The following is a 437,372-nucleotide window of genomic DNA, read 5'->3' on the forward strand; positions in this document are numbered from 1 at the left end:
AACCCAGCGAACACACTCTCAGGACAAAGAAAAGAAAGGAAAGAGTTCATCATTCTCAGGTTCAGAAGCGCTCTCCAGCCAGTAAGTACGTGTAGGTAGTTCGGGCAATGTTCGTTAAAAAAAAGGCTGAAACAATCTTGAGACGAGGGTCGTTGTCCATGGTTGCAACGAAACAATCCTTCCCATGCCTCCAGTCCCTACCAATCTCGTCTCGGTCCCCGATCCGACCACCGACCGGAATGTGGAACCATACCAATCAATATCTTCGTCATCTACATATGTAAAAGGCTAAGCCACCCACGAGGGCATACGAAACAGGAAACAAAGATGAGTAGGTGATCGACTTGGGAACTTGATGCGCATAAAAAGGTTTTTTTTACCTACATGGCGAACACGATGATGATCCACGTTTTCTATGTTCTAATATCGTATAAAGCACCGATGGGAGTGAGTGACGGACGATTGACTGACTTCCCTGGTCTAGGAACCATAGCCACCCACCCAGTCGAGGTTTTTCTTTCGAGCAAGTGAGTCGGCTACCTAGCTACACTAGATTGAAGAGTGTAACGAACGGAGAGGTATCCGATGTAGTATCCATCATCTCAGGGGGCGCAGTTCTAAAAAAAAAAAAAGGGTTTGCTTATACCATAGGTAGGTACCTCTAGCCCGTGATCTGTCGACACCTTAGAGCACCCACATCATCAACTGTTGAGAAATAGTACCTAGGAAAAAGGGGGATCCAGAGTAAGTTGAGGGAATTACGTTAGTTATGTAGACACCGAAGCTGTCCTAGCTTCGACAAAAGCAAAAAAGAAAACTTTTTGACTTAATGAAGCTTCGTTAACGGCTTTTCTTGGATAAGAAAATACCTTCCATAGCATCAACCCATCTTTCCTTGTCATAACTTCTGCTTATGTCTGAAATATCCATCTGACTAGTTGATGACCAACAGCCTGGAGTATGAACTACTTGTTCGTAGAGGTAGTTTGCTAACGTCTGTCTGTTCCTTGAGTAAATTCCGGCCACTAATCAGTTAGTTGGTCCCTGTCAAGTCAGGGATTCAGTATAATGATGGTGAACAAAAGGAGAAGGCTCTAGGGAAGCCTTCAACCAAACAGGCACAAAGCTCTTCTTTGTGTCTGTCCAGTCCAGAAAGTTGTGATATCCTTGGCTGATAGTGTATCACGAAAGCAATTGAGGTCATTTCGACTAAACTGTCTTCACGCGGAATGTGGGTTTGTTGGGAACGGTTGTATGATTTGGAAAATATCTTTCCTTCTATCCATTCATCCATCCATCCATCCATCCATCTTCATCCATTTCTCTGCTTGCTTGCTTGCCTGCTCTGCTATGACTTTTCCACCCTTTCAGATTTCGTTATCTTTTCGTGATATGGGAGTGTAATGAGTGTGTGTACGTAGAGAAAACGTAGTGTACATCAATTTTGTGTTGTATCTTCTCCTCCCCTCAAGCGCATACCAAATAAATGCTCTGCCCACTACCGGTAGATTGCCACATCATACACATGTGAGCCCCCCAGGGTTCAAAACCAAGCAGAGCCGAGTCAGAAAGAAGAATGTCAATGCGATATGGCATTGCCACATGTTTTGTAAAATCTAGAAAAACATTTTATGTGAAAAGAAAAGAAAAGAAAAAATGCAGGCTGCCGTAGCCGATAACAGGCAAACTCAGTGATGGCGACGACGGCGACGACTGAAAGACGCGGAAGGGGTATCTTGATCGCTGATGATTTGGTACGCTTTAAAAAAGCGAAATGGAACAACGCAAAAACTTCGTATTTCTTTGTTTGTGGATATATCGCAAAATAAAAATTAGAAGTTTGACGCCTGGTTCACATGCGTCGGCGCATGATAGCTCTCGAGCGTGCTTTGGAAGGGGGTGCGTCCAACCATGGATCCTCCAACTTCGGGCTTGCCAGCGTCATTGTAATCCATCAGATTGTCGGCCTCCTCGGACTGCTTCTTGCGGCCATAGATCCTCCAGCCAACGATGCCCAAGCCGGCCAAGATGATGGCTCCGCCAATACCAACAACGACGCCAATAACAGTGTTGCGGGTCTGGGACGACATGTCGCCGTCCTTGCTGTCCTTACCGGAAGCAAGGCTAGGAGGCGGGGTCGAGGTAGTGAGGGCTTCGCTCGTCACGGTTGTCGCAACTCCCTGCTGGTTGGTGGTGGTGATGATTTGGGTGATGGTCTTGATGATGGGCTTGACAGACGTGCTGGACTTGGAGTTGTCATCGTCGTTGTTGGATGATCCACCGCTTCCGCCAGCCGAGGACGACGGTGCTGGTGCTGGTTCCTTGGAAGAGGATACAACCTCGCCGTTAGGGTTCGCTGTTACTGTAGGCTGGTCGTTGTTGGTGGGTTTCGTGGTTGTCTGTGCTGGGGGAGGTGACGTTGTAGTGGCAGCTGGCACCGAAACAGACTTGGACGTGGTGGTGGGCTCGGCTGGTGGGTCTGCGCTTGTTGTTGTGGCAGGAGCAGCCTTTGTTGATGTCGTCTCTGGGGTCGGTACCTCGACGCTCGTGTCCACGGGGAGGTCGGCGGAGGAGCTACCGCTGTCTGCTCTCCGCACCAGGGGACCGACATTGTTGTGGTGAGGGACATTGACGCCCTTGCGGATGTAGGAGGCCTCGGCGACACTTAGGGCCGAAAGGCCAACGAGAAGTAGGCGACTGAGCTGCATTACGATGACACTGATGTGAAAGTGTTGATGTGGTGTTGATGGTTGATGGTATGCGTGGGAATCGTCGAACCCTTATGGGGAAGGGTTATTACACTGGCTCGACGCCCTCCAGTAGTCTGCTGGCTCGGTGAGGCCCGGGTGTGCACTAGGTGACGATCGGTTCTTGGGTTTAGCGCAGGCTAATTAGCTTCCCTTGGGCGCGGCGAATGTCGACCAGTCAACTAAACGAAGGCGGTTGCTCTCAGCGGGGAGAGTGTCGTCGGATATCGAGACTGGAAGTGGAAGTGTGAATAGGGTTAAGTTGCGAAATCGAACGAGGGAAGTGCGCGCGGTTGGTGAAACGATTGTATGGGTTAGGATCCCTTTTATTTGAGAGTGTAATACTAATGACAATAGAAGCGAGGGAAAGGGAAAATAGGAAAGTGGGTGGAAAATGGGAAACGAGAGACTAGATCGATAGAAATGGTGGAAGGGTTGGTTGGGTGGGTGGGACGGCTACACTACACTACTAGAATTTTGGACGAGGAGCGGGAAAAGAGCGCGGCGTGATCTCTGCGTCCCATTTCCTTGCAATGACGGGAGTGAGGCATTCCCTCGTTCAGGTCACGAAGACAAGTGGACGACGGGGACAACACACCTTCCAACGCTGGAAGGAACGGAGGGTCGGGTACAAAAGAGTGGACACGGTGGGCACCAAGCGGTAGGGCACTGTGGGTTTGATATCCACAGACCCCGAAGTCCTGCAGGATGCAAACACTTGGCGCCCCAGGATGGGACGACAAGCACTGTCAGCCATGGCCAGCCACCCGTCCGAAAAAATGCCGACAGGCTGGCAACGACCGGCAGAGACTGCCAACTGGCCCCGCGTGGCCTCGTATTGCGGCCTGGGCGTGCCGGGACAGGCCCTTAATTTGGCGCACGCAGCGCCCATCCGCTGACCCCGATTCGAGATGGAACGAACCATTGGTATAACGGTCTCCGGCGGGCCGGCAGTACATCTCTTTGTCTCTGCCCCTGTGGGCCCAGCGCCTGAGTCTGCAAGATTTTATAAATAAAAACTCCGACTCCAGCGGTCGAATGTCTTGCCTGGCTGCCCGTTGATTGACAAGGACGGCGTCTATGTACGTTTGACGGACTGTTGCATTCTTTCCAACTGAGTTTGATCAAACCAACAAGCTGGCCCATGTATTCTTCAGTTGTCTCCTTTGAAAAAGACGCCACCGTGTTTGGGAAGGCGAGATGAACCATATAAAGTTGAATGAAGTGGCCTGCCTGTGCTCTGTGCGTCTCCATGCATCATCTGTGATGAATTATGCAACGGGACGAACGGGATGCGCTAGCCAGAATGGCATGCATAATAACGGTTTTTGATATCAAACTGAAGCCTGCACAACCGTCATCCCAACCCAACCTTTCCTCCCGTCTTCAACGAACGACACCATCTTTTGCCCTCGTCGTCGCACTCTCGTCATCGCAAACCACCGACTTTCTGGTTGAGTGCTCTGCATATTGCATATTGTTCAATGGCCCGCGGGACAAGGCATGACTCCGTCTATTTCCACTTCCACTCAAGACAGGACGGGGCAGGTGACATGGAGAGAATTTGACGAGATCCATCGCCAAGACTCTTGAGAAGCTGAGAAAATCAAGGTTGCCAAGCCCGTACCCTGAAAATTGGCCAGAGGATTTCTGCAATCTCGAGGGAATGAAATGCGCTTCGATACCTCAGCATTCGGCACCACTCGAATCGCCCTCTGCCTCGGCTACCATCTTGTCTCCTCTCCCATGAAACAAAATCACCAACGTTCCCCAGATTGCAATGTGTCATGAGGGGTTGCTAGCGACGCGGGAAACCACAGACGAGCGACGAGCGAGCAATGAGCCAAATCGCCAACAAGTGGAGGGCAAGGCAGTCCGAGATCTGAAGGGTCCCCCGATGTAACCTTCACCTCAGTCCGCACCGGTGTCCCGGCCTTGGAGACAATTTCGCCACAACCAACCAAACCGACCTCCCCTCCAAGTCCTGGTGTAACCTCCAGGACAGATTCAAGAACCTTCTCCCCTGGCGCCTATGATGGTTCAGTTAAGTTACATGTATAGCGGTACCAAGCAACGTCTGGCGAGCTTTTGCAGCAGAGCATGTCAAGGCAAGATGATGTAACATGCCATCATCATCCCTTCTGGCGCCTATCCAAAAAAAGACAACAGCATTGTCCCATCGATAGCCGGGAATGGCTTCAAAACCCGAGATCTTCATCAGATCTGCCTCGCGGACGCGTATCCAAGGAGAAGTATGAACAAGTTTCTTTCCATCTCCATTGTTTCGAGAATGCGCAAACCAACCATTCAACTCCCGCCCTCGTGCGGCTCCCAGGGATTTGCCCGTTCATCCCTCCCCACTTTGGCGTTTCAACACCAAAGTGCGTTCCCGACCATGAAACATTTAAACATTGGAGGAACGAGAGAGAATGTTGTCAGACGTGATACCGCGCCTATCGTGAAGATCACTTGTCTCAGGTCGACGGCTTCTACCCGCGTCTAGATGTTGTGGAAAGAGCACCGACTCGAGAGAGGGAATATGCTGCTTGACATTGATTGATAGTCAATTGTCCAAGTTGCATGCATGCCTGCGCTGCGCAACATTTACAGCAGCCGCCTTCTTATATTTCGATGTTATGGAATCCCCTGGTACTATTTGGTGCATTACTCATCGGACGCGTCATTCGAGAGTTTAGAGGTAATAAGGTGTGCATCTTCCCGTATTCCCCTTGCCGACTTCAAAGGGGGTTTGAAGGTTTGCAGTATGGCCAACAACATACGAGTCATTCGCAAACAGATATCCCGCAGGCGCCGCACATCAGCTCACTTAATCTTTCTTGTGATAGTGTCTCCTTTCCTCTTTCTCTCTTGAGTGACCATCTGGTGCAACGTCCTTGGTCGAAGCTCCTTTGTTGGATAGCTGAAGCCGCGATCTTCACAATTACCAAGCGCTCTTGTGTCACGGTGAACAATGGTGAGGAAAAGGCCAACCGATTTTGATGATTGGAGCTCTGGCCTAGAAAAGGGACGTTCAACGAATGATGTTCAACTTCAGTTATTATTCCTGGAAGCTACCACTCACTCCCGCCTCGAGTCTGGACACGGTACTAGGGTCACATGGAGGCCCGACAACGGATTGCCTAGATCTCAGAGTCTAGGCAGGGACAGGTGAACAAATTGGTATAACACGGAAGCGGGAACACAGCATCCTTGCGACAGTTTCTTTGGCAAGTCCAGGCAAGCCTCGCTTTCCCGCTCTATTCACAGAATATTACAGGAAGAGTCGGTCAGTTGGGTTCGAAAAGTAGAAGGGAGTCTATACCTACCGACTCAAAGCATTCACATCTGCAGAAAGATGCAAGCCACACAAACATCTCGTTCCAAAGGCAGCACCATAAGGAAGTCCCTCTCTCTCTTTCTCTTCCGTGCCTGCCTTTTGTGTTTACATCTATAAACGATGGTTGCGCATTCCCAAACTGTCCTCCGTGCTTCAAGTCTTGCTACGATCATGCATCCCATTACACCCAGATCATTTCATTAGTTTGAACTGTCGAAGCCATTCCAACCCAGCTCGCAACATCTGGCTGTCAGCAAAAAAATGAAACGAAGCTTACCTATGGAATCGATACTATGGTTTAGTCTCCCTTGAGGAGCCTGGAAAGGGAAGATATACTGAAATGCCCGACTCCTTCCCAGAGGACTGTTTCAGTACCAGTTCAACAACAGCACGGCAATCACGTCTTGCGCTCTTGCCCTCCGCTACCTCTATCTACACTTATTTGCCTCCCTTCTAATTTCCACTTGCAAGCCTCCCTCCCGCAGTTTCCGTCTCAGATCTGGTGAAACCAAAGTCCGAACTCACCAGAACTGAGACATTCGATCTAAGTCACCAACGTACGTGATGCATACATTTATGCATGTTTCGCTACGAACAGACTATGCTTTCCGATTTCGTCTGAACTGCTTTGATGACAACAAGAACCTTATTGGCTACTTGAACATGGGTACTTGTTGACTGTCGGATGTTCAAGATAGCTGAGGTCCGTGGTGTAAAGAAATAGGAGGTACAATGCCTCAGAGGTGTCCGGAAGATGAAGTACCTCTGCATTTCTATGCACAAAGCGCCTCATTAATTACATCCTTCGAAAGTCCGTCGAAGTCAGATTCTGCTTTGCAGAATGATACCATAGTCTCCTTTCTCTTAGTGAGCCAGTTTGGCAGAGCTCTTCTTGCTAATGTGCCGAGCCAGTTGAAAGAAAATCCGTCTCTACTTCTCAAAGTTCCCCCCTCCCTGTGCTTTTAAACCGCCATTTGCTCTTTTACAATTCATTACGAATCCACCGGCTTGTGGTTTTCCTGGAGCCTTACCGACAAGTCACGTTAATAAACACGAACCATGAGCGATCAAAAACATCTAACTACGAAGCCCGATGAAGAGTCCAACTTCACCGTTACCAAACGTCCAGCCTCTCTCTCAAACGAGTTTGAACAGACCTTCAAACAACGACAGGGATGCGAAAAAGACTCTCAAGCTTGTTGGAAGATATCACTGGAGTCACCAGACGGTGAAAATGATCCCCAAAAGCAATTGAATTACACCCAGCGAGCGGAGAGTATTACCAAATTTCAATATGCATAACACCGAAGCAAATATGGAAATCACCCCCATGTGGCACTGGGCGCTGGGCACGATTATCTGCCGGGGCGGCGCATGCTGTGGCCCAACTTTTCTGATGACGGAGCCATCCCGGAGCACCTATTTGGAGAGATGGCGCACGAAGTAGTTGATACTCTACCGAATCGATTCGTTGCTGATGGCCTGCCGATTCAAGATATGGTTCGGCGAGTACCTCTAACAAAGTGTTATCGCCCCGTTCGATCCGCCCGAATCACCTATCACTAGGTAGGTGGGAAACCTATATCATATCATCCCATTCAAAAATTACGCTTCATTGTTGGCAATGTCCAAGTGACCACCTGGAGAGAAAATCAACAGTTTCCAAGAGCAATAGGGTCCAATGGAAGAAAACTCGAGGATTCCGAAACAACAACCGTCTGAATGCAGATTTCCTACAAATTCTCACCTCAATTCAGATCAGGGGTGATCGAAGGACAATATAGGAGAGTGTCTGGGCTCGCTAAAGAAACACCAAGCCGTTGGGTACACCGGGGGGGCGATATTGCAGAGATACGGCAATGTTGATGGTTCTTGCCCGCTGCCCACAGCAGATTGTCGGCTCCTGAGGAGCGCGAGGTTTCCCTGGTGGGAATTTGCGGATCGGAAACAACACCCTGGTAGTTTCATCGAGGATGTCATCAACGGTATGAAGAAGGAGGTGGAAGAGATTGTGAAATGCGGTGAGAGTGTAGAGGAGGTAAATTCTGGTAAGTGGAATGATACTACTGAATATAGGGACAGCGATGACCGGGCAGACAGGCAGTTACGAGGGTAGTGATGAGGGCGAGGAGGGTGAAGACGATTGAGAAGGCAGTGGGGATAATGGTTGACCAATGTTGATGCCAGGTACTGTTATGAATCATGGGCATCAGCTGACATGACCGAGAGCAATGGATGTTAATTGACGGTGACTTTCTGATAGAGGTTGAATTCTCTTTCTTTTCTGTACCTTGTTTTTCCGCAACAGCAAGGGCACAGCATGTCTCGGGAAGGTGTCGAATGGAATATACTTACCACAAATCATCTTAGTTGCCCCTGCCCCTGTTTTTTTTTTTTTTTCGTGTTACTCTGGAGAAGTTTGATGGAGTTAAATTGTTCATTCGTTGCGAGCAACCGACATCACCTCACTGGAGCAGCAAAATTCCCGAGTTGCTTACCCAGAAAAACTGAAGAAGTAAGGAGGCCAGCTTGGAAGCCATCTACTCCTTCCCAGTTCGACCTATGAGGTGATGCAGCATACAGGCACTCCTGCCCTCCTGAAAAGATGGAAGGAAGGCACCTTTACCCTCCAACACCCCATCCATTCCTTTCACATCTGCCGCATCATGATGTGTGTTTTACGAGGAAGCGTCTCTCGTCCCAGTGGTGCCCGTCACGTGGCTTTCCTTGACTTGTTAAATCCTTCAGCTCTCTCCTGTTTCCTGACCGGAGATCCAAACTTTCTAACTTTGCTACTCTGAGCTCATTCCGTCATTTCATTCCAATCATCGTCTCGCTTCTCTGCCACAATAGTCGTTACTTATATACATCACTCCATCACTGCAACTTGTTACTTGTCAACTCCCGACTTTTACCGTCGTCCTATTGTCGGTGTAATAGCTACCCGTGCTGCCCTCTCTGTCATAACAGCCTTGCATCTTGTCGGCACGATGACTAAGGATCCGGAAGTCCATGCCACACAACACTCGCTAGAGCACCGGATAACACCGCCCCAGTCGTCAGACAAAGTTATCTGGATTGGTTTGACCATTGTGTTAGTTTGTGGTTTCTTCTTGTTTTTCTAGTTGCATTACTTGTATGAGCCAAAGTTTCGGGCATGGATACTCAGGATCATGACCTGGCCACGGAGAGCTACAACCGGCGAGGAAAAGTAAGTCGATTTCATATCATGATTTTCTTTGTTGACTCCGATCGATACCTATCATATCTTGCTCGCACACAGCTAACCAAGAATACTTTCCCAGCAATGGCGATATCCAGCTGAGAAACCTACCCCAGGCGGCGACGCCCACGAACGAAGACGGGAACGGAGACAGAGACAACGAGCCGAGAGCTCGGCCCCAGACGACGGCGACTCACGGAAACCCCGAACACATAAACGAACGAAGACCCCTTGGGCATGGGAGATCTATCTAAGTAACAGCAGCCTACTACGTACCTGGTTATCGGAGCCGGACGGAGACGCTCATTTATTTGGCATGAGTCCACTCGACGCCTAAAGCTTTCGGTGGTGATTCCGGCCAAGTGGGACTGATCCGGATAACGGTCGTCGGTGGTCCACTGGTCCACTGATCAGCGGTCAAGAGTGGCAGGGATTGTCCGCAAGTGAGGTGTTGCCATTCTGGGGAGCTGGCCGGCTGCGCACAGCTGCTGCCGAAGCTCAAACGCTGATCTCTTCCTCATTTCTTCCGGCTGTCGACAGCATCACATCAAAAAGTACGAATTCACAGGGGCGGTTGGGTGGCACACCATGCATAGGGCACAGAAACCCCAACTTTATCCATGCACCATATCCCGCGACCGCTATGGGGAAGAGACACACAACGAAAACCTGGGAAACATATAACACGGCATCGAAGCAACGCTGTCACATTCTGTTATGATTTACACACCGTAGGACATCGGTGAAGGCGTCTTTTCGCCGGAACACTTGTCCGGAGCATTGCTTTTTTTCACTTACACCTAGCGGGCGGGATGGTTGAGTAGGATCCACTGGGGAAAATAGGGGACCGGGTACATGGTGGGGAATTGGCTATTTCAGGTACAATTTCGGGGTTTTCGCGGCTGTTGTTCCTGAATCTGAAACCCCAAGAAGGCTAGACCAGTACGCAGGCTGGGGCTTGATGGCACCCAACATCATCAACTGCACAGTCTTGGCAGGGGGGTTCGACCTTGAGCATACGATTCGATGTAACCTGTTGAGCGGAAAGGGAAAGACGGCTAGGATTGTTCAAGACTCTTCCCCCTCGAGCTATCGAATCTGTCGTCCGCTTAGCATATTTCTGAACACAGCGCTAGAAGCCCAGACAACATATCCACCAAGCTCAAAAGGCGGTCCCAGAGATTACTGCGAGACAGGAGACACAGCCAGGAGAGGATGAGGAGAGGAGGAATGACTCCCCACAGCCACGGTCGACGTGCTCGGATCTTCACTCTTCGACCCGTTTTGCCTCGAGTTGTCGTCACCAGTCGGCCCTACGGTTCCAGCAAGACAACATGATATACCCAAAGCGTTTTCACGGCTCTGTTTTTGTATGTAGGTATAGACAATCAGTTCAGCGAGTAGTATCGATTCTGCAATTCGACATACAGAGATCTTCATTATGCGTCGCAATCTCTGGACTGGGGTACTTTGGAAGCACTGACTGAAGACGGACAATTCCGTCCCCAGACCCCAAGAAAATCATTCGTGGCTCATTTCCACTTGTATTATGACAGTCGAACTGAACAGATGTTGGTCGGCCAAGCTGGCTTACCGGCACTTTGACCCCCAGCTTGGGTGCTTGGCTGGACCGGGGCCTGGCTCATCTCGTCACGAAGTCGAAGATCCAGCGAGCTAGACTCATCATGGACACTCAGCACGCTAGCTCTCAACATCGGTGTAAGATCAGAAACACTATGAAAGGTGAGCTTGCCCACCCATCTGGCTCTTGGATCTTCTTCTTTTATATCTCTCCCTACGTCCCTTTTGATCCTGTTCACCCCCATCATCAAACGGCGTGCTTTCCCAGCCGTGCAAGCCTCGTGTTTGCGTCCACTCTTTGAGTCAATCTCATCACATACTCTTTAACAACACCTCATTTATTCTATTCCAATACCAAAGCTAATCATTTAATATAATCATGCACAAAAGTCTAGTGGCAGCGGCCGTCTTGGCCGCTACCGCCCGGGCCCACACCCTCACCGAGGCCAAGGTCAACGTTTACTGGGGACAGAGGGGAGACGCCAGGCTCAGGGATCACTGCGACCAGGCCAACTTCGACTATGTCACTATTGGCGCTCACTGCGATGCCACCTACTACACGAACGGCACAACCAGCGGGCACATGAATGGCAAGTGCAGCGTCGTTGCGTCGGACATCAAGCACTGCCAGGAGAAGGGAAAGAAGGTTCTGCTTTCCCTTGATGGTGTCGAGCACATGGGCTCGCGCTTTTCTCTGTCCAGCGAAGCCAAGGCCGAGGAGTTTGCCAGCTTCCTGTGGGGAGCCTTTGGACCCTACGATGCCAAGTGGACGGGACCCCGTCCTTTTGACTTTGCTGGTCACCGCGTCTCGGTTGATGGTTTCAACTTGGATGGCGAGCTCAAGCTCAACGGAGGTATGTCAAGTCATTCTTGGGTTTGGAGTGTCAGATATCAGAACGTGAACATTGGCTAACACACCGCAGCCGGCGAAGGTGCTTATGCCGCCATGGCCAAGAAGCTTCGTGAGTTGTACAACGGCAACGCCGAGCTCCTTCTTACTGCCGCCCCCGGATGCTCGCTTGATGATGTCAAGATGAAGGCCATCTTCGACAACGCCCAGTTCGATGCCCTGTTCATCCAGTTCTACAACAACCCTAGCTGCGAGGCTGCCTCGGCCTCTGGCTTCAACTACCTCCAGTGGGAGAAGGCCATCGCCGCCGGCATGAGCAAGGAGGCCAAGCTCTTCATCGGTCTTGCTGGAGCTTCTGATGCCGCTGGCTCTGGATATATCGAGCCCCTCGAGGCTGCTGCTCTGATCAACACCTACAAGACCCGCTCCTCTTTTGGCGGTGCCATGGTCTTGGATGCCTTCCGCGGCCAGACTTTGGCCAATGGAATGACTTTCCTCGATGTGATCAACACTGTTGTCTCCTCCGCCGAGGCTGTTGACCTGAGCTCTGAGTTCTGCGAGGACGAGTCTGCCCTTCCCAAGGTCCCCTCCGTCACCGAGGGTTCTGCCGGTGGCTTTTTCACTGTTGCTGACCCTTCCGCCATCACCTCTGGCCCCGTCGTTCTCCCCTCCGGTGGCAGCTCTGTTCTCCCCACCGGTGGTAGCTCTGAAGACGAGGTCTGCGAGGACGAGAATGTCATTCCCAAGGTCCCCTCCGTCACCGATGGCGCTCACGAGGTTAACCCCACCATTGTTGATACTTCCATCATCACCTCTGTCCCCGTCGCTCTCCCCTCTGGCGACCGCTCCGAGATCATTGGCGGCAGCCCCGCTACCGAGGACGACGTCTGCGAAGGCGAAATTATGACCGAGGATCCTCTTCGCTCTGGCGTTGTTCCTAGCGGTGTTATGCCCACCGGTGCCCTTCCTTCCGGTGTCCTTCCCTCTGGCGACCGCTCCGACATCATTGGCGCCATTCCCTCTGGCTCTATTCCCCTTGGCTCTGCTCCCTCTGGCCTCGTTCCCTCTGGCTCTATTCCCCTCGGCTCTGCTCCCTCTGGCCTCGTTCCCTCTGGGTCTATTCCCCTTGGCTCTGCTCCCTCTGGCCTCGTCCCCTCTGGCGCCGTTCCCTCTGGCTCCATTCCCCTTGGTTCCGTCCCCTCTGGCGACCGCTCCGACATCATTGGCGCTATTCCCTCTGGATCCATTCCCCTTGGCTCCGTCCCCTCTGGCGTTGTTCCTTCTGGTGACCGCTCCGAGATTATTGGCAGCCCTGCTGATGAGGACGACGTTTGCGAAGGCGAGGACCCTGTTCGCTCTGGCCTTGTCCCCTCTGGTGCCGTTCCCACTGGCGACCGCTCCGACATCATTGGCGCTATTCCCTCTGGCTCCATTCCCCTTGGCTCTGCTCCCTCTGGCCTCGTTCCCTCTGGCGCTGTTCCTTCTGGTGACCGCTCTGAGATCATTGGTGCTATTCCCTCTGGCTCCATTCCCCTTGGCTCCGTTCCCTCTGGCGCCGTCCCCTCTGGTGACCGCTCCGAGATCATTGGCGCTATTCCCTCTGGCTCCATTCCCCTTGGCTCTGCTCCCTCTGGCGCCGTTCCCTCTGGCCTCGTTCCTTCTGGCATTGTTCCCTCTGGTGCCGTTCCCTCTGGCGACCGCTCCGAGATCATTGGCAGCCCCGCTGACGAGGACGATTATTGCGAAGGTGAGATTACGCCCGAGGACCCTGTTCGCTCTGGCCTTGTTCCTAGCGGCATTGTTCCGACTGGCGCCGTTCCCACTGGCCTCGTCCCCTCCGGCGGTGTCATCGGCAGCACCGTCCCCGGCGGTGTCATCCCCAGCGGCGTCGCCCCTGGCGGTATTTTGCCCTCCGGTGTCGTTTCCAGCGTTGGCTCCAAGGTAACCGGCCCTATCGATGGCGATAACGTTGCCCTCCCCAGCGTTGGTCTTCCCTCCGGTGGTGTTATTGCTTCCGGTGTTGTTCCTTCCGGCGTTGTTCCCTCCGGTGTCGTTTCCAGCATTGGCTCTAAGGTCACTGGTCCTATCGATGGCGATAACGTTGCCCTCCCCAGCGTCGGTCTTCCCTCCGGTGCTATTGCTTCCGGTGTTATTCCTTCCGGTGTTATTCCTTCCGGCATTGTTCCCTCCGGTGTCGTCTCCAGCATTGGCTCCAAGGTCACTGGCCCTATCGACGGCGATAACGTTGCTCTCCCTAGCGTTGGTCTTCCTTCTGGCGATCTTCCTTCTGGCGTTGTCCCCTCCGGTGTCGTTCCCTCTGGTGTTCTTTCCAGCGTTGGTTCCAAGATCACTGGCCCTATTAATGGCCACAACGTTGCCGTTCCTAGTGCTGGTGTTCCTTCCGGTGTTGTTCCCTCCGGTATCCTTTCCAACGTTGGCTCCAAGGTTACTGGCCCTATCGATGGCAATAACGTTGTCCCTACCGGTATCCTTCCTTCCGGCAGCGTTCCCTCCGGTGTTGTTTCTAGCGTTGTCTCCATGGTCACTGCTGATCCCATTAACGGCGACAAGATTGCTGACCCCTCTGCCGTCACCGCCCCCGCTGAGTGGACCACTTCGACCATCTATGCCACCACCACCTCTACTATCACCAGCTGCGCTCCTGAGGTGACCGACTGCCCTGCTAAGATCGGCCAGGTCACCACTGTTACTGTCCCCATCGGCGTCACCGTCTGCCCCGTTACCGCCACCGAGACTGCCGCCCGCGCTCCTACTGGTATCTTTACCTCGGTCCCCGCCGAGTCGATTCCTGCTGGCTTCACTACCTCGACCGTTTACAGTACCACTACCTCCACCATCGCTAGCTGCGCTCCTGAGATGACCGACTGCGCTGGCAAGATTGGCCAAGTTACTACCGTTATTGTCCCTGTCGGCGTCACCGTTTGCCCCGTTACCGCCACCGAGACTGCCGCTACCGAGACTGCCGCCCGCGCTCCTACGGGCATCATGACCTCGGTCCCCGTCGAGTCGATCCCTGCTGGCTACACCACCTCGACCGTCTACAGCACTGCCACCTCCACCATCGCTAGCTGTGCTCCTGAGATGACCGACTGCGCCGGCAAGATTGGCCAGGTCACCACCATCATCGTTCCCGTCGGCGTTACCGTCTGCCCCATCACCGAGGCCTTCCCTCCCGCTACCTCGGTCCCCGCCGCTCCCGCCGCTGTTCCTACTGGTGCTGCTAGCGTCCCTGCTGTCTCCGCTGTTCCCACCGGTGGTGCGGGTGTCCCTGCCGTCTCCGCTCCCGCTGTTCCCACCGGTGGTGCTGGTGTTCCCGCCGTCTCCACCCCCGTTGTTCCCTCCGGTGTTGCTGGTGTTCCCGCCGTTTCCGCCCCCGCTGTTCCCTCCGGTGGTGCTGATGTCCCTGCGGTCTCCGCCCCTGCTGTTCCCTCCGGTGGTGCTGATGTCCCTGCCGTCCCCTCCAACGGTGCCCCCGGCGCTGGTGTTAACAAGGTCGCCACCTCCTCCGTCGTCTCCGTCTCCTCCATGCCATTCACCACCATCACCGTCGCCAAGCCCGCCGCTTCCGCCCCCGGTGCTCCCGGTGCCCCTGGTGCTGGTGTCCCCGCCGAGTCCGCGGCTGTGCCCGCCGGTGGTGCCCCTGCCGTTCCCTCCGCCGTCAACGCTCCTGTTGTCCCCAGCGGCGCTGTCCCCACTGGCACCGGCGTCTCGGTTGCTCCCTCTAGCGCTGCCTCCACCTACAGCATGCCTGCGCCGCCTGCTCAGACCGAGCCTGTGACCGGCTCTGAGCCCTCGGAGGTTCCTGTCACTGCTGGCGCCGGACGCAACGTTGTTGCGATGGGTGTCCCTGCTTTGGTGGCTGCTTTGGTTCTTGCTTTGTAAAGAATATTTTTTTTGTGATATGCATGTGGGAAGAATTTTGAATGGAGGATGAAACAAGTGAAAGGGATGGATGGGTGTACATGGATGAAGAAGCTGAAGAGCAAGAAGAAGAAGAAGGAACTTTTTTGGATATGCATGATTAGCAAGCTTTTTTTCCCCCGGACATATTAGAAAGTGTCTTTTATCTTACATACCCTAATGTACTTGCATCGTACCTGTTACCCACCCATCCATCTTGCATCTCTTTCTCATTCTTCTCCATGTGTCCATATTCATGTCTGGCGGTTTACTATACCATTCTGCATGCATTCAATCCATCCTAGAAGTATGGACGGGAGAAATAACAACAAAGCAAAGCGAGCGAACGAGCGAGCGAGCATATTAGATATTTGGATTTATCTATACTTTTTCTAGCGTCACTTGTTTCCTAGAGTAAGACTTCGCTTCTCTTTGTGTGTTTTCTTTGTATATATAAAGCAGATGAATAAGATACCTACCTATGATGAGTACCTACTAGGGACATCTATATCTGGTGCCAACGTGAGCCTTGCTCGGACATAAATGTATCGAAAATGGTCAAGAGAGAATACTATGAGTTATCATCTACCTTTTATTATCTCCCGTTGTTATCATCATCTCCCTTTCGTGAAAGTAACTCACAGTGTCGCGATACTAAATGAATATTTCCTAATCTGCATATCCTCGCAAATCAATTCGGAGGGATTCAACAGAAATATTAATACCTAGGTGAATATCTAGAAGAGATGATCAAGACATGTATAACTCACATTTAGAAAGCTACTAAAAGAAACATAAACGTCATTCTCAATTGTGTACCTACACAATGTACACAGTATGCTGTATACACGAGCAAGGCACCTCACCTCCATTACCTAGGTAACTGCCTACCAACCAGCTAAGGTAAGGTACCAACCTCAGATCTACTTACCTACCTACCTACCTATCTCACCTCTACCAGACCTACTTAGGTAGGTATCAGGAAAACCAAACAGCCGCATCGTACGAGTTGGGGTCCGATGCACAGATCTCAATCTACCTAGGAAGTTGCTGACTAGACAGACCCTCCCGGCTTGGCTTGAGCGAGAATCAGTACACAAAGCTGGGATGCCGTGCTGTGCCGTGCCATGTTCTTCTCGCTCATTGATACCGGGAAGCATGCACGTGGGTTTATCTCATTTAAGGCAGAGGTAGTTGCAGTGGGTCAGGGAAGTTTGGTCAATGCCCGCCTTGGTAATTTAATAGTTACTTGCTCATGGGTGTCTTTTTGTGCCTCTTTCTCTGAAGCTATGAGTTTGTCTAGGTAGGTAGGGAGGTGGGTAGTCCTTTGCCTTGGTACTAGGTTGGGATTGGGAGAATGGTACATTGGTGGAAGAGATTGTTTATCGTCATCATCATCGCCAGTTGGCTACCTACGTACCTACCTATGTTGATATCACAGGTTATACTGTCCGACGAAATGAACTCGACGAAAGCGTAACTCCCAAGAAACACATAAGAGAATAAGCTCCAGGCCCGGTAGAGTCTCTTCATTTTCTTTGATCGGTATAGTCCAGTGCAATGTAGTTCGATGTCAGCGCAGTCATGCCGAATTTTCTATCTAGGTACCTTTACCTACATGTACTTCACGATATATCAGTCCAGGTTCAGTAAATGTAATGTTATAGCGACTCTTTGCCTATTCAATTCGGGGCCATGTCCCGTTCTGCTTGCACTGATGGCTACCTACAGTTATGTACGTCCTGCTCACTCCTACATCGTCTTCGCCGATCGCCATATAAGCCGCAGGGAAACCATCATCACTCACGTTTCTAGACTTACTGATAATCTCTAGGTTACTTGCTTGCTGACTTCCATCCCATGACCACTTCCCCCAAATGCTTCCGAAAGGAAGTTTCCTCTCACACCTCACACCTCACCCACCCACATTGACACCTACTGTGCTCCCTCTCCCTCGGCTTGCCACGGCCTTGCCTTGATCGATCGTAATCTAAAAACCTTGATTTCTCGATCGATCGATCGATCGATCATGAACGTCAATCAATGCTGATGTGATGTGATGTGATGTGATGTGATGTGACATGATTGCTCAAGGTACGAAGGGAAGACATACATGTCTCTAATGAAAACTTGACATATCAGACCAGAGGTACTCACGAAAACTGACAAGAAGCTAGGTAGCTATTGACATGCAAGTTCTGTTTAGCTACTTGGATAATTCCTTAATACTCACCTTCACCATCCATCCCTTTCTCATTCTTTTTTCAAAGTCTCACCCCAGCTTGCCAGGCCCGAGTATTCGGATCTATTTTCCCATATAGCTAGCTATAATGAGATAGGTTGATCCGGTTATGGATTCCATCGCGATCGAGACATGTACAGTACCGTACCTACCTTCATAGTAGGTATTAGGGATACACCTAAATATATAAGGTACCGACCTAGAGCTGAATTTAAATGTGCCTGGACTCGTGGCATGTATGCATGTCTCACTAAAGAAGAAAAGGCAAAAATATATCGAACATCTACACTACCTAGAACGAACGCATGGAAAAAGCGTGGCATGAACATGGGCATGGCGTGACCATGACATCCACATGGCACGATACCTATTGCTGAAAGGCGTCGCAGGTGTGTTGTGTTGTGTGGCACACATATCATACAAGCTGATGGCGGCGGCGGCGGCGGCGGATCGAATAAGGCTTGCCCATAAAGTCTTCTCTCTCTACAAGTGCTCCGACTGGCTTGACGGACATATCACATCACTTCGGCTTGCTTTTTTTTTTTTTTTTTTCGGCCCTATATAAAACTGCTGGAAGAAAAAGTCTGGCCCTATAGGAGGAAATATGGACGTGAGAAGGGTTGAACTCGGCCACTAAACACTTTACCCATTTTCCTACTTGACTTGACTCAATCAATGTCTGAGTCCCATACCATAAAGTCCCAAACGGGCCAATGTATCTGTCAACTGCAGCATAGTAGTGTGGAAACGCGTATGTAGTGGTAATGCGTGGTGATAAAGAGAAGAAACAAAAATCTAGAAAATGTGGCGCTCCATGGCGTTTATAATCGAACCATGGTGTTCTCATGCTTTTGCGGTTTCAGCTCCGAACTTCCCAGCTCCGTGGGAATGGCATGTACCGAAAAAAAGAAAGAAAGAAAGAGAAGCGTTCCAGTCGGCTGGGCTGCCTTTTGCTGGGTTTTCGTCACGTGCTTGATTCTAGCTACGACACAATGAGACAGTTACATACCGGCTGTATCTAAATTCGGGTCAAAGGCCCGAGTCTATCAAAGCCCAGATTCCAGCCACGTTGACTCCCATAGGGCCAGCTACCTACCTACCTACCTAGGTACCACCCTTCTTCGCGGGAGTCGAAGGTAGATGCACGTATGTAGGTCTCTCTCTGATTGACGCTGCACTGCACTGCACTGGACCCGAATGAACTTGGGGTTTTCGATCCGATCCGTTCTGGCGGGACACATTGCGACCGCGGATTGGAAATGAAAGGGATGCGTTCGTTCGGATGCGGTTTGTGTATCCGACGATCAGAGTTACCCGACTTGGGGATTGGGGATTTTGCCAAGCGATTGTGGGATATGCAAGTTGAGACTTTACGAACGACTGGAACGAAAGCAAACCTAGGTAGTTGGGGATAATGGAATATAGATAGGTACCGAGCCGGACCTAGACGGTTGTAGGTATACGGCCAAACTCGAATGTACAACGTAAAGTAGGCTTCGTTACGGAGGTAGAAGCAAGCTAAAGTTAGGTATGGAATATATGTATGTCTCTCTTTCCCTCGTGAGTTCTTGTATGTGTAACGGTCTGGAAGTGTTCCCACCTCTCCTTCCTTCATCCCCTTCTATGGGTTGGGTTGGAGAGAGGAAAGTCACGTCGGTCAGACCGGGAAGATGCTAGGAAGGGGCGTGATTTGAAGGAGAGACCGAGCTCGATGCGTCAAGGGTGCGATAGTGGTGTAGCATATGTGTTGTACATTGGTAGCTGAATGAAAAAGATAAAGCACGTGTGAACGGAGATTGCGTAGACAAAAGGAGGAAAAAGAAAGGAAAGCTTCTAGAAGGGTTGATAAGATGTCTTGCAACAAGTCCCTTCCGACTGCCGAGTGAAACTCATTGCTTGTTTTTTGCCCTGTACACTTGTGACGATGAAGGACTTCACCATCGCAGCACTGTTACGTTACTAGTATTGTGGTGGAGAGCAAGAAGAAGACTCTGCACATGCTGCACATCAGTTTACCCAGGGTTGACTTCCCCTTTTCATGCTTTCACACTCTTCAATTACCGGGCCCGGATCTTGCGTGCCGATACACGACACTTGCCGGTACACCTACCCGACAAGACCCCGTGGACGATCAGTGGTTGGGTATGTGACCGAACGGGGACAGCCCGGCGGTACGGGTGAAACACGGCTTTTCATGCTGGCCAATGTAGTAGTGTAGTGGAACTAACGATGATAGTTTGTTTCGGCACCGAATGGTGTTTTTCACACAGGGATCCTGAAAATAGATGACCTCACCATCCATTTTGTGGCTGATGGATGAGTAGATGCTCAATGACAGTGTAACAGTAAAAACGTGTCGAAGTGATGCGATTCACACCACGTATGGGCACCCAGAGGCCCAATGCCAAATGACGTTTGGGCAGTCAATGGTCTGGGGATCGGGCATGGCGATGAACTGGAGGATCCTCGGCTCTCACCTGTGCTTGGCTGGGCATCCACCAGGCGTGCTAGGTAACGATCAGGTCAAAAACGTGCTTTGATGCTGGTAGCATCTCCACTAACGCCAGCACTCGTCGGATGCCAACTCACTCCAGGAGGCATGTACAAACACGTCTTCTTCCTCGTGCAGCGGGGGAGGCTAGAAAGGAGTTAGTGTAAAGTTCTCCGATATAGGCAAGCGAAGCAGGGTTAGGTAAATGGCTTGGGCGAACCAATTATCATACAGTGAAAGTGAGTTTTGGCAGACTTTTCATCGGACCACCGGCATCTTCTCGAAAGGACGTCTGTGGCTAGCAGGGCATGAATGCACCTCGGGCTCTTTGTGACATAGAAGGGGGCCCAAGTATGCCAACCAACTCTGTGCAACTGTGATATTGAACTTGATGCGTTCTGGCGACCCAACCATGATGTTGTAGGCCGTTGGAACTTTCATTGCCTGCACACACTCGTATCATACATGTGGGCTTGAGTGTAGGCCATGCGTGTGTGCGTCTGGACGCCTGAACGTGATCCTTCTGCGAGCGAATGTCTTGATGTTGAGACCCTGAACGATCAGGTGGATGGATATTGGACAAGTCTCGAAGCGGTAACGGACACCTCTTGGTATTGACGTAGGTGGTTGTTCTTGCCACGGCACAGCGGAAGAAATGGTCCTAACTGTCAGGACGACAGGGTCGATTCGGGTCCCGGGATCTCCCTTCGAGTCAAATCCATCTCTTATTGAAAGCATTGACACCATTTCGGCACACGAGCCTCAGGATCCATCAGGAGTCGGAGGCTGGGCCGAGACCCTAGACCCAATAAGCTTCCATGACAAAGACCTGCTCACGATAAGACATTCCCCTCGGTCATACTATGTAGTGTACATCTCCACTCGGTACGGGCCGGAGATGGAAGCGGTGACCACCGGGCTTCTCAGCTCGAAAGGTTGTCAGTCTGTAAAGTTGCCACCGGTCCCCGAGGAGGTTGTCGCATTTTGCATGAGTTTGCTTCAGTCTCACTTTTGACAGCGGATAGGGCCGGCAGTTTCCAAGGGTGCGAGGGCCTTTTTTTTTTTTTTTTTTTTCTTTTCTTCTCTTTTACCCAGGCTTGCTGCTGTGAAACGACACGAAGCAGGATAGGGCTCGATGATGTCTGTTGCGCACTGCTAGTATGGGAGTGTGGATGTGGGCGGTCGGGACTCACGCGGGGCGACCATGAGCTACCTACCTTCCGTGACGGATCACATATGCAACTGCAACAAGCGTCAACGGCGGTGATGATGGAGCGCTTGATGGATCGCATACAGATCGCGGAATGAACTCGTGTGCCATCTTCTCCACCAACATCTGGAATTAAACCACTGTGCAGTGAGCTGGTATGGAGGCGAAGGTAAGGTGAGTCGTTGGAGGCGGAGGCGGAAGCGAGTCCGACTCCGGGCCAATACCACCTTTCTTCTCTTTGCAGCTGGCATGGTCCCTTCCAGTCTTTGCCAGTCATCAGTGTGCCAGTGTTGGCGTGCTTCTCATTCCGTAGCCAGCCAGTGGTCCAGTACACTACCTATGTCGTGACGATCTGGGTATCCGTAACGTGTAGTGTAGTGTAGTGTACCAATTTCCACGAGAAATGGGCGTGGGCAGGGTAAGCCAGCCAGTCAAGGAGATGGATATGAGGCTCCCTCGCGTGCGTAGATGGACAATATCGTGGTTTGCTGGTTTCGCCATCGGGAAGCAGCTTCGGTTGATCATGGAGCTAATAAGCGCGGATCTGGCAGATGAAAAAGGTTGTTCCGCGGAGGCATGGATGGCATTGGTGTCTCGTGCGTGTACATCTAGAACATAGTCTAGATAGTAGGAGCCTCTACACTAGTGTAGTGTACATAATAGCACCTCCGCGGTTGGCGGCTTTTGGTGGGCGTCAAACCTGAGGGTCGGGTTTACCGCAGTCTGTATGGTAGTGTACGTAGTGTAGTTCTGGAGGGCAGATGGTCTGGACAGGGCAGGGAAAGACAGCCCAGACGCCTGCTTCGCCACTCAGCTTCCGTCCACCGGCCCTCTGGCGTGCGAGGGTGGTCTTGGTGGTTCCTCAGTGATCCAGGCCCATCATCACCAGAGACATGCTATGTATGAGACAGCCCGGATGAGAGACCCATAAGAAGGTTAGATCTCCCGAAGAGTTCTCAGCAGATGACATGTCAACATGCCAATGCCGGGGAGAGCAAGAAAGGCGTGCCCGCTGTCGGGTGTATCTCGCTGTTGCTGAAGACTTTGAAAGCTACCGTGGTGGTGTCGTCGCAGCCGTGTAACCGTTGCCTACCTAGTGAGAATAATAGCGGCTTTGTGCTGCCCTTTCCCTCCGAACCATTCAGTGCACACCACTCCCCTGACGGCGTCTCCTCCGCCCCAGGGGCATGCCCTCCCCCCCCATCTTTCCGAACCCCGTAAAGGGTGGTGTGGGCAGCAGCAACATAGGTAATGGAGGAGGCCATCCCAAGAGGCCGGGTGGGTAACCGCGTCGGCGATGCCCTGTGAGTGGCCAGCGGGTTTGACAGAGGGAAGTGCCGTAAATGTCTTCAATTGCCTCCCCAATCAAAGTTAGGTGGCATTGGCACTAGCTCGTTCTCATTCGATAGCCGAGGCTGCATCATTTTTTTTTTTCTTCGCTTTTTCTCTGCTGTCGTTCATTATTAACAATCAGGGAGACTGAGACGCCCAATGTGGCGGCGGACTTGAAATGGGTCGACTTGCAATTGCGGAATGAAACATGATGAATAGCAGACAGAGATGGAAGCTTCCATTTTCAAAATGGAATTGTTCTTCAGTTTTTTTTTTTTTTATTTTTTTCCTTCCTTTGTCTCTCGCTTTTTCTGTCTCCCCGACTCACCCCTCCTCCATCCCACTTTCTGTCCGTCTACGCAGGATGAGCTAGAGTTGTCAAATTCGGGGTCTCACTGACCCTTGAAACCTTGGGTGCATTCCGTAGACCGGAGCTGGAGGAGGCGAAAAAAAAAGTCTCGATGATGAGAAAAAAAAGAACGAGTCTTTGTGTTGGACGATCCCAGCTAAAAGTGGAAATGTGATGGTGCCAAGTGAAAGAGGAGTAGTGTACACTACACTACACTTCACTACACTACACTACACTACAGCACACAACAGCCATGTGAGGTACTTTGCAGTCAGAGTGGAAAAAAAAAAAAAAAAAAAAGGCTTTGTGACAACTACCTGATCCCTTGGTGGTGACTAATGCGGACTGGTAGATGCTGGATAATACATAGGTATGTATTGTGCCTGGCGAGCTGGGCCGGGGAGAAGGACCCGGGTGAAGCAAAGATCAACACACTAGGGAAGCGAGGGAAGGGGGAGAAAGAGGATGAAGGACGGGACCCGGACCCTAGTGTCCACTGCCCTGAGCAACAATGTGTAAGCTAACCCCACCCATCAGATGGAACGGGTCTACAATCTGCAAGACTATCGCTGTTTTCTGGAGGACCGATATCAGGAGCAGTTTCGGGGACTTTTTGGACTTTTTGATGTCACTTTACTTGTTGCTCATCCACAATGTCCATCAGGCTTACATTCTCGCACTGGATCACACTCCTTCTAGAGATAGCCATGCCTGACCACGAACCATCTGAACATGTAGTGTAGACTCTAAAAAAAAAAAAAAACATGAGCAGTTGGATGAACAACAACACGAGTCAGGTACCGCTCCTCTGGTCAACGTTTAGTCAACTCAACTATACCTTATCCAGCTTCCCTTGTTGCCGGAAATAAACTCGATGGGACCGGGTACCTTGGCTGAACCCAGGCTGGCCATGACAGCAGCTGACCAACAAGTTGGATTCAACAAGGATGCCGTCTGGACGTTTTCCATCAGAATGTAATGTAATAGTACACTACATAGTACTCTAGAGATATTTGATGCTCGTGCCAAGCTACCACCTACCGAGAGGAGGCGTTGTCAAGATCTAGATGTACTACACTACACTACCTACTTAGTACGTATCTGCCGTTCGACTCCAGGTGCCAAGCTTTCCCTTTCCAGCAGCACCTGCACACACCAGCGCCCGCCGTTGTTTTTCGGAGGGGGGCATAGCGAGGTGAGGTGGTACGTACAGTGCGGGTAGGTAGGTTGGTAGGTATGGAGGTAGCGAGCGGGTGGGACGGGACGGATGGATTCATTCCACATTCTGTGGTTCTTCCTTCGCGGATTCGATTCTCTGGCCCATCGATTTCCCACTACGGTGGTCCTAACGCACCCGCATGCAGTGCTGCGGGTCACCTCACCTCCCCCATCAGGTCCCAGCCCAGGGCAAGTACAACCACAGTTATCGAACGACCTAGTGTACCTAGCTTGGGACCCAATGGGGGCACGCTGAAGGGCCGCGGAAGTGGTGGGCCGCAAGGTACCTCCAGTGTACAGTGGGCAAGTCAACCAAAGTGGAAGCCGAGACCTCTCACATCCTGGGACCTCGTCCGAGAATCATCCTTAATTCCAACTTCCTTTTTTTTCCTCCCCATTCCCGTTCATTGCCTCCTCTTTCCTCTCCGCCTACTTTCCTTGTCACGAGGGTAAACAACTGGTGTCTCAGTCTCGGTTTCCTACGCTGGTCTGTCTCGTGGGCTTTGTTCGTTCTAGGCCTCGCCTTTCTTCTTTAATAGATCTCTCTTTCAAATACCACCAGGCATCATCTTGTGTTTATCAGACTCCGGGAAAAAAAAAAAAAGTTGTCATCCCTCCCCTACTCCGTCATCGTCACCACATATCACACTTACCACATCCGCGATACCGTTGCCAACAACTCAATCTTCCGCAGACAGCTTAACACTAGAGTTTCCTACGCATTCATACACGCTGTCGCCCTCAACGCCCCCGGGCCCCGCCTCGCCGACTGCCCAATGCCGGCTTCCTCGAGGCAACCCTTCCTCCACGATGGCTACCATCGAGCCACGGCTTATGCACCTCTCAACCGTACTTAACACTCAGCAAGCCGACAGCCCTTCACCTATACAGCTCGGTCCTATAACGGCCCCCGTGAACAGCAACTCGCTCTATTTACCTACCCTGCCCCGCGATGCTGGACAACAACCACAACCACAACAACCACAACAACAACAACAACAACAGCAGCAGCAACAACAGCAGCAGCAGCAGAGAACCGACAAGCAACTGCCGACTCTGCCACCGATTCACACGCTCAGTAACGAGTCTATGACCAAGCAGACGCCCAGGATAGACCCGTTCGCAAGCGATTCTGCCGCTCGCCACCCTCCTTCGAGTTATTCACTCCAATTGCTACTTTCATCAAACTCCCCAGAGACAAGCAGCACGCCCCTCTCTCTGCGCAGACCTGCAGGCGACCACCCCGATGCGCTTCAAGATGCCTACAACAAGAAGCGGCAGCGGGCTCTCGCTGCCAAAGACGACTATGTCCAGCTGCCTCAGCCTCTCAAGAAACAGAAATCCACCCAAGAGGTGGTTCTTCAACAAGTAGTCACGGTCCCACCCATCCTTAACGGCCTTCACGAACCGCCACCCAACCCCAACGCCAGCAGGTTTCCTCCAATACTCTCCGGCGTTGTTGACCATGAGGCACCGAGGATAAGCGGCTACATGCATGATCTCAGTCCTCCGACCCATGTCCCTGCCTCGGCAACCACAACTCCACCCGCCGAGTGGTCCATTACATCCCCACCCCCAACAGACGGAGACAAGACGAGTGGCGGAGCCAAGGCGAAACGGAGGGCGGCGAAACCACGGAGAAAGTGGTCTGATGAGGAAACCAACAACCTTCTACTGGGTGTCAGTCGGCATGGTGTTGGAAAATGGACGACCATTCTGGAGGATCCCGACTACAAGTTCAACGATCGGACTGCCGGTGACCTCAAGGATCGGTTTCGGACCTGCTGTCCCGAGGAGCTTCGTGGGGGTTCAGGCAAGAGAAGCCCTGCGGCCGACAAGTCTACGTCAGGCGAACCAAGCACGCACATGAACAGCAGGCACAAGAATGGCTTGTCGCTGGATGCTCTCTTGAGCAACCCAGAGGCTGGACCGAGTGATAAGGATAGGGGTGACTCCGACTCGGCCCCTGCAAAGCAGAGAAAGAGTCGGGCACACCGGAAGAAGATGGAAGATCTTGTCGAACTGGGAATCAGGGGTCCATTCAAAAAGTCGCACCGTCGTGAGCGGCGTCCATTCACGGACTTGGACGACAAGGAAATCCTGGCAGGACTCAAGAAGCACGGGCCGGCTTGGACCAAGATCCAACGCGATCCAGAGTATCATCTTCAGAGCCGCCAACCCACGGATTTGCGCGACCGGGTTCGCAACAAGTATCCGCAAATTTACGCAAGCATTGAGAAGACCAATCCCCGGGATAAGGACCATCAAGCGCGCGGGAGTGCGGAGGCGTCTACATCCAGCATCAGTCTGCTGGAACCTTCCATTCACCCTACGATATCCAAAACTCTCGAGCCGACCATAGCACGATCGATAGAACCGCAAGTATCGCGACAGAGCTCGAGGGAGGAATTGCCAAAGTGGCTCCCGAGTACGACATGCGAACCGACAGAGACGCTACCCGGTCTGGCTTCTGTTTTTGCCGACTTGCCCGACGGTCCTCTGTCGTCGTCATATTTCGGAGGACCGCCCGATATGGACATATCCCGACTCCTGCTAAACGATGCCCAAGATCCTTCCTCAGCCTCGGAGCGCCTGAGATATGGACAGGGAGGTATGGGGGGAGGGGCGCCAGTTATTTCAGGAGGTCAGGATGGTTTATCGGGCGGATCCGCCCATCGGAGGGCTCTCTGAAGCGCGAGGTAACAGGTAGGCATGCAGAGAGCTTGCCACAACGTTGCGATTTCTTGCCGCCAGCGCGAGAGATCTTTTGTCGTCTCTAACACACGAAATTTATCGCACGGCAAACGGCCGGCGCATTGTTTGAACCTGACAAACTTTCATTTGTTTTTTTTGCTATGTTATCAGCGTATATGGGTTTCTAGACACAGGGCGTCACCGGTCATCAAGGCAGGCTTCGCAAAACATCTTTTTTATTTCTTTTTTATTTGCGTTTATACACATCGGGCGGCGTCAGTCAAGGGGCTGACAAAAGACTGGGATCGGGAACTTGGGGGCACGCATTTGTCTTTGAAGAAGGACAGACAACTTAGGGAGGAGTGCGTCACACATATTCATGGAGAGCTTCTTCTGAGCATCTTCTTGGTTGGGGCCGGGATCGATCCACAGTCAGAATCGAGGCAGGAGCAACCGTCAACAATGGGAGGAAGACGAGATGACGAGAGATACAACCAGAGGAGATAGGAAACATCAGTGACAGTCAAGCAAACTACTTCGCAGTAGGATGCCTAGTACTTAAAGCATACGAGTAAAGCAAATATGAATTCGATTGACTTCACTAAGAGTGGCTGTTATGGGGTGCTTTTTCGAGGTAGCATATCAAATACGAGCCTGGTAAGAGCGTTTGTTTGTATCATGATGTCAGGCCACGGCTGGTGAGGATCTGGTGATGACATTTCACAGGGACAACACCTCACAGCCGGAAGACAGATGGGCGATCAACGTGGCCAACCCTAACCCCGAACGCAGCCTACCCTCAGCTGGTGACTACCCCACAGCAAGTGAGGCGTCGCAGTGGGGCGCAAAACAGAATGTGGAGCACAGACCACGCATCCACGAAACTGCCAAGCGCCAAGTGCAATTGCCGGCTGTCACCGCCCACCCACAGGACGCTAGGGTTTTCGAGGCACAAAACACTTTTCATATTTACCTGGCCGGCTTCTTCGACGAACTTTCCCTCCTGATTTTCTCGACCAGCAAATCCATTAGCCAACCGTCAAAATGGGCAGAGGACCGTAAGTACACCACCATCCATACGCGGATCGTTGACGCCATTCTCCATTCGACGATGCTTTCCGGCGACGCAGTATTTGGATGACCAGTTTCGAGTTCGGTCACGTCTTCGAAATTGGGCGCCAAACGCTGCAACACCAAAAGATCGCGTGGAGATGTCGCAAAATCGAACCCTTTCAGCGGCGGCAATGACTGACTCCGACTCCCTACTGCAGGAAGAAGCACCAGAAGCGCCTTAGCGCCCCCTCGCACTGGCTTCTCGACAAGCTGTCGGGTGTCTATGCTCCCCGCCCTTCCGCTGGTCCTCACAAGCTCCGCGAGTGCATGCCCCTCATCGTCTTCGTGCGCAACCGCCTCAAGTATGCGCTCAACTACCGTGAGACCAAGGCCATCATGATGCAGCGCCTCATCAAGGTCGATGGCAAGGTCCGCACCGACATCACCTACCCCGCCGGCTTCATGGACGTCATCACCATCGAGAAGACTGGCGAGAACTTCCGTCTCATCTACGACACCAAGGGCCGTTTCACCGTCCACCGCATCCAGGATGAGGAGGCCAAGTACAAGCTCGGCAAGGTCAAGCGCGTCCAGCTTGGCAAGGGCGGTATCCCATTCTTGGTTACGCATGATGCCAGAACGTAAGTTCTGCCCACATCTATCAGCCGTTGGACCAAGCTTTGGTAGATACGCGTGGAAGTTCACCCTTCCACTCCCCCCACATGTCCGTCCTACGCGACACCTTTGCGGGAAAAGTGGAATGGGGGAACTCATCCTCTGCGATCACACAACTACAAGCGAGATCTAAACGGCTGGTATGTCCAAACTTTCCCCTCCCACGGTTGACTAACCTCTTGTGCGTGACAAACAGCATCCGCTACCCCGACCCCTTGATCAAGGTCAACGACACTGTCAAGATCAACCTTGAGACTGGCAAGATCGAGGACTTTGTCAAGTTCGACACTGGTGCCATCGCCATGGTTACCGGCGGTCGTAACATGGGTCGTGTTGGTGTCATCACCCACCGTGAGCGTCACGATGGTGGTTTCAACATCATCCACGTCAAGGATGCCCTTGACAACACCTTCGCTACCCGCGAGTCCAACGTTTTCGTTATCGGCTCCGAGAAGCCCTGGATCTCCCTCCCCAAGGGCAAGGGTGTCAAGCTCTCCATCGCTGAGGAGCGTGACCGCCGCCGCGCCAACGCTCTTGCCCACTAAATGTGTGCAAGTGTGTTTTCTGGTGCTTCATGACTAAGGATTTCGGGCATAACGGGGGCTTTGGCTTGTTGATACCTAACGTTCACTGAAAAAATGCATGCTGGGATGGAGTTAATAGGGGAATGTGAAATTCAAGATACCCGTCGCGTAAGAACGACGACCCTTAGCTCCGTACCTAGGTATTTCTAGTTTTAGCTGGATGCCTAAACATGGCTCCCTGATACTGGATCACAACAACCGGCCCTCTGGCCCTATGCCTTATTCAAACTTTGTCGGATCCCATCTTTCTCGCCATCGTGAATGTGATGTGCTGACCTACTCTACCCATTCGCGATATCTCGACGTCTGACGCCACTACACTATCCGAGAGTTCTAGCTGGGGTTTAACTTATCACGCAACAAATGTGTGTACCAACCATGCCCAAGATGGCCTCATGCCGTAACGACACAACAACCAACAACCTCCAATATCACTCGCCTCTAGACCACTCGGTCAATTCGACCATTCCCCCAAGGCACCCGCCGCGTTACTCCATGTTCGTCCCGCCCTTACGATCAGCATCATCATCTTTCTAGATTAGGATTCCAAAGGTTTGACTTGACGCTGTACATGGTCCATAACATACTACAACATACGTGCTGACGATCAGCACCTGATACGGTCTTCTTCTTCTTCCATGATGCCCGGCAACAACGACAGACTCAGAACCCAATCCAAGGTTAGATCAGATCACTTCCGCATTTTCGTCTTCGTTTGCCACTCGATTTGGCTCTTCATCTGTATCGAGGCACCAGTGGTGATAATGCTTAAACCAGCCCTGTCACTTTCCCGCTCTTTTCCCTGTACCCTTTTTCACTACCTACCTACCTACCTACCTACCTTACTCATTTCGATTTGTGCCGAGAGAGAGAGAGAGAGAGAGAGAGTAAAAGGGAGAGTCACCATAAATCGTCACTCACTCACTCACTCACTCCTACAGGCAAATCAAATCGGGAAACCCTAGCTAGTTGGTTGGAGATTTCTCTCTCTCTGTGTGTGTGTGTGTGTGTGTAAATTATGTGAATCATTGGTCCCTACTTCTATATACCTTCCTACATAGAGGTAGGTAAGGTAAAGCTACTTCCTTTCTTCACTTGAGCTTAACTTGCAAGAACCCAACGCTATTAGGTAGGTAGCCTACTGGTGCGTGTTAAGTAAGGCGTTATATGTCTGGAGGAAGTAAGTCGATACAAGCGCTATAAGTGTTGGAAACGACCGTGAGCGCGCCGGAGGGATGGAGGGAAAGAGTTCGGGGGGATGACAATAGCAGGCGAGCGAGTGGGCGGGCGGCTAGAGGATTGCAAAGTTGCCCAATTCAGACGAGCTGCGTGAGGAGGGGGAAGGGCACTGGTCTCATTTGTGATGGTGGCGCCGGAAGCGTCATGTCGGGCATCCAAATAAGTCAGGAAGGAAAGCAGGCTCGGTAGGGCAGGGCAGGGCTGGGATGAGCTGAGCACATATAGTGCTTGAATACTTGGTGGTAGACACTGCTGGCTTGGGTTCGAGACTCAAAGCTACCTACGGGAAGCAGGTTTGCAGGATACCTGGGTTAGGTATACGAGTGACTGAGAAACGGGAGGATGGTAAGGACGCAAAACGCGGTTATCGCGGTGTTGTTGGACTTGCTGGCGGAACTAGTCAGTCTGGCCGGAAGGAGTCGGGTGTGATGAGATACGCTGGCTGGCATGTTAGATGCGATGTAATGGTATAGGTTGCTCAGTGGTGGTGGAGTAGTGAAGTATTGGTTTGGGCTGGGCTTGGGATAAGTAGATGGGGCGTTTACGAGAGTAGACAAGTTACTCGATCTCTGTACAGACTTCTCTCGTTCCCCTCTTGGTTCCGAAGACAATGGCGGGCAACTATCAGGGCTCGGGTGACGAGTGTCTTGATCTCAGCGAATCATGGTGTTGTCTGTTTTTTTCCGACGGCTTGACGGGGCGGAAAGGCAGCAGACCCCAAGTCGGGGCTTGACGGAGTAGATATGGTGGCTTTGTTAGGCTTGTTATGAGAAAATACAAGGGAAGAAGAGGCGGAAGGGGATGGGACGGGGATTGGGAAGGCTTTCTATTTCGGCCTTGGCTTCATTTCTATCCCTACGGGTGAAGTTTTGAGTGGGTTGGGCTGGACGTTGGTGCCACATGGATGAGAATATCTTTCTACGCTTCCATCTCTCTACCCCCTTTTGATGGCAGTATCCAGGTCATCGACTTCCAAGACACATCCATCATTAAGAAAGATGCTACAGCAGACCACACTTTTATCCACCTGCATCGACTAGGCGTAGATGACCCATACCACTGTAAGCTGTTATAGTGACTTAAAGCTAGCTCCTAGGGAGGCACCTACTGCGAAGTTCGGTTTAACAAAGCACTCGGATAAGCCGAAAGGCTTGATGTATTATTTGAGTTATTGCTTCGTGAAAGATGCGGCTTTAGTCTCGTTCTTCCGAGTGACTGTACGCTATTCGCAAAATTGTATTGGCGACTGGCTCGATATGTGGTGTAGTTGAGAAGCCGGAGGAAGAACCGTCTTATAAGACTCAGCCCTTGTTCGGATTTACTCCGTATCATGACCATTTGAGCCAGTCAAAGCTCTTGTCACCATGATCACTGTGTTATGCTGTTTCTCATTCCCTTCCTTCCCATGAAAGTGGCTTTTCAACGTCTAGTTCCTATGCCCGCGTCCTTTTCCATTATGTGGCGACTTGCCAAGTGCGAGTACTGAAGCCTTTTAGGTCCTCAACATAACGCGCTGTCCTTTTTCCGACTGTGTGATCCTGGAACCGCAAGTGGCTAGAATATGCCAACAGGAAATTGCCTACAGTTTACCATGGTGAGGGGATGCTCATTTACCGACGAGCTGTGATTGCCTTCATCTGGTTGCGTCGACCTGGGTTAGACTCAGCAGCACTCTGAAGACAAGTTGGTTTTCGTGTCACTCGGCACATACTTGTCACCCTTATTATTCACGGCAACATTTCATCCCAGAGTTCTCCTGTGTTAAGTGTAGGAACAGAGCAGGGACGACCAAGCCCCCGGAGCCACATGGTCACCGAGCCAAGCCAGGCACGGCAACGGCCGTTGGTGTCGAAGTAAGTGAGGCTGAGGCATACACGGACCCTTGAGACAAGTGCAGGTAGTACATATCGAGTAATGGTAAGACTATTTAGTATGAGATAGAATGGCCGGTACCACTCATATCCTCGTCGGCACAACATCCCAAGGCTTGCCTCATGGTTCACGACAATTTATGAGAAAAGAAATGAGAAATGGGGAAGGACCCGTGGCGAGAAGAGGTAAGAGCCCGGGGTAAAAGGGTGAATTCATACTATTGGTGGATGCCAGCATATTTCGTAGGTGTTGGCTAGCTGGGACCTTTCTTGAACATTCACAGGATTGAATATGAAGCGATTATTTTGTTAGCTCGTATGCTTGTGGTTTAGCGTTGATGTCAATGTCGACAAAAAGTAGTCATTCCCCGTATGCGACGGCGAACTAGACTAGTTTGCCGTGGCTGGTTGGTACCTTCGAAGCTGAATGGTAGCTATTCAATTGACGTCTCATCTGGCCCTCCTGCCCAGTCTCGTGACCATCAGCTGACGTGCGGGTAAATGCTTGAAGGGTGCGGAAGGCTTTTCCTCGTCACGTTCATCCATCAGTCACCCGTTCTTCTGGAAGGGATGAGTGGTAGGAACCGTCTTGACGAAATTTGAGTTGTCAACTGAACTACACTACTTCCCAGCGATGTCCGGATGCTGATCATCGTACACGAGATACGCAAGCGAGCGCAGTGGTCTCGAATCTATGTGATGTTTGTCGCACCGTCAAAACCAATCTCGGCTGAGGTGTAGAAAAGGGAAAGGGTCACAATTGATGGGCGCTAGTTCATCCATGACCTTCATTGGTTTCCTAACCATAACAAGCTCTGCCGCACCTTCTTGTATGAAGCGCTGGATGTACAAAATCGTACGCTTGGGCCAAGGGCACGGTCCGAAGCATCTTGATTGAGGCGTACAGTAGCTTCCTGCGTGACGAATGCGGCTTCGGTTTTGAAGTTTAATACTGGCTAAGTCGGCGATATCCAGCTGGTCAGGGATTTGTGTTGGATGCCTTGGTCGTTGGCTTCCGCCCTAACGGCGGCTGCTGGGCTTCTGGTTTCTGAGAGAGTTCTGGAACCCGAGTCGGCGTCGAGCTTTCTGCCTGCCGTGCCATCTCTCTCGATGAGTGGGCAAGTGGGCGGCTGCTTGACCCTGCCGACCTGTCAACTCTGCGTAAGACATGTTGCTTTTTCTGCTCCAAGAATTTGGAGGTGGCGTCTCGCTTAGGCTCTCGCCGATGTCGTCTGTAATGACAACCCGGACGCTTTGCGCCCTGTTTGGCATTTCGGACCACGACGGGACACGCGAATTCGAACGCGAAGAAACGAGACGATCAGATATTGACAGTAATGTTTGGGCTTGGAAGTTTGCTTTCTTTGCTCGATATATGGAGTGTATGGCACGTCGGCCGAAGGAGTGGGCACTGTACTTTGAGATGTGATGCGGTAGGTGTGACGACGGGCAGTTGCGGTCGCTGAGGGTGTGGATGGAAGTTGGTGTATCATTGATGGCTCAACTTGATAGGTATCAAGAGGCCCAAAGAAATCGAAAAGAAGAACGAGGAGGATTTCAACGACTTAGTCAGATTCCTTGGTTCTAAGAAAGCGGTCTGCAAGGTAAGAAATGGAGGCCATTCCCACAGGAGCGCATCAACAACGTAAGCTGAAAGAAGACGAGGCATGAATTCCGAGGTAGGAAGACTAGGTAAGATTCTGTGATGTCGTTGGTCTGGTGGTGGGACTGTGTAACCCCATGACGGTACCTAAAGCTGCTGTTCTAAGACGTAGGCAGAATAGCGACACTTGTGCCAGATGGACAGGACTCATACGCTTTGTCTTAGAGACAATGATTGTTGGAAGCTGGTTGGCGGTGGTTAAGTTCCATTCAATTCTGAGGCTCAGCGATCTGTGCCTGTTGAAAGCGGTCGGTCGAATCGTTCACTTAGTTAATAATTGACATGCTCCACGTTGACGTTGACGGATGATGTGGGAGTGCGGCAACATGTCTGACTCTGCAAAGTGCTTCGCCCCCCACTGCCGAAGATGGAGGGGTAAGAAATGGAAGGGCAGATTTGGCAAGAAGGAAGTCTTGAGCCGAAGCGGAGTGTTGTCCAGAGTTTCCAGTTGAAGCGGAAAGAAGGTTAGAGTGAGGGTCATTGTCGCCGTCGTCGTGTGATTCCATCTCCGCGTGTTGTGCAATGTCCGTGGAGCTGTTGTGGGCTTCTGGAGGTGGGACCGCCCGCTCCATCAAGCCCAGGTGCTTCAATGTGGGGCAGCTGTACCGGCTTGGCATCTCCGTAGGGCAATCGCGGGCAAGGAGGGGCTGGGTTCCTTCCGTTCACATTTTCAAACTTTACGCATCTGAGCTGCGCCTTCCAACATTGTGTTGTCTATCACTACCTAAAGGCACCGCATTTCAGTCCAAAACAATGTAATGAAGGCAACCAACCGTCCGGTCAATCACTGCTCTTGCTATCCTGCTACTTTACCAGCCTCTTCGACAGCTTTCACCGCATTCCACTCATCCATGTTTCTCTTTTCGAGGTTCCGTGAGTCCTCCAGCTGACCGATCGTGACTGCGTTGAGAAGCGAGAACATCTTTCACGCAACACAGCACGACTCGGCGAGCATCCCGAACTTGGCCGGATTGGCGGACAGGAATTGATGGCAATTCCACGGGGCGTGTGAAAAGTTGCACCGCGGCATCTCAACCAAAGTAGTAAACGAAGTGCCAAAAGGCTCCCGATCGTTTCTTTCCCCGCACTTAATTGTCCGTCTTGAGCAGTCTGTCGCCGTCGCCTCGCTCTTGTGGTCCCGTCTGGGGAAATGGATGACTCTGGCAAGTCTGACCTCACTCCACTTCTGCCACTCATATCTCCAGGTTGTTTGCTCCCGCAGCTTACTGCCAACTGTATCACTTGTCTTTTGTCCTCATGACCTCGGCAGTCACATCCAATTTCCGCGCTTACTACTGCTTTTCCTACCACGCTTCTGCGCTGAAGTCGCTGGACAAGCATTGTGATGGGGTGGGGGGATTTCTCCCATCAAAAAATATGCTATAGTGCGGAAGAGGGTCAGGGATGATATTCATCGTATGGTGACTGTCCGTCATGGTACAGAGTTTCACAAACTGACAGTACGAAAAGCACTTCAGAAGGTGATGAGGTCGTGGAGAGCTGGCTGACATCTTGACTCCCTTGAAGTGGCAATGAGCGGCATTCTTTCACCGAAATAACCGATTACGGCCCCGGCGGTTCCAATAACCCGGTAATGAACACACCACTGCCGTCTATAAGTCTGCCAGATCAAACTATCCCGAGACTTCCAATGCAGATATACGCTATGGACGACTTCAACCTTGGTACCCTCAAGTGACGGGATTATCGCACATTGCACATTCTTCACCGCATTTTCCCTTGGTAATTGCGGCCCGAGCAGGTGGGCGAAGAGCTGATGGGTCAGACAAAAGCAAGTGATCAGTAACAGATGCGACCTACGCACGGAAACTCGACCTCGAGGGTTGCACAAGTTGCAAAGGCTTTGGCCTGGCGGGCGAGATATCCCGGATTCGCCAAGCTTTGACAGTAGTCAGGCAGCCAAAGGCTTGAAGGGCAACAGGAATGCGCCCATGATAGCGCCTCCAATTTCATAACGCTGTAGATCATCAGCTTTTTTATTCCTCACGGCTCGAAAACGAACGCCAAACTCGTTCTGCATAGGTGTGTGGCTTGCCCTCCCTTGTCCGGGACACCACGAAGCCGGTACCTGAGAGCGAGCTACTGACAGTGGCCCTGTCGACAGCATTGGGACAAATAGACGATAACCTCCATAATCGTCACGTCTTCCAACCGCTAGTCAGACGGTCGATTACGAAGACCTAACAGGTAGTCCCCTTGACTCAGAAATGGCCAATCTCCAAACAGAATTCCCATCTAAAAAATTGCGATGCATGCAACGGTAACCGTGGCTTATACCTACCTAATTCGCTGGCTTTGGGTTGCATTCTACTCCCAACTTTGACAGAAGAAGAAGTATCAAGGAATCTCCACTTCAATGGCTGGCACGTCACTGCAAAAGAGCGAACTACTGTAGCACCGCTTGCACAGAGGGAAAAAGGTAGCCGACGACAAGCGACGCTTTTGGGGGTTCCAGAGATGCTACTGTACCGAGCAACTCGGCCCGCAAGATGCCATTCTTCTTCTTCCCCCACCACCCAGAGCCAAGTCCATCTTCTGTTTCCACTTGATGACACCAATTCAGGTACCTGAAGCCCGGCGTGACCTCTAGCTCGCCAAATATATAGCCCGAGCATACTACCAGACGCTACTGCAGTGCCGACCTCCGGTCTCTATCCCCGCCAATGCCATGTGAGCTACGCGTGGGAGGATGTGGGACTTGAGTCTTCTTTGTTTCTCTCATTTGTCTCTCTTCCCTTTCCCCACGAATACCCCATCTTTTGATATCCAGTTTGCCCAGTCTCCTCCCACAACAGGACGCTTTGCGCAAGTGCCAAGCGATGAGCTAACCCGATGCTGCCCTATACCATCCGGATGAGATTTGTACCGGGCATGTCTAGAGGTACCCAAGATCTAGATCCTCGATTTTCTGTGGGGTCAAGGATGACCTGTCTGCCTTTTCACTCCTCTCCCAAGATCCTCTCGGCTTTCGTAAGACGACAACTCTGTGGCCGATTACAAATACAAAGGCTCATCTCTTTGGCTAATCCCCTTCCGGATACTCATAGTGTCAAAGTTATCAGACAGTTTTTATGCTTTTTTTCCCTGTTCGTTCACGGCCGCCCTTTTCCTTGTCCTCGGCGCCAGTTCCACGATGCACTACATCACACAACCCCCTCAATACCCTTGATTCCTCCAAACCGAGCTGGTTACGAAAACAACAAGTACTCTTATACCCACTCAAGAAGCTCTCTGTCCTGCCTTTTTCCGCCACCGCTCATGTCCTGTTGTGCGGCCCCTGTCTTGCATATCATCAGATCCACCCGGTGAAGACGGGTGCTATCCCTATCGCTCCTTCTCCCAGGCCTTGGAAGATCCGGACCGACCTGGCTTACATTAGGGTCCTTTCCGTAGTGCGGATGGCAGTTTATCATGCTTGACTAGCTAACTCGGTTTTATTCTTTTATTGGGCCTCGCTGTCAGCTACCCCGTCTCAACATCTCTCTACTACATCCATCCCACATATGGAAGCGGCTCTTGCTCGCTCTTGGAACTTCACAAGCACCCTTCGAGTATGCCTTTTATGCATACCGCGTTCTGAAAACTTTAATCGTTCAATATAAAATCATCACGATTTTGTCATCAAGTCATCCACACGCAGCCTTCTCATAGCCCACTTCAACTCTCTAGTTGTAGGTTTCATTAGAGCGGATTTGATCTGTCAAAAGACCAAGACACCTAACTTTACCACAGACGGACTGATCGTCGTTTGCTTGTTACCACAAAGGCACGGCGAGTGGTTTGGTGAGCTGAGTGTGTGACTTCGGGTACGCTTTTCCAAAGGCTGGGTCAATCCGGGCCTAGTCTTTGGAGTGGGTACTTTCCTCGGGTGCAGGCGTGCGTGAGAGCCAAGCCACGAGTTGATAAGTACGGCGTAGTTAAGCCGTCCCTCTTCCGACCTAACTCTACATGAGGTAAGCGAAATTTCATGTCCATCGAGAAAGCAAAGTTGTTTGTGTCGTATTCAGTCATCCAGGCTCACAAAACATAACAAGACGAGCCCATCGGGCAGACCGGCGTTGGCTATTTCGTCCCTCCCAAGAAAACGAGAGTGTTCAGAACATATATTACCGGTCATCAACTGAATATGAGGGCTTGGTTCTCACTTTAGACTCAGCAATAACGGTGCACCGTAACCCTCCACTCAACCATCGTGTCTGATCCAGTCCACAACGCTGACCGGCATGTCGACAACCTACCTCATGAAAGCGGCGAGGCCCATTCGCCGGGCTGTTGCTGGCCCCGGTGTCAGTGGGAGTACCTGGAGCCTTGCCTTCCGCCAGCGACTCACCACTTCGGCCGTCCGAAGCAACATCTCTGGAGAGAGCGGTGGTAGTAGCAATGGTAAAGCACGCCAGACACGATGGGCTTCGACGTGGCCTCCTGTATCAGGAGCCATTGTCATCGCCACTACCGCCAGTCTCCTTGGCTGGAGCCTGTCAGAATTTCGGCATAACGGGTTTCCCGGAACTATGTTGATGGATAGTATCTACCCTGCGCTAGATTATGCAAGTCTACACGAGATGGAGCAGGTACGTTGGTGTGATCATTTTTCAGACCTGGTCGCAATCAAGTCATTGCCTTCCCACCCCACTCACAAGTCACGAAGGTTAGTAAGCTTGGACTAATGCAAAAGTTGATGATACCAGGCTATTGCGGAGATCAGAAGAGAGATTGAGGGCGAGGACATCATTTCAACTGACCCGGATGACCTCCACGCTCATGGATATTCGGAGTGGTCATCATCCAACCCAGAGGGATTACCAGTTGCGGTAGCCTACCCCCGATCAACAGAGCATGTGTCAACAATCGCACGAATATGTCACAAGTACCGCGTACCTATCATTCCGTACTCTGGAGGGTCCAGTTTGGAAGGAAACTTTTCTGCGCCTTACGGGGGAATCAGTGTCGATTTTGCCTTTATGGACAAGATCGTGCAGTTCAACAAGGACGATATGGACATTGTCGTACAGCCGAGCATTGGTTGGCAGGATCTGAATGAGCAGCTGGCTAAGATGGCGAGTGGTCTCTTCTTTCCCATTGATCCAGGTATGTATTGTGCCCGCAAAAGCATGAAGGCTGGCGAGTAGTGTTCAAGACACTAACGAATAACACAGGCCCAAGTGCCAAGATTGGTGGTATGATTGGCACCAACTGCTCCGGTACGAATGCCGTCAAGTATGGCACCATGAAAGACTGGGTCATCAACCTAACTGTGGTCCTCGCCGACGGCTCCGTCATCAAGACCCGCCGGCGTCCACGCAAGTCCTCAGCCGGCTACAATCTTAACAGTCTCTTTGTGGGCTCGGAGGGAACTCTTGGTCTCGTTACAGAAGCGACTTTGAAGCTAGCCGTCGTCCCCGAGGAGCTCTCCGTCGCAGTCGTCACCTTCCCCACGATCCGCGACGCAGCGGCAGCAGCCGCCGAAGTCATGCAACGGGGTATTCCTGTCGCCGCCATGGAGATCATGGACGAGGTGCAGATGAAGGTAGTTAACATAGGCGGAGCTACTGCGCCGCGGGTGTGGAAGGAGATGCCGACGCTCTTCTTCAAGTTTGCGGGGACGAAAGCAGGCGTACAGGAGAACATTGATTTGGTGCAGAGAATCACCAAGACAAATAAAGGGAGCAACTTTGAGTTTGCCAAGGATGCGAGAGAGCAGAAGTTGTTGTGGTCTGCGAGAAAGGAGAGTCTGTGGAGCATGCTTGCTTTGAGGAAGGAGGGCGAGGAAGTTTGTAAGTTTTCTTTTCTCTTCACTTGTGCTTGTTCGATGAAATCCTGACATTGAGGGGAACAAACAAACATCACCGGGCGTTTGTTCACACAAAGACAGCAATACTAACATTACTGGTTTTGCTAGGGAGCACCGACGTTGCAGTCCCTTTCAGCCGGCTGGCCGACATCATCGAAGTTAGCAAGAAGGAGATGGACGATCTAGGACTGTTCGCTAGCATCCTGGGCCATATTGGTGATGGAAACTTCCATGAGAGCATCATTTACAACCGGCAGAAGAAGGAAGAAAGGGACAAGGTGGAAGTGTGCGTGAAGAACATGGTCAAGAGGGCGCTGGAGATGGAGGGGACGTGTACGGGTGAGCACTCGATTGGCTGGGGTAAGAAGGAGTCATTATTGTGGGAGGTTGGGCCAGATACACTTGGTGTCATGGTAAGTCTTTGAACTCCGGGAGAGTTGGCTAAGGGGCTGGGTTGCGTGCTAACTAAGTGTACAGAAATCGATTAAGCTGGCATTGGATCCCAAGTGGATTATGAACCCGGGTAAGATCTTTGATCGTCGAGCGTGACCGGGAGGGCGAGGAGGTAAGCGCTAGTGTCTAGACGATGGATTGGCCAGGAGACGCAAGGTTCATGGCTAAAGGGATCACAGAAGTGAGTGTATCTACTGAGGATCAAAACCCCTGTCTTGACTGGATGCTGTGGCGTTTTTACATTGATTTCAACGTTGAGCTTCAGTTTCGGAGGCCATAGGGCAATGAATGCATCAATGACTGAGGCACAGGATATCAAGAAGAGCGAAACTCGTATATAATTCTCGGTTTGGTTGAAACTCCGTGGAGAGGAGATGTGGGTTGTTTACATTTATCAATTGATCTGATGTCCGGCGTCGTCAAAGAAAGTTCCATCTTCCAGACGAGGAGCTTGCAACGAAACGAACCGTGGGTACAGTGGGTTCGGATGATAAGCGGGCAGCGGTGACCTCGACGGGAGGCCCTCTCTTATCACATATTTCAGATTGGAGGAAGGAACGACGGCAGGGAGAAGGCACGAAGCAATGTTTCACAATTGCTTGAATTGTCCATACCCAGGTGGCTGCCTAGAGATACTTAGAGGTAGCTTAGGAACATTGGGGCTCTTGCCTCAACATGGACAGCATCTTGGAGTTGACAAATTGATTGTCTAGGTACCTCTGGTACACCCCGGATCCATCATCTCCACGGCATCTGTCAATCAACTATCTCCCGAGAGCAAATATCATCAGTGGCAGTCTCACATTTTTTTTTACTTTACACATTGGAAGAGTAGTTGGAAAAGCAGCTCAGTTAGCTTCAGCTGTGAGTTGACAATATTCTCCTTGCTCAATCCCAGCTCACGGCCTTCTCTACATCTACGGTTTCTGTCGTCGCTTCCTGCCCTGTCCACCACCTCTGTCTCAAGACTGCCTTTTCGATGTTCTTTCGTCCCAGTACACATAAGACACCTTGTAACGGAAGCTGAGCAGCTCAGTTGTCTCTGCGACGGAATTGTCATCTGATACTTGTTTTTACCACAAGTATCCTCCTCCGCCCGGCGTTCGAGACTCCGAGGCCATCAAATCTTCCGTCCCAAGACGAGACTTCTCCAGTCATCCGTTACCCCGGCCGGCAACCACCCCAGCATTGTGCTCTCCCGCAAAGTTTAGAGAGGCGCATATGCCTTACCCTACGGTAGAGGTATTTAACGAGTGCTCTTCTCGTCCATGAGCATGGATTCTTTCCGCATTCACATTCACCGCCTTCCTCGCCAGCTACAAGACTAAACATCATCAAACATACGAACCACGGAGTAACAGAAGAGGTGTAGTCAGTAACTGCTTACACAACCCCTCAACTGTCACCTGCACCTTATCAAGCACCTGTCTCGTAATTCTCTTCCCCATTACCCTTCATACCAGTGAATCTGAGTCTATCCTAAGGAATAACTGAAGGCTGACTGTAGCCAAGACAGACATCCACCATGTCAGGAATACCCAACTGGGTAGAGCAGGCGCAGCATGCCATTCTTGTGTCGCCGGACAGAAGCCCCAAAGATCAGGACGCTCGTCCGAGGCATCCTAGCCGCCGCAGATCCAGCCAGCAGGGACATCGAGAGAACACACCGACACCTCGACCACCCTCGCGACCAACCTCGCGACCCTCCTCCAGCTCTCCCAAGCCTCCCCCTCGCGCTTTTCGGCAGTTCTCACGGGGCAAACCAGCCTCATTCGCATCCCTCCCCTCTCTGACACAACCAGTCTTCATTTCCAGGGAGTGGAAGTGCGCCAGGACCGCTGCCATTCGCGTCAAGGATGTGCCGCCTAGAGCTAAACTCCAGGACCTTCACGATCTCTTCTCTGAGTATGGTCATATTAGCTACATTGAACTTGATGAGGACCGTCAAGATGTTTCTGATCGTGGCCGGAGAGCTCTGATTCGCTTTGAGCCACCTCCGCTATCTACCGACTTTCTCTGCCGAGGCATCTGCAGACTCAGGATTGGACTTGTTGACCACTGGCTGCCTCTCGAGACAGTGGACCCAAAGCGCGAGGATCGCAAAGAACGTACCATCAAGACTCAGCTCGGCAACACTTGCCCGCAAACTCTATACGTCTTTCCCTCAACACTGTCTTTCGGTCTCTTAGTCCAGCCTGCGGTATTCATGAAGAAACAATCCGTTCAAACCCTCTCGTCCGACTCTTTCCTGAGACTTGAGTTCGATTTCAAGCGCATGCGACTGGTAATTAAATTCTCCCTCCACTACCAACGCGAACTTAGTGGGTTTCGCAGACAAAATGAGCATTACAAGCTCCACATTAAGTTTGGAGTCATCAAAGAGTTATGCAGAACCATGGTCGGCGAGGAGCATCGTCAAGCTTTGGTCATAACTCTCCGGGACCCGCCGGTTGCGTACAGGAAGAGGGATGTCTCAAAGACATTTGGCGAGGATCGGCTGACTTGGAGCGAGAATGACCTCTGGGAGAGAGTGGTCGACATTAGCCCTGGACTCGATGTCAGCAAAAACCCAGTTTCGCTCGCCGAGAACCACCAATATATTGACCTGGGACGGTGGCTTACCTATTGGATTGAACTGGATCAACAATCAACAAGAGTCTGGGATCAAGTTCAACAATATTTGCTCGATTGGAATCTCAGGACTAAGTTGACTGTTTTCCCCGAGCCGCTTCCCAACCAAAAACCAAAGGTATGGGATTTTCTGGATGATAGATACGGCCATGACATTCAACAAGTCTCCTCACGGTCCTGGAGCAACGACTTTTCTCTTTTAGCCGCGCCGCCCCGTATTTCTCTACCGTTTGATGTTCGGTATCAGCTTGAAGTCTGCATATCGCAAGGAATCATCAACGAGCACAACATTGACCGGCCGTTCCTTGAGAAGCTGATGGAATTTTGTGATAATGACAACAGCTTCGGCAAAGATCGGGCTCGCCTCATCCTCGAATACGTCGCCGATGAGTATGCTGGAAAGCGTATCTTCGACCCGATGGAACTCTTCAAGGATCATGCAGCCTTAGCTTATTTCCCAACTAGTTTCATGATACCCAACCATTGCGCTTGGGTTCGTAGGGTCACCATCACCCCTACTCGTATCTACTTCAGTACCCCCTGCGTCGAACCCACGAACCGCGTCATCCGCCAGTGGAAACATGCACAAGACTACTTTATCCGCATTCAATTCACCGATGAAGTTCTTGAAGGACGTATCAAGAGCGGCGAAGCGGAACTTCCCCTATTCTTGCGTGTGTACAGGGTATTGGAGAAAGGGGTTGCCATGGGTCCGTGGCATTGGAAGTTCCTTGCATTTGGCAACTCTCAGATTCGAGAAGCCGGAGCCTTCATGTTCTGTGAACAGAGCAATTTGACAGGCGATATGATGCGAGCCTGGATGGGCCGCTTCAGTCACATCAAGGTCATTGCCAAGTATGCGGCTAGACTTGGGCAGTGTTTCTCAACTACCCGTTTGGTGCCTGGCATCCCGGCACCGAGGATCGTCACCATCCCTGATGTCGAAAAGGACGGATTTTGCTTCACGGATGGAGTAGGCAAGATTTCCCCTTTGCTTGCAAAGATCGTAGCGCATGACTGGAGCATTGACCCGCCGCCGTCAGCTTACCAGTTCCGCATGGGAGGTTGCAAGGGAGTCTTGGTAACTTGGCCTGATGTGAAGGGTATGGAGGTTCATATTCGGAAGTCGCAGGAAAAGTTCGTTGCCGAATTCAATGGCCTTGAGGTTGTCAGATGCTCGCAGTTCTCAACCGCCACTCTCAACCGGCAAATCATTGCCGTTCTCTCGTCTCTTGGTGTTCCCGATCAAGTCTTTGTAGACATGATGGAGCAGCAGCTTTCTGACTTCAATGCGGCGATGGAGGACAAACAAAAGGCGACGGCGATTCTGAAAACGTTCATTGATGAAAATCATATGACACCTATCATTGCGGAGATGCTTGCCTACGGCTTTATGGGGTCTCAGGAGCCTTTTGTTCGCACCCTACTTCAGCTGTGGCGATCATGGTCGATCAAAACGTTGAAGGAGAAAGCGCGACTCAATGTCGAAAAGAGTGCGTTCGTGCTCGGCTGTGTTGATGAGACTGGCACTCTGAAAGGGCACATGAAGGTCATTGAAGACTGGAAAGACGTGTCCAGTGAGAAGCTTCCACAGATCTTCCTACAGATTCCCGATGATGTCAATGGCGGGTACAGGGTTATTACTGGAACCTGCGTCGTTGGCAGAAACCCGTCTCTCCATCCTGGTGATATCCGTGTGGTGGAGGCAGTTGATGTCCCTGCTTTGCGGCATCTAAGAGACGTGGTGGTGTTCCCCTTGACTGGGGACAGAGACGTGCCCAGCATGTGCTCTGGTGGAGACCTCGATGGTGATGACTTCTTTGTTATTTGGGATCCTTTGCTTATCCCGAAAGAACGCTCCCATCCCCCAATGATCAGTGAGCCCATTGCGGGCAAGGAGTTGGCAACCGAACCGACCGTAAACAACCTGATTACCTTCTTTGTGTTGTATATGAAGTACAACAATCTGCCGTTGATCGCTCATGCTCATCTGGCGACAGCAGATGCGGAGGTGGAAGGAGTGAAGAGCCCGAAATGTAAGTGAACTGTATCATGTTTTTGGAAGAAATACCTATTGACCATTCAACCTGACAGGCCTCGAGCTCGCTTCACTTCACTCCATGGCTGTTGACTACGTGAAGACTGGTGTTGCCGCCGAGTTTCCGAGACGGCTTGACCCCAAGACCTGGCCTCATTTCATGGAGAAAAACAGACACACTTACCACTCAGTAACAGCACTTGGAAAGCTCTACGATATGGTTAAACGGGAAACATTCGACATGAAAGAGAACTACCAGCTGCCGTTTGATAACCGCATCCTCAAGCACACAAAGTGCCGCGCTCTTAGGGATGGGACGCTGGCCAAAGCCCGTCGCATCAAATCTCAGTACGACACCGCTATGCGCCGCGTGATGTGCCAGCTCGAAATTGCGACCGAGTTCGAAGTTTGGACCGCCTTTGTCATGTCCAAACCCCGCGTGGGCTCAGACTACAAACTCCAAGACAACGTCGGTCGCGAGTCTTCTGCCCTCAAGCAACACTTCAAGGATCAGTGTAAAAAGGAGGCTGGGGGTGATCTCCTTTCCTTCGTATCGGCCATGTATAGAGTCACTTACGAAGAAGTTCGCATTGCCCTTTTCGAAGCCAAGCAGCCGCACGTTAGACCTGACGGCAGGCTCGGAACCAGAAAAATTACACCAAAGACCATGCCACTTGTTAGCTTTCCCTGGCTATTTTGGGACAAGCTCGGTGAGCTTGCCAGGGCAGGCGCCGTATTGCAAAGGAGACTTGACGATGGAAGTGAGGATATGGACCTTTTGAGCGACGTCCCGCTCGTTTCCCAGAGGCGCAGAGGCAAACATAATGCAAGTGGTAGCAGTGACTTTATGGATGAGCATGGTGATCCCCTTTCCTATACACGCACAAGCGATGGCAAGATCATTCACTATGGTCAGATCTTGAACCTTTTCAGTCACGACGATGAAGATGGAGATGAGAGGAATGACGCCCGGGACAGAAACAGTTCCAGCGAAGATTCTACTCATGTTTCTAATTCGTCCAAATCCAGCTCCAACCTTAGCCCGGTTGCTGAGGAGGACCTTCTTACTTTTGAGTCGCCTCCAGCTAGTCCAGGTGTCACTCCTGCGTCTCCGCAAGTTGATCTCCTAGGCCCGACACTTACGCTCACTAAGGCCGAGCTCGCCATCGGTCTCGCTGGTCCGGTTGCCACTACCTATACTCCTCCGCCGACGGATGAGGAGACAGTAATTTGCCATGGTCACTCCAACCGCGCCAGTCACCTCAGTGCTTCGTCTTCGTCACTTGATCCTCAACCTCTGATTGAGGAGACTTCCGGGGAGAACGAGGATCTCCTGCTAGATATTTATTCTGCGTCTCCCCCTAGGGCGGATGGCGCTAGATTAGCCTCGGCCGTTGGAAGTGATGTTCCTGTCAAGGGCGGGCCTCCTCCCGTTTGGATGGAGCAGGTGATCAGAATGGGCCACAGGATTCCAACCCCTCCTCTTGACTCAATTGCGATCCCGAATGTGATTGGGGTTCCGCAATTCGAGAGTCCGCTGACTGGGACTGTTGTGGCTTCTGCTATTCAGGATCCGTTTGTTTCCCCTTCTCCTGCGGTTGCCACTCCTGCTACCAGTGGTAGTGGTGGTGGTTGGGGTGGTGGTGGTGGTGGTGGTGGTGGTGGATATATCGGTATTGGCGGTCCCATCAACAAGGAGCTCGTCATGGGATTGGACGGAGGTATCAAAGAGGAAGATCGCGAGGAAACCGACGAGGAGGCTGAGGAAGTCGAGTTGGAGATTGACGAGGACCCAATTGCAGTGCGTTATGCACAGATGGCGGCGCTTTAAGGCTCGTTGAGACCACTGGTACCACATTCATTTTCAGTGCTTACCTATTGATTTGTAGCCTTTGAATCGTACTTGATGAAGCAATTCCAGGTCTATCGTTGAGTTAGTTCAGGTTTTCAGCAGTGCTTTAGGATTGGTAGTAATGTAATTTGATCATGCCTGCCTTTGATATTTGCTATCGACTTGTTACTTGATTGGACTTTATACATCACCACCTCCCCCGCTATCTTCTACTCGACTCCTCTCATACTGATCCCCATCCTCATCTTCCATCACCGACTGCCTTCCAGAGTACTGTGACTCACAGTCACTCCAGACCTTCTCTTTTTCACCGTCCTCATCCTCCTCGTCACTCTCATCCGACGCCTCCGGTGGTTCATTCACTGTGTTCCCATTGAAGCAATCCATACCCATACTCTGATTAGACAGCGCAGCCAAGTCCAACATTGCAGCATTGAAGTTGAAAATCGATAGACTCCGCGCTACCAGATCCAACGCTACTTTTCCCTTGGTTGAGCTCGCGAAGGAGGCATGGCTGAGGTTATCGTCGTCGTCGTTGTCAGCAGCAGCACCATCCATGCTTTTTCTGTTACTGTTCCCCTCTTCAAATACCGCAGGCTCTTCTTTCGTTGAACTTCTTGACGTGATGATACCATCATGTGTTTCGTTTTGCATTCTGATTGGTATAGTTGGTGTTGATTTGTGCTGATGATCAGGCAGAAGAGACTTGCACATGGTGGACTTGGTGGAATTGATGTCCTCAAAGTACGTTTCAAGCTCTTTTAGGGAGATTAGAGAGATGATGCCTTTTTCTCCATTCTCTTCGTTCTGCCGCTGTGTTATACACATGCGAAAGGGTCCACTACCACCACGTTGTTGGCGATACTCTGCCCCGATGAAGGTGATGGATGACAACGACAGTGCGTTGGTGCCAAAAAGCTTAACTCGTTTTTGTTTTTGGGGGAGCCAGGTTACTGAGGATATACTGAGGGTTTTGTCAGTTCGTTTCGGTCGTGTTGTGTGCGTGTGTGTGTGTGTGTGTGAGGAGAAAGGTTGGAGAAAAAAAAAAAAAAAAAAACCAAAAGGGGGGATGGGAACGTACCAGATCTCCCCACTAACTGCCTTATCCAAATTCACCACCGGGACACTCCTCCTCCCCTTGATTATGGGCTGATCGCTCCTTAACCAGAGTCGATCGCCTACGTCGTTGGCCCAGTTTGCTGTGTGCACGATGCCGTGGATTGGGGAGGTGTAGCTTTTTGATGTCTTCATTCGGCGTTTTTCACTATTACCACCACCATCATTGACCCCATTGCCATTGCTACTGTTGGCTTGGCAATCACCAGCTCGAACTCGACTTTCACCCAAATCAGTAGCCATAGAGGGAAACTCTTCGTCACTAGCTGAATCAGGATAAGGAATGATGTCGGATCTGGATACCCATTGGACGTGGTTATCCCCTGGTCCACCCACTTGCCGGACAATAACCTTATCTTCTGAGGAATTGGAAGCTAAGAGGAAGATGTTGGTGGGGGATTCGAGGTAGTGGTGGGGGAGGAAAGTGTTTCTTGGGGGAGACAGGCTAAAGCTGAAGCCGGAGGGTTGGGAGAACGAAGGACGGTATTGGTAGCGGTAGGTTGGAATTGTTGTCGACATTATGATGGAAGTGGTGAGGATATTGGAAATAATTTGGGTTTGGAAGGGGGGCGTGGGTAAACGGTTTGGAGAGGGACTTTTGGTTGTGAGGAAGGAAGGGGAGATGATCAAGAAGATGGATGGACACGGCGAGGAGATCTTTAAAGATTAAGAAGAGTTATGGAATAACATCGTCAAGGAACGAACAACAAGATATGGAAATACGCAGACAAAGACCATCGGACTTGAGAGACTCTCGACGCCCAGAGCAGAGCAACATCAGTCAAAGCGTCGTCACACACGCACACACACACACCGTTTGTCGATCTGGTGATTCAGGGAACAGACAGCCAACTCCGTGCTTGGCTGTGTCGCTGCGTCGGGAGGGCGTCCCTAGGCATCTGGCTTTCTGCCGTGAACCGTAATCACGAATATCTGTTAAGCAGTTGATTCTCAATAGCGATAAGAATCCGAAAGACGTTCGGGAATGATTCTGGATCGGGACAGACATGCACATGCCATACCATATCCGGATCATGTTCGATATCATAACATGATTATGTGTGTAGACTCTGTATACGCGGTTGCGGCGCGAGTGGCGGGTAGCGCGGTTACACATCCAACAGACACCCAAGAAAGCCACCTCAAACGGTTGACCCCTTGCTGCAAGTTCGCAGCCCAATCGATGAAATTTCCAGGTACAAGGGATGGCGAGGATGGGAAGGGTGTGTGTTCCAAAACAAACGGGTTTCCAAGGGAAGCTGGGAAACCATCCGAGCCATGTGGTAGGCAGCAGAACACCCGATGGAGGGGGCCAAATGTGGAAATTAGAAATAAGAAAGAAAAGAAAAAGGCGGGGAGAGAGAGAGGAAGGTAGGAGGCCATTACTATCCACAACACTCACCGCAAAATGTAAGACACGAGTTCGAGAACACCAGTTCATCGTTTGTTCCCTGCGTTTGCTGTGTTCGTTCGTTCGTTCGTTCAACAACAGTTTGGTGCACTGGGCCAGGCGGCGAACATGTTGCAGTTGTTTCCTTTCCTGATTGAAAATGCATGCATGAGCACTCTGGGTGTCTGTTAGGGCTAATTACACGCCACTCTCTATTTCCTTGTCTTGCCGATATCATGAGATTTGGAGTTCTGGCGTACAAAGCCATGAAAAGGCCAAAGAGAGGGCTTCGTGGTTCTTGGGTTTTTTGTATCCTTCCCTGACAATCTTGAATTGGTAGACACACAGACAGGTTGACAGGGAGGAAGGATTTTAAAGGGAGAGAAGCCGGGAATGTCCCATTGGCTATGTTTCTCATCCGCGGGAACAGCTCCGAAAATACATAGGCAAACAAACAAGTGCAGGTAGTGAACCCATTGTGCAGATAGAGAAGAAGAAAAGAGAGAGGATAAAGAAAGATAAGTCGGGTATCATTGAGTTGTGTTAATTTCCTCCGCTCTTCCTGCTGCAGAGACCACCAGTTCACGGCTTTTTGACAGCCTCCTCGCCAAACATCTTTCCCTTGGCCTCCTCTTCCGCCTTCTCCAAATCAATCCCCAACGTCTTGGCCACCCATTCAGCGACCTCCCTCTCCGCCTCCTCATCCAGGTTCGCCTCGGTGCCGCCATACAGCGTCCTGCGCGCCTTCCTTCTCAGGTCCTCCACCGACAACAGGTCAAACGCCCAGCAGGTGCCGCCGGCGGCCATGGTAGCGAAGCTGATGACGTTGAGCGTGGCCAGGTTGAGCGCCTCGACCGCGACCATGGGGTCTCGGGGGGCCTTTGAGTTGATGTTGCCGGGTCGCGCCATGCCCGCTATCATGTTGGGCGCAAAGATTTCCATCTTGGAGGCCTTGAGATGTCGGGCCACGGCGCGCCGGGAGACGGCGACGGAGAGGGCGAAGAAGGTGGCGCCGCCGAAGAAGAGGCCGAGTTGCTTCAAGGAGCGCTCCGAGAAGATGGGCGGGTAAGGACGTTCCTCCCACTGCTGTGCGGGTGGGTAGCGTGCCGCGTCTGACGAGGATGAAGGTGAGGCATTGGTAGAAGCTGAAACGGGCGTTTGTGCTGTTGATGTTGTTGTTGTTGTTGTTGCTACCGGTGCGGCGGGGGTCGATTGTTGTTGTTGTTGTGGGGATTGCGGAGGCTGACCGTCGGCCCAGACCAGTTTGCTGATGAGGTTGGAGATAATCGGCATCTTGAGATTGAGTGTGTCTACCAAGAAAGAGGTCTGGGGGGGTGATGAACTTGGAAGAAGACTGAGCGAGTTGGAACGGAAGCAGCGAAGACGGATTGACACTGATATTGCTGGGAGCGAAAGTGGAACTGAGGGTGGATGATGGCTGATGAAGTGATTGCGTGCAAGTGACTGAGCCGGGACGGGATACAACGAAAAGCCTGTCCACTGTTCCCGGTCGTTCCTGCAGTTCTGCAATGCAATGCCTCTTGATGGAAGTTGTTTCCGCTGCCTGCCTGCCTGCCTGCCTGCCTGCCCCAGATTTGCATGCACTGGCGCTTGGACCAGGTGGTGGTTTATCTCCGCCAAAGAGAGGTACAAACCCTAACCCTACGGAGTGTTTTTCCTTTGTCGTGCGGTATTTCGGATGCTGTTTTGGGGCATGAGATGGGGAGACAATCTCCAAGCTTGGACTATCTTCTCAGAGTCTGCGCCGTGAACTCATGGCTTCCATTGTGAGCAAGGCTCATATATCCGTATCCTAGGTTCAGCTTGGGCTGATCTCGCGGCCCCGCCCGCTCAGTGAGGCTTCGTGGGGCACCTGAACCCTGAAACAAGGCAATACCAAAATGTGGGGAAGCCTGGGCCTGTCTCAGTTCTCACTCATCAGCAACTCTCAACATCACCAAGTACCCACGACATCTTACAGGGCTTGATTGATTCGGAGTGGACACTTGAGAGGCTTTCACTCAACTGCAACTGCTTCTATCTGTCATCCAAATCGCAAATAACCGGACTGTACAAAGCTGCAATTCACATTCTGACACCATCCCCGAAGGCCCACATCCGAAAAGCGACAGAACAGATCGCATCAACAACTCGGCTCAACCCTCCTTGCATCCCTTGAATGCTCCATCGAAACCAAACCTCATAGTACAAAATGCCCAAACCAAAGAAAGCCCCAGCAACCAACGGCAAGCCAGCTCACGCTTCCACACCATCAGCAGCAGCAGCAGCAACACCCGCCAGCAGCGCCCCGCCCTCCTGGCCCCCCTTCAAGCCCTCTCTCCCCATCACCGACCTCACCTTCGACACGCTCGTGGACGACAAAGTCGTCGTCCTCCGGAACTTCTTCCCCAAATCTCTATGTCGCGATTACGTCTCCTTCCTGAGCACACTCCCGCTAATCACCACGCCTGGGAAACCCAAGCGGGGGATGGCGGTGCGAGTCAATGATCGGTTCCAGATTGACGATCAAAATTTTGCGGATAGGCTGTGGTATGAGACGGGGTTGAAGGAGGCGGTTTTGGGGGGTGGATTGGAGCATTTATGGTAGGTTCTTGTCTGTCCATCCCCGGCTTGAGGAAAGTTACCGGGTGACTGACTGGAAAAAAAAACGAATAAGGGGTGGTGAAGTCATTGGCCTGAACCCAAACATCAGGATATACCGATACACAAAGGGGCAGTTTTTTGATGCGCATTGTACGTTTCCCATAATCAAATTCTCCCTTTTTTTCTTCTTTTAAATTTTTTTTAAAAAAAAATTTTTTTTCCCTCCCTGCACACTCGCATTAACACCATCCACTGCAGACGACGACTCAAACAAAATCACCCTCACCCTCCCCCCCTCTGACGATATCCCGAGCCCGAACCGACAACAAGTCCCCGCCAAAACGACCTGGACCTTACTGCTCTATCTCACCTCCGCCAGCGAAGGGTGCATAGGCGGCGAGACCGTCTTTTACCCTCACGACCGGCAGGTGGCAAAGGAAGCGATTGCCGTAGCTCCGGAGACGGGTATGCTGTTGCTGCATAAGCATGGGAATGACTGTATGTTGCATGAGGGCAGGGAGGTGACGGCGGGCGAGAAGTGGATCATTCGGACGGATTTGTGTGTCGCTAGGGGAGGGAGGTAAAAAGCGTTTGCGCGAGAAGGTTGAGGCGATGAATCTTGAGTCCTTTCACCACAGTGCTCCAGATTAAAGTAAGTCGTGATGGGAGGAAGGCACCAAGAAGTCCCACGGAATTTGGAGTTTGGACATCTCAAGTATCAACGAATACCGGATTGCAGAGAGAGACACAAACTGGATGTGCGAGTAGGGAAAGAAAAAAAGAAGAGAGAGATGCAAAAGAAGGAGCATGGTGGAAGATGAAGAGGGAAAAAAATGTGCCAAAAAAATATTGAGACTCGGATACCGGGAGTCGAACCCGGGGCTGTTGAGAGAGCAGTCACTCCTGAGAAGTGAGAGTCAACTATGTTACCGCTACACCATACCCGATTGAACTGATATGGTCCGATGTTGTTGAGAGAAGCTGCTGTAGATGGGCTTATATTCTAACAGTCGTAGCTTGCAGATGCCTGTCGTTTGGCATCTTCAAATAACCTTTGACGCATCAACATTCTCGCAGAAAAGGGCATGTAAAGAAGACCGAATTGTTGACCACATGCCGAACACCCTTGGAAATAATTCTCGAACGAGGTTCAGCTATTTCACGAAAGATATAACGATTGTGGTTTTCGTGAACGTGCCTGCATTGGACTTAACATCGGTCTGATATTTCCATGTCCTTTCCAAACCGGAACGAGTTCATGCGATCATGACAATTGACATTGGCACGCAGAGAGCTTTCCAATCATGCGTCAAGGTCACAAGCACAACAGTTTGCAGAATTGGAACTATGAGTATTTGCAAAATGATCTTATTTTCAAGCCTAGGAATCTACATCCAACCGCGGATACACCAACCAACCACACCATCCACCACAAGCTTCCGGACAAGAGTAACATCTAGAACACTTTCGGAAAGTTAGCAACAGAATAACCAACTTCTGCTCTCGATAACATGACAGTGTTATGGGGTATAAACTCAGAATATGTAAGAATATACTATCAAATACTACCAGGTATAGGACACCCGGCGAAAGGGTCCCACCATAGCAGCATCAATCGCAAATTACTCTCATCACAGGATATATGGGGGGTGTGTATGTATGTGCGGGAGAACAGCAAGGAAGAAACGTACCTTGTGATATTTGATGTGAAGGAGCAACGCAACGAAGCGCAAATGAGCTATCACCACCCATTGCCGCACATCATTGCATACCCGTTGTCGAGCGACTGAGCTTGCCGTTGCTGCTGCGAACTGTTCCGAGAGGAATCCAAAAGACGACCGAAAGATAAAATAACTTCATAACAGCGTCAATTGCGGCCCTTCCCCAGAGCAGTCTATCGCAAGACAGCGCTGGCTTGCTCCGTGCGATGCAACATTGGCCACCCAGTTCTGAACTTTCGATCAGGATCGGAGGTTGTGTTGCTCGCACATTGTCGTTGTCCTCGTTGTTGGGCTGACTGGTTGGAAGAGAGATTGACAAGTCCAAACTTTGCGCAGGAAAAGTTTTGTGTGTCGTTAAATCTTTGCGGCGGATTATGTAAGGCGCGGTTATTCCGTGTGGAGCCAGATGATTGGCGTCTGTTTTTTGTGGTCTGTGCTTGTGGCAGCTGTCGGCCATGCTTGCGGTTCCATGCGGGCCGGCACTGCAATATGGGGCTTCGAGGCAGGCGGGAGCACCGACGACGACGGGAAACCATTTCCCAACCTTGAAGCCTCGATTTCACAGCATCGCCTCGTCATCTTGATACTGGCTGAGCTCTGCTCTTGAATTCTTGCAGAGTAACTGACACGTCGAACAAACCTGAAGCGTGCGTGACATACCAAGAGGCTTTTGAGATTGGAGGGGTGGTCCTTCTTGCCGTGGCTGAGCTTCGATGAAAAGGGGGGTGGGATTTGGGCAAGTGAAGAAACATAGGACATAACGATACAGGTAGGACTTTGGACTTCACCTCGGCTCTCTAGTCAGATATTATCATGGCCACGGCTTTGCTTAGGTTTTGTTTGGCAGGACAGGTCAATGGATCACCCACAAGGAACACTCGACTTCTGCGGAGCATGGACGGATCTTCCGAGTTCCGCCGTCATCACCCATGTGAAGAGGGCTGTGCCTGACAGATAAGTTACCTATGACGTTGTGATATCTCCCGCACCTTATTCTCTTGAACTTCAACTGTTCTTTTTCAAACTATGGTCGAACTCAATTGAGTCCAACGCTTTATCATGTAGCCGGTGTTGCTGTGCCTCATCAATGTCGAAGGTCGCATGGAGGCTGTGCAATGCAGCCTGTGGACGACGGCAGCAAAACTGTCTGCATGGAGCGACAGCTGTCTCACGTCGCCTAACCTCCATTGAACTGTGAGACGAGCAAATGGAAAAACAGCATTGAAACGAAAAAAACATGAGATGCCTTGATCAATAAATCGAGACCATGCCGTTTTGGCTCAACTCCCACAGCGTACCGGTCTGGAACAACGAGAAAGGACCAGAAGGGAAATATGTCACCGGGCACGCTGGGATTAGCATTGCACTCTGTCCCGGGGACGGCCTCCGGGCCAAATCCGTCGACACCCTTATTAATATCTTCAAATGATACCACAAGGTGAGCAATCCGGCATAGTGTATGGTGTTTATATTGTCGCAAGTTGTATCCCAAGGGTGGAATGTGGATATTTGTCCACACAACTCGGAGTTGGCGAGCCGCTGTAGCGCCTCACAATCCCTGAGCCTGTGATGAAGGGTGATCACTCAGCTCGTGTTGTTGTCGCCAATCTGTAACGGTAGTGATCGCCAGCATTGAGCGGGTTTTGGCCATTGACAGTGGTCTGTTTCTATTGTAAGGCCTTCGGGTTTAACCTCTTGGGGTATCAGCGTCGTGGTTGGTCAGGGTTCTGGGGGTGATATATTGGGGTTTGTTTGGGGTTCTCAGTGGGGATCACAAGGTTGTTTGTGGATTCACGGTTTAGGGGAGTGATGACTGTGAGGCGGTGCTCTCGGGCTCCCGAGACTCCCCACAGCGGCCGGAGCGGCAGACAGGGACCTGCCTTTGATGCATCATTCTTCTTTGCATCAACATTGAGTCTTGGCCAGTGAATCAGACGCGAGTTGTCGATTGGTGCTGGAGTTTGAGATGAATGGTGTTTTGAGTTGGCTTTGATTCTGCTTAGCTCGGTGTGCTGCATTGTATCAGGACATCAGGTACCAATGAGATACCTACCTAGTCAAGTAAGCGCATTTGGGCACTGCTCCTGCCATCAAAACCAAAACATGTTGCTAATGAGCCTGTCGAGAGTGGAAAGGCAGCTGAGATTGTGGGGGAGATGCAGTTCAAGTGGCAGTTGTGCAATGGCTGGCGAATGTGCGCATCGCGCCTTCATCCTCCCACAAAAAAAGTGGTTGCCCGAGTGTCGACGACGAACAGCAGGCACCACTGCACTGCAGACGAGCACTGCACTGCAGACGAGCACTGCACTGCAGACGAGCACTGCACTGCCAGCAGAAGCCAGCAGAAAGAGCACTAAACTCTAAACTTTCAACCTGGGCATCATCGCCATGTGAATCTTCACCTCCGAGCTGCTCCGAGCTGAAAACCATGATGCCTGAGCATTGAATCAGCCAACACTGCGCTATCTTGGACGAGTTCAACTAAAAGTTCATATGAAAGAATGGAATGTTAAATCCGCCCAAACAAACAGGAACTCGAAAACTTCAACATTGCGAACAACGTCAACGGCAACGGCACTCCAGCCTCACTCACCACCCCCAGTTTGGATGACACCCTATCTGACCTGCATTTCCAGCTGGCCTAGCGTCAACACCGAGAGAAGCTTGCCTAGCTTGGGAACCACCGGCAGTGTGACTAGGGTTCCCTCCCTGTCTCACCCAGGCGATTGCAGCCTCTGCAGAAGCTGACTGGACGTTCCTGGGCTTAGAGCCGAACCCTCAACCACCAAGCTGGGCCACCAACCGACGGGAGCCACGGTCGTCAAGGACGCTGGCACTGCTAGAAAATCAATCCATTGGCTCTCGATTGATGCGCGCGGGGCAAGGCTCTGTGACGCAGTGAGCTGAGCATGCCTTTGTACCTATCTTAACTGCTGACATCTGCTCTCCATTTCCCCTTCCCTTCTCTTGTTTTCTGGACTTTAGTTCTACTCCTTCGTTTTCCCGATACCAAGCCATCGATACCAGCACGACATCCCGAAATAGCTTCACGTCCCCTGTGCGTAACCGGTATCAACCGTGGTGGACCCAGCACCCTGAGCAATAACGAACCTCCTAATCCTGGTGCCTGGAGATCTTCGGCGCGTCCACTAAAGTCCCCAACCACCCAGGGCGCTGGGCCGGGCGGCCAAGCCGCATCCTCAAAAGAGGACCCAGACCCAAACCCATCGAACCGGGCGGACCCCTGGGGCTTTCCCATCGCCGAGGGAGAGGCATCAAGCGAACGAAGGACAAAAACAAAAAATCAATTGGACAATCTGAAGAGCGGCGGCACATTTCCAACAATGTCGTGCATACCGGTAAGTTATTGTTGATCAGGCGCCGTGACATCAGCAATTGACTAACTCCCTATAGTTTCGTCGCACGGCAAAGAAGAAGAAGGAGAAACCGTCGTTTATGCGGAGGATGACAACCATGAAAATTGCTTCTCCCAGTCAGCCGACCTCCGCTTTGTTCATGGCTTCTCTGCTATCGTCAGCACAAGTCTTCAACGCTATCCACAAACCCATGTACATCCACGATGCCTTCAAGAAACACGCCGTGAAGGTTTGGAAAGAAGCTCGCGGAAGCGACAAACTACTCACGCACGAAAAGCTCCTCCGCTTTTTCGAGATAACACAAGGCGTCACAACCACGGCTCTTCCAGTCAAGGACGTTTATACCTTTGAGGAATTCTTCTGGGCTTGGAGCAGCAACAAGGCAGCGTGGAATGCTGTACGGCCCTTGGATCCTACCGAAATCGACCTCACCTATCCGATTAGCAATTATTTTATTAGTAGCAGTCACAACACTTACTTGGAAGGAAACCAACTATCATCCAAGAGTTCCGCAGAGGCATACAAAGCCGTATGTATGCACAGCCCCTCGCCGCTATCGACAATGTCTAACAGGCCTCATAGGTGTTACGGAACGGATGCAGATGCATCGAAATCGACGTATGGAATGGTGCCCCGTCACGAACCCCATCCAAGTCTCCGAATGGGGAACATCGCCGACACATATCAAATGTTTCCGCCATGTCACGAACGAGTGTCCGACATGGCTCAAGCCTGAGCGTCGATCAGCCAGGTCTTTACACAATGCGAACTCCCCGAGACAGCGGTACGAGTCTGGATCCAAAGGAACTGAGCGACCGTATGGATCGATCCACATCATCATCATCCGGGTCCGTCAAGAGGGGTGAACCCATCGTGCACCATCATGGAACTATGACAACCACAGTACCTTTCAGGGAGGTTTGCAAGGCTGTCAGAGAAGAGGCGTTCGTAACGAATCATCTACCCATCATTGTCAGTTTGGAGGTTGGTGCGGACCGTGAGCAACAAGAGATGATGGTGGAGATCATGAAGGAGGAATGGGCCGGTTTGCTTCTCGAAGAGCCTTTCGAGAACTGCGATCGCCTAACACAGCAACCTCGACTGGAACAACTGCTCGACAAGATTCTGATCAAGGTGAAGCGGCTGGATGATTGCAATGGCGAGATACAGGAAGCTCAGCGTGGGCGGTCTCTACATGTCAGCTCCCTGCGCTCCAAACCACCAATTTGCGAAATGCTTGCTGCCCTAGCTATTTACACGCGCAGTGAGCATTTTAACGATGTCAACTCTTTAGCCTCAACAACTCCCAGCCATATCTTCAGCGTGAACGAGGACAAGTTCATAGATATGATATCACAGGATGAGGCCCTGTCGAAGATCATGGACCACAACAGGCAGTACTTTATGCGAATATATCCCAAAGGTCTTCGCTTCGACAGCAGCAACCCCGACCCTACTATTCCGTGGCGACGAGGTGTGCAGATGGTGGCCATGAACTGGCAGAATACCGACGAAGGCACGATGCTCAACGATGCCATGTTTGCGGACACAAATGGCTGGATTCTCAAGCCCACTGGTTTTCTGAAAAATCAAGACGAGATACCGACAAAGACTGTCGACCTACGAATCACTGTTCTCGCAGGACAGTCGATCCCCGTACCTGAGGGTCGGCAGGCTAAGAAGCTGCGCACCCGAGTGAAGGTGGAGTTGCACGTCGAGAATCCAGACAAGGCGCGTGACTTGACGCGAATCACTCAACCACAGTCAACCGAGAATCCAGACTGGGAACGAAATCCACATCCGCTCGAGTTCCTGGGCGTGAGTGGGGTTGTGGAAGAGCTCAGCTTTGTTAGGTAAGTTTTATGTTCTCACTTCCTCCGGTTTTTCTTCCCTACGTTTCTTCGAACTTCTGCCCATCTTCACACGACGTGTCATCAGACCACAACTACTGGTCGCTTGAACCTTTACTGCCCACCTGTCCATTTGAATTGAATATATGTTGTCTTGTTTTGACGTGATGACTTTGATGCATGGAACCGCTGCCGTGGGCAAACTTCCTTGGTCATTTTCTTGTTCTCCATCATGTTTAATGTTCTATTGGCTTTCCATATCAGGGAGACAATGACAGGCGGAATGCTTCAGGCAAAATTACCCGGGCAGCAAACTCTCGAGCGGGTTTTTGGGAGTGGGAGAAGTCTCTGTCCGAGAGCGACGGATATATAGTGACCTCCCCCGGACGAGTGTGACTGTGTGACACGGGAGTCTCGCATACCGACATCGACTTCCTTCCGGTCGGCCGGCTCCGTCCACTCGTTTTGAATCTCCCTCTCTTTTCTCCCCCTTCAAGCTTTATTCGACACGCACCCTCATCCTCGCCCGCTTCTCATCCACTCACAATCATTCAACTCAACCTCACCTCGGCTCACGAAGCTGTTGCTAACCTAGACGTGTCTCCTTTAGATTCAAAGTTGAAGAGCCCTCCTCAAGTGGCTTCGGCAACGAGCTTCTCGCTTGGGCTTGCATCCGTCTCGACCGCTTGCAGCGAGGATATAGATGTCTCGACCTTTATCACCCCCTTACCCGTCGGCCACTCCGCCGTCACGGCGGACATTCCGCATCGCAGCTTTTCATCAGGGTTGAGAAAAACGTTCGACAGGGCTTCCCGACAAACCGGACACATGCCGAGACTGCCGTCGGGTCGAAGTGACATATGGCCACATGACAGCGGCACCCGGTCGTCATCCTTTTTTTCTTTTTTCTTTTTTCCCTCTTTTTTCGTTTTCCTGATATCCATGTTTTAATATGGCGTTTTTCCTGACTCCGGTATTGGCGTGGAGAACATTTCAGCATGGCGTTCAAGGTAGCAGGTTCCTTTTCGACTGCATGGTAGAAGGACAAAGAAGAAGAAGGAGAAATGCGCAAAGCAAAGTAAAGACTATTTCAGGTGGAATCGTATGGGTGTTACCTTGATTTTAGTGGCTTATGAGTTGGATATTGCATGTCAGTTGGACACAGAGCGATGTTGCTTGATGAAGTCCTTGGATGGGAAATGTGTTTGGAAAGGATCAGATACCCTTTGTTTGCTCGCAGTTGGACCTCGAATTTGAGCAACTGGCGATGAAGTTAGTAAGAAATGAACAACTTTTACTTATCTGTTTTTGTTTTCTCGCCTCATTCCCCGTGCAAACCGATGTGCTGGGTTCTCTGGTTTTTGTCGAAAATCATAACGAAGAATTACACATAGCATGAATTCCATGGTGAGAAAACGCTAGCCACGAGTCAACTCCCTTCTGCCTCTGGGATTTGTCTAAGAACTCAGGCAACTCGGTATTCAATTAAGGTCTCTAAGTATCAGGTTGATATACAATAAGTAACTGTCTGTGGTCCACCAAGACCAGGTATCCTGACCTCATAACCCCTAACTAATCTTATCCTCATAGGCATAGTTTTTCGCAGAAATTGTCAACATCAATTACAAGCGCCAGTGGTTTAGTGGTAAAATCCATCGTTGCCATCGATGGGCCCCGCGTTCGATTCGCGGCTGGCGCATTTTTTAGCAATTTTTTTTTCTGAAATCTTAGTTCCCTTCAGGTGAGATCATTTAGTTTTACTTGGTTTCTTTTTTTTTTTTTTTTTTTTTTTTTTTTTTTTTTTTTTTTTTTTTTTTTTTTTCCTTCCAAATCCCTGCTTCTTTTCGTATCCCTACACCGGTCTGGTGTTTTCTTTCTTTCTTTCTTTCTTTCTTCTATCGGAACATTTGTTTAGCGAAAGCATAGTTAGGGCTTGTTGCTTTTTTACTGGTGCTCTTGCACATGTATATTTTTCGTCGATATGAATAAACGATGTGTCAGGGCCAATTGACCGCCAGACCGTTTCCCTTTTTCTTTTCCTTTCTTTTTTTGTCGAGTTTTCATCTAGTTCAACATATTGTGCCTTACGCAACTCGAGTTCCGTATGGCGATAAAGTCCATCTATGAATTCTTTGCTCAACTCGTGCAGTCATTATCATTCCTACCAACAATCCTCATGGCAAACACAAAGCTCGGGAAGAAGCAACATCATGTTATCTTGCTGAGATTTTCTTGACAAGGGCGTAAAGACTAGGTGACTCCTTCCCAAGGCGTTGATCATTCTCCGTTGCTTGTGTCGTTGCTTGTCAGAAATGATCGGGGGCCGTTGTTTCCCTTCCAGCCTTCATATTGAGGACGGCACCCGACGTTTGGCCAATATCGGAGTGACACGGAGCGAGTGAGGTTATGCGACGTGGAGAACGGAAGACGGAGTGCCGCCGGGCCAAGACGGGCAGATCGGGCAAGCCGGTTTGCGTATTTACCGTACTAACAGCCACGAGAAGGGAAGAAAGCAAAAGGCCCATGGAGATGAAGGAGCAGATGGCGGAGGACTGCGAGTTGATTCGTTCCCAACAGTCTGGTTCCAGGACGGAAGGAAGGACGGAAGGGAAGGGAAGGAAGGATAGGAGAAAACCACATCCTTCCGTGACCGCAACCGCAGGTCACGAAGTTTCCCGTTGCCAGATATTTCCGTGCAACACAAAGGCTGGGATCTATTCCCGTTACTCGTCAGGTCTTCAAAAAACTGATCGTCTTGAAGTGGTACTCAATGTTTGCGCCGTTTGGGAGAGACATCTCCTCGGAGTCAGTTGTCAACCATACAGAGGGCTCTGGAAGGGCACGGCTGCCCTCTGAAGTACCGATGACCGAGGGTTCCGGGAGGGCAACATAGTTCAGGGATATATGGATCTATCTCACCTGCTCGTGAGCAAGTATCCATCAACCTCCTAGGCAATTTTGCTGATGCTCGCGTAGAGGTGTCGACACTCTTGACGACGGTCAGGGTCTTGAAGATGGGGCTCCATTGTCAGATCATTTGCTGGCACAGTGAATAAGCCTCCCTGCAGTTGTTCCTGCATGTACACAGTGTGTGATTATTTGGTGCAAACATGTCGGGGACGAGGTGGGCGGCAGATTGGAGGTGTCCCGAACGTTGTCGGCGAGGAGAGATTCAATCTGCATGGCAAACGCAAGATCCCGGTGTTGAATTGAAACCGATTTCAAGCTCTTTCGTGAAGCATAGTGTGAGAAAGAGGATGACATATCTCTGAATAGTCAGCAACGTCATGTGACCTATTGGTGCAAATTTTGTCAGTCAGCGATATCGCAAGCTTTGCCACTGCTAGGATTTCCTCTCAGCAGAAAGTCTAGCATTGGTTCACTGTTGTCTCCATGCCAGATACCTCGCTACAGCGCTGGCATTCAGAAAACATCTCATCCTCATCACGATGAGATCTGGGTGGAGCATATGGGTTGAGCCCTTCTTTTTCGCCAGGGCTTGCCGTTGCGGTACAGCTTCCATCACTCCGACAGAGCTTCGAACTCATTGGCGACCTGTCAGGCCACCTGTGAATGTTGCTGGTTTCAGAAGGGCGGTCCTGAATGAGAGTCGATATCACAACCACAACAACGACGATGCAGGGGCGCTAGTGTACCGATGGAAACGCCGACAAGGGGCGGGCTTGACGGTCCCCATTGTTGGGCTCGCTGTTCTTCGGTCCACCGGGAGTCTTGAGAGCATCACGTCAAGTGACACCTTGCCGGTCATGAGAGCCGAAAAAAAGATAGACCAAGGTGCCCAAAAACATATGAATCGATGCGTTTGTTGGGTATCTTTGAAATCTGATGGGCTGCAGAAACGCGGTTGCAGGATACTCGAATTGCGAGGGTATAGACATGACAGCTGGCATAACCAAACTTTGTTTGATTCAGAAAACGCCAGCGAAGGTAAGGATGAGATCGAGATAGAGTATGGTAATCACGGTTCGAGTGTGGAGAAGAGGCCAGCAGTGATGTCCATGAATATGATGTCAGTGGACTCATTGCGAGTCGGGAGTTGAGTCGTCAGGTTGACGAGCAGACCCAGGGGCCAGATGTGCGGGGTTGAGGTGATGTGTAAAAGAACGACTCGACGAAGTAAGGTGGGTGGATTAGCATGAGGCTCCCCAGACTTGAGATCATGAGCCGGCCGAGGTCGGCTTGGGCAATAGGTTCGGTAGATGTCTAGTTTGAGCCGAGTGGATGTGACTTGATCCACCAGAGCTCTCATCTCCTGATTTGCTCGGGCGTTGAAGTGAGAACGAGGGCATGACCAGAAGGGCAGACAACGGTCTTATCTTGTCCTGTTGGCCACTATTTCCCTCGGAGATGCTGGCAAAAGATTTCTTTCCTGTTGGCTGGGTGGTTTGATCTCGATGGGTGATGTGCAGAGGTTCATGGAGACGGACGAATCACCATCGACCATGGCGTTGGACGTTGACCGTCTGCTCGGGAATTGAACCCAGACGCGCAGGGGGCATTGTGGGATTGTGGGATACATACTAAGTCTTGTGGGCGCATCGTGGAAGTGCCAGTGACAGTGTAAACGGAAGAAGGGGGAAGCCGGGGCAGCCTCCATGAGCCATCATATCACATTGACTCGCGGACAACGAACAGGAACGGGCGGTACTAAATCAGGTCGGGAATACGAATAATGGTGTTTCTGTCGTTGGAGGCTCCCGGGGATTGTCAGATGGTTCTTGGGAGAAATGGATTGAGAGCAGCCAGACGGGAAAGGACGGGTCGGAGAAGATGGCGGGCACCGGCGCACACGTAGCACCCAATTCAGGCAGAGTTTTTTTTGCTTGTGTAATTTCATGTTCTTGCCGCCATCATCTATCTGTCCTTCGTTCTGTTGGAGAAGGCGGAACTGAACTGGAGTGAGTACCTACCTATGGTAAGTTCTTTTTCTTGGTAGTTGTGACCGTCGTTGTGGGGCGTTCTTGCCAGTCCCAGAACTGGGTTTACTGACTGGTCACAATTCACATCCCTTCCACGCCCCGTAGTCCCGTTTATTGCAAACCAATTTCTCCCACTCAAGCCAAGCAAATTCCCAGACCTCGACTCAACAAAAAAAAAAAAAAAAACACACAAAGAGGATGAGTGGAACCGGACTATCACGAACCGGGACTGGGTGATTCGAACAACGATGTCCTATCTCTGGGTAGGTAGTTTCTGGGCAGTCTCTGGTCAGGTAGTCAGTCTCTAGCGCTGTGCTGTGCCAGTGTCAAGAGTCCAAGGACGGTTGCAGCAAACCGCAAGCTGCATGATCAGGCTTCAATGTCATGGAAAAAAACATGCCCTGGACTTTTCCATTTCCTGCAACTCTCCGGCAGACGGCGAGCCCTGCGCAAACGACACTTGTCTCAGAATTGAACCAGGCTAGCCTCGCCTTGCAGTGCGCTACACAGCATGCCTAGGTACTTAGATGGCACGCTGCCAAGCTGGACAAGTGGAAGCTACCTAGGTAGACAAGCTGCGACCGTTGAGACTTTCCCAGGAACCAAATCGCGCCCGGTCCTTGCATTCTTAGGTTTGTCTCGAGTGTTTGAACGATGGAACAAGACATACATAGGCGATATGGAGTCCTCGGAGAATCCTGTTGACCAATGGCAGCCCGGCATCTACACCAAGCTGTGATTTCATCTTGTCACCACTTCCAGGCTGTGGGCTGGTGATCGGTAGGTACCGGCCCCCATATGGACATCGTTTGTCGGAGACATGTCGTTGCCGTTTCCCGGAGAGCGATCCCGGTCCGGCCGTTCGACATTCCCACCTATGTGCTGTCTTTTGTGCGCCAGTTCTAATGCATAAAACCGTCGAGCCGCTGTCTCGCCGTTCGGAAAGACGCCGTCCATCAGACGACGGCTTCCTATCGTCCCTCGTGTCCATGACGAGCCTCACCAGTATATGGCCTTGGTTCCTCATCTCCGTTCCCTTACCGCCAGCCGTCTCCCGTCCGAAGAATTCGAGAACGATCACGGTTCATCCTAGCTCCCTTGATCCTTACTGTCGCCAACGCAATCCCGCCTCGTCACCCGCTCAAAGAGGAAGAGTCCGGCTTCATGCTACATCAGCCAGGAATGCATATATAGACCTGCCCTCTGCTTGCTCTTGTCCTCCTCCCCAGCACCATCACCATCATCATCATCATCAACAACAACAACAACAACAACAACAACAACAACAACAACAACAACAACAACAACAACAACAACAACAACAACAACAACGAACAACGACAGCAACAACAGACATTGATCACTCGGACAATCTACAAGCACACTTGAACCCATACGCTTCCACGACCTTGAACACCTCGACACTTCCTCACTCCACTTCCTACAACCCCATAATCTTACTTCGAACCTGGAAACACGACAAACATGTGCCACACAATCCCCGCCCACGCTTGCCACTACAACATGAACAAGCCCGAGCAGCAGGAACTGGTCAACCGGCAGGGACAGGGAGCCTTGGTTGACTTTGCCAATGTGAGTACCAAGACAGTTCACTGTTACCCTTACCCACCTGGGCCACCACCCCACGTTTCCGTTACTTGTATTTTACATACAAGAGGGTGACGGTCCGGTTGGTGCAGTTGATATGCAGTGCAACACCGCCATGTGGTAAATACAGTGACTAACACTTGTGCCTTCACAGCTTCCCGGTGTTCGTTGCCCAGAATGTCTCAAGAAGGGCACTGAAACATGGGTAATCCGAGGCCGTGCCTGCCCCGTCTGCAGGCATGAGTGCCTCTAAGCCAAATGCCGAAATCCATCATTTGAACAGAACTACTGCGGAGGACTTAATACTGGGCTTTTCTTTCCCTCACGCCATGGTTTTCGGAATGGACAAAAAAAGGACGACAACGGGTCGGAGTTGGGAAGCATGCTAGATTTTGGGGAGGCCTTTTGATACCCTTGCCTTTTCGGATTGCTTGATTTTCGTTTTCCATCCTTGGGGTCACGGTGTTACGGGCATGGCTTAAAGGGGGGCCGATCAGGTGGAAATCCGGCACAGGATGATGAACATCAAGGGAAGGAGGGAACCATACAAAAAAAAGGGCGATGGAATATCCGAGACGATAGGTTGGGAATTAGATTGGGATAGGAGATAATAAAAAAGTACTTGTGGCTCACGCGCACACGAAAGATGTTGCACCTATGGAGAAACCATGATACTCGCTCAAGCACTACATGAATACCGGGAGGGCTCCTATTGGGCTATTTGTAACGAGGGCTAACATGAAGGCTTGAGACACTCTTCCTAAAACCGGACAGTTCCTGACAAAGAACATGGTGTAACAAGACATAGGACCAACGGGACCGATGTGGCATTACCCTGAATCGAGTGGCGCCCGTCAACTCATCTCTCCACATCTCCGACGTAACACTGCCTATTTCTCCTCCAGTTCATATCAGCTTACACTGGATGAACCACTTGAATAACAGGTACGACACTACGAATGTGCAAACATTTGGGTCCAGCATCCGACAGCGAGAAATTTCGAGACAGCGGAAAATGAGGAGGCTGTCCGTGGCACGATCACACAATAACACAACAGAACCCATCAGTAAGGATGAGGCGAGACACAGGCTGCTCATGATATACCAACCGATCCAGCAAATACACTGCGTTGCCCTACCAAGCACATATAAACACATATATTACTTTCCAAGCAGACAGTGAGAACACCAACTACGACGCAGCCAATTTGAGGTTACAAGCTCATTATAAGTTGGGCAACAACACTTCAATCGGCAGTATATGATCCTAAAAAAAAGAAAACTGGAAGAACATCACTGAACACACACACACGGTTCACCAACCACCAATCCCCCAACACGACGCGGCACGGCACGGCACACCAGCCTAATAACCAAACCACCAACACGACGGCACACCAAACACACTCCATCACACAGACACAAGACCACAAACACAGACTGAAGACAACCTGACACCAAAACAGGGCCGAAGCCACAGGCGACCGGTGAAGATCCTTTCATATCGGAGTGTTTCCCAGATAGATGAAAAGCATGGGAAAATCAGCTCATGACCCACAACGGTGGCTCTTTTGTCGTATTGTAGATTGTTGGGCGAGATGAGGCGGCCTTCAATGGGTTTAAACACATGACAAGACGACCTCACCTTATAGAACACAAAGCAAAGATTCTACCTACAGAACAATGGTGAAGTAGCATCATGACCTCACCTCGCCTCACTAGTAACTACAAGACCGGGAAGTCGTTCTCCATAGTGAACTTGGGTTTCACCAATCCAAAACAAGAAGAAGAGGAAGAAGGGAATCGAATCAAAGGGGAAAAGTAAACAAACCCCTAGTCTCAAGAGCCCAATTTGGCCCGTCCTCAATTCCCGAGTGCCCAGTCCCCCAGTGTTCCCCCTCCCCCCCACCTTCTCGCACATCACACACACTCTTAAGTATTTGTGCAGTTACATGGGCGTTCCCTGTTTTCTCAGCGACGGGATCGACCGAATGTACCGCTGGGTATGGACCAACTAAGAGCAGATATCTAGTCCAATGTCATTGATAAACTGCTGCTGGATGGATGGATGGATGGATGGATGCAACCCAGGGGATGGGACGAACCTACCTCTACCTACTGGGTCGAGATAAGCAGACAGATATGACGACAGACAGCACTGTACTACACCACACCACACCGCCGAGCAATGAAACTAAATAAGGGAATCGATTATAGAGGCCTCTCGAAAGGGTTAGAGGTTAGATACGAGACACAACAGGTGAGGGCCTTGTGTTGGGTACTCACCTCACTTTTTTTGTGGATTAAGTAGGGTGAATAGACCATTTGGAGAAGGTAACGGGGAGAGATATGGCATCACATGCCGCAATCGGATGAAACCACCCACCAGAGGACGCGCGATTACCTTGAGTACCCGTGTCTTCAGGGCGGCTTGAGCAACCCAAACAGAGCTGACTGTGAGCAATAAAAATAGGTAACCATGGTAGCAGATAGGAAATCACGACAGCGTCTTGGTTCAGTACTCTTCGAAGCTCGAACAATGCACATCAACTGGGCTGTGAGCAGCAACTTGGATAACCATGGAAGCAGAGATCTCTAGAGGTAGGAAGTCATACCGGTACCGGGTCGTTTGATCAACTTAAAATCGAGAAAGGGACCAAGACAGTAAAAGGCATCGATGTGGCTTCAACAATCAACGGTGTCGAGACCGTCAAAAGCTGATGCTTGATTATTTGTCGATGAGGAAGTAAAGATGACAAAATGATAGAAATGAAGGGTCCACGCAAAAGGAGGTGGAAGTGGGGAATGGAACCTTGATGGCCACCCCCTCGGCAGGCAGATCCGGGGAAAGTGGGGAGGAGTCCGAGCAGAACTCCGGGTCAGCTGGGCCAGGCCCCCTGAAGGCCCCGCTGAAAGGGCACAGGGCTGGGCAGCAGGGCTGGGGCTCACTGGCAAAGGAAGACAAGGGCTTGTCCTCCACAGGGCCGGCCCCACTATAGTTCTCTTACTAGCCTCCACCACCACTTCCACTTTCCGGCCAGCATTGGCAGCCATTGGCCGCCATGGGGAGCCATTGAGCCGCTGATTGGCACACATGGACAGCGTGGACGACCAGGGGTGGTGGACTGTTGACCGTCTCCCGCTGTCGGGTCTCAGCGCAACCCTCCCGTCGCCCGCCCGGCCTTGGGAATCCGAAGATTAGATTAGCAAGCAACCATGACCATGACGACGGAGCAGAACGGCATCGACATATTGTGTGACGCCGCGGGCTCCGATCTGCTATTGTCCTCGCTCGACTATGCGACGAACACTGCCTCGTCCACCTCTTCCGCCAGCGCCAGCGCCAGCGCCAGCGCCAACCACCCCCATCCACCTCCGATCGCCGTTATTCCCGCCGCCGTTCCGCCCTCAAGCACGCTTCCTCCAGCTCTCCCTGACACTCCTCCTCTCCACGGCCACCACCACCACCAGCAGCAGCAGCAGCAGCAGCAGCAGCAGCAAACAGCGGGCCCGCCCCGAGCCAAACGGCCAAAGACCGAGTCGCTTCCCTCCTCCGCCCCGGCCCCGACTTCCAACCACGTTTGTCAGATCTGCAAACGCGTCTATGAGCGCGCCGACCACCTCACCCGTCACCTGCGCTCCCATGAGAATGCCCGCCAGTACCAATGCACTCGCTGTCCCAAGCGCTTCAATCGCGCGTACGTATCTCGCCTCGTTTCGTCCGGCCCATGCTCCACGTCCCAGCCCACCCTTCCGGTCCGGCACAGTCATCACTAACTTTGATATCCCCATCGCAGAGACCTACTCACGCGCCACGAGACAACACACGACAGGGACAACGATGGCAAAGGACGCGCCATAATCCGCCGGAGCGATCGCGCCGCCGAAGCATGCCTCAACTGCGCCATGTCCAAGGCAAAATGCGATGATATGAAACCTTGCACCCGCTGTCGGCTCAAGAACCTCGTCTGCGAGACCTCCAACAAGAAGACACCGCAATATCGGACGGCAGATGGCACCGATGCCGGCTCCGTCTTCACGCCCTCCGAAAATGGCACCCCTATTGCCGCCTCGGCCTCCATGACGCCCGTCGACGGGACCATGTCGTCTTACGGTGGCTTCAACGGCGGTTACGGCATGCCTCCTGCCAAGCAATCGACTTCATATGGCCATGCGCAACAACACCATCTACAGCATCCGTACCCACCTGCGCATCAACATCCACATCAAGGGATAGGGGCAATGAATGACCTCCATCTCATTGCAGGGCCAATGATGAACGCCCTCCCCGAGGATCTCCTCTACCCAGTCCACTCCAACCCCACAAACCCCTGGTTCCAAGACATCGACTTCACCTCCTGGGACATCAACTTCGACGGCTTCTCCGTGCCCCAGATCGATTCCTACAGCCAGAGCCCGCAATCCACGACCGACACGGCAACCACGTCTTCGAGGCCGACAGCCCACAGGAAGACCAGTCACCGCGACCCAGCTCGGCGTCACGCCGCCTTCAAGCGCTCCCCTTGGCTTTGGGAGCCCGCGGACAAGCAAGACTACGTGCGCAAAGAGACGGAAGCGGGGCTCCGAAATCTCGACGAGGATGCCGTAACAGCCATCGCACAGTCCCGGCTTCCCAGCCGGCCATCAACCTTGATGAAAAAGATCAAGATCGACTCAGGCACCAGGGACCGGCTCTTCGCAATAGTCTTGTCGCAAATAAACGACCCTCACCGCGTGCCGTCGTTCCCCTCGTTGGAGGTGCTCAATTTCCTGCTGCAGGCCCATCTGGTGCATGACGAGTACCAGTGCGATAGCTGGATACACTCGCCTTCGCTAAACCCCGCCGAGATGTTGCCGGAGCTGCTGGGTGCGATTGTGGCGAATGGGGCCAGCTTCATTGCGGTTCCGGCTATTTGGCAATTTGGACTGTCGATGCAGGAGATTGTGAGGACAAGGATGAATAGTTTGGTAAGTTTCTTTCCACTTGAAGGTAGGGTAACACTTGACTGACAACTAGACACAAATAGTTCGAATCGCAAAACTCGAATACTCGGAAGCTGGAATGTCTTCAAAGCTTTGCGTTGCACCTTGCTATTGGCATGTGGAGCGGGTTTAAGAGGAAAACGGAATTGGCGGAGGCGTTTTTGCAGCCTCTGTTGATTGTAGGTTGCCACCCCTTTCCACCACCAGGCACTCGATATTGACCAAGTTACGGACAGATGATGCGTCGTGCCGGCGTCTACACCGCTGCCGTCTATACACAGGCAGACCTACCATCGGTTCTTCCTCAAGCTTCGGATACGCCTGAAGTGTTGGAGAGAAAATGGCGGACGTTCATCAATAGAGAGTCTTACAAGAGGTATGTTGAACCGTCAACATTGAGGAACACGCCCGCTAACGGTACAGGCTTGCCCTACATATGTTCCTCCATGATGTGCAAACTTCTGTCACCCTTCAGACCACACCCCTTCTCTCCTTCACCGAACTCTGTTTCAGCCTCCCCTCCTCACGCGACCTCTGGAAAGCGCCCTCCGCCAAGGCCTGGCGTGACCTGCACTTAATGAAACGTGCACCACCTCCCGACCGGCCCATGCCACGTCTCAATGAAATCATGCACTGTCCCGGCCTGCTCGACGACTTTGTCGACTTTGTTGACATTGAGCTCGTCAATACCGCCGTTCTCCACTCCTTCTGGGGCCAGATCTCCGCTTACCGCTACGGAATGAGGCTCTACCAAGAGCCTTCCACAGTCGCAAGCATGTCAGGCAACTACGGACATTACTCCCAGCGCAACTTCTCGAACCACCGTGAAGGACTCAAGGCCATGCATCGGGAACTTTACAGCGACGCGCAGGACTTTGCCGCCAGCGTCGTTTACGTGCACAAAAGCCAGCTGTACACCCCGGTTTCCCATCGACGATATCCAATTCCGTTTCCGGCGCCGGAAGGGTCACATGCTACTTCTCCTGCCCCTAACATCTCCTCACCAGTGTCAATCGCAAACTCCAATATGCCGATAACCTTTGAGATGTTCATGGTGGCTTTACATGTTGATCTCAACCAGCTCCAGTCCTATGCGGGGAAAGCAGGTGAGGAAGAAACCAGGAGGGCATCGGCGTATTTTCTCCATCAGGACCCTTATTCAGGCACTGGGGGTGAAGGAAATGGACGAGGAGGAACAAACGGAGGAGGGTGGGTGAGAAGCACAGATGCGAGGTATGCCGTCTGGCATGCCGGACAGGTGTTCAGAGCGGCGAGGGCACTACCTCCGACGGGGCTGAGGGGGTTTAATGCCATGGCTGTGTATTTTGCCAGTTTGACGTTGTGGGTTTATGGGTTGCTGGGTGGTCCCAATCCGGGATCGCCGAGCTTGCCGTCGCTGTTTTGGGGTAGTGGAGAGCATGAGATGGGTCGTGGCGGTTCTGGGGTTAGCGGAGGCTTTGGGATGGGTCATCATGGGCAGCAGCCGTTCAACGGCGGTGGAATGGAGGATCCGAGGAGGTCATCTGTCACGGTTCCGCTGCCGTCCGGTCATGGATATCAGATGCAGACGCCCCATCAACAACAGCAGCAACACCCACCTTCGCAAACACTACCTTCACAACAACCCCCGCCACCGTCTCATCAGTACCAACAACCACCGGACGTTCCCTTTGCGATTCTCGACGGTGAAGAGACTCGCGAGATACGTACCTTCCTACAAACAGGCCGTGGAATTCCAGCACTCACCATTTCGCAACAACCACCGCATCCATCCGGTCCCTCCAACACCATGAGCATCCTTAACCCGGTAGTGGAATCCCTCCTCGCAAACCCATTCCTCCCCCTCCAAACAGCCTGCTCCATCTTCCGCGAAAACTTCCCCTCGCTCTCGCACAGCGAAAGTGAGCCGCTGCCGCCACTAGTCGAGAGTCTGGGGACTTTACTGAAGGATCTTGGCAGGGGAAGTACGCATGGAGGGAGTCGGGCGGGGAGCAGTGCTGGTGATGACGAAGAAGAGTTAGAGCGAGACGATGATGATGATGACGAAGAACAGGATGGAGACAGAGATGAGGGTCGGGGTGGGACAGCGAGTAGGGAAAGGAGAGAGGATGGGGATGGGGAACGACGAAGATGGGAGAACAAGACGACTGGAGTTGGGGCTGGGGTGAAGGAAGAAGATAGGAGGAAAGAAAGGGGCAACTAATGGTGTAAGTGGACGAGGAGGCGAGAAACGGTCAAATGATGGTCGTGATGCGGTGCGTCGGGATCAATTATAATAACTAATGGGCAATAAAGAGTCTTGGGTACTGTCATGGTGTTGAACGTTTTGTTGTATTTCGGTAACTGGATGCTGGTTACCATGGAAGGGGATCGCAGGGCGGTCATGGAAAGGAGTACATAGGGCAATATAACTCGAATGGATGGATATAGAGGATGAACTGGCAAGAACACAAAGGGATATTCATATATATAACGAAACTCGTTTTATCTTCCAACGATTTCGAAAAAGGGATAGATAGATTTATGTGATTTGGGTGTCATCGTCCTGTTCCGATTGTATAACCACCACCTGTACTATCTTCCCCTTCACTCTATCACTCACTCATCAAACAATCCATCCACTCACTCACCACTCACCACCCTTCCTTCCACTCCCCAATCAATTATAATCAATCACTCACTCCCCAATAACATAAGTACATCCCTCCCTCCCAATCCAAACCTCATGTACCTGCCCCGCATCCACATCCAATCTCTCCCCAGGCCCATGCGTCGTCGTCGTCTTTTCCTTTTTGTCTTTGTCTTCTGAGCCTGGGTAAGCGATGGTCAGAGACCCAGAGAGGATCAAGTGCGTTGTCAGGGACGAGTGTTTGTGCGGGGCGTAGTCTGTTTGTGTTCGATGTTATCGGTTAGAACATTGTTGATAAAGTTGAAGTATATATGAACAGAATGATAGGAAGGGGTGGGGGGGGGGGGGGGGGGGGGGGGGGCGGAGAATGGGGAAATGGCAAAATAGAAAAATGGCACAATGGCAAAATGGGAAAGGGGAGAAGAGAGGGGGGGGGGCAGGGAAAAAGGAAGGGATGAAGAGAGGAGGGGAAACAGAGAAAGAGAGAGAGAGAGAGAGAGAGAGAGAGAGAGAGAGAGAGAGAGAGAGAGAGAGAGAGAGAGAGAGAGAGAGAGAAAGACATACGAGCACCACCCCCATCTGTCCACGTAAACACATGGGAGAATCCCCACGAGCGGACTTGGGATTCTGCTTCTTTCCTGGATAAAGGTAGAGACGGGGACGTCATGTTTTCTTTTTTTTTCTTCTTCTTCTTCTTCTTCTTCTTCTTCTTCGAAAATTTCGAGGTGTTTGGATTGTACGCAGTATGTGTGATGAGATCACGGAGATCAGTCGGTCGGGGGTTTCGGATTGAGAGTAAGTGAGTAGATAGATCGATCGATCAACCAATCGCTATTACTGTTTATGTTATGTTATGTTATGTTTATGTTACTGTTGTTAACAACACTCCTTCGTTAGTTAGTTTGTTTACACAGTTGGTTGGTTGGTTCGCGGTCTTGTCGGGACTACTTGTGTCGAGTGACCGACTACCATACACTATGGTATTGGGTTGGCTTGACTTGACTGACTGACTGACTGACTGACTGATTGACTGATGAACGGGCGAGCTTTACCCGATACATATAAATAAGTGAGTGATCCTTCAGATGTTCAACTAACTGCTCACATGGACTGTAGGTATGTACTGTACTGTGTATCAGGCAGTGCCACAGTGGTTGTTGTATTGGGTGTGTTGCGGATGACGTCACTTCTGGTAGCGTTGGCACTGCATGTCTTCTTGGCTTTAGTTAGGAGGATGGACTATTGATTGTTTCGATGGATAATATACAACTGAAGGAGGTAAAAGCAAAAGGAAATGGAATTGATGTACAAGCAAGTTGAGGAAACCAGTCATTAAGTAGTCCAGCAAGTAAGTATCAGTTGTACAGGTTGCTAAAGCTGCTTAGCTGGCAGGGAGCTTCCGCGCAAGCCGTGTCTGTCCGGTTTGAGATTATTTCCCTATTCCGGATATCTCACTTTGTAACATCAAAACTAAACTATTCAATATATAAACGATGATCACTAGAGGAACTGAAAAGTAACTGAACGCATTGGAAAGGAATGGGAAAAAAGATGGAAAAGAGAAAAAGAAATGCCCAATAACAGGATTGAACTGTTGACCTTCGCATGGACTTGATATCTCGTAAAGATATTAGTACGACGCTCTAACCAGCTGAGCTAATCGGGCTGTTGATTGGTTGTTGAAAGCAGGTCTGCAGCAATACCCTATAATGCACATGCAGAAGCAGGCGTCCCGGATAGAAATCAACTTTACTTCCGCTAAGCGTTACCACGCATCACATCCAGCACAGAGAATCGCATATCAAGAACATGGGCATGTAAAAATTACTACAAAGTAAATCACATGTATTGCAGCCTCCATATAGTATGCGGGAGCAGCTATCCTCAGTCTCCCTGACGATTCCTCCCAACCCAAACCAATAAATTCTTCCAGCGACCTTTCCCTCTCGGTCGCATTTCCCTTGATTTCTTCCTTTCTACCCTCTCCTGTTTGCCCCTTCCCTGTTTTCCCTGGGTATAGTAGTAATAATGATAGTGGTGTGTGTGTATATAATATGTACGAAGTAGGATATGTATAAATTCCTCGCCAGCGATGGCGGACGCAAACTGGTAGTATCCAACATAATTACCTATCCAAGTTGATAGAGGATGAAGATGATGATGCCAGATCCTCAAACCAGAAACGAAAATGAGCAAGAGACTGCCAGACAAAATGTCGTAGTGCTTGTAGCCAGCCACGAGAAGAGGTAATAAAAGAAAAAGGAAACAAAAAGATGTCGATGCTCTGAAAAGCAGTGAATAAGTGGGTTGATGAGTTAAATATCCAGAAACGCCCAAGTATGCAAGACGTGGTATCAATGATGAGATGAAGGCTTATGACGGAATGATGAAAACTGATACAAAGAGATAGAAGGAGTGTTAACCAAACCCATCCATCGCCCATTAGCCCCAGATTGGGGCATTGCGGTAAGCTGGTGAGTTGTAGCTGTGAAGAATCCGATAAGGCGGATTAGAACCATGCGAAGTGTGCATGCTCATGCTACGCTTCCTATGATGGCCTATCTGTCGGGGAACGTAGGACGGGTATGTGCTGTCAGGCACCACGTGCCCTTGAGTTCCCCTGTAGTCCATGTTGGGGTTGCTCCAGGGTTCGTTTGCCAGCACTCCGTAGACACTTGACATGTCCGGAGGGTTAGCATTCTGGAGACGCAACTGCTGATAAGCGTCATGACTGGGCCTATGACGAAGCGTCTGAGCCCGCTGGATGTAGGAACTATGGCGAGGCTGGGCACTGCTCGGCCTTTGGATTCCGTTACTGGAATTGTGATGACTCGTTCCATTCGAAGATGTCATGGACGACTGACGGCTGATGTCGCTCCTGGTTGGTGGGTTCCAGTCGGGAACCCTGTAGGTAGGAGGCAAGGTGTTCTGGCGCTGCCTGAACGCGGCGAGTCGTCGAGGGTCCATCTGGGGAGGAGCAGCCGAAGTGCCCAAGTAGTCCTGGCCAATGGTTCCCAATTCCTCGTGAGCACTGTAGTTCTGAGCTGCCTGTTCGTGCACCGGGTAGCTGTGGATGCTTTCTCTGCTCGGTCTGCGACTAGACTGCACAGACGGATAGCTGTGAATATCCTCACGGCTGACCTCATGTCTCAAGCTAGAAGTTGACGATTGTGGCCGCAGATGAGGTTGGGGCACCCGAAGCGACGACCGTCTCGTCTGCATGCTGACGGGTGGTTGATTATGCGTCGTCTTGTGGTCGAATGTCATGGATGCAGTCCGGAAAATCACTGGGCTCGGGAGTGACGCCGGGGGCAGTTCTGTAGGCAAGCCAGCCAGGTTCGAGTGCGCTCCAACCATCTGCATATTGAGAGTTCGCTCAAGCGAGACAGTGAGACTCATTGTCCGATCGCATGGTAATCTGGATCCGGCCATTTCCGCCTCCTTGAGTGCTTCAGACCCGGCGCCGCTGCTCTTGATTGTACTACCATAAACCTTTCCACTCTTGGGTGGAAGAATCGAATCAAAGACGCCTGGTTGCTCCTCTTGGCGGCCGTCTCTCACATCATCTTTGCTGGTACGTACGGGCTTCCTGACCATCGACTTCCTAATCGACTTTCTCCAGGACACACCCTTGGTCGCGGCAAGTTCGCCAGTTTCCGCCTCAGGAACGGTGGTAACCGCCGGCTTGGCGGTGGTTGCTTCGAGGCTTGCTTCAATACTGCCAACACTAAAGATGGTCTTCAGAGTGTCCATGCTGGAACGGGGCTTGAGAGCCAGCCTCCTGGTGTTCATGGGAAAGCGCCGGCCGTGGTCACGGAATTCGCGCTCGACGTCTTTCGGGATGGCTGGAACGCATATCTCTTCAGGTGCATGACGGCTGTGTGTAGGCAGAGAACTGGTGGGACGGCGAGCTCCGCTCAAAAATCTCTGCAGCCTGCTCGGCTTCTGTGACGTGCTGCTGATGCTGTGAGCCGAGTTTGAACGATCTGACTTGCTGGACTTGGTGCTGGCTGGAGTGAGGCTGTTGAGTTCGGGAGACTTCGGGCTACTGCCACTTAGTGAAGGACGCTTTTCGCTTTTTTGCGAGGACTTGGGAGTGAGGAGACCGGCTTTAGCTTGCTGGCCGCGGAGAGAAAGACTCTTCCGGAGATTCTCAAACATCTGGCCTCCTTCGAGAGGAGAGACTGGGGGAGTATCTTTAGCAGGGACTGATGGAGGCGCCTCTGATTCGGGCGTCATTGAAGGAGGAGAAACACTGAGTGGAATGTCGAGGCCAAAATCTTGAACCTTGACTGGACTGATCTGTATCTCGTCTGATTTGTTCTTCTCCCGATCGGGGATCTTAGACTTGGTGTGGAGCGAGCGCAAAGACACATTGGAACTGTATCCAGAATCGGCCTTGGACAAAGGCTTGGTGTTAAGAGATTCGTCAGAGATGCTCATGAACCCGCTATCTGTTCTGGCGACAGTCGCAGCCGCATCACTGCCGGGGGATGTGCTAGGCTGCGACTTTGCATTCGGGTCCAGACGGACGTCGAGGACTTCGTTTGAAGAATATTCGGGCTGAGTCGAGTTCTGGGACAGGGCAGCCAAGACGTTGTTGGCTGGTTTCACCACACGCGGCTCTGGCATTTTGACTTGGAGGAATTGTGACGCCTCCGCACGTGAATCAAGGCTGCTCTGCACCCTCGAAAAATAGTCTACTCTTTGTCCCTTCCCCTCGAGCTCGGGGCTCAGTGGGCTCGCAGTACCGTTGGTAATACGCAACGTTCCCAGCTTGAAAGCTCCAATTGACTGATATTCGTCCTCGCATGGTGTCACAACCCGCTGCAAAGCCAATGGATCTAGTCCAGGTGGCGGCATGGACAGAATGCCCTCCCTAAAAGAGTCGATGGACTGCTGGCGCGAGATCTGTGGCGTTTGTGGGTGGCTATACCGGACTGACTGCGAGTGGGTCAGGCCATCTCTTGTGGAAGTTCTGCGCGTTGCCACACCGGGCGTCTGAAGTATCGAGCGTCTGCGGACTGGCACATAGAGAGAAAGATCGGAGTCTGCGCGTCTGATAGGAGCGCCATCGTACTCAAAGTGATCCCCGCCGTTCCACGAATGCTTTCTATCAGGAGCTCCGTTGAATTCAAAATGATCCCCGCCGTTCCATGAATGCTTTCTAGCAGGAGCTCCGTTATAATCAAAGTAATCTTGGCCGTTCCATGAATGCTCTGTCATGGTCGTTGCACGCTCAGATACGGCAGTTGTGTGTACGAAAGCCGGCTCCTCGGCAAGGTTGATCAGTCGCTGAGAGGCATAAGTAGTTGTATCGTGGTTCCAGGTCAGGCGGGTTTGGGGCGGATGAGCCCAGCTATGGAACATAATTGTCAGCAATCTTTAAGCGGATCTTTGTGATGAATGGAACTTACCTCTCCTGGTGTGGCTGCAGATAACCGGCGGCGGCGGCGGATTCAAAAGTCACGGAGTTGGACCTGGGACTGGTGGCTGTGGTGCAGTTCCGTGACATTGGCCGAACAGTACTGGCCCCCTTTTCCTTGTGTGGATTTCCCTGTGAAGACTTGGACCGGAACAGACTCATTCTTCTGGCTGCCTTTTCTTGCATCAACCTGAGTGAACCCTTCCTCCCTCCCAACTTCGCTTTTACTTCCTCCGAATCACCCTCGGACACATTGGCGGATGGGCACATTATTGGCGCGGGGTTGGATTCGAGAGCTGCATTTTCAGGACGGGCGGGTAGGACGGCGCTCTGGCGATTTAGACTCGTAGCAAGGCCTCCGGGGTGCAAGGAAAGTAGGCCTTCGTTGGTAGGGTTGACGGTTTTGGGTTTGGACAGCCTCGAGGGAGACAAATCGGGGTTTTCGAGTGATGATTGTGTATTCCCCATGATAAGTTGGGTGGTATTAATGCTGCTGCAGGAGGAGGGAGGTCTCCCTGGCGCAGAGACAGCGCAGACAGGATCAAAGAGGACGGCAGGATAATGCTATGCCTTAGTATACTGAAACTGCTGCCATGCCTCGATCCGTGAATCGTGAATCGTGATATCCGTGATGCGGTGATGATGGTGGTGGTGGTGGTGGTGGTGACCTGGGGTCTTGGTATGGGGAAGGACCCTTATGGCGGCTTCATGTAGATGGACCTCAGCCTCTCTCTACACTTGTATTACTTACTATTAGAAGGAGAGGAGAGGGAAAGAGGAACTGGCGATGAACATAATTAAAACGAGAGGGAGCAAAGGTGGGCCGGAGCTAAGGAGAGATGTGCTCGGGTCTTATCAGGAAGGCAGCATGGACAGGGTAGCCAGGAAGGAAAGAAGGAACGAAAGGTACACTACTACCTAGGTAGGTACGGCCAGATCCCAGGGCCGGGCCAGGATGTTTGGTCTTGGTCTCTGGGAGATGGAACCTGGGAAGACCCGGGGGAGGATTGCTGAACGAAGGAGAAAGGGCTCCATCGTCAGCTTGGTTGGCAATGGTGTGTGCTGGGCTTACAGTTGCCCTGGTCCCTGCCGACTTGCTCACTACACTAGACTAGTCCGTTGCCGAGTCGCTGCTACCTCGTCGACTCGACTAGCTGGTATTGACCGTACGGTAACGTAACTTTCCCTTTTTTTCTTTCTCTCTCTCTCTCTTTTTGTTTCCCCCTCTTGTCATTGCATTATTACCCTGCGCCGGTCTGAGACGGCTGACACCAATTGAAGAAAGCAAATCCCACAGCAACGCTCTGACGGTGGTGGGGGAGGGGAAGACTCCAAACGGGAGGTTGGAACTCTTGGAACAGGGCAGATATGACAAACACGGAAAGAACAAAGACAAATAGAAAGCCGAAAGCGACTTTTCAGCAGTCTTGGCTTCTATCAGATCGCCTTCTCAGTGACGCCCACAAACACTTCAGCTTCCGTGAAGAGCCGCACAGCATTCGGCTCACGGCAAGAACCAAAGGTCGGGTACCTCTACGCTGCGTTGACTAGAGGTACCTACTACCTAGCTACACCACTGTGATCAAAGACAAGGGAAGTTCTCTGACCTCGGATCAGCAACATGAATGTACATAGTACACCACACACAGAAACTCTTCCCTTCTTTTCCGAAATTTACTTGTGCCGTATCGGTCAAAACCTGAAAATTGCAAAGGGCCAATCTGGTGGATATCGGATAGGTCTTTTGTCTGGGATGATGGGCTGCCATTTCAGTGAGAGCACCCTTTTTGATGGGCGCATCTTCCAAGTTGTCGGATCTGCATGCCAAACCGGAGAAAGTGCGTCACTGAAGCGAGAATTGCCAAGAGCAGCATTCATTTCACACCTCTAGGCTACTCACGTAGGTACCCTTACATATAAACCACGCGGTTGCTATACTTTCCGTTCGGGGCTCTTGATGAGAGTCCGGCGCACTGTAGCCTGAATCGGTGGACTCCCGTCGTCTGATGTCCCGCCGACAAGGTACCTGCCCCATGTGCCTGTGTGTGCTTGTCAATGTACCCCAGCATTCTGTATGTACGAGCATCCAAATCTGCAAAGAAATCAGGCGCGACATGAGATTTTCTTCATAAAGAAGTCTTGGTGCTCGTCACATCCTTCCATTTCTTGCGGTTCATCGGCAGTCAATCGTCTTGTTGCGTGCCATTTCACCGCCACGATCCATTTGGATAACAACTGAAAGGAGAAAGTACGAAATAACAGCAGTTGACGGCGTGGAGTGTGTGGTTATTGGGTCAGGATGAACCCAAACATCTACGCCCTGATGTCTTGCGGTGGTGTTGTTTCGTTCATGATATTTGCAATGTCCCGTTCTTCCACTTGATGAAAAGGCCGGCTGTTGCTTTCTTTGGGGTGGCACAGAAGGAGGCTCCTTCCACAGCACACATACACACACTCTCTCTCTCTTCTCTCTCCCGTCATGAATGTGCGAGAGGAACCGGGCGACAGGGCGGGATAAATGCTGCGACGGGGAGCTTTGACAATTTGCAGCACCCGAAAAAAAAGCCATGATATCTCAATCGCAGAACAAGACTTGGGCGCACTGCGGACAACCGACCAATGCGAAAGGGCGTGGTGCTTCCCGTACAATGAAGAGTGCTGTTTTCAATCCAAGGCCTGGGCCAGCATGATGACCCCATCCAGAATGCCATGCACACATGATTTCACCATCGATACCTAAAATTGAAGATGAAACTGAACACATGGGAATGATTCGGCGCGGGCGCGAGTGGCGACAGCATCTGCTTCAGGCTCTTACTCAGCGGACTCGATTGACACCCAGGCGGAGACTACACTACACTACATGCTGGGTAGGTATGTATACTTCAACCTCAAGGTACCTCTACCTCAATGTCAGAATGTCAATCGCAACCAAAACACCAAACTCTGTGACAAGCTCAAATGTAGATTAAAGCAGATCCCCCCTTTGCACTCTCCTAATTCGCCGCCTTGTGGACTCTAGTCTGTACACTGACGACGACGACGACGAAATCGAACCGTGTTTGGGACTGTTGCTGCAACAGTGCAATCGATTACATTACACTACACAGCTGCGCAGCACGGGCAATCAATGCACACCATCTTTCGCTTTTTTCTCCAGCGGTTTCCACTTGTCCATCACCCAGAATAAGCGCGCAGCGTGCGTGGGTTGATGGAGATGGGTAATTTCTCTGAAATTTGACGTTATTCGCATCCGGCATTACTCCATGTCCCATCACTGTGTGAATCAGCTTGGCGGGGGTTTCACAGTTTCTGCTCCAGTCCATGTCTGCACCCTGAATGTGTCTTGTAGACTCACATGGTCCGTCCGGATGGTCTGTACCTTCACCGCGACTGCGCGACACCTAGTGGTTAGCAGAGTTTTGGAATGTGGACGGGATTGTGGTCTCGATCTTTTGATTTGCACTTAGGTGCAGCAATAGGGCATCGCGTCGCCCACAATTCTCGTTGGACTGGTAAGCTAGTGTTACTTGCTTGTGAAGGCGCGTCGACAGCGTCCACAAGTGGAAAAGTTCACAGCGCCGTCAGCCAGCAAATCAATTGGAGGCTCCACTCGCGCTAACATTTTAGGCTTCCCCTTGTCCAGCCCCACAATTGGCCGAAGATCGCTGGCCCATTCTCCCACGAAGAAGTGGAAGTCCCATGAGGCTCTGGCTCTTGTTTTTCCAAAACAGAACCCCGTGTGCGAACAAGGACGTCATCCTCTTCATCCTTCACTGGGACATCCATTCTTGGCCTGCATAGCTCGCACAAAAATTAGAAACACAAACAGAAACAGCAGCAAAGATTATCTCCGGATAATGCATGTTTCAGATAGGCAGTCCGAGCGACTTATCTCCTCCAGCCATGGACCCGACACAGCGACATCCGAACAGAGACTACACGACGTCGTGTCCAGACCGAGTAAACAAAATCACGGAGGTTGGGTCGATTGGTGGTCAAGTTTCCGGCTCGATCGCGTGCAGTGGTGGAATATATTCTCCGCAGCGTGCCCGGCTCTGTCCCTGGAAACTCACCTCCCTCCAGCCTCTCCTCAGATTCTTGGACCTATCGTCTGAGCCCGTGTACGGTACACGCGTGGCCTGTGGAAGTGCGGAGCGCATCGTCCCAGTCAGGAACTTCCCGGCGCGAGTCAACCTTCATCCTGTTACCGACGGAGACATCGCCGGCAGCACTAGCGGGAAAACGAAACCACGGGCAAAAGAAGGTTGAAAAAGGGCACAAAGACCATTGGACAGTTCGGCTCCAGGTGCATGAACCTAACGTGAGACTGATGGCACGAACTGCGAAACCACGAGGCCGACGACATGATACTACTGAGGAATTGGCGGTCAGATCATGATCTTCCACTCTAAGCCTTTTTCACCTTTTGATTTCCAGCTTCTTCCGTGACCGCCAGAGTTCAAGTTTCCGGGCTAAGACACGGAGATTCCATCAACTTACCGGTATGTAATTTACAAACGTGATACATCCGGTGATGCGTGCCAAGTTGCGAAAACAAGCTCAAAACTCCGGTCGAGCGCGTTCCATTTCTGCGCATCCTCTTCCCGCTTCCATTTGGGCGGGAGCACTTGGATCGGTGATCAGAAGAAGAGTTCCCGTTGTTTCCGCCGTTGACTGCAACGCCAGAGTCCCCATGGGCTTTACGGCCGAAAGTGGGATGTCGCGACGACAATCCATTCCAAAGGGTCCAACTTATTTTCCTCCAAAACCTGGAATCTTCTGAGGATTCTGGGCGCCTTCTAGGTGCTAAAACCGTTCAACAACCATCCTATCAAGTAAGTTCGGCACGTTCCACCCGCCATAACAAGCAAAGTGAAGCTGGATGGTGCAGGCCAGGTAGGTCTGCCCTGGTCCTGGTTGCATCCATCGATGCCGAATCCCCATTCCCCGCACGACTCTGCCATGAACCTGTTCCGAAGCCGGTTTTTAGCCCCTAGCCCCCCCTGCTGGTCTGATCGGAAAAGTTGTCAACAATCACAACAATAAAACGTTCGTCTGACATCACCATCAACTAACTGAAAACACAAGACAAAGGGTTCGGAAAAGGGGGGGGAGAAGAAACAGTCCCACAATCAGGGCAGATGAGTTCGGATGTTAAACCGAGATTGGAGGAAACTGGCACCCCGATTTTGAGGGCCTTCCAAATCTCGAAATCACCTGCCATGCCCACACTTTGAAGAGAAAACAAGCATGGAAAAGTAGAAGATGGGGTTTCGGAAATATTGACCAACTACCGTTACCGTATCATCCCTTACCTAAATGCTGACAATCGATGACCGTCGGCCTGTCCCCGACCCCAGAAAACACGACCATCGACGGATCTGACGTTAGAATTAGGTAGGTAGTATCATACATTCATTACATGCTACATGAGCCGATACGCTGAACATACCAGGTCAACGGTGTCAATCTGCACATGAAATCGAATTCAACACCGACTAGGCCCTGTCTAGGGCTGTACAAGTATGTATGCAAGTGTAACAGGCACATCTGCTACATTAACGTACCCGACTGCTAGAACCCTATAACAAGCGGTTACTATACATTTGACTACATTTGACAAGAATGATAAATGAAACGTAGAACGGAAATGTCTCCTCCTTCTCTCTTGCCTTCTTGATATATCCGCTCGATCCGGACTGGAACCTCGATCCAACCGATTGACTTATTGGAACTAGGGAATAAATGTTAACGACACCTTGCTGTCTGTTGCCATCTTTGCAAAGTTTGGTTTCCAGACAAAGGTTTTCGGAGAAAATTTCAAGACATGTTACATTTACAAAAGCCAGGCGTCCATCTGTCATGCTTCACATGACATTGAACCACTCACCTCTTTTACATTGGTTGCAAAGTTACATTTCCTGACCGAAATGAACGAGTGTCACCAACTAACTAATAGAAGGCAACGAAAATGGCGAACGACGTACACGCAAACTTGGCACCTACATCAAAGGTAACAAGGAAAAAAAAGAAGAAGAAACAAATTCAAGGCTTTGCTTGCATCAGGTCATGATGAACCTGCTCTGCTCCAGCTTTTGCTCTCTCAACCCTCTTCACAGTTCCCCCTCCCATCCCGCTTTCTTCCTTTCCCGCGCGCGCTGCGCTGTTGTGCAACAGCGACAATGGTTGATGATGATGTGCCTGTACGATGTCAGTCGGAACTGCACATGCAAGGCAGGTAGGTGAGTGAGCTGTATGTATGTAGGTTCACCAGTACTAGGAATCCTAGTAGCTCGAGATTAGGGACCCAAGTTAATAATAAAAAAAAATAAAAAAAAAAAACCTCGACCATGATACTCTTTCTCATCTTCAATTCGAAAGGGAACTGTTGAATAGACTGACTGATCGATCCCGAGAAGAATCGCATCGGGCATCTCGTATGGTCACCTATTTGAGTTACATAGTACCTACCATTCAACCTCCGAGGCTCAATAAGATGAATGAAGATTTAAAGATGCAAACCAGTGACAAATACCCACGAACAAACATGTATCATGCTCATGCTCATGCTCATGCTCATGCAGTACAGTCAGTACATCATGTACGCGTGGCATCCATCCATCTCCCTCCATCTCCCTCCATCTCCCTCTCTCCCCCTTTTTCCTGACATACATATACACATACACACGTACATACATCCACCATATCGAACCTTTCAACCACAAGCTAACGCTCTCACACCTACATACCCAATTCCCACGATTTCCGAGCAAGCTAAAAAAAAAAAAAAATTGCATAGAGGTAGGTAGGTACATGCATTGATTGCATCCTGCAGGCCTCCTCCTCCTCCTCCTCCTCCTCCTTCTCCTCCTCCTCCTCCTCTTCCTTCTACTCTTTCTTGCTTCTTCTTTCCCACTTTTTTTTTTTTTCTTTCTCGCACGTCCTTCCGATCATCGATTAACACCACCACCACCACCACCACCACCACCACCATCACCATCACCTTCATCACCACGGCATAGTACCGAAAACCCCGAGAGCAGACCTTTTAAATCTCGATTTCATCTCATCTCGATACACATTCACAGAACGACATTACCTTGATTAAGCTAAGCTATTTCACCTCGACCTCCATCCTCAAGCTGGGTAGACAGCTCTATCAAGTAAGGTACGCAACCCCCAAGTGAATCGTGAACCACCATAACGAGATAGGTAGCCAGATAACAAATGTAGTGACGGCCCCATAACCTGACATGCCACTACCGCTGAATGCCCTTGATTCAGTTAATGTACATAGTTTTCGTCACTTGTTAGGGGAAATATCAAAGAGGAAGTGAGCAAGTAGCTGGCTACTACCTATCTTGATAATACTCTCGGTTTTACGTTGATACCCTTAGTCGGCTTCGGTTGATATTCTCCAACCTCTTTCTTTCTCCATATTTCCATTTCATCTCTTTACTCTTTAAGCTTCACACCTATACTGTTTGCCTGTATTTCCTTCCTTGCTTTAGCCTTTTCCAGCCCTGCAATTTATCACCTCACCCATCCTACTATCGGCGGCGCGGAACTCCTCGGTACCGGCTAGACGTGCAATCTCAATCAAGCCACATACACAAGCCCAGCCTACGCTTCACCCGGCTTCACCTTCAACACTCGCTCACCTTGTCCCGTCCCATACCTTTCCCCACTTGGAAGATGCCGACGGTGATATTGATCCATACAAGGTAGCGAGGTTCACCCCGCAATGGGCAGAAGGGAAGTTGTACATAGTATATCTCAGACTCTGAGCTGCGGGGAACGGAACAAAAGTAGTGCATGAAATCAAATGAGCTAGATGAAATGAGATCTTGGTGAACTCTCGACATGGACAAGACGTCCAGCAATAGTGCATGTTTAACGCAGGTCATTTAACTCTTGTGGGTTCCCCTGTGACTACCGTAGTTGCCAGTCGCGTGCAAACTCCGAACAACTGGGAGCAGAAGAATCTAAGACTAGCTAATACGAAGACACACATTCTCCACCCTTTTGTTCAGTAAAATCCGGTGATGGGGCAAAGCCATTTGCAGGACACGAAGAGAACATGCCTAGTCAAAGGCATGAAGAACTAGGACATCACGATGTCAGACTTAAAGTTGAAGGAACACGATTGATTAGTCTAGTCAGCCCCTCGTGTTTCTCAAATCAAATATCTTACAAGTGCCCGAATCCGTTGGTCCCTCAATAATGCTAATCTTTCTACTCAGATAATATCAACATGACCCTCCAATAACCGCTATAGTCTCTTTGCACTCCCATAACATGAGATACTATGGTCCATCAGACATAAGAAAGGAAATTATAGCCATGTTCACCCTAGACGAAGAGAAGAAGAGATCCCCAGCCGATCATGACCGTGACAGGAATGAGCAGAAGACCGACAGAAGGCGTGTTGGTGTCAGCCAGAGAATGGGTGACCTGTGCTGGAGGCGCGCCGTTTGCTGGTGCTACGCCCGATCCTCCATTGCCATTACCGGGCGCAACTCCGGAGCCTCCACTGCCGGGCGCTGATCCAGAGCCGCCGTTTCCTGGCGCTGATCCTGAACCACCATTGCCGTTCCCAGGAGCCACTCCAGAGCCTCCATTGCCTGGTCCCATGCCGCCATTGCCAGGTGCTACACCCGAACCGCCGTTGCCATTACCAGGCGCCACTCCGGAGCCTCCACTGCCGGGCGCTGATCCAGAGCCGCCGTTGCCGTTGCCTGGTGCTACTCCTGAGCCGCCGCTGCCCGGTGCGGCACCAGCACCATCATCGGGACCACCATAGGCCATGACGTTGGCGTTCCAATATTGCTTCTTCTCCACAACTCGCGCAGGCTGAGGGACGGTGATGGTGAGGACGAGGAATGATGAGGGACCGGAACCTGTGGGACAAGGGGTAGGTGCTGGAGCGCCTCCGTTGCCAGCGCCAGCGTCGTTGCCATTTCCATTTCCATTGCCGCCGTTACCACCATTGCCAGCGCCGTTGCCGTTGCCGCTACCGTTGCCTCCATTCCCATTGCCAGCACCAGATCCATTGCTGTTGCCGCTGCCACTGCCATTACCATTTCCATTACCGCCGCCGTTTCCAGCTCCGGATCCCGGGACAATGGCTTCGGGGCTTGGAGTTCCAATCACAAAGATAGTTTGGACGAGGGGACCTTGCATTTGAGCGGGTGAAGGGAGAGGGCCGCCAGCGCCACCACCGCCGTTGCTGCCGTTGCCACCATTTCCGTTCCCATTGCCTCCATTGCCTCCATTGCCAGCGCCATTGTTGCCATTTCCGTTTCCGTTTCCATTTCCATTGCCGTTGCCGTTACCATCAGGGCATGGTGCACCGCTGCCAGCGCCGTTGCCATTGCCTGACCCGTTTCCGTTATTGTTACCGTTACCAGCGCTGTTGCCGTTATTGTTGCTGGCACCAATGTTGCCGTTGCCATTGCTGGTACCGCCGCCCGGACCTCCGGAGCTGTAGCCAAGACCGCCGGCGCCATTACCGAGGCCTCCAACACCATTGCCGGGACCGCTGGCACCATTGCCCAGACCTCCAGCACCGCCACCGGGACCTCCGGCACCTCCGCCCATGCCACTGCAGTCTCCCATGCCTCCATTGCCATTGTTCGCACCACTACCGCCATTTCCGAGACCGTTGCCAGAACCATTGCCCAGGCCGCCGTTTCCTGCACCATTGCCAGCACCAGCACCATTGCCATAAGCACCAGAACCATCACCCAGGCCGCCAGCACTGTTGCCGAGACCGCCGATGCCATTGACTCCGAGACCGTTGCCAGCTCCATTGCCAGCACTGTTGCCGAGATCACTGTTTCCATTGCCTCCGAAACCATTGCCAGCTCCATTGCCAGCTCCATTGCCAGCTCCATTGCCAGCTCCATTGCCAGCGCCATTGCCAGCACCGTTGCCATAAGCCCCAGCTCCGGCACCAAAGCCTCCAAGACCAGAGCCAGCACCATTGCCACCATTGCCGTTGCCACCATTTCCGCCATTGCCAGCGCCATTCCCAGCTCCATTGCCGTAAGCACCAGCGCCGCTTCCTGCAGGTCCAAAGGGGAAACTGGGAGGCAGGCCGCCGGCACCGAGACCGGAACCACCATTGCCGTTGCCATTTCCACTGCCGTCAGGGCAATTCTCCTTGATGGAGGTGGGATTGGTAGTGAAAAGGTGCAGAGTTGGGTTGAGCGAATAGGGCATGCGGTCAACAGAGGGAGAGGCAATCTTGGTAGAGCCAGAAATGTAGCTCATCGGGACAGCATACTGAGCCGGGCCGTGATTTATGCAGTCATTGGAGATGCGCGTGATGGCAGGGTGGTACTCTTGGGCGTTGCAATTGGCCATGAAACACTCGAACATGGTCTGTGGGAGGGCCAAGTTAGTCGAGAGCTACAAACCAAATGATGGAAGAGATCAAGGGAAACTGACCTGGAGCTCATGAGTCCTCTCACAGAGGCACGCAAGCGTGGCGCATCCGGACGAGTCGAGCGCGGGAGCAATGCATGGCTGACCACAGTCGGGAAAAGCGAGAGCCGCCGTGGCGGGCGTGAGCACCAAGAGGGAAGACTTCATCGTGAAGAGTAGTCGTGAGCTGTTTCAGAGAGCTGATATCTCGAAAAGCCGTTCGTCGATCGTGTGGTGTGTTGAGGCTCTGTGGTGGTGTCTCGAAAAGGAAGAACACAAAAAAGAGGAGTCGATAGTTGTTGATTGAGAGCTGATAGCTGACTGCAATTCAAGTATGATCTCCAAAAAAGAAGAGGAATGATTGAAAGAAGTTGGGATACCTAATCCAAAAAGAGAGGGGAAAAGAGTGTGCTGTTCTGAAGAAGAGAAGAGAGGAAGAATCTGAGAGTAGGAGGAGGATGGGTTTAAGTACCCGGTCTCATGGCTTTGGCAGCTGATTGATGATGAGCAGGGAGGTGGGCAACGAGGAGTGCAGAATGGTAAGAACCATGATGGCCATGGTGCCATGGCGTGGTGGACAACGCCATCGGGGAAGGAGCAGAACGGAGCAAGTGAGGCAGTTGAGATGTCGAGCACGGTACACTTTTGCTGAAAAAGGGAAATCAGCAGAAAGTCCTAGGTTGAACACAAAGCAGAGTCACTTGGAGTCTGCTTCTTGATTCGGTCCTCGAATGTGTGGTGTGGAAAGTCCATATGCGACAAGCGAGTAGGTAGGTATCATTAGGAGAGAAACTGAAGTGAAGGAGTACCTGCCCCTGTGTTCAGTAAAAGATCAAGTCCACATGCTTCTCCTCCGCCGAGTAGCGGTCCTGAAGCTCCTTCCTCGTGAGGAGCTTGATCAATGGCATCATCGTCTCCCTCATATCAGCGATGCCCCGCTTCTTCTGATCGATGTGGGAAGCGTCCACAACGATCCTCTTCAGGCTGTCAAGAGACAACGACTCTGGTCGAATGAGTTAGCAAAAACTGAGAGAAAGCGCATGGTCTGGGCACCGGCAAGGCCGGGATAGCTATCGTACCATTTTCAATCAGATCAATCAGGCGCTGAGGAGTACCCACGGCAATTCCCGTGCGGCTCTTCTTGAGGAAGGAGACCTGTTCCTCGACCTTGAAGTGCTTGGCGAACTGTCAAAGGACTTTGTCAGCAACTCGTCCTGCTTCCTTCCATCACATCGTCACCGCGACTTACCAGCTTGGCGACCGAGTTGCCCTTTGTCTGAAACTTCCTCAATGATCTGGCAGTCATCGTGTTAGCGCAAGTCAAATCCACGAAAAGACTATGGAACCCATCACCAGACTGAACATACCTGACCAAATCCGCAGCGCGCAGACCCGCGCCCGCCACGACCAGTGTGTGCGGTGACCCGTTCGACTTGGGCGCCTCGGACAACTTGGCAGGATTCTCCGAAAACTCCTCCAGGAAGTCTGGCAGGTTGTCCTTGTTTCGGGGCTTTTGGAAGGAAGTGGTGTCCTTGATCGCGTTTGCTGTACATCACATGTCAACACCAAGGTTCTCACTCACTCATGATACTTTCCTTTCCTTTCCTTCTTTCCCCTTGTTCAAGAATTTCTTGGTTGGCACTCACCTGAAATGTAGAGATCCGAAAGCTCGACGGAGCTGAGATCGGTCCCGAACCGTGTCACCTTCTGAGCAATGTGATCGGCCAGGAGCTGGCCGTCCATGCGCTCAAATGCCCTATTCAAACCTGCCTCGACGTCGAGGTCACCTTCGTCCTCGCGCGCCTTCTTGGATCTCTTCTTCTTCTTGGCGCCGCCCTCGTCGTCGGCCTTTCTTTTCCTGTTGATCATTTCGGTGGCCATGACTGTTCCTTTTGTCTGTTTGTTTGCTGGAAGAAGGTGAATGGTGCTTTGTCACAATGTCGTAGGCACTGATGGGCAGGCAGGTGTTGATGGTGCTGATGTGGGTGGTGGTGGTGGTGGCCAATGGAGATAGAAGCACAATGCCAAGTTTATGGAGATTGATGGCTTCAATGAAGATTCAGCTTGCGCTTTGACAATATTATTTCGTCTGGTGAATATTTCCCGTCGTTGTCTGGTTCAACTTGAAGTCTCGTTATCGATTGGAAGATCTTGAATGAAGGTTCCTGAAGCTGCCCGGCCGCCGAAAATTTCTGGAGTAGACAGTGTGCAATGTCTTGGCGGCAAACAACACACTGTGACGTTAAGCTTACAGCGGAGCCGCGGCGATCATTTTAGCGCAAGTTGTACAGTCTGCTACAGTGCCAGACTTTTCGTAGCGGCTGAGTTTGCGGGCTTGTCGCTGTAAAGAATCTGCGCTGATTCTTCAGTTCAGGGCCCGGGCACCTCAGGCCAGTCGTTAACTGAAACGAGTTCAATGGATGTTGTCATCCAAGTATAGGTACCTCTATCTGGTAAGCAACCTCAAAACACCATAGTCAAAATACCAGTTTCTGTTTCCACTATCGACCTATGCTCAAGGCACATTCTATGTAGACATCTAGAACAGAGAATAGTTCGCCGTCCCAAGTCATGAAGTAACCGTGGTCTGGACTCCTATTCGGGCCATCCCCTGCATCGTCAGTGCTCTTCTTAAGTTCTGTAGTGTACCTTTTTTCTCCACTGCGGTTCTCTAACCAGAATTGGCAGCCGCTTTGACAAACAAAGCAAAGAACCGCTGAACGTTTCATCGCGTTCTGGGCCGTCGTAGTGTGCGTGCATCTGCTTCGTTGAAGGCTGGAATAGCTATTCGCCGCTTGACTGAACTTGGGATGAATCTGAGGCGTCGTAGTGTACATCGATGTTTTCATCCTCCTAGCACACCTCACCTCGGTCCAAGGCGGGCGCTTTTTCGGCATCCCATTCCGGGAATTTTCTTCTTTTTTCCTCTTTTGGTTTTATATTTCTGCATCTCCATGCATGTCGCCATTGATGCACACTGTTGATAGACGAGCACATCATCACTGTCGTCCTAATTTTTACTTGTCATTACTTTACTTATCAGACCGCAAGTCTTGATCGCGAACGAATACATATCTACCTACCTACTACACAGCTGTACCTCGGGAGATTGATGAGTTTTCATCATCAGCACCGTTGCGGACAATAAAGACAACACCAAATTAAGTAATTAAAAGAAAGGTTACTCAAGACATCCATGGCGCCTCAAACAGAAATCCCAGTTGTACGTCATCCCGCTCCCCGCCGTTTGGCAAGGCTTCGTTGTGTTACCTGCCTGCTACCCCACGGTTACCGTTACCCATTGCCATCTGAACCATCGGTTGGTATCATGGCATCTTGATAACGGCACATTGCCTGTACAGCCTCAATTGATTGTGATGGTGATACTGACGGGCAATATCACAGGCCGCCAATGTACTTGGGACGATAGGAACTGTGTAAGCCTCCCCCAGAAACCAAACCTCCGTTCTACCTATCTTTTCATCCGGAACAGTTCGTAACTGACTAACCATGCCACATTTTCTCCAGCTTCTGGTGTGTCCAGCTCATCCCACAAATATGGACCAACTACCGCACCAAAAGCACAACCGGCCTCCCGGGAACCATGATGTTCCTCTGGGCGCTGTGCGGCGTTCCGTTCGGGGTGTACGCGATAGCCCAGAACTTTAATGTACCCATCCAGGTGCAGCCACAGGCATTCATGACGCTTTGTTTAGTTGGTTGGGCGCAGATTTTGATATATGGATCGTAAGTCTTTTTCTCTTCCGATCTTCCTTCTGTGATGTTGGCGTTAAGTTGGTGAGATGGAGACAGATACTGACAAGGCACAAACAGAAAATGGCCAACCTGGAAAGCTACTCTCCTAGCCTTGATTGTAGCTTGCGTGTTTGCCGGTGTTGAGGCTGCCCTGATCTTGACACTACGGGTGAGTTATTCCTTTCCCTTCCCTTCCTTTATCCTCCTATTCAAAAACCGAAAATGACTAAAACAAAACGCAAAAGCCCCTTTACGAAGAAGGCAACGAAACCCCCGTCCGAGTTATCGGCATCATAGCCGCCATCCTCCTCGCCGCCGGCCTCCTGCCTCCCTACGGAGAAATGTACAAGCGGCACGGTCGAGTCGTCGGCATCAACTGGATCTTTCTGTCGATGGACTGGTCAGGAGCCTTCTTCTCCCTCATGGCCGTAGTGACGCAAAATACGTTTGACGTCCTGGGTGGTGTGCTCTACATCATTTGCGCCTTCCTCGAGCTAGGCATCTTTGCGTCGCACTTGATTTGGCTGGTGAGGACGAGAAGCATAAGGAAGCAACTCAAAAAGGACGGCAAGACTTTTGACGATTTGTTGGGCGAGTATGAGAAGCGGGGAGAGAGTTGGAAGTGGGCAGAGAGGGATTTGGATTTGGGGAGGTTGAAGTTTTGGGCGAGGAAGGACAAGAAGAGGGAAGAGGAGGAGGGTGAAGTGGAGATTGAGCAAAGGGACTTGGAAAAGCAGGATGTCAGTAATTCTGCTGCTGATGCTGTGGAACAGCAACGTGATGGGGCTTTGGACAGTAAGATGGCGATGGCTGAGGCACAAAATCAAAACGGGAACGCGGAGGATACAGATGCAAGTACGCCTACCATGGTGGATGGGGAGAACAGGGCGGTAGACAGGGCCTGAAGGGGACGGCGTGATGGATGGATGCCTGATGAGGATATACAGAAACGAAGCTGGATGTTGAGGAACAACAAAAGAGAACTGGAATAGTTGGTTTTGGTTTCGGGTTTGGATATGATACCATGGCTGGAACTTCGCTACGGGATACGAAGGCTGTGCGAGTGAACGCATGATAGCCAGGGACACATCAGCTGGTTGAACATGAAAAATGAAAGTAGGAACGAGGATATATGAGGAATGGAAGCCGCTGACGGCTAGCAGATAGTAATAGAATCCAAGTAGCTAATTGTTTTCATTGTTCTACCAACAGCCGTGTTCGAATGTATCCCGTCTGGGGATTTATTCTTCCATATTTTTTAACAAGTAAATAAGCACATGAAAGACATCGATCAGATGTGAGGGTATCGTAACCAGGGAATGCAGGAGGTGAACACCAATTTGCCCTCCCTAATGATGGCGGAACAAGAAAATACAAGGAAAGAAACGAAGGCGGCTCAAAACGTCAGACAACCTCCAATGCAAATGTCAAAAAGAAGGAAAAAGGAAATAACCGTGACCTGAACGATGAAAGCAAACAATGAAAACGGCTCGGGTTGATAGATGCGACCAGTTACCCTCGGCAGCTTCCAGGTTCAGTTGGAAAATGGAGGCGGGGATTCGAGCTGATAAGATCTCGAGATCTGAAAAAAGTCAAGAGCCGGTCCTTTAGGCCGTCCTGATATCCTCGGCACCTTCCGCTCCTGCCTTGACTGTTCTTATCGAGCCTTCCCAAAACGTCTTCAAATCAAAATATCCTTAAGTTCTTTCCGTCCAACTCGTCCGTAACCCGAATTTCCCCTCATCCCGCCGGGCCGCAGTTGGAGCTTCTCTCTTTCCCCACACTAATTTTGAGTCGGAGGCCTCGAAACCTGGATTCAAGACAAGCCAAAAAAAAAAAAAAAAAAAAAAAAAAAAAAAAAAAAAAAAAGAGTTCCTCAATCCCGAGACCATCATCTTATTAACGCTGTGAGGCACTAAGGTGTTATGTAAAAGGCGTTCAGTTTGCTTCACATGATTATGCACTTGTGATCGCCCTTCCTCTTTCTCCTCCGCTTCTTCTTCATGGGCCCATGACCATCCTCCTGTTTCCCTTGGCCGTAGCCGTACCCGCTACCATTGCGTGCGCCATCGTCGTCATCTAGTTGGCCGCTATCGTCTCTTCGGAGCATTTGGCGGCAGAGGTCGATGAAGACTTCGTCAACGTTTGCTTTTTGGAAGTGTCAGTACCTAATCTTTCTCTTTTTGAATAGGGACATGAACAACATACTCCTCGTCCTAGCACTAGCCTCATAATAAGGCGCATTCCACTGCTGAGAAATGGTAAAGGCCTTTGCGCGATCGACGGCTCGTTGGTCTAGCAGGTCGGCCTTGTTGCCCACCATGACGATGGGGATGTTCTCGTCATCTTTGATGCGTATGATCTCTTCCCGAAGCGTGGCGAGCTCGTCTAGCGAGGCTTGCGAGGTTATACTGAAGACTAACAGGAATCCTTGGCCGGCCTTCATGTACAGGTCTCGCATAGCAACTTTTGCCCAAAGTGTTAGCGAGGCAAGTTTCAAGTTGGAGGGTGTTAGTTGACCCAGGGCGGTTCTGTTACTCACCGAACTGTTCTGTACCGGCCGTGTCGAGGCTGATGAGCTACATGTTAGCATTACCCGGTCAAAAAGTGAAGTGTCAGTGAGGGTGAAGTGTAAATGAGGAAGGTCTCACATTTCCAGTATCACTTGTCGTCCCTGGAGGTCCTCGTTAGCAAGTCTGGAACATAAACATTCAATTAATAGAATAGAAAAGTTAAGACTTACATCGACAGCCACCTGTGTCCTATACGAGTCCTCAATGGTTGGATCATAGCTTTCAATCCATTCATTGTGTACAAATTGTGCTGTTGTTCACAACATGTTCAGTATAGTGTTCCGTTGTCTTGTCCACACAGGTGACAGGGGTCATCATGCAGGTGTGGTTGAATCGGGTTTAGACTTTGGGGGCACACAACATACCAGTTAAGCAACTCTTGCCGACACCTCCTTAAGTAAGCCATCAAAGTCAGCAGTTGTAGCATGTGATGCGCATGTCTTGGCATAGGGGGTTTGTGTGTGTTTTTTTTTGTGTGATTTTCTTGATTTTTTGATTTTTTTTTTCCACGATGGGGTTCACAGCGAAAAGTCAGGTGAAAGAGCAGGGTGGAGCACAACATACCGGTACCTAGGACAACGATGTGGAATTCGCGGCTATAGGACGAATCAGCATCAGAGCAAAGAGGTTAGGGAGTGACAGGACGTCTGATGAGCACTGCTGTGGCCCCATTGATGTGTAAGGTAGGCTGTGCTCTAGAATAGAAATACGAGGGGGCGTCTGAAGATGGAGGCCCATCAAACACTGATGTAATATAAGAGAGTGGGTGCTCACCAAGGCTGGAATCCGTAAGTGCGCATCATGGTCAACGGGAGGAGTCCACCTCAGACAGCTGGCCAGGGCTTATACGAACTGAAGGGCAGAGTAAAAGCCAATACACGCGTCCTGGCCCGTCACACTCTGCCCGTTTCGAAGATGCGAATGCGTTTGCGTGTGCGGTAGATATCGGGGTGGTTGTCGTCGTCGCTTTTGGGATGGGCGACTTTGATCTGATATGCTGCCCCCTTTTGCTGCGCGCCGTGTTATTTTTTTGCTTCAGTGTTTGGGATCGGCTCGCCGGAATCTCCAACTTTTGCAGATCAGACGAAAAAGAGGTCAAAGCCTAGCCAGCTCGCTCCAAATAGCTCTAGCTATTCGCGGGGCGCTATATTGGCGGATGCGACGATATGCCCGCTCGGCCGTCACACCATGCAGCAGTCCACCGGGAACAATCCGGACCGTAAACCGAGAAGGATGGGGGCCACCTTTACGTGAAGGTAAATTTCTCCCAGCAAGCGATTTTGAAAGCGAAAGAAGGATGAGTCTCGAGTCCGTTCTCGCCTTCTGGGAAAGGGTATCGGTATCGGTAGGTACGTAGCAACGACCTGAGGGGAATCGCTCCGAGTCGGGATTCTGGACCGCTTTAGAAAATTTTGGGCCTCCCAATTTCGCAGGGCTCTTTTTTCACTTCGACTGAATTGGCGGCTGGCCCCCTCTACACAAGGTTGTTCTCGCGCGTCGTTAACGTGACTGTGACTTCTCGGTTCCGTCCCAACAATCCACCCACATGAACTGTTTAAAACTGAGCAGAGCACAACACGAAGCAACAAGCGCCTCCGGGAGTTTGGGGGGTAAAGTATACAGCCTGTGAAGTACCTATCTCTTTCGAGGAGGGGTTGGGGGCCAAAGCGCCGGGGAAGGGCGGGAATGGATGGGCTGGAAGGGCGTGCTGAACCGTTGCTTTCCAGCTGGGCGCAAGCAAATAATTAAGCATCGATGGTTCCAACAGAAAGGCGAGAAGCCTAAACGGGTCAGAAGGGTCGTGAGGGTCTCGTCCGCCGCTTGTGGTGCCGTGGTGGTGCCCAAAGTGGTACCCGGTGGAGTCTAGTCCGGGATGGCTTCAGAAGCCAAAAAGGCCTAGATGAGTTCAAGCCCACCGGCTGATGAGGAACCAGCGCCCCGGTTACAGGGCCGAGCCTCGCGTGCGCGTTGCTGGGTCCCAGATGTCCCGATCAAACCAGCTAGGGTTGATGTCGAGGATCCCGGCCACTGCCTTTGTGAAGGATATCACGAGACGTTGCGTTGATAAGACGGGGGTGTTTAGTGACTCCAATATGCCATATGCGAGCTCAGCGTGTTTGTATAGAGTCCAGACCTGAGATGGAATGGGTTTGATATCTCAAAAATAAAAGAGAACACGAAAGGCAAAAGAAAGTCCGGGGCGACCAGATTACCCATCGTGTCCATCATAACTCCTCTTTATCCACCTCCATCATCGGCACTTGTACTTCCGCAAAGCCGCCGAGTGTCTGTCTGCCTCCAGTCATGATATGCTGTTCAGTAACCGCCGGGGACCTGCCGGAGCAATGGCCACTATGGTCAACTCGACGGTGGCGTCCAGCCCAACTCTGGGGATACACGACAGCCACGCCAACAAAAGAACCGTGAAGCGGAACCAAACGGACAGACGAGACATTGTCTGGATAGGCGCCCATGCAGTTAAGGTGACGGAGTGGTGACTGCTGTCCGGATGACGGATACATACTTGGTCGACGGTCCGTACCGTGGACATGGCCAAGCGACATATCTTGCTGCAAGAGACGGCGGGCGCATGACAGCCCGTCCATGTCTCGGACGGAAATACTGTGTCGTTTCGTTGCTTTCCCATTTCTTTGGCTGGCCATGAAGCCATCAACTGTCTTCGCGATTGACAATCCGAATTTATGGCTCCCGTCCAGGTGGAGGCTTTGCTCCAATTGGCCTGAAATGGTTACATATCAGTTGGGACTTTAGTTGCGCATCAGCTCCCTACCTCCACTCGCTGTAAGTGCCTGTCAATGCTGCAGCATGGTGTTTATTGCCCCTCGATTGATACCTATTCAACTTCGTTGCAAACCATTGAATGGCACATGATAAAGCAAATTGCTAGGTGTTGATGCCCATCTATTGCTCGTCAGGTACACACACACACAAGTTCGCGGGGTTGGTGGATATCTGGACCCGAAAGAGGAAGGGCTAACCATGTCCTGCCGAAACCCAAGTGTACAGCGGCGAGAGCTTTCTTCCCTCTCCAGTTGTGCTCACCTGGCCGGTCCCGCACCTGGAGCATATACCTAGTAGGTTATGCAAGAGAGTGAGGGGCTCGCCGGCCGCTTCAACTTCCCTTAACTTAACTCCAAACACCCACCGTTCGACCATCCTCAACGGCCAAGCGGCCTCACCTGCGACCTTTCATTATGCAGTGACCCATGCTCTATATGTCATTCAGTCGAACCAGGGTATTTAGGCGAGAAGTCAGGGTTTCCAATGGCCGACATTGAAGTCCAGACCACCGTTCGCCAATCGCTGTTTTCTTTTTCTCCCAAATTGCTAACTTTACGTCTTCTGTTTCTGCCACCTTCAACCAAATAATCATCAGACGCTCTCGCCTCTTTTGTTGTCTCATGCAAAGGAAAAAAATAGGATCCCTTGGCGATCAATAAACCCCTCTCTGACTGGACGGGATACCCTGGAAGCAAAGATCCGGCATAACTCACGATCCACGAATACCGAGCATGTTCGCCATGTCAATATCCCGATGTCGGTCGGACTGCGACGTCTATCGGACTCTCTCTCTTCAGCCATTTCACTTGTGTACTTTCTACGAAGCTCTCACACATCAGCTACGACCTGGCACAGCACAGGTTAATAGGTTACGTCGCAGCTCGTATCTTGCTCCTTTGCCCTTCCTTCGTGCTCCGATGGACAACAACCTTCCGACGCCATCTCTCAACGTGTCACACCTCCAGTTCTACCAACTAGCCAATCAACCTATACCACCGTTTATCGGCGATTCTCCTTTTATAAAGGCTTCACCATCCGATGTTGTATACATACAAACACGCCAGCGGCGGCGGCGGCGGGCAACTTTTTGTCGACGAACATCGGGTGTTGTCATCTCATGGCCCGTGCGTCAACATCTCTCGGTCTCAGTTCCAGGACCAATATTATCTTGCAGACCAGACAGCCCGAGGCTACTCGAGTGACAGCACTGTGAACAAAGCTAAGAGTTTGTAAGATCTACAAGGTCCACCATCAAGCCTTCTTGCTGTTGTCAGGAGAAAAGCATCCATATGAAAATAAAAAAAAAAAAAAAAAAAAGGTATTGGGTTCTCCTGACATTGACCTTGACTTTGCCATCCAAGACGGAAGCCAGGCATTGGAGCCGTTGGCCGGGCTTGGGATAGGGTATTACTCCTGGAGATGATTCCCCGAATGACGAACCACTTGTACCTGCCAGCTTACGGTACCGAATCGGAATGCAACCTATCTCTGAATGGTGGTGTCAAAGCTGCCAGGTACGAGGCAAATAGATGCATATCATACCAAAGCGATTGCTATTCCTGGCATACATTTACGCAGTAGTGTACAGCCGGCATTGGGTTAAACAGGTTGACATGTTGGAGTGACATTGAGAAGTTACCGCTTTGGACTAGTTGATGATATTATCAGCGCAAAGAGCATCAGCTTGGTCTCTCCTGGGGGTTTGGCATGGATATGCTGGACCACAAGGAGGGCGGCCGTCCACAAGCCATTTGCCGTTCAGGTGGCTGTAGGCTCCAACAACTGAAGCAAGCCGGCCAGAGTTACTTAGCAACAACAACCGGTGTTGCGTTGCGCAACCCCTAGAGAACATCACTCCCAAAGCACAAGCTGATACCCTCCCTAGTTGCTGACCTGGGGCTCCCTACGTCAACGGCTTCCAGTATTGCGTTACTACGGGATCATGAATCTCACGATCACTCTCTTCCCCGTACACCCGCCCGCTGCAGTGGTACTCGATTCAGGTCAATAAATGGTGTATCAACTCACCAACGTTAGTAAAAGTTGGGAAACCGGTCGAAAACCAATATGCCACAGCCTTCACTTCGCTGAAAAGCTGTGCTCAACCGAGTAGGTCTGTTCAACGATACCCTGCTAAACTTCCTGTGTCTGGATGATATGCCCAAGTCTCAATGAAGCTCGGTATGACGGAGCACTGCAGCCGACTAGCGAATGCTGTGGTCGTCGTGGGCAATTTATCTCGGGGACTGGATGAAAGGTAAACTGAAGTGAGAGTAAGCTTGCGGCTGGAGCTGAGACTCACGGTTGGACAGCCTTGAACCACTTGAAAATAAGTCTCTATTCGTCAATCCCAGGACTGTGAGCGTTTTCCAAAAACGGAAATATCAATGCTCAACAACTCTGGTGACGAGTAAACATAACCTTCGGTGGAAGTCATTTGCTCTTGCTTACGTTTCTGAGGCTGAAAGGAACAGCTGGATGTCGCGCAGAAACAACGATGCACAGGAGTTTGAGCCTCCTCCAAACGCGATACCCGGCTCGAGGCAAGGCACGTGTAGGAAAGAAAATGACATTCAATTCAAATCAACTCAGGCGCGGAGATTACCAGGCTTTTTTTTTTTTGCCCCTGAACCTGTTACTTGACACATTCAAGTTAACCTTTGCTTGTGGAAGTGACTTGAACGGTCACAAAACTTTGACATGATCGAGCAAAAGTTTGACGGAGTGAACAGGTAGATACCTAGATGTATAGCAAACGCCAAGAGCACCCAACAATAGCAACGGCTTCTCGTTGGGGAATCCGATAGTCGATGCGATTTTCTTTTTGTCTGAACACCTACTAACCTTTCAACCTATTTACTTCTCGCTCTTCACCTTCAGATTATAGACCCCTCCACTCCTTTTTTTTTTTTTCTTCTTCTTTCTTTCTCGTAGATATCACTCAAGAAAACTGTGACAAGATCCGCATCACCGCCGTCCCCAACTTACATCATCGCCGGTGCTGAGCGGGGGCTGCCGAGGGCCTACGGATCAGAAACACAGAGATTGCAAACACAAGAAAAAAAAAAGAAGAAGAAAAAACCGGTGACAACTTCGCGATTTTGTCATATGCAGGGCGGAAAGAAAGACAGCCAGATAGCAAACCAAGACGGGCAGGCCGATGACTGACAGCCATGCCAGGAAAAACACATCCACACACCCACAAGCACATACACTGGGGCAAGAGAAAAAAGAAGAAAAAAAAGGAAAAAAAAGAAAAAAAAAAGCAAACATGACACCGCCAAATCGGTTACGGTCAAGCATCCAACTTTACTGGTGGTTACTTTAGTGTACACATGACGTCCCGGGACTCCGTTCGATCTTTGGGTGATGCTAGCAAGGCTAGCGATGCCTTCAATCCATAGATTCGTATACTATATATTTGCGTACCTAGCTACTAGCCTCAAGGGGTTCGTCGAGTGGCAGGTGACACAGTATGTACGTGTCTACATAGCTCGGCCTTTAATGTTCTCTCCAGTTCACTTGCACCTATTCGTACCTTTTCGATTCTGTGGCTTGCTGAGATGCGATTCAGATTGCCCAGCCACTACCATAACCGGACTTAACCCTTATGATAGACGCCGCCTCTGGCGCGAACTGGAGTGAACTGTAGAAGTGAACTGAAGCAAGCACACATGAGCAAGCTCGAGATTTAGGCGCACGCAAACAGACGATCAACGCTTTCGCCATGTAAACCGAGGGATCTGGCTTTTGGGCTTCGGCGTGATAGAAACATGGTGGCGTAAGAGGCTTGTGATCTGTCGAGGTACTCGTCAAGGCTCAAAGTCCCTTCTTACCTCCCGGGTGTCGACCATGACTTCTAATAGAAAAGACTAAATAGGACAGATGGGAGAGATAAATCTCCAATAGATATTTCCATTTCCTCTTGATTTCTCACCCAAAAAAAAAACAAAAAAAAAAGGTAAACTACATAACCAACAACGGAACATTAGAAAGAAAAAGTATTTCATAAAGGACAAGGGAAAAAAAGAAAAATTCTCTGGAGCCCACCACACCACATCGCACCGCATCGGACTATATTTTGCCAACAGTGAATGGTCCAAGTTACCGCTTTCCAATCATAGTCATAGGTCTGTGACAATGCTCAGATACGACTCGATCAACACGTCACCGTCACCGTAAGGTCGACTTTAAGAAAACGCAGTAAAAATAAGAGAAAGATATGCAAAGAAGTCCACAGAAATCACACCAGCAAATAGGCATCATCATCATCATCTTCTTCATCATCGGGGAGGCGGATTCAGAAGATGACTTGTGGCTTCACCGTTGTCCGGGGTGCGCGAGTATGGCAAGGACTCGGAATCACCTCTCTGATTCTCTAACCAAACTTGTCGTCGTTGTATCAGATAAATGCCCGTAGGGTATTTGCGACTGCTTGCTTTCAAACTTCCCTTTGGCGTCCTAGCAATGTTTGGTCTCATGATGACTTTTGCTGGGATTTGGGGGAAAGCTGACGTCCGTCGTGACCGCAGCAGGTATTCGCATTGCGTGCCTGAACCGTGATTTTCGAAGTGATACACGATCTACTCGGAAGTGAATGAATTCATGGAAGAGGTGGGTCAACAAATTCGAGTCGGTCATTTTGTGGTCGAGTGGCTGCCGTCCGTTTGCTAGACTCAGACTACCACGGAATAGCTTCTTCTGAACGGGAATGACGATTTGCGATTTGCGATTGTGAGCGGAAGAGACGGATCAAGGGCCATCGCAAATCACATTTGTGCATTTGACTGCCCACGGCGAACGGAGAAGCCGTGATGGGTCATTCGATAAACTCTCAATGTCGCAGATAATCCAGATCCGATGATGCTTCACGCCAAGTGCCCTGGTCGGACAGTTGTTTGAGAAGTGAAGTGTTGTGACGAAGTGGAAGGGAAAGCTCTGGCCAAGAAAGTGCCCTATGAGGTTTCGCATCCACCTTACACTAAAACCACAGGGTGGAGTTGAAGATAGGTGGAGCACAGACCCCACCACCGCGCTAAGAGTGAGAGACTCACCTGCGGGTGATGGCGGCGCTAGTGTTTCCGATTTGACCTGCGTGAGGTTGCCATGAGCTGATTGATGGATGGATTGGGGGAAAAGTCCAAGGGGTGGGGCAATCCATCCTTTGGCAACTGGCGGGGGTTCCTGCGTCAGTGCACGGGTTGGAGTGGTGAACGTTCCATTGACTCTTCCCTTTCCATCTTTCGAAACACTTATGGTACTTGACCAGTTCATTACTGTACCTCAGCTGTTTCTCTCCATTTTCAATCAGACCGTCGGTGGTTTCTACGATCATGTCGTCGAAGTGATCAAAGTGCGAACTAAACTGAACCCAGCCCCTCTCCCGAGGGAACCGTTGGGTTGTGGCTTGAGCGGCGATGAACACCCACCCCCTCCCCTCCCCTCCCCTCCTCCTCCTCGGCTCCTCATCCCACGAGCAAGTCTGACGCCATGCGAGACATGCCAACAGGAGACCTGCTTAAACCAACTACTTCTGCCTCTGCCGACTTCCGCACGTGTTCGCCCTAACCCTTTCACCTGGCGGCCTCGTGTGTAGCCGCCGCCGTTTTCTGTTTCGCCCGTAAAATTCCCACGACCGCGACGCCGCATGTCAGCCATGAAAATGCTGGCATTCCTCGTGTTGCGGCTCGCTGGTGTCGCACAGAAAACGGCGTGGATATGCTCAGCGCATGTGGGAATCTCAAGTGGGAAATGGGAGACTAGGAGAAAGAAAAAGTGGCTGGCGCTCCTTAGTCTTCTTCGAGACGATTAGGTATGTTTTGGTTCCTTCAGATTAATATCCAGATCGCAAGCGCTTCTGGATGGACTGGCGATGGGTAGGCACATATTTAGCGGGAGTGGGCATCATCAGCTCATACTCTTGTATGTACATACGTACACTATATATGGATGTAGTGTATGCACCAGAGTGATCGTCATCTCTGGCAGATCGAATGGGGTCAGATCCGATGTCATGGCACGAAACAAGGGCACCACCGGGTGGACGGGCGCGTCTCTTTGGGCCTCTTGTCGTTCTTATGCCTCTCGGTCTTTCCAGGCCTCTGTTTCACATCTCCTTGTCACCATCGACGAGTGTTTGATGAGGGTCTGGCGGGACTCGCAAGACTGGGCCCAAGTCCGACCTATATCATGCAGGGTAATTAATATATACATAGTAAGGCTGGGTGGTATCGGCTGGCACCCCCCCGTCAACGAGGGCCGTGTCTTGCCATGGTACCGAAGGCATCCAGATGCCCGTGTCCCCTTCATTTCCTCATTCCCATTCCGGACTCTCGGAACTTCGCCTTTGGGACTTGTTGCGCTGCTGCTTCAGTCCTTCACCCGTTCGTCTGTCTGTCTGTCTGTCTGGATCACAGCCTCTCGGGATTCTCCCCTCTTCTACCATACCCCCCCGCTCCGTCAGCTCCGTTTCCCCATCACTTCTTTGCCTTGCCTCTCTGGTGGTTGCAGTCTAGTTGCTGCGGTGTTGCAGAAAGCAGGTGTTCCAAACAGAAATCCGTCAGTTCGGACGTCTTGTGCTCGAGCCACATCTCCAACACCACCTCAACCTCATACGGTCACTTGCTTCTGCTTCTGCTTCTTGCTTTGCCTTGCGTCGCAAGTCTTGTTCTCTGAGCCAATCGGCTTCTTCCACACTCTTTTGGGTCTGCTGCTGATACCACTCTCTTCTTCTTTTGCTTCCTAACGCACGGTCTTGACGACCTGGTTGCCTGTTCTTCGTCTTTCTTGGGCTGTAAGCTGTAAGCTCTTTGCCTCCACCGACACACATCTGACAGCCAAGCAGACAGACTGGTTGCCCTTCTGCATTCAACAGACATCGAAATCAGCCCGTAGCTTCTGTCCTGTGTCCTGCTGCTCATTCCTGGAACCTGGATTTTACAAGAGAACCTGGTACATTTGGCATGCCTAATAAAAATCCCAGGTATCATCACGACTGTTCCGGAGGACTCACCCTTCCCATATTTTCGGCTCTCCTTTCCTCGCCGCCCTCGACACGCTGACCTACTTACCTGCAAGGCTGTGCCTGATCGACAACTTCAGACGTCACCTCCTTTACACCAAGTAACGGCGTACTTACGGAGTCCCTGCGTCTCTCCGTCCGTCCCACAAAGCTGAAACACCATTGGTCTTCTGGGGGCGCACGGCATCTGGTCGTACTCTACCATCATCAACTCACCTCAGATTTCCAAGGTGCCCACTTTGTTCACTTCCCTTCTCTTCCGAGCCGGCTCCTTGCCGGTCGTTTGGCTTCCGTTGCTGCAGATTCTCGGCCGTACGCGAACCCCAGCAGCTCAACTTGGATCTTCATCATCTACGCATCCACACATCATCGTCATCCACCCATCCATCCCCTTCGTCGACTCGACTAGAAGCTTTGCTTCGCCACACATCTGCAGCGGCCGGGACAGCAATACCATCCTGGTAAATTTCGGGTGATCCTGGCAGGTACAGAATCTTTCCGACTCTATTGTCATTCATTCTTCTCCATATGGGAGCATTGGCCAGTCCACGACTTTGGAAGCTCTTGAGGTATTGCCAAGGCGTCCACGCACAAGCTGTAAGTGGTCTTCGAATTCTCCCCTCCCCCCAGGCCCGGATGTTCAGCAGTCCCTTTCTTGCCTTGGGCAGTGCAGCAGCATTCTTGTACAGTGGTTGGATTCTATGGCAGGAAACAACAAACAATCTGTAGAAAAGCTGTCCCATAACCTAGACATACTGCTCTTGTCTCTGATTATCCCATGTTCCTTGGTGTAAAGACATTGACTGACTCTTCTCGATGTTCAGGTCTTCTACGCATTTGAACTCGCTCGGCCGGGATCTATCCTCCTCAACCTAACTTCAGATTTCCTGCCCAGTAGCAGCACTATTTGTCAGGCTCATCCCGCGCGTCACGGAACAATTTCTTGTTCTTCTGTCCGGCAATCTCAGAAACCAAACCCTCGTTCGTTTGTTGCGGATACTTACACCCAGAAACCGGTTCCACAACCTTGCCTTTAGAGTTATACTTCGACCCGTTTGGAACATCCCAGCTATATTAGAGTCAGGGAGCTGGTATTGTGTGACCTCCCGGGGGGCAGGAGAATTTCGGTTACGAAGGGCCGTCCTACGTTCGCCCTTCAGCTCTTTGAAACCCTTCTTTCGGGGAATAGCGAGGCTCTGGTTTGTGATTGCTTTTTGGGTTTATACACCGCCGAGTGGGTAGTTTGGGTCACCTGGAAAAGAGCTTGGAACTTCTCGATCGAATGTGAAATCAATTGTGGTGGCTTCACATAAATGAGTTCTCAAAATGGGAGAGACATGGACCGACAGCCACAGCTAGGATCTGCCAGGAGGGCGAGAGAACAGGCTGGGCTAAGGGAGGGTCCTTCAATTCGGAGGGTAGAGGTAGAGGACAATGAGCCTCAGATAGCCCGGCCCATCAGGGCGCGAACAGCAGGAGCTGGGATGCAACAACAACAGCAACAACAACAATCGCGAACTCGACGGCGACCACCACCGGCAGGACTTCAGACAAGGGAAGGCGGGATCGGAATAGCCATCTCTAGACCAATTCCGGTGGTTCCACAGTGGCCATTGGCACCCCAAGCCGCAGTTCCTCTCACTGGGCAGGGGCAAGATCCATATCGACCTCCAGTTGGAAAGTCACAACCACCAGTGCGGCCACCGCGACCAAGTAGAGTGCCTTCGATTTTGGACAGCTCTAGACTGCAGGACCCCACGCCAGTCTCAGGCTTTCAATATAGGGGACCACAGCAAGCTGGCATGGACCAGCAGCAAGAGATCCTGTCCACCGTCCCGGAGACTACCCCTTCCCTTTCCCGGTCATCCACGCTTTCGTCGTTGGGGACCATCCCCGACTTCCCGCTGCCCGGCCAAATGCCTGCACCACCTCCACCTCCACGACGAAGCGTCATTCTTGGACCACCGCCCTCATCCAGACGCGGAGCGTCATCCTTCTACTCAAATGCCTCCTTGGTGTCGCCCATCCCCGAAGAAAGCCCAGGAACACAATCGAGATCCCACACGTCCTTTGCGTCCAGCGCGGCAATACCCGACAACTGGGGCACCGTTTCCCCGGGACTCAGCCCACAGTATCCCTCCACTGACCACGAGGAGCACGTCATGGGAATCCACCACGACCATGGAAACGCACCTCCGGGATACGAGGAGGATGCCGAGGACAGTCGACTGGTCAGGAACGCGAGTGTGGGGAAGAGGGCAAAGCCTACGTTGGTGGCGGCGACAAGTCCACGCGTTGGGAAAGGAGCAGGAGGGTGGGCCGGCGAGAATCCAGGGGCTGATTCCGGTCCGGCGACCCCTGGTACACCCTTCCGGGACCCCTTCGCAACGGGGACGGGTTATATCGAGAACTCTAGCTCGTCGAGTACAAAGACTCCGCAGAACAAGACACCTATCGGCTCCGCTATTACGACAGATGCAATTTTGGATGCGTATAATAGTGCCAGCTCGTATGATCCAACGTCGTCGTCGAATGAGAGGATGCCTGGAGGACGGGCATACAGTCGGTTTTCGGCCATTAGGAGACCTCCGAATCTCGACATGGATGCTGTCCGCAAAGCTCAGGCCAGGGGAAGTTTGACGAGTCTTTCGGAGCTGATACGGCGGGCAACTAGGCTGGAACAGAGTCTAGAGAACGGCAAAAGACCCGCGAGTAGGATCGAGGACCAGCTGTATGACGAGTTTGGGCACGAGAAGGACATGTCTGGTAAGATCACCTTCAACTAACTTGTCTGACTCCAAAGAGACCAATGCTAATAATCTCTGCAATAGCAGAAAACGAAAAACACCAATCCGGCTTCTCCGACATGCTCGCCGCCTTCCCACCTCCCGCCCAGCCGCGAATCCCACCCCGCCGCTTCCGTGACTCCCTCCGAGACCAAATCCAATCCTGGCCTCTAGCTCTCACCCGCTCGCCCCACAACCACCGCGGCGACGGCAGCGACCAACCCCCTACCAATCCCAGCAATGGCGCCCAACGTGCCAACAAGAGACCCAGACGGCGCATCTGCCGCCTGCCCGTCTGGGGCTTCATTCTTCTCCTCTCAGCCATCGTTCTCCTCACGGTTGCCGCCGTCGTCATCCCTCTCGAATTTCTAGTCCTGCAAAAACACAAGGGAAATGGCTCCGCCCAGCAACAGCTGCAACAATGCCAGCAACAAGTGACGTGCGAGAACGGTGGGACCAACATTGTCTCCCAGGGCTTCTGCTCCTGTATTTGTCGGAATGGATTTACAGGTTTCAATTGTAACGCCACCGCCACGTCGGGGTGCAGCGCTATGACTTGGCCCGGACTTGACGGGAACGGGGCCACGGTAGGGGCGGCCATCCCGCGGTTGGTAGCCGATGCGTATCGAAATTTTTCGATCCCTCTAAGCGGGTCAGAAATCGTGGCCAAGTTCAACGGGGAGGGTTTGTCCTGCGACGCGGAGAATGCCCTGGTGACGTTCGATAGCAGAGCGCTGAGGCAAGGGGATGCGAGGAGTCAGGTGGTCAGTTTGGATACGACTAATAATACCGATGGAAACGGAAATGGGGGCGCTGATGTGAATGCGGCTAATGTTATTGTGGATGGAGTGGAGATTACGACCATTTCGATTTTGGTCGGGCAGTTGACGACAATCACGCTGCAGGCGCCGTTGCCGGCTACGTCGGTGCCGGCGGCTTCGACAAGTGCTGCTGCTGGGGGAGGGAGTGATGGAAGTGGAAGTGGTGGGAGTGGGGGAGGATCGGGAAACGGTGGTACCGACGGTTCTGGTAGTGGTGATGGAGGAGATGGCGGCGGCGACGCTGGCGGTGATGGAACTGGGGATTCCCCTACGGCTACTGCAGGAAGCGGCTCAGGCTCAGGATCTGGTTCAGGATCTGGTAGCGGAAGTGGTTCAGGCTCCGGTGATGGCTCCAGCTTCACCACTATAACTACAACCGGCACCACCTCGGCCAGCTCCACACGAACCATTGCGACCACAATGACCATGGCCTCCCAGGCTCCCGGCGCTAACTTTGCCGTTACCGAAGAAATCCTCGACTTTGCTAGGGTCGCAGTCCTCTACATCCTGCAGGAGGAAGACCTCAACAGGGCCGAGGAAGCGCAGACGGCCATCCAGAAGGTGTTCTCCCAAGTCAGCGCGGCCATCATCAACGCTGGAAACAAACCTGTCAGTCTGGGTACGGCGAAAAATGTTACTGTGGGGAATGGGAACTCGGTGGATTTTGTAGGGTTCAGAGTTGATGTTGGCAATGGGTTGGTGGGGGGTGAATCGCATCCTACGAGGCTACGACGGGCAGAGGGGGTGCTGGGGTGGAACTTTTTGCAATGAGGCATGTTGTTCGATCCTGTTGAATGGCAATGAATGAATATTGGGTAACGCAGTCAACGAACAAACGAACGAACGAGCCCGTGACGAGAAAGACTGGGTGGGAATTTTTGCACATTCACACACGCATCCGAGCCACATCTACTTTTTCTGACTCGAGCTCACAGGAGCAAAGAACGTTTGAATATCTGATTCTTGCGAAGCAAAAAAAAAAAAAAAAAAAAAAAAAAAAAAAAAAAAAAAAGAACTGCTATTCTTTTTCAACTCCCTGTCTTTGGTCACGCATATTAATTCCCTCATTTTACCATGTATTAGACATATCTTTACACATGTTTTTTTCTTTGCTTTGGTTTATGTATTATGGATGGATGGATGGATTGCATGGCATGGCATGATCACTGGCGAGAGCGGGACCGGGAATAGGGACACTTTTTGATTTATATATACGCCGTCACCGACACACTATGAACGGAATGGCCGTTCCTCTTTTTCATATGCTTTTTTTTTTTTTTTTTTCCTTTTGGCAGTTTTTGTTTGGATTTCGCCATGGTACCTAGTGTATAATGAGGAGGATGGTTTAGATAAAGTCAACTGCGGTTGTAGGAGTACTAGACGACAAAAGCTGATAGCGTTCAAAACGACAAGAAGTTGGTTTCGTCCAATCTGTCCAATCATGTTGCGAATTCCGTCCGAATTGGGAAGGCTTGATGCTATAGCTGCGGAGGAGATGGAGTCTTTTTGCTGCAGGCTGGGTTGGTGGAGCCCCACAAGTGCATACCACTGCAGCTTGAGGTTCACAGCAGCATATCGAGACGTGATGATTACAGACTTGTGATATGTACACAAAACATTTTTGAGGTTATGGTTGCGTTGCCTCACTGCCATGGCGATCATACGAACATGAATCGAAAAACAAAGCACAAAGCAAAACAAAGCGGTTGGGGCATACCGAACTTGCGAAACATGCAGCAACCTTCTACAAGCGTGGCTATGCCCTGACGATCATCTGACGCTTACGTATGCTTTCATTTCACTGTGCTTCATTCAAACGTTCCCTACATGACAAATTACATGAGACCGCGTTCGCTTGTCGAGAACATGGCTGAAGGTTTCATCATTTCTGTCGTGGGCGAGAACAGACCGCTGGGGAATTGCTTGGATGGCCCCATTTAAAGCCTACGACTGTGACGCGTAATTGGCTCCGCTCCTTTGTTCCGGTTGGCCCGGGCGCCGGCTTGATCGATTGGCTATTATTACACTAACAGGCCGCTGAGGCGAAACATGAGGCGGAAGTGTTTTGGGGGGGGCTTTGCATTCCATTCACTGGCCTTCATTCTCCCAACCAAACCATAGTGTGGTTCTGGATTGAAAGCTAACAGGAAACTGTCTTATTTCGTTTCATCTCTCTTCTTTTCCAACAAGCCGCCGTGTTCTTTTTGTCACCCCGTCTTCTTTTTTCCCACTCATTTTCGTCTTTCAACTACCCTTACTGTCCAGTCTGCCGAGGACTCGTAATCAATTGTACGTCATTGTACGTGTTAGTGCCCAGCTAGCAGCACTTACACTGCCCATTTCCCCCTTATCTGGGACTTACACCTAAGTCACCCACCACCCTACACACCTCGTTTTTCGAACTTCTTCCATTCTTCAACCAACAAACAACAACCGATCTTTCAACCACAGTCACCGACAGCACCATGATACCCAAACAACTCACCACCGTCGCTGCATTCTCGGCCACCCTCCTCTCCGCCAGCGGCGGCGTGTCCGCCTTCCTCATTCCTCCCGAGCTCTCCGACACCGACATCGCCTTTGCACAAGAAGTCGCTTCCGAAATCAACAACCCTCACTCTGCCACCGGCCTCGACCCCATTACCGCCGCCGCCTCTCAACACCAACTGATCGAGCTCGCCTGCCCCGGCTGCCCCGTCCTCATCAAGGACCGTCACCACAACAAGCACCACCCCAAGGTCTTGACCGACAAGCCGAACCACTTGGAGCTGGACTTCAAGATTGATCACAGTGCCGGCACCGCGGAAGGGGACAGGTTGCTGGTCAACGGGTTCGAGCTGTTTCCCAATGCTGATCCGTTGAGGGCAGAGTTATGGGCTGGACAGATTTTGGAGGGGGATGGCGCCCCGAAGCCTTTGCGTGACGCCAAGGAGTGGGTTGAGAAGATGGAGGAGGAGGACGACGACGACGACCAAAGCGATCACGATGATTCCAACGACCGCGAGAAGCAACATCAACAACAACAAGACGACGATCATAAGAAGCAACACAAGAACAGGAAACACAAGAACCGCAAGCACAGAAACCGCAAGCCCAAAACCCTCCCGCAAAACCTCGGGTTCGGCCTTCGCACTTCTCTGCCCCAGGTCTCTACCGACCCCGCTGAGCAGGCCACTGCCGCCGCTAACCAAGAAGTCATCGATCTGAACTTGCAAATCGTCGAGGTCGGCAACGCCTTTGTTTCGGGTATTCCGAGCGTGGAAATCAAGCTTCTGAGGGACTCAGTGACGCACAAGCTGATGATCGGGAACATTGAGACTGCTCCCTCGAACGAGGACAGCGGCGTTCCGGTGCCTTTTATGGGTGTTATTCCCGACGACCAAACGAAGCAGGAGCAGCAGGAGTGTGATAACTTCTTGTGTCGTCTTTTGGAAGGGTTCAGGGAGAAGGTGAAGGAGGGTAAGGAGGCTTGGGGGAAGAAGATGGGGGGTTGCCATGGCGACGAGGACGATATGGAGGAGCATGGTATGATGATCATGCCCGCTGAGGAGGAGGAGGTGGGCAGTGAGCGGGAGATGCCAGTGGTGGAGATTGATGTGGAACGGATCGACATCACTGAGGGCCAAGACGGTACTTGGGAGATTGTTGCTTCCCCGGTTCAGGAGGACGTCGAGCAAGAACAGAAGATCAAGGACCTGCTTGATGAGGTGCCCCAGCAGGAGTCTGAGGAGCATGGTCACCACCATGGCGGCATGCACCGCTATGAGCACAGCTGGGGCCAGTTGCTCAAGAGCATCACTACCCATGTTCTGTTGCCGGTGCTGGTTGGTATTGTTGCTGGTGTGTCTGTTAGCTTGTACGTTTTCATTTCCGCTTTCCCCCCTTTCCCTGTTCGAACGATCGCTAACATCATGAAACAGCATCGGCATGGCCGTCGGAACCCTCATCGTCGCTCTCTACCGCTTTTTCTACCGTCGTGGTGGCTGCAACGGTCAAAAGTGCCGTCGCCGCGGTGGTGCTGGTTGCAAGCGTGCCCAGCGCCACGGCAAAGACGAAGCTGAGGCCCCTGTTGAAGAGAAGGCTGGTTTGTTGAATGCGCAGGAGCCCGAGGCTGAGGTTGAGGCGCCCCCGGCTTATGAGGATGCCAAGGTTGCTGAGGAGGGGGAGGTCAAGAAGTGAAGATTGACTCGACTCGAGTGTTCGGCATGCCGTTCCGAAACAACAGGATGAGAGGAAGTCAGGAAGGAAATCAGGAAGGAAGTCAGGAAGGGAGAAAGGATGATACCATACGTGAGATACCATACGATTTGTGGCAGCGGAAGGCTGAGATGGATGGTCAAGCTACACCAGATTGTCACGCACATTAAGCAAATAACTGACTAGGTACGCTCCTTGGGCAAATACCATTTCAACTTGTTTTACACAGAAACTGTTAGCAGACATATATGTCTGACCACTGCTAGCTCGCTTGGGTTGATGGGTGATACTATTGTCATGATGTTATTGTGCTGCTAGTAAGGTAAGATCATCATCTTTCGCTGAGCCTGTCTCTCTACCCTTGCCAGGGCGGCGGAAAAAAACAACAACAAAAAGTGCTAATGCGGTTGCCCGTAATCCAATTCTCTGCCTTGTCCACTCCTCGTTCTTCCCAATGATGAAACTGAAACCCCATATTCTGTTCGTCGCGCAATGCCAAATCCGTTGGTCTGTTGGTTAAGTAGTTACCTAATTACACGCCAACTTCTTCTCCAGTCGACGAAGCCATGCGAGTTTCTGTCTGTCCCCTTCCTTACACCATCCCCTGCCCCCTCTCAGTTCTAGCCCTTCTCCACCTTCTCGCCCACGCCGCAAGACCCTGGAGGGGAACTTTGATCATGACTTCGTATGCATCCTTCCAACCAAGTTCTTCTGGCTCTTCTTCCTCTTCTGGCTGTTTGTCGGTAGAGGTGGTGGTTATGAACTGTTGCTTTTGGCAGAGGTAGTTGAGCCTGTCGATGTCGAGCCCGGTTTCGAGCTCGGGGAGAAGGTTGAAGTTGATTGTGGCTGTGCGTGTTGGATTGAGGAGGTTGGGGGTGTTGTTGTTGTTGTTGTTGTTGTTGTTGATATTGTTGGAGGGGGTTGAGGAGTTGTTGGTGAGGAAGTTGGTTGCGTTGGCAGTAGATGATGGAGACACTGGCGGCAGTGTAGTAGTAGTTCTGGCTGTGGTAGGTTGAGCCGTAGCGGGAAGTGGAAGGCCGATGGCGTGTTGCCCTTGATGATCGGGTGCGGAGGAGGCGTAGCTCGACAGGGTGCTGAGGCTGCCAGCCCCTGGAGAAGACATCTTGGGCGTTTCTTGAGTCGAGCAGCTCTGTACTTATGGATGTGGTATATAGTACCGAGTATTTGATAGTGTTGTTGATGTCAAGTAAAACGAAGGAGGGCAGGCTACTAGAGGTTGGGCGGATCGATGTTGGGTTAGGTTTGTGATTACCTAGGTAGCGAGCGGGAAGCAGAAGATGGAAAGTGCACTTTCTTTCGAGCCTGAAGTGGTTTCCTTAGTTTTCAAGTGGTTTGAGAAAGCAGTAAGAAGTCTTGCTTTGATACACACGAGCGGGTTACCTCTTAGGTATGAAGCCCCAAAACGGGGCCTGCTCTATGCCCGTGAAGAAGCACCTGGAAGTATTTATTATTATTTCTTTTTTTTTTTATCTTCCGGACCTGGCCTGCCTTACCTTGTTTTGAAGCTGCATTCAGGTGCTTCACTGCGAAATCAGGAGGGGTGGCTAATCATCAGCACAGCCCCAGAAGCAAGGCTTCCACTTTACATTCAAATCAGCAAACGAATCTGAAGACTAGAGTTGTACACCACCGACAGTCCCAAGTAACACACAGCCTGGTGAATCTCACATCTATGGACCATCAAGGTGTTTGTCGTCCGTCTTCAAAATGACCCCCACGGTCCCTTAGCAACCATCCATCACTTACACGACCCCTGGTGCCAAGCATTGGTGGGGCGGCGCTCAGGAACTGCACCCAGCGGCCCCGGCCATTCGGATGGAAACGCCCCACACCCACACCCACCACCACCAGCGGCAGCGGGGCATCGCCCAGAATTGGACTTTGATCGGAGCAAAACAGCAGCTCCACCGAGAACTTTCCTGTGTCCGGCAAATGACGAAGTTTGTCCGCATCTTTCCCCAGCTCCATTTTCGTCACATGCCGCTGTTTATGGTTGCTCGTTGTTGTTGTTGTCGTTGTTAGCAGCAGCCTCCGATTCGTTCTCTCAGTCACCACCACATAACTACCTACAGTACCTATCTACCTCTTCGGCCGATCGATCAACCGACCGACGAAACGAACGAACGGACAATGGCGGCCAGCGGGAGCATATTCCAGTGCCTCCTGCGCACGTCGCAACAGAGCTTGGGAAAGAGGATAATCCTCCAAAGACAAACAGCAGCAGCCCACGCAGCAGCTGCGACGCGATTCACGACAGCTAGACTCGGCAGAAACCCTGCCTCTAGTCCCCGCCGCCAATTCACCACCTCGTCCACACGCCGACAGACTCAACAACCCGGCGATGATCCCAACTTTACTTCCATCCTCGATAACCCTCCCGAGCTTGTGCGGACCGGCAGGAGACATGGCAAGGGGTTGATTATCCTGGGTATGTCCTGATTGAGTCCCAACCATCTACAATCTCAGCATGCGCTATGCAGCCGTAACACTGACTAACGCATTTACCTCCTCCTCCTCCTCCTCCTCCCCACAGCCATCATCCCCATCACTGCCCTCTTTCTCGGAACCTGGCAAGTCTACCGACTAAAATGGAAGACGGACCTGATCGCCAAATGCGAGGACCGCATCATCCGGGACCCTCTCCCCCTTCCCCCCCGCGTGGACCCGGCCGCCATCGCCGACTTCGACTACCGCCGCGTCTACGCCGAGGGCGTCTACCGACACGACCAAGAGATGCTGATCGGCCCGCGCATGCGCGACGGCGAACAAGGGTACATGGTTGTTACGCCCCTGGAGAGGGGAGATGATCCGAGCTCCAAGGTGTTGGTCAACAGAGGGTGGGTGAGTAAGAAGTTTGCGGACCAGAGGAGCAGGCCGGATTCCGTCAAGCAGGGCGAAAAGGTCCGTGTGGAGGGCATGCTGAGAGAGCCGTGGAAGAAGAATATGTTCACGCCGGACAACAGGCCGGATATTGGCGAGTTTTATTTCCCGGATGTGAAGCAGATGGCCGAGTTGACGGGCAGTCAGCCGGTGTGGATTGAGCAGACTATTGGTGGGTATCTCTGTTTTCTTCTCTGCCAGTTTTGGACGTGGCTGGCCTGGCCTGCGTCCTATAATGGTATGATGGCTATTCTAGCTAGGTATGGTACTAACGTATGTTTGTGCGCAGTTCCCGATATTATCACCGTCTATGACTACGAGGCGCGTGGTATCCCTATCGGTAGAGTCGCCGAGGTCAACCTTCGCAACAACCATGCGCAGTACATCTTTACTTGGTATGTTCTTAAGCGATGCTTCACCTCCTTCCAATTCTTGACGTACCCCTGCGGTATCGCATATCAGTGCCCGACTAACTGGTACTTAGGTACGGTCTCGCTGCTGCCACCTCCATCATGTTCTGGCTCGTGGTCAAGAAGCCTGCGAACCAGATTACCAAGCGCGTTCGCATGAACAAGAGCTGGTAAACATGAGTTTGTGAGTGGGCAGTGATAGCTTTGCTTTGTCACACATCAATGGTAACAAACACTCTCACGTCACCTCTTCGTCTTCGCCGCCAACCCCAGCACGGCTAGAAGAGGCAGCCTTTCGGCGCTTCTTGACCGGAACAGGCGGCGTCATCCTCAGTTCCTGGAGGAGCTCTCTGGGAAGGTATCGTTGCGCCAAGGCAAACGGCGTGGTTTGTGCGTTGGTTTGACGTTGTCTATGGAAACAAAAATGTAAGTCAGTCCGTCGTGTACAATAGCTCGAAAAAAGTGTACAAAGAACACTACACAGGATATAAACAATCGGATACCCAGGGATCAAAGCAAAAGCGCCAAAACATACCTCTTCATCAATGTAAGCATATCACTCATATCGATAGTTTTGCGATGGGCGTGCTTTGCGTACGCCGACAAGTCATCTCCCAACTGCTCAAAGAACCAGTCCGAAGCCTGCATGATTGCCTTGAGCGCCTCAGGCGAGATGTTTCCCTTCGCGCCGCTCGTCTTGGCGAATGTTTGCGCCAGCCGCTTGATCATGGCCGGAGGTAATGATGTGTACTCGATGCCGTGTTTGGAGATCTTTTTGGTGGCTTTGATCTTGGAGAAGCCCCCTCGTTCACCACCCTCTTCCCGAAACAATCCGAGTTTCTCCCGCGCCGCCGAAGCTGAAAGTGATACCCTCGCCGCCGTTGGTGTGTAGCCTGATAATCTCGTCATCTCCTCATCCGAGCCTGCCTGGCCCTGGTCGTCTTGGTTGTTATCCAGATCCATGGCCATACCGTCGTCGTTATCATAATCGTCGTATGCTGGTCCAACATCATTTCCGTCATCGTCATTGTTGTCGTAACTGTCGCTCCTCTGGTCCATCAACTCCGCGAAACCTCCACCTTGGCCGCTTGTTGCCGCCGCTTCAGCAGCTTGACCCATCTCAAACTGCCTCGTAGGCGAAGCAATCATAAACGTGCTCTCGTCCATCCCCACCGGCACCTCAATGTGGAAATCACTATCCCTCCCTCCAGCTCCCAGCAGCAGCCCCATCCCTCCTTCCCCACCTATCGTCTCCCGTCTCCTCGTCTCGTCCGAGTCCAGCCTGCTAAACTCATCCGGTATCCTATCCTCGGCATTTCCAAAGTCGTCCTCATCAATTGCAGCAGGCGGAAAGAACCCCGAATCGATCCCATCACTCTGTTGTTGTTGTTGCTGTAGCTGCGGGAAATCACTCAACCGCCCCATCGAATCCCTCATCCTTTGTTGATCCTTCTCCGGATCCACCCGTCTCGGCAACTCGATACTCTGCACCGTAAAGTTCTCCGTCAGATCTTCGAGTCCTGCACTCCGATGTGGTTGCGGCAGTTCATCATCATCTTCCCAATCATCGCCCTCCCCATCCCCCACCCCTAAGCCCAAGCTGAGTCTCGGCCTCTTAGGCAACTCCTCCTCCTCGTCGTCCTCATCTCCATACCTACTCCGCGTGGATATGTCAAAGGTCAACTCCTCCGACGTGTCCCCCTCCTCTTGCTCTTGTCTTCCCCCAGCAGCAGCAGCAGCAGCAGATCCAGAAAGCGCCGAAGCAGGACTCGAACTACTACTCGGGATCCTCTCACTCTTGGGCGCCAAGACTTTGCCTAACTGCAGCAGGAAATTACGCGGGGTCTCGCGGGCTTCGCGCAACGAGCGCCGGCGCGCGTGGTGAGGCGTGAGGATGGCGGCGCGTCGGGAGTCGATGGCGCGGTAGGCGGCGCGGACGTGCGGGGTTGCGTTGGGGTTGGGAGTGTTGTGTGCGGAAAGGAGGAGGCCGCGGGGGGTGCGGGCGCCGGGGGTGTATGCGCGGGCGTTGGGGCCGGGGGTGTAGGCTCGTGGGAGAGCTGGTACGACGGAGAGGCCGGGAGTGGCTCGGACGGGGATTTGGGAGGAAAAAGAGGGTTTTGAGGGGGTTCGGGCTGGTTGTGGTGGGTTGTTTGGGTCGGCCATTTTGATGGGAGGAAGGTCGGGCCTGGCCTCGCTTGGCGGAGAGGATTGCGACGGATGGGATGTGATTGAGGTGGGCGTCGGTGTTAGAGATGGATGGTGAAGGTGGTGATGGTGGTGTTTGGAATGCGCTGAAGCAGTGTCGCAAGCTGTCCCGCCTGGGAATTATTGCTATGTGTGGCGCAGGCTTCTAGTAGCATTACAGATTTGTGAAGCTTGGTCCGAGGTGTTGTAAACTAACCTCGATGGCGACGAAGTTCGGAGAGCAGCAGACGCGACGACGCGTTTGGGCTTGCCAATTGATTGTAACAAGTGCACTTTCGCAAATGGAACCCGACAACGGGTGTTGACTGTTGATTGCATCGGCCCCGCTTTTCTTCGAGTTTCCTTGTGAATGCCGGGCCCTGCCCCCGGCCGCCGTTCGCCTACCCCATAATTCCGCAGTGGGGCGGGTGCGCCCGACGGTCAACGCCCGGACCACAGAGGTCAGGTCGCCAGGGACTTGCCCTTGCCCCCTTGGATCATCACCTTTGTTCTCCATTCTCCACGAGTGAGCGTCCTGCTGATCTTGCGGTTGTTGTGTTTCCGAGCGTGTCTGCAAAAAGTCTCGCTTGTTCTGCTCAAATTGGCTTGGGCCATCCGTACTCATGGCAGAGCGGAGTGATGTGGTGTACGGAGTCAGTGTCGGCTTCGCTTGGTTTTGGAAACACCCTATCTACGTCACAATGCTTGGGACACTGCGGATACATGGGTTACTGTGCACAAGGCTCCCGTCCCGTTGTAACGTCCACAGGGCTCGCCCCGACGATACAAGTACACCGCCAAAAGACGGAGGTTCCGTCCGATAAGGGGGATATCGCAGCCGCTGTCAATACCTAGTGATACATAGCGATAACAATGTGAGAGCTTCAGTGTTTTTGGTTGTGCTCAGGCAATATCTGACAGTTCTATAACTTTTCCCACCTCCCGCCAGCCACTGCCTGAACTGGCCTTGGCTAAAAGCAAGTCAGGGGCTCCCCATACACTACAACGATGCCTGGCGCCTTTTTCATGGCTTGGCTTTCTTCCTCTTGGCGGTTGCTCTGACTGGAGATATGTTACAGATTGTGCTTCAAGAGCCAAATCTCAGACGTAGCCATCCGTCGTCTGATTCTAGTGTCGCTGGACGTCTGTCAGTGGCCATTAGACTTTGGCGTGACAGCAAGCAGCACCATTTACTCCACTTGGGTCGATGTTGAAACCGTTGTGCCGGCAATGATATCACCAACAGACCGAGCTTCTCCTGTCTCTTGATCCTTAGTTTCGAAACGGGTGGTGAGTTCGGTCACCGGATGCTGATTTCCCCTATCCTCCGAATGCCAAGACTTTGCAACAAACAAAGCCCCTGATATGGATATCTGGTTAGCGCCTTGCTTCAAGTGTCCCAAAGCATTTAGCACTCTGTTGCTTGCTGCTTCGAGCAAAGAGATCTGGTCTTGTCTTGTCTTTGACTACCACGATGATTGAAGCATTTGACGCCGAGGTGTGAGGAGACTTTGCCCAACTCCCCAATCGAATGCCATGCCGCCGACAGGAAAAAGTAACGGGCACGTTTGGAAGGAATGATGGGATCTGAAAGGCTAAATAGCGCTCCACTTGATTTGAATCGCCAGACGGGAGAAACGGGCTGCCCTGTGGTTCAGTGCGACTTCCCCCGCCACGCCGCCACTTGTTGCAGTGAGGTGGGAAAGGGACAGTGCGCATTCCCCTCCCCTTGGTCTGTCTGGGCAAGCACCGAGTGCAGTCCGTCTGGCTCTTGAGATCGATATTATCTTGAGCCGTGCTTTTGAGCGCACATTGTTGTTAGTGATCGGTGGTCTGTCTGTCTGGCTTCTGTCACTGTCAGATGAAACCTAATTGACCCAACCATCTACTACTACTACTTGACCGTCATCACTTCTTCGTTACCGCAGTACACTGCCAACTACTCGGGCTGCCAGACTGCCCTGATAAGTAACGAACCAAAGAGTAGGACCAATGGTGAGATGGCACAGCAGCGACTCCAGCGTCACAAAGAAGCTACTTCCCAGACCGTGATACAATACCTACCTCTAGGTGGTAGGTAAGTAACAGCCGTAAACCCTGCCCAACTCCCGTCCCCAAGCACTGACCAGTGACGGGGCTACATCGGCATGAATGGATGGCAGCCAGCGACCAGCCAGCGGCCACCAACCAGGGCTCTGGGCTCTAACGGGCGCCCAGTCCAGGCGCGCCCCAGGGCAAATTCCCAGCCTACTCCCTGTCTCCGCCGCCCGCTTCCCGCCTCTCGCTTGAACGAGGAGGACCACTTTGACCAGACCAGTGCACCATACAGGGAAGTCCACAAGTGCACCACACCTGCGCTGCCAGCCTCAACCGATTGCACCGACCGACCCAACCCTTTTTTTTCTGTATCCCAACGACTTTCTGCCACTCCGATCCGTCACTGCTGCTTTCACATCGACTACAACAAACATACCAAACCTCTAATCACGAGTCCCTAATACCAATCCCACCCCCAATCCATCTTTCTCAGCCATTCCCACAATGGCTGCTATCGGAGGCGTGCAGTCGATCAAGGTTCGTAGACCTCGCCAGTCCTCTCTCCGCTGACCTCCACCACCGCTCCGTATCGACACCGACACGGCCACCGCAATCGCTACCTTTCTCGTCGCGAATCCATCAAGCACCGCACAATGCTCACAGGAGAGATGCTAACACTCGATTTTTTGCTTCTAGTGCGTCGTCACTGGTGACGGTGCTGTAGGAAAGGTAAACTCACTCCCACCGCTTCCCCTCTCAGAGTCACCGTGTCCCGCACCGCGCAAGGACTAACCCTTGATTGCCAGACATGTCTTCTCATCTCATACACAACAAATGCCTTCCCCGGCGAATACATTCCCACAGTGTGCGTTCAACCCATTCGACACTCTTATCTGCGATAACTAGGCCACCACTACCCCGGAAACTGACACGCGCGCTGCGATAGCTTCGATAATTACTCGGCGAGTGTTATGGTCGATGGCAAGCCCGTGAGCTTGGGTCTCTGGGATACTGCTGGACAGGAGGATTACGACAGACTGCGCCCGCTTTCGTACCCCCAGACCGACGTCTTCCTCATCTGCTTTTCGCTCGTCAGCCCTCCGTCGTTCGACAACGTCAAGTCCAAGGTGAGTAACTCTGCAATGAGGGGGGGAAGAGGGGACGCCACGCATATGGACCTACATGCTGACTTTTCCGGCAGTGGCACCCCGAGATCCAGCATCACGCCCCCGGCATCCCCATCATCTTGGTGGGCACCAAGCTCGATTTGCGCGAGGACCCCGATACCATTCAGAGCCTGAGCCAGAAACGCATGGCTCCGATAACGTTCGAGATGGGTGTCAACTGCGCCAAGGAGATCGGCGCGAGGAAGTACCTCGAGTGCTCTGCCCTTACCCAAAGGAATCTCAAGTCTGTTTTCGACGAGGCCATCAGGTAAGTCCATAGCACACCCGGACCCTCGCAATCAGATAAGAAAACGAAACGCAATATGCTGACCCACACGAAACAACAGAGCTGTGCTCTACCGCGTCGATACGACCCAAGAAAAGAAGAAGTCCAAGTGCACTATCCTCTAATTAATTCACCACAACCAACCAAACCACACCAGACATACTACCACCATCACAACACCATCACACCAACGCTCATGAGGCCATTTACCGAGGGCGCAGCGCACGCCTTGACATCAGCACACAACAACAGGGTGTTCCATGGGGATAATTGTGAGGGGACACCATCTATACCCGGCGGACATAATTAGATGTTGATGAGATTTTCTTTTCCTGGTTGTTCCGATCGTCTCGAAATAAACTCGCAAGCTGGTTTTCGTCTCTTTTTTTTTTCTCTGTCTTTTCATTCTCATCTTTTTGGATCTATCCCTCTACTACTACTACTACTACCCCGAAGAGAAAGCAGAAGTGGACCGATACGATCTCATCTATCTAGTGCCGACCGATGATGCTGGTGTGAAGTGCATCCATTCATCCTTCAAAGTGACGGATAGGGCGGCGGGCGTATAACATGCGACGACACTCTTTTTGCAGGCAGGTGATTATGGGGGAAACTGATGCAAGGAAAGGTCACAATCGGCGGGTATGGGCGAGAAAAGGGAAGAAACGAGGGATGCGCCGTCGATTCCACGGTACAATTTCACTCGCTTGAGTAGAAGAGAATATACAAGGAGAGTCTAGGAGAATGGGGGTGGACAGGAGGATCGTATAGTGGAGGAAGGGAGGGTTAGACAGGACGAGAAGAGGAAAGAGTAGGACGGGGCCTAGGTGAATGTAGTCGTAGGTTGGTAGGCTAGATCGAGGGAGTGCCATGCAAACTAGTTCAGATCAAGCCGTGGTCCACTGCTTTTATGCGCTTTCTCTACGGACACAAATGAGTTCCGGTTCGCCATGGTTGTTTTACATACCGGGTCATTCTTGTACCACGTTTTGTGTTATCCAAGCTCTTCCATTACCGTTCCGTTAGTCGTCGATCTGAACACAACCTGAGAACGAAGGGCCGACAATTCATCCCGTGATCCAGAACCTCCATATTCCTTCTCGTACATAAGTTGAGTGATCGTGGAATCAATCCCGGGTGACGGACTAGTCGAAGGTAAAATAAAGTTTATAATGATGGCTTTCTTCCTACATGTCTCGAGTCTCCTTGGTACATCTGTTCATCGAGTTATCTTATACAAAAAGACGAACATCACATACAGTGAGTGAAGACACTGCCGATTGCGGATGAACCGCGCAGCAACAGAGGGAGACTCAATTTGGTAGTTCGTAAAACACCAGCTGATCCGTCTTTATCCATTCATCTATCGTGAGAAAAGGCTAGATGAAAGATACATATTTTGGGGTATCATGAAAGTTCCTTGCTCTCGGACTCCTTTTGACTGAACTTCAAGTCGATATGTATCCATTTCTTCTTTCCCTTCGACACATTTCCTTGGATGAAACTGTAACGTGACCCGATCGTCAATGCAAAGTAATAGTAGTATAAACAAAACGTGGACAACAACACGCTGATAACGACATGAACAAAGAAAAAAAAGAAACAACAGACACCCCGCAAGGGAAACCAAAAATCAGAAACCAACTGAGATCTACGCAAGATTCCCATCCAGAGGCGCTTTCAATGCTCAGACAAAGCATAGCAATAGCTTGTCCAAAGCGTATTTCAGGAAGCCATAACCAATGCAACTCTCAGCCCCGAATCAAACCAGTCGAGCCGGGGTTTTCCCATCCCCAGGCCTCCAACCGCTCCATAGGCCATCAAACCGTCGCAGCAGCGAGTCCTACTACCACTTCTTGTAGCTACCACGACCACCACCGCGACCACGTCCACCACCACCACGGCCACCGCCACGGCCACGTCCACCACCACGTCCACGACCGCGACCACCAAAACCACCACCACCACCACCACCACCACCGCCACCACCGTACGAATCCTCCTCATCAAAATCACCACCACCGGGGTTACCGTCATATGCGACACGCGCTCTCCTCGAAGGGTGGATAGCATCCTCGTCGTTTCTCTCCGGCGCAGGAGCAGCAGCAGCAGCGTCACCGTCGCCGCCATTGGCCTTGGCAGCGGCCTTCTCCTGCTTAGCCTTCTCCTGGTTCTGCTGGCGGTTCAGACGCTCCTCGTTGAGCTTGCGGTTCTTTTCCTTGATCTTGTCTTGGCGGTGGGCGGTCTTGCCTCCTCCGCCGGCGCTGTTGGTTTGAAAGAAAAAAGATGTTAGTTTGAGAAGAACGAGAAATGAAATGGGAGGGAAGGGAGGGAGGGAAGGAGAGGGGAGATGTAATAGGCAAAACAAGACGAACCTCAACTCAACGTTAATCTTCCTCGGTACGCCCTTGTCGTCCAACATCTCGCTGTGGTGGAACTTCTCGAGCGCCGTCTTCATGTGGTCGAAGCGGCCGAACTCGACAAAGGCGGTGCCCTTGGACTTGGTCGGGTTGTCGCGGTGGGTGAGCAGGCGGACAGAGATGGGGTGCACCGACGCGAAGTGCTCCTTGATGTCGTCGGCGGTGATCGAGTAGGGCATGTTGCCGACGAAGATGATGAAGCGGGCTCCCTTGGCGCCGTTGGCTTGCGACTGTTCCTCCTCGTTGGTGGCCTCCTCTCCACCATCCTCGGTCTTCTTCTCCTCGGTCTTGTCCTTGTTCTTCTTCTTGTCCTTCTTCTTGCTCTTCTTGTCGGCGGACTCCTCGGTCTTCTCCTCCGTCTTGGATTCCTCGGTGGCAGCGGCCTTGTCCTTCTTCTCCTTCTTGTCCTTCTTCTTGTCCTTCTTTTCCTTCTTTTCCTCCTTGGGCTCCTCGGTAGTCTCGGTCTTAGACTTCTTCTCCTTCTTGTCCTTCTTGTCCTTCTTCACCTTGGGAGCCTCAGTCTCGACCTTGGTGACCTCGGCGTTGCCAGACTCGTCGAGCTTGCTCTTCTTAACAACAGCGATGGAGTTGACATCCTCCTCGGCGGTGCGCGAGCGCTTCTTGGAGTCCTTGGTAGACTTGCCCATGTTGATTGGTTTTCGTTCGTTTAGCGAGGGCAATAATCTCAATTGATTTGAAGAGACGAAATCGAAGAATCGTTCTTGACAGCTGTTCTGGATCGTTTCACAAATGGGAAAGGGAAGGAAGGAATGCCTGCTTCGTTTTCCTCGATTATTTTTTTCTGCCGTTTCAATTGCAAAGGCGGAGAAGGATAAGAATTGGGGACTCGCACTTCCACTCGCAGCGCGTGGAGCTCGTCCCGCATTGAATGGTGGGGCCATTAGGTCGCTGCAGCAGTGGAGAAGTACCCACCGAAATGCCATCCAAGGTCACCCCCAGAATCACTTATGTCCACCATCTTGTTGTTTTTCAACATCATTATGGCACTAGCTACCTACAGCATAAGAGTTTACAAGATCTCATAGCCAGTCCAAGCTATAGAAATAATCAATTATGAACCTGGAAGATGCTTACATCCACTTCGTCCTTCCCAATACTCCGTTCAAGATCCACGAGCCACCGAGTCTCATCCTTCGAGTCTTCCCGCAGGACCACCCTCGACCTCGAACTGGCGCTCAACTCACGAGCTGCGTCTTTGTCATTACTTCGAAGTTTGCTTCGCCGTACTTTTCCAGCACTGCGGCGTTTCACTATAGGCCATGAGCCGCCGTCAGATGCAGTGATGTGCGTTCATAGAGACAGTCTTTGGCTTTGACTTCGGCCTGGGCTTTAATAACGAGGAGCTTGACAAGATGTTCACTATCCGCCCTAGAGACCTCGTGCAACGGCGTACACCCGAAACGTCGCGGGCTATAATATCTACTCTATTCCCAAGCACCGAGTCGGCAACTCTCATAGACTGGGACTTCACAGTCTAGTAAAGCGCAGACTTCTTCTCATCTGCGATATTCGTACCAGCGCCAGACTCTAAAAAAGCCCGTGGATGCCAGCAAAATCTATCCCGGAAAAAAAAAAAAGAAAAAAACAAAAGGAAAAAAAAGATGTCTTCCGAGTCCGCACCTGAGTCGAACAGGTACCTAACCCCAACCCACCCACTCTCCTATCAGGGTCCTGGAAGCAGGCCATAGCATGATGCGTCCATCAAGGTATGCGCTTCTCGCCTGAACGGGAGGCCTAACATCGCGGCAGTCTATAGACAGTTGCAGGCCCTAGCTCTCTCTCCTCCGTCACAAGGTGCGTCCACCCGGATCGAGAGGAGTTCAAACTAAGTCAGTTCCCACAACTAGCCATACCGGCACAATGCTAGGGCACGTATGAACAGATCAGGTATTTCTCCGTCCCTGCAACTTCTCACAAACTGCTAATATGACTCTACGTGTCTCACCGAACGAGTTGCTTCTGGGCTGTTCCTCTGGCGACAACGGTTGCCGGTGTCAACTCTTTGGGGAATATGACCATACTCTGGATCAGGGAGTTGGAAAATTCCCATGTGACTGTTCCCGGTCCGGGTCGAACTGGGAACCTCGTGGTGGTAGCAGTCATACCGGTCTATGGAAGTATGGGTTGAACAAGGTTGTGTGCTGCCCATTACACCAACGGACCACCGCTCGGGTGTGTGGAAGACTGGATGTGGTGGAAGGAAGGCCTGGAACTGGGACTTATAAGGGCAGGAACCACCACCGGTTGGGGCCGCCTGGGCGGATGAGACGGGACGGAAGGGGCGGCCGGCCGGCCGGTCAAAGCAAGGTGTGCCTGCCGGATTGGGCGAACGACGGGTGCCGGGTAGTTGTCAGCTGGAAGAAGAGAACGGCAGCAAACATGTCCAGAGGAGGGAGCGAAAACTTTGGGGCTCGAAGAGGCCTCGGAGAGAATGATTCCACGACCCTTCGGCATGAACACAGATCGGAGTTCAACAGCCAGCACGAGGACACTTCAGGAAAACATCCGGTTCCGCGACGACCACCGTGCAATGACAGATACGCAGTCGCTAAACAAACCGCACAGTCAGCATCCACGCCGGCAATCGAATCAACATACATGTTTCGTCGTGCGATGGTCAAGTTGAGCTGTCCATCTATATTCCCAGCCTGCGACACAACCCTCGGTTTTTCTGCTGTCCCACTCTCCTCTCCTCCCTCCCCAAAAACCCGGGCAGTCTTCACCTCTCAGCCCTCAAGCTCCTTCAAAGCCCTATCAACCATCCTCTTCACCTGCATCCACCTCATCGACAACAGCCCTCTATGACACTCCCTCCCCACTACACCTTCATGTCCCTCCCTCCACTCCAACTTATCCAACCCGTCCCGAATCTTCTTCTCAATAGCATCTGAGCTCCAACGCTTAAGCGCTTGTGCCAGCAATGCATTCAGCTTCGCTTGTTCCTCCAGCGATTCCTCCCACGGGTCTTGGCCGTAGTCGATGAAGGCCCGGAACTTCTTTTCACCTTGCGGCCCTGCGCTGTCTGCGAGAGCGGCAAGGGCGCGAAGTGCGACCTGTGTGCGGTAGCAGCCTGTGGGGTTGCGCGGATCGAGATTGTAGTTGCCTAGGAAGCCGGTTTCCTCGAGGACTTCTTTGGGGGATTTTGGTGGTTGCTGTTGGGACGCTTGTGGCTTGAGGTCTTTTTTGCCTCGTTCGTTGAGTCTTCGAGTTACTTTCCTTGGTGGTTGCTGCTGCTGCTGTTGTTGGGATTGGGAGTGGGTTTGGGCTTGGTCGAGTAAAGGAAGGATGGCATCATCTATGCAGACTTCGTCCCAGACATTTTCGTCAAAGAGAAAGCCATATTCGATCAGGAGGAAATCGTTGGAGTGGTTGCCGTAACAGATGTAAACTTCTTCGCCGGCGGCGTAAGGGCGGGTGGTGGTGATGGTAAAGGCGGTCGGTGAGAAGGCGACTGAGCAGGTTTTCTTGTTGCCTTCCTTCTTCTCGGCTGATGGGTCGTAGGAGGTGTGGTTAAACAAGTCTGCGACTGGTTGCAGGACCATTCTGTCATCTTTATTGAACTTCTTCGTCTTTGGAGTTTCATGGTAGAAGGTGCGGGTGTTGACGAGGAGCCAGGCATAGAGGTAGTCATCTCTTGTTATGCTCTTATTCAGTGTTCCGCAATCTTCCTCTTCCAAGCTCTTGTTCTCTTTCTTGCCAGGCCCTGAAGAGAGGAGCTTAGACTGTTGGACCATGGACCAGTCCTTCTCAAATTTGGCCTCCTGTTTTAGAAGTAACTCCAGCGCCTTTCTGGGCAGAAACTGTCGTAGTCGGTGATCCCATGTTAGAGGCAAATAGTCCCACATATCTTTACGCGAAGGACAGACGGCGTTCCATTGCCGATACTTGGCGGACGGAGAAGGGTCGAAGGCAAGATCGGCGGCTAGGAGGCCGTGGATGGATATGTCCTTAGGCAGGGCACGGGATATGGAAGGGTGGACGGTTTCATACGTCCGGAGGGTGGTAGAGGGAACTGTTAGAATAGTTTCATCTTCCTGATGATATTGTTAGTTGATTTGAACCAATAGTCCAACATGATGAGAATGACTTACCTCGAGTGGCTTTGTAGCCACTATTCCCATACCTCGGCCTGGTATCCGTCTAGGCTCGACGCCGTTGAGGATGATACCTCTATCTTTTGCCCATATGAGCAGTTCTTCGTATGCTTCCATATCGGATGCTTCTATCTGATCTTCTTCTCGGGTGTTCCTCTTCCCAACCTTCTCCTTTGCTGCTGCTTCGCGTTTTCTTTTTGCCATTTTGATCAGATACTGTGTAAACGTGATACAGTTGGGGAGTAACCAAAAGAGTCACGTATTTGCAACAAAACTTAGGTGTAGGAAAATCAATAGGTGAAGGCCAAAGAGTGATAGAAGATGATGTGTATTAAACCAGTGAAGTGTAAGTGAGAGTGAAAACAAAGGCATAAATCCCAGGGTGTCACTGCATCCTGTCAAGCAACCGGCTGAAACCTTCCACCTGTTCCAATTTCTCGCCTACATACCTGTTTCTAGAGACTATGGATCTCGATCAGAGGTCTTGGATGGAAGCTTGATTTCCTCTTTGGGAGTTGTTTGAGCGGGACTGGTTACACTAGCCCTTGCATAGGTCTAAGATGGGGTTCAAGTGGTCGTCAAGAAAGAGTGAACTGAAGTGAAAGTTACGCAATTGTCCTGTGCAACGTATTTTACGGTATTTATCATCCCCCACGGTGAGTTGGCATACCTCGACTTTCACCGAGCAGGAGCTCCCCTCACCTTGAGCTAGAGGTACCGCGGCCCCTACGTAAGTCCTTATCGCTGTCGTTATCGCAGTTGTTACATGCTCGGTTTCCGCATCCGAACGGATCGAACCACCACTTGCAACTTGACAACCACTCGAGCTCTGGAGGAATTGCGCGTTCCTCGTCCATCTCCATCTCTACTCCAACCCTAGGGCTTCCTCCTGGTTGTTCGAATTGCGCTTGACAATGGAAGTGACGGCCCTCAGACGATCCGCGGCTCTAGTAGCTCGCGCCAGCAGCCAGAATGCAATCCGGCCTGCCGTATGCGCCGCCATCAGCAGCACATCACCAACACCACCGACCCAGATCCAGACACAGCAAACAAGACAATTCTCGGCCCTTAACCGCCCACCACCAAACTACCCTGGCCATGTCCCTCTCACCCGCCTCGAGCGCTTCGGCCTCTTCGTCGGCTCAGGCCTCATCTCCCTCGCCGACCCCCTGCGCGGCGGTCCGTTTCGTCCCCGTCCATCTCCCACCACCTAGTCTCCTGTCCAACTAAACTAATCACCCTCTTGATATTCCCACAGACCTAATAGCCTCCTTCGCCGAAGCCACCGCAACGCCCTACTTCATCTACCGCCTGCGCGACGCCATGCTGTCCCACCCCACGGGACGTCGCATCCTGCGCCAACGACCGCGCATCACCTCCCAATCTCTCAACATCCCTTACCTGCGTTCCCTGCCGCCCAACACCGTCGGACGAACCTACATTGACTGGCTCGACCGCGAAGGGGTATCTCCCGATACGCGCTCGGCGGTGCGGTACATCGACGACGAGGAGTGCGCATACGTGATGCAGCGGTACCGCGAGTGCCACGATTTCTACCACGCTTTGACGGGCTTGCCGATCGTCCGGGAGGGCGAGGTGGCGCTGAAGGCGTTTGAGTTTGCGAATACCCTGTTGCCGATGACGGGGTTCAGCGTTTTCGCGGCGTTCACGATGAAGAAGAGCGAGCAGAAGCGGTTTAGGAAGATTTACTTCCCCTGGGCAGTTAAGAATGGACTGCGGGCCAAGGAGGTGATTAACGTCTTTTGGGAGGAGGAGTTGGAGCGGGATGTAAATGATTTGAGGAGGGAGTTGGGCGTGGAACCGCCGCCGGATCTGAGGGAGATCAGGAAGCGGGAGAGGGAAGAGAAGAGGAGGAGAAAGGAGATGGAACGGATGCTGAGCGGGCGCGGGACAGAGGACGTCATCCAGAAGGCGGAGAAGGAAGCTGAAGTGGTGGCGGAACGGGTGAAGGAGATGAGGAATGAGGTGGTTGAGAAGGTTGGCGAGGTTGTCGGGTCTTCGGCTATGAGAGGATAGACGGATCGTGGGGCATCGATGGGGGTATGATGGACCCGATCACCTCTGTGAAACTAATGTAGAACATATTGTATTCCCAGCTTCAGCGAATTTATGACAACGCCTCTTTGACTCCATCTCGTTCGTGCTCCCAAACTTGGATATGGACTATCGTGTCCTCATGTCATTCATAAGAAAGCGATAATCCCATTAAAAACCGTTAGGGCCATAGAACTCCTTCGTTCCCCCTTTCTCCCAGGTATATCACTCTGTCCCAACCCATTGTCCCACCTACAAATCAAACAAATCATCATCATCATCATCCAACCCCCACCCCTTCCTCCTCGTCACTACAATCTTCTCCGCCTCCTTGTTATCCGCCACGGCGTTCAGCAGCTCCTTGAGCTGCTCTTCCGTCACTTTCGAGCGGAGCTGCCCCGTCTGCGCCAGCATCATCAGCCGGTTCTCAATGTCGGTCGCGCGCTCCTCCTTGACGAGTCGGATGCGGCCCAGCCGATCGGCGGCTTCGGGCATGAGGATCTGGTTGAGCATGGCTTTGCGGGCTTCGGCTTCTTGTCTGTTTGTAGGAAAGAAAAGAGGAGGTGCTGTCAGCATTTGCAAAGGGAGAGGTGGGGGCGCGGGACGGGAACATGACGGAGAGGCCGTAACTTACTGTCTAGAAGCTTCCTGACCACCTTGCCCACCGGCGCCAGAGGGACCACCGGCCTTGGGACCACCACCGCCGCCGCCGCCTTGCGCCTTGAGCTGTTCAAGACGGGCCTTCCTGATCTGTCCAAAAGTAAAAGTGTTAGTACCTATAAATCGTGTTGTTACTGTATACAGCCATCAAGGTGTAATTCGTGCGCCGCATCTGTGAATGTCTGTCGATGCTACCATGGGCTGGCGGGAAAATGGAGATGGGATGCGCACCTTCTCGAGCTCAGAGTCATCCATCTTTGACGAGTTGGTTGGATTCGCGGTAGGTTGGCGACTAGCTTAAGGGTTGGAGAAATGGTTCTTGAGTGTTTGAAGTGTGGTAAAGCGCTTGGTTTGCTGTAGGAGGTTTAGGTTGTTGCGATGATGGACGGAAGGGAAGCACGGCGATCGCGGGGTTGCTTGGGGTCTTGAGGGAAGTTTTTAGTGGGGCAGGCATAGCGATAAGTTACGTAGGTAGCGGATCTGATCAGGGTCACAATAGGGGTATTGCAACGGTATTGTTTACACAGCAGCATCTAGAATACCAGTTGCTGGAGGCACCTCGAACACCACAGGGGCAGGATTGGTGACAGACGAAAAGTCAAGACAACGCGGCCAATGCCGGGCAGAAAAGGGGTACACTTGAGCACAGTATTAGACCGGATCTTCATAATGCCATGCTATTCATATGCAAAACTAAAAATATAGGTATGTACAGGATGATCCGTCTCCAAAAACCACGACCACTTCCGCCATAACACCTTTTATCGCCATAATTCTGTTTATCCGTCTATATATGCAGTAAATATTGGTCATACGACCCCGTGATCTATACATCATCTAATCTTGTTGAGAATATTTTTGAGAGGCATGGGCCAGAGCCTGTCGGGATAATGGGTATACGGCTCCGGAACATGAGGAACAAGTTTCGGCTGATAAGGAACCTCGAACGGAATCTCCCTCTTCCTCCTCTCTGCCAAAACCTTCTGCTTAGCCTTGACGGCTGACCAGATACTGTCAAGAGCGTTCACGGAAAGACCGAGTGTCTTGCCGCGCATGACGAAATAGCCAGTCACATATCCAATATCAGTGTCCAAACCCCTGGCAGTCAACCTGCGCATGGGACTGTCAGAAGTTCCCTTCCTCTTTAACCTGTGGAACACTTCCGACCGCATGTACGGTAGGGTGTTGGCGACGCGGAATTGCTCCAAGCCCTTCAGCTCAGGCAAGTGGGAAACCACATCGGCAACCTCGGATAGCAGCTTGTCCATGAGCTGACGAGCATGTGGGTTCTCAGGGATCTTGTCGTAGGTGGAATCCAGAATTGTCGCCAGAGGATCAGCTACCGCTCGGAACGCCACCGCTGGTAGCTTCAGCTGCAAGAAGTCGTCCGTTCGGTGACCAGTCGCATTGAGGTCCGGAATTGATGTGAGAAGCTTGATCAAGTGCGACCCCCTCCGCTGATACAAGGTGGGCGGGTGCTTCTTGATCATAACGGGCGCGGCCGGGCCGATATTGTCAGACTGAGGGGTATAAACAGTCAAGTAAAGTCTTCCAGGCCGCACCTCACCAATCTCAAATGTCTCATCGCCCAATCCCAAACCAGTTGTCATGTGGCCGAGGATGAACACCGGCCGCTGGCTTTCGATGGGAAAGTAGGCTTTGCAGATAGCCTCGGCGACGCCCAGTCCCTCCTGGATTAGAACAATGGTCGAGTTGTGGTCAAGTCGGTGCTTGATCTGGCCGAGTGCTTCGACGGTATGCCCAGCTGGCACAGTCACGATGAGGTTGCTGATATGTTCGTCCTTCTGCTTCCGCGGATCATAGCCGTGGGTTGGCGGCGTGAACTGGGCCTTGATCCTGTCACGGACAATGACTTCCTTTTGCCTGTGAAGCTTCAAGCACTTTCCGGCCTTGACCCACCTCTTGAGTAGATTCAATCGGTTGATCATGTAAATCGGCGGTGGTATCGTCTCGGCACCGGCTAGCGTGTGTGCAACATATCGTCCTTGAATATTAAGACCCATTACGTGAATAAGGTCGGACGGTTTGAACAGATCAGTCCATGGCTTCTTCTCGCCCTCTCGTCGGACCGTCTGTGCCAATTTTTGCTCATCCAACTCCCCCTCGTTCAGCCGATCGAAGAACTCCTTGGTCGGGTTCCGGTATCGTTCCTTGGCGGCTTCTGGTTCGCTCCCACCATTGACAACTTGTTTCGACTCGGTTTCGGTTGGGACATGCGCATCGAAGTTCTTGGGGAGCGGCGCATCCGGCGTAGCCGACAGTGTAGCCGAGCGGGCGTCTGCCTCTGACGAGGCCTGTCGTGTTTGCTGCCGGGTGTACGGCGGAACTTGCACGTGGATGCCTCGGAAGAGGACGTCGCGGAGGGGAGAGTACGAAGCGACAAAGAGCCGACTCTGAACCTCAGGCTGGATGGAACGGAAACCGCTTGCGCTGGCCCCCCGGCCCACCGAGGTGTTACTGGGACACCATCGTGTGTGCCTGCAGGGTATTCGCCCAAACACCCGCAAGTGCGGTCGACTGCCGGTAAAGGAATACAGGTTGGCGGCTTTCACGGACGACACCGGGAGCTCATGATATGGTATTATCGTGGTGGTGCAAAAACCCCGCCGGAGGACCTGTCGCAAGAGGTCCTGTCAGGATTTATGTCCCGCGCGGGAGCATTGAGGACCGGGGAGGGACCAGGGGCGAGAAGGGTGAAGTGGGAGGCCGGGGAGGAAATCCGGAGGGGTGGTAGTGTTGTTCGAGGTGGTGGTGGTGGTAGTCGTGATGGTAGGTAGTTTGCGGTATAAAGACTAGCTGAATTCGGTTGTCGGATGACGATGATTTCGTCAAGACACTTTCTCCGACCAAATGTTTGATGGCGGCCAAACTTTTTTTTTTTCTCGGGAGCGCGCCCGCGGTTGATGCACTGTCACGCTAATCGGCCATGGAAGAGAAACTGCTCTCCCCTGATTGGCTTACTCGGCCATGGCATGGTCTTGGCATTACACTGTGCAAGGCTTGTCGCAGCATGTGGAGCGCTGGATCTGGGACCAAAAAAGTGCAACTTGAACGGTACGCAACTGTGTGGAGTCGCTTTCCTCATCAAGCAGTCGCATCCAGATTCGCATCTTTGTTCATCAAAACACTATCAATGTCAACAAACCGCCGCCTCGTCAGCATATTTGGTTTTTTATATTGAACTGCTGAACTGGTCCTCTCAGCCAACTTCGAAATCCACAGCATTCACTCAACATTTACCCCACATATATCTCAACCATGGATGTGCCCGACATTACCCCCTCGCTGGAGAAGCTCAACGTCGACCTCGACCAGCTAGAAGCCGCTCTGAAGCCTGTTCTCGGTGATGTCGGTGATGTATCTTCGAAATTGCCTTTGTTGGACAAGGCCAAGCTCTACGTTATGGTGACTTATGCCATCGAATCGATCCTATTTTGTGAGTCAAGCCTAGCACGTCGATGACCAAAGATACATCTTGCTAACATGATTAAACAGCCTCACTACGTCTGAACGGTGTTGATGCCAAGGAGCATGCCATTTTCACAGAGTTGACTCGCGTCAGGCAGTATTTTGAAAAGATCCAGAATATCGAGAACCCGCCCCAGGAGCGTGAGCAGACGGTCAACAAGGAGGCCGCTGCCCGCTTCATCAGATCTGACTTGGTATAAGTTTTCGCCACGCATCTCGCTGTCAGGGCAATGCTAACAGATCAACAGGCCGATGATGAGGCTATCAAGCAAAAGCTGACGGAGCTGATTGCCAAAGAGAAGGCGAAGGCAGAGGCCAAGGAGGAGAAGAAGCGAGCAGCAGATTCGAGCTCTGAGCCCACTGCCAAGCGCCCCAAGACCAAGGGCAACAAGAAAAAGTGAGAGATGCGCACACTGCGATCTTTCTGTTGAGTTACTGTGCGATGACCTTGACCGCGGCGCAACGTTTTGGCATGGCGCTTTAGGCTCGTGCTAGGAAGCCCGATATATGAGGCATGCCGTGCGTTGTTCCTTTGCGCTTCGCGAGGCCGCGGAAAGGCCAACACGACCCGGAGATCGTTTGCCCGGAAGCAGACCCACGGCCACCGGAGTTTTGTTGGCCACTTGAGATACCCACCAGCTGGAGTTTCGAACATGAAACCATGACTGGATATTGTCCCAGCATCGATGTGGCGGGACACTGCGTTGTTAGTTTTGAAAAGAGGGACAAATGTGTCCCGGAAATATCAGGATACGCCTCTCGATGGAGGCAACCGGTCGGAGTTAAACACAGAGGGAAGGGCTAGACACCGGAGTAGATGAGTCACGGATAGACAATTTCGAGTTCACGAACCTAAATAATCTCCATAGAACTGAGAAGTTAATCGTCGAAGCCCCTAAAGATGAAATATGCGGCTACAACCCTAACCCTCTGACGGGTGGTCACGCGCCCTATAAGCCTCAACAACATGATGCTCTCTCGCCTTCGATTGGCTTCCAGTTTAGCTTCAAGACCGCCCCAAAGGAACGGCAGAGGCCCCCCAAACTCACCCAAAAGAGATCGTTGACAGGGGAAAACAGGGGTCCAAGCTCCGAGCTCTCGTCTCGGCTTTCAGGGCCTCGGCCGGCGCGGGAGGCGTGAGAAGGGCGAGCGGGCGTCAGACTGGAGTTCGCAATTGGAGTCGCAACAAATGATGAATGGCAAAATGTCGCCCGGCTGATCATTCCCCACTACGTTTTTGCCGAACGATAGTATGTAGTACCTTTTTATATATCATAGCTGCTTATCCCCATTCCTTCAACGATCATCGTCGCCATCACAACCACCACACTCATCCACACTACCTCAAACCGCCAAAACGTCGGTCGCATTAATCTACGCAACCCAACAACAACCACACCAACAAGCCGCCAAAATGCCTCGCCAAAGCCGTGGTTCCGCCCGTCCTTCCGTCCCCGCGCGCAAGCCCGTGGCTCCTACCAACCAGCAGCAACAGCGTCCTGCTTCCACCTACGCTCCTCCCGCCGCTGCTCCCCACGCTCCTCCCGCTGCCGCCGCGCCCGTCTCCCAGGGCCCCGGTCTCTTTGGTCAGATGGCTAGCACTGCTGCGTATGTTTTCACCGTTCTCCCCATCCTGCCTGCTCCCGGACCCTGTGTCGCGAAACTTGTAGAGGTACTAACAGACTTTTGTATGAAAAATATAGTGGTGTCGCCATCGGCTCCTCCATCGGCCACGCCATCGGAGGCATGTTCTCCGGTGGCGGTTCCTCCGCCGCCCCCGAGGCCGCCGCCGCGCCCGTCCAGGCTCAGGCCGCCGCCGCCCAGAACTCGTCGTGGGGCAACAACTGCTCCGAGGCGACCAAGAGCTTCACCCAGTGCATGGACCAGCACCAAGGCAACATGCAGATTTGCGGCTGGTACCTGGAGCAGCTCAAGGCTTGCCAGGCTGCTGCTAGCCAGTACTAAATACTGAACTCTTCTTCTCTCTCTCTTTGCCTCTCTCGTTACTGAGAGGTTGAGGGAGTCTGACGGTTCGGTAAGAGGGGGGGTGAAGATGTGAAGGATTTGGAAATGGGAGAGAGAAAGAACAGAGAGGGGACGTGTGTGTGTGTGTGTACGATTAGTTGAGAGGAGGAGAAAAGCAAGTAGCTTCGTTGCTTGGCTTTGTCGTCTTACCGCGAAGGCGCCGCTCAATTTACGTCTCCCATCCTCTCGAAGAAGCTCGAAGACGGGGTTCACGCAGCATATACCAACAACAACAACAACATCATGATACCAGCATTGGAGTTCAGGAATTGGTCTCGAAGATGGCGATATATCATCATTATCATTATAAGGATAACACAAAGAACTGTACAAATACAAGATTTTTGCCTTCCTCTCTGGAGGGATTAAGCTTTTTTTTTTTGCTTCTTCGCTATGCCTGATGGTGACTACAGTACTCATATGACATCTTCCTTTCTCCTCGTCTATGACTTTCACTCAAGTAGCCCCAAAAATTTCTGTCCCCTCTTACTGTCCCCAGCTTGTGACTGCTTAATTATCGTGGTCATCATGTCTCGGCTCAAAGTTTGTCTACTTCTCGTTAGCTATTACCCTCACATCTCCAACGAGAAAGGAGAAAGGGGCTTACTTACCGAGTTTCCATTGTAAAACTGTTGATCGTTCCTCTTGCGCTCCTCATCCCTTCTCTCGTCACCAAAACCCTTAATCCTGCTTCCCGCGCCCCTATTCACAGCAGCACCCGCGCCTCCTCCACCAAGTGACCTCCCACTAGCCCTCTCCGCCCTAGTAGCTTGCTGCTGCTGCTGCTCGCCCCTAACTTCAGAAGCCACCTCCTCTGGCGTAGGACCAGCATTGGGCGGTCCAGAAACACTGAACAGCGTCGAAAAGAACGCCACCACCGTGCTGAAAAAGGCAGCCAGGAACCCAATCAACCGCTGGAAGATATTCCCTCCCTCGTCTGCCTGAGCCGCCGCAAATCTAACCCTGCCGCCGTTTCCCGACCCGCCAGCCGCCGGAACCAAAATCAGTGTCGAGCTCGGCGCCAGCCCCAGCTCTCCAAGCGTCTTCCCCTCCTCCGCTTGCTCGATCCTCCTGCTCGGCTGGGGCGTCAACAGCACCTTGAATGTATACCTCCCCTTCTTGACAGTAGAAGATTCAGCGACAGTAGCCTCCACCCACTCCCTAACCTCCCTGACCGTATCCTTCTCCGCCGAGAATCGAGACCGAATGGTCGACCCGTCCGTCAACCTCACTTGCAACGCACAATGCCCCGTGCTCTTGACTGGCTGGTTACCACGGGGTAGCATCGGACTGGCTGGCGCGAAGGGCAGTAGTCCCTCCCCCTTTTCGTCCTCGTCTTTTCCGCCAGATTCTTTGGTAGCGGCAAATGCTTCCTTCTCTCGCTGCTTCTCCGACTGCCTTGCTTTGCGAGCGGCTTTGTCGTCTTCGATGGCTTTGAGAATCCGCTGCCGCTCTTCGCGCGCTTCTTGCTGTTTCTTGCGCAGGGCGTCGGCGGCTTGGCGGGCGGGGGAGTTGGGGTCTTCGGCGGCGGCTCGGGCGCGGGCAGCGGCGCGGGCGGCTTCTTCTTGTTGTTTCTTTTGGGCGGCGAGGCGGGCGGCGCGCTCAGCGAGGATGGCTTGGATTCGGGCTTGTTGGGTCGTGTTGGTTGTGGGAGTGGTTGTGGTGGGGGATGATGAAGAGGTGGTTTCGGTGGTCTCGGTGCTTGTAGTGTTGTCGGTAGGAGGTGGTTGAGAGATTGTGTCGTCGGTAGATGATGTTGTCGGGACTGTTGTCTCCTCCGCTGACAGTTGAGGTGCTGGCTCTGACGGTGCGGCTGTCGGTGAGGCTTGCTCTTGGTTTTGTACTGTCTCAGGTTCCTCCACTGAGGCCGAACCTGTATTAGCAGCTGTCGAAACCGCCTGTTGCTCACCAACAGCAGCCCCCAGCCTCCTGACAAATTCCTCCTTCGTGACTCCAGCAGCGATGTACTCCTTGAGTTGCCCGCCCCTTATATCATCGTTAGCTTAGCAACGCATTATACCCTCCCCCTTTCGTCTTCAAACCCAAGGTAACTCACCTAAGAACAACCACAGTGGGCTTCTTTGGCAGTGGGAACAACTGAGCCAAGTATCCCTCCTCAGTACTGCCCGCAACCAGCTTCAGCACCACGGCGCGGGACTCGATGAGGGGGGAGATGGCTTCATCCTTGAGGAACTCGGTTTCCCATTGTTGGGATTCGGTGTTGTCATCTGAATGAGGTTAGTATTTGGTTGGTTACCACAGTGACAGGGTCCGATATAATGACGACGATGTGGAAGATGAATGTCATGAGAGCCACATGATGTGAAAGGACATGCACAGCCCCCCGAGAGCGATACAGATCCAGGCAGGAGTAGAAGAGTGATGTTAACGAACCGGTAACAAAACAGACCAAACTCCTGGTCTGTTGAATAGCGGCAGCAATGCCTTCTTGGAGGGTACCTGTGAAGAACATGTTGTCTTTCTTGTTATAAGAGGACTCGATAGCAAAATTCGAGGTTGATTGATGAATGAATCAATAGCTAGCTGGGTCGATCGATTTCTGGGACTAGTCGAGTAGACTGTGATGATTCACAGCCATGTGTGATTCCAATGCTAATCACTGAGTGAGCCAGATCCAAGATATAGAATTGGATGACGTGACAAAAAGCCTGCAATGGAGATTAAGTCGAATGACGGGATGCAGGGAACAGCTTAAGCTTCAAAGGTTGAGGTGGAATTTGAGGTCGAGGTCGAATGCCAGACAGGTAAAGGCAGAGGAGGTACACGTTAGGTCCCGCTGACGTATTGGTGTAGCGCCTAGTGCCTTAGACATGAAGCTATAAATACAGCGTATACAGAAGTACCTCCAGCTGTAGGTTGTCAGTGTCAAGGTCGCTGTCGGGTGAACAGTAGCTCATGCCCCTGGAGGCTGTTAAAGGACACGTGAGCCAATAGCCAGCCGTTCTGCAGCCAAGCGAATCCACTTCTCAACCCTCGACGTTACCCGACTTTGAAATTGCATCGATATCAACCTCGATGGCTCAGAATTTCAGCTGTCTAATATGCTCAAAGGATATATTTAAGAGCTAGTCGACTTATTGGAGCGTATACAAGACTTCACTTTTCCTCCGGCTTCTAATGGTGATCTTTGCAAATCCGGCCACTTGTGCAAAGCCGAAACGAGACTCATCCAAGCACATAGTCAAACAGGTGACGGGTATCATATCATATCAAGCAAACATAGACCGAGGAAAGGAGAACCACTCATCCAGACACCACCTTAACGCCAGCTTGGTCAGATGAGGAAGAGAGGGAATCAAATAGGAACACATAATAATCATCATCACCATCGTCAACCGGAATGCTCGAGCCACTTTCACATAGACGCCATCATCATCAATCACCTCACTCTCACTCTCACTCACTGTTACAGACAATAACGCCATTGCAATGAGAATGCTAAAACCGCCACAAGAACTTTTTCGAAGAACGCCATCCCATGAAGCTCAATTGTTCAAGATTCTCTGCTCGACGACTAAACGCAACCCTTTGCTACTCATTTATGGTCCCTCGCAGCGAGCCAGCCTGGTTGTTAATTTCGCCGTTTCCGGAGACTCTATTGCCATGGACGAATTTTCCCTCCTTCATTTCCCGCGAACTGAGAGTAAAGCAAAGTGATCCGTACCCTTCCATACCGAAAGAAAAGAAAAGAGAAAAAAAAAAAGAAGAAAAAAAAAAGAGAAAAAAAAAAAGACAAGGAAAGAAGGAAAACCAGCGTCCAACAGAATCAAGAGGAAAAAGTCTGGAAAGTAGTAGTAAACCCAAGGGAGGACCATATCGAAAGTTTGTGATCAACTGACCGGGTAAGCAAGAACCACCCTTGGTCGCTCGAGTTGCATCTAGTAATCTGAAAACGGCCGAGTAGTCTAGTTGACGAAGGTGTCCATGGGTGGTTCATGGTCGGTCCTCCAGTCTAACGGCCGTTCTGGGTCGTGACCAGATGTCCTCCTCCAAAACTCGGAGTTTTGTCGTGCTCTCCGGGATGCTTCAGCCGAAGACAGTAACGCTGGTCCATTTTAGTCGATTCCGCCAGTCTTTGTATCGCCATTGGAGGCACTCATAGTAGCAAGTGCATGACAAGTCGGGGGTCCGGATGCTGAACGCTATGTGATAGAAATGGAACCATAAGACCCCACGCTGACATCCTCCTGAAGTCATCGCTGTACCAAACATAAAACACAGCTACAGACATATGTGCGTTGGGAAAGTGCCATGCTGAAACCAATCTGGGGCAATATTGACCTTTTCCATATCAATTCTTTCGAACGGTATCGAGATAGAAAAGGACAGCATATACGAACCGAACCAAGGTGAAAAGGAGGTCCTTGTTGAGCCTGCTATTAGCCGGGATTCGTTATTCGTCGACGACTACTTGATCGAAACCCATGAGGTGTGTTGCCCAGTAATGTTCATACTTGACAGTTGTCGGTCGACTTTCAAAGTCCGCAAACTCGGCGTCGTCTCCTTCCTAGAAGCGCATATTTCCTAGAAGCGCATGTTTTCCGTCTTAAAGCCACGGTTGCCCTGCTGGTTGCTCTACTCCTGGCGAGGGCGCTTGGCCGGATGCGCGTTCTGTCCCCAGCCTTCCGATTGGCCACCGGCGTTGAAGAAGCCTGCATTGAAGGGCTGCATTCCTGGAAAGCCTGCATCATTAGGAGCATGTAAGTATTACATACATGGCAAACACATCCGGACTGATCATGGCAACTTACCTCCCATACCTGGGTTCATCATACCCATACCTGGGTTCATACCACCAGCCATGGGGTTCATGCCGTGCATGGGCATAGGCATGCCTCCCATCATGTTGTTGTTCATTCCGCCGCGACCGCGCATGTTAGGGCCGCCACGCATGTTGCTGCCCATCATGCCGCCGCGCTGGTACCCACCTCCGCCAAAGCCGCCACCATAGCCAGTGCCGGCCATGGGGTTGTTGAAGCCGGCATTGTTGTTGTTGAAAGCCATGTTGTTGCCCTGGAAGTTGCGGTTGAAGTTCGGATTCATACCGCCACGAGGTCCGTTGAAACCGCCACGACCACCACGGAACCCACCGCTAAAGTTGTTGTTCGGGATGAAGTTGCTCTGACCGCGGTTGTCGAAGTTGTTGGGCCCGTTGGGAGCACGATCACGGATCTCCTTGACAGCACGGTTAGGGGTGTCCTTGGGAAGCGTGCGGAAGGGGTTGATAATCGGGCTGGAGTAAATCACGGCGTGGCGTTTCTGGCCAGGTTGCTGGCCGACCTCGCTGGACAAGTTATCAATCACATGCTTAGTTGCGCTTGCGGCTTGCTGGGAAGTGAATTCAACGTAGGCTTGACTAAAAGAGACAATTAGCAGAATTCGTGATGACACTCGCGAGCGGTTCCACGTACCCCTTGCTCTTGCCGTTGACCTTGTGTTCACTAAATGTAATATCCTTCAGCTCAGACTCGCAGTTCGCCTGGCGCACCCAGCCGCGGATGTCGTCGTCCGTGGTCCACCAGTGGAGATCCGAGATCGTAAGGGCAGTAGTAGCGCCCGGATCGACGGGTCGCTCATCGGAACCAGGGGCATCCTTACGCTTCACGCCTTGCTGTCGCTGCTGGGGCGCTTGATTCTGTGATGTTTGGTCCTGGTTATCATTTGCGCCGGAATCCTCTCCATTATGGTCCTCGTGATAGTCGTGGTGCTGTCCGTCACCATTCTCGGCATGGTCGCCATTGTCATCGTAGGCGTGGTGATCACCGTCACCCTGCTGCTCGCCAGACTGGTCATTGCCAGCATCGGCATAGACGTCGATCTCAAACTCCTCCTCGGCCATTGTGACTGATCCTTGACAGGCAAGTGGCTAGGTTGTGAGACGCGGATGCCTGAGTGTTCAGGTCAACGAGTATGTGCTATCTCTCTGGAAAGCAAGTCTGAATTAAGAACCTGGCTATTGATCAGAAGTACAAGATTGTCTGTAATGCGAGAACCCCGAATCAGTAGCTGACAAGATAGGGATCTGAAAGAAGAGTGATATAGCCGATACCCATGCGATTTCTGGCCAAGCGTTGGAGAAAGGCAAAGACGACGATACGCAATAACGAACGCGTTACGGAAAGGGAAAGCGGCCATGATGAAGAACGCAATAACAACAACCAAGGAAATAAGATAGGGAGAGGAAGGAAAGACAGAAAAGGTAGAGTTTGCGAGTACGTACATTCCGATCCCCAATGACGCCGGAAGCTGGTAAAGTTTCAGAAGACAGGAGAGGATGGCCTCGGTAAAAGAGATTGTTTGTTAAGACGGAAGCTCTGTGCTTGCAGTCTTGCGTTGTTCTTTTGCTTCTTTTTTTTTCTTCCTTTTCTCTTCTTGTATTCCGAGCAGATCTCAACTTTCCTCCTTCAGATTATGACAGTTCCCCAGAGACGCCTTCCGTGCTTGACTCGCGCAACGCTATGGGACGCGACAACTCGCAGTACCTTGCTCTGGTCCTATTCGTAATGTGCTGGTCGGCTGGAGGCAAGGAGACCAGAGGAAGGGTAGACAGCTGGATGGATGGCAATGGAGATCTGTAACTGAGTTAATGGCAAAGAAACGTCTGTCTGATAACTAGACTTGGGTTCTCGTCGGTGCTGGACGAGAGAGGGCAGTCGAACGAATATGCTGAGGGAGCCAGACGGGTTGGCAAAGGTAGTCGATTGGGGCGAGGTCGAGCCAAAGGAAGTGATCGACTGGCTTCGGTTTCTCCCCACGTCGGTCGCCTGCGTCTCTACGGAGCAAACAGGCCTTGGGAGTAGGGCCGAGACCGTGATCGTACTCTTGTGCCGATGGACAGATCTTGAATCCACTGGTGGGCAGAGCGAGTCGAACCAACCTACGCTAGAGGTTGCTTTGGAGCTTTCCGATGCTGGGTGGACTCGAATTGGTCGCCTGTTGTTGTTGTTGTTGTTGTCGGATTGAATGGAAGAGAAAGGTTCGGTGTTGGAAGGGGAATGGGAAGAAGATGGTGCACGGGACAAAAAAGTGCCCTGTTGAACGGGGAGCTTCGCGGCGGGCATGCAGTGGACGGGGCTTTGGTCCAACACGGTACACAGCCTGGCGGCAGGTACCTTTGGGGCTCGGGCTGAGGTGCCCGTACGCGACGGCAGTCAGAGAGGACCTCGCTGGGGCTCTCCGGCAATGGCCATCCTGCTGTGCCAATGCCCTGGCTGGATGTGGTGGTCTGGGCTTTGGGGCACGTTCCCGGTACCTCCATGTCTGCTCGCGGCAGGCACCTCCACCAATTACTCTCACATTTCAATCGATCGCCAGCTGGCAGCCTGGTAGAGTCTAATATCACGGGTTAGGGTTGGTGTAGAAGATCCCCGATGTCATGCCTAGAGGAAGGTATCGCACCACGATGATTACGCTCGTTTGTCTGTATAGACTGTCTGGAGTTTCCTTAACATCCTGGCCGTCGTGTACTCTTTGATTAATTACATCTCGGATCAGAAGGCTAGACGTTGTACACAATGTTACCCATCCCTCGAGTACCACTCCATCATCAAACCCAGCTATGGAAACCGAGAATACCGGTGGGAAGTGCTCCTCTCAATTCAAGGCATATTTCCGTCGGGGGTACGGATTGCTTCCAAAGCTAACCAGCGAAACATCATGTGGAGCACTACCGCATCCCCAATCAGAAGAAGTCATCGTCATCATCATCATCATCCACAAACCCTCGCAACCCACGCCAGTTGAACAAGCCCTCGTCCGGTTGTATCTTTTCGTTAACCGACAAGCCCATTCCCGGCTCGGCCTCGTCAGAATCGCTCTCGTTGTAAGAATGCAAGGTCGCCGTTCCAGCATTCATCGTAGGTCCGTTCCATGACGACGCTAAGATGCAAGGTTAGACGAAAACCGTAGAGAACAGGGTATGCACAGAACAAAGTTCAAGATAACTCACCAACAAGCAGCGGCGCATTAGGATGCCAACCCACATCCCTAACAAGCGTCATCCACTCTCTCCTCGTCGTTGCTGGCGAGTATCCAGGAATTCTGAGACCCTCGGTGACGCTCTTAACATCGATCTTCGCCGCAATGGTTGCGTCCAGGTTCCAGACATACACGAACCCATCGTAGGACCCCGAGTAGACATAGCGCGAGTTGGTGCTACCAGGAGGCGAGAAGTGGCACCGGATCAGTGTTCTCTGCACTTTGTGTCCCCTGAACGTGACCAGCGAGTTATCGTGCGGGTGCGGCTGCCACATGTAGTCGTGATACTCTGCAAAACGGTAATCGAACTGATACCGGCGTCTGGCGGTAGGTCTGGTCGCGTCAAGCTCTTCCACGCGGGCTGTGGACATGGCCTTGCGGAGATCCCATAGCTTCATGGATTGATCTTTGCCATTGCTGAGGATGTAGCGCCCGTCACCTTTGCTGTCGATGTATGTGAGGCCTTCCATGTGGCCGACGAATGCACCCGCCTCACGACGGGAGGACATGCTGCGGGTGTCCCATACTTTGATGGTGCAGTCGTCCGACCCGGAGTAGAGAATGTGTGGGGATTGCTTGTCGGCAAAGCAAACGGCGTTTACATCGTTATCGTGGCCCTCCACGTTGTAAAGAGGCTCTCGGCGCTCTATGTCGTAGACAACTATGGAATCGGCACCTGTGCCCGCCACAAGGGTCCGTCCGTCGCCCGAAAAGCGGATGGAGAAGATGGGAAAGGCATCCCTCCAGCCTTGACGTACCATTCCACCGGCAAGATCAAGCGTATAGGGGTCACCTGTGTCATTGGGATCCGTGGGGGCGAAGCAAACTTGGCTTGTCAGGGATGTATATGCAAGCCACTTGTTGTCAGGACTTAGGTCCGCATCTGTAAGAGTCCATTGACCAAAGGGGTATCGAACTGTCTTGTAGTGCTTCCAGTTGTACGGGTTAGAAGTGTCGTACATGCGTACTTTGAAGTCCTTGACACAGGCGTAAAAGAAGTTGCCATCATCGGAGAACTGGCCGCAGCACACGGGATCATCGTAATGGATGACCATCTCGGGCTTCGATGAGGGAATCATTTGTTGAGCCATAAGAGCCAGGTTGGTTTTTTGCGCTGTCTTATCCCCCAGGCCCAACTCCCGATCCAGTAACCGCCGAGTAAGTCTTTTCTTCTTGCTATCTGGCTCCCTGAGATCAAAGGCGCCGAAAACACCGGATTCCATGAGCTTCTGACCTTGCTCACTGGGTACTTTGGGAAAGGCGGGAACATAGCCCGGTCTCATCCGTCTGGGCGGTTCCCAGTAGCTGTCATCGTCGTCAATGTCACCCATATGATGACCTTGGATAAGCGCCAACAGTTGTTGTGAACCTAGGTGAGCACGACCGCCGCCTCCTGGAAAGCGAACATTCACCCGTTAGCATACTATTCTTTAGCGTCTCCTTAAAGGGAAACATCCCTGAACGGATGGCCATGACGAGTGAATATCTTACCACGTATTATCTGAAGAATCCTCCTCTCGAGTGCATTTCCAGCGCCATTGAGATCATCATCGTCGTCCTCTCCATCATCATGGGCGCCCGGTGCTAGTTCGTCAATAACCAACTCAAACTCAAGACCACCACTCCCATCGAAATAGTCTTCGTCATCTTCATCGTCTTCGTCATCGTGCTCATCCTCGTTGTCATAATCATCGTCTTCATCATCGTGTTCGCCCTCGGCTGAGTCTGCATGTTCTTGCGCCGGGTGGTACAAGTATCCGGCGTCGTCCGGTTCCCCATGTTCGTGGTGCTCTGCATCATATTCACCACTTCCCACATTCCCGGGCGCACCTTCATGTGAGCTCTCAAACGCGGCATCGCTTCCATTACCCCCCTCGGGCGGTTGTCTTATCGGGCTGCTGCTCATGGTTTCCTGTGTGTTTGGGAGCGGAACCCTTTTTGACGTTTGAGTGATAAGCGATGATACCGAGTTGCTATGGGAGTCTTATGACGGGGATAGCGAGACGGATGTAGTCATTAGTGTCGCTTGAAATCGCCACGACAATAATGGAGTATGGGCTATAGTTCACCAGAGAATAGTGAGACGGAAGGTCACATTTACAAAGGACGTCGATCGGGGAGGGATCAGATTGATAGAGGGGAAATCGGCTTGCTTAGTTCAGCAACAGCGATAGTCGGCGGCCGTGTCTCCAATGAACTTCTACGGTGTCTTTGGTTCCTTTGCCCGCGCTGCCGGTGACGACATCCCAGCGCATTTATCGGTCTTTCTCCACTGTGGGGGAAGGTCCTTTGTGACCCCGGCCCCGCGGGTTTTACTGTGTAGAGAGAGGTAGTGTAGGCCCGGAGATAACGAAGTTTGATGAATAGGGTTAGGGTTTATTAGGCATGTCGCTGATTTTCTTGTCACACACCCACCTGACCACCTTGCTTCGAACTCTTGCGATACTGTATATATTGAATACCTATACTCTTGCCTTTAATTTTTCCATTTGCTCAAGCCAAAGTTATTTGCCCCTAACCGTATGATCGTCCTGACTCTTATCTTACCAAGGGACTCGAACGTATAAGACAGTTTAGGTAACTCACCCCAACGCCAGGATTGAATGTGACACAGAAAAAAGGCACCATCTTTGCCAGCCCCAAGATGAAGACATCATGGAATTTTTCCTTCTTTCCACTTTGTTCAATCACACTTAACCTGTTCAATCCAATGAACGATATCATCCCCGCTCTCGTTGACACCCAACACCAACGCACTCAACTTCCTCCCGTGCCCGCATCCCGAGTCGAGACCGTACGCATATCGGATTCCCTTGAACTTCTTCGGCTTCTTCCTATTACTTTGAACTTCCAAATCTTTTCCTCCATCTGGTGATCTCTTTTCCATTATTTCCGTCTCCGTTGCTGCTGCCGTGTCCGGTGATGCTGCCGCCGCCGTCATTGGCGCATTCGTCACCATAGTATTCGTTGTCATCGATATAGTGCCCGGCTCCAAATTATCATCGTCGTCGTCATCATCATCATTATCATCATCAATACCCTCATATTCAGTCTCGATTTCAAATTCCACGTCTCCTTCGGCGGTAAAGATGACGGTTTGATCCCCTGTTCCGGTAATGTGGCGGGCGCTGATTGGGATTGGGCTCTTCCCTGGGTCGATGGTGATGTGTTTGTCGACTTGCAGACCCGAGCGGGCGTCGTGGCCGTAGACGACGACTACGCGATTGGATTCGCTGCTGATTAGGTTCTGGTAGCGGTTCCAAGCGCGGGACCAGGGTTCACCTTCGCGGGTGTCGAGAGGAATGGTGGTTATTCGATTATGGGTGACGGTGGTGTCAATGCTTCCATCATCGTTCTTCTTTTCGTCTTCGTCACCGGTGTTATCGTCAGAGGTTGAGGAAGTGGAGCGCTTGTAAACCAGGCTTCGCACGTTCATCACTGCCCATGGGTCTTGCTTTTCTAGCGGAAGAGACGGGATGAGGCCCCCGTGGACGACGACAACTTCTTTGGCGTTCCATGGCGCGGTCTTGGCTCCGTAAAGGTGGCCGACTCGGAGGATGATGGGACGAGAGGCAAGCCAGTGAAGTTGAGAGACGGTGAGGGAGCGGGCGACGGCAATGTGTTCTGGTTTCACGCCCTTGGGCTTTTTTGTTCTTCGTCGACCTGAGATTTCGACACTATCCTTCGCTTCCTCTTCTTCGAACATTTCCTCATCGTCTTCTCTCACACTATCGCGCTGGTTCTCTGTCTTTCCCCACCCGTTCTTGCCCTGCTTTATGCGACCTAACCACTTCGCGGCCTCGAGCACCTTGTCGTCATGGTTGCCTCTCACGGCACTCGCTCCTATGTCCCTAGCGAACTGCACCAAGCCCTTGCTATCCGGACCTTTTGTCACTAAATCTCCGGCAAGAATGAGATGATCTGTCGTGTTGTCGAAAGATATCTTGTCCAGAAGAGATCGTAGAGCTGTCGGGCGACCGTGCGTGTCGCCTACGATAACCAAACGTTTGTTCTTGCTAATATCGGAAGATGATGCGGACGGTGGTGAAGGGTTGGTGGTAGATGGGAGATGTTTCTTGGAGAGGTTTGATATCAGAGTTACAGGAGTGTGGACTGCGTCGCTAACTTCGAGGTCTGAGATAATGGGAACATGGTGCCTATCGCCGTTATCCTGGGTCGTGAGAGCTTGAGGTTGCGAGGGTTCTGTAGCCATCATTAATGAAGTGTTCCAGTTACCTGCCGTGGGTGCTGTTTAGATCGCTCTGGAATTGGAGCTCTGAATAATTAGGCAAAGAATGCTAATGGTAACCATAGAAAACAAAGAAAAGGCATTGAAACTAAAATATTATGGAAACAAAAAAAAAAAAAATCGAAGAAAAGAGGTGAACAACTTGTGAGGAGGCTATACGGCTCGTAGCAGGAATCCTTAATTGGGGAAGGCTACACCTTATGCGGACGTTTTGCCATATGCACCATCTCAGGTCGCCAACTGGATTGGCTGATAGACCTTGTATTATCCGCAAAGCATTCTTGTTACGACTGTGCAGATGCGGTAGACGCAGTGTGCACTATCGCAATGTGGGACATGGTGATGATGGAACATCGGAAGAAAACAATCAGACGCATGATGTGCTTGGTGAATGTGGGGACTGAAATGAGGACCCTTACGGTACGACGTCATATCTGGGAGCTTTTCAGAAGCTTTTGTCGCTGGTCGATTGAAGAGCGACTCTTGGCCTGCCTTATCTGGCCCAAGAAGGTGAATCATGTAGAACGTCAAAGACGCAAGCAATATGAGGCTGGTACCGACAACGACGGAGCAGCGCCGTCGACAAAAGAAGCGAGCCATGGCTTCGGCGATCATGGAGTTAGGTTTAGGTGTCGCATGGTTCTTTTAGGTTTGTTGTAGGATTGAACGTCGTAAGAAAAAAAAAACGAGGTCCCGGCCAGGAAAGATGAAGAGAGGAATTTGCGGGGCTGGTTTAAAATGGAGAAAAAAAATGGAAACCACCAAGCCTTCAGCGAGCAACAAGAAAAAAAGATAAAGATTCACAATGAAGATATATATAAGACAAATAAGCAGTCCGATGCAGAGCCAATGTCTCGGGAAGTTCTCGATAGTCTGAACAATAGCATCTTCAGCTTTTGGGTCATGTGTGACGGAGTGAAGTCCGCCCCTCCATGATTTAGCGTTTGTCTGGGCTAAGTAACTTTACTGCGTATGACGAAGAAGCATGGATCTTGCGAACCGGTACACATACCCGTTTCACGCCTATGTACTTGTCTATACACGTGTAGATGAAAAGCGCCCCGATAGGTGCGCCGTTTTTGGGGAGAGTGTGTGTTGGTCTCAACTTGGAGAGATTGTGGACTGACCGTTCTCAGAATCAGACGACTACGGAGACTGAGGTTCAGATTTGAGTTGACGATTCCACCGAGTTAAACACTGGGTGTTTATGATTGTATAATCAGGGATTGGACATTCGAATGTGTGACTTGTAACCAAGTTGAGGACTTTCTTTTTTGAACCGGCGGTCCCAATTTGGCAAGCTCAACAAAGTTGTTGGATTGTGAGCCTGGTGTCTGCGAATCGTCGCGACGCAAGCGCAAGGCGGTAGAAGACTGAGGTCATTTTCGCGCAGTGACAAGGCGGCAAGTGGTACAATTCAACCTCCCATTTCGCCATAAAATCCAAAACGCCTACCAATGCTGATACTTGTATTCCACCCATGGCCTATAGGCCCTAATTTTCGCCCTCTTTCCAATCGTACACCTGATTATCCTCGCTTCCGTGATCTCAACCTGTTGTGGTATGGTGTAGGTTTAATGCCTTGTATCCGTCGTGTCGGCTCGATCACTTCTTGTTCGCCGCGGCAGCAGCCTCCTCTCTGAACTTCTGGTTCTCCAACTCTCTCCAGTCCGGCTCGGCCGAGTTGTTGCCATCCGTGACGCCCTTGCCGCCAGCAAAGGCCGACTTGCCGGCATACAACTGGTAGCCCTCGCCTGATTGCTCAGTCTCCTGTAGCTTCTGGAAGGTGATGGGCTGGTTGCCGCGGAATCGCTTGCGCATGTCGATCATGCCTCGCCTGCAGTCACCAAAAGCTCTCTTGAACTGCTGGCATTGGGTCGGGAGGGTGTCGACGAGCGGAGGACGGAGGCAGTCGGCGGCCGAGTTTCTGTGAACCATGACACATTCCGACTCCTGGAGGCATTGCGCCAGGGCGGCACCTGGAGGAGGGGGCGCAGTTAGCGGTTTATTTGGACAAAGCAAAGCAAAGCAAAACAAAACAAAGGGCCATTGGTAACTTACGGATCTCTTTACATGAGCTCGGCATGGTGACTGCGTTCTGCGATGGTTGGACTGGGAAACTGGGGCGGCAAGCGAGGGACGGCGATCGGAACTCCAATGTCCAGAATGCCCGGGGCAGAATCCCATCGCTAGGGTGCGCTAGTCGCGGGGCCGAACGGGTTGTTCTGAAAGTGCAGGAGCGTAGGGCACAAACCGGCCTGTGCACTTACTTACACAAGCAGGGGTTCGACAATTCCATTGGTCGGGCATTCAGTTGAGGTCGGTTCTTCTTTTTTTCGTTTCTTGTCTTCACTCTAAACATTGACATCGCATGCCACGGTTCCTAGCTCGAGCGAGCCTCGAGAAATTACCTACACAAAGGCGAATGGATGGTCTATCATCCCGTCCGAGTCCATCAAAGTCTTGAATGACCAAGTACCTACCTGCTGCGTACAGTCCACCACGTATAAAGTGTGCGGGTACACCAGATCCAAGATCTCTCAGCTCTAGTCTAGGTAGGCTTTGTGCACCCATAACCCCAGGAGCTAGGTAAGGACCCCTCCTTGATCGCCAGGTCCTCCATCGCCCACTGACATGGGATCGAACACAGCAACCGGGTCTGGGTCACATCTCGCATGGTTAGTCATCTTCCAATATTCATGCTAAACGGTGCTTCAAAACCAGGAGCCAATGGCCAGACCAAGAACACTTTAAGAGAATGAATCGTTCACATGAAGATGCTTCAGAGTCCTCGCATTTGCATGTGACCCTAGGTGACATTGTGACATCACATTGGTTCAAACTACAGTACCCCTTCTCGATCTTTTGCCGCCTTTTTTTTTCTTCCCCCTCTTCTTCTCCTATCACCAACCGACCAGCAACTTCCTGACCCCATACATTATACTTATACAATAATCTCCCATTGATCGTTGGTGGCACATCTGTCTTGTACTTATACGCCTTCGCACAGTCCAGACTTGGACAGTCCCCATTCATTATACTATCCTATTCTTGACCAGGGGCTGTTATAGCACATCTATAGCTATCGATCGCTTCAGCCCCCTATTTTACCTGACCCTGCGCCAATGAGGGTATAGTTGCCGAAAGCCGCCAAAATGCCAGTTCCGTTTCTCGGGCGACTCGATGTGTGAGACATGCCTCTGTTTCCCCTACCTGACCATCCCGTATTTCGGTGCACTTCGTCTAACGTCTTATCTCGTTTCCAACAGCACCGAGTATGTTGCGCTTATCGGGTCCTTCTTTCTCGTGGGATTCGAGGCCCTCATTCGTGTTCTGACGCTTGCCCTGCCTAACACCCTAATAACCCTTTTCTACCGGTTATCGAGACGACTGTTCAACAGATGGACAACACCAGCACAGAAGCGGGCCGAGGAGAGGAGGCAGCGTATGTGACAATCACTCAATTCCTTGAGCCTTTGTCGGATCGTCGCGCAAGAAACTAACACTGTCCGATGTGTACAGCCGTCTCTGAAGCCGTCCGAAACGCCTCCGATTTTGTCGATCTCTGCGCCCTATTCGGATACACCGCAGAAGAGCATGTTGTGCAGACTAAGGATGGATATCTGCTCGGTCTGCACCGGTTGGCTTACAAGAAGGGCGAGGAGGATACAAAGGTCAACCGAGGACCGAATAGCATCAAGAAGCGCGTTGTCTACCTACATCACGGCCTGCTGATGAACAGCGAGGTTTGGGTCTGTCTAACGGACGAGCAAAGATGCTTGCCCTTTGTGCTTGTTGAGCGCGGCTTTGATGTCTGGGTACGTTCGTCTGCCCTTACTATGGCTGGGAAAACAACTGACAAAAGCTTACCTTTCAGTTCGGAAACAACCGCGGCAACAAGTACTCCAAAAAGTCCGTCCACTGTTCGCCCATGTCGCAAAGATTCTGGAACTTCTCGATCGACGAGTTCGCCTTCCACGATATCCCTGACAGCATTAGCTACATTTTGGAGACCACGGGCCAACCGTCCTTGTCCTACATTGGTTTCTCTCAGGGCACAGCCCAAGCTTTTGCTAGTCTGTCCATCCACCCGAAGCTCAACGACCAGGTCAACGTCTTTATCGCTCTTGCTCCAGCCATGTCCCCGGCCGGCCTATCCAACGGCATTGTGGACGCCCTCGTCAAGGCATCACCGCAGGTGTTATTCTTGCTTTTCGGAAGACGCTCTATTCTGAGTTCGGCAACCATGTGGCAATCGATTCTCTACCCACCCATCTTTGCGAAGCTCATCGACATGGGACTCAGCTTTCTCTTCAACTGGAAGACCCAGAACATCAGCACCTCGCAGAAGCTTGCCGCATACCCGCATCTTTACTCATTCACAAGTACCAAGTCGGTCGTCCACTGGTTCCAGATTATCCGCACCAAGTCCTTTCAGATGTTCGATGACGATGTGCAGCCCCCGCTCATGCTATCCACCAGCAGCAAGTACACGAAAGTCGCCAAGTATCCCACCCGCAACATCAAGACTCCTATTGTTCTCGTCTACGGCGGCATCGATTCGCTCGTAGACATCAAAGTCATGCTTCGCGAACTGCCAACCCAGACGGTGGCCACCGAGATCCCCCATTACGAACACCTCGATTTTCTCTGGGCCCGTGACGTTGACGCCCAAGTCTTCCAGCACGTCTTTGATGCACTCGAAAGTTTCACCGGAGCCGAACACACCAAGGAAGAATACGAACGCTACCGCAGCGCCCGACATGTCAGCCTGAGCGCCAGTAACTCCTTGAGACGCTTCAAGCCCAACAAGAATGGTGATAACATGGCTGTCGACAGTGACGTCAGCACTGCCGTGGCTGGGAGTGTCCATGATGGCGAGGAGCAATTTATTGATGCCGACGAGCGCCAGGAACGGTTGGGTCAGATCGAAGCACCGCATCAAGCGCGCGAAAGCCCCCTTACGACTTCTGTTGGCAGCCTCAGCAGCACTTCTGGTTCCAAGCTCGGAGGCAATATTCTTAGGAGACCGAACTCGAGGCCGACGAGCCCCATGTATCCCGGGTCCTTGGATACGCGCTTTGAAAACGGCTCGAGAGCCGAGTCGCCGTCGGACAGAAGTCCCGACTCCGAATATGTAGGTGCATTACCTTCAGTTACGCCGCCCAAGAGGACTGGAACGGGCGCGAGCCAGATGAGTCTGAACTCGCTCAGGGCTGGGAAGGGGATCAGTCTTGGTGCTAGTGAGTCTCCTTGATTCTGCGTGCAAGCGTGCGAGCGTGTTTGTATGTTTTTTATGCTTCTGATGGTTCTTCTTCTCCCTTTTTTTTATTATATATGGGGTGTATGTTGATGCAGTTCGAGTTGCATTATACAAGAGCTGGATACTAATCGCGGAACTTCCTTACGACATTTAGGCAGGGCAGTAGGTGGTGTTACTACGAGTGGTGCTGAGGTTCCACTTGCTGCTTTGACGGGAGGGAGCTCGGATGAAGCTGGGACGTTAAGGAACTGGAGGAAGAGTCCGATCAAGAGGTAGTACCTTGGGAGCCGGGGCTACAGCCGGAGCGACAGTGGATCGTGGAATTTGCTTGGTGCAGGTGACCATGGCTGCCGGGTGGCATACACAGTAGTGGTAATCACAATGTTGAACATGATGAATGAGGGCAAATAGCAGCGACGTAGAATTGTACAGTATCTCTAATCATGCATTTCAACTGCCTGATCACCATGCCCTCCCTCTCTCCATGACTCGCCTGCATTCCTCGGTGCTGCTCGCTTTTATAGTCTTCGCTATTGAACAGACGAAAGTCACCGCCGTCAGCAGGTTAACATATTTGTCATATGCTACTCTCAACTTTGCTGTCGATGATGGGTTTACTACAACACCACATAACAGATAACCACCATACTAGCTCTCGCTCGCCGAAATGATTTCCCCTTGCTCACTCCGTCTTCTTGGCCCCCTTCACAACCCTCGGCATATCCGGCCCAAACAGCCCCAGTAGATAAGCCGATCTCGTCAGGAACAAGAACATCTGCACACTCCTTCATCAGCAATCATCACTCATCGTCTGATAATCCCAATGTATTGCCCCTTCAAGCCATGTAAAATAAAAAAAACGATACTCATACCAAAAAAAAACAAAAAAAAGAAGAAAAAAAGGAAAAAAAAAAAAAGAAAGAAAGGTTCAGAAAAAACTCACAGTAACTCCCAGATTCCCCCAAGTCATGGCATTCCACCCGCTCACATCCATCGTCCCCTCCCATCGCAGGGCCTCCGCCGTGATCATCATGTGCCCCAGATCCGCTACCCACAAAGCAATCAGGTAGTTTTTGACGACTCTGATCTCGGAAGAAGAGTACAGCACGCCTACCCCGACAAGAAAGGCGAGGAAATACATGTTACCTAGTTGGCGGGTGGTGGTGCGGCTGGCGGTGGGATAGGCGATTAGAGGTGAAGAGGAGGAGAGTTGTTCGTGGGTGAACCAATCGGGGGAGAGGATGGCGGGGAGAAAGCCGGATAGTCTGCGTGGGGAGGTGTTAGTGTTTCTATCTGAGAGTGAAATGTGATGAGAAGGAGCGAAGTATGCATACAGTGAGAGAGGTTCGAATTTGGTAAAGACAAAGCGTGGGAAAGGGGGTAGTTGGGAGGCCATTTTGTTTATTTTAGGGAAGGGGGGAATGTGTACGGGTGACGGTGAGTGAGGATGAATAAACAATGCAACAAGCTACACAGGGCCACGCGAGGTAATGCTTTCTGGAAGTGAAGAAAATGTAAGATGAGAGAGGTGTCGTGATGTAGTCCGACGCTTAATGTCTATTCTCGTGGTGTCAATGTTTCGCGGACAACAAAACTATCCGTCGCCTCGTCCCCTTGCTGTTGTCCATCAGGGTCCTCCTCTTTTTGATTGTTGTTCAGGGTAGGCAGCATCCAAGCGAGAAGACGAGTGGAACAACTGCACTTGGCATTTCTTGGATCCAGTCGCTCTAGATTGTATTCTTCCTTTTTGGAACCGGAACCTACCATATTATTTGATCCGCTCTTGTACGTTCTTCACTTGCATCGCGCTGAAACAGGCGTCGTATGCATTGCACATATCGAAGTCCGTTTACCATGCGGCATCAATTTACCGGTAGTGCGTTGAAAAATGCTCGAGACTGAGACGCAGCGTCCGATGAATCTCAAGGAGACAAGAATTAGGTCGACAAGCCGGTCAGGGTTAGGGCTCAGCCGGACAACAAATGAAAGGTACCTCGCGGCTCGCAGTACATATACTTGTGTCGACCCCGTTGGGCAACGCCTTGAAAAAATTTCTCTTCTTTTCCAAATATTTTCGGATTTTCATGAGAGAGCCCACAAAGAGCAAGACAGTTACAAACAGTATCGCTTTGGTTACTGGAGCTTGTGGCGGTGCGCTAGGGTCAAACTGTGACTTCGATCGGATCGGTAGAGGTACGTCACCCGAGATGACTCTTATCGGCCAACGATGTCTAGCGCGATAAAGAATGCCCCACTGATGCTTGCCAGGGAACTTCACAGTTGACGTCTCATAGCTTTCAAGCCCGTCACGGCCAACATCAACATCAACATTAGCATCGAACGGTGACCCGACAATTTGCAAACAAGGTTTATAACAGAGAGGCGCCCCATTCTCAACCACTCGCCGTTACAAAAACTTTTTGCTTCCACTCATCACCAGAAGCAGCCATCGTTCCCTCTCCCAGACGCCAGTAACGCTCACCTTTCCTCATCACATTCGACAATATGGCCAGCAAACAGGAAGACCTCCAGCGGAGGCCCGTCTATCTATACGACATCGACGCCGACATCCTGAACACGGTCGCCCTCAAGTCAGATGCGGACATTACAGCCGAGCCAGTCAACGAAACCGCCAAGCAGACAATCGATACCACAGCATCTGAGCCCACCGCATCGGGGTCGCAAGCCAGCTGTTCACTATGCAGCCTCAAGTTCGACAACGTCCAGGAACAACGAAGTCACTTGAAGACCGATTTTCACCATTACAACCTGAAACAGAAACTCAACGGTCTTTCCCCAGTAACCGAGGCCAAGTTTGAGGAGCTCGTCAACAATCTCGACGAAAGCATTTCAGGTTCCGACTCTTCAGACAGCGAGGATGAAGAAGAGGGGCAGGACAAGGATACGAATATGTTATCTGCCCTCCTGAAGAAGCAGGCCAACATTGTAGAAAAGATGACAAAGGAGGGTGGCGATGATGGTGAGAATGACGGGGAAAAAGTGAAGTCGTCAAACGGGTCGCAACCATTGCTCTGGTTCAGCTCCCCGAAGTTACCCGAGAACTCTTATTATGGCGTCTACAAAGCCATGTTCACCCCAGAAGAGCTGAAGAAGGAGGACGCTATTATGGATGCTATCAAGTCCAGGCAACTGGCACCCATCACCATGGGCAAACCGCCAAAGGACGCCAACGATATCCCACCAAATTACACTGGCAAGCACATCTTCATGTGCATGATTGGCGGTGGACACTTTGCCGCTATGGTTGTCTCGCTAAACCCACGGAAGACGAAGCATGGAACAACCGGACCCCTCAACAAGGAAGCCGTCGTCCTAGTGCACAAGACCTTCCACAGATACACCACTCGTCGCAAGCAGGGTGGTTCGCAATCCGCCAACGACAACGCCAAAGGCGCCGCCCACTCAGCCGGTGCTAACCTTCGTCGGTACAACGAGCAGGCTCTCGTCGAGGATGTTCGCGGGCTGTTGGCCGAATGGAAGGGACTTATCGACACATCCGATCTGCTCTTCATCCGCGCCACCGGCTTAACCAACAGGAGGACATTGTTCGGCCCTTACGACGGACAGGTCCTGCGGGCGAACGACCCCCGCATTCGTGGTTTCCCATTTATGACCCGGAGAGCTACCCAGAACGAGCTGATGCGCGCCTTCATCGAGCTTACCAGGCTGAAAGTACGACAGATCGTCCCCGAGGCAGCCGCTCCGACTACCGAGTCACCGAAGAGACCGAAGAGCCCTAAGCCGGCTGCGGCTTCGAAACCAAAACTTTCAGAAGAAGAGGAGACGCTCCTTTTGCACACCCAACAGATCCAGGCCCTGGTCAAGCGCTCAAAGGTGCCCGCCCTTCTATCCTACCTCAGCACAAACGACATCTCCCTCAAGGAATTCCGCTTTTTCCCAGCAGACCACCACACTCCAACGCCGCTTCACCTGGCCGCATCCCAAAACTCGGCGCCGCTTGTGACCGGTCTCCTCACCCGCGCCGGCGCGGACCCTACCATCCCTAACGGCGACGGTAGGACTGCCTTCGAGCTTGCTGGCGACCGCGCCACCCGCGACGCTTTCCGCGTTGCCCGCTCGGAGCTTGGTGAGGAAGCATGGGATTGGGAAGCCGCCGGGGTCCCCGTCGCGCTATCGCGGGACGAGGCATTGAAGAGGACGGAGAGGGAAAAGAATGAAGCGAAAGAGAAGGAGGATCAGAGAAGGAAGGCTGAGGAGGAGAGGCTGAAAAAGGAGGGACCAAAGGTTGATGCGACGAAGAATGGGAAGAAGGCTGGTGGCAGTGTGTTGGCGGCTGCGATGAAGCTGACGCCGCAGGAACGAAGGGAAGAGGAGGCGAAGGGGTTGACGCCAGAAATGAAGATGAGGCTGGAGAGGGAGAGGAGAGCGAGGGCGGCGGAGGAGAGGATTAGGCGGCTGCAAGGTGGGCAGTAAGTCTAACGTGTGAAGCTGGTGCTAGAGGGGGTGGGTAAGATGAGGGAAAATGTCATGGACACTTTACGATTGCATCTAGGGTATACCAATGTCAAAGCGTTGCCAACGTATGACTCAGTTTGAGGTGAATGGAATTGACTCCCTCTGCCCATCATTATCGGCAACCTTTGGTCAACCAATGAATAATTGATCATGAGCAATTAATTGGGCATGATTCATGGAACAGGTGAGCAAGCCATGCTATTTTAGGGCGATTTCGGCTTATATATAAGATGGGTCCCCAGCCTAAACGTATCTCAGGGTAAGAAGTAGGGCATTGGGGATGGTCTCAATCATCATTGAAGCAAAAAATGAACATCATGTCTATATTTCGCCCTTACAAGACTACTCCTACAACGACAAGCATGAAACTAAAAACAATGCGAAATCTTCCTGGTCTTAAACTATCTGGTGTAAGCTAAACATTGCCTTCATAGTTTATTTTCTTCGAAATATTGCGAGCGAACAACACATCAACAGATCGAAGATTACCTATTTTCATTTAACCGAACGTCTGCTCTGTTAGTATTCGACTTGTGTCGCTAATATTTCGAGAAGAGTCCCTTAAGTCTGGATAGATGACGGGAAGATATACTCCTATCAAGGTTCCGATCATCAGGTATAGCCATATTTTACAAAGCGTTGAGTGTCAGTTCTCGCCGTTCTTGGGTTCGCTCTTGTTTTTGCGAATTTACTTCATTGAAGCGTATCTGATGCATCACGATGGCTAAAAGCACGTTTCCTGACCTGACTGATCCAAAATCACTGGGATACCCAATTCTCAAGGATGCAACTGATGAAGGATCAGGAGCCGGGGATTAAATCTCGGTCGGATGTACGATTGAAGACTTCAGGTTGTCTTCGTATCGTCCCATTCACTGAACCCCGTGCCTTTCATCACGCAATAACAAACGGCTGGAGATGGCTCACCGGTTACACTCTCGCTCGAACGACTGTATAAAGTCGACTCCTCGAGATTTCCAGTTGTCTCAATTCGTTTCCTCCTTCACTAATCTCTAGATCTACACGCTTTTGACACTCGCCTAGTCCATCGACTCCTCCATTACACACCTTCAACCAACAATAACCAGTCATCCTTTCACCCACATCACAATGTGTCTCGAAAAGCGCAAGCTCTACACCGTGTGCGGCCACCAATCCTCCGGCATTCGTCTCTGCCATCGACAGCGCGAGATCCCCAATGATCTCGAGGCCTCAGGACCTTCAATCCCAAGCGGCAGCGACACCGGCGCCGCCCTTACCTCCAAAATCTATATCTGCTCACACCTCACTCGCTTTATTTTCCCTGCAACCCAACCGGTCCCCTGCCGACCACCACATCCCTACTTTACTGAAATCCGCTTCGGCTTTTGTTGTCGCTGCCAGGCTTACTACCGCAGCGCCGGGTTTGCGCCCTCCGAGTCCGACGACACTCGCAACGACCAGGTCGTTCTCAAGTATTAGAAGTACAAGAACGTCCGTGGTTGGAGCGAGCCGGTAGATGCGGAGTGCGTGCCTGGGAAAATCATCTTTGACGGGGGGACGGAGTACGTGGAGGATCCGAGGGTGGGAAGAGGGGAGATTATCATGTTGGGGAGACTCGTGCCGTTTGCGGGGGAGGATGTGGGAGAGGGGATTCAGAAGTTGGAGGATATCAGGTGGAAGACGATCATGTGGGCTGAGGAGGGAAGGAAGAAGAGGGAGTGGCGAGGGGAGCTTGAGGAGAGGGAGAAGGAGTGGGAGAAGGAGGAGCGGGGAGAGGAAGAGGAAGATGAGGAGCGAAGAGATGTGCAGTCTAGGACTGGTTCTCAGCATGATGCCACTACAGAGGCAGACGAAGCCAACCAAATCACCAACAGGGCGCTGGTCTCGTCATATCATAACGTCCTGACAAGACTCGCTGCCTCTACTTCCGAGCACCAATCCCGCCTTTCCCGTAGCCACAGTGAGGAGACCGATCTCGCCCGTGTGGTTGAAGGAGAACACGACAAAAACGAACATGAAAGGTTTCATGTCAACGGAAACATCGTTGCCGAACGGAATGACACCACCAACATAACCAACGACATTCAGCCCGAGACTTCCGTTGAGGACCTATATAGCTACGACTACCACCAACTTTCAGAAATCCTCGAGGAGCGCTCCTCGCAATTCACCAAGTCCAAACCGTCCAAAGAGCTATCTTCCAAGCCATCTTCTGGCTCAACTTCCGGGCTCACTGCCGCTGGCCAGTCTCCAATCGCTAAGAAGAAGACGGATCTTTCCCCGGGGGGACAAGCAATCATTAATTTCAGCTTGCCGTTGACGGAGTCCGTACGCCTGACAAAGAGCAACTTAGCTCGTCTCCACAAAGAACAGGGAACAGAAGATGAAGACAAAAAGGTGAGTCCGTCAACCATTCAAGCAACGGTTCAGCCACTGGAGACCACCACGCCCTTCTGTCTGGCCGGTGCTGTCAACCCCAAAGACAGCTTGGGAAAGCTTACGACCTCAAATCCATCACAAGCCCTTCGCACCCCCTCTCGGGACGGGGACGGGCAAGAACAAACTTCTACCACCTCACAAGTTACCCCTAGTGTTGCCCCAGTCCAATCTTCTCCCAGCATCACTCCCGCAGCAAACCCCGCCACGACACACTCAATCCAATCATGGGAAAACTTCACCATCTCCACTCCCTCCCAGTCCATTCAACCATCATGGAGAAAATCATCTTCATCATCATCACGAGCACCAGAGGCAGGCGAGACAGGTGGTAGTGGTAAAAGAAGAGGTACAACTAGCAACCGCATCACACAGCTCGGCCTCAACCAGCTCGTGCTCACCACTACTAGCCCGAGCCCAACCCCAAACCACGCTGGTAGAAACACGCCCCGCTTGAGACGCACGCCCCGTCTTCAAGCTTTGAATGAGGACATTTATCTCAGACCTGGACCGGAGCAATCTGATGATGATGATGAGGGTGATAGTGGGTCTGGACTCGGAGCGTCGGTTTTCGCGGAATTGTCTGCGGGGATTGTCGGGAAGGAGCGGGAAAGTGAGGAAGGGAAAGGGGAACGAAAGGGATGAGTCGGGGGAGGGGTGGTGAAAGGGTAGGTAGGTAGGGAAGGCGTCACTGATACCTAGGGGAGTGGAAGTGAAAAAGGGAAGGGACAACACCCTGGAAGGAAAAGGAAACGAAAGAGGAAGGAAGGAGCAAGTGGGTGAGGGGCAAAAAAGAAGCGATCTTTTCGAGTGTAGAAACAGTCATGTAACCGTCTAGTCCTTGAATTTGAAAGAATACATCGATGCATCCCTCAGAGGCCGGGGTACAAACAACTCTTTTCCGTCTAGACCTTAGCATAGTTCAAGTTGCATGTGCGAAACCATGAGGCGTCGTGATGAGAGTTCTAGAAGTTTGAAGTCAGAGCCAAGACAAAACAAGATAGAGCGGACCGACAATAACGGTGATTATTGTTGGTTCGCCTTGCCAGCATAAGATGGAAATTGAGGAGATTTCTTACCCAACCAACAAGAAACATCACAGCCAACATGAGGATCCGATTGGGTCACCGGATATGCACTCCTTTCGTTGTGGCTTGGTGACTCCTGGCTCTCGATTCAGGTTGACAAAATGTCCTGGACTGGCATTCTGACTGGGCTGGAACATTTGGTGAGGGAAACATGGAAGTAATGCTGCTGGCCAGACTATTCTGAAAATCTGTTAGAACGAGGAATTTCAACGAGCTTTTCGTGACCATGCAGCTTTGATGATCTGGACTCGAGTGATTGGAGTTCATGCTGTGCATATCCTTCGTTTCATCTGCCCTAACTCCATTTTCCATTGCAAACTTGGTCATCGTTATTGAAATGTGTATACTCCACGACTCAAAACCACCATCCAAGTGCTTGAGGAGACCTGCACGAATGACGATGTGATTACTAACCAATCTTGGTATTCAGTACCTCCAGTAGCTTTAGAAAGCATCTTCGGTTTTGTATTACTTCCCACTCTATATGGGCTTCTTGCTCGGCCCCTCGGAGCAACGGAAGAGTTGACCCTGTCACTCTGCTATTGAATGTTGCCCCGCGGCTATTCGCCGTCACTCTACCGCTGTCACTTCGCCGCCTTCACTTGGCCGCCGCCGCCGCCGCACATCTGATAGCCGACACCAGCATCCTTCTCGAGCCTGGTTCAAACTAAACGAAGTGATGGGGTCCGAAGAATTTATACTGCGTACATAGATGGGGAAGGGGGTTGCATTTAACGATGCCCCTTATGAGATGAGATAATAGAGAAAAGGGCAATGTTGAGACCGGTATACGTAGTACTGTGCGGCGCATGCAAATATATAGAACCGACGCAAGGTCGAATGGATTGTGCCAACTGCCATTCAATGTAAACTAGAACCAGTCTGTAATCAGTAGTGCACTGCCAGAAAGACAATGTGACGTGGGCCGCAAAACTGGAACATCTCAGCGCCGCGATTTCTCGTCCAAAATTTTGGAGCTGACAGGAGAGGATGTATGGTCGCTGTTGCTCCAAAAACGGTCAGTCTTGCGAAAATGTTGGGTAGATATCGTGAGTGTGGATCCAGAGGAGACTACCCTCGGCTCCGTCAATGTCCGAGCCCGAATTCGGTGTCAAATTCTCCGGTCGTTATCACAGCTAGCACACGGGAATTTGCCCGGCCCCGCGAAGAGGCGACGGCCCAAATTCCGATGAGGGGCTCGATTCCGGAAAGCGGGCTGGAAGTTATAAACATAGAAAAACGCTGGTTTGAAAGTGGAGCACATCTGAAACAAGGGGCCTTTGAAACGACTCCTTTGGAGATCTGCCGTTCATGCCTGACCATCATGTGCGCATTTGACATGAGAGTCTAGCCGGTTTAAAAGAAGTCGGTTAGTTCTTGTAAGCCCTCTCGAGACTTATGGCGGGGAGGAAGGGCTTCCAGGATCGCGACTTCAGAGGAGTTGGAACGAATGGCTGGGCAAAATTCGATTCAGTGAAAAATATGAGATGAGCGTGAAAGTTGTGAAGTGTAATGAATGCAAAATTTGCACCAAGGGTCCAAAATGACTGAACACTCGTGAAGCCGAGAATTGTGTGGTTCTGAGTGAGTGTAGACTGATGAGGTTCCAAATCGAATATCGTCCGAGGGAGAGCAGGGAAGCAAGGACTTGATGGTTACCGACAGACCGGAAAATCAATGCGCAGAAAGCTGAATGCCACGAGAGTCCCAGTAGTCCAAAAATTTATCTTGGCAAAACATGTGCGGATGTGATGAGCGAAGCCATAGACAGTTCTGAAACCGCCCAAAAGCTCAGCCACCGTCTGCCGAAGAGAAGGTTGAGTTTGGAGGTCTGAGAGTCGACCATTTTGAGGATGGTGTTGATTTTCTAGTCCCTCTCGGGAAACGTGCAGAATGGATGAACATGGGGTGTACCAGGGTTCCATGGGCCAGGGGGGTCGTCCGGCTTGGGTTGCTTTGTGAAGATGCGTAGCTCAGGAGAAGCGACCATTGCCGACTGGGCCCGAAATGAAAATGGAGGGGTGATGAGTTACATTGAGTGTCGCCGTCAACAAGCCTTTTTCTCGTATCCAAAGAAACTAAAGAACGCCCAGAGTGCCGGGAGCTGTGTTTGCATAAAGTAATAACCTAGGTAAAGTCCCGGCAAGTTTTCTGGATTGAGGCTCAAAAGGATGAACAGGATGCCGACGAGTGTGGGGAGCGTCAGATCTGTAAATCAACGAGTGGAGTGAAGCTCAGGGCATCATGCAAGAGGCAATCGTACCTGTCGATCAGTGCTTGAGACCCGCTGAAGGCTTGCTGATTACGGATTCTGGGCCCTAAAGCTGGAGCGATCAGCAAGTTGCCCACATGCCATCGCGTGGCTGTTAGTGTTAGTGCGGTGTAGGTAGGTAGCTTTGATATGTCAACCTCATCGCAGGTTTTAAACTGTGAATAACATCAAATCTCGACACCTTGGCATGACCGAGAGGCAGATGTCCACGTTAGTCAATCCCGTGCTGAGGTCTAGAAGCAGTTGATGTCTTTGTCTTTAGCTGCATGCTAAAAATGGCAAAAAGTGTCGATAGGTCGCACCGCGTGAACTTTACAGTTGATGACATTTGATTAACGACAGCTGCTGAAGCGTGGAGCAGGCTCAACAACAGCCGCCGAGCCACTGTCACCGGCATCACTTTGGCGTTCCAGGTGAGACAACGAGGCGTTGACAGAAGAACATTATCCGAGTGAGACAGACAAGAACGGTGGAAAGCGGGCGACTCGCCGTCAAGACACATGTTTCGGGAAATTGCATCCTCCCGTCGTGATCACACAGCATACGGGGCCAAAGAGACGGTCGCCCGCGATCCGGAAGCACACATCATCGGCAGCTCAGCAGCTTACAGAGTGCAAGCCCAGGGTGACTGGAGTCTAGGCTGCTTGTTGTTGATGTCTTATCGGAGCTGGCCCGAGGAATGATTGTTCGCTCGGACGTCATCCGTGCGCGGTGCAATATTACGCTCCACTATTTGGCGGTGGGTTCAAGCCAAGTTCTTTTGTTGAACAACAATCATCAAAGAAAAAGACTTCCAACTTCTTGCTCAGGGCAGCTCGTCTTCATTTCCACTTCTCTTCAAAAAGGCCGACGTAAAATATGATCTCATCAACGAAAGAAAATGGCTGTCGAAATCTAGAATCGAAGCGCCCGAGATGACGCTGTTTGAAGCCGCCGAATAACGTGGGCGCTTGACCTTGGTGCTTGACCATTGGCTACAGAGCAACACTTCTCCTTGGCATCTTTGCTGCCAGTCAAGGGGCCCGATGGGAAACTCTTGGTGAAGGTTAGTTTCATGTTTCAGCATCACCAAGCCACATTCGGGTTCCATTGGGTCGGTGGTATTCTGACATCTCGCCCCCTCAGCGATGTCTTTTCCGAACAGGATAAAAATTTGGCCAAAGCTGGACTAGGGAGGAGATTGTTGGCTGGTAACTCGGACCATGTGAAATGACGAGGTTGCCTTCGGCATGGTAGAGTCCATTGATAGTGACAAGACTATCAGATCCCAAGAAGTTCAAAGCGGCCACTAGAGAAAACGTGGGCAGGTTCGGATGCTGGATCAAGGAACATCAACCGATGCCGGTGATTAGTTCGGCAAAAGAGCTTGGGTCCAAGGCGGGGTTTCTGTCGCTGCGAGGAAGCGACATCAGCCGGGGGTGAACAGTGCTGCCGAGATCGGGATAGTGGTCAGATGCATCGCTGTCTATACTACCTAGTCTCTTGCTCTTCGCTTAGAACATCCGAATCCTGGGGAGACAGGCATAGGGCTCCCTCCACTTTTGCTCTTCTTCTGGGCCGAAAGAAGTCCGTGAAGGCAATCGGCGAGAACATCAACGATTGGGTGTGGGGGCATTACTGCCCCTCCATCCTTCATTCTGCTAGTACCTGCAGTAGCGTTTGCGGCGTGGCTGAGCAGGTGTTTTTGTTTCAAGATCCAATGCTTCGTCGCTTCAGATGTACCATCTTGGAGATGGCTCAAGCAGTTGGCTGTTGTGATGGTGTAGAGCTCGTGGTGATGACGTACATACTGGACGCTGGGACACAGATGTTAATCTCAAATCTGACCAAGATGTCAATAATGGCCAGAGGTGAGATTGGGCCATGCTGGTCTCTGGCACAGAGGAGTAGCAAGCTAAGAATCGCCTGAAATGAGAACAATATCAAAAAGTTCACCACAGCAGGACGGTCTGACAATTGACAGCTGAGGCGAGACACTGTAGAAAAAATCTGTCAAAGTCACTGTCAAGTGCCATTATTGTTCTCGCTGGTTGAGGTAGCCATCTTGAAGTTATCTCTTCCTTCCTGTTTTCGGAGTTTGCAAGATAATTCTTTCGTGCCGATAACCAAACAACAAAAACAGACATGGAAAGAGCAGCGCGCTAACAAGCGATTGGACATGTGGACGGAGGGGGGTAATTGCAACCGATGCAAACCCCTAGCCTAGCCAAAAGAGGACTAACCAGGGGTGGTCAGACTGTTGGAGAACCCCTGTTGGTCAATGTTTCGACAATGGACGACGGAGCCGCGCGACAGCATGCACACCCTTGCGAGCCCCATGCGAACCCTGGCACACACGTCTAACCCTCACGACCTCCGAACCACTCGTCGACTCCTCTTCTCATCTTGCAACTGACCTCACAACCGCTCAACACTGAGCCACTCGACTGCCGACGTCCGCCATGGCACCGCAAGTCGTATCGTCCGCAGGCAAAATGTTGCCCTCTTTGTCTGGTCTTCAGTCCTACAATCCTTACCCCTGTGGTCAGTTTGATCTTTTCTCTTGGCAGCCACCTATGACTGGCGGCTCTCGTAGAGTATGAGCATGGAATATCAATATGACTTCTCGGAATGGTTACATTCTCCAATGTAACGGGAAAGCTCAGCACCCCGTTGACCTGAATGGGCCTGGCTCCCTTTCCAGTCAATGCTTCCATCAACCCATCCATCCAAGTATTCCGAGTTGCTATATGAGAGCGAGGCTTCCCTCTCTTTGCCAGACCATCTCTCTTGGTTGTATTCCACAAGAGCTTTTCTTCCATCATCTTGTTGTTTTCCCTCTCTTCTCTTGTTATCACTCCTCAGTCCCTCGGGAGTCAAAGCCATTCGCTTCTTTGCTCCATCCCCTCTCTTAATCTTATTATTCGTGTTCACCTTGACAGGTTATCACCACCATTCGTTGATTGAATCACGTATCACACTGCCTGTACCAGGTTAACAACAAGAACTCGGACTCGAATACACTCAGGAAGACTTTTCCCTTTTGCCGAAATCATATCTCTTTTTCTCAGACTTAGAAAGTCGTCACCATGAAGTATTCTGCTTCTCTCCTGGCTTTCGCTGCCAGCGCGGCCGCCACTGTAAGTCTATATCTCCAACTATGTCTTCAACCGCCCAAAACTAACATGTGCTTTCTCATAGTTCCCCTGGCACAACGCCCCGCCATTCACTTGCCCTCAGAACACCGACAACAAGTGTACCGAGCAGCAAAAGACTGGCTTTGTTTTCGATGATCTCTCCCTTGGCCCCTTCTCTCAGTACATGGACTTCAACTTCAACGGCTGGGTCGCGGGTTCTGGCTTTGGTGGTCGCTTTGGAAAGCGTACCTTTGGGGGTATCAGCGGTGTCTGTGGCTCTGACCACAGCAAGGCCCCTTCGTTCAGTGCGGGCGGCGAGTTCTCGCTGGGCTCTATCCACATTACGCCCGAGTTCGACTGCGATCTGGAGTTCCACTACGGTATGCCCGATGGATCTACTTGCAAGCACCGTAACCGGTGCTCAAAGGATGGCACCAACGTCGTGAACAAGCAGTGCGGTGGTGCTACCAACGTGACCATCGTCTACCCTCCTCAGCCCGAGAAGCCCAAGCCTAGCTGCAGTGTCATCGTCAGCACCATCTCTTTCGACTGCAGCACCAAGCAGAGCACCGTCCCTCCCAAGACCAAGACTACCAAGGCCGCCTTTACCACCTCTGCTGCTGCCACCGTCAGCGTCCCCACCGTCCCCGCCGAGATTACCAGCACTTCTGCTGCTCCCGTCGCTTCTTCCAGCGCTCCTGCTGAGAGCGTTCCTGGAAGCCAGACAAGCACTGCTCCCGCCGAGATCACCGGCGCTCCTAGCGTCCCTGTTGAGTCCAGCCCTGCCAAGCCCAGTGAGAGCGCCCCCATCAGCGAGGTTGTGTCTGCTCCTCCCGTCACCCACACCATCGTCACCAGCTTCGACAGCACCTCCACCGTCTTCATCACTGAGATTCAGACCATCACCAGCTGCGCTCCTACTGTGACCAACTGCCCTGCCAACCACTTCACCACCACTGTGGTCACCATTGCCACCTCCACCACCGTCAGCGCTGTCACCGAGACTCGCACCACTGTGGTCTCGGCCATCTCTTCTGCTGCCCCTGTCGCCAGCTCTGAGGGTCCCGGTGAGATTGTCATCTCCACCTCCATCGGTGATATCATCTCTGCTCCAGCCGGCTCCACCTCTTCCGCCGCTGCTGTTAAGTCGTCTGCTGTCGCCTCTTCCGCTGTCGTCTCTTCCGCCGTTGAGATCAGCACCGGTGTCGTTGTCCCCACCTCTGCCGGTAGCGTCGCTAGCTCTTCTGCTGCCGCCGTCGACACCACTTCCAGCGCTGCTCCTGTCTCTACCACCCCGGTCAAGCCCCTTCCTTGCCCTGGTGTCGTCCCCTCGTGCTTGAACACCTTCCTGTTCGAGACTGGCTGCACTGACAACTCCGACGCTGCCTGCTTCTGCCCCAACGCCCTCTTCGTCAAGAACGTCTATGAGTGCATCTACGCCCACGGCGAGTCTAACTCCATCATCTCTGATGCCATCACCTTCTTCCAGGGTATCTGCGCTCCCTACGTCAACACCAACCCTGGCATCGCTACCGGCGTTCCCACCTATGTCACCACTACTGCTGCCCCTACCTCTGTTGTTCCCGTTCTCACCACCATCACTGTCAACCTTACCACTGTTGTTCCCTGCACCAACGAGGCCGGCTCGACCATTGCCAGCTCCAGCACCACCGTCATCGTCGACACTACCATGACCGTGCCCCAGATTCACTTCACGAGCACTACTGATGATGTTGCCATTGTCCCTGCTCCTACCGGCGTCCCTCTCGTCACCGAGACCGAGGCGGTCCCTGTCGTTTCCGCTACCGCCACCGAGACTACTGAGACTGGTGCCGTTGGCGTCAGCACCAGCGCCGCTGCTCCCGTCAACAGCGCCCCTGCCGTCACCAGCGCCCCCTCTGTTCCCATCGGCACTGCCGTCGGCACTGGCGGTTTTGTTCGTCCCACTTCGAGCGTCATCAGCCCTCCTATTGTCGTTGCCGGAAGCGGCCGTGTCAGCGCTGGTCTCGGCCTTGCCGTTGCTGTCTTCCTCGGCGCTCTTGCTCTCTAAGCTCTCTTAGGCTTAAGTCTACCTAGGCTTGGAATGAAAAGAAAAGCGTGTATGATACGAACAATGTAAAAAACGAAAGACAGGACAAAGGTATCATTTCTTACGATCCTTTACGAAGAAGAAGAAGAAAAAGAAGAGCATTAATCACATATATGTATGCATTTTGCCATCGGGGGCGTGTTGGAACGGGCGAGTGGATTTACAACCACTGGTCTCTACTTGGGCATATCAGCCGGATTTCATTTGTTTGGTCGCGTGTTTGGAAAGAGCAAAGGGCTTGTGTCTTTTTTGGATTTTGGTGGATTTTGGTGATGAAGACATAAAGTGTCGTACATAAGCATATCCGTGGTGGATATAATCTGTCATTCCACCCGGCATCACCCATTGTAAAATAATAGTTAATAAAAATCATATGGCTAGGCCATTTCGGATTTGTTACTTTGAGGTTCCTTCATCCAAATTGTGATGCGGTATTTGACTTCTTTGCATGTGTATTGCCGGTTACACTCGCGAATCTAGAGCATAGAGGTACTTGATACTCTTGTCCATGCTGATGTTCACGCTTTTTCCATGGCATCTACAGATCTACACTTGTACATGTAAATCTCCTCTCGATAAAGCATAACTTCTTCAGAACCTGTTTCTTCTGCTCGACTTACAAGCCTTCGCCCATCCCATCGTGATCCTTCGTCATTTGTCGTCATGATAGCCATGATCAACGAAAACATGAACAACTACAACAACAGCATAACATCGTATGCGTTTTTGTTTTATTTCTTCCCAACACCACCACCCCTATCTTCTTGGCTCCACCCCTCCCAGGACTTGGCCGACTCGATTGCCGTCACCGTATCATGAAGAATCCCCCCGATATTGCCTCCCTCAAACTCAAACAAGAAGCACCAATCGGCCGTAATGTCGAGGCCTTTTACGGAAAACCTGCTTCTTCGGTTTCCACGTTTCTTTTTTTTTCTCTTTTTTTCTATTATCATTCGTCCTCATGGCCATTTCATAGTCATTGCATCATCCCAAATAAAGCTAGCTGTTCTTAACTCTACAAAAAAGCTCGCTGGAATGCATTTGTCAATTTGCCCATTTAGCATTTAGCATCATGCTCTCTGAATTCCACCGACGTTTATTTGTTCTGGACGAGCTTTTACCGAGCTAGGTAGGTGTATACTGACCTACCGAATACCGGGGAAAAAAAGGTGAGGGAAACCGGACACCGCTGCCGGCCGCCAAGAACATCCGGATGGACGGAATGGAACCTATTTACACGACTCACGACATTGGAGTCTCTTTTTTTGGGGACATGGGGGAAAGGGGGGGAGGGAATCTGCGGTGGGTTCAGTGTCCAAAAACGCGGAACTTGGTTTTTTTTTTTTTTTTTTCGGAATCAACCGTGAATGTGGGCGGTAGTAATCTCGTTAGTCATGAGAGCCTCGCGAGAATCATCGCTGAGCGAAAGCGGGACGGTGTTTAGAATCAGTAGGATTTGGTTTGTTATGCTGGGTGACCGAACTGGATCATGGGATGGACTGGAGGGTAATGAGATGGGACTCATTGTTGGTAGGGTAATAGGATGCGGGTACCGGGTGTTGCCTGTAGAAAAGCAACAGATATGCATATATATATGAAGGTAAGAAGAGGAATTGAAACCCGCCTTGGTGTCTGTTTACGGTGATGTCATGGTTACAGTGATCTGGCCCGGTTGCGGCATCCGTTAATATTGTCTTGGACGAGGGAAGGGAGGTAGGTAGGCTTCACCACTGCTTCTGTGTTGTGGATTGATTTTAGCCTTTGCTTTGCCGGTGAGATGAAGTGTCTCTATACCCCATCCTCGGCAATGCCGATACCTACCTATATCCGTCTCCAATATCGATTCGCTGGAGGCTGGGTCGAGTCAGGTTCCGGTGCCGTGATCCGCGGTATGTAGCAGTGGGAAGTCGCGACAGCGAGGAGAGGGTCAAGTAGAGGTAGTTACATGTGAGCACCGCCATTGCGTCTTGAACTTGGCTGCAACTCGGCTACGTCGTAACTGTTGAATTCAAGCATTCGGGGATGAGAAGTTTAATGTTTGTTTAGGTGGCGATGCTTGAAACCCAATAAGGTACATCACCCTGGCGAACCTGAGTGCGGCCGGAGGAAGGTTCAGTGGAAGTAATTAGAGGCAGTGACGCCACTGTTTCCTGCCTTCTTTATCTTTGGTTGGTCATGGTACGAGTCGTTCTTGCACTTTCTTCGTCTCTTGGGTGGACAAGATTATAAGACGGTGCTTCTTGAGCACTAGAAAAATCTCGGAAAGAAGGATGGTTGTTAATTCTTCGTATTCAATGTCTGAAACTGGTGGAAATGTTCAATAGGAATAAGACGTGCTGCGAGTTCACAGTGGGGATAATATTTGTGGTGGAGAGCGAATGAGTCGGTGAACCTGGGCGTTGATTGTGACTCGAGTCGCTTCACCTCTGCGAAGACACAGCGTATTCACAGGACCGATGGCACAGATTGTTAGTTAGATGATAGCCACGTTGAATGATTTGAAGCAATTTTCTTCATCTTGTGAAAATAGCGTACTGCAGGAGTCTCAGATCGACCATCTTGGTGTTGTTCCATGATGCATGCCGCCACGGTGGAGTGCCTACAAGAAACAAATAGTGCGCGGTACTAGTCATAGACCTTTATTTCGCATGACCAACGGCCTTTCCAACACCACGTGGGGTTTTGATTGAGGTTGCAAAAGAGTTGGCCAATAACTGATCGAGGACCCGCAATGAAAGATAGTTCTCAACTTGCTCAGCTTCGCAAGGTTGGCTTGTAGATCAACAGTCCGATTTATAGTTGACTTGGGGTGGGATCTTCTATGTTCCAAATGCCAAAACGAGAAGCGTGCAAATGCGTATAAGTAACAACTGTGGGCTGGTAGCTGTAGGAGAATCAAAATACTTACATACCGACTTTCTACTTACAGGATTGAAATTTGCCGTGAGTAAGGTGTATCGTGATGAGTCTTTACTGTCTGCCAAATGTATAGAAGTATGTTGACCCCCTTTTGTGTCAGGGAGCATGATAACTTTATACCTTGAACAAGGTCACATGCTGACAATGATCATTGTGGAAGATCCTGCTAGTGCTGGAGTCTGAAGTGAAGTTCTGGAACCATGGGCAACGTACGAGAATGGCGAACAAGTAACGTGTAGCATGAATGATCATCCTATACTGCTACATAGAAGGTTAGTGAATGTTTGCAGTAGGAAACTGATACATGGAACACATTAGCTCGCACGCCATGATCGGTGAGCCGCTTGTGATGATCCGAACAGTCCGGGTCATCCGGATTCCGGGGATGGTTCATGCGGTGGTTGTGTGCGTGTGAGATATCGGGGATCGGAAGCCAACATGTTGACTAGATCTATCCGAAGATCAAGCCAGTGCTGGATGCAACATGGCAAGATGGAAATCGGGCAGGAGGTTGTCGATGCATGCCTTGTCAATGATTGGTCACTGCAATGTTTCTATACTAGTGTAGCTCACCGTATGCTAAGCAAAGACCCGTCCCGGCACCCCGGATTTGGGGATGCCGGGGAAAGTGGGAAACGGGACGGGGGTAGGTCACTGTACCGGACACCCCACAGTACGGAATAGAGGCAAGAAGGAACTCAAAAACCAAGACATATGGTAAGCTTGGCTTGGCAGATGGGAGCTTTGATCTTGATGACTGGAGCTCGCATCATGTGAGAAATTCTCCGAGACTGTTTGACGGGTGCTTTAGCGGAAAATCTAATGGTTAAAAAAGACAGTGGTTATAGCAAAACATGTCATTGGTTTGCTCACCGGCTCACTTGAAACTAAGGTAGGCTTCATGGTTGAGCACCCCGTCTCTGGCTCCGGCCTCACCGACCTCGAAACGTAAGATGATGTAGATCAAGGCGATCATCTTCCACCAGGGGCCCCTCCGGACACTGTACTGTGTAATGTAGTATCAGTCAAAAGGAAGGCCTCGTAGGGCTCGCGGAGATTTTGTAGATGAATGTCAAAGCGATGAGGCTTCCAGACCGCTTGAGACAGCGAGATATGACAGATGGATGTCGGTCCACGTCGTCGCCGTCGTCTACTACGATGTGAAGCGGTGAAACTCGAGTAGGCCGATAACGGTAAGAAAGAAGGGAAGGATACCTTCAAATTTCCTGATTCAGAGATGAGCTCGCTCTTCGGATAACTGATAAGCTGACTCCATTCACAATGGAACTGGGCCAATGGGGGGTGAGCCAGAGTCCCATAAGGCAGGCGCGAACATCATTGGAGCTGTTGCCGGTGTCGGTGAACAGAAGATAGTAGAGGTAGCCGAGGACTCAAGGGGGGAACTGAATGTGGCTTGCTTTTTTTTTTAGATTCCTCTCCCCGCACAGCTCGCAGAGGTAGCCGCCTCCAATCTGGTCAGAGACCCATCGCGAGTTCAGTTTGGCAGTTGAGTTTGATGAGGACAGAGCTGGAGTCTGGCGAGAACTGAAGCTGAGATGGGAAGGCGTGATCATGCACACTGTGTGCCAGCCCTGCGCACTTGACAGCTTCCCTGGTTGCAGCCGTAAAGGTGCCTGCAAAACAAGCTTTTGGAAGGGATCCACATTGACCCCCTGTTTTTTGAGTGGGGCCAGGACAAGCAGATGGAAGGACTTGAGTTGGGCGCCGAGGCAGGCAAGGACGCGCCAAATCGGAACGCACAACAACTCAAAACACCTGAACCTGGAGGAGAATCATTCAATAGCAAAAGATGGAAGAAGTCACAAGCAGCCATTCCTGTCATCACTTCAGTTCAGTTGGAACAACAAGTCGCTTCTTGTGGCGCTTTTCCACATCCGCACTGCTCGCTCGCTTCACTCTCATCTTTCCGCCCACTCCTCGTCTCGCGTCCACTACCTCGTTCTCACCCAACATGACGCATATCCATCTCGGGCGGTGATCCAAATCACTGCAGTGGCTTCCGCTCCCTTCTAGTGCCCGCTCTCCATTTCCCCGAAACATCTCCTTTGAGGCAGACACGACATGACACGACACCATCGTCCACACATATGCCTTATCGTCGAGCTATTGTTGGCAACGCCGTCCACATCATCGCCACCGCGAACACAACTCGGCAGCACTACCCCCTGGCCGTTTGAGATCGATCATCTAGGCCCCTGAGATCCCCTGAGGTCCCCTGAGCATCGCCCAGTCACAGCTTTGGGCGGTCGGAATCGATCGGGCAGCATCCAGAAGGTTGAGCGTTTCCAGGGCACCCACAGCTTACCACCATCAACAATCCACAATCATGTTCAACGCGCCAAGTTGGCTTCGCGATCTGAAGGTTGTCAAAGCGCGAGCTCCTACACTACACAGTACACACACCAGGACACGGGATGACGTCAAGCACATCAAGTAACAGCTTCACGCTACGAGTTGATGCTTGGCGCAACAACCAAGCGCCGTCAACGACATTCGTTCACGAAAACAGGCACTTAAAGCGACTCACATGGTGGTGAAGACTGACCAGATCAGACGGGTGTGCTAGTATTCAGAGATTGTTGCTTCAACGCTGAGCGTTTCCTGTCCGTCTTTCCACATGCGCTCATACAACGCACGAGTTTCGAGACAATGTGCCACAGGCAAACTCCACCGATGGCCTCGATCGACTCCACCGGCCATGCGATGAGGCTTTTCAGATTTTCAGCCCTGGCAACACATCCCGTTGGGCCCACACTGTTCAAACACGCTCGGCGGAACTCGCCCTTCGGCATTTCAGCCCAGACGAGAAAATTTCCTTCGCCAGCAGCCTCAAATGAACAAGCACAAGCCCCTGAACATCGAATATGGGCAAGGTTAGATTCGAGGCGGCATTGATTGTCAGAGTCAACGACATCAGCGCCAAGACATATGCAACGTTCGCTTCAGCAGTATTAGGGAGGAAGGTGACAAGGTCTGACAGCAAAAAGAGGATGAACCAGAGGGTGGTTGCCAAACATAGACCACGGGCCCGTCACCGCCAGGTCGGCTTTGGGTTCGGACGCCGAAGTTGCTGTGGTGCCCAATGTCAGAACCTATTGCACGCACTGACACTTCTGGCAAGCCAATCCCCAGGCGACATTTAGAATCCCGTCGAGTCATCCGAAAAGGGCAACAGTCGAGGAATGGAAGGCCGACGACAAAGCAACCTCGCAGGCCACATCGTCCAGAACCAATAACCTTTTCCTCACCCATATTCAAAATCCCTGGGAAGGGCAATAAAAAAGAAAAAAAAGGCAACAACAACTTGGAGGTGGGGGGAGGTCTTGCAAGGTAAACCAAAGTAACCAGCCAGGTCTCTTGCGCCTGCAAATTTCAGGCAGTCATGAGGTGTCTGTTTAACCAAGACTGGCTAGGAGATGGCTGTCACAATCCGTCATATTCCGGTAGAAACCTCCACACCTGCGCGGGCGTAAACAGTGTCGGTTTACAGTACGTTGTGATAGCGGTTTCTTGCGCGGCTCAGTCCTTAGTTCGGTCTTTGCCGTTCCTGGCTGCTGCAAAGCGGCATCCTCATTAGTGTCTACGCCATTTCAAGTTGAGTAATTTCGAGAAGCGTTCTGGAACGTTTCGGTCCCGATTCCGGCCGAGGTGTGTTGTCAGTTGGCCGCCATGACCGCTACTCAGGACCAAAGAAGAAGCTGCTGCGAATGGCGAATGCGTCAACCTTGGGTATGGTATAAGGCACATCGTTCGCTGGACCATCAAATTCAACCATCACCTGTACGTCTGTTCGGGTACACCAAACGTCCACAAATTCTAATTTTTTTATTTTATTTTTTTCTTTTGAATAAAAACCTGCGAACAAAACGATTGTGTACACAGCGAGCGAACACCTCGTTATTTCTGCTATATCGCTTAAGCCTTCGGCAGGAAAAAGCAACGAGCTTGCGGTGATCGGTAAATGATCCAATTAGGAACAGCATTCACTTATCCTGGACGAATCACCAGATCTATCTCGAGTCTAGCTACGGTATCACCCCAAGATACACTCATAGCCGTGAACGGGGTCACCCACCTGTTGTGGGCCAGGGCTTATCGACATCGATGATCTCGATTTTCGGGATTCGTGTGGATAACATCTTTCTTTTTCTTACAGCCAAGTACTCTGTTTACCTTTGGGGCATAATCCTGCACTTATGCATACCGTCGTTTGCACGACAATATGACCCGCAATAAGTTTCATGTCTTCACCATTTCTGTTGATGTCGTTGACATTGATCAGTGACGATACATGTCAAGCACGAGCACGTCACCGGGTTCCATGACTATGTATAAGACATTCCAAACTTTCAAGACGACGCTCCTTCCGGTATCGATCTCATGGAGTCTCGTGGAATTCTGAAGTACCAATCCTGCTTGTCAGCGCGTTCAAAAATCATCGAGACGAACAAAGTCGTGATGACGATGATTTTATCGCCCCCTGCCTAGCACCCCGGTTCTTCGTCCAACAACGTTGCATCAATCCACCTAGCCAGTGGCCCACTCTGGTAAGGTACAGTACATTACGATCCAGCTTTCGACAAGCCTTTTCCTACGTAGCCTCTTCAGAGATCACTTTTGCAAGCGCGAGAGACATTGCCCGTTCTAGCCTAGTGAGTTTGTGGTGATCAGCGAGACGAGGCTCAGAGGGGTTCAAGAACGAAGGGAAAGAAAAAGAAAAGAAACAAGATGTTTGAAGGTGAGTTCTCTGCTTCACCATCGACTTGTGAGAGTTTGGGTCGAATCGCAAGGCGACAATTACTGGGGAGCAATTGAACACGAACAGTATCTCTATGCTTGAGCACTGATTCGTATGCTGTTGGGCTAGGCCCTGTCGAAAAACTTGTTCACTGAAGTTTTCATCAGTGAGCGCTCGCTATTCAAGCTTGGCTGATGGATGAGCTTCGACATGTACAAAGTCGGATGTTGGCTGTTATGGTGAACTCCGATTGTAGTGCGAAGTATCTCCTAACTTCCACCTGTCTCCGCAGTGGGGCTGGGCAGGCACATTGGACAATTGACATTACTCTGATATGCGACAGCAGCAGAAATGGCTTCCGAGTATACAATTCTTCGGCGGGCACGTTTCATAGCAAAACGAGGTTTTCGAGAGGATCCAGCATCAATGAAGAAAACCTCCCTTGTTGGGGATAAGTGCATCGTGTGGGGTATGGCAACAAAACTTCAAAAGCTCAAGTACAAGAACCCGAAGCTGGCCGAGTGACGGCAAGTGGGCACGGATGAGAGTTGGAGAGTTGGAGAGTTGGGGTACCGGCTGGTCTTCGAAGAATTTTGGATGATGGCTCTCAAATCACGATCAGGGTTAATCGAGGTAAAACGCTGAGCATACCCAACCCCACGCATCTGTCCCATTCGAGAACGATACACAACAGGTCCGTCGCCTTTCCCATCCCTAACAGATATCAGTTTCTATTGACCCTAGCCGGCAATCTTCATGATCGATCCGTTGCGGCTCTAGGCAATGGACCAGTTGGCAGCAGACAAAAGCTCCAGTGCCAGGTCAAAACCGAGATCTTCGACTACACTACAGATAAGAAATAACAGGGTCGTCGAACAAGGGATTTTACGAGCAGTTTCCATAATGGGAGTGAGATTTCATCCCCTCGTCATCTAAACGTCGAGGTACATTACACTACACAGCGATCCAAGTAGAGTACAGAGCAGCAGCTCGCTCCAAAAGTGCTCCGCATATACCCACAAGGCGGGAATGTCAGCAACGTACAGCGGTCGCCGAATCCACCAGCAGATGGGCTTACAGGTACACAGTCGACACACTGTCCCTTCGGTACAGGGTCCTCTATCAGGTACGTACACGGTACATCGAGACCTACCTCTACCCGGTGTACAGATCATTGTTTAAAAGTTAACTAGCGCAATACTTTGCAACATCTTTCGACGAGGGAGAGGGCAAGGAATTCCAGTATTACTATTGGTTTGAACGTCCGCAAAGCCAGGCCAAGACCAGCGAGCGCATCGAAACTTGACTCCATCCAGAGCGAGCAACAACGGACCAGACGCTGTTACTCCAGGATGCCCGCCTGACAGCCTGAAGGTGGTAAAATAGAGTAAGTACCTTTAGTTACTGTACCCCGGTACTGCAAGGACTCATTGATGCAAACGCCCATGTTGTGCAAGCCTTCTGGAAGCCAAGCTTTCAGATCTTGTATGATATGAGGGTGCCAGCAAATGCAAAGCCCATTTCTTACGAGTCGAATGGTCTACCTCAACCTGTTGCATGTACTCCCTTGTCAGGGGAGTAGTAGAGGTAACTGGAGGGTAACTGGAGGACATCTGGACGAAAACCCACCCGCAGGCTCGGACGAGAGAACGAGCCGACCGTTGAATTGCCTTGGATGCTACCCGCGCCGCGCTGCGAGGGCTTGGAGCCCGAGAGAAAGTATCCCACTGTTTTGTGCACGGTGGTAGGGACAAAGCCCCCGGTCTGGTAGGCACCACCTCGCTAAATCCCTTTTACGGAGACTCCATCGCCGCTGTCTTGACCACTCGATGTTCGATAATCCTAGCGTGTCCCATTAATAATCCTCGAGTCAGTCCCGACCAGGGCTTATGCTCATCCCATTCTTCTTCTTCAAGTACGCACTTGCAGACCAACTGTACCTTGCCCTTGTCCTTGGTTTCTTTTGGAATCTCGTTTTCGTTTATATATCTACTGCTAGCCCCTCGTTCTCTGAGCTACTATCACTTACAACTCAGCCTGGAAGTCTTGCAGTTACCCCTCCACAAAGTTGGACGACTAACAACTATCTTACCTAAACATACGCCAAGAGATTCACTGACATCCTTTCGACGACCCATCTAATCGGCCAACAACCAAACAACAAGGAGCTCCACCACCTCACCCATCTTCCTGCTCTTCACAACAGTTGATCACATCCACAATGGAAGGCTTACCCACCCCACCGAACGAGGAGCACCTCAAAACGCAGGCTCCAAAGAGAACACACTCCAACTCCAAGGTTGTCAAGCCAGTACACCGCGGCGGCTCAAAACGCACCAGCGCACATGGACACCCTCAGTCCCCATCAATAGACAGCCACAGCCACAGCCATTCAGTTGGCGATGGGAGGCATAAGAGAGTGTGGAAGGCCTGTGAGAGGTGTAGAATGAAGAAGACCAAGGTAAATACGGGAGATTTCGAGGATTGAGCAACAGCTTGGTGCTGACATGTCTCGCCCAGTGTGATGGAGAGTTCCCCTGCAAGAGGTGTAAGGACGACGGCCTAGTATGTACCGCCGGGACCAGGAAGAAGACCGAGTACAAGCAATTGCCCAGAGGGTATGTGAATGTGATAGAACAAGCCGTGTTACTCAGGACATTGATTAACATGTTCAAACAGGTACGCTGAGGTGTTGGAAAACACGCAGTTTGCTCTCATCGCCACAGTCCACAAGCTTTATGCCATGGTACGGAGCGGGCAACAATGGGACCTTGGTGAGCCGGAGCTCAACGACCGTGGCCAACCCGTCATTCACAACATTGCTTCCAAGCTTGGCTGCATCCGACCCAACAGCGATATGGACCTTCCTGTGCATTCCATCTTCCCTGAGGACGAGGCAGGTCTCGCCGAGCTCGCTAGACAGTTGGAGGAGCAGCAGAAGGCCAACGCCGCGAACAACAGCAGCAGCAACAACAAGCAGGACCGCGACTCAAGTAGAACCGACCGTGCCAGCTCATCAGAAGTCGACCACTCGGACTTTGAAGACTACCGCAAGACTTTCAACAACGGCACTGCCGTTACCATGTCACCCGCAAGCCTCAGCTACGGTGATTTCGACATCGCCACAGCTACCCCTACTGATTCATTCCCCAGCCAGTCTCCTGTCGTGCCGCCTACCACTTTTCCGGCGACATGGCTCAGCCGTCCGACTTCGATGGACTTCTCAGCCCCGGATAATCTATCGTATCTCAGCATGGAGATGTTGAACCAGGGCCTTTACGAGTCCAACTTTGGCACCATCAAGCCCCACGTACTTTCGTGTCCTAACCCCGAGGTCATGATGGGAATGGGTGATCCGATGATGTACTCGGGCTACGACGCCGACCTGCGAATGTAAGCGATCGATGCATTCGGTATTATTCCGGCGTAAATACCCTGGTACAGAACAACCAACTCGACAACTCGATATACACGCACATACGGACATGCACTACGGTGCATCACTACAATCAGTACATGGCATCATGGAATCGGGGTTAACGAAAATGGCTACACAAGCGACTCTCGGGTTTCAAAACAGTTCATTGGGTGGATCGGACAATTTGCTTAGGGGTTTCGGCAATACGGAGCAAGGCAGCATTTGCAAAAGGCGTATCAACAGACAAGGGGAACAACAACCAAATGGAGGGGTAGCTCGCCGTGATGATTTTTCATCAAGCACCGCAGCACAAGAGCAAACCTTTTTCACTTCTCTCTCTCTTTTCTCTCCTAGAGCTAGAGAGAGTTATCTTTCATTACCACTCATTCCAATTGGCGGCAAGGAGTTTATGGTGCACGTTGGTGGGTTGTGTGGCTTGGCTTCGCATTTTCAGGGAGAGATTGGGCTTTGTTGGCTTTTTGGCTTATACAGGTGTTGGATTTTGGGCGGGTATTGGTCGGTTGGTAACCTGGGTTTGGGGGTGTTGGTTGGCTCTTTTTTTTTTATTTTGTTCTGAATGCATTGCATGGCTACTTTACCTTGCTTATCCTTGAAGGATGGTCAATGTCAGCAAGCCCGAACGGGGTCTTTTTTCCTCGCCGTCTTCGCCTTTTCCAGGGTCTCACGCAGGTTGGGGGGGAAAACCCACAGTCACACAACAAGTCGGTGGTTTCAAGTTACCGGACGCCGAGATTTGTTTCCTGCGTGTCTCCATAAGCGAGATGTTTAGTCACTTTTGCATTCAGTAGAGATACAACGATGCTGCGTACCTGCAGCTACGAATACAGCAGCGAAGTTTAACATCTCGGATTTACCAAAGTCTTGTTCACTTTGCTATTTACATAATCCTGCGTCTCGGAAGTAATCTGAGAAGCTGATTTTGCATAATTACCTCTACAGTCTTCGGTAATTGGTTGGGTCCGCCTTCACAAATACATTCGCCCATCCATCCTTCGGCGTTAACACAAATGTACCCTGCTTATTGCGCACCATTCCTGCTTCTATGCAAGTCAGCACAGCTCAGCGCACTCAGGGTCCATTCAGACACGACCTGCATTTGAGTGAGTCACTACGGGCATACACTGTGTACCGAGTTGTTGAATCGGACACAAGTACATGACAAGCGCCGCAAGTCCTAGGACATTGAGTGAGCCCATTGTATCATCAGTGCACTTTACTACGCAGTCAGTATGCATAACAAGTAAGAAAGAGCGAAACCTCATTGCGCACAACAACAACGGAGCTAGATTCCGCAATGAATCAAGATACGTACTAGTGCGTAATGATAAACTCCCGTCCTTTGCACGAATGTGTGATCACCATGGTAGATAGACAAGGCTGTGTGTGGTACGTGTAATGGTAGTTGGCAGTGGCGCCGCAGTGATGATATCAAGATTACACTACACTACACACTACAGTGCCATAGATTCAAGTGTGGGTGGGTGGGTAGCAATTGCACGATCTGATTATCCTTGATCGCCATGACGCCAAGAAAAAAACTCGGTTGTGGTAGATGATCTTCACTCGATATCATCAATCCTCTTCAGCTTGATTATGATTTCTACACTTGGTAGGTTGGAATAAAATCCTGGAAATGAAGCCCATTGAGGCAAAGGTTGAACCAAAAGGTCACAAAAAAAAATCACCCGGACGAGGCACAGTGAAAAAGCCACGAGCATGTGTTGCGTACATGGTATGTGTATGTGGGGGCGGCAGGCACAGAAGGCAGCAGTTACCGTTGAAATCGAACAGAGTTAAGTGATGATGGACCATGTTCACCATCAGCAAGCATTCAAGCCATCGCCGTCCATGTTGCACACACACACACACACACACACACGCACACAAAAAAGACACACACAAGGTCTTTTGTGCCTTGCTTTGCCGCTGCTCGCTGCTCGGTCAAGTTGTCCATCCATCCATTTATCCTACCGAGCCTACCTATGGAGAAAGTAGTATAGGGCGGTGGTTACTCAGCGGCGGGAGTGAGAACAACACAAATCCCTTGTGTATTGCCTGCGTACACTACATTATACACTATAACACTGCCTTCAAACCTCCTCGGACGGACACGCATGTCCGGACCTTTTGTTACCGCGGCGGCGTTCTAGAATTTGTAGTGTATCTGGATTGGGGAATCCTTGCCCCCCCCACGTCCTCAAAAAGGATTATTTCGAAATAGTGTAGTGTAGGTTCATGGACCCTTGCGTCGGATCCTTCCTTCAGCACAGACAGACCAAGGGGGGGGACCCAAATTCCTGGGTGAGTTAGAACAGTGCAAAAGTTGCACGACACGTGTGGCTGTGAGGACCGAGACAGACAGCGAGATAGATCTTGTGATGTGAGCAAGCTGAGTCAGTTGAGGATCGTGCAGTGGTGTTTTTTTTTTTTTTTTTTTTTTTTTTTTTTTTTTTTTTTAATTTTCAGGGACGGCCCATGGTGATATACTGCTTGACGTGGCTTGGGGGGGTTTTGTCAGAGACAGGATTCCACTTCACTTGGGAAGAACCTAAGGGTCTGGCCGCCTGGCGTGCTTGATAAGTGGGTCCTAGGTATACATACTATGTATGGTCTTGAGGAGGATGGGGAGGTTCAGTTCCTGGACTGCTGAATGCGAATACATGTATAGAAAGAAACAAGACATGTGGAAGTGCTCATCTTCCACATTCATAAAAAAAAAAAGTCTCGTTACTCCAGTCGTCCACTTGTCGTCGTCGTCGTTGTCCATCCAAAAAGTAACCTAGGAACGCGCATCATGCAACCCAACCAACGTTCCGTCTCGGGAAACGGAGTTTGAGCACTGTCCGCTGTCCCGTCTCCCGTGTAAGTGGTAGTGCGCGTTAGCGCCTTCTGGCCGAATTCCCGGGTTGCGACTGGGTCGTCTGCCCGCCCCCGTCCGTGCCCTGCGATCGGGCTGCCACCTAGTTCCAACCTGCCTAACACCCGACGGACGCCCAGCAAATTCAACATAATGGGAAGAATGACGGAATCCCATGACAAATGTGCGACGGGACACCAGCAGGGAAAAAAAAAGCAATGAAGAAAAACTCTGTTTTTTTCCTCCAAATTCGGGTGGTGCACCCAGAAAATGGGCATGACAAATGCCAACCACTCAAGATTTTTATTGCTGACATATCAAAGGAACCTAAGCAGGCATGACGGGAAGAAAACTGTGGGACCCTCTGCCACGCGTGCGGTCGGTGGATGGACGGTGACGGGCCGGCCAGCGGGCGATTGATTGCTTGGGGGGAGCGGGCATCCATGTTGGGGTTTGGTTTGGGTGTGTGGAGTAGTTTAGGTTCAGTTGCGATTGCGGGATGAACTGCCGCACGGGCATCGGAAATAACACCGGTCATCACTGCAGCGAACCTAAAATCCGTTTGACGAATTTATGTAGTGAATTGTGGCAGACAGGCAGGCAGGCAGTCAGCAGCGTTCCAGACAATATAATGTTGAAAGAACAATATTCTCGGCATGACTCCTACCCGGTACACAATGAGGGATGAGGGATAAGAGAGCATAAAAATTTTACTCAAATGAATATGGCTCAGGGAGCTGGGATTGATGGGACCCCATCCCCGACCCTTCTTTTCGCAACAGTATGTACTATGCAAGTGTCTCATTCACCAATCATTTTGTCGTCCTGTTGGTCCTGTGCCATCAAAAGATTTCATCCATCGGCTCCTGGGCTTGGATCTCACCGAGTCTTTGGCGTGTCGAATGATATTGCTCGATAAATGCCCTAGCTTCAGGGACCATGTCTAAACTACTGCGACATCTGGGTAGGTAAACCCCTCCATTGTTTCATGGCCAAGGAAATAAAACGGGATTGAACCGAGGTACGTTCGTGACAGCACAGCTTCGGCTATTTTCCTGGTCTGTCAACAATCTGATGCAAAAAATTGATACAAAGAGAAAAAAAAAAAGAAAAAAAAAGAAAAAAAGAAAACAAAAAAAAAAAAAACTCGCACCCGCTAGTTCGACGATCGCGAGCAACGGAGCAGTGTGAAATCCTTCTCACACTAGCCTCGGCCGAAGAAACACTATCGCTCCTCCGCCCAGAAATTCTTATGGGGAATCCTGGTGCAACACAGTATGTTTTCCGGAATGTATAAGCGTCGGTACTTGCGCCGCCGCCTCAAACAATTGCCCGCTATTCTAGTGCTTCGTGATGACTTCACGCTGTCCCTCAACTATATTGTTCTTCTGCCGCACTAAGCTTCTACAGGTATTAACTCGTCTAAATGGCTCAGTACAATGCCGTGGCTGTGCCAGACGGTCCACCTGCACAGGAACAGACCGCTCGATCTTTATGTCACTCAGTTTGTGCAAATGCGGTATGTAATGGTTTCGGTTAACAGTGCCGGTTCCTGACATTTTTTGGCCGATGTGACGGCGGCGACCACCAGTTTGGACTTCATATCCGAGGGATCACTGACCGATCAGCTCTCCCTTGGACGGAGCTTTCATCGATCCTCAGGATGTATGACCCCCACTTATCAGATCAGCGACTTTTTTAGGTTTGGATCGCATGTCCATGATGACGGTCCAGACTGCTGTTTGCTGATGTACTATGCAACATTATTACTTCTTCCTTTCATCCTTTCGTCATTACTTGTCACGATCCTTCCAACATCGATAACAGTAAACATATGCGCATCTTCAAGGCTTTTTGGACTCCTTGGAGACTTGGACTCTTCTCGGCCCTTATCGTACTCCAACCACTCCTTCACATGCTCGCTTCAGGCATCTCAGCCCCATCTTCGGCTGTGTAATAACCGAATGAGTTCCACGCCTAGCCCCGCGCAGTTGGTGCTTGGCCCTGTCTTGTCTTTCAATTACCCTTCTTGTTTCCGCCCCGCTTACCATGCAGTACGTCCTTCAGGGCACGCTGGTGAGGGTACGTAATACGCGTAGTGTACCTGTGTTCTTCTGGCGTAGTGTTGCGCTGTCGTAGTACGTGGCCTTGTGGCTCGGCTCCAGAGGCTGGTCGCTGGGGTAAAGTGGAATCTGAAACAGAACTTAACTGGCTTTAGCCTTATAGCTGTGCCGCCATGTACACTACGGAGATGAGGTATGTAATAAGGAAATCATCTCGCAAGCTTCGGAATACGATGCCGAGTAGTCAAAGATACATATTATCGTCTTGTCAGGCTGTCGCTTGACGTTTCATAGGCAGCCTTGGGCCACGGCAAGGCAGAGAACTTGTGTGCTTTGCATCGCCTACCTACCTACACATGACATGCTGTCGTTGCGTTTTCCGTCTTTCCAGAAGGAACAGGAGAGATTGATCCAACCCGTCGCCCCGTCTTACACTACCTACGCAGGATCAATGCATATGCAGTCATGAATATAGAGTTGGCGACATCAGCAGTCGAAATTCCCTATTCAAGTCAATTCACGAAGATGCAAGAAAATCCAATCACCGTCAATCTTCTTGCCAACCCATCTTTCGAACAGAGTAACCCCTGTTGCACATCACTACCTATCAGATGCAGTTTTCAGTTTCACCTATCCATGATTCATCATGATGCCTGCGTCTCTTCCCCCGATGATCATACTGTGTACAAACGACAAACCGACCGCAGCACCAATGCGCTACATTGAACGAACTTTACCCTATTCAGATGGAAAAGCTCAACCACGTTGGATGAAAGCAGGAGATTGGACGAGAACCATCGGCCAAGAACAGTGTCCATACTACGCAGCAAGCCGGTACCTAGAGGTACCTGAGTTTTGGAGAAGGGTACTTGGCGGTACCGTCACATCGAAATCGGGGATCGGAGATCGGAGTCGGGGATAGCAGAGAGCAGCTCAGAGAAGGAACGGTCGTCGGCCGCACGGGTTGTTCGCGAGGCCCGACTTGATGTAACGTGGGCGTGGACTTATGCAAACGCTATTCACACAAAGGATAAACCTTGTGCAGTTGGAAGGGGAAAGAAAATTGTGAATGGGTGGTTCACACTTTGACGGTTGCCGACTTCGGGACTTGGAGTCGGGCTGTTACACAGCACAAGTTGAAGGCGGGTTAGGGTTGAATAAGGGTGCCGTTCCCGTTCCAAAATGCCGTTAACGCCCAACCTCCTCCTTCTCATCAAACAATGACTCGGGGCTGAACAGCGCCGTAATCTTTAAACAGCGATGAAGGACATAAGGAATCAGGGGAAACTTCCAATACTAACAACTGTTGAAGTGGTTCAGCGTAAATTGACGAAACAAAGGCTGTCAAGATCACCCAACCGCGTACACCCGTCACAACTTGTGGTCCAGCCACGTCCACAGCGTGTTCACAACATTAGTCACTTACAGATAAATACCCAATCTTGTAGGGATAGAAGCTTCATCACACGAATGAGATCTTTGTCCTCCCTTGGCACTTTGTGAACGTAAAGAAGAATGCCCAAAGACGGGCCGAAGAAGCGCAGGAACAGTGTATGATAGTATCAAACACGGCGAAAGATGCACTTGACAGTCAACCAGAAACTAGAAATAGCCCATAGAAGCCAGACTGAGATAATTTGCAAATTTGTTTCCTCGTTATCATTGATGATAGCTCAGTATTGTGCAAGCTACATCACTAGTACGTGCCTCCAAAAGTTCGTTGTCTCAAACTCCTCGCTATCTATCTATCCGTCCAAGCCACCAGACCTTTTCGTGAACCTTCCTCCTTTTCTGGACCTCCATCCTGGCTACCTCTACGTACCGAACTTACTTGCCGGTAAAGCGGTAAGACATCCATTCCTTCACCTTTCTCTTGAGGTTATCTGAACCATTTTTTCAATGTCAACCTCTCACAGTAGGTAGTGTACCACAATCGCTTCAGTTCTGTCTCGCGCCTTTGTCCGTTCCGTTGGAATTGAGTGGAAGTGAAAACTTAATCTGTCCCTGGCTGGTCCGTCTTTTCCAAGTAGAAGTTCCCGCAACCCCTTCCCGGCTAGGTACATACTTCCCGCTTCCCACTACCCTACATACGTGCCTGTCTGTTCTAGTGTACCTCACCTACATACACATAGTGTAAATACCTCTCAAGCTAGTGTATCGCCCAACCTAAGAGATACCGACCTACCTACCGACCTACTCACCTTCCTTTATCCGCCCTTCCTTACCGAAACCCTTGTCCTTCTCGGGTTCTTCCTGGGTCATTCGGATTTCACCTTCCATTATGTATCAAGGGCCGTCAAGCGCTGTCAAGCCGCTGTCAACATGAGCGAGCATGCATGAACATGATTGGTGACACATACCGCCTGTGTCGTGGCCCTGCGTGCGCGATCTCGCCGCGGGAAAAAAGTTCCGGGCCTCAGTTACTCACTCGACTCACTCGACTCACTCGGTCGAGGTACACTACACTACCTAGTCTAGAGGAAGACACGCCCCTTACGCCCCATATATGCACGCCACGCACGCCAGACGCCGCGAGAACCATGAGCCAGGTGGGCGAAAAGAGGATTTACCCCTTTGGGATTAAAGCCTATCGTGACGCGGTGGAAAATCTCGGGTTAACTACCATTCATGAGGTGTAAGCTGCCCGGGCTGGAGATTACTACCTAGGTAGAGGAAGCCAAGGTAGGTAGGTATACATGAACTATTTGGGATTGGACAGAGGGAAAGAGGTGGGGAAAAGGTATACAGTGTTTAGGTGTACTTGTTTCGCTTCAGAGTGCAAACAAAGGAGTGGTTCACCTAGGTACCTATAGTGAGGAAAGCTTGCTGAAGGCTCGTAGCGGCTATGGCGTGCGATGTCGGCAGGGTTCAAAGTTGGAGGGACATGGAGGCCAGCTACTCGAAAACCTCTATGGCTTTCTGGGATGTTCTGTTAGCAGGTGGCATGTTGACTGATGTGTTCCAGGACACTTCTTGCGCTCTAGGCGAGATCCACTACTTGTCTTAAGAACTTACGGTTTCATCATAGAGCAACATGAACTTTGAAGTTTGAGAGAGGTTGAGCAGATGGTTTTAGTTCACAAGAACATGAATGAGGTCTCGCTCAAATGATCTGCGTCTAGGGAGAATGGTTCCAACTGTATATGTGAGGGGATGTTTGGAATATACGAGATAGTTGCTGGGTGTGAAAAAATCTATCAAGCAGTGACTGTGGCAGGAATGTGCTGTCTGGTATCTCGTTGGCATGAAGACGAAGCTGAACCCCTTTGTTAGTCTGTTGTCGACGAGTCTTTCTGTATGTGTATAACGGCGAAAGGAGCATGAGAGACTTATGTTAATCGCAGCCAGTCCCTTCAGGGTATTTCTTCCCGCTTCACGTTGTGTGAATGAACCAACCTAAACAAGATAAGGAGCCCGCCAGAGTGCAAAAACTTCATGACAATCCAATCTGTATAAAGAGAAAACAGAGTATGCGTATGGGAGAATTGGTATATCCATCGTAATCTAATCATCAGTTCCATCATTCACATTTCATCCAAAGCCATAACACTCATGATTTCCCTTCCCAGTCATCAACCATCCATCACTTCATTCATATCCCATGTACCATTTCTTACATCCTCACCGCTCAGTGGGTTCACCAAACCCATCAAGCATCATCCTCCCCTCCCACGTCAGATGTCGTCATAAAGAGAACCGCGGCGTTATTTTCCTAGAAATCGTCCGTCGGCCTCCTTTCAATCTTCTTGACATCATCCGGCATCCTGCTGACGCACAGCTGCCCGCAAAACTCTCCCCACTCGCCGCTGGTAGCCTCCTTGACGGCCTCCTGGAGGTCCTGACCGTAGTGTTCATGGTAGGCCTTCTTGACGCGAGACATGTGGCCAGCGTCCCAGTGGAAGCGGACTAATCTCGAAATCAACAGCTCGCGCCGCAGCTCGTCCCGCTTGGACAGGGTTAGGGCGTGGTTGAGCAGCATGGCGTCGCGGACGGGCTTATTGATGACGCCGTTGAGAATGTGGGCTAGGACTTCTCCCTGTTTTGTTTTTGGTCTCCATTAGCATCTCGAAAAAAGAAAGGAGGAAGAGGAAGGGAATGAGTACGTACGACAAGATTCCCACTCTTCTTCAACGCATCCCGAGCAAAATTCGCTCCCTTGTACGTCTCCTTATAGACCCTCATCACCTCCTTCAAGTGCGTCTCACTCCTCATCACCACAATCGCCAGCATGGCCGACTCGCCCCCCCTCTCGGACTTGATCGCATCCCTCAACGTCCTCACATCATCCGCCACCAGCTCGAGATCCAGTCTCAGGGGGTGTCCAAACCGATCCACATCCTCCTGCCTCTTCTCGTCCAAAACCATCAACACCGCCTTCTTGAACTTATCCTCCTTCAACTCCATCTTCATGCATTTCACAAGACTATCCCCGTACTTTTTGTCTGAAAACCCTGCCTTGATTTTGCAGATTTCTTCATTCGTCCTGCCCATCAGACTCTCAATCAACAACTCCCTCCGCGTCTTGTCCCCGTGGTACCAGAAATTCGCCCAATACGCTTCCGACTCCCACCGGCCCAGCGCCACCGTATAACACGCCTTCATGAGCGTCGGATCCTCGTCCTTGAGCCGCGCGCGGATGTGCTTGGCGATATTGACACCCCTGCGCTCGGCGCCGGTTTTCACCAGCCGCTTGTACTCACCCCGCAAGTCCATGACCTGCTCGTGCGTGAGGCCCGGTAAGATCTCGATGAGAACGGGCGTGTCGGGCGCGCGGCTTTCGCCCTTGAGGGCATTGGCGAGGCGGGCGGCGTCGTCGATGGGGTCATGGAAGCGGGCGCGGCGGGAGTGGGTGCGGGCGTGACCTTTCTTTTCACCACCGCCGCTGCCGCCTCCCTTGCGGTGATACTCGTCGTCCGAGGAAGAGGAGCCGTAGAGGGGAGATAAAGGCTCGACGAAGCTGTACGAGGAACCGTTGGGACCGGGTTGGGTGGGGAGCATCAAGGGGGAGGGCATTGGGGACATGGATTGGTAGGTGCCGTGGTAGGATTCGAGCATGGGAGAAGCGGGCGCGTTGGCGACGGAGAGGTTGCCGTTGGACATGTGAGGGTTGTGTCCGTTGACAGAGAGGAGGGACATGCGGTTGGTAGGCGGGAGCGGAGACTTTTCGCGGCCGGGACGCATGGCGGACTTGAGGGGGAGTTTGCCGTCGTCTTCGTGGCGGCCTCGACCGGGTGAGGAAGGGTAGCCGCTGCCGCTGACGTGAGGAGGCTCAATGGTGACGACGCTGGGTGCATCGATACGGCCCCCTTTGCGTTCATCGGAGCGCAGATCGTAGGCGCTGCTGATGCTGATGTTGGGGCTGTGGGTGCGGCCGCTGTGACGGCCGATGGGCTCCCCGTACTTGTCATCGGGTCTTCCAACACCTGCATGGTAGCTAGACGGACGAGGACGGTGGTAACCCGGTGATGGCGGCGTCTCTGGACGCTTGCCGTAGGCAAGATCGTCCTCAAGTCTGTCCTTTTTGCGTTGCTGACGCTCCCTGCTGGAATCTCTGTCCCTGCCCGAGGTGCTGGGCGTGCGGCCATGACCATGGAACGAGTCGCGTGACCCATGTGGTGATCCTGTCGAGTCGGCCGAGACAACGGTGGTGGCATACTTGGGCGGAAGATACATGCCGGCGAACTCACCCGGGCGCTCCCTGTTGATGTTCTTTCCCCAATCCGAAGACTCTCTGGGATCCGGTCTCCTGTCACGGCTCTGTGCGCGAAGGCGCGACTGATCTCTCACCCGTTCACGCGAGGGCGACCGCTCACGCGGCCTGCCTAGCGATGGCGCTGACGCATGATAGCTGCTGTGGTAGTAATCGCCGCCGCGATTACCAGCGGAAGGCGGGTAGTTGGCAAGTTGTTCATACGCGAGTGCAGGGTCAACGTCGCGATAGTTGTCGTTGGCTGGCGGGTACACACCGGCTTCGACAATGTTTGCCGAGGACGTGCGGACGTGGCTCCGCGGCCGGCGGTCCTCGTCCTCCCGGCGGCGATCTGCGGGGGAGCGGGACCGCCCGCCTCGGCTCCGTTCGTCCACTTGTAGGGACATGCTTTGATGCTGGCCGTCAAAAGTCTGTTGCTAACTCGAGTGTGGGAACCTGATTTCGGGTTGGTTTGGTCGATGACTGACAGACTCGGTTTATGCAGCTGGAATCTGGTCCAAGCAGCGAGGTGTAGGGCTGATATCGAATTTTGCGCGACTCGTCTTGGGAGTTTCAGGGATCAGAAATCTGGGGGCTGGTGAAAGTGAGGGGTCACTTTCTTGGCTTCCGCGATCTCCTATTCTCAGGTAAACAAAGGCGCAAAATGGTCTAGGATTAAGTCGCACACCAGCACGGCAGAACTTGTCGGTTCCTGCGCAAGCTTAATAAAGAAGCGCCAAAGAGTAGTTCGACTTGGAGAAGCTAACGGGACGTGCAGAAAATGGACAACGGCATCTTTAAAAACAGCACCAAAGAACAGAAGAGGCTGAGAAAAGATGCGCCGGTACCGAGGGGGCAAGACGCAGGAGGGCGGGGTTGGCATGCAGCAGGCCATGCAGGGTATATGGAGCCACTAACACGGCTCCGGAGCGTGCTAAGATGGATCAGATGAAGTGTGTGTGGACGGGCTGAACATGCACCGCGTATCAGAGAGGAATGTCACTGCCTGGGTGGTTGGCTGGATGATGGCGCTTACTGGCACTGTTGTTGGCTAGCACATCTCGGCCATTTGCTCCGTTGGCCTTTCTTTTTCCCATCATACTATCCTCATCTTCGTCTTCTTGTAGACAAGGCGACCACGCCAGCTGGCGGCAAGACGCAGGAAAAGACGGGAGGATACCAGCAGGAACAGGATAAGACAGACACCAGCGTTGCGGCCCGTTAGGATCCCTTTGCAGAGAAGCCCGTGTGTCTTGGATGTGTGGGCGTGTCTTGAAACACCACGCTGGAGGGTGACAGAGGGTGGCAGTCAAGGGTGCTCCGGTGCCTCTGCCACACATGCTCTCTATGTACCAGTCTGACGGATGGTGTGTTGGCAGCAGCCCTGTCGATATTCAGCTTTCGCTTTCTCCGCGGTCTTTGACCAATGGCGTGTTGCAAAAGCGGCCGCGAAGACTAGCGAAGGCTGGATGGACCGTCACGTTGGATCTTGGCTTTCCCGCAATTCGGCAAGAGGTCACCTCCATTGCAACCAAAAGCCATCATGTGAGATCTGGATGGTGCTGAGAAGGCAGCTTTTCGGAACATTATACTAAGTATGTAAAGCATGTCATGGGATTGTTGAGGTTGTGTCTGTATAGACTCCCAAATTGAACAAAGGTATAACAAGGCTGTGAGCAGTCTAAGCCTTCAACGGAGGCTCGAGGACGAAATTGGGATTATCAAACAGGTTTATATGTCGTATGCCAACTGCGAACAGAGAATGTCTTTATGTGGCATCGAGTGATAGGTGCCGTTTGGTGATGGTGTACTTTGAGAAGTCTTGGGGCTCTGTTGCGTGTCACTCATTTATCGGTGCTGACTTGGCAATTCAGTGTGGTTTGTTGACTCCATTCAGCGCGGGAACCACCAGAACGTCTGCTGTAATGTGTTTGCGGTTCCCGTCTGCTGAATGCTGCTGACGACGCTGCCAAGACCATTCGGTCGAATGCCAAGACATCATCCGCGACGACCGGATCGGATATCAAATGCTGCCCGAGGAGAAAGCCGAAGGTTCCGGATTGCGAAAATCCTTTTGGTTTGCGCCGAGTATAATATCTGTCGAATGCCATCTTTCTGCACTTTCCTTTTCTTTCGAGACTGCCGAAACGACTCTGATCAAACCGCGCAGCCATGTCGACACGAAATGCGGGTAGCAATGGGAACTGAATCGGTGGAGAAAACGCCAACATGGAAAAGCGAGAGCATGTCGATCAGTCGCCACCAAAGTCCATCGACAACGAGCGTCCAATCCACGGAGATACAATTGGCGCATCAAACACGTCCATGTGTACAGTCAGTCGACAACGACAAGAGTATCCGGCCCGAACGAAGGATTGAAACCCCGAGTATCCGACACGAGAAACAGCATGCATCCCAAACCGACGATATAAGATTCAAAGTCACCGAAAAAGCTGTCCGATATGCCGCCCATTTCCTACGATCCAAAACGCCCAGATATGCATGCACCTTCATTCGCCCCACTCCATGATTCCATCCGAGGTTCCACCTGGACGACATGCCCTCATTCAGTTTTTAAGCTCTTTCCAAATACCCCCGACCTCAACCGCTCTCCGACTTGACCAGGATCGAATTATCCCGAAACGACTTGGGTTTCGTCTCTGTCTCCTCGGCCAACTGAATGGCGCCCTTCCGTTTCGATGAGAACATGTTTTTTACACTTTTATAACGAGGAGTCAGCGGGACTTCTGTCGACGATGCAGATGGGACGGGAAAAGATGGAGGGTTGACGTAACCCGGGAGATGTGGCGAGACAACTAACCTTCGACAAACAGGACCCCAAGTTTCGACCACGACGACAACGAGTAGGAAGGCCGACACCAGGAATATGACCAGCACATCATCATGATCGCGGGGTTTTTCGACATAGAAGGGGCACGGTGATGTGCCATTGGACGGTTGAGACGATGATGATAACGAAGAGGACGACGACGACGACGAGGGCGAAGGTGGCGACGACATTGACGAAGGTATTCCGATGCTCAACTCCCCCATTTCCGTAACCGAAACATTATCCGCCTTCTCGTTGCCAGACGATGCCGATACTGGTTTCTGCTTGGGGTCGGACGCTTGTTTTGAGGGTGGCTGCGATGATGAAGGTATCCCGACTCCCAGCTCCCCCAATTCCGTGATGACCAACACCGGGATATCCTTCCTCGCGTTATCGACAATCAGTGCCCGTCCTGAGCCATGCTTCTTCTTCCAAGTATCCCATAACGAGTTGAATGAACGTTCAGCCTTTTGGAGGATCGGACCGGGAGCAAGGTGAGAGGTAGCAAGAACAAAGGCTTTATCAGACTTTGGATCTCGACCGGAAGCTGCGCTGCTCGGCACATTCCTGTTCAGTGAAAGCAAGACATTGTCGCCGGCCATCCACGGTACCGGCACGCATAGCGCCATATGTGCCATAGCGACGGTGGTGAGAAAGGTTGTCGACTTCATCTTGTGACTTGATGCACGGGCGGCTGTAAATGGCCAAGTTAAGCGGACCGAGATCTTGTGGGCGGGTCCGATCAACCGGGCGCCCTTGGAATTGATGTTGGGAAGATGGAATTGTAGTCAAGGCGCTGGACTTTATGATCTTCGCGATACCTGCCGACGACAATCGCGAGATCCAAGATCGAGGTGTAATTGATGATATGACTATCACAGCGTTCGGCGTGTCCGGGGGTATCGAAAGCTCGCCTTCGTGGTTGTATTATGCCGCAGTGCCCTTATACATGCGCGAGGTTGCACCACCGGCTAAAGCAACATACAGCCACGGTTCGTTGGCTTTTCGATATGTGACGCAGGCTGCAAGGTGGCAAGCTGTAAAGGCAAGCAGGGCACAAGCAGAAAGGGTGAGGTAGAGGAATGAGGACGAATTACAAGAAGAGAAAGCAGACGGTGGTCCGTTGTCAAAACAACACAGCAGCTGGTGGTGTTTATGTTGGGCCGGTATATTGAGAGGATGGCTGGCTGTGCAGAGCTTAGTCTCGTGAAAGATTCGCCAATGGGGGAAAGGTGCCATCTCGTATGTATATGCCGTCGGCGTCCCTCATCTCATCCAATTTGAGGGCCCAGTCCAATGCTGTGCTGCGCAGAGACGCAGTTTTCCCTAGCATCCCATTTACATGCAACGCCTCGGCGTGACTGTTTACCGTTTTACAGGGGTGTCCAAACCTTGTTCCAACCGCTTCCCGTACCATTGCATCGAAACACCACGGCAGTCCCGCTCCGGATCTCGGAGTTTCATCCAATCACCTGGCGCCATTGATACTTTGATGATCGGTGTTTCCCAATCCGGGAGGCTCTTTTGGGCAAGGCGTTTGCGTAAAGGACCATAAGAGAAGGACAGTGACAGACAAGAGGTAGCATCGCAGACGTGATGGTTGACCAAAATCGGGAGGTTTTGCGTCGGGTTCCGAAACCTTGCTCGGCTCAGAGGAGAGGCTATGCAACATGGTCCGAAAGAGATGGGGATCTGGACGCCAGTGGACCGCATATGGCAGACAGGGGTGATGGAGCAATGGTTGGGTTTCCTCGAGTTGGCTGTTGGTTCCCCTTCCTCTCTCCCTTGTTGTTACGCGACCGAGAACGCCTTCGCTTGTTCCCATAAACCGTCACTCTCCTCAGCCTCAGCTTCCACGCCTGCGGGGAAATCCTTTGCGTGAGCAGGTCACACCTTTCTCTGCTGTTCGTATTCCCCCAGATGGCATTTTGCATAGGGTGGAGTCTCGTCGGTGGCCATCCCCCCCTCTCGCCCTCGTATAGATTCAACTAGACCATCGCTTGACCATTAGCTCCCCGTATGTTTCAAGAGTGTCATCAGGAGTGCTGCTGAAGGAGGTACTTGCATTGCGGCAAGTGTAAGCGAGTGTGAATGAAGGTGTTGCGGATCCGTCAAGAAATCAGGGACCAGGTGCAGGGCATATGGTTGGTGATCAGATAAGCTTTTTTTTGTTTCTGTTTGCCAAGTCCCGAAACACCAAGGGGTTGATGTTAAACACATTCAACGGCGAAACGAAGAGCCAAGCATTTCAGTTTCCTCAGACAAGAAACTATTCCGTCATTCTTGTTGTGTTCTTCGGTTTCAGTTGCCGCTTGGCGATTTGGCCCTGCCGCCGCCGATTTGAATGGCCACACTCCCTACCCACTGAGGGATGGCTCGTGCACTCGCTGGAAGAAGCTACCTCGGCTACCTACCTACCTAGGTACCTCTACCAATTAACTGCCAGGCAAGTGGAAGACACCTTGGGACAACACTGTCTCCCAGGCAAGCGAGGGCTCTGAACAGGAACCTACCAACCAAGCATCTCCGCCGAACACCGAGGTCAGCCTCAACAACCATCCCGTCCCGTCTCGTTCCTCAAGTGATCATGCGCATTCCACTTTGATGAACCAATTCCCAGCCTCCCCCCCCTGGCCCTTCCATTCTAGATTGTCAATTTCCATCCGACGCCACCAACACCCAGCGCTAGCCACACCAAGAAAGCTTATTTTGCTTCCTCGTGTCGGTGCCATCCATCACCCTGTCATCCATCCGGCATACATCCGGCAGCATCGCGTCACGCATCCATGAGTCCAGCACAGGGGCACCAGCAGCTGTAGCACCACCCTGACCTCACATCCGCCTTCGTCCGTCGGTCGCAAACTGCCAACTGCAATTTCGACGCGCCATCACATCTCGACAAAACCTTGTGACGAGCCCACCTTTGCATGGAGGGAGAGCCTCTCTGATCCATGGCCCCTCCCTCGGGCCTCCACCAAACCGCCCTATCCTCCGACTTCGAGACCCCGTTCCCGCCCCTCGTCCGATCGTCTACCGCGCCCGTCGCTTTCAAGTCGCATCGCGCCGATCCCTCCCATCTGGCCCCCGAAGATGCCTACTCCCCCGTGTCCCCGCCGCGCCGAACCAGTCTCTACAATGTAGACGGCAGTGGCAGCGGCAGCGGCACCAACGCGCCCAATGGCTCCGCGAACGAGCTACGTCCGAGGCTTATCAGGCGCAAAGAGGGCAGCAGGAGCAGGAGCAGGAGGAGGCAGAGACGCTTCCAGAAGCTGCTTTGGGTGAAGCAGTCATATCCCGACAACTACACCGACCAGGCCACCTTTCTCGAGAAGCTCCAGCGCAACCCGCGCGTCAAGCCGTACGACTTTTGGCCTCTCGTTGCCGACTCGACCGTCATTGTCCAACAAGTATGCTCCGTCATCATCTTCGTTGTCTGCTTCGTCGGCATCTTCCAAGAGCGTGTCAGCCCCGTGTCTGTGGTAGGCTTCGGCAGCTTTGCGACCTTCATCGGCTGGCTACTATGGGATTGGTGGGTTGGGGAGGAGAGTCTGGGAGCGCAACGCGCAATGGATGGGACTACTACACATTCACATAGAGGGCGAGACCCTCGTCCCGTACGGCATCAGGACTCTTGTGGTGGTCCAACTCGGAACGCGAGCATCGTAAGTCTTCCGGGAGCCGGAGCGGGAGCGGGGACGGGGACGGGAGCAGCGACGTCGACACCAGCGTCTGCCCTGCCTTCAGCTGCGCCGTCCCCGCGTCTTGATCAACATCTACACATCCCCCGCTTCAGCGTCGGTCCAGCCGACTCGCGCTCCGCAAGCATCGAGCCATCTACTGCCGCGGCCTCCCCTGCCGGCTCGCGGGCCCAATCGGTCGCCGACTTCCACGAAGCCCACTACGGCCACCACCGACAACGGTCCTCGATTTCCTCCCCCATCCGCGGCGGCGGTGTTCTTCCTGGAAATAGCCGCCTCCAGCTCCGTCTATCCACCATCAAATCCGCCGTCCTCATCTACTTCACCCTCTTGGGCCTCTCTCCCATCCTGAAGTCGTTGACACGCTCAACCTCCTCCGACTCCATCTGGGCCATGTCCTTCTGGCTGCTTGCCATCAACATCTTCTTTTTCGACTACTCCATCAACAACAACCCCTTCACACAAGCAACCATCACCAACCCTCATTCCAACCAAACCGGCGGTATCGTAACCGGAGGCTCGACCCCAGCGCCAGCCGGAGCCGCATTGAGAGCCGGAGTCGGAGCCGGAACCGGAGCCGCAACGCCCCTTATCCCAACTTTGACCTCGACCTCCCCTCCCACAAGCGGCACTTCCACGCCTGCCACCAACGCCGGCACCGGCACCGGTGGCACCAGCTCGAGGCAGCCCGTCCCCGGTACTTCTTCTTCTTCCACCCCCACCGCCGTCCCCACCACCGCAACAGGCGGCACAACCACCCCCATTCCAGCGCAGCACAAGTTCCCCATCGCCTCTCTCTCCACCAACGCCGCCCTGATGGCCTCGACCGTGCTCGCCTCTCGCCTACCGTCCACCGGCCAAGTCTTCTCCCTAACCTTGTTCTCCATCGAAGTCTTTGGTCTCTTCCCCGTCTTCCGTCGGTACGCTCGCCACCGTTCGTTTCGGTACCATGTCATCTTGACTGTCCTTCTCTTGCTGGGAGCAGGAGCCGGAGTGGGCATTATTATCGGGGCGCCTTGTCCCCCTCCCGGATCTACTACTTCTTCTTCCGTTACGATGGCCGCCGCCGCCGCCGCTGGTGCAGCAGGAAGAGAGTTGTTGGTGATATCACCAACAGAAGAAGTAATAGACGGAGGAATCATGGCTTTGGGATGGACAAGAGGGGTGTGTGAGTGCTGGCAAACGTGGCTCAAACATTCGCTCCTCGGCATGATTGTTTCTTGCCTGATTGCCGCGGTGGCCATGGGCGGGTGCAGCTGGTGGCTGATTGGGTTGCAAAAGTACAAAAACGAGATTTACGGGCCGTGGGACCCGGCGAGGCCGATTATTATTAGTAGACGGTATTACGATGATGAATGAAACGGACACTTTCTTGTTGTTGTTGTATAAAGGGATGGGTTTGGTAGATTCAGAATAGATAATGTTTCTCTTGTTTTTGGGTATATAAAGCTAGATTGGATCCGCGATATCATGCGTTTGTTGTATGGTCTAATGGAGGTTGTATGATGAAAGTGAAGTGGAAGACATGTGTGGTGGTGGTGGTTTGCATCCTTCCTGACAATGAACATCATAAAGACAAATCATATCACCCACACTTTCACATGCCACTCATGAACAACGGCAGACATCGACCGCCATGTTTTCATCCCAATTGATGCGAGTTCGGATGACATGTACCGTTGTCGGGTCACCTCGAGTCAACAGACCTCTTCAGACTCTCAATGACTTGCATAATACGTCACCTACAGTACTACAAAAGGTCTGATCTTGAACTTGACCCAGTCACCCATAATATCTACACGCAATCATCAATCCTCAATGCGGACGCAAACAGTTGCCAGAAAAAAAAAAGTCATCATCCATTTTTGTTTCATTCTAAATTAAACCATTACCACCACGGCACGCTTACTCAGCAAGCTTCTGCTTGATGATCTCCTTGAGGGTGACGGCATCAGCAGCGAACTTGGAGATACCCTCGCGGAGCTTCTCGACCGCCATCTGGTCCTCGTTGAAGTCGAAGCGGAAAGTAGGCTCGCTGTTGATGTAGGTCTTCTTCTCGATCGAGAGGCTGGCGGCGTCGGCAGCGTTGAGCTTCTGGGGGACGGGAGCATCGGAGTTGAGGAGCTCCTCGAGGAGGTTGGGCTATTTTCATGTTCTGTTAGCACATATTTCTGCAAAGTATTGCAGCATGAGATGAAGATGAAGACATACGGAGATGGTCAGGTAGTCGCAGCCAGCGAGCTCAGTGATCTCGCCAATGTTACGGAAAGAGGCACCCATGACAATGGTCTTGTAGCCGAACTTCTTGTAGTAGTTGAAGATGGTCTTGACGGAAGCCACACCGGGGTCCTCCTCCTTGGAGTAGTTCTTGCCGGTGTGAGCCTTGAACCAGTCAAGGATACGGCCGACGAAGGGGGAGATGAGGAAGGCACCGGCCTCAGCGGCGGCGATGGCCTGGGTAAGGGAGAACATGAGGGTGAGGTTGCAGTTGATGCCGTGGTCGCGCTGGAGGATCTCGGCAGCCTTGATACCCTCCCAGGTGGAGGCGATCTTGATCAGGATGCGGTCCTTGGAGATACCCTCGGCCTCGTAGAGCTGTTGGTGGCAAGGTCAGTCAGTCATTGCAAGTCTAAATCAGGGAGCCCAGTAGGCAACATATTCAGAAACACGCACCTTGATGATGTGGAGAGCCTTGTCGACGGAAGCCTTGGTGTCGAAGGAGAGAGCGGCATCGACCTCAGTGGAGACCTTGCCGGGGACGATCTCGAGAATCTTCTTGCCGAACTGAACAAGGAGGTAGTCGAGAGCGGCATCGACCTTCTCCTCGGGGGAGCCGGGGCCCTTCTTGGCATCGGCGATGGCGGCGTCGAGGAGAGCGCCGTACTCGGGCTTCTTGGAAGCGGCGAGAATCAGGGAGGGGTTGGTGGTGGCATCCTGGGGCTTGTACTTGGCCATGGTAGCGAAGTCGCCTGTTGGAAGCAAGAAATCGTTAGCATCATTGGAAACATGGTGATGATGTTCTGCTCCTGCATCGGAGGGGAGATGGCGGAAGAAGCTTACCTGAGTCACAGACGACAACCTATACATTGCGCAAAGATGCAGCGGTTAGCAGCTCGTTCACCAAATTTTGTCGCAGAATACCGCAAAACAAATGCAAACAGAATGAAGCATCTCGCATCATCGCCAAATCCCATCAAATTGCGATGGTTCGTCTGGGAAGCTTCGCAAAAAGCCCCCGAATCATCGGATGAGGGGTTTGGCGGGGTACAGGGGGAAACATGAATGACGGAACGTACAGTGCCAGTGGCCTTGAGCTGCTCGAGAGAGTTAGACATTTTGGGTGGTGTGTATGAGTGAATAGTATTAGGCGTGCTTTGTTGTTGGTGTTTTGAGGGGTATCTAGCAATCAAAGAGAAAAAGTCGGTAGATGTTTTGTTGTAGAGAAGAGGAAAAGGTGGAAAGAACTTGGGAATCCGGCGAAGTTATTGAAGGGCGAGTTCGCTTTAATCAAGTGGTGTTGGGGATGACGGGGAAAATGGCAACGTCTTGGCACGCTTCGCTAAGGTAGGACGTGAGTGGAATGCGGTGGATGGTGCTTGCAACGGAGCGAGGGGTCTTTGGTTCTTGTCCTGGTTTATTAATATGACACCTAGGGAATCCGCTTCACGGCCAAATAGCGGGGATCTCATCACCATCGTCATAACTTTCCATCCTGGTACGCATCCTGTTTGCATATCGCCGCCGCCTCAAGTTGAGCATGGACAGTTCCTGTCAATCCAGTTCCTTGTTCGTCCCGTCTCGATGTATTCAAATACCAGCCCTGATCCTCCCTCGACTCTTTTCGTCGAGATGTTGGCCTTCTTTCTGCGCTTCTTCTGCAAGGTCCGGAAACTCTCTCGGACATCAAAGCAGCTAGTCTCATCAAGGTAGTCCCTTGATCTATCACTTCCACGCCTTCTGGGAGAAGACTCATGTGATTCTTTGCTTTGACATTTCTCACTTCTTGTTCCCCTCTTCCCGTCACAAACCGCACTTCTCCGACCATTTGCCATTTCTGGCCAGCCCGGCCAGCACGGCCAGTTTCACAGAAGCCATGTGGCGAGTCCAAGTCATTGTTCAATCCGAGCACCCAAGGAGAGGCACCAGGCACCTCGATGGCCGCCTTCCGCCTCGGCCGCCAATGCCGAACTTTCCTCCCGGGTTCTGGTTATGGTCTTAGTTCTACGGTCCAAAGAACGAAACCGTTATCACATTTTCCTCCTGATTACAACACCTTTCATCCGGAGCATCCAACACATCGTCAATCCCGCTTCCTCATCCCAATTCGGATCCCATTCCTTCTCTTACACCACCACTGACCACGCATCAGTCAGCATTGCAGCTAAACAACAGCCACCCGTCCTTCAGGCACACCGTCGTGGGTTGCGTCCCTGCGTGGGGGTTAGTCGTTTGGGACTTTTGGGGGTGCTTTCGGGGGTTGGGGTTTTGTTAGTGCGGCGTAGCGTGAATGTTAGTGATGCCATAACGTCACGCCCAGTCTTCGCTAGTCTCGGCAGTGACCCCATTCGGATCGGCCGGGGGTGTGTGTTTACGGGGCTCCACTGCTTTTATGTCACCAGTGCAGTGACAGTCATCGATGTCGTTTTTGGAATATACTGACGCTTGCCTTCGCTGTAGATGATAGTCCTAGTATTTGAGTTGAATTCCAGTTTGGCAGAAAGTGACACCTATTAACCACCTCTTACAACAACCATATGGATCACACGCATCTCTTGATCCTTACCATTGGGCACTTTTGACATTCTGCCATGTTTCCAGCCCCCAGGAGACTTGCGGTTCCACAGCTCGGTGCAAATGCATGGAGACGAGAGAGCTGACCAATTTACCCGGCCACGTTTCTGACAATCCAACTGCCTTTTTATCCGGCCGGCGATTTTTACGGCGAGACTCTCACGGATCAACACCGCCATAGTCCCTACCTATTGTTAGCTCCGGCGATCGGCAGTTTCTTCTAAACCACAATTATGTATATCACTCGTCATTCAAGTTCACAAATAGACATGTTGATAGGACAAAAGACAGCGGTTGAGCATTTCGAAACCGAATCAATTATCCCTTGTTCTTTTCCCCCTTTTGATTATCATGAACACCTAAGGATATCATCTTTTGCACGCCTCCCACGCCCCCGCCTTGCCCTGCTCCTTATAGCTTGAGAAAAGCAACAAATCTCTCCGGCATAAGCATCGACAGAGCCTAGTCCTCAGTGATATCGCCATACTCCCACATACCAAGACGCGTGTCCTTGGCCTGTTCTTGAGCCTTCCTGTACGACTTCAACGTCTTCTCGAACACGGGGCTCCTTTCCCACGCCTTGAGCTTCATAGGAACCATGGCGTATCCGGTCGAGAGAATCTCGCGGTTGAGAGATGAATCAGGATCCTTGGCATCCTTGGGGTCATAGATGGTAATGTAGCTGAGACCCTCCTTGTTGTCAATGTAGTCAAAGCTGCCGACGAGCTGTCTGCCTTCAGTCAGCTCGTAGATAATGTTGATGGCCTCATCAAGATAGTGAGTGGCGGAGGGAAGCTGGACGAAGGACAGGGAAGCATCAATGGCCTGGGCCTTGAGCTTCTGAACGCCAAACTGCGCGTCAAGGGGACGGAGCTTCGACCAGGGCTGCTTCTCGGAGTTACCGTAATCGATGTAGACAACCTCGGCAACCTTGGCGGAGCGGTCGTTCGACCTGACGCGAGCTCTGTACCACTCGCCATCGGCGCTGAACTGAGCAGCGACAAGCTCACCAGTCTTGGGCGCGTCAGGGAGAGACTTCTTGTTGGCAGGGTTGCTGTGGTACTTCTTGAACTCGTTCATGAGGGTAGTCAAGGCAGCAGTGCCCTGGCCGACCTCCTGGATCTTAAGCTTGCCATTGGCATCGACGTTGGTGATGACAATGTCACGGTAGTCGTTGCGCTTCTCCCGGATGGTGAGCTCAACCTCGGGGGCAGCCTGAGCAGCCTCTTCCTCCTCAGCGGCGTCCTGAGAAGGATCCCAGTCCTTCCACAGACCCTTACGAGCCTCCTTGGCACGCTTCTCAGCGGCGTTGAGCTCGGCAGCATTACCAGACTTCTCGGCAGAGTATTGATGAACGGAAGCGAGACCCTCCTCAACAAGGAGCTTGGCAAAGCTCTCGCGGCCGATGTAAAGGTCACCAATGAAGCCGCCAACCTTGTCAATGTCGTGAACATCAATCTCGCAATCTCTCTGGTTGCAGCGTCGGTTGGCCAACTCAAGAGCCTCGTTTCCGAAGGGCTCACCCTCCTCCTTAGGGGTGCGGCCAGCACGGGGAGCACGGATACCGGCGAGAACCAGGGTAATCTTGACACCCTCGCGAGGGATCAAGACAGTGAAGCGAGAACCGGACTTGCAGTAGTCCACAATACCGGGAACCTTCTTTTGCCTCGAGAGGGTAGAAAGCTGAAGCTTGGCTTTTTGTGCACTCTCGGACATGTCAGTGTACTGCTTGATCTTGGGGCTTTTGCCAGACCAGATACCCTTCTTCTCTTCCTTGGCCGTCTCCTGGGCAGCGAGAAGCTCGTCATAGTTGGAGGCGCGATCAGTGTCATCCTTGCGGTGCCTGATAACGGTAGCGTAGCCCTCCTGGACAAGCATCAGACCAATGTTCTTGCCGTCACGAGTGACAGTGGCAACATCACGGGCCTCAAAATCATCGGTGGCAGCCTTGGAACCGTCAATCGAGACACGAATGTGCTTGCCAATGATCTTTTTGCGCAGGAACTCCTTGGCTTCCTCTCTCCAAGGAGCCTCGGAAGGCTCACCAGCTCTGGGACCACGAATGCTGCTCAAGCTGAGCCTCTTTTCGTCGCCGGCCTTGTTCCGGACAAGGATGGTATCGGCACCGACAATCTTGGTGACAGTCACGTCGAGGTCCTTACCACCAGCAGTAGCCTTTGCAACGTGACCCTTGTGCAAGCGCAGTTGAGCGGACTGGGCCTTCTTCTCGGCAGCGCGGAGAGCAGCCATATCAGGTCCAAGGAAGACAGAGTGGAAGTCGTTGCAGCGGGCAAGGCCGTCCTGCAAGAGGAACTCGGCAATGTTGCCGTTGGGGTGAAGGATGGTAGCAACGAGCTGGCCCTGAGGGCTGGCACCGACGATCTTGACCTTCAACTTGCGCTGAAGGAGGCGGGTCTCGACAAATCTCTTGGCCTCCTCGCCATATTCCTCGGCAGGCTGCGTCTGGCCCGTGGAGGGGTTGGTCCTGGCGGTCGATGGCGTCCTGATACCGGCAATGAGAGTCATGACCTGGTAGTGCTTCTTGTCGCTAAGGAGAAGACGGGTAAGGAGACGGTCTCCGCTAATGACCTTCTCAATGACAGCGTCCACGGTCTTGCCCTTCCACTGGTTGAGGAAATCGGGGCCACCAAGGTCGTTCTGGACCGCAATGAAGCCATCCTTGCCAGCGTGAAGGCCCTTTTGTTCGTCCTTTGCCTGGGTCTCGAGTTCCCTAAGCTTGTCGATTTTGTCGAGAGTCTCCTCGGAGTCGTCTTTCCTGCCGGCATCCTCCCTAACCTTGAGCCAGCCAGCCTTGACGGCAGCCTCTGGGAGCTCGGTTCCATCCTGGAGTTGCGCAACGCCATATTCCCTACCGGAGTTGGGGATGGTGTCTTTGGTTCCGAGTCAGCAATTGTTGGTATAGGTATAGGAGCAACTGAGGCAAGAAGAGGGGACAGCGAAAAGCTTACAGAGTACAGTGCACTTGATGGGCTTGCCGAGGGTCAGTTCCCTGAGGAACTCGCGAGACTGGAAAGCGTATGGCTCGTCGCCATCTTTGCTCAGACGGGGAGCAGTGACATAAGCGAGAGAGAATTGGCGCTCGAGTGCTGGGTTCTTGGGGTTGGCGAGGATCAAAGTGTCGCCGCTCAGCACCGATTTTACTTGAGCGAAGAAACTAGACATGGCTACAGATGATATTTAAGGCGGGGCTCGTAAGGTAAAATGGTCGAGGGTGGTTGGAAGTATTAGGATGTTGTACTAGAAGAGGGAGGTGTTAGGAAAGTATCATAACTAATCACCTGGCAACCGAGGTGCCAACTGATATTGCATTGGTCTCCGAGTCGTCTTCGAGACTCGTGTTCTCAGGCCGATGTGCTTCCATGTCACGGTAGCCTTGGCTGGGTACTTGGATCATGCCGCGGTCCGGCCAGAAGGTACACCTCAGAGAACGAGAGGGGAAGAACCAGTGGGGGAGGTTGTCTTGCATACCTAATAAATATAGAAAGAAAAAAGGAAACCAACAAGAGCTCAACAAGGGGAAGGAGAGCTCTGGAATCGTGATATACTACAGTAAAGCGTAGAGTTGTGATATGTAGCAGGGAGAGAATCTGCAGACGGCAAAAGAGGACGGAGAAAGTTCAAGTCGAAAGTTGAGACTCTGACCGGTTGGTGGATGGGACGGAAGCTCTCGAGATGCGGCCACTGGCCAGTGGAACGACCTGACGGAAGGACAGCTGTCGGTGTGTCACGACTTCCCTTTGCTGGCCCAATCTGGACAGCTTTCGCCATTTCATCTGTCCTCGCCCCATCTGAAATGTGGGGTAAAGCCCCTCAACAGCTGTTCTGGAAGCGCCTCCCCGCCAGGGGACTGGTTTCAGGGGCTGTCGCTCGGTACTACAACACTACTTCAGCTCAGCGCTTCGATAGCAGAGGGCTAAAGTATATATAAGTACCCTCGACAGCCCCAGACATCTTGGCGTCTCTCATTGCACCACAACCACCTCGGCTCTTGTTATCTGCAACCTGACATGTCATCACTGAAGCCTTTCAAGGCGAGCTTCGTCTCCCACGCGAGGTTCGCTTTCGCATGTAGGAAATGATCCTCGGATTTTCAAAGGCCGCGTCAAGCACAGCAATCAGGACCATGACTAAGATTTGGCCTCTCTCCTTCAACCATTTCTTATCTCATGCGTCAAAGACCAAAGCCTTCAGCTTCAAAATGACCTCGCGAAAATTCAGATTTGACGATTTCCCAGCTTCGCCAACGCCAGGGAACTCTATATGGTCTGTACCCGTGGCCAAGACGTGCACAATCGGGCTGGCGTCGAAACTAAGTTGGAGATGAGACTTCCTAGTGTATACCCAGGTGAGACGTGTTGGTCGTTACTATTGGGCATGACTTGATCGTAGATAAGTATAAGATGGATATTCACGACAAGGAGAAGTTGCCAGATTGGAGGATCATACTATAGAAGCTGGGATGCTTCTGGGGTTGGAAAAGTAACTTATATGCTTAGACCTGTAGATTTAGTGAGCATAAATGATTTCCACGTAATGAAGCTTCCGTCCAATTATTTGTAACATCCATGTTCAAGAACACAGCTGTTCTCTTTTGCAAGCTTCCACTTCCGATTGCGTCGCCCGCAAACGATTGGAGCATACAAGCTGTGCTGTGACGTCCCAGCTTCCCAAGCTCCCGAGCTAGAGCTTCAAGCAAGGATCAAGCTTCATAGAATAGGAACGGTTTGGGGAAGAGCTACATATGCAGGATTCATCGACGATGACAGACAATGTTCTCAGCTTTCATATGACCAAGATACTTTGAAGCTATATAGGTAGTTGTCAATTGCGACCAGGTAAGCAGTATGAATATTTTGGTGCCAATGGCAGTATAGCGATCGGTCTCTGCATATCAAACACTGAGTTGGATCACAATCACATTAACTTCCAAAATTGGCTGGCTTGTTTTTTTGACTTTTACAGTTTTATTTACGCTGCTTGACAACAGACTATTTCTGGTCACATTGAAACAGTAGTCTAACAACGCAAATCATCCGACCAGTCGAGACGTTTACTGGGAGATACCAATGACGCCGCAGGCAGGGCGGGGACCGGCGTTACCAGTCTTGAGGGACTCCTCGTTGCCACCCTTGCCAAGGTCGTCAGTGCCGGCGTGGACGACAACAGTGCGCTGTTGTAAAAGTTAGCAAGAGGAAACATTGTAAGTTGTGATCTGTGGGAAAACATACGCCAATGACGCTCTCGGGGCCGATGAGCTTGACGAGGTTGTCAGTCACGGTGCCCTTGGCGTTGCCCTGGGCATCGGTCTCGATGTTGCCGAGATCACCGACGTGGCGGACCTCAGCGGTGCGGTCACCGTGGGTGGTGCCGTGGGGGTTGACTGCGGGTGGGTAAGGGCACATTGGTCAGTCTAGCGCTTTGATGATGATCACTTCCTCCCCTCTTCCACGTTACACGGTCCCCGGGCTCAGTTCACTTACAGTGAGGGCCGGCAGAGGTGCAGCCGTTGGTGTTGTCACCGAAGGTGTGGATGTGGAAGCCGCGCTTGGCGTTGGGGTCGTTGCCAGAGATGTCGTAGGTGATGGTAGTGGGAGCGGACTCGGACTCCTGCTCGAAGATCACGGTGCCCTTGACGTTAGAGTCACCACGGACGACAGCGACTGGACGAATATGAAAGAGGTTAGCCGTACTGTCTTCTAGCCAATAATGCAGGGTCCCGGTAGCCAAAGAGGTTCTCCAAGTCCCTCTTGCGTCAATCGTCGAGGGAGGTGACGATTGAGGTACCCATCAAGGTGTCCGGCCATGAGCAGAAAACTCGCTCAAACCAACGCGTGGGTAACCGATCCCTCCACTCGGATCGTCTGATGGCAGATGGGTAGCCGCAAGGCAACCTCGAGAACGTGACGGTGGGATGAATGTGACGCATTGTAGACGGAATCGTGCTTACCAGCCTTGACCATTTTGACGGATTTGAAAGTGCTTGGGTAGAAGCGGTTTGTTTGGGTATCTGGAAGGTTGTGTGTTTACTGAAGCAGAAGAAGCAGCAAAGAAGATCTTGGGAGAAAAATCGGCTACGTTATACTTGAACCTGAAGAAGCGGGGAGCCACGGGGGGAACAGCAACAAGTCCGACGTCCGTCCGAGGATCGTTGGCGTCCAGGTGGGGTTCGTCAGGCAGGGGATGAACGAACCAGAACCCCGCATTGCCGTCATCTCGTTCTCGCAGTATGATTGAGTGGCGCTTACAAATTCGGCAGCAGTTCCGGCCACACTGGAAATAAAGCCGTTACATATGAGGGGTCTTGGCATTGTCATTGTCAGAACAAGGGGAAACATTGATGGAGATGATGCTGTTTTGGTACCTCAACTCGAGACGGGAGCTTGATCCAACTTGGATGGTCTGAATTGCCAGAGAGGAGCATACTTGCTCGGCATTTTGGGGTACCGAATGTCAACGACAGCATCAGCAGCAACAACCGAACATGACCTTTGCTAGCAAAAAGCGACCGATATGTGTGTACGACGACATCGGCCAGCACTTTGGTGTCATTGATCGCGGGGCCGTTTCACTTTCAGGCCAGCACACAATTCCATGAAGTGGGGTGCTTCCTCTGGCTTCCTTTCTGTTCGCACCATTTTGCCTTGATGCCGTTGATCCGACCATCTGATAAGATCTTGATAACTTCGATCCCGGTTGGAGACTCACACGATAACCTCCAAAGTCTAGATTCCGAGCTGCCCATATGTATGTATAAAAGACAGACCTAGGCCGTGATCACGGTGGCTTCCATAGGGCTGAAAGCACCCGACCATGCCGAATCCCAAACAGTCCTTTGTTGGATATTGCTGCGGCAAAGCGGGAATCCGAAGGCTGAGGTATTCCCCTTCTAACACCACAGCGTTCAATGCCCGCGGTCTGCGCCAACAGTGAATACCTATGGGTAGAGACTTTGCTCGATGAGTTTAAAGCCGATTCCTCCGGACTATAAGATATCGGCTTCGAGCAGCCGAAGAAAAGAGATGATGCACGGGACCCTTCTAAATACCTAATAAACAACGAGGTGACAGCAGCAAGTAAAACAGAGAGTTTGACAGGAGTCCCTGGCAATTGAATCAGATCCAGGGGAACCTCTCAGAAAACTCGAAGCTGATTGGTCACTTTACTCTTTCTCTGTGTGTAAACCAATTCAACAAACGCCCAGCAGCCAAGGCTGTACACGCGCTGCTTCATCATTTCGACCTGATCACTTGGCTACCCGTTTCCCTGTTTGAGGAACCATCGCTTGAATTGGTTGTCTTCTCTTTACTTTCTGAGGTAACGAGCCATATTTGATGTACTACGATTGAGCTTAGATCAGTCTCAGCCCCAATACAGATCTGAGATGCTCTTGTGAAGATGGGATGGCGAGTGTCAGATGGGCTGGAGTGTGACGACACTCACCTCACAGTGAGCCTAGGTTATAGTGCGATAAGAGATAGCTTTGTGCCCGTTTACATCAGCGCAACTGCTTGGGAGCACAGACCAACAAGCCTTCTTTTAGAGCTGCCATTTGTTGCGTGGGCTTGCTTGCTGAGGCGCGCGGGCCTCATCACTTGCATTATGTCATTCTCCTGTAGACAGGTACTTTGGACTTGTAGCCTTAGCAGGTCGGTTGCCTCTCACGCACCTCACAAATCACACGCCAAAAGAGAGGATGCCTTGCACAATTAGTTGCACTTCGGTTTCGAAGCCTCCATCCATTCGTCTATGTTCTATCAACTGCCGTTACACCATGACGTCTCACCACTAGGAGGCTATTCAACGGGCTCGGCTGACCCAAGTCTGGACTGGGTGTGGCTTGAACTTGTGTTCTGCGCAGGCCGCCATGCTTGAGCTGGTCTCCGTTAATTCGTCTTTAGAGCAGAAATCGACAACAGATGAATTGTCTGCTTTCTCACCCTCCTATTCACGGTAAGGACTCTTGCCAAACCCGGACTCCTCCCTCATCTGATCAATTAGATCTCTGGCCTCCTCGAAGCCCTCGGGGGTAGGCTTGATCCCGTAGGAAAGCATAAACCCCTTCTTGCCGCCCCAGGGCTTGAGGTACTCGTAGTCAGACATGGGTTGGCCAGGGTTGATTTTGGAGAACTCGGTGACGCTAGAGATAGGAGGAGGGTTTAGGTCAGACCCATAGAGAAGCGAAGGTTGGGTTTTACTTACTTGGAATTGGCAGAGGATTTTCCTCCAGAGGAGCTGCTTCCTTGGACGTTGGAAGACTGACCCGTGGGGCTACCCTTGTTGTTGTGGCTGTTTCCGTTGTCGCCAGCCATCTTGACTTTTGTCCGGCGGGTGGGAGTGAAATTGTTAGACTGTTTTCTTTTTCAACAACCTGTGTCAGGACAAGATCGCAATACATGCAATGGCTGGTAATCTGGATTGTATTCAAGTGATGAAGATGGAGAAGTCCAGAATCCCACCAGGCCACCAGGCCTGGGCTTTATACCAGGGGAGTGAAGCTATCGTGACTACCATGTGCAGCAAAGCACCTGCTGTTTGCATACATGACTGGCGCTGCCTGACAACCAAGTGAGTCGACTGTCAGTAGGCAGGTCCAGTCAGAGGAACATGGTATAAGTGCTTGATACTCAAACAATGGGAGTGGCCTTCCTCTGAACGGGAACTGAAGAGACAGAAACCCAACAGTTTGAAGCGACAATCCTGACCATGTTGCAGTCAGTCCCCGCGCTGTGACAGGGCCGAAGACAGCGCCAGCCTTGTGTGCCGTTCAGATGGGAGGGAGATGTCGGTGGGAGCCTGGAACCTATGTCTAGTCTACCTACCCCAGTTGCTCCACACTTCCACTTCCATCCATTCAACCTGTGCGCGCTATGTACAAGGCACCTAAATTACATGGCCAAGGGAACCGTGATAGACCTAGAAGGAACTGACCTAGGAGAACAGCTACCTAGGACCGGACTGGGGGTCTTACAGTCCCGGGCAGGTCTTACCCGAGCAGACGTTACATACCTACCTGATTGAAGGCGCCGTCAGGGCAATGGTTTACCTTGGCTGTTATCGACCGCCATCCGAGACCTCTATACCTAGTACGTACTCTATCCTACCAAGTCATACACATCACTTCTCGCCTGCGCCTTGTGACAGGCCGACGACTTGGACGTTCGACAAGAGTCAGACTGAGACGCCGGAGTCCGACTCAATGTGATTGCATACCTCTACATCAGTCTGCGTCCGGCACGCATGCCAGCCACCCGAGTTGCAGGATCCTACATTTCAAGGGCAACTTTACAGTAGTTTTCCAAAATCACATCAAAACCATCTCATCCAACTCGGCGGATGAAGTAATCATTGCTGTAAAGACGTGTACATACGATTACGATACAACAAAAAGATACCCGTCGGATAGGACATAACGGGAGGCCCCACTGGCCGCGCGCTAAATGGCAGCCCCAGACTGCATCTGACTGACAACAAGCTGTTATCCTACCCACGTGCATCCCATTCAGACCTTACCACCACCGAGCGACCTTGCCTGAATCCGCAATCCCGTCGCCGTTGTTTCCGACATCTAATTTCGCTCTCATCGACCCGTCACGGCCTTGCGTCTGGTGGTCGGTTGCTCGAGAGTTCGACGCCACGAAGCCATTGCACGAAGCTGCTCTCGCCTGAACCTCGGCGCCGTCCATCTTGGTCCTGTCGTCTATCTATACACCCAACAGTCAACACCGACAACGACGACACGACACGACAGACACTCGAGCGCCATGTCGTTTCGCGGCGACGATTCACGCCGCTATGGCCATGTGCCGCCTGCTCAATACCCCGTCGCCGGCGCCGCGCAGGACAACAGCAACTCGCCGTATCCTCCCCAGCGACGCATGAGCTTCAACACGGGCGACGATGCCGCCATGTTCGACCCGAGCGCTGCCCGCCAGCAGCCCGCCATTTACACTGGAGTCCCCGTTGTCGGCAGGGCCGAGGAGGAGCTCTTCCTCGGCAGCCCCACGTCACAGGATGCGCCGGCCGCCCAAAATCGCCTCAGCTACAAATCTCAGCACATCGCCATGGCGGGCTATCAACACCAGTATCAGGCCCAAACAAGCGCGCCGCCGCCCGCACCGGCGCACTCGACATATAACCCCCAGGCCTTTGCTCGCACTCAATCGACCTCTCTCCCGTACCACCCCGCCCCGGCCTCGAGATACGGCGCTCCGACGAGCCCGACCTACGCGCCCACCCCTACAACCTACACTCCGCCAGCTTATAACCCGGCGGCGTACGCCAACACAAATACGGCGACGCCCCAGAGACATTCTTCGGTCGCTTCAGTGGCTTCCTCGGGATACAATGGATACACGTATGGCTATACTTCTCCCGGCATCCCGCAGTCTGGGTTTGGGCAATCTCCCCAGTCGGCTACCGCTCCATCCATATCCAGCTATGAGCCTGCCCGTAGTCCACAGTATCCTCCGTCCTCTGCCACCGCCACATCACCGCAATATGACCAATCCTACCCCCCGGCGAATGCGTACAACACCCAGCAGTACTACGGCTCCTATCCCGTGAATGCCTCGGGCATGGCGTATAACACCATGACATCTCAGGCGCCCTATCCCACTGCACATGCTCAGATGCCCGCCGGACCTAGTTACGCTTCTGCGGATCACGCCGCGTTTTCCGGTCGGAACTCTAGATCAGATTCCCAGGTCTCTGCGCCATCTCCTCCGCCGCATTCACAAGCACCCGGGGGGCTTACAAGACACCCGACAAATGCTCCGCTGCCTAGCCGTCCCATGGATGACTTGCCAGAGCACCATAGCTGGGGGCCCAACGGGCAAAGTAATGAGCTGCAAACCCAAGACGCCTTGTTCGGTGATATCATCTCGGAGGTGGAGCCACGACAGTACCGTGGCGTTAATGGCAACATATCAGAGGACGACCAGGGACTGCACCGCTACAGTTCGACTGCTTCGACAAATGTGGGATCCGCTGCAGCGGTACATCGCTATCCTTCTAATGCATCGACAGTGAACAGAAATGATATCCCCGATACCTATCCCAATACTTACGACTACGATGACGACGAGAGCGACCCCGAAGGTGCTGCTGGCCTTCTAGCCATGCAGGAGGACATGGACGACCGACGTTTTGGCTTTGGTGGGATATCGTTCCCGACTTATATGGAGCCTCCGGCAGCGCAACAGCAGACCTCGCCGACACACCCGATACAGCCGCCGGGACACCAACGAGAGTTACCACCACCGCCTGAGGAACAAGGTACGGAAAGTGATTTTGGCGGAATGGATCTCGGCTTGTATGGGGGTGGCTATGCGGGAAACCTGCACTACGGGAATGAAGTTGGCTCCCCACCCGCAACTTCTGCCCACTTTGACCAAGGGCCCAGGCCGTTGCCATATCCGCAAAACACGGGAAGCGAGTATGCTCCGTTCTCCCAAGCTGCGGTTGACTATGGTGGAACCGGTGGCCTTCAGGCCCCGCAAACACACCGGCTGAGCTTCGATGAGGGAGATGAGCATGTCTCGATTCACTCCAGGCACAGCGGAAGTGACTCGCCTACGAAGGAAGAGTATCCTGATATGTTCTATCATCCTGGGATATCTAATCGGCCTCTCCCGGCTGTTCCTCCTCTTGGCGAAAGCCGTCCAGTACTGTCGGTAGTGCCCCCTAGTAGGGTCGCTTCTCAACAGGGGTACAATATGGATGTAAATCAGCGCCTCATGTATGACCAACAAGGTCAAGCTGCAGTGGAGAGATCGATATCACTTTCCAGCCACAGCAATACCCCTCCTGTCCATACACCGGCACGATCCAGAACCGATGCCGCTGAGGAGCGGAGGAGAGCATTGAAGCATGCTAACCAGCATCATTCTCATCTGAGCCACCATAGTGTGTCTCAGGATGGCTACGACTCTGGGACACCAACGTCGCTTGCTGCCTATGATATGATCACCTTGCCTGGCAGGAAGAGGAAGTTTATTCCATCGAAGCTCACGGCTACGGAGATTAAGCGTTGCGCCGAACCGTGGGCGCTCAGTAGCGTTACTGCCTGGATTCGTGAGATGGCAGACGGCGAAGTGGACCTCAAGAGAAAATCCATCGAAGAGGGAATTGTGAAGCTTTTCTGTCACAAGGTTCCTACCATGAACGTTGCTGACGCGGAAAGTTTGAGTGCTACAGTAGTGGACTCGATGTTTGCGTCCGGTCTCTTGATTCCAGATGAGGAATGGGTCAGGTTTGGGACCGGCCACATGACAGGTGTCTTGTGGCAACTCACTGGCCATGGTTGCTACGCGCCCAAGTTGCATGAGGCCGAGGAGTCTGCTCCTAAACTTAACGATAACGGCATTCCAGTAAGGTGCTACTCGCATCACTGCGGTAGAACGCTGAAGAAGGCCAACCTGGATCACCTGCTTTCTGATGATCCCGTGGTTCAGGACTGGGCGACCTTCCATGGAGTCAAGCCGGAGGATTGCGAAAAGAAGAGCAAAAAGGAGATTGAGAGACAAAATGTTCTGCACGAGATTGTCACCAGTGAAGAGGAGTACATGGCCCAGCTCGACGTTGTTCGGCTCCTCTACAGAGATCAACTCCGCGTGCACCAGCCCCCTGTTCTTCCCAACAGCAGGAGGGACAAGTTTCTGGAAGCAGTCTTTGGTAAAGTCGATACGGTGCAGCAAATCAACAAGGACCACTTGCTTGCCCAGCTGAAGTATCGCCAACAGGAACAGGCGCCCTTCATTGTTGGGTTTAGTGACTTGTTCAGAGAGTGGATTCGCAAGGCCAGGCCCATTTACATCGAATACTGCTCGTCTTATCCGAATTCGGAGTACCTTATCCGAAAGGAAAGTAATAGGAATATTCTCTTCCGCGAGTTTCTGGGACACGTACAAAACCATAGACGGTCCAAGCGTTTGGGATGGACTACGTTTGTGAAGGCGCCCATCACACGTCTGCAAAGATATTCTTTGTTGCTCAGCACGGTTTTGAAGAACACGATTGAAGACAGTGAAGAGAAGCAGAACCTCATCAAGGCAATCGACGAGATCAGGTCAGTCACAAAGGAGTGCGATGACAGAGTTGCTGAGATGACCAAGAAGGTGTCCTTGCTTGAGCTACAACAGCAGCTAGTCCTTCGACCCGGTTTCCAATCAGTCCTCAATCTTGATCACCTTGGGAGAGAGCTTCTCAAGCAAGGCGAGCTTCAGCGACAGGGTTCCAAGGGAGTACGCTGGGTTGACACACAGGCCCTGCTGTTTGATCATTATTTCATCTTGGCCAAAGCAGTCTCAACCAAGGACGGGAGGAATGAGAAGAAATACGACGTGTCGAAAGAGGTAAGCCCTTGTGCGATATTTCACCTTGTACCCTGCTGACAATTGTGTACAGCCTATACCCATGCCACTCCTCTTCCTGGAAAGCATGCACGACGAACCTGTTACGAAACAAAAGGGTCTCGCAGCACCTCTGACCCGTACAGCAGCTACCGCTGGATCCGGGACACAGCTTAACAAGATTGCCTCTAACGGAGGCGATCGGCCCGGCCTGGAGCATTCAGCAACAAGTTCGTCTATGGGATCCCTCACCACCGTTACCCGTCTAACAAGTTCAGGTGTCGACGATGGAAAGATCATCTACCCGTTTAGGATAAAACACCTCGGCCACGAGATTTACACGCTCTACGCTTCCTCTGCCCTGGACCGCTCGGAATGGTGTAAGGCGATTGTGGACGCGAAGACAAGACACGCCGAAGCGCTACATGCACAGAACGCCGAGCCTTTCCGCTTGCGAGTTCTTTCTGACGGTGCTTTTGCGTACGATTCTTATTCAACCTTTGGTAGGCAGCCGGGCGTGCCGATTAGTGGAACACCGTTGGACAGGGCGATACGAGGAATGGAGGAGGTATACGGTAAAGGTCGCGGTCCCCCGCCGGTATGCAGAGCTCAGGTAAACTGTGCTACCGCTTTCAAATCGTTCGGCAAGTCCATCATCGCCATTGGCACGGATTATGGCGTCTACATCTCGGAAGCATCCAACCCCCGAGGCTGGACACGCTCTGTCCAGATCAGCAAGGTCACCCAGATCGCAGTCCTCGAGGACTTCTCTGTCTGCATTCTCATCTCCGACAGGTCACTCATCTCCTACCCCCTCGACGTGATCGCGCCCGTCTCCAACTTTCCGTCCCCCGTTCATGATAACCCCAGACGGGCTCCCCAGCGTCTTGCCAAAGATGTCACCTTCTTTGCCACCGCCCGCATGAAGGACCGCACCCTTCTCTTCTACAAACGCAAGGAAGGCATGCACAACACCTTCAAGGTCCTCGAGCCCGTCTTCCAAAAGGCAACCGAAAAGAAATCCCGTATCTTCGGCAGCCGCAAATTCGGCTCCGGCGCGACCGAGTCCTTCCGCGACTACGACGAATTTTACATACCCGCCGAGTGCTACTCGCTCAACTTGTTCCAAAGCTACATTGCCGTGGCCTCCGCCAAGGGCTTTGAGCTACTGACCCTCGACAAAAAAGTAACCCAGTCCATCCCGCGCGACCTCAACCTCCCCGCCATCGCCAACATCGCCTCCCGCATCAAGGACCAGCGGCCCTTGGGCATGTTCAAGCTCAACGACCAGGAATTCCTTCTCACCTACGAGGACTGCGCCGTCTACGTCGACAAGCACGGCGAGATCTCCCGCACTTTGATCATGGAGTACTCGGGCAAACAGAAAAAGGCCAAAGCAGCCACCATGTTTGGCCAGTACCTCCTCTTGTTCAACGAGGATTACGTCGAAGTCCGCAACGCCGAGAATGGGCGCTTGCGGCAGATCATTGCCGGCCGCGATGTAAGGTGTTTGGACTATGGGTTTAGAGGCCCCACGGGCAGTGGCCAGCAGCATGCGCAGCCGCATACTTTGTTGCAGGCGGGAGTGCTGCAGGATACTAAGGGGACGGTCAAGATTTGCATGAGTCATCCTGAGGTGCCCGGTGGACAGATTGTGTTGGAGATGTTGCTTAATGATGGGCATGCGGAGAAGGCTTAGATGGCCGGGGTGGGGAGCGATGGGGATGAGGAAGGGAAGGTGGATGGGGCGAGGTTGGGTGGGGATGGGTTGTAGATTTTGGTGGGGGATAAGCAAATGGTAATAAGTAGACTTCTGTTGGAGAACCGGGAAAGCGGGTGGTGTAGTGGTTTGATTCATACGAGTATAAAGCATGGATAATGTGACTGATTGTTGACTGATTGTTGGCTGATTGAACGATGAAAGAGCTACCAAGATTCTGCTGTTGTTGTTCCTTGTACTGTCATGCGGTTTTTTTTTTTTGTCCTGTGTGAATTGAATATTGGGACAATGGATTGGGTTGCCTCTAGGGCGTAATGGAAATGGACGGGTTCATAAGCATACGTGGAGTCTACTTGGACAATATAACATCTCTCTTTCTTCGAGTACCTCTTATTCTTGAATGAACAGTTATTACTATATCTCGATAACGGGAAAACAACTTTACCTCTCGGGATGCCCGAAGGATGATGATGGTAAGATAAAGACGTGTAGTGATTACAAGTAGGACACGGATATTTTAGGTTTCATAGAGACCGGTATTTTAGGCCTTGGATATCTTTTCAGCCTCTGTTCAGATTTTCTTTAGACTTTCTCCAAACTCTTTTCAAAGCCTTTCCACTTCTCTCTTTACCTCTTTCTTCCCATTTTTTAACATAGCTTTCTCGTCATTTCTCTCTTCATTTCTCTCGCCACCTTTTCTTCTCTTTCTTTTGTATTCCTCCTTTACCAGTTTTATTTCTATTAATTTGTTCCGATCGCTCAGGTTATAGCTTCCATAGTGCAGTCACCGCGGTATACATACCACATTGAGTTGCCCAGCTGCCACCTTCGGTTACTTGTAGTCTTTTTGAGGAGGAACATACTATAATTGGTATAATGGTTTCCCCGCTATAACTTCTGCTCTCTGCACACCTTTACTCAAAGTCTTCTTTCCCGGAATCACTTACGAGCATTTGATGGAGGCGAAAACAGAGTACCTTGCACATAGTTCTCCACAGGAACATGCAGAATGGTGAATCTCATTCGGTGATTTTCTCGCAACGATAAACGCTCAAAAGTTCATTATCCAGCCCCAGGGCAGTACCTCGATCTTGCACTCACTTCCATACCTAAGCCCATCACACCCATTAAATCGACATCACCTACTGATTTACTTCAAAAATGGATGAGCACAAAACATAATTAAACAAAGTAAACCACATGCTGCCTTTCTCCAAACTCGTGCGTATATGCAAATGACGAGTAGGCCTAATAACCGCTGAAATGCCCATGCTGGGACAACGCTCTGCTCTGTGTGCTCTCCATACCCAAATTAAGAAACGCCTGTAAAATGCAACTGAACTCACGCTAAAATTCTTAGAATAACCAGGCCTTCTGGCTTCGGTAGAGGATTTGAAAGGTACCGGTGGCCCTGCTATATTGCGGGGGCACAAATAGCCCTCCTGGGACGAGCTTGTCTTCTATGACTGATCCTTCTGATGATTCCTGGGGTGAAGGCTCTGGGAGCCTCGCTAGCGGCGATGCCACACCCCATGGATCCTCCCCATCCGACACCAGTCCGAAAAACTGCCTTATCCGCCACTAACGGGTTTCCTTCACCTTCCTGTGATTGTCCTTTGCCAACAGTAGCGTGAGTTGGCTCTTCGATCTGCCAAAGGGAATCGTTGGAGTGGTGCTTGGAGGTGTTGGGGAGAATGCTTCGTGGAGAAGCGAGGGCGACGGCCTCGACCGGCGCGACACAAAGTCAGGTATATCTCGGGCTTCAACCAAAGACGATGTTGCTATCACGTCGGAGTCAAACTGCCCCTGAACAGTGGTGTCGGACACCTGTGTCGTGGGTTCCTCGGTCAAGGCCTGTACATTCGGAATCTCGCCGGAAAGCCTGTGAGACATTGCGTGTGGTGATGAGTAGGGGAGCTCCCCTGACATTCTTTGAGAAAACAACGGGACTCTGAGCGGCGGCCGAGGTGAGCCAACTATAGACTCTTCGGTGACACGTGTGGTGCGTGTTCTCGCTGGTGAGGGCGTGTCACTTCCACTATCATGATCAGCCACGAACCCAGCAACAGGCGCACGACGTGGCTTCTTTTCCACACTATTCCTCCTCGTAGCCTCCTGTGTCGTCGGAATATTCCGCTCACTACGAGGTAAGCTGGGAGACCGGGCAGGCATAAACCCGGAACTAACGAACAATGGTCGCCGCTCTTGGGAGCCGATAGTTACAGGTAGAATACCCCCAGAGGAAGGTCTTCGTGTAGGCCTCGCCGGCCTCTTTCCGGCTGCCTTAGCACTCGGCGCCCTCTGCTCGTCTTGGGACAATACTGAGCCACCTTGCGAGCTCCGAGAGGAATGATCTACTGACGTTGAAGCCGGCATCTCTGCTACCTTTGGGACCGGGACCTCTAACGGTGATTCTACCAAGGTCGAAGTTGGGGACGCCACTGTAATCGAGGGAGGAGACTCCTGGAAGGGTTCTTCCTCTACAGTTGGCGACTGAGTACTTTGATGAGACTGGTCTGCTGTCACCGGCACCTTACGCTGTTGGGTATTGGTCGCAGTTGATGACTGTGAACTTGTCCTACGTGGAATTACCGGCCGTCTTTTCCCTAATTTTGTATTCGCCACGACCTTTTTTCGGGCGGCTACAGGCTTGCTAGCTTTACCACCTGCAGGCGCAATAGGCAACTGCGCGGTGGGCTTTTCGGGCTTGGCTGGCGATGGAAGCGGCGGAGGTCTTATTGTAGTTGGAGATTCTGCTGTTGTTTTCGTCTTTCTCGCAGTCGGTAATGGCGGAGGTGGCATTGCTGACGGCTCTGGCACGCCCTTGGTGATGGACACACCCTCTCCGGCACGTGGTGGTGAAGCGAATCTGGCAGTATGTCGAGGTCCTGGTACGGGAGCGCTATGCTTTTTCAGGATCGGGTGTGGCGGAGGTGGCCTTGAGGAAGATGGGGTTGGTGCTTTCATTGTGACCGTAACATCACGGCCCTCTACCCTATTCTCCTCCAGTTGTTGTGTGGATGCCGGATCCTGTCCATTCGCGTTAATCTGCTCCAGAAGGGCCTTGGATCTCTGAAGATCGATTAGCATCTTTCGGCCCTAATACTTGTTGAGAAAATCACCGACCTCTAGCATTTCACGACTTCTTTTTGGGACCACGAGAGGCACATCTGTTGGACCGGTTGAGATGTCTTGATAGAGCCTGGCGAGAGTGGGACCGGAAAGCTCCCTTCTATTGCTGCCCCAAACATGCCACCAAAAGTTCTCTAGGCGGAGGTGAGTGGGATCGCCACCAAGTTTCTTGGAGATCACCGTGTATGCTAAAGATGCGCATTAGCCAGATTCTAGGGGTAAATGCTTGTATGAGTCCAAGTCTCACCGTTCCAGTAATGCCATAATACCTCTGAGGAAACGACCGACAAACTAGCCAGTTGGGTATAGACCTCAGTAGCGTTAATAATGATGCCTTGCGGCAGTACCAAATCCATGGCTGAAGGACAAGACGGGCGCAAAGGACGACGGGCACCTCAGGGTAGCCCGACGACCATTGCTTACAAGCCAAAGCTGCCGGCTTCTTTTGTGGATATCGACACTAACGCAGCAGAGCCATTGAAGACTGCTTGGGAAGGAGGGGGGCCAGTGACGGAGGATGTCCAGGGAGGTTTGGAGTTTCTGAACGAAAGAAGTCAGAAAACATGCAAACAGATCCAGTTGGGGCACGAGACGTGAGTAAGATGGTCAGGCAAGCGCAAGGTAGCAAACAGACGGCTAAACGCGAACAGGGCAGCAGGAGACCAGCCGAAAAAGGTTAGGAAGAAGTGGTGGAAGTTGAGAAGAAGCAGGGACAGTAACATGTAATGATGGGGGACATGATGTTATCTCATATTTTGGGACCTGGACATGCCGGACATGGGCAAGGACTGTGAGTCCAAGCACAGCACCACTGCTGTATTATGCTCTCGGAGTCTCGTACTTTTGCAGGCCAAGTGCCCGATGTCCGCACCCACATGCGCAGCACTGGCAACAGTGACCGGCGGCAAGCATGACAAGGTAGCTGCCCTGGCGGTGACGATCGAGCTGAGCTCAAGACAAGTGGAGGCTAGTACCGCACCACAACTGAGAACATCAATGCTCCGAAGGCTTGGGGGGCCTGGGAGCTGCCAGCTGAGCTCAGCCGGGTAGGTAAGGTAGTGTAGGGTATTTACTTGATTGCAGGAATAGTGTAGTGCGGTGACGGGGGGCCGTGGCACGCGACGGAACATCACGTACCAACGCAAGTGTGTGTCTGTCTCTGCCTGTGAGGCGGGCAGATGCCGGACAGTACCGTAGGCCACCCGGGGGGGGATTTTCAAGGTGAGGCTGAGACACAAGTCTTGGGCGCGGTTTCGAAGAGGAGGGGTGTTAGAGATGGGTACCCAACGTGGTAACGTCGCTGGTGCGAGGCCGCTGAGATGCTCCGAGTACTAGAGGTAGAAGTAGAAACAGCGAGGAAGTTCCGGGCCACGGCATATCCGGGTCATATCAACCCGACCACCAGCTGCACTGTTGTTAGGCTGCGAGGGCGCCGCGTGCTCATTCCAAGTTGGTGTTATGTGCCCGTTGGCGTGTGTGTTTAGGTGTGTGTACCTAAAAGGTAAGTACTGTAGTCAGCTGAGGTTGAAAGAACTAAGTGAACGAAGTGTGAAAAGTTCAACAAAGTCAGCCCAGCGAAGGAACGAGGGGAAGCAGGTGCGGTTAGGTTATGAATGGATAGAGGTAAGTACCTACCTCATGAACAAAGTGGAAGAAGCAGCATCATGTGTCTCGTCCAGGGAAGGCACGTCTGCTGCGCTAGGGCTCCAGGATCTGGGGCCTGGACTGATGCTCGGCTACGTCCGGGTATGTACCTACCATACTAGACTACCTTGGAGGTGACTGAAGGTGCAAGGTTGAAGTCTCTGGCAGACAGGGGGGGGAGGAGCGCTTCCTGTTGGTGCGCTGGGCACGCAAGGGAACATTGAGTACTAACAGAAGGTTTGCTAAACACAGTGTTACAGTGTTAGTGTCATCGCGGATGCTGAAATAGGTGTTGAGGCCCGGGCTCCACTACCTCTTGGTACCCAGTGGTTCTAGACAACTTCAGTTGAAATGATGCAGATGAGATCCGGGCCTGGTTGTTCCTCTTCCTTTTCACCCTCAAATCTCGCCGTGCATTAGGTTTATTCATCACCGGATTTCTGATTTTTATCCCAAGCTCGTAAGTCCCAAGGCGACACGGGTAGGTATGGACTCCCATGTTTCCCAAACAACAAGATATCCCCACATGGCATACCAAGGAGTCAATTCAGGTGGCAGGTGACAGATCGACTGCCCTGACTTGTGACAGGGGGGGCATGCTATAGCTGTTGTAACCGTAGAGCAGCTTCCCTGAGCAGCCCGGTACGTAACCCCGAACTGGCTCTGGCCATCCAGGTTCTCACTCTTGCACTTTGTCATCGAGTCTTTTCCTCGGTTCTTGTGTGCCCACCTCTGAGAAGGAGTACCGACATCAGCATTGGTCCTTTTCCCTTGAGTTATTCTTGTTGTCCTCTTGATGGGATTACAAACGAATCAAGATGTCGTCGTCGCCCACTGCAGCCTAGCTCGCTCAGCTCTACTCCCCCCTCGCGCCTCCAGTCCCCCACGTCTTCCTCCCTTCGGATAGATGGTAACCATCCAACACCCGGCTTCTCATGGTCCCGAGATCGAGGTAACTTTGGCAGAACAAGACACGTGGGTTACAGACCAGGCTGATCATTTCCACCGGCGGTAGCCTGTATCACTGATTTACCTCTACTAGCCTACGGGGTTGAAGGGAAAGTTGTGACGGAGTCTAACCCCCACACTCTCCCTCGTCCCTCTGGCATCCATGTCATACCACTGAAGGAGGCATCACATCCTACAGCAGTAACAGCCTGCCACACCAAAAAGGCCTTCTGTTACATTCGGTCTAGAAAACGTTCGGTACCTGGCGGCTAGACTTTCATTTGTCGCCCACAGCCAGCTACATATCAACACACGACCTGCCTTCCTTTCTCGGCTTCACGATCAGTCATATCGTCCTTCCCTCTTCCACGGGACTGTCCAACGGGGTTGCCCAAGACATGCCGTCTCGTATCCTTTCCCGTCTTGTCTCGCCCAGCTGACTTGCAAGTCGTAGCACAAAGTGCAACAAACCCATGTATGGCTACCTAGCGGCCTAGCCCTTCACGACCACAAACAAGCTGCTTGGATATGTGGAAAGTTGTGCTTCAAAAAAGTGCAGCCGCACTCTCTGGTGACTGATCTGCCGTTTGCGGGGAGGGACGGAGACGGGGACGTTACCCTTCCTTCCACCCAACGGATAACGGGTCGAGACGGCCACCAATCACGGGGGCTTCGCGGGTCGTGTGACCCAGATCACGGATCCAAGGGTCAGAAAACACAACCACACCTCGTTTTCAACTACATAGATCCAGCCCATTGGTAGGAAAAGGATTGACTTTGGCATGATATGATCAGCCAAGCACGCGGGAATCTTCGCAACAACTCTTGTATGAGACGGATTTTCTACCTATCGACAACGGTTGTTGTGCCGTAAGTCATCGTGAGCCGCAAGAAGCCAAGACATGGTATGAGATAAAGCGGGGGATGGAGAGACAATGTGACATGCCATCCATACCAACCTTCTCAGCCATCTGGGTTCACGATAACGACACTTGCTTTACGTTTACTCGTTCCTGCCTCGAAGAAAGAAAGACGTTCTGACTTTTGCCACCGGCCAGTCTTCCAGCCCTCGCTACTTGCAAGATGGCTTCCTCTCGCATGTCTGGGAGCCCTATCAGAGGCGTCCGTTGGGCTTTTACATCCCGCCATCAATTCCATCCTGTGCCATGCTGTGGAATTTGAGCTCAGCTATGGATCTCCGATCAGCTGCTTGCCTTCCCCTCTGCCTATCACACCGCCAACCGAGCGCGGCTCAATTACACTTTTTGTTTTCCTCCTTCTTTTCTTTGGGAGTTGGAAAGCTGGAAACATTGGTGTGTCGAGATCATGTTATGCCTGTGGTCAGATTTTGGTTTGGCCATCGTCACTGGCTCCTGGTCCAGATAGATGTCACAAGTCATGACTGAGACCTATGAGAGGGGAAATATATGTGAATAGGTGGAGAAATCGCCACGTTTTCTTTTTCCGCGGCAACTACAGATTAGCGTACAAGGTCAAGGTGAGGGCCAATAAGGGTTGAGGCTTCGGTGAAAAACAGGCGAGACAAGGAGTAGGAAACTCGTAGCGATCGATCAACGAGAAGATCGGGAGGAGATCATCTCCGGATGACTCGATGAGAAACATGGGGCTTTCTAATGATAGTAGAGTCTAAAGCAAGGGTAAAGTGCTTTTAACCGCAGTAGAACTAAGGTCCGGTAAAGCAGTGACTTGAAGAAAGATATCGCGATTTGGTTGATGCCTAAGGGTGGTAACAAATGGCAAAGTGGTCTAGTCATCTACACGCGGATATCAACCAACGGATCAGAGCACCCGAGAATACAACTTTATAGTTGAGCTATGTCTTACCATGCCCAAATAGCTGGAACGTATTCCCGTTAATAGCTACATAGTGCACAGATAGGGGCTAGAGATGAACATGAACACTAAGCACACAAGTTCAAATACACGAAACAATGCTGTTCGATTATAGCTGCTCACATTCAATACCCTCTAACATTTACTTCACCATTTCCCTCCCATCTTCAATATACCCATCCAACCGCATCCAACCGCTTTTCATCACAAGACCGAATCCCCTTTTCCTCCCCATCATCCCACTTACGTACAAGTGTACCCCCCATCAACCCTCAGATCCGCCCCCGTCACATACCGACTAGCATCCGACAACAAGAATGTGACTGGACCCATCAAATCCTCGGGGTTACCCATCTGGCCCTGCGGGATCAGCGAAGTCCACTTCTCCTTCAAGTCCGGGTTCTCGTCCAGGATCTTTTTGGTCAAGGCCGTGAGCATGTAGCCGGGGGAAATGCAGTTGACACGGATTCCCGCCTTGGCCCATTCTACCGCAAAAGAGGCGGCTAGGTGTCGGACGGCCGCCTTGGAGGCGTTGTAAGGAGTCTGCGGCTGGGGCACGTTGACGATGCTGCCGGACATGGAGCCTATGAAGACGAGGGAGCCGGGGGAGTTGCGGTCCATCTAGGTAAGTCGAGTGAAATGGTTGTTAGTCTTGTCTTGTCTTGTCTTGTCTTGTCTTGTCTTGTCTTCCAGGACACGAAATTATCAAGCTTTGGCTTGGCTTATCTAGAACATTTCAAACAGAGGCAGTGCGACGACTTACCAGATGCCTGGCAATAGCCGTGGCGAACAAGTACGTGCCGTCCACGTTGACGCCCCAGAGCTTGCGCAGCCTGTCTACTGGGTAGTTGACCGCTTCAAAGTTCTCTGTGAAGCCGGCAGAAGTGACGAGGTTGTCGATTTTGCCGTGCTCGGCGACGATCTCGGCGATGCAGGCGTCGACGGAGGCTGGGTCGGAGACGTCGGCGTAGTGGGCTGTTACTTTGGGGATTCTGGTGGATGTTAGTTGAGATGGTAACCAGTAAAAATCGTGAGAGGGGTGGGAGGAAAGGATGAATTAAGGGGAGGAGAGGAAAGGGGGAGTAAAGAAGAGATAACGAACTTCTTGGCGGAAGGATAGTCCTTCTTGAAGGTCTCGACGATGTTTTGGGCTTGTTTGGTTGCTTCTTCTTCTGTTTTTTTGTGAGGCGGTAGTCAGCGCTTCCGTTTTCTTCTTCTCGGGATTGCTCTTCATTTTCACTTGATCCTCCCCGCTGTCTCCCGTAATCTCATTCTTCACCATTACTTCACTTTCACTTTCACCTTCACTCCCACCCCTTCTCATCTTTACCACACCCCTTTGCAAGTCGCAATCCCCCCCTTCAACATCAATCACCCCCCCAACCCCGGGATAAGAAAAACCAAAAAAAAAAAAAAAAAAAAAAAAAAAAAACCCACTGTTCAAATCAACAATAGCCAAATCCCCACCACTAACCACGATCCCTTGCCCCATCACCAACCCCAACCCTCTCGCTCCGCCCGTCACCACGCCCACCTTTCCCTGAAGAGAGAACGTCGCAAGCGTCGGGAAAACATTCTGCCCCGCTCTTCCTATGCCGCTGTCCACTGGCTGCGAAGAAGGGAGTTTGGAGGGGTCTTCGGGGTATTCGACAGTGATCGAGTCGTCAGTTCGGGCGAAGGCGCCCGCTCCAGGGGTGGTGGTGGTGGTGTTCTTCTTCTTCTTTTGGAGACGAATTGCGCTGATGTGGAAGGCTCTTTGGCTTGAGGGCAGAATAGTTTGGATGGTTGGGCGGGCTGCTGTGGAGAAGATGTTGCTGGCCCGGAGGGCGCGGGGAACGGCGCGGGTTGCCATTATGAAAGGTGATGATGATGAATATGTGTGTCTGGTTGGGTATTTTTCGCCGTTGAGCTGTTCTTAGGGAGCTCGAGAGCCCAAAGTTTGTCGTGCCGTTGTGAAGATTATGTCTGTTGGGCTGCGAGATTGTGTAAGTGACAGTTCAGGAAGTTAATAGCCAAGGAGAGAGCTTGGCAACCTCAAGGTGGCTTCGATCCCAACTTACTGTCGCTAGAGTTAGTACTGACCTTGAGATACAGAAAACAATAAGGGATGAAATGATCTTGATGTTGGAATAACTTCCGTTGTCTTGTATCAAGTTTTTTTTTTTTTTATCTGGGAAAGGATAAGTTTTTCCTAGTGTATACAGCCCTCGACAACTTCTGCTACGTACACTACTACACCTACCACACGTTGCTCAGCTCAGGGAAGATATGCATATGCAGGCTCCCCTCGCAGCATCTGTTACAACATGGACGTCTAGAACTCTCGTACAACCGAAGCTTTGAAAAAATCTGGACGACGATCAGGGCCTAGACCCACCATCGTCAACCTCTATTTGCCGGAAGAATGCAAATAGCGCATCACCAACCTGGCAGTTTTAGCCCATATCATCCATTCATTCCCACCTCTGTAACGGTCACAGTTCCCACACTCAATCGCCTGTGCAGTCTTGGCGGATGTGTGTGTGTACACGCACACACGACTTTTTGGCAAAACGGACCATCGAAACGAAAGACGAAGATGAAGAAATTCAATTATACTATAGAAAAGATTATTGTCTTAGTAGTCTTAGGTACGCCGATTCTAAAATTTGAGTCCATTTTCTTTTATCTCTTCGTTTGGTAGAGATATAAGCAAACGAAATCTTATCGATAGTCCGTTTTGCCAAAAAGTCGTGTGTGCGTGTACACACACACGTCCGCCAAGACTGCACAGGCGATTGAGTGTGGGAAAGATAACCCGATGTAGTTCGAATCTCCCAACTCAGGGTCTCCGATAGTAGCCTGAAAACTCTAGACTAGACCACTCAAACGCAAATACAACAGGCAAATATCCTCAAATTCTGCACCGCAGCTGCTACTTACCTCTACCTCACCTCAACTAAAGCTTCTCGACCTTCCGTCCAGAAACATCAAGCACTCAGGCACACTAACCCGGCCGGTATGTATTTCTGGATTATATCCAAGGCGGGAGATGGATGTTTCAGAACACCGGCTGACCGCAAAGGATCTTCACTCTTCGCCTCCAGGACCTGCCAGTTGTTCAGGCTGTTTGCCTTTTCGCGGTTTTGCTTTGTCGATCTTGAACTTCAGAATCATCAGATATTCAGCTGATTTTCAGCTGAGCTGAGCTCATGCCTTGCTCCACCGTTCTCCTTTCTCTCTTCATTCTCTTTTCAGTCTTGTTTCCAGACTTCAGGGAAGACATCAAAGTCATTTGGCTGTGGCCTCAACGGCCTGAACCAAAGCAGGCACGGCAGGTACTGCTCCACTTACCCCGCACGAAGACTCTCCACTTTCTCGTCCAGTTCTCCATTTCCCCGCACTTTCTGCCTGAAGCGGGATGGGGGCATGGTGGAGATCCGCCGTGGGGCCAGTGGCTCGGTGGAGCTCGGAGATGTGGAGTAAGTCAGGTCGCCGTTGCCCCTGTAGAGCTCTCCCCGTAACAGGCACAAAAGAATGAAGCTATTCCCAACGGTCGTACCCAGTTAAAGGCCAAGTTCTCGGCGGAACAAAGATGTCAATAAGCAATTAATTAGCTTGGAGCAACACGCTAAACTACATCCTAAAGACACCAAACTTGGTCCCCCTAGGCGCCTGCTCATTTCTTCCACCCAACGCCGCCCTCAAACCAAGTCCTAAGTACCTCCTCGTATGCTGCGGCGGGATAACACCATCATCCCACAGCCTGGCGCTCGAAAACACCGCATCACTCTCCCTCTCAATCCTGTCCTGCAACTCAGGATCCGCCTTGGTGCCCACCGTCTCCATCACCTTGGCCAGCTGCTCACTACCCATGACGCCAATCCTAGCGTTTGGCCACATCCACAAGAACCTGGGTGAGTACGCCCGTCCGCACATTCCGTAGTTGCCCGCGCCGTAACTGCCGCCGACGACGACCGTGAACTTGGGCACGTCCGCACACGCCACGGCCGTGACTAGCTTGGCGCCGTTCTTGGCGATACCCTCGCGCTCGGCGTCGCGACCGACCATGAAGCCCGAGATATTTTGGAGGAAGACGAGCGGGATGCCGCGCTGGGCACAAAGTTCAATGAAGTGTGCGCCTTTAAGGGCAGAAGAGCTGAAGAGGATGCCGTTGTTGGCCACGATGCCAACGCGGTGGCCGTAGATCTTGGCGAAGCCCGTGACGAGCGTGGTGCCGTAGTCGCGCTTGAACTCGGCAAAGGCGGAGCCGTCGACGATGCGGGCAATGACCTCGTGGATGGGTAGGGGCTTGCGCAGGTTGGTGGAGGCAATTCCCAAGAGCTCGTCGGCGCTGTAGAGCGGTTCTTCAAATTTCTGCTCAAAGTCGGCCGGGGTAACGGCACCTGTGGAGGAGCCGCGCGGCCAGTTGAGATTGGCGATGCTGCGGCGGGCGAGCACAATGGCGTGCGCGTCGTCGACGGCGAGGTAATCGGTCACACCGGAGACGGAGGAGTGCATGGCGCCGCCACCAAGCTCCTCGGGGCTGACGACCTCGCCGGTGGCGGCCTTGACGAGCGGTGGGCCGGCAAGAAAGATATGACCCTGCTCTTGGACGATGATGCTCTCATCGGACATGGCGGGAACGTAGGCGCCGCCAGCGGTGCAGGGCCCCATGACCACGGCGATCTGGGGGATACCTTGAGAGGACATGCGGGCTTGGTTGAAGAAGATGCGACCAAAGTGTTCGCGGTCGGGGAAGACATCAGACTGATGGGGAAGGTTGGCGCCACCAGAATCGACTAGGTAGATGCAGCTGTTTGGTCGTCCGTGTCAGTGAACCGTATGTACATGTGTCGTGAAAAGAAAGGTCGAGACTTACGGCAGGTTGTTCTCCTTGGCAACCTCCTGCGCCCTCAAATGCTTCTTGACCGTAATGGGATAATAAGTGCCACCCTTGACAGTGCTGTCATTGGCGACGATAACGCACGTAACGCCCTCAACCACACCCACACCCGTGATGATGCCACCGGCGGGCACATCTGCCTCGGGGTAGAGTTCATGGCCAGCCAAAGGAGAAAGCTCCAAGAACGTTGTGCCAGGGTCAATCAATGCAGTGATGCGATCGCGCGGAAGCATTTTCTTGCGCAAAAGGTGCTTCTCGCGCGCCTTCTGGGGACCGCCCTGGTGAACCTTGCGGGTGAGCTCTTCTAGACGGGCCATGGCCTCGCCCATAAGGCGCTCGTTCTCCTTGAACTCGGGGGAGTCGGTGTCGACATCGGACTTGAGGACGGAGATGGCATTGGCTTGGTGGGGAGTCGTGAAAGTTGCGACCGAGCGTCGTTGTTGCTGGAGGAGGCTTTGTTGACGTTGTGATTGTTGTGGTTGCTGCTGGTTGCTGTGGAGGAGGAGCCCGAGATTGCGGGGATGCAGGGGTAAACTGGCGGATCGTGGGGATGTGGAGGCTGCTCTGGACAATTGCTTGGAGAAGAGGAGAACCTCTCTCCTGCTGGCGGACGAGAAGGACATGGTGATGATGGCGTTTACCGGACACTTACAAACTCGACACAGCATACAAGAAGGACGAAAAGAAAGAGGAAAACAACAAAACCAACTGAAGGGGAAAAGACGCCCACGACAACTTCCTTCCAACTCCGCCGCGCCCAGCCGAAGTCCTCGGTCTAACTTGAGCGGCTGCCATCTCAGATCTCGACATTGGCATCCATCACACCGTCTGACGTACCCCTCACGGGCTTGTGAAACCCAATGCCCGGCTTCCATGTAGCCAATCACAACAAGGATCACTAACAAGATCGCCAAAACCCGAGGCAAGCCGTCGCCAACCGTCCACTTTCAATAGAACACAAGGGTAACATTTACCATCAAAGACTGCCGCGGCTCTGGCTAGATGCGGGATGTTTGGAACAGAAACCACGTTAACGCTAGGTGGTGTAATTCGTGGCTGGCCATTGTTAGTGGATGGCGAGAGGGGGATCCAGGGGATGCACAAGAGAAAGGATGAACGGAGCTCATCCCGACTTGATTACAACTGTGACTTTTTTTTTGTTTTTGCTCTCTTCCCCTTTCTCCCAACTTTATCTATCTACTGCCAGAGTAACCATCAGTTTTAGTCTTCACCAAGTAAACAGAACCCGACAAAACACACAAATGTCCACCCAAGGCCTCTCCCGCGCCCTTGCGCGCTCCACCACCACCAAATCCATCCCCAGAATCCCCACGGGGATTTCAAGGGTTCCCCGTCAATCGCGACTCCACAGCACTTACACGGCGACAACAACAACAACAACCACAACCACAACCACAACAACACGCCGCCCATCACCAACCACAGTCTCACCACTGCTAACCCTCAACCACATCCAAACTCAACGCCGCAATGCCTCCCACCACAACAAACACCCCGCCGGCTTCACTCCCCCCTCCCCCACCGACCTCGCCGAGCTCCGCGAGCGCGTGCAAGAATTCGTCCGGCGTTCCCTTCCCGAGACCCTCGCCGCCGAAACCGACAAATCCAATGCCTTCCCGCCTCACATGTGGCAGGCCCTCGGCGACGCCGGTCTGCTCGGCATCACGGCCGACGAAGCCTACGGCGGTCTGTCGATGGGTTACCAAGCGCACTGCGTCGTCATGGAGGAACTCTCGCGCGCTTCGGGCTCGATTGCCTTGTCCTATGCCGCGCACAGCCAATTGTGCGTGAACCAGCTGAGTCTGAACGGCAACGCCGAGCAAAAGGAGAAATACCTGCCGGGACTGATTTCCGGCGAAAAGGTCGGTGCGTTGGCCATGAGTGAGAGTGGAAGTGGAAGCGATGTGGTCAGCATGCGGACGACGGCCAAGAAGGTCGAGGGCGGCGGGTATAAGCTCAATGGAAGCAAGATGTGGATCACCAATGGCCCGGATGCGGACGTGATTGTGGTGTATGCCAAGACGGAGCCGGATGCTGGAAGTAAAGGGATCACGGCTTTTATCGTTGAGACGAAGAAGGACGGCGTCAAGGCAGAGGGGTTCGAGTGCCTGAGGAAGCTGGACAAGATGGGCATGCGTGGGTCGAACACCGGCGAGCTAGTGTTTGAGAATGTATTTGTGCCCGAGGAGAATGTGCTGGGCAAGGTCAATGGGGGCGTGAGGGTGTTGATGGAGGGACTGGATCTGGAGAGGCTGGTGCTGAGCGCGGGACCGCTGGGTTTGATGCAGGCGGCGCTGGATGTTGCCTTGCCGTATGCTCACTCGAGGAAGCAGTTCGGCACCCCGATTGCCCATTTCCAGCTGTTGCAGGGCAAGTTGGCCGATATGTACACCAAGTTGCAGGCGTCGAGGGCGTACACGTATGCGACGGCCAAGACGGTTGATGAGCAAGGGGTTATCAAGACACAAGACTGCGCTGGTGCTATTTTGTATGCGGCAGAGAGGGCGACCGAGGTCGCTCTGGATGCCATTCAGATCTTGGGTGGTATGGGCTACATGGAGGAGATGCCGGTGTCGAGGATCATGAGGGATGCCAAGTTGTATGAGATTGGCGCGGGCACCTCAGAAGTTAGGAGGATGGTCATTGGAAGGGTTTTCAACAAGGAATATGCCCATTTGGCCAACAACTAGCTTGTCTGTAGAATTTATTATTAGATTGGCAATGGCATTGGATACCTCTATAGACAGAAGCGTGCTCTCGACATTTTCAGTATCAGCCTCTCCACTGAGAATAGTGTGGTTTCTTCCACTTTGTTCGCATGTCTTGTTCAGGAAAACCGTACAGAAGACCCTCTCCAATATGCCCCCTTAACAAGCTGCATCATGAGGCTAGTGTACACAGCTGCTGCATGAGATGCTGTAACGGGCCCAGACTTTTCGTTCCTTGCTCTCCGTGTACCATTGTGATATTTGACATTCGACAATGATGATGATGATGACGACGATCTACCTTGTCCGGCCTTCCCGCCCCTTGCCTGTCCTTCGTTGCTTCGCATTAGTCTTCTCACACCCTGGTCTGTGTGAGTGTCGTGTGCCTTGTGCCTGCGTTCAGACAAGGATGACCCCCACCCTTTATTGACCACTCCTTCATCTTGATGAGAACGGGATGGTGGTCAAAAATGTGATATATGAGCCGCACAATTGTGTGGTAGAACCTGGTTGGTCCGCTCTGTCTCATATGAAAACGCATGACACTAAACCGCCGAAGGAGAGCGCGCATTGTCAGCGAGTGTTCCTTACTCGGGAACCTTTCCCCCACAAAAACTTGTGGGAAGCATCCACATGGGGAAGAGCTTCGCTTATACACGTGTACGATCATGGCGGCCCTGGCATACGCACGTAACCTTTGTTGGTGAAGCAGCCCAGCCCCCTCCCCTTCAACCGCGAGTAAGAACTAACACCGTCGAATAGTCACAGTATCAGCTATACGTCCCGGCCATGTTTGTATATTCGATCAGTTTCTTTCTGACCTCCACAATGATCCGCAGAACCGAGTGTCTGGATCATCAGTATCAACGTAGCATCAGAGATATCATGCAACATTGGCCTGGGTAGATGGGTGCTTTTACTGAGCTCGAGTTCGGATCGTCGACACTTAGTTGCACATTAAGGCTGACCTGATATTACCAAGCTCCTTCAACGCGCTTCTCCCTTAGCTCTCCTTATGATAGAGGTATCGTTCGTAAGTCTCTCTTTATATCCTCCCCAGCTTGCGGTTATGTCCGATTAGCCGCGTTTGTCAACTGAACGGGCGGCTGAGGCCGTCATTCGCCCGTTTTCCCCATGTTTACCCAAGGCTTAGCATCTCTGTCGTCGTATTGCTAAACCAGCAATGTCTCTTCGCCACTGCATTTTCCCTGAAAGATGCTTACGCGAACTGGGGATTTCGTAATGTGAGCATATACCCGTTGGTGTTCCTTGCCGGGACTGATGTCTGTCCGAAACCAAGATGAGCCCCCTTCTTAAACCTTTTCCAGTTGACGTGATACGGGATCTCGAGAAATATATGAGACAGCAGTGGCCGCTGGTGCTTAGGATGACCATTCCGGAGCCATGTGATCTCGGTGATGCAGAAGCGAACAAAAACCACCTTTGGACTTTACGCCGGGAGCGACGAAACCAAATAGACAGAACTTTCTGGGCACGCAGAATTTGCAATGACTTCCAAAGTCCAGACCTCCATTTATCAAGGGGAGACAGGAGAATTATTTCGATTGTGCTCAATACTTCACCCCCTTGTGATGATCAATGATACCTCGCATTGAACAGCGGGCCATTACTTTGGACGTACTCTCGGGGTTCCTGTTCGTTCGTCTTCATGTAGACTAACTTCCTATTGCCTTCTGTAATATTTGGATAGCGTAGCATCTAAGGACACGGCTTGCTTAAGCATCATCCCACATAGCAGGTGAGTGTGTGTGCGCTTCAAGTTTCTACTCTGCCTAAAACTTAAAGACCGCCAAAGGACTTGTCAGGGTATACTCATGCCCAATTTGTTGGTTAACATGGGCCCATTCCCTTTGATACCATAGGCAAACGGAGAGCTTGTAAGACCTCCCCAGGGGGCAATCTGCGAATGATAGTTATAAGTTGGTAGTACAAGGTCGGAGCGGTAGGATCGCAGAGCGTAGCAACTTTCAACCGGTCAAAGGGAGAGGTCGAGAAGATCTAATGAATATCATATGCGCGGGCTACTCGAATAGGACAGCGTGGAAGGATGGGAGCGAATGTATGTTGGCGGCTCATTGGATACGAACCAGCCGTTGGACCCCGGTTTCTGAGGAGTACGTAGGAGAACCGTTTCCGTTAATCGGGTGAGCTACCCTGACAAGACGGATATGATTGAACCTTCCTCTACGAGAAAATGTTTGCATAGCGGGCAATCGCAGAGAACCCCGGTGAAAATCAGCTTGTCGACGCCGGAACAGGAACGGGAGCGCCGGTGTAGGCAGGGGAAGGCATCAGGTAAAATGTCGGTGACCGAGTGCTTTACGGGGCAAAATGAAGAGTAAGATGGCACATAACTGCTTGCTTGCCCCAAAAGTATCCAATGTGAAAAAAGAGTTTCTCCCTCTACAGGGTTGAATCCCGTCATAGAAACTCCAGGCAAGGAAACGGAATCCGGAACGAACAGCTGAAAGCTACAAAGAAACAGAGACCATAGAACAGCGGTGAAGATCTTTCACAACACAAATGGAGTAGGGCTCTGGGTTTATACCAAGAAACCGACTTGTACCGGCACTCCTGAAAAGATGATAGCTTTTGGGCAATGTACAGCATCGGGCATCTGATGGTGCTACGGTGGTATGATTAGCCACCATCGTCACCAGAATGCAGTGAATTCAGTCGACGTTGTGATTACTCAAACGAGACATCATGAACTTTTGCTCCCAGGTATCACATAACGCTGCTTTGATTTGGGGCCAACTTTGGTGTTGATTCGACGACAGCTGTGGTAAGACTGACGACTTAGAAGGAGGACAACACGTGGAGCTGTATCGGACCGTCGAACTCGCAGCACGACAGGGCGATACGGCACGTAGGTTTGTGAACCATGGTCGTGACACAAGGCTCGGAGTTCGCGTTCATGGATAATATATTGCATAGGGAACTGGGGGGCAGGCGTTAACTGGCCGCTTGTTTCTTTTTCAGTCCGTGAACCCATGCTTTGGACCAGTCCTGCAGATTGACCGGTTGCTCCTGTCGCTCACCGGCGTTTGAATATCAGGATGAAATGGTCCGGAGTACTGGGTACTAACCATGGCGTGTTTCTGAGCCGCTCGGTCTGCAGGCGAAAGGGATGAATGGTACTGTTAATATAACTTGAGTATGGTATTGGGAGAGAGCGAGAGAGTTGCTTTTCACAACAGAGAAATTGCTTTGTGGCGTGGCCCATATACCAGACTTGTCGAAGCTGTGGCGAGACTGGAACGCATCATCCTCGGCTTGTTCATTCCTTGCACTGGCAACCATATATATGTGGGCATCCTTGAGCAGCTCCTCGGTGCTCCCACAACACACACAAGGAGAACTTCTCCCGCAGCAGTGAACCTCGCTGGCCTCCCAAAACTTTTAAACCAACAACCGACAACAGGACCGACAACATAATGGCGATCGATCTTCAGCCATGGCTGGATGGCATTGATGCCAGCATGGTATTCCACCCAGCTAACGCCTTTGTGATCTCGTGCGGCACCGTGACGCTTGACCTCGGCCGTGGAAAGGTGCTGTTGATTTGGAACCGGAACCTTTCGATCTTTCAGCTGCCCAAGGGTCGAAGGAACATTGACGAGCCCATGCTCAACGCGGCTCTGCGCGAGACATACGAAGAGACCGGAGTGCGGGCGACGCCGCTGGAGCTCAACATTGCTACGAGAGCAACACTGCCTACCGTCGACGAAGAGGCTGATGGGCCACCACAAAAGAGCCCACAGATCACCGAAGGGCACCTGAGCACCGAGTTTGTCGGTACCTGCCTCTATCCAGACCCGCAGTCGGACACCAAAGCGCTCAAGGCCGTCTTCTTCTTCGTGGCAACGGCTGACTCGGCGGCCACACGAGACAATGGGACGCAGGAGACATATGAAAAGCTCGAGGCTTCATGGGTTCTCATCTCGGAGGTGGACCAGAAACTTCGATTTGCGAGCGAAGTTGCTGTTGTGAAGAAGGCGGTAGCGGATGTTAGGAAATCGGGATATACCATCAACAATGCCTAGTTGAGGTCTGTTGACGGGGTGGATGTGGGAGAGAGATTGCACGAGACTGGGAGAAATGTCGAAGGAAGGCGAAGGAAGGCCATCCTCCCTTTGTGAGCGAAGGGCCTTCGAGACATTCAGGTTATGGAATACATGCGGGGGGGAAACTGCGTGATCTCCCAGAAAGACACATGGAAATTGTGACGGTGATGTTTTAGGGTGTGAAGGCAAAAGAGACTGTCAAAAGAACGGAAAAAGGCCGGTGGGATTCGAGTATGTGTTATTTTAGAACGCGCTGTCTTTAGCAATCAAGAATGTAATTTGACATTGCAGACATGGAGATCTTCATCGCAAGGTACTGGATTTCCACTCGCAGTCGATCTTGTCTGGTCAGATCGAGACGCAGATGAAGCCTGTCATGTGTCACGGATGTTCAATCTCTTCGCGGGAAAACACGAGACCGTAGACAATTCCAGATTCGGAAAAGCGACCGGTCTGCATGAAGACGGAGCGAGTGGTGAGGCGGCCGTCTGGCTGATTGTTGAGGGTTAGACGGACTGATGTTAATCGTGTTGGTGTTGAAGTTGGTCGAGAGGATTGGAGAATGAAAGAAGAGAAATGATGGCGTGCGATCAATGTAAACTTTTCGCCCCGAGACCGCCAGTCAATTTTGGCACATGATTGGTCACATACCATAGAGGTAGGTATAGTCGGCACTTTGAAGTCCCGATCATTGAAGCCATCTGGGCTCCTTCTCGAGTGTGAAAAAAGATGGGCGGGAAGGTGGGGCTTCGGGAAGCAGTTCGGACGTGGTGGTGACATCATAGGAACCTGAACTGGGAGGAGGAAGCTACCCCGCCCACCGATGCTCCTGCGTGTTGCGCGGCGGTTGCGCGATGGTGATGGTTGCTTGTTGGACATTGAACATAAACACTCAAAGAAAAACCCCGTTGGATTTCAGGACGTGTATGCTATAAACTCACAGTCCCTCATCAAGGTACAACAGGTATGCCTGGTCCCAATCAGTCCCGTCTCACGGCTTCAGTGCCATCTGCTTCCTCTGCGAGTCTCTCTTCTGTTTCGCGAACCAGCGCCTATTCCCGTCTTCTACATAGCACATCCCACTCTTCTTCAGCCAGTGCTGCTCGACAGACCATTGCATATTCACGACCCATCATCTCTGCTCAATTCATTGCGAATACCCTTGTTAACAGTCCGGCGCCCCTGCCAACAGCCAAAATGTCCACCATGCAAGCCTGCCACGGCCACAACGAGGCCTGGTAAGTGATGCGTCTCTTCTCACCCCATCCTGACAGTCAACGCTGACACAAGGCCGCCAGCTGTAACATCCCTCCCGTCGTCACCTCCGGCTACAGCCCCAAAGGTTCCTTCACCGAGTACGATGGCCTAAAGACCTATGTCACCGGCCCCGACGATGCCACCAAGGGCATCGTCGTCATCTACGACATCTTCGGCTACTTCGACCAGACCATCCAAGGCGCCGACATCCTGGCCACCAGCGACGACACCAAGTACAAGGTGTTCATGCCCGACTGGTTCAAGGGCGAGCCGTGCCCCATTGAGTGGTACCCTCCCGACACGGACGAGAAGAAGAAGAACCTGGGCGCTTTCTTCAGCAAGAACCCTCCCCATGGCGTCGCCGAGAAGCTCCCTGCCTTTGTCAAGACCCTGAGCGCCAAGCATCCCAACATCAAGTCCTGGGCTATCATTGGTGTAAGTGTGGTTGTCCCTAGGTATACAAGGGAACCTGTCTGACTAAAGTTTACAACAGTACTGCTGGGGCGGCAAGGTCGTCTCCCTAATTACCAAGTCCGAGAATAACCCCTTCTCCATTGGCGCCGAGTGCCACCCGGCCATGGTAGACCCCGAGGAGGCCAAAGGCATCAAGGTGCCCCTCATCCTGCTCGCCTCTAAGGAGGAGCCCGAGGACAAGGTCAAGGAGTTTGAGCAGAACCTTAGCGTGCCCAAGCACGTCGAGACCTTCAAGGACCAGGTCCACGGCTGGATGGCGGCGCGCGGCGACTTGAAGGACGAGCGCGTCAAGAGCGAGTATGTCAGGGGGTACAAGACTGTTTTGGAGTTCTTTGGCAAGAACTGGAAGTAAATGGGGATGGAAATGGTGGCGTAAATGATTTGATGACCTGATGAAGAAGACCAAACTAATGATTCGTTGACTGGATGGTTCTGACGATGAGTGTTGTCAACGGATTGCATTGATATATTCAGCGGTTGAACCTATCTTACAACAGTTGGCGTGGTGGCAGAGTGGTCTAATGCGCAAGACTAGAAATCTTGTTCCTTCGGGAGCGTCTGTTCGAATCAGGCCCACGTCGCACGATGATCACCAAAAACTTCTTTTTTTTGTCCCTTTTTGATGCTGTTTTGAAATCATTTCTCTTTTTCGCCATTTTAACCGATTTCCTTTTCTTTTCAAAATTTCGGTGAGGAAGAAATAACAAGATGACATGCTTCCTCTCGCTTTCGTTTCGAAGTAAAGGGTACGTGACAATATGAATTAGCATCATGTTGCCCCTCGAAGCCTTCTATTCTTCCACATGCATGTTGTATTTTACGCAAGACTGAATAAGAGTCCACAGCATCAGGAGAAAATGTTGGCGATGGAGTTATTATCCAAGATTGGTGTATTGTCTAAGCCCTCGTAATTCTGACGAGCGCGGGTATCAAATGCTTTTGTCTTCTTCCTTTTCCATCTATTGTCCAAAGCGACATCTAATTTTCCTTGAACTTCCATTCCTCGCTGAGGCATGCTTTCGACTGCAACCGAAATCCACATCATATCACGCGAAAGCGGTGCCTACGCAACACTTCCACCTGGCGGCGCCGTTATGCCTGCCCACTTCATCTGCTGCGCGACCTTTCTCTGCTCCTTTTCCTTCTTCCTCGCCTGGCTGATACTCACCGTCGGCTCCCTCGCCTTCTCGACCGCCTGCGCGAGCGTCTCCTCTGTGACCCTCTCCAGCGCGAACCTGCCCAGGTCTCCGCGCCGCCACGCCTGCACCACCCAGTCGGCTGCGTTTTCCAGGTTCAGCTCCGACCCCTTTCTCAGTTTACCCGTGCGTGTCGCTACCGCCCGCAGGAACTCGTGCACGTCGTTGGTCGGCTTGCCCAAGTCGAACTTGCGCGTGTACAGCTTCGGGTCGACAAGATTCAAATGGTAAAGCAGGTAATCGGCCACCGTGACGGACGGGATCACGCCGTCTTTCACGCACCCCACCAGCGCCAGACGGAGCATGTCCTCCGGGTCCGAGACGTACGGGATGAACACGCCCGGCGTGTCCATGATGAAGACTCCCTCGCCTAAGCCGGCGCTGCTCGGGTCGTCGGCGGACTCGCCAGCTATGATGCGCACGGGGGTGCCGATCTTGCGGGTGACGCCCGGTGTGGCGCCGGTTTGTGCGGCTTTGGGCAGACCCATGCCCTTGGCGCGCAGCCGGTTGAGCAGGGTGGATTTGCCGCTGTTGGGCATGCCGACCACCATGGCGCGCATGCCCGTCAAGGAGTCGGCTTCGCGAGCAATGCGCTTGATGGACTCGAGCAGGTGTTTGTCGTTGTTGGGCGCGTCGTTGCGGCTGCGGGCGCCGGCGGAGGTGCCGAGGAACATGACGTCTTTGGTGGTGTAGGAGTTCTTGTGGTACTTCTTGAGGGTCTTGACCATGTCCTTGCCGTTTTGGTAGCGGCCGTTGGTGTAGCCCTCGATGGAGGTCTCTTTGGAGAAGTTGCCCGAGGGTGGGCCGAGGTCGTGCTTCGTATAGACGATGATGCGGGAGCGCTCGCCGGCGGCGGAGGCGGCGAGACTGCGCTCGAGGAGCGGGTTCCACGAGCAGATGGGTACGCGGAAGTCGCGGCATTCGATGATCAAGCCGACGTTCGAGATGGTTTGGCGCATTTTGTTGAGGGCGGAGGCGTGGTGACCGAGGTAGTAGGAGCGGGTGATTTGGGTCGAGGATTCGTAAACTTCGCGCGGTGCGAAGCCGCCGCCGGCTGTGAGGGAGGTTGCGGTCCTTGCGACATTCTCGACTGCCGAGGTGACGGCGGCCGTGGCGCCGGCTGCTACTTTGCCAGTTATTGTGCCCGACATTGAGTACTTTTCAAGTGTTTTGGTGTTGCGAAGAGTTCGGTTCTCGCCTCGGCTATGCCGGACCGGATCGAATGCGCCTGGGGGCAGGTCTCGCTCGGATTACTGTCGTGGTTGTCGTTGCTCTCGCTTCAGGAAATGCGCTTATGGTGGAAGAAATATCTTTGTGGTTGGCGATAGCATACTTCGCAATGTGCCAAGGCTGTGTGTGTTCTGGAGAGGTAAAGACTCCACGGGTCTCATTGTTGATTGTGGATGGCTCGAACTTAGATTCACGATCCTGGGCTAGATAAGTCTGGAATTTGAGTTCTGATAACGGATAAATGCTTATCGGTAAGTGATCATCCGATAAGTGCATAAGAGCCACAAGGTATCTCCCACTTGGGACATTTCGACTGTGATTGTTGACCTTTTGCCCAACACTATTACTGTACAAAGCAATCTTTGGGATCAGCTGTCCTTGATCTCGTGAATCAAAGCATTCAACATCAATGCTATGTTTGCAGATATGGACTGGCACTGGACTGCTGGCAAGAGAGTTGTGACCGCCCTCGCCGCCTTCCTCATCCGAACACATGTGATGGTGGGTTGACCAGTGACGTAATTGCTTCTGCGGCGGACATAACAAACGAGAAGCGGGCAATGGTCCGGATCTGCGATTTTGTGGGGCATCTTGGATCTTTCTTTTGTGGACCTTTGGAACAAATCAAGGTTGGGCATCAAAGACAGTGGTGGCACGTGCGCCGTGACGAAGACGGGAGTCGACTTGTCCGCGCTCTGCTCGCTTACGTTGTTGCCCCGATTCTCTCGCCAAGAATATCAAAGAAACTTCCTTGGCAGAAAGGCGCGATGGGGACATGCCCTGTATGTAGAGGACTGGAATACGGGAAAAGGAAGGTTTTCAATTCTCAACACTGCCCGTACCCACCATGATACTACCCGCCTCGCAGTGGCTATGGATAGGGGTTCTTTTCGGCCCTTCTGGCCCAATGTCCTCGTAACCTTCAAGGGATCGGCGTAGTCTGTAGAGATCTAGGCCGGAGTGTTCCCCCCATGCTAATCTTGAACCATACCCTTCTTTCCCATTAAGACATTTTCACTATACTCAGAATTTTCTTTCTCACCGCTCTGTTAGGTCGAGATCTCTTTTCGTTCTGCATTCATCATCTCATAGGGAGTTCGAATCTGAAGACGCGGTGAGGTCTCTCATACCTAGCTCCTACCTATACTCAGCCAACGGCCGAAAGATGAGATAAAAGATCGAAGCTTCCACGACCGTGTTTGGAAAACAAACAATCTCTCGTCCGGCGCCGCTTCTTCCCCAGTGTCAATACCTATCCAATAATCTCCCTTCGCCGACCCTAGCCCCGCTTATATACATAGGTATATAAGTTGAACTCGACAGCCAATCACCCTGCCGTCAACCAACTTAATTTTCCCGAGATCGACGTCAACCGCTCAACTACTCCTTGGACTGAGAGCAGGAACCCGATATGCTGGAGAAGCCCGAGGCCAAAGCCTCATGGCTGGCCACAGTCTCAAATAGGTTCAAGAAAGGAGGGAAGCTCCAGCCATTCAGGTTGCTGAGGCAGGACATACACAACCTACGCCAGAGATATGTTTCGGATTGGACAGTCTTCAACCAACTGGTCGTCGCCAGTGCCGTCTATGTTTTCTTCACCAATATCCTCCCGGGCATTACCTTTGCCAACGATCTCTTTGTCCTCACCGGAGAATCATGGGGCACCATCGAAGTTGTCTTTAGCACTGGCCTTTGCGGCCTCATCTTCTCCCTCTTCTCTGCACAGCCCTTGACTATCTTGGGTGTCACTGGTCCCTTTTCCGTTCTGGCGGAGAACATGTACAAGCTATGTACAAATAACTTTCATGTAAGTGACCTACCTATGTTCAACCATGACAAATAAACTTCGACTAACACCATCAAGGTCCCCTTCCTCCCGGTCATGGCCTGGTCCCTCATCCACTCCGCCTGGATGCACTACCTTCTCGCCATTTTCAATGCCCACGACTACACCATGCAATATGTCACCGACTTCAGCGCCGATATCTTCTCCCTCCTTAATTCCGTCATCTACTTCCACAAGGCCAGTCTCGAGCTCAAACGAAATCACGACAATGTTCCCTTCGACGCCTTCCTCTACTCCATCATTGGCGCCTTCGGCACCTGCCTCATGGCCATCTTTCTGTCTACCGCACTCGAATGGAAGCCCTTGTTCGGGCGCATCATCCGCATGGGACTAGCCGAGTACGCGGCCGCCATCTCCATCATCTTCTTTATCGGCGTCCCGTACATGGGCGAGCTAGCGAATCTCGACCACGAGCGCCTTTCCATCCAAAAGTCGTTTCGACCCACCAGCCCGGCCCGCGACATGTTCTTCGTGAGGTTCTGGGAGGTGCCACTGGAGTGGGTGTTCATCTCCATCATCCCCGGCGCCATCATCACGGTGCTGTTCTACTTTGACCACGAGATCAGCAGCATCATCTGCACTGTCGAGCGCTACGGCGTGAAGAAGCCGGGCGGGTACGCTTGGGACATTGTCCTGCTGGGCACGACCACTGCGCTTTGTGGAATCCTGGGTATCCCGCCTGCGAACGGCTTGTTGCCGCAGGCGCCTTTGCATTCGGAGTCTCTGCGGCATTGGGTGGAAGTTGACGACGATGATGACGAAGACTCCGACACCCCCCTTACTACTACCTCTAATAATAATCCCCCCCAGTCAGCTACAGCCACAGCCACAGCCACAGCCACAGCCTCACCCTCAACCTCCTCCTCTTCCACAACCTTATCATCCCCCAACATCGACGACGCCGCCCCCAGAAAGAAGAAACTCGTTCCCCGCGTCCACGAACAGCGCTACTCTCCCCTTCTCCAATCCGCCATGATCCTCGTCTTCATCAGCCCCCCCTTCCAACACCTCCTCGGCTTCACCCCCACCTCCGTCTTGGCGGGTCTGTTCATGTACATGGGCTACCAATCGCTTTCCGTGAACCCCATTCTCCCTCGCTTCTTCGAAATGCTTTCCCCGCCCTCGGAACTCCCGCCTCTACCCAACCCGCAAATCTCACGATGGGCGGTGCATGGGTATACCCTCACCCAAATCGTGCTGACGGGCATCATCTTCGGCGTGACCTTGACGGTCGCGGCGCCGGGGTTTCCGGTGATTATCATCATTTTGGTCCCCGTGAGGCTGTGGATCATGAATAGGATATGGGGCAGGGAGACGTTGAGGTTTGTGGATGGGTGGGCGTGTAGGCCGGGGAAGCCGGAGGATAGTGAGGAGGAAAAAGCAGCGAGGGGAGAGGGAGAGAGGGGTGGTGGTGATGAGAATGTGAGTGCGAGCGCAAATGTGGGTGAGGACGACGTGGAGAGGGGACTGGCGATGACGTCGACGGGGATGATCAATGAGGGTGTGAAGGAGAAGCAGAGGTGATCTTGGATGATTTTGTGGTGAATGTTTCAAGGGTTTGTTTTGCTGTATTACGCGAGTGAAGAAAAGAAAAGTTTGAAGGCGTGTAGTTGAACGTTGGACGGATGATACATGTACGGCGATGAATTCGACACGATAATGATTTAATAGCATAGCATGAGCATGAGCAGGCATGGCATAGTACGAGCATAGCATCAAAGGCCAAATAACAACGAGAGAGCATGATGGTTGATACCCACACACGAACGAAATAGCATCATGGCAAAATAAACCTAGGTGATGAAATTCTTGAAAACTCTATACTCCGTTATCAATGATACCCACGCCGTCCTAGGTACTACCAGAACCAATTATCCTGTTTAAACCCAAAAAAAAAAAAAAAACGCCCCAATAAATGCATCGCTGGCCTCACCACCCATTCGCCCACGTCGTCAGTAGGTGGAAGGGAGGATACAGCTATCCCGAGTACTCTCGATATAAAACTTCGAAAGCATCCAATCATCGCAAAAACCTGCCTAATGATAGCACCGTTCTGCCCGAGAAAACACCAAGACAAACGAAAGTGGAAAAGAAAAAAGAAACCCAAAATCGAAAACGTGCAAGTTATCATCAGCCTTTATCCGACGTAATCCATGCCACATGCACATCAAGTATAACATCCATTATCCGCTCATTGTATCACACTGTATACTCCTGCTGCCACTTGACCAACCTCCGGGTCAAGCTGTCCATCATCTCCACGCAGCTGAGGTCCTTGAAATCCTTTCCTAGCTGCCCTTCTGAAGTCATGACAGCGGCTGGGGTCGAGCAATTGACCCCGAGTATGCCTGTTGCCGACCCTGGCTTTTCACAGTCAGTTGCTAACTGTGGTGCGACGCTGTTGCCGTTCGTCTTGTCATCATCCGATGGTGACTCGCCAGCAAGCTCAACTTGGGTTCGCGAAATGAAGTCAAGGAGTGCTGCGGCCCTCCTCTTCATGTCAGTCATGGTGATCTTGCTGTTCATCCCACCCTTATTCTTCCCTTGTTTTCCGTGTCCAGTAGCCTTCTCTTCGGCCTTACTTGGCTTCGGAGGAGGCGGTACTTCAGCTGGTGCCTCCCCTGACTGTGATCTTGCAGGCGATGGCTCGTTGTCATCACGTGTGTATTGATTGCGACCCTTCTTCTTATGTGATCGCTTCTTCTCAATCTTGGCTGTGGGAGTAGCTGCAGCGGGAGGGTCTTCCGGAGTGGACTGTGAGGCAGGAGGGGGTTCGGGTACCGCTGGTGATTGTTCTTCTTGTTCTGCCGGTTCTTCCGCAGCGGCAGGGGTAGCCATAGTAGTGGTAGTAGTAGTCGTTGTAGTGGTCACGGCGGTGGCGGCTGCGACCGGTGTCGTTGTAGCGGGCGTCTTGTTCACTGCCGCACGAGCTGCTAGTGGTAACTCGTCCGAAGGGTCTGAATCTGTATCTGTGTCAATTCCAGATGCCTTCGCGAGAGTCGTGGCTTTCGTACCATCAGCTCGCCGGCGCTCAGCTCTACCCTTTCGCTTGTTTGCTGCCTCAGCCCTTTGTCGTTCGCGTTCTTCTTTTTCAGTTGTCTTCTCGGTGCGCAGAGTGCGGCCTGCTACGCCGCCCCGCGATCTAGACTTTGCACCATTCCGCGTTGTTGTGCCGGCGTCGTCAGAGTCCTCAGTGGTCTTGTCAAGGCTAGGAGAGGCCGATCGAGAGCTCGTCCTCTGCCTCTTGTTTTCTGACTTTCTTGAAGAGGGTTAGCGGTTATTGATGTCGGGCAGCGTAGGACGTGGACCTACTCTTCGCTATCGCTTCTGCCTCGCTTTGTTCTTCTCGTGGTAGTTTCGGGTTGTTCAGAAGCTGCATCTTCTTTGCTTGCTTCAATCGCCCGTCTCAGGGCTTCAGCTTCGTCGTAGTCAGCGCCTCGGCTGTTCATTGTAGATCTTCGCTTCGACGCGGAGGAAGTGGTCGTACCACGTCCGTTGCGGCCCTCCGGTTTATCTTTGGGCGGTGATCTCGTGCCATCCTTGTTGAGAGAGGCGGATCTAGAAGTGGTTCGAGAGGGGCGCTTAAGGGGTAGGTAGTGCGAATAGCGTTGTCTGTGAATCATGTCGTCAGTCGACTGGAGAGTGATTTGACAATTGTCGTGGATGGAGGAGGATATTGCATGAAAGGTGAGGCAACGTCAAAGGCGTGTGATGGGCTTTGACGCACTCCAGCTGAACTTTTGACGTTCAGCTCCCGACCATGCAGCCACGGGACCAAAGAAATGCAAGATTTACCCGTTGCTCGCTGTGAAAATTTTGTGGAATTCTTTGCGGCACTCTTCGCAGAAATATTCGTCTGGGCTTGACTCTTCGGTCATAATGCCAACGCAGGCGCCATGTTGCCAGACCTTGCAAATGTCGCATTGTACGAAAAATCCGGCCGCATCGTCGGTGACATCGGTCGCGAATATGGGATCGATATCCATGCCGTCCTTCAAGCCATGCTTGGAGTCTTCGTCAAACGGCGGAGGGCCTGGGTAGTCCTCGTAGCCGCAAATGCAACGAACGGCCTCGTCCTCGTCTTGAGCGTCATCGTCGCCGTGTGCCATTTCGACCTGCTCAGACTTGTTATTTGCCCTCTCTCTTTCTTCCTGCTGACCGCGGGTACGACGCCGGGTACCAAACGAGTCGTCCGCTGTAATTGTCTCGTCTGGAGCCTCAGAGGATAGCGATCCCGAGGAGCTTGACTTTTGTGGTGAGACAGCTTTGTTGAAATACCTGGTGCTGCGCTCACCACGACCTGACGTGCTGGACGTGCTGGACGAGATTTGCGATTGTGATTGGGAGGTTCGCGCTCTTGACGACCGCCTCGGATCGGACCCTGCCATTGCTTGCAGCTGGGGCCGCAGTCAAGGCAGGAGCTCGAAGTATGTAGGGTATATAATCGACACGATTGGTGTCGAAGAGAAGAACGCGATCCGCAGGCCCGTTGGGAGGGGGTTCTGCGGTCGGGTATCCGGAGTGCCTGGGGACAATGACGCACCCTAGCACTAAAACAATTTCGTTTTACTTGAAGCTCGACAATTGCGATGTGGATGGTCGGAGAAGTAATGGGGCGTGATGGCGGGAGCAGACCCGAATCACGCGGTCGTCTGTCGATGTGGTCACGGAGAAGCGAGGACTCGACGAGGCCGAGTCTCGACCGCAAATTGAATCTGACACAATCGTCGAGTAAAGATGCAATCGAAGGTGTCGAGGTTATGAGACTCGTGCTAGGTTCGAATCGTAGCTTGAAGCCGGTGCTTGGTGGTAGAGAAGCGTAAATTATCGAGGATGGATCGACCGACGGCGGAGGATCGCGAGGGCTCAGGTCGAAAATCCAGCCAAGTGAGGAGGGTGCTCGATCGGGGGCGTGCTCGAGATGAGGATGTCGCCGGCTTGCTTGTGTAAATGTCCACGAAAGCAAGACTCGTTCGCTGCTAACTTGGGTAAAAGATTGAGCGGGTACGAGGGTGGGAAAAAAAACGAAGAAGAGGGGACGGAGGACGGCGAGACGAGATGTCTATGACGGGATCCGAAGTGCTGGCTACGCCAAATTGGAGATCGGGGAGCGGTGGTCGACGTGGTAGGTGGGTGGTAAACTATTTCTCATGACGGAAATAACAAAGTTCGACAAGTCGGGTTTTCGTGTCTGTGGCCCAGGGTGTACGTGGTGAGGATTTCCAGAAAAGAGGAGAGCGAGGACGGCACTGCCTGGAAGGAGGAAGCGATGGCTGGTCTCTCTTGGTGTGTGTACAATGGTGGAAACCGAGCCCGGGACCTAGTCGAGTTGCCAGCCCCAAAAAAGACGGGACCACCGCACCGCACCACGGCACCACGATGCACCACCACCACCACCACCACCACCACCACCAACCCGACACGGCGCTCTTGCAGTTGCTTGCAGTAAATTTTGGCAGAAAGCTGTCCGCCCGGGCACCCACTCTGGCTGCCGCCCACCCACCCACCAACCCCGGTCTGATCCCGTCCGTCACTCAGGCACCTCCTCACTCCTCCTCACGGTAGCGGCAGTGGCAGCGCCAAAGCGTGCGGGGCCATCTGGAAGCTCGGTCCCCATGTTGACCAATCCGGTGCCGGGAAAAAGATAATGGGCCAGCTCGACCAGGATATCAATGATCTCTGGGATGCGGCGTCGAAAGCCGGCTTGTCGATGCTGTTCAGTTTCCAGAGACGAGTAGATATAGTTTGATGTAAGAAAGTCGTATGCATAGGTATGTAGAGGCCGTAGAGTGGTGAATTACTGGTACCGTCCGTCGGGGAGGGTTCGTGCTATGACATCACGCCTCAATAGGTGAAGCCCGTGTCCAACCTGGACCGACAAGAGAATAAGGGGCATCTTGAAAACCGAAAAGGGTTTGAAGTGAAATGTGGTTCAAACAAACATCGATGGTGGAAGACAACGAAACTCGTTGTTGCACACAAGGGGAAATTATTTGGGGTAATGGGAACCTGAAGGGGAGGCGGGGGTTCGGTTCATTGCTCGCTGCAGGTCGGGTCTGGTTCAGGTTGTTGTCGAGTTGAGCAAAGCTTTCCAAGTGAAATTGCACCTACCGTCGTCGAATGGGTCTCGTTTGCTTCTCAAAGGGAAAATGGCAGTACATGGTGTTGTCAGGGCGGCATCAAATCAGATGCAACTACCTATGAATGGCACCGGCACCGCAGTGTTCTGCCTGTGATGGAAAACGCTTGGCTCTTGCTCGAATACTGTACTAGTACTAGTGTAAGCACAGTGCGTCCGGCATTCAGGAACCGCCGCCCACAACCCGGCCTCCATTCAGGTCGCTTTCAATGTGAGTGTGCACGGCGATGATTATGGTAAGTAGAGACAGAGAGACTTGCCCACCCAGAAAGAAGCTCGGTTGCTGGGGAAGTCAAGCCAAGGTACACTAGCTGGTACCTAGAGGTAGTTAATGGGTCAACATCAGTCGACTCGGTACTTCCCCATGATCTTCCAATTGGATTTGGGAAATCGAAAAACGTACAGGTAGCTCAGTACAGTAGCTAGAGAGGTCACGGTATGGAAATTCAGCATCTCACTTGGGGCTGTTCCTTGGAGTCTCCAGTAGTGTACCCGTGGGAACACCAGTATGCTCGACGGTTCGTGATTGCTGTCGGCCTCTAGGGTATCATTATTGGGTGATCTCTCAGTTTCCGTTGATCTCTCCATGTTGGGGAGAGACCCAATGCCATGCGTGAGGCTATTCACTCGGATGGGAACCGGAAACCGAATGGAGGCTCCCCCGGCCGGGAACTACAAGTGGAAGGCGGGGGCGGAACAGCGGGTGTACTTCTAGGTTCTGGCAGCATGGCAGGCAGCGGCATTGGGTCACCGACCTCTGGCTGCCCTCTCCTCAGAATCACAGCCCGAAACCCGCGCTGTCCAGACGACCAACTGCAGTGAGGTGGTTAAGGACGGGATGCTTACATAATGCAGCCAAGGGTGCGTCGATTAGGTCCCGCCTACCATCCCGCCCGCCCTCACTACAGTGAACACCCGCTTCTCCTAATCACAACCACTGAACTCCATTGCTTTCCACCCCTCAACACCACTGCACCGATACACGACACCCGTCTCACTGACTCGGGCAAAGTGCTGGTTTGAGTTGGCTTCTTTTGTTTTGGCCTTCCTATAGCTCTCCCCCGAGTTTGCCTGCAACCTGGCCACCGGATATCCGCACGAGCCAGATTCGAGCCAAGAAGGTGGGTGCTTGTGATTAGCAGCTGATTGTCCCCTCAGTTGTATGGCTTCATTTCCCCCCCCCCCCCCCCCCCCCCCCCCTCCCCCTTCTCGCCGCCTTCCCCGCCATGCTGTTTCATTTGTCCCTTGGTGTGGTATCCCGACGATTCAGGAAGTTCTTGCTATGATAGACGATGCGGTGGCAACTTGGGGAGAAAATATTTCATCTACCGGTCCAGGCATAAACAACGAGAACACAACTGCCATGGCGTTTCCCCTCCTTTTCCCAAGGCTTCGGTGCTGATGAGTCTTTTTGGGCAGAAAGGGATACATCCAAAGCGACGTCGGCGCCTTCGTTTCCTTCCACTTGTATTCCCAAGGTGTTCTCCGGATCACAGAACTTCCACAATCATACGGATTATAGCAGCCTGGGAATCCCCTCGGGTTGACGCATATTCCGTGTGAAGTGCCTCGGCGGCTGGCGCTCCTTCGAAAGTTGATAGCATCTTGTCTTGGGTACTATGTAATATCCTGAAGGTACGTTCGTAGGCACGCGCCTTCCACGTTGCGATTCTTGGATTTCTTTCCAAGGCCACTTCACAGAACTACGCGGCATGAACAAACGACCTCTTCTTCAGTCGAGTCCGCCCAAGTCCCCTCCCGTCCTAACCCCGCGCCTCTCTTCTGTCCTCGCCCTGCACTCGGCCTTTCTTCTCGTCCCGCCATTCTTTTGTTGTTGCTGTTCAGTCAGTGTGGCACCAATGCTAGCCTTCTTAAATGACTTCTTCCCAATCATCAAATGGCTTTCATTGCTGTTGCTAATTCGTTTGCATTTGGCTTCTGACAGAGCACACGAGCAAGTCACAAGAATGTCCTCCGCCGATACGGTGTCGGTGTCGCCCGCATATCGAAGCGAACGGAGAATCCATCCACTGCCCAAGAGATCACTCAGAGACCGTTTAACCCCCGAAGCCGCGGAGTCGATTCAATACCCCCCAGCTCCTTCGATCTCTACGTCCTTGTTCCCGAGTCTGTATAGTATCCGAGATGACGAACCAGACCAGACTTCGACTCCCCCTCGCGAGCGACTCACCGAGGCTGCCCCGCGCCAGTCAAGAAGAGATGGTCCACTAGCAGAAAGTGGGGGATATACTGCTGCGTCGAGACAAGGCATACCGGAGCGCGGACACAGCTTGCTCGATGACGGGATCTCTGATCCATCGAACCGCAAGGGTCATCAGTCACCGAGGACTGAAAATGAAGAGAGATCGGTCAATTCGCAAGCTACTGTCTCCGCGGCATCAGCAATCGATGGCTATGACTCCTTCGAAAACACAAACAATAAGAAAAAGAGGAAAATCCCTACGGCGGGTGATGCAGCTCTTGGCGGGGTTCATGTTGGCATAGATGCTGGCTTCGGAACCACATCTGTTCAGGCGTCTGAAGGTCATGGGGAAGCCACGTCTTCGAGCTCGGCGTCTCAGTATGGTTCCGGGGGTTATATGCCAGGCTTGCAGAACGTGCCTGGTCCTGGAAGAGGTAGATATGGCAGACCGCGCAACGGCAGAAGCCCGCTCAGGCCCTTGTCGGACTCGAACACCAACTGGCCCGGAAGAGGCGGGAAGCTGCGCTCTGTTCCATGGTCAACCAGTTCAGGTACGTCAACCGACGCTCTATCCTGGTTCCCTTGCCATTTGATATGTCTCGAGGTGTTGTCACGATGGAGATGCTGATCATATCTCTCTCTGTAGCCGAGAACCAGGGGATCATCTCCAGCGCCATAGCGAAAGCAGAGAAGCTAAACCCACCACATGCGGGGTCTGAAAGTACAAGTCTCTTGCAGAATTCATTGTCACCGAAACGCCCTGCATCAGCACAGTTCACGTTTACCGCTCCTGGTCCTAATGCACTCTCTTGGCCTGGCTCTGATCGACGAATCAACATGCCAACCCCGTCAGCGGCTCGACAAGGGCAGGAAAATTGGCAGCGTGCTGCTCCGGGTGGTCAGGCAGCTAATGCCCACCCTCTTTCATCGGGAACAGGCACCGCAGCGAAGGATGCACAAGGCAAAAGTGGCGCTGGAGGCCAAGGGCAGCAAGGCCCGGCACCTAAAACCACCAGGAGGAGTGCTGCTAAAGAGTATGCCGCCGCGGCCAGACAACGGCGCCGGGAGACGCAATTACGGAATAAGCGTCACCCTCCTAAGCCTGAAGATATTTGGATTTGCCACTTTTGTGAGTACGAGTCGATCTTCGGGCACCCTCCCGAAGCTTTGGTCCGTCAATATGAGATCAAGGCCCGCAAGCAACGCCAGTTGGAACAACAGCGGAAGGCTCAGTGGGAAAGGCTCAAGAAGGGCAAGCACAAGGGGAAGAAAAACAGCAAATTGCCTACCAAGGGTCACGATGGTGTTCAGGATGCCCATCAACCTTCGGGCGGCCATGGTGGTCCGATGAACTGCGATTATAGTCAAGGCACTCAGAGCGAGGAGTACTTTGACGACGATGATTACGAGGAAGACGACTACGACCCGGACGAAGATCTGCCGCCAGAGAACGGGCTGGAAGCCGAACGACATGAACGTGTTCCAGATCACGTTGCCCGCGTCTCGACGGTACCTGATGGGGGCGGGACGTAGCCCAGGCTATTGTGGCCATGCCACCTCCCTGCCCCCTATTCTTTGTAACATTAGTCTGCAGCAATATTAGCGTGATTTTATACCCTGTTCTGGATTTTATGACGGTGATGGAGAGGAGGGCGCAGATGTCGGGGTGGTCACAGCGACTAGAGAGGATCGATCAGAGGATCGACTCTTGCCGCTTTGGCGTCAGGAGCCAGTGCTCCGGTGACGTGGCGAGGGGTTTGACGAAGAGTACGGGCGATACGGCTCAGCGAGAACAGGAGAAACTGAACTGTTAAACAACAGCAGCTTAAGGCTCGCAGTTACTTATACAACCAAGCGCACACCGCTTACTCGGTCGGCTCACGCAATATCGAAATACGACCGAACAGCCACGATGAACAAACTTAACAAACGCGGTTTCCTGGTATACAGCTTACTATGCACACGCTAGGTGAGGGTCAAGACGGAAAGAGAGGAACGCATGAGTTTAGGTGTATTTTTGGGGGCTCGGTGGGAGCCTGGGTGATGGGGTGCTCGTTGACGGCAACACAAATGAGCTTTGTTAGATGTAGAAGGAGAGGACGATAATGGCCATAAGCAACAACAACGTACTACCTAGGCTATCGCAAATGCATAGGGATAGAGGGAGGTCTCGAACAGAAAGATGACATACACCTATTGTCGGAAGAAGGAAAACCACGATTATAGATAGCTTGAATACAATGTTGTGTCTTGGTGGTTCAAATTGCGCAACATACCTACTATGAGATGTGGTATGTTTCGATATTCATTCTACACTCACATCTTTGCTGTTGTGAGCCGAGGTCCAGCACGCACACGGCGCTTCCCGAACGATGACAGGACGGAATCACCGAGTGGAGATGAACGGGAGAAGATTCCGTAAGGGTCTCGACGATCGCCAAATGTCAAACACAAACCCGCTCCAAGGGCCCAAAGCCCTCGGTGCGACGTCAGACAAAGACATAGTTTATCTCAAACCAGACAGATTGGATGAACGGTGCCTGTGCTGGCTGGACTGAGTCAAAGCTAAACGTGTTTTGAATGTTTGGCGAAGGGTTTTGTGTAGAAACTCGACTCATTGGTGCATTCTGTTCCTGTCGAGCAACTCGAGCGAATCCATTCTCCCACCGTCTCTTGACTGAAGAATCTGGAACGGCGAGCAGGTGGGGATGATCAGGCCAATGCCAGGGCCAAGCAGCAGCAAGTCGAAGTGGAATTAAAAGCAAGGCAGCTATGTATGGTAGGCGCAGCGCATATTGGTCAAAGGTGATCATGATGCAAGTCATCTTACACACACACACTTTGGCCCGGCTCTGTTTGGGTCTCGCCCAATCCTCGACAATGGAAAGTGAAAAGCAATCGATCCATCAATCAATCACAATGTGCCTACAGTAGGTAGAGTGCTTGATGGCGGGCTGTTCGATGCACGAACGGCAGCCGAGTGCCGTTACCCAGGGGGGAAGCGACAGTCTCCATTCTCCTGCATGGACGGCGGGACTTGGGGAAGCCCTGGGCTCTCGAGAATCGGACTGGAGCGATTTCTTTAGCTGGCTAGACCAAAAAGCGTGCATGGCTAGTCCCCCCCACCCATATCGCTGAGTAAGCCCAGCCAGCCGCCTAGCCGCCTAGCCGCCCAGCCAGCGCACACACACACAATTGAGGCTACGTAATCGATGCCCGCGCATCACCAGATCTACGTCTTTTACGCTACTCTTTTTTACGTAAGGGTATTCAAAAATCGTCAATCCAGTTAATTATCCCAATTATCTACTACTAAGGTGGTTAATACTATAATTACTAGTAATACTACTATCCTCTTTACTAATTCTATTACTACACTTACTGCCTAAAGTACACGTACCTACCCTAATTCTTATACCTACCGCCGTATAAGTACTAGGGAGGCGGTTGGAGAACTCCCCTTATATATCCCTATAAATATATTAGTAGTACTAGAGGCGGTACTATCTCATACTACGTTACTAGTATAACCCATCCCTCCCCTTACTACTAGTTAGAAGGCGGTAGACCGTCCTAATATTAAAGTAATTATCTAATAGAAGTTAGTAGTTTATAACTAAACTAATTAGAACCGGTAGGAATTAATATTTACCCGTATAACGGCTGCTACTAAATTAGTAGTTACTACTAGATTTAGGGTTAGGGAGAGGGAAAAGGTACTAGAGTTCGCTATAAGGGAATTGGGGGGTAAAAAAGTAAGAGCAAGGGAGCTAGAGTCGCCTGTAATAGTACTAGGGGAGGGGGTATTAGTATAGTTAGTATAGTTAATACTAATATTTAAATTATAATACTCTAAATAATACAATTTATATTATTTTAAATAAAATTCGGTTAATTAAGTTATTAAATCCCTCTAGTATAAGACTAGCGCTAGCGGGCTAATACTCTCCCCCCTCTTTAAGTATTTCGCTATATTACCCGGCAGGGCGGTTTATTATAAGAAAGTAAACGGTAGTTATTATACTAATTATAATCGATAGGCGCCGTAAGCTTAATGGGCTAGGCAGGCAGTTTTTAATTACTTTTAAACTTATATAGCTTAAAAACTTCCGGATTTATAAGGTTATATCCCAATATTCTACGTATATAATTAGTAAGGTCCGGGTTAAGGATAGCCGCTTAACATCGGCGGTTAGGTAAAGCGATAGGGTTTTAAATTGCGTAAGCGCGTTGCTTAGCCTTAATTAACTTAGTACGCCTATTTAACTTTAATTACTAATATATATCTATATCCTCTATTACTAATATTAATAGGGGATTTATTTATAATAACTTTAATATAAAGTACTTATAGGGTAAGTTGTATTAAGTTGTAAATACCTTTTTATAGTTAGTGTTTAGGTTTTAGGTTAGGTTTCTAAGTTAATTATTATATATATAGTGATATTAGTACTATAGAAGTTTAAGGGTATATAGCGCTACTTGTAAATAAAAAAGGAAGTTAATTCTATAAACCTTTATATATATATAAAAGTAATAATAAAAAGAGTGTAATTAATATACTTTCAATACTAAATTGTTAAATATCCCTACTCTTTTATATTTATAGAAATAAGATTGCTTTACTTTTATAAATCTCAATTTAAATCTCTTTCGTTAAGAGCAGTACGAAGCTTATATATATTCGTATAATTAGTTTAGAAAAGAAAGTCGATTCTTAAGTAAGCGTTTAATAGCTTTATATAAAGATTCAACTCTACTACTTGCCCGGATATTATAGTTTCTAAGCCTCGATACTATATAGTTATTATATTTGTTAATCTATAGTAAGTAATATTTATAGAGGTAAGCTAGTAGAATTATAATAAGAGGTTATTAATTGAATAAATAAAGATAGTAGGCGAAAAAAGTATATAATTTATAGTAGAAATAATAGGGGTAATGTAATACATTAACTTACGAATTTATTTTTTAAATTTGTAGTATAGTAAATATTATACCCGTTTAAAGTAGTCCTTATTATTAGTATATATTACTTGCTTCCACTTAATTTAAAATCCCTCGTATATATTTTAATAAAATTGACGAATCGGATTAAAGATTAGTATATTACGATATTGTAGAGCGATAATTTTAATTAATAATTTATTAATTACTTTATAAGCTCCTTGGCTATTATTACGTTATTAAATAAGGCGGTTAGCGGCGGTGGTATTGTTGGCCTTTTCCGGATCCTCCTCCTTTAGGTTATTATCGATATATTCGTTAATATTAATATTATTACTATTACTATTAATTAAAGTAATATAAAATAAGGGGTCGGGGCTATAATTATCTAAATTCCGGGTAATTAGTAGGGAATTTAATATATTAGTAGTCGGAGTTAGTTCGGTACTACCTAATTAAATCTACTTCTTTTTAATATAGTAATTTATATTCTTTATAATATACTATATATAGAATTAGTATAATATATTTAGGTAAGCGGCAATAGCGGCCTTTTTAAATCTTCTATTAAAGTCGGTAATAAATATTATAGGGTTAGGAATTTCGTAATCTTCTTAAAGCTTCTTTAAATAATTAAACTACTATTAGAAGTCTTTTTATCTCTCCCTACTTAAGAGACTGTATACTATATTAAAATTATAATTAAGCGTATTGATATTAGTAATATTAAGGAGGGGGAGGTTAAAGTAGTTAATTTATATAAAGCTATAGTTAGTTATATATAATCTACGGCAAACCGACTTTTTTTTAGGAAACCGACTTTTTTTTATAAAATCGATTTCTTTATAAAAAATCGACTTTTTTTTATAAAATTAATTTTATAAAAAAAAGTCGGTTTCTTAGACGAGAGGATTTATATACCTTATATATATTATTTACTAGTAATATATAGGGATTTTTCTTTTATATTTTAATATACTAATTAAAAGTTTAGAATACCCGTAATACCCTCTATTAGTTGGGAAAGAGTAGATTGTAGTTAATAAAGTACTTAATATTGTAGAGGTTCTTATTATATTCTAGTAAATTAATAAGTATTTTAATTAAAGTATAAGGACTATACTTTATATAACGAATATAGTGTTGAATATTATAAACTTCCTAAATTATAATAAGAACTCGAAGACTACGCAGTTCTAATATTAGACTATTATAATTAATATATTAGATAGCGGCGATTATATCTTCCTCTTCGAGGTTTAAAGTACTACTTAAATAATAGGCGATTTAACGAACGTTTATTCTAGCAATACTAAATAGCCTCTTAATAGTTATTTTAATCCCCTCCTTATAGTTATAATAAATCTATTACCGGTAAATAATATTGCTAGCGAAGTTAGTAATATTAATAATATAGTTATAGCGATTATTAATTTTTTTAGCGAACTACTAATTGCCCTACCTCTTCCTTAGTACAATTTTTATTTAATATAGGTAATCGAATTACTTTAATATAGTATTTCGAATACCTCGCCCAGTTACTATATAAATGCGACTGTATATATAACGGTAGTCAATACGTACGATAATACTTTTATCCCCCTTCTTTTTACTCTTTATATTACTATAGAATACGATTATAAAGCCTTGCTATATGTAGTAATCTTGTAGTGCGTTAAAGGTAGCGACCTTATTATTATAGTTAGAGGAGGTAAATAGTAGTTAGGCTAGTAATTAATTAGTAATAATACGCTTGTTAGGAGATAGTAATTGTATTTTTAATAGTTTATTGTAACGGCGGCGCTGGATTGAAAGCGATTGGATTTCGGTAAGGGGAGTTGTACTCTGCTAAGGAATAATTATTCGGATTGGAATTAAGGGTATTTTACTAGCAATTTTTAATTAAATTCCGTTAGTGTTAGTCGTTGTAGTCGGTTGGGAGGTTAATTTACTATAGGTAACCGAAGGTTAAAAGGATGGAGGTATAGTTGGTATAGGAGGTATAGCTAGTACGGAAGGTATGGTTAGTACGTACGGGAAGTATAGTATAACGCTGTACTGTACTAAATAATTGCAAAGATACGAGATAATCGCTGCAAAAAATCGCTTAACGCCAGAGTAAGATCTCGCGATACCTTTATTCAATTGCCAACGGCTAACAATCGCTAATAGAGTGTGCGCGTGCGTTGGGCAGCGATGCCTCAATTGTGTGTGTGTGCGCTGGCTGGGCGGCTGGGCGGCTGGGCGGCTGGCTGGGCTTACTCAGCGATATGGGTGGGGGGGACTAGCCATGCACGCTTTTTGGTCTAGCCAGCTAAAGAATGCGGGACTGGAGGGAATGGAAAACACAGAAGCCCAATAAAAAGTGACACACTGACGCACGCATGCATCCACGAATTGGGTCTTTGGTGTCCTTGGTGTCCTTGGTGACCTGTGGTGGAAGCCTCAATCGGGTTTAGCGGGCTTGCCAATCCCCTGGTTTTTAGCCTTGTGTGAGTTTTGAGGTTTAGCGTGCGCTCTGTGTGTCAGGTTCACGACAACGCCGAAACGACGTCGTTCACGTTCACAGCCTGGAAGTGGACATCGGATGCGGAAATGTGGCTCCAAGCGTCCCCACGGCGCATTGTTAACGTGACAGGATGCCCGTACGTGGTGGAGTTGGACGGACACGGCGCTACACTTTTTGATTTTTTGTTCAAGATCCATCCCGGCATTCCCACGGCTTCCTGTGCTGACGAGGTCCATGATATGATCCCTTTTATTCGGGGATCCCATGTACAGAACGTGAAGATATTGGCTGCTGTGCCGTCATCATCGTCACCGACCTCCTTCAGCTCATCAGGGCACAAGCAAGTTCCAGTTTTTTGTTGGACGGCAGACAGACTCGGCGGGAACGAGATTCAGGTTCATCCTTCCTACGCAGACCAAGACGGGACTTTCACTGCGCAGGCGGGAAGGAAGGGCGCTGCTGCACATTCGTCCCAGGTGCAAACTGCACTGCGACCGCACTACACTACAACTCCCGACCTCCGTCATCGTCATTCTTTTCTCGATACCTAGGCAGAGGTAGTACCACCCACCCGACAAGAGAGAAGACAAGCAAATCCCGGCACCCTCCTCCTATTCCATGCCGCACCAAACAGTCTGGCGCTGCCACTCTCAGACAACCACCACCACCACCACCACACCACGCAATCACCACCTTCATCTACACGTGTCGTCGCCGACCCTCACCTCTCTTCCGTCCCGACAAACCTTTTTGCGACGACCAACGGCGCCTTCAACCTCTCTCCTTTTGTTTTTTTTTTCGCATTTAGCAGCCGAACTAAAGTTCCTCCACTAATTCCTATTTTGCGCCCTATGAGAAGCCGCGCTCGGTAATGAGCAAGATCGCCAGGTTGGGGATGGCCTGGATCAAGAACACAGACACACCACGCACACACACAGCGACGACAGCGACATCCAGGTAGAAATACTAGGGGCCCTACTGTACTTGTCGAAGCGGAGGATACGACATCCAAACCATGTTCGGCAGCTCGCGGAGGCATCGGCCGCCCAATCCGGTATGTCGTCATTGGCCCTTTTTCTCGATCGGTCCTCCTTTCGGCCTGGTCCTGTCGCCCGAGACAGTGAGACAGTGCCCATTTGGATCATCGCTGTCTTTGTTCGCGACGCCATGATTCTGGCATGGATGCCATGGTCGGCGCGCAGCTTGCAATTACACTTTTCTACACTACTCTTAGCTCGCTCCACCAGACCAGCTGCTGTTCAATTATCCCTTGTTTCTCCATTCCCACCTTCCCCATGCTTTCGCGGATATCCTATGGTCCCCGTCTCGTCCCGTCCAGTCCAGTCCAGTCGCGAGAGGAATCCCGATTACTGACTGCTAGATTCCATGTCGCGCAACACTCAGCCTTTGACCGCGGCGACTGCGAATCCCAATGCTGCCTCCGCTGCCGCCGCCGTCTTCAAGCGCAATGAAGCTCAACAAGCCTCGAACCTGTCTGCCGCTGCCGCCGCCGCCGCCCTCCGTGCCCGACCCATCACCCCGACCAATGTTGCCCAAGTCCATACGAAGCGCACCGTCCGGCGCAGCGCCTCCGTGGCTTCCACGCGCACGAACCCCGATGCCCACGGAAGACCAAGCCTACGGCGCACCGGGAGCTCGACCTCCATGACCGAACGCACCTTTCGAAGCCCCAGTCCACACCACCGACCCGATAGCAGAAACTCCGGACGGCGTCAATCCCAGTCCATCGAGGACTTACCCCCTGTTCCGGAATTGCCCAAGAATGTGGCCACAAACGTTGGAACGGCGGGGACGGGTGCGCCCCAGAAGAGTGCGCACCGCAAAACACAAAGCCTGGGCGTTGAACGCGTCCCATCACACAAACCGGGCACGGACGATGGTCCATCTTGGTTTGGGCCCGCCAGAGTGGGAGACTTGTCAAGCGTCCGAAGAACGGATCCGGCAATGGCAAGCCCACCATCGAGTCCACCCCAGGTTGTGATGCATCAGGAAGATCGGCCTGAAAGTCGGGCGTCATCCATCAATTTCTCGTATCCAGCCCGGGTTAGGGTCGGCTCACCGCCAGTATCCCCGGCTGATACCCGCAGCACCACCGACTTTCCGGCTCAAGATTCCCAATCGGCGGTCCAGCCCCAGCGGTCAAGGGGTTCCCTATTATTAGAGGCGGGGACCCCATCCTCCACTCGACCGCGAGCCTCCTCCGCTTCTGCCGCAGACCAAGCATTGGTCTACGACCCCAATTCCCGTCGGATGATCAGACGTTCCGACCTCCTCGCCGTTGAACACGCCATCGTAGCAGCATCGCAGCAACCCACCCGATCCAAGAAGAAGAAACAACCTCCCAAGGCTGGGACACACCTCGCACAAGGCACCGTGGGTCGTACTAAGAGTAACGTCCCAACAAGCAACCCGACTGGTAATACCGGTACCGCTACCACAACAAGGACAGCTCCACAGGTACAAGTACAAGCCCCTGTTCAACAGTCACCACCTGTACAAGACTCTCGCCAGGAGACAGAGGAGCAGTTACCCTCGCGATTTGCTGTAGCTTCGCCACCTACTGAACCTCAGCCGACTCAGCAACCACAGGAAGAGGACTGGGAGTCTGAAGAAGAAGAAGAGGAAGACGAAGAAGAGGAAGACGAAGAGGAAGAAGAGGAAGCCTTTACCGACCACCATCATCCAACAACATCAACACCAATGGTCGTAACTACAGATGGTCGTCCAATGGTGAGGAGACTGCCGTCCATTGTGAGGGAGGAGCCAGAATTGGAAGAGTCAGAGTCTGATGAGACAAGTACATCGAGGGTCTCTAGCGCTCTCGACTCGGTACCATCCCGACAGAGGATAGTCTCACATATCCGGTCGCAGTCAGAACAACAACCAATACAGTCATCTTCCCAAGCTAGTCAGCTACCAATTCGGGCAGCTTCGGTGTCTCAGAAGAAGAACCAACCTACTCGGGCCTCCTCAATCAGCCCGGCTCGCCAAGCACACTTTGGACCTGTTCAAGATACTCTAACTGTTAGGCATTCACCACCACCCCGATCAGTCTCCCCACGAAAGTCGGCTCTCAAACAACCAAGCCCCGTCCGCGGCCCATCGCCTTCTGATCTCTCGTCGGAGGCCTCATGGAGTACAGACCGGCCGGTGCAACGGAAGAAGTCCGTGCGGGTAAGCTTCGATGATGAAACTCAACCAGCCATCGCCGAGCTTGCCCCCAAAGAGCGATCGGTCTCGCCACCTCTGGCTAGCCCTACCGGTATCCGCCGATGGGCAAACGCGGACTTGTCGGTGACGCTCGACGATGAGGAGGCGACGATGAAGCCACGACCGGCGCTTCCCAGCTTTGGCAGCGTGAGGAATGTCAGGAAACCACAGTTACAGGAACCGAAAGAGGGCGAACGACCACTTCGACCGATAGGGGATGTTGCTTACGCCACACCATACACCACACCATACACCACACCACTCCCCCTAAGCCCTGTAGCCGAAAGTTTTGGGCAAAGCAGTGACTATGCTATAGGTGGCATGCTACAGAGAGAGCGTGAGGAACGGGTACGAAGTCCAGCTAATATCTCGAGGTTTAGAGAACCCCTTCCACCGGTGGTTACATTGGTGGAGGGAAGTGGATATGCCAGCGACGACAGTGATGGGTCGACCAGTCTTGCGTCCGAGATGACAGGCAGCTTGTACGACTACCCGAGTTTCATGGAGCCGCCACAACAACCGCGTCGCAACTCGGTATCCTCGCCACAAATATCTCCCGTTAAGCCGGCCTTTCAGAATAGAAATGCCCCTGCCATCGACTCGAGGTCTGTTGCTCAAGAGGAAGCTCGGCGGCGGAATAGTGCTCCGAATGTCCCGATTATCTCCTTGACACATCCAACCCCCCAAGAGAGCCAGAATGAAGCGCCCAACTTTTTCGTGGAGGTTCCCGGCGGGTTTCCCGAAGATTCGGATACGTCCAAGGGTTCGGCCACTGGTGTAGACCAAGCCACTGGACAACAGACGACAGGCACTCAATCGCAGCCGGCATCGGAAAGTGAGTCGGATAACTCAAGTGTATACGCTGATGCCTATGAGGATCTTTCTGAGGCCGAAGGGGAAGGCTATCAGTCACTCAATGCTGTTTTGGACTTTCCTGGAGCCAACGACCCCCGCCAACATGAAGTCTCTGACCACCCGTCGCCTCCCGATCCGCCCCGAAGTCTTGTACCTGCACTTTCGACTGCTACCACAGCCATTGGATCTTATTCTGGAGAGTCGCCTCAAGAGGACGACTGGGAGCGGGCCAAGGCTTATTGGAGGAGTCTTACAGCTGAGCGAAGAGCCCAACTGGAGCGGGAAGCCAAGGAGGATGCTGGAATCGAAGGCGACAGGGAAGAGACGAGCGTCCCGGGAGAAAATCCAAGGAGGAAGAAGTCGATCGAGAAGAGGACTTCGGAAAGGCATGCTTTGGCCGTGCAGATGGCTCGGCAGATGATGCTCGAGCAGCAGCAGCAGCAGCAGCAGCAACAGCAACAGCAACAGCAACAGCAACAGCAGCAGCAGCAGCAGCAGCAGCAGCAGCAGCCGACTCAGGAGGAGCAGGTCCGGAAGAAAAAGGCCAAGGGTAAGGCAAAGGAAACGGCACCCTCTGCATCTGCTCGCGTGACCGCCGAACGTAGCTATCAGATCAAGCCTGGGACGAAATGGGGGGAGCCTGAGGTTCCTGTAGTACCGGTGGTATCAACAATGACGATGCGAACTACTATGCGTAGTACGCCTCTTCAACCCAAGGCTGCCCCCGTGAAGGACGGACCTCGCTTCCGCAAATCCTTGCGCTCTGAACCTCCGGCCGAACGGCGAGCGTCTCTCCCTGCTCCGGTTCCTGCAACACCTCAGCCCACGAAACGAGAACATCGTGCAGCCTCTGATGCTATGCTTCCGGCTCCCCGAGCCTCTACCATTCGCCTAGCAAACACACACCAGCCACACATCAAGCGCCGTGACTCTACTAGCAGCGATAGCAGCTTTAAGCGCGCCCGCGCTAGTTCGGCAGGACAAGGCCTTTCTGCTGGCGGCTTTCCTAAATCTCTCCGTTCAAACTCTCCAGCTGCTGGATCAGTTGACAGCCGCGGAAATGGCACTAAGCTTCTCACTTCGTTGCGAGCTACGACGCCTACCAATTCGAACTCTAGACTTGACACACCGCCTTCTAGTAGGGGGACAATGGGCTCGGGCATGGGCATGGGTGTGGGTATGCGTACCACGCTTCGTGACTCTGTAGCAAACAGCGGTGGGAGGAAAAGTCCTGGTGGCATGAAGATGCCTACACTGGGAAAGAAGGGAGGCGCCAGTGGAAAGAAGAGGACATCGATTGGAAGTAAGTTCTCCAGCAGGTTCGGGGATTCGAGCGATGAGGAAGATGCCAGGGTTGCCAGCAAATTTAGAAGCCGGTTTGACGAGTCGAGTGACGAAGACGAGGTCGTGCCGCCGGTACTGGTGGTTTCGTCTGGATTGAGGGGCTCGGCTTCGGCGCCTGTGGCAGCGGCTTCTCGGAGTATGGCTCGGGGCAGTATGCGTGATAGACAGGTATCTATTGCTGAAGAGGAGGAAGGAGGGTATAATTACAGGGACGGGGCTTATAATGGTAATGGTAATGCGCGTGGAAGCGTTGGATCCCTTGGCGGTCATCAGAAATTGTCGAAGACGGCAAGGCTCGGTTCTGCAATCGCGCCAGCGCAAGCCGGCTACGACAACGACGCGGCAGCGGGAAACGAAGAACTCCGTCGAACCCGCTCTGGCCGTGGCCAGATCCTGCCTACGTCGCAGACAGCTTCTAATGTTGGAACTTCTGAGGCCCCTGCCGCTGCCACCGAGCCGCGCCGCCCCAAGCGTGGCCTGATGTCGGTTTTCTCGCGTAAGAAGCACCATCATCAACACGTTCAGGAAAGTGCCGACGCCATCGCTCGCCCCGAAGCACCAGTGGAGAGCGCCGTGAGGAGGGATACCAAGCTAGAGAGGAGCCAAGCTGAGTTAAAAGGGTTGAGAAACCAAGGCCAAGTCGATCAGGATCGGCAGGTCGATGTCGAGGAGAGGTTGCAGACTCCTGCTACCATCGACACCAACTATACCTCGGATATAAGCCCCCAAAGCCACAATCCCCGCCTCCACAAGCGGGGTTCACGAATGCCCAGCTTTTCTCTTCCCGGCCGAAGCGAAAAGGCACCATCACCGGTACAAGAAATCATGAACGAAGGAGGCATTCCCATGCCGGGATTTATTAGGAGATCCGGCACCGCCACTGCCGCCGCTACGGGTGGAAGTCTTGGGACGAGGTCTATCAGCGGTGGATCTGGTCAGCCGAATGGTCCATTCGCTGTCGGGGTAGGGCCAAGGAGGGCTAGTACCGCCACCGCGTTGTCCGCAGCAGGCACAGCGGGCAACGAGAGAATTCCACCTGTAAGGTCTGAGACTCCAACAGGCAAGAAAAAGAAGTTTGGCGCGTTGAGGAGGATGTTTGGACGATCGGATAACGGCAGTGGGTAGTGTTCTGCTGCTGGTCTGGTTCGTCGCAGTCCTTCGTCGCGGAGAGGGCAGAGGGTGAAGTTGAGGAAGAGGCAGTAGTAGCTGACGTTAGGAGTGGTTTGGATACGGGAAGTGGAAGGAAAAAGAAGAGAAATAGGTGCTGTTTTTGGGTTCGAAACGATGTAATGGACTGACGTTTTGAAATTTTCTCTTTTCGGGTCCTGTGTTTTAGTATTATACCACAGATATATCGTTTTCAGACGGTCAGGAAAGACACTCGGTGGCGGGTCAAAGAGAAAAGAACCAGTTGTGGGTGGAGTTGGGAGGCACTTTACTGTTTCATTTCTTGCTTTCATCACCATCGATCGGGTGTTGTGGCCAACCTCACCTCATTACTACACTACTACCGGCGCGGATGGCTTTATCTTTTCTATACCCCCTACAACACCATAGAATAAGCAAGCAACATTGATTGGGAGGAGAGCCGGAAGTCGGTTACAGTCGTTATTTTTAAAGCAAGGCCAAGCAAGCGAGCGAGTAGTTAGTTAATGTTTACTTTTTATTGAATCATTATTCTTTGACTGGCCACATTTTGACTCCTGCCTATGGTGTGAGCGCGTCCACCGTGTTCTTCGTACAACGATGCACCACTTCAAGGATTTCAAATGTACCTAGTGCTCATTTTCAATGTGTAGGCATACAAGCACATGTCCAACTTCCTATGAACAATCACCATCTCCTCCTCTACCTCACCTCTCAACCACTCCAATACCAATCAGCCCTTCATTTCCTTGGTCTGCCTAGTAGCTTGCTTGGTCTCCTTCGACGTTTCAGCCATCACAAACTTGAGATCGTCCCTCTCCTCCTGCACCACCCTCCCCCACTCCACCAACACCCGAAACAAATAAACCTCCTCGTCTTCTCTCCTCACCGCCTTCTCCGCCCACTTCATCCCCTGCTCGGCAATGTACTTGGCCTCGTCCGTCCTACTCTTCTGTCGAACTTCTCGCCCATTAATCATCGCCCCCTTTGTATTTCCCAGCCGATCGGACGCGGACGCTTTTCCCTTGAGACCGACAAAGTAGGCCAACGTGGCGTGCAGGGAGTGCAGCCGGATGTCGAAGGGGATGAAGTGCAGGTAGGGTTGCAGGCGGGAGGAGTACCAGTGGGTGAAGAGGGTGGAGGTGAAGGGGACGTTGGTGCTTTTGAGGGTGGCGAGGAAGGTGGTAGTGGTGCTGGAATCAGAAGGGGACCCAGAGGGGGACCCAGAGGGGGACCCAGAGGGGGAAGAGGAAGAGGAGGAGGAGGAAAAGGGCGGGTCGAGGGTGAGGATATATTGGTTGGATGATAGGGGGTTGGGATGAGGGGGGCGGGTCGTGGTTGTTGTGAATTCTGATGATGAAGAAGAAGCAGCGCTAACGGAGGAGAAACCGATGTCGAACGGCAAAAGGAAGTTGAGCAACGAGGTGGATACGCGCTCGTAAGCGGCGCGGGAGCGGACTTCGTTTTGGGGGATGAGCATCAGTGTGGTGGAGGTACTCGAGTTATCTGAGACTAAGTGGACGAGCCGTTCTTGTTGTCCGCCGTGCAGCATCTCATCCGACACATCTTCCGCTTGCGCGCCGCGCCAATAGAGTGCCGGTGTCTTCAGATCAAAATCGCTGGTGTCCGGTTGGGTGTTGGCCTTGTGGAGGACCTCGTCTAGCGTGGGGATGGGGAGGAGGATGTCGCTGTAGCTGGAGAGCTTGGACCGGCTGAAGACGGGGACCAGGTCGCGCAGCGGGGGCACGGAGGGTGGCGTGAAGAAGAAGCTGTGGAGGTGGAAGAGATCGGATTGGTGGCAGATGGACTGCGAAGCGGCGAAGTCGTGGAGGAAGATACCTGTCCCGGCGGAGTGCGGGCGCACGCAGGAGAGGCAGAAGTCCCGCACGTCCCAGTGGATGCCGGCGCGAGTGGCGGTGCCGGGAGGGCAGCTAAGGGCGGTCATCTCTTGGAGGGTGCGGACGGAGGTTGTGGCGGATGAGGTGAGGTCAAGGGGCTGGGATGGTGCTTTGCCTTCATCTTCACGCTTGCTGAGTAACTTGCCGAAGCCCTTTTGCTTTGCCTTCTCGGTGAATCTCCTCACGTCCTCCCAGGGGGTGAGTACCCGTGGCCGTTCATCCAGGTTGATGGGGAGTTCCATATCAGGAAGGTGTTGTGCGAACTTGCTGACCATCTTTGCCAGCTCATCCATGACCATTGCGTGCTCGGAATCTTTGGATAAGCTGTGCGAAGCTGTGCCATTGGCGACTCTGAGCAGCGCGATGCCCGGTTCCTTGGCCACCCGCTGAATGTCCTCTCTGATTTTGCTGGGAGAGATCCCCCAGAACGGCCGGATATCGTGGACTACCTGGTCGAAGTCGTCGATGATGGGTGACTTGTTATCCACGGCGAACTTGTACCACTCATCAAACTTGGGTGGCGGATCTCTCCCCCCGTAGCGAGCCTTGTACTCGTTCACGGCAACCGGGAGAGAGTTGCTGGCTGCGGCATGAAGCAAGTATCTGTCGGCATTGGTCCGGGCCTTGAAGATCATTGTCTCGATAGGGTGTTCGAACAAGTAGTCGTTCCTGTTGTTGGAAATGGCGACAATCGTGGCGGCGATGAGTGAAATGAACATGAGCGCAACCAGCATGGTGCGGTGGATGAGTACCACTCTTTGTATGTTGTTGGCGTAAACAAAGATTGATGTACCCAAGCTTATGAGCAATACGGCGAGGTATGCAACGCCGTGCATGGTATTCTCAGCGCCTCCGGTGAGCTTCAGCTTGCCCCATCCAACAACGAGACCGGAGATGAAGGTGAAGATGCCAACAAGAGACAGCGGTGTCTTCTCGGTGGTCAAAAGGCTCGCAGAAACAAACAGAACAGCAACCGCAAAGCCATCGGTAACGACATCGAAGACAAACAAGGCGTCAATGCCCTTGAAGTGGTGGCTTAACGGCACTGAAGGTAGAAACATGCGGAGAGAAGTGTACAGAAGACCACTGCCGACTGCCGAAGCCAAAAATACCACACTCACAGAGATCAGCCGGCTCTTGTTCGTCCTGGCCCAAGCGAGGACGCGCCATAGTAGGATTACGATGACACCGTCCAACAAAAGACCGAGCCATTGAAGAGACCGGACAAGGGTGCTATTGTCGAAGCTGGTACAGATGTAACTCGACCTCATGTCCTGGGAAGAAGCGAGATAGGCCCCCAAGGAGATGAAAACGATGGAAATGGTAAGGGACTGTTTAGACTCGGCCACCCAGTCCACAATATCATCCCATGTTGTTCGCCCCATGTCATCTTCCTCGTCGGCGTCCTTGGCCGGGCCTACACGGGCCCGTCGACCTGGTAAGAGCTCATAGAAGAGGATTACTAGAGGAAGAAAGGCCTCCACTCCAGGAGACGAACATTGCAAGTCCGCCGTCACTCGATGGAACAGTTCGAGTCTGAAAATGATGGCTGCTATGAGAACGGGGAGGAAGTATCGTCGTGGCCTTTTTGGTAGGCTGGTAGGAGCGGGTCTTAAGGAACCGCCTTCATCGTCTTCTCGACGTCAGGACGTTGTTGATGGGACCGGAAAGTAGGTGGTTGTCCACTTACCGAACCTCCCGTTAGAACCCGGAAGCCATTGCCAAAAGTGACTGGCGACATAAGAGAAAGCTCCGGCCGTCAACAGGACTAATATGGATGAGACTCGTGGTTGTTCTGTTCCGCGTGTAAGTAGCTATCCGTTGTGTAACAGGTTGTGAATACTTTTTCTCCTTCCACGTACCAATCAGTTGGTGACTTTCTACACTATGACCAAGCCAAAGGAAGGAAGCTACGGCACTAGTTTAAATAAAGTTTCAGTCAGTATATGTTTGTTGTGGACGGGTATGCATGCATCTACATGCAACTTGTCGGCGGTATCATCGACAGTTTCCACTCACCAAAACGCCGAGAGCTGTGACCCTCCAGTCGCCCCGGACGCCATGGAGCTCAAAGGGGTAAGTAAGTATGGTTGTTTTTACAAGTTCAATGCAAAACTTGTGTGACGAAAGGCTGGGGGTAAACAGTCCACAATATGGACACTGGAGATATGGATCTTGAAATGAAAATACAATGTCATCAACCCATGCTGTTTCCCCAGTGGAAACGAGCTGACATGACGTTGATTGTATTGCATGAGAGAGAAGCGGAAAAGGAAAGGGCCTTCATGACTAGTATAGTATAGCAGTCCGCCGCTGTCAGGATTCACGGACTGAATCTCAAGTCAGCCCCTGTTTCCATCGCCAATAAGATCTCCGTTGAGTGGCTCCTGAAGCCTGGGATAAGCCTGGACTTCGGGGATAATGGCCCCCCCCTTTTTTTTTCCTCCTGACATCTGCCTGCCGGGGAGGCCGGTTGTTGTGATGGTTGCTGGAGGGAAAGCCACTGTTAAGGGGTATCGAGCACTCTCCCGCATAGTTCATGCGACAAGAGAAGTAGCTGCTAACAGCATCATCACCCCCGGGCTGCATCGGCTGCACCTCTGACGTTACCGCCACTCCCCTCCACCATCCGCCGCGGCTCCCCAAAGCTCCCGCGGTTACATTTCCAACTGCAACCCGACACTTCCATCGAAGCTTCGTGGAATCCGACCCCTTCTTTCCTTTCGACAGTGTTGTGTTTTTTTTATTTTTTTTTTTCCCCTTTTCTTTTTTCTAATGGTGACATATTTTTGATTTCTCCACAGTCGTTCAGACACACAGCATACCAGACCTCTACGGTCTTTCTCAACAATTTGCAAGAGAACGACCGCTTCGACTGACTAATCCCACGCGACACTTCCTCCCACAATCACTACCGAACCATCTGCCGACCGAATCCCCGATATTCTTACCAAGACCTAAAAGTACCCCGAGTACAATGTCAAGATGACCAACCTTCAAACCGGCCCGACCACCCGCGGCCTCCAACGCTTCGCCATCCCCGCCGTCTGCGGCCTCATCATCTTCCTCGGCTACTACTCGCAATACCTCTTCAACACCAGTGCCGACCTCGCTCCCGGTCCGCTCACCTGCCGCGAATCCCTAATCTTCAATATCCTCCTCGTCTGCCTCTGGCTCACCTACTACCAAGCCTGCACCGTCGATCCAGGCCAATACAAGTTCCCACCGAAAGAGAAGGAGGACGGGGATAACAATAACAAAAGAGGAGGAAGAGGACCGCAAAAGGCAAAATGGTGCAAAAAGTGCGACGCCCCCAAGCCTCCGCGCGCCCACCACTGCCGACATTGTGCCCGCTGCATCCCGCGCATGGACCACCACTGTCCGTGGACGGGCAACTGCGTTTCGTTGCAAACCTTCCCGCACTTTTTGCGCTTCCTGGTGTACACCAACGCCGCGCTGGTCTACTTTGCCCGTCTGCTCTGGACAAGGCTATACTACGGCCTTTGGGACCAGCGACACGTCCCCGCTTACCTGGGCCCCAGCGTGGGAGCGCTGTTGGGTTGTACGATGCTGAGTATCGCCTGGTTTGCGACGCAGTTCGCGCTGATGGTTCTGTTGGTTACCACGGTACGGAGCTGGATGCTGGGCAAGACGATGATTGAGGAGTGGGAGGCGGAGAGGCATGAGACGCTTTTGGCAAGGTCATATGATGGGGATGATTACTGGGGCGCGGATGGGCACGGTGGGTTTGTGCCCGTCAAGGTGGAGTTCCCGTACGATAATGGGTTTTGGTCGAACATGGCGCAGGCGATGGGGACGAACAACTTTTTGAGGTGGTTCTTGCCGGTCGGTGGCGGTGGGCCAAAGATTAGCAATGACACGCCTTGGAAGGGGACGGGGTGGGAGTACGAGGAGAATGGGTTTAATGATCGGGTGGGTATGTGGCCGCCGCCGGACCCGGAGAAGCTGCGCAGGGAGAGGGCGGGTGCTGGGGGGAAGTGGCCGGGTGCTAGGGAGAATCTGAATACGGAAAAACCGGAAGTCGACTACTACCGCAGCTCCGAGGACATGAAGACTGCGTTCAAGAGGAGGCAGCAAGAGGATTTGAGGAGGCGACAGCAGAGGAGACAGCACTCGTCTGAAGAGGACGAGATTATGGCTGAGTTGGAGGAGGATGAGGGGTACGAGCAGCGCTCAAGGACCCGCTCGCCACCACAGGATGGTAGGGCGTGGATGAATAGCGAGGGTGATACGCTGTGGGATTACGGTGTCGATGTGGACGAGGAGGAGAATTATGGATATCCCGGTCAAGGAGTCTCCGAGTCCCTACCGCTCGTCAAGACAGCCACCGGATATAATGATGGTCAAGGAGATGAAGACGAGGACGTGCCCCTTGCTGAGCTCATACGCAGACGCAAAGTAAAAAGCAACGGAGTACATGAGTGAGGGCGGGAGCCAGAGCAAATATGCCATACTAGCTTTATAATAACAGATACCCAATGCACATATTCTTTCTTGGACAGCCCTAGTGACTTTGCTAAGGGGAAAACCTCGATCGTCATTGCTCTTTCCGTGAGCCAGCAATTGAATTACCCAACCCTCAAGTTAACGTCATGAGAAGGAACAACAACAGATGCCTCGCTGAACATCGGCATCAAAATCCCCAATGATCCACATGATGTCATGTCAAAGATGGGTTGAACTGCGGGAGACGGGGAGTTCAGCTCAAGTTCAGTCGACAAGTTGACAAACAGGGATATGACCCCCACATAATGTGGGGTTGAAGGGGGCCGGGTATCATTGTCCCGAATCAAGTTGTTGCCCGTCACAGCCTGTGAAGGACAGCGGCGTCGTAGGGCAGCATGACCCCGAGACCGCCACTGAGGCTTAAAGAGTCTAACGGATTGTGGGAAATAGCAATGTACATCTTGAGGGGTGACGACGTTTACTAATGACGATCAGGGACCACCTGGATCTCGTTGCTTTTTTTGTGCTGTTTTGCTCGTTAGGTTGAAAAATCTGGGTTGGCTTAAACAAAACTCTCTCTCCATGACTCTGAGTGAAACTGATCTGATACTCTCTTCCTTGTCCATTCTTCTTGTAAGTATTTTCTTTATCATTTTCCTATGAAAAAAAAAAAAAAAAAAAAAAAAAAACCCGTAATAAACCAACCTACGACACGATCGCGGAATTTGCAAAAATTGGGCTGGGAGGAACACGACAACTTGCCAAGTCTTGATATCTGAATCAATAGACAGGAGAAGGCATTCTGCTGACTTGTGAGAAGTGAAAAACATCGAGTGTTGTGAGAATCGAGAATTCCATCCCTAAAGGTGTCTGTTTCTCATTCAACAGACTTGAAGTTCCATTTTATCTCAACTAGAAAGGTGTCTGTTTGCCCCCAGGACCCGCGGACAAATAACCAACTGGTTATTCACCTTCTAGACTTGGCGGCTCTGTTTGGTCGTCGTTGTTGGTCAACCCACTTTAAGCTTCCTCGCCTTGGTCATCGTCCTCACCACTTTGCTCTTCAGGCCTCAAAACACTCAAAACACTTAACTCAACACAACCCAACCCAACTCAAAGGAAGTAGATCACAACCAGTCTACAAGTCCCTACCTAAACACACCCAAATAATCAACCCCCTCACAAATCAGCCAAGATGCTCAGCTGGTAAGCCCCCTCTTCCAATCCACCATCTCACCAACCCTCTCTAACACGAACAAAAAACAAAAACAGGTACAAAGCCCAACTGGCCGCGCGCCCCCTCCTAACCCAAGCCGTCACAACCTCCATCCTCTTCGGCGTCGGCGACGTCGCCGCCCAACAGCTCGTCGACCGTCGAGGGCTGTCCAACCACGACCTGACGCGCACCGGTCGTATGGTCTTGTACGGCGGCGCCGTCTTCGGGCCCGCCGCCACCACGTGGTTCCGCTTCCTGCAAAAGCGCGTGGTCGTGCCCGGCAGCACCAACAAGACCATCCTGGCGCGGGTGGCGGCCGACCAGGGACTGTTTGCGCCGACTTTTATTGGGATTTTCCTGGGTTCCATGGCGGTCCTGGAGGGGACGGATGTGAAGGAGAAGTTGCAGAAGAATTACTGGGAGGCGTTGAGCACCAATTGGATGGTGTGGCCGTTTGTGCAGATGGTCAACTTTAAGGTGGTGCCGTTGGATCATCGCGTGTTGTTTGTGAATGTGATTAGTATTGGGTGGAACTGTTATTTGAGTTGGTTGAATGGGCAGTGAGTAAGGCGGTGGACTGCAAGGAAGGAAGGACCAATGTCTGCCTGTGGGCTCGCTGAGGGTACCTAGACAAGAAATAGATTTTGTTGTTTGTTGGGTTCAGCGGAGAGACATGCGAGGAGTTTCGGTTGGGAGTAAGCAGCCTGGGTACGATACTGCTGGCTCAATGCGTGTCATAAACCAAAACTTCTTTTTATCAATCATATTTCCCTCCCCCGTCTCGCGAACCCCAATCACTTCCTCAGCTCCAACCTCCAGCACAGTACATACGATCATAGGCACTTGGGAAAAAATCTGTGATCCCGATCGTGTTCCCCTAGATAAGTCATTGGCCGCCAGACTCGTAGTAACAAGCTGGTGCTGTATGTCTTTTTGCTCAATATAAAAGTCACCCCCTTCGAGTAACAGAGGAAAGGCATGCTGTACTCTGAACAAAGGCAACATAATCATTCGATAATTGTGTCTAGCTCAAATCTCCTCACTGAAGATGGTGTGCTCCTTGACCCCCATCATTTTCAATTGGATCTGAACACTCTCCAACACCCTTTTCTTGACATTGACATCCTCAATGTCCTGGCCCAGCATCAAGCCATGGGTACTTTTGAAGTCATACTTCTTCAAGATCCCCCACATGCGCGCGATCTCATCTGCGCTGAGAGGGATCATGTTAGGGATGCTCCACATGAACGAGTACGAATTGGTATCCTTTGGTCGTGAACGAGGCTCCCCCAGCGCGTTCACCTCCCAGTTGGACAGACCGGAGGGAGTGGTGAAGATTGTATCTGCTGTGAGCAGACGGCCTGAGTGAGGGATGTGGAGGACCACTTCAACTTGTTAGTTTATCATACACACACACACATGCAAATCCATCAATGTGATCTGAAAGAGTAGAAAAGACTTACAACTACCCGGAAAGTGGCCCCCCAACTTGACAGCCACAACCCCCAGATCCTCTCCCTCTTTGTTCGCAATTCTCGTTTCCTCCTCGGTAATCTCCCTCTGGATACCCTCATCCAGCCTCGCCCTCCACTTCTTATCATCCGCCGCCAGGTAAACAGGACAATCACCAAACGCCCTTGCCCACTCCAGATGCGTCGTGTAAAAGTGCGGATGGCTGATCACCATTGCATCGATGCCTCCCAGTTGCTTGATCGTCTGTACAGTCTCATCGTCCAAATAGGCGACGCAGTCCCATAGTACGTTCTTCCCCGAGGGGGTTCTGACAAGGATGGCGCGCTGGCCGATACCAAACTTGGGGGTTGTTATGATGGAGATGAGTTCTGCTTGCTTTAACTCGTCTATCGTTGCCTCTTTTGGCTCCGTTTTTGAGTTTGCTGCTTGGAACTTATCAAGTGAACTTAAGTACTTGTATGAGTGAAACTCATTCTTGTACTTGGGGGAAGTGGAGGAACGCAATTCGGAAAGGGTAGTAAAGGATTGCCCTGAGGGGGGCACGAATTGACGAGGGTCGTCGCAGATGAAGCAGGTCTTGAGGGAGGAGCGGTCGGTAGAGGGGTGTTGGGTGCCGCAGGCGGTGCAGATGAGGTATTGTTCGGTCATGGTGGTGGTGGTGGATGATGAGGTTGTTGTCGGTCGGATGGGTGTATCGTGATGCTGGAGTTGGGGTTAGGAAGAGAGAAGAAGTTGGGTTGGGTGGTGTATACAAGGCTGGTCAACAATGATGCGGGGAAAGGCTTCTTTGGAGGTGTAGTAACAACGTTGTGTCTTGCTTGGTCACGACATGAAAACAGAACATGGAACTTGAGCAATATCATCCTTTGCTATTTCCGAGTGTCTATCGACTCGATACCTTGCTTAATTACCACATGGGGTTGCCTAAAGTGGCATGTATACGTTGAAGATGCCCATTGCCTCGTCGTTGAATTGAACCAAGACGGATGATGACGAAGGGAGAGTATCACAGAGGGTTGTGAGAACTGTAATGGGGAAGAGCCAGGGGGGATGTTAACAAATTGTGGGGTAAGCCAAGCACAGCACTGGAAGGTTTCAATGTTCCCCATTCAGTATTGTTTGCCGCTTCCACTCGGAAAGCTCAGCTCGGAGCTTTGAATTTGAAATTCGAACTTCGCGAATACTTCGCCCTATCATACAAAGGAAAGGCATTGCGAAGTCACAACAAGCTTCACTTGCTTACCGCGCATCTTGCCACAACATGGTTACAAGCATGATACCATGAAAACACCATCACGGTCATCACCACCATGGAACACCCAAGTGCCGCAGCTTCGACGCTGACAAGGCACCGGATCGGCGTCGCCCTCTTCTCCTGTGCTGCCGCCGCCTCCCTGGGCTACTTCTGCTACCGCATCTACAACCCGTCTCTCCCCGAACCTGATCCTTCTCGTCGAGTGCGCCGAAGCAATGCTGTCCGCCACCGCAGACGCTCTGCCCCCGATCTCGATCGCGACCGCCGCCGCTCCGATGTTTCTCAAGACTCCGCTACCGCTCGTGCCCTAGAAGGCAACCCAGACACTTCCAACGCCAACGCCAATGCCGAACCCGCCGATGCTCAGACTGTCGCCGACGACCAGGCGCTACAGGTCGCTGATGACGACTGGTGGAACGACAACGGCCCTGGGGACGGGTACGCCAATCACCGCGCCGGCCAGAATATCGTCAACCTTCTGTTTCGAGTTTCCGAGGACAATGCCAGGCGCAGCTCCTACGTTCACCGTGGCTGTCAGTGCAACGCTTGTGGAATAGTGCCCATTCGTGGCATTCGATACCGCTGCGCCAACTGTGCCGACTTCGACCTCTGCGAGACTTGCGAATCCCAAGACCTTCACATCAAGACACACGTTTTCTACAAGATCAAGGTTCCGGCCCCTAGGTTGGGTCCCCGCCAGCTCCAGCCCGTATGGTATCCAGGAAATCCCGACAACTGCGTGCGAGTTCTAAACAGGGCGGCCATCGCGAAACTGTCTCGATCGACTGGCTTGGAGCGTCCCGAACTAGAAGCCTTGTGGGAACAATGGACATTCTTGGCAAATACCGAGTGGAAGGAGGACCCGGACGGCCTCAACCTGGCCATGGATCGCAAGACCTTTGAGCGCACTCTCGTTCCATCTGGCTCGAACCGACACAATGCCCCGAATCTACTGTACGACCGCATGTTCGCCTTCTACGACACCAACAACGATGATCTGATCGGCTTCTCCGAGTTCCTGCACGCCACCACCTACCGCAAAAGCAAGCACAGGCTTCTCAGCATCTTCAATGGCTACGATATCGACGGAGATGGCTATGTGGACCGCCGTGACTTTCTACGCTTGTTCCGCGCCTATTACGTGCTTTTTAAAGAGATGCACAAGGACATGCTGGAAGGCCTCGACGATCAGGTCATGAGCTCTAACGAAGTCAAGCAGCTGATTTCTAGTAGACATCCTGTGAGCAGCTTCTTTGGTCGGGAAGGTGCTATCCCTCGATCGGATAGTGATCGGCCCCTGTATGGAAAGGTTTTTACCAGCAACGGTGACGTGCGAATCATGGACGGACGCACCAGCGCTGTCAACGAGGACAAACCCGACACAGCTGATCGTGAGGCCGTGCTTGAGAGCATTTTCCAGCAGGAAAACCGCGATAGCGAATCCCTTTTCGCTGCTATCCTGGACGAATACAACAATCAGGAGGCGAACGGGATGCCCAGAGAGTCCCTGCGCTACTTTGCTGCCTTGCTGAACCCACCTGCCCGCGTCGAGGACCTACCTTCGTTGCTTACTGGTCGACGACGGGAAGGCGACGATCTCCTCTTTGTTACTAACCCCGACGAAGATCATGACGGGACGAGCGAGGAAGAGGATGGACACCGCGATCGTACCAGAGCCCACCAGGACGACTCAGACCAAAACATCATTCGTGGTGAGGGATTTGTCATGAGGATGAACGACGACGCCGATGCCCGATACCGCCGTTATGCCCGTGCCGAAAGAAACGTGCGGAAAAAGCTCATTGAACGCTACAAGAGACGACAATTTTACTTGGATGAGGAAGAGGGTGCATTGCCCCCGGACTATTGGGACCCAGAAGACGACATCTTGGCCAACCTGAATGGAGTGGGCGAGAGTTCCAAACCGGTATCGCCACGCTCGCCATCATCCCCCAAGGTCCGGTTTGCCGAGGACGTGGACGATTATGATACCCAGTCCAACCCATCTACATCCTCGCGAAGCATTCCTGAGCGGTGGGGAGGTATGGAGATCCCCGGTGCCGAAAAAGACGCCGGCAAAGAGGTCTTTTACCAGGTTGTCCAGCAAGCCTTCAATGAGCTCCTCGATAGGCTCTTCAAGTTCAAGGAGGACATAGCGATTCGGTGTGCCGAGACCAAGGCTGTCCGCGACAAGTACCGCCCATTGCTCGAGTCTATTGAAAAAGGCATGGTGCAACATGCCGACGGCAGCATGATTCAAAAGGCGGCCGAAGAAATGCTGTTCTTCCGTCCGTCAGAAGATATCAATGACCGGGACGGCGAGAAGCCCATCAGCGAGCAGAATCTACAGGAGCTACTGGCGGCTAGTGGCTATAGTATCGATGAGACCTCTCAAGCTGAAGCTGAGCCTACCGAAGAATCGCAACACGAAACCGGTATTCAAGATCCCACCAACGGCGCTGAAACTGTCGAGGCGGTAGAAGAGGTGCATCACAACGAACCGAGTGCTTCCACTTCCAGTTACTGCGATCCGACACTGCCTCAGTTCCGACCCAACTCTATGTCTGAAACTATGCCTCCTACCTCGGTCTCTGGAGAGACCCAAGACTACTCTTCACCTAAAGGAAAGGCCAACGAGGCCGATGCCGCCGCCATCCCTTCTGCACCCTCTAGCAAAACTACGGCAGAAGGTCACCACGACGCAAGCCAAGAACCGCAAGATCCTTCAAACATCCCAATTAATACTCTTGTCCAATGGCGATTCCTTGACCTAGCCGAAAAGGAGGCCAAAGAGCGTGGCGGCTGGGGTAGACTCAACTATGAAGAGTTTGAAACTGCCTGGAAGCTGGAAGAGGAACATGGTAACCGTCTCGACTACCTCGGGACATGGATTGACTTTTGCATTCCATATCATTAGTGGTGTTTATTCCGACCAGTTGTTGTTGGAAGTTATTGAGGAGGTGTACCGCGGACTAAGCCAGGATGAAGGAAACGAACAATCCTCGCGGTTTCCTCTTTTCTTGAATAAGCGACTATTTCGTGGCATACGGTACTCGCTGGAGTTAGTAATCGTGATGCGAAACGAAGTTTGGTCGGGAATTTGGGTCAAGTTCATCCACCTGGGCCAACATTCGCGTTGGAATGTCCGCCATGATTCCTTCACATGGCTATGAGGCCGAGTTCGATACGACATTCAACATCCTCTCCCGCACGCAAAAAGCGACCCTCACGGCAACTCTGTGAAGTACGCAGGCTCTTGTCGCTTGATCACGCTGTACTCAGGAGTAATTAGCAAAAAGTTACTTCTACCCCAAAGACAACATACTAGCCGGTGCACAATAACCGCTGGGTGGTACTACTAGCCCAAAAGCCAGATTCAGCATCACTACGTCTGGGTCTTCATGTCTGTCGACCCTGCCCTATGTACATACACTATCCTCATATGAGAGAAATAGCCGCTGAAGTTGCTAGTAGCTCGATCTGGGTAGACCCTAGAAACGCAAAAAAGAATAGCGAAGGAGTGAGCGAGCTGAACAAAGGAAGGATAAGCGAGAGGAGGAGGGGAAAATAAGTGACAGAAGCCCCCAGGAACTAAGTAGTGTTCTTGAGAGGGGAGATTGTATCTCTATAGAAATTGGGAGATGGTGGAGAAAGTGTTGAAGAATACAAACAGACTTGTATAAGAATCCTCATTCAAATGTAGTAGTGGACAACCTAGCGACCGAGTCCGTGGCAAGCGTTACGTTACACGCCTACGCTACATTATTTTGGTTTGTCGACATTGACCTCGATTCAATGCTGGATATCGTCCAAATGAGACACGCGAATCCAATAGTCAGCTGGAGCTAAGCTACGAAATTAACAATCCCTTCATTGCTCACTAACTTCTCACAATATCTCCCATGTCTACAATCCATTATAGAGATCCCCATACAACCTGCACTCCACTACTAGTAACATCAACCAGACAACTCATTTTCTATACCTGAATATCCAAGAAGACCCCACAAAGACACTCGAAGACCCCCCCTCCTCGCCCCCTTTTTTCGTTTCCAAAGTATATCAGACGTAACCTGCCCGCTGCTGCTGCTGCTCCCGCCGCCGCCGCCTTGGCTCGTATCTTCCGAAGTGACACCCGTCGGTCGGCGTCCCTCATGTAATGTATGAGATCTGTATCATGCTGTGGTAGGTAAGGTACGGACGGGATGTTGTGGTACTGTGATTTGTGATTTGTGATTTGTGATGGGGGGGAGAAAAAAAAAAAGAGGTGGAAGAATGGGAGTTACACGGCGGGCACGACATAATCCTCAGGAAAAGGAAAAAAAAAAAAAAAATTCTAGCTTCTTCCGAGTAGAGAGAAGCAACTTAGCTAAAGAAGATCAAGGTTTGGGATGTTGGGCAGATAGGTACTTAGGTGGGTATCTTGGTCATGGAAGAATCGTTGTTGATTTATTAGGTAGGGAGGTAGGTAGGTTGAGCGAGAGGTTTCGATATCGGTTTCGGCTTGAAGAGCCTTTCTCTGCTATGTATGTATGTATATATGTACACTTTGTAAGTAGTGTACATAGCTTGGGAAGTGAATTCGCGAAACTCAAGGGGGCAAGTAGGTGATTTAATGTCAAAAGTCAAAAGTCGTGCGAATTGTCTACACTAGATGTTTGAAGCTGCCGCGGTGTAACCGATTTAGATCTGGATTTTGCTGGTCCTATGCAGGTTCATGGTGACAATTCATCTTAGTGGGCAATTCCCAACATGACAACATCGGCAATTGACAAGTCCAGCTACAGCGGAGATGGACAAGGTCTCCATATCGTACTTTGTACATCATCAAAGAGATCTCGGTAACGCGCAGCGAACAGAACAAGGACGGGTTTGATACTTAATGAGTACTTCTATGGGGCCTGACGGTTCAGCTCCAGCATGGTGTATATCTGTGAGTGATACACTTCTTTTTCCTCTCTCTCGAAGGAGCGCGATAAAGGCATATGGTGTTGAACCCGATCGAGAAAGCTAATGATTTGTCTGTCTTGTTTATATAGCAACATTCCCATTCGCAGTTTGTGAAAGGTGTTCTGATTTGGTAACCAAACCGCAACGATCAACGGCGGCCTCACTTCAGACTTGTTACTCGATCAGATGTCAATCAATGACAGTTCTCCAATCAAACGAATTCTGAGCCAGAATGTCGGTGACTTTGGATCATAGATATCGGATGGATGGATGGTGACCTCACGAACGGAAGGAAGCAGGGTCCTTGAACTGCGCTCATTGGTGGTTGGAAGTTTGGGAAAAGCAAAAGCTGGGGTTGGCAATCACCTCGTCTATTCGTCTCAGCCAGCCGAGACAGCGAAAAGGAGCTTAACCAGCGTAAGCCACTCGAATACATAAATCCCTCCGGCGCTCAACAGAAGTGCATGTCGTTTTGATATTGGACATTGAATGGGACATCATAATCGGCCGGGGGGGTTGAGGTAGCCGAAGGGGCTTCTAACAAGACTGAGATGAGCTGGGTTTCGGACGCACGTGCGGATGGTGTTCCCCCCCTTTCCTACTTCTCTTCATCCCATACATATCCATAGGCTTTGATAATGTGATATGGAGCGAACAGAACGGCGTAGTTATGGGGTTAAGTAGCTTGGACGGCGTTAGTTCTCCTTTGGGATTTAACCCATAAATACATCGAACCGATAGATAGTTGGTGAGCCGGATAGTCACTGGTGTAGTCATAATTTGTTTTGAGATCGTTTTGACGAGCAGGTCCAACTGTGAAAAGTCCAGCGTTTGAAGTGTCTTGGTACTTACCTCCTAGGTAGTTAATTTCTGTCAGGCAATTTGAATGCCAGCATGTGCCGAGGACAAGAACTGATATTCTCACACTATTGATAAATACCCAGGTTAATCGCTGTATCTCGGTTCAAGGCATAGAATCTAAGCTCAAAGAACAGGACAATCGGAACCGAAATCAAACATCCTTGGCGCGGCTATAGATGTCCGAGAGGTCCAAGTTTTCTACTATGATACATATGTGTTTCAAGTTAAGTGTCGATCACCTCCAGTTCGCCCCAGCTGGATGATACAGAAGAATCCCAAAGCGTCAAGATGTGATAATAGACCTTGGCTCTCTGCCAAACATTCTCATCGAAACGGCGAGCTGCGTAATAGACTATCTGGTTCGTGCGTCTCAAGTTTCATCCTCAGAAATTTCACACAGGGAAAGAAGGAGGAGTTGGAACCGGAAATGGAAATAGATGATCTGATAACCACAGAACATGCACTTTCGGGAAAGGATATGTATGTAAGATGCACGATGTAGTGGAATGCAGACCCCGTCTTTGCGTTCGTACGTTATGTACACGTACATACATACATAGCGGCGGTACGTACGTAATCAGGCACTCGGGCATGTATTTTGGGTGACCTACAGCCGGGGGTATAAGTTTGGACTGAAGATGAATGAATGTAACAATGGTGAGGTCTTTGAATGTCAGTAATTATCATCATCAACCACCTTATGGGAACCTATTTCTAATTGCTCTCCCGCTTCCTCGTGCACAGCTCATCGAATACCTATGTTTTGATGCGCACACAAACGTCTCCATCCACAGCCATTCACGCGGAGTTCAGTTCCCCGCGGTGATCCTCGCCCAAACTTGTCGCACACCGTGAACCGGAGCTGTATCAATGCCCGACCTAGAGGATCTCTGAGAGGGGAACGCATGGTGCTAGCGATTCCGGAAGCAGGAACTCGCAGGCAAAAAGTAACCGGAAAACACGACATCAACACGCAAAGGCACATGAAAAGACAGGCCAGACCCTTTCCCTCACTGCGTCCGGGCATCATCACTTGTCTTTAAAGTGGAAAAAAAAAATGAAGATGGAACCAATTGCACCCACGCGTCATATCTTATACATCGTAGATCTCTCCCCTACCTAGGCGGCTGCTGCAGCACTGGGGATTTCCAAGCCCAACCAAACGCGGGGTAGAAAAAAGATATGTTGTATCAAATACTAACTCCAGGCCTGGACCCCGGCCGTACCTGGTATGTAGATTTCCTCCTCTTGTGCGGACGAGTCAGAAGGTCGGAGATCTTCACACACACACGAGATTCGCGAATTGGAGATTTACAGGTTCGAGATTTGGAGATTTTTCTTTTCCACGTTCGGGATTCGTCCAGGTCGCCAAAGCCACGCGGGATTGACGCGCATTCATTGTCACTCTACACGTTACGGGCGTGGTTCCTGAGACGAGTACTGAGACGAGACACCATCTCTTGGTAACCGCGTTTTTCGTCCCCGTAGCCGCGCTTCCTGAACCTTATCTCGTTCCTTCTTCTTCGCGCGGCGCGATCATGATGTCGACATCATCACGAATTCCTTATACCTGGTTCGACGCGGAGTCATTGGCTCATATGGCACGTTCCTCTTTGGCCACTCCCATTACCTTTTTTCCCCCCTCTCTTTCCCTACCAAGGCAGCGAAGCAGCAGGCAGCTTCCCCTCGCAGCTTTTCTGGTAGGAAATTTTCCCTCAGGTAACATCTCGCAAAGATACCTATCACATCGCCTCATCCAGATATGGCGCTTATGTACGGCGTAGCATGCGGAGGAAGACATCCCCGAACGCAACAAGCCTGTGTTATAAGTGGTGGTGGTGGTCTTGCGGTGTGATATATGCTTCACGACTTGCGTTGAAAGCTATCGACACGCTTCATGCTTCATGCTTCATGCTTCATGCTTCATGCTTCATGCTTTGCTGACATTGCCGCTGTATCCTGTGGCATGTGTAAGTACCTATGCTTGCACTCGATCCGACATTGTCTTATCCTGCGTTTGTGGCTGGAGGCATCCAACAACAACAACAAGGCTCTCGACCTCATCGTCCGGTCCGCGTCCAGTCTTCGGTACGGATGGTCTGTCTTGATCGCAATGACACCACGTACAGACATCACAGCGCTGACGGATAGACGGATGGACGGCCATACTCCTTCCCCGTGATCACGCGTCAAGGCGCATGCCATCTCCGTCCTGTCTTCAGGCACGATTGTCACACTTATCACCAAGTCCCATCCGCATAAATGTGAAATCTGGACTGGCTCAGTGTTCCCATCCATCAACTGAGGTAGGCTGGTACGGACACACGGGCTCAGACCAGAAATCCAAACGGCTTGTATTGGGTTGCAGAATATTGTAATCGCCACCTCACTGTAGGCAGACGTCCAAGGCTTCGGCGGCTTGACCGCGCCGCTGCTCGATATCAGGCCACACCGTTGCACGGCTTGAAATATATATACCGTAGAAACTCGGTAAACTGGCAAACCTCTAACCCTCTTTGAGCGCCCGATTGTAAGCACAGGAAGCAGCATACTCCTGTACATATGTCCGCTCAGTTAGTGAAAGCTCTACAATACTGGACAACACTATCCTACCTGCGTTTCAATGCACAGGTTCGGACTTGAGCATTACAGATCTGCCTGTAATCATGCCCCAAAACCCTCTTTTGGGTGCATTAGAGGTTTGCCAGTTTACCGAGTTTCTACGGTATACCAATGAGAGGAATGTCGGCGAAATCACCTGGCGCAGCGGTACGAGCCTGATCCTATCGTGCTTGTACGTCTACTCTTCCTTTACAGGCCGTAAATGTATATGTATGTACACCTCAGCAGAGCGGGTGTCAAGCAGAGCCCAAACAGCATACATATGTAGTCGGCAGGCTTGGCAGGCAGACATGCGGAGCGGGATTGTGGAAGACAAATGCGATGTCGATGCATTGCGGGCAGCGGGACGTTAGGCCTCCGGGGTCACGCCGGGTCCGCCCGAAATGTGTGGGGCCGCGGGGGATGGAGCAAACCTACCTATGTACAAGTAATGCGCGGCACTGGACTGGACTCGGACGGAGATGGGTACAGTAGTTTTCGGCCGGAGAACCCCGCGCGACATACACTGTTCGACATCGGAGTAGGACTGATGTTACCGGATCAAGGGATACCAACACCGAAAGAAACTCCCGGTCCCACTGGTTCCCCTCGTCCGTCCGGAGTCCCGTATTTCTACACTATGTACTGTACGGGTCAACGAGGGGTAAAAGCAGACGGCGGGCCGCGGCCGGTCGGGTCGGGTGGGGGAGAGTTGCTAGACTACTAGCCCGATGCGTTGCGTTTATCTTCGGCTCTTCTCTAAGATTCTCTTTGTGACGCTGTTGGCGCGCATGTTGTCAATTGTAAACTCCACCGATACAGTAGTTTTTGTTCGTCCTTCCGAGCAATGGTTCGATATTTGCTACCCCATCCACTTCTGAAGAGAGAAAGAGAGGAAGAAAAAAAAAAAGGCTAGAAAATTTGGATGCATGAGTTGCAACGTAGCATCCCGTTGCTCGCTAAGTACTGTACCGTCGCTGTTGCCCAGACAACAACAAACACTAATCACTCAAAGCCCCATACAGTTTGTTTTGTTTTGTTTTTTGCATAAAGAGATATCCATCTGTTTCCACGGAAACGAGTTGGGGATGGGGACGGACAGAGAAAGGAAGAAATCGAGAAACACTGTGTCGTACATAGTGATGGGTTTTATGGATACCAACCGAGGCAGTTCCCGGCCCTGCTTCCTGGGAGGAAGACATCCGGGGTTGCTTGTCCTCCAATTTTTTTTTTTTCCTGCCCATGGACGTTACAAAAGTCAACAGAAGGCAATACGCATGGTAACAGCCCGTGAATTTTGTCCCGCGGGGGGTTCGAACTGGAATACATAGGGAGCTGGTAGGTAGCCGGAAGAGCAGGTGATAACTCGACTGAGGCCCTCCGTACTCGATAAATGCAGTGAAACGCGACTCCTACAAATGCTACAACAGCCCGAGCCTCGACGGTTCTTTCCTGTCGGTCCTGCTTCACCTTCTTGACCGAAATGATATATGCATGCATAAGTAAGTGAGTAGGTGAGACGGAATGATACTTTTTTGTCTTTGCCAGCAGCCCAGCTCGGAGTTTCTCTCAAGTTTTCGTTGCTAGTGTATCAGTCATCATCATGAACTTTGTGAGTGTGCCGCCACGGCGCTTCCCGTCGTCCCTCATTTCGGAAGAGAACCCAGCAGATCCTCCAATGGGCTCGTGATAGCGCAGCAAATTTCCGATAAAAGCAGCGGAGCGTCGTCGTTTTTTCCATTCCAGGGTGCCAAGTACATAACCCGAAAAGCTCCATCAGCCTCCAACAGCCAAGCTTTGAAGCGAAGCCGCCGGTTCTTTGAATTTCGAAATTCCAAATTTGCGAATTTTTTATGCCGCCGTGATATACTATCATCAATCCGTTGTCACTGTCAGATTATCTTTGGACATATGACATTTCCACTAATTGATTGTAGCGCTCCTTGATACGATAATACAGTAAAATGGAGCCGAAACTTCACAATTTCCCACTGCATTGTCACATGAACTTCCTCCCTGCTCCGGTGCCCACTTGGCCGGGTTTGATACCCCACAACTGTTTTGGAGCCCCACCTGAGCTGCGCTTCTCCACCCAGCTTACGCTATGCTTTATCTGATTGGCCTGACTGACTCAGCCTCACGTGGCTGTTGCATTTAGCTCAGCCTTATTTCTACCCGAACCCTGGGATGGTAACACCCTTGTCAGCTCGACGTAACCCCTCCAAACTACTCAAGTAGCTTCCATTGGGCTTCTAGAATAACAGCTGGGCACACACACCTCAATAATTCTTTCTTTTCCGTCTGTCATCCTTTTGGTCATTGGTTCGGTTTTGGCATCAGCACATGGAGGAGCGGTGTCGACCGGATCAGGAGTTGCCCGGACCAGCAGGATTCATGCCTTCTGCTTGCTTCAACTATTACATCGACCACTTCCTTGTGTTCATTCTGTTAAGGAAGGGGCACGCCATGAGCGTCTTTCGAGATTCAAATCATGATTTTCCCCCACCGCGCTGATGCCGCCAGCTTGGTCGAGTGTTGTTGGTGGTTGGGGGCCTTAGCCAGTTTCACACTGAACACATTTCTCCTCCGAAAATGACATGACTCCATCAAACGCCGAAAGGTCATTTTTCCTTTTTCTCTTGGAATCATGGGTATGCGTCAAGCAAGCTGTTTCCACGCATTACAGCAGACATATCAACCTTAGCGGTCAAGCGTTCAAGGGCTCAAGCGTTTGGATACGTGGACGTCCTCGATGCCATATGTTCAGGCTACTGCGCTAGGCACCGGGCTAGATACCTGTAGTGACCTCCACAAGCACTCAGGATCGACCACCACGGACAACCACCCTGGTGATTACCAGGCAGTGGATCGCTGTGTGAGAAGAAGGAAGCGCGCTGAGCCGGGCCAGGTACCATTCCAACTAGTCTAAAGCTTCCCCCTCCTTATGCCTGGCTTCAAGGCTGCTATAACAGCGGGGTGCAGTGGTGCAGTGGTTGAGACACAAACAGTACTAACTGGAAGGCCTAGGCCACGCCGGGCGCAGGTGTGGGTGGAAATGTGTGTCGATTGCTGCGTGTCTGTACTTCTGAAGCATCTTTTGTTTTCACCGCCTTTGCACACTCATCGCGGCATGCTGCTGGGGTAAAACATGGAACTCAGACAGCGCACGGTGAAGGAGGACAACAGTAAGCTGTTATGCAACCATAATTACCGTTACATTACGATACCGCCCGGGCGGTGTCCGTAGATCGCGCCGTGTTCCGCACCGATGATCGGCGGGAGGGGCCCAGGCTCTAGGCTCGGCAACCACTTGAGCGGCCGCCGTTCGGGATGTCCAAGGGTTGAGACCATGAGAGGGGATATTCATACATACGAGGTAGATTATATGTATGAGGGTTAATCAATCGTAACCTGAGCGGTCAAAATCTTACCCGTTAACTCAACCAGGCAAAAGATGAGAGGTTGATCGTTGATGTGGCTTGATCCCCCTCCCAGTTGCCTGATTTGCCCCATGAAAGTCCATGGTCCATCATGTTTCTCCGGTTTTTGGTTTCGGGTTGTGTCCCGCCAGCCACCACCGCGCGAGCGGTTGAGCTGAGAGCCATGCGAAGGCCCGCAAATAGTAAAAACTCCCGCCGCCGAACAGACAGACAACCATCTTAACCGACTGAGGAGATAGGGAGTTTCAGAATTAATATGGCGGGTTCTCGTCATTGGTTTTTGGGCTACTCCTTTCTCGCCGCGGCTTACGAAAGGCAGGATGGGGTTGGTACAATCCCCCAGATACTATTGGGGGTTATATGAGAAAAGGTGCGGCTGCGCCAGCCTTATACTTCATGATATAGGAGGGCACATCCGCCATTTCTCCAGCCACCGCGCAGCGGATAAATTGCACGGCTGGTGGTTAGGTCAAACCTGTTTTTGGAAAGACATTTTACGAGACTGATGCCCGCACGCTGTACCAATACAGCATGCTGTGTTGCTTCGAATACCCGTGATGGCGCAAGGCTGCCAGCACTGTACAACCGATACCTGATAGACCTTCGTCCGAAACGTATGATGGTTTTCTGTGGCTAGCCTGAATCAAGAAACTGTAGCTTGAAGTTAGACGTGACAATTCAGGGTCCAATTCGGAGCTTCTCGTGGGCGGGCTCCAGGGTAAGTAGGTCGCAGTAATCGACCGTGACTCTGAGACGCCTCGGTCAACACAAAACGCAGCGTAGCGTTAGTCTCAGCCGAGCCCATTGATAACGGCGATGATGGACTGTACCAATGACATTAGTCTGATAGCTATCGTTACTTTACCGTCTTCGATGATGGCGTCGTTAAGGTTCGGTATGTCTTAACCCTGCATGGAGGCAGTTCCACCCGCCCAACCTGAGACCGGATGTAATCGCAAGCACCGGTACGCAGCACCATGCTATGCCCTGCATACGGCTAAAGGACCACTTGGGTTCAGGCAACGCGCAGCCCATGGGTAGATTCCAAGATATTCCGATTTAGACTCGGAAGATGTGGCGCGCAATTACATGGGCGATCAAATGCTGGTGTAGCTCTTCAAGATGCGCAATGATGACGACGCGGCCGTTGGCACAAGGCGGCTTGTCGTCCTAGGGGCATCCTTAGCGGTCCGTGGCAGGTTGACGAGAAAATGATATTAGTGCTGACACCAAACCGATAGATAGGTCGTGCACCGTTCGACTAAAAGCCCATGTCCCACGGCATGCCAAAGCAGTCAATTTGGAAGCGAGCTCAAACTGAAGTATAGGACCAACCAGTGGACCGCCACTGAAGGGAACAGCCCCTTGAAGAGTTGCACGGCATACCGCAGTGAGCAAGCAGAGGATTTGATCCGTGGTGTCAGAGTATCTGAATATCTGGCGGCTTGTGGTCGATCTTTTGTCCAAGCACAAAGACGCATCAGAAGGTAGTTTGACCAAATTGCTTGAACTGTGCATCCGATCGGCGCGGCCAAGGGCTGAAGGCAGGGACGGATGCAGCTGGTCGTGATGGTCCGGGTCTGGTTGCAGCATCATGCTGCTGTGTAGCCAAGATTACCGCGGGAGGGCAAGATACAATGACGACAATTGTAGCTTCGCCTGTCGAAAGGGGAAAGGGGCGAGACGTCGAGACAGGGCGACGACAGGTAATACGGCCTCAAGCCGCCCGGCAGCTTGGTCATCGGGGCAGTCATAACTGGTGTACAAATCCATCATGGCCGAGAGTTGGGGTACGGTACGGTATGTTTCTGGCAAAAGGTGGTCGGACCGGATGCGGATTTCGAGGTGGTGTGGACGGCATTATATGACCCGGAGCTCGGTTTGATGTCCGACGGCAAACCGTGCCTTTCCATTTGTTTGGTGGCCTAGTCGTGTTATGTGTTTTTGTTGTATCTCTCCCGGCGGGCGGCAATAGCGCGGCAAGGCGTCATGTTGCAATCTTTCCTCACCAAGTCGCGCCTCCTTCCACTTACTTTTGATGTTGCGATCCGTGGTACAAGCCGGTTTTGGAGTGTTTGACCCGGCCAGGTTTGGGTTTGCTGTCCGCAGTGGGTGGTGCTTGTGGTGCGTGGTGGTACCGTGTTGAACGCTGAAAAGTGGTGAAAACACGCTTCAGTTGAATTAAATTGGTTTTCTCAGGACGTGTATCAGCGCGTTCCACCTCCCTGATTGGTGGGTAGTCCTTACCTACCTCTAGGATCCTGTCATCAGCCAGGCAGCCACTGCTATATCGAACGCTGGCAACTTCCTCCAATCCGGATGCATTGGTTGTAGTTGCCGTGCGAAATCATGACGATGATGCGTGGTGGTGGTTCAGTTGAAGCGGCGAAACCTTCCGTTATAGGTACCCAGTGACGGATTTGCTCCTTCTAGGCTGCCTCCGTTCATTCCCCGCTTTGATAGCTTCCCTCAGTGTATCAACCACAGTGTGTTCATTCGACGATACGTACGCACAGCCATACTTACGAATTCTTGGAAAATGGTGGCACATTTGTACCTCTACGGCGTACTTGAGGCAGTGAGGGGGCAGAGACGCTCATATGTGACGGATCCCGCATTACCTATTACCTAGCGGACCGTCAAGTTGTAGGTGCTGAATGCTTGCTTGCGGTGTGATGTGCTGAGTTGAACTTCTGGGTACGCAGTGAATAGTACAGTGGAACTGTGTACCAGGTGAGCATCATAGTGGTGGTGATGCTGCCATCCTGTATCAGGAACGGCCCACTGTCTGGCCGCCGCATTGTCGAATACAATCATCAAGACGCCATGAACCCCGCTTTAGAACAACATGGCTTGATGAAGTGTCTGAAAATCTGTTGAAGCCGTTCTCGATCAAAACGCGGTATCAAAGAGCATCGTTTTTTCATTGGGGCCTAGCAGTACTTAACTGGCGGTCAAAAGGTTGCATCCAAAAGGTTGGACGTCAATAGGATGGAACCAACCGTTTGGCAGAAATTCATTGTTCCTTGTAAGGGAGATTTTCCCTTTGGTTCATCCGTCCTAAATGTTGTCTTTATGTAATTGTGTTTCTTGACAGCTTCAAAACGAAACCGAGTGAGATGCATATGACTTGCGTGCATAGGGGTTTTTGTGCAATTTGTTCGTTCGAGTACACTACCTACTAATGCGGACGCAGGCCATATCATTGACGGACCTGTCATCTGCATCTGTAGATCCGTACTTTTGATGTCAAACAGACAGCTAAGCTGTCCTGGTCTCTCTATGCAGTAGGTTCCATGCCATCTAAATACTGCATGCACTCACTATACGCAGTATTAATATTTTGTAGTTGAGAGGTGGGGGTTCGAGGGGTTAACAACTTAAATCTGCCAAGAAAAATATTGACATTACAGTACGTACAAGAAGAGTAACTTACATGAATTATTTTTAGGGAATCGTATTGCCTTTCTCAACGACTCAGCTGCCGCATATTCCCAATCCAGGATGATTCTGCGCAAAAATCATGCGAATTTTGCAAACTGACTACTACAGCCGACAAGCCACAAGGGAACCTCGTCTTCCATGGATTACAGTATTTTGGGAACGCTTGAGACGGAAACCTACAGCAGCGCATCCGGCGGAAGGAATCTATGTTTGAAGTGATAGACATAGCTTCAAGCAACTACGGGCTTCAAGGTTTCGTTCCATAGTGTTCAAGCACGACGAACCTTTTGCCCCATCGTGGAGAGGACATCAGCAAAAGGTCAGCAGCATGGATGGATGGACGTCCAGGGGCCTGGCCCTCAGGAGATTTGACGTGCCGAGTTCCTGGAGCCGACCGCCCTGTGAAGCTGATGACAGGCAATGCTGCCACCAACTACTATACACTCAGCAAGGTTCTTTGCTTTTCCGGACAGGCAAGAGACAGGCAAGCCAAGCACAGTGGCACGGGTCTAGCGGACTGCTACTTGCTTGCTTGCTTGCTTGCTTGTGACGCTGCTAGAAGCAGTCAAGTCAGGCTATCATCTTGACGCCCATTAGTCGCATTTCGAGCATCTTGGTCGCAAGTACCGTAGAAACTCGGTAAACTGGCAAAACGCCTTCCCTCTTTCAGCGCCCAACAGTAAGCACAGGAAGCAGCATATAGAATATGCTTTATACGCCCAGTTTTAAATATAATTTAATACATACAGTGTTGCTAACCGTCTAAGGTAGTAGTCTCTCGGTTCCAGCTATCTCCCTATTTATTTTCTACTCCGTACTACCCTCATCGTCGTTATTTTACCATTATTATTAGAATAAATAGAAGTAAAAATCCCCAATCTAGCGTTCTAACGCCACCTTCCAATTAAAAGTAGGCTTAAAATCGCTATAGTCCTACAATTAAACCTTATAATCGTTGTAAAATTAAATAAGAGAATATAATTAAATAAATACAATATTCCTATTAACGCTAATAGAAATTATAAATTAGTAAGGATACCTCGTATAATAGAGGTCGTTAGAAATAGGGAGGGGAATTACTAACGGGATTCGTAAGTAAATTATTATTTACTTTATATAATAGCGTATTAATTACGGTTGCTATTTAAATTATATTTAAAATAATAGTAACCGACGCCGTAATAGTACTTATAATATATCGTACGAATAGGCGTACAACTTCTTTAAGATTCCTATTCGAATAATAGCGAATTGGTAGGCAAATTACAATATTATATTATTAAAGTTAATAAGAGAGGGTAAAGCAATATAATTAAAAATAGAGGGAGAATTGTACAATACGTTCTAAACCGCCCGCTAGAATAATAATTTAGTAATAATAATATAGTTTCGCCGCCAATCTAGAGCTCTCTTTACTATAATTTACTTTAATATCTAATACGTATTTAAGTTCTTACGCGGCTAATTTAGCAATTTCCTTAAACGTTACTATATATCCTATCGTCGGGTTACCTATTAAGTACAACAACTACTATATAAATTATATACCAAAATAAACTCATTCCTAAAGTAATTTTATAGAGATTTAGAGAAATTTAATAAAGCCTTAAATATTACTAGCAAAGATTTAAAGATTTTCGGAGGCTAATAATAGAAATTTATAAGTTTATTAAGTATAATAGTTAGCTAACTATACCTAGCGGTCTCCCCCGCTTTCCTCCCTCCAATATTTTTAATTTCGACGAAATCCCTATCCCCTTCGAATTTATTAATAGTTACACTTACAAGTCTAAAGGTATTAAGACTGTATTTGGTAAAATTGCCCGTAGCGGATAGGGTAAGTAGTAATATACTCTTATCCTCTATATTTTTACTAACGGCGGTTAGCGTTTTAAACCAACTATTATTTTTTATAGGAAGGGGAAGGTTTATAATAAAGAATAATACTTCTACGCTTAAAATGTATCAGTTAAATTCAATACTTTAGTATATTAAAATGAAGAGCTTCTTTATAATTAGTTTAAGGAGGAATTTGCCCCTATTTTGAAGGAACTGGGGGAAACGCTTATAGTCATAAATATATACCTATCTTACAATTTCCAATTCGTACGCAATAAAATTAATATAATACCTAATAAAATAATAATAGTTATAATCCCCGGTAGTCTTACGAATCTACTCTAGCTGTTGGATATAGTTATTAACTCTATATTTAAGTAAATAATAAGAGACGAAGTCAATGAAGCAACTCTTGAGTAGGATACTTAATACCCGGGTAAAAAATAGTCCGTCTCTAATAAGAGGGTATTAATTATTTATATTATCTTTCGAATTTACTAACGCTTATAAACCGATAAAAAAAATATTATAATAAAGTTTTTTAAAGATAATAGTATTTCCATCCTTCCAAATAGATTAGAGAATTACCTTATTAATATTAATATCACGGGCAAAGGGTAGATAGTAGTTGTAATTATGCGTAATTGCACGAAGGAGAAAGGAAGAGAAGTGTGCAGCCGAGTGCCCGGAAGGCTGGCCTTATAAAGGCGGCCGACAATAGTCTAGCAAACCCGCAGTAAGCAACGTTCCTACTAATCAGCTACCAGCAATAGCCGGCTTACCGGCGGTAATAATAATGTATAATAATTTTAGAAGCTACTATATACTAGCACTAAGCATAAAGTATACAAGCTAACCCTATAATACTTCCCCGGACTAAAAGAAGCTATATAGCTAACTAATATTATATAAAATAATAGAAATCCCTATTAAATAAATAGTCCGTTCTTGAAAAATCCTTACTACCGCCGCTAACGGATATTATTGTAACTTCCACTACGGAACTAGAACCTCCCACTCTTCCTCCTTCTCCTTCTCCTTCCGTTTTTTTTCTACTACCGCCCAGGCTGGTAGGTATAACGCTTCCGGATATCCGTTATAGAAGGCCCGTACAACGTTAGGGGCTATAAATACATCGGTACACGGCTATTATAATAGCGAATATAGAGGTGCCTAAACAATAAAATATTCCTAATAGCCCTTATTATTCCTCTAATATTTATTAATCTTTTCGAATTTATATTCTATAAAGTCCTCCCTATTGTCGGTCCTCTTTATAATTTAACCGTAGTTAATACAAACGTTCTATTCCTCCGTATCCATTTACCCCGGAAGACCTTCCTTATCCTACAATTTAATTTTATTAACGTAAAACGTTAAACTATACTTTATATTAATTAGGAGTTTAAGTGTAATTCGATAGCTATCTGCTTTAATAATTTCGAACGGTCCTTCGAAGAGGGGTATAAATTTAGTATAGGGATAGCTAGTATCGAAATTCTCAATATTAAATAGGACCCTATCTCCCTTCTTATATTTCAGTATATTAATTTATTAAATATTCGTATTATTTTCGTAGCGCTACTATATTTATTAGGTTTAATTTGTAACGAAATTTAAAATTTATTTAAATTAGTTAACTAATTTATTAATTTTAAAATATTTAATTTATTATACTACTAATATCTCTAGCGGGTATAATTTAGTTAGTTTAATACCTATACGAGGGTAGAAGTTGTAATTAGTAAAGAAAGGGGAGATATTAGTAGTTTTAAAAATTAAATTATTCTTAATAAATTTTACAATTAGTAACTAATTTACTTAATTATCCTATACCTAATTAATATAAAGGCGAAAGTATTTCTCTATTTTAGTATTAATACGCTTGGTTTAATTATTAGTAGCGGAGTAGAAAGTGGAGGAGGGTTTGAAAGTAACTTCTAATTGTAATAATAAGGCTCTCTAAAATTATAAAATAAATTAAGTACTACAATTAAAGATAATAGAATCCAGTAGATTATAAATACTATAAATTCTCTCTATAAAGTATTCTACTAATTCTTCCGCCGTCAAACTTATAGTAAGGATATAATACTATATTTTAATAAACTGGTTAATAATAATAATAATGTACTTAAAATCTTATCCGCAATATAAATAGGACGTAAATAAAGTAATATAATTAATTGAAATATCCTTCTATAGTACGAATAGTACTACTAATAATTTTAAAAAACTATAAGAGGCGTATTGTAATAATTTAAACTTAATATATACTAAATAAATTTTATAATATAATTGGATTGTAATATACATTCCTAATTAAAAGAAGGACTATAATAACAATAAATATATTTTTTCATAACCCGGGTAGCTAACAGCTAACGAATTGTAAATACAATAGAGGAATGAGAAATAAAGTTTTATATTAATAAGGTCGACGAGGACGGCGTTGCAGAAATACGCCCGTCTTTAAATTATATAGTATTTAGCAAAAGGGATCCGTTTTATATAATCCTTAACCTCTTTAGACTACACTTAATAATTAGGGTCTATTAGGTATATAATAATATTCTAAAATATTATTGACTTTTTGTAACCCTCCGCTACTAAATTATCCGTTAACTTCTTATTTAATACCTCTAAATTGTAAATATATTCGGTACTAATATTAACCTCCTTATTTCCATCCTTTAAAATAAATATTCTATTAACGAAAATATTATAATTGAATAAAATTTTATTCCTAACTAGTAGCCTCTTATTAGCGTTATCCTTAAATAAATCTTTTAACTTCCTACTTAGTATATTGGAATATACTTATAAAGATCTAAGGCGGTATTTAATTATAAAATTAAAATAGGAGAGGAATTAAAACTAATATATATAACAGGAAGTGAATTATTTATTAATTATAAAGGTCTTTAAATTTCTATAATCGGTAAGGACTTCGAACGGTTTTTAAATACTTTCTAACTTAGGGCGCTACTCTTTAAGGGCTTTAACAATAACGAATAATTCTTTATTATAAATATTATAATTATATTCGGCCGAAGAGTATTGCTAATTAAAGTAAATAACCGGGTATAAAACTCCCTTCTTATTATATTAGGATAGAATACTACTGTAAGCCCAATTCGAGGTATCCGTTTCAATAATAGTCTATTTAGACCAATTATAAATTCAAAGTATTAAACTACTATTAAAGGCCTTCTTAAAGGCCTTAAAGGACTTTTAATATTAGTTAATCTATTACCAATTAACTAACTTCTTTATTAATTTATATAATAGACTAACAATAATTAAAAAGTATTTAATAAATCGTTAATAAAAATTAACGAAGCCTAAGAAACACTATAATACTCTCTTAGTCTCTAAAACTTCCTAAATTACAATAGTAGAAACTTTATCGGAATCTATTTCAAATCCTCCTAGTATAATAATTAGACCCAGGTATTTCGTCCTTATAACGTAGAACTTATATTTATTAATATTAATTTAAAGTCCCACTCGAATTATTCGTTAGAAGACCTCCCTAATATAATCCTTATAATCTTCTTTATTATCTAAATAGATTAAAACGTTATTAAGGTATATAGTTATATATATATTAAGGATATTGTATAGGATATTATTAATATAATTCTAGAAAGTCCTTAGGGCGCCCTAGAGGTTGAATAGGTAAATAATAAATTCGTAGAAATTGAATTAAGTTATAAATATAATAAACTATTTATATCCCTCCTTTATATAAATCCTATTAAAAGTTATAATAATATCCAATTTAATAAAAATCTTTATATAGTAAATAGCGTCGAACGTTTTTTTAATTAATAATAGCGGATAATACAACTTTAGTATTATATTATTAATACTATAATAATTAATATAAATACAAATACTACCGCCGAATTTCTTTATTAAGAGAATAGGGGAAGTAACCGCCGACTAAAACGGACGAATAAAATTCTTTCTCAAATTATTATTAATCTATTTCTTAACGATATTAATTTTAATTAGGGATATATAATATAACTTTATATTAAGCGGGGTTATTCCTAATTAAAATTTAATTTTATAGTTATAGGATTGGTTGGGCGGGACTTCTTTGGCTAGGGTTAGGAGGAAGGCCGCTACTTCGTTAATATAACGTTGTCCCTCTATTTTTTTTAAAATAGTAATAATTTTATTTTTTATTTTAATTAGGCGGTCGGCTTTATCGAAGAATTTCCTTATATCTTCGTCGGAAATTTTAATTAAGTATATACACCGAATTATTTCCTTACAAAAAAGCGCGTCCTAATTAAATTCGCCGGTTAAGTAAATTACCTTAATTAGAACCGCTACTTCCTAAAATTCTTCGGATAAGTAAATACTAACTAAATTATTAATAAAAGGGTAGAATTAGGGAGGGAGATTTTCCTTATACTACTAGCTATTACCGGCTATAATATTTATAACTATTTCCTCGGTTAAATCTATATCCCGGATTTCCGCTGCGGTAGCCAACCTTTCAAATTCAATATAGTTCGTAATATACAATTATAATTATTAGGATTCGTAAACAAAATTGAAAGTAGCGGTATTGAATTCCCTAATATTATTTAATTTAATAGAAGAGTCCGTATTGAAGTTGCGGTAGTAGCCGGCGCGGGGGCGCTTTATACTTATAGAAATACACTGGCTTTTAAAACGGATATAGGGTTTATAGTGTATTGGGCTCTTAATTTTAATTAGGAGAATAGCTGTATTAGTAATACTAACTTTAAATCCGGCTCTATTAGCTATTAGTACTTTAATAGGGGGCGAAATAATTTAATAGCCGGTATAGACGATAAATAATATTATAGTAATCTCTTTTACTATAGAAGGTAATAGCGGTAGCGGCGGCGGCGGTGGTTCTACTTAAATAAAGTTAGTAGTTCCGTTTTGTAATAAATATACTAGTATTAATATAACCCTAGTAAAGTTCGTAACCCTATTCCCTAGGGTTATTACTATTATTAGTACTAGTACCTCTCTAACTATATTGTATTCCGAGGGTAATTAGGGGGCTAGGGCGGCCTCGCTATAAATAGCCGCGGCCGAAATTCGGTTAGTAAAGGCTTTCGGCGCTACCGACTAATTTCTAAAGAAATTAGTAAATAAATAATATTTTCTATATTCCGAATTAGTAAAATGTACTTTATACTAATTGTAATTAATTTCTAATTTATAACATTATATCTATAGGAAACCTAAAATAATTAGATAATTTTTTGAAATATTGTAAATTAAAAAGGTGATTATTTTAATATAGTACCTAATATAGAATTTAACTATTACCCTTTTAAAAATAATACTTTTAATTACTCTATCGGTAAAAACGAATTTCTTTGCCTAATAGAGGCAGAAGTAAGGAAAATTATATTTAATAATAAAAGAGTAATTAATAAAGGTAAATGTAAAATAACTAGAATTAATAAAGGCGATACAATAATTTTTATATAATTTAATTATAATATAAGAGGATAAAAGTATTAAATTTAGAGAAATAAAATTATTTAACAATTATATTTTAACCTCCTCTAAACCCTCTAACTTTAAAAAATTTAAAATTCGTCTCTATAATAATAATAGGAAGGGCCTCTATACGTAATTAGGTATAGAGGCTAAGCGTTTTCCAGCTCGTTATAATACTTATTATCGGCTATAACGGCGGCGGTAATTATAGTTAGGGTAGCGGTGGTAGCGGGCGTAACCTTAATAATATAAATTTCCTCTCTATTATAATAGTCCTTACTTCTTCCCTTACCCTTATTCTTTTTACCTTTATTGTACTAGGGGCCCTAAGAGCTATAATTAACCGAAGCGAGGCAATTATAAGTAATATAGCCGTTACTACTACAATAATAGTACTTACCCTCGCAGGTACGCTAATTAAGAATATCCTTATAAATAAAAATAGCGAAGTCGACGGCATCGAAGTCTATCTTATTACTACCCTAATTAATAAGGACGTTATTAATATTACGAAAATTAGTACTACCTATATTAGTATTAATATTATTAGAGCTTCTATTAGTAGGGGTACTATTACTAAAGATACGGATATTTATTTTATAGCAGTAATTAGTATTTTCTAAATTACTAGCGATAGTACGGTAAATTGTAAGTTATTTCTTAAAATTGTTAGCTTTAGGAAGGTTGTAATACGTAAAAACATTATAAAGGCGTTTATTAATTTTATTACGTAGGTAGTAAACCTTTATAGAGTTATTAAAGCTATAGAGGTTTATTAAATTAGTAAGTTCTAATTCGAATTCTATAAAAAATATATTCTTTATAAAGAATTCCTCGAAGTAATAGCTAGCATCCATCTTCAAATTAACGTTCTAGAAATAGGTAACTAAATATTCTATAAATTTAGCGCTTATCTTCCAACGCTAAAAATCTATATCTCCTCCGTTCTAAATAATATTTAGATTATTCTAAATACCGGATAAAATCTTAGGACCCAATAGTATAATAGTATAAATAATCTTAACGTCCTTATTAATATACAAAAGGGGGTCGTACTTTTACTAGGATTAAATATAGAAATATTATACTTTAAAAATCTTATACTTATAAGCGGCGCTAACGTTCTCTTTACTAGTAAAAATTAGTAAATTTTTTATAATTTACCTTAAAGATAATATTTTACTAGTACTAATACTAAATACTTTAGTAAAATTATTATATAAGGACCTAATATTAGCGCTATAGGATTTAAACGTAGTATAATTTATAATAAAATCGTCGAATTTCTTTTAGAGGGCGCTAAACTTAATTAACAAATTAAAAAAGTTAAAATTCTTCTAATTAAAATCGTTTTAAGCCTTAGTAACTACTACGCAAGTAATTTTCAATTTATCTTCGCTATATTCAAGGTCAATAGCAATATTTTTATACTAAGCGAGGTTATTTTAGTAAAGGCGGTCGAATAGAATAATAATTAAGTAGAAGGCGGAGTTCTAAGTAATATTATTAATTACATCGAACTAAACGCGGAGAATAGCCTTCTTCTCTTTATTATTATTAATACCAGTAAGAAGGTCGCTAATTATTATTAAAAGAAGAAGTTTAATAAATATTACCTAATAAATGGTAACGTCGGTAATACTAATAATTTTGTTAAATACTTTATAAATATTGTTTAAATTAAATAGTATATTCTAAGGAGGGGCGCCGAGGTTAATAAGGTCGTTAGAGCTACTAATAAGTAAGAAGGACGTATAGTCGCTACTCTCGTTATTAAATATAAAAAAAAAATAGTCGCGCGAAGTAATCTCTTATCCCTTAAATAAAGAGTGCCTACCCTTATTTACTAAATAAAGGGAGCGAGACTAGGACTGTGACGATCGTAACTATAATTATTAGTCGGGGCTTTTAATATATTAAATTCGGCAACTTATTAATAAAGCGATTCCTACACGCGTGCGCTAATATTTTAAGGATTAATTGTGTAATGAAAGAAAGGTTTTGCGCTATAAATGTAATAATTAAAAAGTATAATTAACTATTACGGGCAAAGGGTAGATAGTAGTTATAATTATATATAATTGTACGAAGGAGAAAGGAAGAGAAGTGTGTAGCCGAGTGCCCGGAAGGCTAGCCTTATAAAGGCGGCCGACGATGGTTTGGCAGACCCGCGGTAGGTAGTATTCCTACTAATTAACTGCCGGCAACAGCCGGCTTGCCGGCGGTAATAATAGCGTACGGCAGTCTTAGAAGCTGCTATACGCTAGTACCAGGCACAAGGCACACAGGCTAACCCTGTGACAATTAAAGATATTAATAGAGATACTCTAGTTTAGGATAATTAGCAATCGATTGGCGATATCCCTAATATTAATAATTTTAATAATATCCCTGAATACGAAGATGATAAAGGTTTAATCTATAAGATTAATAATAAAGAAAAATAGAGGGTAAAAGAGAAGGTAAAAGAAAGGGTATACGAGGTTGGTAAAGCTATGTATAGTTACTATACTGTAACTATATTAAAAAGGATAATAAGTAAGAGAAATATTTTAAAGAGAGGTTATAAAAAGAAGAGGGATTATTTGATTGCGATGATATTATATAATAAAAAGTAATAACGAGTATAATAACTAGTATTATAGATAATAATAATTAAGCTTCGTTACTACTATTAATAGACTTGCTACTTTCAATATTATGACTTTTATAATAATAATAATAGATAGTCCAATTGTTCTACCAGTAACGAACCTTCTAAAAGTAATTATCCTAATAATTCTAACATTTATTAAAGTTTACAATATAATAATATATATCCTTCCCATCCCTAACGTAGTTCTCAATAGTATAACGGCTACTATTACAAACCCAGCTATAATAGTATTATTTATCGAAGTCTATAAGAGTAATACCCTTTAGTATATTAGGACTTAATAGGATTCGAGGGACGAAGAGATACTCGTGTTTCTCATAGAATTGGCGGGAGTTAAGATAATCGTCGGTTATATTTGTAATTAGAGTATTAATACTAGGGATTTATTTACTTTAAATCCCTTTATTTACTTACAGACAACGTTAATAGGATTAAGGGAGACTCTGTAAGGAGAAGGTATAGGAGCGGGAGCTATAGTAATAGGGATAATAATAGGGATGTCTAAATGGGGGTACTAGACTGTATGTGATTGGGGTAAAAGAGTTTAAAAAACTGGGCTAGTCTCTCTAGTAAAGCAAAAAGGATCCCCCCAGCAAAAAGCACAATAAAAAAGGCCCAATTAACAAGCCCCCGACCAGAAACATTGCCCTCCACCTTAACTTGCATACATTTCAATGCACAGGCTCGGACTTGAGCGCTACAGATCTGCCTGTACTATGCCCAAAAAAGCGCTTTTTTGGGCATTAACGTTTTGCCAGTTTACCGAGTTTCTACGGTATACTTCTAGGTGATCTGATACTCATAAGTGTAATAGGGTGAAGGGGGCAAATGGTTGGATCATGTAGCTCACGAGGATAGAATGTCACGCTGCGAAACAGATTCAATGACATCGAATCACACTCGGCGCTTGACTGTGCTCCCGAGGTGCATCGCAAACTCTCCCAGCAAACTGGACGGCAGGGCCACTACTTGACAAGGCAATTGACGGGAGGCCGACGACGACAAGGCGTTGCCATTGTTTGTTAGTGAACGGCCATGATCAATGGCATGGTGTGACATTGAATCATGACTGGCGGTAATCCCATACCCCTATGGGCTCTGTCGCTGACTGGATTGAGGCGAGCAAGTGGATCCTTTGGATAAAAAGGGATCGTGGAAAGTGAGATTTCGGATTTCCGCCCAGGGCCCATCATCATTGCCTGCGCCATCGGACGGGAGCTCCTCCAGGCTTCGTGGATTGGTGGTGCTGGTTTGGTGGAGTGCTTCCTTCCATCTTCCCACCACTGTATGCCGACTGGGGACTGCAACGCGCACTGACCAATTCAGTTGGTTCAAGTGTTCCTTCCTCATTAGAAAGAACCTCGCTTCGTGGATGCTAATGTCCCGCTGTGACTGTTAAGGTTTCGCACCCAAACATACGCAATGACACTAGCAGATTGGCAACGGCGACACCATTGAATTTGATAACGAGATAATACCGTGTCTTTTGAACGAACAAAATGATGTCTTGGCTGCCGTCCAGGCCCGGTCGCTCCATGGTTGCGGCGCTGCTGCAATGCGGTGCCCTGGTGTGTCCACTCTCCGGCGGGCGCTCCTCCACCTCCAGGAACTGACCACTCAGGCTGGTACTGCCGTAGTGTACATCCTCGGACAAGTCCTCATTTCGGTCATGCCAGTCGTCGAACCAGACCTAAGACAGCAAAGTTCCTGTGGCCCTGCTGAAAGCCCTGGCAAGACGCAATCCTGCACCAAGATGGTCATGGGAAGATGCCAGCTCGCCGAACAAGTAGGTAGATCCGATTCCACTTTGCATCTCACCAGTGTCATCGTCATTCATCACTCCTCCGGATACGCAGTCGGCAGGATAGGGGACTTGTCTAGCCGAGAGGGAAACGAATCGACGCAATTCTAGCGTCAAGCACCACGGACCACACACGGGCGGCCACGGGCGGTGCGTTAGATTTCGCTGTTTCCGTTTTGAGAAACGCGCAACAGCAATATCACGATCCTCAGATTTCGAGATATGGATATACATACGGGTGCACGGCATGTTCCAAAGCTGAGGCAGGTCCATACCGTCGTCTCCTTGGCTTGCGATTGCTGGCTGGCTGGCTGGCACATCCTGACACTCCACACATCCATCAATTCAATCCCGTCAATCCGTCCATTCGACACCACTACGGGGAACCGGTAGGGTTTTGTAGGCATCAGAAAGACCTGCAGACATCCCTTGTAGCAGTCAGAGAAGGGACAATTGCTACCAACCTGAAGCGTCCCAGGCGGGCAGGTCATAGCATCGCCGACCTTGAATCCGGTCTGCCGTATCAAAAGGTCGGAACCCTCTGTCGCCTGTCATGTCTGGCACACCTACCATACAGCCGAAGCATCCCACCTTGGCTACCCCGTCAGAAGTACCTCCCAGTCTGACCTACCCACGGACACGGACGGTGATGTAGGCTACGGGGGGTTGTGCTCTGTGGCGGCCAGGAAAACTGTAGGCATGTATGTACACTACCTCTTGATGTTTGTAACTGGAATATTCGTCCTCCTTCGCTTCGCCTTTACTTTGTTTGGCTAAAAGCTTGGGGCACGGAGATGGGAACGGAGACGGAGACGGAGACGGGGACGGCCTGGTTGTTTCCATCGTCTTGCGCAACACAAGGCAGGTTGGAAGGATACAATACGATGTCTATCAGTTCCATCACCTCACCCTGAAACTGTCTGTTCCCTTTTTGATCTCGGCATTGAAGATATACGACTACCACTGATTTCGAGTCGTTTCGCTTTTCAGACTTTGCTTTCACTGCCTCACCTCCACGGTTGGGATTGCGAACCAGAAAAGATGAACAGCGAAATGGTATGTACACTGCAAGCTCCATACCCTCATGGGTGCCCCGGACCTTCCCTGGACATGGGGCGGCCCTCCTTCCATGTCCATCCCATCCATGCCCCCGTACGCTAGGGCATCCGGGAATCCATCTCAAGTCATCAGTCGAGGGCAATCGTGCTGGCAGACTGGGTAAAGGTTTGGCCAAGACGTTTCTTACGGGGTACGAACAGTACAAAGTTAGTACACAAGACACTACGAGAACTCTTGGTTCTCACCATCAGTGACCACTGCACTCACTCCTTCGTCAAGGTCTTGCTGGCAAAAAACATGGACGGATTGGATGCCTTTCACTGTGCGGCCGTTGCTTGCTGACGTTGCTGCTGCTACTGCCACTTTGGCTCACCCGTCAATAGTACTGTCCACCCGGATAGGCAGAGTGGTGCTCGGTCTTTCTGAGTGTGTGTGTCCAGTGTGTGCGAAGCGAACGTGAAGCGGAAGCACAGTACACAGTACGAGGAGCTTGCCGGGGGCCCTGTCTTAAATGGCCCTTTAACCAATCTCTGCCGCCGGTCCACTCCCTTTTCTTGCACTCCATCCTCTCTCTCTCTCTCTCTCGCTCGCTCGCTCGCTCGACCCGAGCAAATATCTATTCTCCTCCTCCCCTTTCCTCTTCCCTCCTCCTCCCATTCCGCCCTCAGTCGTTCCCTATTCCGAAACATTTCCTTCCAAAAAAAGAGATCCCCGATCGTCCCGACGTCGTGGTTCTCTTGTGTATTCCTTTTTTTCGCCAAAAAGAAAAGGAGGGAAGGAGGAGATTTAGATGCTCGAAATCCTGGGCCATACCGACAAGTTACCATCATCCCGGGCCGAAACACCGCTTTAAGAATATAAGGACCGGGTCAGAGAGTAGTTAGAAAGCAAAGAGAGTCTTGCATTTCGATTTGCATTGCTCCCTCGTGCTTTTTAGCCTCCTGTGACAAAGTCAAGTGTCTGCTCTGCACTCCCGAGTCCACAACCCCCCCTTACCGCATTTTCGGTACCGCAGTCCGTAATCTCGTACTGCAACCCCCAAAAAGGGCATTCTTCGGTCCGACGACGAGGACTTCCCTTGATAAAACCCTTCCGGCTCCCTTCGTTCCCACGAACACCCTTGGGATACCGGCAACACCCACCCATCCCTCATTCCCGAACCGAGCAACCCACCTCGCCGACGCCGACCTCGATTCGATATCCACCCTACTCAGCGACTGCGCCTATTTGCATCGCTGCCCCAGCCAACCCAGCCGATTCGAATCGACATTGCCGTCTCCGAACCCCGACGATAAACATCCGACCCCGTGCGAAGCCTTTGCTGGCCTTTTCCTCGGAGTTGAAAGAGAGCAGTGAGAGGTACGCAACGAAGAGACGCCAAAGGGAGGGGCACTTGGGGGGGGGGGGGGGGGGGGGGGGGGGGTTGGATTGTCAACTCAATCTCAGATTCCAGTGATGTCATAGCATTCATCCATGGGCGAGACTGAACTGGATCTGAGAAATGAAAAGAAATGAGGGGAGGGAATGATATATGATGTTGAACTTGGAGCTAACCTGTGGCTGTCTTCTCCCTTTCCAGACACATGCCACCGACCCGCGGCATCTTCCATCTTCACCCGCACGCCTGAAGCATTTGTCGTCGATCCAAAGGTTGCCTTTTGTGGGACACGTTAGCTCGTCGCTCCCACCTTGGTCACTGCAAGTTTTCAGAACTGTGTCGACCGTTGCGGTAAGGGACTCTTTTTTTTTTCTGCATTGTCTTGCCTTGCCGAAGCCTGCGCATTCTTCAACCCGTCATCCGAGCCTCACTTCTGCAACGTTATGCATCGCGCAATTCACAAGCCCCATAGGGCATTGATCACCATCCCATCAAAGATAGGATACACAGCAGGACACTTCCCTCTCTTTCCTTCCACCACCCACCGAGCACACAAAGAAAGTCATCCGTCTAGATCTGGGCTTTGATGGATCAGATCTGTCCAATGAGCGTGCTCAATTTGCAGTTACCCCTTGAAATGTGGAGTCGCGACATCAACCCGTCTGAGCTCAGAATCGATCAGAGATCCAGGGAGCCTCCTGGCTGCGCTCTCAGGAACGGTCCGTCCGTTGCTGGGGACAATGTCTGCGAAGCGAATCTAGCTGACTTGGAACGTTTAGAAGCCCCTTCAGACGGCATTATTCATAACCTCGTGTGTCCCGGCCACAGGCACACACTCCTCCCGTCACCTTGACGAGAGTCCTTCGACCTCTCGTCTTTTAACAATTTCAACCCAGCCCGGCGTTATCAACAGCCACCGTCACTCCTTCTACAGAAAGCATCCAAAAGACTTGATATTTCAGCACACTCTCTAATACTCTTAATACTCGTCCGTTTACAGCACGCGATAACTTCATAGACTTGAGCCTCATTCTTTCGGCTCATCTCAACAACAACTAATACTGCAACAAACGATTTCCAGGAGAACTCGGAACTCACCACTCTTTCAGCCATCGCCACTCTACGAGAAAGAAAAAAACTTCCAACAACAACCACCACCACACCCAAATCAAAATGGTTACCTCACGTCACAACGACGAGACCTTCTTCGTCGAGTCCGATGACCAGCCCGCGCCAAGGGTAAACGTTCGGGATGCTGCCAAGCTCATCGCTCGGAACAAGCAGGAAATGATCGCCAACAATCTTTCACGACTTGCTTGCGATGAGTATCTTGAGGATATCATGCAGCATATCCGTCACATGGAGGTAAGATTGTGCATGTGCGTTTCTGATTGGGTGGTTCAAATCGTGCTGACATGGACTTTGAATTTTATAGGATGAGACATTACCCGATGCTAACCTCATCGATATGCAACGCGAGATTCAATGGTTCATGCGCCCGTACCTTATCGACTTTCTTATCGAGGCTCACGCTGCCTTCTCGCTCCTCCCCGAAACCCTCTTCCTCACCGTCAACCTTCTTGATCGGTACTGCTCCAAGCGTGTTGTGTACAAGCAGCATTACCAGCTCGTCGGTTGCGCCGCCCTCCTGATTGCCGCCAAGTATGGAGATAAGAAGGACAGAGTTCCCCAGATCAACGAGCTCAACAACATGTGCTGTGGGCTTTACGATGCCGGCATGTTTACGCAAATGGAAATGCACGTTCTCAACACTCTCGACTGGAACATTGGACACCCGACCGTCGACTTTTTCACCCAGTTGATCGTGGCCGAGGAAAGGGACAGCAGGGATGTCGAACACATGGCGGCATACATTTGCGAGATTGCCTTGTACCACAGGGATTTCGTTTCCACCAAACCATCCATCATGGCACGGGTTTCTTTGGTCTTGGCGAGGGCTATTTTGGGCAAGCCCGAGGTTAATGATGGCGAATGGGACCAGGTCGAGAACGCCACGCTCTTGGCTCTTTCACAGCATCTCCACCAGCCTTCCGTCACGCTTTCCAGAAAGTATTCCAGCGCATACCTCTCCAAAGTGTCTGGCAAGCTCGCCGACTTCCTCGCTCAGCAGGCCGCTATCAACCGTCGTGGCGGTGCCCCGCCTTCCTCTCCGGGCGAGCTGACCCCCAACTCTAGCAAGGCGTCCAATGTCTACAGCACTCCCCACAAGGGCCTGGGAGCCGTTCCTGGTGCTGCTGATGGATACATGACCCCTCCGATCACCCCCGACGCTGCCAGCTTCGCACAGAACGGCACGATGATGAAGGAATATCCTGCTCCGCGTTGTCCGGTGACCCCGACACCGCAGCCGAACTCGCACAGCCAATCATACCCACCAGCAGCACAACATCAGACTTCAGCATCATCAACATCATCATCAACAAAGGCGCCCTCGTACTTTGAGACCGCGCCGTCGTCTCAAGTTACTTACTGAGTTGATGTTTCAGCTCAGTTCCTAAGGGTCTTGCTCCATTGAGTGAGTGAGTCCTGTGTATAGTGCTGTGTGTAAGGTTGGTTGGCAGCGAACAAGGTTCAGGTTTTTCTATTTCTCTCATCATCCGGCCTGCTGCGAGGGTGGGGTTCCATGGTCACGCATCCAGATACCATAGTTTTTGACAGAAGACATTTTGATTACAACATTTAAATTATCTGGAAGACAAAAGATTGCACACATCACACACTTTCAAGCGGCATCATCACGTCACACATCGCACATATTTTGTTTCGCGCGAAGTGGACACACACAATTCAGCGGCATGGCATATTAGCGTTTGACATTTTTATTCTTTTTTTGTTTCTATTATTTTCTACAAACAATATTGAACTACCGCCATTGGGGCAGATAGTCCTTTTTTAAAATGTTTCCAAACGAACTTTCATTTTCCTCGCACATTGATCTCGTTCATTTGACCGCCGGTTGAGGACCATTCGTCTTCGTCGTCGTTGTCGTCCCATCGCGGACTAGACAAAATGGATCCTTCTTCAGCTCACCGGCTTTTTCTCTTCCCTTTCCACCCACCAAAATCAGCAAACAAAAAAAGAAAACGAGAGGATCGACTATAACACTCTACGACAACCGCAATACAAACATAGGCAAGCAACCCACGAGTCGAGAGGTCCCTTTGTTTTCTTATCTTATTGGAAATTCCCACAATGGCAAGGCTGGCACCCACCACTGCGGGCTCTCAAGGCGGAAAACCTGGACAAGTCAATCAGACCGACAGACAGACAGACATTTGGATCGAATGGATGGATGGATCAAACCAAATGGGCAAACGCAACGGCGCTTTGAAGGTGTTACAAGTCACCCCGATCTGGACCACCGGATTGACAAGAGGGGATGGAAATGGAAGGAGAAGAGAAAGAAGATCGGTTATCAGCTGATGGAGGCAGGGAAGAGAAGGTGTCGGATCGGATTTGCGGAGGGGGATGAAGAGTTGAAAAGGGAATAACCAGCAAAAAAATTTAGCATTCACCGTGTAGGATGAAGGATAGGAGGAGAAAGATGGGAGGACCCAACGAACCCCCGAGTTTTGCGTTTTATTTTCAAGGGAAGAAAGGATGTGCGATGCCATGCTGGATTCGATATTGCGTTGGAAGGGAAAGGATTGGATGGAACATTGGACGGACGGCGGCGGACAGGGACTGGACAAATTGATATCAGGCATGCAACTGGCATACTGGCATACTTGGATTGGTAAAGAAGAACGGACACATCAAATAACTAAAATGCCGTTACTGCAACAATCGAGAGAGAAAAGAAAGATAATCCAATTTCCACCACGGCCCTCCTCCCGCTTCCACAGTCGTCGCCATTGTCGTCGTCGTCGTCACGAACTACCCATTCTCAGTGACAGGATCCCGTCCAAACCAACAAAGTTTCTATTCAATTCAGTTCAGTCAAGAGCAAGACGCACGCACAGAGAGAGAAGTTAGTTTCGTGTCTTGCGAGAGGGATAGGAGGATAAAACCATGGAGAGAAAACAAGGACAAAACAACAACAAGAAACTCCGGCAAATAGAGAGATACCCCTGGGCATTAGTTGACTATTTTTTTTCTTTGACCTTTTGTTTGATATAAATATTCTATTCTACTTACTGCTGCTTTAATTCTTTCTCCGTTCCGTTCCCCTAGTGATTCCTGCGCATGCTCGTGCTCGTGCTCGTGCTCGTGATCATATCGCGTACTTCTTTCTGCTCTTGTCGCTTTCTCCATTCGATTCAACTTGGTTGGTATCGCGTCACGTTTTGTGCAATATATATCCTTCTTCTTTCAAAGGATAGATAAACGGATAGTAGAGATACTTGAGTGACGAGCTCCCCGTCCCAACGAGAAGTCGTGACGGGGCAGGACCATGTTTACTTATTTTCTTTTTTATATGTCCATATTTTCTTCATCATTTGGACGCACCGCGATGTTTCCATCATGATGCGTTGCGTTTGTTGTTGTCAAAGTGCCTAAATACCTCGATTCTAGAACTGATAGCTAAGTCGACTAAACATCAAGAAACATCAGACATTGTATCAGATATCAGTTTGAAGTTACGCACCGTCCTCCGAAAGACTGTCTGTGGTACTTACTTAGTTAGGTAGTAGTGCTCTCCTCGTTCGATAGATATACTTCTCCACAACCTCTCTATCTCCCGTCCCAAGTCGGTCCATCTGTTCAGTCCTCTTCCGCGGCCCTCCTTTCATCCCTCCCACCCATCCCAAAAAAAAAGGGAAGGAACTTGGGGGTTCTAGTTCATGAATGGAATTCCTCCTGTCGCAAATTCCTCTGTGAACCTCCCTCCCTCTGATAACTCCCTTGGAACCATCCATTCCATTCCGATGGCTACCTAACCACTCTATGTATTCTATAGTAAAGTTTTGGACTTTGCATCCCGGCTGGAATCCTCGAGATTATATTAACAGGTTATAGGTGTCTATTCAAGATGACTGCAGGTATCAGTGTTTTCGCTTGTACAGAAGCTAAGCAATCAATCGTGTTCGTACTTACTGGTTGTGAAGATGGCCGGTGTCTTTCAGTATAAACCACACCGCCCTTCATTTTATATGTGTTATCGTGAGTTTATTGAAGCTTACCGCTACATCTGATCCAAAGGCTCATCCACCCCACTCACAGACGCAAATCCGAACAGTGGTCATGTTGCAAGATATGTAAGTAGTATTTGAACAGCCCTACCCGGTACTCTATCGCTGCGAAAAAAACAACACCTGAAAACACAACGCTTCGAAAGGATGTTCTCTATGTTCGAAAACTCCTCCTTCTGGTGTCTGCCTTGGCGCCGCGTGGCGCTGTTGCATCCACCATGGCATCCTTCACTCAACCCATCATACGTGCCCCTTCCTCGTCCATCGATCCAGTATTCGTTGTCTCTCCTTATCTCGTGTAGCCTTCCCTTCCTCATTCCCCTCTCACGGGCTTTCTCTTTGTGCGTTCCGTATGCACCCTAGGTGGGTGCATGATACACCACCAGCGCCGTGCTTCACACAAACACCTAGACCAACTTCTTCCACTGCTTTCCCTTTATGATCCTCTCTGTTATTTTGCCACAGCCACTTGCTGGCCTTGGTGATTCATCTCTGCTTCAAGACCAGAACAACCAGCTGCTCCTGTCAATTGCCGTCCTAAGGCCCAAACCGATATGGGTCAAAGTTTCCTCCATAAGGGTCATATGTCGGCGCGTGAGCCATGAGGCCCTGTCCCGGGATTTCGTTGATTCCTGGTGCCAGCCTCCGACCCTACTGGGATGGCAAGGCGTACTGCTGTGTCCATTCCCGGGCGGTGGCGACGGCAACGCTGGGGTTCTCCTTCCAGGTCTTGGCCACGTCGGGGGCGAGCGGGTCGTCGGGGTTGGGGGCGCCTAGGAGGGCTTGGATGGAGAGGAGGATGGTGCGGATTTGGAGGGCGGGGGACCAGTTGTCTGTCGGGTTTGGTATCGTGTGTTAGCTTTTCGGAACTGGCGTATCCAACTATCGCGGCTTTTCTTTCTCGGGACTACTCACTCTTGAGGACGTCGAGGCAGATGCGACCCAGCTTGTCGACGTTGGGGTGGTAGATCTTGGTAAGGAAGCGGATCTTGGGAGGGGTCATGGGATAGTCATCGGGAAGGAAGAGTTCGAGCTTGAAGACACCACCTGTGTGGGTGTTTGGTTCTCCTGTTAGCGATCATGTGGTATGTTCTCATGGCGCACGGAAGGTAAGAGATGAATGTAACGGCAGCCGTGGGGTTCAAGGAAGACCAACCCTCATATGGCGATTGCGAAGGGCCGTGGATCTCGACGTCGAAATAGCGAAGGTTGTCTTCGTGGGGAACAGCACTAATACCCGGGACACTGCGATCAGGAAGGAGAAGTTAGGACTTTGGTCTAGACTGTTTGCTTCTCGGGATGAGGATGGTATGTACGTACGGCTCCGCCATCAGCCTTTCGGTCTCTTTGACAATCCGCTTCGGAAGCGCCATGGTGATTAGATTAATTGCTGTTGGTGTTTAGTGCGAAAGGAAGCTCGACAAGCCAGTGGCAGAAATGGTGGTGAGGAAAATGTTTGTCGCTGAGGCTGGGAGAGACAGGAGGGCAAGTGGAGGGGCTATCGCCGATTGTTATGCTGGATGTCAGAGGGCAGTTTAAAGAGGCGTTTCGGAGGCTCCGGTTGACAAATCGAGGCAAACAGTAACGAACAGTGTACTGCGCTATCACGGTGCGAAAGGGCCTGTAAATAACCTAGGGAATGTGTGGTAAAAGCGGTAGTAGAGGTACGTAGGTAGGTAGGTATGGCTAGACCAAAATCGTCGCAAGGCAGTCGATTCTGTTCCTTGTGAACTTGTTGGAGACAAGTCGAAATCGGCAGAACCTACGGTAATCTCTTGCGACACGGGCAATTATTCACGAGCAAGGCGGGACGGGAAGTTCTCGATGATGGAACGCGGAATGGAACTGGAAGGCAAAGTGGAAGAAGGTCGGGTGTGTGGGATGCGCTGACGAATGAACCCGCGGCGTGCCTCTCTGACCAAACCACTGAATGCCCTGTGACAGCGGTCACGGCCCTGACAGCGACAGCCAGAGGTGGCCTACCTAGGTACCTGGGCTAGAGGCATGCGGATCCATGTGATGGGATGGAATCGGCTTCCATCATCCATTCCTCTACCTAATCGGGATCTCGCGATAAGCGCACAGACCACATGATCGAGAAGGTACCTCCTACCTAGTGTAGTGTACTGGCCAAAGTCACTGCCACTGCACCGCTGAGTGAGGTGCCGTTCGTGTCTCCAACTGTTCATCGGCGCCTTGTCGAGGTTGACGCCGTTGTCAGGTTGACCTTCCAATTGAAGAGAAGAGAGAGAGTGTGTGTGAGAGAGAGAGCTGAGAGATTCTCCATCTTGGTCGAACGGTTTCTCCATTCCACGTCCAGTTGTCTTCCAACCTGCCGGCCTTCACACTTTCTTCCGCTGATATCGACGCCTCTCGATATGTTTTGCATTGATCGACGACGACGACCTCCTGTGATCATTTCGGTTTGCATTCGACTTCACCATTCCCGAGACGCCCTACGAATGCCAGGTTATTCGTCCTTGGGGGACCTGGTCTAGTTCAACATAAAGTCTCGTCAAGTCCCGTCAACTCAACTCAACCCAACTCATCCTTGGTTTACCACTTCAGTCAAACTCCAGCACTGAGAATGGGATGAGGGAGGATACGCACCATGCTGCACCGTCTCGTCCAATCCTGATCCCGCAATATGCCCTCCGTATTTGACTCTCCGCCAAAGAAGGCGAAAACAATCAAGTCAGCCTTCGACAGTGAGAGCTTCGATGCCGACCTGACCATCCATGTTGATGGCTTGGTGGGCTCCGCCACCATCTCACCCTCGGGCCGTGATGTTGCTCTTGCTTCCCCCGAGGGCCTCGCCATCATAGACCTGGACTCGCCATGGAATCCACCACGAAGACTGAGCAGCCATGGCCTCCCGTGGCTGGTGGTCGATGTTCAATGGTCTCCCTTTGCAGCTCGTGACTACTGGGTGGCTTCGACAGCAAACCATCGCTGTCTGGTATGGAACCTCAACATGAGGGACGACTCGCCCTCTGGAGCCATCGAGCACTCGTTGCAAGCCCATAGTCGGGCCATCACCGACATTAACTTTTCCGCTCACCACCCAGATCTTCTAGCCAGTTGCTCAGTTGACGGTTATGTTCATCACTGGGATCTGAGAAGACCGAGACAGCCTGCTCTGTCATTCTGTGACTGGTTTGCCGGTGCAACGCAGGTCAAATACAGTCGTCAAGACCCTCATGTCATTGCTTCGGCTCACGATCGATTGCTTCATATCTGGGACGACCGAAAGACTGTCGAACCCCTCAAGACCATTTGTGCTCACACGTCCAAAATCTACGGTATCGACTGGAATCGGACTGATGCCCCCTGCCTGGTCACCTGCTCCTTGGACAAAACCATCAAGTTCTGGAACTACGAAAAGACCGACAAACCAGAGCGTGTCATTCGCACCGACTTTCCAGTATGGCGAGCTAGGCACACCCCTTTTGGCAACGGCTTGCTTGCCATGCCACAGAATGAACCGGGCAACCTTTACCTGTACGATCGGCAAACCGCCCCAGAGGCTCCGAGCGCGTCAGAACCCGTGGCCATGTTCTCAGGACACGGAAACCACAAAGTGAAAGAATTTCTGTGGAGAACCCGAGGATCAATTACGAGCGAGGGTGTTGATGAGCGCGAGTTTCAGTTGGTTTCCTGGGGCGAAGATAATGAGTTGCGGTTGCAAAAGGTTGAGCCCGACATTCTTGAGTCCGTTGGCTATGTGAAAGGGAAGACCGTGGTGAAGAACCTGGCCCTCACCCGCAAAGGCGCAGCTTACAAGACCTTCCGCGCAGTCGACGATACTGTCCACCGCGATCGCAGGACTGCTACCATGAGCGACCCGCGTCCGGGAAGCTCGGGTCAGTATCGCAAAAGTGCTCTGAGCTATGGCCTAAACTCCCATCTCCGTCGGGTTGGGCCTACGTGGCGAGGTTCTCCAATGAAGGCCAAGGTGAATGGCGGCAAAAGTATGGACAAGAGTCAACTGCAAATCGGGTGGATGAAGGGTATCTCCATGACCAAGCGGAAATCCGAGTCCGATGGCCCTGGACGAGGTAGCATCAAAGACTCTGGCCTCTTCAGCCATGGTGCCTATGACGATGACTGGGCTGAACCAGAGTCCATTCAAGACGAGTTCATCCACGTCAGCAATCGTCTTCCCAACGTGAAATGGGAAAACATCGATATGGATGCATTGATTCTCAATGCCTCATTGAAGGGGCCATGGGGCTTCAACGATGAGGGGATATTCATCAAGGTTAAAGTCGATATTCCAACCAGCTATCCCACCAGCAAGGCCCCCAAGTTTTATGTCGAAAAGACATCCTTCATGCCCGAAGAAACTCACGAGAAGATCGAGCGCGAGCTGCAGATACTTGCCAATCAGTTCCTCGAAAGGAAACAAAACTGCCTCGAGGTGGCCTTCTCTTACTTGCTCGGCGATGTCGACCTCGAAAATAGTACCACCCTCTTTAAGAATGTCAGGGATCTCAACGACGAGGAAATCGAAGCGCTAGCAGACGAAAGCTCCAGTGACGAGGAAGACAGCGATGTCCAGGCCAGAGGATCTGTCTCAATGTCACAGGACCTTACGGCGAGCACTGAACTTGACCCGACAGCCACCCTTGCTCCAACACAACGCCCCATTGCAGTGCCGACGCCCAGAAAGTGCGGAGCAAGATTTTCCAACGACGGCAGACTTGTGTGCTTCTTCCCCTCAAAAGAACAACAAGCCCTCGCACTATTCTCGATCTCCAATTCGGATGCCTACCGTGATCGACAGAAAGGAGAACCGAATTTTGCGGGTTTCGGTCGTCTCACCCAGGATTCGCCGCCTCCGAGACGTAGATACAACGATGATGACTCGGGTTCTGACGATATGAGTGATGGGTCGGAAGACTCTGAATCCAGCTCCTCCAGCGACTCGGAGCCGTCAACCATGCACAAGATCAGTCTATGGCATCAACCTGGTGGGCGGAGTCTCAAGAAGACATGGAGTACCAACGACTCGTTGCGCTCCAGCGGAGGAGGCACCGGCGCTGGTACCGGAACCGGAACGGGAATCAGTCGAAGAAGGCTCCCAGCCAGGCCTAAAAATATCATTGCCCTTCACGATTTGCGCAGCCTACTTCCATCGCAGAAACAGTTTGCTCAGGAGTATGCGATCTTTGGCGATGGCGCTGAGGTGTGCATGCATAATGCCATGGTCGCGGAGAATTATGGGTATCACGACCTCGTTCATATATGGCATTATGCGGCCATGTTGTTGCGGAATGACATCCCGCTTGAAATCCATGAACAGCAAAATAGAAAAGAGTCTGTCCTTGTTATAGCCAGAGACGCCTCTGCGCGGGTTCGGGATGACGAGTATGCACAGCACTTTGGTTGGGACAGTAATCTATCTGGCCGTGTCAAGTGGGGTTACCACCCTTTAGCCCAGAGCTTGATTGCCGACCTTTTCAACTATTTTGAAAAGGTAGCTGACATCCAGATGCTAGCCATGCTGGCTTGCATCTTCGGAGACTCGTCCGCTGAGGACGGGGTAGCCTATGCAGGCTCACATCTTCCCCAGCCTGAGACACCCCTGCCTATGAAAGCCCCTTCCTTTTCACTAGAGTATTTCCCTACCGACCCAGCATTATGGCATATCAACTACAAGAGTCAAGCTAGTAGTGCCATCACGACTCCCAGAACCGTCCATACTCCTGCAATATACTCAGAGTCACCAGGAATCGAGGACGTCGTAGCTTTACTTGAGCCTACACCCAACTCCTTCTCCGCTGGCGAAACTCCCCCGAAGATGTCTCGAGATCATCTACGAGAAGGCGACCAAACTCAAAGCCTATCGACATCGCCTAGCAATAGGCTCTTTACCCGCTCCAACACGGCTGTTTCTGCAGCTTTTAGCCTCCCGAAGACACTGGCTGGAATGGTTTCGGGGTCACCTCCAGATCCCCCACCACGCAAGCGGCCTAGCCCTGCCGAAGCCATCTTCAACAACCTTGCTCCAAGTGTTACCTGGGGAACTTCAACCGTGTTTGGGGGTACGGCTCCCGAAACACCGGGTACGGCACGAACTTCACTCTCAGATGATGAGGGTAGAAATCATGATATGACGGTCTTGGTACCTGTTGCAGTCTCGGTCGTCCCAGAGAACCAGGGCCTCTTTGACGACGATGGATGGCTGAACACGCCTCTTCTCGATCCAAGCCGCAACCATGTCTACTCGTATTACCGTTATGCCTACGCCGAGATGTTGCAAATGTGGGGCCAGCCTTTATCTCGCCTCGAGATCATGAAGTTCAATGTCCTCAAGGGCGACAAGACATCGAGCTCTGGTTGCTACAGTGATGTCACGCATAGCATAGATGGCTGCTACGATCACGAAACGGCTGAGAATACTGCTGCTAACAGTGCCAGCCAAAACCCTGCCTTTGGCGGACGGAAAGAGCAACTCCAGGCTTTGATCGCCTCTGGTCGCGGCCTTGATGTTACGGGCATTTGCCGCATTCATGAAGAGCAGCTTGATCCGGTGGAGTACACCAGGCCGACCAAGGGCAAATACGGCGGTGCCGTTGGTACATGCCATAGGTGCGTTAAAGCAGGTAACAAGAAAGAACAGAAACAGCTGCGCTGCGTGTACTGTCTCGAGCCCATCGCCGCGCTTTACCCACCTTGTCTCAACTGCGGCTGCGCCTTCCACGAAGCCTGTCTGGCTGAGTGGCACGAGATGGGCGAAGAAGAATGTCCAGCGGGTGATGACTGCTGCTGTGTCGAAGATGCCAGCACCGCGCACGTGGAGAGATGGTCGGCCTTGCAAGCTGCCGTGGCGGCCATGAATAAGATGAGAAGCGCCGCCAGCGGAAGTCTACACCAGCAGGTGGACCGCGACAAGGAGAAGAGCTCAGGCAATCAGTCGAGTATATCAAGAAGATCTTCCATCAAGACCGTTTTGACCGGCGTCGCCAGTGTCGCCACCGGAGGCACCGGCAGCCGACCGCGTCGCCGAAGCGTACCTACCGACCTCGCCAAGTTCATGCGCGGCGGCCGCTCCGATCCCAATGCCTACCGTCCGAACGACGACAACGACGATGACTACGACGAAGACGACGATGATCTTCCCACTATCGCCATCACCAGCTCCAACGGCGGCTCCTGCGACCGCAGCCGCAGCGCCCACCCCACCAATCGCCGCGCCGTCTCAACCGCCTCCCCCTCCGGCATCATCACAAACACAATTCCGCACCAGTTCGGCCGACGTAGAGGCGGTAGTTCCGCCTCTCACCTCGCCGCCACCGGCGGCTACAGCAGTGGCTACGGCCATCGCTCCTCCAACCTTTCCCACTTTTACATCGCAGCCGACGACAATTCAGGTGACTCCGCCGACTCCAATAACGAAGGCACCGCCACCACCCAATTCACGGCCTCCTCCAACTCCAACCGCGCCTCGCAGACTCTGCTCTCAGGCAATGACATTGACCGCGAAGAGTGGGAATCCGTCGCTTCCTCGCGCGGTATACCTTCGCTTTCGAATGACCCGCTCCACCCTTCGCACCATTCTCGATCCGGTTCTCGATCCGGGAACTCTTCCCGATCAGCCTCTGGCGGCTCCGACACGGGTGGTGGGAAAGATAATACCACCACATCATCATCGTCGATGACGACGACGACCCCGAGAGTAGGTGACAGTGGAAGCGACAACAGCAAAAGACCACCACATCACGAACGCACGCCCAGCGGAAGAGGATTCACGGCGCTGAAACCGCCGCCCTACGGAGACGAGCCGATAAGCGCGGCGAGATTGAGTTTGGGGAATCGGTTGAAGAAACATATTGCTGGTTCTTCTGCTGCTTCTGGTTCAGGATCGAAGGGCGGTGAGTCAGGGTCTGGTGGAAACGGTGGGAATGCTGGGAGTGATAGCGGTGGTGGGGGTGACACTACTGGTGTTGCAGGAGGGAGTGGAGGTAGCAGCAGCTCTTTATTATTGGGAGGTGGTGGTGGTGCACAACGACCGAGTTTGTTGAGGAAGAAAAGTACAGGTGTTGCTGTTTGGAGAGGCGGCGGTAACTAGGTAGATTAAAGGGACCAAAGAACAAAGGAGACCGAGGTTAGCGGTTCAAGGGCAATTACTTGCCAGACTTGCTGGTAATGTAAGGTGTAGACCTGGCAAATAGGTTAGCGAAAAGAAATCTTGAATCGAAGTCATCACCCACTTCACTTTGAATTTCGGTTTTCACTTCACGCCTTTTTACCTCGATTTGTATTCTATTTCACCTTTTTCTTCGCTTCTCTCTACTTCTTCTACGTCCTTTTTCTATTGTTCTTCCCGGTTCATACATATACGTAACCTCTCTCTTTACTTTCCTCTTTGACTTCTCTTCGCGTATTTCTTCACCCTTCTTCTTCTCTTTATTTCGGGTCTCTCTTCACTTGGCTCCCTCAATGGGACCTTCACCTCTCTAATATTTACTCCCTACATGTTACTAGCAAAAATCAGCATCGCCATACGTAAAGGGCGGCAAGCGCGCCACCGACTGTCACAGGACACTGCACACAGCCTTAACGTGTTCCTAAACAGTCTACACATTTCGCGTTCGATCTAACTTTGAAGAGCCTACAATTGTATACTTTGCATTGGTGTTATTATTGTGATGGCCACTACCTATGCACTTCCCACCCACTCCATAACACACGGGCGTTGGAACTCCATACTGGTACGTTGTGTAAAATATCAACTAGATTTCCTCTAATTCTAAAACTGTGAAAAGATACAGACCGCTCTCTGCCTTTTCTCAAGGACCATCAAAACTGCTAAAACTCGCCAGAAAAAAAGAAAGAGACAAGTATCATGCCCCGCCTGCGCTTCTGTCTAAAGCTGAGTATTTATAAATAAAACCAGAGATATATAAACATATGTCTGAATGCACCGGCTGGCCTTCTCCGCTTTCTACCACACACACATCCTTTGATTAATCCCTACTACGACCACCTAAAATCCCTGCTTCAATGACAACGATAGCTTGCACAGCAAACAAGACGAACGGCTACTACCAGTCATCCTCATCATCATCCCTCTTCGCCATCGCCTGCTTCCTTGCCTTCAAGGCATCCGCCAAACTGCCCGCTATGCTCGGCGTCGGGGTGCTGCTCCTACTCGCATCGCTTCCTGATCCGTTCGCTCCGTTCAAGCTCATGCCCGAATCCCTATTCTGCAGCGAGGCCACGGCGGGCGCGGGCGCGGGCTTACGGCCAGCGACTGGTCGCTTGGCGGGCGGCTGAGGAGCTACACGACCGCCACCGTTGGCAGCGGGGGGAGGAGGAGGAGGAGGACGGGGAGCGACGACAGGAGGTGCGGGGGCTTGCTCTTCTACGTATGCGGCAGGAACCCAGGCTTGACCTTCGGGGGTCTTGGCTAGCCACCAGCCTGTGAAAATCATTGTCAGGATTTCTATATTTTCAAGAAGAAGATAAATGGCTAGGGAGGGGCGGAAACATACCATTGTTCTCTTTCTGGACAATCTCAATCATATCTCCAGCCTTGATGGAGAGCTCGTTCTCTCTTGTGCCAGCAAAGTCATACAGGACCTTGGCCATGATCTTAGGCTTAGCAGCCGGCGCTGGAGGAGGGGGCGGCGGAGGGCGCACGGTCGAGGTGCTGGACTGCTGCCTCGTATGACTGGGAAGGGACTTGGCAGCGGCTGGTGTAGCGGCTGCCCCAGGGTGAGCGGGAACAGGCCTGCTAGAAGCCGCAGCGGCAGAAGAAGCAAGAGGGTTAGAGGCAGCGATAGAAGGACCACCGCCGGGCCGGGGCTGAGCCGTGCGGTTCGGGTTGGCATTTCTCGCTGGTCTTCCACCAGGACCGCCAGGCTTGATAAGCTTGCCCTTGGTAATAGGCCTTGGAGGAACAGGCTTGGCCTTGGGTTGGGGCCTGGACACAGAGTTGGGAGGCTCGCCAGGCTGAGTATGAACAGTACTGCTCTTGTAGAAGTCCTGCGAGGTTGGCGCATCCTTCAACACCTTGACCAACTGCATCTTGCCGGGTTTCTTGGCGTACTCAATGGCGTCGCCAATCTTCAGATTGAAGCTTCCGGGCATGACCCTCTTCATCTGCGTGAACATCTCGGTCTTGAGCACGCAGTTGAGTAGGGGATCGGGCTCTTGCTGTGACCCAACACCCAGGGAGAACCAGTCGTCTCTGGCGGTAGACGCCCCAATGAACTTGATAGAAGCCAATGGGAATGCCTTCTCTGCCATGATCTGAACGTGACCCTGATTGAGAACCTGGGCGACGATGTAGAACTTGCTGTTGGTCACGACCAGGATTCTAGGACTAGGCTTGCTGGAACGACCAAACTTGTGCTCAAGAAGCTCACCGCGGCAAGAGAAGACTGCCTTCTCGTTGCTACCAATGCCGATGGCATTGCGAATCTGAGCACCAGGACCGGTGGTAGCATTGATGCCAAGGTAGTCACCCAAGAACCGACGGGAACCAAGAATAGACATTCTCCTGCGCTCCTTGCGGCCTCCCAACACCTTATGGCCTTCTTCACGGAGCTGCAGGTACTCGGCACCAACGCGTTTCTTCCTCCAGATACGCTGGATACGGATGGCAGCCTCTGCCCTGTATGCAAGATATGCACGCCACATGCGCTGAATGCGCGTCGCCATGTTATGCCAGTACCTGTCTCTCATATGCTCAAGAGCGAACAAAGTCTCGGGCGACTTGATGAAGGCCTTGGTCACACCTAATTGCCACTCCTCCTGCGGGATACTTGTGTCCTTGAGGATTTGCTTTGTAGCCGCTTCGTAAGAGCCCGTCCAGGTATACTCACCAGCGTATGATGTGGCAGGCGAGAGTAGGAAGAAGCGATCGACAAACTTCTCGAACGACTGACGGTATGCGAAACCGGCGCGGCGAATGCGAACGTTTTCTTGAAGACCGAGATACTTGACCTGATGAAGAACATTGGGCTCATTGTACTCTGTTGGCGACTTGTTCTCGTTGGGTTTGATAGTACGGATATACGAAGGCTGGCATTTCATCAGAGTATCGACTAAAGCATTCGCGGAAGTTCTGATTCTGTCACCGGCAGAAGGGGGCTGCCTGCGGTTGTCCAAGTCGACCTGCTGGGGGAACAGAGTATGAACGAACTGGTTCTGGCTGGCCTGGAAGAGATTCTGGACACCCTTGAGAAGCAAATCCTTGTTCTTGTCCGTGATACCGTCCACACTGTACGTCACATCACCGGCGTAATGCTTGACAATAAAGGCACCCTGACGGGGCGTAAGATGGGGGTTCGACATGCCGTTGATGCTCTGCATGAAGGTGCGGTCGGAAGCCGCCGGATCAGCGTGGGCAGTCTTGGTGGCATCCTTCATAGCAGAGAAAATACCAGGGGGCCTGGTAGACTCAATCAAGTCGCACACAATCTTGTTGTCAAAGTACTTGATGGGCGTCCACTTGATCTGTTCCCTCGCGTACTCATCCTGCTCGGCCTTCAGTGTCAATTGGATGAAGATTTGCTGGAGCTTTTCGTTCACGTAGTTGATACAGAGCTGTTCAAAGCTGTTCTTTTCGAAAATTTCGAAACCGTAAATATCAAGGATACCAATTGAGTTCGTCGTAGCTTGGCGAGCCTTGAGCGACAGGTTGATGCGCTCCACAATCCAGTCAAACAAGTTGTAGTAAATGGCCATTGCCAGGGCATCTCTTGTCGCGGTAGCCTGGGGAACGTTGGCGGGAGACTCGATAACCTCACCGGGTCTTGGGGTCAAGATACGGATCGTGAGGGCGTGGACCAGCTGAGCGGGATCAACCTCGAGAAGGTATGCCAAGAAATCAACCACAGACTGATCTGATACGGCGGCATATCCATCATCACCCTCCTTAAACACCAGGTTTCCTGCCCAAAGAATAGCCGACAGCATTCGGAAGATGTTATCCTGTTCCTGCTGCGAGAGACCGATAATCTTCATGGCATTAAGGGTATCCTGGTACTCGGCCAAATCATCGATACCGTCGACATCGAAGCACTTGGCCTTGCTGGTATAGAGGTATGTTTCGGGTTTCTGGATGCCGTACATTTCGCGGTACTGCTGGGAAGCTCCTTTTGTGAATTGGTAAAAGATGTGGAAGTTACGCTCGTTGGCGATCTGGCCGACGACACGGCTCTTCTCAAGGAGGTAGTTGGTGATGTCGGCACCGATGGGTTCGCCCTGAGCGTTGAAGTGAATCTGGAGGTACTTGCCGAAGCGGGACGAATTGTTATTTCGCAGCGTCTTGGCGTTACCGAAGGATTCAAGCAGAGGGTTTGTCGCGAGCACCATGTCCTTGATCTGCTGGATATCCCCCGACCCGCCGCCAGACACGTTGGCGATGTACTGCATGATGCGCTTGGCCGCCTCGGTCTTGCCGGCTCCGGACTCGCCCGAGATGATGACGCACTGGTTCTCGCTGTAGGCCTTCATGTTGTAGTAGGCCGATTCGGCAATGGCGAAGACGTGAGGGGGCATCTCCAGACGGTTCTTGCCCTTGTAGCTCTCGAGGACCTGGTCGGTGTAGATGCCCAGGTCGCGAAAGGGGTTGACGGACACCAAGACATGGCCGATGTATGTGTAGATCTCGCGTCCCTCGAAGCGCTTCTTCAAGTTCTCGTTGATGGCCTCGTTGGAGACCTTGCTGAGTAGTGTCAGGTCTGATACACCGATCTCCTTCTTCTTGGTGGTGTCGAAAGTGGCCTTCTTGGGCTTGGCCGAGCTGGACTTGTCTCCGCCAGCAGAGCGCTCGGCCCGCGCGGCCTTGTCCTTTGATCGCTTTGTGATACCCTGTGAGGATGGAAGGACATTGGTTAGTGCTTGTCGAACTGTGTAGGTTGTTGTGGTGATGCGCAGAGCATTCGGCACATCCCCTTGGTCTTGGATGGGAGTGGGCTTGGATCGGCTTGTTGTGAAGGTCGGATGATGCTACTCACCATGACGGGTGTTGTGTCTCTTTGTGTCTCTCTTTGGTGTACTTTCAAGCTGTCTCCTGAACTGCTATGGCCAGCAATTCGCGCTTCCCACCGAGGCTGTCGTGGGATATGTTTGTAACGATCGAATGTCCGCGATGACGGGTATTAGGTGCGGACCGGTAGTAGCGTGCGGTCGGTGTGTTGTGAAGCGGGGTGGTGGTGGTGAGGGCGGTATGTCAGAGGACGGAAGAGAGGGAGACTGGACTTGGAAAGACGGACGTTGGAGTTGCAGCGAGTGTGAGGTGTCGCAGCAGTAAGTATGTACTGTATGTACCTAGAACTAGTCTACACTAATCGCCGGTTCAAGTCGCCGTTCCTTGGAGAAGATGCGTAATCGCTGGTGCTCCGCCTCCCCTGGCAGGAGCAACCTAACGGGAGCGACCTCTGTGCCGCCCGGGCAATCCCCCATTGTGCACTGGTACCTGTACCCTTAATTACCGGAGTTGGTGCCTAACGCTGGCCGGCCTTCTATAGCGGGACACATGTACAGTGACGAAGGCCGCGAACGAAACCCACAAGGTGATCCACTTTGTTGGGCCTTGACGGGTCTTCCCCGCCAGCCGACACGATGAAATGAAAGGGATAAGCCAATCAGAGAAGCTCCCCTTGTACTTTACAGCCACACTGTCTGACATTCAAGCCACCGATACCTAGACTTGAGGTGTCTCTGAAGCCGAAAGCCACGCAAGCAGATGGTCCGAGTTGCGGTCCGCATCGATCTGATTCTTGGCAGTCTTGAAGCTCTGCAAACTGCGTGACGTATACCTACCTTACTGATTTTACACCATTTTGAGGCTCTCGTCCAACTCTCGCCAACAGGAATAGCCTCATCTATCTTAACAAACAAACAAACACTATACCCATAGATCAACTTTGTGGCTTATTCTCTACTGGGCTCTGACCGTCAACGCGACTCGCGGAGATTTGTCCTTCATTTAACTTGACTGACAATCGTCGACATCTCATCTTATCCGGACCAAATTTCCGGAACAGTCATTTGCAATGTCAACTGCCTCCTTCCCGTCATGGAATGGAGAACTGAGGTGGAAGGGAGGAAGCCTCAAAGAACAACCAAAGAAGCAGAGAGTTGACCATCCTTATATAAGTACCCATTGGAAGCCCTCCAAGCTTGGTTCTTGTGTTGGGTCTGTTTCCCTCTCAACACCAGGAACGCCGAGGTTTCGAGAGATTATCGTACGATATCCCCCACGTTTGGTTGTACCCATGATCGCCTTCGCCCTTCCAGGCATGCTGCCCAACCGCCTCGTGGTGAAGACAAGGTTTAAATCAAATCGGCACTCTTCCTTGCGTGGCCCCCGACACATGGTATCATCAGCCTTCTTGAACTTTTCTTTTTCTTCTTTTTTGTTCTATTGTTGTTTGGATTTTGCATATCTTTGCTATGGTGCTGCCCTCGGGAGAGTCTTATATGAGGGAGTTGAGGTGTCCGTCTCAACAGCTCAATCATGTTCAAGGCACACTCGAGTTTACCACCGAGCTCAGCCATAATACCGCATTCAATTCTCCCGGCAGGCAGCAGAGGCAACCCTTAATCTTTTTCGAAAGGCTTCCCTCTGCAGGACACACATTCCGCTTCTCGTTTCACTGTACGTTCAAAGTCACCCCGAGAGGATTCGGAGCCCCTCTCTTCCAGCCTTCCTTGGCCCCCGTGGTCCCCCTGTCTGACCTCAAACGAAACCAATGGATGATACCTTACCCGACGTTGGACGATCATCGACTCTTCCTAGTTGGGCCTCCTGGAAGCCTTAAGCCGGGGATACGTCGGTTGTGCCGAAAAGGCTCTAACAACCAAGGTCTAGCGCCCGGATATAAGATCAAGCTTAAACTTCAAGATGGCACTCTGAAGTTGCCCACCAGGTTCTGTAACACGGAACGACATGGGAGCTCGGACCAGTAGTTTTTGCTCAGCTTGTCTCGATGCTTCAGCCCAAGAGATACTTATGACAAATCACTCCTAAGCAACCATTTTCAAGCACAGTTGATGGCAATCAGCCTTTTCCTTGGCTAGCTCAGCATCGATGTGGCCTCAATTGGCGTCTTTGACACAGAGAGATTCGATCGAGAGGCCTTGTGTGTTTTCACACTACAAGTCGGGGGCAAAGCGGCAGAGCAGCACAGCGCAGCAGCGCCTTTTGCTGAGTTGTCGATTCGAGGGAAGAGCAGTAAACATTCAAACATGAATTGGACCTCATCGCCGGACTTCGAGCGCTACTGACACCCAAACTGCAGGTGCCGCTGAGAGGAATGATGTCTCGCAGAGGCCAGAAAAGTCTGGGTCATCAGCCCACCAAATCATTCCATGGGCCCTGATGCCTATGCGTAGCCACGGCCAAGAAGTGATAGCGTTATGTTTAAACATATCACGGTTGGTAGGCCAAGTTCAAGATGCGGTCATTTCACATTGACATGTTATTACCGCACCTAGAGGTACTCTTGCCCCTCGGGTCAGTTGCGATAACTAGGTATGGTGTAGTATACGTGACCAAAGATGTAGACATAGTCCTGAACTGGATTCGAGCTTGTCACCTTACCAGGCAATTCCGAGACATCATTGGACGAAAAACATGAGCTCTCCTGCAGGACGCCATCCTTCTCTGGTGTCTAGCGCCGCCGGGAGCATGTCACTGGGAGATTTGGAGGGACTGCACAAAGGATCAGGGACAATTCGGCCTGTTCGAGACGAGCCTCCCCTGTCCGTAACCCAACCGTTAAGCGCCGGGACGATATGGGTGTGACAGCATTTCCTGATTGGGCCTAACTTTTCACTTGGTTTTCTTGGGATTCTGGACCCTGAGGCGGCTTCTGTGTACCTATCTTTTTCCAGATCTCTCTTTCCCTTTTAATCCTTTTCCTCTCCCGTTACTCCTTGCCTCGTCAAGCTTCATTGTCAACGAACATGATGAGAAGCAACGACGACAACACCATCTTCAGAAGCTAACAAATAAAGCCGACGGACAATACTACGCTGTATAAGAGTACGCTACCACGCTCTAGTCAACCCCTGTCGCGGTCGAAACATCTCAGGTCGCCTCACACAACCCCCTCGTCAAAGCGTCTCTAACGGTTTTCGTCTCAACTTCTCTCCACCAACTGTCGCAAAGACGTTATCCGTCTGGCGGGAATCTGACACACCTATACTGGAGTGTGAACACCGACTATACGGTTGACACCTAGGTAGCCGGTACCATTCAGCAGAACCAAAAGCTGCTTTAACTGCGAGTCCCGCAAGGAAACTCGGGTTGTTCTATTGCCGTGTTCCCGGTCTGACCATTAACCCCGGACAATAACATCACCACTACAACCATCAACGGTCATTGATCGACGGGATTCCTGTGGGTAGCCGACAAGCATCCTACTCACTCCAGTCTTGGATCCATCAACCATCCTCCTCCCTCTTGAGGTTGGCTTCCCCGCGTATACTTCTTGTCGTGGTTCCTACCATCTCTCCTTCTCTTCCTCGCCTTGTGAGGTAACACGGACTCTCTTTTCTCTTGAGCCTTACAGTTACTTCACCCTTCCATTCTCTTTAGCTGCTGGCTCAGACCACTCTTTACTTTTTATTCTTACATTAGTGTGTGTGTTTTTGGGTTCATTTGTGCTTCATCTTTACCGACCTGATTCACCGACACGAATATCGATATCAGATTGTTCAGGAAGGCGAATCACTTTTTGGATATCAGAGTGTCGGCAAAGGGAGTCTTGCGGTCTCTACATCAACCAGCTACCACGGCTTCGATACCCTCGAGCCTTTCACCGAGTGTTGGCGAGTCGCAGGTCGACATTCATCAACTTCCGAAAGTCATTTGTGTTATTGAGGGCGGATTGAGCGGAGGGGGGATCTAGCGGTCGCCAACATGAGTCTCCTCGTACTGCTGAAGAAGCAGCTTACGCCAACTAAGCTGCTTTTCCATGTTCTCTTCTGGACATTTCACTGGGGAATCTTTGCTTATGGATGGTACGTTTTCATCTTGTCAGCTGGTGGTAGATTGGGCTTGGGACTTGGTGAGCAAAGGCAAAGTTGCTGACACGACAATCAACAGGTGGAAGCAAGCATCTGATGCCCGCCTAGCGGGTCTTAACAAATTACAGTACTCAGTCTGGTTCTCTCGAGGTGCCGGTCTAGTGTTGAGTGTAGATGCCATGCTCATCTTGTTGCCAGTCTGCAGAACGATCATGAGGTTCATCCGACCCAAGATTAGATTCATCCCACTTGATGAGAATATCTGGATGCATAGACAGCTTGCTTACGCTATGCTTCTCTTTACCGTCATCCACACCGCATCTCATTACGTCAAGTGAGTATCGGCCACAAAACATAGGGAGATACCAAGACACTGCTAACCTGACAACAGCTTCTACAACGTTGAAAAGACACAGATCCGACCCGTATCGGCAGTCCAGATTCACTACGCCCAGCCTGGCGGTATCACCGGCCATGTCATGCTCCTTTGTATGCTTCTGATGTACACGACAGCCCACCACCGCATCAGACAGCAATCCTTCGAGACCTTTTGGTACACTCACCACCTCTTCATCCCCTTCTTCCTCGCCCTGTACACCCACACAGTTGGCTGCTTCGTCCGCGACACTGCCAGCAGCTTCTCGCCCTTTGACGGTAAGCAGTACTGGGAGCACTGCATCGGCTACCTCGGCTGGCGCTGGGAGCTTTGGACAGGCGGCTTTTACCTCCTCGAGCGCCTGTATCGCGAAATCCGTGCTATTCGTGAAACCAAGATTACCCGTGTGGTCCGCCACCCTTACGATGTTGTCGAGATCCAGTTTCACAAGCCCTCATTCAAGTACAAGGCCGGCCAGTGGCTCTTTTTGCAGATGCCCCAAGTCTCCAAGTACCAATGGCACCCCTTCACCATCACGTCGTGCCCGTACGATCCTTATGTCTCCGTGCATATCCGCCAAGTCGGTGACTTCACCAGGGAACTCGCCAATTCCATCGGCGCCGGCCCCGCCCAAGCTAAGCTCTACGACGGCGTCGACCCCAATGGCATGTACGAGGTCGCCCTTATGAACGGCGACCACCTTCCCCCTCTCCGCATCGACGGACCCTATGGTGCGCCCGCCGAAGACGTCTTTGAGAACGAGATCGCCGTGCTGATCGGTACGGGTATTGGCGTCACCCCCTGGGCCTCCATCCTCAAGAACATCTGGCATCTGCGCAACGGGCCAAACCCGCCTACCCGTCTGCGCCGTGTCGAGTTCATCTGGGTGTGCAAAGATACCTCTTCGTTCGAGTGGTTCCAGATTTTGCTGAGTTCGCTGGAGCAGCAGTCGAGCGAGGCGGCCCGGATCCCCGGATCAAGCGGAATAGAGTTCCTCAAGATTCATACGTACCTCACGCAGAAGCTGGACATGGATACCACGCAGAATATCGTGCTGAATAGTGTCGGTGCCGAAGTGGATCCCCTGACGGAGCTCAAGGCGAGGACGAATTTTGGTCGGCCCAACTTCCAAAGGTTCTTTGAGAGCATGCGGAATGGTATTTTGGATCGGACGTATTTGAATGGGTTGGAGGGCAATATGCGGACGACGGTCGGAGTGTATTTCTGCGGGCCTAGTGCTGCTGGTGAGTTCTTCCTTCCTGCCCCCCCAAAAAACCATTTAGTGATTGTTAGGGATTTGCTTACTGACATGTTTTTTTTTTTTTTTTTTCGAACAGCCCGTGATATCCAAAAGGCGGCCAAGACGGCGACGACTCGTGAGGTCAATTTTAGGTTCTGGAAGGAACACTTTTAAGTTATTCTTTTTGACTTTATACACATATACCGTACACGTGTACATGTATACACTTCTTGGACTGATACCTACAGTTTCCCTTTTGGCTGCTGTCATGTCATTACCGTGGAGTGTTGGGATACCTCTGGCATAGCATTGATCATCATCATCATCCATTTTCCATTCATACATCAGTGAAGTTTGCTAGTCAGAGGGGAGTGTAGTGCGAACGAAGGCATGAATTGGTGATTAATCGCGAATAACGTTAGTTGTGACTTCTTCCCAGTCAACTTGTGGTACCTCGTCATTGCGGTAGAGGTATCCAAAACTGAGAAATCCTCCGACGTCTCGTGAAGTGGCGAGCTAAGCACGCAAACAGTCAGTCACAGTCCAGATTGAATCTGATGAAACATAATGTTAGACTCCAAAGCATAGAAACTCTTCAGTTCATTTTGATGATTAACCTTCGAACCTTTCACTGCATAAACGGTATTAATGAAACCGACCAAGACGTGACGTATAGGAGGTGGCTATGGGTCGGGTGGCTTCTGCTTGTCGTGGCTTTCACCTTCCTGTTAGTGTCACTGTTACGGCGTTGTTCCCAAATAATCACCAACTTAACAGAATGATATAGATACATAGGTAGTACCTAAGGTACCTGCCTCTGGTGGGGTTCAGGACCCGGACTCGACTGGCGGTGACAGAAGTTGGCGGGGTTCATCCAATGGATCGGTGCCTGTCTCATAGGCCCCGCCATTCTGGAACCGTCCGAGTGTAGCGGGTCGAGTCGTAGCTGCAGTGGTACCAGTGGCAGCAGCGTATCCCGTCTCGTGTTGGGGGTCTTGGGCCTTGATCTCCAGTCGTTGCTTTGAGCTTCCCGTCTGTCAGCTCGTATTGTCTCCTCTTGTGTCCCACGTCACTTGCTCTCTGGGAATCTTTTTATAGCTGAAGCTGCTCTCTGTTCCAATTAATCGTTGACTATATCATTCGTCCCTTTTCTTTTTCCCATCTATCTCTCAGCTTCCTCGACCATCCACAAGCTAGAGCACCAGTTTCTCCAAATCAGTTTCCCCGACCACAAGTACCACCACTACCCCTCCATTGCGACATTGAGAGCTTCCATCCCATCGATCGCAATCCTCATTTCGTCCTATATATCCAACCATAACTAATTCCGCATAATCACAATGGCCGTCGATCCAGTACCGACCCCGGAGCAGGTCTCCGAGCTCAAGGACAAGTACACCAACGCCGGCCAGGGCCAGGTGTTCACCTTCTACGACTCCCTTTCGAGCGAAGAACAGGCGCAGCTCTACAAGCAGCTCGCCGGTTTCGATCCCCTCTACATCAACAAGATTGCCGCCAAGGCGCTCACTCCTCAGTCCTCTGAGAGTGAGAAGCCCACCCTCGAGCCATTGCCCGACTCGGCCAGAGCCAGTACCTTGGACTCCGACAAACAGACTCAGGATGAGTGGTGGAACCGCGGCCTGCAGCTGATTGCTGACAATAAGGTTGCTGTGGTCCTCATGGCGGGCGGTCAGGGCACTCGTCTTGGCAGTTCTGCCCCCAAGGGCTGCTTCGACATCGGTCTGCCCTCTCACAAGTCTCTTTTCCAGATCCAAGCCGAAAGGATCGCGAGACTGCAGGTGCTGGCTTCGCAACGCCGCGAGCAGGCCGGCTCCCCGGTGGTGCCATGGTACGTCATGACGTCCGGCCCTACTCGCAAGGCCACCGAGGACTTCTTCAAGACCAACAACTACTTCGGCCTCAGCCCCGACCAGGTTATCATCTTCGAGCAGGGTGTGCTTCCCTGCATTTCCAACGATGGCAAGATCCTCCTTGAGAGCAAGTCTAGGGTTGCCGTCGCTCCTGACGGCAACGGCGGCATCTACAATGCTCTCGTTGACGCCAAGGTCCTCGATGACATGGCCCGCCGCGGCATTGAGCACGTCCACGCCTACTGCGTGGACAACTGTCTCGTCAAGGTCGCGGATCCTGTCTTCATCGGCTACTGCGCTTCCCAGAACGTCGATATTGGTACCAAGGTGGTACGCAAGCGCAACGCGACCGAGCCTGTGGGACTTATTCTCCTCAAGAATGGCAAGCCGGACGTCGTCGAGTACAGCGAGATCGACGACGCAGTTGCTGCCGAGGAGGACCCGGCGCAACCTGGAGTGCTCAGGTTCCGTGCCGCCAACATTGTCAACCACTACTATTCGTTCCGCTTCCTCAAGTCGATCCCCGAGTGGGCGAGCAACCTGCCACACCACATTGCCCGGAAGAAGATTCCCTATGCGGATCTGGAGTCGGGAGAGACCGTCAAGCCTGAGAAGCCGAACGGCATCAAGTTGGAGCAGTTCGTTTTCGACGTCTTCCCCTTGATTGAGCTTTCCAAGTTTGCTTGCATGGAGGTTAAGCGCGAGGATGAGTTCAGCCCGCTCAAGAACGCCAGGGGAACGGGTGAGGATGATCCGGATACCAGCAAGCACGATATCATGGCGCAGGGACGCAGATGGTTGGAGGCGGCTGGTGCCAAGTTCGCGGAAGGTGCGGAGGACGGCGTGGAGGTCAGCCCTCTAGTCAGCTACGTAAGTGTTGCCTATGCTGTTTTTGACTCTCTTCTCTTACGCTATTCCAACATATTTTTGGATTACTTGATACTGACTTCTGTTTTCTTTTACTTAGTGCGGCGAAGGCCTCCAAAGCTACGCCGACAGGAAGGTGGTAGCGGTTGACCGCATTGAATAGGGTTTTCGATAGCTCCGCGAATCCTGTTCATTCACACTCCCGCCTCCCGCTCTTGACTTTCCCTAGCATTACGAATCTTTAAATGAACCTGATTCCTTGGCCTCGCTCCACCCATATACTTCCCATGCGGTCGTCCACCAAAACGTACATGTTCCCGGTGTCATCTGGCCCCATTCATCCGTCTCTTTTATCTTTGTCTATCAATACGAACATTCTCCTAGCCCGTCAACTAGCCGTGTATGCTGAGGACAGGACATATGGGGCCTATTCATACATGGCTGATCAGCAAGGAAATGAATGGGCCTTTCTGCCATGAGCGTGCCGTATCGGTCACCATTGGTCATTATCTAACTTTGTGTGGTGATTGGGAGACGAAGCGGTTAGGCACGGTCTACAAAACTAGCTTTGGTGCTTTCTACTTGGCGTATCTGTTGGGTCGAGTTATATAGGACGGCAAGCGTAGCGAGCGAGCTTTGTTGTCTAATTTACGTTAACTTGTATTCTACTTCTTTGCCAGATCGTTATCGTGACAAGCTGACACCTCCGTCTGGGTCTAAAGATGCTCTCGCCGTACAAAGTTGATGCGTTCTATAGAATCATGGGTATCATTTCGTTTCTCTCTCCTCTCTGTCTCTTTTCCTTGTCTCTCTTTCTTCAACTTCTGCCTTTCTCATATCAGATCTCCTGCTGGCAACATCCCAAACCATCACATGTAATCCCTATCCTCTCTCTCCTGTCATTCACCTCCCTCCGTTTTTTTCTCTTTTTCTTTTCATACCATCCACTTCATCCCCTTAGCTAGAACTAGTCCTTGCAAGTCCTTGCCCTTTCTTCCGCCTCCTCTTTGTCTCTCCTCTTATCCTCCTCCTCCAACGTCATCGTCCTCAGCTGCAACGCATGGATCCCGCCCTCTTTCGCCATCTCGTCCTTGAGCAATCCGTAAACCAATCGATGGCGCGCCGGCTGCATTTTTCTTTTGAAGGCGTCCGATGAGATCACGACTCGGAAATGCGTTTCGCGAGACGTGACGCCGCGCATGGCGGAGTGGTGGGCGTGCAGGTGCGAGTCGTTGTGGATTTGGAGGGTGCGGGGGGCTAGGTGGGTTGTTATCTGGGAGGGGGGGAAAGGAGGAGGTGTTAGTGTTTGGTTGGAAGAGGGAAGAGGTGACTCGGGAAGGGTGAGAAAGGACGGAGGAAGGATGGAGGATGGAGGATAGAAGAAGAGAAAGAGGAAGTGGGGGGAAGGGGGGGAGGGCGCAAATGGGACGAACCTTTTCACGAATCGCATCCTCCATTGGGGTAGTGGAAGAAGGGGATTCGGACGTCACGGTCGACGAAGAAGCCATGATGCTGGTGGTGGTGGAGAGTGGTCGGAAGACGCCGCTCAACGAGGTGGCGGAGTTTCTGGTGGGAATGGCGCTTCTGGCGAGGCCGAAGACGGTGCGGCGCAACATAGAAGTAGATCCCGAAGTGGTATCGGCCGGGAGGACTGGGGAACTCGGAGGTTTAATCTGGGTCGCGGAGCTATGCGCTTTTGGATCCAGTTGGTGGAGAGGCTCGTGTCGCTTTTGTTGAGAGGAGGGATTTGGCTTGTTGGTACGCACACAGTTCGTGCAAGTAGGACAGTGGTGTTGAATGATGATGGTCGGGATCAACCAAAGCTTAGTTTAAAGTTGAAGTTGTTCGTCGTGGTGTTGGAGGAGGGGCAGAAGAGAGCTTTCGTTGCTTTACGTTCGATGGAAGGTTGGATGACGGAAGCCAATGGGATTCCGCGGGGACTCTGCTCATTGTTTACACCCCCTGTAAAAATGCCCCACGATTTTTCGGCTGCAGGGGTATACATTAACTGGGGTGGGACAGAAAGCCGCTGAAGGGGCGCCATCTTTTTACCGTATTGCCGAAGCTGGAGTTGGAGGGTGGACGGGAGTTCCCCAGGGGCAACCAGTTAGGTTGCACGCGATGATACCTCTAAGTACTTGAGGTTGGAGCAGCATGAGAAGGCACCTTCCGCCCGACCTACTTCTCGCATATACTATCTCTAGCATAGAGTGTGCTTTTTCCTCATGGTCAAGTTTGTTGACACACGAGGTGATATGATTGTTGGTAATGCTGGTGTAGCAATGAGAACGTCAAAAGGTCTCAGAGGTGGCCCGACTCGGCATCCCGTGCCATGGTTTTGGGTTCATGACGCCCAATCCTTGTTTGTATTTCCGTCCACCATTCCCACCGGGCCGGGGCTAGGTACCTCTAGATCAGCACGATCACCGCACTTCAGAAGCACCTTGTGAACTCAACATCAGGTTGGTGTAAGTACCTTACTTATTCTAAACCGTGTTCCGTTAGACACGCGTACCGCCTTTCGTCCCAGTCCACAGCGAGTTCATCGCAATATAAAGTAGCCAAGGTTGTACCCACGCCCACCCTCCGTGGCCCTCCTCCTTCTTCTTTCCAAATGAACCTACCCTATATAACCCTCGGCACCAGGCGACTTGGTTCTCGGTTGCTTAACAAGACTTCTGTCGCCCTTGCTTCCCCCCGATACCTCAACTGCAGATCGGTCACCGGTGCCGTAAGAATGGCCTCCACACTTCCCAAGCTGCCCGTCTTCGAGGCCATCTCTCGCCATAACCCCGAGTCTACCGTCGTCGTTCACTCAAACAGTGGGAGGACATTCAAGTATGGCGAGCTCCTAGGGGATGTTTGTAAGACTCGGAACAGGCTATATGAAACCGCTGGCAAAGAAGATCTCGACGGCGAACGCATTGCTTTCTTGGTAGAAAACAGCTACGACTATGTAGGTAAGCCGGTCATCTATCTCCATGCAGCCATTGACCTCGAATGGTGAGAGATACTAACATGTAATTCCGTATTTAGTAACTCTACTCGCATGTCTGGCTGCCAAGTCTATTGCCGTACCCTTGTCTCCTGCTTTCCCAGCTCCGGAGCTCCAGTACATCCTGAACCATAGCGAAGCCCTGCTGCTTCTCTCGTCCGCCAAGTTTACCAATAAGGCACAGGAAGTGCTAAAGACGGAATTGGACTCTAAGCCAACTCTCCTCGAGCTTACCAAGTTCCAAGGAGGAAGCCAGCATGAGCAGGTCACTCTGGACTCCAAGTCCGGACCGGGAGAAGCGGGCATGATGCTCTACACCTCCGGGACCACGAACCGGCCTGTAGGAAACCTCTCAGATCCCTCTTTTCAACACCAAGAAGTTGGCAACTGACACTCGATACAGAAAGGCGTACTCATTCCCCAGTCCGTCATGACGGCCCAAGCCCGCTCCCTCATCCACGCTTGGGAATACACCCCCGCCGACCACCTCCTTCACGTGCTACCGCTGCACCACATCCACGGCACCATCAACGCCATTTTCACCCCTCTCTTCGCCGGCAGCTCCATCGAGTTCATGTTCCCTTTCAACCCCGACGCCGTCTGGAAGCGTTTTGCCGCTCCCTTCCTCCCCGACACCTCGGACAAGAAGAAGATCACCTTCTTCACCGTCGTCCCCACCGTCTACTCCCGCCTCCTAACTACCCACAAGAACCTCCCTGGCGACCTCCAAACCGCCACTCGCAAGGCCATTGCTCCCAGCAATCTTCGCCTCGCCATCTCCGGCTCCGCCGCCCTCCCTACCCCGATCAAGAAGGCCTGGCACGAGCTTTCCTCCGGCAACGTCCTCCTTGAGCGCTACGGTATGACCGAAGTAGGCATGGCCCTGTCATGCGGCCTCGAAACCGCCGACCGCGTGGACGGTTCAGTCGGCTGGCCTCTTCCCGGCGTCGAAGCCCGCCTGGTCGATATCGAAAACAACACCATTATTGAGCCCGGTCAGGAACGGGATCCCGAGACGGGCCGTGAGCGGGCCGGTGAGATTCAATTGCGCGGACCCAGTATTTTCAGGGAATACTGGCGCAACCCCGAAGCAACGGCGAAGGAGTTCGTCACAGACGAAAAGGACGTTGCGGGCAGTAAGGGGCGTTGGTTCAAGACGGGCGACGTAGCCGTCAGGAGGCCGGCGCCCGAGGGCGCAGGCAAGAGCGACCTCAAGAGCCAGAAGGACTGGGCGAGGGGGGACATGTACTTTATCCTTGGCCGTAAGAGCGCGGATATCATCAAGAGCGGCGGCGAAAAGGTGTCGGCGCTGGAGGTGGAGAGGGAGATGCTCAGCCTGCCTCAGGTGGCCGAGTGCGCTGTTCTAGCAGTTCCCAGTGGGAAGTGGGGACAGAAGGTTGGCGCCGTTGTGATTTTGGATAAGGAGCATGTGCCCGAGGGCAGATGGACCCCGTTGGAGATGAGGAGGGCGTTGAAGGATCGGTTGGCGGCATATAAGATCCCCCAGGTGTTGAAGATTGTGGATAAGATCCCGCGGAACGCGATGGGGAAGATTAACAAGAAGAATCTGGTCAAGGAGGTGTTTGCGGATGAGTTTAGTGGGGATGAACTCTGAGTACAAATATAAAGAAGGTAAAAGAAGGAAATAATCACCTTTGTTGAAGAAGATGGGAGTCGATCCCCGTGTACTACAGTAACGGAATAGCAAGCTAGGAGATGGATAGTCACTTTGCTCGACAAGGTCATGTACAGAAACGTACGGTATATAGATGGGAGTAGAGATGCATTAAAGGCCTTGTTTTACATCATGCTGTTCCTTTGCTCTCTCCATGGAACTCTTGGACGTCGCGTTAGCTCTAGTCTTATTGGACGTGTCTACTCAACCGATGTAAACAACTCCAGAGAAAAGGAGAACCTCGATGGTCGGTTTGCCCAGACTTCCCCAAGTACCCAAGTACCTTTCTTATCTGTACCAATCATATAGCTCCATAAAGCTTATCTAACCTCCATTCGTACGGTTCCATATCCCTGCTCAGAAAAAGTCCGACCCCACAACCAAACTTTTGAGGAACTCCAGATTTTTGGCGATCGCGAACAGACAACAACATGAAGGACTGAAATATCCAATTCCTCGTCGGCGCATCCATCCCCCCACGTCACTCCTTTGGCCTCCGCCCTGTACATAACCAATCGGAGCTGTACTATCTTTACAATCCGGTATAACGACATTACCGTGATCGTTGATCTGCAAAGCGCTCCGCGACCGACCGACCGAAAAGTGTTCTTCCTGGAAGGAAACCCATCAATCGAGCAGCCCAATTCGCGACATCCCAAAATCGACGGCCAACGCGCCACCTTCATCAAAGTTAAATCATCTCAATCACCGTCCGCAACGACATCCAACACATCCAACAATGTCCACATCCACACCCAAATACGGCGAACGCCTCCTAAAATCCCAAGGCTGGCGCGGCAAAGGCTACTCCCTGCACCCCACGGACAACACCATCGGCCTGTCCAACCCTTTGCGCATCTCGCGCAACACCGACGGCCGCGGCATCGGCCAATCGACGCACTACACGTCGGACCAATGGTGGCTGGCGGCCTTTGACGAGAAGCTTAAGGGGCTGGACACCTCCAAGGATGGAAAAGTGGTGCAGACGACGACTCAATCAAAGCTGGATGCTGTCACGGCGAATATTGGTGGGGGCAAGTACACGGGGGCGGGAGGACTTTATGCGAGTTTTGTGAGGGGGGAGGGACTTGCTGGGACTGTTGAGTCGTCGGAAAGTGGGAGTGGGAGGAGTACGCCGACTGATAGGGAGGATGTGGCTGGACTCAAAGGTGGAGTGAAGAAGCATAGGGAGAGTGGGAGTAATAAGAAGAAGGCGGAGAAGGAGGAAAAGAAGAGGAGGAAGGCGATGGAGAAATTGAAAAAGAAAGAGGAGAAGAAGGCGGCGAAAAAGGCGGCAAAGAAGGAGGAGAAGAGGAGGAGGAAAGCAACAGAGACGAAGGAGGAGAGGAAAGCGAGGAAGAAGGAGAGGAGGGCGAAGAAGGAGGAGAAAAGGAGGAAGAGGACGTCGGAGAAGTAGAAGGAGAAGAAGGGTTGAAGACGTGATGGAGGATGGAGAGGTTGAAAAGTTGTTAGAATGAAGATACCCCCCGTTTGTTGAGAAAGGAAACCAAGCTCACCACTGTCCTTTGCGATTCGCCAAGCTGCTCCTTGACAAGTGTGTACGGCCAGAGATGTGATATATTGGAAAGGATGATGTGTGGCTCGAGTTGCTTACTCCTTTGTCGGTTTCTATCCCGGTCTTTCACGGAAGAGGACAGATCTGGACGATTCGCGAGAGGAGCTGAATTGATAGAGAAGGAATGATGAAACTACCATCATCACTTTGGGGTATTTCTACTCAAGACATGGAAGGGTTTGGAGAGTGACTTGACGACGACTTTCAGGCGAACTGATGAGGCGCAAATTATTCACAGTAAGTGAGGAGTGTGAGGTAGGTGCACGGCTCGACTCCAACCTCTTGTTCGTCTCTTTTTACTTCAAACTTTACTTTTGTAACCTGTTATCCGGAGGCCCATTCGTGCCCATGATTAACCAAGCCAGGGCTTTGAGACCACAACCAACACCAACGAAAAAGGAAATGCGTTTGAAACTCAATGAGGACGAAAGATAAAAACGCAGAGAACGTTTCTATTGTATTTTGGACTACAGCGAAGGTGTGAAAAACGACAAAAAGCTCAGTCACCCAGGAGTCTTTGGGGGAACGAACCACCATGTTCCAGTTGCGACCTACGAAAACTGTACCACGGGTACCGCGCACACCGGCAATGTTTTCATGATCGGAACCGCTCGGCCATTTGGCCAATTGGTACCGCTCTGGAATTAGGGTTCGGTGGCGGACCTTATATGGTGCATTGGGGGGAAAGGGCGGAGGGGCGGATGGCATGAAAGGCGATCCGGGCCGGTATATAAGATACAGTGGAGACACGGAGTTGTCTCCTGAACGAAGTCTCATGTGAGGAGATACTCAACGGTTTTGGCCCCGACGAGTAGAAGTGAGACCGAAAAGTCCATGCCGGTTTGAAATCAACACCGTCCCCGCCCCTTTGTATAGTATGCTGCTTCTCGTTCAGGACGGTGAAGAAATCACACCCCGGAGCTTTGTCGTGATAAAAGCATGTGTTCCAAGATATTCCACCGCATCACGATAGAAGCAAAGTCCCTTTGAACTACTAAAAATCGTCGAGCTCTATGGTTGTATCCAGAGGTATCATAATCATATCCCATCCTTCCGTTCTTCATCCCCTCACTCCATCAAGGCTCCTTGGGAACCTTCCCCGGCGTCCCGCTCAACAACCACGGCCTCCTCTCCCAAAACTCATCCCTGATGATATCCAAATGTTCCACCACAATCTTGGCCTTTGTCCTCACCTTCTTGTCCTTTTCCACCTGACTCTTCGACTTGACCTCCGGTACGGCGCTGCTGCTCATCTCCTCTGCTTCCTCCTCGCTGACTTTTTTCGTCCCTGGCTCCACCAGCTCGTAATTCCTAAAAACCACACTTCCCTTCTTAAACATCTCCGGCTCGTTATTATAGTTAATCCCAAACTTCTTGAACAAAATCTCGTTCTTGTCTGCCGAAAACGTCCCCTTGAGCATCAACTCGGCTGCCGTCCCGTCCATGCCTCCCTGGTTAATGAGGGCCCAGAACGTGGTGTTGTACAGGTTGTTGATGTGGCAGTCGACCTGGCGCCAGCTCATGTAGTCGCGCAGGTTCTGGACGGACGGGTAGCAGACGGCGCGGCCGTCGAAGGAAGGGAGTGGTGGGGATAAGGGGGGCCCATCGACAAAATAGGTGGGCCAGTGGTGGATGTAGTAGGCTGTGAAGGTCGAGACGATGGTAGAGACGAGTTTGCTGGCGCGTCGCTCGAATAAAGTGCAGGATTTGTGGAAGACGAAACTGTACTCGTCCGACACGCCGTAGGCGATGGTGATGTCGGGGAGCTCGGACATGACAGAGCGCGCGGCGGCGTTCATGAGGTCTAGGGCTCGTTTGTCGTTGGGCTTTTCGAAGGCATATTTGGTGGAGAATCTGGGTTGTTGTTTTTTGTTAGTGACTGAAACTGAAATTTGTCTTTCTGGAAAGAACTAGAGACTGCATACTTTGTAAAGCCGCGGCCATCGAGCCTTACTACTATCCAGGTGTTTGGAAGAAGCGAGTCAGGTTGCTCGAACTGCTTGACGTACTCAAACTTGGAGTTCGCCATTGTTTGGGGGGTATATAAATAGTCCTTTTCTATTCTATTCTAGACCGTGGTTGTCAGTGCGTGCTTTCAGTAGTCATTCTTGTTTGTTGAGAATAGGAACATACTGGAACAAGAACAGAAGTGAGTAAAACGGAGTGTTGAGTTACCCAAACTTACCAATGGCTATAAAATGTTGTATAAGTGAGATGTCTCGCTTACGATGAACCGAATCTGAGTCTTCACAAGATCGATACCCCACACGGCTTGACCCTGTCGACGGTCATTTTAGCGCTTGACGGTTGTGCCCACCCATTAAAATCCCGGCCGATCCACCACTGTCCTTTTCGCTGCGCCGGCAGGCGGGATTGCTTCCCCCCCCCCCCCCCCCCCCGACGCACATTGGGCTGGCCGTGCATGCGCCCTGGAACGGGAACCCCACACTGACAGCCTGGAGGTGAAAGCTCCAGGTGGGGGGCGGCCGCGAGTCCGTGAATGGATATTCAAAGCGCGACTGGAAGTTGTCCACCAACATCTCAACCTCAGTACTTATCACTTACACACATTTCCTCCCCGCGACCGTGGCTCAATTCTTTACGCACGACTGCGGAAGACAAAGCGACAAGAGTGCCTCCAACTTCTCGGTATCCCGTCACGACCATGAATTTACTACTTGCGGAAGATTATCTTCTCCAAGATTACCCCGAACACATCACCAACACAATTCGTTCCGGCCACTCTACATGCGTGCGCTTCAACCGGACGGGCGACTTCCTCGCCTCGGGGAGGGTAGATGGCACTGTCGTAATCTGGGATCTTGAGACCATGGGGGTTGCACGAAAGCTTCGAGGACACTCTAAGAACATCACCTCGCTAAGTTGGTCACGGTGTGGTCGGTACTTGCTGTCTGCGTGTCAAGGCTGGAAGGCAATTCTTTGGGATCTACAAGATGGGAGCAAATATTGCGAAGTGCGATTCCGCGCACCCGTTTATGGGGCCGAATTACACCCCATGCATCAGTATGTTATTCGTCGTGAGCTCGATAGTTCCACTGCACTGTAACAGGGATTGATCTAATCATTGCAATGATAGTCACCAGTTTGCTGCCGCGTTATTCGAAGAACAGCCGATGCTCGTCGACGTTAAAGAGTCCGCCCAAGGCGCCAACCCCGTCGAAGTACGACATATCCTTCCTTCGGTCGAGAAACGATCCGACGACGGTGCCGACACCCCGACCAAGGAGAAGCACGCCAAAGAAGATGCGAGGCACATGACGACAGCCATTGTATACACCGCGACAGGCGAACATCTCCTCGCCGGCACGACCAAAGGCCGACTTAATATCATCGATGCGACGACACACAAAATCATCTACTCGGAAAAGATTGCAGGCGGCGTAATAACTACATTACGGCTTACAGAATCAGGCAAGGAGTTGTTGGTGAATGCTCAAGATAGAACAATCAGGACATTCAAGGTGCCAGATCTGACATCGGCAGACCTGGACCCCGACACAATCCAGATTCCGCTCGAGCACAAGTTTCAGGACTTGGTCAACCGTTTATCATGGAACCACGCTGCGTTCAGTTCGACTGGAGAGTACGTCGCAGCTTCGACGTTTAATAACCACGAGCTATACATCTGGGAGCGCGGCCATGGCAGTTTGGTGCGCATGCTGGAGGGTCCGAAGGAGGAACAGGGTGTTATAGAATGGCATCCCCACAAGCCCTTGCTGGCAGCGTGCGGTCTCGAAACAGGGAGGATAAACATCTGGTCGGTCACAAGTCCACAACGATGGTCGGCCCTGGCGCCGGATTTCGTCGAAGTTGAGGAAAACGTCGAGTACATTGAGAAGGAGGACGAATTCGATATACATCCGCATGAGGAAATCCAGAAGCGACGGCTGGACGCCGAGGACGAAGACGTCGACGTGTTGGGGGGCGGCGGCGCTGGCGGCGGCGACGTGGCACCATTCAGGATGCCGGTTCTTTTCAACCTCGGGGAGTCGGATAGCGAAGAAGAGTTTGTGAACGTGGGATTGGGGACGCTCAGGCGTAAGAGCCCTGACGATCAAGACGACGGTGCACCCGCAAGTGAGGGGAGACCGCCTGCCAAGAAGACGGTCACGCAAAGGACTCGGACAAGGAAGAGGTGAGAAGACATGGAACACGACGGATGCAATGAAACAAAGAGAAAGATACCCATGGATTTTACTAGTGTAACTATCGAATGACCTCGGAGCTAGGTAATTAAGGGTTTTGATGGACTTCAGTTTGGTAGCATGTAGCGACACCAGCCATTTGAAACGTACATTTTTTCGGAGAGATAATAAAGATAAGTAAATTAACAAGCAAATAGACTTGTTCTGGTGTGTCCAGTGTAGTAACAAAATTCACGATCCACATTGGGGCTTTTTGTGTGATTCCTCGATGTTCACTTTCATCAGATGCTATGACGCAATTGTAGGAACAAGTTGACATGGCAGTTCCAAGTTCGGCGACAGGAGCAACAATGGCATCCATAATACACTATTTAACCGAATGGGTCGCGGCATGGTGGGGATTGGTTTGGATCTCCTCGTCCCGTCCAGGTCGGGTCGCTGTCGTCCATTGCCGGCTGGCTGTTAACGTTGACTGCAACCGTGACAGCAACAGCCAGGCGGGCGGGCGGGCGGGCGGGGCATCCATCTTGGAGAAGAAAAAGATCGGACAAAATGCCAGGCACCAAGCGGCGTGGTCACGAACCCTCCAGTCGGTTCCTCTGTAGTTGTAGGACAAGGAAATGGATGGAAAGCTGGAGCGGGTGATGCTGAGATGGATGGATGGAGGGCAACCTGGAATGGCTCAATGATGCGGTTGCGGTCGTTGTCAGGCCCGAGCGAGCAACGGGGCGTTTCCAGTCTTCCAGTTCGGGTTTCCAGACTTCAGGCAATGGCCCCCGCGCCTTGAGTCACTGGCCGGGGAGGCCTGGAATGGATGGTAGCGCGGTACAATCAAGATACTTGTTCGAAGCTGCAGTCAACAGCCATTCACCAGGCCCTCAGGCAAACCTCAGTATTCAAGTTGATGTACCGCCAAGTACCAGTCAACTCCCTTCACCCTGCCCCAGCCGCTGCTCGGAGCCTTTTGGTGCTTTGTCACCCAGTGCCACAAGTGGATCCCTTACTGCATCAGGGCTAGTGGCTTCTCGCCTCTTGTCCCGCGTCGGTTTCTGGCTGGGCGGACGAGGGCGGTAGAACTTTTCAACCAGCGTGGAGGTCTGCCACCTTCCTTCCTGCTCCATACCCCAAACAACACCGCACCCCTTCCAAAATTCCCCATCTCCGCAAAGCGCGTCCACATCGCCGGATTCTGCTTGCTGGTCGTCCCCAATCACCACGATTCCGACGACTTTTTAATCGACCGTGCCGACCGCGGTCATTCGCGTAATCAACCGGTCCCTTTTCTTTTTCCATCGCACGCGATACTGGCGGGGCCGACAGCGTGCTCGGCGGACTAGTTAGCTCCTTTCGGGGGCCCGTTGGCCTGGACAACGCAGTGGAGGACAACCAAGGGACTTTCGATTCCATCACCAAAACACCATCACGCCACCTCGAGCCGACTGTGTGCATCGAGGCCTCTCGCTTTCCGTCTTTTAGAGAATACTAATATCCTTTTTTTTGTCCGTCTTATTCGCTTTCGCCCCCGGGTTTGCGCGCGGCGCCCGAGACAGCCACGACAACTGTGTGATTGACGGTCGCTCGTCTCACCGTCATTTGACAAACCTGCCACCTTTTGGACATCGAGAACCGAATTTTTCCATTCAAGGACTGTAGAGCGTCGACTGGTTTCCCAAGATGGCGAACCTATACTTTGCGCACTCGAGTGCGCCCTTGCGGACCATCAAGGAAATCCAGTTTGGTCTGCTGTCGCCCGAGGAGATCAAGGGCATGAGTGTGGCCCACATCGTCTACCCAGAGACCATGGACGAGACCAGGACAAAACCCCGCGACGGCGGTCTCAACGACCCTCTCCTGGGCTCCGTAGATCGTCAGTTCAAGTGCAAGACGTGCGGCGAGAACATGTCCGAGTGCCCCGGCCATTTCGGTCACATCGAGCTGGCCCGACCCGTCTACCATCCGGGCTTCATCAAGCGGGTGAAGAAGATGTTGGAGATTGTCTGCCACAACTGCAGCAAGGTTCTTGCTGACAGAGTTCGTGCAACCTATCCTTCAGGGTAGTCTTGATTTGCGGACGCTAACCTCTCTTCTGTAGAATGACAAAGAGTTCGCGGCCGCCATGAGGATCCGCGATCCCAAGGTCCGCTTCAACCGAGTATGGGCTGTGTGCAAGAAAAAGAGGAGATGTGAAAACGAGGTAGTCAAGAAGAGCGACGATGACGAGTTCAACCCTCTTGCCGACGCCAAGGGCGAGCTCCCCGGCCACGGCGGCTGCGGCAACGATCACCCCACCGTCCGCCAGCAGGCCCTCACCCTCTATGCCCAGTTCGATACCAAGGACGAGGAGGGCGTCAAGAGCAAGGAGAAGAAGATCATCACCCCCGAGATGGCACTCAACATTTTGCACAACATGACCGAGTCTGACATGATCGACATCGGCATCAACATCTCTCAAGCTCGGCCTGAGTGGATGATCATCACTGTTCTGCCTGTTCCGCCCCCTCCAGTCCGCCCCAGTATTTCCATGGACGGTACCGGCACCGGTATGCGGAACGAAGATGATTTGACCTACAAGCTCGGCGATATCATTCGAGCAAACGGCAACGTTCGCCAGGCCATCCAGGAGGGTTCTCCGGCTCACATTATCAACGATTTCGAGAACCTCCTCCAGTACCACGTTGCTACCTACATGGACAACGATATTGCTGGTCAACCACAAGCTCTGCAAAAGAGCGGTCGTCCCGTCAAGGCCATTCGTGCCCGTCTCAAGGGCAAGGAGGGTCGTCTGCGTGGTAACTTGATGGGCAAGCGTGTCGATTTCTCTGCCCGTACAGTCATCACAGGCGATGCCAACATCTCGCTGGATGAAGTCGGTGTGCCCCGTAGCATCGCGCGTACGCTTACCTATCCCGAGACTGTGACGCCCTACAATATTGGCAAACTCACCCAATACGTCCAGAACGGCCCTAACGAGCATCCGGGTGCCAAGTACGTTATCCGCTCAGATGGCAGCCGTGTCGATCTACGCCATCAGAGGCGGACAGGTCCGCTACAGCTGGAATATGGCTGGAAGGTTGAGCGCCATCTCATCGACGGTGATTACATCATCTTCAACCGTCAGCCCTCTTTGCACAAGGAATCCATGATGGGTCATCGTGTCAAGGTCATGCCCTACTCGACCTTCAGACTTAACCTTTCTGTCACATCTCCTTACAACGCCGATTTCGACGGTGATGAAATGAACCTTCACGTTCCTCAAACCGAAGAAACTCGTGCTGAAGTCAAGGAGCTTTGCATGGTTCCTCTCAACATCGTCTCGCCGCAGCGTAACGGTCCGCTCATGGGTATCGTGCAGGACACTTTGGCTGGTGCTTACAAGCTTTGTCGTCGTGACGTCTTCCTTACCAAGGAGGAGGTCATGAACATTATGCTCTGGGTCCCCGAGTGGGACGGCATCATTCCTGTCCCTGCAATCCTCAAGCCTCGTCCTCGCTGGACTGGTAAGCAAATCATTAGCATGGTTGTTCCCAAGATCATAAACCTCAAGAACATCGACGAGGATGATGGTGAGTGCCCTCTTAAGGACAAGGGCATTTTGATCCAACAAGGTGAGGTGATTTTCGGCTTGATGACGAAGAAGATTGTGGGTGCTGCTAGTGGCGGTATCGTCCATCTCTGCTACAACGAGCTGGGTCCTAGCGGTGCTATGGATTTCCTCAACGGCTGCCAGAGAGTCGTCAACTACTGGCTCCTTCACAATGGTCACAGCATTGGTATTGGTGACACTATTCCCGACGCCGCGACCATCGCCAAGGTCCAGACGCACATTGACGATGCCAAGGCAGAAGTCAAGCAGCTCACAGATATGGCCACCAACAATCAGCTTGAGCCATTGCCCGGTATGAACATCCGTGAGACCTTCGAAAACAAGGTCTCCAAGGCTCTCAACACGGCCCGTGACAAGGCCGGTACTACCACTGAGAGCAGTTTGAAGGATATCAACAACGCCGTAACCATGGCTCTGTCTGGTTCCAAGGGTTCCTCCATCAACATTTCCCAGATGACTGCCTTGGTCGGTCAGCAGATTGTCGAAGGCAAGCGTATTCCTTTCGGCTTCAAGTACCGCACACTGCCACATTTCACAAAGGATGATTACTCGCCCGAAGCCCGTGGTTTCGTCGAGAACTCGTACCTTCGTGGTCTTACTCCTTCAGAGTTTTTCTTCCACGCCATGGCTGGTAGAGAAGGTTTGATCGATACCGCTGTCAAGACAGCCGAAACTGGTTACATTCAGCGTCGTTTGGTCAAGGCCCTTGAAGATTCGGCTGCGCAGTACGATGGTACTGTTCGCAACTCGCTGGGTGATATCATCCAGTTCGTCTACGGTGAAGATGGTCTCGACGGTATTGCCATCGAGAACCAGCCTGTCGACCACTTCACGATATCCAACAAGGCTTTCGACAAGCGTTATCGTCTCGATGTCATGGACGAGGAGGTTTCCTCGGGCGAGCTTGAGGCGCTGGAATACGGAAAGGAGCTTGCTAGTGACCCCACTGTTCAGGAGCTTCTTGACCAGGAGTACGAACAGCTTTCGGTCGATCGCCACATGCTTCGCGAGATCCAGCGCACAAAAGGCAACAATGACACGAAGATGCAGCTCCCGCTTAACATCATTCGTATTATTGATACTGCCAAGAAGCTGTTCAAGGTCGATGAGACCGCTCGCAGTGACCTTACCCCCAAGGATGTCATTCCTGCAGTTAAGGCCATGCTTGATCGCATGATCGTTGTCAGAGGAGACGATCCTATCTCCAAGGAGGCAGACTACAACGCCACGATCCTGTTCAAGGCCCAGCTTCGGTCTCGCTTGGCGTTCAAGCGTCTTGCTGTCCAAGATAGGATCAACAAATTGGCCTTCAACCACATCCTCGGCGAGCTCGAGAACCGTTGGTCGAGGTCGATGGTTTCTCCGGGTGAAATGGTTGGTGTGTTGGCTGCCCAGTCTATCGGTGAACCCGCCACCCAGATGACACTCAACACTTTCCATTTCGCCGGTGTGTCCTCCAAGAACGTCACCCTTGGTGTGCCGCGTCTCAAGGAAATTCTTAACGTTGCTTCGAACATCAAGACTCCTTCCATGATGGTCTATCTCGACTCCAAGGCAGCGACCCAGGAGGAGGCCAAGAAGATGCGCAGTGCTGTCGAGCACACGAGTCTTCGCTCCGTTACGGCTGTCACTGAAATCTACTATGATCCCGATATCACATCGACCAACATCCCCGAGGATTACGATTTGGTCGAGTCTTACTTCCTCATTCCCGATCAGAGCGGCGACGAGCCAGATCCGATTGAGAACCAGTCCCGTTGGCTTCTGAGAATCACTCTCGATCGTCAGAAGATGCTCGATAAGGGTCTCCGCGTTGAGGACGTTGCTCACCGCATCAAGGAGGTTTACAAGAAGGATGTTGCGGTTGTCTTCTCCGACAACAACGCTGAAGAGATGGTCATCCGTATCCGTGTTATCAAGGCGGACGATGACAAGGACGAAGATGGTAATAAGATCATCGAGGACGATGTGATGCTCAAGCGTCTTGAGAAGCATCTCCTGGACGGCTGCACACTTCGTGGTGTCGAGGGCATTGAGCGTGCCTTCTTGAACAAGGGTGTTAAGCTGATCGAGGCCAAGGATGGTTCCATGAAGCACTCCAAGGTGGACGATGAGTGCCAAGAGTGGTACCTTGATACACAAGGTACCTCTCTTCGTGAGGTCTTGACTGTCGAGGGTGTTGATACCAAGCGCACCACTACCAACGACTTGTGGCAGGTTGTCGATGTCTTCGGTATCGAGGGAGCTCGTGCTGCTCTGATGCACGAGTTGACGGCTGTGCTGGCTTTCGACGGTTCGTACGTCAACCATCGTCACTTGGCGCTTCTTTGCGATGTGATGACATACAGGGGCAGTATCGCCGCCGTCACACGTCACGGTATCAACCGCGCTGATACTGGTGCGCTCATGCGTTGCTCTTTCGAGGAGACTGTCGAAATTCTCCTGGAAGCTGCCGCCGTCGGTGAGCTTGATGACTGCCGTGGTATCTCGGAGAACGTTATGTTAGGCCAGATGGCTCCCATGGGTACTGGTGCCTTTGACGTTTTCCTCGATCCCAAGATGTTGGAGACCGTCATCTCTGACAACTCTCGCATGGGTCTCATGCCGGGCATGACCGTGAAGGGCAGTCAGCTGGATGGCGCGGCTACGCCTTATGATACAGGCTCCCCGATGGCCGACAGTGGGTTCCTTGGAAGTTATTCGCCTACCATGGGCAACTTCTCTCCTATCCAGGGCGCTGGATCGGACAGCCCGACGAACAACGGCTTTGGCACCGACTACGGTGGCGTTGGCGGATACGGTTCTGGTACTTCCTACTCTTCGGCTACTAGCCCTCGTGCCACCAGCCCCTTCACACCCACGTCACCGTTCAGCTATGGCGGGTACTCGCCATCGTCGCCCGCGGCTGGCTACTCGCCCAGCTCACCTCTCCTCGACTCTGCTGGTCGTTTTGCTTCCAGCCCACAATTCAGTCCCTCGTCGCCGTCGTTCTCGCCAACTTCGCCGATGCTGCGCCCTGGAAGCCCGACCAGCCCGAGCTACAGCCCTACCTCCCCGAGTTACTCGCCGGCATCGCCAGCTGCCGCCAGGTACTCGCCCACCTCCCCCGCCCAACAATTCTCTCCGACGTCGCCCTCATACTCCCCCACGAGTCCGAGCTACAGCCCGGCCTCGCCCGCTTTCCAGGCTACCTCGCCAAGCTACTCTCCGGCGTCGCCTACCTGGTCGCCAACCTCGCCGGACGCTTACTCGCCCACGAGCCCGTCGTTCCAGCGGTCGCCTGGTCAGCAGCTGTCCCCTACTAGCCCAACGGGTTACTCGCCGACGTCGCCGCAGTACTCGCCGCGGACGCCGGGACGTAATAACTCGGGGGGCAACGGGGATCAATAGTAAGTTGTGGATCAGTCTGTTGCTTGGGGGTAAGACAGCTTTGCTAACAGAAATCCTCAGTTCTCCCACTTCGCCATCGAATGATTAATCATCTTAAGAAGTCGTTCTGATCGAGTGGAATTGGGTTGAGTTGGAAGACAAAGCGCCAATGCTCCATGAAGGGGAGAAGAGGAAGGGAGATCGAAACAAATTGCCACTACAACACCGTATATAACAAAAAAGGAAGGGTGGCTTGGCAGTAGCTAAATGAGCGCGAGCGGGGAGTTGCTTCTTTTTATCACATTGTTCGTCCTGTTGTCGCCATACATCAAACTGCATTTTCCTTTCTTCTTGGGTCGCCGTCATCTGCTTCTTCGTTTCTACTAGAGTTGGAGATAAACTAGCTGGAGCACCTTTTTACGTACGTACAAAGAAGAAACGCAGAAGAAAGCAGAGCGAATCAGTCAAAGTTGGGAAAGACAAAATATCATTATCATTTTAGCATTTCATATTTTTCGCGTTCGTTCATGTCTGTTACTGCTGATGGGTGGCCTTGCTCGCATTTCGCTTCTCATAAGGAACAAAGATTGATCTGCTTTTCCTTGCTCAAAGGGGTTCTTTACTGTTGGTTCATACTAGGCAGGCGAATAGGGGGAACAGCGCCTCTTCACTTTTTGGTAGCCATCAGATTGCGCGATAGCATTGGCGATGGATGGGTGGTTAGAGCACGCGTAATTTCGCAGGAAATAGTAACAACCTATACCTCCAGTGAAGTATTTGACTTGAACTGAATAGAAAACTGATCACATATTATTCCAATCTCACCATGGCTACCATCGCACATCCATCCTCGTCCTCGCACCTTAAAAACCTTAGTCTCTATCACATGACCTCCGTCGACAACCTTCAGCGGACCCGCCCCACAAAAGTGTGGGTCTCCTCTCCTCCAACTTGGTGAGACGACCTCCAACAGATAAATTAAAACCCTCCCTTACCTTTTATTTCCCTAATCTTCTCTTATGTTTCTATGCCGACAGACCTTCAGTTATTATCCTCCTCGGTGCCAATCCACACACAAATGACGCCTAAGACTGAATGAAATTCTCATCCCCACCCATGGAAGATAGCCACCATACAATGTCGCCCACAGTGACAACACCTACCCTTCCAAAGGGCTACGTGCTCCACGCGGGCTATCCTCCCATTTCCTCCTACAGGCATCTCCGGTCCGCCTCGGGGCTAACCGCTCGATCCGTTGCCCAAGCAGCGCCTGTCGCGTCCAATTCCTGGTACGGATGCTACATCACGTATGACGACAACAACAACAACAAGCCCGTAGAAGTAGCAATGGGACGAATCATTGGCGATGGAGGATGGTACTTCCACATCGCCGACATGGCTACCCTCCCAGAGCATCAGCGTAAGGGGCTAGGAGACGTGGTGCTCAAGGAATTACTTGCTTACATTGGTCGCCACGCGCCGTGTGATGAGAAGGAGGGTGAGTACCCTTATATTACGCTTTTTGCGGATGGGCCGGGCAGGAGGTTGTATGAGAAGAACGGGTTCAAGGAGACGGCGCCCCGTTCACTCGGAATGCAACTAGTATATGATCGCGGGCTTGTTGTGCCTGGGCGGTGGGTACTGGGTAGCTAGGGAAGTAGGAGTAACACCCGAGGATGAGATGAGAGTTGCTGCTGAGGATGGGAGGGAGTAAGGGATGGATGGCGAAGATGAGGCGACGACGGATGTTTGACTAAGTAGGCACTCACCGGAGTTGTATGGCGTGTGGTAAGGACTGTGAATATAGACCTGGAATTTCGCATGCTTTTAACTTGCCTTTTACATGTCCTTCTTTCGTGATTGTTATTGAATTTTGAAAAGGGCGAAATTCGAAGAGAAGCACGTAAGTGAGCCAGCCATCCCTCGTAAGCCTGCAAATACATGACCAATAGCCAATAATAGAATGGCTGGACGCCATCATAAGCTGAATTCGATTGTTTGGTACTTCTATGAATGTGTGATGAATGGTAGTCTACCCGTGATAAATTGGCGATGGGGGTGGTTGGTGAGTGGTTGGAGGTAAGGCGTCAACGCGTCCAGCCTCGGGGTATTGGGTATGAGTGGCGACTTTGTGAGGTGCATACGATCAGCACATCAATCTATTGAACGTAGGTTAATGGTCTCGATGTCACTTATGCATGAGCGTGAGATGAAGCCGATGATGGTTGATGATAAGTGGGTAAGGCTGTGTGACTACGTGTTTGTGCAGAAAGCGGGTCGACGTAGAAGGGCTGAACTTCCAGTCGTTTAGTCAAATGGGGCGGCTGTGCTGGCCAATGACTGAAGCTTTTGAGCTAATGGGCTTCTTGAACTTTGGTTTCAACAGATTTCGTAGGTACGAAAGCAACAAGTTGAGTAGGATTGGTTCTATCGGGCACTTTCACAGCTAGGGGCCCTGCCAGCATGGCAGGATACGTGTTACATGCCTACGGATCACGACAGAACAAAGGATCAGTCAAATACAGAAATGAGGAGGTTAATCGCTGGTCTAGATTCTTCCACGTCTCAGATATCAAAATGACGGCGGGTAATTCACCTATAATACGGCGCGTTCGACCTTTCAGTTGTTTGACAGTCCTGACTTTGCCTTCGGACATTACTACCATACGAACACATTCTCAACACTGCATTTCTTTTTGACGGCAGCCATCAAAATAACGACTCCTTCATGTTTCGTTCATGCATGTTACCCTTCATCACCACGGCAGCATGGTTGAAAGTCCGGGTCAAAAAGTACGGAGGAAGGATCCGGCGATCCTTTGCTTGGAAGAACCAGCCAGGAGTCTCCGTGAACCCTTCTTCCACGGAGCCAGTTGTCGATACTGCGCCGAATATAAATCGTCCATCATCAGTTTCTAGCCCTGAGGCACTACCTGGTGAACAAACCTTAACAAGGGATTGTTCCACTCATCAAGACGTCAATGGTGCAACCGAGGCCCCCCACCGCCCGTTTTCATCTCCCCATCCTTCAGCGCCACCTGACCCTCATCTCTCTCCAACTAGCACTCCTACGTCAACACATGCAGATACGAGTGGTCCCATGGACACTGCTCGTCCATCTGCAAGTTCCAGCTCTGAAGTACACCCGGGTCAAATTTCTTTGCAAGTCGAGCATTCCGACTATCAAAGTCCAGATGAGAGCTTGTGTCAGGAATGCAAGCGGATAAACTTCGAGGATATTTTCAAAACCCAAAGTGGCATCCCAATCAAATCCTGGCGCTGTCCCTTCCTCTTCGCTTGTTTTGAGTCATCAAACAAACCAGAAAAAGTATGGCGTGTGGCTATGGAAACTCGAGCAACTTGCCCGCTTTGTGCTTTTTTTGCCGACTGTGCATCGAGGATGGGCTTCACCCTGGATGCTCTGTCTCAAAAAGGCTCTTTGACCCTCGGATTGAGGAAGCTAATCGTCGAGACATATCCCCGCCTAACCCCTCAGGCCCTGGAGCTTGAGCACTTCCAAACAACGGCATTGGAACTCAGAATCTGGAGACATACTGACCCAAAAGGCCCATGGGACAAAAAACCGTATTCCACAGATTCACATCTCATTTTACCAGGCAATTGTTGCTCTGCTATGTCCATCAATCCCTGTGCCTGCGAAGACTTTACGGAAATGCAGCTTGCCACAGATACAGTCAACTTCGAGGTCATTGGGGAGTGGCTAAACATCTGTGAATCAAATCATATTCCCTGCATTGACAAAGCTTCGCTATACTTCCCCAAAACCGTCCCGGGCTTGCATTTCATTGATTGCCTCAACGGAAGTATCATCCCAGCGCAGGCAATGGCTGATCCGAGATATGTCACGCTCAGTTATGTTTGGGGCAACTCCGAGGCATCCCCTGATAGCACAGGCCCTAGTGCAACGACTGCTCCCATATTGCCCGAAACCAGCAAGTTGCCCAAAGTGGTCAGTGATGCTATGAAAGTTGTGCTAGGCCTTGGATACCGATACCTCTGGGTGGATCGGTATTGTGTACCTCAAAACGACCATGCAGCGAAGCGCATTCAGATTCATAACATGGGAAATGTCTATGCGATGTCAGCCTTAACAATCATTGCGGCCGCGGGGGAGGATGCCGACTATGGTCTCCCTGGAGTTAGCAGTGTCCAAGTCCCTCAACTTTGGGCATCCGTCTTCAATGGTCACAAGAAGTTGCCGGTTGTTTATCACCACCCCCCACATCGCGATGTCATCCGTTCAAAATGGGCCACACGTGGCTGGACCTATCAAGAAGGTCTGTTATCAAAGCGCCGCCTGATTTTTTCAGACCGCCACGTTTTCTTCCAGTGCCAGCGTATGCACACAGGTGGCGGCCTTATTGGACCGCAGAAACTTCGGCTGCCGCTCAAGGATGGTACAGAAGCAAGTGCCATGGGATATGCCAAAACAGATGCTATACTTCCTTACCCCGAAGCATGGGAACTCGGCGAAAAGTTCTTCTGGGCTAGGGTCACAGACTTCTCAGGAAGGACACTCTCTTATGATACGGATGCATTGAACGCCATTGGGGGTATCCTTACAGCTTTCATGGAGAAGTCTGATGTCAAGTCTTTGTATGGGCTTCCCATATCTAGCCCTGAAAATTCTAGAGTTCTCAACGGAAGCAGGATGCCTTCGACGATTTACCACATCATTGATCCTGTTCAGGGAGTGCTTCTCTCCAGTCTCTTCTGGAAAAGCAGATGGATAAAAACTCCGAGTCTGCCGTCTCCAGGTCATATTACATCCACCGAAACATCTGACCTCAGAAGAGCTGTGTTTCCAAGCTGGACATGGGCAGGTTGGAAAAGTTCGAAAAGTCATACTTTAATAGCCTCTGAAAGCTTCCCCCCAGACCAGTACCGCACATGGTTTACCACCAGTTCGGATCCCGTCCGAATACAATTTTGTTTCAATGGCAGATTAATTGATTGGGAAAGGAAGAATCTCAAGCGCATCCTCGATCTTGACATGCTCCCGGACTATATTGTTATCACGGGCACGGTCTTTGATACGACGGTTAGGTTTCAGACGTCCAACCCGTCAAGACCCCCTGTGTGGACCTATGAGTCACCTGAGTTCTGGAAAGGAGAAACAGACTATTCAATTCCACCTGGTTTGTTCCCAGAAGTCGAGGATAGTACGCAAACCATGCTGGGATTGTTCTTTTTTACAGTGACTACCTGCATGGCTGGCCCTGAGCCAACCAAAGTCGGAAACGGGCCATTGTATCGAGGATTCGAATATCTACTTCTACGACCAGTACAAGATGATGTTGGCGGAACAGTATATGAGCGAGTTGCGACTGTTGCTCCACCCTACCCTCGGGAATTTGATATGATGTTCCCGATGTACTCTGAACCATTCAGGAAGCCACTGAGGACTATGACGGTTCGCATAAGATGACGGGTTCAAATTGGTACCAGCTAGCAGTCTTTTTGCAAGATCACAATGATGCAAGTTCCTTGTCAAATGAACTTATTTGCAAAGTTTGGTTGCCTATTTGTCCTTGGCACCGAAGCAACAGATTCCAGGTAACAAGGTCACCTCTATTGAAGCACATTCGCATGTGTCACATGGTTAGCCTGTGTCGTAGCACGTAATTGCCTAATCTTACAGTGGGTGCCGGGGGGAAAAAAACCCCAACTCGAAATTTGCCCGCAAAAAAAGCCAAAAGTTATCATCGTCACTCTTTGATTCCACCACCGTACAGTTTTCCAAACATTGGTAGAACTTTCTTCGAGGCTCCTTTTTACTTTCTTCAACTAAGAGTAAGCTGGCTAGATATTTTTGGCTCAAAATGGTGATGACCGACGGGTGTGAAATGAAATGCAAGGTAATAAAAGCTGTTACAGTGGGCTTATAGGGGCGTATATTAGGTGAAACTTGATAAGTTCTTTGAGTACTAACCTTAATACTGAAATGGAGCAAAAACCACATCAACAAGAGAAGCACCCTACTACACCTAATGCAGAGAGGAGAAGATCTGGAGTTGGACACGGTTTTCGTCGTCCTTAGGAACTGAGATAGAGTAGCAAAACCACAGCCCATCAACTACTACCAGAAGTCAGAGAGGAGAGTAAGACTCCCCTCATTAACTCTAAGATAGAGGAACAGATCTAGAAGTTAGCTATTAGTCAGAGGGGTCATGAGGCTTACTATCACTAGAATGGCCAATGATGATTGTGAAGTCTTTAGAGCAGGACTTCTTAATTTCGAAAAGAATATTGTCTGGTCTTGAATCCCTTGCCCTCTCTTCCTTACTCCCAGCTTAGGATAACCTCCTTATATCCTTTCTAGTCATGACATTTCCAGGGTTCCTCTCAACCAATACAGCAGATCTGCCCTTTAGTGAACAACGGACCAAGGCCCTGATGCCTCCACTTATTTGCCCCTCTGGGGTTTCCACACGACAGCAAGAGTCTTAAGACAAAAAAAGAAAGAGAAAGAAAGAGATGAAACACCCCAAATCAATACGTTCTCTCTAAAGTATTTATATAGTAAAGGTGATATTGAAGAGTTAGTATAGAAGGTACTGTAAAGTACTCAATACGGTATAATTCTGGGATTACTACCTATATACTTTCGTGGGTGTTGCTTTTTGGTGTGAATTGTACGAGTTTTGCAGTAAAATTAATGATTAGTTGGGCGTTTTGTTCCGGCATTCGCTGTACTAAGTGGTGGATCTAAAGTGTAAGGGGATAGTAGACCTGTACGCGGGTGCTGGCTACTGTGGATATGTTAAGGTTCTACAAAGGAAGGAGAAGGAGGGAGGACCCCCCCCTGGCGCTTTGCTGGTTTGTGATGCCGCAGACGAGTTATAATGATACGAATGAGGATGACAACCTCGACTCCGAATCTCCCCCTAATAAAAGCCTCCAAAAACGGCCAACAGATGAACGAGTCCCCTCCTGGTCTTGGGCGTCTATAGACGACGCCGCGTTCATGTACCCCGCCGCCGATGAGAAGAAGAAAAAAATCCAGGTTCTCCGGCCAGCGCCCAGCGTGAAGATTCTTAAATCTGCGGTCACCCCAGCTTATGCTGGCGGGGAGTTTGACTCTGTTGTTTCGGGGTGTCTTGACATTGAAGGGGCAATGAGAGAAGTGACGGCGCGTCGGGTCAGGTGGAGCAGCAGCCCATCATCGCCAGGCTCTGTAGCCGAGTTGGGTGAGATAAAGGTCCCGGTGGGAGGACAAGGACACGAAGTGGTGGTGACACTAGATGCTGCTCCCGAAAAAGAAGAGGAGGAAGTCGAGAAAGATGGGGATGGCAGAACCGGCATATGGCTTCTCTTGTTGGCGGAGCAAGTGGAGGAGGATGACGAGGGACAGCATGAGTTTAACATTGGCGAATCTACCTTGCCAGCGTATGCTGGACTTGTTCTGAAAGAATTGGTCCATGGACAGTCGGACAGGCTTCGTCGTGTAGGCTTTTTCCATTGCTGTGAGATTTCGAATATGGGGCATACCGGTGATGGATGTCGGGATCTCTTGAAAGAGTTTGAGATTAGAAGGGTAACACTTGTTTGAGATGTCCAGAGGGTGTACCTTGTTCCTGCTGCGAGCATACATCAGTATCCAACAAACAATCCATATATACATACCGTAATCCGACAAAAACAACAAAACCAATCCTTTTCGTCATAAACATTCCTTAACCCGCTGCTTGCTTCCCATTACTACCCCCCGACACCGGATGACTCGAGCTAGCAGCTGCCTTAGCCGCCTTCTCCGCCGCCTCCCTCATCTTCTTCTCCCTCACAAAGTTGACAAAATATTCTGACCTCAAGTCTCTACCACCTGGACCCGTATCCTTCCCTTTCCCTTTCGCCTTCTTCCCCTTGCCCTTATCTTTCACGATATCTCCCGAACTGACAACATTACTGGACATGACGACTGATGTCGACGCCGACCCCGAGCCCGAGCGCGAACTTGACGGCGCCGCTGCTCCCACCGCTTGCTTCTTCTGCAAAAACCTCTTGCTGGTGCTGGTAATATGCGCAAGTCGGGAGAGGTTCGAAGAAGTCAAGCTGGATTTCCGCTGACGCTGGAGACGCGGTGGCAAGCTGGGATCGGGGATGCTATCTGCGTTGCTAATTTGGGTTAAGAGGGGGTTAAGATGGGTTGTAGTCATGGTAGTAGCGGGGCGAGAGGGAGGAGGAAGTACGTTTTCGTTGTTGTTGCTGTTGTTGTTTGTATCGGTGGTGGCCATGCTGGACAGGAGCTTTGAGCTGGATGCGGAGGAGGGGACTAGACTCAAAGGGACAGATGGGTCAGAGGGATCGGGGATGCTATCTGCGTTGCTGAGTTGGCTGAGGAGGAGGAAGTTGGTGTTGGCGGGGATTTGGGTGATCAGAGGCCCGGGGCGGGAAGGGCTTGGTGCGGCGGTGAAGTGTGGTGCTGGTGCGGAGGGAGCGGGGGTGCCTGGTACGATTTCGGAATTAGGATGGATGTCTTCCCCTTGGCGTGGTGGTTGATGGGTAATGGGATGGCCCAAGGAGCCAACGTCGACTTTCGCAAATCGACGAGGAGGGGGTGGACTGATAGAAGCCTGTTGCGTGGTGATCTTCGCCGATGATGGCGGAGGTGGCGCTGGGCTAGTATCCAGTCGTGGCCTTTCAGAGGCCGCTGATGCCTCTCGTGGAGGTTGGTTGACAGCGATTTGTTCTTGTGGTCGAGTGACTTGTGTGGTTGGGGAACTAGGGCCTCCTTGTGAATGAGTAGGTGTTTGTGGAAGTACAGGAGGCGACGAGGGAGGCGGCGAAAGAGATGGCGATGAGGACGAAGACGCCGAGACTATCTCAATAGGCGCAGCGTCTGAGCTCGGTGTTGGCTCATCTACAAGAGGAGGCTCAAGTTCTAGAGGCCGATTCGAAAGTCGGCGCGGAACCGAACGATCTATGGTCTGAATAACCGGTCGCAATCTCTTTGTCGGTATTGGTGATGGAGGGTGAATGGGGTCCGAAGCAAGTTCGGTTGCGGGAGATCCGACCAGAGCTTGCGTGATTGACTTTGCAACCAACCGCGGCTTTGGTAGATGGCTTGTCGTTAAGGGCAATGGAACAGGCACCTGTGGTTTGCTTGAATCTCCATTTTCCTCTGTGACAGGGGTGGTAGAGCCAAGTGTTTCGTTAATCGCCCGTACCATTTTAGGGTACTTGTCGAGAACATCATTAATGTTTTCTTTGGTCAGGACCCCCTTTTGGTAGTGAGGTCTTGATACCTGGTCATTGTACAACTTTATGGCAGGCCGGACTGAAACTTTACCCTCAGCCTCGCGTATGTACTGCAGGTAATCGTCGCAATAGTAGCGGACAAAGTCGTCGTAGAGAAATTCCATGATGGCACTTTGCTTTCGAAGATCATGGACACACAGAACTGCCCTTACAAAGTCACTGAGACTTGCCTTGTAATCTGGATAAGCTACTTTGTAGGCAGTGTAAGGAACTTGGGATGGCGGCCCATTCGGCGGGATCTTCTCGTCAGAGCTTGCCAGATGTTGAGCCGACTGTTCCGCTGTCTTCAGTAAATGACTACTACCATCGGCTGACTGTTCCTCAGGGTGATGCGGGGAGTCGGCGATATGCTCGAACAACCTGGTTATGGAAGGGCCTTCAGTTTCAGCTCGTGCGAAGGCAGCCGAGGAACGATCGGCCTCAGCAGTCGACCTGTAATCGCTGTATATAGTGGTGATTGACTTCGTGAGCCGGCGACGCTTTTCCGGCGGTGGCCTGGACGGGGTGGTGTGACCAAGATAGCTAGCAGGGATTATCTGTGCGGATGGAGGAGTGTGCTCGGGATGAACAGGCAAGGCTCCTTTGTTGACTGGAGGGAGAACGTCGGTGACAGCCTTGGGGACTTCGAATTCTAATCCGCCCTCGGACGCAACGCTACTACTTGGAAGGAACGCTGGCGCAAAGGGAACGCAAGCCTTGACCTTGAACACTGGTGGGGACGATGGACGGTGCTCGGGGCGTTTCTGAGACGAAGGTCGTTCCGGTAGCGCTCGACTGGGAAGGTCTGGTGTTTGTACTATGGCCTTTTGAAGAGGGGTCAGGTTGTTTTCTGGCGGCGGTCCCAATCCTGGTGACGTATCCTTTGCTTCGCCATCGTGAACAGGTCGGATGTGATGCTCCGGAGATGGCGACCAAGGGATGGGTGTTCCCTCTTCCGAGCCCGTGCCAGTTGGTTTCGGTGTTGATGGTTCGTCCTGGTCCCCATCTTGTCTGATGAAGTCTGTAGACCGTAGCAGCGGCGGGGAAGGGGTTTTGCGTGAGTGTGTAGATACGATACTGCGGATGTACTGCGTCTTCACCTCTTGCAGGATTTCTGCTGGCACATTGGCAAAACCATCCGAGTCCCATGCATCTTCGCGGTCGAGTAGTTCTTGCTGGTCACAGTGAACTCGAAGGATTCGGCGCGGTATTTTCTGCTTGGGGGCCAAGAAAGCAGGTGACCAGGTAGCGATATTGAGGATTGGCGAGGACATGATGAAGCTGGTGGTATCGTAGCAATAATTTGGTGTTGTTGTATGAGTTCGGGGACGGGGTCGCAGAAGCCGCCAGAAAGCAATAACAAAGAGCCTTTCTTCTGTAATGTTTTAGGGAAAATATCGTTTCATTTTGAAGCTGAGCCAGGTCTATCGCAGGTCGCGAAGCCTCCTTCGAGGATGATGAGGCTGGACGAGAGAACTGGTTGAAGGAAGTTGTTGGTGAAGTTCAGTCGTGTCGTCGCAATCGAAAAGCGCGTCCAGTTCTCCACATCGCCAACTCACGTGGTCGGGTGGCCCAGGGTTGACATGGGTCACTACAAAACAGAGCATCAACTCTGAGCTGCGGCTTTGGAGGGAATAGTTTGTACGTTGTTGATTATCTGAGTATGTACATTATGAACCATCATCAGTTACAAGAACATGTGAAAATACATTGGAGAGGTTCAAGTTCTACCATATAAGATGAGTATCGAGAATTGATGTTGCGCCTACAAACTAAATGCTCATTTAGCCCGCAGATATGCACAGCCCCAGCAATTATCTTGTAACAAGGATGAAGCCTTAGCGCCCCGCCAGTGGCCCCACCAGCTGTCACCTCAGGACAGGGCGACCTACAGGCCCACCCCCGGAATTGCGTGCATTTGCAGTGCAGGGGACGCTAACCTTTAGCTACAGAAAGCCCCCAAATTACGTCACGCTTCGCAGCTCCTACCGTAACATTGATCTACGGCAGGTCCCAAGGAACCGTCCGTCCTTTCCGCATCCCGTCCTCCTCCCTTTTCGCTAATCCATTCCAGGTTTCCCTTCCGTGACAGCATCACTACTACTTTACCGTACTATACCGTCACATTGCTCTCACAGTTGAACCAAGTGTGGTTTATCGACATGCTCCAGTCTCCTTGAACCATCTCGGATCCATCAACAGACTTCGATCTCCTCTCGATTGGCGCAATCGACAGTCCTCAAACATGGATATCACCCCAATGGTGGCATCCGCCGGGCTGCTCCAGACCAGCTTGATCTGGGTTGCCTACGCCGTCGCCGTTGCTCTCGTCTTCTTCGTCGCCGTCATCACCGTCTTCACCTGGCAGACTCCCTACGATCGCTCCAAGCTTGTCACGACCGTCGCCATTGTCAGTCTCACAGCTCTTCTCGCTACAGTGTTTCTCCTTCCCGTCGATATCGCCCTCGTCTCCTCCACCGCGTCCGCATCGAGGGGCACCAAGAAAGACTGGGCAACACCCGAACGCATCCATGGCATCCTCAAGACGCTCAAGATTGTCTACTACTCCCTGTACAGCTTCGATGCGCTTCTCTGCCTCGTCGTAATCCCGTTCGCATACTTCTGGTACGAAGAGCACGACGAGGTCTTGGAGGAGGAGGGAAGAGAGACTTGGAGCACCCGCTTCTGGCAAGCCTTAAAATATACCATTGCCTTCATCATCCTCGTCATCATTTTGTTCCTCGTAGGCTTCTTCGTCCCTACTGCAGCCCAAGACCATGGCCGGCATCTCGATCTCGACTACTTCAAGCGTCTCTTGACCAACAACAATGGTGAAAAGGCTCTCAGCTTTGGACTCGGACTGCTCATGACACTGGGAGTCCTCCTTTACGTGCTCTACACCGCAACCGGCCTCGCCCTCCTTCCAGTCTCCCTTATCAAGAGTGCCCCGGCCATTTCGGCCCCTGAACTTTCCGCCATGACTGCTGCCGAGCTCGAGCACAACCGCGAGCTCCAGCGTCAAATCGAGATGCGCAACGCCGGTCGCATCGTCGCCATGTCTCAGAAGGACAGGCGCGAGCTCGACCTTTTACTCCGTGAGGAACGCACTCTCGTACGCCGCCAGCGTCTAGCAGCCGAAGCAAGCGGCGAGGGACAATCCACCATCATGCGCATCTGGACCAAGACCCAGGCTGTTTTCCGTCCGCTCAAGCTCTTTGGCGGTATCCTCCTGCTTTGCCTCTCGGTCATTCTCTGGATCTCGATGCTCATCACCGCCATCGACAAGGCCGCCAACTCCGTCTGCAAGTCCCACTGTGGCTACATCCTCGGGCACATCAACGTATTCCAGCCCGTCAACTGGGTCTTTGTCAAGGCCGCCAAGGCGTTCCCCATTGATTACATTCTCATGGCTTTCCTGATCCTTTTCCTCTTCAGCAGCTCCATTACCGGCATTGCTTCCGTGGGCATCCGTTTCCTTTGGGTCAGGGTTTTCCAACTCAAGAAGGGCCGTACCGCTCCTCAAGCCCTGCTCATCGCAACTGTCATGCAGGCCCTCATCATCCTAGCCATCAATTATGCCGTCGTCAACCTCCTCGCCCCTCAATACGCCATGTACGGCACTCAGACTTTTTGTCAAGCTCTTTCTCTGGACCCCGGTGCTCCGCCAGACTGCAGAAACCATCGAGACATGATTCGCCCATGCTCCGAGTCTCTTACCGACCCCTTGGCTAAGGACGTATGCACGCCCACCGTCATGTCCACCTTCTTGAATCGCATTGTGCTCAACTGGACCGTGTTTGGCGCCATTGACTTTTGGGCCCAGTTTGCCTTCTTGACCGTGTTTTTGTTGGTGTTCGTCACCAGCTTGATCAGGACTCCCAGATTGAATCTTACTGAGATTGACGAGGAGGCACAGGCGGACGAAGAGGAGGGATTGCTGGCGAGCACCTCCAGGAGGTTCGGCGCTACTTGGCAGGACATCACGGGCAGAGCCAAGAGAACTGTTGGTGGACATCCCAATGGCCAAGGATATGGAACTAGTGGGACAAACGGAACAGCTAGTTCTCGTTAGTGAGAGGACTGTGTTGGTGATGGATTGTGGTGGCTCTCTACCTTGATACCCCAGATTGTTGTAAGTGGTAGAGAGGAAAAGTTGGGGATAAGTGTAATTTTGTGTTAAAGCTTCCAGGCTTGTTAGGTTAAGTCAAGGGATCGGAAAGGATGGAGTTATAACCATGGGCATGGCTGTTTCTGTATCTTGTGTTCTCTTCTTGTCATTGCTTTTGTTCGGGTTTCCCGTATGGTACCAAATCGCTATTATCAAGGCAAAGAAATCCTAAGCGAAACATAAGTACTCTGATGGCGATGAATTGATCATTATTTGTGTAATGTTGTTTTCTAACATATGGTACCTTGACCGTGGCTTACACCTAGACGATGAATCCATGTTTCCGCACAAACAAATACATCTATCTGGCCTGCTTGTTCAACATTCATCATCTTGCTCATTCACTTCTTATCGCCACCTCTCTCGCGCTCGTCTGAATAGATCGAACACGTCACATAACACCCTGGATTTACTATTTCAAGTGTCCAAGTGTCTTTCTATGAGCCCTCCGCTTTATACACGTCCTTCTCACCATCCCAACGTCTCAGAACACCGGAAAAAAGAAAATAAAAAAAGAAGAAAAAGGAAAAAGCCCTGCTGGCCATCCAATCCACCCCACCCCGACCTTTCCAGTCTCCTTAACCCCATCCGTCACCATCACCACCGCCAATCCACCGCCCACCCACCCACCCACCCCCAAAGCCTCCTCCTCCTCCTCCTCCTCCTCCTCCTCCTCCTCCCAACCCAACCACTACTACAGACTCATACGCCCATTACTTCTCCATCGTACCCCCCCACTCTAAAGTCTAAAGTCTAAACCACCGATGTCCCCTCTCCTCCCACCCCGCCGCCGGCCCCACATGCATCTCCCTCCAACACCTCCCACAGTAACCCTCATCCTCACAACCCTCACATCGAATCGTAGCATCCTCCAAACAAACTTTACACCACCTCTTTGTGTCTTTGTCGGTATAGCTCTCGTTTCTGCCTACCCATCCTCGTGTGCTTTTAGTCTGGTACTTTGTGCTGCTCAAAGAAGCAGGCGGGGGAGGAGGAGGAAACTGAAAGGATGAATCGGCGGGAAGAATTAAAGTGGTGGTGGGCACGGAGGGAAGGCCAAAGGCGTCGGTTTTGATGGGGGTGGAGCGCAGGTGGGAGAGGCGGGCAGTGAGGGAGGGGATGTCGTCTATTACTTGGTTGCTGCCGGAGGCAGGAGAAGGGAAGAGGGTAGAGGAGGAGGAGGGGACGGTGGGGAGGGTGAGGGGGGATTTGGGGGAGGTGGTGGTGAATGTGGGCGTGCGGGTTCCGGAAGGAGGGGAGGGGAGGGAGAAGGGGTCGTCGTCGTCGTTGTCATCGTCGGTAGGGCGGCGGCCGCTCAGGTTGATTTCGTCCTGGACTTGGTTGAGGATCCTGTTGGTTTCTTTGGTCATTGCTTCACCGTCCGAGTTGTCATCGTCGTCGCTAGTGTCATCGTCGTTGTGGTGGTCGTCTGCAAGTGGATTGTTGTTTGGCTTGGGAGCGAGTTCCGATAGAAGTTTCTGGACTTTTTGCTCGTCGTTTTCGATTATGCCATCGTCGTCGTCGTCGTAGTTGTTGTTGTTAGCAATAGCATGAAGATCAATGTCTTCTTCCTCATCCTCCTCCTCGGCAGGAACATCTTCTTGCAGGTTTAGGTCATCTTGTAGACCTTCCAGAAGCTCATCCAGAGCTTGATCGTCTACTTCTTCTAGACCCCAAGCTGAGGATAGTATCTGCGTTTGGATCTGGGTCTTTGTATCCTCATCTTGAGATGATTTTTGATTGCTGTTTCGTGAAACTAGAGTTTGTTGTCCTCGTTTGGGAAGAGGCTGGGCACTATAATGGCCTTTCCGCCGTGCATCTGGTTCCGGCTTTGGCGAGGCGGTAGGAGCCTGACCGCTTCCTCGAGAAGCTGACGACGGCACTGATGTTGAAGATGCATTACGAAGCACCCGCAACCTCTCGGTCAGAGCATCATCTTTTGAAACCGACGGTGCAGAGCCAATGGCCGAAGAAGGCTTCACCGGTGCAGTGTCATTGGTAGTGGTAGAAGCGGGGCTACAAGTCACTCAGCGTTTCAGTATGGTGAATTCTCAGAGGAAGATTCATGTTGGTCAGGCTTTACTTGAGTGGACCAAGCTTGTTGCTAGTAGTATCAAGCGTGACACTGGTGGACTTGAGGGCGTTGAGTCTGTCCAGAAGTGACTGATCTAAGGAGTCATTGGCCGGGCGATCTGAAGCCATGCCTGCAGCAGATCGGGTAGAGTCAGGGGAAGTGCGGCTGAACAAGCGGATTGGGTATTAAAGGCTGGGTGTAATTGGATATTGATGTGATGGTCACGGTCTCCCAGCAGTTGAACTGATTCACCGAACGGTTGGAAGTTGTAACCTCGCGACGCGATAAGGCGTGTCTGGGTTCAGCTCAGGCACGTCTGCAGGAGCCTTTCTGCAGGGGCGTCGGGGCCGGGCCGTCAAAGCTTAAGGGGATAATCGAGCGATTGGGAAGGTCAAGAGGACAGATGTGTTCGAAAAATGGATCGTTGTTCCGTCGAAATCCAATCGGGGAAAAAATGGTGGTCCGAGTCAACTGTGTCAAGTCCGGATGCTTTGGCGGGTTGGAGGTCAAGAGGCATGCGGTCGTGAAACCGGGGCGTGACTTTGGGCTGCCGGGGCAGAAGTGGGGCCACCCCGGGGGATCGCAAGGGAATTGGGAATAGCCATGTTGCCATCCATTGCATCTGTGTACAAGTTGGGCAGATTTCAAGGCGGATTCGGATAGGATGTATGTACACTAGATCTCGCGTTGATTTGAGGCTGGGAATTTGAGGCATACAAAAATCCTGTCATAGACACGAGACGACTGTTATCGTTTGGCTGGTGATACCGACCGATCACTAACAGCTGCCGACTTGGTCACTTCCTACTATGTGGATGAGTTGAAGTTAACGGTCTTACGTGACTCTGGTGTGTGGTGTGCCCAGTGATTGGTGAAAATTGCTGCCCAAACCAGTGAAAGAGGACAATGGCACGTTCTCTCTGCAGGGGAAGTGGCCATCTGATATGGCCACCGAACAGACACGTGCAACTACACTGCACTGCCTCGCAAGCCAAAAGCTTAACCCGTCGTCTGTCAGCCGACAGCATCACCGACGACGTCCCCGGCACCGGACAACTATCCGAGCATATCCATCTTAATCATGAGAGTGTGGCGTGCGGTATGCAAATTGAAGTCACAGAGTGAATGGTGAATATGGCACCTGGAAGGTTAGTTAGGGGTCATGGCTGTGTCTGGGATGGGATGTCGTTGGGAATTTAGGGTCCTTCGCACCATAGGTCAATTTCACTGAAAGTCTGACGATCCTGTTGATCCAAGGCACCGCGGAGTCATACCACAGTAATAAGGCGCTCCAATAAAAAGTAGCTTCTCTATCGGCAGGTGCCGAGTTGTGACTGGTTGGTGGACAATGACTTCATCTGCTGCGCTGCCGGAGCATCCAGCGTAAACTTTGCCCCGGTCTCGTGGGACGGGTGAGGTCACTGAGGTCACCCAGCCAGAAGGGATTTTAATTTGGCCACTCACTGCCCAGTTTCGGGCTCTTAATCGCGAGGTGTCGGGCTTACACTAAAGACTGGAGCCAACCATATCGGTTTCCTTTACACAAATCTGCCATTCAGGCTGATGAAAGGCGTCTTTGTCATGTGAGCCGTCGATGCTATGAGCAAGTTAGGTGGCTACTATGCACAGAGCCAACTTTGCTGGCTTTGAAGCGAGGGATGGTGGCACCTTTCCGTCTTGTATAACCAACTGCCTGCCATGTTAAGTGAGGAATGGAAGGGCGGGCATACAGACAGCGCATATGGCGGCTGACCTAAGGTGGATATTTCCAGGGAGCAGCGGCCGCAGCACAGGGTACTATTAGATTATTGGTGTTAGTGACTACTTCCATTGGGTGAGGCAGTCAACTATGCCTTGAGGTACTGTCTATCTGCCCCTAACGCGGTGGCTTAGAGCCGACGGAGAACAGATCCCCGTCATGTCATCTCCTTCCATCTTTCAACTAACGCAAGGTAGGTAAGTAGCACCATCAAGTTTCCCTTCTCTTCTTGGCGTGACGAAAGTTGGTGCAAGGAAACCTGGTTGCGCCATGGCTTTCCAGCCTTTGGTTTTTTGGGGAGCGGTCAGCTTTTTGAGGTTGCGGCAACCCAGATCTTTCGTTAGGTTCCCTTTTATACCTTTTCCTTACATCAGCCCGCATTTCCCAGACCCTTCAGTCACCCTTGCCTCACGCAGCTACATTATCGCCCCTGTTGGTTGCATCCATACTGTAGTCATACATTCGGCATTTATACTACTTTTCCATCCCAGTCCCAGTCCCGGCTCCTTGGCTCTGTTCGTTTCGCCTCTTGGCCTGTGACCAGGCAGGTCTTAAATCTTTTTCTTCCCCGGATCCTACTCACCTCCGCTTTCTCCACGACCACCTTATATCTTATCAACACCCTAATCTTCCGAACCACATCATACCAACCATAACACAGCATATCATATCATGAAGATCGATCTAGCCATCCTTGTCTCGGCCCTTTGTGCCAATCCGGCACTTGCCCTTGTCGCACCAACATCCGACCTTGCGCGACGTGAGCCCGCCGAGCCCATCCAGATCGTCGACCGCGACGTCGACGCTGTTTCGCAGGAACTTTGGAAGCGCAGAGGTGGAGGAGGTGGCGGCGGTCGCGGCGGTGGTGGTGGTGGTGGTAGTTCCGGCGGCGGTAGCAGTGGAGGAAGTGGCGGCGGACGCGGCGGCAGCAGTGGAGGAGGTTCAACCGGAGGAAGCTCATCCGGCTCAGGGTAAGTCAACACTCTTCACCTCACCGATTTTTTTTGGCTTTTGCTTTTGCTCTCGATTTTCACCGTCGGTTGTTGGAATTTGTGTGGGAGAGTGTAGGCATTGCGTTCGTCATGCAGGGCGACGCTAATGTTTGTTTGTCTACAGGAGAGGTGGCAGTGGAAGCAGCGGAAACAGTGGTTCTGGTTCAACGTATGTGTTTTCATTTTCAAGTCGTCTTCTCTAACTCCCATGATTGTGAAAAGGCGGTCATCGGGAGTATCCAAACCTGGAAGCTCGTCCTACAAAGGTTCTTCTTCGGGAAGCTCGTCCTCCAAAGGTTCTTCTTCGGGAAGCTCTTCTCAGGGAGACTTTCGGTACTACGGGGGTGCCTCCTCTCGTGGGAAACCCAACAACAAACCGAAGCAGAGATCCTCGTATGCATCAGCAGCAAAGTCGCCTTTGGGAGACTTCCTGCTAGATCTCGCAGGCTCTCCAACCCTTTCCAGTCTTTGTTTAGTGAACCTTACATCTTACTAACATACAGTCTTTCCAACAGAGGCCCCAAGACATCGCCAACGTACAATGGTGGTGGAAGAACTCAATATGGAAGCGGGCCAAAGCCTGCCTACGGTGGTGGCCGTTATTACGGAGGCGGCGCGGTGCAACCATACCAGTCCGGTATGAGGTCGCCATCGGGCATCCGCCCCTTCGCTCTCGGTGCTGGTATAGGACTTCTCGCCGTCTGGCCCGCCGTTTGGCTTTATGGTGCTTACATGTACCCCTACCACAACTTGTACACCTACCACAATCAGACCTCCGACCAGGACGAGACCCGCAACGTCACCTGCGCCTGCGACCCATATCTAGTCTGCGGTTGCGACGACAATACCAACACCACCTATATTGACTCCCTTATCGGAAACGGAAGCTACTCTGCGCTGAACCATTCCTTGATTACCGTCGCCACTGTTGACGGAACCGACTACCTCCTGATCAACGGTACCTTGCCCAATGGTACGACTGCGTCCGGCGGTACGGATGACGATGATGGTACGACTACGTCCGGCGGTACGAATGGTGGCGAGAGCAGCGCTGCTGGTCTTCGGAGGTTGCTAGAGCACGCCGGATGGTGGCCGGTCGTAGCCACTGTTGCGGCAACCGTATTCGCAGTCTAAAGCAGTTCCCCAAGAAACTCATGGCTCTGATGACGAGTTCTGAGCAACATAAGATATCTCTCTATACTCGGGGTATCAGCAGTCTTTCGATCATCCTACAACACAGTTCTTGATACCATTTACGAAATGAACGCTGGTGAGGACGAGGGAGTGGCTATAATGCCAGTAAAGGGCAGGGAAAAAAAATAAGAAGAAGAAAAAAAATCACATGAACACGAGGTTGATGATGGACCCGATACCCCTAGGTTTTGATGATTTATTGACAGGATCCTATTTTTGGTTTTGTATACCGCCTTACATAGATGATTTCAAGATTCCACGATCTGGTTCATGAATAACAAAATCGGTTAATTGACTAGACTACTAGCCAAGCTCCAGTTAACCCACAGGAAAAAAGCTGGAGGGAAGTTCATCCGAACAGCCCGTAAGCAGACATTAGTTTCGGTGGCTGTGTGGCGACAACTTTTTTAACGCTCGCGGCTTGTTAAGGTACAATCTACGCATGAGGCCAATCAGAAACCACCACGGCAGGCACCCGTCCAATCTCTGATGAAAAGAGCAAAGTGTAACAACAAACCTTATGAGGCATGTATCTTCCACAAGAACAGTAAAAACCCGTCTTCTTATATAAAAGTCGCACAGAAACTCGGTTTCCATCAAATTAGAAAAACAAAGCAATCATGACGTCGCCCGAACCTCCTGTGCCTGATGACCAACGTACACCCCCGCCACCAACTTTTGCCGGCCGTCTCAAGCTCGAAGACTTCAAGTTCGACGGCAATGGCTCAGCATCGGCATCGCCATCACCAGGCGGAATTCGCAGAAGCGCCCGTCTGTCCTCGACAATCAAAGCGACCCCCGTAATTACAGATACATCCTCCTCTTCGGCATCTCCATCACGCAAAGCCACCCAAACCCAAACCACCGTTACCACCACCTTGACAACAACCACGACCAAAGCCCAATCATCCAAACGAAAACTAATAACCCACACCTCGACCTCAACCACCCCAACCCCATCCAGCTCCAGCTCCTCCACTCCCACCTCCAAACGCCCCAAATCCCTCCCCAAAAAGAATAAGATCTACGACAACATCCCCCAAACCCTCCCCGACGCCCTCTCTCCCAATCTTCTCGTTCTCTTCATCGGCCTCAACCCCGGCATCTCCACCGCCATCCAACAACATGCCTACGCGCACCCGACCAATCTTTTCTGGCGTCTCTTGTTTTCTTCGGGCATCACCCCCGTGTTATGTGCACCGTCGGAAGACCGCTCCCTGCCCGAGCGGTTTTCGCTGGGGTTGACCAACATTGTGGGGAGACCGACGCGGAATGGCGGGGAATTGACCAAGGGGGAGATGGACGAAGGGGTGGCAGTGTTGGAAGAAAAAGTGAGGGTGTGGAAGCCTGAAGCGGTGTGTGTGGTGGGCAAAGGGATTTGGGAGAGTGTCTATCGGGTGAGGGAGAGGCAGAGGCAGCAGAGACATGGACAGGGGCAAATTGGGATAGAAAAAGACAAAGTTGGGTTGAATAAAGGACGGGGAAAAGCGGTGGGGTTGCTGCCGAAAGATTGGAAGTATGGGTGGCAGGATGAGAGTGAGAATATGGGTGTGCCCGGTGGTGATAGTGGTGATGAGGAGGAGGAGATGGACACGACAACAGCTGGTGGTGGTTGGAAGGGAGCGAGGGTGTTTGTGGCTACGAGTACTAGTGGGTTGGCGGCCACGGTTGGGAGGGCGGAGAAGGAGAGGATTTGGAGAGAGTTGGGGGAGTGGGTGGAGAGGAGGAGGACAGAAAGGGAGAAGGAGAAGGGAGTGAAAGGGGAGGATGAGGATGAGGATCAGGGTCAGGGTGGTGTAGTGGGTGAGTGATGTTCGTGGTGTGAGGGTGTTCATGTTTGTATGTTCCTCAGCTGGTTGGCAAGCCTCGTACAAAGTACTGGTTCAGGTATCGAACATTAAATGGAGGTACTTGAATTGAGTAGATATCAATGTCTGGCAAAACTTCGTCGCGCATTACTTAAGTGAAGAATGGTCTCATATACTCCCTCTGCCCCTTCATGTCCCCCCCGTACTATGCGAGCCTTACTCCGACTTTTCTTCATATTCCCATCATTTCATCACAGATCCATCACACATTCCCTCTTACCAAGCACAATGCCCACCATCAATCCTCAGATCCGCGCCCGTCATGAAGCTGCTCGCATCACTGAGCAAGAAGATCGCCGCGCCGCGGTACTCCTCCGGGTAACTTAGCCTTTTGAGCATGTTGGCATCGGGCCAAGCGGTCCTGCGCTCGGGAAAAGCTTCGAAGAGGCCGGCCGTCATGGCGGTCACGATGTAGCCCGGCGAAAGCGTGTTGACGCGGATGCCATGCTCGCCCCATTCCGAGGCGAGGTTGCGGCCAAGCTGGAGGACGGCGGCTTTGGAGGCATTGTAGGCGCTTTTTTTTTCGGGAGGGGGATCAGTCTGGTTGAAACTTTGAGGTGGGAAGGGGGAAAAGAGAGAAGGAAGCAAGCAAGCACGCAAAAGAACACAAAACTCACGGGCAAATCAACCCCCGATTAGCCACCGTCCCACTCATGCTCCCAATCAGCACCATACTCCCCGGCCACCCATTTTCCACCATGACCCTCGCCACCGCCTGCGCCGTCATGAACACCCCCGTGACATTCACGCTCATCATCTTGTCCGCATCCTCCCTGCTATACTCGAGCGCGCTCGTCTCCTGCTGGATCCCCGCCGCAGCAATCAACCCATCCATCCTGCCCTCCTTCTTGGCAATCCCCTGCACAACTTCGTTCAGCGCCTGCTGATTACGCACGTCCACACGGTGATAAGTAATGCTGGACCCCAGTTCCTCGGTGGCGCGCTTGGCAACGGCGGAAAAGGGAGAGTCGGGATCGGTGGAAGGGTCGGGCAGAATGTCGACGACGTGCACACGCGCGCCGGCTTCGAGGACGGCCTCGGCTTGAGTGAGGCCGACGCCCCGCCCGCCGCCGGAGATGAGGATGACTTTGTCTTGGAGGGAGAAGAACTCGGGGAGGCGTTTGGTGCGGTCGAGCTTGAAGGGCTCGGAGGCAGGGAGGGGACAGGAAGCGGTTTGGTGGAGGGAGCGGGTGTGGCTGAGAGGGGTGATAATGGTTTGGGTGATGGCTCGGGGTTGATGTTGGAAAAGTGCAGTGGTGAGCCTGGGGGAAAGGCGGGAGGCTGAATTGGGGACCATGGTGGTCCTGAGGGCCGAGAAGGCCTTGGTGGTGAGTCTGGTCATTGTAGTTGATGGTAAGATTGATGGACTGGGTTCTCTGAGATGTTGTATTGTGAGCTTGCTAGAGTATCTGTGAATGAGGGTTTGTGAATGACTTAGGGGCAAGCAGGACAGGTGATGTTATATAATCACCGGTGATGGATGGAGAGTCAAGGTGCTTGTCTAATTCATCAATCTACGAGCCACTCGTAGGTCGAGATCAAGATGATATTGCCAAGGAAGACAGATACAAACAACGAACAAAACACCAGAGCGGGAAAGATGAGAAGAGGGCGGCGGGTTTGATAAGTATGTACGATGTCGCTGTTGGAAGTATGTCATCCCAAAGCAGAAACGACGATCGACGCAATGCCAGTCTTGACACCTGCAGCTGATGTATGTCGAGACTAATCGGTGCATGGCAAACCGACAACTGGACAAGCACCCCCTCACTTGAGAAGTCAACCTTTGAACTCGGCACGATGTGATGATGTATCACTACTCCCGTTTCTTCGCAGGAATACTCGTTCTAGATCTTCATCTTGCCATGTTAGAGCCAAGAGTCCCAATGTTGGAGCATAGCCCCCCGCTGAGGAGGGCTCGCTGAAGCTTGGTATCTCTTTCTTTTCGGGTCAATGTTTGGTACAGCGAGAGCACTCTAGAATCCGGATTATCCCAAATCAGCGAAGCACAAGAGCTTTTGGATGTCGCAGTACGGGAGTTCAAAATCCAATGCAACCTTGCAAGCTTGGCAAATGTCGAAGGATGAAGTTATCCTGGGACGGTTTACCGATTTGGGGGAACCCGGAGGGGAAGAACGAGGGGAACATGTCGACACTCAAGAGGAGGTGGCGTTCCGCCCTGCTTTTGAGAGTCCAAATCTGCCATGCATGGCTGTGGTCTTGTTCTGATGGGAAATTAATGATCAGGAGGGGTTGGAAGGTGAGAAAACCCGCCAATTGAATTACCCAGAGTGAGACTTGATAACTTTAGGTCCTATGTCTAGTAGTCCACACCCTGACGGTGAATATCAGGAAGATACGTAGAAACATTCTTCTTTTTAGTCTGATGTCCTTATGGCATCGGTCGTTTCTCCAACCTACCGTGGTTACAATTGGTCAGCGCATAACGCTTATTGTACTTACTACCTTAGCCGAGCACATTTACCCGAACATGACGGACCGCTCCTGTGAATATCGCGTGTAACCCAACCATTTCGTGTTCCGCTGTCAGAAAGGGGCATGCCGGGGCAATATCATGCATGCAATATTGTCCACGATTGGGGAGTTGATGATGCGACTGTGAGGAACAGCAGCAGTTGACCAAGTCCATCCTTCTCCTTCGGGGTTGAATAGGTAGAGGTAATGGGGCCGTTGCGGGAGACCCACCTGGGCTCCAAGCCCGGCCGGACGGACCCCGCTTGACACCCCCGACCCTCGACTTGGCGGCACCGCTGGGGACGGGACCCGGGAGGTCCACCTTGTGTGGTGTCTGCCGGACCATGCGGCGGCCGGGTAGGGTAACCGTACTGGCTTTCAATTTGTAACAGCACTGCACCACCTACACTGCGCAGTGCAAAGCATCAATGAATCAGCCACGCTGTATGTACAGATTTCATCCCCAGTCGCTGTGTCTGGGGGTTGACGCATTCGCAACACCTTTGCGACGCTCCTGACCATGGTGGCTTGGCGGAGAGAGACCCTTGGGGGTTTGGGGCTCTCGCTAAAATCCCCGCCCCCAGACGACGACGATAGCAGCGCTTGTTTTGTCCCATGCCGCCGTATTCGCAACCAGCAGCAGGCCAGCAGCTAACGCCTCGACCGAAATGGAACAGAAGAGCACTGACTGCACTATTAACAAGCGCTGACAAATGTTGGGATGCGCTGCTATGTATCTATAACAGGTCATCCTGGTGGTTGTGGCCGTGGTCATGTCGGCATTACCGAGAGAGAGAGAGAGAGAGAGAGAGGAATAACGTGGCTGAAGGCATCTCCGATGAGAAGATCCAAGACGTCTGTCTTCCTTCGGAGCCACGGCGGCCCTCGGTGTCTGTCTAACCAACGGAAAGGTGGCGGGGCGGGAGATGGCGTGCCATGTCGAAAATCGTAATCGCCGCTTGGTGGATGGATGGTCACTCCAGTCTCCAGATGAAGATGAGATGCGAGACAAGGACGGTTCCAGCGGCCGGGATGTGGAGGGAGAAAAACCTGGATGAAGCCGGCGCGGATCAAAACCCAAGGGTCTCGAGCTTTTTCCCCACCACTACCTCCACTGCCGAGATGATCTCCTGCGCCGCATCCGAACGATCTATGGTGGGAGGGTTCGTAGCCCGTGGAGCCATGTTGGAATGGCCTGTACGTAACAGGTAGGTCACAACTATAAACTGCATGATTACCTTGGTTGTGTGGCCCGCGACACAGACGAACTTGGTGATATAGCTCTGGGCGGTCTCGCATTCCGAAAAACATACGTTGTTCGGAGAGTTTCGGTTTTTCAGACGGAAGCGTCCTCGAAACCAGGGGCGCGTGTCATGCTCGCGTCACTAACATACATAGAGATGAACAAAGGGGGACAAATTCAGGATGCGCAGTTTTGAAACATGAAACAAGATGTTCAGGGACCAACGATGACGGTGCGCGACAATGTCGACTAGGTAGTGTAGTGTACACAGTACATATGGGGTGGGGAAGCTCAGGCCACCCAGACCAGCGTCATAGTATCTTGTGTAGTGTATGTATCATCCATGAAATACCGGAACGATGGATCTGTAATGTTTTCTTGATGGTGTGTGTGCGAGCAAGTCGTACACGAGTGGTGTACCATAAGCACTAACAATAATCTAATTCTTGGGTCTCTGAACTGGCCGTCACCAAGCCAACAACGATATCACAGGAATCACGCGACCATAATATCGCGCAACGTCTTCTTGATCGAGGTTCGCTCGTCAGCTCGCCCAACAGCAGGACGTTGTCGACGCACTCACACCGCCCAAGTGCGAAATCTGACGGGTCAGTTGGTTGCCAGGACAATGGCTTTGAATTGTTGCGTGCCAAGATATGTCTGGCAAATTTCGAATCTGACGTCCACTGGAGCCGCCCGACAAGAGCCACATACGGCATATACAAAGTCGTACGACAGAAGTGAAGCGAGCCGAGGTTGGTGTAGTCATTCTATTCTAGATGGTCCATCGAAGCTTCGGCCGTCCATTGTCCAATCAACGCGGCCTCCCCCCAAAAAGTGCAAATTCCGCACTCTACCACGTTCATCCTGGTGCGGCCACGGCGACGGCGGCGGACCACAGCTTCGAAAGTCGAGACGCTGTGTTGCCGTTGCAGATGCGCGACAGAAGGACAAGAAGAAAATTCGGAAATTTGGGGGGGTTGCTGTATGAATATCAAAAGCCGGCCATGAATGGATTTTCCTTGCACGGCGAGAGCGACGAACGGTGCACCATCAAGCACCCGCCCCCCCAGTTCGAGTCCCCCTCGGCTCATCCATGCCGACCCCGACCACGCCCGTTTCTCTCGCCGCCCAGCCTGCCTGCCAGTCCACGCAAAATCTCCAATGAGTATGGCCGCTACAGACGCCGGGCCAATCCAGTGGTTAGGGTCTGTTCTCGACTGGGGTTTGGGTCTCCCATCTCCATCAGCTAGTTGCCAACCAAGGCAACCCTCATGTCTCATCTGTTCAGGTTTCATCTCTTTGCCCGACCGTTGATATCCTGCTCGAAAAAAGAAAAGAAAAAAAAGAAGAGAAAAAGAAAAGAGAAAAATGAGTCGAGACACAACGAACTGCCTCAGCCGACTAGGGGCATTTTGAGTAAGGATTTTCTTGTCGACTGGGTCGTTCTCAAGTCACCAACGGTCACAGGACACAACATGGCGCAAGACGGGGCGGGATTATATCCGTCTGTCGACGTCGGCCTGCAGAGGTACGTCTGCCCGCTGCCGAGCTTCCGAACCAGCCGCCTCTTGTTGTAGTGTGCCCAGTCGTCGCCAGTGAGCCATTGAGCCGCCAATGCACGCCTTCAAACCCAACCGTATCGCGGCAGTTCAGACGACATCACAAGCTGATGACAATAGTCGCCGGTAGTGAGGTGACCAAAAGAAGCGGTAAGAACAACATCAGCCGTCCGTGGGTTGCATCCAACGCCATATCATTTGCATCATGCATGCGAAGCCGTTGTGAAATCCCCACGAGATGAACAAGGCCACCTTTTGTTGGGGTGTTTCAGAGCCTCTTTTTGAACCATCCAGTCATCGTTCGTCCTGACCATGCTGTCTTTTGCATCTCATCTCCGGCATCTGTGCAACACATGGCCGCGTATGTCTCTTTGCGGGCATGGAGGCAAATCCGGCTCCCGTGTATGCATCAGATTGTTCTACACCAATATTACCACTAATACGTATCAACTACCACCACCACCATCTCAACCGCAACGACAAGCAGGAATATCATGGAACTGTGGTGTGGGGTTGCTCGGCCCTGGTTCATCTCATCAAATCTGTAGTGACACCCTCCCGTCCTTGATGCCATGTATCATCGACCCGCACAGCACGGCAAGTCACCTATTCATGGAAACAACGGGAATGGCCTCCCACTTTCCCGCTTCCCCATGTTGGCGATGGTATTGAACGTTGGCGGTTTTGCGGTTGGATCCTAGACGGTACCCCCGAACCCCGGCAGGGCTGAGGCTCGACAAGAACAGAAGAAAAAAGAGATTGGAGTTGAATCACGGCTAGAAGCGACCCCTGCTCACCACATGGCACTTTCCAACGAAACAAGAATTTCAACATATGACAGACGGTGAATTTTTCACCCAGGCAGTCCAATTACCTCTGATTTAATGCCCCTTGTGGATATCGTACGAGATAACAACGACCGATCGGGCTATTCTGACTCGCCGAACCCTGGTATGAGCGAGGATGGCCAATGTTCCACTCTTCATGGATGATGGGTCCTTGTATCCATTGGACCTTGTCTGGAAGGGGTCCCTCTGGGCACATGCCCTGCCTTTACCAACTATCGTGTGGCCGAGGACGGAAGAGATCTGTTGAGGCCCCAGAAGAAAATGTCCACATCATCTTTTTCTGTTTCTTTCAACGAGAGATAAATATTTCCCCATCTCGCGCCTTGTCGCTGGCATCACACTACTCTCACTGGTTTTGTCGTCCACCATCTCGCCCTCGCCCTTGGAGCTCCACCACACCAAAGCCTCCCTCAGGAAAAAAAAAATCAAAAAAATCGCCTGACACTTGTCAACAGTCATGGCTCTCACTTACCAACAAAGTAAGCTCGTCAGAGATACTATACCCGCTCTCAAGGAGCACGGTGAGAGGATAACGAGCATCTTCTACAAGACTATGCTCACCGACCACCCCGAACTCAACAACTACTTCAACTCGGTAAACCAGAAGAATGGCAGGCAACCTCGGGCCCTGACGGCCGTCATCTTGGGCTTCGCCTCAAACATTAACCATCTTAGCGAGCTCGTCCCCAAGTTTGAGCGCATGTGCAACAAGCACTGCTCGTTGGGTATCCAGCCAGAACACTACGAGGTTGTCGGCAAGTATCTCATCCAGGCTTTCGGCGAGGTTTTGGGCCCCGCGATGACGCCCGAGGTGCAGACGGCATGGACAAAGGCATATTGGATGCTAGCCAAGATGTTGATTGGGCGCGAGGCACAGTTGTACAGGGACTTTGAGAGCTGGCCCTCATGGCGCCCTTTCAAGATCGACAGGATTGTCAACGAGTGCGATGACCTCTACACCTTCTATCTTGTTCCTCAGGATGGAAAGAGGTTACCGAAATTCCTACCCGGCCAGTACGTCTCCGTCCAGATCCAGGTCCCTGGTGGCAACCTCCAGTCCAGACAGTATTCCCTCAGTGAGGCGTGGAGGGAGGATTACTACCGTATCACCATCCGCCGAGACGAGGGCACCGTCTACTCCAACTCAGTTTCCAAGTCCTTCTTCAACCCCGGCATCGTCTCCAACTACCTTATCGATCAAACTACCGTCGGTTCTATCCTTCAGGTCTCTCACCCGGCTGGCGAGTTTTTCTTGGACGTCCACAACACGAGCACGGTGCCTCTGGTTCTGATTTCTGCTGGTGTCGGCGTCACTCCCATGGTTTCCATCGCCAACACCGTTATGGAGAGTCAACCCAGTCGCCAAATTGCCTGGATCCATGGCTGCCGCAAGCATATCCCCTTTGAGGACCACATCAAGACTTTGCGCAAGAAGAATAGCAACTTCCAAACCAAGATCTTCAAGACCGTCATCAACAGCACTGATCGTCCTGGCGAGACATATGACTACAACGAGCGCATGGACCTGGCCAAGCTCAAGCCCGAGGAGCTCCATCTTCAGCATGGCGGCACTGAGTACTTCATCTGCGGCCCGGAGCAGTTCATGGTCAACCAAAAACTCTACCTCATGCAGCAAGGTGTCTCGGCCTCGCGCATCAAATGCGAGATCTTCACCACGGGCGATTTGGTTACTAAACAGGGATGAAGCGCACGGGATCCTGAGGTTCAGGAGATTGATCATGACTTTGTCAGTCCGTCGTCGTGCAATTACCGGCCAATGATGCCCTCGCGGTGCGATCCACATCAACATCAACACGACTGTCATCAAAATCAACAATACCGACATATCAAGAAGCTGGGTCTCATAATAGAGACCATCGATCAGGAGGAGGAGGCTGGGGACGAAAAGAGGGTGACACATATAAGCAGAGAAGGAGGGGGTGGATGGGAAAATGTGGCGCCTGATCCCCGCAAGGCGAGAAGGTCTCCATCGCTTTCCACAAAGCTGCCCAAACGGAGAAACCACGCCGCCGTGTCCGGGCTCAGCACAGGCAGCGGCACTCAGAAACTTGCCCCGACTCTGCTCAACCCCTCGTCAACAAGGACCCGACGAGACATGACAATACCTCCACCAACAACAACTACGGCGATGCCCGGTATGGGTATGCGCGCCGCGTCCGGATCGCACGTGCCACGTCAATCATCTGTGTCAACAACAACGGCATGGTCTACCTCAGGACCCAACAGAGGAGGAGGAGGAGGAGGAGAGAAGAGAAGAAGAGCGTCGATATCGGTGGCGGGAAGCATCAGCACTGGGATAAAGAGGGGATCGGCATCTCTACGGGATAATGTGCATTATTGGGTATCGAGTGCGGTTGGCGGCGCGGACCATGGTTACCAAAAGATATCATAACCTCATCATCAACAAACTTAAGCATACATGGGAGCGGGAGTGGACAAAACAGGAAAAAGGATGCACTGATAGGCGTTGGGACAAGAAAAAAAAAAGTGATACCAAGTAGGATGAATGGGAATTAGGGGGAGGGTTAATTTAGAGTTGAACTTTTGTTTTACGTGTTTGAGAAATTGAGCGGGCCTTTCTACTATATATGTCTTCTTTGAACTGTACAAACGTTGTAATATCAAGAGTGATTGGGATGGGGGTGAGATGGAACGGGAGTCGAAAGGAACTTAATGTTCAAATTTCTTAACCTCATTCTGATTTTCCTTTTCACGTCAAGCTTGGACGTGACCAACTGGCATCCATGGAGTCCAGATGATGCTTCCTGTCCAAAATTGGACGTCAATCTTTAGCTCTCTCTTTCAGGCAACGGTAGTTCCTTCCCAAGTTTCAACACAGCCAGATGACCGGAAACAGCGAATGTCTCTATGGATTAGTCCATTGAGCTAGTAGACCAAGCGTTCCCACCGTTACTTACCTGTACCCTTTGACCTTGTCGCTGCCAATCCGAGGTAGTTCCCGGCCATCACCTCTTTGTGAATTGCGTATATCTTTCACAACTTGAAGATAGCATGCGGGACCAGACTGTAATCTGGACACTAGCATTTAACTCGGTATTTCAGGATCCACAACATCCAAAACATCATCATGCGTTCCACGATACCATCTGCCATTTCTAGGGAGGGAATCATCTCACTCTCCTTCCCTTCCCCCCCCCCCCCAGCAAATGTGTCTCTACCCATCATCAACCACTCATCAACCCCACGACCAAGAACAATCATCTTTTTGATCCAGAAAAAAAGATTAAGCAAACGTTCAATCCCAACCAAAAACACAATCAACCAAGACCAGAAAAAAAAAAAAAAGCGTCGACCAGACGAAATGCCCGCCAAAGATAGACCGAGCGCTCTTCCCCCACGTGAAGCCCAACTTAAGCCCAAGCGCAAACCTTTCCCTCCTCGTCCTCCCCTAAGACCCCTGCCCCAAGAACACCGCCTAACTGGCCTTCTTAAAGTTTAGAAGCAACTTTTCCATTCCTTACCTACGCTACCTATCGCAGTCGATAGCTACCTACCTGTGGCAAGCAACAAGATGCAGCTGGAGACCAGGAGGGCGAGTCGTTCACTTGGTCCTCGCTGGCAAATCAGAAGGCTCTCCATTCACACCAGATAACCAAGGGCTTGAGCGACCTGATTTAACGGTGATGAAGGGACTGAGAATTGAGTGGACTGGATTGAAATGGCGACTAATAGGGAACTGAAGGGAGGGGGTGCTAGGCAACTAGAGGACTAGGGACCAAATAGATTGTTGTGGAACGGGGGCATTACAGTTTCAGGGAAAACGGACGGGTATCTGAGAAGTGAATGGACGTGGTTTGGACGCAGTGTAGTTTTTCACGACATGACTGTACCTCTATACAGACCTCGCTAATAATTCACACAATTGGCCTCGATTCACCCGCTTGTCTAACTCCAGCTTTATGCTGCTGTATGCTCTCCACATTTTAGTTTCCATGACATAGTGATTGTTTTTATCTTTATCGTAGCGCGCGTGCTGTGTCTCCGCAGATAGACCGCAACCATGTCCTGTCTTCTCCTGATCTTCAACTTCTTACATCTCTCCCTGATACCACCACCACCACCACCCCATGAAGTTCTGTATTTCCTTCTTCTTCTTTTCCCTTTTGCTTCACCCAGTTCATCATCATAATCCCCATCCACTCCTCAATACACTTCACCTCCCAACCACAGTTACCTACCTACCTACCTACCTTCCTTTAAGCCCGCGCCTCCACTACCAACACCTACGCTGTAACAGCCTTCACAACCCCACCCCCTTCCACCCCTCTAACCACCCCCTTCGCCAATCCCAACCGTCGCTCAATCTCCTCCTCGCTCGCCCCCCTCTTCCTCAACTCAAACACATCCTTGACCATCTGCACCGACAAGAATTCCCGGCCCTGGAAGCTCTTGTCGTTTCTCCCAAACTTATCCATCTCCTCTTCGTATCTGCGCTCCAAGACTTTACGCGCATCAAGCGCGGTGAGGGTGGCGTTGGATTGCAGAGCGGGGAACGAGGGCGAGAGGAGCGTGGGGATGTTTTCCTTTTGGGGGGCTTGTTGTTGTTGTGCGTGAGGTTGAGATTGAGATTGAGATTGAGATTGAGACTGAGAAGGGGGCAACAGTCGCCTGGAAGGAGGAAACTGGTGGGACTGAAGGAATTGGGAAGAAGAGGAGGAGGAAGAGGAGGAGGAAGAGGACTGCGGAAGGTGCTGTGATTGAAGCTGAGGTTGAGGATGGACGGAGACGGTGGACGACGGCGAGTGGATGGGGTTGGGCTGGACGGTGGCGGAGAGTTGGCGGAGACGGGCGGCGAAGGCGGGGTCGCCGATTGCGTCGAGGGGAGAACCTGATCCTGTTGAAGGAGATGGGAATGAGGAGGTTGTTGTTGTTGATGATGATGATGATGATGTCCTTGTAGGTGGTTGTTGATGGTGGTGGTGGTGCTGGTGACCGTGGTGAAGCTGATCTTGAGTCGGCGTCGCTGCTGCTGCTGCTGCTGCTGCGGGGTTGGGCGTGGTTAGGTCATTTCGTTCGTGAGTAACTCATAGAGCAAGGGCTAGAATTATGAAGGACACGGTTTGGATTATTCACCTTCTTCATAGGTATTTGATGAAGCTGAATCCATCTGCGACTGCGACGGGGCCTCCTGTCCCCCGTTTACGCGAGGAGGGGGAGCTCTTGGTGCGGCAGCGGCGCCAGAACGCGACGCGGCGGCGACAGAGGCGGCTGTCGCATTTCTAGGTAATTTGCGCGCAACCTTTGAGGATCCCGCACCCATTTTCACTAGAACTTTCGAGACGGACGGACTTTTGGAGTGGTGGTTTACACACTAGTTGTTGATGCTCACAGTCAGGACGGTCGGAGTTGATGTGTCGTCATTCAGATGGAGACAGGGGTATGCTTGAACCTACTTTGACCTGAGGGTTATCTGAGGGAGCTTCGCCGCATTGTCTTGGCGTTCATGTTTGAATTGTAGACGAGGTTTCATATCGCCAAATTGTCTCTTTTTTACTTCTACTGAAGAGAACTGGGTAGTATATGGCTTCAGTGGTTTGTTCAAGAGCTGGGGAATAGTGACATTTCTCTAAGTATCGCGACGTTTGCAACGAGAATTCCGTCAACCTCGCATGACCCTGACCGCTTGCCTTTCTTACCCCTAACCCTACATCTCCTCCTCCCAAGCTTTACACTATACCACAGAAGGAGAGCTCCCGGATTCGGTTCACTTACAAAGTCTACTCCGAAATCGGGCTCACTCGGCCTGTAAGAACCTGGCAGGCCGTTTTGATATTCTCAGAGAAATTGACCCGAAATCAAGTCTGAGCCTGATTGATAACTCCACGTCTCTCCTCAGAAGCCGTACATAGCTTATGGATCCTCAGCAATTGATATCCAAAGAAAAGCGGTCGGTAGCTGATCTGGCTGAGGCTCAAATGCATGAACGACTGCTTCCGTCGACTTCTTCACTTCAGATATTATAACCTTGGTGGAGACAGACTGCAAGCATGTCTTGAAACGCCAATTGTTTGCATGTCTGTCTATGGTACGGAACGTTACCCGCCCAAACGGCGTTCCGATCGACTCTTGGGACTAATGTATCCACCACACTTCAGGGACGAGTTACCGAGATGTTGGAAAGCTTCCCCACGTGGCAGTTTGCTGAGGGTTCTAGTGCAACATTCGACTGCTTGACCATCTGCTTCAAACAGACGAAAGATTGGAAACAGTACTCAATGAAGCCCATGACATGTTAGCAAACACATCAGTGGCATATGACAATGGAGCCTCTTAAACAACAACAAACTGTAGGTTCCGCGTGTAAGTGTCTCCCATCGCGTGTCCGCCCGTAGGCCGTACCACGCCGGCAGTGGAAATCAAGTTCCACTTGACTACCAGACTAAAAGGAGCCGACTACCGTGGATTGCTGAGGGCAGAAAGGAAAGAAGCCTGGCTGGGAAGAGTCGAGATAAGTATTTTGGGGATGAGAGTAGGGTCTCTTGTTTTCAATTTTTCAGTCTTGTCCAGTCCCATGTCGCGATGCCATGGCGTGGGGAATATTGGGCAGTTGGGGGAGTTGAACAAGGAATGGGTGTTAAGAACACCGACGTGGCCCCACCACAAACCATCACGCAATAGCGACCGTGGGAGGTTGGGGCAGGGCTAGAACGGTAGCCAAGTGGTCTTAAGAACGACCCATACGCCGTTGATATCGCTGTCCGTGAGCCGTGGATAGCGCCGTGTACCCCACGGAAACAGTTCCGAAACTTGATCGGATGCCGGTCCATGTCGAGCGATAAGACGCATGGAGCCTTTACCTCTCCGGGCCGAGCTGAAGACAAGAAGATGTGAAATTGGGCAGTGCTGTCCGGGTCTTTTGAATTTTACCTGACAGCATCAATTCTATTGACAAAGGAGATGGCGTTGTATTGTCCGTGGTTGACGGCGATTGATCTCGCAATAGACTCGGATATGATGGGCGTGGAAGGAACTTGGTGCGGGTTGTGTGACTCAGGGTATGATCTACTGCGATTTCTTTTTGGCGTCTTCACCGGCTGAAAATGGCTGCGGAAAATCATCGGTGTTTCCGAAATTTTATAGAATCGCCCCGCTTGTTAACCTACCTTTCAGCCAACCAGCGCTTTCAACCACTGCTTGACCAGAAAGTGGTGAAGTTCAAGTTAGAGGGACTGAATGCGCTCAACGCATGCAATCCGCCCCACCACAACGATGAAATCGCCATTTCCATAGAAGAACACCAAAGAGTATCGCATCCTGGTGGAAAAGCCTAAAGTACCTTTTCCACGGTGGTTTAAACCCTAAGAATGACTTTAAATCACACCTTTGGGTAGGCAATCAACTCAATGAAGTCCACAGGATAACTGATGTGGCCTACCAAAGCTTAATCGACTTTAGGACTCCGTGCCTGTCTGTCAGGGACCGTCAGGGACCGCTACCTAGTTGCCTTTAGGAGGTTACGGCCAAGCGAGTTTCGGTGGGATTGCCCCAAACTGCCCGGCACGATGGCGGGGGCGGACCTTGGCGAGATCCACTACAACAGATTCGTCATCCTCGATTTTCACACAGAGTCCACCTCAAAGTGTCAACAACAAGTGTCCACACTGACTGTGTGAAACGAAACCAAAAAGGTCATTCAGTGGAAGCGATGACAGGAGCATGATGATGTTGTCCTTTTGTGGATATATTGTAAGTCATACGTCAAACTCAAAGTGACTTGCTATACCTGGACCTCCCGGTCTGGAGAAGAAAAGCGTCGATCGGGTCTTTGGACTGTACCTGTTTCAATCGTCAATTAGAAAACAATCGGACTAAGGACAAGCACTTGGCGTACCCATTCCACACGTGGTGTTCGTTGCGCTATGCTGCTGCCCGGTCAGAGTTCGTTGAATTTGTCAAGGTGCAAACCATTCGCCAGCGCCTTCATTCGTCGGCTGCTTGCCACATGTAATTGTTATAAGCACGGAAATGCGGCCTATAAGCCGTCATATCCAATGAGAATGTGGGCTTGAGTCCCGTCTCCAGCCATCCCGCGGCCCCGCAGTTTGACGCAGCGTTGCAGCGCAAGCCAGGCTTTGCAGGGCACTATCAAAATCTTTCGCGCCATTCAGTTCCCATTTCAATCGTCGATGTTACGGGGGAAAGAGCAGAGCGGCGCTGAATCCCCGCTTCGACACACGACTCCTCAGTTTACCTACCTACACTACCTAACAGTTCCGCCACCGTCAATGTTGCTTCATCTTACTATCTTACCTACCTGTAGGTACCTCTGCGCGTCTATTGTCTCTCTTGAAACCACCCGAACGAAGGGGCTGTTCATCCATCTTCAGCATCACGCGGCATTACACTGGACGGGCACGCCAGAGGCACCGTCCGGGCACCAGCCAGTGACCGTGCATGCATATCTGATATGTACCTCCTCTGAATACTACATATACCTCTACCTACCTCTCCCATAATACACCATTACAACACAATTCGGTAATCCACATTCGCAGCAACTGGTGTCTTGGCTTTGGCAATCACACAACTGAAGACATTGGCCTGTTGTGCCTCAGCTGTGACTCTTATTAACTGCTTGGCTAAGCAGTGGTTTGACCGGCGACCCCATCGCCAAACCTGATTGGGCCGATTCGACTGGGTCCGGGTCTGCATTGGTCTGCAAGGCTACCTAGAGAGGTAGCAGCAGCTGCGGAAGACGGAAGACGGGACAGAACAGGAAGAGCTCTCTCTGCCAGGTACCTTACACTACCCATCGCCAGTGCCGCCATCAACCTTAAACACGCCGGGCGTCCCCCCAACTTCCCGATCTCGGATTCCCAATTTCTTCACCATCACCCTCGACCACCGCCCATCGGCCCATATCGCCCATCGCCCCATCGCGACACCGGACCACCACTACGACGCCTGCCCGGATACCGTACCGGATCATCGGGTCGCCCCATCACGCGACCACCGCGCCGCCCTGGACGTCTACCGACCCGTTGACGCCACCGGTCCGCCCAGTTTTTCCTCCGATCGATTGACTACTGCCGTGTGCCGCCCCGGCTGCCACTCCCGTGTTTTGATACGGTTCGGCCATAGGAGCATTTGGCCAGTGAGACCACTTTAGCTCCGAGGACTTTGTACCACAACACCAGCACACACACCTCTATACTATACTATACTATACTATACTATACCATACAGTCTTCAGTTCTCTCCGTCTCTGCTATTTGATTACCATGGAGAGCCCCGAGTTCTCGGCTGGTATGCGTAACCAGGGCCCCAATGGTGGTCCCCCAAAGCGCAAGCGCAGCATCATGGAAAGCAGCCCTGCTAGCACAGGAGACAACGACCGTGAAGAGCGCGACGATGGTTCTCCCGAGACCAAGGGTGGCCGCCGGCTGCCCGGTGTCAAGCGCGCCTGCAACGAGTGCCGTCAACAAAAGGTATGAATCCAAGAAGATAACTGCCAAGTCACGAACCCTTCTTGCTGACATTTTGTCTTCTTGCAGTTGCGATGCGATGTCGTTCAAGAACCCTTCTCTAGCTGCTCACGATGCAACCGTCTACACCTCGAATGCAAGATCGAATCCAACTTCAAGCGCGTCGGGAAGCGTAGTAAGCATGCCGAGATGGAGAAAGAAATCGAGAGGCTCAGACGCGCGGTGCAAAGCGCAAAATCCCAAGGTTTTGTTGTCGACGAGGACGATGACAACAACACCCCAGGCAATGCCACGCACTCCCAACTACACTCCCCTGTGATCAACAGCCATTATTCGCACACAAGGAACCCCTCGTTGATGGGCTCCGACGAGGCTGTCTCTTCTCTGCTTCACCTGAAGCGGGGAGGCTCCTATGCCATGCCCAGGATCGTGCGTGAGCTTGAAGACTTCAGGATAACAGAAGATGACGAAGGCGTTTTGTTTAACGACTACTTCCACTATTATCATCCATTCCTCCCATTCCTCAACCCCCATCAGACCCCAGACCAGTACTACCAACAGTATCCTTTGCTTTACTGGGCCATAGTGGCCGTGGCTAGCAGGCGCTATGGCCACGATCGATCATTCTTGACAAAGCTATCCAGCCCTCTGACAAGATTGCTCTGGACTACCATCGGCGAGGTGCCTCAAAGCTACTTTGCTGTCAAGGCGCTGTGCCTCCTCTGCACATGGCCTCTTCCGACCAGCACATCATCATCCGACCCGACCCACATTCTGGGTGGTGTCCTGATGAAGACGGCTACCGGTCTGGGCCTTCATCGGCCAAATCACATGAACGACTTCTCAAGGGTGCCTATAGAGCTCAACAAGGAGGGTCTTCATGATAGAATCAAGACGTGGGCCGTCGCCAATATCGTGGCGCAGGCTGTAGGCACAGGCTATGGTCAACCTGCAACAACCTTATACGACTGGACATTGGCTACTCGCCAAGGCGATACAAGTCCTGCTTCGCTAGGCCCAGAGCTCGAGGCTAGACTCCAGATCGAACGCTTTTGCGATAAGGTCTCCAAGGAGATGTACAGCAATGCTAGCGATCCTAGGGGCGTTGCAGGCGATGAGCATCGAGCCATGTTGATGCGCGTTTATCGTCGCGATTATAACGAGCTGGCTGCTTCCGTCTTGTCCAAGGGTGTCTCGCCGGTCGTCAACCTCCATCTCAAGGCTGCTGGCCTCCATCTACGCCTTGCAGGCTTTTTCGATTCCAACAACTCACCCAACTACCTGGATGATCTTATGGGGCTCTGGAGAGCTACGACGAGCTTCCTCGACTTCATCTTGGATGGCGACCCGTCTTGCCACGATCACTATTCTTACCAATACCGCGATCAGTACATGCTCAAGTACGCCTCCAATTTTATCCAGCAGATGCTGGTAGCTGCCGGGTTCTCACTGCTCAAGCTACTGCGCTCCTTCTTCGCCAAAATTATTGATTTTGATCGCGGACGGGAACTCTTCCACAGAACCATCCAGGCCATCCGGACCACAAGCGTCATACAGAACGATCTTTATTGGAGATTGGCTGAGCTCATGGTCCAGATATGGAATGGCGCTGGTAGGGAGAACCCAAACGCATATCGGCCAGATGGAACCGACCCGGTGGTGGACGACAGTCTACAACTCAAGGTGAGATGTAGACACAGCATGAGTCTGGTATTCGATTCGATTTGGCACTGGAGGGAAGAGTACCAAGCCAGGGGGAGAGGTACACTTGATGGTAAGTCTTTCTCTTTGTTATTGGACTGTTCCTCATTTGGCGAAACACTGCTCCCAGTTGCTAAAAACAAGTGTTTGGCACAGCCCTCAAGCAACCCACAAATCCTGATTCAGCTAATGAATCATCAGCCTCTTCGACACATCTCGATAGTACGCTAGCACCGCCCTCTCACGGTATACCGAACCTTGGCCTTGCCGCCGCCGCCTCGAACGGATCCATCACACCCGGAGGAGGATCAACTACCATGGGTGGAAACCAGCAACTCATGGGCATGAACGGCTTCGATACCCTCGACGTCTGGGATCCCCAACACTGGATGCTCGATGGCCTGCTCGACTTCAACTACACGTTTGTCCCTCCGATAGAAGGCGCTTAGGAGCCCCTTTTACGACCAGGAAACGGAACGTCTTGATGCATACCCACGATTAGCCGCCGCCGTCGATGTCCGAATATCTTTAACGCGTACTAAATGGATTCATATTATACAGAGCTTCAACACTCGATTACACAGTATCACCATCAGCATCAGCATCAGCAAATTGTTTTCTTCGATCAGCATGCTCTTTCATAATTCATGTGTTGCATTTTCAGTTTGCTTTTCATTTTTCCAACAAGTATACCCCGTTTTTTATGCACATAATGAGACTAAAAATCTCTGGGATAATGGGGTTCGGGATTTGCTTTTTTTTTTCGCTTTGGTTCGGGATGACGGTAGGCTGGGAAAATTTACTAGGGCGGAACTCAAAAATCAAAATTGGCGAAGTGTCTTGAGACTATGTCCAAGACGATGGAACAAGTTATATAATTTTCTTCATATTCAGCGTAGTCGTAGTGTGACACAAAAGAAGAGAAGGTGTTATCATGGTGTGTCTTCTACATAGCTCATGTCTGGCATCGACGAGAGAAAGCTCGTAATTGCATTGTGTTTCATACTCAAAATTGCAAAGTTCAGTTGCATTCCCTTCCTCAGTACTGCCTCGCAAGACTCAACATTATAATCACAGAAAACTTTTTACGAACCCTACGTACTTTTCTCCATCGCGACAACCCAGAAGTCATCCACGGCCCGTCATATCATCACTGGAATTTTCACTTTCCTATCCATCCAGGCGCGACATGTCCCGAGGAATCAACACTGACAACAACGACAACAACAACAACAACAACAACAAAAAAAAAAAAGGCGGATTCCCACATCGCGAAAACGTACCCGCCATCGCCCCTACCCTCCGACATCTGGCCACATCTCTCGCCACAAATTTAGCACACACAAAGAACCAATTGCTCAGCTCCATAACGTCACCGACTCACCAAAGTCAATCAATTCCGATGGTGTTCAAACACAACAAACACACACACACACTCACACACACATCATTATTACCTAAGCGCCGTTGCTGCGCCGCTGGAGTGTGTGTGTGCCGCTGGGCTGGGCGCGCGCGCCGTTGGTGGTTTTTTTTTTTTTTTTTCTCCCCCGGCTCGGTTCGGTTTGTCGGGTCGTGATCGTCGTTCCTTACACCCAGCGCAGCGGAAGCCGGAATAAGACGAGGAGGAGTTGTGTGTGTACATGTATCTCTAGGGATGAACGGTCGGTCGGTCGGTCGGGTCCGGGGTATAACACACCAACTAACTAACTAACTAACTAACTAACTGGATAATGTGAAACGCGCAGACGGCATACGGGGTTGGGTGGCTACTTGGTTGTTTTGGTGATTGGGTGATTCGATGGATTTTCTTTGGATTTTTGTTGTTCTTTTTTTTTTATTGGCTTATTTTATTTGTCTGGTCTGCTAAGGTGTATCCATCTTTTCTCTTTTTTTTGTCTTTGTTTCGTGTAAATCAGCTGGGTAGTTGACTGTACCATCCATCACTTGACCACTTTATTTGTGATCGATGATGAGTGGGTACCTAGCGTGAAGAATGAATCGGGTCATTCAGATTTCGCCGCCGTCTGATTCACTTCACGAGATCTGGTCCCAGTGGTGGGTGTATGACGCTTCCGAAAATTTCAGTGAAGCAATTACCTCTCGACCATGCTTTTTTAATTTCCAAGATTGTTGGTACCGAAGCGGGAAACCCTGGCTCTAAACAAGTATTATCTAGCAGACAATACGTGTAAAGAAAACAAGAACTGTTTTTCAAACATTAATTGTCTATCAAACATTAATTGTCTATCAAACATTAATTGTCTATCAAACATTAATTGTCTATCAAACATCAATTGTCTCTCAAGCCCCTAAAAGTTAAAAGTATAGGGTATAACCCTCTATACTTTAGTGGTCTTTAATAGTAGCCTTTGGAAGGCAATTTAGAGGTACTACCTTTAAGGTGAAAGATTGGAAAGTCTTCCGGAATAGCTTCACAAAAAGTTGGTCACGAATAGGAATCGAATATAGGTTACGAGTAAGAATGGAAATGAAGAACTACTTCATTAACCGTTTGGCCACTAAGCTAATTGGTTATTTCTGGAGGAAAAGGCTGGTTCTTTCCGTTGATAAAGGTCGGGAAGGAAGGTAAGACTTTGAGACTTTAAGAAATTTCGAAATTTGGACCCGACTTCGAGGACACTGTATTACAGCGCTTACCCCCTATAAGAAACATGCATTGTTTTTTAAACATTGATTGTGGTTATTGTCCAACAACTACAATGCATGTCTGGAAACAGATTTTCCCACTACGGTATGGAAACTGTCGAGATACGCGCCGCCGGTCGAACCTCGGGACCAAGACAGACTGACTCAAGGAGACAAGGAGGCAAAGATGTTGGTTCGAAAGGTAAGTAGGTACTTGACAAGGACCAAAGGGTTGGTTTTATGGGTACCTAGAAATTAAGTTTGCCTCATGAATGAAGGTGCCTCGGAACTTTTGTGGCGAGGAGGGAGAGTTGAAGGTGGGGAGAGAACGAGAGACTGGCTTCTTGGTAGCTATGTGGTAATGCTATCGATCGTTGTACGGTACCTACCTGTCCTGTGTGGCTGCTCTACTGTACCCCCCTCCCCCACCTGTCGCCGGAACGCCGCCGGACTCGGTCTAACTCGCTCAGTAGAGGGTGCAACAGATGAGGTCATGATGTGACCTTGAGTTGTAAACCGTTGAGCTAGTAATAGACGGTTATATACATGTGAATACTTGGTGGTCGTCATAAATGGAAGTCTAGTGAGTTCTGAAACAAACGTTTTGTCTTTATGTGAGATGAATCACGCTACAAGATCTTTTTTTACATTTTTCAGCATGCAGATAGTGGCTTGTCACTCCTTAGAGACTAAAAAGGCAACCACCTGCCATGTTCGGTATACGGTTTTCCCTCGTAGACGAAGGAGCAGATTGATACGTTACAACGTTGTTTCTGTAAATGAAACTGGAGCATCTCAGTATTTTCCGCTCCATGTCCGCCAGCTTGTTTCGCCATGTTACTTCCATTGTTCAACCCGAAAACGACATGGGTGATATGATCATGTGGTAGTCTTTCTCAATCCCCAAGTTACCTAGGAATCCGCTGTTGGTGGAATACTTCTAGTCTACTGAATCGTACATAACATCATGTGATTGTGTACGGGTGAACTGAACCGACCACCGGCGAAAGGATTGCGTGATATGAACAGGGGATTTGCTACCACTCCCTTGGGTTCCCGGTTTCATTGGGGTCCTGGGTTCATTGGGGTCCGTGAACACTGTAGTTACCTCAACGATAGAGGAGCGCCCGTCGAGGTTTTTGTTAACTGCGTGGATCATGATCATGATATGGATGCCGTTTCCAGATATTCGTGAGAACTGTCTGGCTGTCATTGTGAATTGTACTAGAAGAGGGCAGGTCAAGCTAAAAGTTTTTGTCAAGTGCTGTGGTGGTTTGCCTTCCATTGTAGAATAGAATGATGTTAGGTACCTTGAATGGTGGTGTGAGCTGATACCTACAACCCTAGTTCATCTCGATATTTTTAAATTCTTCAGGTTTGCTGACAGATTCCAAGTACACAGTTCTATCCAGACCCCACGAACAGTACTTCGAGCAATTCCCTCATTCGCTCCGCTATCAGATGTTCTCCATGTGTCTGTTTTGGAATGCAGCGCGGGGCCAAATTTGTAACCATTCACCTATGAGATGTTCATATACCGTGCTTTCACCTGTGGGTGCGATGAGTAATTCTCATCATATGTCAGAACTTACCCATTCAACAGCGCGTAAGGTCAAGGTAAAATCCAGCATCCGTTCCGAGAACAATTCCAGCTCTTTCCAAGGGTGTAAATCCACAAAAGGTACTGCTTCCTTTCACTGACACTGCGTGACACTCACTCACTGACTCTTCAAGACCGGTAACTCTGGTAACCGGATAGTCTCCCTCGTAGCAATCCGACCATTCTGTTGATGTCTGAAAGCGGGGGCTCAAAAGTTGCGTGGGGGCGGTGGTGGTTGTGATTATTGACTTGTTGGGTGTACGCAGTACCGATAATACCGCGTCTCTCAACGTGCGTCTACCTAGGATAGCATGGGTTCGTTCTCGGTGCTGTATATACTCGTTCTCGCAGACCGACCGTGTGTTCGGGGAATCATGGTGTAGGATCTTCATCTATTATTCTTCCTGCCAGGTGAAGAACCTCAATAATGATTGGTCAATTGCTAGGTAAATACAGGTAACCAATGCAAGTTACACTGCCTTCTCCGGACCCTGGCCTGGATGGCGTTACGGTGGGTGGGTGGTTTTGGGGGCTTGGGGGCGGCTCTGGCGCTTGTGAACTAGTGTGGTTCCCTGATCAGCCTCACTAGCCAGCTCTAGCGCCGTTTGTGCTCGAAGGATTCTCGCTAAGCCGCGCTAAAGAAGGTTGTCACTGTGGCCGCGCTGTTACACTAGATTGAATGACAGGTCGGATCCACGAACACTTCGTTTTGGGCTGTCCGGGCCGCTCTACCGTGCAGTGAGACGAGGGATGATGGATGGTTGCGGTGGTGTTTACCATGGAAGTTGAAATTGAAAAGTTTGGTAGAGGTATCCGAAGCGAAGGACGGCCAAACGGGGCGGTCCGTCGTCCTGGTCCTGGCAGTGCTTTTTGTTGCTTCCCTCTAGTCTTGGTTTAGTTCCACCGGCCTGGTCTAGCCTGAATAATATATTGGGCATGAAGCAAAGGTGTAGTGATATCCGATGTCGTCACGGTAAGTGCGCCTTTTCACCGTGAATCTGTAGGGATGAAAGTGAAGCGACCCCTAAATCTCGAAAACATAGCTGAGAAGGGAGTAATCGGACCAAGTGTAAGCCATCTTGAGGCTGTGCTCGGAAGCAGGATCTAATAGGATTGTTTTGCTAAGTCGTGTGGTCTAGAGGTAGTTCAGGTGTAGACTACCGTTAGCGGGTATATAAGTATATACGCTGCATAATAGCGGATGCAGGTTCCCCGATGTACAACATAGTGCATCGCATTGCATGAGTTCGATTTTTCCTCAAATGCCGATTTCTGCGGGCAAAAGATTTGCGGGGCCCGTTTGCCTCGGTAGTGAGCAGTCCATCATGATGTGGCACAATATTTGGCTGGGAGTGGGTGTAGTAGTGTCAAGGCACAAGTGAGGCGGTGCCATGGAATAGAACCGATAGAAGGATTGAGGCCATCAGACTGCTATTTCGGGATGGCATCCGATACGGTTCCAGAATTGTATTCCGGGGTAATTCAGTAGTTCGTCCGAGAAACCGGGTGAACCTATCATGATCATCATCTCATCGTTTGATGCCGTCGAACCTGGGGCCGTCCTCGGGACCTTGCAGGATCGGCGAACAGGTGTGGGATTAGATGCAGCCCAGTACACTGCTTAGTCACTTACACCCAACACAGTCGAGAGCAAATTCTCCTTAGTCTAGCATTCGGTTCACCTTCTTCTTTTAGCTAGAGCACGTGGTGTGGTGTGAACTAGAGTATAGAAGACCTCAGACGTCGCCAAATCGAGATGATACTCGTAATATTGGCTGATCGCACCGCAACTCTGCAATTCCAACCGCAACCTCAAAGCAAGCTGTACGTCATATCTGTTCTTCGGGCCGGCTGTACATGATTTGCATACATGCGAATGCGGTATGCGGCGTGTGTGCGTGTGGGTGTGTGTGTGTGTGTGTGTATGTGTGTGTGTGTTGGTGATGCCAGATGAGAATGTAGGTCACCGCTTGCGGGTTATCCGGCTTCAGAGCACTAGACGTACTTGGTAGACGCAGGTACGAATGAGACAATGTGGTATCATGCATCTCTCCTGAATGCATCTGTAGGCAGCATCATTCTTGATCGTGCAGCTACTCGGAAAGTCTGTTGGAAAGTCAAGGTTTGTCACTCGATGAAAACAAGCAGGAAACACAAGGGTCTAGGAATGTTCGTCATGACGGATTCGAGTCCTCTTGAAAATACCATGTTGGTGAAGAGATGATATGATATGCTTTGTTTATTGTGATCATGAGCAACTGGAACAAGCTTGTTGGTAGTCCGTTGGTCACCAATACGATAACAATAGACTGTTGTTTGTGGTGTTAGTCAACAGCCACAATCTGACTACTCTCTCGCTTGAACACTGTCTTTCATTAGAGATATATGGACTGTGGTTGTCGTAGGGCGTATCCCTGAAGAAGAAGAGCCGCAATGCAAGATTTATGCAAGGTAACCTTCGAAGAAAGGACTGCAGTACTTCTTTCCCGCTGTTTCAGGAAACAACCAAACGAATCTTGAAACAACTTTGCTGTTTGGTTCCATTCCGCAGATTTGGGGGCTGGCCCATAGTTTGGGTTGTCATGATGGTTAGTAGAGTTTGTCGTCGTCAAACATGATACCAAGATGGGAAGGTTGCAGTGGTGAACGGGACATGGATGTAAGGGCGGACGCAGCGTTGGTGATCATGCTCCTAACCGCGTATGAGCCGCGCCGGCAACAGATTGTGTCGACCTCCTGTTGGCGATATCTACATTCAGTTGGTCCTTAGAATGAGAATTGCTTGCACCCATTTAACGAACGTGTCTTCCGGTCCAGTCTAAAACTGTGGGGAAAATGGCGATGAGACTGGAAGGCGCTGCAGGTCGGGTGGCCATGCCAAACAGCTCCGTCACTGCTTGACTAGGTACCTCTAGGGTAGTCACTCAACTCTCCAGACAGTGTTTCAACTAGCAATACCGCCGTCATTGTTTTTGTCACGGTCTGTTGGTGTTCGTAATGATTTACAGCAGACTCCAAGGTTCCAGATTCCAAACCTTGATAGTCCCCGAAGTACATTCCGGATCTGCGTCCGTCTCTATACGCGTCTGCCCGTCACTCCTCCTGTTATTTTACAATGAACTCACAGTCAATTCTATGATGGAGGCCTTGCTGGTTTTAGCGTAGTGGAATATGTCGATAGACCGCATTCCGCGCTAGGGCCTAGACAACCGAACTCCATGGATTCTGCGCACCTGCGTGGCAACCTGGTGAAAGCCAGGACCAACTGAGCAGCCGGTTAGACTGGCCAACACTTCGGCCCGACAGGTTACCAACGTTACCACAGTCTACTGTGGCATAGAGGAAGGTTGCCAAGAGAGCATAGGAGGATGTTTTGAAGAAACCTTTCAGCCGGTCATCGCTGTACCGAAATACATCAATACGAGACACCCCGTACGTGTAGGTGCTGTGTTGATTGTACCTTGGCTCTGTTGGCTTCAATCCACGCCTCTTTTAGATGATACAGAGGTAGCTCATTGGCGAAAGCAGCTCTGTCACATTCCGAAAGTGGACACATAGACTCTACTCCGGCTCAACAGCTTGTTGGGTCTACTGTTTCGAGATATTACTCGAGATACTTCGAGGTACAGAAGGAGGACACTTCGAGACATCCATGAACATACTCAGATCATCGATCTACGTAGCATGTACTAGCTCGCGGCGAGCCCAGTGCTGAGCTCAACTGTGTTGACGATTCTTCTTAGTAATCAGCATTGGAGGAAGAAGTCATCTTTTCGCAAGCGGACACTGGAAGTAGTTCCCGCCTTCATTTGCCGCTATCTCTGGTGCCAAGTCGTGGTACCTTCCCTGGCAGTGATATCTCCGAGAAGGTGCAGCTTGGGACGGAAGGCAATGCACTTGCTGTCAGTGGTGATGCAGTGCTCAATAACTCCACCTAGATGATGACGGGTACACTGGACAGATAGTCTTTGCTGAATACCCCTCCACGCATTCCAATCACCTCTCCCGGCAAGTCGTAACCGAACGTCTCTATGCTGGTAGGGACGATCTCAGGCCGTCTACACCTTTACTTGTCACTTGGTAGGGAACTAGACCTACCAACTCCATGCCCGCAGATCACAACAGGCCCGTGATCCAGTAACCATTTCACCAACCTCATTACCAATCTACCGCATCAGTATTCCAATCCCTTGCTTGTCCAGGTATATGAAGCAGCACATGATACGCAAAGGCGATTTGGGACATATGCATCATCACATCAAATGCAAGCCCTCTCGAACAGGTGTCTTTGTGTAGATGCCTTCTTATTAGGTTGAACACGGATCTCAGATATGTAAAAGTCCATAGTCTGGATGTCGACGAGCCGTGTTTACCACAAGCAGCTAGCTGTATGACGGGATGTAAGAGTAGGAACACGACGCGGAGGCATGTATGGCGACGGAGAACGTGAATCGCAAAACTGATTTAATCCGTATATATCGGCACCGAAGTGGAAGTCTGAGTTCCGCTTTGTTTCCCTCCTCATGATAGGTGTTGTTATGTCTCATCTCCATTGGCTCTGCAGAAAAACAAACTCATGCACCTGCAATGCATGTACGGCTCGGACATGCATCGATGCAGTGGTGTTGATGCTAACGAGCCGCAACACCCACATGTGCTGAAGGCAGGGCGAAGATAATGACAGCGAGGCGAGCCGCGTATGTTTGATCCCAACGTTGCGTATCATGTGATGTATACGTTGTACGTCAACAAGTTCGAGAAACAAAAAAGGGAATGAGCAAAAATGACCAGTCTCTTTTTTGGCCATCATGTATCTTTCATCCCATAGCAACTCAGCCCTTCCTAACGGCGCCAAGCGCGGTCTTTCTAGGTGATTGGGCGACCGGAAAAAGCGGGAAGGTCTTGCACCGCAGTTGCTGAGGAATGAGGAAAGCACAAATTCTGGCAAATCAGAACTTGGCAGGTGAAGAATGGTAAAGAACGAACATAGTCAACAGTGCAAATCATTTCAACATTGACTGTCCATTCCGCCATACCCGGCTGAGCGATGAAGTATAGCAGGTATAGTGTCGGTGGGACAATTGACTACCGTCCTCTACTGCTTAGAAGGTTCCTCTATCAAGATCGCACATGATCGAGCTGACAGACTACCTTAAGCACAACTGAGTAGCACTGAGGCCTCGTAGACTCCGGACAGACTGAGAGGAAACGCAGAGAAGGCGCTTCGAAAAACGAGAGAGGGGGGTAGAGTGGGGAAAGACAACCAAAGCTACACATGCTGTGGTCCATCGCGCGATATGCCACCAAAGACAATGAGGTAGGGCATAATAGGAAGGAGGGAAAGAATCTAGCCCCCCGATGTAGACGTCGATATGGTATCCAACGGGTGGAATTCCTCGCTTACCCTGTCTCCCGTTGGAGTGTCAGAGCAGGGCAAACAGATGTACACCTACCCATTCGAACCCATGTCATCGCGAGCACTGAACAAAGCGAAGGGATGAAGAAGTTCTCAGTGCTCTTTCCTATCAGGTACTACTTGATGAGAACGTTATTAATGAGGTGGTGGAAACTAAATCATGGGTAAATGACGAGTGTCCATGATGCGATTGCGAGATCCGACTGTGCACAACACCTGAGTCAATTCGACTAACAAGCTTTTCGGCGTCACGCACATATCGTCTTCCTTCCCGCCCGGTCTGACAGGGGTGCATCGAGGACAGTAGAGACCTTGACATACCTACGCCACACGAATGCAGCCTGGTAGACAAGATTTGACGCCAAGTACGTATGAAGACGCGGCACTTGCCATGCGAGCAATGCTGTTAGCTCCAAGGCTCCTTTAGACGGGAGGGGAAAGAAAGGAAAAAAAGAGAAAATGTAAAAAAAAAATAAGGAAAAAGAAGAGAAAAGAAAAGAACAAGTCCCTTACGAGAAAAGGCACATATCTAGCCAAAGGCGGGCCACGTCTTTTGGCATCCAAGAATATGTGAACAGAGTTGACGATAGAAGGATGTCGAGTTGTCCCTGTTCGCCTGCGCCCTGCTTGTGGCTGCGATTTCGGGTCGGGTCTTGTGGATTGGGGCTGAGTTGAGGCCGTGATCCTTTGGTAAATGAAACGTACCTAGCTATGTATATCCTTCTGCCATATCATTGCCCCATGCACTCACGAACTGACAGCCCCGCCGATAGCATAGGGACCGTGTCTCATTGAGTTACCAAGTCGCTAAGACGATCGCAACTGTAGGAGATATTGCCACATATTGCGAGTGCGTGATTCTTGCATTTCACCTCAAGCTGGCTCATGGCGAAAGGTTGTCAAAAAGGAAAATGTCTACTGTGGTCGCGAGCGAAAGTAAAAACCCCCCTGTCAGGTACTTTTTTGCACGGACACTATGCGTTTAGTACCTACCCCACCTAATTAAACTTACCCATCACACCAAGTAGGGGCTTAGGGCTTACCTAGATCGGAAGTGTGGGGGCCCGAACCCTGAGACACCACTTGGCTGCTTGCGCACTGGGATGTTGCCGAAATGAAGGACGAGAGTGAAACCACTCAGTGAAGTGTTAATACCTCGGCAAGGTCGGACTAAGCCCATCTCAAGGCAGATAGCACTCGCAGGACTGTGGTTGACACAGGGTGAACAGAGCTCGCGGCCATCATGACAGCCTTCATCTCTGTGAGCCCAGATGCTAGGGAAGGGGGCCTAGACCAGTGGAACCCTACCGTACAGATGGCTTGGCGACGGCGCTCCAGACGTTCCCAGCCCAGACCATCACGATGCGGAACGGGCAGAGTGCCATGAATGGGATGTATGCGATAAAAAAAAAAAAAAAAAAAAAAAAGAAAGAAAGAAAAAGGGACCAAAAAGGATAGATACCGATTCAACATCGAAAGTGGTAAACAAGCTTACAGGACCTGATACTGGAGAACTCGATGTGTCAGAAACCCAAAGGTTAAAGAAAAGTTCTTAGCTTGAGGGCCGAACGGTAGATTTCACAAAGCAGTGGTGGCCTGGGAACCTTGAGGCATTGTGCCCTCCACATGTATGAGCTGCGATTGCTGCGCCTATGAGAGGTCGATGTTTCTCATATTAGCTCTGAACAAGCCAAGTATTGCGCTCGTCTCACAGAAGGGATTGGTAACATGTTGATATAAGAACAAGGAATGGTGCAGCGGGAGACGAGATGACCTCGGTAAATCCTCAACCCTATCGGGCAGAACAGGGGAGTCCGGGACATTGCACACCCGCAGAGGGGACAGCGGGATCAGACACAGGCAGAAGCTAATGCAGGACCCGCACAGCCCCAAATAGGGGCCAGAATGAAGCAGAAAGAGACCAATGAGCGAGCATAGTTACGCAGGTAAGATGATTCTTGGTAAATAACTTGACGATGGTGGTAGTGTAGAGAAAATCTTGAGAGGTTAAATGCCTGATTTGAAAACGATGCAGGCTTACTGGAGGTAACGCCGGATATGCCAAGGTAGGGTAAAGGGGAACCCTCGTCTAGAGAAAGGCACCTACCTGGGTCTTGGCCCGGCAAGATCTGAATAGGGGAGCCTGATCTACCTCCGTCGCCCATGAGCTTTTGTACATATCTTGAGCCAAACTCTCGTCGATGGCGGCTGAAGCACTCGCTCAGGGACACTCAGGGACAACAGTTGAAGATGGATTGGACTGACCAAGACAGCATCGAGACCGACTTCGTAGGTAGCCCGGTGGACAAGATGGAGGGGTAATGATGACTTTGCAGTCGCACTTCCGAGGCAGGTCGCGCAGCCAAACTGTCCATCACGCCAATGGTGGGCGGGACGGATGGATCGCGAAGATTTGTACGGTACAATATGCATTGGCACTGGAGACGCCAAATTGCGGCCCTCTCTCCCCGGGCCAATGGCGTGCTTTGCCCATTCCCCGCGCGCCTGATCGTGGAGTTGGTCGGGGGAATGTCTCCCTTGGCTTAGCCTTGTGGATGATGTCGCTTTTTCGGCCAATGGAAGTGGATACTAAGCGCGTTCGAAGGAAGCCAAGATGATGTTGGAAGTGTGTCGCGCCTTTGATGTTGTTCCCGGCCTCCATTCTCGCAGAGCACCAAGTGTTGAAGACGGACTCATCGATCTGCGGCTGCACACACACTTCGTTGCGCATGGCACAGGCACCGTGACCAGCACGAGCAGCATAAAGACGTGGACACGAGCCGCCGTTTCCATCTTGTCAGGTCGCCAAGAGGCACGCTAACCAGAGGGAGCCTGGTACAGGCAGACATAGCCCTAAGAGTGTTAGCGTTCCCGACGGGACGGCAAGAGTAGCGATTGGACATCTAAGCCCCCGGCTTCTCCACCAGAGTTACACCCGCAATTCTCGTGCTTTGGTCGGCAAGAAAGGAATGAGGTGAGCTCCTGTATGTATTTGAGTTTCTGCCCGAATCGTCGGATTAAGAAGGACAGAACAGCCACCGGAATATCTCGGCTTCGCTCACCTACGCCGCCCTCGGACAGGATCCACCGAAAGACCGGCAGGAGTGTCGAACTGCCGTGGCGGGCAAGGCGGGCATCTCGCAGAAAAGATCCTTTCGGCACTTTCGTGTGCATAGGTAGGTAGGGTTAGAAAAGTTACGAGAGACATCATTGGAGAAGACGTCGGCGACAAACTGAAGTAGCATGTATACTAGTTAGAGGTAGTAATCTTTCAGTCTGCAGACCTCGCTGGGCTCTGTCAAAACTGAATGCCAGAAGTGATGCGTTTTGGGGATGCAGGCAGCCGGCACCTTCTGCGGCAATGGCAACACCTTCCCCGCCGGATCAACGACAAGGATTCCCGAACGAAGCTTCCTTCTGTTTTGGTCATGGAAATTCAGGCACCCGAAGCCCTACGCTCATCACGGCTAATTTACCCGCACACTTTTCGCATGCCCACAAATCATCCACAGAACAGCTGCGACTGGACTCGTACAGAGGGGATGGACCTCCCTCTGCCATCAACCCACTTCATTTATTAGTACTTGCAGCTCGCCCGTCACTCACATTCTCGCATCTTCCATTCATCTCAGACTGTTTCATTTGGTCGACAACTTCAGGGCTTGCGGAAGTCAGTTAGGTCGATACTTTTAAGTCTTCAACCCGAGTCGCCTTCGAAGCGGGACGCCAACCCGCGAACACATTGGAATTGCCCTCATTTTCCCTTTTAAGCAGCAGTGCCCTGATTGGGCGAACAAGACCGAAACCATCACCATGCAGATTGCTGTTGCACTCCTTTCTCGGCACTATCGCTTGTCAGGAATTTTTCGACCCCCGACTTTGCCAGACTGCAACCCGACAAAACCGCGGAAGGACACACCACTCGCCTAAACTTAAGGTAGGTAGGTAAACAGCGTCGCTCCGTGGCATCGCACTTCGTTCGGGCCCGCAGCAGCTAGGAGATCTTGGACAATATGGAACAACAATGGTAGTTATGCCTTTCTAATACCTGGGCTACATATCTGGTAGCTAGTTCCTGAGCTGACATCGTTAGCAAACACTAACAAGAAAAGAACTACGCCACTGCCGTACGCAACGTTGCCATCTCAGCTCCATCAGCTCCCCCCCTCCAGATGAATGCCGCCCAAGATGATGCCAGACCTCAGGGTGCAGCGCGCACTGAGGACCCGAACCAGAGCTGCTCAGCCCTGATACCACGGGGCCGCGGCCCTACGGGTCCCGTTTTCAATGGCTTCATTGTTCGGATCCGCAAAAGTCGGCGGCGGGGTCCGGCGCAACCGTTAGGTTTCCTTTCATCAGGTGGCCCGCCCCGGACCCCACTTTACCGCCCCCGCGCGGGCGCATTCCATTCTTGGCGCTATTGCTCCAAGCCCGATCGCTCATCTCAGCCACACCTACATACGCTATCCTTTACTTACAGTAGTTCTGCATCTCAAACTGAACTCAAAAACGCCTGGAACGCCTGCCGAGACAAGCTGCTGCCGACTTGGAAGACACTTTTAGCAGCCACAGCCCACGGGCATCGGCCAGCTGGGTAGTCTGACTGGACTCGACCACGACCGGGCCAACTCGATTGTCAAGAAAATTGCACCGAGGCGTACCTTCATCCAAATGGTCCAGAACCCAAAGGGTTTTGCCATCACACAGATCACAGAATCTGGTTTCGGGTTGTTTGTCCTGACCTTTTGTGGACTCGGCGATACACCTGGAACTGGTCAGGTCAGCCGCTACCGGCTCATCGAATTTCCATCGAGCAATACGTTAGCTTGCCTCGGATCGCTACGTTTAACTCTACACATCGGAAGAAGTTGACCCAGCTTCAAAGGTAAGCACTTCCTTCGGGCGCGGGCAGGTTGCATTACCTTCCAGTTGGTAGCCTGTCGGGCGTAGACATGGCTACTCTGAACCGGAATGGTCGCCCGTTTCTTTCTCTTCTCTGCCGATCTTGCGTTTTTTTCCTTCTCGTTGTCTGCACTATCCGTGATGCGATGGGCCTTAAGCGGCGTCTATCGGGCCAAGTCAAGGCCTAGAGAGGACAATAGCCGCCAGTTGGTTACATCAACCAAGTATGACGGGCCTGCCTTTCAGAGACGCGCATTGAGGAGGTCTGGTTATGAGAAGGGACGGGGCTGTACACTCGAGTACCTGGCGTGGACATCACTTGTTCCCCCATGTACCTTTTTGTCCTCGCCGCCCATCTGGTGAGCAGACCACTTGTACTGCGATACCGTTAGGTCTGCGCCGTACACTACATTCTGCAGTCCTTCACCCCTGTCAGTAGCGACCTTTGGGTGCTATCTCCATCACCTGTCACCCCCTGCTTACCCCCCCTGGGCAGTGTACATGGCACTCCAGTGCTCTTGGCAAATGACCAGGGGCAGCGCCCCCCCGGGTGATGTTGAGCGTTGCCGTCCCGAACGCCTCTTCCATCCCAGAGAAGTGAACGAGGTCCAAATCTGACGGTTTACACCACAGTTACACAGCAAGAAACCGCATTTCCTTCACTGTGATCCCGGCCCTGCAACCAGCTCGACCTCGAGTTAGGCCGTCTGGTATCATGGTGGTATTGCAAAGTGGAGACCAAGAAGCTCCCCATGGAGGCCCGCTGAGCCCAATTTGCTTTGCCAAAAGTGCAAGGGGGGTTTTGGTAGAACTCCGTAATGTGTTCTGTACCTACACACTTCCCGTTTGCGCTGAGTCCTGACTGCCTCGACCAAGCGGCCGCTCTGTATAAGCCCTGCATAACAGCCAGCTTACTCTTTCTCCCATCCACGCTGGCCATATGCTTGGTTCTCAGCGGTTTTGTCAGTGCGTGATTGCCAATGCTTCCAGCTAGCAAGAGCAAGAGCACGCAATTCTCGTTTGCTGCGCAGTCAAAACCAGCTCCAGATGACATAGGGATTCGTTGAGGAATCCACGTCAAGGGGGGGTCTAGGAATCATCTTACATGTTGATGCGCCTGCCAAATCGGACCCACATGGCAAACGACTCTGGACCGACCCAGCAAGGCTTTGTCCCCCCCCGATTCATATCCCCATCACCCCCAAACCCCGGCAAGCAACACCGGTTTGTTCAGTCCCAAGACTCCGCACACCTATTCCTCGACGGCGGCTAGCCTGATGCACATTCAAGAGGACATGTATCATACCTATCCACTTTTATACCCCCGCATGGTCCTTGAGCCAGTACCACAATACGTGCCGCTCGTTATCCTGATCCTGGGCCACTCTCTAGGAGCGAAGGAGGCTTGCTCATATGAGTTGCTCGCCTTCCAGTACTAGAAAACCGTATCCTTGCCCCACGCCCTGCCGTCTCAACCTTCTACATACTTCTTCGTTTCAGACGTTCTCAGTCTGCTGCTTGTATTTCTTAGAGCTCATGTCCAAGGTACGTTTGATTCCTTCCTCGCCGCACACCTCGCATCTCCCTCCACCTCCCTTTACATATCTGCTAGGTCAGGGATCCGAACACCATCACCCTATAAGGACCTCCTGCCCTCCCCTCTCCCTCTTTTGGGCATGCGAGTCAGCACAAGGTGGATATACCTTGCAAGAAGCCCCGCCGTATTCTGTTCCATGTTTCCCATCAAGAAAAATTCTAAGTTTTCCAAAATGAATCTAGTTGGACCAAAAGACCAGTCCTCTTCATTCACCAACAGTCTAGAAGACGACCGTCTGGGTCCAGTTGCCGAGGACCACTACATTGCCACCTCCAGTATCTGCACGCCTTTCGAGCATTTGCAGTTTCACCTCGACATGACCAACGCCCAGTATCTGATGCCGAGCACACATCAACAACGGAAGCGACTGCGTGTCCACGGCCTAACTCTCCCCGATACGGCCGCTTGTGTGAGCGGCCCACATACTGCTGCCTATTCCTCCCCTGAGTTGGTCCCATTCACTGTACGTTCGAACGTTCCATTTCACACTGCTACATTCACTCACCGGTTGGGCAGGTTTCGGACATTTCTTCATTCAACTTCCCAGCCACCGTCGACACAACCCTTCTAACACCAATCTCTGGCTCTGAGAGCCCCCCTTTAGACCAAATGTCGTCCCCAAAGATGGAGCATTACCACTCCTCTCAATCTGCAATGCCTCTCAATGAGGTACCGACGCCTCCAAACACAGGAAGAATGTATTACAGTCCGTACACCAGTCAGGGTTCTCCTTCAATGTCCGGTCTCCCAGCAGTAACAGAAGCCCATCAATACGATCAGTCATCGGCATACATAGCCCCCAACGCCCACCATGCAACCTCTCCAAAAGCCGAATTCCCACCGGGGCCTGCAGTCCTTTACTTTGGTTCCTATAGCGTTTCTACCTCTCACGATGCTGAGGTATCGCATCACCCTTTTCCGGAATATCATCATTTTCCCAGCGTCGACGTAGATGCCTCGTCTGAATATTTGTATAGAACGCAACAACCTCACCTGACCGTCCATGGATCTCCAATGCACCATCGGATGGCCTCCAACGGTCAAGCGCCTCTCCTCACCCATTCCAGTTCTACCCAGTACAGACCACAGTCAACCCCAAAGATTGTTGGTTTTGAGGAACTGCGCGGTGATCCCGCCCTGTTCTTACCGACATATCCTGCCCACACACCAACCATTGCTCCATCGAAGCGAAAGCGACAGGAGAAGGGCAAGAGCTCCAAACCTGGTAAAACATCATCTATTTCAAAGGAGTCGCCACATCCAGGGTACATAGGTGGACCTGCTGCGAATCAAGATGAGCAAGGTGTTGAGGAGGAGCTAACCCTCCATGATGACGCACCGGAAGACGATAAGTTCTTGTTCCAGCTCAGAAAGGAGCATATTTCCGAGAAGGGGAAGGGGATGTGGGAAGAAATGAAGGCCAAGTACTCAGAGAAGCATCAGGGTAACTGGGAAAAGGCGGCACTGCAAATGAAGGTATCGCGCGCAGTAGCCAAATTTGGTGTATGGCCCGAACAAGAGGTAAGCTCTGAACGACTTGTAAGGAATCTTGGGAAAGGAGCAACGCTGACTGACAACCCTCTCAGATCCAACGTTTGAAAGAAGCATTCTTTCAAGACGAAGAGAAGAGATACCAACGCCTCATAGCCCACATGAAGGAGAAGGGCGGATGCAAGGTCTGGGACTGGAAGCCTCAACACATTTCGGCCATGCTTATCAAGCTGGGCCTTGAGGATGCCAAAGTAGAAGAAAAGACAGGAATCCGGCGGCGCAAGAAGTTGGAAAAGCGAAAGCATACAAGCCCGGTATTGCATGGCGGGACTGCTTACTCTACGCCACATTTTCAGCATCAGAACATGGTAGCTGGCTGGTCCGAAGGATCGGTTGGTCTTGGTCTCCGCCATGTCTTTCCCGACAATCATTCCCAGCAGCAACCCCTGATGAACACGGTATCGACTAGTCAACTGCCCTCTCATGGGCAACCTTTCTACGAGTTGACGAGCGACGAAAAGTTTCCCCAACTGACTTCCGAACAGTACTACGAAACTATCGACCAGATGTACAACGTTCCTGAAGACGAGATTTCGAGTCCCGGTTTCACGGACGTAGCAGATAGTGATGAGAGAGCGGGCAATGCTGCTACTAGCAGCGCTCACACTTCACGGCCGCCGACGAGAGATTCGCAGAACGTTTACCGAAAACCTTCTACCGCGAAGTTGGCACAACAGGCGTGCGAGCAGCTGCTGCAAGGACGGCAACAATAGTAATTACAGCAATTGCAGCAATCGGGTGTCTTGGTCGAATGTTTCGAGAAGGGAATGGCATGCTTCCACCGCGGCACAGCAACGGGTGACAAATTGATCACCGTGGCTATTGGCCATTTCCCCCGCCACCCGTACATGGTTTTCTTTCATTTCTGACGATCCGAATTTTCCCTTGTTCCTCCCTAAAAGTATCCTTTAGTTTTCATCCTGACGCTTGCTCTTCACACATCCATCACACGTGGCGTTGGGGGCTTTCTTCGGTTTTCTACAGAGGGTGCCCGGTCTTGATTTTGGTTTCATCTAACTGGGTGGCTTGCTTTTCCTTCCCCTTTTTTTTTTTTTTTTTTTTTTTAACGTTCTGGCATGTTGAGGTCACCCAGCGAGATGCGAGCTCTGCTGGGTTGCAGAGCACGAAGCAAGAAGAAACAAGTGAACAATTGCCAAGGGCCCGAGCCGAGTTCAAGGGATGAAGGGCAGCGATGAGAGTAGCCCGCGTTTGCCAGCGAAATGGGCGCTACAATTTGAAGTCGATAGCGTACAAACAATATGACGAAGATGTGGTTATTGCTCATGTCTACCATCGGAGATGCTTACACAAACACTTTTCTGTAATTGAATCTGGTTTTTTCTCCATTTCGTTCCTTCTCTTTTTTAATCCATCTATTTCCTTTCTTTGCTATCTCTGATTTCCATGTTCTTTTGTTTGAATGAGTGCTTACATTCTATTCCTCACGTCGATTGAGCATACCTGAGCCTGCTGACCGGACTTTGGTCTTGATTACCTTTAGTCTTGGCGGATGATGGGCACTCCTCTATCCTGTCACCTTGTCACTCTGTCAGGTCTGCTCCTCAACTGGACTTTCACAGAGGATCTTCTCTTCCAAATTGCTATTCCTATTACTAAACCTGCAGAGAGCAGGATCCATCGTGCAAGATGCATGGGATGCAAGTCTTTGGGCTCGCTCAGAAGCCATTCGGAACAGCTTCTGACAGGTTTTCGCTCGAAAGGCAGTTTACGGCTTGAGAAGCCTCGACAGATTTTCGGTCCCCCTATATACATTACTAATTCACAGGAAAATTACACACCACCGAGCTCTTGCAGTAACCAAGCACATACGCGAGTCGGAACCGCGCCATCGATCCATGGTCTAGGGGATGCTACTTTGCTGCCTAAGGATTGTGGGGTTGCCTTTTTGAGCAAATTATTATGGCATACGATCGCCTGAACGAGAGTGCTAAAATTGTGGTGGAAGCTGGCATTTCGATTTCCGCTAGCAAGCTTTGTTTTGAGAGAGACGAGCAAGTGAGATTATGATGCAAAACAACCAAGCTCTACACATCCGTGGTTGCGAGAAGCGCACATACTTGGTCGAAGGCATCTTAGCCCAGCCGTCGGATAGCTCTGCCTGGTTGCCTGAACACTTCTCACTTTCTTACCAAGGTTAGAAAATACGTGCGACGGAAAGCTCACAGAATGTCTCGGATTGCAGGCAGTCTCACGCCTGCGATCGGGAGTTTCTGGATCCGACTGCAAAAGTTCGAAAATCCAAATGATTGTGTCTCTTTAATGTTGTTGTTGCTCAGGGTTACACAACCAACGCGGGATATTCCATACATACTAACTAGATTAGTGCTCTGCCTAGGCCGCCTTATTTACTAGGGATATATGGGTCATCCCCGGGGCTAACTCCACGAGCGGATTTCTCCGGGGCCCTCCTCAACGGCATGGCGCGGGGTTTTCCGTTAGCGGGCTTACAAGTGCAGGGCCTGCTGAAAATGGGACGGAGCTTGGGGTTCGGGGTCGACACCGATCTTTTTCCATCAAATCACGGTACCATGCCCATGCCCAACGATGCCTCCAAAAACTGTAATAATGGACACTGATGAAAGCTTCCAAGGCACTACATAGGGCGTGAATGATGGCTCCTGCCACTTATACACCCCATAAGACCTGGGCAAACTCAGATGGGCTAGCTATGATCCAGTCTCCCCCCTCCTCAGTGAAGCAGCAAGGGACACCAAGACAAAAATAGACTACAAGACGGAAGGGAAAAAAAAAACACAGGTACGGAAAGTGGAAGTTCATCATATGTTTGCATCCTACAAACTACCTTGGCGAAAAGTGGCAGTAAAGTGTAAAAACTACCATTGATGTGAACTAGCTGACGGCAATCACCATCCCTCGATCTAGGGAGCCAGCAGTAGGCAGATAGGTCATAGGTAGCAGTGAATAGGGAGGGCGAGATCAGGTGAAGGCATTGTGCTGCATCTAGATCTGCAGCCCCCGAGCGGCTCGCAAGCAAACAAACAAGGTGGCTGGCCTGAAACGATGCCCGATTTGATGGCGATTAGAAAATGTTTGCTGGGGAAAAGGCAAGACTGGATATGCCACGTGTTTTAACGGCTTGTTCCAATATATAACACATTCCTCGTAGACTTCCAGCTGTTTTGGGGCTTGCGGAGATACTATCAAGTCCCTCGATGTGCAAGATACAGTGCAGTCAGAAAGGAAAGTCTCGAATAGAACATATCAGCTGTGAGACATCGGTAGCGCGATATAGTTCGCCGCCAAAACGAACCCTCATGTCGTTTATTCAGAATCGTCGTACCCCTTACTACGCATAGTAAGGTAGTTTATTTCGTTCCTGTCATCTAGCTGTGGTCGGTGTTTCACATGGGTTCTCCATCCACGAAAAGTTCAAGCGTTGATCTTTTCAGACGAACGAACCCCCAACAAGGTTCAACACAAACCCGAGGCTTTCAACGTCAACCAATCACAACCCGCCAATCCCTCTCCCATTTCCTAAACGGGAACAATCGCCAAAATCTCGACCACTGCATACCTAAGGTACCCCTAGACGTAGTCAGGGCAACACACCGCCACATCGTCTCAATACCTAACAACAAATACGACTCGTTCGGCAAGCGGGAAGTCATCAGTGAACGATGAAAATATCATCTTGTCGAAATCCATTCCATACCATACTTCCACTGCTGCCAAGCAGTTGACACTTGACAGCGCCGAGCTCTGATGCACCTAGGGGTATACTAGCATTGCATTGCACTGCACTGTGGCGTGCATCAATAGATGTCGCCGGGATACCTACCTCTAGATAGTAGGTACAGCCTGAGAGAGAGGGACAGGCATCCAATCCGAGCAGCTTAGGGCGTGTTCGTTACCACAGTAAAAAGTTAGGAGGGATATTGCATTACTGTGCAGATTCTACTGCATAGTACAGCTGCACTCCTGCAACATTAAGGCACGCCAAGACCTTTTACCTTACTGAGCTATGTTCGGTATATATAACTATAACCCCCCCCCCCCCCCCCCCCCCCCAGTAGTCCGAATCATCTTTTCAATTCTTCCCTTCTATAACCACTACAGTATATACACTGTGTAATTACTGTGTAGTCCAAATGGTAGCTTTCAATTGGGAATAGCCTCATTTACCGTCTTTAGGAATTTTTTTTTTTTTTTTTTTTTTCAAGCTTTGCGACGGTAACCCCCTATATTATAGGGGTGAAGCGCTATAGATGGTTCTCAACTACGTTCCTTACTGCACTACGGCTCAAAATCGAGCTGTAGTATAGTAAGGAAATCGGTTAAGAATCAAGGAGATTCTAGCCCTCTGATTGGTCAAATCGACGATTTGGAGAAAGTGTAGGTGGTTGCAGGTGGTTGCAGCGACCTGCATGAAAATTAACCATTTTTACTGCGATTTACCGAACACTGCGCAGTTCAGTAAGCTAGTATGCTTACTACGACCCGAACCCTGCAAATCTGAATACCCTCTAACTTTTTACTGCGGTAACGAACACGCCCCTCGTCCCCGACCCGGATAATCCGACTGTGTTCGATTCCAATCCGACTGTGTGGGGGCCGTCTGGCCAATAGCACAACCATATTACCGCCCGCCAATTTCCCACCAAAATGACATGCGTGCAACATCTGCACCAAAAGTTATCAGGAATCACATATACGAGGTTCTCTAATATTGTAATTTACGTTAAAGGTATTAAAATCGTAAAATTTATATTTATACTAGTATAATTATATCTACTAGTATTAGTAGTGCTAACTCGATTAGTAAGACTAGTACTATTACTATTGCTATTATTAGTACAATAATTACTATAACTACTACTAGCTAAACAGTAGTAGTTGGTATAGATTTAAATATAGCTAGGAGGGAGGAGGCATCCCTTAATATAGTTAGTACTAATATTAATACCCTTAATATACTAGTAACGGCGGCGGGGGAGGCTAGTAGTAGTATTATTAATTCTAGAGCTCCCATAGCCGTACCTCTAACTATACCTCGCATTACCGTAACTCTCTTAATTCGTAGAGTTGTAAATAGAATTATACCGCCTCCTATCTCGCGCTCTCTACTTCTACCCTTACCTTTTATTCCCTTTAACTCGCTAATACTACTTTAGTTATCCTCTTTTTCTTAGGCAGTAGTTAGATTAATACTTTAGAAGGGGTATTGTAAGTTGGATTATATCTAATACTAGAGGAGGAGGGGGCGAAACGAAGTATAGCAGGTATAGGTTGGGCACCGTTACGAACCTTCCAACGATTAGTAATAATTGGGAGGGGGTTTCTCTCCCTACGCAATACTAACCAATCTATAGATAAAGGCTATAAAAGTTTAGTTAATATAATAATTATATTAAATAATAGAAGATTATTTACCTTCTTTAGTTTTAATTACTAATATTTATCAATTATACTTTAAGGTATAGTACCGCCTATATTTATAATATTAAGCAAATTATACTAGTAGGGTAACCTATATTAATAGTTAAAGTTAGTAGAATACTACCCTCGTACTTTAATTAAATTACGCTATTTAGTAATAATATTACTAGCGAATATAGCTTACTATTGGAATAACTCAAGGCATATAAAGCTAGTAATGAACTTTACCCTCCCTAACGCAATATAGTTATACTTCGCAACGCTCTTTGAAATCTAATAAATATACTTACTAGCAAAATTCTCTTTAAAGCGCTTAAGGGTTTCGGTAATAACTCCTAATAGCTAATTGAAATTAATATAATAATTCTTAAGTAGTACTTTTAATACACCGTAAGTACCCTCTATACGGGAGGTTATATATATATCAAAATTGCGGTATAATCTAATAGCGAAATAGGTAAATTTGTACTTTAATAGGAGGTAAACGTAAAGAAGGTAGTCGGTTATAGCTGTAAAAAGAGGGATTAGTAATTATATAAATAATAATAGAAAGATGTAGTTAACGTACCTTTTTACTTAGGGAACTCCCTTAATAATACCCTCTATTGCTAATAGAATCCCTCCTCTATATTAAAGTAAACTACCGCCTTCTAAACTCCTAGAATCCTATTTACGTTAGCGAGCTAATTACGGTCTAAACTGCTAGAAGCTTTACTACTACTATTAATAGGCTAGTTGTAAGGGTTTTTAACGCTTAATTTTAAATAGTACTCGTAGTCGTCCCTATTAAGTATTATAGTAGTAACGCAGCGGGCGTTAAGGTCTTCGTTGGTGGGGTTAATATCTATATAAGAGTAATCCTTATATAAATAATTCCTATCGCTATTTTAATTACTTAGTACTATACTATTAAAACTACCCTCCTACTTCTTCTTAACGTTGAAAGCGACGTTCTTTATTACGTACCAAAGATAGATTTAATATTGGGTAATAGGGAAGACTGCCCGGCAAGCCTTTTTATAAATTTTATTGTAGTTTATAATAATAATTAGAGGGGAGGGGATACTATACTTTAAGAGTATAACTTCGATTTATTAAAATACCTACGTAAAGCAAACTTCCTTCTCCCTGCTTAATAAGCAGTAAGCGATATTAAAAGTTATATATATAGCCGTTACATTATATATTTGAAGGAGAGGTATGTCGAATTTGTTGATTTTATACGTATAGTCCAAGCTTATAACCTCTAGATTCTTCCTCAATTACTCAATATACTAGGGATAAATTTAGAATATTTTCTCTATTAAATTATCCTCCTTGTTATTGTAACGGTAGACGTTCTTATAAATACCTTCGGTTTTAATTAGATTATTTAAAAATTGTTAGGTAGGAATTAGAGTACTAGCTAGCTTCTATTTATTAATTGCTAGTATATTGATGCGGGAGCATCGCATGTATAATTAAATCAATTAACTAGAGTAGACTGGGCATGGCTGTGAGCTATGCCCACCCCCGATGGAGGCACTGGCATTCCCAGGCACGTGTCTTGGCACGTGCCCGGCTGCCCGGTCGCTGGACCTGCAGATTAGCTGCGGACTAGCGATAAGATAAGGGAATTCCTATAAAGGGATTCCCGCGCGGGGCGGCCTTCGGCCACGCCTTTCTTCCTCTATTATCTTCTTCTTTAATATTACAGATTACAATAAGCATCGTAGTATTACCCTATCAAGTGGTAGCTGTAATTAAAAGGTTATAGTAACTATCGCGAACAGTATACTCCTCGCACCCTCATTCTAGTAAGTTCGCTAATTATTTATTTTGCGAGCTTGCTAGTCCGATCGAACGATCTTCCGTTACAGATAGTAACGTCGGTCCTACAATCACCCTTTTATTTTAGAACGGATCGCCGATTATCTATTTCGCAATCTTAAATAGTCCGACTGAACGATTATCCGTTGCAGATAGTAGTATTAATCCTACAATTACACAGTCTATCGATCACGTATTATCTAAACAACATTATAACGATTACCCCCCGCTTCCTTACCTTATACTATTACATTCGCATTGGTTCGCATTGAACGAGTATATTGAAACCTCTATACTACTCCGATCCGAGTTTCTTTAAACCTTAATGCGACAGGTTACCTACGATTTACTTATCTTCTAAATAATTATCGTTTCCTCCCCTCTTTAAAACTATTAATCGTTTATATAGAATACTATTAGCGATAGACCCTAATCTCTTTATTTATCTCCCTTACTATTACTCAAATATACCCTAATTGTAAGTAAGATAAACTTCTACTAATAATTCGGTCGGTAGTATTTATTATAGTTAGTAAAGACCCCCCCGACTAAGCGATTGTTCGTCGCTCGCCTTGCAAACTATTGGCACCTACGACCTATAATATTAAATACTTAAGTAATTAATCTATATTACTTTAATATCGACCTAATAACCCTATACGCAATATTACCCAAATTCGCGCTTTTATTTATTACAATACTAATTAATTATAATCCAAACCCGGTATTATTAGTACAATTATCTCTAGCATTGCAAGTACTCTCTTTCCCTTAAAATTTCGTCGGCCTTTAATTATTAACCTACCCGAGACTCTTGCGCCTCCTAAGGCTTCCCCTTAGAAAAGGTCTTCGCCCTACAATAATTAAAATATTACTACCGTTGGCCGTAGTAATAATTTAAACTCTGGTAGTAATAATGAAGTCCTTAAGCGTATTAATAACCGGAAGGTCTGGAAGCGCCTGAACTATATGGACGCTATAACCAAACATCTGGACGCAAATATATACTAGATGAAGAACGAGATTTATAAGCAATTCTAAAAGAACTCCGCCGCCGCCGACGTTAGAGAAGTTTGTATTAACGACCTTACTATTTAAATTAATAGCCTCGAAGTTAATATAATAATTAACTATTAAGAATTATTAGTTGTCCTCGCTTTACGACTTAAATTGCTTAAAGGTAAAGAGAAAGCTATAGATAAGGACGAGTAAATACTTAAACGCTTCCCTAATAATTTATTAAATTAATTTAATATTACAACTATCTATTATAGTAGGACGGCCTTAGTATATTTAGACTTAATCAATCTCAATAACAGCGAAGGCCCTTCAATTAAATACTAAAAGCTAATTGTTGAGGAAACCGACGAAGGTTCTTACATTGATATTCCGTATAATTTGCGTCAAAATCCTTGCGTTTAAGAGGTTATCCCAGCTTTCGTTGGGTAAATCCCTGCTCGACTCTATACTACCCGTGAAGGAAGTCCGTTGCCTCGCCCTCGTATACGTGTCACCCCAATAGGCAATACCCTTACCAATAAGATTCGCTATAATCCCCGTCTTACCGATATATTTTATAACGATATTAAACTTAATAAAGATAATTTTATAGAGTTTATTAACGGAGTGAAAGACTGCGATTTAGAACTCTAAAGACTATTGAAAAGATAAGCCAATATATACGAGAGACATTTCCAATAAATTAAGGACTTCTATACTAAGCGAATCTATTTTACTGCGTACCTTAACTTATCCTATAATAAATCTAGTAAGGTAACTGCGGAATATATTATAATTAAGCGAATTGAGGAAGTCCCTATTATTTTCTTATACCCAGTTCGTACTACTCCCCCCGATGTTAATATCTATAATAAGGTTGCAGATTCTTTTCTTTTATCCAAACCCAGTACCGAAGCTACTAGTAAGGCTGGAGGAGGCGTACCCCCCTCTCCTCCAAATATCCGCCTAATTGCAGCCGCTCCTAGTAACTCTAATAACAGCGATAATACGGATAATAATAGTAATAATAATAGTCTATATTCTATTAGCAAGACTAGTCGCTTTACTAATTATAAATTAACCTTCTTTAAGGCCTTAAATATTAATAAAGATAAGACTAAATTCAAGCGAGATAATATTAGTATATTCAATCCTTTCGCTAATAACCCTAATAATATAAGTATAATTAAATTTAATAGCGACCTCATTTATACTAATACTATTATATTTAAAGATCGGTTAATCGCTCTACTTAAAAACGACCCTAATAGATTTATCTATAAATAATTTATACGTATATAGCCCTTTTTCTTATAAAGTGCCGTTTATATATAGTAATATAATTAAATAACCCCTAATAAGTATTATATTTTAATTACCGTAGAGCAACTTACTTTAACTTTAATTAAAAAATTTATTCCCAATATAACTATAACTACCCGGAAGTTTAACGCCGGAAGAATCTTATTATACAACGTCTATAAGGACGAGAACGTAATTATAATATATATCCTTAAATAATTACATCTTACATATACTATAGGCATCCTAATTAAAGACGGTATAAATTAATAGGGCGTTATAGTTTAAATTTAGAATAGCTTTAGTACCGATATAAAGACTATTATTCGCCCCCCGCCGGCGTATAGCAATACTGAAGTATACTTCAAAGAAATCAAAAAGATTCGAGCTATATTCCTTGTTATAGCTAGAAATAAGTACGTAATATCTAACAACTAGGTTTACAACCGTAGCCGCAATCCTAGCCGCAATTAAAACTATAATTATTTGCGTAACTCTAATATTAATTACTATTATAATAATTATAATAGCTATAATAATCGCGATTTTAGTCGCAATTGTAGTACTGAGCCAAACTGTATTAACGATAATTGTAATTGCCCTTTTGAATGTAACCGCGACCGTAACGGTAGTTACGAGCGAGATTGTAGCTACGACTGTAACTGTGCCCTTGAGCGAAACCGCAACCGTAGCCGTAATTATAATTAGGCGGATTGCGCCTACTATATTAAGGAGGGCTCCGATAAGAGCGATTTAGTTAATTTTATAGAAGATTACTTAGATGGATATAATTCGGATAGTTCGGTTTACTATATATATAGTAGCCAATTGACTTATTCTAAGTACCTAATAGTATTCGATTCTATAAAAACTAAAATAGACTATACTAAAGAATATTAAATTATAAATATTCGTATAGATTCTATTCTAACTATTACTAATAGCGCGAAGTTCTATAAGTATTAAGATTGTAAACGGACCTTCCGATTTCGAAATAACTTATTCGAACATTTTAATATTTACTATATTAAGTCTACTACTACCTATAAAGAACCTTTAGAACCTATTTATTATACTAATACAATTATTCCATTTGAAATTTAGGACGCCATTCCTTAAAACGATAAATTATCTAAGAAGGGCCCTATATCGAACTTTATTTATCTCTGAATTATTACTAAAGCTACTCTAATTTCTAAAGAGGTTAAGATTTACGTAGATCTAGGCGCAGTAAAGATAATCATTGGGCGAATATTCCTATAGACTTTCGAACATTCGATTTCGACTAAATATTTAATAAGGATTAAAGGAGTAGGTAGTAAGTTAATTAAATTAATAAAATAAGTAATATTTACTTTCTTCTTCCCTAGAAGGGACTCTAAGGGTAAGCTTATCCTACTTAGAACTATAGCGGTAAGATAGGTGATTAACGAGTTGGAACCTAACTTCTTATTGGCCAATAGTTTCCTTTACCCCCGATAAATATATATCGACTATTAGAAAATTAAAGTTAATCTTCTATAAAATAATTTTAATATAATATTCAAAGTACTTAAATTATCTAATTATTACTTTTAAAAAATTGTAACCGAGAAGAAAGTAATACTTCGTTTAGGCGAGGAATATATAGTTCTAATTTACTATATTAGCCTTCCTAAAGATTGAAGCTTTCTTTTCGATTCCTTTTACCTTATAGTAGTTAGTGCGGTTATTAATACACATTTACTTAGGGTCGTATTAATAAAAAATACATTAAACTAAATAATTACTATTCTACACAAATAGAAAATCGGTATAATTACTAAGTATAATATAGATAGCTTTATTATAATATCCTAGTTAAATATTTGTGAAATAGTAATAGTAGTTTAAGTACTAAATATAATAGAAGATAATCCGCCCCTTTCGGTTATAGAAGTAACGGAGGTAGTATATTAAACCTACTTTGTACCGGCTAACGTAGATTTAGATATCGAATTTAATAATATTATCCCTACGAATAATATTACCTCTATAACTAGCTCCAACTTACTAACTAACTATGCCCCGAAGTTTAAAACTCCCTACTCCGAAGATAGTGGAAGCCCTATACCTAACGGTGCTAGCCTCCTAAACTTATTAAATAAGTAATTTACCTTTAGAATTTATATAAATAGTAAAGCCCTAAAATTAATTATAGAGGAAGGCGTATATATCTTTGTAGGTAGTAGGAAAGTATTAAGGGTATTAACCTACTTTATTTAACAATTCCTAAATTTATAGAAAGAAGGAGGTTTAATTAACGTCCCTAAGGAAGATATAATAAAAATTCCTCTAGTTAATAGATAGTAAAACTATAAAGTAGCTACGCGTATATACCCTATTAATAAGAAAGATTAAGCGGTTATCGACGAAGTTTTTAATATACTTTATAAATAAGGTAAAATAGATTGGGTAAAGTATGCTACCCCTTTCGCCTACCCTATTTTTATAGTGTAGTAAGAAATTAAGCTCGATTCTAAAAGCAGACTTATTATTAATTTAAGAGTGTTTAATAGCCTAATTATCCCGGACAATTACCTTCTTCCCCTATAAGGAGAAATTATTACCTTTATATATAGAAAGGTAATTATAATAATTATTAACGTAGTATCCTTTTTTTATTAATTTAGTATATAATAGAAGTATAGGGACTAATTTACTTTTATTACCTATTATAGTCTTAAATAACCTATTATAGCTTAAATAGGGTTTAAGAATACATTTACTTACGTCTAACGATTTATAAATATACTATTACGCAACTATAAGGACTATTATCGAATTTATATTAATAATATTATTATTACTTCGGATTCGGTTAACGATTATTTCTAGTACTTAGACGCTATTTTTATATTATTTACCTTAAAGAATATTATTCTATCTTTTAAAAAATTATATTTTAGGTACCTTAGTATTGAACTACTAGGCTTTTATATAAATAGCTTCGGCTTTTCAATTATAATAGAGCGAATTTAAATATTTAAGAATCTAGCTTTCCTAAATAACTTAAAAGCTTTAAAGCAATATATTAGTAGTATAGGCTTTTTATAGTATCTAATCCCGTACTACACTTAATTCGTAGAGCCTTTATAGAATTGTAAGGTGACGTTGTTAGCCGAAGGCCGTAAAATAAGTAAAGTTGAGGCGGGAAAATTAACTAGGCGAGTAGCGTATTGTATTTACACCTACTATACCCCTACCCAAGCCGAGAAGACCGCCTTCGAGTCTTTTTAAAGCGTTATTTGTAATAAAGGTACTATTTTGTACTATTTAGACCTAAATCGCATAATATTTCTCTAAATCGATAGTTTACTCGAGTGAAGATTCAGTGTTATAGTATTTTATTTAAAAGAAGGATATAGCTGGTCGGAAGGATCTTTAATCCCCTTCTTCTAAGTCCTGCCCATTATATTTTTAAGTAAAGTACTAACGAAGGCTAAAATATAATATAGACCTTCGGAACTAGAGGTAGTATACCTCGTCTAGGCTATAAAGAAGTTGCGTATATAGTTGTACGCGTATAATTATACTATTATTATACTAATTAACTATTTTATAATAAAGGGAATAGTCAAATAAATATTATTATATATTACATTAATAAATAGAGTTAACCGCTAGTTAATTAATATTTCTATTTATTTATTAGAGTATAAATTTAAGGTCTTTTATATCCCTAGTAAGCTAAATTTTATTTTAGACGCTCTTAGCCGCTTTAAAATAATTAATAGGAACAAGAACCCCAAAGGTATTACTACCTTCAACGACGTTTGGACCGAGGATAGGGCGTTCTTCTTTAACGATATTTAGTATATATTTTCGGAAGTCCAAATAAATATTAAGCTACGTAGAGTATATATAGTAGCCTATACTTCCGATAAGAAGTTCTTTTAGATAATGGAATACTTTAAAGAGTATTGGAGGATTATTAAAGACGGCAACATTATTTTTTCGAAGCCCGGTTATCCTTTCTTTATAAGAGACAGCCTTATTTATAATTAATAAATCAAACTAAGCGGAGGCTCTATTAATAATTTATATATTCCCTATAAGTATGTAAAGGATGTGTTGGAAGCTGCTTACGATAATAAGTATTACTTCGGCCGAAATCGAATAATATACGACCTAAAAGGAGTATTATTTACTAATAAAGTACAACTCGTTAGATAGTATATTAAATACTACCTAATTTATTAATTGAACTAAACTAACCGCAATCCGCTTATTGAGGATTATTAGCCTATTAAGCTAGAAGAAGCTCTTCTAATACGAATTATTTCGATTAATTTTATTGTAGGCCTTCCCGAAGTATCTTCTATCGATACCTTATAGTAGATACCCGGCTATATAACGTTTAATATTTTATTACTTATTATAAATAAAATTTCGAAGAGATTCCTATTTATCCTAGGGTATAAGAAATATTTAATTACCGAATAGGGTATTATTATAATCCGTATATTCCTTCTATATAATTAGGGATTCCCGATTGGAATAATCTTAAATAGGGATTGGAAATTTATATTGGCCTATTAGCGCGGAATATAAATTGTAATAGGAATTAAGCTTTTAATAATTATAGTTTACTATCTGTTAGGCAATAGAGTAGTAAAATGGAAGAACTAAATTGTGGAGATAGTTATCCGGTTCTACGCTTTCTACTACAATCTAGGTTATAATTGGCTACTTATTATTCCTTCGCTTTAATAGAACTTTAATAGCGCTCTTATTAAAAGTATTAAAGTCTCTCCTTATAAATACCTCTTTGGGTATAAATTAAAGGGATTAATGGATATTATTATTAGCGCTTAGGATTAATATAATATCGGCAATAATCCGGCTATTAAGGATTATATTTACTAAAAAGCTTAATTGGCTATAGACTTCGCTATTACCAACATTAAACTTCGTTATAATACTAACTACCGCCAAATAGAATTTAAAATAAATAATAAGGTCTTCTTAAAATTTAACTACGGATATTACCTACCCGGCCGTCTATTATAAAAGACTTCCCAATAATATTCCGGACCCTTTATAATTATCTAGAAAATCGGCCGGCTAATTTATAAATTAGAACTACTACCGAATATAAAGATACATCCGGTTATTTCAGTAGTATATCTTACTGCTACGCTTTAGGAGGATGATCCTTTCGGCTGGACTGTTCCCCCGCCCGGGCCTATCGAGGATTCCTAAAATGATTCTAATTTAGGTTCGGACTCTGAAGTATTGTACTATAAAATCGAGAAGATAGCTACCTACAAGTGGGTTGATGGGAAAGTTTGGTACTATGTGAAGTAGAAGGGATATAGCTATTATAATAATTATTGGAAGGATATTCGGGACTTAAAGAACGCTAAGGATGTAGTGGAGGACTATTAGAAGTATCGTCCAGACGAGTGTAAAAGGGGAGCCGCTTAGTTTTATATTGACGGTCAGTGTAAGGTCCGCTTTGTTGATGAAAAGGAATTAAAGGATGCGCTTCGGTAGCATTCGCCTAGAAGGAAGTAAGGGTATTCCTATTGAGGATAATAGCGTTGTCTTTGTAGCGCCGGGACTTGATGCGGGAGTATTGTATGTATAATTAAATTAATTAACTAGAGTAGACTAGGTATAGTTGTAAGCTATGCTTACCCCCGATAGAGGTACTAGTATTCCTAGGTACGTGTCTTGGTACGTGCCCGGCTGCCCGGTCGCTAGACCTATAGATTAGTTGCGGACTAGCGATAAGATAAGGGAATTCCTATAAAGGGATTCCCGCGCGGGGCGGCCTTCGGCTACGCCTTTCTTCCTCTATTATCTTCTTCTTTAATATTATAGATTGCAACAAGCATCGTGGTATTACCCTATTATATATTGAGAATATTGCGCTTAGTAATTATAATACTAAACTCCTTATAGATGGATAAAGTAATATCGGTTGAGGAAGTCTTTAGTTACTTTATTATACGAAGGATACTCTCCTCCACCTTGCTAATATATTGAAGTTGGCGGTTGGCGGCGTAGTATATTGCGCTATCCGGATTGAGGTTATATATATAAGTAGATACTATAAATGTAAATTGCTATATTATAGATTTGGCGGATAATACGAACTTTGCTTTCTATTTATAGTCTTTTTTTATATTGCCCGCTAACGGTCGAAGGGTAGTTTCGACGGTCTTATACTTTTTATTATAGTATAATAGTCCTTTAAAATATTCGAAATTATACTACGCCGGCTTACTATAGTAGTAATTACTAGCGCGTATCTTAATAACCCCGAAACCGATCTCGGTAATTGCGATATTAATCTCTTTAATAGCGGCGTCGACGTCGGTCTAAGACTAAGTAGAAAGCTTATCGAGGGTGGGCTCCCCTTTACTAATCGACTTCGCCTTATTTGGTATACCTAACTCTTTATCTAACCTATTACTCGATAATAAGGAGGATAAGGAGTTTGAATTTAAGGTCGATAAGGAGCGACGACGGCGGGATAGAGCGACGGCGGGAGCTGGAGATGGCTTCTCCTCTTTGACGAGCTTATTGATATTGAGAAATTCTTTATTATTGTTGCGTAGTTCGGTTTTGATCTATTTAAGAGAGGGAGTCGGACTGGGGGTGCGTACGGGCGCGAGTATAGGGGAGGAGGCGGTTAGATCTACGATTTTAGGTATTTCTATAGTGCACGGTTAATTACTATACTAAACGAGAACCCCCCCCTTAATACTATATTTATTAACTACAATGGTAAATAATAATAGCGATGGCGACGGCGATGTGCTCGATTGCTTTAATCGTTATTACTAATGTATAGAAATATTACTCAATATTGCTCGCTAGCAAATTTAGCGGGCGCTGATATGGTGGCTCACGATTTGCCATTGGCCAGACGGCCCCCACACAGTCGGATTGGAATCGAACACAGTCGGATTATCCGGGTCGCTCGTCCCTGACAAAAAAGGTGGCACCTTTTGTTGCGCTCATCGCCCATAAACTGCCCGAAAAAGTGCCACTTTTTTTGTCAGGGACGAGACGCCCTTAGGCGATTCAATGTTACACGAACTCTGAACCTAGGTAGCGTGCCGTAGTTTACCTACCTACCTACCATTGTGTAACGCGAGATATGCGCTAGAGATTCAATTGATGGGGCCGTCGATGTTAGGTCCCATGGATGTGGTGAAATACCAGCCTGGCGGATGCCTACCTCTATGGTAGCGATGCAGACTGCAGTGGACTTGAACTTCAAGGGTCGGTAGGTACGATGAGGGGTGGTACCTGTAGCCTGCCTGGAGGTACCTTGGATTGCTTGGATTGTGTACAGCGGACTCAATTCAACTCTGAAGAACAATCATTGCCCTGGGAGGTAAATATCGTGGGAAAAAAAAAATAAAAAAAAAAATTTTTTAGAGAAAAAATCTGTTGAAATACGAAATAAAAGGAAATAACAGGAAATAACACCAAGATCAACCCAAGTGGACGCCGGTCTGTAGACCATGAGATGTTAGTACTTACTTGGCTAGAGGTACATATGTCCACGCCAGTTAACCTTCTTCTAGGTAATTTCCCTTTCCTGCTTCCAGAGATGTTCGGTCCCGTCCTGTGACTACTCTTCCGGTTGTTTATCCAAGTAAACCGGGCTAGGTAGGTAACTTCCGATCCTTCTTGGCGTAAAGGAGTGGGTATCGTAATGAGTGGTTCCCAAGAGGAAAGAAGCAACAACACCTGAAAATGATGGTTTTCGCAAGTCTACCTAACCTCAACGGGTCAAGAACACTTTTTTATGTTTTGTTGCTCTGGATTAGTTACTTAACTTTGCTTTTTCTCTGGAGGATCAAAGTATGGCAATTTCCATTGCGAAGACTTCCATGCTATGGCTTTGAACCAACCTACAGTGAGTGTTTTCCACGTTCTAGAGTTGATGTCCGTCTAATCTGATCAAGACAGCTGAGGTTTTTGACACAAATCCGGATCCGGAATGTGGGATCAAATCTGAATCTGCTATCGCAGTCGGTCGTCGTAGGGTTAGCCCATTGACCCCCTTCCTCGGTTCCTTCGAACCAACTGTTCAAGATGAAAATCCCCTACGATCCTGCGGCCGTCTGTGTGACGTTCCCATTCCCCGGTTGTGCACGCCTAGCGTGGCCTATTGGGGGCCTAGGCATGCTGTGGATGTGAGATCTGCCCCGACCTTCTGGGCTGTGTCTGTGTCTCGATCGATAACTTCCATTCCTCGGCTCCTGGCTTGTCTTTTATGTACTCCACTGGTCGTCAAGGCAGGGGGGGGGGTTCTGAACTCCATGCCTACCTAGCTTATGCGCAGCAACTCAGCAGGACGAACCACATGATGGGTGAAGTTACGTACTGACGAGTCGTCGATGATGACTGCGACAGCACTGGATAAGGAATCAATCGTCTCGACATCCTTGGTGAGGGTTATAGATTGATGTCTAGTCTCGTACTGTAGTGCCAGGCAGTGAAAATTATGAACCGTGACCTCAACGTTTCCAACAACCACAAACGGCTGGTCTTGAATAATGGAAACAAGATTCTTTGGAACCCGGGGATTACCAATACCACCTACTTCATGATGAGATGGCGGTGGCTTTTAGTGCTTTGTGCCCTTCTGTATTCTTTTGCGTCCTGTGACTGGCTTACCAATACCTACATATGAGATGTCACTGAACCTATAACGCATTGATCAGGTGTCAATATGGATTCATTCGAACCCCTGATATGTGTTGCTGCATCTGGGAGAGGGGATGTTGCATCTCAAAGGACTGGTTAATATTAACCGTGCTTTTGACCATATTGGTAGGGGTACGTTTGGGTTTTGGCCCCCAAAGTTGCTGGGGCCATAGTGGCGAGTGAAGGTATGGGAACTGAAAACTGGGAAAGAACCTCGTAGAATGTTGAGGCTGTGCTTTTTCTTGAAGACTTTGTTCTCGTTTCTTGGGAGTGATTTGTTGTTTTCTCTTCCAGTGTCTTTGCGATCAGACACTGGAAGTCACTGTCAAGGGATGATAGATCCCATGGGGTCCTGGCGCCATGGCGGCGGGCCGTACGGGACAACCTGGTCTATGGGGCCGATCGTGACGGTACGAAAGTAAGTGAGATAAAGCTTGTTCGTCCTTTGAGTGCCTAATTGCAAGACAGCCACACACAGTTTCATATTCGCATTCCGGTATAGCCATCCACACCAACCCAGAGGGAACATAGCAGACTACCTCTATTTTGACCGCAGCAGGGTGGATGGGTGGGTGTAAGGTCCCTCTTGGCCTTGGCTCGTTTATCCAGTAATGTTCCATGCGTGTACTTGCGCAGAAGGTCGGTATCTTTCTTCCCTAGGGCGGAATTCTAGGACCTTGCAGCTATCCTTGAGCTAGACGTACAGCATCAACTTTCCAAGAACTGCCTGGCGTTACGTTGCCACATGGGTTGGGGTTCCAATGTCGAGGCAGCTCGTTCGTTCAATGTTAATATCTGTCCTGATAGATACCTATGCAGAAGAAGGGTTGTTGAGCAGCTCTCCTCTACCTTTGATTTCACCAAGCCACTGAATTGGCAATCAGGGGCTGTGGCTAAGTAGGTAGGTAATCCTGTTCGTCAAGCCGGACCAGGGAAACGGATGGACGTAAAGAGCAGCAAGTTCCTTCAGGCACTGCACCAATGGCATCGACTCGATGGGTTTTAGGCTGCTCATTCGACAGAACCTACTGCGTCGGTACTGTAAGTAGAGCGTAGTACAGGCCATTGCGGACATGTGTTGCCCATTCTCACCTCTCGATACCTTATTTAGAGGTAGATAGACGGTAATGAAGACTCAAGGATCTGTGGCGGTACATGTTGACCTCTGGCCTCTCCTGCAAAGCACAGGTTGTGGTGGTCAGCGGCGTATTATTGGATTCTAATGGTTCTGTAACCTTATAGTCTGGCCAAATCTGTACTGACCGGTCGGACTCTAGCGGAAGGAATGATCGGTCTTTGTGACCGCACTCAACATGTGGCAGACTGCTTGTCAGTAGTTGGACCAAGGTTGCGATCGTGGGGGAAGGATCCAATGCTCGTACTTGCCATTAAATTTCGTCACATAATGGACGCAAAGCCCCAATTTCTGAGCTTGTGTGACCCCAGACTTGTTAAAAGGGTAGCCCGGCCCAGAAGGGCTTGCAGTGAGCATCAGTGGAGGTACCAGGTGCCTTGTACAAGCCGCGCGGCTGGTGTATAACGGCAGATATCAGAATGTCAAGATGTAACTGGGCTTCGGCAAAGGCTGATATTACATTGCACCGAGAGTGGCATCGACGACGGACCTTACAAACACATGATACCAATCGACATACGGGCCGAAATCACGCCAAGTCATTACCGATAAGCCAGCTCAATGACAGGTGACGCTCGCCGGGTTAGCTGTGCCACACAGCGGCTGGGACAGATCGTAAAGTACGATCAGTGAATTGGATGGCTGGATGGAAACGGGGATGGGATGGGTGGTTCGATGTTGATTATTATCCGCATTGCGTGTGGTGGGCGACGGAGGCAGCAACAAGGGCGGGTGGGTGTACCGTATTCGGGGATTTCTGGTGTTCAAGAAGTGAGGATCGAAAATAGGAGATATGGTCCGTGTCATTTTTCATGGTCAGCCAGGGGCATTCGAAGAGTCCATACGCACTTTAGTACTAGAACTAGTATTTGATGTGACGAATGGGAAAAAGTGTGAGTGTTGAGACAGCATTGGTCGGTAGGACGGAATGAAGACGTCGAGGTGGTGGAGGCCGATTTGGACGGCCCAACGCGCCGGACCGGAGTTGGTGGAGTAAGCAAGTGCTGATAGGTTGGGCCCTCAATACATGTGTGGTCCATCCTTGACACCTGTCACGGGCCGCCTTCTGAGTGTAATGTAACGTCGATACGCGCAAGGGAAACGCATCAGCCACATTTACACCGTGACATCTTGATTACACCTGGCAGCATTGATTAAGTGGCATCTTTCACCTAGGTAGGTGCCTACCCAGCATTGTGCATGCCGCTACACACACACTATTTGAGCATTCATTGCTTCCACTCACTCGCTACCAAACCACCACGGTCATATCACGCTCATCGAGGCCCATCACCCATCGCTTCCACACGGGGCACTGTCTTGGATACCTATCGATGCAGTCTTCAGTCGCGTTCCTCAGCCACCCGCCTAGGTGATCTGCTGGGTCTGGCAGCCATCACCGTCCGCAAGTGAAGGGGTCCGTCCAACTCTGACAGCTTGTCAAGTTTACAGCCACACTTCCGGACTCCGGCCGCATAGTAACATGACACGGGAACCACTGCGGCCCCGACTCCGGCCCCGATCATCACCATGGCTTCTTGCTCTGGCTGTGTTGGCCTTTGTGGTCCTGCTGCCCAGTGCTGGGGCAATGCGCCCCAGTCGCGTGGCTGAGCTCCGCCGTGAGGTCGTCGACATGTTTTACCATGGCTTCGATAACTACATGCGCATCGCCTTTCCCGAGGACGAGGTATGGCCCGCCATCACTCCGTCATCCACTATATGATGTCCAAAGGCCACCTGCCCTGAAATCACCAAGCTGACTCAGCCTTGTTAGCTCCGGCCCGTCACTTGCGCCCCTCTAACCCGGGACGCTGAGAACCCAGGAAACGTCGAAGTGAACGATGTCTTGGGTAACTACTCCCTTACTTTGATAGACAGTCTGTCTACCTTGGCCATCTTCGCTTCGGCGCCGCCAGATGACCGTGGGACGGGACCGAAAGCTTTGCGTGACTTCCAGGATGGTGTTGCCGCCTTGGTCGAGCAATATGGCGACGGCCGTCCCGGTCCTTCTGGCCAAGGCCTGCGCGCTAGAGGCTTCGATATCGACAGCAAGGTGCAGGTTTTTGAAACGGTCATCCGTGGTGTTGGCGGCCTCCTCAGTGCCCATTTGTTTGCTGTTGGCGCACTACCGATTAATGGATATGAACCGCTTGGTCCTGAACATGATCCACTAAGCCCTCCGCCCATCCACTGGCCGAATGGCTTGACCTACGATGGCCAGCTGCTTCGTTTGGCGCTTGATCTTGGGACCAGGATTCTCCCGGCCTTTTACACGAAAACGGGAATGCCCTATCCGCGTGTCAATCTGCGCCATGGTATCCCCTTTTATAAGAACTCGCCCTTGCATGGGACGTTTTCCGGGGACCACATAGTTGATGGGCCTCCTGAGATTACCGAGACATGCAGTGCTGGTGCCGGGTCCCTTGTTCTTGAATTCACGGTCCTCAGTCGCTTGACAGGTGATCCGCGGTTTGAACAGCTGGCCAAGCGAGCCTTTTGGGCAGTTTGGTATAGGAAGAGCCACATAGGCCTCCTCGGCGCAGGCGTCGATGCTGAACAAGGCCATTGGGTAGGCCCTTATTCCGTCGTTGGTGCTGGCGCCGACAGCTTTTTCGAGTACGCCCTCAAATCGTACATCTTGCTTTCTGGGCACGAGCTTCCAAACCGGACAGCCGTTGAGCCAAAACCCAAGGACAGCTGGCTGGACCCCAATACTCTCTTTGTTCCACTTACTGATGTTGAGAATTCCCCTGATGCCTTTCTTCAGGCGTGGCATCATGCCCATGCTGCTATCAAGCGCCATCTTTACAGCGATCGAGATCATCCGCATTATGAAAACGTCAACCTATGGACAGGCTCGCTGGCTACTAACTGGGTAGACAGCCTAGGTGCCTTCTATGCCGGTTTGCTCGTCCTGGCTGGTGAGCTGGAAGAAGCCATTGAAACGAGCTTGTTGTACACTGCCATATGGGCGCGCTATGCCGCGCTTCCTGAACGTTGGTCTATTACACACAAGGATATTGAGGGTGGTCTAGGCTGGTGGCCGTTGCGACCCGAGTTTATCGAGTCGACCTATTACATATATCAAGCCACCAAGGACCCCTGGTATCTTTACGTTGGCGAAATGGTCATGAGAGACATTCAGAGACGATGTACTACGCAGTGTGGCTGGGCAGGCCTTCAAAATGTGTTGACCGGCGAGAGGAGCGATCGTATGGAAAGCTTTTTCCTCGGCGAAACCACGCAGTACCTGTATCTGCTGTTTGATGAGTCGCATCCCCTCAACCACCTTGATGCCGGTTTTGTGTTTACCACAGAAGGTCATCCGCTAGTTTTGCCAAAGGCAAAGCCAAGGACCCGATCACGAGCTTCTGGTCAAAAGGAATTGATAGTGTATCACGACCCTGGCTTTACTAACACTTGCCCGGCACCGCCTTCTGTCACTCCCCTCACAGGCTCAGCCATCGCTGCCAGAGATGACATCTATCACGCTGCAAAGATGTTGGACCTACACTTGTTGCAGCCAAAGAACTTTTTAGGACTTCCGGCAGAGGGTAGTAAGCCCTCCGGCCAACATACATCTTCTAGGAAGCCTATAACCGAATCGGACCAGTTCACGCCTTTCCCCTGGTCTCTTCCACCAGAAATGGTTCCACAAAACGGAACGTGCCGCAAAATCAACCAGCCGGTCGAGATGCTGCTCGAGTTCTCCTCCAACGCGCAAGAACTCATTGGCGGCAGCGCCTTCAACTACCTGATGGGCACGCAGAACCTCGAGCGCCTCACGATGGACCGAATCCGCGTTCAAACCCTTTCCGGCTTGAGGCTGACCATGCGGCAGGAGGAGGACTCGGACGGTGAATGGCGTGTCAGCAAGGTGAATGGCGTCCTTCTCGGTCGGGATGAGTTCATCGTTATGAACCGAGCCATCCTAGGCGAGGTGTCCGACCCGCGGTTCAACCTCGTTCGCGACCCCGTCAACGTCAAGCTCGTGCATCTACATCATGTGGACCTAGGCCAGGACGAGACCCACAAGGACAAGGCGAAGGGGCAGCTTCACCCCGAAAGCGTGAAGACTGATCCTGAGGTTTCCTCCCAAGAGGAGCAGGAGAAGGAGATCGAAGAACCACAGACAGAAACAGCCAACACCACCTCGGAAGACCCCGCCTCCTCCTCCCTCGGCTCCTACGTCAAATCCCTCCTCGCCAACCTCGCCGCCTCCCTCGACGACCTGCTCGACGGCATCCCCCTCGAAGCAGCCGTCACCGCTCTCCCTTCCATCCTCCCCTCCATCCCCTCCATCTCATCCATCCATGGCGGCAGCACCAAACGCATCAAATACCCTCTCAACGTCTTCATAAACTCCACCGCCGTAACCGCCACGGGCATCGGTGCCGCCCCTCTCCCTCCTCCTCCCCCTCGCCCCTCATCTCCATACATCTCCAGCGGAAACAACCTTGCTCATCCGCGACCCTACCCGCCCTTCGGCCCCGTCCCCCGCGACATGATTCCCTACACCACCATCTATGCCGCCGGCCAGCTTTGTACCTCGTCCTCGTCCGGTTCTTCCGACGAGCCTTCTTCTTCTGAAAAGGACCAGTCTTCGCCGCCGCCTCCACTACTAGACGACTCCATCCCGCGCACCCACCAGATCCTCCTCCTCCGCCGCGGCGGCTGTTCCTTTTCCGAGAAACTCGCCAACATCCCCGCCTTCCCTCCCTCTCCCACCTCGCTCCAACTCGTAATCGTCGTTTCCGACGGCCAAGACGAAGATGCTTCGTACGCTGCTTACTACTCTGCTGGTCAAACTACCTACAGCAGCAGCAGCAGCCAAGGAGGTGGAGGTGGGGTTGGAGTTGGAGGTGGGGGGTTAGCTAGGCCCTTGTTGGATCAGGTACAAAAGACTCCTGGCGGACTGGCGAGGAGGAATCCGATTCCGATGATCATGGTCGGGGGTGGAGAGATGACGTATGAAACGCTCAAAAGGGCCAAGGGCGTGGCGGTGGGGCGGAGGTGGTTTTTGGAAAGTCAGGGGCGGAGAGTGAGGAATGTGATTGTGGACGAAGGGGATGCTGGGGGGGTTGCTTGATTTGATTTTTTTTTTGCCGAGAAGAGCTAAGAAAGAGGGAGATAGAGAGAGAGAGAGAGAAGGGGGGCGTTGGGTTTGGGGTGAGTTGGATTTTATAGTGCAGTGAGATGAAGGGGTTGATGATTACTTGGCGGGGCAGATTGTTTGCATATACAGCGTTGAAGCAGAGCATGTTGAGAATGGGGTGGTTTAGAGAGAAGGGCGAGTATATAGACTATTACAGCATTTCATTTGGTTGTTGTTATTCTCTTTTTTCTTTTCTTTTTTTTTTTTTTTTTTTTTTTTTTTTTTTTGGCTATAATTTTCCCATGCGGTGGCATGTCTCCTGTACATAGGGCATTGAGTCGACCTACTTTGACAACAATTGCTTCAGTTTCAATCAGTGCTTTTCCAGCAGGATGACTCGTGTTTAATTTTGGCCAAGATCATGAGCCAAGACAACATTCTTCCACGATACCTCGCCTCAGACGAAGTACGGATGAAAAGCAGGGTGTATACAGCATACAGCATATGGCGGGCATACAATCACACAGTAGGTATGCACACGCCCCTTGTGCGTAGGTACTTAATGCGTACGACGCCCTCCAGCTCCAATGGGGATTGGGAGGACGGATGCAGGTACACTTTGCACTTCTACGTACATGAATGGTTCTGTAGTCTGGACCTGGAACCACCTTCCTTTTTTCTTGGGGAAAGTTAGTCGTCGTGGTGGACTTGTAGTGTTCGGCCATAGCCGTTCAACTCACGCTCCGTCCCACCTACCTCTAAAGGCAGTTGTTGGCTGTTTCTTGCAATGATGACCTGCAGTTGGAAATTGATAGCCACTTCGACATTTTGTTGATAATAGGAATTAACCAATTGGATGATCCCAAGTGTTGCTATGACGACGAAGCGAAAGATTTTGGGAATCTTTGGTTTTGTTGAGGGCGATATAGAGCTGTCACCGCACAAAGTCGTCGTAAATGGCGATACCGCAATCATACCCTCAAAGAAGAGGAGCACAAAAGAAAAAGGAAAAACCGCTGTTGTACTGCCGTAACTGCTCAGCGTCCTTGTCGCGGTGTTCCTGCATTGGCTCCCTGTAGACATGTCACAGTGAGAATGTTGCGATAAGCTTTGCGTGTTTCAGACATTCGGGTATGTAGCACAGAAACAAGTAGCAAGACGGCCATGCTTCGTAGCGAAAGAAAGGGCCTAGGCAATGGCGGATGATCTTTGCAATGCTGCAATAGTTTCACCCTCACTCTCTCGACGTCAAGTTAACGGTCTATCATGCGCCCACAAAAAAAGACAAACGGTTTTACTCAATGGCATCCTCCTCTCTCACGGCCGAAGGTTGGCTTTGAACCATTGATACCTTCCATTGAACCCCACTTTTTTGTAACGCACCCGAACGCCAGGTAAATGCAGAACCAAAGTCCCCAATCCATCGTGTCCCAACTTTTGTTTGACTGGTATCTGAGAGCAGAACTCAACCATATCTCTCCGTTGGCTTGCCGACGCCCCGGTAATCCGTTGATGTTCAAATCGCGACCGTCGGGTCTGTAACGTTCTGGCTTCTTCCCCGTTTAGATCCAAATCGTGTGTCGAAAGGGCGTATATCAATAGCGAGAATTGTAAAGGGAGTCGTAGATCCTGAGGGGCCAATGTTTGCCTGATGTATAAGGCCGGTGATATAAGACATTGGGTATAACGGTAGCGTAGATTCTGGACGTAAATGCATGTCGTGATGAATCCGATATGGTTTTTTTTTTTTTTGAGTCTACTCATCGGTCTCGAGAAGAGTGGTGACGGGAACACCGCCGAGCTTCTCACGACCCTTGAGGAAAGCAATCTCAAGGATGAAGAGATAACCGATCGTCTCACCACCGAGCTTCTTGACGAGCTCGCCAGCGGCAGCAGCGGAGCCACCTGTAAAAATTGATGTAAGCCAAATTGAACTGCAAGGTTGCCAATGGGGCGAGGCCAGAATCCAGCGTAGCGCTGAGATGGGATTGGCGTGATAGAGCAAAAAGATGGGACATGACGAAGCGATTGCCAAGAAAGAAAAAGTGGGCACATAATGCTTACCAGTAGCAATGATATCGTCGACGATAAGAACCTTCTGGCCGGGCTTGATGGCGCCATCCTGCATCTGGAAGAAGTCGGTGCCGTACTCCTTCTCGTAGGCGGCAGTGACGCAGGGACCAGGCATCTTGCCCTGCTTGCGGACGGGGACGAAGCTAGCACCCATTCTCAAGGCAAGAGAGGGGCCGAAAAGAAAGCCGCGGGCATCGAGACCGACAATGACATCGGGCTTCTGGTGGGAGAGCTCGATCTGGAGCTGGAGAGCGACGAGGAGGGCCTCGTGGGTCTTAACGTCCTGGAAGAGGGGGAGGATATCGATAAAGTTGATGCCGGGAATGGGGAAGTCGGGGAACGACCTCAAGGCGGCCATCAGCTTTACCTTTGTACTGGCGAGTTCGGCGGCGGCGGCGGGGGAGGAGGAGGACTCGAGTCCCGCGGCATCTTGGCTGATGGTGGATTGCGTGTTGGCGGTGTTGTCCTGGGTCGAGGTAACAAGGTCTGCCGCTTGGGGGGCAGATTCGGCGTTGGCGCTCATGTTGAGAGAGAGAAGAGAGAAAAGAGGGGAAAGAGGTTCTGGACGGCTCGCGCCTATCTATGTGGGATATAAAGGAGGGCTGGCTAAAGCAACCTAAGCGTTCGGTTGGTGTCAGACAATGACTTCTCCTAATGGCAGCCTGCGCCGCTGCGGTGACAGGCCACCTAGATTCCGGCCGCGGGAAAGGACCGAAGTGTTGGGGGGGGGCGTGAAGCTCAAGGGTGTATGTAAGGAGTGATAAATGATAGGGCGGGCTGCAGACGCGAGCCGGGGACGAGACGAGGGGTGTTGCTCTGGGTGGGTGCCGATGCGTGCTGGGTATGCGTGCTGCTGTGGGTGTGAATAGAATGGACGGGATAGTCTGGACCTACCTAGGGGACTCGGAACTGCTGTGAGCGGACTGTACGTTCAAAGTACGTACAAAATTCACAAGAATGGCGAGCGGTGTAAAGAAGGGAAAAGAGAGAGAGAGGGAAAAAAGGGACACGGCGGGGAAGCGAAGGGGATCCAATTATCGACCAGGAGAACAAGCGGGCGCAAATCGCAAACACGCACGACGGCGACCTCAGTGAAAAAAAAAACAGAGATGCTAAAATGGGCGGGTCCGGTGGTAGCCGGAAAGAGGTAAATGGAGCCGCGGCACCGTCCGGGGCCCGTCGTAGAGTGGAGTCGGTGAGACCCTCAATGTTCGTCTGAATGGCTGATATCGCAGTATCGCAGTATCGCAGTATCGCCCAACGGTCACCGGCATCAGCCATAGAGGTTCCCCTCTACTATCACGGAGCTATATCACCGAGACGTTGTAAAACCGGCAGCGTAACAGCTTGATGAACCATGGCGAGAGATAGCCGAAGGTACCTGGCATTGGATATACTGGAGGTGGATTTACCCCTTGGATGTGTTGCGCAGTGTCGAGGTTCTGGACCCTGATGGAGACGAGTTCATCATCTTATCAACGTCGGCCGGTGTTTACGTGCCGCCCAATCACGGGCGTATAGCGGGCCAACGACAAATCGGTTTTCAGCACATGGAATCAAGAGGTGATTCGAAATATGACGAGTAGACTGCCAAAAAGAAAGTCTATAATGGGCCTCGTCGGAACAGGCAGGCTGGGTGTAACGGTTTGTGATGGAGTGTGTGTGTGTGTAAGCTCGATGAGGTGCGTGCGTGAGAACTGATGAAGAGAGGGGCTGCCCTGAGTCCATGCAACCAGCGAGGGGCTTTGGCCGATTGGGGGACCATGCTCGCTGAAAAGGTGGGGTAAAGGTGCGGATATTCGGGGGGGCCAAGAAAACTAAAAAGTTCAACCCCATCTGCCTACTGCTGCTGTACGCACGTGCTTTTCGTTCTCGCTTGACGAGGAAGCCAAATTCCCATCCACGCTCCTTCCTGAACATGCCTCATCAAAGAAGAAGACTGAATACACCTCAAGTGCGACTCACGAAACATTGAAGGAAAGGGCAACGAGCAGCAGGCAGCCATCGGCTCGAGCAGCTGAGGATTAGAGGCTATTGGAGTCTTTACCTCCCGAGATTCCCGTCATTATCCGCGCAGTGACACTACCAGTAAGGTACTGCGGTGACAGGCTACTGCAAAGTGTAATCTTGGGCTGAAAACGCGGCATGCACTGCATCACGTACCATCCCTGTACAGCACAGCAGCTGCATGGCAACGAGCCCTCCCCGTACTGGTCTGCAACGACGGCAACACCTTCTTTCTCCATTCATGAATCACATCACCTTCTCAATATCGTGCGGCATCCTATGGACGACCAGATGCCCCAACGTCGCCCTCTCGCTGGCCCATAATACGTAGTCATGTTGTGGCTGCGGGGTGAGAACCTCCAAGGCGTCTCCCTAGGTACTTACCTTTACACTTGTCAACTCGTCCCCTCCTGATCCTCAAACCCCCCACCGGACGGGGTTTTTCTTTACTCATTTGGATTGATTGATAGCACACCACACACAAATGCTCCCGTAGCCGCGTTGTGTTTGTAGTCACACAGTCTCGAGTGACCGTGCTATCTCCATTGGCCAACATAATTAACAAGCTCTCATGCAGGACAATGCAAAAAGAAACGAGCACGGGAGATGACGATGGGAAATTCTCGCCAACATCTGCGACACATGCTCGGCGTTCTTCTGCTCGACACTAGCTACTGTACAAGTGTACGTATGGATACGGACATGCCCGCTGTGGCGCTCTTTTGCCTAAGCGGGGCCAAGATTTCTAGAAGGCCGGTAACCCCAGGACTCCTGCCGGCAACCCCCTGATTAGCCTGCGGGATGAGCGATACCCGACCCAGCAAAAACATCCTGACCGCCACACGTTCACCTCCTCATGGCTTTTCGATCCACGCCGCCACCCCTTGAGGTCCCTCTTCGAGATCCACGCCGAGGTAACTCTACTCACTTCCATCCGAACCGAGTCGTCTTCCCTAGGAATCCCCGAGCGAGCCATATTCTTCATGACTAGACATGGCTATCCTTACGCCGCCATTCCGGAACCGAACACTAGTAAACTCGCTCAGTCCGGCGACGCCGTACCCATGTGCCCGAATTCCGTTGCAGTTCAAGGGGAATGGGTAGAGACCTTCAGTCATAAGGCTGGGCGGGAAATCATGACGCCGCCAGCACACCTTTCGTAACCCACGGCTATACTGGGAAATATATCCTCGCCGCCTCCAGAGCCAAGTGATCTATAGACTCCAGTATATCTGTTGCTCCGATACACAGCAAAACATGGCTTGTCTTCATCAGCCGCCAGAGGCTGTCCCGTGTTGACATTCCTAGCTGTCGGTGTCTGGCACTCAGCTAGCTCTGGCTGATCAACAGATATAGGGTGATTACAACATCCTCTCCAATCACCCAGTGAGAGTCGTACGAGATTTTCGCACTGCCTCCCCTGACACTAGTTGGGTATCATCATCAAGCCGATAGAGGCTGTGAGTTATAACTCCCATCTGTCTTCCGGATGAACATCCACTGCCTACGGGGAATACCCACCAAACAAGCTTACTCACACACATCTTCAGCTTTCTGCTTGGCATCGTCCAGGAAAAACAGTGGTTGCAATCTCAAAAGTGTGTAGGAAAACACATGCATAGAATATAACACCACCACTCGTCCACCATGCACTGACGCCTTCTTCCACCCCTCCTCTTTTCCTTTTCCGCGTGGGTACGCACCCTTCGCTGTTCAGCTCCGGATTACACTACCTAGATACTGCAACATCGTCTTGGCATTGGCACATCCCCCACATGCTGCTGCTGCTTGATGCGGGGGGGATGGATTATACTGCATCGAACAGCGCGGAAAAGTGTGCTTTCCTCCTGCACGTCGACGGATACGTGGACCCTTATAGGACAAAACAAGCATTTTACATTTTGAAGACTCTTGCACACAATGTAGGTTGTTTGGTCGGAATGGTCTCTCAGTGACAGCGAGGGCTTTCTGGAAGGGTTCATTCGCGGGTAGATCAAGTCATATAGATTCATGCAAGAAACGAAAGTGGAAGAAGAAGATATATTTTGAAAATGAAATGAATAAACAGAGAGAAAAATAATGCTAGAAAGAAAACAAGCCGCAAAACGCAAAAAAAAAAAAAAAAAAAAAAAAAAAAATACAGCACCTGGTTTTTCACCACCTGTCACTGACCCAGTTACTACCGTACCTCAGCGACCGATACTGGCTCATCAATGGGGAGATCGAACGAGAATATCGATTTATCGCCTAGGTCATATGTGGATAAGTGTTCTTTTTCGAGTTTTCCTCAAACAGCCAATCCGAATGCCCCATGGTCGGATCTCAATTGGCAACTGCACTTGTGGTGCTGGTGATAGGAAGGGGAACGAAGAATCATAGGAAAATGACAGAATGGGGTAAACGGGAATTAGATTCGACGTCTACCAAGTTTATCTTTCTAGTAAAGGGGAAAAAAAAAAAGAAATAGAAAGCAAGTAAAAAAAGAGGGACATAGGAAAAATTAGTTGACGTCGATGAGAAAAAAAAAACTGCTCAAAATCGATGTTGACGTTGGCCATCAAGGTTCTCTCTCAGCGACTCTCTGGCGTTGTGCCTTGTTTCGGGCTACCTAGGTACAGTACAAGTAAGCCGTGACTAGTTCATAGATAGTCTTATTAGGACTCTGTATTGAAGTAACTAAAGTGTCTACGAAACTTTTCTTATGTCCCTACCACATATAGAGATGTCAAGGAGCGTGTATAGCCCACGTTGATTAATATAGTTGTGTTTCCAGACACACTAGAATAAGGCGCTCAGGTAGTGAACCTATCAAGCATGCATACCATACTGAAAAAATAACAAAAATGGGTTCTTATCTGATACGTCACTCACTCTCCTACATCGATATTTTCTCGTATCCCTAACTAGCATAGAGGTAATGAATAGCATACACACTACATGCCTTGTCGTACCGCACATCACCACCATCCTTGCCCACATCCCGGAACAAGTACCCCGAACAGTTAATCACATCTTACTTACTACGGACACGGGGAGAGTGAGGTTGCTTAATCAGGAAAGTTGTTGTATGGAATCAGTAACTTGTGTGTGAATGGTATGGAAACAAAAAATGCTATATGATCTGCTCTTATCGGGGAAGAGGGGTTATTCATTGCCCTTCCCTTTC

General features: G+C 50.7%; 103 protein-coding genes and 7 non-coding genes across 120 annotated transcripts; 63 read left to right on the forward strand and 47 right to left on the reverse strand.

Annotated features, from left to right (window-relative positions):
- Positions 1–1,141: 1,141 nt before the first annotated feature.
- Positions 1,142–3,324, reverse strand: NCU02187 (hypothetical protein). The gene has a single exon (XM_959164.3). The coding sequence runs from the start codon at positions 2,706–2,708 to the stop codon at positions 1,833–1,835; it is 876 nt and encodes a 291-aa protein (XP_964257.2). The 5' UTR covers positions 2,709–3,324; the 3' UTR covers positions 1,142–1,832.
- A 6,377-nt stretch (positions 3,325–9,701) lies between these two features.
- NCU14003 lies at positions 9,702–10,749 on the forward strand. The gene has a single exon (XR_897759.1). It is a non-coding gene; the product is annotated as a ncrg70 (non-coding RNA).
- chit-1 lies at positions 10,358–16,149 on the forward strand. 2 transcript variants are annotated; one of them, XM_011394648.1, is made up of 3 exons: positions 10,358–11,050; positions 11,279–11,742; positions 11,812–16,149. In XM_011394648.1, exons 2-3 carry the CDS (start codon positions 11,472–11,474, stop codon positions 15,639–15,641), a joined length of 4,101 nt encoding a protein of 1,366 aa, XP_011392950.1. In that variant the 5' UTR covers positions 10,358–11,050; positions 11,279–11,471; the 3' UTR covers positions 15,642–16,149. The 2 variants fall into 2 exon arrangements, with proteins under 2 accessions (XP_011392950.1, XP_011392951.1); XM_011394649.1 differs by having other exon boundaries at positions 10,358–11,742.
- Positions 16,150–23,769: 7,620 nt separating this feature from the next.
- On the reverse strand, positions 23,770–24,195 carry NCU02183 (hypothetical protein; the record flags this gene model as incomplete). The annotated part of the gene is made up of 3 exons (XM_959160.1): positions 23,770–23,859; positions 23,954–24,029; positions 24,122–24,195. The coding sequence occupies 3 exons, from the start codon at positions 24,193–24,195 to the stop codon at positions 23,770–23,772; spliced, it is 240 nt and encodes a 79-aa protein (XP_964253.1).
- Positions 24,196–24,881: 686 nt separating this feature from the next.
- NCU02182 (hypothetical protein) lies at positions 24,882–27,829 on the forward strand. The gene has a single exon (XM_959159.2). It carries the CDS (start codon positions 25,312–25,314, stop codon positions 27,190–27,192), a length of 1,881 nt encoding a protein of 626 aa, XP_964252.1. The 5' UTR covers positions 24,882–25,311; the 3' UTR covers positions 27,193–27,829.
- A 282-nt stretch (positions 27,830–28,111) lies between these two features.
- NCU02181 (40S ribosomal protein S4) lies at positions 28,112–30,542 on the forward strand. The gene is made up of 3 exons (XM_959158.3): positions 28,112–28,253; positions 28,467–28,889; positions 29,120–30,542. The coding sequence occupies exons 1-3, from the start codon at positions 28,240–28,242 to the stop codon at positions 29,466–29,468; spliced, it is 786 nt and encodes a 261-aa protein (XP_964251.2). The 5' UTR covers positions 28,112–28,239; the 3' UTR covers positions 29,469–30,542.
- A 2,369-nt stretch (positions 30,543–32,911) lies between these two features.
- NCU14004 lies at positions 32,912–34,200 on the forward strand. Its single transcript, XR_897760.1, has one exon. It is a non-coding gene; the product is annotated as a ncrg71 (non-coding RNA).
- A 3,630-nt stretch (positions 34,201–37,830) lies between these two features.
- On the forward strand, positions 37,831–40,965 carry NCU02179 (D-lactate dehydrogenase). Its single transcript, XM_959156.2, has 7 exons — positions 37,831–37,972; positions 38,034–38,254; positions 38,336–38,872; positions 38,990–39,389; positions 39,458–40,075; positions 40,201–40,505; positions 40,570–40,965. The coding sequence occupies exons 3-7, from the start codon at positions 38,525–38,527 to the stop codon at positions 40,639–40,641; spliced, it is 1,743 nt and encodes a 580-aa protein (XP_964249.1). The 5' UTR covers positions 37,831–37,972; positions 38,034–38,254; positions 38,336–38,524; the 3' UTR covers positions 40,642–40,965.
- Positions 40,966–42,070: 1,105 nt separating this feature from the next.
- Positions 42,071–47,045, forward strand: sad-1 (suppressor of ascus-dominance-1; the record flags this gene model as incomplete). The annotated part of the gene is made up of 2 exons (XM_959155.3): positions 42,071–45,212; positions 45,271–47,045. 2 exons carry the CDS (start codon positions 42,071–42,073, stop codon positions 47,043–47,045), a joined length of 4,917 nt encoding a protein of 1,638 aa, XP_964248.3.
- A 201-nt stretch (positions 47,046–47,246) lies between these two features.
- On the reverse strand, positions 47,247–48,701 carry NCU16321 (hypothetical protein; the record flags this gene model as incomplete). The annotated part of the gene is made up of 2 exons (XM_011395032.1): positions 47,247–48,030; positions 48,148–48,701. The coding sequence occupies 2 exons, from the start codon at positions 48,699–48,701 to the stop codon at positions 47,247–47,249; spliced, it is 1,338 nt and encodes a 445-aa protein (XP_011393334.1).
- A 992-nt stretch (positions 48,702–49,693) lies between these two features.
- NCU02177 (hypothetical protein) lies at positions 49,694–51,194 on the reverse strand. Its single transcript, XM_959154.2, has one exon. The coding sequence runs from the start codon at positions 50,863–50,865 to the stop codon at positions 50,155–50,157; it is 711 nt and encodes a 236-aa protein (XP_964247.1). The 5' UTR covers positions 50,866–51,194; the 3' UTR covers positions 49,694–50,154.
- Positions 51,195–51,266: 72 nt separating this feature from the next.
- NCU02176 (hypothetical protein) lies at positions 51,267–53,148 on the forward strand. The gene is made up of 3 exons (XM_959153.2): positions 51,267–52,176; positions 52,250–52,326; positions 52,435–53,148. The coding sequence occupies exons 1-3, from the start codon at positions 51,785–51,787 to the stop codon at positions 52,758–52,760; spliced, it is 795 nt and encodes a 264-aa protein (XP_964246.2). The 5' UTR covers positions 51,267–51,784; the 3' UTR covers positions 52,761–53,148.
- Positions 53,032–53,123, reverse strand: NCU15008. The gene has a single exon. It is a non-coding gene; the product is annotated as a tRNA-Glu (tRNA).
- A 380-nt stretch (positions 53,149–53,528) lies between the features above and the next one.
- NCU16323 (hypothetical protein) lies at positions 53,529–54,677 on the reverse strand. The gene is made up of 2 exons (XM_011395033.1): positions 53,868–54,677; positions 53,529–53,640 (listed from the first exon to the last, which is right to left on the reverse strand). Exon 1 carries the CDS (start codon positions 54,352–54,354, stop codon positions 53,938–53,940), a length of 417 nt encoding a protein of 138 aa, XP_011393335.1. The 5' UTR covers positions 54,355–54,677; the 3' UTR covers positions 53,529–53,640; positions 53,868–53,937.
- A 1,756-nt stretch (positions 54,678–56,433) lies between these two features.
- Positions 56,434–60,456, forward strand: NCU02175 (phosphatidyl inositol-specific phospholipase C). Its single transcript, XM_959152.2, has 4 exons — positions 56,434–57,256; positions 57,312–57,803; positions 57,857–59,127; positions 59,735–60,456. Exons 1-4 carry the CDS (start codon positions 57,242–57,244, stop codon positions 59,979–59,981), a joined length of 2,025 nt encoding a protein of 674 aa, XP_964245.2. The 5' UTR covers positions 56,434–57,241; the 3' UTR covers positions 59,982–60,456.
- A 296-nt stretch (positions 60,457–60,752) lies between these two features.
- On the forward strand, positions 60,753–60,823 carry NCU15009. The gene has a single exon. It is a non-coding gene; the product is annotated as a tRNA-Gly (tRNA).
- Positions 60,824–61,115: 292 nt separating this feature from the next.
- Positions 61,116–62,050, forward strand: NCU16325 (hypothetical protein). The gene has a single exon (XM_011395034.1). The coding sequence runs from the start codon at positions 61,531–61,533 to the stop codon at positions 61,978–61,980; it is 450 nt and encodes a 149-aa protein (XP_011393336.1). The 5' UTR covers positions 61,116–61,530; the 3' UTR covers positions 61,981–62,050.
- A 2,298-nt stretch (positions 62,051–64,348) lies between these two features.
- NCU02174 (hypothetical protein) lies at positions 64,349–66,328 on the forward strand. Its single transcript, XM_959151.3, has 2 exons — positions 64,349–65,657; positions 65,827–66,328. The coding sequence occupies exon 1, from the start codon at positions 64,970–64,972 to the stop codon at positions 65,645–65,647; it is 678 nt and encodes a 225-aa protein (XP_964244.3). The 5' UTR covers positions 64,349–64,969; the 3' UTR covers positions 65,648–65,657; positions 65,827–66,328.
- Positions 66,329–68,848: 2,520 nt separating this feature from the next.
- NCU02173 (C6 zinc finger protein) lies at positions 68,849–73,198 on the forward strand. The gene is made up of 5 exons (XM_959150.3): positions 68,849–69,370; positions 69,470–70,640; positions 70,700–70,834; positions 70,892–71,031; positions 71,079–73,198. Exons 1-5 carry the CDS (start codon positions 68,889–68,891, stop codon positions 72,856–72,858), a joined length of 3,708 nt encoding a protein of 1,235 aa, XP_964243.3. The 5' UTR covers positions 68,849–68,888; the 3' UTR covers positions 72,859–73,198.
- Positions 73,199–74,855: 1,657 nt separating this feature from the next.
- NCU15010 lies at positions 74,856–74,950 on the reverse strand. Its single transcript has one exon. It is a non-coding gene; the product is annotated as a tRNA-Ile (tRNA).
- A 136-nt stretch (positions 74,951–75,086) lies between these two features.
- NCU02172 (hypothetical protein) lies at positions 75,087–79,555 on the reverse strand. The gene is made up of 2 exons (XM_959438.2): positions 78,702–79,555; positions 75,087–78,643 (listed from the first exon to the last, which is right to left on the reverse strand). Exons 1-2 carry the CDS (start codon positions 79,175–79,177, stop codon positions 75,727–75,729), a joined length of 3,393 nt encoding a protein of 1,130 aa, XP_964531.2. The 5' UTR covers positions 79,178–79,555; the 3' UTR covers positions 75,087–75,726.
- A 1,871-nt stretch (positions 79,556–81,426) lies between these two features.
- NCU02171 (hypothetical protein) lies at positions 81,427–83,002 on the forward strand (the record flags this gene model as incomplete). The annotated part of the gene is made up of 5 exons (XM_959437.3): positions 81,427–81,579; positions 81,820–81,912; positions 82,062–82,119; positions 82,180–82,224; positions 82,668–83,002. 5 exons carry the CDS (start codon positions 81,427–81,429, stop codon positions 82,979–82,981), a joined length of 663 nt encoding a protein of 220 aa, XP_964530.3. The 3' UTR covers positions 82,982–83,002.
- A 3,806-nt stretch (positions 83,003–86,808) lies between these two features.
- On the reverse strand, positions 86,809–89,541 carry NCU02170 (hypothetical protein). Its single transcript, XM_959436.3, has 2 exons — positions 89,165–89,541; positions 86,809–89,098 (listed from the first exon to the last, which is right to left on the reverse strand). Exons 1-2 carry the CDS (start codon positions 89,306–89,308, stop codon positions 87,065–87,067), a joined length of 2,178 nt encoding a protein of 725 aa, XP_964529.1. The 5' UTR covers positions 89,309–89,541; the 3' UTR covers positions 86,809–87,064.
- A 7-nt stretch (positions 89,542–89,548) lies between these two features.
- NCU02169 (hypothetical protein) lies at positions 89,549–91,118 on the reverse strand. Its single transcript, XM_959435.2, has 5 exons — positions 90,787–91,118; positions 90,508–90,685; positions 90,390–90,435; positions 90,220–90,325; positions 89,549–90,143 (listed from the first exon to the last, which is right to left on the reverse strand). The coding sequence occupies exons 1-5, from the start codon at positions 91,019–91,021 to the stop codon at positions 89,962–89,964; spliced, it is 747 nt and encodes a 248-aa protein (XP_964528.1). The 5' UTR covers positions 91,022–91,118; the 3' UTR covers positions 89,549–89,961.
- Positions 91,119–91,996: 878 nt separating this feature from the next.
- On the forward strand, positions 91,997–94,077 carry NCU02168 (PQ loop repeat protein). The gene is made up of 5 exons (XM_959434.3): positions 91,997–92,363; positions 92,546–92,577; positions 92,669–92,887; positions 92,975–93,065; positions 93,142–94,077. The coding sequence occupies exons 1-5, from the start codon at positions 92,337–92,339 to the stop codon at positions 93,799–93,801; spliced, it is 1,029 nt and encodes a 342-aa protein (XP_964527.3). The 5' UTR covers positions 91,997–92,336; the 3' UTR covers positions 93,802–94,077.
- Positions 94,078–94,766: 689 nt separating this feature from the next.
- krev-1 (Krev-1-like) lies at positions 94,767–97,549 on the reverse strand. The gene is made up of 8 exons (XM_959433.3): positions 96,244–97,549; positions 96,034–96,065; positions 95,835–95,861; positions 95,640–95,719; positions 95,548–95,570; positions 95,439–95,467; positions 95,105–95,362; positions 94,767–95,044 (listed from the first exon to the last, which is right to left on the reverse strand). The coding sequence occupies exons 1-8, from the start codon at positions 96,270–96,272 to the stop codon at positions 94,845–94,847; spliced, it is 678 nt and encodes a 225-aa protein (XP_964526.3). The 5' UTR covers positions 96,273–97,549; the 3' UTR covers positions 94,767–94,844.
- Positions 97,550–103,761: 6,212 nt separating this feature from the next.
- Positions 103,762–104,412, forward strand: NCU16327 (hypothetical protein; the record flags this gene model as incomplete). Its single annotated transcript, XM_011395035.1, has 2 exons — positions 103,762–103,828; positions 103,868–104,412. The coding sequence occupies 2 exons, from the start codon at positions 103,762–103,764 to the stop codon at positions 104,032–104,034; spliced, it is 234 nt and encodes a 77-aa protein (XP_011393337.1). The 3' UTR covers positions 104,035–104,412.
- A 2,108-nt stretch (positions 104,413–106,520) lies between these two features.
- On the forward strand, positions 106,521–110,173 carry NCU02165 (hypothetical protein). The gene is made up of 2 exons (XM_959431.2): positions 106,521–108,058; positions 108,127–110,173. The coding sequence occupies exons 1-2, from the start codon at positions 106,606–106,608 to the stop codon at positions 109,668–109,670; spliced, it is 2,997 nt and encodes a 998-aa protein (XP_964524.2). The 5' UTR covers positions 106,521–106,605; the 3' UTR covers positions 109,671–110,173.
- An 803-nt stretch (positions 110,174–110,976) lies between these two features.
- Positions 110,977–113,399, forward strand: NCU02164 (hypothetical protein). The gene is made up of 2 exons (XM_959430.3): positions 110,977–112,755; positions 112,820–113,399. The coding sequence occupies exons 1-2, from the start codon at positions 111,365–111,367 to the stop codon at positions 113,076–113,078; spliced, it is 1,650 nt and encodes a 549-aa protein (XP_964523.1). The 5' UTR covers positions 110,977–111,364; the 3' UTR covers positions 113,079–113,399.
- Positions 113,100–114,643, reverse strand: NCU02163 (hypothetical protein). The gene is made up of 2 exons (XM_959429.3): positions 114,611–114,643; positions 113,100–114,551 (listed from the first exon to the last, which is right to left on the reverse strand). The coding sequence occupies exon 2, from the start codon at positions 114,217–114,219 to the stop codon at positions 113,689–113,691; it is 531 nt and encodes a 176-aa protein (XP_964522.2). The 5' UTR covers positions 114,220–114,551; positions 114,611–114,643; the 3' UTR covers positions 113,100–113,688.
- Positions 114,644–114,818: 175 nt separating this feature from the next.
- NCU02162 (SURF-family protein) lies at positions 114,819–118,492 on the forward strand. Its single transcript, XM_959428.2, has 4 exons — positions 114,819–115,545; positions 115,651–116,169; positions 116,287–116,392; positions 116,482–118,492. The coding sequence occupies exons 1-4, from the start codon at positions 115,248–115,250 to the stop codon at positions 116,579–116,581; spliced, it is 1,023 nt and encodes a 340-aa protein (XP_964521.2). The 5' UTR covers positions 114,819–115,247; the 3' UTR covers positions 116,582–118,492.
- cen-T lies at positions 116,157–118,968 on the reverse strand. The gene is made up of 2 exons (XM_959427.2): positions 116,943–118,968; positions 116,157–116,817 (listed from the first exon to the last, which is right to left on the reverse strand). The coding sequence occupies exons 1-2, from the start codon at positions 118,568–118,570 to the stop codon at positions 116,646–116,648; spliced, it is 1,800 nt and encodes a 599-aa protein (XP_964520.2). The 5' UTR covers positions 118,571–118,968; the 3' UTR covers positions 116,157–116,645.
- A 1,926-nt stretch (positions 118,969–120,894) lies between these two features.
- Positions 120,895–123,030, forward strand: rac-1 (Rac1 homolog-1). The gene is made up of 6 exons (XM_959426.3): positions 120,895–121,165; positions 121,325–121,357; positions 121,435–121,493; positions 121,575–121,755; positions 121,830–122,062; positions 122,142–123,030. The coding sequence occupies exons 1-6, from the start codon at positions 121,133–121,135 to the stop codon at positions 122,203–122,205; spliced, it is 603 nt and encodes a 200-aa protein (XP_964519.3). The 5' UTR covers positions 120,895–121,132; the 3' UTR covers positions 122,206–123,030.
- Positions 123,031–123,386: 356 nt separating this feature from the next.
- Positions 123,387–125,352, reverse strand: NCU02159 (hypothetical protein). Its single transcript, XM_959425.2, has 2 exons — positions 124,456–125,352; positions 123,387–124,344 (listed from the first exon to the last, which is right to left on the reverse strand). The coding sequence occupies exons 1-2, from the start codon at positions 125,145–125,147 to the stop codon at positions 123,927–123,929; spliced, it is 1,110 nt and encodes a 369-aa protein (XP_964518.1). The 5' UTR covers positions 125,148–125,352; the 3' UTR covers positions 123,387–123,926.
- Positions 125,353–126,264: 912 nt separating this feature from the next.
- Positions 126,265–129,201, reverse strand: NCU02158. 2 transcript variants are annotated; one of them, XM_011394646.1, is made up of 3 exons: positions 129,065–129,201; positions 128,613–128,808; positions 127,002–128,555 (listed from the first exon to the last, which is right to left on the reverse strand). In XM_011394646.1, the coding sequence occupies exons 2-3, from the start codon at positions 128,730–128,732 to the stop codon at positions 127,248–127,250; spliced, it is 1,428 nt and encodes a 475-aa protein (XP_011392948.1). In that variant the 5' UTR covers positions 128,733–128,808; positions 129,065–129,201; the 3' UTR covers positions 127,002–127,247. The 2 variants fall into 2 exon arrangements, with proteins under 2 accessions (XP_011392949.1, XP_011392948.1); XM_011394647.1 differs by having other exon boundaries at positions 126,265–128,555; positions 128,613–129,179.
- A 198-nt stretch (positions 129,202–129,399) lies between these two features.
- Positions 129,400–130,768, forward strand: NCU02157 (COQ4). The gene is made up of 2 exons (XM_959423.2): positions 129,400–129,794; positions 129,874–130,768. Exons 1-2 carry the CDS (start codon positions 129,530–129,532, stop codon positions 130,650–130,652), a joined length of 1,044 nt encoding a protein of 347 aa, XP_964516.1. The 5' UTR covers positions 129,400–129,529; the 3' UTR covers positions 130,653–130,768.
- On the reverse strand, positions 130,597–131,735 carry NCU02156 (dsDNA-binding protein PDCD5). Its single transcript, XM_959422.3, has 3 exons — positions 131,562–131,735; positions 131,305–131,420; positions 130,597–131,208 (listed from the first exon to the last, which is right to left on the reverse strand). The coding sequence occupies exons 1-3, from the start codon at positions 131,583–131,585 to the stop codon at positions 130,923–130,925; spliced, it is 426 nt and encodes a 141-aa protein (XP_964515.3). The 5' UTR covers positions 131,586–131,735; the 3' UTR covers positions 130,597–130,922.
- Positions 131,736–132,163: 428 nt separating this feature from the next.
- Positions 132,164–134,320, reverse strand: NCU02155 (hypothetical protein; the record flags this gene model as incomplete). Its single annotated transcript, XM_959421.2, has 2 exons — positions 132,164–133,808; positions 134,313–134,320. 2 exons carry the CDS (start codon positions 134,318–134,320, stop codon positions 132,164–132,166), a joined length of 1,653 nt encoding a protein of 550 aa, XP_964514.2.
- Positions 134,321–134,609: 289 nt separating this feature from the next.
- NCU16328 (hypothetical protein) lies at positions 134,610–135,959 on the forward strand (the record flags this gene model as incomplete). Its single annotated transcript, XM_011395036.1, has 4 exons — positions 134,610–134,787; positions 134,847–135,013; positions 135,068–135,216; positions 135,689–135,959. The coding sequence occupies 4 exons, from the start codon at positions 134,610–134,612 to the stop codon at positions 135,957–135,959; spliced, it is 765 nt and encodes a 254-aa protein (XP_011393338.1).
- A 146-nt stretch (positions 135,960–136,105) lies between these two features.
- Positions 136,106–137,212, forward strand: NCU16329 (hypothetical protein). The gene is made up of 2 exons (XM_011395037.1): positions 136,106–136,427; positions 136,523–137,212. Exons 1-2 carry the CDS (start codon positions 136,234–136,236, stop codon positions 136,782–136,784), a joined length of 456 nt encoding a protein of 151 aa, XP_011393339.1. The 5' UTR covers positions 136,106–136,233; the 3' UTR covers positions 136,785–137,212.
- On the reverse strand, positions 137,128–139,716 carry NCU02153 (hypothetical protein). Its single transcript, XM_959419.2, has 4 exons — positions 139,239–139,716; positions 138,901–139,072; positions 137,456–138,830; positions 137,128–137,393 (listed from the first exon to the last, which is right to left on the reverse strand). The coding sequence occupies exons 1-4, from the start codon at positions 139,315–139,317 to the stop codon at positions 137,355–137,357; spliced, it is 1,665 nt and encodes a 554-aa protein (XP_964512.2). The 5' UTR covers positions 139,318–139,716; the 3' UTR covers positions 137,128–137,354.
- A 594-nt stretch (positions 139,717–140,310) lies between these two features.
- NCU02152 lies at positions 140,311–143,875 on the reverse strand. 2 transcript variants are annotated; one of them, XM_011394644.1, is made up of 4 exons: positions 143,086–143,837; positions 142,277–142,843; positions 141,617–142,221; positions 140,544–141,547 (listed from the first exon to the last, which is right to left on the reverse strand). In XM_011394644.1, exons 2-4 carry the CDS (start codon positions 142,702–142,704, stop codon positions 141,441–141,443), a joined length of 1,140 nt encoding a protein of 379 aa, XP_011392946.1. In that variant the 5' UTR covers positions 142,705–142,843; positions 143,086–143,837; the 3' UTR covers positions 140,544–141,440. The 2 variants fall into 2 exon arrangements, with proteins under 2 accessions (XP_011392947.1, XP_011392946.1); XM_011394645.1 differs by having other exon boundaries at positions 140,311–141,547; positions 142,277–143,875.
- A 389-nt stretch (positions 143,876–144,264) lies between these two features.
- Positions 144,265–147,020, reverse strand: NCU02151 (WD repeat containing protein 23). Its single transcript, XM_959417.2, has 3 exons — positions 146,334–147,020; positions 144,814–146,235; positions 144,265–144,743 (listed from the first exon to the last, which is right to left on the reverse strand). The coding sequence occupies exons 1-3, from the start codon at positions 146,746–146,748 to the stop codon at positions 144,547–144,549; spliced, it is 2,034 nt and encodes a 677-aa protein (XP_964510.1). The 5' UTR covers positions 146,749–147,020; the 3' UTR covers positions 144,265–144,546.
- Positions 147,021–147,279: 259 nt separating this feature from the next.
- Positions 147,280–149,815, reverse strand: NCU02150. Of its 2 annotated transcripts, XM_011394643.1 has the most exons (2): positions 149,511–149,815; positions 147,280–149,045 (listed from the first exon to the last, which is right to left on the reverse strand). In XM_011394643.1, the coding sequence occupies exons 1-2, from the start codon at positions 149,704–149,706 to the stop codon at positions 147,526–147,528; spliced, it is 1,716 nt and encodes a 571-aa protein (XP_011392945.1). In that variant the 5' UTR covers positions 149,707–149,815; the 3' UTR covers positions 147,280–147,525. The 2 variants fall into 2 exon arrangements, with proteins under 2 accessions (XP_011392945.1, XP_011392944.1); XM_011394642.1 differs by having other exon boundaries at positions 147,280–149,747.
- Positions 149,816–149,965: 150 nt separating this feature from the next.
- On the reverse strand, positions 149,966–151,299 carry cyt-1 (cytochrome-1). Its single transcript, XM_959415.2, has 2 exons — positions 151,153–151,299; positions 149,966–151,070 (listed from the first exon to the last, which is right to left on the reverse strand). Exons 1-2 carry the CDS (start codon positions 151,175–151,177, stop codon positions 150,697–150,699), a joined length of 399 nt encoding a protein of 132 aa, XP_964508.1. The 5' UTR covers positions 151,178–151,299; the 3' UTR covers positions 149,966–150,696.
- A 151-nt stretch (positions 151,300–151,450) lies between these two features.
- On the forward strand, positions 151,451–154,823 carry NCU02148 (triacylglycerol lipase). The gene is made up of 5 exons (XM_959414.3): positions 151,451–151,680; positions 151,742–152,278; positions 152,361–152,536; positions 152,614–152,909; positions 152,969–154,823. Exons 2-5 carry the CDS (start codon positions 152,247–152,249, stop codon positions 154,346–154,348), a joined length of 1,884 nt encoding a protein of 627 aa, XP_964507.3. The 5' UTR covers positions 151,451–151,680; positions 151,742–152,246; the 3' UTR covers positions 154,349–154,823.
- Positions 154,824–154,826: 3 nt separating this feature from the next.
- NCU16330 (hypothetical protein) lies at positions 154,827–155,993 on the reverse strand. The gene is made up of 3 exons (XM_011395038.1): positions 155,689–155,993; positions 155,298–155,619; positions 154,827–155,129 (listed from the first exon to the last, which is right to left on the reverse strand). Exons 1-3 carry the CDS (start codon positions 155,748–155,750, stop codon positions 155,037–155,039), a joined length of 477 nt encoding a protein of 158 aa, XP_011393340.1. The 5' UTR covers positions 155,751–155,993; the 3' UTR covers positions 154,827–155,036.
- A 656-nt stretch (positions 155,994–156,649) lies between these two features.
- NCU02147 (ankyrin repeat and zinc finger domain-containing protein 1) lies at positions 156,650–158,990 on the forward strand. The gene has a single exon (XM_959413.3). The coding sequence runs from the start codon at positions 156,860–156,862 to the stop codon at positions 158,807–158,809; it is 1,950 nt and encodes a 649-aa protein (XP_964506.2). The 5' UTR covers positions 156,650–156,859; the 3' UTR covers positions 158,810–158,990.
- Positions 158,991–159,961: 971 nt separating this feature from the next.
- NCU02146 (hypothetical protein) lies at positions 159,962–161,914 on the forward strand (the record flags this gene model as incomplete). The annotated part of the gene is made up of 2 exons (XM_959412.3): positions 159,962–160,305; positions 160,447–161,914. 2 exons carry the CDS (start codon positions 159,962–159,964, stop codon positions 161,912–161,914), a joined length of 1,812 nt encoding a protein of 603 aa, XP_964505.3.
- A 1,476-nt stretch (positions 161,915–163,390) lies between these two features.
- On the forward strand, positions 163,391–163,708 carry NCU02145 (hypothetical protein; the record flags this gene model as incomplete). The annotated part of the gene is made up of 1 exon (XM_959411.1): positions 163,391–163,708. The coding sequence occupies one exon, from the start codon at positions 163,391–163,393 to the stop codon at positions 163,706–163,708; it is 318 nt and encodes a 105-aa protein (XP_964504.1).
- A 3,452-nt stretch (positions 163,709–167,160) lies between these two features.
- NCU10687 (hypothetical protein) lies at positions 167,161–170,229 on the forward strand. The gene is made up of 2 exons (XM_001728515.2): positions 167,161–167,748; positions 167,810–170,229. Exons 1-2 carry the CDS (start codon positions 167,698–167,700, stop codon positions 169,793–169,795), a joined length of 2,037 nt encoding a protein of 678 aa, XP_001728567.1. The 5' UTR covers positions 167,161–167,697; the 3' UTR covers positions 169,796–170,229.
- Positions 170,230–173,191: 2,962 nt separating this feature from the next.
- NCU02144 (hypothetical protein) lies at positions 173,192–173,818 on the forward strand (the record flags this gene model as incomplete). The annotated part of the gene is made up of 3 exons (XM_959209.1): positions 173,192–173,399; positions 173,602–173,701; positions 173,779–173,818. 3 exons carry the CDS (start codon positions 173,192–173,194, stop codon positions 173,816–173,818), a joined length of 348 nt encoding a protein of 115 aa, XP_964302.1.
- A 3,684-nt stretch (positions 173,819–177,502) lies between these two features.
- On the forward strand, positions 177,503–178,037 carry NCU02143 (hypothetical protein; the record flags this gene model as incomplete). The annotated part of the gene is made up of 2 exons (XM_959208.1): positions 177,503–177,512; positions 177,856–178,037. The coding sequence occupies 2 exons, from the start codon at positions 177,503–177,505 to the stop codon at positions 178,035–178,037; spliced, it is 192 nt and encodes a 63-aa protein (XP_964301.1).
- Positions 178,038–179,375: 1,338 nt separating this feature from the next.
- On the forward strand, positions 179,376–181,786 carry NCU02142 (hypothetical protein). Its single transcript, XM_959207.2, has 3 exons — positions 179,376–179,973; positions 180,033–180,130; positions 180,192–181,786. The coding sequence occupies exons 1-3, from the start codon at positions 179,734–179,736 to the stop codon at positions 180,907–180,909; spliced, it is 1,056 nt and encodes a 351-aa protein (XP_964300.1). The 5' UTR covers positions 179,376–179,733; the 3' UTR covers positions 180,910–181,786.
- A 7,407-nt stretch (positions 181,787–189,193) lies between these two features.
- On the reverse strand, positions 189,194–192,395 carry NCU02139 (annexin ANXC4). Its single transcript, XM_959204.2, has 2 exons — positions 189,979–192,395; positions 189,194–189,907 (listed from the first exon to the last, which is right to left on the reverse strand). Exons 1-2 carry the CDS (start codon positions 191,965–191,967, stop codon positions 189,584–189,586), a joined length of 2,313 nt encoding a protein of 770 aa, XP_964297.1. The 5' UTR covers positions 191,968–192,395; the 3' UTR covers positions 189,194–189,583.
- A 716-nt stretch (positions 192,396–193,111) lies between these two features.
- On the reverse strand, positions 193,112–196,072 carry NCU02138 (hypothetical protein). The gene is made up of 2 exons (XM_959203.2): positions 194,382–196,072; positions 193,112–194,279 (listed from the first exon to the last, which is right to left on the reverse strand). The coding sequence occupies exons 1-2, from the start codon at positions 195,059–195,061 to the stop codon at positions 194,162–194,164; spliced, it is 798 nt and encodes a 265-aa protein (XP_964296.1). The 5' UTR covers positions 195,062–196,072; the 3' UTR covers positions 193,112–194,161.
- A 781-nt stretch (positions 196,073–196,853) lies between these two features.
- Positions 196,854–199,701, forward strand: NCU02137 (phosphatidylinositol:UDP-GlcNAc transferase PIG-C). The gene has a single exon (XM_959202.2). The coding sequence runs from the start codon at positions 197,342–197,344 to the stop codon at positions 199,445–199,447; it is 2,106 nt and encodes a 701-aa protein (XP_964295.2). The 5' UTR covers positions 196,854–197,341; the 3' UTR covers positions 199,448–199,701.
- On the reverse strand, positions 198,868–201,685 carry NCU02136 (transaldolase). The gene is made up of 5 exons (XM_959201.3): positions 201,385–201,685; positions 201,149–201,167; positions 200,762–201,057; positions 200,300–200,683; positions 198,868–200,230 (listed from the first exon to the last, which is right to left on the reverse strand). Exons 1-5 carry the CDS (start codon positions 201,421–201,423, stop codon positions 199,994–199,996), a joined length of 975 nt encoding a protein of 324 aa, XP_964294.1. The 5' UTR covers positions 201,424–201,685; the 3' UTR covers positions 198,868–199,993.
- A 1,373-nt stretch (positions 201,686–203,058) lies between these two features.
- NCU02134 (transcription factor) lies at positions 203,059–206,614 on the reverse strand. Its single transcript, XM_959199.3, has 3 exons — positions 206,369–206,614; positions 205,849–206,137; positions 203,059–205,770 (listed from the first exon to the last, which is right to left on the reverse strand). Exons 2-3 carry the CDS (start codon positions 206,060–206,062, stop codon positions 203,342–203,344), a joined length of 2,643 nt encoding a protein of 880 aa, XP_964292.1. The 5' UTR covers positions 206,063–206,137; positions 206,369–206,614; the 3' UTR covers positions 203,059–203,341.
- Positions 206,615–207,628: 1,014 nt separating this feature from the next.
- sod-1 (superoxide dismutase-1) lies at positions 207,629–209,202 on the reverse strand. The gene is made up of 4 exons (XM_959198.3): positions 208,848–209,202; positions 208,381–208,560; positions 208,129–208,280; positions 207,629–208,070 (listed from the first exon to the last, which is right to left on the reverse strand). Exons 1-4 carry the CDS (start codon positions 208,858–208,860, stop codon positions 207,951–207,953), a joined length of 465 nt encoding a protein of 154 aa, XP_964291.2. The 5' UTR covers positions 208,861–209,202; the 3' UTR covers positions 207,629–207,950.
- A 1,393-nt stretch (positions 209,203–210,595) lies between these two features.
- Positions 210,596–211,545, reverse strand: NCU02132 (hypothetical protein). The gene is made up of 2 exons (XM_959197.2): positions 211,100–211,545; positions 210,596–211,037 (listed from the first exon to the last, which is right to left on the reverse strand). Exons 1-2 carry the CDS (start codon positions 211,207–211,209, stop codon positions 210,842–210,844), a joined length of 306 nt encoding a protein of 101 aa, XP_964290.1. The 5' UTR covers positions 211,210–211,545; the 3' UTR covers positions 210,596–210,841.
- Positions 211,546–212,059: 514 nt separating this feature from the next.
- Positions 212,060–218,169, forward strand: rgf3 (Rgf3-like). 2 transcript variants are annotated; one of them, XM_011394640.1, is made up of 3 exons: positions 212,060–216,252; positions 216,305–216,479; positions 216,528–218,169. In XM_011394640.1, the coding sequence occupies exons 1-3, from the start codon at positions 212,662–212,664 to the stop codon at positions 217,946–217,948; spliced, it is 5,187 nt and encodes a 1,728-aa protein (XP_011392942.1). In that variant the 5' UTR covers positions 212,060–212,661; the 3' UTR covers positions 217,949–218,169. The 2 variants fall into 2 exon arrangements, with proteins under 2 accessions (XP_011392942.1, XP_011392943.1); XM_011394641.1 differs by having other exon boundaries at positions 216,305–218,169.
- An 811-nt stretch (positions 218,170–218,980) lies between these two features.
- Positions 218,981–222,733, reverse strand: NCU02130 (hypothetical protein). Its single transcript, XM_959195.2, has 4 exons — positions 222,239–222,733; positions 221,349–221,641; positions 221,096–221,289; positions 218,981–221,041 (listed from the first exon to the last, which is right to left on the reverse strand). The coding sequence occupies exons 2-4, from the start codon at positions 221,455–221,457 to the stop codon at positions 219,551–219,553; spliced, it is 1,794 nt and encodes a 597-aa protein (XP_964288.2). The 5' UTR covers positions 221,458–221,641; positions 222,239–222,733; the 3' UTR covers positions 218,981–219,550.
- NCU02129 (hypothetical protein) lies at positions 221,879–223,081 on the forward strand (the record flags this gene model as incomplete). Its single annotated transcript, XM_959194.3, has 3 exons — positions 221,879–222,147; positions 222,616–222,724; positions 222,998–223,081. The coding sequence occupies 3 exons, from the start codon at positions 221,879–221,881 to the stop codon at positions 223,079–223,081; spliced, it is 462 nt and encodes a 153-aa protein (XP_964287.3).
- Positions 223,082–225,638: 2,557 nt separating this feature from the next.
- On the reverse strand, positions 225,639–227,719 carry NCU02128. Of its 2 annotated transcripts, none has more exons than XM_011394638.1 (5): positions 227,630–227,719; positions 226,985–227,520; positions 226,650–226,719; positions 226,311–226,539; positions 225,639–226,168 (listed from the first exon to the last, which is right to left on the reverse strand). In XM_011394638.1, the coding sequence occupies exons 2-5, from the start codon at positions 227,397–227,399 to the stop codon at positions 225,791–225,793; spliced, it is 1,092 nt and encodes a 363-aa protein (XP_011392940.1). In that variant the 5' UTR covers positions 227,400–227,520; positions 227,630–227,719; the 3' UTR covers positions 225,639–225,790. The 2 variants fall into 2 exon arrangements, with proteins under 2 accessions (XP_011392940.1, XP_011392941.1); XM_011394639.1 differs by having other exon boundaries at positions 227,608–227,719.
- A 1,387-nt stretch (positions 227,720–229,106) lies between these two features.
- NCU02127 (methylcrotonoyl-CoA carboxylase subunit beta) lies at positions 229,107–231,217 on the reverse strand. The gene is made up of 2 exons (XM_959192.3): positions 230,409–231,217; positions 229,107–230,342 (listed from the first exon to the last, which is right to left on the reverse strand). The coding sequence occupies exons 1-2, from the start codon at positions 231,098–231,100 to the stop codon at positions 229,163–229,165; spliced, it is 1,872 nt and encodes a 623-aa protein (XP_964285.3). The 5' UTR covers positions 231,101–231,217; the 3' UTR covers positions 229,107–229,162.
- A 366-nt stretch (positions 231,218–231,583) lies between these two features.
- NCU02126 (isovaleryl-CoA dehydrogenase) lies at positions 231,584–233,226 on the forward strand. The gene has a single exon (XM_959191.2). The coding sequence runs from the start codon at positions 231,695–231,697 to the stop codon at positions 233,141–233,143; it is 1,449 nt and encodes a 482-aa protein (XP_964284.1). The 5' UTR covers positions 231,584–231,694; the 3' UTR covers positions 233,144–233,226.
- A 2,708-nt stretch (positions 233,227–235,934) lies between these two features.
- Positions 235,935–237,778, forward strand: NCU02125 (hypothetical protein). Its single transcript, XM_959190.2, has one exon. The coding sequence runs from the start codon at positions 236,620–236,622 to the stop codon at positions 237,226–237,228; it is 609 nt and encodes a 202-aa protein (XP_964283.1). The 5' UTR covers positions 235,935–236,619; the 3' UTR covers positions 237,229–237,778.
- A 297-nt stretch (positions 237,779–238,075) lies between these two features.
- Positions 238,076–239,762, forward strand: NCU02124. Of its 2 annotated transcripts, XM_011394636.1 has the most exons (4): positions 238,076–238,213; positions 238,442–238,487; positions 238,548–238,941; positions 239,000–239,762. In XM_011394636.1, the coding sequence occupies exons 2-4, from the start codon at positions 238,447–238,449 to the stop codon at positions 239,330–239,332; spliced, it is 768 nt and encodes a 255-aa protein (XP_011392938.1). In that variant the 5' UTR covers positions 238,076–238,213; positions 238,442–238,446; the 3' UTR covers positions 239,333–239,762. The 2 variants fall into 2 exon arrangements, with proteins under 2 accessions (XP_011392938.1, XP_011392939.1); XM_011394637.1 differs by having other exon boundaries at positions 238,191–238,487; positions 239,000–239,588.
- On the forward strand, positions 239,480–239,561 carry NCU15011. Its single transcript has one exon. It is a non-coding gene; the product is annotated as a tRNA-Ser (tRNA).
- A 76-nt stretch (positions 239,763–239,838) lies between the features above and the next one.
- Positions 239,839–241,835, reverse strand: NCU02123 (mitochondrial GTPase). Its single transcript, XM_959188.2, has one exon. The coding sequence runs from the start codon at positions 241,325–241,327 to the stop codon at positions 240,044–240,046; it is 1,284 nt and encodes a 427-aa protein (XP_964281.1). The 5' UTR covers positions 241,328–241,835; the 3' UTR covers positions 239,839–240,043.
- A 457-nt stretch (positions 241,836–242,292) lies between these two features.
- Positions 242,293–245,055, forward strand: NCU02122 (HCO3). Its single transcript, XM_959187.3, has 2 exons — positions 242,293–243,213; positions 243,271–245,055. The coding sequence occupies exons 1-2, from the start codon at positions 242,818–242,820 to the stop codon at positions 244,774–244,776; spliced, it is 1,902 nt and encodes a 633-aa protein (XP_964280.1). The 5' UTR covers positions 242,293–242,817; the 3' UTR covers positions 244,777–245,055.
- NCU02121 lies at positions 245,048–249,078 on the reverse strand. 2 transcript variants are annotated; one of them, XM_011394635.1, is made up of 4 exons: positions 247,048–249,078; positions 246,565–246,864; positions 246,267–246,511; positions 245,048–246,215 (listed from the first exon to the last, which is right to left on the reverse strand). In XM_011394635.1, exons 1-4 carry the CDS (start codon positions 247,638–247,640, stop codon positions 245,452–245,454), a joined length of 1,902 nt encoding a protein of 633 aa, XP_011392937.1. In that variant the 5' UTR covers positions 247,641–249,078; the 3' UTR covers positions 245,048–245,451. The 2 variants fall into 2 exon arrangements, with proteins under 2 accessions (XP_011392937.1, XP_011392936.1); XM_011394634.1 differs by having other exon boundaries at positions 245,048–246,511; positions 246,565–248,661.
- Positions 249,079–250,305: 1,227 nt separating this feature from the next.
- On the forward strand, positions 250,306–253,850 carry NCU10232 (hypothetical protein). The gene is made up of 4 exons (XM_001728514.2): positions 250,306–250,512; positions 250,811–251,026; positions 251,337–252,145; positions 252,241–253,850. Exons 3-4 carry the CDS (start codon positions 251,359–251,361, stop codon positions 253,125–253,127), a joined length of 1,674 nt encoding a protein of 557 aa, XP_001728566.1. The 5' UTR covers positions 250,306–250,512; positions 250,811–251,026; positions 251,337–251,358; the 3' UTR covers positions 253,128–253,850.
- A 5,999-nt stretch (positions 253,851–259,849) lies between these two features.
- On the forward strand, positions 259,850–265,605 carry NCU02120 (hypothetical protein; the record flags this gene model as incomplete). The annotated part of the gene is made up of 2 exons (XM_958764.2): positions 259,850–260,104; positions 260,455–265,605. The coding sequence occupies exons 1-2, from the start codon at positions 260,066–260,068 to the stop codon at positions 265,603–265,605; spliced, it is 5,190 nt and encodes a 1,729-aa protein (XP_963857.1). The 5' UTR covers positions 259,850–260,065.
- Positions 265,606–266,139: 534 nt separating this feature from the next.
- On the reverse strand, positions 266,140–269,887 carry NCU02119 (capsule protein). Its single transcript, XM_958763.2, has 4 exons — positions 269,544–269,887; positions 269,387–269,442; positions 269,215–269,319; positions 266,140–269,157 (listed from the first exon to the last, which is right to left on the reverse strand). Exons 1-4 carry the CDS (start codon positions 269,585–269,587, stop codon positions 266,360–266,362), a joined length of 3,003 nt encoding a protein of 1,000 aa, XP_963856.2. The 5' UTR covers positions 269,588–269,887; the 3' UTR covers positions 266,140–266,359.
- Positions 269,888–270,206: 319 nt separating this feature from the next.
- On the forward strand, positions 270,207–272,046 carry NCU02118 (palmitoyltransferase PFA4). Its single transcript, XM_958762.2, has one exon. It carries the CDS (start codon positions 270,510–270,512, stop codon positions 271,968–271,970), a length of 1,461 nt encoding a protein of 486 aa, XP_963855.1. The 5' UTR covers positions 270,207–270,509; the 3' UTR covers positions 271,971–272,046.
- A 418-nt stretch (positions 272,047–272,464) lies between these two features.
- Positions 272,465–273,986, forward strand: NCU02117 (sym-1). The gene is made up of 3 exons (XM_958761.3): positions 272,465–272,624; positions 272,812–273,197; positions 273,264–273,986. Exons 2-3 carry the CDS (start codon positions 273,187–273,189, stop codon positions 273,769–273,771), a joined length of 519 nt encoding a protein of 172 aa, XP_963854.2. The 5' UTR covers positions 272,465–272,624; positions 272,812–273,186; the 3' UTR covers positions 273,772–273,986.
- Positions 273,987–274,008: 22 nt separating this feature from the next.
- NCU02116 (metallo-beta-lactamase) lies at positions 274,009–275,428 on the reverse strand. Its single transcript, XM_958760.3, has 2 exons — positions 274,671–275,428; positions 274,009–274,592 (listed from the first exon to the last, which is right to left on the reverse strand). The coding sequence occupies exons 1-2, from the start codon at positions 275,326–275,328 to the stop codon at positions 274,237–274,239; spliced, it is 1,014 nt and encodes a 337-aa protein (XP_963853.1). The 5' UTR covers positions 275,329–275,428; the 3' UTR covers positions 274,009–274,236.
- Positions 275,429–275,828: 400 nt separating this feature from the next.
- Positions 275,829–279,764, forward strand: NCU02115 (hypothetical protein). The gene has a single exon (XM_958759.2). It carries the CDS (start codon positions 275,991–275,993, stop codon positions 278,850–278,852), a length of 2,862 nt encoding a protein of 953 aa, XP_963852.1. The 5' UTR covers positions 275,829–275,990; the 3' UTR covers positions 278,853–279,764.
- Positions 279,765–304,654: 24,890 nt separating this feature from the next.
- Positions 304,655–309,646, forward strand: NCU02114 (G1/S-specific cyclin Cln1). The gene is made up of 4 exons (XM_959015.3): positions 304,655–305,447; positions 305,668–305,817; positions 306,246–306,831; positions 306,902–309,646. Exons 3-4 carry the CDS (start codon positions 306,640–306,642, stop codon positions 307,958–307,960), a joined length of 1,251 nt encoding a protein of 416 aa, XP_964108.1. The 5' UTR covers positions 304,655–305,447; positions 305,668–305,817; positions 306,246–306,639; the 3' UTR covers positions 307,961–309,646.
- NCU16332 (hypothetical protein) lies at positions 308,075–309,645 on the reverse strand. Its single transcript, XM_011395039.1, has one exon. The coding sequence runs from the start codon at positions 309,192–309,194 to the stop codon at positions 308,739–308,741; it is 456 nt and encodes a 151-aa protein (XP_011393341.1). The 5' UTR covers positions 309,195–309,645; the 3' UTR covers positions 308,075–308,738.
- Positions 309,647–310,669: 1,023 nt separating the features above from the next.
- Positions 310,670–312,543, reverse strand: NCU02113 (ubiquitin-conjugating enzyme E2 13). Its single transcript, XM_959014.3, has 4 exons — positions 311,940–312,543; positions 311,776–311,864; positions 311,535–311,666; positions 310,670–311,452 (listed from the first exon to the last, which is right to left on the reverse strand). The coding sequence occupies exons 1-4, from the start codon at positions 311,990–311,992 to the stop codon at positions 311,271–311,273; spliced, it is 456 nt and encodes a 151-aa protein (XP_964107.1). The 5' UTR covers positions 311,993–312,543; the 3' UTR covers positions 310,670–311,270.
- A 240-nt stretch (positions 312,544–312,783) lies between these two features.
- On the forward strand, positions 312,784–318,834 carry NCU02112 (hypothetical protein). The gene has a single exon (XM_959013.2). It carries the CDS (start codon positions 313,267–313,269, stop codon positions 318,691–318,693), a length of 5,427 nt encoding a protein of 1,808 aa, XP_964106.1. The 5' UTR covers positions 312,784–313,266; the 3' UTR covers positions 318,694–318,834.
- A 507-nt stretch (positions 318,835–319,341) lies between these two features.
- On the reverse strand, positions 319,342–323,933 carry NCU02111 (myosin-5). Its single transcript, XM_959012.2, has 3 exons — positions 323,594–323,933; positions 320,120–323,447; positions 319,342–320,046 (listed from the first exon to the last, which is right to left on the reverse strand). The coding sequence occupies exons 1-3, from the start codon at positions 323,594–323,596 to the stop codon at positions 319,670–319,672; spliced, it is 3,708 nt and encodes a 1,235-aa protein (XP_964105.1). The 5' UTR covers positions 323,597–323,933; the 3' UTR covers positions 319,342–319,669.
- Positions 323,934–326,381: 2,448 nt separating this feature from the next.
- On the forward strand, positions 326,382–329,859 carry nox-1 (NADPH oxidase-1). Its single transcript, XM_959011.2, has 4 exons — positions 326,382–327,608; positions 327,694–327,948; positions 328,006–329,234; positions 329,328–329,859. The coding sequence occupies exons 1-4, from the start codon at positions 327,508–327,510 to the stop codon at positions 329,402–329,404; spliced, it is 1,662 nt and encodes a 553-aa protein (XP_964104.1). The 5' UTR covers positions 326,382–327,507; the 3' UTR covers positions 329,405–329,859.
- Positions 329,860–330,256: 397 nt separating this feature from the next.
- Positions 330,257–332,732, forward strand: NCU02109 (UDP-N-acetylglucosamine pyrophosphorylase). The gene is made up of 2 exons (XM_959010.3): positions 330,257–331,971; positions 332,069–332,732. Exons 1-2 carry the CDS (start codon positions 330,571–330,573, stop codon positions 332,129–332,131), a joined length of 1,464 nt encoding a protein of 487 aa, XP_964103.1. The 5' UTR covers positions 330,257–330,570; the 3' UTR covers positions 332,132–332,732.
- NCU02108 (BolA domain-containing protein) lies at positions 332,579–333,887 on the reverse strand. Its single transcript, XM_959009.2, has 2 exons — positions 333,402–333,887; positions 332,579–333,241 (listed from the first exon to the last, which is right to left on the reverse strand). The coding sequence occupies exons 1-2, from the start codon at positions 333,582–333,584 to the stop codon at positions 332,936–332,938; spliced, it is 489 nt and encodes a 162-aa protein (XP_964102.2). The 5' UTR covers positions 333,585–333,887; the 3' UTR covers positions 332,579–332,935.
- Positions 333,888–334,342: 455 nt separating this feature from the next.
- Positions 334,343–336,761, forward strand: NCU02107 (AMP-binding enzyme). Its single transcript, XM_959008.3, has 3 exons — positions 334,343–334,928; positions 335,005–335,303; positions 335,367–336,761. The coding sequence occupies exons 1-3, from the start codon at positions 334,583–334,585 to the stop codon at positions 336,576–336,578; spliced, it is 1,857 nt and encodes a 618-aa protein (XP_964101.2). The 5' UTR covers positions 334,343–334,582; the 3' UTR covers positions 336,579–336,761.
- A 269-nt stretch (positions 336,762–337,030) lies between these two features.
- Positions 337,031–338,204, forward strand: NCU02106 (hypothetical protein). The gene has a single exon (XM_959007.2). It carries the CDS (start codon positions 337,378–337,380, stop codon positions 338,053–338,055), a length of 678 nt encoding a protein of 225 aa, XP_964100.1. The 5' UTR covers positions 337,031–337,377; the 3' UTR covers positions 338,056–338,204.
- A 955-nt stretch (positions 338,205–339,159) lies between these two features.
- On the reverse strand, positions 339,160–340,442 carry NCU02105. Of its 2 annotated transcripts, none has more exons than XM_011394632.1 (3): positions 340,400–340,442; positions 340,140–340,282; positions 339,160–340,068 (listed from the first exon to the last, which is right to left on the reverse strand). In XM_011394632.1, exons 2-3 carry the CDS (start codon positions 340,241–340,243, stop codon positions 339,291–339,293), a joined length of 882 nt encoding a protein of 293 aa, XP_011392934.1. In that variant the 5' UTR covers positions 340,244–340,282; positions 340,400–340,442; the 3' UTR covers positions 339,160–339,290. The 2 variants fall into 2 exon arrangements, with proteins under 2 accessions (XP_011392934.1, XP_011392935.1); XM_011394633.1 differs by lacking the exon at positions 340,400–340,442 and adding an exon at positions 340,348–340,395.
- Positions 340,443–340,728: 286 nt separating this feature from the next.
- NCU02104 (WD domain-containing protein) lies at positions 340,729–342,570 on the forward strand. The gene is made up of 2 exons (XM_959005.2): positions 340,729–341,238; positions 341,312–342,570. The coding sequence occupies exons 1-2, from the start codon at positions 340,880–340,882 to the stop codon at positions 342,372–342,374; spliced, it is 1,422 nt and encodes a 473-aa protein (XP_964098.1). The 5' UTR covers positions 340,729–340,879; the 3' UTR covers positions 342,375–342,570.
- Positions 342,571–343,472: 902 nt separating this feature from the next.
- On the forward strand, positions 343,473–350,158 carry NCU02103 (DNA-directed RNA polymerase II largest subunit). Its single transcript, XM_959004.2, has 3 exons — positions 343,473–344,411; positions 344,473–349,373; positions 349,435–350,158. The coding sequence occupies exons 1-3, from the start codon at positions 344,055–344,057 to the stop codon at positions 349,460–349,462; spliced, it is 5,286 nt and encodes a 1,761-aa protein (XP_964097.2). The 5' UTR covers positions 343,473–344,054; the 3' UTR covers positions 349,463–350,158.
- A 173-nt stretch (positions 350,159–350,331) lies between these two features.
- Positions 350,332–351,208, forward strand: NCU11212 (GNAT family N-acetyltransferase). Its single transcript, XM_001728512.2, has one exon. The coding sequence runs from the start codon at positions 350,449–350,451 to the stop codon at positions 351,004–351,006; it is 558 nt and encodes a 185-aa protein (XP_001728564.2). The 5' UTR covers positions 350,332–350,448; the 3' UTR covers positions 351,007–351,208.
- Positions 351,209–353,102: 1,894 nt separating this feature from the next.
- Positions 353,103–354,194, forward strand: NCU11211 (hypothetical protein). Its single transcript, XM_001728511.2, has 2 exons — positions 353,103–353,970; positions 354,065–354,194. Exons 1-2 carry the CDS (start codon positions 353,198–353,200, stop codon positions 354,105–354,107), a joined length of 816 nt encoding a protein of 271 aa, XP_001728563.1. The 5' UTR covers positions 353,103–353,197; the 3' UTR covers positions 354,108–354,194.
- Positions 354,195–356,134: 1,940 nt separating this feature from the next.
- NCU16333 (hypothetical protein) lies at positions 356,135–356,926 on the forward strand (the record flags this gene model as incomplete). Its single annotated transcript, XM_011395040.1, has 1 exon — positions 356,135–356,926. One exon carries the CDS (start codon positions 356,135–356,137, stop codon positions 356,924–356,926), a length of 792 nt encoding a protein of 263 aa, XP_011393342.1.
- Positions 356,878–360,179, reverse strand: NCU02101 (hypothetical protein). Its single transcript, XM_959002.2, has one exon. It carries the CDS (start codon positions 359,883–359,885, stop codon positions 357,051–357,053), a length of 2,835 nt encoding a protein of 944 aa, XP_964095.2. The 5' UTR covers positions 359,886–360,179; the 3' UTR covers positions 356,878–357,050.
- A 446-nt stretch (positions 360,180–360,625) lies between these two features.
- Positions 360,626–363,011, forward strand: NCU02100 (LMBR1 domain-containing protein 1). Its single transcript, XM_959001.2, has one exon. The coding sequence runs from the start codon at positions 360,857–360,859 to the stop codon at positions 362,681–362,683; it is 1,827 nt and encodes a 608-aa protein (XP_964094.1). The 5' UTR covers positions 360,626–360,856; the 3' UTR covers positions 362,684–363,011.
- A 109-nt stretch (positions 363,012–363,120) lies between these two features.
- On the reverse strand, positions 363,121–365,029 carry NCU11041 (hypothetical protein; the record flags this gene model as incomplete). Its single annotated transcript, XM_001728510.2, has 4 exons — positions 364,863–365,029; positions 363,712–364,795; positions 363,410–363,470; positions 363,121–363,191 (listed from the first exon to the last, which is right to left on the reverse strand). The coding sequence occupies exons 1-4, from the start codon at positions 364,979–364,981 to the stop codon at positions 363,121–363,123; spliced, it is 1,335 nt and encodes a 444-aa protein (XP_001728562.1). The 5' UTR covers positions 364,982–365,029.
- A 2,050-nt stretch (positions 365,030–367,079) lies between these two features.
- NCU02099 (hypothetical protein) lies at positions 367,080–369,107 on the forward strand. The gene is made up of 3 exons (XM_958898.3): positions 367,080–367,583; positions 367,729–367,773; positions 368,120–369,107. Exons 1-3 carry the CDS (start codon positions 367,285–367,287, stop codon positions 368,736–368,738), a joined length of 963 nt encoding a protein of 320 aa, XP_963991.2. The 5' UTR covers positions 367,080–367,284; the 3' UTR covers positions 368,739–369,107.
- A 38-nt stretch (positions 369,108–369,145) lies between these two features.
- NCU02098 (G/U mismatch-specific DNA glycosylase) lies at positions 369,146–370,774 on the forward strand. Its single transcript, XM_958897.2, has one exon. The coding sequence runs from the start codon at positions 369,419–369,421 to the stop codon at positions 370,607–370,609; it is 1,191 nt and encodes a 396-aa protein (XP_963990.1). The 5' UTR covers positions 369,146–369,418; the 3' UTR covers positions 370,610–370,774.
- Positions 370,664–372,392, reverse strand: NCU02097 (short chain dehydrogenase). Its single transcript, XM_958896.2, has 2 exons — positions 371,284–372,392; positions 370,664–371,180 (listed from the first exon to the last, which is right to left on the reverse strand). The coding sequence occupies exons 1-2, from the start codon at positions 372,006–372,008 to the stop codon at positions 370,883–370,885; spliced, it is 1,023 nt and encodes a 340-aa protein (XP_963989.1). The 5' UTR covers positions 372,009–372,392; the 3' UTR covers positions 370,664–370,882.
- Positions 372,393–377,157: 4,765 nt separating this feature from the next.
- NCU02096 (flavohemoglobin) lies at positions 377,158–379,515 on the forward strand. Its single transcript, XM_958895.3, has 2 exons — positions 377,158–378,481; positions 378,547–379,515. Exons 1-2 carry the CDS (start codon positions 377,252–377,254, stop codon positions 378,757–378,759), a joined length of 1,443 nt encoding a protein of 480 aa, XP_963988.3. The 5' UTR covers positions 377,158–377,251; the 3' UTR covers positions 378,760–379,515.
- A 1,110-nt stretch (positions 379,516–380,625) lies between these two features.
- On the reverse strand, positions 380,626–382,346 carry NCU02095 (hypothetical protein). Its single transcript, XM_958894.2, has 3 exons — positions 382,230–382,346; positions 381,910–382,147; positions 380,626–381,814 (listed from the first exon to the last, which is right to left on the reverse strand). The coding sequence occupies exons 2-3, from the start codon at positions 382,094–382,096 to the stop codon at positions 381,060–381,062; spliced, it is 942 nt and encodes a 313-aa protein (XP_963987.2). The 5' UTR covers positions 382,097–382,147; positions 382,230–382,346; the 3' UTR covers positions 380,626–381,059.
- A 465-nt stretch (positions 382,347–382,811) lies between these two features.
- On the reverse strand, positions 382,812–383,774 carry NCU14005. Its single transcript, XR_897749.1, has one exon. It is a non-coding gene; the product is annotated as a ncrg105 (non-coding RNA).
- Positions 383,775–385,009: 1,235 nt separating this feature from the next.
- vad-2 (vegetative asexual development-2) lies at positions 385,010–389,005 on the forward strand (the record flags this gene model as incomplete). Of its 2 annotated transcripts, none has more annotated exons than XM_011394630.1 (3): positions 385,010–386,264; positions 386,331–388,035; positions 388,164–389,005. In XM_011394630.1, 3 exons carry the CDS (start codon positions 386,058–386,060, stop codon positions 388,409–388,411), a joined length of 2,160 nt encoding a protein of 719 aa, XP_011392932.1. The 2 variants fall into 2 exon arrangements, with proteins under 2 accessions (XP_011392932.1, XP_011392933.1); XM_011394631.1 differs by having other exon boundaries at positions 386,058–386,264; positions 388,119–388,411.
- A 14,824-nt stretch (positions 389,006–403,829) lies between these two features.
- Positions 403,830–407,042, forward strand: NCU02092 (hypothetical protein). The gene is made up of 4 exons (XM_958891.2): positions 403,830–404,071; positions 404,306–404,586; positions 404,640–405,644; positions 405,710–407,042. Exons 2-4 carry the CDS (start codon positions 404,440–404,442, stop codon positions 406,385–406,387), a joined length of 1,830 nt encoding a protein of 609 aa, XP_963984.2. The 5' UTR covers positions 403,830–404,071; positions 404,306–404,439; the 3' UTR covers positions 406,388–407,042.
- A 19,202-nt stretch (positions 407,043–426,244) lies between these two features.
- gh47-7 (glycosylhydrolase family 47-7) lies at positions 426,245–430,323 on the forward strand. The gene is made up of 2 exons (XM_958635.2): positions 426,245–426,718; positions 426,806–430,323. The coding sequence occupies exons 1-2, from the start codon at positions 426,515–426,517 to the stop codon at positions 430,118–430,120; spliced, it is 3,519 nt and encodes a 1,172-aa protein (XP_963728.2). The 5' UTR covers positions 426,245–426,514; the 3' UTR covers positions 430,121–430,323.
- Positions 430,324–430,903: 580 nt separating this feature from the next.
- On the reverse strand, positions 430,904–433,824 carry NCU02090 (adenine phosphoribosyltransferase). Its single transcript, XM_958634.3, has 3 exons — positions 433,094–433,824; positions 432,191–432,815; positions 430,904–432,031 (listed from the first exon to the last, which is right to left on the reverse strand). The coding sequence occupies exons 2-3, from the start codon at positions 432,720–432,722 to the stop codon at positions 431,883–431,885; spliced, it is 681 nt and encodes a 226-aa protein (XP_963727.3). The 5' UTR covers positions 432,723–432,815; positions 433,094–433,824; the 3' UTR covers positions 430,904–431,882.
- Positions 433,825–434,848: 1,024 nt separating this feature from the next.
- Positions 434,849–435,369, forward strand: NCU16334 (hypothetical protein; the record flags this gene model as incomplete). Its single annotated transcript, XM_011395041.1, has 2 exons — positions 434,849–434,890; positions 434,956–435,369. 2 exons carry the CDS (start codon positions 434,849–434,851, stop codon positions 435,367–435,369), a joined length of 456 nt encoding a protein of 151 aa, XP_011393343.1.
- Positions 435,370–437,372: the final 2,003 nt, after the last annotated feature.

This window comes from Neurospora crassa, linkage group I, assembly GCF_000182925.2.
Source record: "Neurospora crassa OR74A linkage group I, whole genome shotgun sequence".
NCBI lineage: Eukaryota > Fungi > Ascomycota > Sordariomycetes > Sordariales > Sordariaceae > Neurospora > Neurospora crassa.

What these genes read in the sequence shown, in the direction of transcription:
- NCU02187 (XM_959164.3), bottom strand. Translation starts at nt 2,708, where the DNA reads ATGCAGCTCAGTCGCCTACTTCTCGTTGGCCTTTCGGCCCTAAGTGTC.
- chit-1 (XM_011394649.1), top strand. Translation starts at nt 11,268, where the DNA reads ATGCACAAAAGTCTAGTGGCAGCGGCCGTCTTGGCCGCTACCGCCCGG. An exon ending in CGAGCTCAAGCTCAACGGAG is followed by an intron (nt 11,743 to 11,811) that starts GTATGTCAAGTC and finishes AACACACCGCAG; the next exon opens with CCGGCGAAGGTGCTTATGCC.
- NCU02182 (XM_959159.2), top strand. Translation starts at nt 25,312, where the DNA reads ATGGCTACCATCGAGCCACGGCTTATGCACCTCTCAACCGTACTTAAC.
- NCU02181 (XM_959158.3), top strand. An exon ending in GTTACGCATGATGCCAGAAC is followed by an intron (nt 28,890 to 29,119) that starts GTAAGTTCTGCC and finishes CGTGACAAACAG; the next exon opens with CATCCGCTACCCCGACCCCT.
- NCU02179 (XM_959156.2), top strand. Translation starts at nt 38,525, where the DNA reads ATGTCGACAACCTACCTCATGAAAGCGGCGAGGCCCATTCGCCGGGCT. An exon ending in GAAGGAGGGCGAGGAAGTTT is followed by an intron (nt 40,076 to 40,200) that starts GTAAGTTTTCTT and finishes TGGTTTTGCTAG; the next exon opens with GGAGCACCGACGTTGCAGTC. An exon ending in CAGATACACTTGGTGTCATG is followed by an intron (nt 40,506 to 40,569) that starts GTAAGTCTTTGA and finishes CTAAGTGTACAG; the next exon opens with AAATCGATTAAGCTGGCATT.
- NCU02177 (XM_959154.2), bottom strand. Translation starts at nt 50,865, where the DNA reads ATGCCGATTATCTCCAACCTCATCAGCAAACTGGTCTGGGCCGACGGT.
- NCU02176 (XM_959153.2), top strand. Translation starts at nt 51,785, where the DNA reads ATGCCCAAACCAAAGAAAGCCCCAGCAACCAACGGCAAGCCAGCTCAC. An exon ending in GGTGGATTGGAGCATTTATG is followed by an intron (nt 52,177 to 52,249) that starts GTAGGTTCTTGT and finishes AAAACGAATAAG; the next exon opens with GGGTGGTGAAGTCATTGGCC. An exon ending in GCAGTTTTTTGATGCGCATT is followed by an intron (nt 52,327 to 52,434) that starts GTACGTTTCCCA and finishes CATCCACTGCAG; the next exon opens with ACGACGACTCAAACAAAATC.
- NCU16323 (XM_011395033.1), bottom strand. Translation starts at nt 54,354, where the DNA reads ATGGCCGACAGCTGCCACAAGCACAGACCACAAAAAACAGACGCCAAT.
- NCU02175 (XM_959152.2), top strand. An exon ending in CCGCAGAGGCATACAAAGCC is followed by an intron (nt 57,804 to 57,856) that starts GTATGTATGCAC and finishes CAGGCCTCATAG; the next exon opens with GTGTTACGGAACGGATGCAG. An exon ending in GAAGAGCTCAGCTTTGTTAG is followed by an intron (nt 59,128 to 59,734) that starts GTAAGTTTTATG and finishes TGTCTCCTTTAG; the next exon opens with ATTCAAAGTTGAAGAGCCCT.
- NCU16325 (XM_011395034.1), top strand. Translation starts at nt 61,531, where the DNA reads ATGCGACGTGGAGAACGGAAGACGGAGTGCCGCCGGGCCAAGACGGGC.
- NCU02174 (XM_959151.3), top strand. Translation starts at nt 64,970, where the DNA reads ATGCATAAAACCGTCGAGCCGCTGTCTCGCCGTTCGGAAAGACGCCGT.
- NCU02173 (XM_959150.3), top strand. Translation starts at nt 68,889, where the DNA reads ATGACCATGACGACGGAGCAGAACGGCATCGACATATTGTGTGACGCC. An exon ending in CCCAAGCGCTTCAATCGCGC is followed by an intron (nt 69,371 to 69,469) that starts GTACGTATCTCG and finishes TCCCCATCGCAG; the next exon opens with AGACCTACTCACGCGCCACG. An exon ending in GGACAAGGATGAATAGTTTG is followed by an intron (nt 70,641 to 70,699) that starts GTAAGTTTCTTT and finishes AGACACAAATAG; the next exon opens with TTCGAATCGCAAAACTCGAA.
- NCU02172 (XM_959438.2), bottom strand. Translation starts at nt 79,177, where the DNA reads ATGGGGAATACACAATCATCACTCGAAAACCCCGATTTGTCTCCCTCG. An exon ending in CTGCAGCCACACCAGGAGAG is followed by an intron (nt 78,644 to 78,701) that starts GTAAGTTCCATT and finishes TATGTTCCATAG; the next exon opens with CTGGGCTCATCCGCCCCAAA.
- NCU02170 (XM_959436.3), bottom strand. Translation starts at nt 89,308, where the DNA reads ATGAAGTCTTCCCTCTTGGTGCTCACGCCCGCCACGGCGGCTCTCGCT. An exon ending in AGAGGACTCATGAGCTCCAG is followed by an intron (nt 89,099 to 89,164) that starts GTCAGTTTCCCT and finishes GCCCTCCCACAG; the next exon opens with ACCATGTTCGAGTGTTTCAT.
- NCU02169 (XM_959435.2), bottom strand. Translation starts at nt 91,021, where the DNA reads ATGGCCACCGAAATGATCAACAGGAAAAGAAAGGCCGACGACGAGGGC. An exon ending in TTCGGATCTCTACATTTCAG is followed by an intron (nt 90,686 to 90,786) that starts GTGAGTGCCAAC and finishes TGTGATGTACAG; the next exon opens with CAAACGCGATCAAGGACACC. An exon ending in GCAACTCGGTCGCCAAGCTG is followed by an intron (nt 90,326 to 90,389) that starts GTAAGTCGCGGT and finishes GTCCTTTGACAG; the next exon opens with TTCGCCAAGCACTTCAAGGT.
- NCU02168 (XM_959434.3), top strand. Translation starts at nt 92,337, where the DNA reads ATGGCGCCTCAAACAGAAATCCCAGTT. An exon ending in CTCAAACAGAAATCCCAGTT is followed by an intron (nt 92,364 to 92,545) that starts GTACGTCATCCC and finishes GCAATATCACAG; the next exon opens with GCCGCCAATGTACTTGGGAC. An exon ending in CTTGGGACGATAGGAACTGT is followed by an intron (nt 92,578 to 92,668) that starts GTAAGCCTCCCC and finishes CATTTTCTCCAG; the next exon opens with CTTCTGGTGTGTCCAGCTCA.
- krev-1 (XM_959433.3), bottom strand. Translation starts at nt 96,272, where the DNA reads ATGATGCGCACTTACGGATTCCAGCCTTG. An exon ending in CATCGTTGTCCTAGGTACCG is followed by an intron (nt 95,862 to 96,033) that starts GTATGTTGTGCT and finishes GGCTTACTTAAG; the next exon opens with GAGGTGTCGGCAAGAGTTGC. An exon ending in CGACAAGTGATACTGGAAAT is followed by an intron (nt 95,468 to 95,547) that starts GTGAGACCTTCC and finishes GTAGCTCATCAG; the next exon opens with CCTCGACACGGCCGGTACAG.
- NCU02165 (XM_959431.2), top strand. Translation starts at nt 106,606, where the DNA reads ATGAGTTCTCAAAATGGGAGAGACATGGACCGACAGCCACAGCTAGGA. An exon ending in GCACGAGAAGGACATGTCTG is followed by an intron (nt 108,059 to 108,126) that starts GTAAGATCACCT and finishes CTGCAATAGCAG; the next exon opens with AAAACGAAAAACACCAATCC.
- NCU02164 (XM_959430.3), top strand. Translation starts at nt 111,365, where the DNA reads ATGATACCCAAACAACTCACCACCGTCGCTGCATTCTCGGCCACCCTC. An exon ending in GCTGGTGTGTCTGTTAGCTT is followed by an intron (nt 112,756 to 112,819) that starts GTACGTTTTCAT and finishes ATCATGAAACAG; the next exon opens with CATCGGCATGGCCGTCGGAA.
- NCU02163 (XM_959429.3), bottom strand. Translation starts at nt 114,219, where the DNA reads ATGTCTTCTCCAGGGGCTGGCAGCCTCAGCACCCTGTCGAGCTACGCC.
- NCU02162 (XM_959428.2), top strand. Translation starts at nt 115,248, where the DNA reads ATGGCGGCCAGCGGGAGCATATTCCAGTGCCTCCTGCGCACGTCGCAA. An exon ending in CAAGGGGTTGATTATCCTGG is followed by an intron (nt 115,546 to 115,650) that starts GTATGTCCTGAT and finishes TCCTCCCCACAG; the next exon opens with CCATCATCCCCATCACTGCC. An exon ending in GCGCAGTACATCTTTACTTG is followed by an intron (nt 116,393 to 116,481) that starts GTATGTTCTTAA and finishes ACTGGTACTTAG; the next exon opens with GTACGGTCTCGCTGCTGCCA.
- cen-T (XM_959427.2), bottom strand. Translation starts at nt 118,570, where the DNA reads ATGGCCGACCCAAACAACCCACCACAACCAGCCCGAACCCCCTCAAAA. An exon ending in ATGCTTACATTGATGAAGAG is followed by an intron (nt 116,818 to 116,942) that starts GTATGTTTTGGC and finishes TTGTTTCCATAG; the next exon opens with ACAACGTCAAACCAACGCAC.
- rac-1 (XM_959426.3), top strand. Translation starts at nt 121,133, where the DNA reads ATGGCTGCTATCGGAGGCGTGCAGTCGATCAAG. An exon ending in GAGGCGTGCAGTCGATCAAG is followed by an intron (nt 121,166 to 121,324) that starts GTTCGTAGACCT and finishes TTTTGCTTCTAG; the next exon opens with TGCGTCGTCACTGGTGACGG. An exon ending in GTTTTCGACGAGGCCATCAG is followed by an intron (nt 122,063 to 122,141) that starts GTAAGTCCATAG and finishes ACGAAACAACAG; the next exon opens with AGCTGTGCTCTACCGCGTCG.
- NCU02159 (XM_959425.2), bottom strand. Translation starts at nt 125,147, where the DNA reads ATGGGCAAGTCTACCAAGGACTCCAAGAAGCGCTCGCGCACCGCCGAG. An exon ending in AAGATTAACGTTGAGTTGAG is followed by an intron (nt 124,345 to 124,455) that starts GTTCGTCTTGTT and finishes TCAAACCAACAG; the next exon opens with CGCCGGCGGAGGAGGCAAGA.
- NCU02158 (XM_011394647.1), bottom strand. Translation starts at nt 128,819, where the DNA reads ATGGCAAAAAGAAAACGCGAAGCAGCAGCAAAGGAGAAGGTTGGGAAG. An exon ending in TGGCTACAAAGCCACTCGAG is followed by an intron (nt 128,556 to 128,612) that starts GTAAGTCATTCT and finishes CAATATCATCAG; the next exon opens with GAAGATGAAACTATTCTAAC.
- NCU02157 (XM_959423.2), top strand. Translation starts at nt 129,530, where the DNA reads ATGGAAGTGACGGCCCTCAGACGATCCGCGGCTCTAGTAGCTCGCGCC. An exon ending in CGCCGACCCCCTGCGCGGCG is followed by an intron (nt 129,795 to 129,873) that starts GTCCGTTTCGTC and finishes ATATTCCCACAG; the next exon opens with ACCTAATAGCCTCCTTCGCC.
- NCU02156 (XM_959422.3), bottom strand. Translation starts at nt 131,585, where the DNA reads ATGGATGACTCTGAGCTCGAGAAG. An exon ending in ATGACTCTGAGCTCGAGAAG is followed by an intron (nt 131,421 to 131,561) that starts GTGCGCATCCCA and finishes ACTTTTGGACAG; the next exon opens with ATCAGGAAGGCCCGTCTTGA. An exon ending in GGTCAGGAAGCTTCTAGACA is followed by an intron (nt 131,209 to 131,304) that starts GTAAGTTACGGC and finishes TCCTACAAACAG; the next exon opens with ACAAGAAGCCGAAGCCCGCA.
- NCU16329 (XM_011395037.1), top strand. Translation starts at nt 136,234, where the DNA reads ATGCCTCGCCAAAGCCGTGGTTCCGCCCGTCCTTCCGTCCCCGCGCGC. An exon ending in CAGATGGCTAGCACTGCTGC is followed by an intron (nt 136,428 to 136,522) that starts GTATGTTTTCAC and finishes TGAAAAATATAG; the next exon opens with TGGTGTCGCCATCGGCTCCT.
- NCU02153 (XM_959419.2), bottom strand. Translation starts at nt 139,317, where the DNA reads ATGTTCTTCACAGGTACCCTCCAAGAAGGCATTGCTGCCGCTATTCAA. An exon ending in TTTGGTCTGTTTTGTTACCG is followed by an intron (nt 139,073 to 139,238) that starts GTTCGTTAACAT and finishes AACCTCATTCAG; the next exon opens with ATGACAACACCGAATCCCAA. An exon ending in AGTTTTACAATGGAAACTCG is followed by an intron (nt 137,394 to 137,455) that starts GTAAGTAAGCCC and finishes AACGAGAAGTAG; the next exon opens with ACAAACTTTGAGCCGAGACA.
- NCU02152 (XM_011394645.1), bottom strand. Translation starts at nt 142,704, where the DNA reads ATGGCCGAGGAGGAGTTTGAGATCGACGTCTATGCCGATGCTGGCAAT. An exon ending in GTCAACGGCAAGAGCAAGGG is followed by an intron (nt 142,222 to 142,276) that starts GTACGTGGAACC and finishes TGTCTCTTTTAG; the next exon opens with TCAAGCCTACGTTGAATTCA. An exon ending in GATGAACCCAGGTATGGGAG is followed by an intron (nt 141,548 to 141,616) that starts GTAAGTTGCCAT and finishes CTAATGATGCAG; the next exon opens with GCTTTCCAGGAATGCAGCCC.
- NCU02151 (XM_959417.2), bottom strand. Translation starts at nt 146,748, where the DNA reads ATGAGCAGCAGCCCGATAAGACAACCGCCCGAGGGGGGTAATGGAAGC. An exon ending in GATTCTTCAGATAATACGTG is followed by an intron (nt 146,236 to 146,333) that starts GTAAGATATTCA and finishes TTCGCTTTCCAG; the next exon opens with GAGGCGGCGGTCGTGCTCAC. An exon ending in TAATGCGCCGCTGCTTGTTG is followed by an intron (nt 144,744 to 144,813) that starts GTGAGTTATCTT and finishes CTTGCATCTTAG; the next exon opens with CGTCGTCATGGAACGGACCT.
- NCU02150 (XM_011394643.1), bottom strand. Translation starts at nt 149,706, where the DNA reads ATGATCGCCGAAGCCATGGCTCGCTTCTTTTGTCGACGGCGCTGCTCC. An exon ending in CCCAGATATGACGTCGTACC is followed by an intron (nt 149,046 to 149,510) that starts GTAAGGGTCCTC and finishes TGATGGCTACAG; the next exon opens with AACCCTCGCAACCTCAAGCT.
- cyt-1 (XM_959415.2), bottom strand. Translation starts at nt 151,177, where the DNA reads ATGCCGAGCTCATGTAAAGAGATCC. An exon ending in GAGCTCATGTAAAGAGATCC is followed by an intron (nt 151,071 to 151,152) that starts GTAAGTTACCAA and finishes CCCCTCCTCCAG; the next exon opens with GTGCCGCCCTGGCGCAATGC.
- NCU02148 (XM_959414.3), top strand. Translation starts at nt 152,247, where the DNA reads ATGCCAGTTCCGTTTCTCGGGCGACTCGATGT. An exon ending in TTTCTCGGGCGACTCGATGT is followed by an intron (nt 152,279 to 152,360) that starts GTGAGACATGCC and finishes CGTTTCCAACAG; the next exon opens with CACCGAGTATGTTGCGCTTA. An exon ending in GGCCGAGGAGAGGAGGCAGC is followed by an intron (nt 152,537 to 152,613) that starts GTATGTGACAAT and finishes CGATGTGTACAG; the next exon opens with CCGTCTCTGAAGCCGTCCGA.
- NCU16330 (XM_011395038.1), bottom strand. Translation starts at nt 155,750, where the DNA reads ATGGCCTCCCAACTACCCCCTTTCCCACGCTTTGTCTTTACCAAATTC. An exon ending in AAATTCGAACCTCTCTCACT is followed by an intron (nt 155,620 to 155,688) that starts GTATGCATACTT and finishes CTCCCCACGCAG; the next exon opens with ACTATCCGGCTTTCTCCCCG. An exon ending in GGGGGAATCTGGGAGTTACT is followed by an intron (nt 155,130 to 155,297) that starts GTGAGTTTTTTC and finishes AGGAGTGTGCAG; the next exon opens with ATGTTCTTGTTCCTGACGAG.
- NCU02147 (XM_959413.3), top strand. Translation starts at nt 156,860, where the DNA reads ATGGCCAGCAAACAGGAAGACCTCCAGCGGAGGCCCGTCTATCTATAC.
- NCU10687 (XM_001728515.2), top strand. Translation starts at nt 167,698, where the DNA reads ATGAAGTATTCTGCTTCTCTCCTGGCTTTCGCTGCCAGCGCGGCCGCC. An exon ending in CTGCCAGCGCGGCCGCCACT is followed by an intron (nt 167,749 to 167,809) that starts GTAAGTCTATAT and finishes GCTTTCTCATAG; the next exon opens with TTCCCCTGGCACAACGCCCC.
- NCU02142 (XM_959207.2), top strand. Translation starts at nt 179,734, where the DNA reads ATGGAAGGCTTACCCACCCCACCGAACGAGGAGCACCTCAAAACGCAG. An exon ending in GTAGAATGAAGAAGACCAAG is followed by an intron (nt 179,974 to 180,032) that starts GTAAATACGGGA and finishes TGTCTCGCCCAG; the next exon opens with TGTGATGGAGAGTTCCCCTG. An exon ending in TACAAGCAATTGCCCAGAGG is followed by an intron (nt 180,131 to 180,191) that starts GTATGTGAATGT and finishes ATGTTCAAACAG; the next exon opens with GTACGCTGAGGTGTTGGAAA.
- NCU02139 (XM_959204.2), bottom strand. Translation starts at nt 191,967, where the DNA reads ATGTCCCTACAAGTGGACGAACGGAGCCGAGGCGGGCGGTCCCGCTCC. An exon ending in AGAAGAGTGGGAATCTTGTC is followed by an intron (nt 189,908 to 189,978) that starts GTACGTACTCAT and finishes AAAACAAAACAG; the next exon opens with GGAGAAGTCCTAGCCCACAT.
- NCU02138 (XM_959203.2), bottom strand. Translation starts at nt 195,061, where the DNA reads ATGAAGTCGACAACCTTTCTCACCACCGTCGCTATGGCACATATGGCG. An exon ending in TGGGGTCCTGTTTGTCGAAG is followed by an intron (nt 194,280 to 194,381) that starts GTTAGTTGTCTC and finishes TCGTTATAAAAG; the next exon opens with TGTAAAAAACATGTTCTCAT.
- NCU02137 (XM_959202.2), top strand. Translation starts at nt 197,342, where the DNA reads ATGGCCCCTCCCTCGGGCCTCCACCAAACCGCCCTATCCTCCGACTTC.
- NCU02136 (XM_959201.3), bottom strand. Translation starts at nt 201,423, where the DNA reads ATGTCTAACTCTCTCGAGCAGCTCAAGGCCACTGGCACT. An exon ending in AGGCTCTCCACATCATCAAG is followed by an intron (nt 200,684 to 200,761) that starts GTGCGTGTTTCT and finishes TGCCACCAACAG; the next exon opens with CTCTACGAGGCCGAGGGTAT. An exon ending in GCGACTACCTGACCATCTCC is followed by an intron (nt 200,231 to 200,299) that starts GTATGTCTTCAT and finishes ACATGAAAATAG; the next exon opens with CCCAACCTCCTCGAGGAGCT.
- NCU02134 (XM_959199.3), bottom strand. Translation starts at nt 206,062, where the DNA reads ATGTCTAGTTTCTTCGCTCAAGTAAAATCGGTGCTGAGCGGCGACACT. An exon ending in CATCAAGTGCACTGTACTCT is followed by an intron (nt 205,771 to 205,848) that starts GTAAGCTTTTCG and finishes TCGGAACCAAAG; the next exon opens with ACACCATCCCCAACTCCGGT.
- sod-1 (XM_959198.3), bottom strand. An exon ending in CACCTCTGCCGGCCCTCACT is followed by an intron (nt 208,281 to 208,380) that starts GTAAGTGAACTG and finishes ACCCACCCGCAG; the next exon opens with TCAACCCCCACGGCACCACC. An exon ending in GCCCCGAGAGCGTCATTGGC is followed by an intron (nt 208,071 to 208,128) that starts GTATGTTTTCCC and finishes CTTTTACAACAG; the next exon opens with CGCACTGTTGTCGTCCACGC.
- NCU02132 (XM_959197.2), bottom strand. Translation starts at nt 211,209, where the DNA reads ATGGCTGGCGACAACGGAAACAGCCACAACAACAAGGGTAGCCCCACG. An exon ending in AAATCCTCTGCCAATTCCAA is followed by an intron (nt 211,038 to 211,099) that starts GTAAGTAAAACC and finishes TCCTATCTCTAG; the next exon opens with CGTCACCGAGTTCTCCAAAA.
- rgf3 (XM_011394641.1), top strand. Translation starts at nt 212,662, where the DNA reads ATGTCGTTTCGCGGCGACGATTCACGCCGCTATGGCCATGTGCCGCCT. An exon ending in AATACGACGTGTCGAAAGAG is followed by an intron (nt 216,253 to 216,304) that starts GTAAGCCCTTGT and finishes AATTGTGTACAG; the next exon opens with CCTATACCCATGCCACTCCT.
- NCU02130 (XM_959195.2), bottom strand. Translation starts at nt 221,457, where the DNA reads ATGGATTTGGTACTGCCGCAAGGCATCATTATTAACGCTACTGAGGTC. An exon ending in ATTATGGCATTACTGGAACG is followed by an intron (nt 221,290 to 221,348) that starts GTGAGACTTGGA and finishes GCGCATCTTTAG; the next exon opens with CATACACGGTGATCTCCAAG. An exon ending in GAAGTCGTGAAATGCTAGAG is followed by an intron (nt 221,042 to 221,095) that starts GTCGGTGATTTT and finishes ATCGATCTTCAG; the next exon opens with AGATCCAAGGCCCTTCTGGA.
- NCU02128 (XM_011394638.1), bottom strand. Translation starts at nt 227,399, where the DNA reads ATGGCAACCCGCGCCGTTCCCCGCGCCCTCCGGGCCAGCAACATCTTC. An exon ending in GGCTATTGTTGATTTGAACA is followed by an intron (nt 226,720 to 226,984) that starts GTGGGTTTTTTT and finishes ACAAAAAAACAG; the next exon opens with AAGAAGAAGCAACCAAACAA. An exon ending in CGGCTATTGCCAGGCATCTG is followed by an intron (nt 226,169 to 226,310) that starts GTAAGTCGTCGC and finishes CGACTTACCTAG; the next exon opens with ATGGACCGCAACTCCCCCGG.
- NCU02127 (XM_959192.3), bottom strand. Translation starts at nt 231,100, where the DNA reads ATGCTGTGTCGAGTTTGTAAGTGTCCGGTAAACGCCATCATCACCATG. An exon ending in GCCAAGGAGAACAACCTGCC is followed by an intron (nt 230,343 to 230,408) that starts GTAAGTCTCGAC and finishes ACGACCAAACAG; the next exon opens with CTGCATCTACCTAGTCGATT.
- NCU02126 (XM_959191.2), top strand. Translation starts at nt 231,695, where the DNA reads ATGTCCACCCAAGGCCTCTCCCGCGCCCTTGCGCGCTCCACCACCACC.
- NCU02125 (XM_959190.2), top strand. Translation starts at nt 236,620, where the DNA reads ATGGCGATCGATCTTCAGCCATGGCTGGATGGCATTGATGCCAGCATG.
- NCU02124 (XM_011394637.1), top strand. Translation starts at nt 238,216, where the DNA reads ATGCCTGGTCCCAATCAGTCCCGTCTCACGGCTTCAGTGCCATCTGCT. An exon ending in CACGGCCACAACGAGGCCTG is followed by an intron (nt 238,488 to 238,547) that starts GTAAGTGATGCG and finishes CAAGGCCGCCAG; the next exon opens with CTGTAACATCCCTCCCGTCG. An exon ending in AGTCCTGGGCTATCATTGGT is followed by an intron (nt 238,942 to 238,999) that starts GTAAGTGTGGTT and finishes AGTTTACAACAG; the next exon opens with TACTGCTGGGGCGGCAAGGT.
- NCU02123 (XM_959188.2), bottom strand. Translation starts at nt 241,327, where the DNA reads ATGTCGGGCACAATAACTGGCAAAGTAGCAGCCGGCGCCACGGCCGCC.
- NCU02122 (XM_959187.3), top strand. Translation starts at nt 242,818, where the DNA reads ATGCTGGAGAAGCCCGAGGCCAAAGCCTCATGGCTGGCCACAGTCTCA. An exon ending in TATGTACAAATAACTTTCAT is followed by an intron (nt 243,214 to 243,270) that starts GTAAGTGACCTA and finishes AACACCATCAAG; the next exon opens with GTCCCCTTCCTCCCGGTCAT.
- NCU02121 (XM_011394635.1), bottom strand. Translation starts at nt 247,640, where the DNA reads ATGGCAGGGTCCGATCCGAGGCGGTCGTCAAGAGCGCGAACCTCCCAA. An exon ending in ATTTTCACAGCGAGCAACGG is followed by an intron (nt 246,865 to 247,047) that starts GTAAATCTTGCA and finishes CATGATTCACAG; the next exon opens with ACAACGCTATTCGCACTACC. An exon ending in TGAGCGCCGGCGAGCTGATG is followed by an intron (nt 246,216 to 246,266) that starts GTACGAAAGCCA and finishes ACACAGATACAG; the next exon opens with ATTCAGACCCTTCGGACGAG.
- NCU10232 (XM_001728514.2), top strand. Translation starts at nt 251,359, where the DNA reads ATGTCCTCCGCCGATACGGTGTCGGTGTCGCCCGCATATCGAAGCGAA. An exon ending in TCCATGGTCAACCAGTTCAG is followed by an intron (nt 252,146 to 252,240) that starts GTACGTCAACCG and finishes CTCTCTCTGTAG; the next exon opens with CCGAGAACCAGGGGATCATC.
- NCU02119 (XM_958763.2), bottom strand. Translation starts at nt 269,587, where the DNA reads ATGGCGTCCGGGGCGACTGGAGGGTCACAGCTCTCGGCGTTTTG. An exon ending in AGAAAGTCACCAACTGATTG is followed by an intron (nt 269,320 to 269,386) that starts GTACGTGGAAGG and finishes CACGCGGAACAG; the next exon opens with AACAACCACGAGTCTCATCC. An exon ending in GGGTTCTAACGGGAGGTTCG is followed by an intron (nt 269,158 to 269,214) that starts GTAAGTGGACAA and finishes GACGTCGAGAAG; the next exon opens with ACGATGAAGGCGGTTCCTTA.
- NCU02118 (XM_958762.2), top strand. Translation starts at nt 270,510, where the DNA reads ATGACCAACCTTCAAACCGGCCCGACCACCCGCGGCCTCCAACGCTTC.
- NCU02116 (XM_958760.3), bottom strand. Translation starts at nt 275,328, where the DNA reads ATGACCGAACAATACCTCATCTGCACCGCCTGCGGCACCCAACACCCC. An exon ending in GGGCCACTTTCCGGGTAGTT is followed by an intron (nt 274,593 to 274,670) that starts GTAAGTCTTTTC and finishes AACAAGTTGAAG; the next exon opens with TGGTCCTCCACATCCCTCAC.
- NCU02115 (XM_958759.2), top strand. Translation starts at nt 275,991, where the DNA reads ATGGAACACCCAAGTGCCGCAGCTTCGACGCTGACAAGGCACCGGATC.
- NCU02114 (XM_959015.3), top strand. Translation starts at nt 306,640, where the DNA reads ATGGTTACCTCACGTCACAACGACGAGACCTTCTTCGTCGAGTCCGAT. An exon ending in AGCATATCCGTCACATGGAG is followed by an intron (nt 306,832 to 306,901) that starts GTAAGATTGTGC and finishes TGAATTTTATAG; the next exon opens with GATGAGACATTACCCGATGC.
- NCU16332 (XM_011395039.1), bottom strand. Translation starts at nt 309,194, where the DNA reads ATGCCTGATATCAATTTGTCCAGTCCCTGTCCGCCGCCGTCCGTCCAA.
- NCU02113 (XM_959014.3), bottom strand. Translation starts at nt 311,992, where the DNA reads ATGGCGCTTCCGAAGCGGATTGTCAAAGAGACCGAAAGGCTGATGGCG. An exon ending in TTCGCAATCGCCATATGAGG is followed by an intron (nt 311,667 to 311,775) that starts GTTGGTCTTCCT and finishes ACACCCACACAG; the next exon opens with GTGGTGTCTTCAAGCTCGAA. An exon ending in CTGCCTCGACGTCCTCAAGA is followed by an intron (nt 311,453 to 311,534) that starts GTGAGTAGTCCC and finishes CAAACCCGACAG; the next exon opens with ACAACTGGTCCCCCGCCCTC.
- NCU02112 (XM_959013.2), top strand. Translation starts at nt 313,267, where the DNA reads ATGCCCTCCGTATTTGACTCTCCGCCAAAGAAGGCGAAAACAATCAAG.
- NCU02111 (XM_959012.2), bottom strand. An exon ending in TGTCCAGAAAGAGAACAATG is followed by an intron (nt 320,047 to 320,119) that starts GTATGTTTCCGC and finishes TGATTTTCACAG; the next exon opens with GCTGGTGGCTAGCCAAGACC.
- nox-1 (XM_959011.2), top strand. Translation starts at nt 327,508, where the DNA reads ATGAGTCTCCTCGTACTGCTGAAGAAGCAGCTTACGCCAACTAAGCTG. An exon ending in GGAATCTTTGCTTATGGATG is followed by an intron (nt 327,609 to 327,693) that starts GTACGTTTTCAT and finishes GACAATCAACAG; the next exon opens with GTGGAAGCAAGCATCTGATG. An exon ending in CTGCGGGCCTAGTGCTGCTG is followed by an intron (nt 329,235 to 329,327) that starts GTGAGTTCTTCC and finishes TTTTTCGAACAG; the next exon opens with CCCGTGATATCCAAAAGGCG.
- NCU02109 (XM_959010.3), top strand. Translation starts at nt 330,571, where the DNA reads ATGGCCGTCGATCCAGTACCGACCCCGGAGCAGGTCTCCGAGCTCAAG. An exon ending in TCAGCCCTCTAGTCAGCTAC is followed by an intron (nt 331,972 to 332,068) that starts GTAAGTGTTGCC and finishes TCTTTTACTTAG; the next exon opens with TGCGGCGAAGGCCTCCAAAG.
- NCU02108 (XM_959009.2), bottom strand. Translation starts at nt 333,584, where the DNA reads ATGTTGCGCCGCACCGTCTTCGGCCTCGCCAGAAGCGCCATTCCCACC. An exon ending in AGGATGCGATTCGTGAAAAG is followed by an intron (nt 333,242 to 333,401) that starts GTTCGTCCCATT and finishes CCCCCCTCCCAG; the next exon opens with ATAACAACCCACCTAGCCCC.
- NCU02107 (XM_959008.3), top strand. Translation starts at nt 334,583, where the DNA reads ATGAACCTACCCTATATAACCCTCGGCACCAGGCGACTTGGTTCTCGG. An exon ending in AAACAGCTACGACTATGTAG is followed by an intron (nt 334,929 to 335,004) that starts GTAAGCCGGTCA and finishes TTCCGTATTTAG; the next exon opens with TAACTCTACTCGCATGTCTG. An exon ending in CCGGGACCACGAACCGGCCT is followed by an intron (nt 335,304 to 335,366) that starts GTAGGAAACCTC and finishes CACTCGATACAG; the next exon opens with AAAGGCGTACTCATTCCCCA.
- NCU02106 (XM_959007.2), top strand. Translation starts at nt 337,378, where the DNA reads ATGTCCACATCCACACCCAAATACGGCGAACGCCTCCTAAAATCCCAA.
- NCU02105 (XM_011394632.1), bottom strand. Translation starts at nt 340,243, where the DNA reads ATGGCGAACTCCAAGTTTGAGTACGTCAAGCAGTTCGAGCAACCTGAC. An exon ending in GATGGCCGCGGCTTTACAAA is followed by an intron (nt 340,069 to 340,139) that starts GTATGCAGTCTC and finishes ACAACAACCCAG; the next exon opens with ATTCTCCACCAAATATGCCT.
- NCU02104 (XM_959005.2), top strand. Translation starts at nt 340,880, where the DNA reads ATGAATTTACTACTTGCGGAAGATTATCTTCTCCAAGATTACCCCGAA. An exon ending in GAATTACACCCCATGCATCA is followed by an intron (nt 341,239 to 341,311) that starts GTATGTTATTCG and finishes TTGCAATGATAG; the next exon opens with TCACCAGTTTGCTGCCGCGT.
- NCU02103 (XM_959004.2), top strand. Translation starts at nt 344,055, where the DNA reads ATGGCGAACCTATACTTTGCGCACTCGAGTGCGCCCTTGCGGACCATC. An exon ending in GCAAGGTTCTTGCTGACAGA is followed by an intron (nt 344,412 to 344,472) that starts GTTCGTGCAACC and finishes TCTCTTCTGTAG; the next exon opens with AATGACAAAGAGTTCGCGGC. An exon ending in GGGGGCAACGGGGATCAATA is followed by an intron (nt 349,374 to 349,434) that starts GTAAGTTGTGGA and finishes AGAAATCCTCAG; the next exon opens with TTCTCCCACTTCGCCATCGA.
- NCU11212 (XM_001728512.2), top strand. Translation starts at nt 350,449, where the DNA reads ATGAAATTCTCATCCCCACCCATGGAAGATAGCCACCATACAATGTCG.
- NCU11211 (XM_001728511.2), top strand. Translation starts at nt 353,198, where the DNA reads ATGGCTGATCCGAGATATGTCACGCTCAGTTATGTTTGGGGCAACTCC. An exon ending in AAGTCTGATGTCAAGTCTTT is followed by an intron (nt 353,971 to 354,064) that starts GTATGGGCTTCC and finishes GATCCTGTTCAG; the next exon opens with GGAGTGCTTCTCTCCAGTCT.
- NCU02101 (XM_959002.2), bottom strand. Translation starts at nt 359,885, where the DNA reads ATGTCCTCGCCAATCCTCAATATCGCTACCTGGTCACCTGCTTTCTTG.
- NCU02100 (XM_959001.2), top strand. Translation starts at nt 360,857, where the DNA reads ATGGATATCACCCCAATGGTGGCATCCGCCGGGCTGCTCCAGACCAGC.
- NCU02099 (XM_958898.3), top strand. Translation starts at nt 367,285, where the DNA reads ATGAAGATCGATCTAGCCATCCTTGTCTCGGCCCTTTGTGCCAATCCG. An exon ending in GGAAGCTCATCCGGCTCAGG is followed by an intron (nt 367,584 to 367,728) that starts GTAAGTCAACAC and finishes GTTTGTCTACAG; the next exon opens with GAGAGGTGGCAGTGGAAGCA. An exon ending in AACAGTGGTTCTGGTTCAAC is followed by an intron (nt 367,774 to 368,119) that starts GTATGTGTTTTC and finishes TCTTTCCAACAG; the next exon opens with AGGCCCCAAGACATCGCCAA.
- NCU02098 (XM_958897.2), top strand. Translation starts at nt 369,419, where the DNA reads ATGACGTCGCCCGAACCTCCTGTGCCTGATGACCAACGTACACCCCCG.
- NCU02097 (XM_958896.2), bottom strand. Translation starts at nt 372,008, where the DNA reads ATGACCAGACTCACCACCAAGGCCTTCTCGGCCCTCAGGACCACCATG. An exon ending in AATCGGGGGTTGATTTGCCC is followed by an intron (nt 371,181 to 371,283) that starts GTGAGTTTTGTG and finishes CGAAAAAAAAAG; the next exon opens with CGCCTACAATGCCTCCAAAG.
- NCU02096 (XM_958895.3), top strand. Translation starts at nt 377,252, where the DNA reads ATGGCTCTCACTTACCAACAAAGTAAGCTCGTCAGAGATACTATACCC. An exon ending in TCTTCACCACGGGCGATTTG is followed by an intron (nt 378,482 to 378,546) that starts GTTACTAAACAG and finishes TGACTTTGTCAG; the next exon opens with TCCGTCGTCGTGCAATTACC.
- NCU02095 (XM_958894.2), bottom strand. Translation starts at nt 382,096, where the DNA reads ATGGGTGCGGGATCCTCAAAGGTTGCGCGCAAATTACCTAGAAATGCG. An exon ending in ATCAAATACCTATGAAGAAG is followed by an intron (nt 381,815 to 381,909) that starts GTGAATAATCCA and finishes ACCCCGCAGCAG; the next exon opens with CAGCAGCAGCAGCAGCGACG.
- NCU02092 (XM_958891.2), top strand. Translation starts at nt 404,440, where the DNA reads ATGACCAACGCCCAGTATCTGATGCCGAGCACACATCAACAACGGAAG. An exon ending in CTGAGTTGGTCCCATTCACT is followed by an intron (nt 404,587 to 404,639) that starts GTACGTTCGAAC and finishes CCGGTTGGGCAG; the next exon opens with GTTTCGGACATTTCTTCATT. An exon ending in GTGTATGGCCCGAACAAGAG is followed by an intron (nt 405,645 to 405,709) that starts GTAAGCTCTGAA and finishes CAACCCTCTCAG; the next exon opens with ATCCAACGTTTGAAAGAAGC.
- gh47-7 (XM_958635.2), top strand. Translation starts at nt 426,515, where the DNA reads ATGACACGGGAACCACTGCGGCCCCGACTCCGGCCCCGATCATCACCA. An exon ending in TCGCCTTTCCCGAGGACGAG is followed by an intron (nt 426,719 to 426,805) that starts GTATGGCCCGCC and finishes CAGCCTTGTTAG; the next exon opens with CTCCGGCCCGTCACTTGCGC.
- NCU02090 (XM_958634.3), bottom strand. Translation starts at nt 432,722, where the DNA reads ATGAGCGCCAACGCCGAATCTGCCCCCCAAGCGGCAGACCTTGTTACC. An exon ending in CGACGATATCATTGCTACTG is followed by an intron (nt 432,032 to 432,190) that starts GTAAGCATTATG and finishes CAATTTTTACAG; the next exon opens with GTGGCTCCGCTGCTGCCGCT.